The 430,000-nt window shown below is 38.7% G+C and overlaps 11 protein-coding genes across 13 annotated transcripts in view; 6 read left to right on the forward strand and 5 right to left on the reverse strand.

Moving 5' to 3' along the window:
• Positions 1-6,708, forward strand: part of LOC139717358 (protein FAM185A-like) — an 8,093-nt gene extending 1,385 nt beyond the window's left edge. The window contains exons 2-7 of the mRNA XM_071628863.1: positions 537-646; positions 1,850-1,942; positions 2,569-2,746; positions 4,160-4,258; positions 5,924-6,049; positions 6,599-6,708. Of these exons, the coding sequence (XP_071484964.1) occupies positions 537-646; positions 1,850-1,942; positions 2,569-2,746; positions 4,160-4,258; positions 5,924-6,049; positions 6,599-6,708 (716 nt within the window). The remainder of the gene's footprint in view (positions 1-536; positions 647-1,849; positions 1,943-2,568; positions 2,747-4,159; positions 4,259-5,923; positions 6,050-6,598) is intronic.
• Positions 6,709-13,142: 6,434 nt separating this feature from the next.
• LOC139717314 (sugar phosphate exchanger 3-like) lies at positions 13,143-31,653 on the forward strand. The gene is made up of 15 exons (XM_071628807.1): positions 13,143-13,372; positions 14,666-14,783; positions 16,805-16,929; positions 18,664-18,715; positions 19,500-19,645; positions 21,630-21,726; positions 22,512-22,596; positions 23,409-23,492; positions 25,251-25,411; positions 25,999-26,140; positions 26,389-26,490; positions 27,228-27,275; positions 28,252-28,403; positions 29,421-29,486; positions 30,046-31,653. The coding sequence occupies exons 1-15, from the start codon at positions 13,161-13,163 to the stop codon at positions 30,112-30,114; spliced, it is 1,659 nt and encodes a 552-aa protein (XP_071484908.1). The 5' UTR covers positions 13,143-13,160; the 3' UTR covers positions 30,115-31,653.
• A 2,747-nt stretch (positions 31,654-34,400) lies between these two features.
• LOC139717290 (heparan sulfate glucosamine 3-O-sulfotransferase 1-like) lies at positions 34,401-35,841 on the reverse strand. The gene has a single exon (XM_071628781.1). The coding sequence runs from the start codon at positions 35,684-35,686 to the stop codon at positions 34,478-34,480; it is 1,209 nt and encodes a 402-aa protein (XP_071484882.1). The 5' UTR covers positions 35,687-35,841; the 3' UTR covers positions 34,401-34,477.
• Positions 35,842-47,074: 11,233 nt separating this feature from the next.
• On the reverse strand, positions 47,075-62,851 carry LOC139717359 (nucleolar protein 9-like). Its single transcript, XM_071628864.1, has 12 exons — positions 62,710-62,851; positions 61,903-62,204; positions 60,828-60,945; positions 59,769-59,873; positions 59,120-59,273; positions 57,841-58,033; positions 56,832-56,946; positions 55,650-55,780; positions 54,362-54,586; positions 53,388-53,682; positions 52,486-52,583; positions 47,075-47,260 (listed from the first exon to the last, which is right to left on the reverse strand). The coding sequence occupies exons 1-12, from the start codon at positions 62,849-62,851 to the stop codon at positions 47,075-47,077; spliced, it is 2,064 nt and encodes a 687-aa protein (XP_071484965.1).
• A 141-nt stretch (positions 62,852-62,992) lies between these two features.
• LOC139717362 (mitochondrial import inner membrane translocase subunit Tim17-B-like) lies at positions 62,993-67,966 on the forward strand. The gene is made up of 6 exons (XM_071628865.1): positions 62,993-63,029; positions 64,290-64,389; positions 64,999-65,062; positions 66,114-66,242; positions 66,862-66,897; positions 67,827-67,966. The coding sequence occupies exons 1-6, from the start codon at positions 63,004-63,006 to the stop codon at positions 67,964-67,966; spliced, it is 495 nt and encodes a 164-aa protein (XP_071484966.1). The 5' UTR covers positions 62,993-63,003.
• A 9,073-nt stretch (positions 67,967-77,039) lies between these two features.
• LOC139717315 (calcium/calmodulin-dependent protein kinase type 1D-like) lies at positions 77,040-236,133 on the forward strand. Its single transcript, XM_071628808.1, has 9 exons — positions 77,040-77,355; positions 122,766-122,897; positions 164,041-164,115; positions 177,063-177,201; positions 190,519-190,718; positions 194,750-194,862; positions 217,316-217,394; positions 228,933-229,020; positions 235,939-236,133. The coding sequence occupies exons 1-9, from the start codon at positions 77,279-77,281 to the stop codon at positions 236,080-236,082; spliced, it is 1,047 nt and encodes a 348-aa protein (XP_071484909.1). The 5' UTR covers positions 77,040-77,278; the 3' UTR covers positions 236,083-236,133.
• A 12,282-nt stretch (positions 236,134-248,415) lies between these two features.
• On the reverse strand, positions 248,416-254,254 carry LOC139717291 (NADH dehydrogenase [ubiquinone] 1 beta subcomplex subunit 11, mitochondrial-like). Its single transcript, XM_071628783.1, has 3 exons — positions 254,009-254,254; positions 249,684-249,811; positions 248,416-248,786 (listed from the first exon to the last, which is right to left on the reverse strand). Exons 1-3 carry the CDS (start codon positions 254,252-254,254, stop codon positions 248,639-248,641), a joined length of 522 nt encoding a protein of 173 aa, XP_071484884.1. The 3' UTR covers positions 248,416-248,638.
• A 7,373-nt stretch (positions 254,255-261,627) lies between these two features.
• LOC139717363 (uncharacterized) lies at positions 261,628-284,094 on the forward strand. The gene is made up of 14 exons (XM_071628866.1): positions 261,628-261,747; positions 268,571-269,563; positions 270,663-270,833; positions 272,308-272,680; positions 273,290-273,406; positions 275,168-275,348; positions 275,983-276,472; positions 276,904-277,169; positions 278,412-278,593; positions 279,248-279,339; positions 280,093-280,179; positions 280,825-280,901; positions 282,357-282,514; positions 283,469-284,094. The coding sequence occupies exons 2-14, from the start codon at positions 268,616-268,618 to the stop codon at positions 283,555-283,557; spliced, it is 3,231 nt and encodes a 1,076-aa protein (XP_071484967.1). The 5' UTR covers positions 261,628-261,747; positions 268,571-268,615; the 3' UTR covers positions 283,558-284,094.
• Positions 284,095-291,616: 7,522 nt separating this feature from the next.
• LOC139717316 (putative helicase MOV-10) lies at positions 291,617-326,857 on the reverse strand. 3 transcript variants are annotated; one of them, XM_071628809.1, is made up of 21 exons: positions 326,540-326,857; positions 321,251-321,460; positions 319,585-319,921; positions 317,271-317,399; positions 315,491-315,603; positions 314,452-314,552; positions 313,505-313,650; positions 312,824-312,925; positions 310,478-310,640; positions 309,209-309,354; positions 307,376-307,561; positions 306,379-306,541; positions 305,387-305,557; positions 304,116-304,219; positions 303,315-303,520; positions 301,149-301,390; positions 299,724-299,906; positions 298,131-298,310; positions 295,473-295,561; positions 294,068-294,189; positions 291,617-293,357 (listed from the first exon to the last, which is right to left on the reverse strand). In XM_071628809.1, exons 2-21 carry the CDS (start codon positions 321,417-321,419, stop codon positions 293,281-293,283), a joined length of 3,129 nt encoding a protein of 1,042 aa, XP_071484910.1. In that variant the 5' UTR covers positions 321,420-321,460; positions 326,540-326,857; the 3' UTR covers positions 291,617-293,280. The 3 variants fall into 3 exon arrangements, with proteins under 3 accessions (XP_071484910.1, XP_071484912.1, XP_071484911.1); XM_071628811.1 differs by lacking the exon at positions 326,540-326,857 and adding an exon at positions 323,656-324,471; XM_071628810.1 differs by lacking the exon at positions 326,540-326,857 and adding an exon at positions 323,575-324,471.
• Positions 326,858-354,845: 27,988 nt separating this feature from the next.
• On the reverse strand, positions 354,846-380,245 carry LOC139717364 (uncharacterized). Its single transcript, XM_071628867.1, has 5 exons — positions 379,964-380,245; positions 367,153-367,204; positions 365,652-365,858; positions 364,425-364,549; positions 354,846-355,022 (listed from the first exon to the last, which is right to left on the reverse strand). The coding sequence occupies exons 1-5, from the start codon at positions 380,222-380,224 to the stop codon at positions 354,846-354,848; spliced, it is 822 nt and encodes a 273-aa protein (XP_071484968.1). The 5' UTR covers positions 380,225-380,245.
• A 10,705-nt stretch (positions 380,246-390,950) lies between these two features.
• Positions 390,951-430,000, forward strand: part of LOC139717365 (uncharacterized) — a 57,396-nt gene continuing 18,346 nt past the window's right edge. The window contains exons 1-4 of the mRNA XM_071628869.1: positions 390,951-391,082; positions 414,278-414,329; positions 417,942-418,091; positions 425,047-425,180. Of these exons, the coding sequence (XP_071484970.1) occupies positions 390,951-391,082; positions 414,278-414,329; positions 417,942-418,091; positions 425,047-425,180 (468 nt within the window). The remainder of the gene's footprint in view (positions 391,083-414,277; positions 414,330-417,941; positions 418,092-425,046; positions 425,181-430,000) is intronic.

Raw genomic sequence — 430,000 nt, forward strand, 5'->3', positions numbered from 1 at the left:
CAGAATTGCTGCTAAAAAGTGTGGTCAAAGCAAAAGGAAATCTTGATTATTCGATTGTGGGGTCTTTCTGTGCTAAAGTTGGCAATCATTGGCACATTCACTGATTTGCTCATTTGGCCAGTTCACTAGATATGAGTATATGACTAGGCTGTTCTAAGAATATCCATCAATGTACAGAATAAACAGAGATTAGTACCTAAGTTGGACTCTACTCTGCACTCTTTAACACCTTAGATTCTTACATTGTTACACATGAGCAGGTTATAAACATGGCATTCTGGTCACATTTTTTTTTCTACCTTTGGTGGGGGGGGGGGGGTGGAAAACTGACTGCCAGGTATAGTTATAGCATGACATCTTTTAGCAGGGTGCATGGACATGTGTGATTTTTAAGAGGTAAACACCCATTTGTTGATAAAACCTGGTGTTGTAAGATGAGATGAAAAGTCACTGGAGTTTTGTCTGAGTTGTGCTCTCTGATACTATCCCTTCCTTTTATTTTCATAATTTTTTGACCCCCCCCCCCCCCCCCCAAGATATTCAGGTGTCCAGTTCTGGCAGTGGCCACATATCAGTGGAGAACCTGGAAAATGAGGAGTGCAGCATCGATTCAGAAGATGGCAATGTCACACTAAAGAGCATGAAGGTATGGCAAAGCATAGCTATTGTAGGGTAGAGTCAAAGGACTATGATGTTTTTCGTAGGTCTTGTCTATGCAGTGCAGATCCAGAGGGGGTGCACAGGGTGCGCGCCCCCTCTTTTTTTTATTGTTGTTGTTGTTAAAACAGAAGAAATAAAGAGGATAAAATGGGGGCACATGTGCCCCCTTTAATTTTGTAAAGGGGCCTCCCCTTAACGGAATTCCTGGATCCACCCCTGTCTATGTATAGGGAAATCCCATGAAAAGGAATTCACCTGACAATGAGGTATCACTTTGAATGAGGTGAATGTGGTGGTCCAGATTTTTCATTACTGCACTTTTGGGTGGTGTCTTGTGTAGTACATTTACAACAAGGTACCAGTTATGACGAGGTAAAACTGTAGGTGCAGGAGACCTCGTATGATGCGGTTTCCCATTGTTTATATTTATATTTGTCATCAGAAGATATTGCATTTCTAGTTATCAGAGAAAAAAATATGATTGGAGCAATGAAAAAATAAATCTTCATGATGCATTTAACGGAAAGTTTCTAATGTCATGGGTTTGCCAAATATTCAAAGAATTTAGTTTAAGTGGACAAGGCTCTGGATTTTGAGACAGAAGTTTAATAGTGCCTAAGTGGGTTTAAATCCTGCCAGGTGCATTCATCCTTAGAAAAGATGTATCACTCACAATGTCCACAGGTGCACAGATGGGTTCCTAGAAATGCTTTGCTAATGATAATTGCAGAGCTACCTGTGAGAATAGTTAGGCACTAAAGAGACTACCCTGTTTGAGACCATGATTATGGTATCATTGATATCAATATCAAGGGCCCGTTGCATAAAACTTACCACTGAATTTCAATGGTAACTACTGTCAAAATTAGGCCTCACAGCCAATCAGCATCAAGGATTATAAAATTTACCGCTAATTTGAAGACTTACCGCTAGAAAGGAGCGGTAAGTCCAGCGGTAAGGGTTTTATGCAACAGGGCCCAGATCAGTTACTATGGCAACAAAGCTCACATCTCAACGATCACTTTTAACTTCAGTGGTGGTTTTTCTACCATTCCATTTTATACAAATTAAACTCACAAAAATTGATATAAGCTGATTTTCATGTGTGTATGATATATTATTTGCTTATGTTTCACCCACCTTGCCCCATAACTATGGTTACCATACATGCCGCATCCTGACTGCTCAGGCCGCTCACGTCAACATCAGATCTAGGAGTGGTGACATCATGTGTGTCAAGGCCCTCCAGGGCAGTGGAGTGATAGCAACGGGGCATCAAGGGGTAAGCTACTGACATATCACAATACATCAACTTCTAGCTTTTGATGCTTGCATGCATGAATTTTTTATTATTAGAGACATGTTCCTGACAGTGTTGACTGCATTCGACCACATTTTGCTTTGTTTTACTGATGTGCAAGTTTGATGATAATGCTAGGAAATAAATCGCTACAGTGCACTCCCGTTGTGATAAACACGATTGTAATAAAAATTCATTACAACAAGGTAAAAATTCTGGTCCTAACATTATTATCTGCATGTCTTTGCGTGCTTTATTTGTCTGGCTATAACAAAATTTTTATATACATGTATTGAAAGAAAATTGCTGGTCAGAAGGACTTCTTTAATGGGAGTTGCTTGTATCAAGTTTTGGTGATCATTATATCCAAAACTTGATGGGCATTAATTTTTTCATGAGTTGTTGCCCTAAGTAGAAACTGCAAAATATAAAATCACAGTTACTATTATTATTATTATTATTATTATTATTATTATTATTATTATTATTATTATTGTTATTATTATTATTATTATTATCATCATTATCATCATCATCATCATCATTATTATTATTGTTATTAATGGGAGGCTGACTCTTCCCTCTTTTCCTTTGCCTTAAATCTGTAGAAAGTGACTACAGACAGGCTCCAGGGTCTGGATTTTGAAATCACCACTGATGCAGGGGCTGTTCACATCAAAGATATTTACTCCAGAACAGCCACAGTGACAAGTGCGAATGGTCCCATCACCATCCAAAACATGCACACGGTGTGCAAAATAGCAAGTACTGCTGATGTTAATGTAGGTAGGTATATTTTTTTCTCAGCCAAATAGATTATAGTTGTGTAAAACCAGAAATTTTCATATGTATGAAACTTATGTGAATTTTGCACGGAACCAAGATTCTCGAAAGCAAAATGCATGCAGAAGTTTGTGACTGCACAATCCTAGTATGCTTGTAATTTTTTCATGAAAGGCAACTCGCAAAAGTTTCATCCCGCGGAAGAGGCTCTTGGCTCCAATTTGCATAAGTTTCGTGCCACAAATTTTTCTGGTTTTAGAGTATCTCTCTTAGGTCATGTCATAATGTTGATTATGATTATGTAGCTTTACAGTTTATTTGCTTTACTTTCTTGTGAAAGGAAGCTTTTATCCAGTCATTTGTCTAATTCTACCAATACACAATGTAATATGATGCAGGAAGTGAGAGTTTCAAGTGATAAATATATGCAATAAGAAACATACCACTTCAAGACAACTGAATCAACAAAAACCTGCCTAAGAAGTTAATGTTCTTCACAAGTACCATACATAAAAGAAAGGCAGGAAATTCTTTATAGACACACTGGGCTAAAGAAAGCCCTGGGTGGCTACACAGATGACATGAAACCTCTTAGCAACTACTGTCTGAAAAACATTTTCAATTCAACTTAAGTTTTCATACTGTTGTCATACACCCATCATTTTCTCTAGCACTGGTATCTGGCATTAATGTTTTTGTGTTGTGTTGTATTGTGTTGTGTTTCTCTGTATAATTTTGAAATTATGGCTATGATCAAAATCTGCAAAATGAAGTACTGTATTATACATCCAGTGGAGCCCCCTCCCCCCCCCCCCCAAAAAAAAAAAAAAAAAAATGTCTAGCTCACTGTGATCCTAAAGTTTAGGCATTATAAGGATTGATATCTCTCATTCAAGGAAATGCTTAACATTCAAAGCTATATTCTTAAAGGGGATGGCTAGTAACTGATCAGTGAGAATCAGTAGGAATGCTGGGGGATGATTGTTCCAATCTTTGTGGGATTCATTTAAGAGTACATTATATATCTATTGTGTGAAAATTATTTGCTTCAGAATGGTCTCATATTCAAGTAATGTGCAGTTTAATGTTTCCAGGTTAGCATGCCTGTACAGTGATGGGGCATTAAACTGCACATTACTTGAATATGAGACCGTTCTGAAGCAAATAATTTTCACACAACAATAGATCATGTACTCTTAAATGAATCCCACAAGAATTAGAAATATCATCCCCCAGCATTCCCACTGACCAGTTACTAGCCATCCCCTTTAAACGTGACTCTTGTATTTCAGCAGTTTGCAGGGGAAAAAAAATGTTATTGTGACACATGCTTCATTTTGCAACATGAAGTTACCCTCATATGGAGCAGTAAATAAATATGTTTTTTATACCATCATTATTTCATGTCGATGACAGGATGTGTAGAGGGCGTTCTATCAGCCACCTTGTCGGGATCTGGCTCCTTCAAGGGTTACCTGTCACGACACGACTCAGCCGAAATTCAGACTGACAAGGGTAAGGGAGCATCCTGTTCTCTCGGAGCAGGGCAAGCTTCCTTTGTAGCACCTGACCAAGCAAGGCCTTCTGCAGTCATAGGCCCGAATTCACGAAGGTGGTACAAATGAAACCATGGTTTAAACCATGGACAAAAACCATGGAGCGCCAAGTGTCCCACGGAATATTTCGTTACGAAATTGGTCATTTCGTCGACAATATGACCGTTTCGTTAATGAAATTATCATTTCGTGGACGAAATGTTCATAAAGTCACAAAATGTTGTCATTTCGTTACAAAATAATCATTTCGACGAAATGACTGATTTCGTAACGAAATATTCCGTGTGACACTTGGCGCTCCATGGTTTTTGTCCATGGTTTAAACCATGGTTTCATTTGTACCCCCTTCGTGAATTCGGGCCATAGTGTCTCTTCCGTATGGAGCATTGTCATCTTGTCTTTATGGAATTGCTAACTCTGAATTGCATGGCATATCTTATTTCAAAGGGATGGTATAGTATTGGTTGAGGTAAAAAATCAGCTTTCAACTTTTTACGAGATATTTAGAAGCCACTTTATGAAATGTTAAGAAGCCTACAATTCTAAGAGGAATTCAAAGTTTATTTAATGAAAATCAGTTATGAAATGGTTTAGATATCCAAAAACAAAGTAAATCAAAGGGATCCTGATGAATGTGGGTCCTACCTTTCATTAGGAACCCTCTCTTTTAGATATCTCAGCCATACCAATTTTCATCAAATGAACTTTGAATTGCTCTTAGAATCATATGCTCCTTCAAGAGGATTCTCATTATCTGAAAAAAAAAAATCATCATCAAGAAAATGTTGGAAACCTCAAACCCATCTCAAACGAAACTGTACCATCCCATTAATGGATAAAGATTGTAGGATGCACCCGATAGCAAATGATGGTTTTTATTCATTGTAGCAGCAGGTACTGCGTATCTTTGCAAAATGAGAGTATGTATGCCCATATTATTTTTATCATGGCTATATCTCTGAGACGGAATAATAACCGGTGTTTATTTTCATCAATGAAGGGCAAGTTGTCAGTCAGTTGCAAAGAAGATTGTAGGATCTGGTCAAGTTTATCAAGCATGATGGGTTTAACTGCAGTAACAGTTACCTGGTGAAATGATTCATCTTGTAATCATGACAGCATGGTATTCATTGTGGTCGTAATTTAATATTCAGATGAATGAAGACCACTCTCCTGATGTTGGGCATACAACTGATAGCCAACAAGAAACAAACACTAGTAAGACAAACTGAAAACTTTGTACAGTGCACTCCTGTTACAACGAACAGGGTTATAACAAAATTCCTGTTACAATGATGTAAAAATTCTGGCCGCAATATTGTGTACTCTATGTGATTCTATTATTTACTGGTTTGTTGTAACAAAATTTTGATATGACAAAAGAAAACTGCTGGTCCCGAGGACTTCATTATAATGGAACTGGAACAGCTATCATGGCCATGTACGGTGAATAGAAAGTTTACAAGTTTATACAAAACAGAGCCACTCAAAAAATTCTGAGGATTCAGTGAAATGCAAGAATATTATCGCATTTTGCTGTAAAAATGAAAGTGACTCACATATTAGCTGCCACAGGCTTTGAGTCATCATTGTATAAGCTTATAATTCCTTGTCATATTTCCAGGCAATATTGAGATCAGAGTTCCGGAGGAATGCAGGTCACATGTTCACCTGGAGGCAAAAGAGGTTGACATCGACAGCGCTCTCGTGTTCCGCAGCACCAAGCCGTCAGATAGTCACGCCACAATAGGTATGACAGCACATCTCTCAATTCTTGTACCTTGCCTTTTTTTCTGTGGCTTTGGGATTTCTATCAAATTAGCTGATGCACACCCAATCTCAAATAATTATAAGAAGGTTTATACCTAGGAAGGTTTATAAGAAATGCCTTATGCTTTGTTTTTGCAAAAATTTGTTATTCCACAATTGAATGTGTAGGATTATGTCTATGTATGTGCATGTATGTATCTGTGTATTCCTTGATTTAATCTTTGGATTCCTATGTTATATTCTTTAAACCAATGTTAAGATTTTACTCTTCACCATTTATGAAAATAGTATTTTGCTATATGTTTAGTGTTTCTGGATGAATACTGGCTTGTTTATTCAGTTGTGATTCCTGTAGGAGATAACAGCTTCATGACTTTACAAATATCGCGTGAAATGTTATGTGGGAAAATCAGACAAGATTCTTTCCTCCGTGAGGCAGTTTGTGGCCAGTAAAAATTAGCACACAGCTCTCAACCAATGACATCGCCAGGATTTCACTAACTATTCTATGATTTCTCATGTTTCTCAGGCGAGCTGAACGGGGGCGGGGAAGAGGCCAAGATCACTGCACAGACTCAAGAGGGCAGCATAACAGTCAAGACTCAATCTTGGTTTGACTCTCTGGGTTTGGCAAGATGATCATGTATTTGTGGATTACTACCTTTCAATGACAGTGTTGACCTTCCTGTGGAATTGGTTTTGGCATAAACTTACCTCGCCTTTTCTGAATCTTTCCTGGATGGCCAATTGTAGGCAACATTGGTAAAATGCAATCTGTGTTTTAGTTATCATGTTGCATTGGTCAACGCATACTCAGTATCTGCAGCTTGTACTTAAAAGGATTCCGAATTGACTGGGATGCAGTCCTGGATTCGATATTGTTTGATCACATATCACAGATCTAGTGAATGTCAGTTTTAGTGGGTTATGCAGAGCTTGCTTATATTCTGATACAACTGCTAGGTATAAGATATGGAGGCTTCAGATCAGTGGCAATATTCTGAGGTTGTTGAATAGGAAGCTTTGAGAGGATATAGAGAGAGGTTAGAGAGAAATGCCCATGGCCTTATACAGGAGAGCTGCAGCAGTTAAGAGAGTAGTGATTCGTAACCCGCATTTCCCATAGACACCTGCCCGAGTATTCTTGGGACTCGGGTTCAACGGGTTAAGCAATTAAACTAAATGAGGAACAATTCCCAATATGTGTGTGTATGTACATATATATATATCAGATAGACAGATGGATAGATGGATAGATAGATAGAGAGATAGAGAGTGAGTGGGTGGAAGAAATAGACAAATAGATAGATAGATAGATAGATAGATAGATAGATGGATAGATAGATAGATAGCAATTTCAACTGTGTGTGACTCAGTTTGTACAGAGTGTGTTGCTTGTTGGACAAGGTTTTACCGTCAGTGGTATATGACTGGTTTTGAAGTTACACCACACACAAATTTAAGATGTTAATCTGAGAATGACAATGAGGTCACATCATTTATTCAAAATGTGATGAACCCAGTACAGTGCACTCCCATTATAACGAACATGGTTATGATGAAATTCCAGTTACAACGAAGTAAAAATTCATGCGCAACATTATCCTCTCTATGTCTTTTATTGCTTATTTGTTTGGTTTTAACGAAATTATGATATGACAAAAGAAAACTGCCAGTCCCAAGGACTTCACTATAATGGGAGTTCACTGGAGAACTAAATAAAGATTATCTTCCTGCTCTGGACCCCTTTAACAATCTGAAAGAATAAGACCACTGTAAACAAACTCTCTATCCAATAGATGTGTTTGCTGTATTTCAAGAGCTTCTCAGAAAGGCAAGTTATTTGTGACATTTTAGATAGAATTAATGATACTCATGCTGTCAGCCCGCAGGCAAGATAATCCGTGGTCAGCATCTAGAAACCCCAAGCTTATGATGGCTCGATGTCATAAGAAAGACTTGTATTGCAGTGTTTGTCTATATAGCCTCAATATAGCATGATAAATTATGATGATATCTTGGATTGTTGCTTGTGATATATAGGTAAATCATATCAACCATTTTTTCATTTTTTTTTTCTGTTGAGGGTTTCTATACCACTCCTGAATAGCATAAAACTTATGTTTACAAACTCTTTGGTATGTGAAGTGAGCCCCTTTAAAACCATTTGTCCTATTTGTAGGGTCAATATGATGTGTGTGTGTGTGCATTGTAGGTTGCTAAGGTCTCGTAGGTCTATACTTTGTGCCCAACCTGTTTGGTTAATTTGTTAATATGTACAATAGGATACCATTACAAAGACTGTAGAGCTATGTAAATGTCACGGCATGGGTTCTAGGTTAGTGCTTAGAGTTCTTCTAGTTCTAGCCCAGGATGGAAGTGTGTGATACTTACACCTCCCCCCCCCCCCCCTTTTTTTTTGGGGGGGGGGGGGGAGGAGGTGTACAACAAAAGTTCAGGTCATTGTGGCATTTACAATCAAGACTGTCATTGTTTACATAGTAATGACATATGCTCATTGCATATGAATATTTGTTTGTGGTATACTTCAGACACACCTGTGCATTGTAGTGTACACAATTTGATGTGTCAATTGTGGGATTGGAAGGGGATATCATTGGTGTTACTTGTACTGTGCTTTGATCGATAAATGACACATAATGTCTTTGAACTACTTGTCAGTGCATAGAGATTACCTACATGTAATTCCCCCTAATCCCTGTACATGTAGTGCTATCATGGCATTCCTGTTGAACTGAGGCACATTGTTGCCCATGAATGAGCTTGCTAATCTACTGTACTGTTAGGTCAAGTCTGGATGCAATACTGTCTGCTTGTGAAAAAGCTTGTGATATTAAAGGGACTGCACAGTGCTGGTTTAGGTGGGGATTCATGTTTTGAACATTCCTAAGTGAGATAATGAGAAACCTCGTATGAAATATGAAAGAGCATGTAATTTTAGGAAGGATTCAATGTTTATTTGACGAAAATTGGTTTTCAAATGGCCGAGATGTCCAAAAAAATGATGATAATGAAAGGCGACAGGCCACGCCTTTTATTAGGATCTCTTTGTTTCACCTTGTTTTTGGATATCTCAGCCATTTCAAAACCGATTTTCATCAAGTAAACTTTTGATACCCCTTAGAATGGCATGCTCTTTGACATCTCATAGAGTGGTTTCTGAATAACTCGCAAAACGTTAAAAGCTAAATCCTCACCTCACCCAGAACTGTACACACCCTTTAACCCTTTTTGAGCCAGGGACTGTGGACAGTATGTACAATCCTATTGGATTTTCTGTGCACTTTAACACTAAAGGCACACAAATAGTTAACAAGAACTGCAAGAATGAATTTGTATCATTTTCTAATGTATTTTACCTTAAAACTTACATCAGTGAAGAAGTCCTTTAAAATGGGCAAATCGTAAGAAAAAAACAGTAACAACACTGTATTAGTACAAGATTTCATTTCATTTGATGGATTTAGGCAAAGCTTGGGTTGCACCCGTATAATGTGATGAGCAGTGGTCATCTATGAGCAGTTTTTAATCATTTTGCTATGTGGTCAAACACTATTTGACCCAGTTGTGAGACTGTGTAATGTGTAAGAAGTAATTATTAGAAAATCTTTCCTTCATATTTCTCTCCCTCCCCTCTTTCTTTTAAGTTGCTTTTTTTTTTTTTTTTTTTTTTTTTGGGGGGGGGGGTATTCTTGTTGTTCCTTTTCTTTATTTTCTGTCACTATTTTCTTCCCTATCTCCACTCCCCTTCTCTCACCATTCTTGCCCTTTTCCTCCCTGTGGTGTAGGCCTAGTGTAAAAAAAAAAAAAAAAAAAAAAATGTAGGCTTGCCTCGTATGGGTTGGCCTCTTTGAAGGCAGAAAAACTCATTGTGTACATAATCAGCTACTAGCTACCTCTTACATCAAATGTCATTGAAGGTCAAGTGGCCGTGAAGGAGAATAACTTGTTCCCAAGAAAAATTAGATATTACCTTATTGTTGATACAGTTCCTAAGCCCAAATAACCTTATGCTTACATTTTTATTTTTATTTTTTTGGAAAGACATGTTTACGTCTGTTTTCAACGTTTGCACGCTGGCGTCCTGTAACTATTAGAAAATCAAGTGGAGATTGTTTGTGAACAAGTTACATCAAAAGTGATGGACTGAGTCAACTTTGTTCATTTAGACCAGGCCGGGAAACGTTGGCAAGGTGCTTAGCTTAGTGACAGATGCCTTGCCACCATCGGGAGAGCTTTGGTTTGGAGTTAGTTGATTCATGTCCTCCATGGAGAAATATTTTCTTGACTGTATCTTTTGTAACGATTAATCCGTCAAAGCTGGTAAGTTGCGCTGGTCTTGAGACAGACTGAGATTTTATTTCAAAACCGTGATATGTTTTCCAGTACTCTGAACTTGATTATTGACCGTGTTCTTTCCAAGAGCGGATATGAGGTTTGCTCTACCACATTCATGTCTTCATCGTGTTGTGAAAGTGTCAATATTATTAATTGCAATGGAGAATCATTTAATTTCAAATTAGCAAGGTTCATACTTTATGTTGTTCTTCCAATCAGTATTTCTAATGAAAAGTACCTCTTTGGCTGATGTCCATGTTCTGTTTAATTCTTGTCAATATTTCACATCTTGACCAATTCATTTTGTTTTTGTGCAGTTGTATAGAGGAAGAGACTGTGATATACACGTAACCACGTTCATGATTTTTCAGTGTGCATTAAAGTGCTCAATTCCTTACGGATTCTATGATCTAGTGTACGGGGAGTTCTCGGTTTAAAGAGATGATAGAATAGAATATATTGTTTGCGCCTGAAGAACAAACATAATTGTTTCCGCTCTCTTCTTGAGCATGTTAACGGACGTAACATTATATGCACCATGATATGGACACGACTTTAGTAATAATGATCGCTATGACGTGAAATGATCTAATAACAATAAATGTACGAGTGTTCAAAAAATTGACTCAAACCAAGAGTTAAATATGATTTCTGTCGTGCTTAATTAAAACGTAATATACATTTTAACTTTCAGCTAAAGCCAGTTTATTGAGTGAAAGAGTGGATTGGTACAATGGGAATGTAAGTGAGGACTATATAAGAGGTTGTGAGGCCGTTTATGTGCTATGATCAGGTACGATTAATGCTCCTAATTAAAAAGGTGTAGACAATAATATCGTTAAAACATTACAATGACTCATTTATTAGCATTCAAAGAGAATTTTAGTGTAAAAGAGTTATCAACTGCCACACAGCAGGGTTTGTTATCAATGCCACTCCTACCCCGACATATACAATATTGCAAAGAAGTTTGTTGCATAGCTTCCAACTTGTTCTTGTGTATAGACAGGATGTCACTACCAATAACACATAACAAAATAAGTAGTAAAGCCATTCTTCCAAAGGAACGGGTGAAGTCACCTTATTAGTGTAAAAGAAAATGGGTCTAGGGCAATTACCCCCTGGGCAATTACCCCGGACCCTTCCCCTGGCCCTAATCCTAATCCTAATCCTAAATCTAATCCTAACCCTAACCTAAACTCCTAACCCTAAACCTAACCCTAATCCTAATCCTTACTCTAACCTTACCACTAACCAGCATTTAGCCGGGGGGTAATTGCCCTCTGGGGGTAATTGCCCGGATACGAAAGAAAATATATAAACCGTATATGTATAAATTTACCAACAGATGCATATGGCAAAACCTATATATTACGGCTGATATAGTGTATAGTTATATGCATGAATATGTTTCATTAAGTAGGAGATTATTTGGATATTCGTTCCATGAAATGCACCAAATTTTTGCGAGACCGATGAATATTTTGGCTTGTTTATTTAGCCAGAAATCTCTCATCTTTTTTGTTTTTTGTTTCACAAGGTTTATTTTATTTTTTTGCCAAGGTAAAGAATATCAACTTTGTGTGTTCTTGTTTGTGTGTTTGTTTGTTTGTTTTTCACTGGGGGGGATTGAAGGGGGGGGGGGGCAGATCAGCTCACCATCCGCCAACGCTACTATACCTGTAACACGTACAACCTTTTCCTCTCTCGTGAGGAGTAACATGACTGCAATTATGTACGCCACAAATGATAGCCATTGAGCACCTGGCATACATGGTCCAAGACTCAAAATGAATACTGCTTGTATTGGTGTTGTTCATTCTTTTTTCTTGTTTGCAATATTGGAGTTGTTGTGTTGTTTTTTGCTTTTGTTTGTTTGTCTGTTCGTTCGTTTGTTTTTTGTTTTTGTGCATATCATCGTATATTCCATGACGCTACCATGTTCCCTTATACCAGACATTCTTGGACATTTCATGAACCTTTTACACTGTATATCAATCGCTTTCTCGCGATTCGTTTGAATTCTACATCTAATTTCTGCGAAAGATTTGGTCATAAAGGAAAGCAGGAAAATGCGTTATTTTAGTTCTAACGCTGTTACGAAGTATAGCGGCATAGTTTTTAATATAGTTTTACTGGTTATGGATATGACATTCTGAGCAATTTCGTGAGACTGTTTGTGATCCCAACGTATTTTTACAATTTTTATATTTATGCCTGTGGGTAAACAATTCTGTGTAATCTGTTATAGTCATGTCTCCTTTTCATTTGTCTTTTTATTAATTGTATCTGCTTCAAATTGTGCAGTAAGTTTCCTTTACTTTCACCATTGATATTTTCAATTCAGCCTTTGCAGGGGGAATTCTTCGGAATTTGATTCTAAAACTGGGAAAATGACAAGATGTTTTGCAATACAATAGGAATGACAACTCATTATTACTCGAATATAAAAGTTGTCGTCAGTGGATATGATAGGCTATGCTGTGAGACATGGGATGATTTCAAACATTTAAGTATCACTAAATTGCATGAACAAGCAATTTCCCCCTCTCTGTCTATGTAGACTTAGGACGATGGAGTCATCGAGATAACCGGAATATTGGTCACGTTCATGAAAAGAAAACAAATCGATATTAATATCGGCATCTGGAGGTGTCTAAGAGTGCGGAACTCAAAAGGGAGAGAGAAAAAAAAACACCAAACAAACAAAGGTTGGCACACCCTAGAAAATTATGAAGGTTCGTCGTTCCGTGGAGCAGCTGCTACCATTACTCGTCAACTCGTCCAGCAGAAAACGGAAAAGCCGACCGGAGAGTAGGGTGCCGTCTCCACGCGGAGTGGAATATTGGGCTCTTCGACCAGCCGCCATGGGGGCGATACCAGAACGCTACCAAAAGACGCTCACTCGCAACCATGCTCTCGTTTTCTTCCTCACATTTTTCGCGTGAGTATCAATACAATGTATAAACTACCTGCTTTTTACTTCGGAAGCATATAGGAACTACATTTTATAAGATCTTGCATATCGTCGTCATCAAAATGACTTCTATTGTAATAGTTTCTTCAGTTATTCTATCGAATATGCATTTTATTGGGGCTCCTATGTACTTCAGTGCCACGTTATACTGTCGTCTGTTTGGCAACACTCGGCAGATTCATTGGTGTTAACAGTCCCTTTGTCAACAGTATTTTCCCTGAACATGATAGCTTCTTTTTACACAGAAAGAGGATCATGATAATATGCGGAATGTATTCACTAATTTACCAGAAGTTTGATCTCAAAAGTTACGAAGTGCTGTTGTAACCAATGTTAAAACTTAAAGAAGCTTGATCCAGTTGAGTTTGTGTGAAGAACTTTAAAAAACGCTATCGAAATTTGTACTTTATCCCTTGGGGTCTCTAAATCAATCAAAATGACCCTCGGGGAAAACCTTCAACTGGGTTTAAAGGGGGTGCAAAGGGATGTAGAAGTTGACATTATGCTTTCTGTTGAAAGGGTCAAATCATCCCCAAACGATGGGAACAAAAACACCCTGCTGTGTATGCTGTAAGAGAATATCCTTAAGAGTTTTGCATCTCGTACAATTAAAAAAAAAATGTTTTGAAGTAAAAAGTTTCTTTGTCGATTTCATGCTGAAATTAAAATGAAATCAAATGAATATCTGATTCGATGTAAACATCAGTGAGCTGCTCTTTCCGCTGTCATTGCACCATCCTTGTATTGATTACTTTGCCTATCATAGGTCGTGCTTATGAACTTGGAGCGTATTATACACTTATATATACATAATATACATTAATATGTTTGTATTTATGTGCATATATATATGATATATATATATGAAAAAATATATATATAAGTATGGGTTTCTACTTATAATTATATAGTTTAAAAATTGTAGTTGTACATTTTCAAAATATAAATCTATTGTCAGTTATACGATATCCAGATGGAATGACTTATTTAGCTTTGGATGAAAAATATCTTAGATTTTCTGGATGTGAGAAATGCTGTGGTGAACCATATTTTAGCCCATCATAATTGACGAACTCTTCAAATGTGATTCTTTGCAATTTTTGTTGTCAATGAAGCGATAACACAGTCGGATATATACATCTGTATATTTAAAAAAGAACGTAGATCATCAACACCGCCACTTAACGCCTTGTCACGTTTCTGAGCGTATGTAAGTTACTATCAATTGTCAAACACGATTCGTATCGAATGTCCATTCAGGTATGTTTTCATCCACGCTGCAAGAAAAACATTCAGTAACGTGAAGACAGCTTTGGCAGAAACATGGACCCTTCTGCCTCTCAACGAAACCATTTTCTTAAATTCCAGCGAATATTTGGTAAGAAGAGACTACATGTCTGTTTTAAGCACAAATTCGCACACACGCACATGAATTATATATATATATATAATAATAATAAAGGACATTTATATTGCGCAGCTACTATAATAATATACTCTACTGCGCATTACAAAATGACATGCATACAGGAAATTCAAACAGAAAATACATTACTTCAAGAGATGACTTTTTAACCTGGACTTAAACTCATTAATTGTAACTGCTTGTCTTACAAACAAAGGGAGATTATTCCCCTGTCACCAAGAGTAACTTTTGATTTCCCCAATGGATATTTCAATAATGTTTGATCCCGTGAACTTCGAAGATGATAAAATATTTGAAATGATGTTTTTAACTCTACAAGTTCCTATAATATATATATATATATATATATATATATATATATATATATATATAATGCGTGTGTGTGTGTGTGTATGCGTGTGTGTTTGTGTGAGTGTTTTTGTGTATGTGTGTATGTAGCGTCAGAGAAAGGTATATTCAGTGTCTTTTGCTAAGCCCTTTGAAATTAAAGCATTGGCGTTATTGTCAATGGTGTTTTTATTATCATATCAACGATAATAGAATATAGACATTGTCTCTGCTGGTATTTGAAATGACCATGACAATTATCTTTCGTGAATGGTCAGTCATCTGACAACCTATCTTACTGGACATGAGTAATTTGAACTTACGACCATTATGGGAAAAACTAGGACGTCATCAACAAATCGATTACATTTCCTGCAACAAACAGGGCGGAACAATGACCGCATAATCACTGCGCTTGTCCTCCACGCCATAGCACTGACACACTTTTTTTTTCCGTTTTCGATCGATCTTCCATATCATGTCCAATATAGGCACGAGGTATGGGATAGTATGAAATACAGCTTTATATTATAGCATTCTCTATATCAGGATGACTCAATGCATACAATTACGTTACGCGACTATAACAAAACCGTATGTTTTTATTTAAAAAATACAACAGAAGATACTGTAATCATCTTTGAAACGAAGCAGCATGATCAGTTTAACTTTCCTTAGTTTGTATAAGTGTTAATCCTATCAAAAAGACTGGATAGGGGCCTTTTAGCCCCACCCCCCCCCCTTCCACGTAACGATCATGATGTCATGCAAAACGATTTTACGCTACAGTTTCATGACTTTTTTCTCTCAAGTTTTGTGCAACTTATGATTCCAAATTTAACTTCGATGTTCGGTTACAGAGATACGTCACATTGTCACACGGCATGTCACGAAAAAAAAAAGAACCATTTTGCATTTGTTTGTGTGTAAAATGTATTAGTAGTAGAAGGAATATTACAGATACTGTTTTCAAACTTCTCTTACAAGGAATTCTTCTTAGGTTATGTCAAGTGTGAGTACAAAATATCAGTTCTACGACCCAGGTGTATAAATGGGTACCTGGCGACGCTAGGGTAATGATAATAGTAGGGCCCTCTGGTAGAGCAGTGGCAACACTGAAGTGGCTACCCTGGGTAAATAAGACCGTATCATTATAATTATTATTATTATTATTATTATTATTATTATTATTATTATTATTATTATTATTATCATCATCATCATTATTATTATTGTTTTTATTATTATTATTATTACGTCATGAAAACGAAGAAATTACTATAAGCAATAAGAACATTTACAACTAGTTTCGTCTACCTGAAGAATGAATTGATCCGATATGATTTGATATTTGCCTCTGTTCTTTTGACACAATATACTCGGTCCAGGTCTCCTTTAATATAACGTATCTCACTTCTAGCTCTCTCTATTTCTCTTAAACATGTGTAATTGTCAAATTGCATTGTTTATATATGATTTTCTCAGAGTGAAATACGAAAATAAACGAAAACAAATCAATCACACTTTGAATGATATAATGACGCTTTCAATGAATAAATAAACACAAACACACACACACACACACAAAAAAAAAGGTTTGTATATTTAATAAGTTATTAATGTGCATAATTTGGTGTAACTTAAAGGACCCAGAAAAGGATCCGTTCCTAGACTCCATCGGCCAGGCCGAGGTGTTCTTTGGTATCCTGGATACAGTGTTCCTAGTTTCTTACGCTCTGGGTCTCTTCATCAGCGGCATCATGGGTGACAGGTACGTCATACTGTAAACACCACATTAGCCTCCTTTAATCCTGTCACTTATACCGTCTTGCAACTACACATCATAAAATGTCAATAGAATTTCAAAACTATAACTGTTGTCAGGGAGTTAAAAACGTTTTATCTACGCACGATCCCAAACATTGGAAATGAAGTAGGGTCTGTGTATTTATCAATGCATCTTTGAAGAAAGTTCCTGTTGCTGAGTCATCAGAGAATACATCTTTTACCATCAGTTAAATGCATCGGATATTAGATATTGTAGTTTTCCTCGACCAATTTTCTGGTACATGCATAATATAATTATGTTTTATGCATAGCTTTTAATCAAAAGGTCGGTCCAGACGACGAGAAAGCCGCGTACAAGCGTACAACCGAATCTCTCACAAGTTTAATAGGCAATTATGGAATAACCATAGTTTTCCGTGCACCAATATAAAAGTGGGATATTCTGCAAATAACGTACAATCAAGCGGAAAAAAAAAAAACCTGACCTCAACACCGAATATGACATCGCATACATCCTTTCTGTGAAGGAAGGAATTTTCTAAACAGAGTGTAGGTACTTCCCTGTGCAATCGATGTTTGTCAGATAGATCGTGAAATCCATGCTAGCCACACCTGGATGAAGTGTTCATGTAATACCCGGTCGTAGTATACAAAATTCAATATCTAAATTGACTTCTCAGAAGTCTCATTGTTTGCGATACTAATATGGTGAAATATCAATCCATGCATCGCCAGCTTGTAATGCGACAAAGGTTTGGAAGATGTTGGGAGCAGCAGCTGATGCCCTTGTTTACTACTAGACCCTACACTTTAAAGCACACTGCTCGTTTACGCCTGTTATTTTCTTGTCTGTTTTTATTTTCAAATAAAATAAACATGTATATCATACACAGTCATGTCTGCCATTTTGATGTACAGCTCGTGCATTCGTGCGTACATTCGGACATTCAGTCCTCCAAGTGATATAGCTGACCATAGTTTTCGATGTATGATATACCCCCTTCTTAGATAGAGCAAATAGATCAATTAATAATGCTGTATGTTTCACAGTGAAAATATGACTTGTGTTTGAATTTCGTAAATCGACAGTCCATGCAAACATTTGGTTTCTAAAACTGTTACTTCCATCCATTTATTTATTTATACACTTTGTGAGAATACTCGTTTGAAACAAGTTGAAGTCTCTGGATAGGTTATGAACACATACGTCAATCAAAATCGCCACTTCATAAAACTGTTTATTTTGATACATGCAGCTCAGGCAGACGACTGAAGCATGTGCGACCAAAAAAGATTATATCGCTTCATCTTTGGTAAAGTTCAAACTATTGGTGACGACATATTATACCCTTCTTTTTCGATGATATTAAATAGAATAGATAACAAGTTGAAGTCTCTGGATAGGTTATGAACACATACGTCAATCAAAATCGCCACTTCATAAAACTGTTTATTTTGATACATGCAGCTCAGGCAGACGACTGAAGCATGTGCGACCAAAAAAGATTATATCGCTTCATCTTTGGTAAAGTTCAAACTATTGGTGACGACATATTATATCCTTCTTTTTCGATGATATCAAATAGAATAGATAACAGGTCAAATCAACGGAGACTGATTATCAATAACCTCGGCGATCTTATTATTGAATTACTGCCTTTGTTTCTGACATTACATGAATCTAAAAGTCATCTATTAACATCTCTCATTCAAACAGGATTGATCTAAGGCTAGTGCTGTCATTTGGAATGTGCTCATCTGCATTAATGGTGAGTCAAAATCGAGTACTAATTACGTATATGGACAGACTGTTTAAACACAAGCAATTTCTTGATCGTGTTCAACAATAATTATTTTGGGATTGTCAAAAACGTATGTAATTTTAGGGACACTCCTCAATCGCTTTGTCATCAATCTACGCCGAATGTCGTGCGACAAAACTCTTCCAGCTGTGCGGGACATTGATTTTTCTAGCTCTGTTAACTGCTTTCGAATATTTGCTCAGTTCTCTCCTAACCATAGGGACGAATATTTATCGATTTTTCATGAAATTACAACTTGAAATGCCTGTAGTTCGGCGTTAGCCTCCGCGTGAACATTAACTCAGTGGCTGAACTATCATATTTGTATTATGGCTGCTGTCGGTTTTGTGCTTTTTATCATAAAAATAGCCTGAAGGCAACACCAAAGAAAAGAAAAACTATGTTACAAGGGTACAGTATTATGGATAAAATGTATATTGGCGAATGATATAATTCATCACATGTGAAACATGTTCACACAACTTTGACCTGCAGAGAAAAGGCTTGTAATTTAACATCGACATTAAGTTAATCGCATTTCTTCTTTTTTTATTCGTACATGTTTTTGAAATTAGCAATATAATGATATCATGGTAAGGTTGTCAGTTGAACAATTTGCGCATGCATAATATACATTTTTATGACCAATTTAACAGCCTTCAGATTATCATACGGCGTTTTGATTGATTAAAAAAAACAGAGAAGAAAATATGAACGGCTGATAAGTTAAGATAAACTTTATCCACGACAGATGTTTATATTCGGCACGTTGAGCGAGTGGGTAAAAGTCTACAACCATTGGTACTACTTGGTCTTCTGGGTTCTAAACGGACTTCTCCAGGGCACAGGATGGCCCACCCTGGTTGCAATCATGGGCAACTGGTTTTCAGAAGGAAGGTGTGTAACTCTTCCTCATTTTTCCTTTTTGATTTTTTTTTTCCGTCTCTTATTTTTTCTTTCCGCTCTTCTCCTTTTTGTTCTCCATCTTATTCTACTGTTTGTAGCTTCTTCTTCCAATTTCTTTATCTTATGCTTATTTTTGTCTCTTTTTTCTTCTCATTATTTTTTCTTCTTTTCTTCTTCGCTGTACAATCAATTTTAATGTCTGCTTCCATATCTTCTGCAATCTTCGTCTTCCTCTCCAACAATTTGAAACATGAAAGACCATTCATACCATTACCACCTCCACCTAAAGGCCGTGTCACACCAGCCTTGCGTGCGACTTGCAAAGAACAATTTTGACTACCCGGCGGTCCCCGTAGATGATCCGCACATGACAGTACCTAGCATGTACAGTATGTCAAAAGTAGACGCCCGGAGGTGCGCACGCATATTTTTTCACCCGCAACCGTGTTCAGGCCCTGTCACACCTTTCCGGGCAAGCTACTCGGGCTTGTTACGTGTAGGGATTTTCTAGCATACCGGACATTCCTGAGGGCGGTAAAGGATTTGTGCGAGTCAGCGCATGTGTCTTACTTGCTGGACGCGTTATACTTGCGAGTATACTGTGTGACCTTTGTACCAGTCGCGTGGGGGCTGACAACTCAGTGAAGGAATTCCTCTAATGGAATGGCTGAAATCTCATAGAATTTCATTATCTTGGCTGCGTACGGGACTGCGAAGTACCTGCGTGGGAATTGCCTGGGAAGTACTGCCGCTAAGGGTCTCCTTACTGGCGTTCTGCGTGGACCTCTACGGGCATTCCCGCGACTCACCCGGAAAAAGTTTTGGTCATGCTCAAAACTTGGCTGCGGTTAAATCGGACTTGCGTGAGCACCTCCGGGCAACTACGCGCTAGATACTGTCAGGTGCGGACCAACTGCGGAGAGCTCCGGGGAGTAAATTTGTTTCCCCGCAAGTCAAGCCGCAGAAGTTCCCCCGTACGGTATGACAAGGCATGAATGAAAATTGCAAACATTCTTGTTCGCCCGCTGAAAATCTTCTAAGTGCTGGAAACTACCTCCTCGCTACAAGCCCGCGTAGCTTGCCCGGAATGGTGTGACACGACCTTTAAATAGGTATATTTTTATAATTATAACAACTACCACCGCTATGTCTACTCTGTGTCGTCTATCAGCAATGGTAGAACTACTGGTAAGATTATATATCAAACTAACACCATTAAGACAGCTGCTTATTACTGTTTGTACTATAACTGCACTATAAATGTTGCGATATATGCATCTACTAACACAACTATACATTCTAACTTTTCTTCTTCCTCGCATCAACGAGTTTTCCTCTTGAGAGAAATCTACTTTTCTGTCATTTAATCTTTCTGAGAAATTTGCATTTTTTTTTACTTTTGCAATTCACCATCCAGACATATGTAATAACTTGTTACAATGTGATATTTGCGACCATCACTTTACTTTTCCAAATGTAAGATAACATGCGAGAGTCAGCTGATTCTAAGATTGGTATTGGGAGTCGAAGAGGGTCTATGGACACAGGGAGAGAGCCTCCTGTTTTCAACCAAGACGAAAATGGTCTGCTTAGGACAACATTGCTAATCTGGAGAAAACATACGGGAAGTTTTGACTTGTTTTCTTGGTGCAGTGGTTTGAAGAATTTCATCATTTTTCATAGGTGTGTTGGGAAGGGGCTGACACCGTCCAGTTCGGCTTGCTATACTTGCTCATGCATGCACAGTTGCTCAAGCAGAATGTCGCTGCCAGAGCGTTAATTAGAAAGACATAGAACTATACTAAAGGTTGTATGTGAGTGCTTGAGACGAAAACTTACGGTGAAACACTTGACTAACTGTTTTTGAGATACCATACATTACAATAATCTTCTTTGTCTGTTACTGCATGTATATATCTACAATTCGTTTCTACATGACGCCCATTTGCATTATGTACTCTTTTTTTTTCATCAGTCGCGGTCTAGTGTTTGGTGTATGGAGTGCCTGCGGATCCATTGGTAATATGCTCGGTGCCTTTTCAGCTTCTTTGGTTCTGTCCTATGGATATGAGGTAGGCCTACGAGATCAAATAGAAAATTAAACTAATACATGTTGAGATGAATTGATGACCCCTTATCATTCAGTGCTATATTTCAGTATTAAATGTTGTCGTTTCGTGATATTGCAATGGAGCTGAAAAGAAATGACTGAAATTAATAATGTCTCTGATATATCATATTTGAAATTACAAATAACTTTTGTTCTTTATTATCCATCCATATTTTTTTTTGTCTACCCACATTTTCTCCTCTATCCAACACGTGTTTTTCTTGTGGCATTCACTCGCAGTTACATTACTTCGGACGCATCGTTGGTAATCATAATGGATACTCGCGACGAAACTGCCAGCAAGCATTTGATTGTCCTCAATAGCTTTTGTGTGTAAATCAACACTTACAATTTCCGTGTTCCTTTTCGTATAATTTACTGAAATTTTCATCAGTGATAAAAAAAATGCAACAAATGCTACAACAGTTGTACAATTGTCATTTCTCGTAATTATATATATGCAACTTGATCAAGAATGTGCTGAAATAACTTTGTTTAGACTTAAGATAGGACTTCCCATTTATGATAGCAGTCAATATCCTCATTGTTTTGATAAGCGAAAACAATTATCTCAACACAAACGTATACACACGCAGAAAGACAGAAAGACTCACTCATAATATATATGCTGCCTGATGGAGAAAAGATTGATTAATCAAGTTACGCAGCATTATCAATGGGAATGATAATAATTTAGTTTGGCCATGCCACGTACTAGATGCCTTGTTTATGTTCCTTCTTTTCTAGTTTACTTTCCTCGTGACGTCAATGATGATGTTTTTCTGGGGACTCGTCATTCTCTTTTTTCTCATGCCGACACCTCGAGATGCAGGTTTGATTGTTTGTCGATTTGTTTATTAGTTGCTCGTTCGCTTTTTTATATACCTTTCATTTGCAATTACCTATGTTATCACTGCACAGTTGGTCCCTTCTGTAGCTTACACATTCTTGCTAAAAGTGATCAAAAATAGATAACTGTGTCCTAATCATCATGTCTATAGTGAAATCATCGTGCAGGATCATCATCACTATTAATCGAAAAGATGACTCAATGTATAGTACGTAAATGACCATGCATGTCGTACCCAGAAAAGAGTAGCATTTTTCGTGAGAGAAGGGGACGTTTTGAGCATGCCAGAAAAAAACAAACAAACAAACGAACAAAAAGGAAAATCGTTGCATTTCTTCATCGTCTCATCATTGCAGAAACTGACATGTAAAAGTAGTTTATGATATTTCGTTATGTCATGTAGTCATCTACTCGCCTGTCTTGTATTGCCAACTGGCATAATGATAAAAGCATATTGTCTCAAGTGTAAGAGTGATGTTGCTAAACGTGATTTTGAATTGATTTTGATTCTGAATTGTTGATTTTGCTTGGAATTATCATTATCATTATAGTTTATTATTATTGTTATTGTTATTGTTATTATTATTGTTATCATCATCATTATTATTATTCTTATCATTATTATTATTATTATTACTACTACTACTTTTATTATTAATGTTATTATTATTGCTATTATTATCATTATTATTATTATTATTATTATTATTATTATTATTATTATTATTATTTCGTTATTATTATCATCATTATCATTATTATCATTATTGTTATTATCATTATTATTGCTTCAGGAGTGGAAATACTTGACGATAGTGAGGAAGGGCAATCTGAGAAACCAGCTTGGAAAGATTCCCCCTCAACACATGACAAGAAGCGTACGTATCATCCTTGGTGCATGTTGTATGAATGGCAGCGTTGATACTTATCACACCTCATTATGTTCATGTTGTCAAAACCTTTTAGCATTTGCGAGCTCGTAGAATATTATTGTCATGTCATGGGATGGGTACTAATTGCTCTACACTGATAATGATGTAATAATCAGAGGCAGTTGTAAGTAGAAAATGGATGTGCTGAATTTGAACTTTCAAAACTTTCAAAAGGCTTATCATAGGATAATTTCAAACAGCTATAATGCATATTTTGGGAAACTCAGAAAAAAAAGCTTTTTCAAAGAGTGACTTCGTGGAGTGTGTACATTAGATATTTGTGCGTATATGGGTGTTTTACAATGAATAAATTAAATGAACGGTTAACTATGAAGGTACATGGATAGGGTCCCACGAGCTCGACGTTGGAAAAAAAAGGCCCACGAGTCATAAAAGATACAGCCTGGAGCTCAACACAAAGCATAAAACAAAACAAAACAAAACAAACAAACAAACAAACTAAAAACACTAGCTCGTCACATAGGCAAAAAACAAACAAACAACAACAACAACAACAAAACAAAAATCAGCCTACACGAGACCGCGATCGCGTACATTAAAGGGATAGTACAGTATTGGTGGAGATGAGAATTGGGCTTTTAACTTTTCGCGAGATACCAAGAAAACACTTATGATATAGTACAGAGCATACCATTTTAAGAGGAATTCAAAGTATATTTGATGGAAATCGGGTTTGGAATGACTGAAATATCCAAAAACAGAGTAAAACAAAGTGATCGCAATAAAGTGTGGGTCCCACACTTTATTAGAATCACTCTTTTTTGGATATCTCAGCCATTTCAAAACCAATTTTCATCAAATAAACGTTGAATATCTCATAGAATTACATGCTCTTTCATATTTCATAAGAGGTTTCTCATTATTTCACCTAAAAATGTTAGAAACCTGAAATTAGGTCTCAACCAAAACTGCAGGATCCCTTTAAGCCCCTTGATGTATTATGTCGGTCTCGCGGGCCTGTTTTACTTGATGGCAAGCTCATGGGACTTGCTCACTAATGTCCAGCTCGTGTGTGACTCGTGGACTGTGTGACTACTTATGGGTTGTATGATTCGTTGGAGTCGAACTCGTGACGTGGATCCCATAGACAGGCGGCTCCTGCAAGATCTCTTTTGTTTTATTTTGTTTATTTCGTTATGTATTACGGGGAGCAAGGGAAGGGGAACAGGTTTCAAAGCCACATTTTGTCCTTCCCTGTTTTGAGTTCGTCCCCTGTCCATAAGAATTATGGTCTTGCTTTGGAGTGTTTCTACACCGCGATTCATGAATATTTACTGAGTCCTGCTTGTATGTAAGCCCCGTTACATTAAAGTTGAGATCAAACATACAAGTACCGAAATCAAACATAAGTCTCTAATAATCGTTTCTGATCGGCTGATACCTGCCTTATTTTTGATTGCATATCTATAATGCAATAGGGTCGGCCCTGGTCGCCTGTTGTTGTTGTTCTTGATTTATTTTTTGCATAGAAGTGATAAAAATTATGACAATACGTTGAAATAGTCACAAAATCCAGGAATATTTTTAGTCACATCTTATGATTGCAAGGTTTATACTTTTTGATTTTGATATCGTTATAAGAGCACATATTAATGCTCTCACCTGGTTGTATTTGGCAATTTGTCAGTCTGCCATGACACTTACATTAACCACTTAACAAGTCTGTCTCGTGCCTACTTCCAGCTATCGTGGACGATGTCGATCACGTACTCTCGGACGGCACGACCACCAACGAAGAGAGCTCTAGCGATGAGGAGGAACAAGATGAGCAAGAGAGCGATAAAAAGGAGAAGGCAGAAGCTATCGGGTTCTGCAACGCCTTTCTGCTGCCCGGCGTCGCATGCGTGGGTTCAATTCTCTCTGTAATATCTTATCGCATAGTTTGCATGTCGTATATAACATCCCCGCCAACAAGTTGATATCAATTCTATCCCGACTTCGATTGTACTTTGGAGTCAGTTCAGCCGAGAAAAGTTACGATTGAGCAATCTGTATCATCACTGATGTAGAAACATAGAATAAATATTCTCCAGAAGCATTTATTAGCGAAACATATCAGTTGGATGATAATATGTACCTAAACATGATATTGAAACTACATTACAGCATTTTTGTTGATCGTAACAATTAGCACCGCCAATACATTTTGCAAAAGGTATGATCATCATCATCGCGAACGACACTGTAAAGTGGAACAAGCATGCGCTATAGATTTGATCCCAGGGTTCAGCGTTAGCGAAACATCATTTTTGCAGGAATGAATGTGCAATTTATCGAAAATCAGAAAATTGCTCATCATGATCTCGTTTCGTCTTGATCTAAAACAGTGTGATTTCACAATGCCGTCTGGCTACTCTTTAATATTGATCATAACTAAAAATAGCTAATTAAATAAATAGATAAAAAGATGCCGATTGTGTGAATTTTACAGTATTCTTGCGGATATGCCTGCCTGAAGTTGGTCAACTACACGTTGTTCAACTGGATCCCTTACTACCTCACGTCCAAATTTCAATGGCAGGAAGTCTCTGCCGACAGATTGTCCATGGCTTACGATCTGGGAGGCATTATAGGTAAGTGTGCACGTTCAAGAAATAGTGAGCATTTAATCTAGTTATATTTTTGTTGTATAATGTAGGTGATATGTAGTAATTATGTGCTTTGTATTAATCATTTAATTGATTGAATTTTCTTATATGTTTTGTGATGTTATTATTGAACTCAAATAAAGATTATTGACAAATAAACAACAAAATTGAAATCTTTATTCGAAAAGGTGAAAATGTCTTCTGTGTATCGGTCTTTTCTTCTCTCTGTATAGGTGGTACTATTGGAGGAGTGATATCGGACTTTATGGGCATTCGATCACCTGTTGTTATCGTCATGCTGTTCGGGTCAATGGCCTCATTATACGGATACAATGGTGAGACATAGCTGGTTGCAGACGTACAGCATGAACATAGAAACTTTTTTTCTTCATCTCTCGTTGCAGAAAGAGCGCGCAAACGCTACTAGTGTTTTGAGGTTGTGAAGAGCGCCAACTGCTGACCTAACAAAAACAGACGTTTATGACCTTTCGTCTTGAGTGATAAAACAGCAAAATAAATGAAAGACTTGAAGATTTTTCTGTGACATACTTTGCAATGAATTATTAAATTACAAGCAATAACTTCTTTTTGGATTCACTTCTTTCATTAAGTAACATTCACTGATTACCGAAACGCCCCGGTAGGACGTATGATACAGAGCTATATAATCTTCTATATACTAATAATTTGACAAAAACAACACCAACACAAAATGATATACTCCTATACAGACAAATACCATTCCAATAGAATGTTTTACTTTCATGATGTGAGAATGTCGTGCTAATCTAGCGCCTGCTATGACCATTTAAATTTTGAATCCTTCCGTGTTGTTTCCATTTATAGCATGCCACTCAAGGAAACGATTATGGGAGTCGCATTTTTAATAAACCAACCAGCTGTTGTCTCGTCATAAAAGCGGTGCAGGCTATATTTGAATTACTGTCCGAAAGAGTATACAGATATGTCATGAAACTTAACATCAGGACTTTGCCAGAAGTATGGTTGGATCATCCGTAGATATTAAAATTAGTCGTATTCACACATTAACTGCTTTCTCCATCATTCACAGCTACACCAGCAAATTACGCCCTCAACGCCTTCGTGATGGCCGTTCTAGGTAAGCCAATGAAAAGCAATTTGTTTCCTTTTCCTATATTGTGTTTTTCCACTAACTTGTAAAAAAAATGACCTCTTTATGACAAAATCAACAGCTTTCACATTAAAATACAAGCAAGTGCACTCAAAAGAAAGAGATACCGGTACGTATGATGTATACGTATACGTACGTATACATAATGTAATTGTATTTCACGGTACACATTCCTTATCCTAAAAGGTGGACTCGGAAACCGTTATCACTTAGCAATTCGCTTGACTTAGACAACGGCCTCTGGGCATCACGGTTGGTTACAATTCTCACTTATTTTTAACGAAAGGAACAAAACACATGTTACTGCTCTTTTTTAGAATTAATTTGTACTCAAATTTGTTGTCATTGTTTTTATTTTTAAGCAAATTGGAAGTTTATCAATGCGCAAGGTCTTCTTCTTGGCAAGCGATAAAAGACATTCAACATAATTGTCAAGCGGAGGAAAAATACTCGTCTTTTTATAATGTACCGGTATACTATTATGAGTGAATACATGTTCGTCTTGTTTTTTATTAGTTTTTAAGTGTTCTCTTTTTTCTTTTCCTTTTTTTTTTTTTGTTTTTGTTGGCTGGGACAACTATCAACAATAATTGGAAGTGAATAGATATTTGAGGCCTAAAGAGAAAATCTTTAACATAATTGCCTAAAATTTTCTGAATTACATCTACAAGCGTAAAATTCCGATATCATCATGATCATCCAGTGTCATTAAGTAGAAGAACAATGCATTGGTGCATGGATACATCCAGTCTTAAAGTCATGCTGCAATATACTAGTACTTTACCGTGCTATGGGTTTTGCGAAAATAGAATAATTTGACCTTGTATTGATTCTGCAGATTTGGAGTCTTTTTTTAAAGTATATCACAGCATAACACTTTCTTCATTCAAATCTTTACTTTATCCAATAATGTACAAAAACACATAAAAATGTCCTGTTCTAGGAACCTTCGTATGCGGCGTGGCCCACATCATCAGCGCCACTGTGGCCGCGGACCTGGGCCAGCAGGGGCCGATGAGGCAGGACAAAGAAGCCCTGGCCACTGTCACTGGCATTGTGGATGGCACAGGCACGATTGGGGCCGCCATTGGTCAGGTAGGCCTTCTTCTTCTTCTTCTTCATCATCTTCTTCTGATTAAGTCTGCCTCCTTCAATAGGCTGAAGATTCTTGCAGACTGTGCTATTTACATTATAATACAGTTTATTTACATACATATAATTTGGCCTATATATAATTTGGGTGTATACAGGAATCCTCTATTTGGTTGTTCTTGTTGTTGTCGTCGTCGTCGTTGTTGTTATTTTTGATGATAAACAAGAGAACAAACTGACAAAAACAAAGCCGACAATAACTGGTGGCTTCAGCCGGATCTGCATGTCGTCACAGTAAACGGAGGCATGATAATGTCGCTTTAAAGCTACATGTATGTGCATGCGTCACATCGTCTTCCTGCTGAACAACCCACACTAATATCTAAAGCGCATCAACCTTGCATTTCCCGTCGTCCTAAATATATATTTCTTCCAATTCACGCAGTTTCTCTCTATCACGTTATATGTGGAATAGAAACAGTATTCAAGACTGGGCCTATATCATGACTTGAGCCGCTCATCAATGCGTTCACTTTTGAAAAGGCTCTCGTCGATTTACTCGGACCAAAATCCTTTTTAGGGGTATAATAGACGTCACGTTCGCTTCACGATCGTCCCGCTGGTGACTGATTTACGCTGACTAGGTCGAATGATACCCTGTTTATATTCAATACAAGCACGAGTTTATGTTCAAGCCTTTGTGATCTTATTTTTCTTATTGTTTTTTTTAAAGAGGAAAAAGGTGACACATAGACTTTGCATTATACCCCACACTCCTTACCGATGACAATTTACGGATAACAAATATGCAAATCACTTTTTTAGCCCGTCTGCTATAGAAGTAAGGGATGTACTTGAAACTTGGGTCTTAAATGAGGTGAAATCGCAGGAACGCTTAGTTGTCAACACGTGGTACAGTAAATTAATATTAGAATATTACGACCGTCAGAGGTAAAACAAGAACATAGTCATTAAAAATTCATCTCAAAGCCATTTACTTCTCACATGTTTCATCGACAGGTTATCGTACCTGTACTCTACATAAACTACGACTGGTTTTCAGTTTTTGGCTTCTTGATATTAACGGTAAGTATAATATCTTGGTCATTCTATCGCAATTTTCTAGTCGATGGTTTATAATTATGATAGGTGGTAGGTGCATGATTACAAGATAATAGTGTCCCAGCGTAACAAAAATTCACATCTTTAAAAAAAAAATTCACATCTTTAAAAAATATTATTACCTTGTTTCTATTTTTTTTGTGGGACCTATCTTTTGTGGGTTGGTGTAGGTGGATAATCTATGTATAAAATATGCGATAGAGCGCATGACCATAATTTCATTTCATTTCACGTGTTTTCCAAATCCAAATAATACAAAATAATACGAAGTAAGAATATATATTTACAAACACAGGTGAAAAGGCATAGTAAGTATTACAATGAAGTTATACAAAATGTACATCAAATAAACGTCAAATTACCTAAATAATGATACACGCATAATATGCACATAATAATTATTCTTATACAAACATTTTGTCCCTTGAAGCTCTATGTCCGAGTTGTTGCCTATCTGCGAATATGTGAATTCACTTTGACAAACGTTCTTTATACCCCATTGTTCTTCATTTATCCTACACAGACTGCCATGTCGGTTATCCTCATATCACCGATACTGATAAAGGAAATCCGATCGCTACGCTCCAAGTGAAATCGCTCCTATTCGGTATTCACAACTCAGGGTTCAATTAGATGTACTTTCGTCACAATGCAGGAGAGATTTTACATACAACGAGGAAGATAGGATCACAATCCTCATACCAGCATGTGCAGTGTCAAGATATTTCTGTATTTGCTTGCGCAGTCATTGCCATTGATCAGGACGGGGATATACATATAAAGTGCGCTCATTCGACGGGTGTGTTAGGCTATAGTAGAGAGAACTCAACAAATCCAGTCCAGTTAGGAAACTGGCTATATCCCCAGTTCGGTGTGTTGGGACGTTTGATCCATGAATGTATAGGCAAACAACAAGACGGATATAATAATGTAAATGTACTAATAAGATGATTCGTATGTAGATTAATAAGGAAATATACAAACATGATTGTGATTTTGGTTCAAACGATGCATGATGTATACACTGATCAATCGAAGGTCGCGGACCAAGGAACAAAAAATAAGCATGCTGTTCGTCCGTCCACACGAAGTCGCACCACTCACCCTTTCATTACTCTTTAAATTATATACAATTGTAGTTCTGTGCTTTTATGTTTGCGATTCGACCCCTATCATAACGTGAATACAATAGCTGTCTTTGCAGTTGGGCCTACACATGAAAAAATCATACACAAAGACACACACACACACACACACACTGACATATACAAAGAAAGAAACAGAAATTTCATACATGTACACAGCGTATCATATAAGTTATTTTTATTTGCATCTTTTTAGGCATAGAGATCACTGTCTTTTCTCATATAACTGAGACAGACACACGACGGGACTATATACAGTAAATGAAGACATTTGACAAATACTGGGTATTTGTATGTGCTAACATTGTAAGGTCAAGCATGCATGCTTTTTTTCTCTCTCTTTTACCTATTTAGGGTTAATGACATACACACACACACACGCACATACACACACAAACACAAATTAAAAAAAAAAATGTTTACTCTCAATTAAGGTCGTATGTTTAATACTCTTTGTGATCCTGATTCCTTGTGATATATCCTGTGATTATTTTTTAAAGGAAATCAACCTGAAATAGTCATCTGTGGTGATGAACAAAATGACCCCTGATGAATTATTTACTGCAGTATGACAACATGGATTTAAGATCCTGCATGAGTTCCCAATTCTAAATTACAACTTAGAGCTTCCCTTACTTATTTAGTCACCATTATTAATCTTAACAAAATCATAATATGATATCATTATGGGCAGAAAACTTGATAGATTCTACAGCAATCAACTAAATTATAGCACCGATATGCACCTTATTAGACACAATTCCGATTCCACACATATTCATGATGTGAATCATTATGGCTTTATCAGAATGCTCGTACATTGTTCAAATACCGTCCTGGTGCCTTATCAAGACTGGTAGATTATGGTTATCTTTATTTTTGTGTTTTCCACCATCACCACCATTTTTTTTTTTTTTTTTTGCTGCCACGACACTAAAGATATACAGTGATATTATTGTTTACGTGTAGGGCAGCCCGACGCATAAACTGTATAGCAATTGGTCAACTCATAGGTTAGTATTAGCACCTTTGTTAGTTTTCTTTCAAATAATTATCTTCTGAAAAAAAAGAGAAAGCTGACTCCGAAGCTCTCAAACTGCTGTCCTTGAGACGACATTTATAAAGTTTTATCAAAATCGGTCTGTGTTGTCCATTATTGAATCGCGTGACGTGACAGTAAGTGGCAACAATAACGATATTAAAGACATGATTATATCAAAATTTGGTGGTTTCCATTACAGAAGTAGAATGTTTCCAGTTTGAAAGCTCGGGTGAAAGACTGATTTTGTCGCATAATTATGAAAACAAAAATATTTGCGGAAGTAAAAAGAATGGGGTCATCCCACGAGACTGACACCAGCGAGTCATACAGCCCAGGAGTTCGACATTGAAAACAGGTCCGTGAGACATACAGCTCACGAGTCATACAGCCCATGAATTCGACACTTGGCAAATAAAGCCCATGAGTTCGACACTAGGTAAAAACAGCCCACGAGTTCGACAGGTACAACACGGGGCTTAATGTGTCGGTCTCGTGGGCCTTGTTTGCTTAGTGTCGAACTCATGGGCTGTATGACTCGTGAGCTGTATAACTCGTGGGTTGTATAACTCATGGGCTGTATGACTCGTGGGTGTCGGTCTCGTGACGTGCACCCAAAATACCTGTTTTGCCGTTATTGCTCAGTTGTATATCAAAACAAATAAGAAACAACAAGAGACCTTCCAAAGACTGTCCTGTGTCATTTGGTCACATTTAAAATCACGGTCTACTACGAAAAGGGTCTTTCACCATGTAATCTTCAGCATTTGCACGTTTTGCAAAGGCGTGTTTATGGAGTGGAGCTCAGAGCAGGTATTCACACGAATGACTTTTTACCCATTTGTATTCAGCTTAGTTCAGATAATAATTGAACACAAGCGTTTTCCATATACCAATACGCTTCCGTATAAACTACCTCTTTTAATGTATCCGACCAGACGATTCATTCCTGACAACACTATATTGATATAGCACCCTTCAAAATTAGCTTTCTATCCACTAGAAATAAAACAAATGCGAAGGCAAATCTGAAACAAAACATGCTGGCGGAGGTAGGTAAAGAATAGAACGGAATCACAATAAAAAAAACAACAAACATGAAGATAAATACGTAATCTCATACAGTAAAATAATAAATTGTTCCACCTGAGAAATGAATTGAATATCAACGTAAGAAATACATGTACATGCAAAAGCTTTGCTTCGCACTAAATTAAACTTAGACATGGTTTCAAGAATAATTTGCCAGCAACAGTGAAAATAGCCTGAACTGATATGATAAATTTCATGTCAGGTCAGTGGATATAATGATATACACTGTTATATTTCTAGAGCGTAATCATCATACGTCGCAGCTGAATAAATGAATAAGCATGCACATTAAACTACCTTGATGTGTACTCTTTTGTTATTTGGTTGAAGCCTTGGGGAAAATATACATAGATAGAAATAATACTGACATTTGTGATGATGCGTATGTAATAAAAACAGCCTCTGTCTATCTTCATCCCAGACATAACATTCTCTTTATTAAAGATATCTGTAAAGGTAGCGTTGTGTTAGCATACACACCAACAAAACATAGCATATCTATCAGACTGTAAACAAAGATCACCGACACTTCACGTACTGATACCAAGGAGGTGCTCGCCTATACATCCTTGCCCACACACGAAAGATCTTGGAGAGGAAGTATATTTTTAGACCTCTTTCCTTGTTTTGTTTCCTACATTGACAAGTGTAATTGAGTTGGATTATTCACTCGTTCATTTCTACACCAGAATAAAGGGTATACAGCAGCAACCGATTGCGGATAAGTCCTTCAAATCACCTTTTGGCAGATATGTGGTGATGTAAGGAACAATTTATGCAAAAACGGAGCTGATTCATGAGATGTGTATGTGTGTGTGTGTGTGTGTGTGTGTGTGTGTGCGTGCATGTTTACATCTGCGCCTGTGTCTGAGTGCCACTTGTGTCTCAATAGGCGCGGTCGGACTGGCCAAAGATCGAAAATTTTAAGATCGCGATCATTACGATCTCGAAGTTTCGCCAGTGTGACCGCAAACTTACCGCAAACCTTCCCCTCCAACTAGGGATATTTCCCCCACTCCCGCTAAACTTCCCGATCTTTTGCCAGTGTGATCGCTAGAAACTGAAACATCGCGATCTTTGTCACGTGACCAGTCAACCACCCGTTTTCGGGCGGCGCCTAAGAAGCGCACGGCTATTGTGTTGTACATGTATTCATTGTTACGTCACAATCACTAGCAATCAGACGACGCGCTTTTTCTTTTTCTTTTCGCACGCGCACCAGTGACCCATACTTCTCGAGCCAAAAATCGAGAAGTATGGCTGCCAGTGTGACCGGACGACAAAAGATCGCGAACTTAAACTTTTCGATCCTTTGCCAGTCTGACCTTGCCTATTGTGTATGTTCTGTACGTCCGACTGTGTTCAACGTCAGTGTGAACGCAAACACGTGCTGATTGTGACAAGCAGTCAATGCTTCGAAAAGATTATCGGGATTCTCAAAAAGTGCGCAGTGGGTGGGAGGTGCTACACAAAATATTCAACCAAGAATAATTACCATCAATATGCATCTCTTGGTGTCTTCGTATAATAGACCTTAATTATTGCTTTAAGCATTATTCATAATGTGTTTTGTAAAGGATATGAATCAGGAGCTGCACGAGACTTAATGATACCCTGGTCTTATTGCATTCGCAGTACTGATATGTACAACATGGGTTGCCCCAGGCCTACTGTCGATTTCACTCGATGGGGTGATAGTTTAGCGGCACGTCCCCGAGTAGTTCTAAATAGTGTTTCAAGAGTAGAAACAGAAAGCGACAGCTGCTCTCGAATTGTGTTCGCAGTGTCGATATCATAGCTTCACTGACGAGCGGGACATCAACCGTCTCACTTGGCACACAAATGGGGAAGGGTTCTTGCAGGCAGTACGTGCTGGTGTTCAGATCAAACCGGAAGTGCTCCGGTGTGAAATACGGCACCAGGTCGAGAAATTTCTCGACTTCTTTCATCGTTTCCGCGGGGTTCCTAGCGAACTTTTCGGCGTTCAGCGACAGCACACGATATGGCGTGACCTTCTTCACCCACGGCCGAAGGTAATAGACGTAGAGGCTGTCGGTGATGAACACGTTTTTCCGGTTGATCTCCGCGTCTTCCTTCATCACAGTCTCCTCAAAGGTGTCGTCTACCATACATGACATCTTGGTGGATCCTCGTCGGCCGTGCTTGCCCTTGCCGCTGATCAGGAGGCGGTCACTTGTTCTCGATTCCTTGAAGGTGCTCTTGTAATGTCCAGAGATCAGCCTGGACTTCCGGATGCGAGTCCGCGTGAGGGCGTAATCCGAGATGGATCGCGCCACAGGATCTCGGAGTATGACGATTAATCTGATGTCTTCGCCGAGGGTTTTGATGGCTCGTACGGAGGCGTTCCTGTGATACATGTAGTTCTCTGTAGACTCGATGGTGATCTGATCAGGGGTTGTGTATGGCATCTGACTCTCGTACCATTGCACTCCTCGACTGTAATACCTGTCGAAGAATTGTGTCTCATGCACAGGTGTCGCCAACTGCGGGTGGAAGCCGAGCACCCTGCGGAGGGTCTGCGATCCCGATGTCCTGGCGCCTATGATCAATACTTTTGGCAGTCTCTGCTTGCAGTCGAGCTTATTCAATGCTTCAGGCGACACCAGACGATGTGTCCAATCGCTCGATATCGTATAGCACCGACTCCGGGCGTAATCCCAGGCCTTCCCGCGAAGAAACGAGTGACCGTCTACGCTCTGCGACTTTAACCGTCCACTTTGGTACAAATACGAGTTAGCCGGAAGCCTTCGGGTTCGCGAAGGTCTAACGCTGTCGTAGAGAAGGGTGTAAACGCGCGTGCAGCTGATGATAGCTACCACGAGAAGACCAGCGAAACACAGGGCGAAGAAATAGATTCGGGGAGCCATGGATGCACCGGAAGGTCCTACTGATCACGGTGAGACGGCCTCAGCAGCGTGACCTCGAAAGCGGAGTCGAAGAGGCATCCTACCACAATGGCTCCTCTTGCTCATGGCAGGATAGGTTGTATTCTGTCGTCACATAGTGAACCAGGTGATACACAGTTCCATACACCATCCTACGAACAAGAGAAGACAAGAAAAACTATAAACACTGTCATCAACTCCACACCACCAGTATAATTACAAAAATCTGCAGTAGTCATATCCAGCACTCAGCTATCAGGTTACAAAAACTTGTCACATCGTGTGTTTGTGTCTTCCTCAACAAAACCACAGAAACATATATTAAGGTTTCAGTGTGAGCTATAATTATTGTTTTTCTTTATTGGCTTAACCTACAACCTACTTGAGCTAATTATTTTTTCATTACCCTGATAACAATGGTCCCATTTATTCATCTTTAAAAAATTTTTTTTTTCCAATTCCGATGGAAATAGGGAAGGCGGGGTAAAGATTCCATCAACCAACATAATTTTAGTTTTAAATGAAACTAACTATAGTGACGCGACAATAACCATGACTACTCAAAGTTTTGCTTCAATCCGTGTACAAATGCCACACCTTTATATACCATCCGAATTCCTAATACAGGACTAATCATGGAATGGATTCATATTGTAGCCACGGTACAGTCAAATTAATTACTAGAAAGGATTTCTGGCAAAAATGCAAGAAATACGTTTTGGCAAGGTCACTCAGCAAAACGATGGCTATGGTGTGTTACGGATGGTGAAGTGCATCACCACACGTCACTTATTTTTTTTTTTCATAGAAGGAAAAAACAAGCCCTAGATTATTGTTAGGATTGAATCCCCTAGCGATTAGTTTGTAAAATCACTGTTATATCATATATTGAATGGTGCAGAAATTATCAAATCAATCCCTGATTTAGCAGTAGAATACTGAAATCGTCACAATCCGTATGACATTGATATCAACGCTACACACATAATATAACAGTGTCGATTTTTTTTTTCGGGGGGGGGGGGGGGTTCGAGAGTTGAGTAGCCAAAACCCATTTATACTCTGCCATCGCTGTAATTCAATGGTCATCTCGTATCACATTCCGGTTTCAAGAGTTTCTACAAATGGGTCTGCATACAGTCTAGTCAAACTGACATGCTCTATACGAAGTAATCTTCATGAGATGTATAAACCTGGACGACAAATCAGCCTAATGATATAGTTGCGTTGACTCACTTCCCATTACCGTCACCCCCTCCCCCTCCACCCTAACTTCTCTCTCAAAACTATAAATTAAAATATTAGGCAGAGAAATTGTTCATTTTGATCTTAGCGCAATTCAATGTTGCTTTTTATTAGCCAGTGTATAAATATACCATGGCATATTATTCCTACGAAGGCAATGCAACTCCAATGTAGATGCAATACCAAAAGTCCATGCTGATAATATATTATAAGCCCTATTATGCTATTCCTCACTTAACAGTTCTCTTCTATGAACAACATCGTTGCCGCAAAAGAAATCTGAAAGGTGGTCCGCGAATATGGAATTAAAACGTTTGGAAATCATTCATCCCCGTCATTGCCTCCGGTTATCTCCTTTCTTTTTTTAACAGTATTTTCTCTAACACGAAAATGAAGTTCTTTTCTTAATGCGGCGACAAAAGATTCCATTGACTCGCCCCTTTTACATGGGCAGAGTCGTGGCCGATAGATTAAACGCGTCTGGTTTTGTCGTTCTATAGGTGGCGGTGTGTGACAGCAAGTCACAATGCCGAGCCATTAATGACTGATGATCTTTGCTGTGCACAGTTAAAGCGAAACGGCGCTGGCCGATGTCCCCGCTCTAAATCACGATAGTGTCGATCACGTATTCATATACACAGCCTTCGTGGGCCTTATAGGCCTAGATACTGTAAATGAACCCTACTTCAACAACGATATGCTGAATTACTATTTGTTTGATTCATTGATTGACTGTTTATTTTTCATTTTTTTTTTTATTCATTTCTTTGTTTTTTATTTTTCATATCTTTTATTTTTTTTTTTGGGGGGGGGGGGGTTTAATAGAATATAAACCTATCTTTGGAAGGAGGATGCCGATTCCCATTATTTTGACAATCTCGATTTTATTATACCTTCGGACAATCCTTCTGGCCTACTCTGCACAGTTTTACGGAATCGAACATTGTGCTATTCTCCGTCATAACTAGATTATGTTTCATGTAACAACAGCTATGCATCATGTAGGATGACTACGTGAGAACATGGGTTGCCATGCGCGGGTTTATACGGGGATAGAAATTAGTCTGTCCAAATCTCTCTGCGAAATTTTAATATTGCAGACAAAAACGCCAGAAGCATGATCTATCAGTAAGCCTACATTTCTTATTAGAGTATTGTCTCAGCAGGTAAGTAGTAGAGACTGAGCCACCTCCCTGCCCTCTGGGCTTTCAAGCGTGATTGAGCCAAAAATAGCCTCTTTTGAAGAAAAAAAAATGCTATATACCTTATCGAGATGCTAACGGGGCGGTACGTGTATAGGCAACATACCGCGTTGACCAATATAACTAAATTGCGTGTTATTGTGCGCAATGCCTGTCTCGCCTCGTTGCCATTTATTATTGTAGACGGAAGGAAAGGTCAAACGTGCGAGGCTCATCAACTCCCTATCATCTTATGCATGCAATGATATAGGCACGAGCATACTCACGGCCAAAACCCCTACCTGCAGAACCTCGTATCATTTATATACGTATAACCTAGCATTTCGGTCAAATATTTCTTAAATGATAGATAAAGACGTAAAGGAGAGAAAACATTCTCCTTTTTTCTTTTTTAAAGAGTGATAATATTATGTCATGCACTCTTGCATTGTAAAGCTTCCTGTACGTTCGCCTTTCTTTTCAGTAAACAATACAAAAGAAGCGAAAACAAAATAGTGGTTTGTTATTGACTGCGACAAGGCATGCTGCAAAAGGTGCACGTACCCAATTCTGTGTCGAGCATATTGCTTTCATCATGCCGAGAGAAAACTTGGCTACTGGACGAAGTGGTACAATAAATTTAGTCGGAGTTGACTTTACTGGGGATTGCCAAGGATTCGGATTAAATAAATTAGTCATCTAAATTTGCATAGAGCGTGAGCTTTGAATGCAAGCCGGCTGATCAGGAGTGAAGAGCAAGTTAAACGTCCATGCAGCAATTGGTTCACCACTCTCCCGGAAGTCTGCTGTTCCTGGACCAGGAAAGACTGTTATTTACATTACGATTGTATCGCATTAATGAACGAGCTATAGTGAGACACAAGAAGAGCTCTATACGACAGATGGAGGTACATCAGCACGACAGTCACCAGTTTTCTTTAATTTGAGAAAGAGGGGGAGAGACGGAAAAGCAACGGATAATAATCATGAGGGTGATAGACCGTGTGCTAGAGAAAAATGAAGCGATGCATGTCAGTAATTGATCTGGTTCATTCAAGGAGGTGTCACGTGTTTACCATGATCCCTGATTCATTGAGGCTAAGGGCGGGCATTCACCCCCTCTCTCGTTAATTACCAGATATCAAATAGCAGCATCGATAATGGCAGCCACGACATGGGCCTAAATAAGCAAACATTTAAGAAGCTCTACAGTATTTTGTATAGGAATAGACGCAACATGTTGAACAGCAGTCATCATAAAAAGATAGTGAGAAAAAAAAAGGATCATTAATTTTACACTCTCTGCGTTCTCTCATATTATTACAATTGGTGAGGAAAACTAAGTGATCCAGGGTGACTACTAGTATTAACGTAATTATAGTATTCCTATACCAAGATTGAGGATACAAATATAGGGCCTAGGGAAAGTACCTGCGCTTCAAGGAAACCTCCCTCACAATAACATGCGGTTACCAAGAACGTATCAGAACAGAACTTTCATTCACAAGGATTTGGCGTTACCATGCCCCAATCAAAACATCAAGCTTGCTTGATATTTACATCCCACACTGCTTGCTTATTTCTCACAGAGAGCAATATTAAGGAACTGCGTCCAAGCAAGTTCACACCACGTACAACTACTTTCTCGAGGAGTATTGCCTCGTCCCTCGTGTGCTTACGGATGTTTCATCGCTTGTTTGATCAACCCGGTAAGAGTGATGCCCATACCCAAAGAGGTACTATGCGATGCATCTACGTCCCATTAGCAAGGAGTAGAAAGAGAAGTACAGCATCTTCTTGGAGAGAGACACCTCCCCGGTATGAACTCTCCTCCTTGCCTTGGTGTGCCGTTAAAGGCGTTATGAGCATCATTGTGATCACTGGGCATGCAAGCACTATAAACATGTCCCAGCTCAAGCAACGGGGCAGCTGATGTGTAGCTTCAACGTCCAAGCGTTATACACGCCTACACGCCGCACCACACTACCAGGATATTCCCTTCGTACGACCTTTTCACTGACCAGATGTACCCAACCATGCACCTGACTAGTCCACCACCGACGACGGCGAAATGTGCACCGTGTGGTGATGTCGGCAAGCCACGACTTATCCGTGGGAAGCTATGCACAAAATCAGTGTTAGCACGCACAATGAACCCGTAATCACGGCATATAGGCATGGAAAGATAGTCTCATATCTCACCTCCAGCACCATTTAGTCGATGTCTTGCGATGGCCGCACCAATGTAAAACGTAGTCTGCTATTAATTACATGAAAGAGAGCCACGAGCTATGATTAAGGTGACATCACGGACAGACTCTATTGCTGGTCCAACGTTGAGAACAATATCTTGATCGCTCGCTGTGCCGGAGCGCCAACCAAACCTACACAAGAGCGCTGAAGCATTGCATTGCTGGGGTGGACGGGCACATCGGTACGAGGTATATACCAGTATACACACACATGTTACACATTTCGTCCCAGTGTCTCAAACATGCCCTCATAAGATATGCGGAAGTATTTACCCTTCCAGCGGCACGATTATGGCACACAGTCATTTAATGCCTGATGTAGTGCGACTTCAGATTTAAAGAGCGCGGGCTATTACACAGAAAAAAAAAAAAAAACACCACACAGATCAAAACAAAACATCGTGATGAGCAATAAACCAATAATGCATCGCTCTTGCCCGCACTTTCGCTGTTTTGAAAAGTATTCGTAGGCTTCAAGTTAAGTTTAAAAAAAAAGAAATCACTCATTCGACGCAATGCACTCTGAAGGATATAATTATAAAAACACAATTTCACTATTCCGAACCATATTTTTCTGTTAATATTATAGATATTACGCTTCATAAATTCATACACAGCGTAGGCCGTACTCGTCACCCAAAATGCACGTATAATCTACATGCTGAAGAATTATTGGAATAAAATCTAAAAGATATTGATTACTAAATAAACCTTAATATGTGAATATATATATATATGTATGTATATAATGTATAATATATATATATATATATATATATATATATATATATATATATAATATATAATGATAATAATGATAATAATATGATATATATGTATGGGAGAGAGGGGGAGTGGGGGAGCGAGAGAGAGGAGAGAAGCCAGATAAAGGAAAGTGCGATTCAAACCGTCTACCACAAGTTAGTATACATAGAAAGAGAGAGGGATGAAGGGAGAAAGAGAATGACAGAACTAGACAGGTTTGGGGGGAAGTGGCATCTGCGGCAGCACCTTTAGTGTGATGCCAATAGTAAGATGAACTGACGTTGTTTATGTAGGCACCGCTGATCTTTGTTCCCTCACGTAGAGACAAATATTGACAGAAAGCAAGACGTTTATTCAAGCCACAAGGTCGTATTCGGTGGCATGGAAAAGCTGACCGGTGGAACTCGCCGCCACTTAGCAAGTGGTCAAGTAAAGCTTCCACGACATGCGAGTAAAGTTGCCTTTTTCTATTAAAGGAAAAAAAAAGGTTTCATGATGTGAATAGCCCTGTTCACACACAGACAAAACCAACACAGTTATTCATGGGTAGCAGAACCGCGAAACCTTAGCAGGACCTGGAGATGAACCCCCCCCCCCCCCCCCCCCACCACACACAGACACATGACATGATATGCACACACGCATACATTAACATGCTTTTCCGTTAGAATAAAATGAAATATCAAATCAAATCAGGTCAAGTAATCAATCATACCCGACCACTCCGGTACACATTACATTTGAGGTATTTAGAAAGTATAGCTGTATATGATCGCAGGAAATATTAGAAATTCAGTATAGCCTTTGTTTGGATAGAATATTAATTTTTATTCAAAGAATAGCTAATGAAATAAAACAAAATGATTAATGAAGAGCAAGGGTGTGAATTTGTAAGAAAGTCTGTATTTTTGCATTACTCAGAAATGAAAATGAGATAATGATTGTAAAATTGTCCAAAGGCAAAGTAACGGAAAGGAAAAGAAAAGTTGTTGATTTTTTTCTTTAAAACTGGAAATTGTGATCATTCAGACGAAATAGGCAGAAAGAAAGCTTAATTAAAACAGTCACATATTTGTTCTTTAGAGGGAATTAAGATAAGGTCAAGAGCCGTTTGGTATGAGGAAGGTGAAGAGAGAAGGAAATATTTTGAGCAATGATATTGTGTAGAGAAAAAGATGATATCACACGGGATAAAAAGGAAATATTGTATGTTATTAAATTATTTTATGACGATTTTTATTCAACAAGGGTAGTGTATGAAAAGGATCCTGCCTTGCATAGAATTGTTTCTTTGCCATAGTGATGAAAGTCGAATTTCATGTGAGGGTAAAATCACACCTCCCCCCAAAAAAATGTTTCCATGTTTAAAGACTATGACATTGAATAAGTCAATGGTAACGACGGATTTTCAGTCGAATTTTGTATGACCTTGTGGCCATACACGGGGGTTTAATAGTTGAGGCTTTCACTGAAACGTTTGATATAGAAAAACTTTCTATCTAATAAGCAAGGTATAATATACTTTTATAGGAGAAAATGGTAAGGATCCTTCGCACGTTAAAAATCACAGGCCGATCACTTTATTGAACGTAGATTATAAGTTACTTTCAAAAGTTTTAGCTTATAGAATGAAAAATATCATCAGGTGATGTAATCAAGCAAGATCAGATGGAGCATATGAAGAAAAATATGAGTATTGGAGAAGCTATCAGATTTTCTAGATGATATGATTTTTGTTTCCATTGCTTGAATAATGACATACAGAGTTTTCTAATTGCGGTTGATTTTTGAAAAAGCCATTGATTCCGTTTCTCATAATTTTCTTTTCAAAGCTTTGGAATCATTCGGTTTTGGTCCCTCCTTTTGCCCATGGGTGAAAACTTTGAACAATGGAATTAGTAGTTGTGTAATGAACAGGGGGTTTCAACTGGTTACTTTCATATTGGTTGTGCAATGGAGCTAGGCAAGGTGATCCTCTGTCGCCACTCGCCACATTTATTTTGGGTTGTAATTGAAACTCTTGCTCAAGCATTGAGGAAAGATGAAATTATTAAAGGGATTACTTTGGGCGATTTTGAGGTCAGTCAGGCGTTATTAGCTGATGATATGACTTTTTTTAGAGAGAGAGATAAGAGTTCGGTTAAAAGATTACTTGCATGAAATTTTGAGTTGTTTTGCGAAATTACTTGTTTAAACGTGGGGGAAAATGAAAAGGGGGATAGGAAAAGATAGGCAATAGGGTAGGGGATCCTTCCTTTGGTAATTTAGTCAGAGAAGTGAAAACTATGGTGCCTACTAGGTGTTTATTTTGTAATGGATTTGAATTTGATAGAAAAAATGCTTAGAGAGATGGGTAGTGAAATAAAAAAGATTATTGAGTTGGTAGAAGTAAAGAGACCTATCTTTTAAGGATAAGATTAATCTACTTAAAATAAATATACATCATCTAAATTGAGTCATATATTATCTTCAACTGTTGTCCTTCGTAGGTATTTGCGGAAGTCTTTTTTTTTTAAATCTGTTTTGAATTTTCATGGAAAGGGAAAGACTACATTAAAGAGCTTTTACAGGCGTGGCAGGATTTGAAAAGTTTGCAAAATTTAGAAGATGGGAATATGAATCAAATAATATGAAGTAATACCAATATCTATAATACTGTATATAAACATGTGTGTGTGTGTGTGTGTGTGTGTGTGTGTGTTTGTGTGTGTGTGTGTATCAATTTCAGGGCTATAAGATGATGTATGGATCATCAGATGTATGATAAAAATGTTAATAAGAAAAAACAAATCTATCAATTTCATCATTATTGTCATGAAAAAGGCATACGACAAATTGCATATTTTAAGAGTATACATGTATTGTTATGCGGTTAGGAAATTGTGCAGTAACAATGACAAATTATCAGCCACAAACTGAATTCAGTAGAATTGAAGCAAGCGTGTTGAGAAAATGTTTATGCAGGTACATTAAGGAAGTCATCGAGGAATCACGGGCCGTTAACGATCGCCCCCGACACTGTACAGGCATGCTAACCTGGAAACATTGAACTGCACATTACTTGAATATGAGACCATTCTGAAGCAAATAATTTTCACTTAACAATAATGTACTCTTAAATGAATCCCACAAGGATTGGAACAATCATCCCCCAGCATTCCCACTGATCAGTTACTATAGCCATCCCCTTTAAACTGCATTACCTGTATTTTGAGCGAGTCATTGTTGTTGTTGTTGTCGTTTTTCTCTAACACTTGTTCTTTCCATCACTTTCGCCATCACTGCAAGGACGTACACGTATTGTCTAAAAAAGATGGCAATTACATGTAGGCCATATTCATGTTTTTTTTTTTGGTGTGTGTGTGTGTGTGTGTGTGTGTGTGTTTGTTTGGGTTTTTTTTTTTTGTGTGTGTGTGTGTGAATAGAAACTGAAACCTGAGGGCTGTTAAGAGTGGATGGGTTGTTGTGTGTGTGAGTGCATGCACATATATGTATACGGGTAAGAAAGGATGTAGGGTGTAGAGGGGTACAAAAATCAAGATTTTCACTCAGATCATTAGTGTTGTGTCGTGCTGTTATTGTAGTTGATTCAATTATCAGCTATAATGCCTGTTACGAAAATGAATTATACATGAGTATGTATGAGTTCATTGTCATTTTGTTTTCTTGTTGTTGTTGTTTTTTGTGTGTTCACCAAGAATGATGTAATATTTAGGTACTTCGTGAGATTTGTATCTACAGACTACATTTTTCAGAAAGTCGAACACATGACTCTGTGAATTCCGTTGTATGAGGATTACATTATGATCTAAATTTAATCTTAATAAATGTTTCAAGAAAAAAAAACACGGAATCAAATTCTTTTCAAGTCTCTTTTCCATGTTTGGTCATGGATCAATTTGAAGTGACTTGACCAAAGCACCTAAGATAAATCGATAAATTCTTTTACTATGCTGATGTAATATACCGTATGTCCCAAAAAAAAAATTACAACGGGGCCCTACGCAATGATATCTTTAACAATATTGCATCAATCTAAATACAAATTCAGGGTATGAAACTATAACTCATTGCCAACATCTTACAGAAAACCCCATTCGATTTGCTTCAGTGGTCAAAGAGAAATGAGGAATTTTGTAGAGGATGTCGGGAATCTCTTTTGACCAAGTTCTGTCTATTGTTCACACACAAAATCATCGAAGTGCTAAACTCGGAAGAATCAGACTCATGACATGCTTTACTACAATCCCCATTTCTCTGTGCCCGCTTGACCAAATCGAATGGGGATTTCTGCAAAATAGAGCTAAGATGTTATATTTTAAGACCCTAAAGTAGCATTGAAAAAAAAAAAATCATATTGGATGTTATCAATGCGAAAGTCTTATTGTAATTTTTGTGGGACATACTGCAGTATATCCCTCAAAAATTACAATCAAATTTTCGAATTGATAACACCCAAAATCACCGACCTGTGTAAGTGCTACTTCGGGGCCTTAAGATATAACATCTTAGCTCTATTTTGCAGAAAACCTCATTCAATTTGGTTAAGCGGTCACAGAGAAATGTAGATTGTTGTAAAGCATATCACGAGTCTAATTTTTCCAGTTTTAGCAATTCAAGGCTCTAGTGCGTGAATAATAGACAGAACTTGGACAAAAGAAATTCCCGACATCCTGTACAAAATTCCTCATTTCTCTTTAACCACCGAAGCAAATCGAATGGGGTTTTCTGTAAGATGTGGGCAATGAGTTAAAGTTTCATACCCTGAACTTGTAGTTAGATTGATTCACTATTTTTAAAGATATCATTGCGGGGGGTCCCGTTGTAATTTTTTTGGGGACATACTGTATTATAAAGTGTCCTCAAACACACAGCATAAAACACACATTCAAACCACAACCAAACCTGCCACAAACACGCACACACTCATTTCTAGGTACTCTCTACAGTATTTTCAGTGGAGTGTTTCTGTAATTTAAATGAGATACTCAAGAGTTTGACAAATGTGATGCTGAAATTTCTTAGGATCAGTTCACAGAGGCTAGAGGGGGGAAGAAAGGACTATATCAAGGAAAGACAAAAGTTTGCAATTTAAATAGATTTACGAAGAACTCTGTATGCATATCATTCACTCATCACACGATGCATAATTCTGTCTCCTCTTTCTCATCCACCCCCCCCAAAAAAAAAACCACCCCACAACAACAACAAAACACAACAGTCAAAAGCAACAATAAAAACAATTACAAATTACTAATGTAGAATTCAAGGTTTATTCAAAATATTCACATTTCCTTTGTGACTTTGCCATATTCACCAACTTAACCAACAGAGTGCAAAAGCACTTGTTTGTGAGAAAAAAAAACCACTACAGTGCTTTGCAGTCTTGATTGGTTATCACACAATTACAAGATTGTACATGTTCTTCAAACAGATCATCAACTCAGATTATGATTCTTGGATACCAGGAATAGCTGGCAGGTTTGTTACCCATAAAGAGTAAAATTTATGTGATATAAATCAAACAGGGGAATGCAAAAAATTATGGCAAGACAAAATGTTTCATGGAGGCTCACTGCTACTTACCTGGCAATCAAAATTGTTCCACTATGTCTACCCTGCCTGGTTTCAGGCACATTCTTCAAATATGTTAATTTTGGAACAAAGAGGTAATCTGCACCAACAGCAATGTGTACATCACTTGTAAAGCAAGGGGTTCTTTCATCTTAATGCACCAACATGATGGTGTCAATCTTGTGTATTTGAGTCGCGGCAATAATCTTCAGTGTTGTATCTCAATGAGTCAAAACTGTGGCACACTGGCAAAAATAGGGAAATTTGTGCAAGCAAGCTTGTATAGACACAGTTCTTGTCCAAAGGCACAAGGGATCTAATGTCCAATCCACAGGTTATATATCTTGTGCCTGCTAGTCTGAACAAGTTTGTTTCTTCTCTTTCTTTTTCTTTTTCCTTTTCTTCTTCCCGTCCTCTGTGGCTGGTCGATCTGGAGATGATGCAGCTGCCAGAGATTTGACGGACGTCTTTCCACCTGGCTGTGACAGGCTGCTGAAAATGGCAGATATCTCATCGTTCTCTACATCCACCTCCTTGTCCTGATGGTGAAGTGCAAATCAAAAGAGAACAACTCAACAACATCTGTAGTGAATTACCATGAAGTACTGTGAAAGCTATCGTGCACCTTACGATAGCCTTAGTATCAGATCTCAAAAACAACATATCTGAAACTGTCTGTGACATCCTCATTCACGAAAAAGACTGCACGCGAAAATGAAAGCTTTTAGAGCAGCGCTATATGTAACTTTTGTGAATGATTGTAACACTGCCCCAAAAGATTGTACTTGTTGTTCTTTACAACAGAATAGGACAATCCTTTGATTTCACACACCTACCAGTAACACAAACACAGCAAGACATTAATCCCAGGCAATATTCTTCAACCTGATTTAACAGATGGGGCTCACATGATAGAACAATTCACACATGACGATAGAGCTACAAAAAGGTTGCAGGGTTAGAGTTGCCTATACCATAGCCTTTTGTCAAGGCCCTCTCGCTGTATAATGGCTAATAAGGGTGAACGAAGCGAGGCCAGCCAAACGTGACAGTGCGAGGGCCTTTTGAGATCTGCTTCACTCATTATTATTCATGAAACATGAATCCTAATGAATAGTCATATTAACCGGTTCCGGTCGACCAATGGAATGGCGCACTCCCCGCACTGTCCATGTTGGCATTGTCCAGCCTGTTCACATGTATCACTGACCACCAGTGGAGGTCTGTGGCCAGCATTCACAGTATGCAAATTGAGTTCGGGCAAACTGACACACAGATTGGTTGATTTTTGCTCCCAAATTCGGGAAGCAAAAGTCGGTTATTCAAAGGGCTAACATACGGATGCGAATCAGATCTCTAAAGGCCCTCCCGCTTTCCAACCCTAATGAGCTTGCTTCGTTCACCTCCATTCACTCATTACCATACAGCGAGAGGGCCTTGGCAAAAGGCTACCTATAACTATACACAATGTGTGGAACATGCATTGCAATTTACTATTATGCAAATATTGCACATGTCAGTTTCACTTTTATGCTTGAGTGAATATTTTCTTCCAGCCAGCGCAATGGCAATTGAAGGCGCAGAATGAATAGGTTACATATGTGTTATACTGTAAACTTATTTATCATCTTACAGGTATGGAGCAGTGGCGGATCCAGAGGGGGGCGCGACCGGCGCACGCCCCCCCCCTTATTTTTTGTCAAAAACAAAAGAAATAAAAAGAAAAAAATGAAATGAAACCCGGAAGTGGCACCAGAAATATTAGTTGCGCCCCCCCCCCCCCCCTTTACAGAATTCCTGGATCCGCCCCTGTGGAGGCAAATAGCCTCCATACCAGAATATTACACACGTTTACAGTACACCTTTATGTGTACATATATGTACAGCCATAAGCCAAGAGAGGGCGCTTTAATACTATGACACATTATAGGGCTCACACCCGTAAATACAATGGAATGTCCGAGACCTCCTTCACAAATTCGTACCAAAGATACCAAAATAAATGAAGAAAAAAATTAATTAAAAATCAGTGATGTAGTTTGGCAAGAAACTGAATAGCTGTAGATATTGAGTATGAATTCCTCTACAAATTGCATTTTGGTTAGAAGATGAAAGCTTTTCTGGTGGAATTTGAGGGGACTATATTTCATTGGGTACGTGTACGGAAAATGGGTGATTTTTTGAGTGACAAGAACTCGTAGTCTGGCTTTTCGGACCCCTGGACAGAATTTGAACTGAATTATCCACCCTGAGAATTTGATTGATGAAAGAATACATCTAACTTATCCAGGTTAGTGAAGCTGAAACACTTCATTTCTCCCAGCTATTTTACAGAATTTTTTGAAATTTGATTTTTAACACACATCCCTATGGGGAAATATTTATGGGTGTGAGCCCTATAGAGGATGCATGCAATGCACACAAGTCTATGGGAAGTATTCATCCCATACAAACTCTGCTGGTTTATGTTGATCTATTGTGTCAGATCTCTTCCTCCCTCCCCCCTTCCCCTTCCTACCCCCCCCCCCCACCTCTCTCCTCTACCCCCCCCCCCCCCAACTCTGTTTGGCTATAATTTGTTTTCTTATTATGTTGTTGTGGTATAGATAGATCTTTGTACATAGCAGTCATTAGTATCACACAACTTTGAATGACTGTGTTATTTTAATGTATTTCTTTGTTTGGCTACCACTGAAACAGGTCAAAATTCATAAAGTTAGTCTGTTTGACAAAACAAAGTCTTTTCAAGTATTTTGTAGGCAATAATGTGATGATGACACCCCCATAATCAAAGATTACTGCCTGCATCTAGGTATTCATCTTATGAAGAACTGATCAACACTACATTTTTATTTTTAAAAAAAAACCTCAAAGGGTGTGAGTTTCAAAAGTGTCCCTTTGAGAAGCTTTATAACCCTTGAATGTGTAATTTCCCATATGATGTAGGTGCAAATATCATCAAAAACACATTTATGATGTTTAAAAGTCAAATGAGAAATATGACCTTCACTATAGGGCTCACACCCGTAAATACAATGGAATGTCCGAGACCCCTTCACAAATTCGTACCAAAGATACCAAAATAAATGAAGAAAAAAATTAATTAAAAATCAGTGATGTAGTTTGGCAAGAAACTGAATAGCTGTAGATATTGAGTATGAATTCCTCTACAAATTGCATTTTGGTTAGAAGATGAAAGCTTTTCTGGTGGAATTTGAGGGGACTATATTTCATTGGGTACGTGTACGGAAAATGGGTGATTTTTTGAGTGACAAGAACTCGTAGTCTGGCTTTTCGGACCCCTGGACAGAATTTGAACTGAATTATCCACCCTGAGAATTTGATTGATGAAAGGTTACATCTAACTTATCCAGGTTAGTGAAGCTGAAACACTTCATTTCTCCCAGCTATTTTACAGAATTTTTTGAAATTTGATTTTTAACACACATCCCTATGGGGAAATATTTATGGGTGTGAGCCCTATAGAGGATGCATGCAATGCACACAAGTCTATGGGAAGTATTCATCCCATACAAACTCTGCTGGTTTATGTTGATCTATTGTGTCAGATCTCTTCCTCCCTCCCCCCTTCCCCTTCCTACCCCCCCCCCCCCCCCCCCAACTCTGTTTGGCTATAATTTGTTTTCTTATTATGTTGTTGTGGTATAGATAGATCTTTGTACATAGCAGTCATCAGTATCACACAACTTTGAATGACTGTGTTATTTTAATGTATTTCTTTGTTTGGCTACCACTGAAACAGGTCAAAATTCATAAAGTTAGTCTGTTTGACAAAACAAAGTCTTTTCAAGTATTTTGTAGGCAATAATGTGATGATGACACCCCCATAATCAAAGATTACTGCCTGCATCTAGGTATTCATCTTATGAAGAACTGATCAACACTACATTTTTATTTTTTTTAAAAAACCTCAAAGGGTGTGAGTTTCAAAAGTGTCCCTTTGAGAAGCTTTATAACCCTTGAATGTGTAATTTCCCATATGATGTAGGTGCAAATATCATCAAAAACACATTTATGATGTTTAAAAGTCAAATGAGAAATATGACCTTCACTATAGAGGATGCATGCAATGCACACAAGTCTATGGGAAGTATTCATCCCATACAAACTCTGCTGGTTTATGTTGATCTATTGTGTCAGATCTCTTCCTCCCTCCCCCCTTCCCCTTCCTACCCCCCCCCCCCCACCTCTCTCCTCTACCCCCCCCCCCCAACTCTGTTTGGCTATAATTTGTTTTCTTATTATGTTGTTGTCCATTACTGCGTGCATTACATTGGTTGCCTGTAAAGCAGAGAATCATATTTAAAACTCTGCTAATTGTATATAGAGCTATTCATGGTACAGCACCAGTGTACATACAGGAACTTGTAGAGTTAAAAACATCATTTCAAACATTTTATCATCTTCGAAGTTCACGGGATCAAACATTATTGAAATATCCATCGGGGAAATCAAAAGTTACTCTTGGTGACAGGGCATTTTTGTATGCTGCACCAAAATTATGGAATAATCTCCCTTTGTTTGTAAGACAAGCAGTTACAATTAATGAGTTTAAGACCAGGTTAAAAAGTCATCTCTTGAAGTAGTGTATTTTCTGTTTGAATTTCTTGTATGCATGTCATTTTGTAATGCGCAGTAGAGTATATCATTATAGTAGCTGCGCAATATAAATGTCCTTTTATTATTATTATTATTGTGGTATAGATAGATCTTTGTACATAGCAGTCATCAGTATCACACAACTTTGAATGACTGTGTTATTTTAATGTATTTCTTTGTTTGGCTACCACTGAAACAGGTCAAAATTCATAAAGTTAGTCTGTTTGACAAAACAAAGTCTTTTCAAGTATTTTGTAGGCAATAATGTGATGATGACACCCCCATAATCAAAGATTACTGCCTGCATCTAGGTATTCATCTTATGAAGAACTGATCAACACTACATTTTTATTTTTAAAAAAAAACCTCAAAGGGTGTGAGTTTCAAAAGTGTCCCTTTGAGAAGCTTTATAACCCTTGAATGTGTAATTTCCCATATGATGTAGGTGCAAATATCATCAAAAACACATTTATGATGTTTAAAAGTCAAATGAGAAATATGACCTTCACTATAGGGCTCACACCCGTAAATACAATGGAATGTCCGAGACCCCTTCACAAATTCGTACCAAAGATACCAAAATAAATGAAGAAAAAAATTAATTAAAAATCAGTGATGTAGTTTGGCAAGAAACTGAATAGCTGTAGATATTGAGTATGAATTCCTCTACAAATTGCATTTTGGTTAGAAGATGATGCTTTTCTGGTGGAATTTGAGGGGACTATATTTCATTGGGTACGTGTACGGAAAATGGGTGATTTTTTGAGTGACAAGAACTCGTAGTCTGGCTTTTCGGACCCCTGGACAGAATTTGAACTGAATTATCCACCCTGAGAATTTGATTGATGAAAGGTTACATCTAACTTATCCAGGTTAGTGAAGCTGAAACACTTCATTTCTCCCAGCTATTTTACAGAATTTTTTGAAATTTGATTTTTAACACACATCCCTATGGGGAAATATTTATGGGTGTGAGCCCTATAGAACTATGGGGCAGTTTGGGTACATTGTGGCTGAAGGCAATTGTTGAATTTATGCCCTCAATTTCAACCAATCAGAATTAAGGATTCGACAAAAGGTACACAATGCTGCTTATGACATCATTATAATCTAAGCCATTAGCAAGCTCTTCAATTCTCCTCACCTCATCTATTTCATTGACCTCTGACCCCATCAGCTGGGCCACCTCCCTTGAGAATGCCTCCTCCACTGCCTCTCCTTGCTCTGTGATTCGTTCCTTCTCTGAGTGCATAGAAATAGGAAAGAACATAGATGTGTTAACCTGATGAAGACTAGTCCCCCGAGTATACTCACACAGGTGTCTATGGGAAACGATCGTTATAGCAAAATCAGCCCGTCGTCAACGGGTTAAAACTTCACACGAGACAATCGCAAGCAACAGCAAGTAAAACCATAAAAGCTAAAATAGCATTCAACTACACATAAGAAACAAGAATAATTCCCCTGACATCAGAGAGTTACAAGTACTACTTTAATAAATACAAGTCTGTACGTGTGTGCATGGGTGTGAGTGTGTGTGTATGGTGTGTATGTGTGGGGGAGGGAGGGGGTGATGTGTTATAGCTTATTTAAAACATACATGCATATGTTTTCCACTGACACATTCTTTTACTTGTTCTTTGTATGCTCCTCTAATTTTTTTTTCCTTTCCTCCTTTCTTTCGTTATACCAAATAAGGATAGAGTTTTAATCAGAGGCTAATCCTTAGCATAATTTTTGCATGGTGATAGCTTTTACCACTGACAATATCAGTGGCAGCTATTATATTTGCTCTCTGTTGCAAAGTGACAAAGAAAGAAAAGAACAAAATGCACAAGCAAACAACTATTGTCAAGGCTGAACACTTTGCATCATGGAAAATACCACAAATTTCATGGACTGTTAAACTAGCCCAACGAGAAGCACACATCGATATTTTGCGGAGATGCCGAAATATATACAGAAACAGTCTCCACCAGAATACAAAAAGCAAGTGATTTTGACTGAAATTGGTCCAGCACAAGAAATCCATTATGCGAGAGCTACCACTTTTACAGTATCTGGACATACTCGCTTGGCCGCCTCCAGTGATGTCCGCAAAGAGCTTCCTCTTCTGGGCGTGCCTGAGCTGGGCGTTCTTCCAGTCCTGCTTGCGGGTCTTCAGGTGACCGATGGACAGGTTGCGGTGGACGAATCGTCCGAAGGGGTGCGAGAGCAGGTGGTCCTCCCGCTCAGCCAGTGTCTCGCCGATGACGAACTTGCTCTTGATGGACGCTGCCTTAAAGATGCCCTCGATGGTGCGCGAGCCGTGCTTGTTGCACGCAATCTGAAAACAGCTACCCTGTAAATCACAGTTTTGGGTATGTGGGGTTTTTTTTTTCAGAAATATGATCAATAAAGTTAGAACATTGACGTCAAAATGAATAATGCTTCAAAATCTTACAATTAGTGGAAAGCGCAACATTCCAACAACACTTACAAGCATTCATGAATGCACAAATGATCTATAAAATCAGTTGTGTTTTTTTTTTCCACAGAATTTTCCCCCAGTTGATATGACATTCTCAGAATACCTGCTTTTAGCATCTTCTTACATGTAGGTATCCAAATGTTGCCAGATACTACTTTTTTTCTTTATTTTTTCCATAATGATGATTTGGTTACATCATCTGTTTTTGCATGATACATCAAATTGTGTGACATATTTTGACAATTCTAGCACAAATTCCAATCAAAAGCAACAACAAACTAAGAAGCAAGGCTACATGGTACACTCTCGGGGTATGATCACCTAGTCTAAATGAGAGAAAAGACAAAGGAATTGAACAACGTCTTCTCTTGCAATTATTGGTGAATCCGCATGACTACACCTACATCCCCACACTGCTCCCTGGCTTGTGTATGGAAAATATAAAAACTTCTAAGATTTTTTTTTTTTAATCTCTACATCTTTTTTTTTTCTTTTTTTATTTCTTGATTGGGGAGTTACCTTCGGCACAATATCTAACAACAATACCAACCTTTAGTTTCTCCACAAACTGGTCCTTCTTCTTCTCCCCGATGATGTTGCTCATCATGAACGCCTCCAGCAGGTAGCTGCCGGGGTCCTGGGTTGCTATGGAGACCAGGTTGTCCTGGGCCATGGAGAGGAAGCTGTTGAGGATGGTGCCATTCTTGGTGAACTTGAGCATCTCCTGCAGCAGCAGGGACCCCTGGAGCTGGATGGAGGGTGGCTTGGGTGACTCCTGAAGCAGACATTGAAGAGTGTTAGCAGATAAATGCAATATTAAAGATTTGAGCAAAGTCTGTGTATTCAAGATGTATGGAGCATCCTTTCACCCTTACTGTATAACCAGAAGTTTTTCACTTTCACAAATTTCGCAAGGAGTCAGGATTCCCAAGAGTAAAATGCATGCGAAAGGTTTTGTCTACTCAATGCATTGAATACCACCGTCAATTCAAGAAAGTTTCACACTGAAAAAGGCCATTTACTCCAATTCGTGAAAATTTCCTGCTGTAAAAAAGGCCATCAGCTCCAATTTGGGAAAATTTCATGCTGTGAATGTTTCTAGTTTTACAGTATATTCATAGGAATGTATGTGTCTTTTCTAGGAGTGACAAAATTATTGATGTCTCATAAAAGATGCATTTCACATGTATGCCTGCCAATAAAACATCTTGACTGTTAGGTGACAACAAAAACCTTGACTTTCTACTTTGTCTGTACAGAGGACTATTGAACGATGTTTGCAAAATGAGATGGTATGTAAAGAGCTATGGGAGCATAGCATTGACCTAAACACTCGAGAACTTCCACAAATAAACACACACAATAAATAACAAAAAAAGTGTATGGAAAAAAAAATGTGCACAAGTGTTGACTTCCCTAAAAGCCTACTACACAGTTTTGAATAAAAAAATCTTGCAATAAAGTAGTTTGTTTGTTTGTTTGTTTATATGTTTTTAACAAGCACTCAATAAGAAAGTGCTATAAATATTGAACACAAAATGTTAAGAGAAGAAATTACAGGTTTTTGTAACCACAACAGCCAAACTAAGAGAAATATATCATCCATATGTGATAACTGATACTTAATGATCTGCATAGATCAGCAAAATTATGAAAGCCGATTTCCTTTCCCCCTTTTATTTCACTGCACTTTAACAAACAACATCATCTTGAGTAAAAGCAAACAAGATGAAAAAAAAAGAACAAGAAAATACCAAGAAATATAGCAATCATATGTAACAATGTCACAACTTTAGAGCACAGACATACATGTATCATATGCCAAACTCTTCCAGTACCTGTTCTTGGTCCTTGTCCCCAAAGTATACCTCGTACGTAACCATAGATGCAAAGAGGGGAACGCAGGACTTTTGTCGATCCTTGGGTTCAATGCAGTGGAATGCTTTCATGAGAGCCTGCAGAAATGGAACTGGGGGATGAAAATCAAATCCAAAGCAGAAAAAATAATGTTACCCATGGCAACAACTCATACAAAAAGTGTAATAAAATCTAAAATCAAATCAATCCAACACTAGCCAGCAATTGGGTTTAGAGATGATAGGTGATACCAGAACAGTAGTTATGTTCTCCCTAGGGCAGATCATTTTTGAAAATGTTTGCCTGTGGCATGATATAAATTTGGAGAAAAACAAATTGCAGACAAGGAAAGCAGTGCATAGTGAAATGATGGCACTCAATTTGGATACCCAGTATGCACTGTGTGCATGAGGCACGCAGACACTCCAGCTACATACTATTGTGCCTGGCTAGCTATAACTAGCTGTGGGCTCGTTGGTGATGATACTAAAGTGGCTACAATGGTAAAAACGGCATGCTAAAGGCATGTATAACTCTGAAAGTACTTTGACTATAAAACTATGTAATATAACACATGGCTGGTGTTGTTCACATTTATTTTCCTGGACACAAGCTCTTTCTTAACCCTTTTTGTGCCTTAGACTTTGGACAATTGGTAAAAAGCTTTGGAGTTTTCTGTGCCAATCGGCACTCAAATCTCGCAAAGGGTTAATATTCAAAAGTACTGCCAATTGTTAACCAGAGTTTCATATTTCTGTGTGAATTGTCAATGCTGCAATACAACAAAATTTGAGAATAAGATGTCAAATTGTGACTAAAATCACTGCCTGATCTTTACCTAAGATGACATGAAATATTTCATTTGAATTTCTTCTTGTAGTCGCTAGCTTCTCGAACAAATTATGTCACTCTTTTGGGGAAAAAAACAACAACTTTTGAATAATTATCAGGCTTTCAAATGATACAGCTGATGCTACAGTGAACCTGAATCACTCTGTTTGAGCTATGTTGTAATTCTAGTTTAAATTTGAGCACTTTTTTTTTTTTCAGGGGGCTACTTGTGTATTGGGACATATATTTCTGGTGACAATTTCAGTGACACTTCTGGTGAAAACACAGAGCATCATCTCTACAAAAGTGAAAAAGGCAAATTTGGCTCTCACCCTGCTTGGAGGTGTGGCATACACACCCAGCCGCCAATCGCTGTATGACACCCAGATGATTGACAGCCAGTACACTCTCCAACTCCTCGTTCAGTTCATCAAACACGTCCTCAAACTGTTAAAATATAAAACATTGGTGATAACAGAATAACCTCTCTGCTGAGTAACACTTAAATTTGGAATATCCTCATTTCATTGGCAGATGCATAGACACTCATTTACATGCTTTGAATGAAAGGTTATATTAATCTGTTGAAGATGAGTCCCGCGTATACTTGGGCAGTGTCTATGGGAAATGTGTTTTGTGGCATACTCAGCCCATCCTCAACAGGTTAAAGTGGGAGCTTAACATCAGTCTTCACACCAGACAAAAACTTCTGTGTTTCTTTTGTAGGTGAGACTTTGAAGTTCATTTTGTGACATTTTCACTGTGACTGTGCTGAAATCTGCAGCAAAAGTTAAAAGCGATGAATGGAAAACAGAATAACAGTAGCCTGCTTTGCACCATGTTGTGGGACGGACCAGGTTTATGTCTTTACAATAATTATTTGAGAGTAGAACAGAGCAGTTCTGACCACTGCTGTATTCACTTTGATCACCATTGTTTGCACAAAGAATGAGTAATATACAAAAGTCTTGTACATATACAATGATGCATTCATGCTCCACATGATCATAAGAATTACTGGAATTACAAGCTCAAAGGTCAGACAGACAGAAATAGTTTAGACTAGTACAGAATGTAGGTGAATTCATAATACCATTCTCATAGTTATATATCATATAATGAAGGAATTGATAGCATACATTGTTCTCTCAATTTTCTCTGGAAGATTATGACTAAAAATTGTGGTGGCCCCCAAAAATTCACAAATGAAGGTGTTGTGGAGTAATATTTTCATGTCAAAACTTGCAAATGAACAGCACCCCTGTGATACTTGCTCTTGGGAAGGCAGAACATATCCTGCAAAAAAACAAGATATATGGCATGAAATAAAGATATACTAACTATGGGTAGTTTCTTGACTCTCTCAAGGATCCTCTGTAGCACAAAATTTGCGACTCCATGCAGGGCGACCTTGATCAGGCGACCTCTCAAACTCCGCTCCACCACTTTCAGCAAAAGGTTGTCGTTCGCGACCTTGACGACGACCTCCAGGATGTGGCTCCCTATTGGGTTCGTCATCAGTGCTGGTAGGGTACTAAGATGAAGTGGTAAATGTTCTTGTTGTTGTTGTCGTTGTTATTACATGCATATACAAATTCAGACTAAGATTTGAAATATAAACCTGGAAATATCTTACAAACAATTGGCAACATTTATGATAGTGGAACTATCATATGGCTTTGTGTTTCCTACATTGTTCATTTATGTCTTCTTTCAAATAGACAATTTGGGTTTTTTGATAAAGATTGATTGTTGTGTATAGGGATTAGAGTTCTTGTAATCCCTGAAATAGAAATTGACTAGGTTTCTTTCTTCTTCGGAAATGCCATGTAGATGTAAACTTGCATTGATTTCTTTTTAAATGGAATAATCAATGACTGATTGATGAATACTGGTAATTGACTGTTGCCATACATCAATACATACTGAGGAAAGCATATCCACCCAGTTCAACCTCACACAGACAGTCACAGTACATGTCTATCCTTTCAGGCATCACTGAGTGGCCGTTTCCATACAACACTCTTCAATTTTTTGTTCAGTGAATGAAATCAAATATAATGTGCAAAAAATATCAGTCAATATCTTTGGGATGACTTTTGCGATTCCAAGACACGACTGTAGATTAAAGATGCTTTGAAAGTGTGTGCATGTGATGATGTTTACTAATACTACAACAATTCCTGGGTACTAATCACCATCACTCTTGCACTCGGGATCAGATAAGAGTGAAAAATATGAATCCAACGCACGACTCGACTCCCATCTATAGTGTATAGACCTGTATGCGATGTCTCCTCCCACTAATCACTGCTCCCCCCCCCCCATTCCTCCCTTCAATCAATACTCATCACTTATTTGCACTGACCAACAATTAATACTAAGGTTTGGTGCAACTTTTTACCAGAAGATGGTGTAATGCATACTTTGAATTTTGTTGTACTCTTTATTGGATGTCATATGGAAAATGAATGAAACTGAACTGAACAGCAAACTATTCAGGAGCATAACACTGCTTTCTCCTCACTGTGGGTAAGACATCATAAGTATGTAACATCTGACATTCGATACATTATAAACCTGCTCTTCTCTACAGCTGACTAAAGTTACAAACACTCACCTCTCTGCTTTCTCTTCTGCGTCTCCCTTGGTGAGGAGGCCGGCGTGTTTGAGAATCAACCTCGCAAGACGCTGACACTGCTCTGCGTTCCTGTGATGGAGTGACAGCAAGAGCACCTCAAGGACTGGTCCGGCAGTTGGGCTGGTGAAGCATTCTGTCATATATACATGTAATTATAAAAGCAGAGAGAGATTTTTCACTGCATCATATTGAATGAATTGACATGAATTCTTTCTTTCTGCCTTCCCTTCTTAATCTTCTTTAGTAGTAATTTGAAACTGTTAAAAGAATCACAGGAAGTTTCTAGCACAGTACACTCTCCCATAACGGACACGGTTATAACAAAATTCTCCTTACAACAAAGTAAAAATTCAAGTCACAAATTATCATCTATACATCTTGGTGTACTTAAATGTTTGACTATGACAAAATTTTGATATAACGAAACAGAACTGTCTGTCTCGAGAACTTTGCTATAACAGTAGTCCCCTGTACTACCAATCACTTGCAAAGATACTGATATTTTTTTTTCTTTATTCGTTTGTTTTGATTAGGAAGATGGATGATGCTTGTCATTGCATATTAATCACAACTTGATGTGGAGAGAAAGTGTTATTGGTATACTGATATGAAATTCTATAGGACTCACCTTGCAAGTTATCTAGAGTTGAGATCGCTTGGGTCAGGTTGTCGAGAGAACTGACAAAGCTTTCAGGAAGCGTTGCCAAAACAACATCAGTCTCAGACACCAAATCTGTTGAAAGAAGGCATAACACAATCTGTTAACATAATTCTTTCTGTGCCTGATCAGAACACAATGTACTTTACCCAACAAAAGCAATGATTTGACTTTCTCAAGATGGGTAACATGTTTACACTTACAACACACACAACATACAAAACAAAACAAAACAAAACAGTGGTACCTGCCAGCTATAAGTCATGATTTGGAATAATGGCTTCTGAAACCAGAATAGGGCATTCATGCAAATCCTGGAACACTCTATGCTACTATATCAGATGGCATAAGATGGGAACATGGTGATAATCGTTTGTACAAAAAGCCCAAAGTTGAATTGGTAATGAGACAGGCTAGTGACACATAAGAATCAAATGTAACAAGATTTACCCTACCTAGTCACATCATTTATTCTATTACCTTGCCATGTCTTTAGAGAAGCTACATTCTTTCTGTCAATGTCCCTTGAGCACTTGCCAGTATTATTTGACAATAACAAAAGCATTGCCTGGTACTCATGTGGTACACCTGGGTTGAGAAGGACACCCATGGGCCACTACATAAAAAAGAATTTAAAATAAAGTGCTCCCTGGTAAGCAGTATCATCATCTACACCACTAGCAGCATAATTTTATCTTTTTCTTTTTACTAGTGGCTGTCTTGCAAAAATTGCTACAGATGGTAAAAGTGGTGACGTGACATTTGCTCCTGTGACATTTTCTCCAGTCTTATTTTCTCCAAGGACTTACGGTTAGAGTTAAAGTTGCGATAGGATTTTAAGTTTAATTTGATATGAACATCAGGAACAAAGTTAGAGTTATGTTTGTTGGTAACATTTATGTTTGGCTTAGAGTGCAGACATTTCATGGGAGCAATTGTCGCAGGAGCAAATGTCATGGAACCAGTAAAAGCAGAGTACATGGTCAAACAAGTCACACCAAAGCATGATGACATTGGTTAAGAACGAACCTTTTTGCTGCTGCCCCCTTGACAGTTTACTCCTGGACACATTTTCAGCAACCCGAATACCAGCAAAGCAGGCAATAAGAGACCTCAGCACATGGCTGGCATACGTGTCCAGCATGATCTGAAAAACAAAGAGCAAAACCTGATAGATTAAACAAAGAACAAAATGCAAGTATCCAAGAGTACTGTGATCAGATGTTCAGAAAACATATCCCTCAAATGGCTGATGTCCACATTCCATGAATCTTTTCTTGCACTTAGTAACTATTTTTTTTTTGTCTGCAAGACTATTGGTACATTTCTTGGGGTCATCTATTCTGGTGATGGCTTAAAAAAGTGCAAAATCTCTTCAATTAGAAAAAAATGCTAGTAATAATCCATGTATGTGATGTATATTCACATGATCTTCTTCCCCGTCCCCCCCCCCCTGCAAAAAGAAAAAAAAATCACTAGTATACACTCCCAATAAACTGTATACAGCAAAAAGCTCAATTTTTCTGCCACTATTACACCATAATGGCAATTATATGACAGTAGCACAAACATTTTGTCTCAGATCGGAAGAGTTTAAAAAACTATGATGACTAATATAAAAGTGGCAATATAACAATAACAACATTAATAATATTAAATGTATTATACTTCAACCTTTCATTGGCATAAGACTATCCTGAATAACCTTTTGACAAACAACAAACAAACTATAAAAAGTACTAAATGCGTAATTACAAGTTACAACAGATCGGACCCGTTGTTGTAGGCAATTTTCTTATCCGAAAAGTAAATCTTCAAGTGTAGCCCTACTTTCTCTCTCTTCACCCATCCTCCCTTGTTGCTAGGTCTAAATATAGGGAAAGCCTGTGATAGTGAGCATGCCTACATGAGAATCCGGAGGTTCCAATTTTTCATTAATAATATATTTAGCTGGCCTCTTTTTCAGTACATCTACAACACGGTACCAGTGACTGCGAGGTGAAATCTACAGTCCCGGGAACCTCATTATAACAGGTTTCCACATGTGTAAATTTTATCACGTTTGAAGTTTCTCCCAAGATTGCAAACTCTTTGCTACTCTCACTTCCTCCAAGTGCTCTGTCATCTCTTCCCACATCTTGACGTAGATTTGCTCCAAATCTTCCCCAGTGCCCTCTTCTCCAATGTGCTTGAGTGCTTCTGTCATTGCAGACTGGAGGACGTGGCTCGCGAACCTATCACTGGCCGACGTGCCCAGGTCAGAGGCCATCCCTCGGAGGAAGCAGGTCAGCTGGTGCCTCGAGGAAAGAGGGAGCAGCATCTCCAGAATTCGACTGACAGTCTGGTTCTGAGACAACTTGATTTCATTGCTGTCCAGTTCTGCGTAAACATTCTTCAGGAACATGCCTGTATTGGATAAACAATATTTTTGCCAGAGCTACAGTACCATAGTACACTGTGCATGTGAACTATCAAAGACTTCCTTTTATCCCTGTCGAGATCTAGGCCCTGCAGTCTATGTTTCTATAAATAAGATCTAACCGTTACGTAAAATTCCTGGCAAATCCAGCATTCTATTTTTTTCTAATTTCTTTTTTTTTTTTTTTAATCAGGCAGTTTGAACATTCTAACAACTAACAAGATCTGCATGATACATTTGCCCTCACATACATGCTAAACCTGGCACTACACTACAGGGAGTTTACATTTACTTATTCTTTTGCAACTGCCGCAAATTAAATAGACACACTGTCGCAAACAGAGTCTCAGAGATAAATTTAATTAATACTATACACTACTAGCCTAGTCTAACGTTAGATATGGTATTGCAGTATTGGTACAACGACCACGCAACACACATGTGAGCGTATGGGACTAAACATCTCAACTAAATCTTGGAGGGCAAGAGTACCTTTTTCATCATCATCTTCGAATCCTTCCCGGATTTTCTCTGACACTCTTCGATAGTAGCCCATGGTGTGCTCATCTAGACGTCCTACACGGCCTGCACCACTGCGCTCATGTTGCTTACTGACTTTTGGTTTCTTTCCCATGTTTGTCGTCGGCACACGAGATCGTACGGAATGAAAAGCTATCGCAGAACATGCGGGCTCAATAAACCGTACTACCCAGCTGTGCGGCATGGCATGGATTTAGCTTCCGGTTGGTTCTTGCGTAAGAGCTCGTGTCGATTGCTAGTTACAAAATGGAGGAGTACGCACGTGAACCTTGGTAAGAATTTTCGTTATTTATGTGGTTGATCGTAACGCTTGTAAGAGATCAGTTACTTGTACTGTAACAATAAGTTGTATAAGGTCTCTCTAGCTAGGTTCTAGGTCAGTATTGTATCACATTGCTCAAATATCTTAAGTGCAATTGTCAGACACTTCGTCGACATGGCGTTGCGCTGCGCTACTACGCCGGTTGTATATGTGAGAACGCAGTGCAGTGCTGTAAATCGGCATGTTGGGCCGGGCACGTTTGAAAAGGTGTAGAGTCTATGCCGAGTGCTCACGCAGCTCGCAGCAGGCGTGTGGTGGTAGGGTAGTAGAGAGGGGTACGGGAAGGGAGTAGCACGACGCCATCGCCAGTCAGTACGCCAACAAGGCCTTGTTTCATAAAGCTATTCGTAAAGTCAAGAACAACTTACGAGCGACTGGTGATCAGTTCTGTAAAATACTGATGTGCTATACTTATCAGAATTTCCATAATTCAGCCAAAAACTGATTACAAGTCGCTTGTAAGTCGTTCGGAACTTAACGAACAGCTTATGAAACACCCCCATACAGGTGAGTGGGCAGTTGTGCTGCAGCTGTGCCTTTTAATGTCTTAAAAATTCAGTATATTGGGCTCTTACTAAACAACCACTGTGTTGTGCATATCCTCATATTTTCAATTTATTTACAGGCCACCATGGCATAGACAGAAAAATCTGTCTGTAGCTGTCCGGGCATAAAAAGGAATCTTTTAAATTTTAATCATTTTTTACTTTTATCAGCTCTCCTTCGTAGATGGTATTTTAGCAGTAATTTTAACTTGTTATAGGACTTTATCCTGTGATGTGTGATGTACTCCAGACCGACCATGTATAGCTGTATGCCCATCCATGATTGTTCATCATGGCTACTACAATGTACTAAACTTTACCTAAACGCTGACCAATTCAGTGCTTTGTAATAGTAATTTACATCAGTGTACATGTAAGGTAATTTGTCAAACAGTTACTCAGTCAGGGGCACATCCAAAAATTCCGTAACTAGGGTCTCGCCTTTTCAGAATTAAAGGGGGTGCATGCCCCCTCCCATTTGTTTTCTTGTTATTTCTTTTGTTTAAAAAAAAAATAAAGAGGGGCGCGTGCCCAGTGTACATGTGCCCCCCTCTGGATCCGCCACTGCTTAGTGGTATATGTTATTGCAATATTTACACGTGTCTCATGAAGTGCTACAGAGTTTTAGATGAATTTGTGCAAATGTTTTCATTGTTGTTGTTTAGCCCATGGAGGATAGTGGACGACTGTGGAGGAGCATTCTCCATGGGTGTGATAGGAGGGTCGGTGGTCCATGCCATCATTGGAGCCAGGAATGCACCTGCTGTAAGTTTCCCATTTTTAGCCATCCTGGACCAGACTTTCCTTTTCACATTTCTAAGTTTTGGATTTTGTAGTCATCTGCTGTACATTTTCAATAAGAAATTAATGTTTAGATGAGAAATTTTGCATCTAATTCCTGTGATTTCCACCATGTACATAGTTGCCTTCAAATTTCTCCAGGGAGTTACATGGTATATGAGGGATTTCATAGAGAGCATCTGTTTGACATGTAACAAACAGGGTTTCTTAACATAAAACTTCTTGTCGTCATTGGAAGATAGCATTGGCGTTATATTTGGCAGTGACTACTGTTAGCCATGTCAGTGAAATCTAACACGATGTCTGACCCTTGTTTTAAAGTGTGCAGGTTTTAAGATTCGTGTTGTGTGGATGACCAACCTGTGCCTTGAAAGTGGTAACCATAGTACAGACATTAACAACAGCTCCTAAGAGCAATTATACAGAAATGAAATGCTTGTAATACCCACTTGAATGCATTGCTACAATATGTAGTACTTACAATTTGTACAATGTAATGATGTTGCATACAATGTAAAGATGTTGATGTATTTCAATGCAGACACCTATTTTTTATTTTTTTTCTCTTGACAGGGATACAGGCACCGCCTTATTGGTAGTTTCCTTGCAATCAAGCACAAAGCTCCTGTTGTTGGAGGTAAGTATAGATATTCACCCGTAGCAGCCCTCAATCTTGCATGAAGTGCACTGTATCTTTTCCATTTTTGCTAGTAATAAACCAAGGATGTACATGCATGTTCATGTGGGCCTCAATTGACTGAACAATGTCCATCCTACAATGATGTTTGCAAGATGTATAAACATAAAGGTACTTGTATATCATCAATATCTCTGTGCATTTTTATTGGTTACAATGTTATCATTTCTAACTTTTCAGGTTCATTGTACATGTTGTATTATTTGCAATTTGTTCAAGATTCATGCCAATTTTTAAGATTTACAATTTCTGGTACCATTACTGTTACTTTGCCTGTAACTGTTGTTATTGTTGTTGCTGTTATTGGTTCTGGTAGTGACCCTGGTCTTTTTACTGGTCCTGGTGCTGATTCTGTTTAAATGATCTCTTCTGCTATTACACATGCACAAGAAAAGTACTAACACTTCTATGAAAATTCTTATTAGGTTTTTTAATCCAAGGACAGGCTCTTTGCTTCTTTACGACATTGATCAGAATTTCTTAGTCATTAGTTTATGACAAATTGGAAACCATATTTCTCTCTTTCCCCCTTCTCAATTCTGTATGAAAAAAAAATGTATGAGTGTAGATCGTGTATTTTTTTTTTGTCCTGAAAACTGTAAATGAAGGATGTGATGAAAATTGTTTAGGCTTACAAAGATCTTGAAAGACAAAAAGCGAGATGAAATTCTTTGGAAAAATTACCTAGCATTGCCTATTTAGTGTTTGTGGAACTGAGTTAAAACAGTTTTACCTGCAAGAAACAGAAGAACTTCAAATTAATTTGAAGTTGTAGCAACAACAACAAAAAAGACTTGTTGTAACAAACAAATAATTGTGTACTAGTTGAATCTTGTTTGCATGAGCACACACATGCTTGCTGACAGAAAGCAAAATGCGTTCTGAAAGTTCCTTATGGTTTGAAATACAAGTTAACTGTTTTGTTTTGTTTTTAGTGCTAACTTCAGAATCATATCATATTTTACATGTACCTTTCATGTGTGGTGTGCAGGTAACTTTGCAGTCTGGGGTGGCCTGTTCTCCACCTTTGACTGTGCTCTAGTCAGCATTAGGAAGAAGGAAGATCCGTGGAACTCCATTACCAGTGGAGCACTCACAGGGGCAGTCTTGGCAGCAAGAAGTAAGGAGAAATCTTTCATTCAATGCTAAGTTCCTTGTATCAGATGTTAGGAGTCTCTCATTGACTTCTGGTACAAGGAAACCTTGTTACAACGAGGACCTACATGTGTGTTTAAAAAAAATTACAGTGACATTGTTATGAATTTCAGGTTTCTCAGTACACTTGTTTTTCAAAGTAAGACAAAACAAAACCAAGACAAAGACAAATCATAGAGTTAAGACCTACAAAATCACCTTGTTATTAGAGGGTGCTGTTAAATATTCATATCCAACCTCTTAATAATGATGTTCCTCTGTACAAGTGTCTTTTGAAATCAAACTATCAATTACAGCTGGAAAATCTCCGTCGGGCTAGAAGTAGTTGTGCTTTCATTTCCTGGATTGGATGCAAGTGGTTCAGTGCAGGTTCATTCTTGCATTTGCCTCCGGGATAAAGAAAGAATTGAATTCAGTACAGTTGTGTGAATGAATTTGAAACTATGGTACTCTGTCCGAAATAGGAAGTTACAAAGTTCATTGTTTAATACACGCCTTAACCATGTCATGCAGAAATTAGTGAAAAGTGTACTCAAATTGTTCTGACCCCCAAACTGACTTGACTGTATTCCTTCTGTCTATAGATGGTGCAGTGGCTATGGCTGGATCTGCCATGATTGGTGAGTAAATACACTTATTCGTAATGTATACACCAGGGCCCTGTTTCATAAAGCTGTTCGTAAAGTTACGAATAACATACGAACGACTGGTGATCAGTTCTGATGTGCCATACCTATCAGAATTTCCATAATTCAGCACAAGAACTGATCACCAGTCGATCGTAAGTCGTTCATAACTTTACGAACAGCTTTATGAAACACCTCCCAGATGTCTTACAAAGTACACTGACCATTAAAGACTGTTGCAGTGCCAGTGAAGGATGTAACATTTGTGTCTGCTACTTTGTGTGTACGCTTTTTAAGAGATTAAAGGGTACTCATTTATGTTTACAGAATCTTGGACAAAGATGCATACAAGCAAATGGTTGTTAATGTTAAAAGAAGAGTTAGTAGTATCCTGTACCAAGATGCTTCTGTTTTCATGTACTGTAGTGATAATGAGAACATTGAGCTAACCTCTGAATTTAGTTCTATTTTAATGCAAGAATTTTTTCATGGAAATCATCTTGTCAAAGATTAAATCATCCCATCAAAGATGATGTAATGCCGTGATTAAGAACCTCATTGTTGTAGTACCTGGTATATCAGTGATACCTAGAACCAGAATTAAAGGTGACACAAGTGCTGTAATAGAACCACTTGCCTTCAGTCTTACACAGTGGCTGGCTATGTGAAAAGCGAGTTTGATTAAAGGGGATGGCTAGTAAATGATCAGTGGGAATTAGTGGGAATTGTCCCAATTCTTGTGAGATATATAATGTACTCTTAAATGAATTTCCACAAGAATTGGAACAATCATCCCCCAGCATTTCCACTGATTCCCACTGATCAGTTAATACTAGCCATCCCCTGTAAGAGTGAGCCTTGTGCTTTATTGTACTTTGTGCAAATTTTGCATTATGTCTTTGTTTTTCCTGTTCATCCCATAGGGGGGATCCTCCTTGCGATGATCGAAGGAGTTGGGATCCTGATGACGAGAATGTCAGCAGAACAATTCAGACCCAGTGAGTATCTTATCCCTCCAAGGGAGCGGCATCATTTGCAAGTGAGGGCCGTATCATGTAGATGAACGTCTCATACTATTTGTTCTGCCTTGTAATAATGGCATGAGAAAGGAGAGAAAGAAAAAATGAGGCTTTTCTTTGAGACATGCTAATGTTGGATACTTCCCATTGTCTATACCTTCCAGTGGCTGATGCGAGTTTCAAAGAATGACTATGTCAGTACTACCCTCTATGTGTTGAATAATATGCTGAGAAAAGAAGAATGACAAAATTGAGTATGAAAGCAAATATTCCAGATTTGATAGGGGAAGTTTGAAGTTTGATGGCACATTATACATATGATGACTGGCGGGGGAGGGAACATACCGAATGTTCCACCCGAAGGGTTTGAAATGCTATTGAGGGAGGTTATAAGTCCTGAGTCACGTTCTGGCCTCCCGAAATAGCATTTCAAACCCTGAGGGTGGAACGTTTGGTACATGTTCCCGACAACAAAAGTCATCATCTGTTATGTTATATGAGTTAGTCAAATATGTCAAATACGTCAACGTCAACCACCAGCAGCACAACGCACTCCATCGCTCGCTCGTTGATCGCGCGGAGCCAAATGAACTGTGCGTGCGCGGTCCTAGGCCTTCTGTCATTTGTTACGTGAAAATGTTTTCCCATGAGAGAACATTACAAGAATGTTTGCCCATGGGCGAACATAACGAATGTACCTCCATAATGTGACTGTGTTTAGCCAATCACTAACCGGTATTTGACTAACCCATATAATATAATTGTATTACAGATTTCATTTTGTTCCCTTTGATTGCAAGTTTGTAATTCAGGAGATGAAACATGAGGCACATGTGGTACAGTGGACAAGCTGCCAAATTTTAGAAATATAATGTCAAAGATGGCTTTTATCACACTAATCAATAACTTTAATCTGCTATTTTTTTTCCACAGTGAACCCACAAATGGAGGACCCATCACAACTGAATCAAAATGCGCCATCGTTTGGAACTCAATATCAATGAAAGGACACATAATCTTCGATAGACATTATCCAATTCTAAAAGACCATTTAGCCCAAGGAAATTTTGCACATCGCTACACCCAGTATATTTTGTGGTATGTTTAGATGTGTATGTCTTGTGAAGGAGCGACTGCTGTAGAAATTTGAGAGAGACACAAAGATGTCTTGGCAGGATGTGATACCTTTGACCCCTCTTGGAATGAACGAAGACATCCAGGAAATGTACTGTGCGTGCACCTGTGTGCGGGGCGTGGCAGACTGCTGATCCCATATCCATGAATGGTACTTGAGGGAGATGAGCTTCTCGCAGAGCAACTGAGTCGTGGCCGCAGTCTTGATGTTTCATGCGACACATTTAGGGGGTTTTCCCTCCTAATGTACATCATGTTCCAGTGTTGCTCCCTTCTTTGAAAGTAACACGCTGTGCGTTAAAATGTGTTCTTTTGTTACACCTGTCATATGCATTAATTTGTTTGAAGTGTGACCAGCATATACACGAATGCTCGGGTTGCCCCAAATTTGCTAGTTGTAAGCAGAGTGGGTGCTTTCAAGCTCTTTGAAGGGGTATATTATTATTCTCAAGTCTATGTAGATATTACGTAATAAATTACTTTTAGTACAGAACATTTTATATCATATGCTGAGTGTCAGGGCTCCTAATGCATACCTACCGAGTCTCTTTAAGTCTAATGAGAAATTGAATGTGTCTTCATGATCTGAGGAAAGAATATAGATGCATTCCTGAAATAGGAATTATGATATAACACATGGATCATTGTAACAGTGCTTCGGTACCTCCCAAATTTTGATGTGTGAATGTGGACACTGCTTTAAGCGTCTGGCCCCTGACAATTGTCATGCACCTTGATTATGGGCTGGGGTGCCTGCGTGACTTAGGTGTAGTGACCCCTACGGTGTAGGGTAATTAACTATTGCTGGTGTCAGCAACACCCTTTGAATCAAGATGATTTAAAAAACAGAAACAGTATTATAGAGGTTAGGATGAGAATTTCTCCCCACATTTTATGTATACAGCTGTGAGTTTTCATTCTTTTATCTGTTTCATGTTTGTTTTATATAGATGGTAAGAACTTTGGTTTTGTTTGTTATGTTTGTTTGTCATTTCATTTGTCTTTTTTAGAGCCAACATCAGTTAGAACTTTTTAAAAAAAAGTCAAAGCAAGAATAATCTGTAAGGGGAAAATTTGTTTTTGTGCACACACTGTTACTAGATCTCAAGATGTGATGGCCGATTTGGGACAGATTGTTGTAAAATTCATCTAGCCCAGTAGACTGAAGACTGGTGCGCTGTCTCCAACAATTCAGTCACACTTGGTCCATATGGGACTGCATTCTTATAATGGGACCGCATTGGCTGCATTATAGTCTTCCCACTTACCTCATCTTCATTCAAACTCGAGGGAACTGGATGTATTTTCAACAATAGTTGTATAAAACTCTGTGGGCTGCACATTAGGTAACCTCCTGCCAGTTTGATTTTTTGGCCATTATCATGTGCCTACTTGTACCTTAAAGATAGCCCTTCCCTTTTGCATTAGTTCCCAAATAGTACAGAACATGATATATTCTACCAGAATGACAAGACTATTGTAAATCTATAACATCTATGTGATATTAGAAGGTTGTTAGCCGTTAAAATTCGAATAATGCACCAAACGCTCACCCGTAACGTATTCTGTGTACTAGGCACAGCTGCATACATTAATCCTCCTGTGGTTGTAATGATTATACTTATACTTATACTTCGAACATAAGATATGCATGTTAAAGCTGTCAGCTAGAAATGAAGAATTCTGTAGCTTCTCTTACTTTGTTGTCGATAGCAAATAACAACACACCACTTACATGAACTACATGTGCAACTAAGTGCATCACACAGGTCTTTAAAACTAAACTAGTAGTTTAGATTTGTAATTTTTTCGTAGTACGAAAAAAATATTCAAATCTTAACGGTCAATGTACTAAACAAATAAAGACCCTCTTGAGTTAAAAATTTACAGGAGGTTTCCAAATAATGTTTTCTTCAATACCTAAGTGTTCTCACCAATTTTTCAAAAATTTGCATGTAAAAGGGATTGGCTGTCTTTAAGTTCTGTCAATGCAGAGCAATGCATTATAGAACTGTTTTGGCAGACAACTTAATGCTGCATTTACTCTGGATCGTCAGAGTTTGAGAAATTTACCAAATTAAAGTCTGTAAAGTAGACTCAAATGGATTCTACCTGGAAATTCCACAGTAGCTTTTTTATCACATTTCCTCTGAAAGTATTTCATAAGTGCAAAGGTCATCTTCTGGTCAGAAAGTTGTGTGAACATCTTGCTGAAGAGTTGTCTTTTTTAACTGAAGGATAAAAACGTTTTCACGGCAAGTTTTTAAAAACATGAAAGGGATGGTACAGTATTGGTTGAGATGGGGCTTCAGGTCTCCAGCGTTTTTTGATGATGGATTTTGAGATAACAAGAAACCTCGTATGAAATATGGAAATGCATATACGTGTAATTCCAAGAGGAATTTAAAGTCTATTCAATAAAAATGGGTTTTGAAATGGCTGAGATTTCCAAAACAAAGCAATCTTATTAAAAGGTGGGACCCACCTTTTCTAAGGATCGCTTTTTTGTTACTTTGTTTTTGGATCTCTTAGCTATTTCATATTAAACCAATTTTCATCAAATAAACTTTGAATTCCTCTTAGAATTGTATACTTTTTAACATTTTTTATTAAGTGGTTTCTAGGTACTATATCTAGCAAAAAGTTGAAAGCTAAATCCTCACCTCGACCAATACTGCACCATCCCTTGAGGACAGGAGTATCCTGTGTTTTCAGTCCCTATTGAATGCATGAGTTACCATGATAATTATCATGTGCCTACCCTGTAGTTTTATCAACATGAGAGCATGTGCCATTTTGTAGTAGTATAAGATATTTTTTAAAATCCTGTGTTTGTTTCTGTGCATGAACACGTTGTTCAATAAGTCTTGTTTTCAAGTTCAGTTTTGTATTTAAAGATGTCAGTCAGGTTAAGTTCTGTATATAATTTTGACTGTACAGGTTATTGCCACCAATTCAAAGTTTATAGCTATACCTCAAGAAATGGCCATGATGTGAAGCTGATGAGGATATGAACATAGGCAGCACTACAGACTTATGATCTACTGTGAAATGGGAAATGTGCAGTGGGGATTTTTTTTTCTTGTTCAAATTTGGTACTCCACTGAAGTACCTAAAAAGTAACAACATGCAGACATTGTTGGAAATTTCAATGTGTGAGCAGAAATACCCTCACCAACAAATCCGTAAACAAGTGAAGCTTTCTGAGATTGGCCCAGTATAGAAAATAAGATCATGGTAATGTCTCTACTTCTACCGTAGACAGTTACGTTAAGATTCCTAAGATGACTTCCTAACATATAAACTGTCTTGGCTTATTTTTTTTTTAATGTATCTGATTTTGCTGGCAGTTTGCTTTATTCAGAGCAACTTTCTTTTGACATGAATCCCCCCTTTAATGTCGCACAGCAAAGTCAAATTTTAGTTTGTGTTTTGTTGATGTGAGAATGTGGGATTTAGGGATTGGAGTAGTTTGATGTGGGATGAGCTGAAGCTTGTAAGAAGTCAGGATTAGGATGTTTGTATATGGTTCTCAAGGAATATATTCTGACACATTAAGATGATGGGGCATTGTTGCTGACCTGTGATTTACCAAGTACCAATGTACATTGTCTGTACAGTGTAGAGATGAGTACAAACATGTATATTTAAATGTCTAATAAACTTCGATTTTAAACTGGAAACATGTGTCTGAAGGTGTTTTTTTTTTTATTGTGTGTGTGTTTGTCTTGGGTTGTGGGTTTGTGTGCGTGTTTTTTTTCTCTGTCTCTTTTCTTAAACCAAAACACAAATTGTAGCTAATCTGTTCTCTACTGTACATGAAGGAATGGTAAATACGCAATCTGCTATGATCTGTCTTGAAAGTAGAACATGTGGTGCCTGAGGGTGTGAAGAGTTGATAGAAATTTGGGATATTGATACATGAGCATGTATACAGTCAACCTTTCTTTAAGTTGACCTCACAGAAGTCGATTAATCAAGTCGAAGGTCTCTTCAAGTCCTCTTCTCTTTATATTCTATTGATTTCAGTCTCTCATAAGTTTTCTCTTAAGTCCATCAATAGATTCGACTTTGGCAAGGTTGACTGTATTCTAGATTTAGTCTCGGACACATGTATCATTTCATGTTGCACATAAGCCCTTGCTAACATCCTGTGCCACCAAATCTCTAGAACAATTAATGCATCAACTTCAATATTTATGAACAGTGGACTCCTGTTTTAACGAAGTCCTCGGGACTAGCAGTTTTCTTTCATTATAACAAAACAAACATTAAAAATCATAGAGTGGAAACGTTGCGGCAAAAATGTTTACTTCGTTGTAACTGGAATTTTGTTATAACCATGTTCGTTATAATGAGAGTGCACTGTATCATCTCTGAACAGCACAGTCCCGACAGAAGAACATTCTTAAAGTTTCCCTTGAGTACTCTATATGAATCAAGTTTGCATCGAAAAGGGGAAGTTTCCCTAAATGTTATGCTTTTGATATGTGGATTCAGGAAATGCATTCATATTGATAACACACAAAAAAACTGAGAAAAATCAGACAATCCCTTCAAAAGTTAGCTTAATTCCATGTGCTGCTCAATCTGTGATGTCCTTGTAGTAGGATGATTAAAAAAAAAAAAAGATGAAAGGACTTTTACAAAAATTCGTTTATCTCAGACACCTGTTTCAATATTAAAAAGACAAACGAACAAACACTTGACCTTTTTCTTCTTGAAGGCACTTCTTCTCGAGGGAATGACAACTTTTTTAATGTTTGCAGATTTATCATTTTCTCTTTCTTTTTAATTATCCCGAACGTGATATAATTGATGTCACAGATTGTTGATCAGCTTGATCTAGACAGAGGGGGATATGGAAATGGAAATGAAGATACTTTCATGATTTTCCAACGGATCGTCCAATCTTCCTCAAAACTAAACGCAGTGTTTCACTAATGATTCTGCGTTTGGTAAATCCACTTGTATTCTGATTTCTCTTGCTTAGTCTTCATTGACCGTTGCCCGAGAGTTAAAAATGTTTCAATCCATATATAGTAGATAGTTATTTAATCATTTAGATAGATAGATAGACAGACAGATAGATAGATAGATAGATAGATAGATAGATAGATAGATAGATAGATAGATAGATAGATAGATAGATAGATAGATAGAAAGATAGATAGATAAATAGATTTAATTTATTGGTTGATAGACAGATTGATAGATTGATACTGGATGGAGGGACGGTACTGGTATAAGCCTTCATGCTCTGCACGCTGAGCTCCATGCGATTTACATCAAATTCCAAAGGGCGCCCTCTGTAAGATCGCTCCTTCCTCTTCAAGATCGCTCCTTCCTCTTCCTCCTCCTCAACCGTCCCCCATCCCATATGGTTCAGCGGCCCTGTAAATCATGATATAACCACTTAAAAGGAAGATGGATGAAATACAACGTACTTAAGAAAAATAGATGACAATAAAGATAATGATAATAGCGTTGATAAAAATGTAAGTTGATTGATACATTGATATAGGCCCTATCACAGATAATGTCTCCCTCTCTTTTCTCCCTATTTTCTTATCCCTCTTTTTTTCCACACTTTTGCTTTCCTTTATTTTCTATACCCTCTTTCCCCAGTTTCCCGCACTCTTTGTAGTTGTAAGCTCTTCACCTCCTCTTTCCCCCTTCCCTCAGAGGTAACCACATAATACAAGAAAAGACTTTTGAGTGGGTACCGCAATTTTTTTTTCTCGCAAAGTGTATAAATACAATTGTATATCTCTCCTTTTGACCTGATCATATTGTTATGGACATGAACATGTTTTTATTCCTGGCTGGCTGTGTATATTTTCAACGCCAGGCAGATCAAATTTCACATTTCTTTGTACAGTCTGTTGAAAAAAGAAAGAAAGTGAAAATAAAGTTTGAATTGCATTGAATTGAACGTACCAGCTAATGGGAGAACACGCATTTGCAGTTTAGTAATTCTTTTTCAAGTCCTTGCAGGTATTACCCCTCCCCCCCCCCCCCCCCCCAGACACACACACATGCACACAAACTGTCGATGGAACGTCTTTACAACTCTACAAGTGTCTTGTACTATAGGAAAATTTTAGCTCCTAAATTAAAATGGCTAGCCTACAATGTGTAAGAACGCAAATATAATTATGAGAGCAACCTTGTCCGAAGGTGAAATTTGTGTCATGGCCAGGGACAGAATGCGATGTTTTGTGGGGACTCTCAATATCAAGTCTCCTTTATTGTACTAAAGCTTCTTGTTCTTGCTGTGTGCATTTCCGATACAAATTTTTGATATCATTTTCGTACTATATTTTATACTGAACCTACATTGCTCTTGCGGCTCTGCATTCATTACTTACAAACAGCGATGGCAACAACAACAACAACAACAATAATGCATGAATAACAACGGCAACATCAGCGCAACCACAATAACATTCTCAACAACGCGGCTATGCCTATATACAGTGTATGTGCATATACTTTTTAATTTGTAGCATCGGCATTGCAACAGTATCGGCAAGAATGTTTGTGGCAACAAGAATGCATAAGTATTATTACTAATGGGTTATAAAAGCATCATCCTTAGGAAAGGCCGCCGCGTCAAAATTGCATTGTATCACGAACAGTTTGTTAATGACGCCACCCGGGAAATCCATTCCTGAAAGAGTCACGCGGAAATCATGTCCATCCATGTTACAGTGATGGCTCCCAGAGTGAACAAAGTATATTGATTGTTTTTGTTTTTTCTTCTTCATCTCAAATTTGAGCTTGTAGCTCATCTTTACCTCCTGTCTTTCTTTCGGATAAATCAATTTCAATTAATTTGAACTGGTGAGATTATGTGAATCATTGGGTTCCGTGAGGAGCCATTGTTTTGTCCCCCCCCCCCCAACCTTTGTTTGACATTGCATAAATTCTAGTCCTGTTCAAATAAGACTCTCTATAAATTTGGTTTCTACTTCATTTGAAAAAAAGAGAAAAAGAAAAAATATGTGTGGTATACCGTTGAAACGATATGACAAGAATGCCGTTTATGCTCAGTTTGTTTGTGTGTTTGTTTCAATCCACCACCTGTAGCATGTTGAATAAACGGGGTGAGAAAGTAACTATACATTCATGACCTATCTTATAGTAAAGTCAGAATTAGAACATCGCACCGTCGTGAAATAATATTGATCGTGTAGTAAAAAGTAAAACGTACACTTATGGCTTCAGAGGACCAGACAGAAGGAAGTGAAAAGAAAATAACAGAAAGAAAGACTGATTTCGCTGATGACATCACTGCGGAAATCAAAACCTGGCACCAGATAATCGTCCACTGTCAGAGATTCAACCAGGACATAGCGTATATTATTGTAATTCGCCCTAAATTATTATTTTTTAAAAGTTGTATATACAGTATATAGTGTACCAGACTAGAGACTGCAACGTTATTAAAATTGCGCTGCGTATCGAGCAAAACCCCTCACTTTTATTTAAAAAAAAAAGGCAATGTAACTTTAGAATCCTTGATAAGACCCATTTAGATAATGGAAACGCCGATGTGAAATGAGAATCACCTTCGCTCTTTGTACTTCTATAATTCGATTGTTATCCTTTACATTATTTCATCGTCCATTTAATAATCAAATCCTTTGCGTAATTTACTCGCTAATTGGAAAATTTAATTTTCAATAGAGGGTATATTACAAAAAGTACTTAAAATGCGTTGTCTCCATCAAAGGATAATCGCATGAATGGTAAGCAAGTTGAAGAAACAGAGAGGAAGGTGGATGTATTGCATTTTACAACATAAATGTCTCAGGAAAATAAGGCAATCGGATTACATGGAAACATAATTTTACCCATCAAATAATCGACGCGTCCACATCCCACTGACTGGCTCTGCAACACGCGTCTATGGAGACGTGTAAGGCAGGTGTACATTGTGCCCGTTCCTTACTACTCCACACTCGCACAAGAGAGGGAAATTTGCGGCTTCTAAACCACTGGTCACACTGAATGCCTGCTGTTTCTACGCTGGCGATCGGCTATCAGTAGTAGTAGCAGGAATCCGTGCAAGACTTGCCTGATTTTATAGCAGACTGGTGGGTTAGGCAGACGTTGTCATCGGGATATCCAAGCTCAAGGGACAAAATACGACTGTTTCCAAGGAGGCCTTGGATAATTATTTCGCTGTTAATCGCTCATCAACAAGTGTTTTCACCATGCCCCTTTTCACGAAAAAGGGAGGCCGAAAGGAAAAAGTCACGGACATTTATGACCTGAAACACACCATTGGAACGTAAGTGTACTCACGGCGCCCATTTCTTGTTTTTAACTGCTACCGGGTTTTAAAGTTTTTGTTTCTTTTTTTTTTTCCCTCGGCCGTCGCATTTACTACAGGAGGGTAGGGTTGTGATGCGAGTTTATGACAGAAAATGTCTTATGTTGTGTCGACTTGTTTCTTCTGTTTATTTTTGTCTGTTTATAAATGTTCTTTGCTCGATATTGTATTGTAAACACATTTTGTGAGTTTGCAGTTGTAGCAAGACTAAAAAGGTTCACAGAGAGAGAGAGAGAGAGAGAGAGAGGTTATACAAACCCAGTCTGCTCTGTGATGATCAAGTGAAAAAAATTCTTCTTTGAATGCCAGTTAGATCCTTTTTGCACCTGCAGGTGAAGCTAATGTGAAGCTCTGTACATTTGTTTGACAATTAGACTGTGATGCGTTACATGGCTAGGCTTGATCAAATAAGAAACATTTGATGGGAAGTTATTTGTCTGACTCCTGTGACAGCCAGTTGGGAAATACTTGCAAATGACATTGAACAGAAATTGTGCTGAATGTTTGTATAGCATGGAGTGGTATTATTACAAGGTCATGCATCCATGCATGGATAAACATGGATGAAAAGATGGATGTTTACTCTTTTGGGCAGGAGTTCCATATATACCCCCTGCTAACATTGGTAAAAAGAGTGATATGTATTTAAGTAATATTATTAAATCTCCCTCTTTTGTGGCATATTGTGTGTGAGTCTTCAAATCCGGGAGGAAATGTAGGCCCTACTCTATTATACATTTGTACATGCAGAGACGATTTTCCCTAATTATCTACCGTGCCATTAAAGTCTTATGCTATTGATTTTGGCAAGGGAATTGCTAACAATAATATTTGCGTACATGGTGTATATTCAGGTGTGGGATCGATTTTGTATTCTAAATGTGCAAGCTTTCAAACATTAACCTCATTAGAACGTGATCGTGGCTTCCCATCTGATGATGTACTTGTACCACTTGTTAATGGCCATGAAATAATTACTAGTAATGTGATTTAGGGCCAGGCATTAGTATTTTAGCGATCATAATTTGATTGTTTGCTTGTGATAATGAATTTACTAATAAGTAAAAAAACATCTTGGTACCTAATGACGTTTGAATTGAGATATCCATATACTGCTGACAGCAATTACAACATAATTATTTTTTTATTGGGCCATATCATAACCCATGTTATTACCATATCAATGTTGTAATTCTTTATATCTTGCAATCAAAATGTTCCCTATCTCGTTACCATTTCCAGCAAGGAATGTTGTACACTTTGTAACTTCAACCCCCTCCTAAAAAAAAATGATGAAAAAAATTAAATTGACCATGCAATATTTCATATATATATAATATATATATATATATAATTTATATTTATACGTGTAATTGTATAATGTGATTAGTCTATTACTACTTGGCAAAAGCATCAAAGATTAAGAGCACAGTGCTAGACATACTGTAGATGTACATCTTTGTCCAATTATTTGTATTTGCATGTCTGTCGTACTGTACAGACTGTACATATGTTGTACAATTGTAGGTCTATCATGTTTGATGTCTTTTGCAATGTACTCAGTAGCTGATTTGGACAGGCAGTGTGGAGCATGTCCCACTATAACCATGTACAATGTAATATGTTCTGCATGTATGTTGCAAAATGACATGAAATTATTAAAATGCAATTTTCTCCTTCTCATCAGCATGGAAGTTCATACACTGATAAAGATGAAAACATGAATAGCAGTAACACTTTAGCATCCTATGGGTACATATTGTGGCATACAGATCGCACATAATTTTTACACCCCCCACCCCCCAAGAATCCACATGGAATCCAGTCCACATTGGTGACAGCTGCCAACTCTAAAGTGAAGGGGCCCTCGTGATACTAATCAGAAGATACTGTTGCCATACACTCTACTGACAGTGCTGTTACATGATTAGCTATAAAACCTAAGCTAGGAGGGTCATAATGTTGATGTTTCATTTTCGATGTGGACTGCTAAAGTGGTAGTGCTCTTCATCTTTGAAAAGCAGAGATCTGTTTCCATTTTTGCTGTGGGGGATAGGTAACATCCATAACATGGAAAGCATTTGAAATATTTCAAAAAATTGTTCCTGAAAAAAACAAAAACCCGCCATGATGGTGCAAATTTCTGAAATGTTAGTAATAGCAAAGTCATTTTTGTCATGACAAAACTCTGGAAATAGAGATCCGGATATACATATAAGTGAAATAACACTTCATATTTGCAAGTTGTTTTCTACAAAATATCACTCATCGTTAGATTTGAAAAAGAAGCGATAAATAGTAGATTGCATACTTTCTGTGTTCCCAATTTGTTTTGAGTTTGGAGAGATTGAGAGAGATTGAGATGTTGACTTTGATGTGTTGGAAGGTTGTAGATTTGCTAAGTTATTGACCAAAGACACAAGTTTCACGATATTATTTCAGAGACTCCAACCCCGAGCACCTTCTGATCTGGAGATTCTCCGGCCTGAAACCCCTAGCAAACGGGAGATTCCAAGTTGATGTGCGCGAAGCGCAAAATTCCTTGCGGCTGGGGTCCAGGCTAGGGTTCTAGATGTTCTCTCGTGCTATCTATAAGGCTTATTTTTCAACATACGATATAGCAATAAGTAAGAAATCCTTTCCAATGGGAGACACAGAGCCAGGGCGTCAGAAATCAAATCTCAAGCGGGAGAACGGGAGATTGTGCAAAATGGGCTTTCAGCGGGAGATCTCCCGTCGAAAGCGGGAGAGTTGGAGTCTCTGTTATTTAATAAAAACCAAAAGAAAAGATATGAAATTACATCGTTGACTCACTTCATCATGTATTTAGACATTTGGGGTAACATTCCCCTTTAAATCCATACGTGCTTCCAGTTATGCAGAGCTTGATGAATATCAGAGTTAGTATCAGTTCTGCTAATGGTATATGTTTGAACTTTTACACACAGAATGAGATACATTATTGTTGAAGCATATAAAAAAAACAAACAGAAGAGAAGATACAAAGTGTTGCTTTTGTGTATACTTTGAAGTTCTGTGTGAAAATCCAGTATGTACTTTAAAGGAATCGTATAGTTTTGGTTTAGACTTAACTTCAGGTTTTTATAATTTTTGGTAAGATAGTGAGAAACCTCTTATAAAATATGAAAGAGCATGATTGTAATTCCATGAGGATTTCAACATGTATTTGATGAAAATTGATTTTGAAGTGGCTGAAATATCGAAAACAGAGCGATCCTGATAAAGCGTGGGAGCCACATTTTATTACAATCGTTTTGTTTGACTTTGTTTTTGGATGTTTCAGCTATTCCAAACCCAATTTTCATCAAATAAACTTTGAATTCCTCTTGAAATGGTATGCTTTGTACTATTTCATAAGTGTTTTCTTGGTATCTCGCAAAAAAGTTAAAGCCCAATTTTCATCTCTACCAATACTGTACCATCCCTTTAAATGGCTGCAGGCAATCAATGGAAGTATTTATTACAGCTGTATATGCTTGGTGTTCAAGCTTCTGTGTGATTCACTGTTGACTTTTTTTAAAGACAAAAAGTCGTAGCAAATGAAAAGATATAAATTGACTCTCCTTCACTGTTGGTATATAAACGTGCAGCATTACTTCCATGCATGTGCTTTCAGTAGGGGATTATTTCCGGCTAGATGTAAAAAAGGGAAACAATTCCTTAATAACGTTGCCATTTTTGTTGGTTCTCAGTCATGTGAACTGTTGTCACACACAGCTAGTTAGCATTGTTGATCAGTGTCAACTATGAAAATATGTTTTTGATTAAATTTAGGTATTATTACAATGTATATGTGCTGCATAGGAAACACTGGTCAATTGCAAAAAGAACAACATGCTGGGACAGAATATGGACTGCCAATGGTATTGTTGATGACCCAACCCTGATGGTTACAAAGACAGTACGGACTGAATAGTCTGCATCTGTAGGTTAATTATTTCTGTGAATGCACCCAGGCCAGCCGTGGCTGTTCTAGGTACTATGGAATGCCGGCTGGTCAAATAGTCAGCTTTATCTCACCCTGACGTGAGGGTGGATTCACACTGCCAGCCTGTGTAGCCACGGTCCACGTCTCTCTTGTTGGACTTCTGATCGGCTTCCTGCCTGAAAATTTTGGAATGTAGTTCATTTCCTCCTATTCGATACTATCTTTTGTTTTGTTTGTTTGGTTTTTTTCTAAGTTAATAGCAAGTATGATGAGCATTCTATCTGTAAATGATCCACCTCTCAGTTGTTAGCAAAGGATATGAGCTTAAAAGAAAATTATTTATTTTTTTTGTGTGAATACTGAGTAATGTGGTTGCTGGGTCTAAGGAGGAGGATATAAAATCTGAGATTTATGTGTCTGCTGCTGCAGTTATCAAAATTCGACCTCCCTTCCAGGGGGAAATTGCAGTTGTAATCGTAGTGCAGCAGCCGATCATGAAGACTTGATAGTTGTCTCAGGGCTTTTTCTTCTCTATCTAGGTCCATGCCTTGATTGATTAGAACATTTGAGTCTAAAGCTGTCCTTTGATATTAACTACTCTTGCACTTATTATTTGTTTCATTGTTTTTGGTTTATTTTTTTCTCCTTATTGCACACATTTTCTATGTAAGAAGATGTGGAGTGCTACATGTATACAGAGTTTTAAGATGATGTTGGTTGATTGTATTTTACAATATGCTTCTTCCCTCTTCCCTGTTTCATACCCTGCCTTCAACCAAGTAATGTGTTTATCCTTCATAATTCTGCAGTGTTGCTGTGACTCTATGAAAAATATTGATATATTATATAAGATAATATTATCATATTATTAAGAAATCATTAAGAAAAATATGAAAACAAATGTCATAATGCTGGTTTCCCAATCCTGCTTTTGAATGATTGAGTGAAAATCACTCTGAAAGAGGTAATCTGTATGATTGAAATATATTTAAAAAAAAGATAATTGGACCTGGAATTGTGTTTAAAATGGTATGTGTTTGCCATCTGCGTCACCTCAACCAAAATGTGTCAGTGACATGTTTGATATGATGGAAAAATGATGAAAATATGCTTCATTGGTCTGTCACTTGGGACCGCCTCTAAGTCTGGAGGTTCTGCCAGGGCCATCTGGGGTTTGAACGATTTGTTTTCACACTTGTCTACACCCAGGAGACATTGTGACAGACACGTTCAAAGTGTATTTCAATTTACAGCTCGGCTTTTTGGCTTCACGGTCAGAAATAGCACCAGGCAGTGTGCAGTGTTTGCCTCTCAGTGAGCTCCACAGTTGGCCCATGGAGGTGGCTTTCCACCTCCCTGGTTGGCCACATTTTTGTGTGGGCAAGAATGTTCTTGTGTAGGTGTGTTGACGGAGGAGGGTAATGACCCCACTTGTTTTGTTTTTTTCTCCCGCCTTTTCTTCTTGTCTATTGCCATTTAAATGTATTTAGCTCATGCCCTGTGGAATTATTCTCTTGGACTAGAAACATACAGGAATTTGATCCTGTTATGCGTACGGTATGTGGATTCTTGATGTATGGATGTTCAGAGTTGTTGGAATATTGGGGCATGGATTAACATTCATGAACCAAGTAAATGCATGAGTGTATGGTGCTGGATATATTTCTTCTTTATTTAGGGCAGGATAAATACCTAGATGCACACTTTGCTCTGTCAACACATTTGTATGTTTCACATTGCTAAAACAGTAGCTTTTTTTTTTTGCAGTACACGGTAGCAGTCTTTCTGTTAGGGTACTGTATGACATGGTATACATACTGTGCTGACAGGGCTAGTTATATTTGCTGGTATGTCATTCCAGACAAGAAATACATTCCTATTCTCAGTAGGTACAACAATAGATCTTTTAATACCATACAGTGTACAACAAGATGCATTCTAGTATAAATTGTTCTCTTTGAAACAGTCAGTTTGATATTTTTCAGATTGGAGGCTGTGGAGGAAAACACTTAAAACCAACCATTTACTCTTAGGAAAACACATAGTACATTGCATACTAAAAAATGTTGTTTACATCGTAAACTTCAGCAATGCCATCCTTTCCTGTAACTGAGATGAATGAGGAAAAAAGGAAGATATCTTGTGATTCGTTTATTTTTAATTTTTTGTTATAGAGAGAGCGAATGGAGTAGTGTTGAATATCACAGACTTTGTACCCCAATGGTACATCTGTACTGTAGTAAGGAAGTGCGAAATATTTTTATGTCAATTGATACTGCTACTTTTCTGAATGTCAGATATCAGTTTTGTTTCTTTTATTTGTATCCGTCTATTCTAGAGGCACCAAAGGATGTTCATATTGTGTTGTTTGGTTTGATGTCTGCCAACAGAAAGTTGAAAGCATTGAAAATATTTGTTGAGTGCAGTGTATGGTACGTGTATTTATACAACTTGTAGATGGATTTATATGCACAAACTGTATGTACTTTAAGAACAGGGGCAGTTTTCAAATTGGAAACCTCCTACAAAATATTAAAGTGCATGCAATTCTAAGAGGAATTACTCATGCAAAGTTTATTTTATGAAAATTGGTTTTGAAATGGCTGAGAGGTCTTCCCTTCAAAAAAAAAAAAAGAATAGTTGTCCTAAGTAATTGAAGGTGGGTCCCGCCTTTTTTTTGGACCTCTTTGTTTTTCGATATCTCAGCCATTTCAAAACCTATTTTCATCAAGTAAACTGTGGATTCTTCGTAGAATTGTGTGCTCTTTTAATATGAGGTTTTTCATTATCTCACAAAAATTTTGGAAACCTGGAGCCCCATCTCATCCAAAACTATAGGGCCTACCATCCCTTTAAGTCAGGTGTTCTCATATGACTAGTAGATATACCGTGTATGAGGGCGAAATGCTGTCCAGTGTGAACGCATCCGTTTTCTCTTATGGCGAGGAGACGGATGAAGCATTCCATTCGGCTTCTGATGGCTGGGCCAATTCACGGGACAGGCATGTGTGCGGAATTGATGACCAATGTATTATGTCTTTCACAGATTCCTTTCTTCAACAAACATGTATGAAAGGTAATACACTGTCAGTTCGTGTAGCCATCTGTATGTGATGGATATAGGCAGAGTGGATCCAATAGCTTTCACTGCCCTTTGCAGTGCGGGGGCAAACAGGCTATTTGTTGATGGGGGAAGAATTTTCGGGTTATATAGAGGGATATATACCACTGTCTGAGACAAGACATGGAAGCTTGTATCTTTGGCGTGGGCACGGGATACAGTCCACAAAATCTAATTTTTCTCCCCAACATTGCATACACACATATACACACACCCACCCACGTACACTGTAGGCATTATGTACAGAAAGTATGCAGTGTTGCAAACTCTTGCTCACATATATTTAACTTCATAGACAGATGTTGATCAACAGACAGACAGACAGACAGACAGACAGACAGACAGACAGACCTTGGAGATAGGCATGATGGACAGACAGACACAGAGACTGACTTGCAGACATACAGACATGCTCACATTCCTGGTCACCGTGATGAAAGACACGCCATGTATTATATACAGAGGTGGGACTAGACAGAGATCACTGGCCAGATTGAAACAGTCTTTCCCTTTTTATGGTTTCAATATTTCCCTGAAGTATGTGCTTTTTTTCTGTCAGGAGAATATGAAAGAACATGGGGATCAAAGCCATGCGCGCAGTATTCAGTGACTGCTAGTACAAAACCCTACAGGTACTATGTATTGCCATTTTAGCGGTGTACTGGTATTAACTTTCAAGGGAAATGTCAAGTGTTATTACAATGAAAGACTGAGCAATATTTTTTCTTTTATATATCATTCCAGCACCACAGGCAACTAGTCATATCCTGAATTGTATACCTAATGTGACGTCACTGCTCGCTATCTGATTTGTCAATTTGTATTCTATCTGTATTAGTCACATGATTGCATTTTGACCAATCACTGGCCAGGATTTATGTCTACCAGGTGTAGACCGTTTAATATGATATGACTTATATGGTTAACATTGATTTTGCTACAATGTAGGTCATGGAGCATTGTATAATTTACTCATACTAGAATAGGTGGACCTTGTGCCCCAAAGCCTGAACCCTGAAAGTTCCTAAACGTACCTTTTCTTTCACCAAGGAAGTAAGACAGGGCCACCTTCCTGCTTAAATGTCTTCTAATTCTAAGGCTGATATTGGGCCCAATGTTAAAGTTTTGATATAAGGTGATGACTCTTGTATTGGATCCTTCTCAAGTTCCACAAGAGCTTGTCCTTACAGTTTGCCGTGAGTTATGCTGCGCAAAGAAGCATATATTTCTATGCAGATTTTTCTTTTTTTAAATGGTTAATGCTCCGAGGGATAAAAGGGTTTACTTTAATTTGTTGGCTCAAATCTTGTTGGCAAGCTTAGAAAAAAAAAGAGAGACTAAGAGGAGGTGATATTTATTCTTCTACAAAACTTTTCATTCACAGAGCTACTGTAGGAGCAAGTTGCTGAAGTGTTGTTATGTATGGGAACTGTTTTGCATACCTCATCTGTTTTTGTGATATATCCATTTTACTTACAATGTATCAATATTCTTCTGGGCTGTACATTTCAGCTCTTTCAAGTACTGTTGCCTCAGTTGCACACAGAGTAATCCATATGGATGGTGAGCTACGCAGAGGATTTTGAGAGTAGGGAGGCACTGTCACACCTGTGACATCTCTTCAAGAAATTTCTCGGTTTATTTGCCTGTAACCATATACCAGGCCAGAATAACTACACTGATATTTCTCATCCTCAGTTCGAATCAAATGGGTATGTGTGTTATTCTGTCCATCCATCTATACATCGTCATCTTGAATAAGGCACGTGACAGTTTTTTTTCCCCCCCATCACTGTACGTCCCTCCAATGGTGTGAGCTACCGTTTTCCAAATGTATGGCTCGTACGTGTTAGGTGTACTCCGGCCAAAATGAGATTTAATGTATGCTCGGGTTGGCTTTTAGCATGCAGAACTGCGGAACACTTCAGTTCTCTTCACCTCATTTTAGCAGGCACTCTCCTGTGAAATATAGGTCATTGTCCCTCAGTGGCGAGGAAGCTAGCCCCCCCCCCCCCCAAAAAAAAAAAGGGCAGTGCATGTTGCATATATGCTGTATATTCCCCCTGCTTATATACAAGTTTTCTAAACTACTGTGGCAATGTTTCTTATATGTTATCAAATGTAATTGACATGGACTGCAAAGAGACATTAAAAAAGAACAACAAAAAGAATATGGCAGAAACTGGTGTAATCTTTGATATCATTTGCTGACACTTGAACTGCTTGCTGTATTAGACCAAATTTTAGTCTTAAAAATTGTATTGAAAATGTATTTAATACTGCATTTATTCAAGACCAAATTTCCAGCTATCCCCACTGCTCTAATAATCAACAACAGTCAGAATCTAAATGAATGGAAGAATATATTGTATTGTATTCAAGTCTGACACAGAGAAAGCTGTGGAGAAGGAGAGAGCATAAGCATTTTCATTTTAGGATTTTTACACTATAGCTTGTAGCATGCTCGCTCCCAAAATTGTGAAATGGATCTACATGAATGAGGATAAACATTAATTTGTGTTCCTGGTCATGATGTGGCATTTATTGCAGGTTTGATTTTCAAGAGCTTTTCAAAACTATTTCAGGGCTCAAAATCTTTTGATTACTAGTAAGTTGCTCGTTTCCATGCATCTCTTTCAATATCATGAGAAAGAAAACAGCAGAAACGTATGTGATGTTTTACCTGCTACTTTTCATGCTGACCCCGACACATGATGTCACCTGCCCAGTCTAAGTGTAATCTGCTTTCTGACCACTTCAAAACATTGTGCACCCGTGCCCTCTGTGCACACACTTCCCTATAGAGATATCAAGATTTACTGGACCGGAATTTCTTGTTGTTTGTTTGTTTGTTTGTTTGTTTTTTTGATGTGTGTTGAATTAGCATGCTGGAAGTACATGTTTAGTCACATGTGCATTGTTTGCCAAAGGAGCTTATTTCACAATATACACTGTATACACAGCACAGCTTGTCAAGTATGGGAAGTATGGATATCACCAACAATGTGTGCTCTGCAACACAAAAACAGAATCTCCTTTAGTCGGTGAAACTATCTTTTGTCAAGTCACATAGACACACTTATTCCAAAGGATCATCCCTTCTTTATGTGAGGAGGAAAAGGGGGTAGTAGAAAAAAAAAAAAAACGAACCCTGAGACTCGTTCTCACCTTCTTGGGTTGATGATAGGTATTGTACAAGGACTATTGTAGACCCTTATGAGAAAGGACATTCCGTGAGTTTAAAGGGCATGATGCATTTCCAGAGAAAGTGTGCTGGCTTATCTTGTGTTGTGAAGGCAAATCTATCATACTTACTATCCCAGTTACTTGATTGTTATCAATCAACAAATACTAGAAGAAATTGTATTTCTTTCTTTTTCTGCTCATAAATGTGAAAAATGCCTATGTAGTTGCAGAAAGTTATGACAAATGCTTTCTGCAATACATATTATATCATATTAAATATATTTCTAGTGAGTTATTTGGTCTCAAAGTGATTATCATTTCCATTATTTTTCCTTTCAGAACACATCATGTAGTGTTTTCTCTCTGACACATAGATGTCAAAGAAAAGTTAGGTTTGATCCAACAGGTACAATGTATTATTGTTGTGCAAGTGAAGGCTGCTGTAGCTTTAATGGCCCAGATAGGCGGTAATAGGCATTCAGAGGGGAATAATATGTGTGCGGCATTCATTGATTTTTAGGGTTTCCACTGGTCCTGGACAAAAGTTTAGTACCTTTGCTATTGTTGTCTGGGGCAGGCTGCGAAGGATTATGCGGTGAGTGAAATCATCCTAGGACACTTGAGGTATTTGCTGTAAAAACCAGTAGGTGGAGAGGGTCGTTAAAGAGCATCAAGGCAAGAGATGTTTACACAGAGTTGATAATTACTTTAGTAGCCTGGCTTCATTCTGGGCACACAAGGAGAGTATCAAACAGGTGGATGACATATCCAGGGAGAAATGCTAACTAATAATTGGTTGGGGAAGGATACTACCAATGTTAACCCATTGAGGACAGGCTAATTTTGCCTGTCCTCAATGGTATCCTCCTTGGTATCGTTGTCCACACATACAGTTGTACATCATAACCTCTACAGAAGTAGTCTCCTCATCCAGCGGTTCAAACACCAAAGCTTTAAAAATTCATAACTTTTGCATCGATTATCTGATTTTCCTCAAACTTTGACGGATGTGTTCTATCAGGGAGGTGAGTTAAACTCACCTCCCTAGTTTTGCTAATGTGCTGCTTTCACTCAATCCACAGTTCTCTTTGGGTTTGGGTTCCCTTTAAGGCATGTACAGGTGAGAATTATACAAAGTATTATACCTTCATATATCTGCCATAACGTGCACATTCTTCAAGCAGATGCTTATTTTTCAAAAGATAATTCCTGTAGCATGTAAGAGAAATCCTCATACATACAAAAACAAATGAAACATACATTAAATTTCTTTTTTTTAATGATATGTATAAGGCCTACAAGATTGTATATATATATATAGTGTGTGTTGTGTTTGTGTGTGTTTGTGTATTCAAAGAGAGGGAGAGAGAGAAAGGTTGGCGATGTTTGTGTCAAGATCAAGTTTCAAATATTTCGCTGAAGACATAACTCTATGAGAAAATAGATTCATTAATAGCAAGTATTGACGCCACAGACTTGACAGAATGACATACAAGTTCAACCACCCTTATTCAATAATCTTTTTGCCTTTTAGTGTTTACCCGCACTTCCACCTTAAAAAAAAAAATCAATATTTGTATGTATAGTGTTTGTGTGTGTTTGTGTGTGTGTGTGTGTATGTGTGTGTATTTTTTTTTAACTGTTGTTGACAATGTCACTGGTACCTGGTTCATCTACCTAGACAGCTAAAGCAGCTTCAGAAGCTTGGTCTGTGTAATCGTGGAATATGCTCTTTTTCTTTTCAGTGGCAGCTGAGGACAGTGCTCTTTCTCGGCAAAGCGGCATTGTGAACGACAGAGTCACGTTTTGAAAGTCAGCTTTTTAAGCTTCCATTTCCCGTCTGTTTAATGAATGGCATCTCAAGATGATATTACAGCTTTTTTATGTCTGCTGACAGAGAATAGGATCTTCCTCCCCCTCCACATCCTGGAGACAGGAGGAAAAAAGGGATGTCTTCTCCGTACCTCTTGTCTCCTAGCAACAGGTTTTATCGTGTACTGACATATTTATGGGTCTGTCTCCAGCTAGAAAAAAAAAAATCTTCTCCAACTACCCCATCCCCACCCCACTCTCTGCTACCTGAATCTTGCATACAATCGGCGCAAACACTGTCTACCGCACCCTTCGTATGATATAGGCCTAATCATTTTGCGAGGGAAATAAACTTCATGTATCCAAGGGAAAAAAGATAAAAATGAAAGTAAGTCACTGTAAAAGCAGAAATGTTCACCAATTTTGCAAGAGCCAAGATTCACAAAATTCAAAAGCATGTGAAAGTTCTTGTCTCCACTATGCATTGAATTCCAGTGACAATTCGCAAAAATTTCATGCAGTGAAAAAGGCTGTCGGCTCCAATTCACAAAAATTTCTCGCTGCAAATAATATATCTTGCCTTACAGTAAACAAAACAAAGCATTTCCTTCTTGATGAATAAATATTTTGAGTAAAATATGAGAATGTTAGGAGGCAATGATCACAAACATTAATTGGTCATTATGGTTCTATTGTGACCACTTATGTCGTTTGTTTCACCTGATTTGATGCTTCGATCTTATAGGATATTACAATGTAATGTCACGACAATTTTTTTTTCATAAGAGATGGGGCAACAAAATTGAAATGGTGTCTCCTTTTCATCATTGCTTGCCTGGAAAGTGGAGTGCAGTTTCATTGTGACACACTCACCCCTACTGCTGGCTGATATTCTGGTTTAAAGGGATGGTACAGTTTCGACTGAGTTGTGGCTTCAGGTTTCCAATATTTTTCGATGATGATTTTTTAGATAATTAGAAACCTCTCATGAAATATGAAAGAGCATATATAAAATAAAGTGATACTAATAAAAGGTAGGATCCACCTCTTATGAGAATCGCTTTGTTTTATTTTATTTTTGGATATCTCAGCCATTTCAGAACCAATTTTTATCAAATAAACTTTGAATTCTCCTTAGAATTGTATGCTCTTTAACATTTCATAGAGTGATTTCTAAGCATCTCGCAAAAAGTTAAAAGCAGAATCCTCACCTCAACCAATCATACTATCCCTTTAACTCGCAGAACAAACTTCTCTCATCCAAAACTCAGATGTATTGAGTATGTGGTTACATTAAATCTGTGACCCGGATTTGGCTGAGGGCTCCACTCCAAACTGATGTCTGTATCAAAAGCACAGGGATATCTTCATCCACTTCTGCTCTTTCCGTAACGAGGACAAGCGAGAAAAAATTATCCAGAATAAACAATAATCTTCTGTGCATACGCCCACGGGGAACTAAAATTCCTCCCGCATACCCCCCACCTTGTCTTGAAGGTGTTTTTAGCCATTTGGAAGCTGATATTTGAGTTCCCAACATCAGTGTAGGTTGATTCTTTGGGGACCAGGCTTTGCCTTTGTCTTTAACCCCCGGAGGACCAGTGCTTCAAAATACTACTCACATATTATGTAATATAGCTGCTTATGGAATTGACAGGGTTAAAGAAGGCTAGAGAGAGACAAGGGGGAAAAATGCTGCCACAGACTTGAGATGCGGATGAGGATTAGGAATGAGGCACTCTTCATAAAGTGAACTGCAACACCCTTCCCTCCTGAAGCCCTGTGCAAACACGATTTCCTTAATAATTTACCAGCCTCTCTTGCTGCCTGATCCGTGCTGTGGTGCTCCGTCAAGCGAGGGGGCCACACATGGCACACGACACAGACAGCAGACAGAAGCTGCCAGACCTGTTATTGCTATCAGCAGTGTCTGCGGCCGGATGTGGCGTATAGCAGTATATCATATATATGTGTCTTTGTGTCTGTTTGTCTGTGTGTCATGACTTTTTTCATTGTTCCATCATATACTGTAAATGTCAATGTTCTTTAGGATTCCCCCTCTCCCATTCCCTCCCCCCCCCATGCCCCCTCCCCACCCCCACCCAGCATCATCATAAAGTCAGAAAGGAGAGGATGGTTACATCAATACATGCCATATATTGCTCACCGACTGCAGATACTGAATAATGCACAATTTTGAATATATTTTCTGCCTGCTGCGATACAAAATCCAGTGCTCCTGCATATTATATGATAAGTCAGGGGTGCCTTTTGCACCGGCACTGCATCACAGAGCTCTCCAATGTAGGTTATTTGATATGTCCTCCTGAATCATGCCCCTGCAGGATCTTGTGCTTTGATTGCATTTTCCAAGAAATTCATCACCAGGTAGAGAGAACAAAAAGGTAGTCAATGACAAAGACAAAGAGGAAGAGATAGATAAATACACTAGATAGATGAATAGAGGGATCGATGGATGGATAGATAGATTGATAGATAGATATATTGACAGATATTGTAAAACATGATATTTTTGCAGCATGACATTTTCACGAGTGGCCTTAACAGTCAATGCATCTGGTGTAGACAAGAACTTTCGCATGCATTTTAATTTTGGGAATCTTGGCTCTTGCAAAATTCGCGAAATTAAAATGCATGCGAATATTCTTCGTTTTACAGTAGATAGATAGAAAGATAGATTGATAGATTGATATATATATAGAGATAGATAGATAGATAGATAGCTAGATAGATAGCTAGCTAGATAGATAGATAGATAGATAGATAGATAGATAGATAGATAGATAGATAGATACAGACAGAGAGAGAGAGAGATAGAGATTGATAGATACAGTAGATAGATAGATAGATAAAGATGTAGAGATAGAGAGAGGGGAGAAAGAAGAAAAAGGGAGGAAGAAAGAGAGAGAGAGAGAGAGTAATATGAATCATGATTTCCAGGATGATGACACTATCTAATCGTGAAAGCGCATACATGTGCTTTGGCTAACCTACAGCTGTATCTGTCCACCAAGGAAACCAAGCACAGGATTTTGACATGCCTTCCGTGTATGGCAGCATGCAATTTGCATAGACTTGGATATTGCTTTTTAGAAACCAGGAAGGTATATTGTATTGAAGGAGAATGTACAGGGAAGAACACAATATCTTTTTATGACCGTGATGAAATAAACCCAGCTGCTGAAGGGAAATTTGAGTGAAATTGAAATACATTGTAGGCCTTTACCAAGAGTAAGATGACAACGGATATATCAGTATGTCTACTGTTTCACTGTGAATATGCACTGACGGACATACTAACCATACCCATATGCCTGTGTACATACTGTACAGGATACCTTGTATTGATTATGTGTTTATATCCACATCTACATAATCTTTGATGCCAGCAACGTATGATAAGAGTGACTTCTTCGAGCAAAATCCCTGTGCGGATTATAGAATTAAAAAAAAATGTTACTTTTCATCTTGCACGCTTTGAATGGCTTAGTCATGCTGTGTCAATATTGATATCAAAATCCCCCAGTGTTTGTGTGATATATGATTTATAGTGGACCTAATCATATATTCTCTTTAAAGTATGTGCTTTGATAGTTCCCTTTGCACAAATATGGCTTTGCGGAACTATTTGTTACGAGTGAGTTTACATTTCTTAAAAGCCTAGCACTTTTGTTAAAATAACACATTATGTGTACACTTACAGTATTTGCTCTGTTAGATATTTTTGATTTCCTGTTATCTTAGTCATTTCATTTGTATTGTGACATTAGAGAGAGACGAAGAGTTTGTTTATTTTTGTTTATTTTGGCTGCTTCCCCAGACTATCCACAAACCTTTCCTGACTGTAGCAGCATAGGGGAGCTAGAAAATGGTTGATGTAGGGATGATTCCATAGACAGCAACAAGAATGCTTACTGTAGTAAAGGAAACTTGAACAGAGTAACAGAGTGAAAAGGCACTTTAAAGTTCCCCAAACGTTTATTGTGCTCTAGCTATACTAAACTCTTCAACTTTTATACAGCATTGATACCCAGCTTTTTTTTCACATGACAGAGTAAAGTCAGCATTTGTAATACTAAACGCTGACGCTGAGGATTCAGCACCCATTAAAATTGAAAGATTGAGGAAATTGTCGGGGTCATTTGTGCAATTCGTTCCTCTTTTATTTTCTGTGTGAATAATATTGATTTTCTCAAGCTGCTGGTACCATCATATTTTCATTTGATGGAAATGATAGTTTGGTAGAGAAAATTTTGTCAGAAGTAGTTCTGAACTAAGATTGTGAAAATGAAGTATAACCTGGGGAAGCTGTGAACAATTGATACAACTTTTAAAGATTTGTAAGCCATTTGTTTGTCTGGAAGTCGACTTGGAACATTATATTTTGTGGGTATGAGTGCTGTTCACCTGTACAATAGTCTGAGTGTGATACCATGTGCTCATAGGCCTACATGCACACAGTAGCACTCCTCAATTATTATTTTCCACATGAAATGTTACTGATTTTGCATTTTCTTAAGAGAAATTTAGGGAACTTTTCACTATATGTCTTTGATACACTAATGTCATATTCCTGTATTGATGGAAGCAAAAAAAAAAAAAAATGAATTCACAAAAAAACCCCCCACACAATTGGATAGTTTAAGCATTATAAAGAAGGGTTTGTAGAGAGAAACATGACACGAAAGACCAAAATTTTGAACAGTCCATGGGATAATGTGTTAACAATGCACTTTGTGGAAATAGGCATAAAAAAGAACAAACTTTAATTATTCACTATACAGTGCGTATCAAAATAAACGCAACAAGATTTGATTTCAAATTTGTGCAGATTGTGTTAACTTTAAACCAAAGTGAGTAGCAACATCTTAAAACCACATATCTCCTCTTTCCAATGATATCTTATTTATTCTTACATGGTCATGGATGGCTGAGTAATCATTCTTCTTGGACAATGGGTCAAATTGGACTTTGGACCAAGTTTAGGCACTGCAAGAATCAATGCACCTTATTAGAAATTAACTAAACAAACGGAATAATGAAATTAATTTTAATGAAATTAATGATCACAATTAATGAAATTAATGAAAGTAATGATTGCAACTTACCATTGTCTTCTTTCGGATACTAGTATCTCTTTTTAACATTACATCCCATGCCCCTAAACATGGCCACCATTTCTTTCCACACAGAGATTAGCTCTTTTCTCCTTCTCACGTACAGCCCTGGGTATCATTGGGGCTTGGTGGCGTAGAGCTTCAAACTCATCAGTGATTCTTTGCCTCAGAGTAGCAATGTCAGGTGGAGGGGTAATGAACACTTTGCTCTTGAGATAACCCAAAAGAAAAAAGTCACAAGTCAGATCCGGAGATCGTGGTGGCCACTCCACATCATGATACAAGGCAATCACTCAATTTTCAAATACCTCGGCCAATCTGTTTCTTACTTCAACTAGTCGATCGGCTGGTGCGCCATCCTGTGCCCACCATAGGCATCTGAACACACTCCTTTGTTGCACAGGAAAATTTTCCATTAATTCAGGAATCACATTTCATTTAAAATTTGTAAGTTTTTATTTCCTTTCATGTTGTTTTCAAAGAAGAAGGGCCCTAGGAGCAAACCGTTTCCACAAAGTCCAGAACAGACATTCAGCTTTTCTCTACGAAAATCGATGTCATAGTTGAATGCAGAAACTGAAACTTGGTCCCAAGTCCAATTTGACCCCTTGTCCAAAAAGAATGATTACTCAGCCATCCATGACCGTGTAAGAATAAATAAGATATCACTGGAAAGAGGAGTTATGTGGCTTTAAGATGTTGTTACTCGCTTTGGTGTTAAGTTAACACAATCTTCACAAATTTGAAATTAAATCTTGTTGCGTTTTTTTTGATACGCACTGTAGTTCAGTGTTGTTACTGGTCTGGTGCTTTAGTGATCAATGATACTTTTAGTAAAAAAGAATCCACTGTGGGCAGAATGTTCATTTAATGATTTACACATACACATACAGTTGTGGGATATTTCATTGGATAGTTGCTGTTGTAAAGTATAGTATCTTGGTGTTTGCGCAGCAATACAACAATATGTGTTCCCTGTGCACATGATGTTCGATCTCTAAAATACAACACTACCAATCAAAACTTTAGTGAATTCCTATTTTATCCAAAAAAAGAAAAAGAAAGAGAGAAATAAAAAGTGTTTATATGCAGTATGGAAAATCAACCATTTCCTGGTTGGAATGAGCATTGTCTATAAATATGAATCATATCATATCGATGAGATCCTGATGTGGGTGTTTGGTACGTATTTGTGGCAACAGGAGTGTTCATATTATGGTAATCATGTTTTATGGAAACTGGTTATGTAGATCACATGTAACAAACAGTGTTTGTTTTGCTGTGACCTCCATAATATCCTACCTTATACTCAGAAAAAAAAAGAAAGATTATATTTGGAATGTATTAACATGTGACTGGCCTATTTGGTTTTTCAGTTTCAAAGGTGAAACCTATCAGGTGTCATAGTTTGCAATGCAATTCCCTTCAGAGATTGTTTGTTTGTGCTTTTCTTTGGCTTCGATCGATGACGCAAATAAAACGTGCAAATTGTGAAGTGACTTTGTTTGAGAGTTTTTGATTTCTGTTTTCAGGCTGTTTATTAAATAGGTCACAAGGTCCAGTTTATATTACTCACTGAAGTAGGTATTGATTCTTTTAGTATTTTCCTTATTTTTTGCAGTTGATTTCTTTTAGTGAGGAGACTCACAATGATTCTTTATTAACCCTTCAAATTCTCGGGCACTTAGTCTTAAAACTTACCAAGCTTTTTTCTCTGGGGTTCAGTGATCCATTGAAACTTGACCTAGTTGTAGTTTTGCAAATCCACTCAGGCTTAGCTGTGTGTCAGTTCAGCAGAGAAGGCTAAGATGACTTAATGATATGGATTAGGGGATTAGTTAATCTCTGTTCATTGACAAGTAGTTTCTAGGCATCTGTGCCAGTCGGCAAAGGAAGCACTCCAGTGCGCGCCCCAATGGGCAAACAACAGACATTAAAGGGACGTGTGTACAGTACTGGTTGAGGTGAGGATTCAGCTTGTAACGTGATATTTATAAACCACTTTTCTGAAATGTTAAAGAGCATACAATTCTAGGGGAATCAAAAGTTTATTTGATGAAAATCCATTTTGAAATGACTGCGATATCTAAAAAAAAGGTGAAACAAAGAGATCCTAATAAAAGCCGCGGCCTGTCAATTTTATTAGGATCACTTTTTTGTTGTTGATCGATCTCAACCATTTCAAGGCCAATTTTCATCAAATAAATGTTGAATCCTTCTTGAAATTGCTCTTTCATATTTCATAAGAGGTTTCTCGTTATCTCACACACACAGAGAAATATTTTATAAACCTGAATCCTCACCTCAACCAGTACTGTACAGTCCCTTTAAGGGTAGGTACTGTAAAACAAGGAATTTTCGCATGCACTTTAATTTCGCGAATTTCGCGAGCGCCAAGATTCGCGAAATTAAAATGCACGCGAAAGTTCATGTTTACATTATATGCATTGAACGCCAGTGGCACTTCGCGAAAAATTCATGCCACGAAAAAGGCTGTCGGCTCCAATTCGCGAAAAATTCATGCCGCGAATATATCATGTTTTACAGTATGTTAATAGTGCCTTATGCCAGTTCTGATGTCATGTATCATTTTATGTTGAGTCACTATTTTTGTAATCATTTGCCTGTAAATGGCATGGATAGCCACATTGCTATGACATTTTATGATTGAGACTTTTTTTTTGGTTGATAAATCTGAGAGAATCCCATTTATTTTTGCCCCAAACTTATCATCTTTTCTCATACATGTAGAAAACGATTCTGTAAGTAAATCACAAGTATAAATTATTTCATTCTTTTCATCGGCAAAACCAAATGAATAGCCAGCCTAAACTTCATACATTCTCTGGGATACATCAGATTACAGCTTGACCAGGATAGTCTACTGGCTGGTTTGACTGTAACATAAGAATACTATATATTGTCATGAATATGCATTTTATACAAAGGAGGTGTGGCCTGTTTGGCCCAGGTGAAGTCAAGATGGCTCATTTTTGAGTGAAGCTGGGACCATGCTGCCCGAGGAATTCAGAGGGAGGAATATAGTTGTTATAACTTTAAGTTTTCGCGTGATGGTGAATTATTCTGTGTCTCGAATTTCCCTCATTCCGTAATAATATATTAGCTCTTATTTTTGCATACAAATATTTTCTCGATTGAGGAAGTCACAGATATTTTTGGGTATTAACACCAAGGCTTATTGTAAATGCACTATACAATACCCTGGCACATGGTGACATTTTTGCATGCAAAGTTTGCAGGCGAACTTCGATGTGCGAAAATCAAACCCTCACGAAAATAGCAGCTTATGTATACAGAACAGTCGTATGTTCTATCCACTGGCAAGGGATGGTGGAGCGAGAGAGAAGAGAATGCCCCCAAGGATAAGGGGCCTACACGGTATATGATTGATTGATGTTCAGTCCTTGTTACCTTCAATGTTCATGCAAGCCTTAGGCTGTCATTGAAAGGACTAAAATAAACAATTGTATGTTTTGGGTCTATGGGTATTACCACATCCATGTTATTTTCCAGAGGGGATCCATCAAACATACTGGTATTAAAAGTGGTTGCAACACTATGTTTCAGCATTACAAGGTAGCAAGATAACATTTGCCCGTCAAGCCATTCCTCATGCAGGCAGGCATAGAGTGCATTGTACCAAGGAGGCTAGCCTTGCTGAGTACGTCCGGGATTATAGTAGGAGGAATTACTCAGTGATGTATTCAACATGACTGCTGGCACAGAATTTAGAGACTGCAGTCCAAAGCATCTTTTAAATGGGAGATTCTCCCGTCTTAACCCATGCCTGATTGTGCAAACACGGGCACAATATTGCGAGGATCCAGGGCCCTGTTTCTATAAAGCTGTTTGTAGAGTTACACACGCCTTCACAAACGACCTAGATATGGCAAGCCAAGTGGGTTTCCTAATCATCGTTAATTCAATAGGTGAAGTTGAGATTTGTAGATGATAATGATTATTCTTACATGTTCACACAGGTTTTTTAGTGGAAAGTGTATTTTTGCCCCAATGTAGATGAAATATTGACATACTGTACAGTCGCACTTTGTTAAAATGTAGGGAAAAAAATTTGCACACATACTGGCACTTCATATTCCAGTTTTTCATAAAGTCATGCGTAACTTTATGAACAACTTAATGAAACAGGGCGCTGGGTCTGCTTGAGAGCCTCTGAAGCTGTAGGGTTGTCGATGATCTCTGGTGCTATCTTAGCCTTATTCCTAAACATATATGACAAAAATAATGTCAGGCAGGAGAATGCTAAATCTTAAGTGGGAGACATACGGCTAGGGTGGGAGAAATTCAAATTCGAGGGGGAGGGCGGGAGACTTTGAGAAAATGGCCTCAAAGAGATCTCCCACCAAAAGCAGGAGAAGTGGAGTCTCTGGAATTACTTGTTAGAGACTTAACACAAAAGGTTAAACATAATGCAAGTTTGTTCATACATTCACATGTTGATCCTGAATGAGATACTTTCAAAATAAAGTTACAAGTGATGACTGAAAAGGTTGTAAAAAGAACAAATGCTAAGAAAATACATGTTTGAGCTGTTGGAAGTATATTAGAAGATATAACATCATGACGAAATTACATATTTTATCCACAGTTTAATTTTTATTGGAGGGATAATCAATTGATAATGAACAGACATACAGGACTGATATGGCTGTGGTAAACCGACCCACATTGCTGTCCTAACCCTTCATATTAGTTGTCGCGCATACCTTGGATTGTACAATTACATTTCTCCCCATGCCGTCACAAAATTTCCTTGTGTGCTGTTTACCTTGACTTTTAAATGCCATGTTTAATGGAGCAGAGATAAACAGGTATCTGCGCTGAATTGCTGGTAGTAGTATTCTTGGATGTCATGTGCCTGAATGATGATAAATATGCTTTTATGCCTGTCGATATCTCGTGATATGCAAAGACATACATTGTAGTCACATGGTTTAGAATCATCTTGCACATTTAATTTGCTGCCAGTCATTGGTAATTAGTTTGTGTTATAATGTATCATATTACACTATGACTGTTTTTGTTGTTAATTTGATTTGATAATTGCTCATTGTGTTGTTGTTGTTGTTGTTGTAGTAACATTGCATTCATGGTCTGTCGGAAAAATAGCCTTACCTGGCTGATTGAAGGTACTTTATCCCATAATTAAATAGAATATAACAAACCAACAAATAAACATAAGAAACAAGCAAACACACATCTCTCCCTGGAATTATTACAATATGTTTAGTTTAAAAAAAAAAATCAAACATGCAGACTTGCATACTGAATATATTTACAGGGGATTTAAACATCAAGGTAATAATTGGAGTGTGATAGAAGATAATTGACTATATGGAGGCCAAATATACCACAGTAAAGAGAATAATATACCACAACGAAGAGAAAAATATACCACAATGAAGAGAAAAATATGTAGACAAGGTAAGGGTTTGACCTCCTATGATAATTCAGACCCAACTGGTAGTTCCACTTGCAATAATAGGCTCTGACTGCTCTGTTTAGCCTGTGTCTGCCCTGCGAAGGATGAGATTTTCTTGGGAATGATTATGTATCGTTGCCATAGTGATAATAACCTTGGTTTCAGGCTGTGCTGACAGTTTTTTTTTTTTTTATAGTCATAAGAGGTTAGATTGGCTATTTGCAAACTCACTCCATTTTGTATATTTTGTGCCAGGTTGTTTTTCTGCCAGGTTGTTCAAAATGCCAAGAAAAAACACCAGAACTGAAAAAAAAACCACCAATAAAACAAAGTAAAATGTTTACATGTAGATATTCATGATCTGCTCTTGGAAAGGAGTCATGAAAACATATGTGTACAGTTGTAGGTGTATGCCTATAGTTGCTAAAGTAAAACTTTTTTTGTGTGTGTTATATGTAGATGTTTTTTTTAAAGTTAGGTGCAGACTAATGCAGTCTTGTTACTAATATAACTATGGATATTCCTCATCTACAATGAGTGGAGGGAAAAAAAGAACTAAGAAGACCCTGAAAGCAATGTTAATCTTCTCGCTGCGCCCTCTTTTGTGCTCTTGAGTCAATAGAGCAGACCTGGGGACCTGCTGTTATCACACACCTATTCACTGCATAATTACTATTGATTAATGAGTGTTGTCTTAGCGCACAGAGGGCCGATTCATCAAAGCTGTCTCGGGAGAAGTATCGTCATTGCCGCGGCAGACTGTGTGATACCGTACTCTGAAACAATACCAACCACAGCAACAACAGTAAAGTGAAAGAATAGACACACGTGCATATGCAGGCACACACACACACACACGCTCATGTACATGCTCACGCTATTAAAATGTATTAGCCATTGTCTTGGAAGCTACATGAGAGGAAGAATTGAACTTTTAGTACTGGTACTACATGGTCTTTAATGAAGCATGTACTTTAAAAATGGAAATTTTTACAGCTTGTGCACGATGAGAAACCTGGGCAAAATTAAAACATGCAGATATTTTTGCTTGTTATTTTCCCAGCAGTTCATGTGTTACGATTCCGCAGATTTGAAAACATGCGAAATTCATCTTACCCAGTGGAGCACGAAATATTACTCACATGAAAATATCCACTTTAACAGTATGTGCTTTCAAATATTAAATATTTCCTTGTAATGTGATTGTCATATACAAGTAGAAGAGCACTCCAAGAGCGCAGACCTCCGCCAAGCAGCTCATTTCCTCCCATACGTGCACACTGAAAATGCAAACCTCAAATACGTGCAGTCTGAACTCCAAAGTGCATTGACCCTATCTGGCAAATGATTTAAAAATCCTTCAAAAATTCATGAAAAATTCCCGGATCACTACCAAAATATAATCATCTGCTCTTTGTTTCATCATCAACTTTTTTTTCTGTAAGTTTTATCTAAATCTGTTCAAAATTTTTTGAGTTATTTTGCAAACAGACAAACAAACCAACACCGACAAAAACATAACCTCCTTTGTGGAGATAATTACAGCACTGTTGTTTCTGGCTGCCCCATCTCCCACTGTCCCCCTTAAAACAGAAGAGACGGTGCTTACATAACTCCTGTTGTCTCCACGGGAAATACAGCTGGAAAACATGGATGTAGGTGCCTAGGTGGAAAATTTAGCTCAGTCAATGTGTAATCAGAATTATGGTCAATTGGGATGTATTGCGTGGACGTCATGATGCGTTTGAATAGAAATCCCTTTATAGAGAGTGATGACAATTTGGAGGATTAATGTATAGCCGTGTGGCTATACCCCACTAGGGGAATGATAATGATTCGGGATGTCAATTAAGTTCCAGCTCTCAGTCTTATGTTTGAAACTGAGTACACCCCCATCTGACAAAAACAAAACAAGATGGTGATTGAGAACAATCATACTGTAGAAATCTCATAATTGTAGGCAAGTACATTTTATGCTAATTAAGGTCAGAACTCCTTTCAATATAAAGTTAGTACTATATACAGTAGATATATAATATATCAGAAGAGCATTTGTTTCTCCTTTCTGTGGAGGGAGATAGCACAACAGAAGAACTGATGTTTGGGTAAGGCACTCACTAAAAAGAAAAAAGGGGAAAAAACCCTACTGAAAACATGATTGCTTGAGTGCCCTCTTGTAGTTGCATAATAATCATGCAAAACATGTTTGATTTGCGATCCCCCGGAGCTTAAGAGAAAATTCCAAGTTGTGTTGTAGTGGCCAATTCAGGTGTTGTTGTCACACATGCAGCAGCAACCAGAATTTCAAACATTTAACAAGCTTACTGTCGATCTCTTGTACCAGTGAGTGTATAATCATCAACCTTACAAACGTTAATGCGAAGACCCAATTTACCATGTGTAAACATACACAACCCAACTTGGCCTGTAAACATGCTAAGCCTCTTCCACAAACTCAGACCTCTGCTTCTGTCATATGGGCCAGTAGTCCTTTCTGAACAACAAAGTGTTTCAAAGGTTCCCCACACCTACAACAGTAATGCTGTTCATCAAATCTAAAATCTAGTAGGACTCTGAATCCTCTAAGACTTGCAAAAGAGCTTGTTCGTAAACTTGTTTTAGATACAGGTTTCATGCAACTTGCATCAGGTTGTCATGGAATATACATGTAAGTCTGAAAGCAAACTTGATTCATAATTCTTCCCAACCTCAACCGTCTGAAATTATGTTTTGCCTGTAGTTTGAGTTTTGCTCAGTGGTAAATGGGAATAAGTCTAGATTGTTCAACCTCTGATGAAGCACATTCAACACTTCACCTGCTGTTCTGCTTGGAGCTCACTCGTGATGATGCTTTCTTCACCAATGGACTGAGTGGGCTACCTAGCTAACTTTACAACCCCAGGTCATTTTTTTTTTTTTTTTTTTTTTTTTGGGGGGGGGGGGGTGAATTACTAACATACTGCCAGTAATAAAGCTTTCCAAGTTCATCTGAATGTCTGGCACATGAAGGGTTAATTTTAGTAGATGGACTCAGCTTGACATTCACTCACTTTTAAAAACAAACAAACAAACAAACAACCCCCCCAAAAAAAAAACACAAACAAACAAACAAACAAACAAACAAACAAACAATCAAACGCACAAACTATCCTGTATTTTCTGTTATGATTGTTGTGTATGTACTCTTTGCATTTGGCATTAAAGGAGCCACAAGTCTGAATGACAGGCCAGTGCATTTGCAACCCACCTGCTGTATTGAATGTCATTTGCACTTTATGGTCCACTGGGATGCTCATTTCAGTGTCAAAACAGTCTATAAAATATGATTAATGTGATCAAAAAACATCTTTTTTGGAAATGTGATTAAACTCAAATAATATTTTTCTTTTGATTTCATTAGTGGTTTTGAAGTACATGTAGTGATGAATCAGACATGGAGGCGGAGGTTTAGACTGCCGGAAAAAACCTTCATGACAAATATCAAGGCCAGTTTTCCTGAATGCCATGGTCATGTTTGACATTTCAGACTGTGTGTGGTGTACAATGCAGGATTTCTGTCGGCGGAATGTATGGCATCAATGATCGACCGGTATTGTGTGATTAGTGACAGTCGTTTGTCTCGTTTAGATAGCCAAGGTGCCATGCTACAAGTGTTCTGCTGTGAAATGTTTATTGGTTTTGTAATATGCCATTGGCCTGAGAGTCTTGTCAACAACAAGGGCCTAGGATGATTTAAGGTCGCAGTTGACATGCATGAAATGATTTAACTCCAGAAACTCATATCCTTACGTAAAAGCAACAATACAAAAAAAAACCAAAAAAAAACACACAAACACACACACACACACACACACACACACACAAACAAAAACGAAGACAGATATATTCAGTCATTGGGGAATGAAAGTGATTTTTTTTCTTAAATTTCTTTTCTTTGATAAACTGTTGCGGCTCAGTGGTTGATATCATTGACTATCAATCATGAGGCCCTTGGTTCAAGTCCTCTGGCTGCAGCAGATGTTGCCCTTTTTGTGTCAATATGTTTATTTCGTAAGAAAGAAAAAAATCCCTGCAAAACAGTGCAATAGTGATCAAAATCAGATAAGAAATAAGGAATTTATTTTCTGAAATATTCACATTTTTTTTTTCAGGAAACACTTGACCAGTAGTTATGATTATTCAAATATGCAAGGTGATGATTTCATGCCCTCACAATTTTTTTATTCATTTCATATACAGAATTGACAAAAATTTCATATTTCAGCTGTTTTAATAAAAAACTTGCCTTAAAACTGCCCAAAATGAAAAAGAACAAATATTAACTCTGATATATTTTGGTATAGGTGTATGCTTTTATGCTTTTACCTGTATTAGCTAAAAATACAATTTTCCCCGAATTTCAAATATAACATACCGTCGTGCGCATGGCAGATTGTTGTTAGCGCGCTTCTGTGCGCATGGCAGATTGTTGTTAGCGCACTTTCGTGCGCATGGCAGAATGTTGTTAACCCTATGCGCACTCCCACACCCTAACGACAATCTGCCATGCGCACTCCCACACTGTAACGACAATCTGCCAGGCACAGGGAAGCGCTGTAATGACAATCTGTCATGCGCACGACGATACATGAAAAATTGTGAGGGCATGACGTCATCAATTTGCTGGTTTGAATATTCATAATAAAGGACTAGTCAAGAAATGTTTTCCGAAAAAATCTTCCAAAAAAGAAAAAATATGTCTCATCCGATTTTTTGTCATTTTTGGAAATTTCTATATTGATTTTTTTCCCTCCATTTTTTAGGGTTTGCTTCCTCTATTTTTTAGGGTTTATTTACTTTTGGTGGCTTGTTTGAAAGCACTTATCATTACTTCCATCGAAATCACATAAATCAAATCAATTCAGTTTGATACATTTATTCTTTGCACAATATGGCTTTTTTAAAACACATCTATACCCTTGATCAATTTATGTCAAGTGATTATGAGTATAATATGCAAGTGAATCATACTTACAAGTCTTAATTATAATGCATGTACCATTAAATAGCTCACTGCAGTAATACAATGAATTGCCTTCAAGAAAGAGGCATGGCAGAGCCAAAGTGTTGTGGTCTCGATTTGATGTTTTGGCTATCACAGAAAAGCTGTACCGGAAGCATACAGTACTTGCAGCATGTAGCCAAGTTGAGTGCATCAAACGTAGTGGCAGGGAATGAGGGGAAAGTGGCGGTGTGAAAAATCAATTCTAGGAAACCAGGAAACGAGTGCAGTGCCAAACAGGATGTTGATTTTTTTCCCCCCCTTTGGCATACTACATTCAACAGTGGGAGCCAAGCAGCAGATTAGGGTGCAGTGATTCGTATAATAAGATCTATAAGATTGTTGTTGTTTTTTCTGTTTAAATCATCAGTGTGGTTAATGTATAGTTTCCTTTATGGATGATATTTGCTGACAGATAATTGCTAAAACTTTGTCCCGTTAGAATAATCATTTAATATTATCATCATCATTATTGCTGGCACTACTTATACCACTACATGTACTACTACTACTGCTACTATTGACCGATTCGGGTTCGTTGAGGGCAGCAGACATTTTACGGCACAGGGCGCAGCCATAGTGGGTGTATCGGTGTGTATCAGCCGACCCCCCCTGCTCTCCCCCACCCCAGGGCAACATGTTTATCACGCACTTGTAACAAAGGTTCGCGCACTAGCAAGCATTCGCGCACTCAGTACGAGACGCCCATTGGCTAACGCAGTTTTTCATTCTGCGCGCGTGCTAATGTAGGGAGAGGGGTGGGGGAGTGCGGAGGGGGGGTCGGATGATACACCCAGTATGGCGCTGCCCATGCCAAGAATACACATAGCGCGTCACAGAATCGGTCAATAGGTACTGCTACTATTACTTTTTTTGTTGTTGTCAGGTTTGACAGCAAACTTGTCTGTAAATGTTTATTGCAAAATCTTTATATTGTAGGATGTTTTGTGATACAACTGACATACACACATATGCATTATCAAAATGTGATAACTTTTAACATTTCTTTTTTTAAATTACTGCTCACAAATGGTAGACAATACCTTTAAAGTCTGAAGCCCCTCTTCCTGTTGGCATCCAAGCCCAGCAATGCAGCCTGTGATGGCTGCCTCACACTCTGGTGGAGGGAATCGCCAAATGTCCATCAGCTTGGCACATGTTCCTGCCAATTGTGATTGCTTATCTCACAGAACATCTTGATTTTCACTGTGTATTTTTGTCCACTGGGAAGAAAGAGAGAGAGAGAAAAAAAAGAGACCTATTACAAATTGAATAGCTCCAGTTGGGAAGATCTGGTTTGTTGTTGTTAACGTTTCTTTAGCCTTCTGATGCTGTTGTTTGTGGGCATTGCTATTGTGAATGTCAATGAGGCGAGATCGCAAGAGTGGGGCATTTGTACGGTATGAGAGGGATGCTCAGTGAGTCAGAGTCAAGAATCTCATGAATATGTACTCTATCGATGTCTGGGGGCAAGATACAGTGGCACATGGCAGAAATGATGGTCGCAATGAACGCGATGTGAATCGAACCAATCCGCCAGGGGGAGATGGCGGACATTTATCTACTCTGTGATCTCGAGACTTTTCGCTACACTTCCTGATTAAATTTGTCTCTGCTTTATTTTCTTATTTGTTTCATCTTTTTTTTTTTAAGGATTTTTTTTTTTTTTTTTGGGGGGGGGGTTGAAATGACAAACAACAGATCACATGGTTGTGATTTTGCAGTGGCTGTGGAACATTGCGTAGATATTGTGCCTTTTGCGTATTTTGGATATAGGAATGAAATGTTTTTAATGAGCTGGATGTAATAAAGATTTCGATAGATGAGGAGGTCTTTTTTTTTTTGATGCAAGGTCATAAAATCAAATGAGCACTTAACTATCAAATTCAGATATTAACCCGTGGAAGACTAGTCTCGAGTATACTCCAGCAGGTCTCTGGATGGAAAATGCATGTTTTGATAAATCTTTCCGTCCTCGATGGGTAAAGCCTTTCAGAATATATGTGACCTGCTACAACAAAAGGATCCGAAAGTCGGGGGAGGACAATTTTCTGAAAATGGCATGACATTATTCCCTTACTCTTCTACTTTAATTTCATATAGTTATATAGCACAATTCATAAAAATACTCGGTTGCGGAGATATTAATGCTTTTATTAGCGCATGTCAAGTGGTTGAGGAAATCAAGAGTTTGGAGAAACACGCCTTCAAAGTTTTCCTTCCGACGCTGTCATGATCAAAGGGAGGCGAGACAGTTTTCATCGCTGGACAATAGAAGGCATGCTCCTAGCGACCTCCGCGATGTTCATTCAAGCTTAGCGTCAGCGGTCTTCGCACGACCAATCAGTAATCAGGATGCCACACACTGACCAATAAGATCACTCCCTCGTTGGTAGGGGCGGGGTCTAGCTGCGGTGCTAAATACAAATCTTTGGACACGTTTCTGTTACGTTGAAAGTCGGAAAATCATGGCCCAGAAAAACGCTGATTTCTTGCCTTTCCTTTGATCATTAAGCTTCAAAATTTCGGCAGATGATAGATAAAACATTACATTACAAAATTATATCAAATACAGAAATCCGATTGTTTTGACCAATTTTGATGATTTGACTTAAAAATCGATTTTCTCGGCTCAGCCGTCAGCGACTTTAGGATCCTTTTGTTGTAGCGGGTCACATATGGATTCCCTCTACTGGAGAAAGAGGAATGATTTGCTGATCACAGTGTTTTGGTTCCAGCAATCCATCCAATCCAGTGAAGATAGCTCAACCAAGTCTTCATCTAATGAAGATAGTTACATGTAATACACATGTATGTCAGTGACCTATCTTTTAGTGAAATATTGCATATGATTGCAGTGGATTTTCATGCATTGTGAAATGATCGTAAACCAGGGTCTGAGAATAAATTGTTGCTTACTGCACAAGGTTTAAACTCTTTTGAAGACTGTAGCATTCACATGTCATGTACTGTATATATGCCATATAATATTATGTAATATTTTTATACGCATACATTTCACCGTTCATTATGCTGTACTCCCGATTGCAAATTCAGCCACTTGCAAAGTTGTCAGAAAGTCCCAATTCACAAAAAATTAGACTTGCTTTTCATAATACAATATATATCACACATACAGTAATTATTTGTCTTCTTGTTGTGCACATCACAATTATGTAATTCTGTACTTTTAAATTTTTTTTTGCTGGTAAGTTCAGAAAGATGTGCTATGTAAGTATAACTGAGAAATGCACCTCTGATATACCATGTAATGAAAAAGAGTGATTAATGATAAAATACTGATAATAATTGGGAACAACATGTAAGACGTGTGAGGGTTGCTTTTTTTTTCTTACTCAATGAAAGAAACAGCAATTAAAAAGAACACGTACATTCTTCTATGTAAAAGTGGAGATATACATGTTATTCTGATGCCTGCTGCTACAAACAGATCATGAAATTGAATAGAAATGTCTCAAGAACATAAGAAGATGTCTTACCAGTTTAATGCATACTGGCCTTCTTCTCATCTAAAATGCTCTCTTGTTTTGTCAGTTGATGACACTCGCTATCAACGTAGCCTGTGTCAAATTTCACTGGAAAAAAAAAACTGCAAATGCTTCTAGGAGTGTGAAATAAAAGAGTGTCCTGGATTTGCCTCTGTCATCCTCTGAATGCTTGAGGTGGTTCGTCTCAAGACAAACAGGTCGATGTCATCAAGATGAATGTTACACTCGCGCAATAGATTTGTTATGTCTACCCCTCTAGCTCTCTTTTTTTTTCAGTTTGTGTATGTGTGTGGGGGGGGGGGGAGGGGTGGGGGGCTGTGGTACAGCACATTTTTTATGTTTTAGATCATTCCCTCTCCCCCACACCCACTCTGTGATGACGGAATGGATACTACTGCCTGCTTTTACAAACAACGCCATAAAGTCTGACATGTTTGAAACTGAAACCAAATTGCCCAGCTATGATGACACACACACACACACACACACACACACACACACACACATACACACAAACCATCTTCCTCATAGAATACAGTTTATTTCGCTGTACATCTTCTGAGGTGTTGATAGAGTGCTTACATAGAAATATATGAATATAATGTTGGATTGGAGTACATAAACCGTCAAGCAGTTTGGGGTGTGAAGACTTGATATGACGGACGATCTGCATGTACAATGTATTTCTATGATACAAATTGTACATTTGATGAAGATTGTTCTCACAATTCATTTGAAATGTTACAAATATTTAAGCAAGAGAAACATATGGACTACTGAAGCATGCTCAATGTCTGTCTTTTGGTATTGAACTTGTTGCAGTTAGACCAAGCTTCCAAATAAATAAAGAGAAAAATGTTAAGTTCTGTTAAAAAAATGAACTGACAAAAGTTGATGTAAATGTTCACATAAATAGTTAATCAATTTGAAAGTATTTTGGTAAACTATGGCTGTAAAAGGCTGATGAAGGTATAGTGTATTAGTAGGAATTAGTATATTGAATTGCCAAATGATATTACTTGAAGCCAGTATAATATGTTTTTTTTTAGTGTAGATTTCAAGAACGAAAAAATACCTGAGGGTTATCCCAGACAGTAAGCAATTATATGATCATGAAGGGAGATGATCTTGTGCAGATATATTTTGTCCTGTTAAAGAAAAACAAATAGCAATTTGCACATAATTACAAATTGTAGGTCTTTTTGACATTGCATGCTTCAAATTTTATCAAGACTTCATCGGTGAGATCACAGCAAAATCAAGCTTCAGTGTGTTTCATTGTTCAGTATAGGAAATCATCTGTAGTTGGCCTATGGCTAAATGTGTCTAGTAATTAACTGTGCTGAATGTGTAGGGAGATTAAAGGATATTGGTGAGAGGAATGATCAGTTGATCTGAGTTTCACAGCTGCTGTACCTGCTTTGGGATTTTTTTGACAGTAATTATCTCCATGATCATCCAAAACAAAGAGAGTCAGCATCAAAATGTGCGGAGGTGCAGCACGATAATGTGCAGGCTAAACAGTGGAAGAGAGATGTCATGCACTTAAATCAGAGACACACCAAATTATGAATGCTTCATCAAATCCGGCATTCAGCGGTAATGCTGATGTTTGTCCACGCTTAGCAACGATCCTATTGTTTACCCGCCTCACCCACGAGTTAAAACTCCCATCGTTACAGTTGCTGCGCACAATCACGACCGGCGTGGACAATGAGCCGCAAATTTCATTATGCCGCCATTGGAGATGCGAATGTGCATCGGTAATGGATGTGGTAAGGCGGCGGTGGAGTGTGTTATGATAATTGCGCAGAAACGGTCGGGCAGCACGCCCGACCGTCGAGTTCGTAATCAAGCAACGAACGTGTACTTTAGTGAAATAACCCGAGGGTTCACGTAATGTCGTCATCCTGATATGATTCATGATGTGATTGGATTAATGATGCACATGCTTTACCAGATCCATGGAATCTCTAGAGTGTTGTTGCAGGGCCAAAATCTGAATTGTTTTTCATTAATATGTTCCATACATGTACTCATGGTAGCACACCATGCTAAGTGTCTGTTTCATGTGAATACAATACACATATGCTGTGCTCCACTGTGTATATGATACCAAGTTTGCATCAATGCTGTGTGGAATGAAGACACTTGAAAAAAAAAAATGCATGTGATGACAATTTTTTTCAATAAAGGTCTTCTACATGTATCTTGATACATCTCAGGAATGTTTCATAACAGTGATAACATAGGTAGATAATTTATTTCTCATCTTTTATCATCGATTTCAAGCTAGAACAATTTGTACATGTGTGTGTGTGTGTGTGTGTGTGTGTGTGTGTGTGTGTGTGAAGTTTGCTGCCTACTGTCTCTTCAAATAAATGCTGCTGTGAGCATAAATTAACCTTAATTCTGACCCCCCCCCCCCATGTCAAATGGGGGCCAGGGGAGGGGAGTGGGGGAGCAATGCCCTATGGATGGGTATGAAATACCACATATATTATCACATATATTATAAAGGGCAGTAAAGGGCCAGCCATGTTCTACCCCAGAAACAAGCCAGCATTGATGAGAATTCCACATCATTTTATCACGTGATTTCCAGTTCCCATGTCTAGATTTTATGTAATCTTAATATCAGGAACCTCTATCTAGTTTAAGCATGAAAGAAAACTGATTAGCACCTTTAGAGACATTTCAAATGAAATTCTGATGATTGTTGTCATTAAATTCGCCACTAAACCTTAAACATTTTGGATGTTAGACTTTGATAATGCATATAATGCTATTATAACACAATCAGCATCCATCTGTATAGCTTTGGAGTGTTTGGAAGAGCCAGGGTGAGTGACCATGAATGTCCCTGCTAGAAAAGGATGTTATTGTATCTTGTCTGTGTACGCTGGCTGTACACTGAACATAGTCTATGGCTGGGCAGTGACCGAAGATTGTACAGATGTGGGTTTGCTCATAATTGGCCTACAGCAGGTTTCCGAATGGATGGACAGTTGTTTGTGAGGAATGGGGGGGGGGGGGGGTATAGGAGTGATGATGAGAAGGGGGTGGGCTAGAAGAATGAGAGCAAAGCAGGCACAGAAAGGAAGAGAGAGAAAGAGGATGTAGATGTGAGTTTCTCTATCGTTCTGGTGAGGGTTTTTTTTTTCTCCCTGGCAAATTTGCATGGACATGATGCAGTTCGCAAACCTTGCCATCCGCAGCATGCACCAGGAGCGACATGAAGGGAAAATGCAATAGAGCGGTGTGTAACGTTGCATAGCCTTGGTTTCAGAATACGCCATGCAGAAATAATCTCTTCAGTCATGTGAATGAATGCAAACTGTGTTTACCATCCTGTGAGTGTATAAATTGTTTAAGGAAATTGGGGTTTACATGGAATATGATTTCAGGCTGCTATATCTTAATTGACAAGACAGAAAAGGGGCCAAAAGAAGATAAACGGGTCCAGTACGCCTAACTGGTTGTATGATAGTTGATTTACAGGTATGCACAGACATACGTATAGCAATGTGTGTGCATTTGATTCTTTGCATGTACAGTGTATAGAGTGTATACCCATAGAATCATCTTTTCTTCTTATTTTGGAAGCATCCCAGTTATGGCTAATGTAAGTTACAGTGTTTTAAAACCAAAGATGTCTTTTATTGCTTATTTTGCATGTAGGGAAAGGATATGTGATCTTTTTTTTTTCTGTGAGAGTCACAACACAGACTACCAATGTGAATGTACCCGATTTGGGTCAATTAGAACCCAAATTTGTCTGATGGCAATCAAAGACTTGGTGAGTTTGTGTGTGTGTGTAAAAACAATCAATCTTAGAGATGAATCAGTGCTGGTGATGAAAAGTGGTCGCACTACTCATTATCGTATCTTGTGTCGCGGAGTCGCAATGCCCGAGGGAGGCTTTGATGTGCTCGTCAAATCCGTGCAGTGCAGCGGAGTTCACTCGCGGCAAGAGGTCATTATGATGCTGTATACAGGAGTTGGCAGAACGGATGGTTGGTAGAAAAGACCTGTGAATGCATTTTTCTCTGAAAGAGGTACCGGTATGCTAATTACACTCAAAATTCTCTCAACTCTACTCAGGGAGCTTCATGAAGTCTCGTGTACAGCCACTTAACATGGCAATTCATGTTACACCCACAGGTCCTGTTTACTAAATGCCAGTAACTACTGATGTCCTGGGAAAAAAGACAAAGAGACTAATTTCTGATGTGGGACACCAGTACAGAATTAGAAATATTATTAGAAATATTTTGAGAAATGTTATTCTGCAGATTTCAGGTAACGGGGAAGTTCATTACGATTCTACACATGAATGAGTAGCTTAAGAGTTGGTAGAAGGACCTGTAAATTTATTGCTCTTTGAAAGAGATGCTGGTATATGCTCATTATGCTTGGAAATTTTCAACCCTCTTCAAAGATTTGATAACCACTTTGAGCATGTAACAATACAGCCATTCACATTTAGCCACATTTGATGGTTTCTGAATGCCAATTACTACTGGCGTGCTTAAAAAAGAAAGAAAGATAGGACAAGTTCGAATGTTGATAATTGGAAGTAGAATATGAAATACTAGGGCTTCTCTTTTATTAGGTCTTCCTCACCAGTCAAATGTCCAAAGTGAGAGTATTCCACTAATGGGATTCCCTAACTAGCTTGCACAAGATTCTCTATGAATGAGATTGCCCTCGTAAGATTTTGTCACCGGCAGAGATATAGAGCTTTTTTTTAATTTCCTCTTTTTGGCAATGTCTGTTGTCTTTTAGCTGTGATTTTGTTTTCTTAGCTAGGTACTACAATGTGATGACACAAATATACAATTTTAAAACCATAGCAGGAAATATAGGAGGCATACTTCACACGGAACTGTGTCAATGTAGTCAAGTATGTCATGTTTTCTTAGTTAAGTACTTCAGTGCGATAAAACAAATATTAAATTAAAAAACATAGCAAGAAATATAGGAGGCATACTTCACACAGAAATATGTCAATGTTAGTCAAGTATGTCATATTTGTTTTCTTAGCTAAGTACTACAGTGAGATGAAACAAATGTAAAGTTAACAAAAAATATAGCAGGAAATATAGGAGGCATACTTTACACAGACCTGTGTCAGTGTTTGTCAACTGTGTCATTTTTTTTATTTGTTAAAGAGAGCTCATGGTCACATGGTTAAAACATTCCCTATGGTGAATGAGAGGCAGTCTCCGGAGCTGAATATTTGGCAATCCGACCTTCGAAGACACTTTGGACCATTTCCTGGGGTATGTGAGCACCGTCTGCGCTCACTTACGACCAGTGTTTTCGGCTAGTCTTTGCATGATGTGAAGTTGACTTTATACTCTCCAGCACCCAAACCACCCATTCCTTTTGCAATTTGCCGTACCAGCTAGAACAGTGTATGTGAATCAGAAGATAGAATTGTTTTATTTCATGATTAGGGTGACGGTGCTGGTTTCTTTTGAACCATGTCGGTATGCACCCTTTGCGGACATTGTCCAAGAAGTTTTTGGTATCGCTGGGCGCCATGCAAAAAATGTGGTATAGTCTTGCCCTTGTGTGAGTGTTTGTGAGTGTGTGTGTGTGTGTGTGTGCGTGTGTGCGTGTGTGCATGTGTGCATGTGTGCATGTGTGTGTGTGTGCGTGTGTGTGTGTGTGTGTGTGTGTGTGTGTGTGTATGTGTGTATGTGATGAGTTTGAAAGGAATTGCAGGAGTTCTCATTATAGTGATTCCACATCTTTAGCAGAAGAAATCTCAGATGGTATGCTGAAGTGCAGCCTTGTGTGTGGTGAGGACCTATCATTGGTGAGGAATTCATCATGTGTAAAGTTTTCCAGATTCCATTTGGAAATATGGGCATTATTTGTTTTATGACTTTTATGCCTCATCTTCTTGTGTGGATGACTGGGTGTGGTAAAACACCTGTGTCCTCAAGTAACCTACCCAGATTGGTTAAAGCTGGAATTACACATTTCTCAAGAAACTTTTTTTTCGCTCGTCTTTGGTTTACTCCAGCAATTTAATAAATAGAGCATGTATGATGTGCAGAAGTCATCAGTTTATTACAGAACAATCTCTAAAGCACAAGTTTTCATTTTTTGGCCTTCAATGTTCAATTTTAATGGTTAGGAATGTGTGAATGAATGAATAATCCATCAATTGCATTGTAACTGTTAAAGGAGTGTACAGTTCTGTTGACTACATGTATATAGTGCATATTTTCACTTTTCTAATATGACAGAAGAGCTCTTGACTTGTCTCTTTCAGAAAGCAGTAGGAATAATATTATCCTGAACATTTGTCAATAACAAGTCAAGGGAATGTGCATTTTTCATAAGAAATTAAATTTTGTGGAACCTACTTTATAATTTCCATTAATCATTGTATATATGTGATGTCATGAACTGTAGTAGTCTTTTCATTCAGCAGTGGCTTCACTGAAACTTTAGAAATTCATAACTTTTCAACGGATTGTCTGATTTTCCTCAAACTTCACCGATGTATGAGTGCTGCATTTACTCAGTCCACACAATTCATTTCCCTTGGTACTTGTTGCTATTATTTTGGCAAGTATGAGCCGGAAAAACCACAACAGGCTTTGGCAAAGTGCTTCTATTTTGAGTCCACAGTTTTTGTTGTTGATTTTATGAAAGTGCCGAGGATATGGTGACCAATTGTATTTAAGATAGCACTCTCCAAGCAACACTGGAGTAGGCTTCGGAAAAGGCAGGCAAAAATTGAAATAGGCCCCAAAGATTTATGGTGATGTTTGTGGTGATGGCATTCATGATTTTAAAAGCTCTTAGATCTAGCTGCCTTGAAATACCATGGCCACTGTACATTTATGAAAGACTTTCATTTGGCAATGATCGAGTTTAGCTAGAGAATCTCAATCGGGCATTTTTCAGGCAATAACATTGCAGAAGCTTTTAGGGGAAGAGTGGAATTCACTAGTCTGAGCTACATACGACCTCTGTGACAGTTGCTCTTGTGTCCAGACACACACTCCTAAGACCACTGATGCAAAACAGTTGAAGAGTTGAGCCATCGGTGGTTTGTATAGAGTTACATGGCTTTTTGAGAGACTTGAAAGACTGACTTGGTTTGAATTGTAGATCTCGCTTGAGGCCATAAAAAGTGAATTATTCACATCGACACTCCAGAATTCCAGAATATTTTTACCCCCACTCAGAGCCAGAGGGTCTCAAGTCCTACTTGTGCATTATCAGTGATGTTCTAGCATTCATGACCTAGTGCATTAATTATGACAATTTGCTTTAATTTAGGTAACTGCTTGTACAGTCTATTGACTCTCTACCTTCATTTCAATTTTCTAATTAATTTCAATGTCTTCATAGATTGCCTTTGTTTTCTTGCCTTTTCTTTTCTGGCAAACACTATTGTGAACTGCATGTAGATGTAATGTATGTAGGCATTCCTGCTACTGTTAATTGCATGGGCTTATTACAGAAGCAAAGTGAAATAAAGGCCTGACCATTAACAGATTCTCAATTGGAAGAATTTTGCTGAAAAAGAGAGAATTATGCCCAACATGTTTGTACACAGCATCAAACACTCTCTATTGTCATTTTTTGTTCTCAGTGTGTTGAAGCCTAAACATTATGGGTGGATGTGAAAATTTCAATATGTCATGTACATAGCAAGATTTCTGTTCAAAAAGAAAGCCAGGCTGATGTAAAAAAAAAATGTTTTAACTTTTATGTAGATCTACATTCTCTCTAAGAATGTAATGAATAATATCAATCAAATATCTGTTTCAACAAAATGCACGTTGGACTTTAAATTAAGTGGGGGTTAGCAAATGACTTATGAGAGACTAAGTATGCTAAGTTAGGTGTTTTTGGCTGTAGTGATGGATTCACATTTCAACCTTTCAACCTTTTGGCACATGGAGGAAATCCCTGTGATGTCAGAATCTACTCACTGAAGGAAACGAGACATTTCACAATAATATTTTGTGTGAGTTTAGAGAAGTTATTCATATTTTTAATTGGAATCTACTGGCAGGGTAGATGTGATAATTTCAAAGATGGTTTCCACAGGAGTTGATACTTGTAGAGCAAGATGATTGCTGTATGAACTTCATTTGAGATTGACATACACTGTATTACTGATCATGATAATGTGTTTTTGGCCTCTTTCAATTGTGTAATAAGTGGACCTGTGGTAATACCATGTAGTATTATATCAAAAGAAACACCTTAACCAACCAATCAACCAACAACTATCCTGAGACTGTTGTAGATATATCGGGTAAAAGTAAGAAATACTACAGTAAAGCAGTAACTTCAGAGAACATATCGTCATTCTATTAATGTTCCTCTTTCACCAAATTATGTTTATTCTATTCAAAGCATGGTACAAAAGGTAGTAATTGTAGCATAGGGGCATACCCTCATAAAGGTGGATGTTAGTGAATTTTTGTGACTCTGACAATTTTGCAAAAGAGGGCATTACATAGAATATCAGAAATCATTTAGTTGAGAAAATAGCTTCTTTTTTTAATGAAACCCCAGACTTTAAACAATTGACACCATGTATTTTGCAAAATGCATTGTGGTTTTACATGCACATATTAGGCTCATTCAAAACTTACTTGTTTTATACCATTCAGAATTTCCCAAATCAGTTAATAATCATGTAGAATTTGAATTTAGGCATTTTTTTTTGAATTCACTTCATTGACAGAAGCCATGCAGTTAAGTGCCCTAAATGCATGAAATGTAAACTTTCCATGTGATTAGAGAACAAATGTATTCTTGTCTGCCACAACTAATACATTAAGTATTTTCCCCCAATTTATGCATTGTAATAGTACCATCATGACACATTACGTCAAGCTTCATTGCAGTAGGTGCTATTGATTTCACAGTGTCAAATAGCAAATTGACTGCCGAGCACCACCGATGCTCTCCTTTATCCTCAGTATTCACATGGGGCTGTGCCATTGGTTAGACCCCACTGCACAGTGCATTGGATTCCAACGACCCCCCCTGATACCACAGGCGGTCCTCCATTAATGTCACCAGCCACTCGGCTGGGCCCGAGAGAGAGAGCATTCCTGAGTGTCCAGCAACAAATTAGGCACTGCTGGCTCTCCCCCGTTGGGTCGCCATGGTGCTTGACCGCCTTGCGGATGATATAAGAACAGATCTACAAATTGGACCCATTGCCCCAGTGGTTTGATACACACATGGTGGTTGCCCTAAATGCCACACCTGATCATACTGTGATGACAAAATGTGTCATGACGTGCAGATAATCATTCTGAAACCAATACAACTCCCCCCCCCCTCCCCTCAACCCTCCCTCCCCTCAATCCCCCCTCCCCTCAACCCTCCCTCCCACTGCCCCTCTCCCTTATAAAATAATAAAAAGAGAGTATACCACTGTAAAAACATCGGTGTTAGATTTAACACCATGGGTGTTAAATCTAACACCGATCAAACTTCAATAGAGGACCACACCCACAGGTGTAGAAAATGCACTGTGATGGTGTTGAAAAGTGTTCACCTGACACTTCGTGGTATTAATTTGACACTGTACCTGGTGTTATTTTGACACTGTACTGGTGTTAATTAAAAATGACACCACATGGTGTTGATTTGATATTTGTTGGTGTTAATATCAATGGTTTAACACCCGTCCAGCTTCAATAAGAGACCACACCAGCTGGTGTTACTTTGGTGTAAATTTATTTTCACATTTTTTCAAAAAACTAGTATTTTAATGTCAAATTCTTGATCGTCTTGTTTAAATTAAAAATCAACAAGAAGTGCAGTTACTAAGAAACTCTTCAAAAAACAGTTTTATATTTGAAAATGACACCCGGAGGTGTTAATTTAACACCATAAATGAGCACCGAAAATTTAACACCAGCTCGGTGTTCACTATTTAACACCGGACTTTTTGCAGTATAACATTCCATGTGAGCTTATTACTGTGGACTTTGGAATACAGGTCGCCTTTATCAGAGTTTGCATACTTGTTACTTATGTTTGATTTTGCGTGACAAATTATAGCTCTTATCTACAGATATTTTAGTTAACTCGCAGTGGTGATGTTATTGCGACTGTGATGAAAGGTCACAACTGCAGGTGTGCTTACTTTGTACATGAATATGCTGAAATCTGTTTAGCTGAAACCTTTTGTATGGATTAGATAGTTGCATATTTAGGTGTCATCCCAATTGTTTGTTTAAGTTTGTCAAAGAACAACATAGGGAATAGTATACATACTATAATCCTTTGGCAAATTTAAGCTCAACCTTACAGCATGTATGGTTTTGTACATTTCTGGTGCCTCTTTCAGTCTATAGGGTGCTTTGCAATTTCCTTTGGATGGAATGATAGTCTTCTGTCTCAAGTACTGCATATATGCCATATCATTGTGATGTATTTGTGAGTTTCAGGGGGAGACTAATATTTGCAAAATTGACAAGATTGCCAAAATATTTCTTCATGTAATGCCAATGCAGTATATATATATATTGTCTCCAAAGTTGGTATTGCTAACTTTGCTTTGTGATAAAGGGATAATGCCAAGTTGCATTTTATCTCATTCTGTACCAGTAGTTCTCAAGTAGAGTGAATTTAACTGCTTGCCAAAGTGTCATTTCATTATGCTCAAAAGGGTAGAATATTATGGCCTCTAAATTTATGGCATATACAGTGAATACTTCACAGGTTTAGATTGGTGTTTGTCTGAGATGAGCAGCCATTTTGTGCCACAATGACCCACATTTCCTCTGATGCAATATTTTCCACATGAAGGCTTTGATGTCATATGTTAGTGTAGGAAGCACAGAGACTTCTAGTGAATGTTATATGTGTATATATATATGTATACATATAGCCCACATATACATGTATGCTAGTGTGTAAGGTATATAAGTTCACTTGCAAATAATACTGTTTTCTGTAATATATTACAGTTTATGAATGCTTCCTTTCCTACAGCCTAGTAACAATGCATTTCATTCGCCTGCTCCCTCCGATTAAATTCTGTAGGCAGGAATTAAGTTTCACTCAGTTGGTGCTAGGTAGGGCAAGCCTACAGCAAGCTTTGTGATTGTTAAGGCCAACTTCTTTGAACAAGGCATGCATGAAATCTGAATACGTTACCAAACTGGTCCCTTGTAGGTATTTTGTAGAGCCATCAATATATTCAGATCAAATGACAGAGTTCAAGTATTTTTCAGTGCCATGCACTTTACGAACAAGAGGAGGATGAAGATGGCACACCTGTAAGTAGACTGCAAATGCATTATGCTGTCATCATCTCAATTAGTTTACACAAGAGCTCTTTCCACTGCATGTTAGCCAGCTGGTAGAGACAGCAAATATAGTCATAATCATATATCCTTATATTTACTAGTCTATATCTATCTATCTATCTATCTATATATTATATACTTCTATATAAACTTTCTACATGTGGATCTGTGTTTTTAGAGAAAGGTAGGCAGAGGGGATAGAAAAAATGAGCACACGAACAAGAGAGAAGAGAAACTGAAAGTTTGATAACTGTTCAAAAGGAAACTATTCTTATGCTGCTCATTCATTGCCTGATAAAAAAAAAGAGGGAGTACAAACATGCCTATGCCAAAGTCCTTGTAATGCTAACTGTGTCATCAATAGATATATGATATGTCAATACATTTTAGGGTATTTAATCACAGTAGAATAAATGCATTTAGTGAGTGTTTGTCATTACTGAAGAAAAAAGTTACCTTTACTTCATTTATATCAGTATGAAAAAAAAAGAGTGAAAAAGACATTTGCTCTTTGAATATACACTGTAAGTTTATTAAAGAGTAGCTTCAGATAAAAGAGAAGAGAGAATTGGCAACGTTAATGAATATTACCGCTAAACATCACATAAGCAGGTACAGAACAAAGTGCATGACTGCTAGAGGAATTGCGGCGTCGCCTTTGGCGATAATTGAAGAGAGTCATGCACTCTCAGCATCAGGTTTGTGTTATTCCGATAAGCGGCGATAACCTACCAACTTTTTAGGGGAGGTTTTTATGAGATGAGAGTGGGTGAACTTTGATATTCATACCGCCGGCGTGATGGAAGATAGAAAAAAGGCTCAACTTTTTTTTTGCTATTTTTTTTTTTGTAGTGTAGGTGATGGCTGCACTCCCCCCCCCCTCCCCCGTCTCCATATCTGGCACCCCCTACATGTAAGTGCTGGGTCATGGTCTCCAGATAGGCATGGCTGTGTAACGCATTGATATTGAGATGCATGACATGTTCTTGATATATATAAAGGGTCCTTAGATAGGGGGATGATATTCGTGATTACATTGATATGTGTGAAGTGTCATCATGAAATAAACCAGAGACATAATAGTATTCTTTGAATAGCATGTTAAAGAATTCTTGATTAGCAGGAGTAGAAACAGCATTTTGGAAAGGCTGTGACTGCAGCGACAACATTCGTACAGACTGTTGATGCAGCTCCAAAAGTGATATTGCAATTGTCGGTTAATATGAAACTAAAAAATAGAAGCAACAGATATTGTATGGGTAGAATTTGAATCTATGCAAAATTCCTCGTGCTAAAGATAAAAAAAATAGGACTTGCACTTTTTAGAGGATAGTTACACAACTTTATGAGCAAAGGACTTGGTCTGAAGAGGGACTTTCAATTGTTTAATATGCTGTGACAGTATTTTTTTTTTCATGTCCTGAGCATCTCATACTACAGTCTTGCTTGGCAGTAGTCGAGACCAAAACTTTTGTAAATCATGAATTGATTTCTGTGATATGTCGCACGTTTCAAATCCTTTCTTGACAGATCCAGGTTTCAGGCAAGACATTTTTTAAGTGTCAAAACGTGACCTTACGTGATCTCATGTTTAATTCATGATGAGGTCGTTGACTTTTGTATTTGACTCTTAAACTCGCCTGCAGCACTCTCTGACAGCTGCGTGTGTGTGCTGCCTTGAATGCAAATGTGACCCGCCTCTGCCTTCACCCTGACAGAATGCAGATTTTGAAGCTGAGAAAATGTCAAAATTCGGTTGCATTGCTGTATTATAGAGATCAGATTTATTTTTTCAAAAATCTTAAGATGTTTTTGGCTAAATAATGTCTGAATCACAAAGCCTAAGAATATTTTCAAATCAAAATGTCTGATCTTTATGAAGCATGTTTATGTGGTATTTTAACCAACAGATAATGCCAAATTTCCTCCTGCTTGACTGAGTCTAAATTTCACACTTGTGGCCTGCTTACATACTGTTTATAGGTGATAGGGTTTTGAGCATAATGTTAGAGAAATCATGTAATGTCGGAAAGCTTAGAGCCTGGAATATATGATAATATTAGAACCAGAATACTGTAAAACGAGTATGTTCGCGTGCATTTTAATTTCGTGAATTTCGCAAGCACCAAGATTTGCGAAATTAAAATGCATGCGAAATTTCTTGTCTACACTATATGCATTGAACGCCAGTGGCAATTCGTGAAAATTTCTTGCCACGAAAAAGGCTGCCGGCTCCAATTCACGAAAATTTTGTGCCGCGAATATATCATGTTTTACAGTATAGATGTTGACAACCTAATCAGGCTGTTGTAGTGACCAGTCACATATAGATGTCTTTATATCTGCTGTTTGTAATTATACTTCAATTCTATTCTTATTTTGTGGGGAGATATTTTTTACCTTCATTGTGAGCTGGATTTTTAAAGATGTTATTCTTGATGCATGTTCATGTGTTTAAATGCCTCTCTTTATTTGTATGATACAGTATGTTGCAAGCTTAAGACTTGAAAGTGATTAGTGGTTGTCATGTTACAATATGTTTGGTATTAACGTGTTGAGGACGAGTCCCAAGTAAACTCGGGCAGGCGTCTATGGGAAATGCATGTTGTAGCAAAATCAGTCCGTCCTCAACGGGTTAAATTGGAACTTTTTTGTTTGTGTAGCAGTTTTGTGAAACATCTATAGATGATTATGACTGAATTCTTTCAACTCTTGTATTTGGTTTGTTTCCAACAGGCTTTTCTATCTTTTTTTTGAAAGGAGTTGTACTCTTGCAGAAGCTGCTTGTCTTAATAATCTCAGTATTTTTCTTCTGTTTTTCATCTTTCAGGGGTGCCTTTTCAGAGGTGGTTGTGGCAGAAGAGAAGAAGAGTGGAGAGTACAGAGCCATAAAATGCATTGAGAAGAAGAAGATCAAAGGAAAGGAGGATACATTGGAGAATGAGATATCCATACTCAAGCAGTAAGTGGGAAAAGCTGACTTTCAAAATAGTCTTTGTATAGTATATTTGTATAATTTCATATATTATATATCATATATGTATATATTTACATATGTATATGCCTATATGATATTATAGATAGCATAATTGTATATGTATTTATACATGTGTTCATAGTATGTTATATGTTATATATATATATGTAATATATTCATATGTCCTGAAGAGAAACTGCAGATCCTGCTCAAAGTGATTGTAAAAAGCAGAGAAGAGTCAAAGAAAATAGAATGGTAAGAGCTTAACACTCATATTATTAGACAAAAGTAACACATTTTATGGCATTGTACATTTTCATATGCAAGTTGTATGTGAATCTTTGCTAAATCTCTCTTTTGATATTAATTCTAAAAGACATAATCAGTTCATTCAATTTGCATGATATGGATGACTGATAGCCATTATAAATGAAAAACTAAAAGCTGCTGAATTCTCTTTGTTTTACTTCATCTATTTGATACAACAATCTAAAATGGGGAAGAGGTTCCCTTCTGCTAACTTCAATGTGTGCAGAATTTTGATGGGCTCACTGTAGCTTTATATGGCAACACTCTTTTCACATGGGACATGATCGTAGAACAAGATCGAGTATGGGAAATTGTGGGAAATTTTCTGTGTGTGTGATAAGGTAATTATAAGGAGTGGATAATTTTTGCCAAATTTTCATAATGAAGTTCAGAGGGCATTTATTAGTGGTCAATTAGCAAGTGCTATGAGTATTGCAGAGTCCTGACAAAGTTCCCACCCCCACCCCATGGGGGGGGGGGGGGGGGGTAAAAGCAGTTACCTCATGATTCTGCAACTGTGTATTCCATGCTGGATGCATGCGATAAAGTATAGACTTACAAAATGAAAACACCGAAGGATTCCAATCACATGTCGCAGCCATGCCTGATGGTTGTTAAAGCTGCGATCAAATGTGACAACAACCATTTTGGATATCAAGTGTCATCCATCACATGAAATTTTGTGGAAGTTGAAGGCATTTGCCTTGTCAACAAACTCGGCAGCATCCATACTAAGTTGGTTTTCAACTTGCAAGATGCATCTTTGAATAAACTCAAGAGACATAGGACATTTTTATAGCTTTGTTAACTCAGCTTCCCCAGGGTCAGCTGAGAACTTCACAAACACACAAACACAAATGCCTGCACAGATGTAAATGCTCACAAAACAGTGATACAAATGCTCGCACACGCTCAGAGACAGTAGTGCAGATCTCAACTGCACTCACACATAATTACACACCATGCAAACACACGCACTCATAAACAGTGACACAGATGCAAACACAGAGTCATGAATGGTGTACACACATGTAGATACACACTCAAGCAAACACTCACAAACGATTACACAGATGCAAACACTCACTCGCGAACGCAAGCATTCACAGATGTAAGTGTACACCCCAAAAACTCCTCATAGGCTCATTCAAAGAGTTAGTTCATAACTTGGAAAAGAGAAGTAACATCAAGCAATTGGAATAGAGGGAATTCTATTCTGATAGTCTGTACCCACCCCCCCCCCAAAAAAAAAAAAAGAGAAAGAAAGAAAGAAAGAAAGAAAGAAAGAAAGAAAGAAAGAAAAAATGTTTATTTGGCCATGGAGCAAATTGTCTTCACCCTTGCCAAAGTGCGGGGACACCTTCCTATTAAAACCTCATACAACATTTTCTTCAGTTGAATCTTGAAGTAGATGGGGGCACGTTCATGAGTACAGTTTTTGACCATCCACACCAGTACGTGAGAGACAAGGGTGTACTGTAAAACTAGAAACAATCGTGGCATGAAACTTGCGAATTGGAACGGACGGCCTCTTTTAGCAGCATGAAACTGTTACGAATTGCCACTGGCATGTACTGTATTGTGTAAGACGAGAGCTTTCGCAAATCTTGGCCCTTCCCAAAATTCATGAAAGTTTCATGCACATGAACATTGCTGGTTTTACTGTACAATCAGAGGGGAGTGTGTGCTTTTTTTATGCAAAGGGTGGACTCTTTGCTTTACTTGATCCCCTTGGGTTGGAGAATTCATGGCTGTCTCAAATGGTTCATGTCAAATTCCTGGGGCAATTCCGCTGAAATTGTAGTCAGACGCGACAGACTGACCGATTGTGTTTGTAACGCACTGACAATATCGCAACCTACATTTGGAATGAGGCGTATTGTGAGATTCTCAGATCTACTTCCGAAAGCTCTCACTCACTGCTCCTCTTCCGTTATTTCCTATCCTCGGCATTATAATATGTGGGATGGTGATTTGCTGTAGCACCTTTTTCCCCCAATGTGTTTTTGTCTCTTACACCCATGGAATTCCTAGTCTGTTCCTTGAGGAATCTGAAGTGAAAATTTTCCGTCAATGTTGTGAAGGATTAAAGACAAGGTGATGTTGAATTTACTAATAGTCATAGTAACCCTGACAGTGATGATAAATTTGTCGCATGCTTACTGTGTGCGTCGTAGTGGACACTGGTGAGGTTGTTCTTTTTTGCAAAAAGATGGTTTCACCAACAGAAACCATGTATGTTCCACTGAGAAATAAATTGTAAATAAATCTTTAAAATCCACATTCATGATTGTAGCATGTGAGTTACCTCAAGAATTCTTGGGTCACTTTGTACAGAAAAAAAAAATCTCTTCATATATGACTGTGTTGCCATTATCCAAAAATATGTGCTTAGGATTCCATTTAAGGTCTATTGGGAAAGACTATCGGTGCGGCATGCCCAAAGGCTCGAATTGTGAATGCCCTGTTGTGTGGCTGAATGTTAGATTAGGCGAGTAATCCGAGCTGAAAATTGATCAGTCTGGGTAGTGTATTTTAGCTCAAACATTCTTGGAGGCCCCGAGCAAGTGGAATGCAGTGGTGCTGAGATGGCTGCGGAAGGTTGTCCTTAGCACTGTTTGGCATGCACGTATTATGCCACAACCAATTGCGTGGGCGAAATTGGACAATTTTTTTTTCGTTTTACATAACCATATATGACCCATCGCCATGAGATAGCCCGTGAAAGTCGTAATTGCAGAACATTCATTTTCATATTCCCCGGACCCTGAGCCTCATTTGATACATTCATATCGCACTCACTTCAATGTGTTCATCATGCATTCTCACACCAATTGTGCAGAGTCGTGGGCGAGAGTTGAGGCAAATCACATTTAAAGCCTTGCGTTTATTGCTGTGCGCTGGCCGTCAGGTACACGATGTCCTTAATCTACGCGTAGGTGTGGCGGCGACGCCATGCTACAAATTACGGGGGAAATGTTTTGGCTGCCATGTGTCAAATTCTATCGGATTTGGTGAACACATGGAAGTGATATCTGTGGTGAGTCATGTTAATCAGACCCAGGGATGGGTCACTATGAGGGGAGTGTGAAGAGGGCACACATACCACTGCATCTTGGCTCCTCTACTGTACAATTAAAGTGGGGTGTAGAGAGTAGAGAAATCAACCCATTGCTTACAGGAACAAGAGGGTGTTTCACACACACAAAAATAAGTTGATCTTCAAGTTAAGATTGACTTTAAGGGATTGTATAGTTTTGGTTGAGATCTAACTTCAGGTTTCTAATTTTTTTTTTGATGAGATAATGAAAAATCTTTTATGAAATATGAAAGAGCTAACTTTAGGTTTCTAATTTTTTTTTGGTGATATAATGAGAAACTTCTTATGAAATGTGAAAGAGCATGTAATTCCAAGAGAGATTCAACATTTGATGAAATTTTGTGTTGAAATGGCTGAAATATCCAAAACAGAGCAATCTTAATAAAAGGTGGGACCTACCTTTTCTTTATTAGGATCGCTTTGTTTTACTTTTTTTTGATGTCTCAGCTATTCTAAAACCGATTGTCAACTAATGAATTCCTGTAGTAGTCTGTATTATTTCATAAGTCATGTCTTGTTATCTCGCAAAAAGTTAAAAGACCAAACTTTATTTCCACCAATACTATACCCTCCGTTTAAAATTATGGTATGACGTGCAACATGCATCTTCAAATTATCTTTCGAATTCCAAATGAAAATTTTGACTTTTTTTATGCAGCCGTTAATATACAAGATAAAGTAAGTGACAAAGTCCCTTTTCTTTAGACTTTGATAACAATTTGAAGTGGATCCTGAAAATATTGGTTAAAACTGAACTGGGAAACCAATGGCATACCTTGATATAGATATATAAGCTGATCTTATGCTGTGTGTTGAATGTATATAGGAGGACCAACAAAGGATTTCAGACACACATGTACAATGCGTGGTTAAATAAAAAACAACACACAAGGATAAGGGTAGATTAGTTCCTGAGCAGAGATGTAGATTGGATGGCATATTGTGTTTCACTAGAAAATGAAGGGAGAGAGAGACGGACAGACAGACAAACAGACAGGCAGACAGGCAGAAAGTGAAAGAGACAGTGATGATGATGATGATGCGTGTGTGTGTGTGTATATGTGTGTATATATATATATATATATGTATACATATACATATATATATATATTCATATACATATATATATATATACATATACATATGTGTGTGTATATGTATATGTATGTATATGTATATATATATGTAGTATATATATTATATATATATCATATATGTATATTATATATATATATATATATGTATATGAAATAAATATCATCAGCTGAGAACCAGAAGAGCTTAGTCGCAATTTTGGAGGGTATTGAGTTATTGGTATCATGATGTAGAGCTCTATCTCCTCCACATTATGGTGTCAATTTTAAATTGTTTTCACTCTCAGTAAAATGTCTTTAAGAATTACAACCACAAGGGTGCTATTTTACCCTATTTTTGGAACAGTGCTGAAAAATTTTCCCACTTCTGATGAAATGAACTTTTCATTTCATGAAAATTGATTGCTTCGTGTTTATTCACGCTCAAATCTTAGAACGCAATAGTATCTTTCTCATCTGACTATATACTTATATTACGTCTATATTTGTATATATTTTGATGTGTGTTGCCAAATTATTAGAATTGTATGATACAATGTGCTTGAAAATAGAGGAATAGAGAATAGTGTGTGTTTTTGTTTGTTGCCAGGTCATTAGAATTTCATGATACAAAGGAAGATGTTGAAGGTCAAAAAAAAGGGTGACCCAGAGAGAATGCAAGGGGGGGGGGGATATGTGTAGGTTTTTGTGGATATTTATGTGTTTTTTCTGCATTAAACAGGATTTTTTTAAGACTTCAGGAATGAGAGTTGACAGAAATGGAAAAAAAAGGAGAAAGAACAGGTTTGTGTATGTAGGCGTGTATGTGTGTTGGTGTGTTGCCTAGTTGTGAAAACATGAAAACATAATATTAATAGTGAAGGATGGAATGGGAAGAAGTATATTCATATCTATATCTATCTATCTATCTATGTATATATATATGTATATATATATATATATATATATATATATATGTATATATATATATGTATATATGCCTATATAGACAGAGAGAGATAGAGAGAGAGGATATATATTTATATATTTGTGTGTGTGTTTGTGTATGCGTGTGCGTGCGTGCGTGTGTGTGTGTGTGTGTGTGTGTGCTTGTATTTGAAGGAGAGAGAAAAAAGAGTACAAGATAAAGCCTAAAACATTGACAAAAATATGATTAAACAAATTGTAAGTGACGGTGTGTGCACTGTATTTTAACATCTACTGTAGACAAGCAGACAGCATCAGGTACTGAAAGGGCTTTAACGTACCAAAAAAATCAAGGCAGCGTACCATTGGGACTTGCAATTTGTCATAATATGGCTATGTACAACTCTGTGGTTACTGTGGCATGGAGTATGACTTCGTCTAAATTCAACCCTGGTATTATAGGGTCCATCGTACAGTGAAAGCTTTCATCAGAATGTTAGATATCACCATCAATTACTGTAAAAGTGGATATTTTCATGTGACTAATTTTTCGCGCTCGACCAGATAAGATGAGCTTCGCGTGTTTTTAATCACGCACAATCAAGAAATCAACTACTGGAACATATGGCAAGCAAAAATGAGGGGGTCGGTGCAATATAGTGCTAACCCACACTTTTGTCAAAATTGAGTTACATGCATTTTCATAATCCTTATCCTTCACTCTAACCTCCGTGAAAATATCATATATGAATTCAACCAATAAGATGGTAAAAAATGCATGCATTCATGTTTTATTAATGTACAATATATGGACTTTCCAAACATTCAACAGCGATTATCTCAAAATGACTATTGTGTGGGTTAGCACTATATTGCACCGACCCCCTCAAATATTCGAGTGTTTTTATTTTTGTGCTAGTTTCTGGTTGTGCAAAATACGCAAAAATTTCAACACCGCGAAAATTTCCACTTTTATAGTAATCACATCACAAAAGTTGGAGAAAAGAGTGCACAATTTTCATTGATAGATTCTTGAGTTAGAGACAGGTAAGAGGCTTTTCCTTGTTTGACCTACAAAAACCTGTTTTATTATAAAGGAAAGTACAAGATGGTATTAGGTCATTGAAGAAGAATAAGAAAACTTGTCTCTTTCTGAGATGGGTCAGGAGCAACGTATCAAGCAAACGTAGGCAAATACTGTGATATTAGGGTAAGACTGTATAATTGTAATCGAGCTAAATGTTTTGTAGTTATCATGTACAAGGCTTGGAAATAACCAATGTGCCCCAGATCTGTAGAAAGTCTTCCATCTTCAGTCCACAAGACTTTTTTTTTTGCGCCAGAATCATGTTCTTGTCATTAGCATTGACCCTTTTGTTTGAATGTCAGTTTAAAGAAAAAATTGGATGAGAAGCAGAATGAAATCCATGATCAGTATTGAAGTCGTCATGGTGTAAAAGTCGGCGGCAGTACTGCCCTTACTCCCTTCTACCGCTCACCAGACCGAATGTCTGCCTAGGCAACCCATGTCTGTCAATGCATTTTCATCTGAAATTGAACTCTCCTCAGCCAGTCAATAAACAGACTTGTATTGAATTGCCACACTCTGTGTCGCTCTCTGCCCTTTGTTTAGGGTTAACAGCATTTTGTCTGCAGCCTATGTACTATTCCTTCATAGCGGGCTCGCAACTTGACTGCATATTTTTCCTCCCGAAATGCTGTCAGGGTTCTGAGTCTTTCAGGGCATTTGACAAACTTAAAGCCACTATTTGATATTAGGAGCAGTGATTAAAAAAAATGTTTGACATACCACATTTGATGCATATATGTATAGTTCAGTTGTATCACAGAATACCCTAAGGTACAAAAATTTTGCAGTAAGGCTGCAAATATAAGGAGATATAACTAATTTTCTCAATAAACCGTCATGATGAGGGTTTATTCTAGAAAGTGTTGCTCACATGTTGTATATTTAACAATACTTAACATTGATTATATGGATTAACATTTTTAAGTTTGTTATTTTTATCCCTAACTCACATTTTAGAACTATTTTGAAGCACCAAAGCTTGGTCTTTTCTTTTCATCTGCAAATGTTAGCTAGGGACTTTAACCTTTTGGTTCTCAATTTATATTTCAGACTGAATGATGATCTCAAAGAGGGAAAAAATAGAATTCTTGATAACTGTCCGGATTAGCACTTTTTTTAAAGGGTACTTGAGATATCAGACCTACACTGAAAACCAAATGTATAACATTTTCAACTAATGCATCTTAATTTGCAGTTGTTGTTGTTTTTTCCTTTGCTGTATCATTTGCAACTGTCATGGCATTGTGGTGATGATATACAAATTTCTTTACAAAAACGTTTGATTACCAGTTGAGTTTGTGTTGCCAACATTTACAAAAACAGTTGTGCAAGGGATACTGTCCTTGCTGTTTACTGCTTTTGCCACATTTATCACTTCTGTCAAATAGCTCTCTTGATATAGATTCATCCAGAAAAAATATGATATAAATTGCAGGGTCCTGACTTTACATTTTTTTTCTTTAACTTATGGAGAGATTCAATGAAAAAAAGTGGAATGATTTATGATTCGACTTGTGAATTCATTGTATACAGTATTCTCACCAGCATGACAAAGGCATAGATTGTGTGGGAGCTGATGGTGAATCTAATTTTCATACACTTACCACGATTCTGACCAACGTATGCTTAAGGATACATTTATTTAATCATTTTCTGAGGTATAATCAACATTCCAAATGTGTTTGAGGCATTTTACCATGATTGATAAAAGCAATCTGTGTTTTCACATGTGGTTAGAAATGCTGATTTGAAGTGCTTTTGAGCCTCAAAGGCCTTCCTGTGAAGTAAACATGGAGCCATTTTGAAATGTGTTTATATCGCACACCTTAGTTGACTTCAATTTCCTGGGTTGAACATTGCAGCCAGAGAAATGCATTTCATATACCACTTTCTTATACGCATTTTGAAACGTGGTTCTTTAGAGTGAGATAAACACAGGCTAAGACACGTGTAAATCACATGAATTATACTTGGCTCATGTGTGTCGGAGGGTAAAGGGGAACCAGGCTTTGTTTGAGTGCAGATGTTGTGTTATTTGCATTGTGGTGAAACATTCAGGTTTTATTATTGTCCTTTGTAACAGGTATATCGTCCAGAAACAGGCATGTTGTATTCAGCTCTAAAGTTGCCAGATTACTGCTTGTGAGCAAGATGGTATCACACATAGAGGCATGAATGTTGTTTACATGCATGATCTTCTGTCATTGGAGTGTGGACAACTGTTGGCTTAGCCATCCTAGCAAAGAAGAAAAATGATTTAACTTTAAAGGACATGTCAAGGATTTGTGCAATAATGAAAATTCACAAAGATAATGCTGACTTGTATACATAAAAAAAAAGCAACAAAGAGACAGGCACCATAATTATGCGTAAACATCATGGATAAGAATGTTATATTTGCCTCATTTTCTTGTCCTCTCACAGAGGCCCTCCTTTGTGGCTGGCTTTATTATTCTATCGCCAAATATTGCCCTTTCTTACTGCTGAAGGAAGTTTGTGAATCTTTGTCAGACCTTAATAGTGATATAAGGAGATAAAACCGACAGTGAAAGTCTTGAGTAACCCATATCTTCATCTTCCTCAACCTGCAATGAAACTTCCCTGCTGCTCTGACCTTGTGATACCCCTATTGATGTCTGGTCACAGTTGTGTTTGCACTCCCGTCAGTGGGGGAGGTTTGCGGGAGTGGGGATGTCGCCCGCCTTCGTCTTAGGGGGTGCTATTTATCTATTTCGCCTCCCGCTAATGAGAGATTAACTGCCCCTGAACCTGGGATCCAGGAACCCCTCTTGGCCCGAGCCTTTTCTTGCGGGCAGGCCCCGCTGACCTGCCCACTTAACCTCACTGTGTTGTACACTCAATGGCAGTCATTAAGTCGGAGAGAGCGGTATGGTAATGTTACTTACGCATGTTGATGGCCCATATAAATGCAGTATCATGCCAAACGACAGCCGCAGCCCCATGCGATATTCAATGGAGACCTTTAGTCAGCCCAAGATCGTCCACAGTTCATTACCATTTGAGAGAGGAGGTCGTGGGTTATTAGTTGATCTCTGAAATGTAATTCAATTAGATCACATTAATGCCTGTATTACCAGTTTTATTGCCCAAAATACAGGGCTGCACACTAACCTATTTTTTCCCCTACTGGTCCGACCTGTCTGTCGGACCAGTAGATACCCAGTTTTTCCATGTTTTAGTGGTAAATTCCTGCAAAAAAGTTACTGGTCCAGAAGTGATTTTCTCTGGTCAGGGACCGTAGGACCAGTGCCAGTGTGCAGCATTGCAAAATATAGGGTATAATGGTAAATCCACAGTGGACAAAAGAAAGCACATCACAAGTTGGTTTATTGACATTTTATTATGTTTAAAATGGTGGTGACACTCCATAGCCACAGTTATGATGACACATTAAATCAAGTAATGTTGGAATTGTCAGTTTTTGTTTTTTTGTAGAACAATAACTCCATTTAAACTACATTTTAGCAGGTATTTTTTTTCATAATGTATATCATTATCAAGGATGTAGGTTTACAGGGAAAAGAGAAAACACAAAAGTGGGAAGTTAAAATCATATGCCAGTGTCTTACCCCACCTCTTTTACTTGTGTGTCATACTAAGCAGGTTGTAGGGGATGGTTGTTTGCCATTTAGTGATTATGGCTAAATGCATCCAACGAGTAGATTTTGTATTTTGTGATGTCATCATAATGATAACAACAAAGAATTATGGTAAGGCATAAAGTCAGGTGGCAATTGTGTAGAGTTTACATCATTCAGAATAGAATCAGACTGCATGTAGATTGGGATGAACATTGCAGGAACATTGCCAGGATGATTTGAAGGAATCTCTAAGTCTCATACTTTTTCACTGTTTCTGGTGAATTTGAATGCTCCTTTGTGGTACCAGTCTGATATCAGCAGCTTTTAAGGATAGTTATAGTCTTTGAAATGTGATGTATGAGGAATTTGAATTTATTGCGGGTAAAATAAATGCCTATGAACTATTATGCAGGGCTCCACACTAGCTTTTATTTTTGGTGGCCCAAAGGCAAACATCCGACCTTTTTTGGTGGCCCGATCAGGCCACCAAAGTCTTCATTTCTGAAAATTTGGTGGCCCGACGTGCATTTTTGGTGGCCCTAGGCCCTAGGCCACCGGGCCACCGTTAGTGTCGAGTCCTGTATTATGTCTAAGTCAAATGTGGATACAAAAGTTTGTATCTTCAAATTATTAACAGATGCCCAGCACACCATTATTGTGAGACTGTTGTATATTATAGCAATAATTGTTTCAGCAGTATTGCGACTTAAATTTCAATCTTAAAGCCATATAGAAGTTCTACCTTCATGAAAGCATTGTTTGTCTTTTTAAAGACCATTATAAGATATAAAAGGGTTAATTCAAGCAATGATTTATTGTTTTCTCTGAACAGTACACTGCTTGAAGGCCCTAGTAACATTGATTTAATTCAAGTTCAATACTTCTTCTTGATGTGATTCAGTCAAAGGGTATGTGCAGTCTTTTGTCTATAGATGAGCTTTATTTGGGGGGGGGGAAGGTTGGAAAGAAATGGAAGATATTTGACCTCATGATTTGCAGATAACTCTCCAGTTGCAGCAGTAGTTGGATTCTCCCAAAGAGATAATCCTCGTGGCGTGAAAATATTCTGGATGCAAGTATGTGCGTCCTTTAACTTGATGATTTAGTCATGGCCGGATCATGCATGCATCCAACATCACATGTGACCTTTCCAGTCATTTGAACTAAGCAACAGTCTGCTGCAGACAGAACCTGCCGAAAGGTCAAGCAAGCTCCATATTGTTCTCCGAGCCACGTCATGAAAATTGTCGAGGGGGAGAATCCCTATATTCAGATCCTTATCGTATGAATGCTTCTTAAATGATAATTTAACCAAGCAAGATGGACAATTAGATATAGCCCCCACTTTGGGAATTCTAAAACCAGCACACTTGTAACAAAAAAATATTTGATCAGACAGTGTGCGGTCATTTTCTGTCTGTGTTCACCAAAGAAAATGGAAAAGAAAGGTGTAATTTTTGACTTTATATATGATGGCATTCACAAAAACACATTATGATGTTGTATGTAGTAGAAAGCAGATAATGTTACACGATTGTGATTGGAAGTGTTCAGTAACCACATACCTGGGGCGCAAAGAATGTGATTTTCACATTGCTTGAATGACGGAATGTATGTTCCATATGGTGCGGTGTTAACGCTGGCTCAATGCACTGCACACAAAGTGATAATATCTTCTGTCCCTGGGATGATATTATGATTGCATGCACAGAATGTCAATCACTGAGCTAGGAGCCGGGGATGGGTAAGGGAGGAGGAGAAGGGGGAAGAAGAGGAGGGGGGGGGGGGTTTAAGAGGAAGGGAAAGAAAAGCTGCCTGTATTAGAAAATCTCAGTTTTGTAGGAATATCAGCCACCTCTTAGCAACAAATTACAGTCAAAGACAAGTTGTCCAGTGGTCACAGCTACTCATTTGTCGTGGACTTCTGTGATGCTCACAGGGTATGGTCACTTTGTGTGTATGCTTTGGATCGTATGACACAAAGCTATCAGACACTGTAGACTACTAGTAGTGTGTCTGTTGTACTTTGTAGTCTGTCTTCATGTCTATGGTCAAATTTATACCATGATGCATTGCATGTCTTCACCAGTTTTGACTTGCTTTAGACCAAAATGGCTCCCATCGATGCAGATTAAGGTGTGAAAGAGTTGCTCCACAACTCATATTGTGTTGATGTAGAATGCAAATATATGCATCTTTAATAAATGTGAGATCACATCCCAAGTCAGAAGTGCACTTCCAAGGTCACATCTAATTTTGTGTTTGTTTTCTGTAAAAAAACAAAAACTAAGCTTTCCGTATTTCAAGTCTTGACTAAAGTTTGCAGACAAGAGGTGGAATACGAAACAACAACGCGGAACAGGTCTGTCACTGTATCGTCTAAAGTTGTGGTGGATGTGTGGCATTGTGGAAGGTGATGGTGGGGCGATCCCAGAGCTGACAAACGACAAAGCATACCAAGTGATATTGATAGGAGCGTGTGGAATAGGTCACGGCTGATGAGCAGACCAGGCCTGGGCAAAGTCTCTCCCATCCCCTCAGCAGAGCCTACACAAAGACAAACATAACAACACCAACAAAACTATCAGAATTAAAAAAACAAAAACAAAACAAAACTGTTCAGCCGTTCTAATGTGCTTGCAATTTCTGCACAATTTTTTTAGTTTTTGAGCAAAAAATTACACTTCTTGATAGGTTGGATTAGAAAAGGCTTTTATGCCTGTCTTTTTTCTTGTGTCAAATACAATGTTCTTAATCATTTCTTTTTCCATGTTAAAAATTACTAGAAATGTAACAGTAAAACATTATAGAAGAAATCCACCCCAAAAATAAACAAACTTCAAAAGAAATAGAAAAATATTCCCTACAGAACGACACAAAAATGACAAAAATCAGATAAGAAATAAAGAAGATATGACATTGTGATATTTCACATTTTTTTGGAAAATATTTCTTGACCAGCACTTGACCAGCAAGTTGATGATGTCATGCTCTCACAATTTCTTGTTCATTTCATATACAGAAATGAAAGAAAAATCACACTGTATAAATATAAAACTTGCTTTAAAACCATCCAAAATGTAAAGGAACAAATGTTAACTCTGGTATATCTTGGAATGAGAACATGCTTTTACTTGTATTCACTAAAAATAACAATTTTCTCGAATTTCATATATAACATGCATGAAGAATTGTGAAGGTATGACATCATCAATTGGATCATTTGAATATTCACAAGAGCTGGTCAAGAAATGTTTTCTGAAAAAAAAATGTGAAATTTCAAAATGTCATATCTTCCAAATGTTGCCATTTTCGTATCATTGTGTAGGGGATAATTTTCTCTTTCTATTAAAGTTTATTCATTTTTGGGGTGGATTTCCTCTTTAAAAAAGAAATGAAAAATACGATGCCAAACTCTTTTAGGACAGGTGAATTCCCAAAGTAATTTCCATGTGACCATTTTAAAAGTAACTCTTCCCATTTCAATAAAGACTTTATTCTCTTATTAAAGCAAAGTCAAGTTAAAAGTGGAGTGGACATTGATCAGCTACAAAGGTAATTGATGTCTGCAGTTCCTCGCAATGATTGAGAACATCAAATACTCAGTTGACTCTTGCAAACATTTGTGAAGACCTGCATGTCAGTCAGAATTGAAGTAATACTGAGTTGAAGGCATTTTTATCATGGTGAGCTCCCATCACTGTCTGGCATAGTGGATGCCTAGATCTTTTTTTTTTTCAGATGATGAAGTACACTCTTGCCTAAAGATGAATAAAGTGTTTTTTACCTCCCACTCTGCAAAGTTCATCACTATGATATTTAGGTTAATAGAGTGTAGTTCCTGTGAGAAGACGTGCTCCATAATTTCACGAATGAAGAAGCCATCTGCGTCGGGTATACACTCTGCCATTTTTTCTTTTATTTTATGGTACCTTTTTTCTTGTGGGGGAGAGGAGGCAAAGCTTTGCAGAGAGTCTTTGCTACTACAACTTGCTTGTGCATATAGTGCACTGTAGGACATGAAGTGCATTCACATTGGAGTTATTGTGGTAATAAATGCCACAGGAATTTGTTGGCATTCTCATTGGCGAAATACCATGGTAATAGATATCACATTATTTCAGTTGGTACTGTTCTCATTTGCAAAATACCATGGTATTTTTGGCCCGAAAGTACACCTCTATGAGGCATAGCACTGTGCATACCCATATCTCGTATGGGGAGAAGACAGGGAGTGTGTGAGGTCATTTGAGAAATATGCATGGTGGTATTTCATGACAGGACTCGCACTCAAATGTCGCATGCGTAAACTTTGTGCAAAGTGTGACTAACCACCCTAATACCAATGTATTGAGGTATATGGCGAGGTATTTGTGTTCACGTTACAAAATAGGCGAGGTATTTCCCTGTAAGTGTGAATGGCCTTACAGTCGCATAGGTGGGAAAAGGAATCTATGGTTGACTCCATACTATGACACATTGTCGCATTGCATAGTATGTGGAGACAGTGTCACAAACAGGCTGGATACTCTAGAAGGCTGAGCATATCATTTCTGATGGTTGGTCTGATAATTTTTTTTTTCAGAAGGTTATCAAAGAGAGTGGAGTAAGATTTCAAAGATCTCTCTTTTCTTTCCCATGAAATCCTGCATTACAATCAGATGAAGAGATGTATTCATTTTTCATGGTGTTGAGGTAAAAATTTGTCCTCCCGTGCAACAAATGGCTTACAGATTGATCTGCCAAAATAAAGCATATATGGCTACAGAAATTAGTTGCCAGGATTATAGTACAGGTGCCCTACCCCCCTCCCCAAAAAATAAAGTATATGAATATATACATAGCTGTTTCAAGAGGGCTCACAAGGGGTTTTGTCAGTGGTGTTTATTGATCAGCTGGAGGGATCACTTTGTGTATCTGCTTTTTTTTTTCTTAGCCAATATAGTGTAAAACCAGAATCATTCATGGCATGAAATTTTCACAACTTGGAGCCAATGGCCTTTTTCTTGACATGAAATTTTACGAATTGGTGCTGGCATTCATTGTATTGTATAGACAAGAACTTTTGCATGCACCCTTACTTTCATGAATCGTGACTCCTAGCAAAATCCCTAAAGTTTCATGCACATAAAAATTTCTGTTTTTTGTTTTTTTTTTTGTAGTCAGACTATCTCTACAGCATAGGGGCATTGCTGAAAGCAGTGATGATTGTTGAGTTAGTGGTTGAAGTTGAAAAGGTATTATAATGCCACACTCCAATCCTAACAAATCCAGGAAGCACACGACACAATAGGAGTATCTAAAATATTGGCAAAATGCATATATGACTCTTACCATTGGACATACATATATGCTATTCATTAGATCTCACTCTGATGAATGATATATATCATGACTTTTATTGGTTCACCTCTTTGGGTCAATGACGTGACTTGTGTGGTTTTGGAATCATAGAACATAGAAATGTGTCAGTGCATTCCATTCATAATCAAATCATAGTATGCAAATTTTACGATAACCTCAGTCGTGAGGGGATTTGGAGCTTCATCAAGTACTTCAACAAGGGGATGAAAAAGAACCTTGGGAGGCTGACCTTTCTGACTGGGAAAAGCCTGTACATGCTGGATTTAAGATTTGGCCTGTGCCCAAAGTTATGTTGTATGCCAGGAAACACCTGTGCACAAAGATTGGTAGCTTCTGGGAGAGCAGACCATAAACCTGTTGAGGATGGACTGATTTTGCTACACCACGCATTTCCCATGGACACCTGCCGGAGTATACTTGGGACTCATCCTCAACGGGTTAATGTTTTCCCTCTTTCAGACAACAAACATCTGGATATATATAGGGTTGAAGAATATACATTACAAGACATTATATGCCTGATACATTGGCAAGGAAGCATTTCACCAGTAATATTCAAGTGCAATGAATATGGGGGGGGGGGGGGGGGGGGTTTATCCATTATAAAAAAATTATTAAAGAGTAATTTCTGTCCAGCTGTAAGTTAGTCTGATAACAAAGAGTAAAATATATGAGGGCATTGAGTGACAATTTGATCAAAATTGAATTGAAATGAGGAAAGTTATGAAATTGTTTCGTTTATTTCTGCAGAACGGTTCTTGTACAGTTGATATGAATATGCAAATGAGTGAGCCGATAATGTCATCATCTACCAATTTTCCATGGACTGTGTATCCCCCCCCCCCCAAAAAAAAAAGAAGCAATTGAAAAAAATTCAATGCTCCTATATTAGAATGTAAAATGTGATGTTATTCCTGGTTGCAAAACTTGGGAATAATGATCTGTGGTGTATATCAGGATTTCACCCTGGGGCTTAATTGCATTTGAATGAAAAAGTGGAGATTTCATAATTTTATATCCAAACTATATGACAAGCGATCATTGGATTATATCATCACTTCACTATTTGCATATTCGTATTGACTGTTCAAGAACTATTTTCTGAAAAAAGGAGCAAAACTTCAAAATGTTGTGACTTCTTTATTTTTCATCCAATTTTCATCCAATTTTCATTGGGTTGCTTAGAAATATTAATTTGTAATTGATGGTATATGTCTTGTAAACACATCTTTGCGTGATTCTTACCAAACACAAGCTGCAGCTTTTCCAAGTCAGCTTTTTGGCCCTTGCAGGGCTATGAGTAAGGTCTTCAAGAGAGAGAAAAAAAATGGGATTCTTATTTTTTTCACATACTCAGTATATATTTTCTTTATGAGTACATATTTGTCTGAGCAAACCCCAATTTACAATCTTTCATGAAAACTTCATTGACCCATTGTCTCATGACATAGTCATATTTCACAGCTGATAGTATTCTACATGTATTTAAAAAAAAAACAATTTGGAAAAGCTGTAAAACTGCACTTTAAAGATGGTCCTTCCCTTTTGCATTCCTTCCCAAATAGCACAGAACATGATATATTCCACCAGAATGACAAGGCTATTGTAAATCTATAACATTTCTGTGATATTTGAAGGTTGTTAGCCGTTAAAATTCAAATAATGCACCAAACGCTCACCGTAACGTATTCTGTGTACTAGGCACAGCTGCATACATTAATCCTCCTGTGGTTGTAATATGATACTTATACTTTGAACAACAGATATGCATGTTAAAGCTGTCAGAAAAGAAGAATTCACCAGCTTCTCTTACTTTGTTATCAATGGCAAATAACAACACACCACTTACATGAACTACATGTACAACTAAGTGCATCACACAGGTCTGTAAAACTAGACTAGTATTTAGATTTGTAATTTTTGCGAAGTTCGCAAAAATTATTCAAATCTTAACGGTCAATTTAACCAAACAAATTAAAGACCCTCTTGAGTTCAAAATTTACAGGAGGTTTCCAAATAGTGTTTTCTTCAATACCTAAGTGTTCTCACCAATTTTTCAAAAATTTACATGCAAAAGGGATTGGCTGTCTTTAAAACTACTTGTAGTTGCCCTTATGGTATGGTTGCTTTGCTCAGATCTTTTCTGTCATTCATCTCTCTTTTATTCCAGCTTCATTCAGTACTTAAAATACCAACAACATAATATGCCTTCTTCCTTTGATTCATTAGTTTCTGCTTTAAAAAAAAAATTAAAGCAAAAAAACCTTTTGAGTATTAACCTAATATACCTCTTGTGCACCAAAACAAAGTTCCACGCGAACAACTGTGCAGTGGATACTAGGTAGGGCCACACATACACACACACACACACACACACACACACACACACACACACACACACACACACACACACACACACACACACACACGCACGCACACACACACACACACACACACACACACACACACACACGCACGCACACACACACACACACACACACACACACACACACACACACGCACGCACACACACGATAATTATAAATGCACTATTCACGCTCCCTAGACCACATACCAAGCATGCAGTTGTATAGTGATACTTCGATACACCACATGCAAGAGTGAGCCACAGGTTACATGATTACAAACTGCACACATTGCACGGTGAGGTCCAGTGCACCGGAGTGGATAACTGATGTTAATTGTAGATATTTTCTCCAACAAAGGCCGTGATGCTACCGATTGTCCCCCTTTGTCTCTATACGGACTTCATGCAATAGACGCAGAGTCAAAGGACTCCTGGAGGGGATAAAAATCAATAAGGCCATCAGTGCAGGGAGAAAAATCATTTTCTTGCCTGTGGGAAGGGGGGGGGGGGTGGGAGGAGAAAGGACATGGCTACTCTATAGAGGGGGTGGGTTGATGTATGTTCCTTTCCTAATGCCAAGGGTGGACGCACTTTGGATAATAAAGTGTGGAGGCTTCCCAGGCGGACAGGCCATATACTCTACGAGATGAGACATATTGAGATGCCAACAGACTTCCTCTGTCTTGGACATATAGGACACGCTGCCTCTCACAAACACACAAATGCAGACATACACACACTAACTGACATACATACAAAGACATACACACACACACACACACACACTGGAAGACATAACCAATAGACTTCTCTGTAGTATGGATATCTTTACAGACAAATTTATACTGCACCATTTCTGCAAACGAGATATTTCCACAGTTTGTAGTGTCTGTCAAATTGCTAGCATACACAGATTTTTTTTTTTGAATGATGGATGTTGGAAGACATTTAAAGATGCACAAATAAGCACAAGCATATTATATCAAGAGTGAGATTAAGTTTTTTTTTTTTGGTTTCTTCAACAAGCACTAATTAAAGGGAAGGTAAACCCAAAGAGCAATGTGGATTGAGTGAAAGCAGCAACATTAGTAGAACACATCCGTGAAAGTTTGAGGAAAATCGGACAATCGACGCAAAAGTTATGAATTTTTAAAGTTTTGGTGTTGGAACCGCTGGATGAGGAGACTACTAGAGGATATGACGTATGAGTGGACAACAATACAAAGAAAATATAAAGGAAATTCAACAAAAATTCACTTTTCTAGAATTATGAAAGAGCAGTGGACCAACCGCTTTCAGAAAGCAGGGGGAATAATTGCTACCCTTAACATATGTCAATATCAAGTTGGTGGAATTTGTAATTTTCATGAAAAATGGATTTTTGTAGTATTTTCTTTATATTTTCTTGGTATTGTTGTCCACTCATACGTCATAACCTCCAGTAGTCTCCTCATCCAGCGGTTCCAACACCAAAACTTTAAAAATTCATAACTTTTGCATCGATTGTCCGATTTTCTTCAAACTTTCACTGATGTGTTCTGATAATGTTGCTGCTTTCACTCAATCCACATTGTTCTTGGGGTTTATCTTCCCTTTAAGTACCAGTACACTAACGGTGCTTCAGAAATGTGGAAGATTTCATAGTATATAACTGAAATTTTCATACTATGTGAAACTAGTGCAAAAATAAAAGACAGGCTTATGTTTTGCTTATTGTATTTCATGCGCAAGAATTTTTGCTACATATTGTGTTCATAATATCAGAGAGCAAATCGTAAACATGCAATATCAATTGTAATCTTAATCACCAGAACACAAAAACTTTAAATTCTAGGTAGATTCCCACTTTTACAGTACTTGTCCCTGATGATACCAATTGTTTTGAATCATCCATGATGACAACAATTAGTGCATTGAAAGGAAAGCATTTTGTTCTTCAAAGTACTTCCTTTGATTCATATTCTAAATTTTCCCCAGAGCACATCAAGAGAAATGAATACAGTGACAGACCCCCCCCCAAAAAAAAGTAAGAAGCCAAATACGGTCATATTACTGTATGAAAGTAGAGATGTACACCACTATGCGATTTACATGTGAATCATGACATTTTTTTGCTGCAATCTCACTTTCAACAAAACTCCATCCATAGATGACTTTGCATCCTGATAAAAGAGGGGTTTTATAGTCATTTCTCCAGATCAAACTTCAGAACTGACAGAGGCCAATTCAATCAACCATTCTGATTGGGAATAATTCGTCGGAATGTTTCAGTCGCAACATGAGACCACCGCCACCGCCCCGACTTGAGATCTCATCGCAAGATGATGTATCCACGGCGACGTGCGCCGTGCCGTGCCGAGTACTGCTTAACTGCTTGGGAAACATTTTGAAGCTCACGAAGCAGATGGTGTCTTTCCCGATGAAATCACTCGCTAGATGAAATCCCACGTCGTAATATTGATTACTTCACAGTCTTGCATAGTATCTGCTGGCAAGAGCAAAAGGAAGGGGAACAACATACAGTCAACCTTGCCCATGTCGACCTCGTAAAGTCAAAAAATTGACTAAATCAAAGAAAAATTCTATCCTTAATGGATATGAACATGTGTTCACAACGATTCTTTCATGTAGTAGTAAGTAGAAATTCATGTACATTGCAGGATTTTCTGTGTCCGCTTCAGGTTCAACTTCAAGGTGAGCTTGACTGTCCATATGCATTTCAGTTGGTGAAATACACAAGGCAAAGAGCAAAACAAAAATAAAAAAATGTCTATGGTATCCCCAGCAGTCACAGAGCTTCATGGGCCAAGGCAAAGTCATGGTGATGAGATGAAAGGTTTCACTATTATCTTGCATGGTATATGCATTCTTTCTGTGCATATTGTTTCCAGAGGATGTCAGTCTGGTGTTTGAATGTAACTCTTCCACCAGGTACGTTCCAACCTTTAATGGTAGAAGCCATCAGGTCACATAAATGACCATGGGGCAAGCCTTACAAATATGTTTTCTAGGTGGCTTCAGTGATTATTCATCTCTATCTGGGCCTTTTAAACTTTGACAAGTGTCCCTTTGTGCCTTTTCATTACTATAGGATGTTCAAAATTATTAAGTGATTAACTGAATGGTACCTGTGACACTCATAGTAAACAGTGGGGGAGAGAGAGATATTATTTTAATGTAGAATGTTTATATCATATGTATATATTTGATGCCAAGTTCGACAAGATAGATTTTTCCTCTCTCTGTTGGCAATGAATGTATGTATAAATCAAGTCTATATGATAATCTATCTATACCTCAAATATGGCAAATGGCTTGAAATGTTATTGCTTCCCCCTTTTTTTCTTGGGGGGGGGGTACAGGTAGGGGAGGCATCCTAAGCTTACATGTTTAGAAAATTTATGTTACAAATTTTAACTATGGCGTTGATGGTATATACACTTCTTTTTTATGTTCATCTGAGATATATATATATATATATATAACAATATTTTTTTTTTGTATTTGTATCTTATATGTACATATGTATCAGCATTAAGAAAAAGTGGGTTAGTCAAGTCAGGAAATTCAGTGTATATGCTAAGAATGATTTAATAAAATGTAGCACATGGAAGTCCAAATGAAAGTAGTTTTCCCGTTATAATGTTTTGTAGATATCTATATTATATCCTATCATTGCCATGACAATGCTGAGAATATCATCTGCTTTAGTATGAGGGTATGCTTGGAGGTAATACATGTAGACCTAACCTGGTAGCCCATCCTCCTCCCTCCCCCCTTTCATCCCCCTTAGCAATCCCCAGGAGGGTTAACTTCAGTGTGGGCAAATCCCACCGAGGGGAGGAGAGAATTTGAGCAGATCAAAAGTAATCGGAAGACTTTCTCAAAAGATTCGCTCTGGTGTAGACAAACATACGCATACTTGAAATCTTGTTTGCCTTTTCTGTATCCTATCGCAAGCCTTTGTATATGTGTATGTTTGTGTGTGTGTGTGTATGTGTGTGTGTGCGTGTGTATGTGTGTATGTGCATACTTGTGAGTATGTATGTTTGTGTGTGCATAAAGTTCCCTGTAATGATATATTATGTATACTCTGTAGTATTTGATGAACAGATGAAATGATATGGAGCAGCTGTCTCATACAGGGTATGTTCTTTATCTGTTTTCCATAGTCTGACGCTCTGTGTCGAAACACACGTTTTTACCCCAAATTATCACATTATATAACTGGAGACTGCAGTTCTATCAATTCTAAATTGTATTAAACATATTTGCAGTACTTCAATCGTAATGGAGGATTACAATTTCCCATCCCCAATGCTTTGAGTGTCTAAAAGAGACTATGAAACAGAACATATTGGATGGTTATTGTTCATAACAATTTTGATTTGGAAGTTATTGGAAATATGTGAAAGTATTCAAGAAATATGAATGCAAAATCAGTGAGCTGTACACATTGCTAAAGCTTAGTATTTGTTTGAGCAACTGCTAAATGTTCCTTGGTGTGGTTTCACCTAGAAGTGACAGCACTTGTTATAAATCAGAATTACTGCACAATCCGTGAAGATTTTTTGATAGAAGCTTTACTTTAGTAGAGTAGTAACATGATAGGCCGTAGTGCAGCTACTGCAAATCTGTGAAATTTTGCATGGGAAATTTGTAAGAGTATATGCGTGAATTCATAATACGTGACCTGCTACAACAAAAGGATGCGAAAGTCAGGAGAGGACAATTTTCTGAAAATGACATGACCTTATTCCCTTACTTTTCCATTTCATTTACATATTAAAACAACTCCTAAAATTGCTCGGTTGTGGAGATATTGATGAACTTATTAGAGCATGTCAAGTGGTTTAGGAAATCAGCTTTTCTAAAAAACAGCCTTCAAAGTTTTCCTTTCGACGCTATCATGATCAAGAGGAGGCAAGACAGTTATCACCTCTTGACAATAGAAGGTCTGCTCATAGCAACCTCCGCGATGTTCATTCAAGCTTAGCACCGGCGGTCTACGCACGACCAATCAGTAACCAGGATGCCACACACTGACCAATAACATCACTCCCTCGTTGCTAGGGGCGGAGTCTAGCTGCAGCGCTAAATCCAAATCTTCGGATATGTTTCTGTTCCGTTGAAAGTCGAAAAATTGCTGCTAACAAAAATACTAATTTCTTGCCCTTCCTTTTGATCATTTAGCTTCGAAATTTTGGCACATGATAGATGATACATTAGACTACAAAATTCTACCAAAATAAAAATCCAATCGTTGTGACCAATTTTGATGATCTGACTTCAAACTCGATTTTCTCGGCTCAGCCGTCAGCGACTTTAGGATCCTTTTGTTGTGGCGGGTCACATATTGTATCCAAAAAGACAAGGAAAAAATACCTCAGTGATTGCAAGCCAAGATTGAATGGCCTGTATAGAGCCTATCAAAGTAGGATGATGCATGGCGTGTGAAATTTAGCATGCATTATTAACTATGAGATTTGTAAAAGCACGAGATTAGTGAGCAGAAGGGGGAAGATATGAAGTATCAGTTTTCTACAATTTGTCTGCCCTCCATACCAATGAAATTTGTTAAGATCACACCTGCTGATCTACATCTATAGTGTGAATCGAACCTGTCATCTACTGCTGATGAATACAAATGAGATTTGCACCAAATCATTAATGGAAAGGGTTGAATATATATCACATAGATTTGCTAATGTAATGTTGCAACATTATTAGTATATTTTTATCTCTTACTAGGATGTTAAATCCAAGTGCAAATGATGCAACACTTTACTTTATGAATGATTATAAGATACAACCATAGTTAGATTGAAATGGCAGGTAATATGGCCAACATGATGTTAGATCTACATATTAGTTTCTAAATTCCAGTGTTATATTGGTTCAAATATTTGAGCAAAAGATATAGTTAAGAAGTTTTGTATCACAATATGTAGCATCAACTGTTCAAGTCAAAGTGCTTGTCATATATTGAAATGAAGAGTTCAATTGCAAAAGGAGTTAAACTCCATTCTTGTTTTTATTTGAAACATTTGGCATTAGATCAGCTAAAGAAAGAAAATAATAAAAAACTTGGACATATTTTCACCATAACTTCACGAACACTCTTTCCTATGTAACAAGTGAGGTACCACTGGAAAGGTTTCATTTGCCTTGATCTGATGATGGACATAGTGTAAAAATGTATATAAATGGTGTTTAGCCCATTTTGTGATCAAACTCATAAAATAGTGATGAGCTGCTTTTGACCACCTGAATGAGATTTTATGATATTTGCAAGTGAATGGGACAGCTTCAGTGGCTAATGTGTAAACAGAGCAATTCTGTACACCATTTTGATGGCCCAGCTTTGATAATGGTTGGTCAGAATTGGGGTGAATGACTTTTGGATTTGTGGCAGATATGGAGAGAAGCCCATCTGAGAAGTGCCACAAAAATGGCACTTTATATGCAAAATCTTCTAAAACTGCCAATACAATGTCTAAAATCACTCAAAAGACAAACACACACAAACAAAATCTGAATTAGTAAGTACTAGCATATGAATGATTTAGATCATGTATGGTTGGTTTGTGCCAACTGATGAATTAAAGAGCAGTGTGACAACTATAATACATAAAGTGGCAATTTAAATTGGCAACAAAAATGGCTGCTTGGGAAGCTGTCACAAGAGTAGATGGAGAGTATTTTCACACATCTTTTTTTTTCTTTTTTTTTTACCATTCCTTTCACTCAGTCAGAGGTTATTGATATGCATCTGCCATGGATAGTGGTACAACTTGGTCTTCTTGCCAGCACCCTGGCTAGAGTCTTACAAGTGTAGATAGCCTGCCAAACACCTTGAATGGCAATCTAAAGCACAATTTACTCCCATAATTTGGTGGATGAAGGTGATGTCCATTTTACTGGTAGATATTTCCTATCCTGGCAGTCGTTTCAGATACTAGGGCAGAACAGATACTTTACCAGTTGTATGTGTAAGTATGATTTCAAGGTGTGATTGTTCCCCATTAATGATAATGGACAATGCCCATCTCTGTAGGCAAAAAAAAAACACCCAACCCTAAACCCAACAACAACAACAACAACAACAACAACAACAACAACAACAACAACAACAACAACAACAACAACAACAACAACAACAACAACAACAACAACAACAACAACAACAACAACAACAACAACAACAAAACAAAAACAACACACATTGAGCTGATTGCAACAAAACATAAACAAACAAAGCAAAATACAACGCAACCCAAGAATCATTAATTTGAAGGAAGTTAGCTGTGTTTCATCAAAATTATGTGTTTATGTTGTAAAGTATGTATGACTACATAGATTGTGGAGGGCCATCCAGTAGCTACTCTCAATGAGATTCATTTCAAGGTTGCAAGTGGGAGAAAAGTTGCGTCGTCTCATTTGAGATTCAGCCCCCACAACATGGAATAAAACCATGAAAATAGTATTCATAATTTCTGTTTTTTGCTCTCATTTGCAATATCAATCTCAATTTTTCTCCTTTTTTTTTAAAGAGAAAGTCAAACCAGATTTTACCTCACCTTGAGGATGTCATTTCACGTTGCGACAAATTTGGATAGTGTGGGCGCTATTTTTGCTGTCACTCAATATTTCATGCAATTCATAGTGAAATTCTAGACCTCTCACTGGCAAGTCTATAAAGAGCTTATCAATGCGTTGGTGGCTAAGATAGTCTGTGGCCATCTTGAATATCTCGCACCCTGAAGGACACACGAGTTGCAGCATCCAGTTTCAGATGCATTGCCCTCAAAATAGGATGACACCATCACGTAAGACTGGATGGTGGTCGATGTTAACACCGTCAGAGCTGCCAAGTTTCTCTGAATCGTGCAGGCGAGGCTCACTGAAAACTTGAATATGTCTCCCTATCCTGAAAAACGAATGTAAAAGTCTCTATGATTGTTTGAATAATTTTCACCTATTGAGGTGATTGCAGTGGACATTTTAGCCGAGCCTTTCAAATTAGAGTTACCGCAGCAATGTCTGGATAACATGAAGGTAATCTTTTTTCACCCTCCTTGTTAAAACAGTCACCTCAAAAAATATTGCTCGGACGCTGTCGCGGTAATTTTTGCCAAATTCTACCCTGGCATTACCTTATCATTACCGTGACACTACCCCAGAGACTCCAACCCCAAGCACCTTCTGATCTGGAGATTGTCCCGCCCGAAACCCCTAGCAAACGGGAGACTCCAAGTTGATGTGTGCGAAGTTCCTAGGGTTCTAGATGTTCTCTAGTGCTATCTAAGGCTTATTTTTTCAACATACGATAGCAATAAGTAAGAAATCCTTTCCACCGGGAGACACAGAGCCAGGGCGGGAGAACGGGAGATTTTGCAAAGATGGGCTTTCGGCGGGAGATCTCCCGTCGAAAACGGGAGAGTTGGAGTCTCTGCTACCCTGGCACCCCTTCTATTAGAACACAACTGCGATATAAACATTGGTTTATACACTCAACCCGCAATTAGCGCAACATTGCAGACAGAGAACGATTGATGCACCACGCATCGATCACATGCATGGATTGTAAGCACTGATCTCTATAAGGTTGAGATCAGGGATTGCAAAAATTGTATGTGCACAATCTAGAACAATAGGCAGTGCTGGCTGGTAGGTGTGGTAGTTATATCAGTGGATACATCCCCTTTTATTGAAACCTACTCAGGGAAGGTTTTCGGTGTGTGTTTGTTTAAAACTGTACTATCGCTCTCTCCTGTGCTTTTATTGGAATTTTAGAGGAATTGCGTTCTCTGGATGTAATTGTTGCAACGTTGTCGCGGTAAGATCTGTTAAAACAGGGCTATAGAGTGTCTCTCTGACTGCATACTCCTCAGAACTTCCTGATTTTGATGTGCTGATGTTGGCATCCCTGTGCAGTAGGCCTCTCTCTTCCCTTTTCCTCCTCCAAGAGAAAAACAAAAGAGAGGAAAAGATGAAGACGAAGAGAGACTTTGCCACCTGTACAGATGCACGCTGCTTGAAGGTGAGGGAAGTGGGGTGGGGAGAGACAGAAAGGAAGGAGTGCAGGACAACTTAAAGGGATCGTATAGTTTTTGTTGAGACCTAATTTTAGGTTTCTAACATTTTTTTTTTTGTGTGAGATAATGACAAACTTCTTATGAAATATGAAAGAGCATGTAATTCTATGATGAATTCAACGTTTATTTGATGACAATTGGTTTTGAAGTGGCCGAGATATCCAAAACAGAGCGATTCTAATAAAGTGTGGGACCTACACTTTTTTACGATTGCTTTGTTTTACTTTGTTTTTTGGATGTTTCAGTCATGCCCAATCCAATTTTCATCAAATAAACTTTGAATTCCTCTTAAAATGGTATGGTCTGTACTATATCATAAATTTATGTTTTTTTGGTATCTCACAAAAAGTTAAAAGCCCAATTCTCATCTCCACCAATACTGTACCATCCCTTTAACTGCACGTTATAAACTAACAACTTTCTAGAGGTAGAAACACACAGTTACTCTTTACTAGCGGATGTTAGGGAGAAGGAGAGGAGGAGGAGGAGGAACTTTCATTTTTATTCATGAAGTATTGAGGAAAAGAAATAAGGTTACCCTTCACCTGTGAGAAAAAGGGCCCAGTTTTGCTGGCATCAACTTGAATCTTCACATTCACCGTTTACCCTGTGAATTATTCATCTTATCCTACACATTCTCCTCCAATCCATTTCATCTATATCTAGAGACAGGATGTAAGCCTTACAGTCATGTATTTCTTGCAACCTATTTTTCATCTCAAGGGCAGTGAAGAAGAGCATTTCCGTTTGCTATTCTCAAAGACACGTTGCCATGGGGGTACCATGAAGTTGAAGGGTGGCCCAGTTCAGGTACATTTGAGAATCCCCGTAAAGAATCAAACGTGTACAGCTTAATCACTGCTCTCTGCGTAGGTATGCATACAGCCAAAGAAACTCGACTAGAATAGAACGTTATTGATGAGCGCACATGCGATTCTATTCTAGCGGGGCTGTACTAGTCGTGGTTTTCGAATGTACCCCGATGGGCAGTGAATGGAGATCATTTCAATCGCGTCGCCCTTGTCTCCGCAAGCTACGGGTCTTTAAAGGAGACCTCTGGATGATTTTCAGACTTTTACATTTGAACAACTATAAATTAGTTATACTGAGTACAGAGTTTCAGAATTTACAGTGATTTATAACATCGACGGATAATTGCAATGAACAAGGATGATGACATGGCGGCCTCACCATAAGAATGCATGAGTTGGGGCTCAAGGAAGCAGAACAAAAGAAGAAGGCATTGATAGATTCTACACAGGTGAACTTGTTAAGCAGGCAATATTGTAATGGAATTTCATAGCTACATTTCTGAAAAATGTGAGGCTCCTATGTCAACAACACTCTTCAGTGAAATTTGTTTAAGATTTTTCAGAGTATTGGTTTCTCTGCTCAAGGACCACAATAAATTCCACAAGTCTATACATGGAGCTGTTGATTTGTGTACTACATGATGTGAAATTATGAAAATTGTCTGGAATGCCCCTTTAAACCGTAGATGAATGGCAGGAAAGGAGGAGATGCTTGTCAGACATCTTCATTCTTCAATTTTTTACCTGACCCACACACAGAAGTTCAGTACTGCTTTCCCACCAATGACATCACCGTTCGGCTACTCTCAAAATCTGGCCTGTCTTCGTCAACAGATGTTTGATTTGTGGCCACAGAAAGCCAACTACTTGATAGGTACCGTACGCATTTTCTTAAGACATGATGCTAAAACTTTGTGTTTGCCAGATGTAATGATAGAGATTAATGGAATGTACTTCAATATTCTTTTCTCCTTGTTAGACTGCTGTGTTCATTTTGTCATTTGATTTGATTTATTTACTGGAAGGTGAGCTTTCCTTTGAAGTTCTCAAATTGTAAGTGTTTCAATTCAAAATTGCACATATATATATTCATTCTTCATATATGAAGTTTATTCAGAGGTTATGAAGTAATAGGTGTATTAATCTATTATGGAATGAAGTCAGTTATTGGCAATTTACTGTGAAGCTGTATAACCATAAGTGGTACATTCATTTATGTAGAGAGAAAAAAGAGAAGGAACCAGATACCTACCAGATTTACTTGAAATATACAACTTTCTATCCATATTATATTGGTTTTCCCTATATGTCCCACACTTATGATTTTATTTGGTGGGTGTATGTCAACATGGGGTGTGGTAGAAGTTATACACAGAATTCGTTACTCAAATGAACAGTGTTAGTTCTGTCCAACAGATACGTCCAAACTGCAACTGAACTAAGTAATCGCTTTACAGTCAATTGCAAGAAAGTCCTAGAGTGGATGACATTTGCTGAGATGCTCCCTAAGTCGGGATGACTAGATGCACTCCTCATCTGGACCAGAACTTATTCGAAGGGTTGAACACCACATGCCAATCACTGCTGTAATTAGGCCTGTCCTGTTTAGCTCGCACATATCACCAAATTATCGAGTGTTTGTGTTGATAGAGCTATTTGTTGGATCGCAGCTCATCTCTGGCCAGATGTCTTGACTGATACGAGGCAGAGATCTGCGGAGCACGGGGCCGTCTTGTATCCAGGCCGTCTTGTAGCCATTCCGCAGTTTTGAATGGTGGCGCTGCAGCCTGCTTACTGTCCAAATATATGCCCATCATCTACGATGGGGAATCACGTAAACACACCATGTGTCAAACGGTGTTGAGACAGAGTGATATTTACGTTTTCGCTAGACCGGGACAAATGCTCATAGATTTTAGCACAGTGTGGATGGACCAGGGTGAGCATTGAAAAGTTTCGAATGCTGGGAGTGGGTTGCTATGAGGTGATTGGAATAAGTTGATGTGGTGAGGTAGGGTGGGATAGGGTTATGCCAGTGTGGGGTACTGTCAATAAACAAGAAAAGCATTGAGCGATGAGAAGAAATGACCGTAAACCCAGAAATTTTTGCTTACATAAGACTTATGAATTTTGTGAGAAGCCAAGATTCGTGAAATAAACAAGAAATGCATTTACTGATGAGAAGAAATGACTGTACAACCAGAAGACCTTGCTTGCATGAAACTTACATGAATTTTGTGAGGAGCCAAGATTCGCAAAAGTACATGGTACATTGAATGCTGGCAGCGTTTAGTGAAAATTTCATGCTGCGAATAAGGCTGTTGGCTCCAATCACGAAAGTTTCTTACTGCGAGTATATCTGGTATTACAGTACTTTACAATATGAGTCAATATCTGGATCAATTAGAAGTTAGTCTGAAAAACAAAGAGCACTCCAAACCGATCTTCATCCTCCCCCCCCCCCCCCCCCAAGCCCTTTCTGCCTCTGGAAGCATGGCCTGCACAATGCCGATTGCACTTGTAATAATTTCCCAGGCAGGTGGTGCCCATAGATTGAATCCAACCCCAAGATTAATCCCCTAGAGTTCAAGGTTCTGTGGCTCCGTGTCCTGAAGGCAAGGATTGTGGTCTTCTTTACACCTGCTTCATGTTCTTGGGATACCTTTTTTATTGTTTGTTTGTTTGTGGTTGAATCCCGGGAAGAATACAAATGAAATAGTCTTTGTGGTTGAACACTAAATTTTACTTCAAGAGTTTGTCTTTGCACACAGACTTTCGTGGCTGTTGCAGAATTTCTTAGTAGGTTACGTGTACACATTTTGTACATCAAAAAAACAAAAAGTGAGGAAATGAATCTATTCCCTCCTTGTACAAGATGCGATTCGTTTAATAGCAAAGCAGAAATTGCATTACTACAATGTGATTGTCTTAATCTCTTTCACAGGGACAAAGAAAAAAAATAACAAAACAAAAAACAACACAAAAATCAACAAACATGTGAGGAACACAAAATTTAAACATGAATGATTAACTGTCTGTTTACTTCCTTTTGAACATGTGATGATCATGGTATTTGTGAGTCCTCATTTTGACTATTGAAATTAAGTGGGTTAGAAGCCATCATAAAGTCATTGAAGGCAATGGGTCAGGTGAACTGAAATATTGGAACTTTCTTTCTTACCTTTTCGAGGATCAACCCTGGTCATTGTAGCATGAAATATGCCATTGACAATTCCTTGCAAAACAATATTCTGATAGTCACAGCAATTCATTTACAATGTGAGGAGGCATGCATAATGACAGTTGGAGATGTGTTGTACATTTTCATGAAAGTAAGCTAAGGCTTTATCAGCTGCACTTTGTGTGCTTGTTGTTGTTGTTGTGACAGTGGTTACTGTGATACAAGGCAAATACTTAATCACAAGTATTGCAATTTCCAGACTAATTTCGTTTACTCGTTGTTATCAATATCACTGACACAGCCAGCACTATTGTTTTTTTGTTTTTCTTTTACTTTCTGTCTTGTACTGAGGCCGCAGAAAGAATTTTGACCCTCAATTGCCGGTGTTGCATGAAGAAAATTGCAGTTTGGACGTATGGGCCTAATTTTGTGTACTTTAGGTGATGGAGGATTTATGAGCTCCACTGCCCAATTACCACTAGAGTGATTGAAATTTTGGTCATTAGATTGTGTTTGAGATAAAAGGAATACAGTTAGAGGGAGGGGGAGAGGGGGAGAAAACAAGAGAAGAAAGAGATTGCAAACATATACAGTAGATCAGTGAAATATTGAGAATGCTAAAATTAGGGAGGTTACAGATAGACAGAAAAAAAAAAACAGTAAAAGGGAATTGTGAGCAGGGAGCAGAGACAAGGTTTAGGGAGGAAAATTGAATCGGAGGACCTTGGCAGTATTGAGAATATTTTTAGCAATGCGTTGGATCATTGGTTTTGTCATGATTGTTATTCTCGTCAAGTGCTGCAAATGGTGAGGTTTTTGGGACTGGGGAAAATGTAGAAAATTTCTGTGGTTTCCACGTACTGCTTGAAAAACATTTTATCATGCTTCAGTCCGCACCTTCAGCCGTGCTGGCTTGACAAATCTGGAAACCACAGTTTCGGCCAATTCCAAACCCAGGTTTCACCGCATGCCTCCCTCCGTGATAGCACCTTTTAGCGGAGAGACGAACTGATTCACGTCCAACCTTATGAGTATGTTTAACATCCGTGAATATTCATCAGAACCGAGCGAATTGGAACATTTAAGAGAGTTCATGTCACTGTGTATCTATTTTTCAAGTGGACATTGGACAGTTGTGCAGAGAGGGGGGGGGGGGGGGAGAAAAAAATTAAATGTAATTCCCTTCTTGCCGTGCTTTGGCTTTTTCATTTCTTGGCGACTTGTGTGATCAGCTGCAGGTACACCGAAAACTAGATAGCATCACAAAAATGATGTTGTCCTGCCAGCACGGAAGATAGCATGGATGGGAAAGAGGGATAGCGAGGGAGAGGGAGAGATGAGGGGCGGGGGTTGAAGAGAGTGAGTGGGATTGATAATGAGGGGGGGGGGGGGGAGGGGGAACGAACAAGGGCTGGTTACAAGAGAGCGGAGAGAAAAGCGGTCCACAAGAAAATGGGTCATCAAGATTAGATACATTCTGCTCCACTGTCCCACCAAGCTGTGGTTGTCATGGCAACTTGATATCCAGGGGCTAGACAGAGATGTGTAATTATAAGGAGGGAGATATCTCAGTGACAACATATGAAGGAGTTGAAAAATGCACTCTAGCCGTCTCTTTTTGTGCTGTACCATGAGTAGAATTTGGCTGAGTGGGTTGAACTTGTGTGCAGCAGCCTACAGAGGAGCTATCATAAACATCATACAATCTTCCCGTTTTTAGTTAACTGGACTCTACTTCTTTATATTCAGTATTCAAGGGCAAGTTTGCAATATATGCCACTGCAGACCAAATGTCATAGAAATGATTGTTGAGCATGGAAAGCAGATGTTGTGATGCCATCCTACAGATTGGAATGCCATTTCTACAGTGCAGTGTTTATGTATGTTAGTGTGAGTGATATAAAATACAGTTCTGGGAACACTTATGATGTGAGACCTTAAATCTTCTTAATTTTATTAGTGTTAGTTGACTAACACATAGTGTAGACCTACTGTGTGATTGATTGTAGTGTGATTTTTAGATGCACCCATACATGAGCATAGAGTGGATTTTTTTTTTGTAACATGAAAAGGCAACAGAAAGGAAATAAAGGTGTTTGTCATAGCTTTTTGTGATGAATAGTTTGACTTGAAATTATATCAACCTTGTGTTTCAGTTTTCTGAAATCATTTCACCTCTAAGACGGTTGATACAATGCCAGTTGCCTTCACTCTGTATAGTCTCAGATTCAAGTCTTGGGAAATGAGGTAGACCTACAAAGAAAGGATCTGTAGACTACAATACTGTGAGCAGCAAACACAAAGTTCGCTGTGCGGTTATTTTGTCTGTGGAAGAAAGATGTCGAAATTATACTTGAACATGGTGTAATCTGGTTGAAGATGTTAGACACAAGCTGCTTGAGTCAGGTATATGTAACAACGTGTGTGCCACCTGTGCTACAAATAGTCACCTTTCGCAGCCACCACAGTACATCAGTCTTTAGTGTCATGCATGCATCAAACAAGATCGAAATCTTTCCAAGATTATAGCCTCCACAAGTATATTGCCTTTCTGTGTTTACCAGTTGGACCATGCACTACAGAAACCATAGAAGGGTGGATATACAGTGCAGTACTACATCATAGCATTCTATGAATAGACCGGTCTACTACCAGATTGAAATATATGGATGCTTCGTTTGTCCTGACGTATTAATTTGTACCTCAAAACACTTTTGAATACTTAGAATTCAGTTTGCATACATTAGCTGTTGCTATGTTGGGCCAGCAAACCTCGGACAAGCTTTCAGGTTGTCTAGAACAATCACTAGAAAAACATGTATACATAAAATCTGAATATGTAAAATTGTGGTCTGTGCAGCGGCCTCAACATTTCATAGTCTTCCATTGGTGTATACCCCATAGTGAATGAAACATGCATACTTGCCCTCTGTGTATTATGTATAGAGTGGAGTGTAGGGCACGTAACAAACAGATATGAAATACAGGAAGCTATAATAGTCATTCCATGGAGGGAAACTGTAGTGCCTCATACAACTGTTGACTTGTGTGTCTTTCATTTCTCTTTCTGAAAATAATATTTTCAAGATTTAAACAGATTTGATTGAATTACCATGTCCACACAAGCAGGAATACAGAGATAGTTGAAATTGAAAAAGGCAAGATGGTTAAATAGAAGCAAATCAGTAAATCTTGATTAGATTCCATTACTATTTAAATTGCAATGACAATTCATGATGTCAGTAGGTGAGGTAATCGTGAAAAGAAAAATGGACACAGGATGACTTTTTAAAACAAAATCAACTGTTACATAATGTTCGGGGGGGGGGGGGGGTGGTGTTTCATCAAGTTAGTCAGCGCTGACAAGTTGTCAGTCTCTGACAATAACCATAGTAACAGTCAGTGACCAGAGCATCTCAGCCAATCAAAACCAAGGATTTTGCTGAAATTGTCAGTGACTGACAACTTGTCAGTGCTGACTAAATTGATGAAACCGCCCCCCAGAACAAGAAATGCATGTCAGTCACATTCCTCATTGCAGCTTCTCAAACATCTGCCTTCTTTCATTTTCTTGCAGCCATTGCCATATTGCTCCCGATATATTGATTCAGTTACCAGAAGCAACGCTGCCTCAACCTTTGCGACATATAGGCTCGAGCTACCCAAGCAAAACTAAGGCATCTTCTGACATTGAATATATGTAATCACGCATCATTTATTAAATGCGGAAGGTCATGCGACATTTCGTGATTAACTCGTCCTACTGGAAGGCTACACTCCGCTCCTCTACATACCCCCCCCCCCCCCATCACCGCTACAGCAGAGATAAACACTCAGCGTCTCTTAATTAACGAAAAGGTCGACCATTTTTATTAGCGGAAAATGTTCCGGACCAACCATTTGGGAATTCCAGTCTGTGCACAATTGGAGTTGGGGGAATCAAACGGGGAATTTAGCAGTTGATATGTTGTGAGCTTCATGGTTGCTTGGCTCATCATGACCATGTCTTTTAATGGAGTGTGGCAGATTGATATTTGAATAGATTGATTTGTTAATGGCCTTTTAATTCGCACGTAGCTGATACATGTAATTGATTAGCAGTTGTTCAATGGAAAGCCTAGCCTTTAGGGCATAACATTTTGCTCATGTGTTTGCGTATGTGAAACCTTCTGAAAGAAAAAAAAAACAATGGGGAAGAGGTAAAGTGTTCCTGGTTTGGCTGGTATGCCTGTGTGAACTTTTTCCTTTTAGCTTGTAACTCATGTAATATACTATCTTCAGTAGATAGTAATGTAGTGAACTGCATTCAATGGCACTTGTCTCTCTGGTGCTATGGCCTTATGTATTCAAAGTGTGCACATGTGTACAAAGTGTGCGCATGTGTACAATGTGTACACATTTCTCAGGTAATTGTGGTGTTTTTTTATGTGCATTTATTTTCAGTGTCGAAATGCTCAAAATCCTGAACCCTATCAATCACTGTATAGCTTCCATGGTTGTTACCTTGGTTCTAATTCAAATGGCAATTGCGCAGCGTGAACTTACATTCTTTTAAGGATGAATCCTCACTGAGTAGTTAGATATTTCCTCCATGACCAGAAGAGAGCCTTATTGTGTGAATAACATGCACAACATGTACACCTATCAAAGACTCATGTATATGGTGATCATTAAGATGGTTCCCTACACTTTTACACTGTCCATTCATTTCTGTTTGTTTGTTGTTGTTTTTTTGTCAATGATTCTGGAGTAGCAACATTTCATCAGTGGTCATTCAAATCGTCATATATCCCCATTTCTGTCAAATTTTCGATTTTGAGAGTTTCAGTCATTTCGATAGCACTTGGATGATCTGTTATACATATCATGAAATTTTAAGTTTCTAATTTGGCGTGATTTTTGTGTACATTTATCACTTTTATAGAGTCTTATTTCATTTTGTTCTGCAAATTACTTTCCCCCATAGATGTGCATGTCAAAAAACAGCAATATGCCAGCCTCTACCATATATGATGGTTTGGGTGACTGCAAACATACTGCGTGCAGTCAACCAAATAGTCATATATCCGGTGCATTGACTTTACGTGCAATATTAGTGATATATGATGGTTCAATGACCACAAGAACTGTATGCACAGTGAACTAAACTGTCATATCAGGGAGACACACATGTTAAGTGACAATGGTCTTTGTGGACCGAAAAAAAAACACACATGTTGCTCTCTTGCGATTTCTTGCATATTTCCTAACAATGCAATACGATGAAAACATCACATGTTACAGTAAGAATTTAAGTCTCAGTAAGAATTTAAGTCTCAGTAAGAATTAAAGGCTGACGTATTACAAAAGATAATTGGAAATGCCAGACAAAAGAATTGCAATCATGATTGAAAAATGGGTAGACTTCAAATGCAATTATCTCAAAATATCATTCTTGCACGAAAATTGCATATATGATGGTTCAAATGACTGCCCGATTCATTCTATAACTACCTTGATATGGGGTGTTAATAATGCATTTACACAGGATTGTACTTTGTTGGTATTATCCATCAAGGCATGATCATGTTTCTGTTGGATGATTAATGCAACAACAAAAAAAAAATCATTGAGCCATATCTTCCCCATTTGTTTTTGTTTTTTTTTTCTCTCTCTGTTTCGCTCATGTACCGCTAAATGTCAGACACTGATTGGAGTCAGCATGTGTGAAATCCTCAAGATGGATAAGCGTTTGTTGATTCGCAAAACGACCACAGGTGTGGCCAGTGTGCAGTGACAGACAGGGTGTGTTGATTTTTGCAATTGATTGCTTTTTCCCTCATCAAATGCTTGTGACATCATCAATGAGTGAGCAGCCAATTGGGGGGGGGGGGATTTCTCTTTCTGTATTTTCATTTCTTTTCTCGTCTCTCGTTTTTCTCTGCATTCATCTTGCCAAAATGAATCTGCTACCATTCGGTTATGTTTTGTTGTATAAAGATCCTGACTATTTACTATATTAAGGAAATATGAACCATAACACTACAGATGTATGTAAGAGGTTTTTTTTTTTTTCAAAGCAATCTAATTGTGCTGTTTTTCAGAATTGCAGAAATTAAAATGAAGCAGGCCCTTGCCCCTCCTAACAACAATTATCCATTTCACAATGCACTGTGCTTAATCTAGTAAGAATATCAAGAATGAAACAAACAAAATGCACTCAGTAAGACAAAGGAAAGATAGTTTAGTATAGCCACTGTGTAAAATTAAGGGAATTTGTATGTGGGGCCATAGACCATGTGATTTTTGCTTTGTTTTCTGGAAAGGTAACTCATTCAATTTAGGCAACTGTTTTGTTCTTTGTCTTTTCCAAAGCCCACTTGCTGGTTAATGTGTGGTAATTTTTGTTTGTGTGTTTGTTTGTTTTGTCTTATCCCAAACCCACTCGCTCATTAACCCATTGAGGATGGGCTGATTTTGCTGCAACACGCATTTCCCATAGACACCTGCCCGAGTAGACTCGGTTACTCGTCTTCAACGGGTAAAGGTATGGTGGGAAATATGTTTGTAGTATGCTGTGAAAATGAATTGCGGTGAAGAAATATATGGGCATCTCTTGTGTGAAAAACGTCAGAATTAGCCCACATAATACTGTTTTCTCAGTATGTGACTACATGTATGTAGGTAAGACGTGACAGGCCACTCTTGTCGAGATAATTGCACTTTACGGAATCCTGTTTTGCTATTTCTCACTGTTTTCATAGGGCATGTGTAGAGGGGTAGGGGAAAGGAGAAGGGGTAGAAGGAGAATAGCTCACAGGGAATGATGCATGACATTACAGGTATCTGTGAACGTCAAACAGCGAAGCAATCATTTTCTTTTGAGAGTCCTGCTCAACGTACGTGACTTCCTCTTGGCCCAAGATTACAAACGCCGAAATTGGATCATACCCTTGGATTAAGTGACTACCTGTGTTTCCGTTATGCCTCCCGTGCATTGATTTACGTCGAACCGACTCCCGCCGCCGGGAGTAAATTTGTATACGAGCGGACGGCGAGGCTGGTTTGGGGGTGGGGGGAGGGCAGCGGGTTTGTTCTGCGTGTGGATGATCTGGTGGTGACGTCAGCACCACACAGGGAGAGGACCTTGCCTGCCTCGCAGAGAGGGACACCCTTCAATGGCAATTCTGCTTCCTTGAGGCTCTTCGCTCTCCTCTGCCATGCAGGAGAGAGACGCGGAACCTCTCCCGGATGTGATCCAACTCTCTTACGTCACGCCATGTTCTACAATTTGTTGTCTTTTTGCCAGACGGAGGCATGAAGCGTCCTTTCCATAATCTGTTTCACCGGAAAGCTGGATAGTAGAATGGGCAATGTTTTCTTTAAATAAATCTTGTGTTTTCCGTAGGGATGCTGATCCCCAACAGACCCCATATCATCTCATTTTCTGTGTGTATATCATGCAGGAGCAGGTATTGGAACATTCAGCAGGAATGCCAAATAAGTTTTGAATAGGGTTTCGTGTGGGCATAATAGGTGACGCAGTATGGTAGCAGATTGGCAAGATTCCATCTTCTGCCAGTGGGAATCAATGTTTTTCCCTTTGTCTGACACAATTTGTGTTTATGTTAAGAAATATTAGAATCAAGCTTGTCCATGTACTTTCATGATGTATTGAACTACTACATATGCATGTGTGCATCCAATCTGTTTAAAAAAGTAGGGTCTGACAGTTATTGGGATCGCCGGGAAATGCCCATGAAGGGTTTGCATGTTACCTGTTTGATGCCAGGCCAGTAGAGCAAGTGAGAACGATCACAGTCACAATCACAATCGCAATCGCAATCGCAATCGCAACCGCAACCGCAACCGCAACCACAACCACAACCACAACCACAACCACAACCACAACCACAACCACAACCACAACCACAACCACAACCACAACCACAACCACAACCACAACCACAACCACAACCACAACCACAACCACAACCACAACCACAACCACAACCACAACCACAACCACAACCACAACCACAACCACAACCACAACCACAACCACAAAAGTATAAACTGCTCCCAGAGGAACATCCTCTGACCAAAAACAATAAATAAAAAAAATCCAGGATCCAGGTCATGATTTGGATTGCTATCAACAGCTAATCACCTGTTCCTTTAATCACATCGTACCTTTCTTGAAAATTTTGTCAGAATCCTTTTATACTTTCTTGAGTACTATTGCTAGTAGATAAGCAAAAAAAAAAAACCCACACCAAACAAACGAAAACAATAACAAAAAGCCCACCAAAACAAGCTAAACTAAACAGTAGAAAAACACACACCCCTCAGCAAAGGTAATAATGAAATGTTATTAGCAGATGTACAGCAGGGATGTTGGAATTGGAAAATAGTTATATGAGATGAACATGTTTATTTGGAAGGACTCAATAAGAAACAAGAGAAATCGATGAGGAAGGATCAGGTAAAGAGATAGGGAGGAGAGAAAAATAGGTCACGGAAAATCAGGACACTATTATGATTCTATTTGACCAGATAGGTAAAAAGATCTCAAAGTATAATTTGAAATTTGGCAGGAATCTGAGATGTTTTGTCTCTTGCTATCCTGTTATACTCCATCTCTGTTCTAGTTGTCCCTCTCCCCCCCCCCCTCCTTTTCTCGCTCTCGTCCATCTTGTAATCCATGATATTGATTCGGATGCTGGAATGCATTGAGACTTGCTGTGCGCCGAGCGCCCCCGTTTTATTGGCTCGCTCATTTTGCAGTCAGTTGACACTCCGCCTTTTGGAGGAAGAGAAAGATAGATAGGTAGATGGAGAAAGAGAGAGAAAGAGAGGGAGAGGGGGAAATATTGTGATGCACCAGCGAATCTGTCATCTTAGGATAGCATCATCGCCATCGTCCGGCGGTGCTTTGTCGTGACCCGCAACTTGCACTATGGCAAACTCTGATTCTCTATACCCTCCACATTCCACTCCCCCCATACCCCCCCCCTCTCTCTCTCTTGTTCCAAACTGTGAAGTGGTTTTGCATTGAGACCATGAATTTATCTCCTCTTTTTGTCATATCCCAGGGTTAAACCCTCCACTCAAGAGATATATCACTCTTCTTTTGCTTGTCATGGAGCGGAAGAGGCACTCCTCTCCCCAGAACTCTTGCGATATTATGCAAACTTTGCTCCAGAGCTGATATTTTTGAAGGCAGATTACGCTCGGCCTTGGAGTGTTTGAATTGTAATTCTCATATTTGCACCATGGGAAAGTGGGATGAAATTCCCTTTAACATATTTTTCTTTATTTTACCGCTGCAAGAAAGAAATCACAAAAAACAAGTCACACAGTTTTTCGGGATATTTGTCATTTTTGTATTAATCTTATCTCCACTTTTGCCCAGTTCATACCGTGCTCTGTAGATATGTTCTGTATTCTATTAGTTTGGTTCACTTTCAAAATTATCCTCCCAAGTGTTTGAACAATTTATTAATAGTAAAGATAATACTACACTGTTATGATCATACATTGTTCAGGCTACAGAATAGGAGTGGACTGTCTCCCTACAAGAGGACATTGTAGAAGTATATTTCTCGTTACATTGAGATGGTTCATGGCTTCATAAAGTATGTGGAGATGTTTTAGTAACAGCTTTCATATTCCTAGCTGAACCAATCAAAGTTTAAATGTTATAAGAGCAAAAGTGATGTTTAAACAGTTTAGGAAGTTGCTCTCTGCCAAAGTGAGGATGGCGTGAAAAAAAAAAGTTCTAGGAGAGTTCATCCATATTCTTTAATAAGAACTCTTCTGATGTTGATGCTTGTGAGGTACAGCTTTTTAGAGTACCATTTTCCTTTTGATAGGTTAGCAAGACCGTATCAATCAGAATTTCATGGCCAGTGTTGTGATTTTGTCACGCACAAGCAAGAAATGCAATGTACCTTGTCCTATGGAGGAACCTGTGTAAAGTCCACTAACTAGGAAGCAGTAGGACATGAAGAGGTTCTGTAGTTCAAGAAAAGATTATTTTATTTTTCAAGAAAAGAGTTGTATATTTTCCTTTTAAAAATTACCTTTTAAAGTCTAGTTTCAATGAAATGATTATAATGAATGACCTTTTAAGCATTTATCACATGCATGTCCCTGATTTACTGTATATCATCACTTTTTTGTTTTGTTTCTCTTCCTTTTCTTTCTCTTTGTACGTTTGCAGAATAGATCATCCAAACATTGTGGCGCTACTGGACATATTTGAAGACAAGATGCATGTATATTTAGTTATTGAATTGTAAGTATACACTTGTTCCATTCCTATGTGTTATGCTAATAATTCATGTATCATACTGTTTATGTGTGATTTTGTTCAGGCAAGTTTTCCCTTAACATCAGATCGTTTTTAAGCACTTATCATGAGTGAGAGCTGATGGTAGCAACATACCTGTCCATTCATCATGTGAAGTTTTGATTATCCCTTTCATTCCTTGTGCAGTTATAGAGCCAGGTAAGTGCTCGTGAAATTGAAAAAAAATCTAATGATTGAAGGATGTTATATTTTCCTTAGATTTTTCCAAAACAATGATGACTAGAAAAGCACTCGGAGAGCGCGACCTCCACCAAGCAGCTCATTTCCACCCATTCCACACGTGCTAGAAATAACCCTTTTTCTGAAATAACAAAGAAGCCTTTCTAGTGTCTCTACCTTGGTATCCTGCTACAGTTTGAGCATGCATCTCGAATACACAGAGCTTGAATTCCATCATTTTTTTTTACCTATTTCCCATGTTTGTTTGCCATATTTTCCAATAATAAAGAATCTTTGAAAAAAATTAACGCAAATACCTGGATCCAGATCCGTAAAATTTTGTCCAAATCCATTCATATATATATATTTGTTTTGCAAACAGACAGACAAACCACAGACCTCTGTGGTGGGGAAGAATATTGTTGGAAATTTTCATTTTGTTCTCAAGGTCTCACAGTGTTTCCGTTCAAAACCTGAAGATAAATCTCTGCAATTTCAGGCATTTGCATTCCCAAATGGCACTGATTTATCTGAAGAATCGACTTCACTCGACACTCGGCTTTTCCTCATGCTTTTGAAAACTCAAATAGGGGCCACTTCAGCTTATGCAGAGACAGAATTTTGATGTATAATTTTATGATAGGACAGCCCTATCCAATATGTGACCCTGCATTACATAACCAACAAAAAGTCACCAGACATGGATTTTTAGTTAAGAGCAAATTCTGAAAGAGCAGACTTTAAGCTTTGAAATGATGTATAAATCAATTGAAATGGATTCTCCTAACCTATCTAAATATGTAAGTGTGAACAGAGAAACAAGGCTTGAAGTACAGGCTCTATTCAAGCGCTTAATCTTTACCAAGCCTTGCTAGTTGTGCGAAGAATGGGACAAAAAAAAAGAGAGGATGTAAACCACTGGAGCAACAACAATGAAGGGATTATCAGATTAAGCAGAAATTAAGCATGCTTTATCAACACATTCTGTCCATGATTAATGCTAACTGTAAAAGCACTGGCATCATCCTTTCTGAAGTTAATAGAGTTGAAAGTGAAGAGTGTGTACAGGGATTTTTAAGAAATGAAAAGGGTATTCTATAAGAGGCATCTAATCACACTATTCCACAAAAAAAAAGAAAAAAAAATGGCTAAAAACAAAATTTCCTGTTCGTTTTATGATCCTAAATTATAGCATTCTGTAGAAGCAGACTTGCTCATTCAGAAAATATGAAAAACTCAAGATTGGCAAGGTTGACCCATTTCACCTATTTTAAGTCCCCACACAAAATCAGTGCGTGCGACGTTTTGTTGGTTTTGTGATGCACGGTCACAAATTTATAGTTTTAGAGGAGTTAGATGAATCTCAAGACTGAACTTCCTGTGAAAGCAGGATTTTTGTCCAAATGCCATCGTGTCTGCCATTGATCAGCAGAAGATATGAAACTGTTGGTCGCTGCTGCGGGAAGCGGTTTGCCACGGTTTCACTTCAGAGCTTTGCCATATATCTCATGTCAAAAAATTATACCTGCTCTAGTTTTTCCCCTTCCTACAAGGAGCCAATTTGTATCAATTTGGACTTATTTTCATTTATTTCTTTGTTGTTGTTGTTGTTGTTGTTGTGATGTCATCTGGTTAATGATATCAATGGCCTCCTTGGGGATGAAATTCATGGATCGGATTTGTGACCAATTGCGTTGACATCCACAGAGTCGCAATGACCTTGACTAGAACTGAGCCATGAAAATTGTGCAGTGCTCCTTCTATTCCCCGTTCTCATTCCCTCTAAGGTTCTCAATTTTCGATCATGCATGCTTCATTTATTTCTTGCTTGCTCGCTCTCTCTCTCTTTCCATCTGTTTCTCAGTCTGTCTTGTCTGTCAGTCGGTCTGTTACCCATTCTCATTTTCTCTCCCTCTTCTCCATCTTTTTTCCCTGTTCGCTCTCCTGAGTGGTTCATACTATTTTCTCTCCAAATCTGCCCAATTTTTCCAATCTGTTAGATATTTGATTTCATGGTCCTCCTTTCTTCCTGGGCTCTTATTTCCATATATAGCTTCGTATGATTCTGGTGAGCTCTAATTGTATTTACTATGGCGGTAAAAAGATAACAGCCAATTCGTTCTCAGTGTTTTATTAGTAGTTATGGTAACTGCAAATTCTTAACTCTAATTCGGGTAAATCTGCTCAAGATTCGCAAACGTATTGCTGCCCTGCATGTTCATACTCGGTGTTATACGCCAACTGTGTATGTGTTATACATCAACTGTGTATGTGTTATACGCCAACTGTGTATGTGTTATACATCAACTGTGCCATTTCTTTGTGAATGTACGTTATGTAACTGTTTTTGTCATTGTCATTTGGCTGAATAAATGATAATAATGATACTATTACTACTAATACTAATACTGATACTAATACTTATACTAATACTGATACTAATACTACTACTGATACTAATACTAATACCAACTCCAATTCCAATACCAATTCCAATTCCAATTCCAATACCAATGCCAATACCAATACCAATACCAATACCAATAATAATAATACTAACCCTAATCCTCACATCAAACTAAACCTAGAATCCTATCACAATCCTAACCCTAACCCTAAGTCCTTGGAGAAAATAAGACTTGAGCAATTGTGGCAGGAGCAAATGTTGTGTTACCATCATTCTGATCCCCCTGTGACATTTACCCCCCCCCCTTTTAGTATATTATTTCTTTATTTCATTTTATTTATTCATTATTTTAAATCTGTGTGGTACACTAAAAATCCTGTGATTAGAATGATAAGTGACTGATTGTAGAGACATGTCATTTTGACATTCTGATGTCAAAACTTTACTAAATATTCATTCCCCATGCTCTTTCTATCTTATTATTATTATCTGGCTTCCACACTGTCCTCCTTTCCCCGCTCCTCTTTCTTCTGTTCTTACCAATCCTTTTTTCTGTCTTTTTTTTTTCGGTCACAATCTCCTCCAGCCTCTTCCCCTTCCCTCTCTCTTCTCTCTCTTTATGCCTTCCTCTCTTCCTCTTCATCTCGATCTTTTCCCCTTCCTTTCTCTAAGTCATCTCCTCTCTCTCCTTTCTCTTTCTTTCCCCATCTCCTTTTTCTCTGTCTTACTCTTGTCTCTCTTCACATGGTACTGTTGGAACGTGCTCTCATTGAAGTGTGCTGTATTCACGGCGAGTCCCCCGACCAGTCATTTGTATGCAATGAATTGATAGAAAAACCGTTCTAAATGTTTACACGTGTCATGCAATTCAACTCGACTGTTGTGCTGCTGGGAAAATTGAGTTCATGCTCCCTTTTCAAAGTGCTGTCAATTCAGAGCCGAAAGTGGATTCAGAAAAGCGTCTCTGAAAGCCGTACATGTGTGTGGGTCGTGTTTGAATAAACAGTGATTGGATTGGTATTGATCTTCTTGTTAGCACAATCAAACGTTTCTTTGGAGAATGTTTGTGAAAGAAAATGTGTGTGTGTGTAGTAAACTTTAAGATCATCATCGATAAAATACAAACAGGTTAGATGAGTTGTGTAGACCTAATATTTCAGCTCTATTATGAATTCATCATCATTTAGATATTTATGGGCAGGACTGGTTTGAATTGCACACGTTTGTGAATGTACACATTTTTGTCTTTTTGTTATGAAGCTCCATTTGTCTTTCTTAGACAAATTCATGAAACATCTATTGAGGCATAAAGAAGGCTCCTCTATGTAAGTGAAACTGCCATGGGTAGTACAAGTTTTTAATGAGAAACTATTCTCGCTCTTTTTCAACCCAATTTTTGGAGGTGCATCCATATGGTGAATTTCCAGGAATCTGTGCTTGCCAACGCTGGCAATCTCCCAGTGGAATTAGTTATTTGGGTCAGAAAATACATAATGGAATGACAACGGTACGTGGTAGAGTCTTGCCTGCTCAGTTCCATAGGATAGGACTCATGCAAAACCCCCTCACTGTGAGTATAGGAAGAAAGACTGCTTTTGTACTATGTTCCTGGTGGTTACCAAAAGGATCTGTATAGGTTCGTCATGCCCGGTTTTATGTTTGTGTTGTTTGCGTCTAAGAATTTCTGAGAATTTCATGGGCAGTTGTAAATCTTCGTACTTCACTTCATCATCAAAACAATGAGAAAAGTAAAGTGTGGAGATAAAAAAGTGAATTTCCTTTCTTGATATATCATGAGGAGGCAATTGAGAGGACTTTTGGAATCGTATTAATGAGGAGAGTTATTTATTAGGCCCACTTTAGAGTGATGGGTTGATATAGCACGCCTTTTCCCCACAAGATGAACTTCTCTGGGTGTTGTGATATTCTTGGATATTTAGTGTACCGTTCCCGGAACAGCAGGTGTTGTGTCTGAAGTTGTAAATCTATTTGGGGGTATGGCAATTGTGTGATATTTCCTAGTGGTGTTGATCATGTTAATGTTTCCAACGACCTGGCAGTAATACTGTCATTGCCCTTCCCCCTTCCCCCATTGGCGTATTATGTTTTTTGTTTTGGGTTTTTTTAATACTTTTTAGCAAATAGTTAGTATGTTTTATTCAAAAAAGGTTTTGTGATCTTAATTGGCTGAACAAAATCCTACCATGAGCCAGTTTGTAGTTCTACTTTGTGCATGAGCAGAAACGGGTCATTTGTGATAACAGGCATAGTGGTTTTTAAATTCACTGAGATAAGCATAGATCTGTGATGCAATGATAATTCATGTAATCTGTATGAAAGGCGACTGCCAGCATGTCCACCTGGTATATAGCAATATAAAAAGAAGAAGTCTGTTAATGCACTCAATGCGAAACAATGATACAGTGCTTCAGAGTGTGAATAGATGGGCCATTCTAGTCACCTGGTGGAACACAGGTTTATTCTTTGTTTGAACATGAGGTCCATAAACTGTTACTGTTGCCAACTGAGAAAATAAGAAAGGTCATTTGTCCAAATGTGCTCATGAGCTAACTCCGAACTGGCATATTGGCAGTAATCGCCACCCCTGTTCTACCCCTACCCACACAGTCATAGAAGGCATATGATTTATTCTGAAGAAATGAGATACTGGGTAGAATGATGATAATACTGCTCTTTTTTCCTAATATGAACATCAGAATTATGCAACTTCAGTTAACAACAAGTGTGTCACTCTGTGTAAAGTAATGAAAGTTTTTTTTTTAAATATCATTGTAAAGAAAAAAGTTTTTATCTTAGTGTGTTACAGCAATTAAGATGCTTTAAATTTTACTTGTGGAAATTGAAAATAACAGATGAAATTAACTAAAATTTGATAATTTCTGGAAATAGTCTCTCCTTTATCAGACCATTGAGAGCTAGGTCTGTATGAGTGCATTGCAGACATTTAAAAATTTTTCGTATTATGCAAAATAGATTTGTGCTCTACCATTGTATCTCATCCATGTTGAGTTTGTGACATGCATCAAGATTTTTCATTGGTTGATAACTCTGTGTTGACCCGACCCCATTTCTATTTCTTTTTTTCTTTCTGAGCTTTGCATTGAAAGATTAACGATTATCGCCCAGAACTGCAGCAAAATTTCATTTAGAATGTTATTTGTGAAGATGTTTTTATAGAGCTTTTTAAGGGAATAGCAGGGGAACATAAAGCCAGGAGGTGATTGTACCTGACCATGAAATTCACTTCAAAGCTGCTTGTTGCGTTCCTTGCTGCTGAAGGAGCAGGCATATTTCTTTATGAAAGGAAAACCGTGTGTGCAGTATTCAGTAATCCTGCGTCTGAATGATTCATGCAACACCAGACAGAACGCAAGCTGACTAAATCAAGCACGATGATTCTTGTTTTTCAAGTGAGTGGATGCTCTTTGAACGGTTACTCTTGGAATATTTTGCTTCTTGGAAAGACAATGGCGAAGGCTCGTGCCAAAACTGTCTCTGGGCGAGCCATATTTAACCTTTTGCATCAGCCCACTCGATTGAAATTGGATTGTTGTAGGGTGTTGCAGATCCTTGCAAAACACAACATCACCAATCCCAGTGTGAATGATTTCCCCTCTCGCCTTGGATATTTTGGTAACTTTGTGTTGCATTTTTTTTCCCCTCTCCCCCGCAATTTTCACCAGCTGCTGCATTCATCAAGTGCTTATGTAGCTCATGTATTCAGGTTGGGGGCCTATTTTAGGTTTACAGTAGTCACATATTTGTTTCTTTCCTGTTTGATTTAAATCTCTTGTACATGCTGTAGTTTGCTCTGTGGTCTGGTAAAAAAAAAAAAAAAACGAATACATGTTTTATTTGTGTAATCTTGTACTTGCCTCCCACTGTAGTAAGATGAGGGGGGTCTATGTTTTCACGAGATAATCTAGAAAGCGCCGTCATGAACAGATAGATTCACTTGCCCACACAGATGTAAAATGTCATCAGAGATGCAGTTCATGGATCATAAGAAGAGCATTATGTAATTGCTATAATAACAACACCCCAACGACTACAGAACATGCAATGATGGCCTTTAAAAGCAAAATTTACCATTTGCAGATGAAACAAAAAACAACAACAACAACAACCCAGCATTAGTGCTTTAAAATAGTTCTAAAATGTGAGTTAGGGATAGAAACAACCACTGTAAAAATTTGAATATGTATAGTCAATGTTATTGTTAAATACACAAAATGTGAACAACAGTTACAATAAAAATGTTTCCAGACTAAACCATCTACAGTTATGGTTTATTGAGAAAACTGATATCTCCTTATATTGTAGGCTTTAATACAAAACTTTTATATGGTAGGATGTTTTGTGATACAACAGACCTGCACATATGCATCAAATGTGATATCTTGATTTTTTTAAAAATCACTGCTCCCAAAGGTAAACAGGACCTTTGATATGTTGTAGATAATCGTATCAGGTAGGAAATGACTGAGACAATGATAACTGCTTCTGTTGTAAGGAAGCATTGATTATAGCAAGTGGCATGAGGGATGGACTGTCTCCATGCCATCAAGGGGTTCATCCACCCAAAATGACTGATGAGCATGAGGACAGAGGAATGGGATGGGGATGCTAGTTTTACTAATTGACCCTGATGCAGCAAGGTCATTCACTCTAGATGCATCCAACATGAAAAGGTCAGCAATTCAACGTATGGTAGAAGCTTTCACACCCTTATCAAATCACAAGGGAGGCCAAAGTACTGGCATCTTTGGTATCTGAATAGTCTTTTGGAAGCGTGATGTACCCCACCCTCCCGTATCTCTGTGACTGTGATATGGATAAAAGATGACAATTTCCTGACTTTTCTTGTCTTGGTTTTAATGTCTTTCTTCATGTGCTTCTGTTGTATTATTTTTGTTATATTATTTTAATTTTTATTTTCTTTTCTAGACTTATTTTTACCTCTCTTTTTTTTCTTGTCTTTCTTTTTGTTTGCATCTTTATGTAAGGACATTTTGTTGTCTCCAGGTTGCTATTTCTTTTTCATCCTTCTTCTTGTTGTTGTTTGCCTAGATTTTACCCACAGTTGCAAACACAAATTCACATTGCATTGAGATGTAAATGTATTGTAACTGTGGAGGTGATATATAGAGGATTGGACTGAGTAGATTGGAGTCGGTGTAAGTGACATTAATTGCACAAATGAAAAGGAAGTGTAAACGTCTGGGGCGTGTATCAATATACGCTGTATCCTACGTGGAAACCTAAAGAGGGGTTTTCCCCAAAAGTCATAGTCCCACTAAACAGTGCTGTTAAGGGGGTTTTCTTTTGCAGAGAGATGTTAACACACCACAGTATGCATTTTCTTGTCAAATTGTGATAATTGCATTACTGTTTGCGATTCTCTGTCATTTTTTTTTCCGTAGGCTAAATTGCAATACGTATGTCTTAGAAAAGCATTTTTGATTCTGTGATATTGAAATTATAGAACAAGTCCTGTGATTACCCATACATGCACTCACACACACACAAAATTGAAACCAGTATTTGAAACATTTTGCATGGCTTGGTCAAATGCAGTTATCTATATGAAAATCAAACAGAAATCAATTGAGGAGAGGTATTTTAAGAATTGATGAAATTTGGGGAGAATGTAGCTAACTATCTAAAGCGGCCACAGTACTAGGCAATTGAGTCCAATTTCTCACACTTGCCTATCTCGTATCAATAGTGGGTGAACTTTAGCCCAAATCCATCTTCAGCATACAGGTGAGGTCTATGGATGCTCATTGGCTCACGTGGGAATAACATTTTCACAGTTAAGATCCAGCTCTGATTTTGAGCAATGCTGCCGCCCAACTGGTGTGGATGTCACCCAGCGGAGCCCGCTCTGGACGCAGTTTATTTATAAACAGCCGCTCAAATGTCTGACTAGTTTCTTTCCGTCCGTTGCAGCATTTCCCGCTAATGCTGTCATCCCCAATCTCAGTGTAATGAAGAGAAAACAGATACGGGATCTTATCACTCTCATCTCCTGGTAATTTACAGGAAAGACATATATATCTCTCCCCCGACAAGTTATATTTCTCTCTCTCTGTGGTAATTCAGAAGGAAGGCTTGTGCATGTGTTTCATCTCTCGCAGCATTTGGCTGTTGGTTTTGAAGATAAAGTGAGGATCCAAACGCTCAATTGTCCTGCGTGATAACTGGTATAGGATTGCTTTTGCTTCGAAGCATTATTCCGTATCAAAGGGATCTCTATGAATTTGCGTCATTTGTGTTGTATGAAATGGCAGTTTCCAGAACGTGGGTAGTTTCTATTTCTACTCAATGTATGAGATGCTGAGACAGAAAAGCATAAACAAACAACATATTGAACATGTAAAATAGAAAAAAAACAACAACACCATCACAAAAAAGTGAGAAAAATGGAGGTAGTTTTTCTTTTTTGAACCTGTTTAGGATGGGCTAATTTGCTACAACACCCATTCCTATAGACACCTGCCCAAGTATACTCAGACCAAGTCTTCAACAGGTTAAAAGAATCAATTGATAACCAATGGCTAGAGTTTAATGCTATTGGGAAAAGCTGTTATTCACTAGATTGATATTTGTTTGTTTGTTTTCTCTTTAACTCTGTACTTTAATAAGAAAAAAATAGGGGTATGGGAAATCTACTTGCTGTTGTTTGCATTCCCCCAGTTTTGAAGGAGTAAAAAATGTTGGGAAGTCAAGCCACATTGCCATGTGGTTGTGCATTTTGATAAATCCCAAAACACTGAATAGTAGCAACCAGTTCAGAAGAAACAAAAGTGGGCCTGTGGACATTGTCTGTAGTGAAGCAAATTTTGTTATTCAAATCCAGATGTGCCTTGTTAATCCAGGTAACCTATTAGTTCTAGATCATCCAGCCTTCGCTTTCGAGGTGGCGAATTCCTTTGGCCAAAATGAACAAATTCATGATTTAATTAAAGGACAAGTTCACCTTCATAGACATGTGGGTTGAGTGAATGCAGCAATATTAGTAGAACACATCAGTGAGAGTTTGAGCAAAATCGGACAATCCGTTAAAAAGTCATGAATTTTTGAAGTTTCTGCTCCGTCACGGCTAGATGAAAAGACTACTATAGCTTGTGATGTCACATGAGTACAACGATATAAAAAAAGAATAAAGAAAATTCAACATATTTCCATTTTTCTCGCATAACAAAAGAACACACAACTTCTCTCTTTTAGAAGGCAGGGGGAATAATATTACCCTTAACATACGTCAGTAGCAAGTCAAAGAGATGTGCACTTTATTCAAAAAGTAAAGTTTTGTGAAATTCTCTTTTTATTTTCCTTATAATAACTATAGTTGTACGCATGTGACATCATACACTTTAGTAGTCTTCTCTTCCAGCAGTGACTGCGCAGATACTTCAAATATTCGTAACTTTTGAACGGATTGTCCAATTTTCCTCAGACTTTCACTGATGTGTTCTACTGATATTGCTGCATTCTCTCAATCCTTATGTATATGACGGTGGACTTGTCCTTTAAGGCTGGATGAGTAATCTGTGGATAATAACTTTTTGTGTGACGTTGAAGGGATAAAAGTGACAATAAAGGTCGATATGATTATGAGAAGGGTAAAGCTCATTGCATGAGAAACAAAGCTTTGGAATCGCTACAGCAACGTACAACTCTTCTGTGCGTTATGATTCTGTCGAAGGTGAGACTTCAGCCCGAATTCATTCCTTTTTGCAGCACTTTGCATCATTTACATTCCCAGATACTGTCAGCGTGAGAGATAGAGAGAGAGGGGGGGGGGGAAGGGGGGTAGAATCATGCTTCACGTGACATAGAAAACAGATTTACCAGAAGGCTTTGTGACTGCTGTTGCATCAAAAATGCTCAGCAAAAACATAATGTTGCTTTGTGATACATCATGCTCGCAGACAGAACTGGCATTGGTGCAAAGTGTGCTGTGTGCAAGATCAGTGGACTGGGATGAATGGAATACATAATGCATGGCAAGTCACGGGAGTCATTGCAGATTAAGACCAACAATGGATATGTGTTTATTGCAATTTAAATGTTGCAGGCATCATTTCTCAAGTTTGAAAAATTCCTCGATGCTCTTTCATGATGTTTCCATACGTCAGAGGATGTTTCCATGATCGGCTGTATCCATGGCAACAACTTCCTGCCAGGAACAGTGTATAATCATGTGTTTCCTTGTTTTTTTCTTTTCCTTCCCCCCCCCCCCTTCCAGAAAATGTCTTACAAGTTACATAGATTAGAGATCTATATTTAGGAACTGTCAGGAAGTTGATATCAAAATTGTGATGAAGTATGAATTGATATGCAGAGGAATAAAGATGTCTGAAGCCACATTTTTTTCCTTGCTGTCATTAATGTGTTTGTCAGGATATGTAGGGGGCCTAGTGATTGGAAGTTTAAGAGTTTAAGCTCCAATGCCAAAATGCACATGTACAGCAAAAATGATGGTGCTTTTATATTGGAGCATTTCAAGCATAAGAGGATTTCCATCAGTGGAAGAGAAAGTGACGCAAGAGAAATCATCTCCTACATTATACCTGCCATGTATTTAGAATCACAGTGTCATGTTCCCTTCATTAAAATCATCAAATACCATTTGCAGATGAAACAAAAACCCAGCATTAGTGCTTCAAAATAGTTCTAAAATGTTAGTTAGGGATAGAAACAACCAATGTAAAAATTTGAACCAGTATAATCAATGTTGAGTATTGTTAAATATACAAAATGTGAACAATATTTATAATAAAAATGTTTCCAGACTAAACTGTCTACAGTTATGGTTTAATGAGAAAAAATATATAGATATCTCCTTATATTTTAGGCTTCATTGCAAAAAAATTATGTGGTAGGATGTTTTGTGATTCATCTACCCTACACATATGGCTCAAAAGTGTTATCTTGAACATTTTTTGAATCACTACTCCCAAAGGTAAACATGACCTTTAAGCCTTACAAGTTCACTTTACTAGAATGGCGTGTTTGTATTTATAGCTCATATATTGAGGACCCGTGCTGTGTATAATATTAATTTGACATGTTTAGGCACTTACAGGTTGACAAGTTCACCTTCATAGATATGTGGGTTGAGTGAATGCAGCAATATTAGTAGAACACATCAGTGAGAGTTTGAGCAAAATTGGATAATCCGTTAAAAAGTTATGAATTTGTGAAGTTTCTGCTCAGTCATGGCTGGATGAAAAGACTACTATAGCTTGTGATGTCACATGAGTACAACGATATAAAGAAAGAATGAAGAAAATTCAACATATTTCCATTTTTTCTCGCATAACAAAAGAACACTTGACTTCTCTCTTTCAGAAGGCAGGGGGAATAATATTACCCTTAACATACGTCAGTAGCAAGTCGAAGAAATGTGCACTTTACTCAAAAACTAAAGTTTTGTGAAATTCTCTTTTTATTTTCCTTATATAGTTGTATGCATGTGACATCATACACTGTAGTAGTCTTTTCTTCCAGCAGTGACTGCGCAGATACTTAAAATATTCGTAACTTTTGAACAGATTGTCCAATTTTCCTCAAACTTTCACTGATGTGTTCTACTAATATTGCTGCATTTTCTCAATCCTTATGTATATGAAGATGGACTTGTCCTTTAAAAGGGGAGTTTCACTCTGTGTGTTTGTGTCAGTTACATTTTGTCAGAAAGACTACAAGTTCTTGTGTCATTTTGACTATTAGCAGGAGTTTGTTCATCTTTTTCGATGGTGTCAGTATTCCTGTTGGATACTTGTGTTTCTCTTAGCAGCCGCTTTGAAGATATGAATTATATGAAAAATCAACATGTACTCTGCTTAAAAGGCACACATTTGTATGTATGTATACATATGTATATATATTGAGTTGGTATACATAATGTATATATATATATATATATATATATATATATATATATATATATATATATATATATATGTATATATATATATATATACATATATATATACATATATATATATACACACACACATGAGTGTGTGTATATGTTATTCAGTAGACTGTGTTCATTAGTTTCCTCCAAATCTACTGTATGTGTGTAGATTTATTAATGTAAATGCTATACTCTTATGTATACACATATAAAGAAATACACATGAATAAACCTACCTTCATTCATACATGCATATGCATATATTCATATATTCAAATACTCATACAGGTATATTTTTATTCAAGTATTCATTCTTTGTGTATTTGTTTGTTTGTGTTTATGACTATTTTCCAGAGTATCAGGTGGGGAACTCTTCGACAGAATTGTGACCAAAGGCAACTACACGGAGAAGGACGCTAGTGGCATTGTACGCCAGATCCTAGAGGCAACAACGTACATCCACAGCAAGGGCATCGTCCATCGAGACCTGAAGGTGAGCAAAATGGACATATGTGTCAAGTGGCCACGGCTAACGTGATTTAAAGTTTGTGCGTCCCTTTTTTGCCACCCTGGAAAGTCAATTTCTTTCCTAAGCTGGTATATTGTAGAAGTAAGGTAATTCAGACCTTCCCTCAGAATAATAGAATCAAAAACTTCTTTATGATTGAGGGGGGGGGGGGGGGGGGACAATTTTACAGATTTTCAGTGAATTTGTTTCAACCCCGAAGAGATTCCAACCGTTATTCTCCATGCAACAGGGGAACGTATTCTAGCAAAAATTTCATGTCGTTTGCATGAAAGTGATGGAAGACCTTTAAGGTAGTCCAATTATGGTACCGATCCCAGATTAGTAAAATCCACAATTTATGCCAAGTAGTTGGTAGTCCCTGCCTGCAGTTCATCTGAGATGGATTTTAGAAGGTTTTTTAATCAATTTTTTTTTTTTTTTGTAAAAGACTTCAAAGCCAAAAAATTTCATTCACGTTCATGTTTCTTGATTTCTATGGAAACAAAGCCATAAGAGTAGTTCCGGCATGCTGATGACCGATGGCATGGTTGTATTTTCTTTGTGTGTGTGTGTGTGTGTGTGTGTGTGTGTGTGTGTGTGTGTGTGTAGATCAGATGTAAAACCCATCACTTACATAAGATTATTCTTAACGCAATATATGGACGGCTTGATAAGAGATCCATTTTAGGTTAGGGCTTTGGAGAATGCATCGTTCTTTGGAAAAATGCACCATACTAGTAGTTGATATTTCTTTAATTTCTGAATTATTGTCACATAGTGCAAGAGGAAAGGTGAGTACAATTTGTGAGTGTGTTGACAGAAAGAACAACAGAAATCTGTGGATACAACTTTACTCGCTAAGCATTGCTAATGAGAGTGCGTTCCTGCAGCGGATGAAGTGAAACACACGACTCTAGTAGACATTGCACAACAAGGCTGATTATCAGACCTGTGGCAAAGGGAGGCAAACATTGTTATGTAACAGAGAAGAGGAGTGAACGGTGTCTTTACTGTGCGTATGCCACGATAGATGAACAGTGAGCAGGCGAGAATTCTTAATGCAGCCGGGAGAAAAATGACCATTGCGCTCTCACTGGCAGTCTCAAGTAAAGAAACATTGCCTGGAGTTGAGTATCTCCAGTTTCCATAGCAACTACTCTGATCCTGTCTGTGCTAATAAACTTTTTTTTTTCTCTCTCTATGTCTCCTCTTTTCTTTACTGGATGCATAGTCCCATGTAGTACAAGTGTCACTTTGTTACCGTAAGCAAAAGAATGTAGAAATGTGGCACATTTTTGCTTGAGCCTTATTCCAGTTTTTTACAATTTGCTTGTAAGCGACACTTTCATCATAAAATCCATCAACATTGTGAAATAAGTTACCCCAAATCTTCACTTTGTTGAAAGTGGTAGTTCTCTCTTGGACCTTCCCGACCCCCACCCCGCCCCCCCCCCCCCCCCCCCCCCCCCCCAGCAAGAGTCTGTATCATATCTTGATAGCATTAGCTGGCAGTCGAATACTATCTGTTAGGTTTAGGTGATCCTTCAAACAACATTGGCATTGAGAAATGCAGTGTACTTGAATCCTATTTGAGTTTGAACATCTATACATTATCAGTTCCCCCAAGATAACAACATGTAGTAATATTGGCAATGTATTATTTTAACATGACTCAAATACTGATATTTGAGTCAATATGATATTGCTTTTTTCTTGGATTTGTTTATAAGGGCCATTAATAGCTTGACACCATCAGCAATAATCTGTAGTTGTCTTTTTATATCAAGCTTCAGTTTTCTTCAAATTAAAGCATCTTTTTTTTTCTTATTGTTTGTTGGCATTGTTCTAGGTAACAAGGAATATATGACTTAATCTATGGAACTTCAAGGAAGTTAAAGTTCATGCATGATGAGTGCATCTATTGAATGCTGAATTTGAAGTGAAAAAGCAATGAACACAACAGTTCATAAATTTATTTGGGGAGGGGGAGAGGGGAACTGATGACATGATTTCTCATACATTTTGAACTGTTTGAACTAGCAAATATTGAATTCTAGGCATTAGACAAGGCATTTGAAAACATCCAAAATATTCCAATAAGAAAACAAGAATGGAGTACATTTTTGTTTAGAAGTATTATTTTAAAAGCTATTATTGAAGATATTTGACTGTCAAATTTGTAGCTGCAAGAAATCTCTATAGCTACAAATAACCTTCAAAATAATAATGATATTTGTCTAACTTATGAAATCTGATTGAAGTCATGCATTATTATTTTTTTTTTTTCATTGTGGGTTTCCCAAGTTTAACACAGTCTTGAGAGCTTAGTGATTGTGGGGCTTTTGCTGCACATTTGATATGAGTGTGTGGGACTAAAGTGAACGCTTCTCCCACCGAAGCGGCAGACGCTGCGACCGTGGAGTGCCAGTCAAGTACTCCCTGCTGTAGCCTTTTCACTTAGCAAGCAGCCATTCGGAGAGTCATTAGTACCACTCTGATTAAGACCCTGCTCTGTAACATGGAACCCTGATAGTTATTTCATTAGTCTGCCTGTATTCCTGGGTGCATGTGGCTTCTGGTGTATGTTTGGTACAATGGGAAGTATGGGGCGAGGAGGGGGGGGGGGGGAGGTGGAGCAGGGATCAGGGGTGGGACATAATGAGGGACAGTGTACCTTTGTTCACCCCATAGAGCAGCAGCAGTAATTAAGTGGATTTATGCACCATCAATCGAGCACGCCCAATATTCTGTAGGCAGTTGTAATTGCTGATTAAAGAGAGTACATTCTGATCTTATGAGAGAGCAAGAGAGCTGGGGGAGGTGGGGGGGGGGGATGGGGGTGGGGGGGGGGTTGAGGAGCCCAGATCTTGCATTGCTAGTAACTCATTACCATCTGTCAGGTAAATTAGCCAAAAAAAAAAGAAGAAAGGCGAGGAAATCATAGACTGAAAATCTGCTCATAGGTTTTATGACATAGCCACCCACAACTTTTACGTTAAGGCCAGATTATGTGTTCTAGGGATAATTGAGTTATTGAACATAGAAACATCTATAGAAGGAAGTACTTTTTAAAATTTGTAATGTTTTCTTCAACTCGATGAAGACTATAGCTCTGCATAGACTTGAGCAGGTGTGTATGGGATATCGTCGCTGGGGTGACAAGAACTCGTATCTACAAAATGTCAAATGTTCAGGAGAGCCAAAAAACATGGCGGCCAAAGCACTATAGCGAATGGGATAGCCTCTCCTTTGACATGCCATGGTGGCTTCATTTTTGCAGTAAGACAGTTGGGATTTGGACAGGACAACACTTAACCCATTATTTGACCATTAATCCAAAAAAGTCATTTTCACCAAAATTGCAGATACAAGGTCTTGTCACCCCAGCGACGACGATATGTGTTTTATATGCGAAATCAGCTCATCCTCAATGGGTTAAACCTATGAGCGGGATTTATTCAAATGATTCTTTTGCAGGAACTCCCATTTTTCCCCAGAAAGTTGTGTGAGCAGGGAATATTGCTGCTGATGCACTTTTGTTAAGTATGTCTATCTTGATAGCAGGAGGCCATTCGGAAGGGGGGGGGGGAGAATAGCAGACGGGCCGTGCTTTGGTGAAACATTGATTGCCTAATTGCCTCAACGTCTCTCACAGAATAATTCATTTGCGGGACATAACAAGACTGGTTCACCCAGGCACCCCTCCCCCCAAACCAACACACACACACACACACACACACACACACACACACACACACACACACACACACACACACACACACACACACACACACACACAACACACACTCACACACACACAAATATGTGCATTCATAATCAATGTGCCGTTTGAGAGTTTTTTGCCAGCATCAAGAAATTGGCCTGATTAAGTTTCGCTTCGTTTAAGGCGAATGCCTCCATTTGGAGCATGCATGTTTCCTAGTCATCTTCGGCCAATTAAGTATGTAGCTTCTCACCTCTGGTAGATTCCGCCGTGGAGGAAATAGTACTCTCTGATTTGAACACGGCCGTATGTCGGCTTTGTATTCCATTCGTAGCGTGCGTGTCTGAGTGTGAATGAGTGATGAAATGCCACAAGGCACTTTCAGTCTTTCTCTCTCTTTTTCTGTTTCTCATCCTTTCTTTGTCTTACTTTTCTCATCTTCCCCACTCACGTATTCCTTCTCAATACACTTTTTTTTTTTAAATGTAAGATTCCAAGTTTGCTGTGTAATTCACAGTGTGTGGGTGTTATGTAATATCTTCATGTGTGAGTTTTTTTTTAATGCGAGTGAAGCGTCCTGTTGATGTCTCTACCCCTTGTTTTCATGTTCCTTCTTCTTGATGGGTTATATTTGCATGTGTTTGTGGGTGTCTTGGATGTGTGTCTATATGTCATCCTCCAAAAAAAAAAAAAAAAAAAGGAAAAGAGAAGAGTGTTTGTACGCTTTTTGCTGGTATACATCTGAAGAATGTGGATGTGTGTGTGTGTTGATTCATCTATAAAAGGGCATAAATATGTAAGAGTATAATTGATTTGATAGGATTGATCCTAATCTGTTGGGTAAGGGTCTTTTTTTGTGGTGTGTCAGTGTGTGTGTGTGTGTGTGTGTGTGTGTGTGTACACACATTCAAATGTCGGTGTGTGTTTATGCCTTATGGCCAACAGGTCGTAATTTCAGCGTGTGTTGCCAAGTTATGAGCAATCAGTTTGTGTTAATTAAAAAAAAAGAAAACGACAGATGTTTGTGACAGTCTATATTTGTATGAGACAGGTGGCACAGATGCACAGGGGATGCTAGGCGCTGTAACGATAAAGCGTTTCTTGCCATTCTTCTGGGAAACCAAGATAGTTCAGTTCTGCGAAGTGCCATGAGTGAAGATTTGATTGAGGAAGTTAATGTACTTTTGTTTATTTTTTTTATTTTGCCTATAGAGGCAGTAATAACTCGTCAAGTATGTCAAGTAATGGTTGACTAAATTTTAAGCATATTTGCAGTAAATTTGTCTTTGCCCATATCAGTGTACCTTGCCATTATTATCATTATCATTTTATCATTGCTATTGTTATTGTTTTATCATTACCCTTTATAGAAATGACTGAATTAATTGTTTTGATTGTGAGCACACTCATAAAGATATGACAGTTTTGAGGTTGAGAGAGCATTGAATGTCGATGATTTTTGTAAAATGTGACTTTAGTTTCAAAGGAGAACTCCGGATGATTTTCAGACTTTTACATTTGAACCAACTATAAATTGGTTATGGTGGTACAGAACTTCAGATTTTACAGTGATTTGGATGAGGAATAAGATTTATAACAAATCACAATGAACGAGGATGATGACATGGCAGCTTCAGGGTGGTCCACAAGGGGTTTTAGCATGTCGCTGCAACATGCTAAAATTCTTGTGCAACATCCTAAAAATCCATCAACATGCTATGCAACATCCTTAAGAATTTGCAACAAGCTCAAAGCAAAAGTATTAAAAAATGTGCAAAACATGTGCATAACATAAGAAACATCAAACTACCAGGTACTTTAGATATTTGTGTGCAAAACATGAGAGAGAACATTGAATGTAAGCAGCACAAAGAGAGATAAGCAGCAAAATATTAAGTACTACGTACTCATCGTGTGCGCTCCGCGCATATTCAATTTCTGCAATATTCTCAGATTCTGAGCTTGCAACATACTAAAATTTCAATTTGTGGACCACCCTGAGCTTCACCATAATGCATGAGTGATGGCTTAAGGAAGCAAAACAAAAGATGAAAGCATGCATAAATTCTACACAAGTGAAGTTGTTAGGCAAGTGATATTGTAATGGAATTACTTAGGAGCACTACATTACTGGAATATGTGAATCTCTTACATCATCATCCTTGTTCCGTGTAATTTGTTTGGGGATTTTCGGAGTATTGGTTCATCTGCTCAAAGACCACAAAAATTCCGCAAATCTATACATGGCACTATCAATTTATGTAAGTACATGATGTGAAATTATTGAAATTGTCTGGAATTTCCCTTTAAATGTACTGAAACACTGGTTGGTTTTGTTGTGTTTTGTTTGTGTGTGTGTGTGTGTTTGGGAAGGAGGCAAATGGAGGAGTCATACACACAAAGGATATCTATGCAGTATGATTATTAATTAAATATGATACATGGCAAGATACACGTGGAAAATGCTGCCTCTGTTCATCATCTCTCCAGTTTTGCAGTCACATGTTGAAGAGATGCTTTCACCATGCTGATACAAGTGTGTGTCAGCCCAGAATACGAATGTACGTCTCAGGGTAAACTTACTTTGGAAAGGATGACTCGATGCCGCTTAATTAGATGACAAAATTGGTATCTGTCCCAGAGATGAAATGCTTTTCAATGTCACTGTCCCCCTCTTTATTTTATGTAGCCTTTTTTTTTTTTTTTTTTAAATGCCATGAGTGTTATCTACAGTAGATGCTAAACTATCAAAATGCCAGCTGGGTTGAATTTCACCTTTAAATTGGAAGCTCATATGAGATCATAGGACCAAAAAATGTGTCAGTTTTCAGTCTGAGTTTGTATGGCCCATGCACAATGTAATTTGCATGTCTTTGTCGCTATTTATAAGTGGGTTGTTATAACCTTGAAATTGTTGTGTACTGACATACTAACTTATTGTCAAGTGGACAATAACTATGACAAGAAACTTGCATGAACAAGATTAGTCACAAGTCAAGCTGTTGCAGTCATGACTATTATATTGAATATGAGCATTAAGATACCGTAAAATCCTTTGGTGGACTCTTTGACTGAATATGTCTCATATTTGTACCAAATATATGAAAAACAAACATTAAATTTTGTTAACTTTTGTGATTGTTATCATTCCTTGTATAAGATGAAAAGTGTTTTTAATTGAGTCCCAAATAAAACACCTCTCTACATGTGAAAATTAGAAAAAAAAAGATAAGATGCAAAAGTAATGTTACCAAACTATTCAGATTATGACTTATATTTACCATTGTGTCACTAAGAACCAATTAGAATACTTTTCTTACAGTTTAAATGCAACACAATAACATGAAATCTACAAAGGAAAAGTGTTGGCTGCATATATCCTGTTATAAGACCAGACCAGTGCATCCTTCTCTTTCTCTTTCTTTGATACAAAGAATGTAAGCCCTATACCATATATTAACATTTAAGAAGTTCTTGTTGTTATCATCCTCTTTACCAAATACTTTGTGACCTATCTGTATCAAATGTGTTATCCCCCATTTTGTGTAAGCTGCATGCAAAGATCATGCACAGTTATTTACAGAAGCCAGCAGTCAGTCACAAAGTGTATGACTGGGTAGCAAAGTCATTCATTTTTGCATTCAATCAATATTGATGACAGGGGCACCAAATTTCCCTCATTTTCCTCTATAACACTTTATGTTCATGTCAGATCTAGTTTGATTTTCAAGTTATTCTTTAACAGCTTAGATGCATCAGTGCCACTGGCAGTAAACCATTTCTCAATAATGATTGATGGGGCAACGATGTAGCAGTGTCAACACAAGAAACAAGAGAGTTACGGACTCTTTAACTTGCCATTTGTGCATACTCCGAACTGTAAATCCACAAATTCATTTGTGTGGGAGGCAGATGGAATGAGTGAGTGTCTGGTAGTCTGAGATCTGGCACATAAGACTTTCCAAGCGAACGAGGAAGAAGATAATGATAGATGCAAAGAACTTTTTGCCGTAGAAAGCCAAAGGGTGAAAAAGTACTCCTAAATGGAAGCCAATGTAAGGTGAAAGTAATGTTGCTGATGCCACGTGGAGTTAATTGCCTACTGAAAACTAATTCTCATTTCATTTCTGACACCTGCGAAATAATCTTTGCATTGAAGTGACAGCCATCAGTGATACAGTTTTTGATTGTCTGCCCATCGGTGAAACTCATTCCAAGGAAGAGCCGGGAGAAACCTTGGCAAATGTTGCGGAATTTTAATCAAGATTGCAAAAACGGGACCTGTTCTTTTGTTTGTTCTGAGTTGCGTGGCGATGTCGCCGGCTTCCTTCCCACGGAGCGGCAATGTCCATCATGTCCTGGCGTTTAGTGCTCAATTAAGGGCAGCCACTGGAGCGGGACTTTTTGTGGGCAATTAGCTAAAAAGGTTTTGACCGGCTTTCTCCCCCGCTCCTACCTGACCTCCAGTATTGGGATCCCCAGGAGGCTGTCGCTGTCACACATGGAGGTGTGCCAGATAACGCTCTTCATCCTTGCTGGAAGACTCCCATCACCCCATACCCCTACTCCCCCCCCCCCCCCCCCCCCTCCTCCAACCACCACCATCTCCACCATCACCGTCATCATCATCATCTTCCTCTGAGGGGGAAAAGTGTTCTCAACTAATTGCAGGGATGAAGATGTTGTTTGTTCTGAGGAGTTAACAGGGGCTATTTCCCCATCTATGCTGCACAGTGTCTTTTGCTGCCTCTTATCCCATTATCGTTTCGACGAAGTTAATGGATCCCACAGGCGGATCAGTTGCTGTTGTTGTTTTCTTGCAGGCATGTAAAAACTGCCACAAAGCCAGACCCCATCCTTCTACACCCTTGCCTATTCCCTTGCAAAAACATCTTGAACTGCTGTAAATGTTTAGCCAAATGAGATAATTGCTTTGCATGTAGTGGTATCGCTTTACAAAGCCTGCTTGTGATCAATAATGGCCAGGCCCAAAGTGATGTAAACAATCAATTGTATTATAAAACAACAACAACAACAGCCATGAGAAGAAGCAGGAATCGTAAAAGCTCACGACTGGCTGCTGTGATAGTTTTTAACGTAGCATTTTTCCCTCCTTGTTTATGCAGTTTGGCCCAGGGTTGAATTAATTCAATATTGTCCAAAAATAATAATCTAGGTGACTCTCTTACTATTTGAAACGTTTTAACAATAATCTCTTTCAAATCTTGCTCATTAGCCATTGTTTCTGTTTGGAATCTCCTAAAAATCGGTTCAGTTTTTGTCAGACACTGTGAATGTCAAACTCCTGTGAATGCTGAGAGGTGTGCAGATAGTGTTTTTTCAATTTGATTTCTAATGTAACGTGTTCATTCATATTAATGTTCCTTGGTCATTACTTGTGTAATGTGGAAGCAAATGAATTCATTAGCAAATGTGGGATCCTGTTTTTGTTCTTGTTTCCAGTAGCCAGTTGAGTAATGTTTCATAAATGAGACCACTTTGCAAGCGAAAGCTCCCCAGAGCCTCTAACCACATTTCCAAGAGAAGCAGAGCTAAGTGATGAGATAATACCCTTTCCTGGATTGGGAAATGGTCTTAATGAAGGACACAAGCATATTAAGCCTGGAATAATACCACCAAGAATGTTTTTGAAAGAAATATGATATGATGCTGCGGCATCTATGCTACCAATATATGTCACACCACATATACTGATATGAGACAGTGACTCAAAGGCTCTTAAATGTTCAGAGGGGAAAAATATGATCATGTTATTTTTCTTCAAGATTTTTCTTAAATGGTGAAATTAGATACTTCTTCGAGGGGATATTATGATAAAACGATTACAAACTTAGACTTTTAGAGTACATTTAAAGCATCTTTGAATGAATGGAGATAAATGGTAAATGACTAGTGCATGATACTTAACAGTAGTATGTACCTCACCAAATCCTACAAGATGTGAATTATTTATGAAATTTATGTTAGTGACAGGCCTGACCATTCATACAAGTGAAACATGTAAAAAAAAAAAAAATCAAAGTGACTTCAGTACTGGCTGTTTTTCTGGTGGGTAAAACTATAGAACATCTATATACCGGTAAGGTGATTTTGTTTTTAATCACCTTAAACATCAGAGCTTCAAGAACCAATGACAGCAATCTTTATTATTCTCTGTGGTTCAGAACACCAAAGATGTAGAAGAGGAATTAGTAATTGTTTGTTTTTTGTTTTTTTAGTTTAAGGAAACCAAAACCCAAAGAGAAATGTGGATTGAGTGAAAGCAGCAACAGTAGTAGAACACATCAGTGAAAGTTTGAGGAAAAATCGGACAATCGATGCAAAAGTTATGAATTTTTAAAGTTTTGGTGTTGGAACCACCGGATGAGGAGACTACTAGAGGTTTTGATGTCATGTGTGAACAACAATATAAAGAAAATATAAAGAGAATATCACAAAAATTCATTTTTCATTAAAATTACACATTCCATCAACTTGATACTGACATATGTAAAGGGTAGCAATTATTCCCCCTGCTTTCTGAAAGCAGTTAGTCAACTGCTCTTTTGTTATGCTAGAAAAGTGAATTTTGTGGAATTCCCTTTATATTTCTTTATATTGTTGTCCGCACATGATGCCATAACCTCTAGTAGTCTCCTCATCCAGCGGTTCCAACACCAAAACTTTAAAAATTCATAACTTTTGCATCGATTATCCGATTTTCCTCAAACTTTCACTGATCTGTTGTTCTAATGTTGCTGCTTTCACTCAATCCACATTTCTCTTTGGGTTTTGGTTTCCTCTAAAGATTACTAGCAAAGTGGGATAATCCTGTCTGTGAAAACAGATAACTGCATTTTCATTTTTTTTAAAGTAACGTCATCATCAAATAGAGAAAAGTAAAATTCTTTCAATGATACCAAACTCATTGCTTAACAAGAAATATTTTTGCAGATATTAAATCACATATATCACATAGATCACATGTATATTTTTTTTTTGTGGATATATCATATTGATGAAAATGGATACGTCTGTTTTTGCATTTAAATTTTTGTTAGATTCATGTGCCTGACATATAAATAACATACCATTTTATACTGCATTTACATAATTATAAAGAAATAACAATTAGCACACCTCTCTGTTTAGTGGTGACATGGATTGCCTTTGTGTATTCTTTTTTTAAATTCTTGGAGGTCCTTTCACCCAATTCACATTTATTTTGGGTTTAGGTTTCCTTTTAAATCTGATCAGTTTTTGTCAACTTGTGGTACCTCTTAACATCTATCTTGATTTCTCTGTCCCTATGACTGTGTCTCTTTGCTTTTTGAATTGATGTGTTTCCACCACCGTCTTCTTGCTTCAATGTTTTTAGTTGTTGTTTTTTTAATACGAAGCAGTAGTTCGTCAGTGATGATGCCACACTTTTGTTTTGTGCATTGTGCATGTTAATGGCATTTAAAATACTTATTTCCATATTGTTTGAGATCTCTCCTACGTGATGCGTTTCACTTAAAAACAAAACAAAACAAAAGAAAATAATATAGACACGTGCCTAGACAAGTGCGTCAATGGTGGCTAAGTGGCATCGTTAGCTGACTCCCACCATTTTTTTCTCTCTTTTTTTTGCATTTAATTCAAAGTGCCACACCCTTCATTAAACTATAGCATAATAATACCAGAGTGTTCCTCCTTCATCTGATCAGCCTGTTGCGTCTGTGGTTTTCTGTCGACGCATTAAAACTGACGTCGATATCATGCCAAACCCGATCGTTGCCAACACACCCGTGTGCGCACACACACACACACACACACACACACACACACACATGCACACACAGACGAACGCACACACCCAGCCAGTATTGGCTCCTTATCAGCACCTCCATGACTTCAATTATGTGCGTAAATGGGTGGGTGTAATTCCACTCCCGAGAGGATCATCTTTAGCTTGTCATCCTTTTGAACTCACTCTCTCCATCTCCCCTTCTCTCCCTCTCTCCCTTCTCCATCTCTCTCTCTTTCTATCTATCTTTATCTCTTTCTTTCCCCATCTCCCCTCTCTCTATTATCTCTCTTTCTACCTGTATGCCTCTCTCTCTCTCTCTCTCTCTCTCTCTCTCTCTCTCTCTCTCTCTCTCTCCAAGAAGCCATATGCCCTTCTCTCCTCTTCTTCATATTTTAGGAGTGCAAAGTGTATCCTTATTGCCACTGATTGAGATTTATGACGGGAGTGTCCAATTGCAGCGTGGCAGTAGTCCCTGGTCATTCATTATCGTGTTGGGCCCTGATGTGACCGTTCGCGGTGCGGACAATTATGGTCCGCAGTGGCGTGTGAGGCCATACAGTGTGCTGACGCAAGCAAGCGGGAAGTGAGCCCGCAGCGATAAATTGTGCATGTAATTGTGTATGAATGTGTCTATGTGTGTGTGTGTGTGTGTGTGTGTGTGTGTGTGTGTGATGGAGGTGTGGGAGGGTGCCATCAATGCATGTGTGGGGCAGTATGTGTAGTTGTAGTGTATACCGTAGGTTGCTGTTGCGTGTACTCATAGACTTTATGTGTATGTGTTTGTGTTTGTTTTTGTGCTTGTGTTTGTGTCAGTGTTACAATATGTGTGTGTGTGTGTGTGTGTGTGTGTGTGTGTGTGTGTGTGTGTTTATTAAGAATCGGCATCTAGTCAATTTTGCCAGCATGTCAGCATCATTTTTCTTGAACTCTTATTACCTCAAATGCATAACAGAGCATTTCACACAATGCTTTCAAATGGAGAGCAAGCCTGCTAGAACCCAGAGGGTGAGAGGGGTCAGTTAAATCTCAATTCAATATTAGAGTATGCCAACATCCTCACAGTAGCATGTGTTTGTTATTATTCTGAAACTAACATGCATTTATGTATCTTACAATGAAAACTTAAACAGCCTTACACTATCACAGCTTTCAAGTGTTACGTTTCAGTGAAATGATGATCTGATTATGAATTAGGTAGTTCATGATATTCTTACTCATTTTCAGTCATTCTTACACTGAAAGGAACTGATGGTTAAGGATTAAGTACTCTCATTAGCTGCAGCAGAATGTGTGTGTACATTGAGCTCATTTTGGAATAATAAATTCCATAAAACCCCATCTCACTAGACAGTGATTCGGCTACAATCCTCAAAAAATGGACAAAGTGTGACATATTGCAGTTTGATCATTTTAAATCGTTTACATCATATCTTGAGTGTTTTTGGAATGTCAAGGCTCGCCACCATTTACCTGGTAGTGACAAAAATGTTGAACATGTCCAAAACTTCCTAAGCGAGAGCTAACCTTGTTTATTTTTGTTCAAAAATGAATAGTGCTTTCCTGCCTTCCCTCATTCCCAGGGCTGTGTGCAATTTTCTTTCATCAAGTTTGTCAAGAATTAACCAATCAAGAACACTTCCTGAAGATATTGTGAATTTGTTGCAGGCACAAGGAATTTGGAATCTCAAAGGCAAAAGAATGTGCGTCTAACGTTCCATATGACTTGTACTCGTGTTTTCATATTCTTCTACTTCATCTTTTTTCCCCTTTCTGTCTTACCCAACAGCCAGAGAATCTACTATTCTACAGTCCCGACGAAGATTCCAAGATCATGATCAGCGACTTTGGTCTGTCGAAGATTGAGGGTCAAGAAGGCATGTCAACAGCGTGTGGCACACCGGGCTACGTGGCGCCGGAAGTTCTCAAGCAGCTGAATTATGGGAAGGAGATCGACATCTGGTCAATAGGCGTCATCACGTACATTCTGTGAGTCTGCATTTAGAGTTTAGAAAACCCTTTTTCAAGCTTTATGATGCTCATACAGTGACACTGTAGGCATTTTTTAAAGTGATGTATCAGATCTACCCTCTTGAAGAAACATATTTTACTTTTATTTAGTTTGGGGAAGGAGGGGACGTATCTTAGGAGCTTCTTGTGTAAAATACGGTATATTTCTCTGATATATATACATTACTATACCGTAAAGCAAAAAATATCCTCGGTTTGAAATTTTTCGCAAATTGAAGCCAATGGCCTTTTTTCACGGCATGAAATTTTTTGTGAATTTCCACTTGCATCCAATGCACATTGTGTAGACGAGAACTTTCGCATGCATTTTAATTTTCCGAATCAAGGCTCTTGTGAAATTTGAGAAATTAAAATGCATGTAAACTTTTCTGGTTTTACAATGTACATATTAACTCATCCTGTAATTTTAGAAGAGTTTTGTGAGATGCAGACAAACTTCACAAATAACTAGAGAAGCATTATCTATTTCAACATATTTTCACTTTTATAGCATATTGAAAAAACACTTGACTTAACCTCTTTCAGAAAGCAGGGGGAATGATAATATCCTGGACACATGTTAGTAATGAGTTGAGTCAATATATACATTTCATAGAAATTAAATTTGTGCAATTTTTTTGATATTTTCTTTAAATTGTTTTCCATACGTGAGGTCACAAAGTGTTGAAGTGTTCCCATCCAGCGAAAATTTAAAGATTTGTAACTTTTGACTGCATTGTCTTATATTCCTCAAGCTTTGCTGACGTGTTCTAAATATATTTCCATATTCACTCACTCACATGCATTTTGGGGTGTTATTCCCCTTTATAGATATCTCTTCAATTCCTGATGAGAGAATATAAGAATTTCCTCAATGCGGGACATGTTTCTGCTCATTTACATTCATGTAACCTAGAAGTTTCTCCCTTAATGCTGTTTAGAAACCTCCATATTTTGATTGATGAATGTTCACAGCTGTCCAAAGAATTTATGGTCGTACAGACAAGAGGAAAAAAGAAATGGTTTAAAAATGATCAAAAAGATATAAAAAAATAGTGTTGATAAGCTTACACTGGTTTAAATGACCACTTTGCTATTTCTCTCTAGCAAATTTTAACTAGTTTCTATTCCATCACACTTTCTTAAAGGGAAATTTTATAATCTCTGTACAGTGCACTCTTGTGATTTTATAAGCAGGCCCTAAACCTTGAACCCATATCCTTGATAAGATTACATTATTTTTCATCGTACTGTACCAGTCTTAATACCATATGCAGGAATGTTTTCTTCCTTTGGGGTTAGTTTTGCAAAGGCAGTGTAAGATCATTTATACATGCCAAGTGCTAGAGCTATCAACTATGTGAAAGACATATTTCATTGTGGTATGCAAACAATTTCCTCCCCCACCCCTCCCCCAACACACACACACACAACACATCCTTACATTAGCACTGTTTTTTTTGCTCATTGTATCACAGTTTCCTGCAAAGCACGCTAGCATGCTTAATGTCAACAAAGAGAGGCGGCAATTCACGTAAATATCTGGGCCGGTTTAGCCAGACAGTTACAGTATTCTGCCGTTTAGGTCGGTCGCATCAATCATGTGTCAAGCTTCCCCGCAAAAGGGTCGTTTAGGAGAGGGTATACTATAGAATACTGTGTGGGACTAAGGGGAATGGAAATTCACAAAGTCTCCAGCTCAACACTGTGTGCAGGGGGAAACACAAATAACATGAATGTTTGTTTGACATCAATCTCTCGTCGGCCAGTGCCTGGAAGAAGTAGTCTAACAAAAGAGCAGCAGCGTTGGCGACATTTCTAGCAAATTGTATTTACTTCTCACTAGCACACCACCCCATAGGAACACTGCCCTCTACTGGTAATGATCATAGACAAAGAGTCAACAATCTGCCTCCCCTGTTGTTGTTATGTTTGTGGCAAACTCCTGGTGTAATGCCCAGGCAATCTCCATTGCCATGTGTGTCAAAAAATAAAAATAAATAAATAAAAAAAATAATGCAGAATATCGAAGCTTGATTTGTAGGCCTACTTTATTTTGTTTATCATCCATAATAAGGTGAATGCAGCTAAAATAGCAATTAACTCCAATATTTTTTTTTACTTGTTTGTTGTTACTTTTATCCCTTTCTGTCTGTTTGTTTTTGAATGAAATGGTGATCTTTTGATAAAATCTGTAATAAATTTTTGAGAAAAATTTAACAAATGATGGGACGGTGATGTTTTTCAAAGCCACTATACATTCAATTTTTCTTTAAGTTACAGAAGTACATAGACATCTTCAGTCTTGAGATATATATATATATATATATATATAATATTATATATATCAAGACTGAAGATGTCTATGTACCTCAAAACGAACATAAAGTCGCACACACTGATTTTGCGTGAGGACTGAAAATAAGTGAAATGGGTCAACCTAGCCGAACTTGACTTTTTCATATTTTCTGAAAGAGCGGGTCTTCTTTTACGTTATGCTAAAATTTGGTATCATAAAATGGGCAGGAAAGTGTGTTTTTTTAGCAGTTTATCTCAAACATTTTTGGTAGAATAGTGTAATTAGGTGCGTCTTTAGAATCCTTTTTTTCATTTCTGAAAAACCTTGTCCACACTCTTCACTTTCAACTCTAATAACTTTTGAAAAGATAGTGCTACTGCTTTGAAAGTTGGCGTTAATTAAGGACGGAATGTGTTAATGAGGCATGCTCAATTTCAATTTGATCTGATAATCCCTTCATTGTTGTTACTCTGGTGGTTTACTTCCAGTTTTTTGTCCCATTCATCGCACAGCCAGCACGGTTTGGTAAAGATTAAGCGCTTGAATAGACACTGTACTTCAGAGCCTCTTTTCTCAGTTCACACTTTTCCTGGGTTTGTGCTTTCTTTCCAATATTTCGATAGGTTAGGAGAGTCCATTTGATTTGAGTTATACATCATTTTAAAGCTTAAAGTCTGCTCTTTCAGAATATGGTCTTAACTAATAATTCATGTCTGGCGACTTTTTGTTTGTTTTGAGGTGCAGGGTCACATATATAAAGAGACTATCTCAGTGTTTCTTTGAGCAAATTTACAGAGGAACTTTGTGAGTACATTAAGGTTAGGTTAAGGTTGTTAACAGTAACTCTTTTTGTCCTCTTATACTCTTTTGCTTATTTCATCACTGTACCTTATCAATACCAAGATGTTGATACCATATTCTGGGACACAGTTGAAAAATGGCATGATGATTTGTGACCGTACAACACAAAACAAACAAAAAGTCGCACCCCTTGATTTTACGTGAGGACCCAAAACAAGTGAAATGGGTCAAATAAGTCAATCTTGAGTTTTCCATATTTTCTGAAAGAGCTATCTTTCTTCTACATTATTCTTAAGTTTGGGATCATAACACGAATGGGAAAGTGCATTTTCCGCAGTTTTTCTACAACCCTTTTTTGGGGGAGAGAAGAATGAAGAGGTATGTATTAGAGGCCCCTTTTCATTTCTTGAAATCCTTTGTACACTCTTCACTTTCAAGACTAGTAACTTTTGAAAGGATAGTGCTACTGCTTTGAAAGTTGGCATTAATCATGGACAGAATGTGTTGATAGAACATGGTCAATTTTAGCTTAATCTGATAATCCCTTCATTGTTGTTGTTATGTGGTTGACATCCTGTGTTTTGTCCCTTTTATCACACAGCTAGCGCGGCTTGGTGAAAGATTAAGCGCTTGAGTAGACCCTGTACTTCAGAGCCTCTTTTCTCACTTCACACTTTTCCAGAGTGTGTGCTTTCTTTCCAGTATTTAGGTAGGTTAGGAGAGTCCATGTGAATTGAGTTATACATCATTTGAAAGCTTAGAGTCTGCTCTTTCAGAATCTGCCCTTAACTAAAAATCCATGTCTGGCGACTTTTTGTTGGTTTTGTGATGCAGGGTCACATTTAGAATCAAATGAGGGCTAATGTAACTTAAAAGTTGTGTTTATCTGTTGTCTTTCCATTGTACATAGACTGTGTGGTTATCCTCCGTTCTACGATGAAAACGACTCCAAGCTCTTTCAGCAAATCATGCGAGGTGACTACGAGTTTGACTCTCCGTACTGGGACGATATCTCAGATTCAGGTGAGTGTCTCCCTTTAAGCTCAACTCGTTCGAGCCAAGTATTTGCAGCACAGCTCTGTATACAAGTATAGTTTGCAATCTGCATTGGTCTGTGATATTTAAAATGTGCTGATCTCTCACTTAATCAGTGAAGACTGCTTAAATTATCTCCTCAAAAGGCTTATTGTACATCAAGGCGTATTGTATGTGTAACTCTACGTTTACTCTAACATTTTGTGTGAAATGTGTTAATGGTTAATTTCTCTATTTTTTTTTTTTTTTTTTTTTTTTTTTTTTTTTTTGGGGGGGGGGAGGGGCTGGGCACGGGAGTTGGAAGGAATATATGTATGGGTACATAAGTGTCTCTTATTTCACAATCAATAATAATGACAGAATTTTTGTGCATAAGCATACTTTTGTTATATCCAGATGCAGCAGTACTGCATAAGATGTCAGTGGTGCTGTTATGTAGTTTTACTGAGATAATTGTACGTGCTGTGCTACAGGGGAATAGCCATGCTTCATGCTATTAAGCAGTGTGAGTTACAACTGCCGTACAAACCACTTCACTGATTAAGCCATGGAATAATTTGTAAAGACTCAAGGTATTACTTGTCGTGATTAAACCCCAACCCTGTGACAGTCAACATTTCACTTATTATCAATGAATATGGTACGCAAATTTGGCATGTAAGGCCTACTGTAAAAGTGGTTTCTTTCTTGGTGGTTTTATTTTCGCGCTTTTCGTGCTTTGAGGTTGAGCCGTGAATTTAACATCACACGAAATTGTTTTGAACTCGCCGCTTGTTACAATGCTATTGCGCACATGCACACACAAAGATTCCGCGTATTGAGTGTATTGATGGTCAACATACACACAGCGATACCGCGCAATGTAGGTACAAGCATGTTATAAAGTACTCAAGACGGAATTTCAGATAAGCCCGCATTTAATTTTGATTTCTATTGAATAGATACAAGAATAATTGGATTATAGTTTGGGTTTTCATGTACAAAATAAAGCAGATTTTGCCGACTGTGAATTCACAGATTTTGCCAACCGCGAATTTAAACACACGCTAAAAAGTCGGCACCGATGGAAACCGCGAAAGTATCTGTACGTGAAAGAAACCACTTTTACAGTACTTTTGTTTGTATACCTCCATAATGTGTTCGTGTATTTCAGTATTCATAAACTCAGATTCACTTAGTGACTATGTCAAGGCAATAAAAGTCATTGTTAAAGTGTATAACAGCATCACACCGAAGAGGTGTGTAACCACTGGTTTCCTGTAGTCCCAGTGTTTTACCGTAATTCAGTGTGCACTTCCGAAAAGTTACAGACAGCAAAAACTGTATTTGCCTGCAAGTCAGCAAAAGGAAAATCTGACATTAGCACTGTGGAGTACGTGGGCAATGTTTATTTTCGAAGTGCATACAGAGATGGCAATAATGCTTATAGAGTCAGTCAAACCAGGTAAATGCCACAGCTGTTTTCAAGTTGTGAGGAAATATGATACGTCGATGTGACAACATCCTCAATGTTAGTGACCGGGTTGTCATGTTAATCTGAAACCACATAACTCAAACACATTAGGCACGAACCAGATGTCTCCGTCCCTGGTCAGTATCTGACCGGTGTGACATTTGAAGGATGACACAACAGCTCTCCTGTGCAGATGATGTCCGTCATTTGTTACATAACTGATTAGCAGGCTGTCCACTTGTCCATCAATCATCCCGATGTCCAAAGAGAGAATATCATTTTATATTCCTTATCCATTTATTTGTTGCAAGAGTAAATATCCAGGGGCGTGTTTGCTATGATTCTCTATCGGGAGGTACGGTCGCAGCCAACACAACTCATAGACGTTGTGCCAGAATAATGCATAGATATGGCTGAGTCATGCCAAGTTGTATGTAAGATCATCTTCCTTATGGGACCAGTCTGTATCTAACTCCTTGTCTTGTTTTCCTTCTCATCCTTCTCTTGTTTTTCATCACTATTTCCACATCTGTTTCATCAGTACTGAAGCGATTGTGATAGAAAGAACCAAGTTCTTCTCTCTTTGGAAAGCAGTAGCTAAAATCCTCTCCGAGCCCCCACCACTGGCTTTGTATCGTTCTCATGTATCCTTAGCCCTCCTTTTAAAACCCTTCACAACCAGCTATCCCACAATATGTGTGGATGATTAACAACTAGCACTGCATTAGCATGGTCAAGTTTTGTGAATGAACTGAAAGGTGTATCCCTTTTACATACGTGTATGCAGATTTTTTTTTTTGTCACCCATCAGTCAAATATCTAACTTCCCTCTTGTTATGACATATGCACCGCTTTCAAGGGAAAATCATACACACCGACTCAGTTAACGGCTGAATACCAACTTCACATATTCTGCTCAAATCCACAAACCCGCCCAAACCGATGAATAAATCGCCAAATGTCGCAGTACAATGAAAGCTTTTCTTGTGCTTCCGTTCGTCTCACATATAGCTTGCATTTTATGTGGTGATTGACTATCAAGCGGTGTTTCCCAGTAGATTTGTGTGTAAATTCTAAGTTTCTGTCACTTTTTTGTGTGCAAAAATCATGCCTTTACATAATGTACCTACTGGTCATTTCAAAGAAAAACAATCATCTATTTGTAATACAATTTTCATCAAAGCATAGCTTGGCATTTTCTGTACAACTTTGCTCACTGCATGTCCAGCTTAACAGAAATTAACAGAAATCTATGTAGCAGTAACATTGATTTGAAAAACAGAATGTTTTCTCAAAGCATGACTATGTTGGTGTCCAAGAATAATGTGGGACACAGGGGGTTTCCACCATGGCACATAAAGAGATAATGAGATATCTCTTCAAGCTGTAAATGGGCCCATTTTTGGTTTTAAAAAAAGCACTGGCGAACCAAGATGCAATGTGATTGAAGGCTGCACTGCCTTTTAATCGGGTAAATTTAGATAGAAGATCAATGATGTCACTTCCACAATGAGCGGAGCTGGGTCTTGGAGCTGAGATAACTAAGATGTTTTGTCTTTGCCATGGCAACCTGTCGCCATGGTGTTTGTGTGGCATGACTTAGCGAGGTAAAAGCCCTATTAGGCGCGCCACACTCTCCAACGTGTAATTAGGATGTGTGACGTGTGCCTAGCTAATGGACAGGACTCCGCGGTAAATATCATTCTCTTGAGTGATTCTAATTCACCAAATTCAGGTGTCTTGCAGATGCAGCTCCAGTTATAATGATGAATATGCACACTGTAAATTCTTTGCAGATGTATGTGACTAAATGCATTGTAAGGTCTGTATATTTTCCTGCAATGAATTAGGACACCAGTTAGCAACCCTTTGAGAGACTATGTTATAATGTCTGCCGTGGGATTTAAACGAGTGCAAATAGGAAGATTAGCATGTAAGGCATGGAGGTTCACTTCAGAACTGGATAGGCTTACGTCTGATACATAAAAAAGGAACTCAATCAGTAGTCACCATACATCCACAAGATCGAAGGATGCTGAACATACCCACATGTTTTTGCAAGATACTGTAAAACAAGGAATGTTCGCATGCATTTTAATTTTGCGAATTTTGCGAGCGCCAAGATTCGCGAAATTAAAATGTGCGCGAAAGTTCTTGTTTACACTGTATACATTGAATGCCAGTGGCAGTTCGCGAAAATTTCATGCCGCAAAAAAGGCAGTCGGCTCCAATTCGCGAAAAATTCATGCCGCGACTATATCATGTTTTACAGTATTCTAATCCCAGCATCATGATGTATACCATCTCACCTCGTGCAGGGTTCCCACTGTCGTGCAATCTGCTATGCATGCCTCGATTGGCCATATTATACAGTGTAGTAGCTAATGGGGGAATTTGTATATTATTGTCTATCACAAATATGCGCCATGATTGAAATCATGGTCTTAATTGTGGAGTAATCCTGGTGATCTTATCAGATCTTATCAGATCTTTATAGGTCAGTCATGAGAAGTGCAGTGATATATATTACATTATTCAGAAAGAAAGTTTGCTATCTTACTCAAAACTTCCGCATTAATTTTTTTTTTTCTGAAAGGAAGTATTTTGATAGATAATAATTTAAAGGCAATTTCAAATATATTTTGCTTTTTTGCAAGTCTGTTTTTGTGTTAAAGTGATTTTTCAGTCATATGAATGAGTATCAGTTTTATAGTTAACTCTTGAAAAAAAAAAGAAAGACATCAGTGCTGAAGTCTTCTGAAATGACACTCAAATGTGTTTTTTAAGTTAATCTGCCACTATGTACATTTGGTATATACATGAATCTATAACTTATTGATGCACATTTATATGAGGATTTACACATATGGAGACAGAGACACATGCATACATATAGACAAACATACATGAATACACAAACACAGAAATATGTACATAGATTTATAGATAGATTGATTGAAAAATGGATAAAATATAAATGAATTTCTGAGCCTAGTGTTTACAGATTTCCTAAACTTTACTCTGTTTTTCAATGTGTATTTGCTAAAACGTGCATGCATCGTGCACAATCACTGACTGTCGATGATATTCTTAGATTGTATGCTGTATTCTTACACTGAGCCATTGGGGCTGTGAGTACAATTCGTCTTGAATCAGCTTCAAATGGAGGAGATTTCAATTGAAAGTGGCAACTGTCCCCCACTGTTTCAGGCCCATCTTGCTGCGTCCTTGTGAGCCCTGCCGAAAGTGAGGCATAATACCCATCTCATTATGATGATAGTTGCAGTATGGACATTTTATAGAGAGCACATTCGCCTTGTGATTGTTGTTGTATTTGCTCTTTGTCCCACCCACACCCCCCTCCCCCCAATCTGCCGCTCTGCAAATCTCGTGGTGCGGCCCGTGGCAATTTAGCGTATCAGCTTTGGGTTCGTTTCGAAACGGGAGTGCCGGCGCGGGGTTATTTATGGCGAGATCAAACGTAACATCTGAGCAGTCGGCAGGGGCGATGCGCTGTCAGGTGTGTGGGATGCGGACATCATCGTGATTAACTATGGTGGCATCGTGATGTGCTGTGTTTTGGTAGTGACAAGAAAACATTTGTGCCTAGATGGGCCTCATTATGACCACATTTGTGATTGGGGGGGGGGGGATAGAGGTGGGGATTTATTAACCCCTCAAATCCTAGGGAAATCTTGCTGCAAAAAGTCTTTATCTGGACAATCATCAAATTGGCACTTCTGAGTTTTCTTTGCATATCTTTGTTTATTGAGAGAAAGATGAAGTGAAACTGGCTTATTTCATGGAATCTGCACAAAATCAGAAAAATATAAAACCTTACTAATTTTAGATGGGAACATTGACTTCAAACCGTTTTGAGATTTGTTACGAATTGAAGCATCCCTTAGAAATTTAGTAATTTGGCATCTTTAGATAATTGTGCAACAAATATAATGCCCTATGATTAAAGTAGGGCTCAGTTTAAACACTCAAATATAAGTTATGGTAATGAGACATATAAATGTGATTTATGCAACTTGATGTATAAAGACTTGCAGTTGCTATATAATTGAATTCTTTGGCACTTTGAGCTGTGATTGGCACAGAAAACTCCATAGCGTTATACACACTGTCCAAAGTCCATTGCAGAGAGAAGGTTAAAAAGTCACTAATTCACTTCACTTCACGGAGTCTCATCCAAGACTGTTCAATGACTGTAAATGTCCATTGAAGTGTACAATTTGTGATCATTTCTATGCTCCTCAAAGGGATTCTGTCCATATGCAGTATTTTAAAGAGATTGCTGACAGTTTGGGATCAGAAATTTAAGCAGTCTCCACAGTTTCAGTATCTTTGGCTTTGTTGAGTTTGGCACTCTCAGACTCTTAGATATTGGATTTGCATTTGACTTTGATTTGTGTTATTACATGACCTGCTGTTCATATGCCTTTCTTAGGAAATGCTGCTAATTTTGAGTTGCTCATGACACCATATTATGTAAGGGTTTGGATTTTGTTTTAGGGTGCGTGTGTGTGTTTGTGTAGAGATAATGAAGAGCTCTGTAGAAGTGATAATGACAGAAAATTGAGTCTGTGGCCTGTTAAGAATCATATTGATCCCTGTTCAGTTCATTTCATTTTCCAAAAGTGCAACAAATGTAGACAGATATACTTTTATGCTGATGGCTAAATACAAGTAACAAACATTAATTTTGACTAGTTTGGGATATTTTAAACATTGATAATGTCCATTTCTACTGACTTTATTGCACTACTTCATCACCTGCATTGAGGATAAACCACTCTGTTTATGAAAATCCCAGTAATTAAGCCCCACCCCCCCCCCCTTTAGCCCCACCAATTTCCAGATGGGTTTAGCTTTATGTAGTACCACTCTATCTACTCTCATTGGTTTTGGGGAGAGTGTGGTAGCCCTACCTCTTGTAGTAGGGGACTGAATGGTACCTCACTTGTTTGGGTTAGGACTGCAATTGCGGTTTTAAGAAAGCCAGTGAGAACAGAAACAGTACGAGTCTGGGGCTAAAGAAGCTGATGATAACAGGTTGCGTTACAGCCAATCCAAAGTAAATTGGTCATAAATACTCAATTTCACAATGTGATCACAGTGATGTCAAAGCAGTACTTTGTTTACATTTTTTTTCAAAGGCTCAGATGTTTACGTCCTTGCAAGCAGATGTAGCAGGCTTCTTCAATGATAATGATAATTTGCTGAATAGATGTTGAGTGGCAAATAAGTGGTAAATGGCTGGAATGAGCTTTGTAACATTTGTGTTTATTCTCCGAGTTTGAAAGAATGATAAATCATTTCTCATGAATATTCACAGAGCCTGGATGGTCCAGGGTTAACGATTTCATGTGAGAACAGGAGCAATTTTTGTTTTTGGCCCTTGAATCAGTGATAATTCTTCAAAGTGATGATTCTTCAAATGCAAGTGAGAATAGGGGCGAAGAAAACCAAGAGAGAGAAGGACTATAAATAACTTCATTGTCATAGTTGTGTTTTTAGCCTTGTTGTCATCAGCAAGTTAATTAGTCAGTCTTGAAACCCTTCTCAATCGGGGCACCGATGTTTTCATCCTGAAAGGTGGGGGAGGGGTGATACTAGGGCGAAAGGTTACTATGGATTTGTGCGCCAGCCTCTCCGCCCACTTTCTTCGCCCACCAGCTCCACCCATCTGCTTACTCATAATGTAGATGAGCCACGCCCACACAAGTTTACTGTATGATAGTTGTAGCTAATGTATTTAGACTGTCTTAAGAATAAGGGCAGAGGACGAGCAGTGAAACCATAAGCTTGAGAGCCGATGGATACCCCGGCAAGGATGCTGTCGATGTCGCCTTTAATACTTTGTGTTCAGAGTCAACTAGTTGTATCGAGGGGTAAGCACTTTTTTAGGTCACAGATGATGACTGTTCTATCTATTCTTATCTGGATTGCAAAGACATATTCATTACTTCTGCTAGCATTAATAATGAGGGGGAAGAACATCTTCTAGCTGTACATTTCAAAGTGTTTTGAAGGTATGCAATATCCAACATAGTTTCACTCGATCATTCACTTTTAATGGTTCCACAAAACTGTCCGAGGCAGTTTTTTTTTGTTGAAAACTACGTGTATCTCTTCATTGTCTCAAGTAATGTGATCTGTTATTCAAAAAAAAAAGAAAAGAAAGAGAAAATGCATGACATCAGGAAATGCTACAGGTGTGTAACCCCATAATGGAGAGTCTCTTTGCTGTATTTTTACCACCAATGTTTGTTATGTATGGTGCTATGGGATAGACAGGATGAATAGGAAGATATACCTTCCACAATTAATTTGGTGATTAGCTTGTCAAATTGACAATTTTCTGGTCTGATAATTAGCTCAACCTGAAGGAGGTATGTCCAGATTTTAGAAAGAGAAATCTGTGGATCCAGAAATGACATTTTCACAATTTAAAGTAGATACCTTCTGAATGGCTGGCTGGAAATAATTCTATAAACTTGTTACATCATCCCCGTAGATGTACTGTCCCCTTTACACTTTACACATCCTCTAGTATAAAAATTGCTGAATTAAGAGGGGGCTTTTCTTGAGTTTTACAATCCCCATCAGTGAGAATTTACTGATTTTACCAAGACAATTGTTGTCAATTTTCTTTTGAGTGTTATTCTAGCTTCATTTTTGTTTTTTGTTTTTGTTTTTTAACATGGGAATTGGTTAGTGCATGCCCTTCGACACAAGTTTGTGCTGTACGTTGTGTTGTGATAAGTAGTAATGGAAAGTTGATGCCATTTGTGGAGGTATGCTATGAAGATGTCTGCCAAATGAATTATTTTGTTCTGCTAGCTGGAGTCTTCTCCTTGATATATGTATTTCATTTGCAAGGCTTGCTAGATGCTGGGATCCCTGTCATGTGGCATATTAGGGGTGATGCCTCAGCTTCAATCTCGTTATGTTCATCATTTTCACCGCAGGGCACTGTAGGATTGCAATATTAGGTGGCTGTTTCATTAACGTGACAGTCATAACAATATTTCCCTCCAGCAAGGAGCGAGGGTGGAGGAAGGAAAAAAAAGCAAGAGAAAGAGAAACAACAAGAACAACAGAGAGATGATAAAGAATATGACAGAAAAGAATAGATAGAGACAAAGAAAAAGAAAGGAAAAGAGGCAGAAGTGACATAATGAGTGGTGTGATGATAGAAGAATATTCCGTAGATGCAAGGAGAAAGAACGATGGGGAGAGAGAAAGAAAAGAGATCTGAGCAAGAAGTATCATTAGTCAGTCGATAATATTCACGAGAATATTAGATGCAAGCATATATATATATATATATATATATATATATATATATATATATATATTGTGAGAGAAGATGGAGTTATATAAGCAGTGGTTTGATAATACTCTTCTCAAATTTTCTCAACTCCCATTAAAGAGAATATCTGCTGATGCGGAAAATAAGAAACATAGTTGGGACTAAGGGGTTTTATTGCCAAAATGGCTGTACGAAGATGAAATGGTTTCTCATGTATAGTGATTTTCAACATGATCAGCCAGGGATTGGGGGTGGGGGGGGGGGGGGAGGAGAGGGATAGATACTTGAAATTAGAGATGAAATAAACTCTCTGAATCATAGGCAGTCGGGACCCATCAAGTAACAATCAAAGAGTGATCCGAAGTCCTTGGAATGTCAGAAAGAGGGATCAGCATGATGCTGGCCAAAATTGAGGAACCGAAAGAGACTGAGAGAGGGAAAGATGGAAGGGGAGAGGGAGGGGGGAGAGAGATTTGTAATGAAATTCGTGCTCCAGGGTGCCGTAAATAGCAGTTTGATCTTCACGCTCCGACTGGCGAGGGCCTCCAACCCATCACATGCAAGGGGCTATCATGTCAACATCATCCGCCGCCACCACCACTGTTGTCACCGTGGCGATGTGCTGCCACCCCATAGCCAAGAACCAAATTTTAGCCCGCCATTCAGAACAAATCAATCCAAACACCCCGACATGAGGACATTAATCCGTTAAAGACCAGTTTAGAGTATACTCTGGCAGGTGTCTATGGGAAATGCTTGTACAGCAAAATCAGTTCATCCTCAGTGGGTTAAAGGTGAAAAACCCCTCCATAGTAAGCCTTCTCAGTTTCCTCCAGGCTTACCATTCGCAGGTGGTACTCTTCACGAGAAAAGCATCGTCTAAAGTTAGGCATCAAACCGCTTTCAAGCCTTCGAAGGATTGCATTACTGCATTCGGCTGTTAAATGGTCTAAAAATAGGCTTTAAACTATCAATCCCACACTTTTGTTTTTATTTTGCTTGTGTTTTGCTTGTGTAAAGTATCTGTTGGTTCTGTGGAAGTCAAAGCTGTGACTATTAAGATACTTTTAAATGGTAAAGTTTTACGAGTTTGTAAATGAGTCAGTGAAACCTTCAATAATATATCAAAAGAAAAAAAAATAGGAAGTTACAGCTTCTAGAATTAAGTGGTCACTAGCAAATAATGATTTAATTGGAGACAAGTTGTTCAGAATTTTCCATCTACCTTGTACACAAAATGTATGATTTTTAAACATCTGTTTTTAGTGTACTTTCTAGAGTTATCTAACTTCATATTTGAAGAATTCATGTCTGTATGCTATATTTTGGTTCCAATCACATTAGAAGTGGCAATCATTTTGATATAAAAGCATGCAGAGAGTTGTCAAGCACTTGTCAAATATTATATGACCCACTTGTAATTGTTCTACGATTAAAACACCTTAACTTCCATACTCTTGGCTTGTGTTCAAGATTTTCTCCAGTTTATTGGAATGCCTGAAGCATGAGTGGCAATAAGTCATAACAAGGCATACAAGAAGACAATCAAAGCAATGAAGAGTACGAACATGAAACAACTGAGATACCTGCAAACAATTCATGACCATGACCATAAAGTACAGATGGGTATCTTGCAATTTAGTCCTTGACCTCAGAAAGAAAACTTGGGTATAGCTGTGGTGAGTTAATAACAAATTTACGCTCCTCATACCATAGATTAACTTTAAAATGTCACAGGTAACTCATCTGAAACACCCACTGGTTTTACTCAGTGCTTAAAAATGGTAACTAGGCAAAAATTAAATCTGATGTAATATGTTATTTTGCTTCACTTTATTCATTGTCATCCATCTACTCATAGCACAATATTTTTGCTTCCTTTTCCTCTAAATTTCTTCCACATCATTCCCAGAGGTGTTGTATGCTTGTGTTTTTGTGTGCATGGCTGTTCTCTATTCAGTTATCTCACATATTTGCTTTGCCTTTTTATGTTAAATTCTACTACAAAACTATACCAAATGTTGCAATATTTGTGTGTGTGTGTGTGTGTGTGTGTGTGTGTGTGTATGTTTAAAGAATGTTTATGTGTTTGAATTGAATTTACTGAATACAGTACTCTCCGCTTAATAGGGTAACGCTTAATCAGGTACTCTTTTTAATTGACTTACAAAGTGAAAAACAGTTCCTGATGCATGTTATATTTATCTCATAATCAGGTAGGCATTCTGAATAAATGGGTATTAACCCGTTGAGGACGGTTTGATTTTGCTACAACACATACTTCCCATAGACACCTGCCCGAATATACTCGGGACTCGTCCTCAACAGGTTAAATTTCCAGAGTAAGCTGATCTACTTCCATGGTTTCCCACAGAAAGCCTTTAAAATTTGTGTAAATATGAATAATATATATGCATAATTGTTATAGGAATGTAGTTTCAAAGTGACTGATGTTTAGAAGCGTGTATGTGGCTTGATGAGGACTCGGGGCTGCAAGCAGATTATTTGCAAAATTATACTGCAGACACTAACCATACTAACTAAGGCTGTTGTGTGACTTCAGATAAGCTGTGGCCGTTTGTGTAAGTGACATACCGAGCTGTGTGTCCGATGCAGAGAGGTGTGTGACTAGTATGTGGTATCTACGTTTTGAATAAAATAAATGCAGACAATTAAAAAAAAAACTGACCAGAAATGAATATAATTCATAAGTGGAAAACGAGCAAAGAAAATTGGATTCCTGCTCATTTTTCGACTTGAATAAAATAACACGCATTCTGCTTAATCCATTACTCCACTTATTTGGGGAAAAAAAAATGCTCTGCAAGACACTACCCGATTAAGCGGAGAGTACTGTACCAGTGTCAGACTCCACAGGATGTAAAGTTCTGCTGTGGTAGTCTTTCTGCCACTTTGTAATAGATCTCTCTCTCTCATCTTTGATCTTGTCTCTTCCCTGGCAAACATCATGAACCAGTGTGTGGTTCCATGCGAGGGACTTCAAGTGATGTCTTGTGACAGAAAGTTAATGCCATCCAAGGCGCTCTCGGTGTGTGTGTGTGTGAAAGTGAGATTAGTTTTGCAAACTTTAATCTAGCGCAGTAAGCAAGAAGATGATGAGTGCTTTGACAGGGCAGATTGATGAATAGCAAGGAGCCTTGATCCCCCTTCAGTCCTTCCTGTATTATTCCTCTAGCTTTGTGCCGAATCTCTCCCGATATGAGGTGAACGTCGCAAAAGTTTGAGCAACTTTGAAATTGCATATTGATCTTTGGATTTGCGATACCGGCATGAGCCGAGCATGTCGACGTTGTAGTGATAAAAGAGAAATTGGTTAACGATTATGAGCTCGACATTGATGCATTATCATCACTGGATGAGGGATTAGTGAACAGACTGGGTGTCTCCGCCTGGATGGAGTCGGTAAGGGTGGGGCAGTATGTGAGCCTAGGGGTGGTGGTTGCAAGGAGGGGGGCAGAGTTGGGGAGTTGGGAAGATTTAGGGAGAAAATAAAACAGTTTATGCTGAGGATAAAGTGAAATGCAAACTTCACTGATGATTCCTTACTGTAAAATATCTTGCGCTTGCAGTTAAATTGAATCAATGCTCGTGTGTGTCCCCATACATAGAGTACAGTAATGTGATTTATTATCAGTTCTTCTTCAGTGTCTCCAAAACATTACTCACACTTATAGTTAATCAGTGAAAATGCAGATAAATACTGATATTCTTGTTGTCAAGGAAACAGCGACTTAATTCTCATTTGTTATCATCTGTATTGAATGTGTTAGCGGTGCATTATAAAAGCGTATTCTTGACTGCTTGATTTTCACTGTGCAATACGAGACCATATTAAATGAAACGTATAAGTCAACATATTAATTGAAGACCTGAATATTAGAACGACCCAAGTCCAATTTTTGGCCAAATTCAGTTTAACATGGGAAATTGTAGCTTATGCATGGACTCATCTTGTGTATAAATGATAAGTCCTAATTACCCCCGGAAGTGCCAGAAATGAATGAGTTAAATATTATATTAATGTGAGAATGAAGGACTTCGGTCATTCTTACATTCATATTATAGCGCCCTCTCTCATCCTTCTCTCATCTCTATAGCAGAATATTATGTACATGAATCAAAGAACGATCCAAGTCCATATGATTCAAAGAACGATCCGAGTCCATATGAATCAAAGAACGACCCAAGTCCATCACACAAAATGGCCTCTCCACAATTAATGTAAATGTTAATTGTCATAATAATATATGTTCTAATTTGTATATACAATGTTGCCTTCCCGTTATAGTTAAATAGAATATTATTGGACAAATAAAAAAGATATGAAGTTTTTTTAAGTTTACTCAAAATGGTCTTCCATGGACTTGGGTCGTTCTTATATTCAGATACTCAATTCTCCATGAGCTTCCGTTATGAGTGGCCATGCAATAATACACTTGATTCTGTGTCATCTCTTGCGCGAGTGGTTTGCTGAGTGCAGTGCACAAACGTTTGCTACTGTACCAAGTGTGAGTCTTTCCTTTTTCAGTGCAGAGTCAACTTCAAAGTCTAGTAGAAGTGTGCTACTTTTTCTACAGTTTATGTCTTCTCTGGATAATGATTGTAGATGATTATGATTAGATACGATGGCTTTAATTCATTGAATACCAGGAAACATTGCATTCATTAGGGCCAATATTCCTTGGTATCCCATTCATTGTCATCCGATTTGATATAATTGTCTCATAGCATAGTGCCATCACAGGCATTTTGCATCCAGACTGTAAATTTGAATGAAGCAATATTCTGTGCTCGGGATGTAGCATAAATCTTAATTCCCTTTTAACATAGTTTTCCTTTATACACTATTGACATGATTGACAGCTGCTGTTTTCATTGAGCTGATATGCAAACAACTCAAATACATAACTGCTCATGAGAAGACAAAAACAATTAAAAGCAGAGCAAGCTGTAAAGCAGGGGAGAGAGTAGTACCAGCTATGCCAGTGCGACGATTCATTCATGCGCCATCCTATGCAAGGCTTGCATATTATCACTCCTGATACAACCAGAGCAACAGTACAAGATGCAGAAAAAGAAAATGACTGCCGGAGTATTGAAGAGGGTACAAGATGTCGATGCAAACATGTTCTGAGGCTCTGAAATGATTGGTGATGGGGGGGGGGGGGGACCACAACATCTCTGAACTCCCCCCCACCCATGTACCTCCCTTTCCCAGTCCCGTATTCTAACAGGAGACATGGAGCCACGGTGCCCTACATCCAGGCGTCAAGAAAAATGGATGTCACACCTGAAGAGTGATGATGATGTCATCAGAGAAACGGCCTGCCAATCCATCAATGGGAGGCCTGCGATAGTTGTTTATTTTCGTCCCGTCCGGCCGGGACGTGTTTGAGCAGTTTTGATTCCAATTTGGACACAATAAGACATTGCACTTTTCATGAAGAACCGAGAGGCAGACAGGCAGATGGACAGACAGGGGGAGGAGGAAGAGGTTCTGAGAGAAAGAGAGAGAGATAAGAGAGAGAGAGAGAGAGATAACAGAGAGAGATAGAGATAAGAGGGAGATAGATAAGAGTAAAGAGATAGATATTAAAGGTAGGGAATCCCATTTGCATGCCTTAAATGAAGAGTTGTATAAATACAGTGGTATGTTGAAGAGAGTATCATTTTAGAAACTCCCATAAAGTATTGAAAGTGGAAGGTAAAATTTAGTACACTTTTTTGACCGTTAGATTTTGAATTGAATTTTTTTCGGGGCTCACCGTAAATTCCAGTACATTACTAGGCTACTTTTGCAGACCCATGCACTGCATGCGTGTCCATCATGTATATTTTGTGAAGAAAGTTCATCAAAACTTACAAACATTTCTATATACATTCTTGCCACACACTCTATATGTTATTACATCAGCTCTTATACTTTTAGATTTGTGTTTATAGATAAAAAATACAGAAGACTGCAACAAAAAGGCTTAAGTGTGGCTGACACACAGAACTACTGAGTAGTTGAGTTTTGTGCATTATTCAAATTGTAGATAACTGTTGACTTCCAAATTTCTCAGCAGTGGCCTAAACAAGTCCCCTGAGGTTCATATTTAATGTTTTGCTGCATTTTGGGAGGTCTGTAAAAGGTATCCCCTACCTTTAAGAGAGAAAGAGATAAATAAGATTTAGAGATATAGTAGAGAAGAGAGAATAGAGAGATAAGAGACAGAGATAAAGTAGATAAGAGAGAAGAGAGAGATAAGAGACAGAGATAAAGTAGATAAGAGAGAAGGGAGAGATAAGAGATAGAGATAAAGTAGATAAGAGAGAAGAGAGAGATAAGAGACAGAGATAAAGTAGATAAGAGAGAAGAGAGAGATAAGAGACAGAGATAAAGTAGATAAGAGAGAAGAGAGAGATAAGAGACAGAGATAAAGTAGATAAGAGAGAAGAGAGAGATAAGAGAGAGAAATAAGAGCGTGAGATAGATAAGAGAAAAGAGATAGATAAGGAGAGAGAGGGAGATAGATAAGTAGGAGAGAGAAAGTAGATAAGAGAGAAGAGAGAGAAATATAAGAGGGAGAGATAAGAGAGGGAGAGATAGACAAGAGAGAGGGAGACCATTGCTATGGTTATGATGAGAGAGAGCTTTGCATATATCATGCTTTTCTTGAGACTTCAAGGCCACAATTCTACAACGATCACTGAAATTTATCATTGAAACATCAATATCAGAAAGTGTTAACAGGTAATTTTTGTTTTTATGTGACAGTTGATGTGTTATATGCATACTTCAGTCTCAGATCCAAACTTGGATGTCTTCCTCAGAGGCAAGAGACTGCAATGTCTTGAGAGAGTGATTCATGTGTCCCTATGAACTAAACTGTTCGTGATGAATTGATGCCATGCTCAACACATATAAACATGCAAATATATTACCCTGCAGCAATTCTAGCTCAGTCCTGCAAGAGTGCGTCAACAATAATCAACTAATGGACGTCAAGAAAAGAAATAGTGGAAATTCTCTAAGGATCTCTATGTCAGTGCTTTGGGATATCATAGCAGTGTGTGTGTGTGTGTGTGTGTGTGTGTGTGTGTGTGTGTGTGTGTGTGTGTGTGTGTGTAATGACACAATTGAGGATATTGCACGGAGCAATTTATAGGAAACCAGAAAGGTTCTATGTGTGTATCCGCTGCAGGGAACAGGTGGATGAATATGAAATAGAATATTCAAGCAGTTAGAAATAAATCACAGCAAGGCAGGAAGATGTGTACTGTATACGCTATATATTTCGTGGGGGTTTTATTTTCGCGAATTTCGCGAGTCGGGAGCTAATCGCGAAATTAACAACACGCGAAAATATTACCTTGCAAAATGAATCCCTTGCCTCGATGATACGAACATTTCAGTACTAGTATACCATGTCACGGCTAATACCGAACAGACCATACTGGCTAAGCTTGTTTACGCACGTCCACGTCTACTTACGAATACTGCAGAGAGCCAATCCATTATCGCAAGGGGACCACTCGTAAGAAATTTAGAATGTTGAATTCTAACTTACTAGTTCGCAGAGTTTGGGAAGTTTTTTTTTTTCATGCAGTGTATAACTAGTATCATTCTTATTTGCTAGTAAGTTGAAAATTCACACTTTCTTTGCCATTTCATATTTTCTCTGGTCCCCCAATCGCATATTTAACCACTCGCGAAAATGTGTGACAGCGGCAATTCGCGAAAATTTATGTACGCGAAAATTATAGCGTATACAGTAACTTTTCAGGGTTTCAGAGTCTTCAGAGCAGTTGCATAAGTTCCAGTGCACCAAAGCCTTTCACTACAGACAGTACAGGTTGCAGCCCTCACAAAATGGTACCCCCCCCTTCCTCCTCAAATCTCTAGTTTCCAGCATCGCAGATTGTTCAGTGAGCGTAGTCAGAGAACCACGCCTCCCTTTAAGTCACTGTATTTTTGAATGTAGTGACTGCACAGTTGACACAGTGACATGATTCCGACTGATAGCTGTTATTCTGTACCTAGTTGATACATTTAGATTCCCGCCTCTGATGGCAGGGATGAGGAGTGGGGAGGGAAGCGAACTCGGGCAGATGGGTTGTCTCCAGGGAGACGATCTCCATGGCAACGGCAATCCTCCGATGAAAGGCAGTGTCATGTGCTGACAATTTACATTAATCTGATGATATGGAAGGATAAGAAAACGGAGTCAGCTCCCTTGTGAATACCAGGTTTTGATGGAAAGTGCCAGTGATTTACTCTATGCAGTCCTTAACCCATTGAAGACTAATAAGTCAGTCCCTAGTATACTCGGGCAGGTGTCCAGGAAAAAAAAATGCATGTAAAAGCAAAATCAGCTTGTCCTTTACATGCATCACTGAGGGAAGCTTACTCGCTTTTTACTCTTGCAGCAATAATCATCATGCCTGGTAATTGGACATAATTTTCCATGTTAGTTGGAAAATTGCGGTAGGAACTTCCACAGTAAGGAAACCGGCATTACGTTAATAGCAAAGCACTAAAAGAAATATTTTTGAATAATTTAATCTCCATCTTCATCCTATCAGAGCAAGTTTAGAATATATTCTTCTATTATTATTTACATAATAAAGAGAAAGAGATAATGACATTGAATATGTTTCTGCACTGATATGACTATCATGCAGTAATGTGGCTGTTGTGCACGTTTCCTCATGCACCAGAATGCTTCTCTTACAGTATGGTGTAAAGTACTGAGTGCAGTCTACGAAAACCCAGCCAGACTAAGTGGCTTACCTTAGAAGATTGAATCCCACACCTGAAAGCAGGTTTCCAACATTTGCCACATGCTCCAATTCATTTCAATTTATCCCAACCCCCTTTCCTTTCAAATATGTTTATGAAGAATACATAAAGAAAGAGTGAGAAGAAAGAAAAAAAGACTGTCGTTTACCAAAGCACATCTCCTGTGCCAACTAAACAAAACCTGTTGGAGGAGAAAGAAAGATGCCATCCTATCTCTGGAGGGATGCAGTTCTTGATGAGGATGGTCCCTTACCACATCCTAGCAACCCCCATCACATCATCCATCCCCCTCTCCTCCAACACCGTACAGAGGTGGTTGCAAGCTGCTCCTGGCCGCTCTGCCTGACCTTTCAGACCAGCAGTCTGGGTATACATCTGGGCGTCAAATTTGTTTGGATGCGATTGACGACCGTTCACGCCCGATTGAATTCATGTGATGTGTTTGGCTTTGCGAAGAGAAGGAGGGGGGGGGGGTAATGAAGCTGTGGTAGGGGATGGGATAAGATGACAGAGATCAACATTGACCTATTTCCAGAATTTTGAGTGGAAAGCAAATTGCAGCTTATTGAATTCTGTCCATTTCTTTCGAAGGGGGGGGGGGGGGGGTGTCAGGAGAAGACCGGAATCTTTCACAGACCCACGCATGCATGCTATTTATTTCTGAAGGTTTTTTTTTTTTTTTTCATGAGGATGTGTTTTAACCCACCCATGAAGATATATGCCTGTAAGAAAAATGGGTTTTCAGATCAGTAGTTCCCCTTCCAGTCAGATAATTTTGTAGATCAGTAAAATAACACATGCCTTTGAATCCATTATATTGTATTTATCATTGTTTATAGGACTCTATCAAATTTCATGTTACAACCTCCTTTTTGTTGTTTTTGTTTGTCAAATGGGGGTGTTTTATAGTTGGTTTTTGTCCTATCTTAAGAGTCTTTTGAATCTTATATGATGAGTGTTACAGTATATTTGTTTGTTAACATTTGAATTTGTCAAACAGCATACTTGCTTCATGCAATACTGCAATATGTCTAAGATATTTGAAGGAAGGTGTGGTTTCTCCTCATTAATCAATGCCTTTGCAGTAAAACCTGTATCAAATCTTGTGTTATCTAATGCTGATGTGAATATGTTAGTTGCTGAGGAGTAAAGTAAGACCAGGCATTTTATTGGATTTTATTCATTTGATGGATAGAAAAGAGCGCTCATGTTTTGACGTCATGGAAAGTTCTCACTTCACTTGTGCATGATAATTTGTTTGTAAGGTGCATTGAGAATCCTTGATTTGATCACAGATCGACAATCATTCATCTATCGATCCACATCAGTGAGCATGAGATATTTATGGCAGAGAAGGACCCAGTTGTGGCGTGGAGTAATAAAGCGGGGAAATAGCCCAGCTCCAGTGGATTGCATTCTGTTGCCGTGGCAGCAAAGCCCGTTCGGTGCCACAGGCCCGATCGTCTGTCTTGATAAATCGCAGTTAATCTCCACACTGTTACAGTCCGACAGGCTTACCCCATGCCCAGCCCCGCCCCTTGGTGTATGGTTTACACCGGCTGACAGGTGCATGTATGAAGCTTAAATGTGTACCCGAATGTCAACACTCCGTCAGATGGAACGAGGAGACACTCACATTGCCTCCTCTCAAAAAAAAAACTTGGGCAGATTAAATCTACACTTGACAGGCTGTCTCCATCGTGAAGCTTTTTGAGGATGAAGTCCCAACAAAGATAGTAAAACAACCCCCCTTTTTTTCTTGGAGGGAGAGAGAGAAAGTGAAGAAGGCTAATATTTCTTCTGAGTTAATGACAGCACAGTATTCAAACACCTTCCCATACAGTGTTTAATTTTCTAGAGAATCAGAAGTGTATTATACAGTAAAAAAAACAGTGCGCTATGGACAAAGAGATATGCCTGAAGGTTTGCTGCCAGAGCCAAAAGCAAATCCCTTGCTTGATTGCCCAGGGCAAGTGAAAATCAAAGTTGGGCAAGTGTTTTGGAACAATGAGGAAAATGCTTGCCTGAATCGGGCAAACAAGAAGTTTTTGAAGCCACCTTTTTTTTTCACATTTTTGCTCCCTACAAACTCACAAAATCAACTATACAGAAGCCCCATGATAACAACTGTTTAGTGATGCAACACACTTTAATTTCATTTCAACAACTGTCCAACATTTTTGTGAAAAAATCCCAATGCACTGCAACACCACCGCTAGATCAAACCAAGTACAGTCCGACCTCTCCCATCCGGACATGTCGAGACCGGCGCTCATCCGGATAAGGGATTTGGCCGGAATCGAAAAACTTAATGTTTAATACACGCAGCTACATATGTGCCCAATGGTAGCTACATGCACAGGTATTATTGCATTAGTTTTACATGAACATGTCACGTTCTCGTCAGCTGGTCTGCTTTCAGAATTTCTGATAATGTGCTCAATGAACGATCGCCTGTACCGTGCCCTGATTTGATGAAAAGTTTTCTGTCCATGTTCTTGCGGTGCTCAGTAGGGGTAGTGTATACGTCTGAATGCATGTTATTTAGATGAAAATTAGATGTGACTGTATCTTAATTATGTTGGGAATAATATGTAATTCATGTGAGTTCGTGTATAGGAATTTTGTTTGAGTTTGAAATCCCCAAGTTTCCCCGTGATTATCAGAATGGAAAAAAAAAAATAAAACCATCGCGCCGAGATCGCATCCAGATAATAGAGACATCCGGATAAAGGGAGGCCGGATAGGAGAGGTCGGACTGTATGTTATTCCAGTGTATCTAAGTCCATGAATCAACAGGTTCTGATTATTAAAATGATTGTGTTTTATTACTTAAGGCCTTGACTTACAAGTGATTTTCTACATCATTTTCTTATATTTTGGGATTCTTTTTTTATTAGTGGATCAAGGCATACTATGTGTCAACACATGAGTTTTGCATACAACAGATGTGGGTCTAAGGGTCTTAGCCACACCATTATTGTTGGTGGACATTTTTTATGTTGACGTCCAACATTATCTTGTCAAACCTTAGTCTAGGAGGCAAGTAATTGTGTATCGATTCATTTTTTCTCGCATATAAACTATCCCCTGTGATATTAGAGCAATTAATCGAAGCACTATCTGGAAGTAATGCACTGAAGGCCCTGTGCACACAAATATTTCTGGCGCACACTTCACATAAATTCTGACACTCACCTATTAAGTGTCAGCACACCTAATTTCCTGAATTTGGAAATTATTGTGGTCAATCATCTCAAACTGAGAGAATAAAACAGCATCCATCCCCCCCCCCATCTGTCTGTCTCTCTGTCTGTCTGTCTGTCTGTCTGTTTTTCTGTCTTTCTGTCTGTCTGTCTGTCTGTCTATCTCTCTGTGTGTAGGTGTGTATTTAAGTGCATTGTCTTCCATGTACAAGTGTCAGTGTCCAGGAGGTTAACAGAAAATTGAATGCATCTTGTGTAAGGTTACCCCGTGCACAGTACCGCACATGCATTTTTGATGAGGGTAAGGGACAGTCCCCCAAGACTGCCGGCTGTAGGGGCCAGCAATCAATCAAACGCTGAGGTGGCTGACTGCGGCTCCGTCACATGAGCCTTACGAGAGATGCAAACCGCCTGAGGTGGGGGCTGAGATATGTGTAGTGTAGGATCGAGCCCTTGAGCTGTGTGGCTTGCCACTTTTCTCCTCTGTCCCCCCCCCCCCCCAAACCGGAAATCCTAGAAACTCCTCCCCCTTACCTTGCCCCACCTGCTAGCAACTAGCAACACACCTGTTAATGTTCCATGAGACATACATACGATAGAGATTTTGACAATGACTCGATTCACACCAGGCAGGCTTCTTGCACTCCATAGAGATGAATCATATCTAATAGAACAACATATAATGTTGCTTCTAATCTATAATGTCTATTATCTAGTAACTCTTTGATACTCAATAGTACATACCTACACACATGGGCAACACCGTTCCAATTCAGCAGGTTTCTTACTTGCATGCCACATGTTAATCTCACACACTTCAGAGCTCTTACTTCGAAGAGCATGGCGCACTGTGGTACCGGAATGCCTATGTAGTAGGACTGTTGCGACATGTTCTGATGGTGAAGTAAAGTATGGATCAGAATTCAGAGAGGACTTGGAGTGAGGAAGTTAAATACAACCTGTCCCCCACATTTCCTTCGTCAGAAATATTTCAATAGAGAGTGTCTCTTTGTCAGATTGGCCGTCTGAAGTTGTTTCTGTGTCAGTAATTAGGAAGCTAAAATGAAGCCCATTTAGTTTTGTATTTCATTGGTCTGCCATCATCAAGTAGACAAAGAAAATATACTTACCACAGTATGCTGCCAGTATGATATGGTCATAATGGACATCATGTAATTATCACTGATATAATTAGATTTTAAGTTTGTGAATGACAAGTGAAAATCTGGTGATTTTCTTTCATAAAATCTTATGTAATTATCACAAATGTAAAATAGATGTAAAGTTTGATTAGTGAAACTTTGATGTTTTTTTTTTTGAATAAATTATTATTGTTACATTTTTGTGTTTCTTAATGTCTTCTCTGTGGTCAAGAGATATGCATTCTTTTCTTTGGGATGAAACTCATATTTATATTTTTTCTTTCTTTCTTTTGAAAATCTGACTGTCACATTTGTTTTTCTTAATGTCTTCTTTTGGTCAAATAAAAGATGAATATTCTTAGAAATGTATCATATTCTTTTTCCCCAAAATCAATTGATTTTATTTTATGTCTATAATGCTGATGAAAAATAACTAGATTGGAAAATGCAAAAATTATTAATTTATCTATGTCTCTTTCTAATTTTCTCTTCCATTTTGTGCCCTTATAGCCAAGGATTTCATCAGGCATTTAATGGATGTCGACCCCAACAGCAGATATACCTGTGAGGAGTCCATTGCACACCCATGGTAAGTTTTGTGCTTCAGAATTATACCACCAGCCTGTTCTCAAACATATTTTCTTCCAGCTCTGTCTAATCTTGCTGATTCTGCTGGGGAGACCTTGTGAAAATTTCAATATCTCAGCATGTCTGAATATTTATAGGAGAGTTATACACAACACCCTGATTCAGGAATTAATTTGTGCCATTACAAGCATCTCCCAGATGTTGATATGTCAATGGTAGCTGTCCTGAATTCGTCACTCCACATAGAAGGAGATCAAACAAAACATACTGAATGAGCCCGAAATGTTCATGTCCAGATATTTTCACGAATTGCTACTGGTAGGAAATTTTTGATTGTTGTTAATTTTGTGGTTGCAAGGGCCTAGTAATTATTTTTTATACAAAGAAATCCATACAAATAAATGAGTAATAAGCAACAATATTGGAACCATTTTTTTTTTTAACTTCGTGATTCCCTGTACATAAACAAGTAGTGCATCTTCTGCATTTGAAGTGCTTGCACTAGCATGTTGATATTGATACCGCTTCTTTGCTGTCATGGCCCATGCAACGTGCTGGACATACAGTATATAGTTACTATTTGCATGTGATCCAGCCCTTACATGGCTTCTTTTTTCTTTCTTTCTTTTTTTTTGTCATTGTTGTTTTTGTGTGTTTTTTGTATTCATACATTGTTATTTTTGTGGTTGAAAGGCAATTCACAAAATTCACAAGAAAAAAAAAAACATCGCGAAAATTTCAGTAAATGAATACCACAATGGTGTAAAAGTCACAGAAACCAGAATGGAAACAGCAGTGAAGTTGTGGTGATAAAGTACATGCTGTCAAAACTGTTTACTGCGAGTGCTGTTGCAACAATATGTATATTTTCTTTTTAAATGGTTGATGAATATAATTTTTTTTTTATCAGCATATAGCAAAAGCCATTGCTGCAAGGTGTTCATGCATCCAACCAATATCATCATAGCTATGCTGTCTTCGGGGTATTGTAATTTTATGAGGAAAGGCAACACTTGTGCATATATGAAGAGTTTGTTTGCAAAAACCGATAAGTCCATATTTGCCAAATGGAGATATTTTCGATTAAAGGTCAAGAAAAATAAAGAGAATAATGAGAAAATTTTTGCTTCTTTTGACCATAACTTCAAAAATATACCTTTATATGTAGTGACCAATATATCATTTAAAAGGTATTATTTTGTACTTTATGACAGAGATCGTACTTCAAAATCTTCAAAAATGGACTTATCGGTTTTTGCAAACAAACCCTTCATATGTAGATGAGTGCATTTTCATGAGGACTAATCCCGGATGTATTTTAGCGATGGTGAAGAGCCCCAATAAAAGAGCAGTATGTAATGCTCAGTAGGTATGTTGCTGCAGATATATGTCCCTCATCCTCTGTGGTCAATCGAGAAAATAATAATGAAAAAAAAAATATCTCCTGATGATTGAATATGCCATATACTCTCCCAGTGCGACCCGAATAGAGTTTGTTTCGTCTTCTAATAGCTTTGCCGCTGCCGGGCGTAATGGCCTGCATCTTTATTTCTTGCCTGCCATTAGGACAAAGAAGGTCAAACTTCAAACAGACAGAGAGAATTTTGACCGAACGCTGTAAGTGGAGCATGCTGGAGGGGGAGGGGGTTTATGGGGAGAGCGAAATTGACATTTTTTTTTTTTTTATGGGTGCATGTATTGTTTGAGAGTCAAGTCTGTTTTTAGCTCACCTGAGCCAAAGGCTCAAGTGAGCTATTGCGATCGCCCTTCGTCCGGCGTCCGTCGTGCGTCGTGCGTCGTGCGTCGTGCGTCGTCCGTCGTCCGTCGTCTGTCGTCCGTCGTCCGTCGTCCGTCGTCCGTCGTGCGTCGTGCGTAAACTTTTTACATTTTCATCTTCTTCTTGAAAACCCCAAGACCGATTTTCATCAAACTTGGCAGGTAGCATCCCTAGGGGGTTAGGAACTCAATTTGTTAAAATGGGCACCATGACCCACCCAGGGGGCCCCCAGGGGGGCCCAAACCCCCCAAAATTAAGGAATCTGTAAAAATCTTCTTCTCTAGAACCAGAAGTGATAGAGCTAAGTTAATACTATGAGTTAGCACATTGATGACTGTAGTTTCAAGTTTGTTCATGGCAGAATCAGGGGTGCCCCCCTTGGGACCCAGGGGGGGGGGGGTGAGGAGGGGTCCTAATGGGGCCTAAATTGTACATTTTTATCTTCTTCTTGAGAACCCCATGACCCATTTTCACCAAACTTGGCAGGTAGCATCCCTAGGGGGTTAGGAACTCAATTTGTTAAAATGGGCACCATGACCCACCCAGGGGGCCCCCAGGGGGCCCAAACCCCCCCCCCCAAAATTAAGGAATCCGCAAAAATCTTCTTCTCTAGAACCAGAAGTGATAGAGCTAGGTTAATACTATGAGTTAGCACATTGATGACTGTAGTTTCAAGTTTGTTCATGGCAGAATCAGGGGTGCCCCCTTGGGACCCAGGGGGGGGGGGGGGTGAGGAGGGGTCCTAATGGGGCCTGAATTGTACATTTTTATCTTCTTCTTGAGAACCCCATGACCCATTTTCACCAAACTTGGCAGGTAGCATCCCTAGGGGGTTAGGATCTCAATTTGTTAAAATGGGCACCATGCCCGGCCCAGGGGGCCCCCAGGGGGCCCAAACCCCCCAAATGAAGGAATCTTTAAAAATCTTCTCTAGAATCAGAAGTTATAGAGCTGAGATAATACTATGAGTGAGTACATTAATGACTGTAGTTTCAAGTTTGTTCATAGGAGATCCAGGGGTGCCCCTCTTGGGGGTAGGGGGGGGGGGGGTGGTTGGAAGGGTCCAAATGGGGGCCTGAATTGTACATTTTCATCTTCTTCCTGAAAACCTCATGATGGATTTTTGTCAAACTTGGCAGGTAGCATCCCTAGGTGATCAGGATCTCAATTTATCAAACTGGGCACCATGCCCCATCCAGAGGGCCCCAGGGGGCCCCAATTCCCCCAAATTAAGGAATCTTGAAAAAAATTGGGCCCTTATTGTACATTTTCATCTTCCACTTGAGAATGCCTCGTCAAAGTTTGGTGGAGCTGTGAATAATTTAGATTAGTGACTGCGTGAAAGGTGAACTTGCGATACTCAGGTGAGCGCTAGACCCGCGGGTCTCTTGTTGAGTCAAGCATTCACATTTGCTCCTGTGACAGTTGCTCCCATGAAGTATCTGCATGCTAAGCCAAACATAAATTCTACCCATAAACATAACCGTATAATCCTAATCCTCACATCAAACTAAGCCTAAAACCCCATCACAACCCTAACTCTAACCCTAATTCCTTGGAGAAAATAAGACTGGAGCAACTGTTGCAGGAGCGAATGTCATGTCACGGCAAGAGAGAATGACAGCTTGTTCATTTGACAGTTGAGACAGTGTTGCCAATGCAATTCTTGTCCTCAGCGTTGTTGAGAGCCGGAAGATTGTCATGAAACATATGCAGCATTAAGCTATAGATATATCTATCATAGAATTGTTTACATATATACACGATAATATTTTTTTCTTCATTCGCTAGTAAAATAGGTAAAATGTGTGACAGAAAGTATTTATACCTATGTTGGTAAGATGAAACTTAGTCAGCCATAGATGTGTCCATACAACACAAACACAAACACAGACATACATGCAAACACACACACACACACACACACACACACACACACACACACACACACAAATAGCTATGCTTCACCTACATAATTAAAGATCTAGTCACACAAGGGAATTCTTGTTAGTCAGCAGTGAATTGTGTACCAGTTAATGTCTTTAGATAATAAATTGCCTTGCAAAATTGCTCCAGACTGAAGAGAGTTAATTATTTTTGTGTGCATTTTTTTTTTTTTTTAGAGGGGGTGATCGGGGAGAGGTTTCTAGTCATGGAACATTGCTCCATAAAAATGCAATAAAGAGTTGGTACAATGCACTTTTAGCAAGGGCGGAGGAATATTGCTGACTCTCGCTGTGGGTATAAAGTATGTTTGTCAGCTCTCGTGAGCGGCTCATCTGACATTTGAGAAACAAGGTTTGCAATCATACAGGAAATGTGCGAGTGCTGTGGCCAGCCTCTTCACTTTCTCAAGGTGCACGCAGTCGCTGCTGGCGTTCGTTTCTCCCTTGGGCTCACATCTAACGTTACGTGCATTAATTAAAGCGTATTAAAGAAAATTGTGGGGAAACGTCAGCTGTTAGCAATTAGTCTTCCTTCATCGACCATGAATTCTGAAAGCAATTGTCTAACCCAGGGCTGTAAATGGAAATAGATTTAAAATCATTTGTGACGGGAGACAGTTGGTTCATATATTTACATACATATTATATGTATATACATTGTACATTTTTTTGTCTCTATCTTTCTATCTATCTATTCATCCATCCATCCATCCATCTATCTATTTATCTATCTATCCAGATATGTCTGTACATAAATGCATATATACAAACTGCATCTGTGGAGATGTCTTATGTGTTCTAAAACAAAATGAGTTGTAGGTAATAAGGTACATCAGCATGTAATATTTCCAATGAAATTCCAGCTGCATAGTATTTCCCCATGAGTTCGAGTCTTTTAAATGTTAGAATCATGTTTTTATGCATATGATCTATTAAAAAGATAGTGTGGAATATTTTTATTTTACACTCCCATCGAGTCCAGACATTTTTCTGCAGTAATATATCATTTTTGTGTGCCATTAACAGATGACAAAATTGGAACAATTTTTGACGTGTGTGTAACACGAGAGCTACTCCATTTGAATGAATGCAGATCATATGATTTACTTTCAACAACAACAACAAGAAAGAAGAGTGTAGGAGCTGTTCACACCAGAAATCAAAGTGAGGGGGCCATGACAGAAACATCAACATCGTAGACAGGAAAAATTGGGGGGGGGGGGGCATCTCCTCTCAATGTGAGAACCACTCACCCCATCTTCCTCATTAACATTTTTTTCCGCCATTCCATAATTTGGTCTCCTTGACACTCTTCATGTCTTCATCTCTCTCTTTACCATTTTTTTTTCTCATCCATTCTTTTTTTTCCTCCGTCCTTCATCGGCATAATCAGTTAGGGCAGAGTCAACCTGTTATACGGGAAATAGGTTAGGAGGATAAAGATGTTCGGGGGCATGCAGGGGTAACGTAGGAGCCGTACCCGATTTCAAGATAGCGAAGTGGTCTCTTAACCCCTCGGCTGCCACCGGATTCACCTTCCAGCGCGCTGACAGCAGTTCCTCTCGATCTCTCTCTTCCCCGTCAGTTCTCGGAGATGTTGCGTTAGCATACGGGAAGAGCCGAGGTGAGAAATGGACGAGTGGTGGACTGGGAGTCAGCTGCTATCTTGATTAGATTAGTCTCGAACGGAGGCAGAGTGCGTTTGGCCCTGTAATAATGTCACACTTCCGAAAGTGGACCAATCCCCTGTGATGTTTTATCATGGAGGAGGGAGATCTAGAAAGAGAGAAAGAGAAAAAAAAAAAGATTGAGGGGGTGGGGCTGGTATTACCACGAGGCCCTACTCCTTCCCCATTCCTTTCCCCACCCCCACCTTCCTGCACCTTATCCACCCCCCTTCCCTTTCTAATCCATGGGACATTTTGTTGATTGTGAGTAGTCCTATGGATGATATATGGATTATGCACCGAAAGGGTTATAACTGATTGTATATTGAGACCTGGTTAGTATCAAAGTTTCTCATGAAAATGACTCTTGTACATCTGATTTTAGTGATGGTGGTGGTCATGGTGGGAGTATTTTGTTTATTCTACCAGAACAGGTGATATTTTCTCAAAAGTGTTGTAGTGGGAAATAAGACTAAAACACACGTACAAAAACAATTGTTTCTGCGTCACCAAGAGACTAATCAAGTGATATGTGCGCCATTCAAGCGGTACAATCTAAGCCAAAGGAACGGAGAATAAAATTAAGCTTTCTACAATTACCGCAGACTATTAACTAATGAATAAATTGAGGAGCTTTGCTGGTTTCTCTTGCAGTTGAGAATTGCTCACCACTGGAAGTTCTAATGCAGAAGTCAAATTTGAATAGATTCTCGTAGCCTGAAGTATAAAAGGTTCTAAAAATCGATTCGTTGCATCGGACAAGTTTTGTGTGTATGTGTGTGTGATATGTCCTTGATGTGAGTGTATGTCAGTACATGGAGTTACAGCTGATGAAAGATCTAGCGGGGTGAAATACTTCAGATTATCGAGACAAATATTGTGGTGCCTTACCCCCACGTCTACCCGCCAGTTTGCCCCCAAAACATGTATTCGTGGATATACATTCTCCTCTTCCCCAGCCCGGCGAGGCCCCTCGATGTGTGGTGTGAATTGATGCCTCCTGCTTTCCCCACGAAACCTAGCACTGCGTAGGCAGCCAGACGCATTTAATTAAAGATGGCTCTCTGCCTTCTCTCCGCCTACTCATTTCAGAGAGTCAACATTATTTGATGTATTCCCCCCCCCCTCCCCCTCTCTTTATTTTTGTCCCCAAATATCAAGAGAGCACTGTATTTGCACAATACCTGCTCTTATGCATGGAACTAAGCCAGCGCGCAGTGAGGGACCATTGTCAGACTCGGCATCACATTTTGGTTTATTTGTGTGAATAAAGAAGTTTTGCAGGTGCGAACTAACAAGTGTTCAGTCGAGAAAAAGCAACAACTACTTTGGTGCAGCATTTTTGTGCTGATTCATCTTTGTATCGTAGAACAAGATTCAATCAATGATTTGTGTTTTTTCTTTCTTTCTTTAATAATCATAATTCATGATGGATTAGAGTCATACTTTGGGTTAGATCTGTGTTCTCATTTTGGAATGCACCATGTGTGCCTGTAAGCCTTATTTATTTATTTACTGGTATTTTTTTTTAAATAGGTATGTTGTCTATTTTCAATCCTATTAGGTATACACAATTCCTACTCTGTACCCCATCTCAGCCCTATCCCTATCCCCACCCTGTACCCATCCAAACCCTGTTCCTGTACCCTACTCCTATCTTGTATGCCGTTCCTACCCTGTGCCCCATTCCTATGCTGCACTTTATCCCTACCCTGTAGTACTTATGTACCTCATCCCCAGTCTATACCTCACCCCTATCGTGCATCCCATCCCTACTCGGTACCGGTATCCATAACCATCCTGTATCCCTCCCCTATTCTATGTCCCATTCTTGCCCTGTGCTCCATCCCTACCCTATATCCCATTCCAAACCTATATCCCACCCCCAACCTGTAGGCTATCTCACCCCAACCCCGTACCCTACCCCTATCCTGTAGCCCATCACCATCCTGTGCCCCATCACTAAACCCTGTATCCCTATATACCTACCTTGAACCTCATCCCGATGACCTTACCACACAATCGTGCTCGTTCCCTTCCCTCTCTGAAAAGGAGTATTCCGTCACTGTCCATCCCTGTACTTCCTTGTTTCCACTCCATACCACCCTCTTCTCCTCTTCATCCTAACCAGCTTTGCTCCCAACCCTATACCCACCTCCTCATGCCCCCCTCCCCACGTGATCAATGTTGTGAGTCCCCTTCCTATCCTGCAAACTTCTTCCAATTCCCACCACCACCCCCCCCCCATCCTCATCAGTCCCCTCCCCTCATCTTCATCAGCCCCCTCCCCTGTACATCCTCCTTGTCATCTCCACTTCCAAATGAACCCCCAACCAGTCCAGACAAGATGCATATGCTGATGCTGACAAGACAAGCTAGGATATCGGCCATGTATCACTCCGGCCTCCAGGGCAGTCCGTGGCCGTTATCCATGCAAAACTCACATTGCGTAAACACCAATTTGCTTACATTAGCCTGCTCCAGATCCTCGCCATGGAGGGGGTGCATCTACGGGGTCAGACACAGGATGCATTCATTCATTGTATACGTGTATATATATGGCAAGGGCATTGTGGGCTGCATTTTATCAACTTTCCCATGTTTGAAACATGTTTCAAAACCCACCATCAAAACCTGCTTGTAAATGCCTTTTGGATTGCGTTTCTCAAGTTGTTGCGTTTATCATCTCTATCATGAGTTGATTTGGGGGCCTTGTCACTGTACAATTCATTGCACAGTTTAACCCGAGGAGCAGAGATGTGTGGTTGGAAGTGGTTGGCATGGACAGGTCCCAGCTATAAATGTGTTCCAAAATGACTTTGCGTTTATAAACTCTTCTAAAACATGTTCTGGCTCAAACATATTTGTGATTGCACTTTTTGCGGTGTTTCAGAAATGCATTTCTAACCCCATTATCAAAACAGCTTTGCATTTATCAACTGCCCAAAACTCCCTGAAAGTCATTTGGAAACCTGATTTTTTTTTTTCACCGGAAGTAAGGTGATAAACACACCCTTAGACTATCAGGGGCTTTGCTCCTACAGTAAGGTGCCCCACCTGAATTTGTGATGGAGATAACCCAGCGGAAAAGGCACTACCTCACTGATTGTGCCCCACTTAGAGGAGAAAATGTTAAGCATCAATAGATCTTCCTGTCGCCCCCAAATCCTGCAGATATACTGTCTGAATCACTCTCAAAGTACAATGTTTTTGTCATATACCGGTGACAAGACATTTCCCATGTTTGCACTATAAAGTACAATGTTTTCCTGTTATTGCTCAGTGCATCATGTCACGTGGGTAACGAGACCTCGTATCTCAAAATCATGGATTTTCTTTTTTTGAGAGCAAAAAATCTCATTGATTTTTGCAACATCTTCACAAAAGTTTGGCCAAATAACATCAATGTTGATATTACATAATGAAAAACATTGTTTTGAAATGGATTAATGATTCTAATTTTAAGCTCAAATCAGTATTCTTGATATTCAAAACTGAGTTAGGGTGTTGTATATTTCTGATATATGCCCATTGAGATATGAGGTCTTGTCACACAAGGGAAAATATGTTTCCTATCTGAAAAATGGCAGCCTTTCAAATAACTTCAGATGTGTGACCTAAGTCTTCCAATACCTTGGGCAACTGCAAGGTGTAAGATATGAATGGCATCTTGATGAAGTGGTGCTGAGAGGGATACTGTGTCAGTGACAGAAAGGCTTTGTTTTCCAGTAGGATTCTTGAGCCCCATTTGAGCAGAGACTTTCAAACTGTGTTTATCGTAACAATGTCCTGTAGTGTCTGGGTAATTTTTTATTTCTTTTAACCCTGCATGTGAGTACGATCCCCGCAAAATGTTGTTGAATGCTGTTGCGGTAACTTTTGCCAAAGTCTACCCTAGCCAGTTAGGGTAATTCCTGCAATATTATCCTGACAACCCTTCTGTGTAGTGTAAGAAAGCAACCACAGTAACATTCCTCTGATATACTTGATGCGCATGCGCAACATTGCAGACAGAGAATGATTGACATGCTGCGTGCCAATCATTGGCATGGATCGTTACTATCGTAACAATGTTTTGTTTACTAACACAATTGCCTACCAAGATGTGCACAATCTAGAACAACAGGTGGCGCTGGCCGGTGGGCAGGGGAAGTGGCATCAGTGAACACACACCCTTTGTAGAAACCTACCCGGAGAAGGTTTTTGATATTTGTCTGTTAACTCCTCACTCTCACCTAGCTGCGGGTTTTATTGCCGGAGACGAGGAATTTTGTTCTCGATCTGAACGTTGTTGTGGTAAGGTCTGGTAAAACGGGGCTTTAGGTAATGTGACAGTACAGTCAGTGCACTGTGTGATATTATATAACATCATAGGTAAAGACTATATTGCCTGTGCACACACCATCAATCTAATTGACTGAGGTGATATTTCTTTTTGTTTTTCTTCTTCATTATGTGTTTTATTTATTTCTTTTTGTGCTTGAAGAACAGTGTGGTTGTGTCAGTGAAATGCAGAAAAGGTTAGATTCTTGCCCTACGAATAAGATGAGCTGTTTGGAGCAGAATTGTCCAACCATGTTTTTTCCTGTATCTTGTAAGCCCTTCATCTTGAGTTGCCATATGGAGTATTACAAAAAACAACAACATGCGGGCCAGCAGGGTGTTTTCCAAAGAGAAAGTGTTATGTCACCGTGGATACTGAAGGAAAGGAGGTGGCAAATAGCGTTCTTTCTCTTTGCCATGTATTAAAAAGATATCCAGCCTTTATTAATTGTTTCTATTCATTGCTCAGATTTCTCTGTTTGGCAATTTTTCCCCACATAGCTCTCTGCTTCTTACCCGTCTTTTTTTGCAGGCCAAGATTGATTGTCGTGAAGCAGATAGATTCTTAACCTCCAGAGCTTGCATTCAATCACAGATGCTGGCAGTGATGTGGCTTTGACCCTACCTGTTGCCAAATGAAAATCAATCATCAACTCATACTGCTGTTACCTTATTTCACCGTTTGCGTGTTGCCTGTAGCATTATTGCCTTAACGCGTATGGTATCGTGAAAATTAAGTGTGAATTTTGCATACAGGATCTTGTCTTGAAATTATTATCTGAAAGTTAACAGGAATGCATGCTCTTGTACCCACATTGCCACTTCATGAGGTTACATTAAAAATATATCTTTATGTACTAGCAGCTGCATTGAAATACTTGATCTGAGCAAAGAGTGCACATTGTTTCTAGTTTTCTTTTTTTTTTCAATCATAGAACTTGACAGCTACTTAAATATCAGCAGTGCATGATATCTTGACATGATTTTATTTATTATTTATTGAATTACTATGAAATAAATTTCAATTTTCTCAGGTAGAAACAGAAATTATACCCATAATATGTTACCAGTATTTATGGTTCATGAATCGTTGGTCTGTAAGCCCTGTGTGTAAATAAAGCAGGTCATGAAGTATTTGTGCAATTTCAGGTGTTTACGGTGCATGATCAGATATGAATAAACAGAACATTGTGAGAGTGAGGATAATTAAGTGGAAAATTGTATGTCTGTATTCATGTATTGATGGCAGATCTACCAATACCATCATGTCTACATGAGTATAGACCTATTTGGTTTGGGTGCTGTTTTTTTTTAAATAATAATTTCTGACTGGGTGCTTCAAGTATGTCTAACAAGAGATAATTTACGCACTGACATAGCAATGCACCTCATGGCTCATCGCATAACCCATTGAAAGTGCTTTTGTTCTTCTTTGGAAGCCCCCTCCCCCCCCCCCCCCCCCCAGTTATGGCTGCCATAAGTTACAGTGCTCTGAAGTTGGATTCGTCTATAGCGACGTATCAGAATGTAGGCCAGCATACTGAAGACACAAACCCTTCTGTTAGGAAGGTGGTGAATGTTTAAAATACAATAGTATAGTGACTGCTTAAACAGGGACGGATCCAGGAATTCCGTAAAGGGGGGCTTTCCAAAATTAAAGGGGGGCGCGTGCCCCCTTTTCTTTTTATTTCTTTTGTTTTAACAAAAAATAAAGAGGGGGTGTGCACCCAGTGTGCCCCTGCCTAGATCCACCACTGTTAGACATATGGTATCTGACATCATGACTATCTTTCTTTCTCTCCCTCGATTCTCTGTCATCTGTACAGGATATCAGGAAATGCTGCACTGACGAAGAACATCCACTCATCTGTCAGTGAGAACATCAAGAAAAACTTTGCCAAGACAAAATGGAAGGTAGGGTGAAGAGTGGATTGGTGTGGGAAGTTCCCTGGATGCACAGCTAACTAAGAAATGAAAGAAGAAGCATTTGCCCCAATATTGAACCAAAGACATAACATAGTCACACCTCATAATACCCAAACAGTTATTGAATGTTTGTTTGTTTTTGTGTATGTATGATTTTGTAGTTGTTTTTGCATTTTTTTTTTGTGGAGGGGGGGGGGGGAATTATCCATAAAAGATAGAACATTAAGGTACAGCAGTAGATACACATATGTGACCCGCGACAACGGTTTCAGGCAAAAGTCGCAAGAGCAAATTCCCTCCTAGGCGGGGTACAAAGATTTTGACCATTATTTTTGTCGATTTAGGTTTTTTGCAGAAATCGAATCTTTGATATGTTTTCTACATCTACACTAAATTTCATAGCATAAGACTAAGTTTTTCCTATCGAAAATGGAATTTTAAACACCCTATGTTGGATCGCACTCGTCAGTTTCGAGCTTCTTTCGAACGCCGCGCCAATATCCCCGGTGTTGCTACGGCGTACGGTCTCGCATGCGATTGGCTGGTGCGTCGCTTACATTTACATAATTCGGCTTTCGGAGACAGTTGCAGCGTGTGGGGAATGCTTTGTCCATGCGTGCACGATTACATGCTCCATTGTTCTTGCTAGGTTTATACGCTCGCTCTGTAGTGCGTGCTCTTCGTTTGGCTTTCTGTCCAAAGTATTCTACCGCAGTGTTCGACAACGGAAGTGAAACAAAAATCGTGTAGCATAGCATAATCGTGTGAAAAGAAAACTAAATATTCTCAAATTTGTCTACTTGTACATGTATTAAAGATTATGACAGCAGACTGACTCAATGGAAGGCAGATAAGAGGAAAGGAGCGGTCACATGTGACCAATTACATTCAAATAGTACACGTCAAAATCGCACCAAACTAACGAGTCGTGTTTTTTTTTTTTTTTAATTCAAGCATGACCCTTGCCAGCACTAGCAATTCTGCTTTCAAAAGGGTCGCCAATGATAAAGACAAATCAACCACAATGAAAACGCGATTTGTAAATGTGTGGATTCGCCACCGCTCCTGTTACATATGCACACAGTCATGGCGTGTGGATGTCATTGCGTAATACGTGCACCATACACGTCATGTACATGACGTAACACCATACGTGCAATTATCGTATTCGCCATCTTGAAAGACGTACTGGTAAACAAACCCGAGCGAAATGCATTGTTTTTCGGCTCCATACGCTGAGCTCCGAGGAAGGTGCCCGGGAAACTTGACTCTCTCAGTGAGCCAATCAGAAGGCGATGTGGTTGCTAGAGGCGGGGCTTAACATCGATTGGCACCATCGTACGGATGGGTGATTCTCCCCTCGCATCGCCGCTCGGACATTGTCTTTGAGAAAGAGGTGAATCTTCAAAGCCTGTTTTCTCGCAATTTTGTCAGGCTAACAACTTAAAAAGTGCATTTTATTTCTCTTTCTATGCCCACTTATGGTGCCGAAGAATACAAGTGTTTTATATCAATGCAAAGCTTAGGAAATGGGCAATGTGATTCAGTGAAAAAATGAATTTTCAAAATTCCCGACTTTTGCCTGAAACCGTTGTCGCCGGTCACATATAACTAATTATAAGTACAGAAAAAAAAAGATTGATGCATTTCCTCCATACCCTAAGGTGGAAAAAAACTATTGATCAATGTGGATTTTCAGGACCACCAACACAGTGTCTGGACTTGGTAGAAAATGAAGTTTCAGGTGTTTTAGTGGTTTGGTGGTGTTTTTCTTGTCTTTCTTTTTTCAATTTTTTAAAGTCTCATGTGTAAAGACAATTATGTCTTCATCATAGTCCCCTGGAGCTCTCTCCGCCACCTACTCCGTCATCTCCAACTTTGGATTACCATTCTTATCCATCCCCCAATACCACACACACACACACACACACACACACACCCACACACCCGTGGCTGCCTCCAGCCCCCCCCCCCCCCACCCCCCAATCCTTGCTCTATTGGTAGGTTGCCATGCAGACATTTAAAACTGTAATCGGGAAAGACGTCCAGTCAGGCCACGGCAAACAAGGGCTCCGTCAACATGTGAACACATCCCCCTGGCCTTGCACTCTCATCATCACCTCCTAGAGTTCTGCCCACGGCCCCTTTCTGCAGTCCCACGCCTTCCTTCTCCCCTCAGGAGCCTCCCGGGCCCCTCCCCCTTCTTTCCGATGAGAATGAGGAACAAAACCGTAACGGGGCACACTTAGCTGCTAGCAAAAACCTGTGGCATACCTTTGGTAATGCTGTCTCAAGGGTTGAGGTGGTTTAGGCCCAGAAATATCCCAGGAAAGTCATTGCAAATTCCACGCAGAGATGGCACCCAAAACTGCTTCCAAATCTTCTTTTCTCTGTCCATCTTTCTCAATCCCTCCCTCTTTCTATCTATGTATTTATCTGTTTATACAGATCAATAGATATATGGATAGATAGATAGATAGATAGATAGATAGATAGATAGACAAATAGATAGATGCTACATTTAGAAACAAAAAACAAGCACAGATTACATTGACCACACCTGGTTGCAAGAAACATTTACCAAATTTTGGTTCTAGTTGCTTTGTCATGCATATTTCCATGCATTTCTGATGACATGCACCAGCAAAAGTGTGTGTAGAATGCGGAAAATTGCCATGGACAACATGGGCTAGATACATAAGTGTATCACCAATGTAGGGAATGGAAACTTGGACGAATACAAAGTGGTTGTTTTGCTTTATGCTAAAACTTCAATATCATTGCTGTTCATTAAACCTGATTGATAAAGAGTAATTATCTTATCTTTGCTTGCATGGGATGTGTAATATTTCTTTTTCTGTAACGCAATGGAAGTGATATGTTTGAAAAAACTTGTGATACTGCGAAATGGAATATTGGTCTTCCCCTGCTAGACTTTATTTCCCTTCTTCACTTCCTTTCATTACAATCTTTCTTCCCACCTCCTTGGTTCTTTTATTCCTGTAGTGTTCATAATTCCATTCAGAGTGGCCCTTCCGTGCTGTCATCATTGTTTACAACCTGTTGCTTGTTCATATCATCACTCTTGTGCGGAGTTCTTCTCCCAGAAGAATTAGTGGATAATGGAATCTTTAATCTGGGTTTCCAGTCAAAAATTGGCGGATGCTGAAAGATGGGTTGAGTGCAGTTATTGCACCAAGACTAGAAAAAGTTGCAGGTCAAAGGTCATGTCATTCATCAAACCCTGCAGATGGAATGTGAGGACTGGATCTCATTTGAGATAACAAAAAAAATCACACTGTCAGAAATTTTCAGGATATGTCCAACTCCTTTTTGCTGTCATCTGTCTTTCTCAAGTGCAGATCTATTTACTGCTTATGTGATGGATCGTGGGATAAGGATCCAGTTTATCTTATGCCATATCATGTGATGTATTGCAGGATGGAATTGAAATGCCGGATGCCCCACGATTATTGTTTCATCAATATTCATTCCTGCACTCCCCTTGGCGAGTGGAGTAATAGCTAGTTTGGGGGACGATATCTGCGCTGGATGAAAACAAGCAGGGGATTTTGATGGGAGACAAAAAGAGTGTGAAGAATTTTCTACCGGTAAACAGTTATGATCCGCAGAATTTATATCTTTTGAAGCTGGATAGGGGATTAAGGCAATTCATATTGTTGACACCCCAATAACAACTACTGTATACCCCATATATTTCGCGAGTCTAAATTTTCGCGAATCAGGACTTCCCGACAATTTTGCGAGTGGTTAAATTCGCAGTCGTGGAGTTCTGTACTGAACGGAGAAATGTATACGCATACGTCACATTCATAGCGGCATTAGAGTCAATATTTTTGTGTGTTTTTAATTTCGCGAATAGCAGCTGACTTGCAAAATTCACGAAAATAAAAACCTCACGAAATATTCGGCGTATACAGTACTTCTCCTTCATCCTCTGTTTCACTCATCCCGTTCTCCTCCCTGTTTGTTCTTTTGTTTTTCATCTTTCGCATCATCTCCTTTATCCCACTTTTTCTCTTTCATCATCATTTTCTGTTTCTTCTTTTTCTTCTTCTCTTCTTTTTTAATCTTCCTCCACATCCTATCTCTCTTTAAATCCTTTCTTTCATCATCGTTTTCTGTTTCTCCTTTTTCTGTTTTTCCTTTCTCTTCTTCTCTTCTTTTTTTATCTTCTTCTGCCTCATTCTGCCTCTTTCTATTTCTCTCTTTCATCATCATTTTCTGTTCCTTCTCTCTCTCTTTCTTCTCTTCTTTTTTTCTTTTAATTTCCCCTTCCCTTTATCTATCATCATCTCATTCACCATCTCCTTTGTCATATCCTCTCTTTTTTTTCTCTCTCTCTCTCTCTTCCTCCTGGATAAAAGGCTTGACTTGAAACTACAAAGTTCATCAGGTATTTACAGACCTAGCTATGTTCTTGTGTCTAAATTGGCAAAAAGTGCCCTGACAGTGAAGTCTATAGCTTTAACAATGATTGAATCAATTTAAACTGTCCTTATTTGGTGCTTCGTTATTTCCAGCCCTTTCTGGGATTTGGAAAAACAAAATCAATGCTTTTATCCAGAGTTCACAGGTCAGTAGTCAACTTTGGCAATCATCTCAATGTTTAAGAGTTACAAAAAAAGAAAATTATCAAAGCCAACTGCACTTAGTCACTGAGAAAGAGATCCCTACTAGCAATCTACATAGCTTCTGGACAACGGATGTGCACATGCACTGATTGCAGTTTATCTTTTATTATAGGGCAGCATAACGAGTTGACTTTTGTATGAGGAATGCTGGATGTCTTGGCTTCAAATTGTTGTTTCTGTGTGGACAAATGTAATGCAGCATTTCCCCAGTTTGAACCATAGTTGCATTTGAAAAATGAATGGAAGTCGACATTGTTTGACATGTAGATGAAAATACAAAAAAATATTGAACTAACGAACAAAGTTCCATGGAGGAGGATTCCCAGTAAGCAATGGCTTAAAGAATTTGGGGCCTTGAGCAAGATGCAATTTTTGTTTGTGGAAAAAGATGAACAGTCTACAGTGTGTTAATGATGATCCTTGTACTATGTGCAGTTATCTGACAACATCAATGTATTTTTGTTGTGGTCAGTGAACACACATGCAAAAACTTATATGCTACTTATTTGATTGATGCAATGGCCAAAACTCCACTCTCTATCTTGTGAAGGCTTTTTATCGCAAATAACGCAAAATATATATTTTTTAAACTAGCGTATTTTTGTATGAAAATACTCATCCACTTCCAGCTCCAGCTTGACGACCTAATTTTGTGTTGTGATGTTGATGACCTTTATCACTAAGAAGGAAAAATTTAGATGGGGGGGGGGGGGGGGGGTAGGAGGGAGCTGTTTGTAACTTGTAGTCCACCTACACAAAGCTAGTACAATTTCCTTATGTAATAGCTGATTGGGGTGGGGTTGAGAGGGGACCAGTATATGGATGTAACAGAGTACCTAAAAGAGAAAAAAACAAACAACCCAAACCCCAAAATACCAGAAAATAAAAACAGCTATCGTAGCCATTACATGTATACCTACACCAGGGATGACCCATTTCTTAGTGGCCCCAAGTGGGTGGATATCGTTCCCTCAGCCATCCATAACTGACAGGTCCAATACATCTGTGAAACTGGATTTGTTAATATAATTTTTTGTTTAACCTCGGCGAGTGCCACCACAGGGCCCACGCAGTGTTCCCCAGAGAAGCAGCGGGGAGAGGGACACACTTCTAGTAGAGCCCAAAGGGCTCTTTGCGAGGGAGGATGAATTGATAAATCCGCTTCTAAAGCCCCACTATAAAGAGGCGCGGAGTATTCCCGAAGTGTGCATGATATGTGGCTATGTTATGTCGCGTCTTGCAACCATGTCCCACCCCGCTGCGTTCGCGTGATGCATGGCGTCGTCGTCGTCGTCGGGAGATAGGCTCATGAAATCACTCCCCCTGGTACTGTCTATCCCATGCAGTCACACATAACATTTCTGCTTTTGAGTAGTGCTTTGCGGGAGAATTTATGCAACCAGACATCACAAAAATACTGCCAAACATTGCAGATGGTCACATTTTCTCTTATCTCTGCTTCAGTCCACACATGGCTATCCTTTCGGTGTAGTTTGATGGACAATGAAAGGGCAAGAAAAGTTACACTTGACATTTGAAGGATTTACTGTAAACCACAGAACAATTTTGCATTTACTTTTGAAAAACAAACTGCCTTGTCTTGTATAAATCGCCAAGGGATGTAAAATGAGGGAAAATTTTTTCTTTACCATCAATAGTTAGCGTCAATACCATCCGTAATAGTTGTTTGTTTGTTTGTTTTTTTCACACTGAGCCTGCATCTTGGGTTCAGCTAGATTGTGTGCAGTGTTTATTTACATCCGTAAAATTGACTCTTATTACTCTACCCCAGAGGGTGCCAGAGGCTTTTTTTTTAATATCTAGTCCTCCCTACCCCCCCTTTACACACACACACACACACACACACACACACACACACCATGGTGTCCCCTATGACTTAGTGTATAGAGGAGTACCTGGCTATGGCTTAACTATTATCAGTGATGGCAAAGCCCTCTCTGACAGCTATGCAAATGGTAGATAATTTATTTGAGGTATATAGGGAAGGTTATATTGTTAATAGCAAATTAAAAGTGATAAAAGTATCTGATAACAATGAATGATTGTGATATTAATGATGATATATTACATTTATTACTATCATTTTTATTCTCATTGAAAGGAATAGCAGTAGTATCTATCCAACACTATTATGAAAAATATTTTCATTATATTTGCTGTCATTACTTATCCGTTTTTTTCCCTTTTATTGTATCTTTTCTCTTTCCATTCTTGACTTGGCTGCCTGCAGCAAGCCTTCAACGCCACGGCGGTCGTCAGGCACATGCGCAAGCTGGGACTGGGCGACGTCAAGTCCCGGCTCCAGAAGAAGGAGGAGGAGGAGAACCGGTCGGAGGAGAGCAACGGCCAAGAAGGGTCGTCGGATAATAGCTAGCTGCATCATCCCCCGGCCCCCTACCACTACCACCACCACCACCACTACTTTACCGTGCCATCCAACTCCTGGCCCGGCCACCCTTTTCCCGTCCCTCTGTACTTACTTCACATACTATCTTTCTCCTTTCTTTTCTTTTTTTTTTTTAAATTCTATTCTTCTCTTCAGGCTGTCGTGTCATCCCCAAAGACTCTGTCAACTTGTGTATTCTTGTTTTTAAGAATACCACAGCATTTATCACCCATTTATTGCTTGTGAAAGTCACTCAAATGAGAGAGAGAAAAAAAAAACAACAACAAAGAAAGATGTGAATCATCTGATCAATTTACAGTGTAGGTCTGTCTTAAATATTCTGCCTCCATGCAGGCAGTCCAGGTGTGGTACAAAGATGAACTTTCCAGTAAAATCCATTTCTTTTCTATTTATTTACATATGAATTTAGTATATTTGTGGCCAAGGTTTCAAACAGTGGAAAGCATGGCTAGTTGTAACTGAATTTTTTTTTTTTTTTTGGCTGGAGTTTGATTAATTGTACTCTACCAACTTTCAGGTGCCATTAAATCAACACTGATTAGTGAAAGTGTATGTGTTATATGATCATACTATTTGGAAAAAGTCATTTGACATGTGATTTGCCCAATTTTGACACATGGGTTTTCTTAAAGCACATGCCACCCTTTCCAAGAAGATTGTAGTCGTTGTTGTTTTTTTCTGTGACAGTCAATGAATTAAATGAGGTTAAAGGTTGAAATGGGATTGTAGGTGTATAAAGGGATAGTGTTATGTCACCTGTGGAACTGCAGGTGTTAACACAGAGTGCTCGTGTGCATGTGTCATAGCTATTTCAGTGTGTGCAATGGATTCTGGGGGTTGTAGGGACAGTACAAGTGGGCAACATAACACATGTAGTGTGACCTGTACGACTTCCAAACACAGAGGTGGCCCCAGGCAGTCAATATGATATGGACACACAATTTGTGTGAAAGTAAACTCTAATGTCAAAAGAAAAAAGATACCCCCCCCCCCACAACAACAACAAAACACAACTTATCACAGATAATCATCAATTGAATTCTCTGCCTGATTTATGTACATCATGTCTCTAATACTGCCAGAGATATCTTCTCACAAATTTTTGATAGTATAACATTCCTCTTTATGAGGAAGTTATAAGGAAGAGGGTTGTGTGATGCAAACGAAAGGTAAGAGAAGATGATCTTTTTTTTTTTTTTTTTGGGGGGGGGGGGGGGGGAAGGGGGGTTTGATTATGGTGGCATCATGCGTATTGATATATTTGATATGTCTTGATTATGTACTTGCACACTTTTAACAATCCGATATAATGCCCATTGTGCTGTTCCTACCAGCTACCTCCATCTACCTGCTGCTGATGTGTGTGTTTGCAGCTTTTAATGATAAAATAAATAACTTTGTGCAATGTAAATGCCAAACAAAACAAAAACAAAGCAAGCACAGGAATGACCCCTCTCTTTAAATATATATGGGGCGCACACTCACATAGGTGTTCACTGTGAAAAGCACAAAATGTTCTGTGCCGTGGCTCCCTGTATGACTCCTACTTCTAGCTGTCCACTGTGGGCCCGTAGAGTTGACATACGTCTGTGCAATAGTGGTAAAATGGACTCTGTCCTACCTGCGCTTCACTCGCTGGGTGGGGAACTTTGTAAGAGATTAAGCACTCTGGAGGCTACCGAGTATAACCTTGCCGCTTTTTGCTTGCAAGACCATTTGATAATTAAGTGCAGAGCATAAAAGAATAAAGCAAAGGAGTGAGTGAGGCTTGGGGTTTACTTTATCGCAGCATGTAGAAGGAGAGTAAGGGGAACGAATGTTAAAGCTAAAGGAGTGTGTACATGTGAGATTTCCTTTTGTTCCTGAAAATGTTCATGTGATGCACTGCGGTTTGTTTGATCAGACTTCTTCATATATGGCACAGTGTGCCAAGTTGATACAAATTAATACCATCTGCTGACTACTGCTAGTCACCTGGGGTGAACCACGAGAGGACGACAGCGTCTGCCTGTTTTCTGCTGTGGGTATGTGGGTGGACCACTTCACCGGGTTAGCACCCTGCTCTTTGCGATGAGTGAAGTGGGATCTTTTAGTTGTATGAGTACCAGTGACTCCCTCATACAAGGGACCTCCATTTTAAGTGTCATGTCCAAGAAACAGGCGTAACTGTGGTTTCCAGTTCGAGCACATGATATCCTTCCCAGAAACTTGCTCTCACCTTTTGCAATAATCACAGATGTGTTTAGAACTTGTTAAATCACTGATGCCACCAGCTCCAAGCCCAGCCTTGTTTCATCAGAGCAAAACAGACTGATCACAAAGCTGGAATTTTTGTGTATCAGACATTTCAAACTGCACATTAAATATATTTGATCCTCAATCAAGTGGACAGTAATGGTTCTTAATATGAAATTCTGGTGGAGGTGGAGATTGTAGGACCCACGTCATACCTTAGGAGTGGGTCTATGGAGTGAATATAATCTTTCATATCTTTCGTACAATGTAGAGTGATGGTCGTCCTCTATCAGCATACATCTGCCAAAGGGTTCAGGTCAGATAAAACCAGGAAAGAGACTGGAGTTCTGTGGACATTGCAAATTCTTAAAAGTGTGATGAGGTGAACTGTCCATTAATATTTGGACTTGCCGTTGGTGTTTTGGTCTTACACTGTCAGGTGGCAGCTACACGAGAGCATCTATGAATTGATATGTATAAAGAAGGAGAAGGATGATTTGATCATAACAGCCACAGTGGCATGTCAGTAAATATTTGACCCAAACTGGACACATAGGAAGAAAGATATTCACTTTGAACAGTGGGTAAGACTTTTGTGCAAAAATACTATCATGGTCATACAACTGTGACATCGTTTGCATAGGAAATTCCTATTTGTTTTTTCCAGGCAAGCTTAAACCCAACCATGATATTTATATTCATATTTCATCTAATGGTCGTGAAGGATGTGTAAATGACATATCTTTTGTTATATCTTGAGGAGAATCATGCAGAAAATATGTCTTTCAGGATAATGATAAACACTACTGTTTAGCATCCACAACAAATTTAGGGGTCTAAATAACACTGCTGACTTCACGGTAACATAATTGTGATGACTATTTCTAAATGTTCTTTGAGTTCCATACAAGCTGGGGTACTGAGATTTGGTAGTGAAATCAATTATCATGACTTTCTTACAAATTGAGTTGTGTGTTTTGTCCAGTTTTGCTCAAACTTTCACAGACTTGTTTTAGTTCTCTCTTAGTTTCCTTCCCTTCTTCCTTGCAATATAAGTCTTTCCCTGGGGTATGCTCTCGTGCAAAAGAGCAAAGAACTTGATAGTGTACATCAAGCCTGACCATGATGGCTTCACTTTTGTGTGCAAAATTGTCAGGCAGCATTCCCACAAAGTCTTCATGCTTTAGCAATTGATTGATGTAATCACACTTTACCATGGGAAAGGGATAAGATAAGGACTTTGGCATAACTACACATTTCCTCTCAAAGGTCTTTGAAGTAAGAGAAGAAGATCTTTAGAAAAGTGGAAAGTATGATATCCCCCAAAAGTTGTGACGGCATTTGTCAGAATGCGGCGATTACATCTCTTGAAACCCCAAAACGGGAAGAAATGCTAGTTCCAATAACCATATCTCAACCAGAGCAGTCCACCGGGACCAGAAGAGCTAACATGGGGGGGGGGGGGGGGGGGGGGGGGGGCAAACATGAAAGAAATTTCGCATTCCTTCTGCAAGCTCTAAAGCATGCCTTCTTCAATAATTCATCTTGTCCCTTCACCAATATCACAATCATAAATTGATTAACAACAAGTAGGATGTATGTTCACTTATAAGTAAACCTGTGGCCGCTGAAGCACTGGGTATACAGCATAGTTCATCGTTACAGAAGTTTGGGAAACAGACTACAAACAATGTTTCTTTACCATTCTGCCACTATCAGTACATAATTTGCTTCATTTCTTCTTCTTTTTTTTTCCACCATGTTTTGTAGATCCTGAAGGAAAATGTGCAAAGAAATGAGTGCCTTGTGGCGGTTTTTCTTTTTTTCTCTTGTAATTAATTGTAATTGAAGTGTCAGTATTAAAAGAACAATTTAAAGAGGAGTTACCTTGGATTGTTTTCTTGATTGACATTTGTGTTTTTATTAGAAACACAAAAAACATAGGAGAGACTCCAAGTGGATAGCTCGTAGTTATCTTTTCAATCTAATGGTTGAATGAAGATTTAGAAGTGTATCTGTGCTCTGATTTCATGAGACTCTATTATGCATTTGGTTTTGTAAATTTTGGTGATTGAAGAAAAAGGTTCTGTCTATGTCAGAAGTATATATATGTTGAAAATTTATAAAGTCTATTGTTATATTGTGCAAATATAAGTACACTTTCTGTTCATTTTGTTTGTTTAAGTCAGTGGAAGTGATTCATATTGCAATTTTTGAAACAAGAATATTCAATTTGTGACACTAGTACTAGATTGTGCTGTACTGTTCTCTTTTTCTTAGTGTATGGTGCAGTTTTGAAGTCTGTGCTGATTGTGTATTACAAATTAGCACAAAATTGTAATATAGCTAATGTCAAATATTTGGGAAATGTATAAAGTTTTAATGAATTAAGGATTTTTCTTGTGTCACCACTTAACTAAGCCATTTGAATGAAGCGTGCATGTAATTCAATGTTTTTAGATGGCAATGGCCTCTTTTGCGGCTATTTCAACATTTGTAATTTATTACAAACACAACATCTTCACAGTTTTCTTCCACTGGTGTCTTGTCATTTTTTCAGTCATTTTACCCAGTTTTTTTTTTGGTCAAATTCCTCCTTTTTTTTTTTGTCAATGTATGTATATAATTATTTTGCAAATGTATGGTAGATCCACCAAAAACGAATTGATTGTGGTAAGATATATGTAGAAAATACATGAGACTTTCTAACGATCATATAGTCAGTCTGATATCATACGTGATAGAGTAGATAAGCAACTTTTCAAATTTTAGTAGTTGTGTGATGAGTATAGAAGTGTCAACAAAGTAATGATTATCGACCTTTAGGTCACTGTGGCAGAGTAATGGCAACTATTATTTTCAATCTCTCTCTCTCTGAGAAGTATAAAGTATTTAAGATATGCCAGTGACTGACAAAGCTTTATTCATGTTTCTGTAAACACTTCCTTCTGTACATATGTAAACAGATGTGTGTTTGTTTGTTCCTTTCTTTGGCCTCTTACGTTGAAAGTATGGTGGCTTGATATGTCTGGAGTAAAACCAGTATGATGTACTCCATCTCCCTTCTTTTATGAACAATGGATAGCAGTCGTTTTACGTGAGGGTACCAGTACTACGCCATGAAAGTGTAAGAGCCCCCAATATTCCACACGTGTCTTGAGATGATTTGACCGGTTAAAATATTAATGTCAATTGTCAATTCCCACTGCACATGTTCTTTATGAGGGTTGAGAAAAAAAAAATGTTCTGCTCAAATCTCCAATTTATCTTCCGACCCCTGTTATTTTTCAAGTGATAGTTATTTTGTGAACACGATTCGAATGTTTAGTATGCTCTGCGCATGTGTCGGAACATTACGACAATTGGGTACTACAAGATTGTAATATGAACACACAGACATCTATAGATGCTCATACACTTGCACGTGCGCGCAGACATGCATGCTTTCTTTCGAATTAAAGGGAACCAATTGGCATATATTACAGTTGTGTGATTGAAATGATCTCAATTTACTGCCCACCTTGGTACATTCGAAAAAGCACTACCATGGTAGGCCTGCTTGAATAGCATTGCCCATCAGTACATATGTGCATCAAAACGTATTACGCACAAATCCTATGCGCAGAGTAGAAGGTTGGCAGAAAGAAGACCTTCTCTACTCGACAGTTTTCTCCAAATTGGGCCGTTCACAAGAGCCTTGTGGTGTTAGCGTTTTCTGAAGTGCAATGGGGATTCATGATTATATTCTGAGTTGGGCCATTAACCTTCACAATACATAGTCACACCACAATACAGCCTCTATAAGCTTTTGCAATATAATACTGTCGGGGGGGGGGGGGGGATTGAAATGTTAGATCTGACATCTTGTGCAAAGTCATACATACCTCAGAAAGCTTCACTCAAAATTTATTCAAATGGGTAAAATAACATGGTATACAGACAGATGAGCCATGCCTGGTCTCAGATTGCACACATTATGAAATTCATTGATTGGGGGAAAAAAATGGTAGGTGTTAATATCCTGAGTAAGTGATGGTTCAAGCTGTGTACACATTTAGCCTCTTTCCACAAAACTACAGTGTAGTGTCTTTTGAAAGACAGGGCAACTATTGTGTATAAAGAGATTGTGAAAAAACAACAACAACAGTGTAATACTTGAAATCGCACCAAGTCTGCAGACAGAAAGACTCTTGGTACAGCATCATTTTCAGAGTAGTTTACATACTGCTAGTGTATCCCTGCATGGGTCTTACTGGTATGCAATCTGAGAAGTTATAAATGTTGGATTGATAGGCACGTGTTCCGTGCTTTGTGAGAAATAGAATTAAAAACAAAAACAAAAAGAGCAGAGTTCACATGACTCTGCAAGTACATGTATTCAATATCATGAGAATATAAGACATAGAATCCAAAAGCATCAATTATTTCGTAGCGATGTAGCAGAAATATTGTTTTAGAGGACCATGCTGAAGATACTGGCATGAATTTTTCACTCTTCCCTCCTGCTTTTTGTTTTTGTTCTTTTTTTGTTGAAAATCTTCCATCATGGCATATTTGTATATATGCCACTGAGTCTCATTTTGCTACAAGCTCTATTCAATTCAATATGCACCTAATTGCAAGGGTTAACGTCCAAGTGTTATCTGATCCATTGTGCAAGATATCTCTTGCCTCTTCACCTTTTAGCATGGACAGATTGAAGTTTTCTGTGATGTTGCGTCAGCGACAAATGCATGCACTTAGCAGCAGAAACCATGGAGGAAACTGTATTGTGTGAAGTGACTTTGTTTGAGCTAGATGTCAACATTTGGTCTTGTTTTTTTTTTTTTAAGTTCTACTCAATGAGCAGTTCTATCATAAGTTAGTGCATTTGATGAAGATGAATGAACATGTACAGTAGTTAGATAAGGTAGCGCGAGTTTCATATTGATAATCATTGCACACAAGTGTGTGTAATTTGAAGGATTGAATTTTTTTTTTTCAAATAAGTGAGAATGTTCTACGGGTCAAATTAGATATGTTTGGATTATTGTATTTCTCATTTGATGTACGCTTTCTATGTTGAACCTGATCTCAGTGTTTAAGCCAGCGGTAATTTCTCTCCCTTTTCCTGTCTCTTGCTGAAACTCTCCTCTTTCTGTGGTATGTGTATCATGGCACTGTGTTGTTTTGGGGGCTTGTCCGGACTAACTCATCTTGGGTTGTTTTTGTTTTTGTTTATTTTACTGCAGAGATCATACTATCTTTTAAACACTGTACTAAACACACACACAAACACACAAATATCAAATCAGAATTACTGTACAGTATGTGTTCACATCTCTTTGAGATTGAGAGACCTTATATGTACAATCAGCAGCTATTTGAATTAGCAGTGAAAATGTTCTAGAGCTGCCCTTCTCAACCTTTTGAAAACTAGAAGCCCACTTTGGCTCCTACAAATTTCTTTGGGGCCCAGTTAGATTGAATACAAATCTTTTTTATTTTCGTTTTTGGCCCATGTCGCGGCCCATCTGTGAGAGCTTTGTGGCCCACTGGTTTAGAAGTGGGATTCTAGAGTGATTCTGGTTACCACTCCTCACGTGCCGAGTTCTGATTAGTCTGACAATAGGGAGCTTTAGATTTGCAGCGCGGACGCTTGAGACGACGCTTGAGCTGGACGTTCTCCTCTTCCCTGCGTCGTGCTGAAGTCACTTTAGATTACACCGGGTAACAACGTATAAAAAAAATAAAATGGCGCCCCCATATCATGGGTGCATCAAGTAGCCTTCTGCATCGTAAATTGAGTGGACGTAAAAATAGCCCAGAACACGTAGTGAAAAACTCAGACGACACAAGCTATTAATAGATCGATCGTTTTTTCCTCTAAACGTCCCCGTCGCAAAAATCTAAAGCTCCCTAATATCTACAATATGAGGGTAGATTAATTCTGTGTAGAGAACAGGCACCACAAATGCTACCTTTTCTGAATGTTTTGATGGTGATGATGCAGAATCAACCTTCACTTTTTTTTCTGAAGAAAGCTTGGTGCTGACCCAACTCTTTTCAGGGTTGATGATGATACGCAAACATCAGATATGTCTGCAACATGGACATTTCCCTAAATGATGCAGTGCTGCGTGGTGATGTTCTTGATTTGAGATGGACAGAGACATGTTTGGTGTACAGGGAAGCCCAATCATAAAAAGCTCACTTCAGAGGTACCACTTTTTAATGAAGTGAACTCGGCGGTACTGCCGACCTCGTTACAACAGGATCTCCCCGAACCACCTCACGTAGTCGTGCATTAGACGCTCATCACAGCCTACATGGCGCTCTCTGTGTTGATATTACAGAAGCGAGACAGATAGACAAAAAAAAGAGAGAAAAAAAAGTAGAAATACAATGTACGAGGAAAAGAATTGAGAGAAAGCGGGTAGGCTAAATGTATTATCCACCTGGTGTATGCTTGCAACCAAACATTCCACTGTGCAGTGTAGACGATGTGAGTCAAATGCACGCACCTCCTGTTCAAGTCAAGAACATTACTCCATTTCTACCCCACGTAATTCATTCTTGATAGTCGGGAGTACGTCAGCCAGTATACCAAACCAAAATATGTTATCAGCATCTTACGAATATTATTTCTTCCATATCGATGACGTGTTTATAGAGTGATTTTTGTTTTTTATTGCTGTAGATTTTAAGGATTGTTCATATAAGAACACAGTCAATTTTTTTTTTTGGCCATAACGTTAAGTTCTTTTGTTGTTTCACAGAAGAATAAAAACTAGAGTGTTAAATTGATGTTAGCCTGTGTCCAAGTTGAAAGATAAGATGCAATTCGCCGCCATGTGTTATATACCAAATGATGCATTTTTCTTTTTCTTTTTATTGACAGCTATTTAACATCACTGAATGTTGTACATTTCTGATCACAGGCACAGCATATAGAGGTATCCCTACTGTAGATCTTTTTTTGTTTTTAAATGCTTCATTTCACTGCATTTTTTCTCCATTTGTGAATGTTTCACAATTGAGTACACATTGTATATGTAAACTGATCAAATTACAACAAAATGACATACGAATATGTATTTGTGTCTGCGTTTCCTTTATGACTCTTGGATTCTTCACAGCAATGTAGGTCTATCTAAAGAGAATTTTAGCATGTAATCCTGTTCCTGTATATTGTTGGGTGCATGTCCAAAACTGGATTGATCAGATAAACTGGCAGTCCATGTCTGTATGGCGTTTTCATTGATCAAAAGTTTAAGAAATTTAAATCATATCACGAGTTTGGGAGACTGATCACATAACGAGCATAACAATAAAGAAATTACCCCCCCCCCCCCAAAAAAAAAAAAAAAAAAAAAATATATATATATATATATATATATATATAAATACATGTATATATATATATATATATATATATATATATATATATATATATATATATATATATATATATATATATATATATATATATATATATATATATATATATATAAATGACAAAGAAGAGGGTGTATGTATGTATATACAAATACACTCAACCAAAAAAGTAAGTTCCTCCCTAGCATTTTTGGATATACATTGTATCTCAAAAAGTACTTAACCGTTTTCATAATTCAAGCGGAAATGGATAAAGAATTTTATTACTCATAACATGAATGGCATATCATTGCCACCAGATATCATTTTTGGTGTGAAAAAATGCATTTTCTGTCAAAGTGCATGGGAAAAAAGTTGCATTTAGGTTATATGAAGCATATTGTGTACATTTCCTATGCAAGTTAACAAATGACCTTTTTAAATTATGTAATTCTCAGGAATTTCTTCAGGTACAATGTGCTTCCCTATTAAACAGATGTTGTGCATACTTTTTAAACACTAGGCTTTTTCAATATGAAAATGTTGGTCGAAGCCATGTGCTTTTTAATTCCAATTTGGGTTGATCACATTAATGTGCTTATGGCCATTTTGCATCATGCCGCGACTGCAAATTTTTCAAAGAGGGAGAGCTACAGCTTTCCTTGAAGCTGGGGTTCTTGTAAAGGAGGTGGCCAGGAGACTAGGGGTTTCGCCCAATGCCATAAGGAAACTTGGAGCAAAGTTTCAGGAAACTGGAGAGGTCAAAGATCTGCCAAGAAGTGATTGTTTGATGATTTGTGTAAAAGTCAATGCAAATCACTAAAGTGCAACATTTTTTTCCCATGCATTTTGACATAAAATGCATTTTTTTCACACCAATAATGATATCTGGTGGCAATGATATGCCATTTATGCTATGAGTACTAAAATTCCCTATCCACTCCCGTTTGAATTATGAAAATCAGTAACATACTTTTTGAGATATATCCAAAAATGCTAGGGGAGAACTTACTTTTTTGGTTGACTATTATATATACATATATATATATACAATGGTGTTACAATATACAATAGGATTACTACATGTACTTGTATGAGTGATAGTGTGTGAGTGGGCACTGTTTGTAATCTCAGAAACAACTCTTGGTCCAGCAGTTCTCTGTAATAGATATTACGTGGTACATAATTGTGCTTTTGCAACAAAAGCACAAGAAAATTTCATACATTTTTCATGTCTACTAGTCTACATATCCCAATCACATGAAAATATCTGTACTGCAATTACTGTTGCAGGTCTCATCACAAAAGCTTGTATGCTTACACTGACAGCTGATTGGCTGCATGTGCAGTCATATGGTGCATGAAAAGGGCCCGTGTATCCCATGCCTGTGCATTCATGATTACGACTGCATTTGCAGTTCACATGCCAATCATTTTGATGAGGTATCCCCATTAACCCAATGAGGACGAGTCCCGAGTACACTCGGGCAAGTGTCTTTGGGAAATGCAAGTTGTAGCAAAATCAGCCCGTCCTCAACAGGTTAAACCTCACAATTGGAAGGTGACACAAACAAAGCTACATTGTAGTCACAAGTTGACTTTCTAAACAGTAACTCTTTTATTTTACAAATAGGATGCAAACTCTTCAATGTTTGCGCATCATGAACCCTTGTAATAAGAAGCCTTGCTGCTACAATCAAACCACAGAAACCACACAAAGGTCTGAAGAGACTGGAGAGGGGGGTACATTTCGCAGAGCTACAGGTCACTCATGCAAGTGTGTGTGCTTGGGAAGAAGTAAACCCTCAGGGCTCACAGCAAAAATTTGTTGGCTAACCTTACAGCAATTTAATGTTAAACCTGTTTAAAATTCTCTTCAAAAAACAGAGAAAATGAAAATAAAGAGTAGTTTGTCCACATCTTCCAAGGATCACATGAAATATTACTGATCAGCTCATTATAGCACATTGGGATCAGGTTTACTTGCAACTATGAAACACAATCTGTAACTTGATCAAACTTCGTTTCAGGACATAAATATAAATATTTTATTTTTCTCTTGCTCTCTATGCTCTCAACATTCTTAACTACTATTTTCTAGCTACCCGAAGGGAGCAAAGAGAAAAGCAGATGTTTACTTCAAAAAAAAAATTGTGAGGATGAGATATTTCTGTATCAGTAATGCTCGAAGAGAAATATACACAGTGCACAGTAGCCAATAACCCATACATTTTTACATCTGTGCAGAGTAGATTTCCATTTGGCATTTTCAAAGTTGTACTCTGTAAGGTGAAGGAGCAGAAATAGACTTTCTAGAAATCTTACATGCCATTTGAAGGCATGCATATTCTGCATAAACAAAGTGATGACAATGAATTCAGTTCAGCTGTCTGTACGCATCATTTGCTTCCACAGATTAAAGACCAATTCATCCTAGTTTAGCACGCCAATCATAATGACACATATTTTCCTCAGTTTTGTTTTGAAGATATCAAACGTCATCTGGTGAAAAAATAACAGGACATATAGTCGGATAATGAGCAAAAAGTCATGAATAGACACATTGCCCTTTTTCACTGGTTGGCATCTGGTTCTTTCATGTTAACAGCTGTACTGGAAACATCAATTATCATATATGTGACAATCATGTCTCTAAGTGACAAATCTGTTTCCTGAGAAGCAGTTCTAACAATTAAATATCATGCTTTACACCACCAAGGTAATCCAGAAACATTTCGCCGCAAAAATTAATCGTTCATAAGCGGGTAAATGAAACTAAACCTGCCTTCATTTTCAAAAGTGCATAACATGTGCACAATGGTGTCACTTGAGAGCACAAGAGAAAAGGAACATTTTCTTGGAAAACCATGTTCATCAATAGAAAAACATGGTCATCAATAGCAAACATGGGCAATGGTGGGGTCAAGCTGCTTTACATGGTGCGATATGGCTCTGGGTCAGACTCGGGAAGGACCAACTTGCTGGGGTCAATGAAATCTGGCTCGATGACCGGCTGGCCCGCAGCTCTCCTCTCGTCGAGGACAATCTGAGCTTCCTTCATGGCCCACTCTCTTCCAGTCCTGGATTATCGGATGTCAAACAAAACAAATACAAAGTCTCAAATTATAGCTCTACATACTTCTGAAGAGAGAAACAAAAACATGTAGGATTTACGAGAAAACAAAACACAAGTGAAAACTGTCAGTCTTTTTATTGTTACTTTTAAAGCCACTGTTTAACATTTGGAGCAATGATTAAAAAAAAAAGTTCGAATTATCACACTTAATGCATAAGTATAGTTCAGTTGTATCATAAAACGCCCTACTGTACAGAAATTTTGCAATAAAGCAGCAAATATAAGGAGATATCTCTAATTTTCTCAATAAACCATCACGGAGGTCTATTCTACAAATGGTTTGATAAAAGTATTGTTCATTTCTTTTTTTCATTTAACAGTACTGATTGTATCTGATTAACATTTTCATGTTGGTTATTTTCATCCCAACTCACATTTTAGAACTATTTTAAAGCACTAAAGCTGTGTTTGTTGTTGTTGTTGTTGTTGTTGTTGTTTTCATCTGCAAATGTTAGCAGGGGGCTTTAATTACATCATTTCACACTTCTTATTGCAGCTACCAAAGAGTAAGCCTTGAAAGCAGGGCATAACTGAAGATTTTACATCACAATCTTGGTCTCTTCAAGAAAATTACCACTCAGAGTACCTGTATATGTTGCAGTTAGCATTCCCCTTCAGGCACTGAATGCTACAGTCACCGTTGGCAGCATAGATTTTGTACGTTTTCTGAGTTTCATGAACAAGATAAGAGGTTGATTATCTTTATTAATTTATCTATTCATCCCTTTTCTTTTTTGGCCACCATCTAGGTCTAACACCAACATCTAAGGCTATCTAGCATGTCAAACTGTACATATTTTTGAAAAAGCCATCAGGTATCTCAGCTTGCACTGGTACTTACGCATCAGGGGCATAGTGAAGTAAAAATGGACCGAAGACCAACGCCACCGATATTGTTGTGAAGAAGACAATCCGATATGTCCAAGTGTCCCAGTAAGGATCTGGGTGAAAGCCATGAGTGACATATCCCTGGAAATAAAAATAAATACATAAAACAAAAGCTTTTCTGATATTTACACTACCAAGTATCATTTACCTTTGCAATTTTGCAGCAATACAAACTGGAATGAGTGTTTTGATATCTTATATGTAGATGATCTTCTTTTACTATTTTTTCCTCAAGTTCATCAGATGGCAATATAAAGTACACACTGGATATTGAGTAGAGATGGCAGAGCAGTAAAACTACAGCACACACAGGATGAATAATAAAGAGAAAGAGAGAGAACAAGCAGAATCATTGTACATTTACAAGCACAATAACAAGAGCTGAGAGGAAAACGAGGTCAAGGAAATTGTATGGTATGCGTATGCTTGCACACAACAATCTACACGTGTACCTGTAAAAATGTAACATGTACCAATATTGTACAGAGTACATTTGTACAAGTACAACTGAAAATTTATCACTAACACTAGCAGTAACACAGGTGCACACATGCAGATACACATGTTGTACAAGTATAGGAACATAGTGGAAAAGGAGAGAAAGAGGTAGCAAAAGATCAACATGTACTCCACAAAAATTTATATTAGAATGATAGATTAAATATACTCTTGCAGTCTTGCCATGCTGGGTAGAGAATAAAAATAAATGACACCCCATCCCACATCACAAGTGAAATGCACTTTCTAAAGGCAGTGTGCTACATAACGTTTTTTTTTACCACTTGCCCAGCTGGGCAAGCAGATTTTCAAATTGTTGCAGAACACTTGCCCAAAGATGAATTTTACTTGCCCGAAAAGAAAGTCCAAAGACATAAGAAAATGATATAGAAAATCGCTTGTAAGGTCAAGGGCTTGATAGAATACAATCATCTGAATAAACAGCACATGTGCGGCGTAACAAACTTGGTTCGATAGAGTGTTGATGTTGGATTGCATCAATTGGGACTACTTCATGTAAGTGTTGGGAAGGAAAGGTGACTTCAAAATGTTTTGCTTGCCCAATTCGGGCAAGCATTTTTTCTCATTGTTCCAAAAAACTTGCCTGACTTTCAATTTTACTTGCCCTGGGCAATCGGGCAAGTGCTTGTGTAGCACCCTGTAAAGGTCATTAACACTTGCAGAACTCTGGCCATGGTTGGCATGTGGCACCAGTACATACACCAGTGCTGCAGAGTTGAACTGTTTTGACTAGACTGGAGCTGGAGTGGACTCTTTGGATCCTAGACTTTGTGGTACCACAAGTGGACATTTCTATGCTGTCAAAGTGGATATTTTCACACAAGTAATTGTTCACGCTTGGCTGGGTAGGTTGAATTTCACATGATCATTCTTAATTTCAAAGAAGCAGGACTAACTGCTGGAACACATGGTGTGCAAAAAAATATTAATCTTCTTTTATTTTCATGCTAGCATTTGGCACTGGTAGCATGAAATGCATGAAAATTGTCACTTACAGCTTAGTGATCAGTGGAGTGTGTACCTTACCAAACTCTTGCCTGCACACCACACACAGGTGATAAAAGAGGCAGAACATTTTCAGGTTTAGTACCCTTGTGGTTGTCAAATTTACTGCTGAAACAGTGATCCACTTGTTGGGTGTATATTCATTCTACAAACCCCTGACACATGATCTTACCACAACTACAACAACAGCTGAATGTTTTACTTTTACCAGGCTCAGTCTACTTGGCTTGGATTCTGCTGTTTGTTTGTTTTTTTTATCTCTTGTGTCTCCCTCTCAGACTGGAGAAACCTCTCTGTTTCATAGTCTCTCTTGAAAGCTTTCAGCTAATTGCAGTCTGAATATCCCATCATGATTCAGACTTCAGTACCAATACTTTTCTACATGCCAAACATTCTAGAGCCTATATTACTTATTAGGATTACAATTACAGTACTGTATGCGATCATCGTTGTAAGCCTGTGCCAGTGTTATTAACCAGTGTTAACCAATATACGGACTTCATCACAATTCACAACCCTCCAGGCTCCATACATTGTTTGGCAGTTCTCCATGTGCTAGAGGAAATCTAACCGCACCAGCGACCCCAGCATGCACACATTCTGTTGGTAACAGCGCCCTAGGCATGGCATCATGGGGTTTCAAGCCAAAAAGTGAGAAGATCAAAGAAGATAACTGACACTGTTGGCCCTTGGCTGACATTGGACTGACAAAACACCCTGGGTCCCTGCTTCATTAAATTTTAGTTTTTACTTTAGGGTAAGAGCACCAGTATTCGGTCACGTATCACTAGTCACCAGCAAATCACACGCAAATCACATCAATTCACATACTTGCACACTCATTCACAACAGGAAACTTCCTTAGGCCCCTCCAAAAATCCATCCAAAATCCAAAATTTTACGATCAAAAGTGCAAAATCGGCGCTACTTTCCAAAAGCGCGCGCGGATAAGGCCCAGTTCTAAGAGTACGGGTCGCGGAAAAAGCATTAAAAATCGAGAAATAGGCCGTTCTCTTGCAGTATTTTTTGCTTATCGCAAGCTTGGAGTGTGATGGTATCCTCAAAAACGCAAAAGAAAAACAAAATTTCCGTACGTGTCGATACAGTGTCTCAATGTGCAAAGGTTAAATGCAAGTGCCGTTTCCCCAGTATTTATGGTAATCATGTAGAAATGCACACCTTGCTCACCTACCATTTCCTTCCTCAATTTGTCAATGAAAACTTATTGTGGCTATCAGAAATGTCAAGATAGACCACATCTGACGGTTTCATGAAATTTCATAACTAATTACAGAAGAAAAATAGCTAATTTTGACTCAAAAGTACGCCGATCGATGGCTGGGTAGCGTCGCATGATGGGTGATCGATTATGTGGAAGAGCGATAAAAACAATGATAATCGATCGTTGTAGTCTGTGAGACAGCCGCTTGTTTGATGTTTAACCACAATAATTACGTCAGCTCGACAGTAAACAGTGGAAGAAAGAAAGTGATCTTGATGCATCTGTTTTTTATCGTTTTAGTTAATTTTATCCTGCGTGTGACTTTATATCTGTCAACATTTTTTGCTGACTAGATGATGAAATCAATACTTGCCACAATTTTTAAAGAAAGGACGTCCAAATGCCTGTAGACGATGTGTCTATGATACTTATGAATAATCTGTGAATTTGAATAGTGATAATCAAGATCATGAAGTGGTCATGTAAGGTAGGGTAGTGGCAATGAAAACAATGAGAAAAAAATACAAAAAAGAAAGTAGGGCCTACACATATTGCACAAGTCGTGTTCGATATTGTTAGTAAGTGGCTAATTAGAGACTACCAGAATCGATTATGATCGTTGACATCGTTCTCTGTGAAATCGATGCACTACTTACTACATCGGAGATTATGTTCGCGACCGACATACTTTTCAGCTCCAATTTCTCATTTTTTTTCCCTTTTCGGCTCTCTAATTCCATGAAAATCTCTAATATGGTTCAATTTAGCATCTCCAATAGCTGCACAAAATTTGATTGACAAACGGCGATGCGAATGGTAGGTGTGCATTTCTACACGATTACCGTATTTATTTGGTCACCAACGGGCGCCGCAACGTCCCCGATGCAATTTTGCGCCAACAAGGTAGCGCACGCGCGCATTTTTCGGCTGCCTTGAACACGTATTGACTTTGAACGTGCATATCGCGTGACCGAATAGACTACTGGTCACAGTGACCATATATTCTGGGGAATTTTCAAGGTGATATATTTTACATTTTGGGATTTTGTGAAATTCTGTGTGATATTTAACAAAATGAAAATTGAGATCAAAGAAATTTGATATCTTTCACATACATTGCTGTAGATATGATGTAGCCCCTATTAGTATCTATTATTTTAATGTTAGTTTTAAAAATATCGCAAAAAAGCTTCTTTTTACTTACTAACTTTTTAATTTGTTACAGTGTAGTTAACCCAAGTCATGAAGTGACCGAATACTGGGGATGTTACCCTAACTAGGCTATGTAAAAAAGTGGAATGGAGTGGTTCTTACAAATTTGTCAATTTGAATTCCATCCTCATCATTTAGACTGTCTAATCATTTAACTAACATCCCCACCCCATCCATCATTCTGGGCAGTTGTGCCTCATTCTGAGAGTTATAAGCGGGAGACTAGACTTATTCTATTTCTAATATAATATGTAGATAGAAGCTAGTTAGATCTATAGCACTTACACGAACACATTCAGGTGGGACTACGATAAACTTACTGAATCAGTTGCGTCCGTATCCGATGGCACACGAGAACCTTCCTTGATGATCTCTTCTACTCGAGCAGGATCAACTTCAGTTTGTTTTCCAATCACAAATTCTGATTGGGAAACTTTCTTGGTCGTAGAGCTATAAAGTAGACATGGAATTGACCTTAGATTGTGTCTAACAAGAGGTGAAGTTCTGGACAGACTCGACGTCGTTTTGCGAGAAAGTCTCCACACCGCTCTGCTAAGCGACGCCATATTGCCTCTGTGCATGCTACTAGTTTCGCGCTCGAGGTCAGTGTACTTTATTATGGGTGATCCGTGAATCCATCGACTATATTCGTACGCCATGTTCGACCATGAAAACTGGATGGTTTTACTGGTTGAGGTGAGGATTCAGCTTTAAACTTTTTGCAAGATACTAGATTTAAACCATGTTATGAAATGTTAAAGAGCATACAATTTTAACAGCAATTCAAAGTCTATGAAAATCGGTTCTGAAATGGCTGTGACACACACACACACACAAACACACACAAAACCCCAAAGCGACTCTAATAAAAGGTGGGTCGCTTTGCTTTGGATGTCTCAGCTATTTCAAAACCGATTTTCATCAAATGAACTTTCAATTCCTCTTATGCTCTTTTATATTTCATAAGAGGTTTCTCTTCATCTAAAGGAAAAATCATCATCATCATCATCATAAAAAAGGTGGAAACCAAAACCCCTATCTCAACCGAAACTGTACTATCCCTTCAACATAATATGATTCAATGTTCAATTTCAATCTCAATTTTTGTTTTCATTTTTATCGACAAACACATAGACATCAACTTGTGGTAACAGAAAATAAGGTACATAAAATTATGTGAGAGAAAAAGAGTGTACAATAATTGTAGAACCTAGCGATAATTATATACATTGTCCTAAAACTGAAGTGAGCAGAGGGAAGTAAATTAATACGCAGAATTCGAAAAAATGGAGGGACCCTGGCACTCAACAAGAGAAAGCTTGTAGGATGTGGGCCCCTCAGAAGGAAAACATCCATTGAAAACACGGGGGAAAAAATCTGGAAGCCCACTAGAAAGACAAAGCTACAAACAGACACATATACACACGAATAAACTTGAAACGGGACTGAGGTATGGTTAGGAGTAACACTACAAAGAAAAATGATGGTTGGAAAGTGAAGTTTGATTCTGAAGGAAGGTATAATTCAAAGAGCATGAAGAGGAATGAGATTATTTCTAAGAATTGGTATACTTTGCATAATTGACACACAGTATTTGATTCTTACAAAAGTATAAAGTTTACCATCTGATGATGGGAAGGTTGAGAAGGGTTTTTAAGACTGCGATTTTGTGAAGATGCAATTGGTAAAAATAATGTACGAAATAATGAATTTCTATAGCTTTAGCGCGACATGGAATAAAGGGCAAATTAAAAAGAAAATTGGAAATGGTGCGGATACGCAATTAAAACGTCAAATATATCCTTGGTGAGGAATGAAACTGAAACATCATCAGGATTTAATAATTCATATATGGTTCAAATAGTTATTACGAGGATATTATATTGAACTGATTTTTCTTAGGCCTGGGAAAACTCTTGATTGTAAATTGCGTGAATTTCAATCGTATAAAGATGCTGTACTATGATTTTATACAAACAATGACAAAGGATAGGAAAAATTTCTTTTTGGTTTACACATATTTAGGCCTATGTTCGTATATGAGACAATCAATGTAAGTTTTGCTATTCTGAGGTTTATAAAGAGTACCAGTGGTTTGTTTGTTTGTTTGTTTGTTTGTTTGTTTGTTTGTTTGTTTGTTTGTTTGCCGGCATTAATTATGTACGGACATTGCAGATTTAATGATTATGTATTGATTTTGTATGTATTTTACACTTGTTTGACCCCTTATAAAATTGATTTCACTATTTAATATTTATTGTGGAGAGAACACGACACGCATGCAAGCAAAAATCATAAAAAAGAACAAACGCACACACACACCAAAACCCACCGTACTTCTTTTAACTGTAAAGAACTGCCCACAAGCATAGCACGAAGAAGTGCCATTAGCCAATAAATCCGAAAGATTTAATAACCTTCAAGATCTAAACCTGGAGAACAAATTTATGTCATGCACAAGTCAAGTGTGCGCAAGATGTTGTGTAATGCTTCTTCTTAAGATAAGCCCTATTATATATACTCGTATGGGGCCTTCTGTCCCTTTTTTCAGTCCTGTGGTATTAGTAAAAAGAAGATTTGAAGAAAAACTGGGAAGGATTTGTTCCGTAGGTCCTACACTTATACCATCAAGTTCTATCCAGGATTTCAACATTTCCTCTGTGAAAACCCTCTTTGGTTCTCATATCCAAAGTCTATATCATATTATGAAAGAGCTGATTGGAGCATTACGTTTATATGGAACATCAAAACCAATGAAATGCTATTGTCACGCTACACCGTCCCCCCCCCCCCCAAAAAAAAAAATACAACGGGACCCTCCCCAATGACAACTTTAACAATAGTGAATCAATCCAAATACAATTTCAGGGTATATAATTCATTGCCCACATCTTACCAAAAACCCCATCCGATTTGCCTCAATGGTCAAAGAGAAATGAGGAATTTTGTAGAGCATGTCAGGTATCTTTTCCCTCCAAGTTCTGTCAATTGTGTTCAAACATTAATTAACAGTTCCAAGAGCATGCAAGTGCTAAACTTGGAAGAATCAGACTCATGACATGCTTTACAACAATCCACATTTCTCTGTGACCGCGTAAGCAAATTGAATGGGGTTTTCTGCAAAATAGAGCTAAGATGTTATATTTTAAGACCCTGAAGTAGCATTTAGACATATAATATATATATATATGTATATATATATATATATATATATATATATATATATATATGAGATTAAAACCTAAAATGGCATTAAAACGCTTTATCCTGGCGAGGAAAGCGCATGTTTTAGAGACAAGACACCAAACAGGTTAGTCATCGCATTCTTCATCAGCGACCAGGATGCGATGTGATATATATATATATATATATATATATATATATATATAAGACCCTGAATATATATATATATATATATATATATAATATATAATATATATAATATATAATATATGTATATATATATATATATATATATATATATATATATATATATATATATATATATATAATATATATAATATATATATATATATATATATATATATATATATATATTATATATATATATATATATATATATATATATATATATATATATATATATATGCGGGGTCGCGGCGTCGCGGGGAGCGGGCCGAAGAGTGTTGTGAGGGGGATGGTACCCCACTTCCACAGGAGGAAGATTTTGTATTTTGAAACTTTTTTTTTGAAATAAACATTTTTTTTAATGTGGATATCGATGTGGATACGTTAAAAAAGATTCAGAGATTTGTAATCTCTGAATGGGGGAGGGGGGGGGGCGTCTTTACAAAATGGGAGGCGTCTAACTCTTTACAAAATTGGGGGCGCACGCGCCACCCCCACCTCCATTTAGTTCTTTTACCTCCTCCACGGGATCGGAGGAGGTTATGATTCAATCGGCATTTGTTTGTTTTCTGTGTGCAGAATCGAGCAGAATAAAAGTTGTGAGCAGATTTGGATAAAACTCTCGCAGGAAAGGTTAAAAATGACACAAGGAACATATGATTACATTTTGGTAGTGATTCGAGAATTTTCTGGAATTTATGAAGGATTTTCGATATTTTTGGCAGATAGGGTCAATGAACTTGGGAGTTCAAGCTGAACATCTTTTTAAGTTTACACTATTATACGCGCACTTAAGTGCGAGTTCTAGTTTCTGTTAGGGCTTCAATATTGGGAAATCGGGCGATTTCAGCATGCACCCGTATGGGTGGAAATCTCTTCATATGGAAGAATAAGATCATTGGTGGAAATGAGCTGCTTTGCGGAGGTCTGCGCTCTCAGCTTCTCCATGAGTTTCTCTAGACCACCAAAAATAAAGGGGCGGGGCGGTGCGCTCCGCTCCTGGATCCGCCCTTGGCTCAAAAGATTGTTCCTCGCGATGTCAAGTTTAATCTATGGAGGTCAACGGGTTGGGGGTAAGGGTCTGGGAAGAGGATACCCCTCCGACACGACGGAGATTTTGCATTTTTAGAATTGAATTCAAAAGATCTGAAGCACACTTTTTGCGGAATATGCGCAAATTTGTCAGTTCCCAAAGTGTGCTAAGTCTAGAGGGAGCCAGTTAAGCAAAGGGAGGGTCAGAAGGGGAGTATACTCGTTATCTGCCTTCCAACGGCGTAAATCCGTATACTGAGGAGTGGGGGGGGGGGGGGGGGGGGGGGGGGGGGATGATCGGCGATAGCCACCATCACCACGATTACAAGCCCATAACCGGATCGGCGCAGCCGGGAGGGGGGAAGCTTGCCCCCCCCCCACACACACACACACACACACTTTACAGGGATCAATGTCCCGCAGGAGGCTCTTTTCCATGCAAAGTGGGAGGGAAGTGGCAGCAAAAATATGAAGACTTTTTGTTCTTGTTTTTATTTGTTTGTTTGTTTGTTTGTTTTTTGCTTGTCAGCCGACTTTTGGCGGAAAATCAGACCTTAAAAGTATGAAAACTTTGTTGTTGTTGTTTCTCTTGTCTTTTGATGTTCTTTCTTCTTGACTGACAGGCGATTTAGACACCCCCCCCCCCCTCCTTTTCAAAAACGTAGCGCAGCCCTGAATAATGCCCAAATAAATTCAATAAAATGCTAATACGAGTATCCATTTTTTTTTTGTATGTAATAACGTAGTAGATATTTTCCTGTTAATTGTATCCTTCAATTTTCTTGATTTAAGTCAGTAAAGCAATCATCCCAGGGGCATCGTTCCGTTTTAATGATTGGGGGGGGGGGGTAGGGAAGGGACTTTTGGTTTGAATATCTGTGCGAGGGAGCGGAGCCTGCGCGGCCTAGCGGGGGGAGGGTGTGGGAGGGGGGTATCGCCCTCCCACACAAGGAAAATTTGGCATTTTCAGACCTGAAATTCAGCGATCTGGTGCACACTTTTGGTGAAATTTGGGATTTTTTCCTATGAAAAAAAGTAAGAAAAAAATATTCATAGATAATTGAATGACTACATCGTGGTCAGCTCTTGCTCCGCCTCTGCGACGAAGGCCTATATATACTGAATAGTGGGGCCTATCACCGGCGTAGATAGCCAGGATTTGATCTTATCAGGGGGCGCGGTTACAGTAGATGCGAGGGAGCGATGCGAGAGAGGGGGGAGGGTGTGGGAGGGGGGTTTCCCCCTCCCACAGTGAGAACTTTTTGCATATTGATGTTGTAAATGGTGCAATTTGATGCATTTTTTTGCGTGTTTTATCGACTTGAAACAGTCCAACATCTTTAAGGTAGCAGTACATTTTATGTAGATTATAATTGAACAATTTTGCTTATAAAATGGTATCATTTACAGAAACTTCTTGTATTAAGGAGCACTGAAGATCATGAACGCGATCATGAATTTTGACATTGTACAGTCCCCAAACGGCCGTTTATAGCTATATTTTTTCGCTTAGGAAATTGGGGGGGGGGGGGGTGGGGCGCACCGGGCGCAACTGCTGGCAGTTGCTGACAGCAACATCAGGAGAATGACATAACGATTAAATGCGAGCGAGCGAAGCGAGCGAGCTTGAAAATTTTGATATCAGTCTATAAACTGCCGTTTGTATAGCTGTACCTTTTTTCGCTTAGGAAATTAAGGGGGGTGGGGCCCACCGGGCGCAAATGCTGGCAATTACTATGGCAGCAACAAATATCTCGTAAACACATTATATGATGTAATCTGGGGAATTTTCAATCCCAGAAGTGTATACTATTTTTTCTAGGGGGGGGGGACCCTCCGTTAATTGAAAGTATCTAGATATCTCCTCCCACCCAAGGAACATTTGTATTTCTTTAAACTGAAGTAACAGACCTGGTGCACACTTATAAGATGAAACATTTTGAAATCTGTCAATCTAAAGTGTATTAAGTAGAAATGACTGAACGGGGAGGGTATGGGAGGGGTTAGGCCTATATCCCCCTCTTACGCGAGGGAGATTTTGTGTTTTCAGAATTGAAATTCAGCCATCTTTGGGTGAAATATTTAGACAGTTTTCTATCAAAAAAGTAAGAACATTTCCACATCTCGGGAGTTACGGGGAGGAGCAAAATGATCTGTTTGTCCCCAATACTTTTGTGGGGGAACCATCCCCCTCCCCCTCCATCGACGCCTCTGCATATGAGGGAGCTTTTGTAAGTGAAAGATCCGCTGCACACTCTTTGATAAATATAAGGAAATAAAACGTCAATCTCAAAAGTGTACAAAGTCTATCGAAAGGGACCCAGTAGCAGATCTTTTGCATACTCATGATTGCAATTCAGCGATCCGGTGCATAATTTTGGCGATACCTGTCCAATTTTCCATAATGAAAGTTCGAGATTTGTCCTCATCTCGGGAATTGCTTTGAGGACAAATGATTTGTCTGCCCCCAACATTTCCGTAGGGGCGGGGCAATTGCCCCTTTGCCCCCCCCCCCCCCCCCCCCCCCCGAGACAGATTCGACGCCCCTGATCATCCCTGGGTATGTATCAGAGTCATCATCGTTTCAGGAATGATGCAGGATATGGAGGGGGGGGGGGGGTTCAACTATGGCGGTATAGTTTTTGTTATTGTTTGTTTGTTTTCGTACATAATTTGCAGATGGTCCCGAGTTGCTCGCTTCATAGCATGTTTACATGTAAGCCTATGCTATTTGACGTTGTCAACGTCTGGACCATATCTTATGTCGATATTACTTTCTTCGCGAACGAGCGAAGCGAGCGAGCGCTTGAGACAATTATGTATACGAGTACATTTATCCTACAAGATAGAATAGCTCTGTTACCTGTCTTAAGGCGGGCCTACGAACGTCATGCAATATGACAAAAATGATACAATCACATTTCTGCTTCCTCTATTTTTTTCTCAAATTTCAGGGGGGGATGATTGTACAGGCCATCCCCCCCCCCCTCCATTTCAGGGGGGATATAATTATCCCCCCATCCCCCCGGGATTTACGCCCATGCCCCCTTCCCATTCGAAGAAGTTTTTGCATTCGCACTTTCCACCACGACGCGACGGTTTATGCTCTTTGATTTGTACCAACGATCATATTTGTTTATACACTACTGAGTATTCAAGCATTTCCACCACTTGCTGCACTGATGATCGAAGAGATCGGTGATTTTCACACTACAAACACGCGCGCAGTGGCCTACAACAGGGAGGTTCTGTCTCACCTCCCGATCCCTGCCTACAAGGATGGTGAGCACGGTGCACCGATAGGTTCGGTGATTCTCATTACAGGTAGGTAGTCTGACTTAGGTATCACTGAATTGATCGTGAAATAATACAGATCAGAATTAATATGTACACTATATAAAATTATGCCAATTCATGAAAGTCAGCCTGGTTTTTTTTTATTTATTTTCAAGCTACATTCTAGCATTATTCAATGACGTATTAGTAATTGATAATGGGAAGAACCCTTCAGTATGAATGGTATCGTCCGCATAGACTTCGAAAACATGGCGCTGCGCTGACAGCTGAGGAACTCGTGGTACGGTGGTTAGTGTGTGGAACGGATCCGTGAGAATTAGCCGGAAGATTTCAGTTGCTCTATCAGCTTAACCGCGACGTGGTATGTCGTTACTTTCTCTTGTTAACGTAACATTCTATCGTAACAGAAATATTAAATGACTCAAAACTGTACACGACAAACGGGACATTAATGACAGACCTCTTCTCGCTCGGTCGCCATCATCATAAACAAGACTCACCGTACAGTCACATCAGTTCGGGAAACCCACTCACAAGGGGGGCCCCTCCTTATAAGTAACCCGTCCCCCTTATAAGTAACCCCGTCCCCCTTACAAGTAACCCCCGGGGCACCCCTTATAAGGAGTCGCCACGCTTTTTTGCAATGCAACGCGAAAATGAAAGGACTGCGGCAATTCGCTTGATTATGTCCATAAAGCTTCACAAGTTTCCTAGTTACTCACGAAATTTGAGCAAAATCGGTTTGAGGCATCATATCTAAAATCATGGATTTAAATGCGATGCCAAACGACCCATGCGAATGCTGAAATGCGAGCGATTACTGGCGTGAGTGTCGCCAGGCGCGGCGGCGCGGCAATGCTTGAGTGCAGACGTGGCGACTGAGTACCCCGTACTCAGTCGCCACGTCTGCACTCAAGCATTGCCGCGCCGCTGCGCCTGGCGACACTCATGCCAGTAATCGCTCGCATTTCAGCATTCGCGTGGGTCGTTTGACATCGCATTTAAATCCATGATTTTAGATATGATGCCTCAAACCGATTTTGCTCAAATTTCGTGAGTAACTAGGAAACTTGTGAAGCTTTATGGACATAATCAAGCGAATTGCCGCAGTCCTTTCATTTTCGCGTTGCATTGCAAAAAAGCGTGGCGACTCCTTATAAGGGGTGCCCCGGGGGTTACTTATAAGGGGGACGGGGTTACTTTTAAGGGGGACGGGTTACTTATAAGGAGGGGCCCCCCTTGTGAGTGGGTTTCCCGAACTGACATTAAAGCAGAGACCTTCGTTGACCCCCCTCTCAAGATGTTTTCCCCGTTTGAGGGCTAGCTAGCTATAGCTGCACTCCTCTGCAGGCAGGCAGGAAAGCAAGGCTGGAAGGGCAGGGTGAATGAACGTGATCGAGAAGATACCTAGAGAATACAGTAGAAATCTAATTAGTTAGACATACAGACTACAGTGCAGAGGTTGTGTTTGAGTGGATATGGATTCGAGGTACGACTACGACTCTAGCTAGTACGAGGTCTAGAAACGTAACTGTAGATAGAAACAGGCTCTAACATTGATTTAGATCATACTATAGTCTTAACTACACGCAGCCGCTGTCGCGAAGCTTTAGTTTAGTTAGTTTAGTTCTTTATTTCAACACTTTCGTAAAAAACATCACAATTGATACACAACAAAAAACACATTAACACATTTACAATCATACAATCCTCTGCAGGACAGAGGAGAAAATGAAAAAGAAACATTATAAAAGTGTAAGGGCACAACAGGAAGGCTGTTTGCCTTATATGAAGTTGGACCCTGATGACAAAATAATTCATTCAGATTTGCAGACTAATACACACACACACACACACACACACACAATATGAGGTGACACATCGCTTTATACGTGGCAAAATCATTGTAAGTTATATAAATCTAATAAGTACAACTTATATCTCTTCTTGAATTGATTTAGTGAAGAGATAGTTCTTATTTCGTATGGTAAATCATTCCATACTAAAGGGCCTCTATAGAAAACAATTTTTGAGCATAGAGGTACGTACGGACGGGAGATGATAATCAGTAGAATTTCTTGTATAATAATGATGAATGGACCGATTTAAAGTGAAATATTCTTGCAGAGAAGTAGGGAGGAGGTTGTGTGAACACATAAACATAAAAATAGCAATTTGGAAAATATGTATATCATAAATATTCAGAACTTTTAAAGAGGCAAACATTGGCTGAGTATGGGCATAATATGAAGAATTAAATATAATTCGTATTGCACGTTTTTGTAATTTGAACAGTCGACTCATATTTCGTTTTGTGGTACTGGCCCATGACGTAATACAATAGTTAATATGGGATGCAAAGAGTGTATTGTACAACATCAACAATATATTTCTAGGAAAAAATCTTAGCTTGTTCAACACTCCAGCACTCTTAGACAATTATTTCAGATGACACCAATATGTTCATTCCATGATAATTTTTCATCAATGATAACACCTAAAAATTTTAAACTTGAAACACGTTTTATCTCCTCACTCTTTAATGTAATCTTAACATCATTACGATCTATACATCTGTTACTAAAAACAATAAAATGAGTCTTTTTTACATTCAATACAAGTTTATTTCTTTGAAGCCAAATCAAAATTTTTTCCATTTCGTCATTAAGCTTGATGTTTAATCTGTGAATATCTGTATCAGAAATGAAAATACTGGTGTCATCCGCAAATTGAATAATATCCAAAGCAGGAGATATATTGCACATGTCATTCACATATATTATAAACAATAGTGGTCCCAGTATTGACCCTTGAGGCACTCCACATTTTAAGGAAGATGTTTCAGACTGTATATTATTGATTTCAACAAATTGCTTACGATCTTTCAAATAATTTTCAAACCATTGTAATACAATGCCTCTGATACCATAAATATACAATTTATCAATTAATACAGAGTGATCTACAAATGTGTCAAATGCTTTGCTCAAATCTAAGAAAGTCCAGCCATAATCTGTTTATTTTCAAATACATTAATAACACGATGAGATGTGGAGTGCCCCGTTCGGAAACCGTACTGAGACTTATTCAATATATTGCATGTGTCTAAAAATTTGGATAATCTATCATACATACATTTTTCTAAAACCTTTGAAAATACTGGTAAACTAATATTGAGATTGGTCGATAGTTTGATATCTCTTCCTCAGGTCCAGATTTATATATTGGAACCACTTTAGCTAATTTCATTTGATTCGGTACAATGCCACTTGTCATAGACAAGTTGAAAATTTCACATAAAGGATAACAAATAATATGAATAACTTTTTTTACCAAATCAATTTTCACACCATCAAACCCAGAACTTTTACCATTAGCTAAACTACAAACAATATCTATCACTTCTTTTGTAGTGATAGGTTTAAAAAATGCAGTTGAATCATTTTCTTTCATATACTTCTTATGTTCATTTCTTCATTGGCTGCACCTCTATTCCTTCGCAGACGTTGTTATGGTTCACTGTTTCCTTCATGAATATCTTTATTAATCGTGGAAAACTAAAATATAAGGAATTATCGTAATCTATGACCATCATTCAATAATCGGTGTGCAATTTTTTGTTTAATTATGTCAAAAACTTACCGAAATCTGTGGCTGAAATCAGGTCTGTAAACGTCCTTACTGCTTCACTCCTCATCTGCGTGTTATATGAATGGCATTCACTCTCGTATACTACAACGTAGGTAGTCGGGGCGGAAGTGATGAGATAGTCGGATGACCCCGACTAAAAAAGGTCAAATCATTGCCGATGCAGCACGCGCGGATCTACTACAAGCTTTACGTAACACATGAAACGCACGGGCGCACGGGCGCACGGGCGTACGTAAAAAGCAACCAATTCTGAATGCGCATGCGTGGTAGTTTGTTGATTTTGTAAAGCTCTCAAAGGAAAAGATGCCACCGCACGATCTACTCCGAAAAATTCAACAATAAGGTCTGGATACCAACAAAACGCCGAATTCAACTCGACCATCAGGAAAATACGCTGTAGGTAAGTGTTGCAAATTATATTACTCTTAAAATCATACAAAATAAAAGGTATTTTATGTGATTTTGCCGTCAATAGTGACGGTCGTTTACAACGTTGAAACACTCGCGCATGTCAGACCCTGTGCGCAGCACAGTGTCTGGTCAGGCTAACTATAGTCTATGATAGATGCCATATTTCTTCCTTCAGTGCAGTCTAACTTCTGTGATTTTCCTGGTCAACGTAATTTATTTTTAAATGCGTTAGAGTCGTAGCAGTAAACCACTCGATTCAGTCGCCTACAAAATTGTGTGGTCGGGTTACTTTTTGACAGCCGTTCCATTTCCGGGCTTTTGTGGGGCTCCAAACCACAAAAAAGACGAATTTCAACCCTTCATGATGAAATTCAGACAGTCATGCACTTTACAGCCCTATCATGATCGGTGCGAGATTTTACCCTAATTGATCAGTGCATGCGAATCTGAGTATGATTGAGGGTACCACCTATCGTCACCCAGGCTAAGGATCTGCAGCTTGTTTATTCCAAAAGTGTAAAACAATTTCGCCTAATTTTTACCTCAAATATGCCATAAATACTGCAGTTTCGAATGTCGTGACCGTCTTCTAGATTCTGAATCCCCATAGTGAAATAACGCAATTTTAGTGCATGCGATGCATTTTCTTCGCGTGGCTTGAAAGGGTACCTCATGATCGGCACCCCTACTCTCCATAGGTAATACACGTGAATTTCACAGTCATGCGTCGTTACTGGTACTGAGCGGATGTGTAATTGAAACGTGTTTAGTTTGGTTTGTTAGTTTGTTTATGAGTTTGATTTTCATTTCTTCGTTTTTATTGTTTTCATAGCTAGTGGCACTTAATCCCACGCGTACCTTTTCATTCTATACGCAAACAGCCATGATACGCAGGGTGCCGAGCGATGTCAAGGTACAACCCTGCCGATAGGTGGTACCCTTACCATACCTATCAGGCACCGCGGTTCGACAGCATGTGCTCCAGTACTATACCTGTGTGCAGGTGTGTGGGATCTTGCTTTGGAGGTGTGTGTGCCTAATGAAATTAAAGCACTCACGGTACGCCACACCGTTGCTCTAATGCCCTTCCCTGCGTGGCATGATTGAGCCGAGCAGAGACAGGGTGCTCTGCATGCATGGCACGCAACGAATCTCAACAGTTGTAAACTTTTGTCCTTCGTTCATGGTTTTAAATGAATGGATACTGCGTTTATCTATAGCAGGGGATCACTAATTAACCTATTTTAGAAGGCATATGTATGTCCACTGTCCTTGGCAAAATTATTTTGTGAAATAATGAAAAAAAAAAATCCACAAAAATCTTATAAATACTGATCCGCCAGTCTGTTACTGTCTGTACAGTTTCAATTTACGAGCAGCCTCTACACGCATGCACGCACACACGCACACACACACACACACACAAGCCTCTCCTGCCTGCGACGGGCAGTTTGCGCGAATTGCGGTGGTGGCGGATGGATGAACGAAACATAAAAATACCGTATTTGCGTATCTAATGATGTGGGTAGCTAGATCGCAAACTTCTTCACACTTTGCGCCATGACCATGGCAATTTTCTGCAATGCAACATTGTAAATGTAACGTTAAAGCTCGATAATCATGCAGTGGAGAGCAAAGACATGCAATATCGCGCAGTGTTTGACGTGTCAAAATCGCAGGGTGAGGAGGGCTTTGGTGACATTACACTTGTCAAACAGCGTTCGATACAACAAGAGCGGCTTGCCGATTGCTCAGTGCGCGGTGGTTCATGGGATATCACCTTGGCACACTAAGAATGACGTACCGATGATATAGGGCCATAAATTGCACGATTGCAGATATTCACCTCTAAAGGAGAGCTGCCTCTTATATAGACAGAAAAATCTGTCTGTCCGTAGGAGTTTTTTAATCATTTTTTGACATTCACGGCTCTCCTCTGTAGACAGGCTATGGAAGCATGTCATACATGTCGCTGTAGGGGGACTCTTAACCACTGTCCCTATGGAGAATTGGGTGAGGTACCTCACCCTTCTCAATTGTGTCTAATTCACTGTCGAAGTGTCCTAATAAACATTTCATGAATACAATGCGCTTACCAGCTGTTTGAAAAATAAAAGACTTAAGTGGAATTTTCATGCAAAAGGACAAAGCAACCAGCTCGTTGACATGCTAATAATACATCCGTACGCTAACACATGGTGATACCCAAAGGTATATAAGCGCACATGCTGCGTGTGCGTCTGTACTCTGTGGTGATAACTGATCACTGGCAAAGAGGTTTTCGTGCTAGAGCATCCCTCCGTACAACGCCCAAATTTGAAACACGCAACACACGGTGATAACCGAAGGATATAGAAGTCGTGCACTTCTATGTATTTTAGTGATAACTGATCACCAGTGAATCCGTTTCTGTGCTAAAGTATCCCCCTACAGTAACCCGTAGGACAGCCTTCAGTCTGTATAAGGGGATTCCGTGAAGCTAGACACAGTCTCCACGGAACATATCCCCGACAAGATACAGACCGATCTTTCGGTCAACCTCTTGTATGCTTGGTTAAATACACTTAAATTGAAAATTTCTATAGCGCAAAACTGGTATTCTGAAATTTCCTCCAGTGGGATCTACCACTCAAGTAGAATATGTGCCTACTGTACCACAGTACTTATAAGTGTAGTAACTTTAAATGATTTAAATGATGTGTTTGTGGATACAATAGATCATATGTGTAACTTTGGTGGCATCATCATACTGAGCCAATTTGGACTTACTCACACAGCTTAACCACACAGCTACTTGCATATTGTAGGAGTTCAGACTGCATATGGGGGGGGGGGGGGGGGGAGGACCTGATTTGTCTGCGTATTGTAAATATCTCCATGAAGAAGGGGCTGTCTTGCTGCAGAGAGCACACACTGACTATGGGAATACCTTGAAACTGAAGTTACAATCCTGAACATGGTTGTAGATACGCATCTCTATGTTCAGGAGCTGTACTGTACTTGATAATAAAAAATATGAGCAAGAAACATGTAATCATGTAACATGTTTTGATGCTGCATGGACATCTACAGTATGTGTTTTCATTTGTTTTCATTTGTTTTTGCTATCATTACCCATCCAGAAATGTACGGGAACATGATGATCTTGGCAGGGCTAATGATGTAACATGGCTATAAATCCTCTGTTTTCTGGACCGGGATATAGCACCCAGCTCTCTCGAACTGTCGACTCGCCAAAACACAGCATGGCATATCCTGCCCCCAGCAAGAAGCCAAGAATTGGTGGGGACAAGATGCAGGCAGAGACAGACCCTTTCCAGGACTTTGAGGACAGTTTTACGGCAGATGATTTGGAAAAACTTGATTACATTGAGTCCCAGGCACTCAGTCAGATGCCCTCGCAGGGCCCCAATGTTGCCTCTACTAGCAGCATGAGTGATTACGACAGAGCACTTGAAATGGATGATGTTACGCATTCATGTAATGAATATGGAGCCAAGACGAAGAAACATGTACGTTCACATGGCTTTGCTTTCAAGCCCCTTGCCTCCAGATCCCCCAACGTTCCTCCCACTTCGAGCAACAGAGTCCAGCATAAGCAACCACCTGCCATGCCTCACCAACGAGAGCAGCAGGTCAAGCAGTCAAACGTGTCCTACGTGCAGGTACCAGCAAAGATCTACATGGGCCGCCAGTCCTCCTCGCAGGAAGGCGTGAAGAGCTCTCCGCCCTTCTCCTCCAGCCAGAATAGGCTGAAGAAAGCCACCGAGTCTCGGCCCACCGGCAAATGCCCTCTGCTGCAGCAGTCTAACGTTAGTGTACCCCTCCGCAGCAAGAATGCTCCCCAGTCACAGGGATTCACAGTGTCTACCCAGGGGACATCGGAACAGGTAAAGAAGCAATCTAACTCGACGAAAGAGGTGCGCTACAATCTGTCGGCCCACGTCATCCACCAGGGTGGGGAGAGCAAGCAACTGACCCCTCCCACGGGATGCACATCCTCTGGATCACCAGACCTGCCCCTTCAGAGCAGGATTGGAGACTCTGCGGAAACCAGCTACATGGCCCAGCAGCTGGAGAAGACGAAGGCAGAATGTCAAAAATTTAAGGCAGAGGTAAGAGTAATGTTAAGTCTGTTATTTCCAAAGACATTACAGGTTGCAGGGGAGTTATACACAAATTCCACTTTATCTAAGGGTGTGTTTTACATAGTAAACTTTTCTGGCTCAAAACATGGTCTTGATTCTGTTCTGTGATTTATAGTTTACTATAAATGGTAGTCACGATTGCAAACCTCATTTCAAAACATGGTTTTGAAATGCACTGTGGAGGTGCGATTCAAAACCGTGTTTCACTAGAAACGAGGTTTAGAAAGTCCTATAAATGTAGCCGCATTCTCAGACACGGTCTAAATGATGTCACACTTATGCATGTCCTGTTCACCCACTTGCCAAGGGACAAGCTGCACATAATGAGATGCACAATGGCACAGTCACAGCGAGCCTAGCCAGGAACATGCTCGGGAGAAACTCTTGCAAAATCTCCTCTTGCAAACCCTTTTTCAAAACCGTATTTCAAAGCTGTGTTTCAAAACCATGTTTGTTTTTTTGTGCAAAATCGTGTAAAGCAGCCTTTGAGTGTCTTGTGCTGAAGTGTTCTCACTCTGTGAGTGTCACAACATTAGACTAAACAAATGATGTGTCATAAACCTTACTATCGTTCATTCATTTAATACTTTTTTTTCCCTCTTTTGAAATGGGGATGGGGCTACACCAGAGCTATGATAGAGCTGTTCAACAAGGCAGTACAAAACAGAATAGACTACTTATTGGTCAAAATGTGTGACGTACTTACAAATTGGTCCAGTTTTGTGTTCAAATGTTTGGATTGCATCCAGACAGTACAGTGTAAAATGATAAGAGGCTAACTTGTAATGCGTGAGATTCTCTACCAGAGAAACATGAGAAATGAGTTTTCATTGTTGTTTAAAGGTAATATTCCTCTGTATGTGACCGAAGTATCGCACAATTCTATCCAGAGGTGCCTTTTTTTCATGATTCATTATTTTGTCAAATGCCATGTTTCCATTCTTGTTAGAATATTAGCTGTATGTCTCCATATGGCCATCATATTGATTTTGTGTGCATCATTTGGACAGAATTTTACTGAATTTTGTGGCAAACGGCTTTAGTCCTTGACCCTTCTGCCATGCAGCTGGACTCCCTGAAATTGGAAAGGTTCTCTAAGGACGGAGAAATCCAAGTACTACGACAGAACCTGGGCAAGACCAAGGCCGAAGTCAGCCGCATGAAGAGCGAGAAGGTGGAACTGGAGGAAAGATGGAGGCGGGACCAGACGGAGAAGGAAAAGGAATTAGCAAGAGAGGTGAGACACTAAACCTTATGAACTGCGGATGTTTTTGAATTAACCCTATTAAGCCCAAGCTATTTTGACCCCTCGCAGGCCCAAGGGGGGGCACATTGTGCCCCCCCTATATAACTTTTTTATTATTTGATGTATCATCGTCATATTTGGCACGTGGGTAGAGTAACTCCTACTCTACATGACTGTACATTTGAATTTTCACAAGGTCACCCATGGAGGGCGCTATTTACCAAAATATAAAGAAATACATAGGAAATATGCTAAAAACATGATTTTTCTGTATAATTTCTTTATCCCCATTATATGTCTTATTATAGACCAATCATTTTCATATTTGCCACAAATGATAAGCAAATGGAATTTTATCATTTGCCATGGTTGAAATTTCTCAAGGTCACCACATGGGGGCGCTATTCATATCAACATAGTGATACATTATGAGACCTGGGATGAAATGTTTGGGATAGGTACATGTATAGTTATGACATTTCATATTTGCATAATACTGGAATTTTGAGAGTGCAAATTGATAATATGATAAACTAATGATATTAGAGGCATAACATAATCAAAATAACTCAAAATATAAGGGCAATCTGTAGAAAATATTATTGTTTTCAATTATCTCTATTATATCTATTGTTTTATGCCTTTGTCACATAAAAACATAGGAAATAATAAGAAAAACTTTCCAGGACCATAATTACTTCAAATTTTGCTCCTTCAGCAAATTTCAGCCAAGAAACACTCATTTCATACACTGTAATGCTGTTAAAAGAAATGGGAACAGAAAAAAGATGCAAAATCTGACTGACATGGTTGTCAGTTTATGGTTGCCATGGCAACCAGCAACACCAAATATAGCTAAATTATGTATCAAAATGTTCGCAATAAGATTTTAGGAAAAGTCACCAAATTTGGTTGAAATCGGATCAAGGGCGAAGGAGTGGCAAACGAAAATCTGGTAGGGGGGGCACAATGTGCCCCCCCTTGGGCTTTATAGGGTTAAAGCACATGTAACCAGAACTTGAAATAATTTGAAGTTTGATGTGCATGTCTTGAATACATACAATTTTGGTGGACCCTCAATTCCAAGAATCGCCAGTGACACCCGGCAACAAAAGTTGATAAAAGAAGAGCTATTCTCAAGTTGACTAGAATCTGTGCTCCAGATTTTGTGGTACCAATGCAAGATGACTGCATTGAAAACCATCCTTCAGTTGCATGCTTTTGTTATGATCTGGATTCCTCGGAGAGGAAATTCTAGATAAGCTGCTTTGACTTTGCTTAGCTTGCCCAAGTCCTTTGAAATGGAGTGAGCATGTGCATTACAGAAAATTAAGGTGATCAGCTCAGTTCAAATTGATGTGCTTAATAGTCAGCTATGCTGTTATTGATTGCCCAACTTTGAGCAAGTCCCCAAGATAAGTGTCGGGCATGCATGAATTTATGCTTTTCTGTATCTGCACTACAGGCAGAAAGTCTGAAAACACAGCTTCAGTTCAAGGAGCGTGAGCTGGCCGAGGCCCAGAACTCGTACCGCAGTCTGGAGCAGCGCCTACAGGCTGGCGGTTCTTCCTCCTCCTCCTCCTCCTCCATGGCTGCGCGCAATCCCATCACACCGCCACGAAATGGCCCCCGGTTCAATGGCTCCACTCTCCCAGGGAGGACTGGAGACCAGCCTTCCCCCAAACAGGATGGTGGCTTCCCAACAAAGGAGACCTTCATGGAGCTTAACCCTGCCCTGGGGTCGCCGGCTCGATCGCCAGCCCGCGTCAAGATGAGACTCGTGGAAGAGGGCAGGGGTACCACCCACAGCCCCAAGAGAGCATTGTCCAGGAGTCCAGGTGTGTGTGAAGAACTTTCTATGATCTGTGGCACAGCTTGTGTGTAAAGCCTTGGGGATGTTAACATGCAAACAATGTATTACTGAAACTGACATTGAAGTAGGAATAGACACTCTGGCTTGTGATGATGCTATACCTCAAGTGAGAAGAGAATATGATAAGAATCTGTAAGCCCTCTAAACATCAATCTCTAAGTAGTCAGTCTTGTGTAGGCAACCCACTGCTAGAAAAAGGTGAAGTTGCAATTGTTGAAATGACAAACCATTGTTGACGCTGACAGATTACTTTCAATTTTCAAATCATAATGCATTATTTTGTGCCAAACTGGTACTGTATTTTTCCAATCTAGTTGGTGTCTGGCATAAGATGCATATCTTTGCTGTAGACAAAACAGATGAAGAGTAGGTCAAACTTGTTGATGGATTTCCAAGAAAAGAAAGTGGGACGTACTGTCAATAATTTGTGTGTGAGGATCAGGCAATGCAGCACCGCAATTATTCTGTCTAGATAGTAGATGTTTGAAGTTCAGTTATTACAGCTAGATCAGGTATGTCTGGTCAGGTTTCTTTAAAACTTCCTTTCGAATGACCGACTTTTCTCATCTTCCAGCACGGAGTCCTAGAGTGGCTTTCTGTAAGCAGCGAAGGAAAGAAAGTGCTAGATCGGCATCTCGCAAAGACCTTGTGCCATCTCCCAAGATGACACTGACCAGCTCGTATCCGAATGGTAAGAAATTTACGTGCTGCTCACAAACAGTGTACACCAGTGTTGCCATAAAGACAGACGGCATGCACCCCAAACAGTGAATTTTACAGAAAGGCTGTTTTGTTGTCCCCGCCGAACGAGTTCGAGCAGGGGACTATGAAACGGGCTCCGTACGTGTGTGTGTCCGTGTGTCCGTGTGTCCGTCCGTGTGTCCGTGTGTCCGTCCGTCCGTCCGTGTGTGTGTCCGTCCGTGTGTCCGTGTGTCCGTCCGTGTGTGATCAAAATGTTCAATTTGCTACTTCTCTGTCATTTATGAGCCGATTTTGATTCTGTTTGCTTTATATGAGAGCACTACATGGGAGCTTTGAAACACAGAATTTCAGTTGTGACCTTTGACCTTGACCTTTGACCTATATTGTACATTTTGCTACAAAATGCTACTCCTTCGCCATTTCTAACCCGATTTTGATTCCGTTTGCTTTATGTGATGGCACTAGTTGAGGGCTTCAAAACTTCTACACAGCATTTTGACCTTTGACTTCTTTGACCTTTGACCTTGATTTTTTGACCTGTATTGTACATTTTGCTACAAAATGCTACTCCTTCGCCATTTCTAACCCGATTTCGATTCCATTTGCTTTATGTGATGGCACTAGGTGAGGGCTTCAAAGCTTCTACACAGAATTTTGACCTTTGACTTCTTTGACCTTTGACCTTGATTTTTGACCTGTATTGTACATTTTGCTACAAAATGCTACTTCCGCCGGGGACATATATTACGCACCGCGTAATTTCTACTTTTCCTTGTTTCTCTTGTAATGATCTTTTTATGCCTTGCAATGTGTGCAAGTGGTCATTATTGTCAGATTATCAACTGCTGTGAATTGAGATCAGTGACCCTGGGATGGCTGCTAACTACTATGTTTAAAAAAAAAAGAAAAGATAATCTGAATTTTGTTTTTTAGTGCTCAAGTCTTCAAAATACTACTTGCTGACAATTTAAGTTTGTTTTTAATCCGACCTTCTGGCCAAATCCTTAGGACTTGTAATTATTGAGGCCTCATTTCAAAGCCAAAAATTTCATGTGTGAAAGATCGGTTGTTTTGGTTGAAGAGAGCTGCCACCTTCCACTTTGGGGTAAACAATTATTGTTCGACATTGTGTCCAAACCCTTGGAATCTCAAATGCTTTGAGATACTTGGGGCTATTGTTGCTGCTATGGTGCTGTTGGTTTCTACTGCTTTGTGCGGCATGCTCAGGGTTAGCTTTCAAAGACGGCTACAGTTTACACGAAGTTTGTGATCTCTCCTGCTTACAAGTCTGTTGAAATGGAAATGTCTCAATATGCATGGAAGTGGATGTGATGCAACCTGGAAAAGTTTGTGTGTCTGTTTTTCAACCCTGAAAATTAGATTGCTTTCAGAAGCTGCTATAATGTAGAGGTAGGTAATTCAGACCTTTCCTCAGATTGATAAAACTGGAAACTTCTTTATGATGGAGGGAGAAACAATGTTATAGATTTCTAGTGAAATTTTTTCAGACCCCGAAAAGATTCCATCTGCTATTCTGGGGACAAAAGAGGGAGCACATTTTCGAGTGACATGTTCTTTTTTTTATTTCTGTATTTTTAAACTCTGAGGTGTATTACCGTTAAATATCATACATGATGTTTAGAGACATTATTCTACAACCATGTAAAATTTTGTGACGTTTCCCAAAGGGATATACAACCTCTAACATGGCATGTTATGGTTTCTTGTTTTGTTCATCTGCGCCGTGAAGGTCATCTCTCTTCGGCGCAGCTGATTGGTCGTCTGCTGGAGCAGCCGCTGTCCAAGGCGTACAGCTGCCATGAGGGTACCTTGGGCTCTCTCATTAAGGCACTGCAGGCAGCCAGTGACTACCTCAACCCTCGCCATCCACTCAGGGATGAAGACAAACCGGTCCAAAGTGCTCCCAAAGAGTGAGTGAAAACTATGGTCTACGCACATAACATCTGTCGCATGTTTCATTTCTCCAGTCATTTTTTTTTTTGATCGATGGATAACCCACAGTCCCTTTGAGATTTATCTTGATATATAGATGATTGCTTGGAAGGCTCGAGGGAGTTAGATTGTTCTGGTCACTTGTGAAAACAGAATAAAACAAAGCAAAAATTACGAAAAATGACGAGCAGAAAGCAATAGAACACCACAGCTGCCTCTGTGAGCCACGTTACGGCAGCTCTCCTGCCCAATTCTGTCTCCTTCCGTGGATGCAAACTTTATGATCAAGGAAGTGTAAAGGAGCCTCTGGGTTTAACCTTTTAAACCACAAGATTAATGCGTTCTGATATTATTGTGATGATTTCTTATTCTTGTGTGTACACTTCTATTCTTTTGACTAATTGATGAAACGACAACTCATATTTTGACAGAAAAGCAATGAAGAGGCATCTTTCAAGTGATCAGAGAAAGAAGTGGTTATAGCTGACATTGCACTTTAGATAAGCACTTTAGTCTTGGCAGATACTATTAAAAAAGAATATATATATATACATATATTTCTTTTTTTATTCAAAGGTTTGAGCATAAATCACCTGGATTACATTCCACTAGTCAGAGCTGTAACCTGGCTATGAGATCAATATCAATGCTGCTGAACTCTTCTACTTGTACTGAGAATGCCCGCACCGGAACTACCTCTGCCAGAGTGCGGCACCTTCTTCAGCATGCTGAGAAGTCTTTGACTGCAGACCATTCCACTGCAATAGTAGGGGTGCTCCCATTACTCGAGGAACAGCTCACTTGTTTTATTGATGCTGTCTGGCTGAGTAGCATCAGTGTGGACGCTTCTACTCTTGCTTCCACGTGCCCCGGGGGCAGCGGGGGCTCCGATAGTTCCCCAGAGGCATCCCGGGAGGAGGAGGAGGAGCAGCTAGAGAGGGTCAGGGGTGTGGCTGAGGCAGCTCTGCAGACCCTCCACACTCTGGTCACTCACTGCCCACCGGTCTGCACCCACATCATCCAGGGAGACAGGGAATCCACCAGGCTGGGAGAAGGAGACGCATCGCTGATGGAAATCGATCCCTCAGCCCCTCTTATAGACGTAAGTTGGGTTGTCATTTTTTAAAATGCATTTTCCCATTGTAAGATGCTTAATCTTTATCTTATTATAACATGATAATTTGCCTGTAGATTATGATTTGAAAATGTATATTACTGTGATGAATAAAAGTACAATCCATGTTCTAAGAGTAGGGTTGAGAGGTTGGAGATAGAACATGCAGAAATCAAGTCTAGACTGGCAGTGACGTAGACCATATGCTGGTCTGTTTTAATTGCCACATCTCTTTATATTTCTCATTTTCATGAAGAATGAGTTACAACTTCAATGTGTCACTCTGTTCAAAGCAGTTCGTTCCCGTGACCAGCATTTTACCAAGGGGATTGTTACTGTTCTAGTGGTGTTCTGGTTGTAAGAAAGCAAACTGATTCTTTTTTTTTGTGCTTGTGCGTGTTATGATCTTCTCAACGCAGCCGACCCAGGCCCCAAGCTCTTCCGTCGCCCATCTCCCAAACGCCAGTCATCACAGTGCAGTATCATCTCCATCTTCGTCATCATCGTCATCGTCGTCATCCTTCATCCCGGCCAGCTTGCTGCCTTCAAGCTGCCAGCTGCTGAAGAGACTGGTCAAAATTGTGGGCATCCCGCGTGCCAGCGGTCAGAGCTCGACTATCCAAGACACAGCCTTGAGGATACTGCTTGAGCTAGCCAGGAAGCTACAGGAAGAGGATGCCATCAGGTTCGTGTAGGGTGGCATCTCCAGAGTGGTGCCCTCCTTTGCAACCTTGATCTGTTTTTAGTATTTTGTGGCATCAGAGATGTAACTCTGTCTCAATAATTTTTAAAGGCATTGTTTACCTTTGGGAGCAGTGATTTCCAAAATGTTCAAGTTATCACATTTAATGCATAAGTGTTGGTCAGTTGTATCACAAAACATCCTACCACATAAAGATTTTGCACTAAAGCCTAAGACATAAGGACTTATTGATATTTTTCTTCATAAACCATAACTGTAGATGGTTTAGTCTAGAAATAATTCTATTATATCTATTGTTCACATTTTGTATATTTAACAATACTTAACATGAATTAAATAAAATTTTTACATTGGTCGTTGCTATCCCTAACTCACATTTTAGAACTATTTGGAAGTGCTAAATCTGGGTTTTTGTTTCATTTTCAAATGGTTAATAATGCCTTTAAGAGTAGCTCAAGTAATTAGCTTTCTAATCTTTTTAAGTTTGATGGGTTGTAACTTGCCGTGAAGCCATTGTCGAGCTGAAAAAGAATATTCAATTACAGAGAATACTGTAGAACCACAAATTTTCACATGTATGAAACTTTTACAATTTCGTGAGGAACCAAGATTCACAAGAGTAAAATGTACACAATTTATGTTTTTTCTACACAATGCATTGAATGCCAGTGGCAATTCATGAAATTTAATGCCACGAAAAAGGCCATTGGCTCAAATTCATTAAAGATTCATGCTGCAAATGTTTTTGGTTTTACAATACTATGTTAAATATTCATGAAAAATAAACGAGCAAAAAAACCAAGAAAAAAGAACTTTCACATATAGATACTTAGAGAACAGTGAATATGGTGCCCCTTCATACATACACCAAGTTTCTTGGCAATCAGCATTCTTTGATAATGTGCAAGTCCCCAAATGAAGACATTGAGGTGTTTTGTGTTTTTGTTTCTTTAAATTATAGTGCTTTAGACTTTTATTTACCTTAATGTGAAATATTTCATGCATCATTTGTGTGAGAAGTGCTTGTGAGTTTTGTCAAAAAAACCCTCTCCATTTTCGTGATTTATATGGACTATTTACATGACTAAATTGTCTGTAATTGGTCCTCTTTAAAAGATTGCATACTGTGTGACATCATAGGCCTCTCTGAATGGTGTAGATACAAGCCCAATATGTATTGCTTTGTAATGTCAATCAAGTATCTGATGCACGATTTTGAACTAGCTTTGCTGATGAGAGTAAACCTTGCCCTCCTCCAATCAGATTTTTGGAACTGCTTTCGTCGGGGGTCCTCCAGCCTCACCTCTCGACAGAGAGCCCCATGCACACTCGGTGCCTGGTCCTCTCTCTCCTCACCACCCTCACAAAGTCTTGGCTGCTCACTCAGAAGATGTGCAATCATTCAGGTAACGTGTGTGTGTGTGTGTGTGTGTGTGTGTGTGTGCGTACTTGTTTGTGTGAACTTTTGTCTGCAAAATTGTAGTATAAAGATATCTCTTCATGCTGAATAGTCACTCATTGCATTGTCAGCATGATAGCTCTTTGAGTTGAAGAGAAAACAAAAACAAAACATAAATAGCATCCCAGTGCAATGCCACTTTAAGAAAAAAGTATGCGTATTTATATGTATATATGTTCATGTTTGTATGTGCAATCGTATGTGTCTTAACCCTAATTAGGCCGGGCTTTTTTGGCTATGCTAAAACCGGAGGGGGGCGGAATCCGCCTCCTTCCGACTCTGGCAGTTACAAAAGTGGGCGTGGTTTTGAAACAGTATGTGCAGACGTTGCAAATTTAGTCTCAAAAGTTGCGCAAGACTTGAACACAAAAGTCAAGAAGTCTCATGACGAGACCCTCTCGCCTTGTGGATTCCCCCCCCCCCCCCTTGGGTTTTCCACATATATCTACCTTTTTGCTGTAACCTAAATATGTTCATCATTACTGAATAGAAATGAAGCATTCATATTATTCTGTGTGTCAATAATTGTGTGTTGAATTTGAGAAGTCTGTGAAGTCACTGCATCATAACTGAGAAGTTATAACTCATCCTTTCTCTGCAGACACCTGTCTCCTCTTGCAAATCTACCAGTGTGTCTACCAAGGATTGCCAGGGAAGATGGGAGAACACGAGATGACCAAGATAGCCAGGATGGTAAAAGCCTGGGTGACATTTTTGCAACTACAGTCAAATGTGTCTATAGTGGCCACCCCAAGGCAGACAAAAAGAGTGGCTGTTGTAGATAAGTGGCCGCTATAGACAGGTTTGACTGTTGTATTATACACCTTTTGTGCACCATAGATAGTATTGAAATTTTGCCCTCAGGGAAAAAAACAAAACAACAACAGCAACCAAAAGAATAAGATAAGAAATCCAGAAACAATTACGTGGGTTATTCAATTTATGTGGCAGCAAACAATGGGGAAACAGGATATGTGTTAAGTCATGTGACCAACTGGGTTATTTGCAGGAACCAATTCGGATGTTTACAGGAACCTAGTAGATGCCAAGTTGGATGATGTACCGATAATCAAAATTGCGTCACAGTCATGTCACACGCAGTTGCTTTAATTTGAGTTGATGGAAAGCTCACTTGTTGCAAGGTGTGATCAAAAGCAAATTTCTTCTCTTTAATGTGTCATTAGAAACATTCATTGTCTTGATCTTAGATATATTTTGAACAAGGATCGTGGAAGATGATTAATAGCGTAACACTTATGTTGAGAAGACAGGCATTAGATTATAAGGAAATAACCAAAAGTATAGATTATATGATGAGAGAAATATAGAATTTTGTCATGGCCTCCCTCTTTCGTATTTTCATAAAAAGTTTGGACCGATTTGATGGGTGATGGGATCATGGTTCTCATGAACTTTCATGCATGTAACATCATTTCATAACCACAGGTTGGTGTGCTCCTAGCCAACGTGACCTCTACTCATGAGGAAGGAGCAGCGTTCCTCCTAGACACAGACTGCCAGTGCAGTGAGGAGGTGAGTTGGCCGATCTGGCATGGATTCTGGTCTACCGCCACATTCTTAAAGGGAATGTTCTCAATATGTTATGTTACTCGACATTGATGGCAGTGTGGTACTATTTGATCAATATCAAATATATATGTTGAAAAGCTAGTGATTTTGATAGCTTTTTAGCTTCATTTAATAGGTCTTATGTAAGGAGGTCAACCAGTCAAAATGCTTTCTGTGTGTTCAGTTATTTACCAAATCCCTCCCATTCCACTCTGTGTTGTTATCCTGCTGCAGTATACCAATAATCTATTAGCACCCATTGATGTTCATTCAAAACTCTTACAAATTTGAGGGGTTTTTGTATTGTTCTTTCTTTTTGTGTTATGATAATAGTGGCTATGTGTATAGCGCACAGGTTCACCTATCGGTGCTCATGGCATTTTGTTTTAGATAAAATCTCATATCAAACTTACATTCTTCAGTGCATTGTATTCCATGATGTCTCCTGCTGACACATTTGTGTAGGCATCTTTTCCATATGAATCTGTTTATGACGCGATACAATCGCTTCCACTCGTCAACATATTATGTCAATTTGTCACGGTGCTGGATGAGCGTTCATATCTACGTATAGTCCACCAACGAACTTTGATTCTTCCATTCCAACAGGTGGTAGCATCGTTGGTGATGATGCTGTGTAGGGAGTTCCAGGCCCTGGATCCAGAGGTGGATATTGACAATCCCAGGTGGGTCAAGAACAAGGAAAGGGGCATGTGTTTGTGAACCATCTTTTTTGCAGAAGCAGCAGCACCAAATATTTTTGTGGTGACGATTTGTTAGTTTAAGTTACACTTCCAAAGAAATGTTAGTTTCAAGGGGAAAGTAGATCTAAGTTTCTTGAACTGGAATGACTATATTGATGTGAAATTATTATAAGCTCTGCTGTTTATGTGCAGGCATCATAAAATGTCTTAATTGATTATTTAAACTCCAGGTTCAGTGTAAATTTTAGTTTAAAAGCAAACAAACAAACAAAAAACTTAACAAAAAAAAAATCAGGATAGTACATATCCACACGCTCACTTGTCTCTTCAGTGACAACTCACAATATTTTGTTTGGGGCAAGTAAAATAATGGATGAGGACACTAGCCCAGCTGGCAAGTGTTATCCAAAGGAGAAAGAGAGATGGCCTTGATGGGAGAATCTTGCGAATGAAATCATATGTATTACTGTAAAAGTGAAAATTTTCGCGCATTTCGCGCAACCAGAACCTAGCACAAAAATAAAAGCACAAAATCATTTTTGCCTGCCGTATGTTCCAGTAGTTGATGTCTTGATTCCACGGAATTAAAAACATGCAACACACTTCTTGCCCGACCGAGCGCAAAAAAATTAGTCACGCGAAAATATCCACTTTTACAGTAAAGGGGAATGGGAAGGCACAGTTAAAGGGAACGTAAACCCAAAGAGCAATGTGGATTGAGTGAAAGCAGTAACATTAGTAGAACACATCAGTGAAAGTTTGAGGAAAATCAGGCAATCGATGCAAAAGTTATGAATTTTTAAAGTTTTGGTGTTGGAACTGCTGGGTAAGGAGACTACTAGAGGTTATGACGTATGAGTGGACTACAATATAAAGAAAATATGAAGGGAATTCAATAAGAATTCATTTTTCATGAAAATTAAACATTCCATCAACTTGATATTGAGATATGTTAGGGGTAGCACTTATTCCCCCTGCTTTTTGAAAGCGGTTAGTCAAGTACTCTTTCATTTTGCTAGAAAAGTGAATTTTTGTGGAATTCCTTTTATATTTTCTTTACATTGTTGTCCACTCATACGTCATAACCTCTAGTAGTCTCCTCGTCCAGCGGTTCAAACACCAGAACTTTAAAAATTCATAACTTTTGCATCGATTGTCCGATTTTCCCCAAACTTTCACGGATGTGTTCTACTGATGGTAATGCTTGTACTCAATCCACATTGCTTTTTGGGTTTGAGTTCCCTTTAATTTCTTGCAATGCTCCGTGAAAGTATGAATTTCCTCTTTGCACAAAAGACAAATGAAAAAAAGTTTACGCAGAAAGTGTGAGCTTGTAAATATCAGGACCTTGTTAAGCTGTGTTGGATTACACTGGGTGTGTGGCAGAGTGTATTACTTGTGACAAGTTTCAGCTGATTTGTTTACCATTGCCAACAGGCTGGATGCCGTCAGACAGGGTATACTTCCCCTCCACGCCCTCTTCATGGATCCCCACTTCACTGACCACCGGCTGGAGGCCGAGCAGCACTTCAACTACCTCATCGCAGAGATGACCAGGTTGGCGGGGAGACTGCCCGACTTCCCTAAGCATGAGGGTCAGTACTGACTGCTGGTTCACAGGCTACTCCTGTCGAAGGCGTCTTGTTCAAGGAAGCGTCTTCTTTCACTTGAGACATTAATTTCAGCATGGCCCAGTGTGTTCCTCTATCTGACTCCAGAGATCATTCTTATGACAAAAGATTTGTATTCAATATTATATATGAATGATATTTGTATGATGCAGCTGAGTTTTGCACCATGTCGGATAACCTGATCACTCTGATGAAGGCCATCCCACACAATTAATTTCTCTCTGTTCATATTCAACACATAGCTCGCAGCAACATACCATGTCTTGAATATGAACAGAGAAAAATGGACTGTGTGTGTTTGGCCTCTGTGGGAGTGACCAGGTTATCCAATAGGTGGCCATGTTTAAGGTTATGGACCATAAAAAGAGATAACCCTGAACACAATCCTGCAGTTGTGCAGACTGGCCTGTTTATTTGACCACTTTCATTGACAGATTTCATCCATTTCAGTGAGACACTCAATGTTCCTTCATGATAACACTCAAACTTAGAAAAAGTGCAACTTGTCATTGTCATCTTTGAAGTTGATGTGCTCAGTCATTCATGAATGTCAACACAATTAGGTATCACTGGAAAGAGGAAGAATTCCCCTTTCCTCACAACTTCCATTGCACTTTCTGTAGTTCACATTTATAAAACAGTAGCCCTCTAAAGTTGGATTACCTTTTTGTATGTATATATATATGCACTGTATACATAGTACTGCTCTTGTACAAGAAGAGCATTATTTGGTGAAATTTAGGAAATATGCTGAACTATCGATATTAAAGGTGACATCTGACACGAACATGTCAAAAGATTCAAATAGTGAATGGTCAATCAAAAGTTGAAATTTGGGGTAAATGTGAGCCAAGTAATGTATCACAAAATTGAATTATTCCTACTCTGTTTGTCACCTGTCACATGACACCCACACAGTTGGATTCCTCCAGGACTTTGAAGGCTCCGATGAGGACGAGTGGGACCAGGACAGCCAGGAGCAGTCCACCCAGATGGATGTCAGCTAGGGCGCCCTCTGTTGGCGGGTGATAGTCGTCATGATGCCTGCCGTTTTGTGTGCACCGCGAAGGAATGCCTCCTTGATAAACTGCAGCAACATTACGTAGCATAATTTTCTTCCAGGATCTGGTCTTGTCTGAATGCTCTAAGGTGCATGTTTGAGACTAGACGCAATGGTGCTGTAATTGTAACCCTTGTGGTGGAATGATGACCATGGAGCTACAAGAAGATGTCTATGAGAGACATATTATGCAGTATTTTTCTAGTGAAAGCTGACAGTTGCACTATAATGATATGACACGTGGCAGGGGGTGTCACTTAAGTCAGCCTGCTTTGTATTTAAAAAAAAAAAGAGAAAAAATATAAAAGAGAAAAAATATATAATATATATATTTTTTTCTGCAACTCTATGCATCTCTCTTTCTGTGATGTAAGGCTGTTACATTTAAGGATGGCATACAAAGTTGATGCCCGGCTGGAAGTCTGTTAATTGTCCGTAATAATTTGATGTATGTTGGTGTGGCTGAGATTAAGTGTAAGATCAGATATGGGGGGTGCACATGTCTCTCAAATGATTTCTGTGACTAAGTAATTATGTTATCATCAACCATTAACATAATCAGCATCGACACCATTGGTGTCATCATGGTCTATCATCAGTCTCGATTTTGTCACCAATCATTACATTGTATATTTATCATCTCTGTCGTTATCATCATCATCATCTCATCACTATCATCATTATCACCATCATCTTCGTCGTCGTCGTCGTTGTCGTCGTCGTCGTCATCATCATCATCACCACCATCACCACCACTACCACAATCAACACTGTCTAATCTGCGTTCATACAGTTTCTTGTGTATGAAATTAGAGAGCAAAATATTAGAATTGAGATGCTGGAGGGATAAGAACATGGGGCCCGCACCATGAAGCATGTCTGTTGATTCCAAGCCAAGCCATTCTTTTGCTTCTAAAAAAAAAGTAGACTCGGTGGAATTGAGTATTTTGGTATGCATTGAAATCATCAATATTCAGTTAAGGTGTTTGTTAATGATGCTTGTTAATTGTCATGGTAACAGACTGGGACATCTTTATCATTCTGCAAGGTAATGCTGTGTATGTGACTGTGTTGCAAGAACACTGTGGCACAGTAAATAGGGCTCTTGATGCTGCAAGCCAAAACATAGCTCTCAGAAGGGCTTAAAATTCATCTTCCACCATTTGTACTTTCTTGCAATACATTGAAAGTGTCTACCATGAAAGTTTTGTGGCTGACGAAAATTTCCAGGACATTTTAGTTGTTTTGGAGTATTTTGCGATCAAAGGTGTAAAATGATTTTGATCGTAGTACATGACTTTTTTACCTGACGCGGCCCTCCCCCTCCCCATTCCCTCTCCGTTGTAGGTATGTAGAATGGTGCATGATGAACGATTGTCTTCTAGCTATCACATTTTCCGACGAGCTGCATGTAATTCACTCTAGGGTAGATGATCGGTCAATTACTACTTCGGCCTGATTTGTAGATTATCGATAATCTATTGAAACCTACACAGCAACCATGATCCACTATGCTCTTAGATTTCAGTACTTCCGGCAAATGTTTTTGGCCAACTTTGTGCATTTTTCATCATTTTGCCCAACTGAAATGGTGATATTACAGCATTATGTCACACATTTCTTTTCCATGTGTGTATATTTAAGAGAAAAAATTGATTGTGCTGCAGGCATATGAGAACAATGTTTTCACTTTGTAGAAGAGATCTCAAGTTCAAGTCTCATTTGATTCATGGACCTTGTAACAGGGTGCTTGTACTCACAGTGTCATTGTTGACCCTGGTGCATGAATGGTTACCACGCAGTAGTAGTGCTTGTATGAAAAGTTAAGGCACCTTTAGAAGAACAGTGTTTAAAACTGAAGAGGCTGCCGAAGTAAGTCCATCATTATGTCTTTTTTAATTGGCATATCCATAGCCAGTGGAACTTCTAAGCAGTGTGCAGTCTCAGAACACAGAATGTACTGTATTTTGTATAATTCCTGCTGTATCTACAAGGGCAGTGTACAACGTCGTAAAGTAGTGTAGTGGTTTTTTTTAAGTTTTTTTTTTTTTTTTTTTTTTTGCTTGATATGCTGACATCTATGTGAATGTTACCATTGGTCTCTCTCTTCAGTCGTTTCCATAGCGATGGATTCTTTTGTTGACATTCTTGTCGATTTCAATGCCTTTTGGTTACATTTAACCAAACCAAAGAAAATACAGGTCTATCAAGTGTGTGTGTTGAGCATGTGTCATATACATTCAACCAGGGGAAAAAAAAAATGTACAGCTTATTTTTTTCTCAATGAATTAAAATTTATTGAGATGATATGAAAAAAAGTGAAGCATTTCTATGTGACAGTGATGTCATACAGATCATCTTGAATTTTACACAGTTTTGATTTGCTTTTTAAGACATGCGAGCTGTGGTATACTTAAAAGTCATCCAGAATGGACTTCATTACCTTTGATTGCCACAAGCATTTGTCGGATGAACACAGTACATTTACTTTCCGTTTTCTACACTCGTCTGTCTTTCGATAATTCATGTAGGCAGGGGAACATTTAGCACAAGACTTTTTCGGTGTCTGTGTATTGTGCCATACTTTTGTCTGCCAAACGTGTGAACGATAGGACTTTGTTCATATGATACTGCAGAAACTTGTTTCGAAGCGGCCATTTTGCTTGTATAGAGATTTTAGCTATCTGCCATTAAGTTTTGTTGCGCTCAACGCCTTGAAAAAATGTCTTTGCTAAATTGTGTTTCTTGTTATGATACGTTTCCACAGAATTTTGCCAATGTTTGACTGCTTCACAGTTTTTTATTATTTAAAGCTTGTTCTAGTGACATTTTGTTTGCTATACACTGCCATTGTTTAGTTTCATGATGATCCTTTGAGGTTTACAGAGCTGTCAACTCTACCAGATTCAGTAGGAGACGCCCTGAAAATGCACTATGTTTGTCCCTCCGGGAGAATGCCAAAACCTTCCTGATGCGGGCGTTATTTTTGTCTGTTGAGGGACATAATGTAACATACAGGTGTCTCCATGTTTGCTCTGTGAATTCTCCCTGATTTTGACGTATGAATGTCAGCAGCCCTGTTGCAACTTGTTATATGACGTCACTTCGACCAGTTCCTGTGTCTTGATTTTTGGATGGGATTTGTTTCATGCATTCAGTTTTTGTCCGTTTTGTTGAGGCTATTGTGCCTATGTGTTTGCGTTTGTGTACAGCATACTGTACAGCATTGTTTATGTTTTGTTTTTGTTTGCCTATGTTGGATTTGGTAGTTTGCGTTTGTGGCCCGGTGACACCAGCTGAGCTTGGGTGTCGTGTGTTGTCATGCTATCCCCCTTCAGTTCTGGGGTGAAACACTCTGTCTCTTGGATAGAAACACACAAAATGAAGGTCCTACCTTTGTGAGAGAGATCCAACTTGGTGCATGCGCAGATTCTGCTTCATGCGGAGAGCTAACGTCGAGGGAAGTTGCTTGCTTCATGTGCTTTCCAGGAGATGGATCAAAGGTACTGACACGTGCTCTTCATCCCAGGTAACCACTAGCGAACATTTCCAACTCTTTCTCCAAGGGGGCTCCAAGAAATTTGAATGATGCACGCCCCGACAGATGAAGATGAGAGCCTCCCAGCTTATATTGGAAGTTGCGTTTTTAATGTCTGTTGAGATCCTTGTAATACAAAAATATCTCTGTGATGATCCTTTGGAATCTCACTGACTTTCATTTCGTCAGCCTCATGCCAAAAGGGCCTTAACACCATAGACTTTGTACACTATTAGTGCCCTTTTGGCATGGATCCGACGATTTGTGAATGTTGGTTGCCTGTGATAAAGGTAAGCAGTATCAACTTCGTGAATTGCTCAAAGAGGAAAGGAAGAGGTAAAACCATGCACCTGTATTGATATGTCTTTTAGTGGGTCTGTACGTCTGCACAGACTCTCTATTTCTGTTGTCTTGCGTGAAACATGGTATAAGGAAAAAAAAACCAGCAACAAGTAAACAGATGTGCTTTGTAAAGCTCAGTAATTATGCAATTGAAAATAAGGAATTTTATACTATGTCGTAAAATCTTCAGTCATAAGGTAAAATGTGTTTTCACAGCTTCTGGGAAAGCTTTAAGCTTTCATAAGAGGTAGCATAGGGTTATTTTATGCCTTAACCATGAAGTAATGGCGATTTCTTTGAATCCAAGAATGAATGTAAAGCCGTGGTCATACCGGCGAAGATTGCGAAGTTCAAGATCTCAAAGGTTTGCTAGTGTGACTGGAAACTTCTCACGAAACTTCCCACTCAAACTAGGTACATTTGAACGCTCGCAACTGAAATTTCACAAAATTTGTCACGTGAGTAGTCCACTGCCTGTTTGCAGCATTGATCAATGGTTTTTGGGCGGTGCCTCAGTGGGATGTACCTGTGTGCATTGTTATGTCACAATCATTAACTGTCAGATAGTGTATTCTTTCCTGTTTCTTGCGCACACGCACTAGTGACCTTAACTTTGAGAACTTAAAGATAAAGAAGTTTAGCTGCCAGTGTTGACAGACAACCAAGGATCGCGAAAACTTTGCAATCTTTCGCCAGTGTGACCGCGGCTTATTTTATGCTCTATAAAATCTTTTTCTGAGCCAGATTGTGAAGTTACGTATGTGTATATTCAGCAAATGTACATGCAGTAGTGTGTGGAATGTTAGAAACTTAAAAAAGCTTTTATCAGCAGATGTATTCCTTTACTTGTTTTGTCTCAATCTTCATAAACAATGTTTAGTCCAAGTTGATATTTATTTATTTTTGTTTTTCCTCTTTTTTTTTTTGGGGGGGGGGGGGGGGGTAGGGCACAAGTAATTATTGAAGGATAGTCTTGTGATTTTTTTTTTCAGTTTTTCAGCTGTGTCATGGGAATTAAGAAAGTGAAGCTCTCTGTATGTGAATGTGGCATTTTCTACTCCGGACATAAGCAAAAAAAAAAAAAAAAGATATATTGTATGTTTGCCCATTTTGGACTCTACAAACTGATGCGGCATTTAGTTTTCTTTGCTTTGTTTTGATTTCATGTGAATGCGCTCTGCTGTTAAGTATTACATGTGTGTACATGTATTACAATATGGAGTTTAGGTTGTTAGAGGTAACTGTTGAAAACATACCCCTGAAGCCCATGGAGGACATAGCCCACCTTCAGTGCCAAAGTAGAGAACTCATTGTGGAATGAGATTTATCTTAACTTCCAGAACTTACCTTCTCAAGCCAACAGATTTGTGTTTGAGGAAGTAATTGTCAAAGCAGCACGCTTTGCTGCGGCTCTTGGTGTACCGTAGTAAATGAAAGTGTTAGATGTGATGAGATAATCAGTGTGAGGGGTCAAAGGGCACTGGGTCAAAGGGCACTGGGTCAAAGGGCACTGGGTCAAAGGGCACTGGGTCAAAGGGCATTCTTCAATGCATTTCTCAGCTTTGTGAATCAAGGTCAATTTTGCAGAGATGATGACTGTGGAATAACATTGCCATGGGTCATGTGATCACAATACGATATGGTGTAATTCAGAGACTCCAACCCCAAGCACCTTCTGATCTGGAGATTCTCCCGCCCGAAACCCCTAGCAAACGGGAGACTTCAAGTTGATGTGTGAGAAGCGCGAAGTTCCTAGGATTCTAGATGTTCTCTGGTGCTATCTAAGGCTTATTTTTTCAACATACGATAGAAATAAGTAAGAAATCCTTTCCACCGGGAGACACAGAGCCAGGGCGGGAGAAATCAAATCTCAAACGGGAGAACGGGAGATTGTGCAAAAATGGGCTTTCGGCGGGAGATCTCCCGTCGAAAACGGGAGAGTTGGGGTCTCTGGTAATTCTTCCAGCAGGGGTAGGTCTCCAAATGTCAATGTAATATATGTACAAGCAACAGAGTGACTGATGAGTGTAGTCTCAATTTGTTGGGCTTGTTGCTAGATTGGTTGTGTTTCTTTATAAAGTGCCTGTGAAATAGAAAAGGTAGACACTCGTCAACTCTTGTGCCTGAACATTCATCAGGGTCGGTTCCCACAGGGATTTTCTTGCATGACGTCAACTTGTTCATTCCGCGTATTGCAATCAAAACAGTACATCACAAAGTGTCTACAGTACATGCTTGTTTTCTACATGACCATCTCTTTTGTACATTTCTTTATTGTATGCTAAAATCCGCTAAAATCCAATAAAATTGAAAGCAACAATCAGGACTCATGTTTTGTTTTATAACTTCAACTCTTTAGCACATGTACTGAGTTTTGGCAAGTGACAGTGGAGAGTTAATTCAGGCTTGTGTGTATAAAATTGTGTGAGTGCGTGATTGCTTGTGTGAGTATGGAACAACAACAACAACAACATCCAAGTAGACATGAGACGTGTGAAATAACGATAAACAGAAATAATTCCAGAAATAACTTTGGGTTGCAGTGATGATCAAAATGCAGTTTATTTTCAGTCGTCATGCAAAATGCTACTATTCGCTAAAAAGATTTACATGACTGTAAAAAGCCTTGCAGTTAGCACAAGTTCAAGGCTACTTTGATGAAATAGTCATTATTTGTTACATGAAAGATTTCAAGGCAAGCCTTCAGACAGTCCTAAAAAATACAATATATCATCACAAAATTGGTCCCAAGTGAGCGAAACATGTAAATGAATTGAATATGCATTCCAGGACCAAAGAATAATAATTGGATAATGTAGTTAATATTGTCTACCATATACAGACTCATCAGGACATGTATTAATGAAACTTGGTGACTTTCTACTTCCAGCTACGCTGTATGAACTGAAAGAGAGGATAGCCATACTTGACTTGTCTGACATTCTATTCGTAAGAGTCACACTCCAGACAAATGTCGGCATGAACATTAATGTGTTACAAGCTTCACAATCTCTAGGCATGTGCTACACTGCCCAAAATAACTAAGGCAATTGTCATGTTAGCTATATTGATGCTCTTTTGCGGTGCAGCACCAAATATCGCATGAAATACTGTAAAACCAGTAACATTAGTGACATGGAACTTTTGCAAATTGGAGTTAATGGCCTTCATTGCAGTATGAAACTGTTGCCGACCATGAAAAATTTACAAGTACACACAGTACATGTACTGGACTGTGTAGACAACCACTTTCATTTTGCATTTTACTTTCCCCGAATTGTGGCTCCTTTCAAAATTTCTGGTTTTACAGTAGCACAATAGTGATTGTAAACCAATCTTGCTCTGGAGCAAGATTCGTCATCATCGCAAAATCCACAAATTGATGGTATTAATGTTAAATTTTCAAACAGCTGCCATGGACAAGAGAATTGCTGGGCACTAGAGTTTTAGGGCAATAAAATGTTCCAGTGATTTGTGGAGAAACCAAAAGTTTTGAGCCAAATTTGTGCCCCTCGCAAGAGGGCATATGGGGACATTTGTTGTATGACGGATGCTGGGTCTGAAAGATCATTATAGGAGCAAATTCTAACCAAGGCATGCACTATCTCTATTTGCCACGCACACACATTAATTACCAAAATAGATGCATTTGACTAAGTACAATATTTCATTGCAGTCTAACCCTGGCCTTGCCAATCATGATGATTCTGTCGTCGGCTAGCGTGATCTCAATTATCATGCTATTTTGGGAAAATGCAGTGTAGCACTGTCTTCTGTGATTACTCTGGAACATTGCACTGAATCGCTACGATGACTTGTTACATGTGGACAATTAACAATAATGGTCTCCGGCACTACTATAGTGCAGACCACTTGTAAAGGACTAAGAATAGTGTGTATTTAGCTGTATGTACAATTCTAAAATATGAATAGACAGAATAATAGTAATTAGTAATTGCATTAAGTACTTCACTCTTATTACATAAGGCAACTGACTTTCTCGTGTCAACGCCTCTTTCATCATTAAAAATGACCGAAAAGGTATTGCTCTATAAGAATCTCTTGGACGGAAGTCATCACTGCAAGGCTGAAATGTTTGGACAAAGGCGGACAAGAATTCCGCCTTTGTGGTGAAGAGTCCTTCCGTCCTCATACACAATTTCTCCCACCTCCCCAAATCACCATTCCGAGCATTACGAAATGACAATGTCATAGCAAGTGGTTACACTAAATGATACATTAGATAACTCAACATTCCAACTCTGATGCTGCAATAATTTCGTTGAAGCTCATTTTCCAGACAATTTGTACAGTTGGATGCACATGATATCTAATGGCACATTCCTTGCAAAACCCAGCAATGTTCGGGTGGTCAATTGCATTTATTATTTCTTATATTTTTCTTATTCAGGCGACTGAAATATTCCCTCCTCCTCATAAACTTTGTGTTCTGTTTGTGCTCATATGTTCGTAGCTTCTCATGCTTTGTTGAGTTGGTTTGTTTTTGCCGTATTTCCTCTTTTCAAAACTGGTTGCTGCTGCATGCACAACTTGCCCCTTTCTGGAGCATGGAATTTTTTTCTACAGGTGCGCTACTTTGTTCACAAGGGAGGTAGCTGTTATGCATTTAAAAGAGGAAAGTTGAAGGAAACACTGTATAATTAGATCATTGCACGGATACCATTGGAATGCACATCTGATGGTCTAATCAAATAAGTTCACCCCGCATTTCAATCCATCTTTCTTTACTTTCTTCATTGTTCTTCTACATTTATACATTTATGAATTGCTAGCTTATGCCTCCTCAACCCCTGCTGGTGTGGGAATGGTGTATCTGACCCGATTCTCCTCTTCCGGTGAGATTTCTCAGATAATCGGCGACTAGACTTGGGCTCCCTGAAGCAAGAAGGCCATGATAAGTTGCGAGTCAAAATAAAACAATCAAGCGGAACTTGACTGACAGCAAATCAGAATCTCTCTACCTCCAAGATACCTATATTGAATTCTTTGCAACTTTTTGTGGATCACAGCTCAAACACTCAAACAATAAAGGGGACTCCCGTTATAACAAATTCCCTGTTACTGGCAATTTTCGTTTGTTATATCAAAATTTCATAATTTCATTATAGTCGAACATTCTAGTATGTAAAGAGATAGAGATGATAGTTTTGGAACCTGAATTTTTTACTTTGCTGTAACCGTATTCGTTATAACGAGAGTATACACAGTAGTAAGAGCCCCCGCCCAATCGTATAAGCTCTACAAGTCAATAGAATAATTTTCCACTCAGTCAAATCAATTTGTCAATTAAAATCACCAAGAGGATTTACTTTACACTACAATGCAAGTTTTAATGAAATACAAAAAGCAAAGTTTGCTAAAAATTTAAAAGTGAACCTCTACAACAGCAATGCAATTTAATGATTTCATTGCTAAGCAATTTTGTGAATGCTTCCCAAACATTTTTACTGCGGATATTTGATATCATCACATATCTAAAAGATCAAAATGCTTGGATTTCTGTTCATTTCTCAGTTGGCCCCGGCTAAAAACGTTCATGGATGCACGTCAACATTTATTCATTCATCTCGGGCTGCTGATGCGATGTCTCCCCATCCAAAGGGGTATCCAGCGGCCGCTTTGACGATCCCTTGTCATCCTTCACGGCTGGCGTCGTCGTGCACGGCAGAAGACTTCACAGCGTCACATGTCGAGAGATCAGCCGCTGCAACGTGGACATTACTTCTAGGCTAGAAAACAGCGCCCTCTACGAATGAGGCTTGTTACCCCCTAGACTTCTCCCCTCCACTCTGGGTCATTCTGCTCGGTCACCTGACTGACCTGAAGACCATCCATTGCTTCCTCCACTGGCATGAGGAGAGAGAGAGTGAGAGAAAGAGATATAGAGAAAGATAAAAAAGAGAAGCAGGTAAGATAATGACTGTAAATAGTCAGAAGTATATTAACAATCATATGGTAAATGTTAAAGTGAAAAAAAAATCTATTCTACATTCAAGCAGGCTTTGATGAATAGAATGAAATGAAGCAAAGGGGAACAGTGTAATTTTCATTAAACTTGGACTAAAAGTATGAAGAAAGCGATGACATTTTCAGTATTTCATTTGTCATTAATTTCTACAAAGTACTAATATCAGTTACAGCCAGATTTGTGAATCTGAAGGAGTGTGAAGAAATGAATGGATGAATGAATGAATGAATGAATAAATGAATAAATGAATGAATGAATGAATAAATAAATAAATAAATGAATAAATAAATAAACAAATAAATAAATAAGTGAATGACTGAATAAATACATCTATGTTTATATCTACATATCTATGCCCCTATTACAAGTATATGTGCATAGATACAAATGTAGATAGATAGATAGAGATGGATAGATAGATAGGGAGACAGATAGATAGATATATAGATAGACAAATAGACAGATGGAGAGATATAGGTACACATATACCCACACACATTTTGACAACCACACAGATCAGCTATTATACTTGGATTAATACGATATTGGGGTGTGTCGAGATGACAGTAGAGAGGACACTGCCCTCACCTGTTGGAAGGGTGCCTAGGTGGACCTTTTGCAACAACTGGACGATGTCATCCACTTCGCCTTCCTCTGGGCTGTATGGGCAGCCCCGATAACCTCCCTTCTGGCGGCAGAATTCCAACATCCTTCAGGACAGACAAACAGATCAGAAGATACGCAGAAATATCAACTGATGAGGGAAAGTAGTCTAGAATTTTCTGAATGTTACACAGAGTAAATCTTACCTTCAAAGTCTCCAGCTAGGAGGCTCATACCACTGTCAACTGTCTCCTCCACATAGTCTAAAGAAATCTTTCTTTATTTCCTGTAATTGTGGTACTTCAAGTCTCTGTGACAATGACTTTGTGTCGTGAACATAAAGTCAATCGGAGAAAGGCAATGATGACACGAAACGGCAGATCAGGTTGAAAAAATATCACACAAGGTTTAGAAATATCACACAGCCTTTGGCTCAGGTGAGCTAAAATGGGTGATGTTATGCCCTCAGAACTTTCCCATCATTTGTAACTAACACCCAGAACTGGAATTGCCTCTATGGTCTTTCTTGATTTTTCAATAATTCAGCACTTCTCACCTCTCCCCGTTCCATCTTACCCCGAAAGTCATTAATTCTCGGTCTTTGCTATTGAGGAATAATTTGGTTAAAAGGGAATACATAATTTATTCTTATTTCTATGTCATTTCACATGCACGCAAGGTTTGTATGCTGGTCCATGGGAAACTGTGGCACGACACACAGCACCATCATCTAATCCAAATACATACTGTAGATGCTGATTTATTATTTTTTTTTGAGGTGTGGTTTTCACAAATTTCACGAGCAAAAAAAAATTAAAAAAAAAATCACAAATCTAACAACCAAAATGTCACCCTCTGTTTACATAAATATTAAATGTGAGAGTGATGTACGTACACGCAACATGGGCAGGCAGCAGCTGCATAGGTACAGATGCTTCGCCTAATATGCTGTGCACATGCATGTCTTTATGCTGAGTTTATGCAAGCAGTACAATATTTGCCTTTCCAAATGTAAATTTAACCATCCACCAAATTGTCATACGACTCCCCATTTGCATCTATGCAATATCACTTTGACCACGACCACAATTTCAGAAAAGCATGAAATTTTGATAATTTCATACTTTTCATGCCTTTTTTCAGCCATTTTGAAAATAAAACATGTTATTTTCTCTTTAACAGTCCCTTTAAGTTAATTTCATGGTGGAGTAACACTTTTGTTGAGAAAACCTAAATGGAAACCCAGCCATGACAGATTGTGTCATCGTCTTGTGCAAATTTTTGTTTTTGGAAAAAAAGATTTGAGAAAATTCTGGATGCAGAAACAGAGTATGAAATAAAACTACATATAATATGCACCTGCTATAAAACAAAAAGAAATTCAACTTACAGGTTCCAGTTTTCATCCTTGCTCAGCATGAAGGGGTTTCCCACAATGATCAGCAGGGACTTTGCTCTTGTGACAGCGACATTGAAGCGCTGGAATACCAGTAGACAAACAAGAATATGGAAAATTACAGAGTGTGATCAAAAGCTCTCTTTTTTCATGACATCCACAGATAGACATTGAAAAGCGAGAAAAACATGCAGAATTGAGTGTTCATCATATAGCTGTAAAGAATATAGTTTCTCCAAAGCATTCTCTACTTTTTTAACCTTTAGCTCCTCTCAATTTGTGTCAGCTAGGTAAGTGTGGGTGTGTGAAAATGTATTTCTTTTCTTCTGATTCTCATCAATCTTCTATTACCCTGATTAAGTTACATATATATACCTATCAGTAATCAAAACCATTTCAAACCGTGTGAGATTGACTGCTTCCTCCCATACATAGAGGGAGACATTGCAAGAAACCTCCAGTTGCTGAAGGATTACTGGAATAGCACACTTTCTCAGCAATCATTTCTTTACTGCCAGCATTCAGCAGTGTGAACAGTTTACGAGGCAGTCCCTATGGACCTTGTCATAATGCCAAAATTACATTGTGCTAACTTTAACATGATAATTAAAGGCTGTGTCATACCTTCATACCCTCATACATTAATGTATTAGCTATCGTCAATTTACTTGGGCACCAATTATGCCATTTCATCCAAATTTTCTGAGAAAAAAAGTAATAAAAACTATGCATTATCAACTACTGAGCTATTGTGGGCAGCATAGCAGCCTTATGTTTTCTTGCCTTCCACAGTTTGTAGATTTCCAAGCCTACATTTCTGCCTGCCTGTTTTGGGATCTTGTAAACTTCACATTCATTGGTAGCCTTGCTTCAAACATTAAGATGTTTTGACAACGAAAATTGTGTAATTGTGCATCATCACTGACATAAGAACCATTTCCATTATTTCGGTCTTTAATATTTGGTGCCTTTTACAACTCAACTGCCTTTGAATAAACACCAATGATGGGGAGCAGCAAACCCCAAAACATGACAAATTTCATTTATTACTGAAGTGGACACTTCTGAAAAAGCATATTACAAGCTGAGAGCAGGTTGTGATCCCGCTGTGCTCACATAGGAACATTCCCAACTTTGGCGACTTCTCGATTCTGGTGGGGAAAAAAACAAGAGACCCGCGGGTCTAGCGCTCACCTGAGTATCGCAAGTTCACCTTTCACGCAGTCACTAATCTAAATTATTCACAGCTCTACCAAAATTTGACGAGGCATTCTCAAGTGGAAGATGAAAATGTACAATAAGGGCCCAATTTTTTCAAGATTCCTTAATTTGGGGGAATTGGGGCCCCCTGGGGCCCTCTGGGTGGGGCATGGTGCCCAGTTTGATAAATTGAGATCCTGACCACCTAGGGATGCTACCTGCCAAGTTTGACAAAAATCCATCATGAGGTTTTCAGGAAGAAGATGAAAATGTACAATTCAGGCCTCCATTTGGACCCTTCCAACCACCCCCCCCCCCCCCCCCCCCCCCCAAGAGGGGCACCCCTGGATCTCCTATGAACAAACTTGAAACTACAGTCATTACTGTACTCACTCATAGTATTATCTCAGCTCTATAACTTCTGATTCTAGAGAAGATTTTTAAAGATTCCTTCATTTGGGGGGTTTGGGCCCCCTGGGGGCCCCCTGGGCGGGGCATGGTGCCCATTTTAACAAATTGAGATCCTAACCCCCTAGGGATGCTACCTGCCAAGTTTGGTGAAAATGGGTCATGGGGTTCTCAAGAAGAAGATAAAAATGTACAATTTAGGCCCCATTAGGACCCCTCCTCACCCCCACCCCCCCCCCCCCCCTGGGTCCAAAGGGGGGCACCCCTGATTCTGCCATGAACAAACTTGAAACTACAGTCATCAATGTGCTAACTCATAGTATTAACCTAGCTCTATCACTTCTGGTTCTAGAGAAGAAGATTTTTGCGGATTCCTTAATTTTGGGGGGTTTGGGCCCCCTGGGGGCCCCCTGGGTGGGTCATGGTGCCCATTTTAACAAATGGAGTTCCTAACCCCCTAGGGATGCTACCTGCCAAGTTTGGTGAAAATGGGTCATGGAGTTCTCAAGAAGAAGATGAAAATGTACAATTTAGGCCCCATTAGAACCCTTCCCCACCCCCCTCCCCTGGGTCCCAAGGGGGGCACCCCTGATTCTGCCATGAACAAACTTGAAACTACAGTCATCAATGTACTAACTCATATTATTAACTTAGCTCTATCACTTCTGGTTCTAGAGAAGAAGATTTTTACAGATTCCTTAATTTTGGGGGGTTTGGGCCCCCCTGGGGGCCCCCTGGGTGGGGCATGGTGCCCATTTTAACAAATTGAGTTCCTAACCCCCTAGGGATGCTACCTGCCAAGTTTGATGAAAATCGGTCTTGGGGTTTTCAAGAAGAAGATGAAAATGTAAAAAGTTTACGCACGACGCACGACGGACGACGCACGACGGACGACGGACGACGGACGACGGACGACGGACGACGCACGACGCACGACGCACGACGGACGCCGGACGAAGGGCGATCGCAATAGCTCACTTGAGCCTTTGGCTCAGGTGAGCTAAAAATAGGCGTGCTTACTATTCATATGAGACCAAACAATACCTTGGGATTCTTCAGGAAGCCGAGTTTGAAGTCGGTGTCCATCTGGATGAACTCGGCTCGTGTGCTGCGTACTGTGGAGATGATGATGACGAGTCTCTCCTGGCCCTGAAACTCCTCCACGGAGCCGACCTTGATGTCGTTGAAGCCACGCTTCTTCAGGACCTGCCTGAGTTTCTGCACCTGTGGAGTCATTGAAGACACAGGGAACACGGGATGAATTATACAGAATTGAGATTGCTGTCAGAAACCAACAACTTACAACGACTCAGTAACACCAAGCACTTCGAATTCACGAAGGTGGTACAATCTTTGTCTATGGTTTAAACCATGGACGAAGACTGTACTTTTGTATGGGGCGCCAAGTGTCACATGGCCTATTTCATTACGAAATGTTAACATTTTGTCAATGAAATGGTTATTTCGTTGACATAATGACTGATTTCGTAACAAAATAGACCATGCAAAACTTGGCGCCCCATACAAAACTACAGTCTTTGTCCATGGTTTAAACCATGGACAAAGATTGTACCACCCTCGTGAATTAGGGCCTTAGAGTCTGTAATGGGGTACCTAGCTTGGTAAAGTTTTATGTCAGTCTTGTAGAGGGGGGTCCAGTGGCATAGTGGATAAGACTCTTGAATTTCATTCAAAAGTTCAGGGTTCAAATCCAGTCAGGTGCCTATGTCCTTGGACAAGATATTTTTTACCTGCCATATCCCTCTCAACCCAGGTGTATTTACATGTAGGGTACCTGGCAATGCTAGGGCAATAATAATGGCAGGACCCTCTGGTAAAGCAGCGGTCACACTGAAGAGGCTACCCTAGATTAAGAAGACCTCAATCATTATTATATTATGACTGTGTCATTGCATGGGCTTCAAATCATCAGCAGCTACTTCACTGACATACCCACATTCCCTGCCATGGACCTAACACTGACAAGATATCTCCAAAACAAATGAAATGTGACTCATGCAATTACAAGCCGAGCATCCTCAAATTTAGCATGTTCACAGCCAGTTTCCACATCGAATATGCTACCAAATAAAAATGTCAGCTTTGCACAACCCTTTTATCTTACTTTATTGCAGCAACTGTGTCTAGGTAAATTTGACCACATAATACTTGTCCTTAGGTTTTCCACTGGTGAACTTTGTATTAAAACCTGGGTTAATTCGATTGCACTATATTGCACCCATATTTTTTTTTTTTTCACTACGCTTATCAAAGACAGTAAACACATCTCCAAAATGATGTTTGAAATTGTAAAAGACCAACATATGATGCCCATTGATAGCATCAATTATGTCCGTATGTGTTTCAATAGAAGCACACTACTGTACAGACATGAATAGGCCAAGCCAGTAATGAACAGATCAACATTTTTTGAAATCCTGGAGAATCTTGACATTCTCCAAATAATTCTTCATCCTGGAAAGCCTCTTCAGCCTTAGCCAGTTTTCTTGAAGGGGCCCATAATCATTAGTCCAGCATTTTCTGATACAGCTGAACCTCTTCATTCACTTGGGTCTTGTGGATGCAAAGGACAGATAGGATTTGAACCCTTCAAACGATGTGGCTGACCCGTCTCACCTGCTTTCGGTACGGCGAGATGACCCCGATGTCCTCCTGCTTCACTTTGGTCCCACCCCGTTTCTCCATCACCTCCCGGACGTAGTTGACCACCACGTCCACCTCAGACAGGTTGAAGAAGGACGGGCTCTGCTCCTCCCGCTCGTCCTGGCCTTCCACTCCGTGGAAGATGATGGGAAAGCCCTGGAGCAGGGAGGGAAACATGCAGCCTGTTTAACCCTATTCTAACTGGGCTATTTGAGACCAAGTTTTTACTGGGAGGGGGGGTCAATTTGACCCCCCCTTCAGATCTCGGCCGCCGATCGCGCGATCGCCGCGAAATTTTGCCTGTACATAGAGCCGGATGTCAACTACAAGACTGTATGGTCATAGAATAGAAAAAATTTGATTTTATATTTTTTAATAAATTAATTATGCAAATTTACGCATGAAATCATATTTTCACCTATAACTCCATTAAAATGATTGAAGGATTGCTAAATTTTTGTGTCAGAGTTCCTCAAGACACATCAAACAATTTTCTTATAAAAAAAATAGCGCAATCAAAATCAGTTTCTTTTGTTTTGTATTGTTTTGTTAATTTCTTATGTATTTTATTGTTTTTTCGAGTTAGAGTTAGAGTTAGAATAGGGTTAACCCATTCAGGTCCTGGCTAGATTTTATATCAGGAATCATAGTCTTACCCTCAACAAATTGGCAACACTGAATCATATTACACATGTTACATTGAAAATAGACTACATGGAATCGGTTTGATTTATTAAATCTCCATAAAATCTTTTTTTTTTAATAATAATAAAAATTTTCCATTTTGACATGGAAACATTAAATTCAAGTGTTCTAACATTTATGGGACCTATTTAGTGATCAGACATAAATTTGGCAATTTAGAGTCTTTTGATATTTCTTCGACTGAAATGACCACTGGTGCATGACCTAAATTGGGTTGAAATGAAAAGGATTTCTTATCCCACCTTATGAAATATTGGCAAAGAATGATAAAACTTTCCTGAACATATAGAGCATTAAATAGTAGCAACATTGTTTCTGGGACAAGTGGCTTAATACAAGAGAAAATTCATACATCTGTAATCACGTCATGACCAATAACTCTATGAGTGGTGATATTATGATGTAATGGGCCGAGGAAAGAAACATTTCCTGCTGAATACTTCCCATTTTTACAGTATGAAAAGCACTTCTTTTAGCTCATGTGTCATGTGATGAGCAGTTAACCAATCTGGTAGTAAGAATCCTTGTTAGTCTCGTATATCTGCGAATCATGGTTGAACGACAAAAAAAGAAAAAAGAAAAAAAGAAATGAATCTTGGTGAATATTACGAGGATACACCCATGACAGCTGAGAAGACCATAATTCTGTTTTACATATCTGAATCAATCGACAACATCCTACACATTACGCACCTCGGTTGGCAGCTCATCCCACGTACAGAACTGGCTCCGCACCAGTTCGTCGGCAAACACCTGCAGCTCGTTGTCATAGAAGAGCTGGTTCGGCAGCTGGAGGATGTCAGGATGCGAGCGATAGTTCCGCAGGAGCTTGGTCAGGACCCGCTCATCGTAGTTCCCCCGAGCGGCAGCATTCCCAGCCGACTGGCGGCTATACACAGGGCATAGGGTCATGAGACGTTCCAGGTAGGACAAGGCTAAGGTGGGGGTACAAACATGGCAAGGTTTCATCAGCCTTACCCACAAGTTATTGGACTGAAACTAGAAATGTCGCTATGGCGACTGGTATGCCTCCGCCATAATGCATGATTCTCCTAATAGGTCTAGATAGTCCATGTGGACAATGTGTGATTACATTTTCACAAAACTGGCAAAATATTGAAATGACAAGTTTGTCAGAAATGTGTTGAATGTTCACCTTCCTTGAACTTGGTTTAATTGGATGAATAGGAGAGCATGTATTTGGGGATTTAAGGACTTTAACTTGACTTTGACCCATTCATACCTTTATGCATTGAGTAATTTTCATGGTACCGGTATGGAGAAAAAGTGCAATTTCTGTACTGAATAGTAAATTGTTACCATGTTCATCTGGCCTTAGACCCTAAAATTCATAAGATAATCACTTTCAGGTAGAACATGCATAGATATGCAGTAGGTTTCACGATAAATTGAGCCACTTCCGAGATATGGAGGAAAAAGTTAGTTCAGCACTTTCACTTGATCTTTGACCTTTTGACCTTTGAGGCAATAAAAAAAGAAAAAGAAAAAAAAAACTCTCCAGAGAATTTCTATTAGGTTACACATGCATACACCAAGTGTAAAAAAAAAATACTAATCCTGCTGGCATTGCATGAACATGAGGGAAATAGTAAAATTTTGAAGTGTTGCACTTGACCTTTGACCCCTGACCTTTGACCCCATGAACCCTACATTCTCTAGATAATCACTGCCAGTCAGTACATGTATATATACTATGTTCCATGAAGATACCTTGAACAATTTTCCAATTTACAGAGAAAAAAAAGAAGTTTTAATACTTTACTCGACCTTTTGACCTTTGACCTTTGACCTCATGACCCAAACTTTCACCAGAGAATCTAAATTGGGTAATACATGTATACACTAAGTTTCAAGAAAATATCTTCAGGCATTGCATAGATATGGTGGAAATAGTGAAATTTTATGTATTTGACCTTGACCTTTTGACCTTTGACCTTGAGCACGTGCACTCAAAAGTTGATAGGCACAACTTCACCCCCTAATACACATACATGCCAAGTTTCATCAGGATACCTCAACAGCTTTTGATAGTTACCTTGTCCACAAAATTCATTACGGACGGACGGAAAGACGGACGGACGGACGGAAGGACGGACGGAAGGACGGACGGAAGGACGGACGGAAGGACGGACGGACGGACGGACAACCCGAAAACATAATGCCTCCGGCACCACCTCGTGGCGGAGGCATAAAAACAAGCAGGATATATGTAATGTTTGCAGGAAAGTCTGTCTCATAAATAATATCTCTCTATATATACCCAAATCTACTATAATATCTATATATGTATGCTAATACATATCCCTCTTCTTCTTTTATGCTGATTAAAAATGTCCAGTGGTATGGTATTCATAGCATTAAATATAAAACTTGGCCTGTCTTTCCCTTGCTCTCCCCCCCCCCCCTTTCACTCACAATGATTACTCATTTGTATATTTCTGTGAACCAAAATTGCCACAACCAATTCATCTGTGTTTGTCTTTACTCCCTCTGTAAATACTCACTTCTTCTTTTTCTTCATCTTTCTCCTTATCTTCCCCACAAATAAACACAGACACAGCACACACACACATACACATGTGCACAAACATATGCACATAATACTGTAAGAGTGGTTATTTTCGCAAAAGTAATTTTTCGCGCAAGTGATTTTTCACGCTCGGCTTGGTAAGATGAATTTCACATGTTTATAATTCTGCGGAATCAAGACATGCATCAGTGGAAGATATGATGTGTTCAAATGTTCATGTGTTTTTATTTTCGCACTGATTTGTGGTTGTGCGAAATGCGCACAAATTTCCACTTTTACAGTATATATTTCGTGTCATTTGAACTCACAGAGTCCATGCTCTATGGCATTGGGTGACCTGAGAACAGGGCCCAGCTGTTTGGGGTCCCCAGCGAGGACCACCTGGCCCCCTAACGGATTGTTCGGGCTCAGGAGTCCGGCCAGGGCGATCAGGGCCTCTGGCTCGGTGGCGTGGCCAGCCTCGTCAATGACGACATGGGTGAAGAAATCTGGCGGAAACTGGGCAAGGGCCAACCTATCAAAAGATGAGAGAAAGAGGGAGGTCATTTCCATCATGTACTGTAAAGTAATTTTTTTGCAGTTGGCCAAGTGAGAAGAGTTTCCCTTTTTTTAAATCATGCGGAATCAGGACACCAAGTACAGGAACACACGGCAAGCGAAAATATTTGCATGCTTTTATTTTCGCGTTAGTTTCTGGTTGGGCGAAATGCGCAAAAATTTTCCCTTTTACAGTACATTATATTTACAAGGTGGTTGAGTCATTTGCATTTTTTTTTTTTGGGGGGTGGGGGGGGGGGTCTAAATGACCAACTGTGACTCATAAAATATGAACTTTAGAGGCAACCAAAGTGGGTTTCTCACATAGCCTGATTTATGACACACACCAATATCATATAAATCTGGTAGCAAAAATGGGCATAACTAAAAGAATATAATATGTTACGTTTGAGTCAACCAAATATACAAGTGTATTCTCACTACACCCAAATTTTGAAAACTAAACTATTTGATCTCCCTTCAGAATTCATCCTCCAATTCAAACAGATATCCCTTTGAGCATCAGAGGTGACAAAGCAAAACAAGGCACAAGAGAAGAACAGTTCGCCTACCTTCCGGCAGTGACCAAAGTCGTGACGATGATCCGTTTGCTTTGGATGTCCTGCTTATTGGGCACGTAGAGCTCATTACCATCGAAGTTGCAGCATTTCTTATCCTGGAAAAAAAAAAAAAAAAAGGTCAGCTACTCAATTTGTTGGAGAGGGTCAAAAAGACACAAGCAGCCTCTTGCATCTCTCTTGAAACACATCCAATATCTCCTCTGCTGACAAAGGGCAGAAATAATGTTTCACTTTATCAACACCATATTGATTTTACAAGGCACCTGATAGAGGCACATAAACATAAATCAATGTCAGATTGACAATGCTTTGCAGAGACAATATAAAACAAATAGCAGGGATTGGTTTGGCTTGTTCTCTCTTGTTCTGCATTGTGTGAAGATAGGAAAGTTCAACATTACAGAGGGACATCAACCTTTTGTCTTTAAATCCCTATGGGATACAGAGTTTTCTGACAGACTGACATCAGATTTAACAACCTTCTCCATTCACTAATCTGTCTCTCCTTATGTTGCATAACTTTCACCTTGGACAACTTTCCCTGTCTGGGCCACACTCTCCTTAACCTGCCGAAGACTAGTTCCGAGTATACTCGGGCAGATGTTTATATGGGTAATGCGTGTTATAGCAAAAATCAGCCCGTCCTCAAAGGGTTAACCCGTTGAGGACGGGTCCTGAGTATACTCGGGCAGGGGTCTATGGAAAATATGTGTTGCAGCAAAATCAGTCCGTCCTGAATGGGTTAAGAAATGTTTAGAGCATAACAATGTGAGTGAAATAAACAACAGCTAGAGAAGCACTCTGAGAGCGCAGACCTCCACCAAGCGGCTCGTTTCCACCACTGCTCTTGTTCTCCAAATGAGATCAATGATTTCCACTCATATGTATACATGCTGAAAATCGCCCAATTTCCCGATATAGGGGTCCTTTGTTGCGTCATCAGCATCCAGCCATGCGGTGCCTCGCCTAAGCAAAGCACGCATTTCAGTGCCTGTATGCAGACCTCAAAAATGCGCAGCTTGACTCCCAAGTTCATTGACCCTACCTGCCAAAATATTGAAAATCCATCATAAAATCCATAAAAATTCCTGTATCACTACCAAAACTTTATCATCTGAAAGTTTCCTCCCAATTCGTTCATAACTTTTTGAGTGATTTTGCACACAGACAGACAAACAAACAAACTAACAAGCAAGCAAATAAACGCCGATGAAAGTAACATAACCTCCTTCCTTGGCGCAGGTAATAAATTGTCGGCGAACCTTAAGAACAGGGTCAATTGATGCTAGTGGCCTGCTGGGTGCATAGAACCTCAGGAGATGAGTCTTGGCGACTGGTGTTCCCTTGTTGAGCAGCCGCACGGCTACAAGATCAGCGGCACTGTTGGATGGCGCACATATCAATATGCGGCTCTCTGGCAGTATGTTGTACACCTAGAATGAAAACCATATTAGTTGAGTTTAAGTGAAATCTGTAAGAGTACAAGTTACAACAACAGAATGCAGCATTAATGAATATTGCTATACAGATAGTAAATGGTTATTAGTGCAATGGTGCAAGCTTTCACACACAATTACACACAAACACACACACACACACCACACACAAAGTGATATCTTGTTCTACCGCAGAAGTAGAGACCATTCACTATTGTTTTATTCAACACCTCAGACATCAACCAATGTGGTATACACCAATTCTTCGATATACTTGTAGTACAGAATTGAAAACCAGTTTTCATGCAAGGCATATAGTTATAGCATAGTTCAATAATACGAGGAAGCAATCACATAAAAATTGAAGACAGTATTAAGTGATGGAATGTGCACTTGTGTCTGATTGAGTCACACTGTGAAAGTAGGTAATTGTGATGTCAGAGAAATGGGATGGTCCAAAACTACAGGTGGAGTATATGAGCAAATTCAGACAAACAGAATGGTATATATTTCATCAAAAGTGGACCTAAGATAAGGAAAATATTAGATTTGGGGAAAGCATGGGAACACATGAAATTCTGCACTTTCTGATTTTTTTCACTGCAAATCAAAATGTTACCATTCTGCTCATCTGATATGGTGTTGTATTGCACTGTAAATGCACGGTATGCAAGAAATACCACTATTTTCAAGTGTCTCAGGAATGAAGGAATTTGCAAATCGCAACTGGAAAATGGCAGTTTACAATATGGACCAGCCACTACCAAACAAGAACCAAAGGGGTCCCTTGGTCTGTATAAGATGTCAGGACAGCTCACCTGCTTGGTCGCTTCCACGATGGTGACAGTTTTGCCCGTGCCGGGAGGGCCAAACACGAGGTACGGAGCGGGCCGCGAAGACCCTCGGACGATGCTGTGCACCGCCTGGACCTGTTCCATGTTGTCTGCGAGCTTCCTGTCAAAGACTTTATTTTTGAAGGCCCTGGATAGTTTGTGGTAGGAGAAAACTTTATCAATCTGGGTATCTTTGTTGCATCAAGCACTTTCCTAGGAGAGCAGTTTTACAATGAATGAAATAGCAAAGTGTACTCATCTGGTAAAACACACAGACCCGACAGAAAAGTTTATGTGCTGTGAAACACAAGCCAGCAAAGAACGTTTATTTGAGTAAAATCAAACAAAACAATTCCGAGCAGTTACACTGTATGACCTCTGAACTTTGAAAGGTCTTTCAGTGTAAAAAACTCCATGAAATCATCAGGCGATTTGGCCAAAACACTTACTTTGAGGCTGCTACTTGCATAATGACAGAATTGAAGTGATTTCATTTCTTATGTATGGTGATCTGTCACTTGTATTTTGCAGATTCCATTTGGAACAACTTGTTCTTTGATGAAAATTTCCTGTTTGGTTTCTTCCACTATGGTGACAGTTAAGTTTTGTCCATGCCGGGAGGGCCAAACACGAGGTACAGAGTTGATTAAGCAAGAACAGTCTAAATTTAAAATACTAATGTACAATGAAGAGACCAAAAAAAAAAAGTATAGCAATCTAATCTGAAACACAATTTTCAGTGTGCCAGGAGTGGCATTGCCACGTAAGAGGTCGAGACGAAAGTCACACAGAATATTTCTGTGACTTAACCTGTTGAAGACGGGCTGATTTTGCTACAACACGCATTTCCTATAGACTTCAACGGATTAAAAAAAATATATCAATACAATATCCATAGTTTAAACAGTGCTGACATCTGACCCTACCCTCCTCTCTTTCTCCCTTCTCGCTTGCTGCCTGACGACAGGACGGATAAACTCACCCTATCTCCGGTACTCTCGGGAAGAGGCCCCTGGTGCCAACCTTCTGGGCTGCCGGGAAGAGCACCTCGCTAAGCCCGCCTTCCGCGGTGGCCGTCTCCACTGCGTGGTGCTGGTTACGCAGGGGGTACCTGCTGAACGTGAACTCAATGTCCACCTTCCTGCCCTGGACATACTTATTCCTGAACCTGCAGACAGGAGCGCAGCGAGAATCACACACGGAACTTGATTACTGCTTCCAAAATTTACAAAACATTTTTAAAACAAGGAAAAGTAGAAATTACGCGGTGCGTAACATATGTCCCCGCCGGAAGTAGCATTTTGTAACAAAATGTGCAATATAGATAAAAAATCAAGGTCAAAGGTCAAAGAAGTCAAAGGTCAAAATTCTGTGTAGAAGTTTTGAAGCCCTCACCTAGTGCCATCACATAAAGCAAATGGAATCGAAATTGGGTTAGAAATGGCGAAGGAGTAGCATTTTGTAGCCAATGTACAATATAGGTCAAAAATCAAGGTCAAAGGTCAAAGAAGACAAAGGTCAAAATTCTGTGCAGAAGTTTTGAAGCCCTCACCTAGTGCTATCACATAAAGCAAACGGAATCGAAATCGGGTTAGAAATGGCGAAGGAGTAGCATTCTGTAGCAAAATGCACAATATGGGTCGAAAATCAAGGTCAAAGGTCAAAGAGGTCAAAGGTCAAAATTCTGTGAAGAAGTTTTAAAGCCCTCAACTAGTGCCATCATATAAAGCAAACGGAATCGAAATCGGGTTAAAAATGGCGAAGGAGTAGCATTTTGTAGCAAAATGTACAATATGGGTCAAAAATCAAGGTCAAAGGTCAAAGAAGTCAAAGGTCAAAATTCTGTGTAGAAGTTTTGAAGCCCTCACATAGTGCCATCACATAAAGCAAACGGAATCGAAATCGGGTTAGAAATGGCGAAGGAGTAGCATTTTGTAGCAAAATGTACAATATAGGTCAAAAAATCAAGGTCAAAGGTCAAAGAAGTCAAAGGTCAAAATTCTGTGTAGAAGTTTTGAAGCCCTCACCTAGTGCCATCACATAAAGCAAACGGAATCGAAATCGGGTTAGAAATGGCGAAGGAGTAGCATTTTGTAGCAAAATGTACAATATAGGTCAAAGGTCAAGGTCAAAGGTCACGACTGAAATTCTGTGTAGAAGTTTCAAAGCTCCTATGTAGTGCTATCATATAAAGCAAACAGAATCAAAATTGGCTCATAAATGACAGAGAAGTAGCAAATTGAAGATTTTGATCACACACGGACGCACACACGGACACACGGACGGACGGACGGACGGACGGACGGACACACGGACGGACACACGGACACACACACGTACGGAGCCCGTTTCATAGTCCCCTGCTCGAACTCGTTCGGCGGGGACAAAAATGTGTGCAAGTTGTTCTACGCAATTCCAAGCCTTGTTAAAGTTTGGCTTCATTCAGCTTAATCAAAAAAAAGAATGGCAGCTGTTACATAGAAATGAGACCAATAAAAAAAAGTTTGTTGGAGTTTAAATTCTATATATTTTTGTGGGAGCGATATCACTTGCAGCCACCTATGAAAATTATAGAAGGTTATGTTGTAACCATCTCACAAGTCTCCCTCTGATCAATTTAAGCATAGATCGTCATTAAATTCAACCCTCACTGAATAGAGTGCCTCTATCTTTCACCTTGTGTGAAATCTTGTACCATCGCACTCGTGACCATTCGCTATTTGCATACTTTTTTGCAAGCAAAAGTAATCATGATTCTAAAATAAAAAGCACAAAACAAGGCCTAGTTGGCAGAAGGCAAAAGAATCTGACTCACTCTGAGGCAAATCCAAGAACGACATCTTCCTGCTCCACGAAGTGCACGTAACCCTTGTAGCTTTTCGTGTCCGACTTGTCGCTGAACCGCGCAAACAGATGGTCCCCCTTGAGCACAGAAGGGCGATTCTCTGCGAGTCCCGGAACCTTTCACGGAACATATCCCGGCAAATCACATGGAGATTCAAATAAGATTGGGAAGCTGACAAGGATGCCAAAGCAAAATATCAGTGCCATCCTGACTGAAATACTCGCTATACAATTGATTTTAGATCTGTGGCAAGAATTAGGCCACCTCATTCAATACAGTGACTCCCGTAATAACGAACACGGTTATAACAAAAATCCGGTTACAACGAATTAAAAATTCAGGCCGCAATACTATCCGCTCTATGTCTTTTACTGCTTATTTGTTCGGTTATAACGAAATTTCGATATAACAAAAGAAAATTGCCAGTCCTGAGGACTTCGTTATAATGGGAGTCCACTGTACATGCCATTTCAAGCCAATCCAATAGTATACATGATGACCTTCTGAGCAGGCACTGTTAAGGTTGAAATTTTGTTAACAGCCAGACCTGTGCATTTCAAACAACCTGAACAGTGCAATGTTCAAGTTATTTGTTTTCCTGGCAACAGTTGCCTTCTAAACGAAAGTCCCTTTCTGGACTAAAATGCATGCAAAGAATGGCTCCTAAATACTCCCTACATTGCTGATTAATCTTTACACGTTATGTTTATTGATGATATCAGACACAAAGTCTAATCTCTTTTAATCCAACAGCAATATGAACTTGTGTTTGTCTACTACATTTGATTTGCAACACAAGTCATGGGTTAGGGTAGAGTCTCTAAGCCAACTATAGAACTGAATGCTGCCACCACCATGTTAAAACACGGTGTCGGCTTGGCAGTGACAGTTGACCGTCTGTTATGATTGCAGACAGCATATATTATGTCCAGTAAGGTTAAGAGCTGCAAACAGCAATGCATGCATTATCTTTCTTTGCTCATTGAGCATCCATCCCGCCCTCCCAGTTCAGTTCCGCCAGTTTCCTAAGGGGTAAGCTGTAATAGACCATTTCTGTCGTCACTGGCTTATGAGCATGTGGGTTAACCCCCATCTTAAGCTTAGTGTATTCATCACACTTTACTACAAATAATCCTTTCATATTCAAATTCTCTTTCCAGATGTGAGATTCTACTTCTTACCCCCAACACCCCCCCCCTTCCTTCTTCCCCCACCCCTCTTTCTTTCTCTTCAACTTACGTGGAGTTTGAGCATGCCTGGGTTGCGTCTGTCGGTTCTCAGCTCCTGGGCGTGCCTGTCATAGCGTCGGATGTCAACTTGCATCTGCATTTCCTCAATGTACAGCAGGTTGTGGAACTTCTCACAGTGGTTCTCTACTGAGAGAGGTTTGGCCAGTTCTTGTCTGCAAGGGAGGAAGAGAAATGTACTCACGGAGCCAGGATAAGACTTGTGTTCATTTCTTTTGTGCTGTAGTTTAAATGTTAGGTTTTGTAAAGTTATGTTTTAATTCTATTTCTGGATTCTAGAAAAAATCATATGTATAGTGAGTCTACTCCTCATCGACCACTTACTTTTAGATCGACCACCCTCGCGCAATGGCCTTCTCACGTATAAAATCGAAAATACACGTGGGACGGTGAGCAATATGCTGGAACATTCGAACATGCATACAAAAGAGAAATTAGGGAGATACATGTAAATAACCTGAGGAAACAGAAGGAAAAAGAATTGAAGAAAATCCTCAGTAGTAATACACATAATTATTGTTAACTCATATTTGCCCATTCACTGGATTTACATGCTTTTCAATGGGAAAACGGGCAGTCGGCTTAAAAGATGAGCTACCACGGGCGCATGAAAAAAACCTCCCATGTGTTTATCGCCGAGATTTACGTGCGTAGGATACGGAGCGACAATCTGAGCATGGGGTAAGGATCTGCGGTATTTTCTCCCAAAGTGAGACAAAATGGAGGTAAATCTGTTAAATATTTTCGATTAAATGGTGGTTACAAATAAAGGCAGTCGATGAGTAGTAGGTCCAACCATATAAATGTTAAGACAAAATCCCCAACTACTCAGTACAAGAAAGAGAAATCCTCATACATTTCTGACAAAGTGATAACATTTACATGTATGATGATATATAGTATAAATAGTATATTACACTATTTCTGTAGTGCTTGCACTGCTGTTTTAAACTAAGGGAATGGCAACAACTTTTTCATCACTTTTTAGGGGCACATGCAACATTCATGTTTCAGATGCAACAGGTCGATTTTACAGCTTGAATGTATGTGAAATCAGTCTACAGCAGTGTTCAAGCGCTCAAAAGCAAACCAAAGCAAACCCATCCAATGCATATTGTACTACTGCCATGCCAAATTTGGAGCATTTGAACGCTCTGTAGAAAAACCATATCTGATGAGTTATTTTTAGAGGGGGTCACTTGTTTTGTAGCAACAGGGTCATGCACCAGGCACGCTTATGCTACTTCCAGGTGTCTCAAACAAAGAGAACCAACTTTTTGCATTATCACATATTATACAAGGAAAAGTAGAAATTACGCGGTGCATAATATATGTCCCCGCCGGAAGTAGCATTTTGTAGCAAAATGTGCAATATAGGTAAAAAATCAAGGTCAAAGGTCAAAGAAGTCAAAGGTCAAAATTCTGTGTAAAAGTTTTGAAGCCCTCACCTAGTGCCATCACATAAAGCAAACGGAATTGAAATCGGGTTAGAAATGCTGAAGGAGTAGCATTTTGTAGCAAAATGTAAAATATAGGTCAAAAATCAAGGTCAAAGGTCAAAGAAGGCAAAGGTCAAAATTCTGTGTAGAAGTTTTGAAGCCCTCACCTAGTGCCATCACATAAAGCAAACGGAATCGAAATCGGGTTAGAAATGGCGAAGGAGTAGCATTTTGTAGCAAAATGTACAATATAGGTCAAAAATCAAGGTCAAAGGTCAAAGAAGTCAAAGGTCAAAATTCTGGGTAGAAGTTTTGAAGCCCTCACCTAGTGCCATCACATAAAGCAAACAGAATCGAAATCGGGTTAGAAATGGCGAAGGAGTAGCATTTTGTAGCAAAATGTACAATATAGGTCAACGGTCAAGGTCAAAGGTCACGACTGAAATTCTGTGTAGAAGTTTCAAAGCTCCCATGTAGTGCTATCATATAAAGCAAACAGAATCAAAATTGGCTCATAAATGACAGAGAAGTAGCAAATTGAAGATTTTGATCACACACGGACGCACACACGGACACACGGACGGACACACGGACGGACGCACGGACGGACGGACACACGGACACACACACGTACGGAGCCCGTTTCATAGACCCCTGCTCGAACTCGTTCGGCGGGGACAATAATTGTATGCGTCACTCCCATTCTTATCATGCTAACTTCTGGTACTATTATGGCATGCTTTTGGAGCACATCAGGAAGTGGTCCACTTTTTTGCTCGATATATATAGTTGGGTTAGGTACATTTTAGGATCACTCTTCTGGCGCGGGTATGGTACAATATTGTATGCTTTATGAGAGTGCTCAAAACACACCCTAAGTTACAGAGCCTAGCCCTTACTTGAGTTCCACAAGTTTGCGCTTGTTGTTGACAGCTTTGTTGAGCTCCTTTGGAATGTCATAAGTAGGGAGGAGACTCCCTTTCAGGGGATTGCGTGAAGAGCTGAAAAAAAAAATAGAGAGAATAAGCTAGGATTACAATAATCATAAATGCATGCAAACACTTTATCTACTTTTGAGGAAAAGAGAAAACAAAATCAGATTTTAAAGAAAAGGGAAGTTTCTTACATCTGACATTTGGGTGTCTACTGCACATTGGAGTATCGACAAATCAATATCTAGTCAGCATTCAAGCGATCATTATCACTCTTTTAAGAGCACCATTCACTGATGTGACAATCCACACAATGAATATGATAAATCAAACTAGCAGAGAAGTGAATGGTTCCCTGTAAATCTGATAAAAAATAAGTTATGATATTTTAATGTTCCACTTGTTTTGCACAGAACAATGATGTCAGAAAGAGTCACCTATGCAAATTAAGCAAGATGATAATGTTTCATGGCCTTATAAAGTCCTGCATTCACTTAGACAAAAATCCTCAAAATAATTTTGAGGCGGAATGTGCAAATTTGAGAAGAGCGTGGATGATTACACATCAAATCCCTCTAGCGTTGCATGATCTTGGGAATTTAAGATGAAGAGGAAAGGAAGGAAGAGGTGGGTTACAGAGTTACTCACAAATTTGGTCGAACACCATCCACAATCTCCCCCTTCTTCTCACGAGCAGCGAAGCTGGGGGGCTTGGTGTAGGGCTTAGAGGGTGGCAGGTCAGCTATGACGTCGCTCACCACCGTGATTGAGACGAACCTCAGGATCTGGAAGATCTGCAGAGAACAGGCAGACATCTCGGTGATCAGGAAGTCGTCAGTTGATAATGAGAAGGGCGTTGAGTTGCCTCAAACACGATGGGTTTAGTAGCAACTAAAGCTGCTTTACACCGCGTTCCCGGCAACGACGGCAGCCCCGTTTCAGGCCACCGTGGACAAAACGGGATGGACTTGAAACAACGCGGTAAGACGGGATAGGCAAACGCGACAGGCCGTAATTGCCGGGGATGCCGTGTCAGATTTTTAAACTGTCAAAATAATTGCTACCGCAGTCACGAAGCTAATGAGGAATCTTGTATGCCGTAATAAAACGCAGTGAACACAACAAATGGGGCGGCACGTAATACGCCATATCAAAACTTGGAGGCTGTTCGTGGCGGGACGCGACTGAAAATATTGATAGTCTAGCCTGATCAGACGCCATGAGAACAGCGTCTGATAGCTACATTGTACAACTGTATATGTTCATCGGGGTGAGGACTGGAACGAACAAGACTAACATACAAAGGGGGAAAAACAGGAGAATGTCCTACCTATAAACTACAGCGCACTATGTTTCGGGCAAATGGGGCTGCCGTGGACACCTGGAACATGGTGTAAACATAGCTTTAATGCCCTTATCATTTTCAAACGACGAAGTGATCATTACAGTAAACGATGATGCACAAGCAGAGAAAACAAGGAATGCCACAAGTGATAAAATACCAATTTTCACAAACTACATGACACAAAGGCCTACATGTACATTACTCACTACATCAGGGTTTCACAAAAACACAAGCACCCTTGACATCCTACCTCTCTAGTCTCCTCCATCCGAAACGCGAAGACAAGGGGGCTGGAAAGCCTGCCCAGGTTGGCAGCATTCTGGCAAGTTAGCGAAACTTCATAGTCTGAACCTTGAAATCAAGGGACACACACAAATAAGAACAAAAAATTGGACCAAAAACAAACAAACATATAAAGAAACAAAACAAACAAAACAAATTAAACAAAACTTGAATAAAACACACCAGCCTATTTCTTACCATGACAAAATGTCGTGTATCATTTGCACCGTAAATCATCAGCTGCATATCGCAAGAGTATGTATTGAGCCCTCTTGTTACTATAAACCTGCAATTTTGGTTATGACATCTATAACACATAGCAAAAAAAAAGTATTTTATTATGCAATCATTTCTATTCATAGATTTATTTGACTATGTATGCATTAATTCACCGTTTCTGCCATCATCATTCATACAATTTCTTCATGATATATTTCTCTACTAACTCAGTCATCTGGAAAGAATACTTTTTTATCATTCATTTAAATGTTAATCTACTCTTGTAAACTCATTCACTTATCTATTTATATAATGCGTATATAATGCATTATAGTGAAGGCATATTCTATGAAGAAGTATTCTGTCTAGCTCAGCATGAGCAAACATGTTTTATTCTTCTAAGAAACAGTATGCTCTTAAAATATACTGTTTTTCCAATCATCTGCTTTCTACGAGCTACCATAAACACGTCAGAAACATTAGCACCAGTGTCAAATCCTTCACTTGCTTCAAAAAGGACACATTGAATACATTGCTGTCTTCAATTTGCTCATGATAAAAACATATTGTTCTCTCATACAGAGAGCTTGATTGTGTCATTCAGAGCTCGACAATACAGAAAGAAGATCTCTGAGTGGCCACATTTTTGCTGACAATCATTCGCTCATCGAAATCATTTCTCAATTCTTTTGACTACATCAAAACCCTATGAATGGGGCTAGGGTTATCCTTGTCTGCTAGTGAAATCATGGGCAGCTATATGTCCGGGTTCAAAGCTCTGGACGTACCTGGAGGCATCCTCAGTATATTGATGCCTGCATACACGTTGTGCTCGTCTGATACCGCAAACTCTCGGTGGGGCCTCAGCAGCACAACAGAAATGAGTGCCATTTCCTTCTCCCTACAATGACAAAATAACAAATCTTTGCATGTAAAAAAAAAATGGGATATATGATGCATTACAGATGCATAAGAAACCATGAATAATTGATATTCTATCAATATATCTATCTGTTTATCTACCTATTTCAATATCAATCATGAAGAATAGTGTGGCACTATGTCCATGTACATTTTGTAGCACTTTGCAGCAGGATGGTATACATATTACATGCCATATAATACACCAACACACATGCTGTTCTCTATGCCATATGATAAAACACACACACACACACACACACACACACACACACACACAAACAATCAGACACATACACACAATCTCCACTAATTTTTTCTTTGAAAGTGAAGGAAAAAAAATGCATTCTTCATATCGACTTACAGAAGTACCGCAATCACATAACAACAGTGACTTCTACAGGGTGAGCGATTGTGGCTTTGACCCAAGACATTAATTACCTCCGCCAAGGGAGGAGGTTATGTTTTCGTTACCGTTGGTTTGTTCGTTATTTCGTTCGTTTGTTCGTTTGTCCGTGTGCAAAATATAAACTCAAAAAGTAGTTAACGGATTGGGATGAAACTTGCAGGTAACAAACGATTAACTTTTGGTAGTGATCCAAGAATTTTGGGGGAATTTATGAAGGATTTTTGATATTTTGGCAGGTAGGGTCAATGAACTTGGGAGTTCAGGCTGCGCGTATTTGAGCTTTGCATGCGCGCACTAAAGTGCGTGCTTTAGTTTCTGCTAGGGCGAGGCATGCCGTGCAGCTGAGGGTTTATGACGTAACAATGGCTTGTATATTCGGAAATTGGGCGACATTCAGCACACAATGCTACAAGTACGTATGGGTGGAAATCACTGATTATCTCTATGGAAGAACAAGATCAATGGTGGAAATGAGCTGCATACTTGGCGGAGGTCTCAGAGTGCTTTTCTAGTTTCATAATATTTTAGAAAGGCAAACTACTGATGTGGTGACATCACTACCTCACGTCATTTGAATATGTAACATGATCTACATCACTCTTATGTAAACATGTGATTCAATAAATAGGGTTCCCAGCATTTCAAGAAAACAAAAATTCCTGATTTTTCCCTGTAAAGTATCAAATTTCCATGATAACTATTTCTCAACTCATTTCCAGTTTCACATCCAATTTTCATCCAGTTTCATCCAATGGATGTTTTGATATGCAACAAAATATAACAGAGTCTCAGTGGCTACTTTTGATTTTTGGGCCAATTAAAACTCCCTGACTTTTCCCTGATTTGAGGCATTTTTATCAAATTCCCTGATTTTTCCTAGACTGGTAAAAAGTAGAACGATTTTCCCTGATTTCCCTGATGGGCTGGGAACCCTGATAAAGTTCCATAACTTGGATCATTCTGCAGTTAATCATGAATACACTACAGTGTAACTTAAATCTGATTGTTGGATTTGACTCTCTTCATAACGATTAACATGTCAATTTTGATATGGAATGCCACTGCACAACTGATTAACCAATTGAGGACGGGATGATTTTGTAATAACACTCATTTCCCATAGACACCTGCCCGAGTATATGTGGGACAAGTCTTCAGTGGGTTAAAAAAATACGAGAAAAAGTTACTACTAATCAGGATTACTCATCCTTCAGCTAAGCATAGCATATCCATCATACCCTTTAACTTCGATGCTAAATTTAATGTTCTTGGTCTCCCCCTTTCGTACGTCTGTAGTCACGTTACCCTTGCCATCGTCATATGGGCTGGTGATGGTGATATCATTCTTGTCTAGCACCAGGTCATTTCTGTGGGCAAAGAAATATGGATAAATGAGAAAACTAAACATCGTTTTGACAAACCAAATCCCCCCCCCCCCACAAACAAAAAACAACATACATATATCAGAGAGAAGTGAGAAAATTAAACTCAACTGTCAATTATAGTCCCATGTACCCATGTGGTGGTAGTTTTTCGTGTGTATAACCTGTGGCAATTCTTTTCTTCATTTCTCTATAACTTGTCCCATGTACCCATAATAAATGGTAAAAACTGTACAATCGCTCATGAAAAAAAAAAACAGAACCCAGACAGATTGAAGACAGTCTTTCAATTTCCCTTCACATGAACAAGTCAAAGATTGGGAGTTTAGGTAAATGTTCAGGCCATGTAACAGATACACTAATTATTACCTTATGTATGATGTGACTCCATCCTGTTTCAGTGGTATTGATACCACATTAATGAAGGGCAATTATCATAAGTACTTCCTTTTTGCTTCCTCCAATCTTTCACATCACGAAACCAAAAGAAAAGAAAAAAAAATGGCATAACATTGCAGCAACTTGCTCAGTAGTCACATACTCACAACCTGCTAAATATATGACTTTAAAAAATTGGCTCTACAGCCCAGCACACAAACTGGAACATGCCATATATTTAATGAGTCTCCTTTTTTTTTTTTGCAAATCGTGACTTCCTCACAATTTAGCGAGTGGTTTGCGATCATGGCGTGCAGCAATTTATGGACCCAGAAATGTACATTATGTGCATGTCACATTCGTGTATAGGATCAGAGTTACATTTCAGCACATTGAAATTCATGAATAGCACCCAATTCAAAAAATTTGCAAATTTCAAACACTGAACAAAATATATGGCATACACAGTAAATTTTTTTCATGTGTGCAGGATAAGAAACTCACTGGTCTCACATGCACATGAACATTTCCACAGTAAAAGGGTACTTTTCAGAGATGTCCCTATATTTTCTGTTTTCTATGTGCATTACCCCCAAATACAATCTGATCTTCTACAACACTTCAATACGAGATTACTTTGTCCCCAAATTACTTCAAATAAGCAATGTTTCAAGATGTATGCCAAAATGAAAAATTTTGGGTGAACACAAGTAATGCAGGACAGAAATCTATGTACTAACATATGAAGGTCAAATTATGAATGCTCATTGAAACTTTGGGGTGTTTTTTTTTTCAATTGAATGGCTTCATTTTGATGAGAGAAGATAATAACAGCTGTAAAATTCTATTGGAAATTGGGTTTTATTCCATTTCTAGACTTAGTGGTGAATGCGCGTAACATGGAAAGACCAAAAAATGCAACAAGATTTTTACCTAAAATTTTCATTTGGGCATAAATTTTAATACATTGCTTGTTTAGAGCAATTTTGGGGCAAAGTTATCACTCAATGAAGTGTTCTAGAAGATCACATTGTATTCGGGGGTACTGCACATTGGAAACAGAAAATAAAGAGACATCCCTGAAAAGTACCCTTCTGCTGTGGAAATGCCCACATACCCTGGTTAGAAATTCTAAGTGTGCATGGTCTCCACATTGTTCATTGTGATATTGTTCCAAATGGGAGTATTTCATTACAGCTCTGCCAAGGAAGGAGGAGGTTAAGTGATCCTTGCCTGGTGACGGTTGTCTGTTTACAAAATAACTCAAAAAGTTGCATAAAAAGTTTATATTGAGACAATTTTGGTAGTGATCTGGGAATTTTTATGGATTTTCGAGGGATTTTTCATCTTTCGGCATATAAGGTCAACGAACTTGGGGTTCAAGCTGTGCGTACTGGAGGTTTACATAATTATGCACACTGAAGTGCATGCTCTGCTCGGGCAAAGGCGCTGTGCAATAACGCAAACAAAAGGCTTCTATTTTGGGAAATTGCATACGTGTTAGGGTGGAAATTGGTTACTGGCTTGGCGGAGCGCTTTTCTAGTTTTCAATCCAGAACATGTGGAAATAATTACACACAATCTACTCAGAACACCACATTTACACATTGTCAGTTTCTTGAAAGACTGTAGCAGTATTCAGAACATATAGTTGGTTTTCAAATTGTCTTTGCATATATGCTCAATTGATTACGCTACTTGGAAACATTTTTTTCTTTTAAAATCAAGATCAACAAATCAACAAGTGATGAATTAACTTGGTTTAAATGGTACATGACTGTAAACACCCCACCTCCTCGAGTTGATGTCCTTCTTCAGCATGTTCAACCTGTGGCGACTGCCACTGATGTGATCCCTGTAGACGACCTCCGAGTTGACCTTGACCCCGCACACCTCGCACAGGCAAGGGTAGCGCTTCTTGGGTCGAAGGCTCTTCTGATTCGAGGCACTCGGGTGTCTGGCTGCACCGGCTGCCCCTGCTTCATCCTCCTCCTGCTCAGCCTTCCGCATCGTGACATACTGGTCGATGGAAACCGAGTCGTAGGCCTTCTGCTGGAAGATGTGCCCATCCCGAACTTTGATCTTCTTTGTGTGCTTCAGGAAACTTATTAAGGTGGAAAAGCCACAGACTGCCAGGGATATTAGAGAGAAGAGATCATTTCTCATGAATTCGTTGCTGGGGTGACAAGACCTTGTATCTGTAATTTTGGTGAAAATGACTTTTTTGGAGTAATGGTCAGATAATCACTTAAGTGATGTCCTGTCCAAATCCTAGATGTCTTACCCCAAAAATGAAGCCACCACGGCATGTCAAAGAAATGTCTATCCCATTGGATACAGTACTTTGGCTGCCATTTTTCTTGCTCTCCTGAACATTTGACATTTTGTAAATACTGTACGAGGTCTTGTCGCCCCAGCAACGGTATATAGATATATTTGAAACAGCAAGTCATGTCATGCATAACTTATATTGACCTCTGAGCATGCTCACACCATTTTTTTTTGTCTAGCATGACCATCTCAAGTGCAGGAAAGGTCAAAACCATTCCATCAGCCAATCAAGCGCAATATATACAATATATTGATGTGAGTCATGTGATGATTCTGTTATTTCTACTGTGTTGTTAAACGTCTTTCAATTTTCTCTGTCTTTTCTAATCAAGTGGTGCTAGTCTCACCCTCTCAAGGGATATGGAGATCGAGCATTTTCCTCTATCGCTCCTCGCCTATGGAACTCCCTCCCATCTTTCCTGACAATCTGGATCACTTCAAAGTCTCACTCAAGACTCATATTTTTCACCAGGCATTTAGTTGCTAACTCTCTTTGCCCAGAGGAGTCTGCGCCTTTGAATGTTTCTACAACAGATATATGGCACTATACAAATGCTGTGGATCATCATCATCACCTCCTTTGTTGTTGTATGATTAACTTCAGTAAAGTGATGAATGATCATCACATACATCTTCATACTGTGCAAGTTTGTAGTTCTATGAATCTGTTGAAAAGTAGAAGATTCAAAAATATTTGAAAATACATGTAATTCAATTTTCACAGCAAATACCAGAAAGGGAGACAATTGACTTTATATGAATAGCTTCCAATCACTTAGCAAAGGGGATATAAATCTAATGCAGTTTGAAATTAAGAGTAAGAGAATGAAACATTAAGAGAAAGAGAAACAACATATAAATCAATTTCTTGCAACCATCAGGATCATTTGAAATTGAAAATGCAGGCAAAACATGTTACCTCTGGCAAATTGTTTTGAATACCGGGTACCATAACAGTATTTGTTTAACCTTGTAAAAGCTTGATTTACAGTAGCATCCAGCTGCATTAGTATGATGACAGAAATTGCTTGCCTTGTTTTTGTTTTTCCATACATACGATTGCAGGATCACATTCATACTATATTGTATTTTGCTGTGAAAGGTTTCATGTGACTCAAGGTACTTGCCTCCACTTGTGGTGTCCAGGGATTTTTTAAAGTTGTTGTAGTAGAGGGAGCGAAGATCTTCCTTATCCGTGACGTTTTCCTTGCCATTTTTCTTTACAAACGCAAAGAATTTGTCACCGAGTTCAATTACATCCTTCGCAGGATAACGCTTCTTCACCCTGGTAGGCATTGCGCCTATACTCACATGCAACTGCCCTCACTCAAAAAGACCTGTAATGTGCATGGGTGGTGGTGGTGTTTGTGTGGGAGAGACAGGGGAATCAAACTGATTAAAAAAGTAAGATCACATCTGGTCCACAGTCATCAGCATAGTCAATTCTGTAGGTTCATCATAATTATCTACAGCCTAATTAAGACCAGGGCCCCATTTCATGAAACTTGTTATCAATAACACGTCACTATAGTTGTTGCAAGCTACTAAAATCCTTGCATCTGATTGGCTGAGAGCAAATTTGTCATTAGAAATGTGGCATTTGTTACTGATAAGAAGTTTTATGAAACAGGACCCTGTTCCACATTGCCTCGGAAAGTACTCATTTTTAATAGTAGAATATGATCTTGAGGACATTATTTTCACTGTTGCATACAGTACACGATTTAAAGTGGTGGCTTCATTAAATATAAGCTGCAAGTGATCTTATGGTTTTCTGAAGCTTTCACAGTAATGTTCCTCAAAGAGGACTTCGTTCCATGTGTAAATACATGTAAAACAGATCAATGTCAGAGCAACATGTCTCATCAATTGATATGACTATTTTGTCTCTCACTTCTCTTCATTTTTCAGCTCATCATTTAATTACCCTATGATCAATAAATATGCCCTTGATTGTATCCCACATTGGAAATGCAATAAAAGCAATAGAAAACCAAACAGAGCATTCTTGTTGGTTTTCAAGATGGTGTCTCTGTTGGGACCAACAGAAAACCCCAACAAGTCCCAATAGAATTCAATTAGAACTAATTGCAACCAACAGATCTCAACAAGTCCAACAGAAACCAACAGATACAAACATAAAAGACCTATTTAAAGCAACAGACCCAACAGGACACACACAATAACCAACATTATCCAGCAGGACCAATACAAAATCCCATCTGGAGACACATCACATGGAAATTAATGTATGACCACTAGGTAGTGTGAAGCAGCATCAAATATGATCACCCATTTTAATACTTTCAAAACAGCAGTAGATTGGCTTTCCAATACAATGATGCACAGTTCCTGCTTACATGTAAATATGTGATATCTCTCCTCTAACTAAATACAGATCAGAAATTCATTAGATTAATGAAGACTTTCACAGTTTGAAACAGGATGGTAGGATTGATAATAATGGAGTTTAGACAGTGTGCTAAATTTGACACAATGTGAATAAAAGCTTTTGCAGCTGCATGAAAGCAAAATATGAGTAATATGAAACAACCACTGTGAATTACGTATCTTCTTCTTCTTCTTCTTCCATTACCGTACTAACTGCTAAAGTCCTCTTTGCTTTGTAGAGTACGTACATGTCGTACATTAGGCTACAATTAATTGGTGATAATGATTACAGAGATGCCAACCTCTCAAACCTGAAATCAGTACTGGTAATGCTAAAGCTAAAAAGCATTAATTTGAAGTCAAAAACAGTAATGTTGTCAGTGGTGGATCCAGAGGGAGGCGCAACTGGTGCACACCCCCTTATTTTCCATTAAAAACAAAAGAAATAAAAATGTGCTGCTCAGCCTGCTGACAAGTCTGGCTCTAGTCTATATGGCAATTACGACCCAACAACAACAACAATATCACAAAGTCCCAAGCCTTGTCGGTTGAACACCGAATGAAGCTTTTGGATTTAGATCATGTTGCCTTTTTGTGAAAGGTCAGGCAGCAAACTGTCTCTCTCGAAAAAGGATGGGGGACCTGGTCATGACCCGGTCTAGGCCTACTTCAACAATGTTCAAGCAGGACCAAATCTGGGTCACTCATCAGACGACAGAGTCAAAGCCTGCATTTAGCAGAATCATCCATTCTATTGACTAGATTCTATAGGGGCTACTACCTGACCAACGTTTGAAGAACCCTAACTGTGACTAACCCCGGGGCGCTCCTTGTACACAGCTCATTTACGCTTCGCGTCGCATTGGGGCTGGTTGCAGTTAAACTGCGACCAGGGGTTAGAAGTGCCAGTCCCAACGCGAAGCGCAGTATACAGTGTAACTGTGTACAAGGACAAGGAGCGCCCCGGGATTAGAAGAACCCTGTCCTTAGGCCTCTAACTTAGAGAGGAAAATGTAATCTTAAAATTACACTACACCTACACTACAGACGCAGTACTAACCAGGCTGGTAACCAGTTACTCATTCAACCAATGCTGATGTGCAAGATCGATATTGTTCTCGGCTCCAGCTCCACAACCCACCTGGGATATCTAACGTTAACGTTAGACTTTAGAGTCAGGTAGAACCTTCTTTTATCTGTTTTATGAGAGCAACGCTCCTCGCCGCATGCATCACCGCCGACATAGACACCGGATCGGATCAGGATTGGACTCGTTGCACGTACAGCGATTCAGATCAGAAAGCGTATGAAAGCGCGACAGCTTGTTACCGTAGATCGTGGCAAGATGCTATAACTTTACCACTACAACCCCTACAATACTATTCGGTCAGACGTCAGCGTCACTTCCACAGATACGTTATAAGTGAAATTTACAGAATAACTTATTTTCGCTGACTTGATCCTGACTGCCCGTACTGGTATATACCGCACAACAGCTGTAGAAGCATATAGGCTGAATCCAGAATTTAAAGCCTACACGCAGCAGCGGGTCATGTGTACACACTCCGTGCGACTCGCTCCACGAGAGTTACAGTACATCTGCTCAAAATGTACGTCATTCGGCTGGTGGGGATTCCCCACGTATTTTTTAGCGTACCGTCTGCCGATCGTAGTCAGGCTGTCGGCAGTACATGTACAGTACGTGGTGAGAGGTTCCTGCAGTTTTGCTATTCGGACGAGTATCGCGTCGTCGAAGAAAAGAACGCAAGCGCCACACCACCGTTCCGCGTTGTAAAATGACCAGTCCCCTGGCATTTCGCGCGTGCACTTCGACCACAAGCTTGGAAGATTACAAGCACTGGGAAATTTGCAGTCGTCCTTCTAAACAGGGAGGAACAGGGAGGTGACTCCCTGTTCGAAAGCACCAAAGCACTCAGTTGTGCGCGCAAGCGACCTAAATTAGATGCTGGGTGTAACGCACGATCATGGATATTAGCGCGCAATAATGAAGTCTTTTGTACGTATACCAACTTTTCTGCAAAACTTTAATAAAAAAAAAAAATCAACTACAGCAATGTGAACACAGTATTCAGAGTGAACGCAAAAAAGAAAGAAAGAGAGGACTGAATAAGCACACAAAAAATGGAATTTAAATTTCGTCGAACCGCGTCTATCTTCAATAGTCCTTACCTTTCTTAGTTTTCGTTTGATTTTCATCAGATTTTCATTGTTCCGTTGTGCTTAGATTTTCATTGTTCTGCTGTGGTTAACGTAAAAATGGAATGAGGTTTTCCATTAAAGGGATGGTACTGAGTTTTGGTTGAGACCTATACTTTCAGATTTCTAACATTTTTAGGTGAGATAATGAAAAACCTCTTATGAAAATTCATGAAAGAGCATGTAATTCTACGAAGAATTCAACATATCATATTTGATGAGAATTGGTTTTGAAATGGCTGAGATATCCAAAAAAAAGAGCGATTCTAGTGGGACCCACACTTTATTACGATCGCTTTGTTTTACTTTGTTTTTGGATGTTTCAGTAATTCCAAACCGATTTTCATCGAATAAACTTTGCATTCCTCTTAAAATGGTATGCTCTGTGATATCATAAGTGTTATCTTGGTATCTCGCAAAAAGTTAAAAGCCCAATTCTCATCTCCACCAATACTGTACTATCCCTTTAAATGTTTGTTTGTTTGTTGATCTTTGATAATACATTCCAAGTCATTACGAAAGTCGCTGCAAATATAATGTACATCATCGGTAACTGAGTGTGAATGATATATCATGTTTTTTTTTCCTCCCCTTTCCTTATAATAGTCATCTTCTTTTGATGTAAAAACTACAACAACAAAAAAGAAAAAGAAAACCCTGTATTGTTGAACTTGAAATTGTTTCTTAATACGAGCAGGAGGTTCATGAAGTATGAATAATTGTGAGCAGACAATGGCTACACAGACGGATATGATGCACTCCAACAGTTTAGAAAATATCATTTCGAAGACCTATTCGCGCAAAAGTAGCAGATTAACCTTTGCTTGCTGCAGATCACGTTTGTACCAAGCATGGACGATTCTGCTGTGCGTATACGGCCCTTTTCCCGATCATCATTCATCAATCGAAATTGGGTCTGATCATGATTCTCTCGTCTGTCTTTGCCGTGATTGTCATGAATTATTCACGGTGCAAAGCAATACACGATAAGTATATAATGCAAAACTCGATGTATAGGTTTTAGTGACGCGTTATCGTCTTGTTCATAATTATATCAGGATTGCTATATCAGGAGCCAAATAGAATACTGTACAAACAAGGGGAAAGACATACGCGTTAGTGTTCCCTGATGATTTATTATACATCAAATAAATAAACTATTGAATTGAATTGAATCAAAGAAAATAATTCGTTCATATTCATAATTACACATGATTATGATCATGCGTCCCTATATAATATGTCAAGTATCCCGTTTTCTGAGGTGTCTTGACATACAGCGTTTCCACGTATACTGCACTGTATGTTTCGTCTGTTACTCTGCATGTTAACATCATGAAGCTGTGATTAAATATGAAACATAGTAATAATGTTTCCCAGTCTAGTCATATAAAAGAACGGCACGGGATGGCTTGTCTCGAGTCCCATAGCACATTGAATTTTTGGAAAAAGGGAGTGAAAGATGATAATGTGAACAGCGGAAATATATAGAGCATGAATTCAATGGTTTTGTCTCATTATGGTCAGAATAAACGAAGACAATTTTTATTATGTAACCAAGCATGATCCAACAACAAGCAACAGAGGTTACAGATGCGAGTTATACGTTTCATAAGGCAAATCATTCATCACACTTATATACAACGGTCCCCTTTATAATCTGCATAAAGCGGGAGTGTCTTCGTTTCTTGTATAAAAATAGATCACAAAAAATAATAACAATAATGGAATTATGATTTATAAAGCGACATTGGTTAATACAAGATAGCACGTCGAAGGATAAAGAGAAAAATACAACGATGTGTTACCTCGTATGTTGGTTATCAGACGCTGGTATATAATATTTCACGCATCTGCCAAATCCAGTCAGTAAAAATATGTGCAACACTGCAAATATGCACCACTATTATTGTCAACGAGTCCGAAGGAGTGTGAGAAATAGTGCGAATATACGGCGATGGCTTCGTATTCGCGTAACATGCGTTATTTTTCTTGCCTTGTTCAAAACATATTGTTAAGTACATGCCACGCATGTACCTGAATTGATCATGGTATGATTTATTTGAAACCAATAGACTCGTTATTGTGCAAAGTCTTGGAACTCGAGTTGATCTGCGGTCGTCGATTTTGAAAGAGCGTCAGACCATGATGTTCCTTTACTCGGGTATTTCCCGCACGCGTGCGCAGATGGAAGAGGAGATTTTCACATTGCGCAACATCCATGCCACGATGTTCAACTACAGCCTGTATTTCACAATTGCCCCTTGGAGGTGTGATGGGTCATCATTACACATTACGTGCATCACTGCAAAATGTAGGCCGAGGTTGTATGCAAACATTGGTTATCATGACTCTGTCGATTTAGCGGGATATGAGCAAACTGTATGGAATGCACAAACTAAATCGCTCGAAATCTTTCAACAGGGCATAATTATCATTATAGCATGGAATACGTATACATCTAGTGTAGAGTAACTGTTGTTTGATTATGCGAATCTTCTAAAAGGGAACAAAAGAAGGAGAAGGCTGAAATGAAAAACAAGCTTAAATTAAACAAACAAATAAGCATTGTCAGCTGAAATTTCATGAAGAGGAACTATACTGATTATGTCATTATCCCATCATAAGTCTCCAAATAATGATTGACATGCATATGCACAAACTAATTTTCATCAAATTATTGATTTGCCTCGGTATGATCTAGCAACCATGGCTTTCATGGGAAAGAAGTTGTAGTACTTTATTATTTCTATTACCCTTATTATCATTATTATCATTATCATTATTATTATTGTTGTTGTTATTATCATTACATGTATATATATATATATATATATATATATATATATATATATATATATATACGTGTAACGCACAAACGATGGGAGCCCGCAGTCGGCGATGGGAGAGTCGGGAAGCATGTGACTCCTATGCTCAGTTTGCCTTTAAATATAAAACAAAATCAAAGGAACCAATGTCAACTGACATGAATTCAAATTAGGAAGAAGAAAAAATGAAACTATACAACACGTGCCATTGTGGACACAAGCAAACTGGATTCCATGATGTAAGAGTAATGATAAAATACAACCTGGATTGAATATATTGCGAAGATATTGTAGACAGATTATACTGGTAAGAATGCAGAAGATCGGACATACAAAGAAGGAGAGAATATAGACACAATAAAGTACGATAAAATTATCCTACAGGAACATCTGAGGAGGACTTATGTTTGACAGATTTCGTCATCCCTCCCAAGGAGCAAGGGCTTTATAGGGTTAGTCCTAAAATGAATTGATGACACACCACCCGATAGCAGGATGTTTGCAGCCGATGAGAGGTATACAAATAATGTTCATATATTCATATTTTTGTTCTTTGTGTTCGACCAGAGACATAGATCATCATACTGGTGTACTCTATTGATTTCTTCCACATGACAGGATTTGATGGTTAACATGATAAAACTATTTCGTCATCTTTATCGTATTATACTAACATGATCTATACACTATTCTTTTCCCTCTAATGGCCCATTCGAGCCACCAATATCTTGTCATTTTAAATTTTGGTTGCCAAAAAAGAAATGTGTTGGCCCGAAATACAAGGAAAATTAATGTCCATGGTTCAGTCTCTGCCCGATCAAACCGCCAAAAGATATCTGTACATGCATGACATGTGTATATACTATTTAGGGCTCACACCCATAAATATTTCCCCATGCACTGAGGGATGTGTGTTAAAAATCAAATTTCAAAAAATTCTGTAAAATAGCTGGGAGAGATGAGGTATTTCAGCTTCACTAACCTGGATAAGTGAGATATACCCTTTCATCCATCAAATTTTCAGGGTGGATTCTTCAGTCCAAATTCTGTCCAGGGGTCCGTAAAGCCAGACTACGAGTTCTTGTCACTCAAAAAATCACCTATTTTCCGTACACGTATAATTACCCAATGAAATATAGTCCCCTCAAATTCCATCAGAAAAGCTTTCATCTTCCAATTAAAATACAGTTTGTAGAGGAATTCATACTCAATATCTACAGCTATTCATTTTTTTGCCAAACTACATCATTGAACTTTAATCAATTTTTTCCTTCATTTATTTTGGTATCTTTGGTACGAATTTGTGAAGGGGTCTGGGACATTCCATTGAATTCACGGGTGTGAGCCCTATAGAAAAAACCCACCGTATCACCGTGGTTCGGTGCAATATCTAGTGTTAGAGGTAAGAATGTCAGAAGTAAAAATATCAGAAGTAAAAATGTAAGAGATAAAAATATCAGTCGTCTACAGTAACATAATAAATATTGTACCCGCTTTTTCTCCAGCTTAAGAACGGCTGATCCGCTTTGTTTTCACCTCCCTGACAATGAGTTTGGCTTCCAGTTCCCAGCTTGATGACGGGAATAGCTACAAATTGTACACACTGGGCAATTTGTTACCGATTGCCGATATTACCGGTAATATCACACCAAAATTTGACTAAGACCAAATATTACCAATATAATGTATAAATGTCAGAGGTAAAAATGTCAGAAGTAAAAATATCAGAAGTAAAAATGTCAGAAGTAAAGATGTCATAAATCCATAAATTAAAAAAAAATCTAGCATGTGTTATATGTAATTTGAATCTTTTCTGTCTAATTGTTGGACTAGTGCCAGATCAGGACAATGATCTTTTTTTTTTTTCTGGAACAGCTTTAGTGAAAAGTAAGGGGTTTGGAGAAAGTGATCGGGCCTCTGATACATTATTTGTAGTATTTTGAAATGCTAGGCAAGATAGAAATAGGTCGATAGTTGCTAATGTCATGAGGATCACCTTTTTGAGAACAAGGGTGACTTCTGCAACTTTGCCATCCTTTGCATGTTATGACACGTGCAATAAAACCTTTCCGCGTATTTTCTCGCGCATGTACTTTTTTTTTCGTTTTAATGCCAATAATAACGTACATCATTTAGGTCACGTAATGCACTCTTATCTCCTAATAACCCGATGGATATGTTTCGGATATACCAGAAAGAAGCCAGGTGAGGCGATACGCATTCTACCTGTAAGTGTGGAAAACGAGGGAAATATTTTGTACATGTACGTCCTGGTCGTGAAGGAATGCAGTTTTCATTCTGGACAATTTTTGTACCTGTTCCATTTGCAATAGTTTAGAGATGTGGGGGGGGGGGGGGAGTGTGGGTGGGAGGTTTGGTCCTTTCCATTAAAACACAGAGGGTCTCCGCGAGAAAAAAATGCAGGAAAGTGTAGGGGAGATCGGGGAGAAATGGGGCATTTTTGCATCATCATGAAAGAATCCTTGTAACTTTTAAGAAATCTTGTAATTAATGATTTGTTAACCCTTCAAATTCGGGGGAAATGGGACACCCCGGGGAGAAATGGGACAGCCATCCATGTACAAAAGAATCCGTAAAATTGTCACAAAGTATATAGACTGGTGGCATAAAACAAACACCTTTTAATAAAGATATAAGACAAAAAGGGAATAATTTGTGAACAAGCTTTCTTAGAAGAGACGTATTAGAATAGAATAATAATTTTTTGAAGATGCCTGTATATCATTTACGAGAAAAAAAATGGTATGGAAATGGTAGGTTTGTAAATTGATATTTGGGACAAAAATTAGGCCAACTCCGAGTACCTTAAGCAAGAAAAAAAATCTTATGTGCGCAATATAAGGATTTTCTAAGCTTTTTCTATTTCACAGCAATATAATTTGTATTATATACACAAGTAGGATTTATAATGTGCCGCGGGGAGAAAAATCTAACACTGTCCTATTAAATTTCTCCCAGTGGTAACAGAAACAATAAAAAATCCCTGCCAATTCTTCATATCTGCATGTCTGTTATCAAGCAATTTTATTTTCAGAAGTTTGCACACTTACTAAGTTACCAGTCAGATAGTAGTATAGGACCTACTAACTACACGCGGCGCAGCACAGTGTCTGGTCAGGCTAAGGACCTACCAGATCTATGTAGTAAGTTTGATATTTTACTGACAAGAAAGTAAGAAACAATGAAAAAGTAAAAAAAGGGTCATAAAACAATTGTTTCTTTTTTTCAACTTACCTGTAGAGCTGTATAGTGGCTAATATGTCTATTTTGAGGTGTACCGAGGCTCATCTTTTTACTGATATAATTGGATTGTTGATCGGCCGAGCATTTTTCTAGTTACAAGAGTGTCCCATATTTCTTCCCTTGTCCCATTTCTCCCCGGTCTCCCATGCTTTTAATTAATGGAGAAGGCACGGAAAGCACTTTTTGCGAGAAGGGTGTCAGAAACATCAAAAAGAATTCTCTCGCACTTTTACCTTTACCATTTTCATCTCTGGCATTTTGACAACTGACATTTCGACCACTGACAACTTTACCTCTGACATTTTTGCCTCTGACATATTTGCCTCTGACATATTTACCTCTGACATATTTACCTCTGACATTCTTACCTCTGACATATTTACCTCTGACATTTTTACCTCTGACATTTTTACCTCTGACATTTTTACCTGGCACCATCACGGTTCCAACCATGCAGCGTTAATGTCGAGCCCTGCGTACTACAAAGCTGTGATTTTAGTATCCCAGGGTTTATCAAGGCCTTTGATAATTCATAGAATCAACCATTAAAAAAAAAATTCATTTTATTTTCCCCATTTGATAATGAACAGTAGTCAACCATTTATATATATATATATATACATATATATATATATATATATATATATATATATATATATATATATATATATAATTTTTTTTCCCATTGACCAGCAGTTGGGGATCCTCGATATTCCAAAGCACTTCTTGTCGTTATGTTCTATAATGTCATTAACCAACCTTTCTGATTTGAATGGTGCTTTATTAGGGTTCGTAATACACTAATGAGGTCAGACAAAATGGGTCTTCAACGATTACGAGAGTGTCGAATTTCGAGCATAGTTTCGCTTTGAATTAAAATACATGCAAATGTATACGAGCGTCACAATTTGTTGTTGTTGTGAAAAGCCTTAATTAATTGGTCATCCAGGGCGTATAATAATTGTCTGATAACGTACATTTGGTAACAGGAAATGACCTGGACAGACATAATGTGATTTTTTTTCTTTGAGAGAGAGAGAGAGAGAGAGAGAGAGAGAGAGAGAGAGAGACAGCTCCTATAGGAGCAGGCCACCCCCCCCCCCCCCCGGCCCTTGCATAAGATTAGATGCTTGTATCTTTCCATCTTCAGACAAAAGGTTTAAACTCTCATTACACATCAAACGTTTTCTTATTCCAGACGTAAAACAAAGATGAGTCATAATGGTATACATGCAAATATTGACAGAGTGAAGCATTTATATACCAATAGTAATATTGCTTGCTTGCGAAGCAGCGGAAAATTCTATAGGTAAAATAGATACTAGTATATGACCCTCATAAGTTGCGTAACTTCAAAAAGAATGCTCAAAACTTCCCGTTCGTATTAAGAACTTAAGAAGACAAAAGATATAAGACATGTTCAGTTTTCAAACACTGTAACTTTTGTGAGCCATAACTGTGGGGCTTCCAAAATAAGAAGAAAATATCATCCGATGCATGCTACCCAGTTGGGTGCATAATACCTGCAATGTCAGTGCATGTTGGGCATATAAAACGAACCATAATTGGTGCACACTGGCGGAATAATCAGCCAATGGGGGGGGGGGGGGGGTGTCATTCACAAGAGAGAGGCTTGCATTATCATAATTGAAATTGAGCGATCTGGGGTATATTACCTTTGTATATTTTCCCCGAATATTTGCATTTGTCCCATCAAAAAGTAGCAAAAATATTCATAAAGAATTAGGCGAATTGCTTAATAATATATATAGTATTTTCACCATCCACGTATTTACTGTATCCCTACATCTTATCGGAGGTGGGCCGAATGGGAAGGGTTTTGGGTATAGGCGTCCCCCTCCCTCACAAAGGAACTTGATTATATTTGTTATTATCGTTCTTCCTTTTGCCATGATTATCACTGTTATTCTTCTTGTAAAAATGTGATATGATTCAAAAGATTTGAGAGATGTGTAACCATTTCAGTCAATTTGCTGATATTGATTCTTTTAATCAACCTTTGAGGCTAACCTCGATTAGCATAGATATACTATTATACAGCACCCTTTACCAAGATTGTATTACTGGGATTTATCAATTTATGTATTATTGAAATTGGTAATAATTCATTCATTCATTCATTCATTCATTCATTCAGATGCCATGAGAATGGCTAAATCATGGTATCAATGTTCTTCACTGTGTCCCTATGTTTATGGAGGTGGACAGAAAGTGGAGGGTGTATATCCCTCCTCCTTATACACGAAGGAGCTTTTCCATTTTTGAAATGTGCACATTTTAGTGGAATATCTGAAATATTTCGATCAATTCTTTTAACCTTTCGAATTCGAGCAGGTGCGCAGATACAAAATCTGTCAAAATGCTGCAAAGAAAAAAAAAGAAGAAAGAAAAGTATTTTTATGAAAGAATAATTAAATATATCTATCAATAGGTTTTTGATCTGCAGCAGTCGACAGCTACCCTCGCCATTAACATGTTTTAGGAATTTGTTATAGACCTCTGGATGATAATGTCAGCTATACCCACATGTTATGAACTTTATACTGGAAAGGCAGTGTAGGCCTACTATGAAGGATCAGCGCAAGCAAGATACACATATCATTTATTTGGAAGAGAGCACCTGAAGATAACTCAACCTTAATTGATGAACAGGCTCTGTCTTATATTTTCATTTCATTTCATTAAGTTTCCACACAAATCATACATTGTTGCGTTTATTACAACATCCATCCATGACAATGTAAAGCAACACATAATTATGTTATAAGTTATAAGTGCAGTAGTGTATATACAAATAGCATTTACGATACTGAAATTGTTCTCAAGTACCGGTACATTACTTTCATGACGAATAAATAAAACTGTGTGTGGTAGGAACTCTAATACATAGAAGCAGGTGCTTGTCCTATACTATAATACTCGAAGTTGTTGTTGTTGTCGCGGCCTTATGTATTTCCTGTTTTATTTCGGCGTTGCTGGTTTCTCTATCTCCTCCCGAGCCGTCGGCTCCGGGCAGTTGCGACCGGTGCCGTCGGCCGCAGGAGAGTATCCTACATCGAATGGCGCGGGTTTCGTCCCCTCTCCGCCTCCGTGTCGACGTCGAGGACGAAAAAGAAAAATTAATTAGCTACATGCATAATGCATTTTTGTGCGTGACGAAAGAGCCGAGCGTTTCAATATTCACGGACCTGCGCTGGCCTCCTGCTTTCTCGATCTTCCATCTTTTAGCTTGCAGAGACACTGGGGGATACTAAAGATGATGGTGCAGCGAAATCTCTGACATCTTCCGGCGGACGCGCACGCACACACACAATGTACCTCGCAGAACTCTATACACACTCTACACTGTGTGTATATAGTTCTGTGATGTACCTTTGCCTCCGCCTGTTACGTGTACTGAATGTATTGACGATGGTTACACGAATCTGTGTGTGCGTGATATGGACTACAAGGGCATTTACGTACAGTTCGCCATTATTGGCATCCCCAAATGAAAACAACGAACGTTGGTTATGTAATTCTATTTTGCACAACTGCAGAATACTATATGCAGCTCAGGTACGTCATTTAGTTTGCTCGCCGTTTGCTCTTAAGTCCGGTGTCATTGTACGCAGACTGTTTAGGACGCGGCTAAATATATTTGCCGATCGTACCCTTACATATCAGATTACACGCGCAGCTGTGTCCATTCGTTTACTGCAGAGATGCTGTAATCATACATATTCATAAGATGAGCGGACGTAGAGGAAAACCTCGCTTTGCCGACCGCCTATTTTTAAAATTGCAAGTGGAAATAGAATGTGTGGTTCTATGGTCTATCAAACCAAGTTTTGGTGACAAAAAAAGAGGGAGCAAATGAAGACGAATGCAGTGATGTATATATTCTTCTTTCTTCCATAACATGGGAAAAATATTAAAGAAAAAAAATACGAGGTCGTGAGAACCTACTCACACGGGTGCCTATTAAACCTGATGACTATGATCTCCCCCTCCCCAAATAATAACAATGATGATAATAATAATAATAATAATAATAATAATAATAATAAGGATAATGATAATAATGATATAATAATAACAATAATAGGAGCAATAATTGTAGGCCTAATATTAATTATGATAATGTACAATCTGAAGCAGATGTAGTTCTATATTAATATGATATATCAAGCCAACTTTTGGTGATTAAAAACAAAAAGGAGGGAGCAAAATTATGAAGATATATCTTATTTTTCTCTCATAACGTGGGGAAAAGAAACATGAAAAAAAAAAAAATCATGAAACAAACCGAGGCCTTGAGACCAGCCGTGGATTCCCGCGGGTGCCCGCGTGGATGCAAGAGCAGGGGGTAATCAAAGTCATAGTGTTAATATCTTCCCGTTTCGACGGGAACAACCTGTGGGCAGAACTTTCGGGGAATCTCATTTGCGTTTTTGGTAATTTTTCCCTGAATGTTTTTGTTTGCCCTGCGGAGGTGGAAATGTGTGTGTGCGTGAGGGGGGGGGGGAGGGGTGAGGGGCAACAAGACAACTGTTGGACTTCAACGGGTGCAAATAACCCCTCGAAACTCAAGTTCTATAATAAAAGCAAGTAGTGGCGGGAATGATCCCTACCAATGGACCGGATCGCCTGGCATATACTACAAAAATGTATTATAAAATTTCTGGGAAGGGTGGTCATTTAGAAGACAGCACAATTAACGAAAGAATGAGAAGACTTTTCTTTTTATTTCTTCAATAAAAATGTGCAAAATCGTATTATGAGAAAAAAAAATTAAACCTCTCAGACCCGTGGATTTCCACGGGTGCTGCTAGTGAGAGTAGATTCCCCGAAAGAAAGTAGAACACAGGCTTTTACACTGACACATATACACCACTCTGCACGCACGCAAGCACACCTGGACGCGGACACACACACAACACACTCACACACAACAAGGAAAAGAGAATGAGGAGGAAGAGGAGAAAACACCAACAAGACCGTCAAAGGGATATCATCGGTTTAGGAAAATATAAGAATATACAGTATTAAGTGAGTAAATTACTACAATATTATCGTGAGCTTATACTAGTATCCGTGGCGAAAAAAAACAAAAACTTTAGAGCGAGTTGTATGGAGACCGAGTTATTGGGATCCGTAGGATACCCACTCAGCTCCGCTAGCTCGTAGCTCACCATTCCTGCATATACCTATCATAGAGAATAAATTCCAACAAGTCTGAAGTCGACCGAGTGGGCTTCGTAACTAGCAGCGTGCGTGTAAGCAATGCCAGATCTAGATTGCAATTCACTGGACTCAATTTGGCACTCAGTTTATGCAGATACTGATATAGATATGGATCGATCTGGAATCTGTAAGAGTGTGAAAATCTCGTATTGATAGAGAGTTTGTAGGACTTTCCGTACCGTACGTGTGAACATTCTTCATTCTCTGGTGGGTTTCGAAGCTGTTGAGGAGTGTCTGTTGTGTTCTACGCCATTAGCATTACAGTGGCTGTACAGTCGTATAACAGTGATTGCACAGAACCAGACGCAAGTGATGAATACAGGATCAAAGGATTCGCTTGCGCTCGGACCTACGAAGAATAAAGTGAAGTAAGTAAAATATAGATTTCTCGAACACCCCAGCCAGGCCTAGCCGAGCTAACATAAAGTGTTTTCTGGTCGGCAACAGTTCCATTTTAATAGAATGTCGTAGAAAACTGTCGTAGAAAACGAGTTAATTTACCAGCAGTAAAGTCTAGTCTAGTCTAGTCCGTATAAACTAAGTGAAGGTAGAGTCTACACAGGTTACAACATGGTGCCTTCCCTTGCTTGGTGGCTACAACAAGTATTGTAGCTGGTAGATGGTCACATCCACCTCAACTGCACTGCATTTCTCCAATCATTCAAGCCAGACACCAATATGTTGACACCGAGTCGACCACGCAGAATAGTTCACATCAGCAAACTAGACTACTGAGTAATGAGGGTAAACTTTACTAGGGTGTCTGATCGCGCACCGAGTTGTGTCGCCCTAAATCTCTCCCCATAGGTATTGTGTAGCGCTGCGTGTATTATGAATGGCGAGCGCGCGCATCAAAAAGTGGTCACGGTTTTCCGCTAAAAAATCACCTTTCCAGCAATAGGTTGATCCCAATCAACAATCTCGACAAGTTAGGTATCATCTGAAAGGGCAGAGTTTGCTCCATACTACCCTCTGTCAGCATTTCAAAATTCGAAGTATTTCTGGGGAAAATCGCCAAAAGAAACATAAACTTCGCTGTTATTCCGAGACGGATTCGTTATTTGCAATGCTGACTGAGTGTTAAGAGGTTTCGGCTATCCGGAATCCATTGGTACGGTTAGTTTTTTGCTAGCTCCACGGGATCATATTATAAAAGTGTGCTGAAAGTACCCATATCACTCACTCCCTAGCTCAGCGAACGGAGGAGGCGCGGCTTGCATATTCATCACTTCAGCGCGACAACGCGTAAAGCGGACTGATGCATATGCATTTTACGCGAAGTGAACCACAATGACGCTTACACCGCGAAGATTAGGTCCGCACGTGCTTCGCGTAATGCATACAGAGCCGGCCCGCCCGATACGTGTGAAGTACTTGGCATGCATAACATAGTACACGTAGCACTCAAAAGCGTATAAGGTAACGGAGGTTAAATAGTCGCGAAATAAAACATTGAAAAATGAAAGAAAATAATAAATTCATTAATGATTAGAGCATTTCACGTTATTCTGAATACTTGTTCATTCCTCATGACTGCACTTAGCCGATCAACAATAAACTAGCTTTGCCAAGAATTACGTTTTCAAAGTCTTGTTTTCTCAAGTCTTCGTTTCCGCCTGGAATCCCGTAATTTTTCTTTTAAATCAAATATAACATTTTGATATTTGTCAAAATAATATTTTTACAAAGTAGATAATTTCATACATATCTTGTATTTGTCATTTCGCTCTCCCTTATCGGCATACGCGTGACTTTGCGCACAAAAGGTTTGTTTTTGTTTTGTTTTGTGCTATTTTTGAAAGCATTTATAATGCGCTAATGCGAACATTTTTCAACCGCAACTAATAACTAATTGAAAGAAAAAAAAATCAAGGTATTTGTTTTGATTTACGTTTGTAATCTGTGTAATCTTATTCCTTCAACAGAATTCGTCCACAATTGTTTCTTGCGCAAATGTGTTGCTCAATCGCACGAACAGCTCAATGCAGACAAATTTCTGTTGCATTTGCTTTCATGTGTCGGGAAATCGGAAACCTGATGAAATAGGTAAAAAAACAAAACAAAAAAAAAACTTACCTCTCCACTTCTGTTACATCGAAGTCAAGTTTCACGGTTCCAAACGATGGTTACTATCTGTTCGAAATATACATTTTCCTGCTTTCAGCGGAAGAATGACTGTCGCATATTCTATAAAAAGTCTGAGGCATCAAGTTTTCATGACACACGTGGACGGAGTTGCGATGTCATGTAGCACTGATCAAACATAAACAAATACTAACCAAACACAATAAATCCCCACAAACACACACACACACACACACACACAAACTCACGCCAACTGAAAAATACGCATGAAGGAACGATTATTCTCCGTTTAGATCCGTTCATAATCATCTGCTTCGAACACGTCGCGACGTAAAACAAGAGACAACAAATCAACCGAAAGACGCAACAATTGTTTCTTTCATAGCTATCTGTTCCGTTTTTTTTTGCTTTTATTCTGATTAATTTCCAGTCATAATTATATTTGATATTCTCATTTTTCGACACTCGTTTGTCCGGCGATAACGGTAGTCGATAACAGCGTTCTGTTTCCATAAATGTTGATTCCAGATCTCACAAATTATACCCAAGAGCAAACGAAAATCGAACATCATACTCGATCAGCAACAGTGCGATGATGGACATATTACTGTTCTCACATTATTTCTTTCCACAAATTTATCACTGTACAATATTTTGCAAATTTTCACAAATAGGCGATGAAGTTTGGATGAAAAAAGATGGAAAACAAAATAAGACAAAATTAACATATAATGAATGAAAGGGGGAATACACGTATGAAAAAGCATTACGAGAGCAGTACAGTTTTCACGGGAAAGAATAGTAGACCACTAGAATCAATAAAGTATACTTTTAAACGGAAAGAGGAAAATGTAGAGAAGAGTTTAAAATGACCAAAAAAAAAAAAAAAAAAAAAAAAGGCTGCGCAAAGTTTGTGCTTGCGCTTCCAAATTTCAGTGCAAAAACAGCTAAAATCCTGAGTCGGTACTCGGTACTGCTCTACAGGTACACGTGTTCGCGTACACTGAGCAATGTAGAAGCCGGCCACGTGTGTGAAAGTGGAATCAAAACGCATATCGGTAAGGTAGACACCGCCGACTCTGAATTCTTGATTTTACAATTTAGGTCAAACTCTACTTCAATATCGATCATACTCACTTTACACACCCTTTCCGATCTGATCAGCGCTGATTTCAGGCTCTTCGTAAGTGTTTAATGCCGGCAGTATGCGTTCGACCGGGCGCGATCTGCGGGCCCATCCCTAGCCGGCCCCGGCCCCGGTGATACAGGCCAGGCTGCCGATGGATGGTTACAAATCCGTCATGGCGAGATAGCTCATACAGCTTCCGTGTTTATGTTGAGTATACAGTACACACTGCAGAGCGGAACGTGCGCCGTACGTTATAGTGGGCGGGACTTAACGAGTGCGTATCCAAGCCGGGAATCGCTATGGAAGGTTGCGTATTAATGGCCTCTGTGCGCTCATCAATTGATCGCACGCGAGCCGGGCTGTGCGGGCAAATCTTACGTGCTCGCACTCGCGCTGTGAACCACTTTTTTTACGCGATTCTGGCCAAAATTGTCTAATCTGGCATCAACTTTCGAAGCTTATATCTCGTGATTAAAACATCTATAAGCCTTGATATTTGGCACATTTCGTATTTAGACATATCTCTTAGCAAATATGTAAGCAAAATCTCGGAAAGACATCTCAAAGCAATATTGCAAATTACCTTCAGACACCCTAACTTTACCACCTACTGTTGTATTGTCACCCTAGCCTAGGATCTGCAGCTTGTTTATTCCAAAAGTATAAAACAAATTCGCCAAATTTTTACCTCAAATATGCCATAAATACTGCAGTTTCGAATGTCGTGACCGTCTTCTAGATTCTGAATCTTCGTAGTGAAATAACGCAATTTCAGTGCATGCGATGCATTTTCTTCGCGCGGCTTGAAAGGGTACCTCACGATCGGCACCCCTGCCATCCATAGGCAATACACGTGAATTTCACAGTCATGCGTCGTTACTGAGCGGATGTGTAATTGAAACGCGTTAATTTTGGTTTGTTAGTTTGTTTATGAGTTTGATTTTTGTTTCTTCGTTTTTATTGTTTTCATAGCTAGTGGCACTTAATCCCACGCGTACCTTTTCATTCTAGAATATGCAAAGAGCCATGGCATGATACAGTGTACGCAGCGTCGCAGGGTGCCGATGTCAAGGTACCCTGCCGATAGGTGATACCCTTACCATAAAAGCCTGCAATTGGTATCAAGCAGCAACAAGCTGCTAGCGGCAACCCAAGCCGACTGGCAAGATTTGATTTGATTTGATTTGATTTGATTTATTCATTCTCCTTATGGCAACATTTACATTTTTTTTTCTTTTTTGCCGACTGGTAAGAGAGTGCAGTTCAACCTTGATTTAATGACAAAAGAAAACAAGGTTCAATGAGTATCATGAACAGTGTACAACAGAACAATTACTGTTAAACTCAGTAAATCATTACTTGATAACCATCTGACTGTACAATGTATTCAATGTATTGTATTCAGATACCCCCATATGTTTATACTTGATGTGTACCTTCACTATATGATTTATACACTCTCTACAGATACCTACATTGTACATCTGTATATCAGCAATCATTGTTTGCCTGCATGAGCACACCACTGTCTCTTGTGACTCAAATTATGTATATGAATAAATCACTTCTTTCTTACACTTGTAACATGACTGTGCTGCTTATTATATGTATGTGTCTATAAACTCTATATAAACATCTAAACTGTAATGAGACAGAGTACTGTAATGACCCTGCGACCTACTTTCATACATACAGTACTGTAAGGCTCCTACATATCCAATCACTCTACCGTACTCACGACGTGCACTGTAGGCACGACTTCTCTTATTCATTTATATCTATGACTGTAACTACGGCCAAAACACACACTATAAACCTCCCGACAATTAAGCTACTGTACATACACTTATTTGCAACTTGTTTCATTACAATATACAGCTTATTCATGTGTGTCTACGATGCCTACTCCGTTTGAACGAACGGCCCGCTATCATATAACGTACATGCAATGCAATACACCAACCACGCAATCTTCATACGCAATCAACTGATTTTCCAACACAATTTTCTCACTCACATATAACTGTCATTTAATGTGCTTTGGCATATCGGATCGGGAATACTTGAAATTTCTGGTAATTTACATCATGAGGCTACTTACGACATTGGGCTTATTGAAACTATTGAGAAATACAGCTGGATGCACGACAAGAAGTCATCTCCAACGACATGTGACTGTAAGCATAAAAAATACAACGCCCTCTATGTGTGAAATTATGAAATGCGCCCAGGCCCTCGCTTCTGACGTCATACGTCCCTTACAAGTATATTAAATAGGGTCTCCGGGCATGGCGTGCATTTCTACATGATTACCTCTATGATTAGAAATCTAATGTGCACTTTACGGCCCTAAATTATCGGTATAACGTTGAAGAGTAAATCCCCAATTTTCGGCCAGTCTATAAAGCCGGACACTTACCACTTATCACAAGCCAGCAAATTCTAGTTTCTACAGTCACAACAAGCACATATCACATCGTTTCACATACTGGCACACTCGCGCTTGTTCACTACAGCACAGGAAAGTGCCCGAGTCACCTCCAAAAATCCGTCTAAAGTCCCAAATTTTGCTGTCTAAAATGCAGAATCACCACAACTTTTCGAAAGCGTGCGCAAATTACGTGTAAAGAATCAGGGTTGCAGAAAAAGCGCAAAAAATTGAAAAATTACGCTGTTTGTTGCGAGAGTTTTTGCCTGTCACAAGCTCAGAGTGGGGCGTCTGGTATATTTTTGCAACTGGAGAAATACACGTCATTTCACACATAAACATAGGGTGAGAGCACCAGTATTCGGTCAGCTACCGGTATTCGGTCACTTACGGTATCACTAGTCACCAGCCAGTACCAGGTAAGTTTAACTGTCACAACACACGCAAATCACATCAATTTACATACTTGCACACTCATTCACAACTGGAAACTCCCTTAGCCCCCTCCAAAAATCCATCCAAAATCCCAAATTTTACCGTCAAAAGTGCAGAATCGGCGCTACTTTCCAAAAGCATGCACGGATTGAGCCCAGTTTTAAGAGTACGGGTTGCCGAAAAAGCGCTAAAAATCGAAAAATATGCTGTTCTTTTGCTGGATTTTTTGCTTATTGCAAGCTTGGAGCGTGATGGTATCCTCGAAAACGCAAAAGAAAAACAAAATTTCTGTATGTGCCGATACAGTGTCTCAATGTACAAGGGTTGAATGCAAGTGCCAATACCCCAGTATTCGGTCACCAATGGGCGCCGCAACGTCGCTGATGCAATTTTGCGCCAACAAGGTAGTGCGCGGTGCACTTTTCAGCTGCCTTGAACACGCATTGACTTTGAACGTGGATACCTCATGACCGAATACTGGTCGCGATGACCGTATACTGGGGAATTTTCAAGGTGATATATTTTGGGATTTTGTGAAATTTTGTGTGATATTTAACAAAATGAAAATTGAGATTAAAGAAATTTGATATGTACATTGCATTTCACATACATTGCTGTAGATATGATGTATGTATTATTTTAGTTTGAAAAATTTTGCAAAAAAGCTTAATTGACCGAATACTGGGGATGTTACCCTATATCCATAATGTCCATAGTTGACATAATACATGTGCAAATTTCTCACCATAATCATAAATAAAGGTGAAGTTATGAGCAAAGAAAAACAGTGTAATTTTCATCCTCACGCTGTTAAAACCTTGGTGAAAAAGTGGGTCGCGAGCGTAGTGAAAAGTCACTGTCAAGCGCACCCCAGTGGGCGGTGCTATTCACTGTGTTTATCACATTCAAAGCGCGCATGTTTCTATTCAAGGCTAAACGCACATCCTTGTCAGCTAGCACACACCTACAACGTGTACCCAGCTAGCTGCGAGGCCCGCTTCGATCCCGCGGTGCGGCACGCACTCACACTGGTTATCTCTGTGATGTCATATCGTGTCTGCATGCCAGCAATACATACATGGTACTGCGCTAACTACCGTACTGCACTTACGGTTATTAAACTTAAATACTAGCACCTGGGCAAATACAACACAGAAAGTTAGCAACGGAGGTCGTATCCAGAAAAATTTGTTGGTCCGGAGGAATTTGTAATAATTTTTGACATTCACGGTTCTCTTCCATGAGAGAGGATTCTGTGAAGCTAGACGTAAGTGTAGTCTCCTCAGAACATATTCCCGACCACAGACCGATTTACGGTCACTTAATATATCACACGGGTTTACGAGACCGATGACCCAGTATGCAGTACATTCGTAAGCGTCGGTCTACAGCACGGCGGAGTAAAAGCGCACGCAGTAGTAGTAGCATTGCTAGCTTTTGGTCTACAGTAGACGAACACAACGCACTCAGTAGCTAATAGAGATTGCATGGAGATGCGCACATGTACTCACATTACGTATCGGCGGTTGCGCTATGTTGTGCGGAGGCTGAACATTGTACCTATACATGCAAAACCGACTCGACTTTTCTGGAGCTTTGCGTAAGTGCGCGCCGTAACCATGAGTCATGGCGTGTATAGATCTACATGTCAAAGACTTGTAAGCCCTGCCTCGCTTCTATAGTTCCCTGATGCTGTTACTATGCTGACAGGGTATCTTAATCGCTATTTTGCGGGTTGATCACGTTGAATACGCGAAAAACCAATGCTATTTTTGGATTCGGCACCATCGAATCCTTCTACACCAGCCTGGCGAGTTACACAATCGACGGAACAGCCGAGTTATAGCCATGCTTAGGCTTAACTCTGAATTTAGGTAGCAATACGTCTTGATACAATGTATGTGAACTCAACATAGGACGAGAAGAATGAGACCACCACAAGCTTTCATATGATACCAAATTTATGGGGATTTGTTCCTCAGATGAACCCGCAAAAAATGCCTGAAAGGTGACTTTAAGCCAAAATTGTGGGTCCACTTTTCGACCAAACGTGCGCCCTACGTTTGCCCATTGCTCAACATGCACTGAACACATCTGGTAGTCGTAAGTTTATTTGAAAATGCTAGCGCTTTTGTAACCCAAATGTGACTTCCATGATATCATATGTATAGAAAATAATATGATAGATTCCTTTTATTGTAAACAAATGTTTTAAAGTAGCTTTATGCTCTGTAAATGCATAGAGACCTAGGTCAAAGATGACTTGTGAACTTGCGACTTGTGCGTGAATTTTGAAGGGGATGGCAAAGCGCATCGCGCTACCGATGCCCTACTCAGAGTATGACGGTATCCCAAAAAATATGGTAAAACCACACAAAAAACAAAATCTCCGTATGTGCCGATACAGTGAATAGAATGTACAGGGGCTGAATGCAAGTGCAGAGTCCCCAAAATTCGGACACGAACAGGCACTGCAATGTTCCCAATGCAACCTTGCGCCAACAAGGTGTGGTGCTCGCTAATTTTTCAGCAGCCTTGTATGTGTAGCAATTGACATTGCATCCATGTCCGAATTTTGGGGAATTGACAAGGTGATAATATTTGGGGATTCTGTGAAATTTTATGATGTATTTAACAAAATCAATATAGGGAAAAAGTATGTTGATATATTTAACATACATTATTATAGATTTGATTTTGTAAAGTATTATTTGAGTTGAACAAATATTGCAAAAAAGCTTAAAGGGACTGTACAGTACTTGTTGAGGTGGGGAATCATGTTTTGAACATTCCTTAGTGAGATAATGAGAAACCTCTTATGAAATATGAAAGAGCATGTAATTTTAAGAAGGATTCAACGTTTATTTGATAAAAATTGGTTTTCAAATGGCTGAGATATCCAAAAAAGTGATAATACTAAAAGGCGACAGGCCACTCCTTTTATTAGGATCTCTTTGTTTTACCTTGTTTTTGGATATCTCAGCCATTTCAAAAACCGATTTTCGTCAAATAAACTTTTGATACCCCTTAGAATGGTATGCTCTTTGACATCTCATAGAGTGGTTTCTGAATATCTGGCAAAACGTTAAAAGCTAAATCCTCACCTTGACCAGAACTATACACACCCTTTAGGTGTCCGAAAATTGGGGTTTTTACTCTAGTCAGGTATCCTATTACCGAACGAGTGCATTGTCAACGGAAGCCTGTAAAATGGCTTGTATGTATACGCTTCCATTGCACTACGGCTCTACGCACTATTATCTCACAAGGGAAGCCAGTGCAGAAAATTGCTAAACTGCAGCAAAAAACTTAAACTGCAAATTTACCTCAAAGTGTATTAACTAATAACCGCTAAAATTTCGATGTTCCTTATTCTGCAGCAATAACATTGACCGAAAATACAATGGATTCACAATGCATAAATTTCCCCATACAGAGAGCACGTTCGGTAATACAATGTGAATTGCGTCGGTAAAAAGAAACGGCTTTTGTGGAAGGTTATTTGAAATGCAGATTTTGTGTAGTGTGTAGCTTAGTTTTCAAATAATACCGTTACAGCTAAACTCATCAGCATTTCAATTATCTACTAGGAGATCTTTAGCTGAATTAATGCATTGAATTATACTGTTTCCCGTTTGGAGAAATCAAATAAAAATCGTTCGGTAATAGCATACACCTCCATACCTCATTCCCCGTCAAAGAAAGCCTTTTCCCCTGTATTAAAAGTACTAGAAGCATGTCTAGCTAGAGTGCGGAGTATGCATATGCCTAACTGCGAAACACAGCCCGAATACCGGCATTCGGGCTGTGTAGGGAAGGATATTAAGTCACAGTAAGGAGTAGTATCGCAGGTAGATTCCAACTTAAATATTTACATTTTCTTGTAAATTTGAATGCTTACAGATTTGGTCCAATTATTGATAACACTCGCCTGGAATCTGTGAGAATGACAACTGCCCTATCGACGGATTTGAAACCTGTGCGCATGCGCTATTGAACCGGAATGCAATGTAGCCTTTTCACAAGGCCTTCTGGCTGTATTGGGTTGCTTTCTGGGCGAATGAAGAAGCGATATCTCACCCGAGCGCAACAGCGTGAGAGCGAGAGGGCTCCGAAGGCGAAAAACATTGCGCTTTTCATGCATAGTTCATATTGCCAATGCGCTATGTGCCTATGCAAAGGTTGTTTAAAAAAACGAAGGGAGGAACGGGAAGAATGGAGATGGACTAGTAGAAAAACGTCTTTTCAAGATCGTAGGATCAGTAGGATCAAAGTACTGTGAAAGTGGATACTTTCGCACAACTAATTTTTCGCGCTTGGCCGGGTAAGAAGAGTTTCGCGTGTTTTTAATTCTGCGGAATCAAGACATAACACACAGGCACATATAGCAAGCAAAAATATTTGTATGCTTTTATTTTTGCGCTACAAACTGTAGTTTCTGGTTGCGCGAATCACGCGAAAATTTCAACACCGCGAAAATGTCCACTTTTACAGTATGCAAGTGAATGGCAAGTATGAATTAGATAAGAAACACATGTGGAGTATAAAAGTAAGCCTTTTGCTGGTGAAATACGTATCTTATAGAGCTGCGAAAATTTGGGGTTGTCTTCCAACCTTCAATGACAGCACTTTTACAATTCGTTGCGCTCCCACAGTATAACTATGTACAAGGAGCACCCTGGGGTTAGCATATGCCCTGTAGATATCCTCTACTATTGTTTTGTTAGCACACAGGAAGCACTGGAAGATGAAGAGGGGGTAGGCTCACCCCCCATGCTAACAGCACACGCTAGCAAATGAGCAACCGAGGAGTAGCCAAATCTTCAAGCATGTACTCGCGTTAAAGTTAAAAAGTTCAAATACGCGTTGTAGAAATGTTACTTCTGTGCGCATAGTCCGCCACGCCATTACTGAGTGGATAATGGCAGCCCCCATGAAATCTCAGACTCCATTGTATGGTTCGCCCTCTAGTGGTGGAGAGGAGAAAAATATCTTTGTTTCCCGTACGCCAAGGTGATATCCCATGAACCACTACGCACTGAGCAGCAGGTGAGCTTCTCTTACTGTATGGAACGCTGTTTGACAAGTGATAAGGTCACGAAAAGCCCGCCTCACTCAATGTGCTTCTAGCTGCTAGTAGCTGACACCAAAGATCCTACACGGTACATCAAACACTATGCGATCGCAATATCGCGTGACTTTGCTATCCGCAACAGGATTATCAAGCTTTACATTTGTAATGTTACATCGCAGGAAATTGCAATGATCATGGCGCAAAATGTGAGAAAGATGGCAGTATGTCTGTGATATACAATGTAGCTTCCATTTCTGAACATCCTGCCTAGCCACAACAGTGAATACGTGAATATTTTTATGCCTGCGTCATCCATCCTGACCTCATCACAAATCACGCAAACCACCTATGCGGGCGAGGCTTGTGTGTGTGTGATGCACAGCCCTGACGCTGTACACAACTGTGTGCTTCGCACGGCGTCTGGTCGAGGCCGATCGGGCGAGTAAATTGGTAACTGTGTAGATGATATAAACACAAACTGATGAATCGGGATAAGATTTTGGATTTTCTTTTCATTATTTCACAGAAAAATTTCGCCAAGGCAGTGGACATAATGTCCTCTGCAATAGGTTAATTACTGAGTATAGATAATAACGCAGCGTCCATTCATTTAAAATCATGAATGAAGGTCGAAAGTTTACCACTGGTTGTGTTCCTTTGTGTGCCAATTCACAGCACCCTGTTTGTCTCTTCTCAATCGCGCCGCGCAGGGAAGGGCGTTAGAGCAACCATGTGGCGTACTATAAAGTGCTTTCATTGCGCAAACTGACATGACTACAACAGACAGACACTCACACACACACACCCACACCCACACATTTCTCGTGCAATAACCGACTTAATTTTAGCTTTTTTTGATCATTGCAGAATGAATTTTAGCGCCCATGGTAAGTTCTAGTTTGTATTGAGCGGCGCTTCCCCTCAAACGATTTCGTTCAAATTCATGTTTTTTACCTGTTGTGTATATTTCTATGGGGAATGATCTCCGAGTGTTCTGCCGCTGACGTCATAGGACGCCATAATCAATTGCGATTTAGAAGGGGCATTCCTAGGACACTCAGTTACTATCAAATAACTCCAGAACTGATTGATTTTAAGGGAAATAGCTGCCATATTCATTTTCTGGCAGAAAAGTTGTACAAATTGAGCTGGATTATTAAATTTGGGCCATTTAGGCGCTATAGTTCCTTTAAGAATCATTTATCATTTTCAATAGCAAGTACAGGTAAAAGGCTTTTTAAAATTTGTAACAGAAACAAACAATACACATATAAAACCAACAAAAGACTTAAATTTAACAGATTTTTGTACTCTGCGAAATGAAACAATAACAAGCAAAACCAGGGTAGTTGAGGTTATTGAAAGATACAGTGTTAAACCACATGAATTTGGTTTCTGGTAATGGGGCAATAATGCCTAGATCAGCTATTAGATTTCTTAGACAGTGTCAGATAGTTTCTACTCTCTCGGTTTTGACTTTTAATAACAAAGCCCGCGAGTGTGATTTCTGCCCATCATTTTTTAAAAGTTGCTATTATAACGTCAAGTATGGAAAAATCAGTGGTACAAAGTTGTATTCTCAAGCTCTGACGTTGTTTTATAATATATTCTGTAATCCTATAAGCCCTATTTCAACCAACATTATCATTGATGTCACTCCCCTTCACATGTAATTTAAAAGTTCTTGTGATAGTCTGTTGGAGTCTGTTGTGCTAGTGTACTCCAAGGTGGTTCTGCACACTATTTTAGGAAGGAGGAGTTCTAAGAAGATTTAAACTTCTTTGGTATTTCCGCAGTTCAAGTTAATCAGTGCACAGAATGAGTGCATCGTATCAAGAGCATTAGTAGTATCCAACATACACTTGTACAAACTGGTGCATCCTATAGAAGCTCATGTTAAGGCTGTGCATGAATACAGCTTCCTAGTTTCGTCACAGTGAATCACGAGTTCATGTTGTATCAGTCATTGAACAGCTGCCCCCCCCCCCCTATTTTTTTTTTTTTTTTTTAATGCCATTGTTGGTATTGTAGCTCCTAGGTTTGATTTCACGAACTGTGTGTTACTGGTATTCCTCTTTTCATCCTGTTGAGAAGGAAAGATAGAACATCAATGCATATCATGTCGTGGGTTTTTCCCCTGTACGACTATTTATAGCCAAATACTCTATGCATGTCAATACATGTCTTGTCCAATTCGTATGCTGCGATGTGTTTAACATTGAACTATTAGACGTACTGAGACACCACACAGTAAGTTGTTTGTCATATTATACCAGCTTCTACAAGGTAGATTTACGTATTCTGTATTTAGCTGTATCAATAAATCATTTGGATCTGTACTGTATCAGTTGTTTTGAGACTGTAGAGACAGTATGGAACTACAAGTGTGGTGACTAGGGGTATCATGTTATGAAGACTATTAACTGATGATGAAATATTAGTATCACAAATCCGTTTGTAAAGCCGTGACGTATCTGGAGGCAGTTTTTGTGTTCTTTTTGTTTTTGTTTTCAAATGCCATTGAGCAGCACATGTTGATCAAAAATATTTGATATAATTCACCAGTTGAGATCTCTGGCTAAAAAGTGTGTCCTAGGCCAGGGCGAAATGAGTGAGCACTTTGAAATAGAGCCCGAGGTGATTATTTTAACACACATTATATGTTTTATGACTGCTACTCCCTGGAGTATAGTGCCGGAATATGATGTCATAAGCCGCATTTACACCTACTAACAGCGCGATTTTTAAAATCGCGATATTTTGGTTCCACCGTTTACACTTGCGCAAAAGCATGCGAAGTTTGAGCTTCACGAAACAGCATGATTTTTTGGTCAGTAGTGTGCATGTGTAATTTACCTCTCTTCAACGCGGCAGATGAGTGGAAGCGTGGGCTATTCGTATTCACTGCAGTGCAGTCTATTTCGCTCACAGCTAGCTAGCTGGTTGGAACGTTGAGCCAGGGCTTTTTATAAGTCCAATGCACACATAAATTTGTGTTTCTCGAGAGTGTAAACTTACGGTAAAACTATATAGCTTGCTATATTAGATCACATACGTAGCAGGTGTGTAAAACTTCAGCTTAGTATGGGAAAGTTGATAAAAGTAGCATTCATGAGGATCCTGAAATTTCGCTGATATGACGAATTGTAAGAAGTAGGACTTGGAAGTTTGGACTGGTATTTCATTAGGCGACAGCAAGAACTCACACTTGTTTTTCAACACTTGTTACGTACTCCTGTATACCACAATGTCAACGTATACCGAAAGCAGTATAATGGGCATTCCCAAAATCAACGCATTTCTGGGAGAACATTATTTTGTTAAGTCGTTATCAGAGGCCGCGCAAGCGGGGGGGCTGGGGCGGCTACAGCCCCCCCCCCCCCCACATTTTTTGATCGTGAAAAAAAAGATAAGAGATAAAAAGAAAGAATGGGGAAAAATCGGGGGAAAAGTCACAGTACCCGAAATTCTCACAAAAAGTGCTTCAGATCACTTTATCTTGATTTCAAAAACGCAAAAGCTCCGTACCTCCCCTTCTACCTCTAGACTTTGTACATACACACACATGATGAACACGCGGAATAAGAGCTAAATGTCGTGATTTTGCCATTACTATACACTTTCCTGAAAAAAGTCCAAATTATTTCCATAAATATTTTTTTTGGGGGGGGTGGGGGAGCTAGAAAAATATCAAAGTATTGCACAAAAAGTTTGCACCAGATCGCTGAATGTCAGGTCTGAAAATGTAAAATCACCTTCGTGTGGGAGGAGAAATATCCCTTTTGCATCCTATATACACCCTCGTGAGCATTCCTTTTCTGTTTGATTGCTTAACAGACAACGTTCATGAAATTAATTGTGACAATAAATCAATACAAGAGGTTTATGCTACCACTTTATAGGCAAATTGTTCAATAACAATCCCCGTCAAAATATCCTGCTACCTTAAACAAGTGGGGCCGTTTCAAGTTGATAAAAGACGGAAAAACATGCAGCAAATTGTACCATTTACAACATAAAAATGAAAAAAAAAATTCTCATCGTGGGAGGGGGAACACCCACCTCCCATGCCCTCCCCCCCCCTGTTCCCTCCATGCTCGGGCTCGGTCGCTTCGCTCCCTCGCATAGTAACCACCGCCCCTCCCAATATCACAAGATCATTATCCAGACTACGCCGGTGCATCTAAGCGGGGGTTTCAAGTCGATAAAAGATGCAAAAAAATGCAGCAAATTGCACCATTTACAACATCAAAATGCAAAAAGTTCTCCCCGTGGGAGGGGGGAACATCCCCCTCCCCCTCGCATAGTAACCACCGCCCTCCCATCCTCCCAAGATGACAAGATCATTATCCAGGCTATGCCAGTGCGTCTAAGAGGGGGGGGGGGGGGGGGGGGGGGTTTGACCTTGATACCCTCCCCCCCCCCCCCCAACTGAAAAACGTTCCGCAGCCCCTGGTTATGGGGTGATGATACGTGGTTGGAAAACTTCAGGTTTGTCACTAGTTTCCATGTATATAGTTTCGTCAGGGAGGTGAGAGACCACGAGCCGAGGATCGTCCCGTTTACCTGTATAGCATGTACCCTGTACTCTGGCCAGCGGCCGACGTACTCTCTACATGTTCCACAGAGGGATCAGGAGTGCGCGAAAACCCCCGTTGCAATCCGATACCGAAAGTCACGTGATGAAAAATCGCGATATTTCTGCAGCTTGGGTTTACACTCGCTAAACTTCGCCTCAAACATCGCAATGTTTCAAAAAATCGCACTCCGGCTGGCGATTTTTCTGGCGATGTTTCGAGGGCGTTTGGGTGTAGTTGCTTAGCGACTTGCCCCCAATTGTCGCGATTTTAGAAAAATCACTTTTTTTCCAAGCAAGTGTAAATGAGCCTATACAGGTGATATAAGTTGATGCTCATTGAACATGGAAATATGTCAAATCAAGCTATTCATAATTGTGCATATACATGTCCATTTTCCCTTGAGCTATGACCCCGTTTACAGTGCAGGACTGGGCCGAGCCGCAGCCGAGCCACGGCCGAGCCCAGCCTCAATTGCGAGGCCGGGCCCCGCAATTTTGTCCGTTTACACTGCCGGGCTCAGCCGCGCTTTTGATTCAAACCTTTCAATATTTTGTCGTAGTGCCGCTCTGCTTGTAAACAAAGGCAATTTGGTATTGTCTGGTTTTCAGACCCTTTGCCAACTAAATTCCGTGGCGACGAAATCGCCGTTTGGGCAAAGGCCTTTGCCGAAGGAAAAAATTCTTTACAGGACAAAATCACCTTAAACTATACTAGTTTTCGACGTTGAGGGGGTTAATATCCTGAACAGCGAAATAGTACAGGCAGAGGGTTTGGAAGCCAGACTAAAATTGGCCATGCATTAGGCCCAGTTTACGCTTACAGTGAGAAAAGGCCGGGCTCGGCCGTGGCTTGGCCGTGGCCGAGACCACCTCCAGAGCGTGGCCGAGACCACCTCCAGAGCGTGGCCAAATGCGAGGCCAATTTTGGTTTCGCATTTGGCCTTTTGCGTGTTTACACTGAAGCGGGGCTGGGCTGAGCCGCGGCCGAGCCTCGCACTGTAAACGGGGTCTAGGATAGCTAAATGCTAACTGCACTACCACAGTCTCACATCCTATTTCATGCTATTCACTGGGGGGTTTGCCTAGAAGATTCAACTGGGAATCAAACCGAGAACACTTGTAGCCTATGAAAGATTTCTTTGATACTAGCAAATGAGGTCCCACTTGAACTTTTTTTTTTGGTTTGGTCTAAGCTTCTGCAGTGCAAGAATATGTTATCATGCATACCACTATGTGCGAAATGGCTCGCAAAACGTTGTTGGTATGCTGACCCGGTCCTGAGCATTTGCTCATGCATGTTCTATTTCATCGAAGCTTTAAATTTGGGTAAATAGTAACTCCATGGATGAGTGAAGGAAACGTAAAAAAAAATGCCCTAAACCCATTGAGAACGGTTTAATTTTGCTACAACACACATTTCCCATAGACACTTGCCTGAGTATACTCGGTACCCGTACTCGTCCTCAATGGGTTAAAGCTCTCTCTAGCTACGGGAAAAATTTGCTCTGCCTAGAGTGTATGACATTAAACCAAATATTCCTTTTTCATGTCTTGAACTAGAAGAAATGAATGTACAGTAGATTAAAGTGTATACAGTGTGTGTTTAGCTCACCTGAGCTGATTAAAAAAAATGCATTGATATGAAGTTTTATTCTTCTAGAATGGAATATATGTGCTTCAGTTTGTTAAACACAGAAAATTGTCTGAGCAGACTGTATCAGCAGGAATGTGTCAGTATTGAGAGGAAAAGGCAGATTTTCAAACTACATGTAGAGCTACACCCACACACAGGCAAAATTCACTTACTGTAAAAGTGGTTTCTTTCACGGTGGTTTTATTTTCACGCTTTGACGTTGAACCGCGAATTTAACATCACGCGTAAATGTTTTGAAAAGTTGCGCGAAATTAACCACGCAAGGAAATGTTTTGAACTCGCCGCTTGTTACAACGCTATTGCGCACATGCACACACGAAGATTCCGTGCATTGAGTGGATTGATGGTCAACACACACACACAGCGATACCGCGCAATGTACATTGTAGGCACAAGCATGTTATAAAGTACTCGAGAGACGGGATTTCAGGTAAGCCTGCATTTAATTTTAATTTCTATTTGATAAATAAAAGAATAATTGGATTATAGTTTAGGTTTTCATGTGCAAAATAGAACAGTTTTTGCCGACTGTGAATTCACAGATTTTGCCGACCGCGAATTTAAACACATGCAAAAAAGTCGGCACCGACGGAAACCATGAAAGTATCTGTACGCGAAAGAAACCACTTTTACAGTACATACCATCCTTGCAGTGACCCCTCTTTTCCTTTATCATAATGTAATTCTCATGACTCATTCTACTTCAAGACTTGAATATTAACCCGTTAAGGACGGTTTGATATTGCTACAACACGCATTTCCCATAGAAGCTTGGCCGAGTATACTCGGGACCCGTCGTCAACCACTGGCGCAGCAAAACCACTAAATTTGAGGGGGGAAGTTTTGGTGAAATCCAGCCAAATTTAAAACTTCAGTGAAATAGGATGTGCAGGAGCAAATGCTTAGGACCATTTCAAATGAAATCTCAATGTCTGCCCACTTTGATGACAATGGTAAAACACATTTCATTGAAAAAATGTCAGTATGTGTACTTGTATTTATATATGATATTCATACCTCATCCATCGATGCATGTATCTCTCGCAAGTAGCAGTCTCTTCGTTATGACCATCATCCCTGCATCGACATTTTTATTTCCATTTTAGCATTTATTCATATTCTCGTTCCCCATTGTTCCATTCCAACATTATATATAAAAACAGCAGTCAATTTGATATTACTGTACATGCCCTGTGAGCTACAGACACAAGGTCAATTTGTGCATACCAAGGGAAAGAGAAAGTTAGAAACTCCCCTTTTTTCTCAAGTGTAATGTGGCAAACCCCATCTTCATCTTGAAACTTCAATTAAACTTTTGAAGCGAGATACCTCCTTCTCTGACATTTTAGTGATCCCCCCTCCCCCTCCCCCCCCCCCAAAAAAAAATCTCATCATACAACTACTGACTCTACAAAACAGTAATGGTTCCACCTACATGTTTCCTTGGGGATGGTGACCTGTGTGCTGACTGCATTATTGCTGTAAACGCTTGTTGGGAGAGTCTTCACTGAAACCTCGTAAACTGCTGTCGGTTCCAAGCCAATGAACCTGTCATAGTAGAAGGTGTGCTGTCAAAAACAAATAAAGAATTCATAACAGAGAGGGAAAATGCATGAAATGTTTCATCAAATTAATTTGTTGCTGTGAAAATACAAGTACACTGTACATGCTGCAGATTAATGCACAGATATCCACTAATCCACTACCGATATGTTCAAGCTCTCTCTTGCATACAAAGTGTACATGTAGAATGTCTTTTATCTGACCGAGAAATTTGTCTGGCAAACAAAGGGAAGTAAAGTCATCAGAGGTAATAACACTGATTACATTGTGAAAATGAAAAATGTTCACTATGCAATATAGAGAAGATTGATAATATGCAAATCCAGACTATCAATTGGTTACAACAAAAGCAACTTCATAAGTGTGGCTCTAAATTGACAATGGAGGGAAAAAAAATCATTTATATTTGATTTTATCAAATATCACGATTGCAACAAAATGCCTCAATTTGCTCCATGTGTATCATGCTAACTAGAACCAGAAGACACACAACAGGAGAGCACCGTGATGATCCACTATTGTCCTTCGTTTTTTTTTTTTCTTTTTTCTAGTATTTTCCCAAAGTTTTTTTTTTTCTTTTTTCTAGTATTTTCCCAAAGCTTTTTTTTTCTAACTTTAAGAGACGATCTGACTCATGCTACAATACTGCATTTTTATAAGTTTGTTAAATCAACACCGCTGCCAAAACCACCTGGATTACACACTTTTCACTTAATACCTTTTTCACTGTCAATCATGCACCTTGATTGTTATTCAATATATGAAAGTCACATTACACCAGCACATTTCAGACAGAATTCACAGAAACTGGAGAAAAAAAAAAGTGTAAAATTACACCAGCATACTCTTTTTCGTTGAACCGATATGTCACACTGATACCAGCAAAAAAATGCTGCATAAGATCAAAGGCCTGTCGGAGCTTGTATTTTGTTGTTGTTGTAGTTCATCATATGCAGTGGAAGATGTGTACATCTCTACAGCTGTGAAAGTTATTTATCAAAAAGGCTTACAAATGTATTATGAAAGTAGGCGACCTAACACACAAAAAGAGCTCATTCACTGTCAAGGTTATTTCTGAATTGAAAGACAATCTAGCTAAACGAATGAAGAAAGAGCCATGTTTTAAATCATTGGACTTACAGGCCACATTCTTTTCAAAACATCCGACAACCTTGTGCTACTAACATCATTGTTATCCATGTGACGATACAGGATGTGAAACGCTGCATGCATACAACGTGCAGATATGCGTGCATCACACAACTTTTTACAGTTCGTGGAAAATTATTCTAATTTAATGACACCAGCAAGAACTAAACCAATCATTCATCCTGTATGATTAACAGTACACTGAAAATTATTCCCCTCTCCATCCACGAGTGAATGAATAACTGAACAAACACATGATGAATGCATAAATTGATTCATCAATCAACTGATTATGCATTTACAATGCAAATGAATAAAAATATCAGATAAAACAGTCAACTCTTTAAGTTTGCAAATAATGTTGCCCACACGCACAAACTGATCCCAACCAATTAATAAATTGCCAGCTACAGCATAATAAAAGCTTCACTCAAGATTCCATTTCTCTCATATGTAGCTTGCATTACATGGTGATATTTAGTGGTGTTCCCTCGGCTTGTTTGTTTGTTTGTTTGTTTGTTTGTTTGTTTGTTTGTTTGTTTGTTTGTTTGTTTGTTTGTTTGTTTGTTTGTTTGTTTGTTTGTTTGTTTGTTTGTTTGTTTGTTTGTTTGTTTGTTTGTTTGTTTGTTTGTTCGTTTTGTCATGGCTGTGTGTGAAAAAGTCATGCCAACCAGACCTGGACAATAATGTAGTTACTTGCCATTTGAAAGAAAAATCATCATAGTTGCACCATACAACTTACATCAAAGTAAAGATTTGAATTTTCAAAAAAAAACAAACAAAACAAACAAACATTAAATTCTCTATTGCATGTCCACATAAAGATTTCTATAAAGAGTTACAAGGATTGAGAAAACAGCATGTTTTCCAAAAGCATGCGTGTGTTGTGGTTTTGAAACAATGTAGCACACAGGAGGTTTGCACCATAGCACAAAAGGAGTGTAACAGAGAGTACCCAAATTGTTACTGTTTTTGCACCACAAATGAAATATATCTGCAAGTGTCAAACCATTAAAAAAATGGACCTCTATCAAAATGCCTAATGGTACTTTGAAAGGAAACAATCATAGAATAAGTTTGGAAAGCAAGAAAGGTATGACAGTTTGATAACAATTAATTAGCTAGTACTAATACTATCCTATTGTTTTCAATCATTATAAAATCAAGTGCTCTTTGCTGTTGCTTTACAAGATACAGTTATGTCTTGGCTTTGAGAACTCTCTTTGCAATTCTGAGCAGAAGACAAACTAGCACTAACAAGAAAAATTTCAGAGCTAAAGTGAGATATGTTGATTTCTTTGTAAACTGAGCTCATACCCACCAGTCGTGCAATGCAGTTTATTTATATTAAGCTACTGGTGTCAGAGAGTGTTTTGTTTTGTTGTTTGTTTGTTTGTTTGTTTGTTTTTTCTTGGTTGTGCCGGCCAATTCAGCACGTTCAGGTTGAATCCATGACATTGTATTTTTACGGACTTGCACAGCTATGAAGCAACAATAGGCAGCTACACCACCTGAAGGACAAACAAACAATGCAGCCAGTATTTAAGGAAAGGAAACTTCCTCTTTTGACGATAGCGGACATCCTCAATTGCTTTCCTGCCCAGCTATGACGCACTACACACTCATAAATATACTAGTTATTTCACAAGTGCTCCTAATTCATTGCGCATTAATTTGCGAAAGGTGAGGAACTATTTTTACAATATGACACTGATGTAGCATGATACAATAATTCATTAAACAATAGAAATCGTGGTATGATCTATTGTAACCCAGTGGATAAGATCCTGGACTATCAATTTTGAGGTCCCTGATTCAATCCCTCAGGCAGCAGTGGTTGTGCCCTTGGCAAAGGCACTTCATCCTCATTTGTGCCACTCTCATAAGGCGTTTTCACATCAGCCCGATTTTTCGAAATAGCGCGCTATTTTCTGACTTGGGAAATTAAAAAATATCTCGAGCTTGGATTTTTATCGGGCTGATGTGAAAACGCCTATTGTAAAAATTGCAAAATTTGGGTAGTGATCAGGGTTGCGTCTTTTTGTTCAGTAAAAAAAAATGCAACTTTTTGGGTTCCAAATATTTGCAAAGAGCTGACCTGTGTATGTACATGAATGATATGCTTTTTACATCACAATGATAATTCAATATGCCACGGTGCATCACAGCTGGTGAAAATAGCAAAGGAACAACACAGGTGGAGCATTGTGGGACGTAAAATTTTGATTTTTCTTTCTTTTCTTTTTTGCAGTCACCGTTCACACTGTACAACTTTTTTGAAAAAAAAAATCACAAATTTGTGCAATTTGGATTGCGACCTACAGTAAAGCTCACAAAATAACACATCATTTCTATTCACACTATAAAAATGTTGGAATTTGGGACGTGATTTTAACATGTTATTTTGACTGCAATGAGAGTGGTACTGTTGGCTAGTCTGCCAGAAGGGACTCTACCTTCAGTTCCAAAGTTTTTGGCTTCACTGCTTCTTTAGTGGCCATCCCGAACAAACTATAATTCAGTAATTCATTCCTTTTTGTGGTTTTAGAAACTTTGCATTTTGCTGTCAGTTCTAACGCATCTTACATACTGCATTTTACAGGTATGTATATATATATATATATATAATTTTATATATATATATATATATACCAGGTGTCCCAAAAAAAGCGGAACGGTGGATTTTCAGTACCTTGCGTTCTAAAAGTTATATATTTTTTGACGTCATTAGAAAGAGCATCTTCCGCAGAAGACAATGATACCCAAATCCTTAAAGGACAAGTTCACCTTCATAAACATAAGGATTGAGAAAATGCAACAATATTAGTAGAACACATCAGTGAAAGTTTGAGGAAAATTGCACAATCGATGCAAAAGTTATGAATTTTTTAAATTTTTGTGTTGGAACCGCTGGATGAGGAGACTACTACAGCTTGTGAGTCATATGCGTACAACAGTATAAAGAAAATGTAAAAGAAAATTCAACATATTTTCACTTTTTTGGCATAATAAAAGTGCACTTGACTTGCCTCTTTCTAAAGGAAGGGGGAATAATATTACCCATAACATTTGTCGGTAACAAGTCAGGGGAATGTGTACTTTTTTCAAAAGATGGAATTTTGTGAAATTCTCTTTATATTTTCCTTATATTGTTGTACGCATGTGACATCTAAGTTATTCATACACTGCAGTAGTCTTCTCATCCAGCGGGTACTGCACAAAAACTTCAAAAATTCATAACTTTTGAACGGATTGTCTGATTTTCCTCAAACTTTCAATGATGTGTTCTACTAATATTGCTACATTCTCTCAATCCTTATGTTTATGAAGGTGAACTTGTCCTTTAAATTTGGTTCAGTACTTTTTATTCTACGCCAATTTCTGTAAATGCAGTCATTTTCAAATTTCGCCGGATTATGAGATAATAATTTGGGTACGACGAGCGTTCCATACGGTGAATTGTGTAAGCTCGCTGATCATAAAGATACTGCTTTCACGTTGGGCGCGCACCCACACACACACACACACACAGACACTGTTTTTTCCTGGCCCGCGTTTGTTGACATGGACCACCGAGCTTACACAATATTCACCGTATGGATCGCGTGTCGCGCTCAAATTATTATTTCATAAGTAGCAAAAATCCAGTAAAATTTGATAATGACTGCATTTACAGAAATTAGCGTAGAATAAAAAGTACTGAACCAAATTTAATGATTTTGGTATCATAGTCTTCTGCAGAAGATGCTCTTTCTAATGATGTCAAAAAATATATCACTTTTAGAACGCAAGGTACTGAAAATCCACCGTTCCGCTTTTTTTGGGACACGCGGTATATATATATATATATTGTTTCATTTTTGACTGCCTAGTTTTGAAACATTCAATCTTCCCTGTATTGTGGTAATACTTGTTGTCATTATTTTAGTGACTACAAATAGTATTTTCAAGCCTCTTTTGTACTGACACATGATTACTTCCATTACGATATAATCCAACTACAAAATGAAACTGATACTTTACTGATTTCTTCAGCAATTAAGTGTAAAGTTGAAAGAATGCCTTTGCAAATTCTTCATAACTATCAGCTGATTCTTTGGCAAAAGTTGACTGGCCACTGGTGAACATTTCTGCTGACCCCTTTGGATTCAGATTTTGCTCTGCTTTTGTAGAATAAAACCCAGAGAAAAGCCACCAGTGAAACTCAGACAAGAGAGCAGATATATTGCAAGCTCAAAAAATTGTACAGAATACTTGTTAATCTCAGAGAATCACATCCAATGAACTTTTCGATAAAGCTTTGTCATTTTGTCATTTGTAGACAAATCAATTTTGCTTCCATCAGGCCAATACTGCAATGTCATACTTTTTTTCTCATTTCTTTTTTTTTTTTTTTGTAATTTATTGGAAAGAAGACGTTTTCCCCCTCCATTTTCAGCTGTGACAAACCCACCTACCCCAATCTCTGGGAGTTCAGCTCAATGCCCTCTGGGAAAAATTTCCATGATGCTGGTGGAAATTCCCCTGACTATATCTCTATGTGTAATATCATTGTTGAAGGCAAGCAATCCCACATTCACATCACAAAGAATTGTTGGCAAGAGGACAAAAGGCTCTTAAGCATGGGGTGTGTGAGTTATGTATGTCTGCATGTGTGTGAGTGGGTGGGGGGGGGGGGGGGTCGAATGCCTAATTTTGAGGGCATATCAATACACATAAAAGTACCAGGTACGAATGCAGTGTAAGCGCATTCTTGTTTGTGAAGACTGCGACCGCACAGTGTAGCCGCTGAACTTCTGACCTCAAAACATTGGCTTTTGATTGGTTGTCAAAATCATGTGATTGCACATCACAAACATTAAACTGCATCGTAACTCATAATAAGTCAGACATGGAATTACTGAACTAAACAAAACAGAGTTTTGCACAACAGTACAAACGTTAAACATGGTTGGACGTCTGAGCGAAAGATCTCATCCAAAATTGAGAATGCACTGCCATCTCAAATTTAGAATGAGAACTAAAAAGAAAGTAGAACTGGAAGGAGAGCAGGAAGAGGGAAAAGAAGAGGTAGAAGAAGCAGAAGAAAAGGACAACCTGAAAACATAATGCCTCCGCCACCACTTTGTGGCGGAGGCATAAAAAAAAAGATACTAATGATGGTGATGATGAAGATTGAGGCAGAAAAGATAAAGAACAAGGAGAAAAGGATAAAGAGATGAAAATGAAGAAGATGGGGGGGGGGAATGCTATTAAATAAAACCCTGAAAAGTGCTATACAAGAAGAAGGGTCAAATTGTGCAGAAGGATCATAAAATTTTGAGGGCTTGGGCATAAGATAATGGAGAAACCATGCCTTGATGCCTTTGCAATCATTGGTAGGTTATGTCTACACATTAAACAAGTTCATGTAGAGGACACAAAATGTTCTGTTTTCAAAAAGTAAAAAAGAAAAAAATTCAAAGAAGGGAGATTTATTCAAAATTTTGGTGCCGGAAAGGAGGTTGGGTCTCTTCCTACCTCCCTGGTGCAGATAAATGGGAAACTAGTGAGGCTGATTGCCTCATCTTTGCATGTGTTGTGGCTGCTACTGGTATCACTGTTTTTGAGTGCAGATTAAAAGTGAAAATGCAATAAAATTTCTTCTCTGTGTTTGATGAACCCTGTGTGACTGACTTTGTTTCATTTACTGTTTTCAATGTGAACATGGTGCGGCATGGCACAAAATGGGGGGGGGGGGAAGCGAGGGGGAGCGGGACAGACTGAGAAAGGGAACATGAGGGAGAGGGAGAGGGGAGGGATGTATGAGAGGTAGATTGGTATTCCCCAATGGGCGTTCAACGGTATACGTTGATCCGTTTCCAAGCAACATGATAAGCAGACTCATGTTGGCGGGCACAGCCCAGTGCTCCCAGCAAAATTGGATTTAGTTGCTATTAGAAGCTGCATACAAAGGTAATCACTGTCTGTCATTTCACCATCTTGCCATTTAACCAGCTTAAAATGGCCTCATCATTGAATTCAGCTGAGATGGCTGCTAAAGTGGTCAATGACAGAATTTTATCTGCACCAAATTGGTAATCTTTTTACTGTGTTGTTCAGATGAAATGTGGAATCATCAGCATGACATTAATAAGCAAGATGTATAATTCTCAACAACCTCTGTTTTCTCAGAGTAATTTGATATAACTTGGACATCGATATCTACCAATTGTCATGATTACAAAATGATATTACAGTAGGCACATGTATGTAAAGCATTTGTCATGCATGCCCTCTGTAGCGATAGGGTCAAATTTGGTTGTGTCATATGAAAAAAGGTGCATTGCAAAAACAGAGTAACCTAATGAAACAGGAATTCTCACTAAATATGCTTGATACCCCCAAATGAATGATCTACATGTACATGTATATATCCATCCCGCAAACAGTATACAATTTTCTCTCATTTGAATCCTGACTGAAATCATATATATTCTACCTTTCAAAAATCAGATAATATAACTGTAGAAGGAGTGGTAGCTCTGAGACCAATACTTGACATATGCACCATTATGACTCCATGCTAAAGTTCATCTCCCATCTACAGCTGTACACTGCATCAACTCCAACCCCATTCAGTTTATCTATTATAGGTGTAGAATAACCTGTTATTGTATATGGCCTGGTATAAATGAAAGACCATCGCTGTGCAAAAGTGCGATCATGCATGTTTACTTGTATCCGTGTGGAAATCGCAACCGATGATTTCACACGCACATCTGCACGCCGCAGGTGTGTCAGACTTGTTTTGACAACACAACAGGGTTCAGTCTGCATGGCTGGCAACCAACACCCATATGCAAGCTGACATTTTTCGCATGCACCTGCAACGTGAAACTGTGGAAATCTATAAATGCAGCCCTGATTGTTTCGATTCAGAGTATCAGTACACTGAAGAGGCTTTACTGTGTTTATGATGTCAAGCTCATCAATCAAACATCATTTTAATCTCACCTGCTACCATCATGGTTTTTATTTAATCTGCGAAAAGACAGTTGGGCAAAGATCCAACCCCCCCCCCAAAAAAAAAAAAAATAAGAAGAAAAGAAAAGAAAAGAAAAGAAAAATGGGGAAGGAAGAGTGCATACATGTGCATTTCTCTTGATGCTGTTTATTTTACGTGTTTTTATGAAGGGACAGTGAGAGGCATTCACAATTTCAAACAAACAACAAATCGACAAAGTGATGAGGTGTAAACAATGCCATATCAACACCAATTTTACAAATAATACATAATGATGACAAAATTTGATGGAAAATTGAATTGAGGCATATGAGAAGGAAGCTGCTATATACATGTACCCAGGTCATGGGTTCAGTAGAGCAGAGTGCTTCAGGTGAATGCTCTTATACCCATGAAAGACTTGCTAAGAGTAAGCACAGGCAGGTGTCATATGGGATATGCTTGCAGGTGTCATATGGGATATGCTTGCTGGAGTAAAATCAGCTTCTCCTCAATGGGTTTAAGAAGGTAAGATCACTGCACAGGGTTAAGGATTCCTTGACATTTGCTCCAGCAACAATTGCTCCCATGAAATATTTGCACGCTATATACACAAGAGCGAAACATAATTTTCACCCACAAACATAACCCTAACACTAGTACTAATCCTCACAACAAACTAAACCTAAAACCCTATCAAAACCCTAACCCTAACCCTAAGTCCTTGGAGAAAACAAGACAAGAGCATTTGTCACTGGAGCAAATGTCATGCCACTGGGCAAAGACACTGTTTAGCCCTGTCGGCACCAGGGATGACTTGATTGCATGCATTCCCAATGGCATTCTAAGGTGTTTGGGAGGAGAGGGTTACTATTGTGGTGGCTCTAACTGAATGATTTGAAACTCAGAACTCCACTGACTTGAGCTGTGTAATAATGTTAAAATGGATGAAGAAACATTGGGGTATAGCAACAACAACAACAACAATAAAACCATAGCATCACTATCAAGATATCTGTGAACTACCACCATCATACAAAACAATTTAACTCCATTCTTCGTAATTTTAATTATGTGCCATTAAAGCTGCAAAAAACATACAAGGAAAATGATGAGAAAATATATGATATTTTCAATGAAAATTAGCATCCATATGAGAGTTCAAAAAATCCAGTACACGCTGCAGTAAGCTTTTTTGCCACAACTAAAAATGCTTTTATGCACATATGCATATCGATATTTACATGCGTGACAAAAATTTTTGCATTCTCACCTGGGATGCAGCATCCCATCTGAGGCCGGTCTCTCCAATGTGCATCCTGGCGCACCACACCGTCACCCCGCTCTCCCCGCTCATCTTCCTCAGCGAGATCTCAATTCCCTCCAAGTGCTCAGCACCTGTGGAATACACCAGATTCTTATTACATATGTCTGGCAGTCGAAATTACTTTTAATTCTTTATGTGCCACGTTCGCACACCCAACTCGGTCGACGGCTTACCAAGTTCGCATATTTTGCTCGAATGCACAAACCGCCCGAACCGACTGATAAATCGCCACATGCCACAGTACAATAAAAGCCTCACATGCAATTCTATTCCTCACACAGATAGCTTGCGTTGTGTGCCGATTGACAGGGGTTTTTCTTGTAAATTCTAATTTTCTTTAGCGATGGGGTCTACAAATGTCATGCTTCCCAGACTGGACAATAACGTAGCTACTGTACTGGTCATTTGCAAGAAATATAATCATAGCTTTGCCATAAAATTTACATCCCAGCATAGTTTGTAATTTTCTCTAAAAATTTGCTTATTGCATGTCTAGCATAACCATTTCTACAAAAAGTTATATGGCTTTGAAAAACAGAATGTTTACCAAAAAAACGCTCGTGCATTGCGGTACTGTGGTGTACAGGGGGTTTACATCATGCCATATTCAAATGAACTTTGAGAAAGAGAATTCTCTATCAAACAACCAGAATGTTCGTGGACATACAAGGTTTGCATGTTGTTACGAAGCAGTAAAGTTGGCTGGAACCACAAACGCAAATCAGGTGGGGGTGATGATCGATATGACATCATCACCTCACAATACTAGCTCCCACAAATTTGCACCCAAAAATTGTATAAAGTGTACAGAATACCTTGCCTGAATATGATGAGAGCAATCCAAACCAAATGGATGCATCTGGCAACCACAGAGGCATGTGAAATGAGTGGATGAGTTTAAACAGTATTGTTCACAATTTCTGACAGACTGTATTTGAAAAAATGCTTAAGATACAAAATGGAATTTTGAAGTGCCATTGGTATCACGCATGTACGTACCTGATTAAATCGGCTGGTAAAAACAAACTTGAATGTAAACATTCAAAAATATGTATGACTGCGTAGTGCCTGGTTTAGTTTACAATAACCAAGGTTTGATGGAAAATGCATGAAACCCTCTATTGCTTTCCATTGCAGAATGCAAGCACAAAAGTAAACTCCTTTTATACTCACTGATCTCATCCGCCTTGAAAGTGATGTTAATGCCAGAGAAGAAGTTCCCACTGTAGTCTCTGCATTGAGTGTTGCATGATGACGCCATGAGCGGAGTCGCGTTCGACATGGTATGCCGGCAGGAGGTCACGAATGGCTCCACCCGCAGCTCCTTTACAGGTCCAGGAATGTGATCTTTGCTGGTGTACCCGTAATCTGGGCAACTCCCTATGGGAATAGAACACAGCATCATATGTTTCTCCGCAATTCTCCCTATCGCATATAGCACTCCGAATCTGAACACGTGTGGCACTCTAATTTTTCAAACCTTCAATTCTTGGGATATAGTGCAAACTTCCGGTTATGAATGTGCCATGTGTAAATGTATGCTTTTGTCTACATTGAATGCCAAAGTACTAGCTAGTATTCATAGATCCTATCAAATTCTAATCTCGCAAATAATGGAGTTATTTTCTAATCTGCAACTTTACATTTCATAAGTGGGATTCTTCTGCGAAGCGGCCCAATGCTGGGCTGATGATGCCAAATGACGAAAATAAGGAAAATATCCATATTATGAAGGTCATGACGAGGATGAAGTTCCCAACAGACAAAGTTCAGCGGAGAGCGTGGAAAATCTGCTTTGCAGGAAAGACCACTTCGAACTGAAGTCAAACTCGCATATTTGTTCGAGACATTTCCAGAAAGGAATGTACGATCAATTATGATCCTACACTACGTAGGATCTTTGGTGCGATTTTCCAGAACCGCAAAACCGGAAGTATACGTCCCAGAAGCGATCAATCAGATATCGGTATCACAAGGTGATACCGCTTGATATCGGCTATATGCGATGGGGGAGTTGGCACAGTCTGAGCTAGCTGCAGTACACGTTATATCCAGTGACTATAACACTTTACAAAAAGGAATAAAAAAAGGCCATTCTGCATAGGTGATCTTTTTACACAGGATGAGTTCATATGCAGACTACTCTGAAGGTAATCAAGTTAGCAGTATTATCTTATCTATGTTTATCTTACAAAGATTTTCCCTTTATTCACTGCCTTTATTCACATGATTTACATGTGAATCAGGCACTTTATCACCATTCCAACAAGTAGTTAAATCCAAAACAAGTTCTCAGAAGGGCTCAAATTCAATCTTCCACCATTTGGAATTTGCTTTAATGCCATACATCGAAAGGGTCTACCAAGAAACTTGTTTGGCTGCCACGAGATTTGCCGGGATAATTGTCTTTAAATATTTTGAAAACAACTGTAAGATTATTTTTATCGTATGCACACAACTTTTATTCCTGAAAGGCCTTCCATATTAAGTAGTGGGTGAGTAGAATGTACAGTATGGGTAGTTACACAACTGAAATCATGTTATTATGGCTTTCTTTCATCCATTCATCATACATAAGTGTACATTTTAGAGCAGAAATTGACAGTTCTGCAGGTATATGAGAACTATGATTTCCCTTCAATTATAATCTATAAAGGATAGATAATCTTCTTACCGTGTACATATCCTCTTCTCCTTCCATTTTTTAACTCGCAACTGACATTTCTCTGGAAGAAGGAAAGAAGAACAAAAACAGCAGCAATTATAACAAAATGACAGCTTATAGTATGCAAGTTGACAAAACAGGATGTTTTGTTTCTAAGAGCTATGTGTATTACTTTCTCATATTTCCCTGCAGGTTCTCCTACACATTTCTCTTGGAGCATAAACCAACTTGGGGGACATCCTGTAATTCATCTCAGGAACACAGAGCTAGAGAAAATGAAATGGGCAAACATAATTAGTGAAATACAAGGCAGCAATCTAAGAACCCTTCAGAAAGGAATCACAATCTATTTTCGCATCAAACATCCCAGACCCCTGGTAAGCATAGAGAGCAGCCCTTAAAGAAACATACAAATTAAGAAACCAATGCAGATAAAAATATTTAACCTCATTGGCAAAGATAATAATGGATTGGAAAATAGAGGCTGTCATTAGTATCATAGCTGGGTGTTGCTTTTTTTTTCTCATCATTATTATCATTATTGTTTTGAAAAAAAAAAAAAAATCAATACATAATGCTTGTGGGAAGTGGCCCACACTAGACATATACTTTTCATTCAAGGGAAAACAGATATGTGACAAGTATACATGCTCACACACACACACACACACACTAAGCTTGTCCACAATGAACAAGTCTTCTAACATTTCAAATCCATATTTTTCACAGCAAAAGAAACCACAATGAAAACAGATAAATGTCTTGATCCTTCTGTGTCCACAGCTGTGTAGTTGTGAAGTTAACACTGTAGCATTGGAGAGAAATGGCCATTTTTTTTTTGTTGCTGCTGTAATGTACATGTGCATTATCTATTTGCAGTCTGCAGCATATACATGTATACAACTAAACATTTGAATAGTAACACCCTAGGCTATGTATATATAAAATGCATCAACATACACAGTGTTCCTGATCTAGATTTTGTAGATGCTTGCATTCTTCATCTATGACATGAAAAATAAATTCTGTATTAATGATGGAAACCACTGGCTAGGCCCAAGAGATTATAAACATATCACATTATACAAACAAACTGTACTAAATATGTATGAACATAACAAATGTACATCTGGCATTTGATTTATCATGCAATAAACATTAGACCAGACATGAAACCATCAATGGCAAACCAAAACAAATCATGCTAATGAGCTGCCAATCTCGTTCAATTTCCCATGTCACGGATCCCAAAATATTCATACTTTCATGCTCTTCTCTAGAATTTACAATATATAAGTTGTACATTAGGACTCATTGGCATTAGTACAGACATTGGTAAACCTTCACAATTCTTTGGAAAGAAAGGAGTACAAACACAGTATAAGGTAAACTATCATTCATTTCGAAAGATTACAGAATTTATGTTCTAGACACGTCTGTAAAAGCATAATAAAAAGTACATAGAGAGCTACCTTTAACTATACACACCTCCCGAAAGATCCAAGCTTAACATCTTTACTGCTGCGACGTGCACATTGTCACGAACACCGTATCATAGAGCACTCTCTTCAAATTACGACCCATAAAAACAAAACATTGTTAAAGTGGATATATATCTTTTTTAACTGCTCTGATATTTGCTCTCTCTCTCTCTCTCTCCTAGTCTCAGTTGACAGATGACAAAAATTTGTAAGTTTTTGCAGAGAAACTGGGAGTCAATTCTATATTTTTTTTTTCTTTTGAGTGATAGATGTTGATTCTTCATATGCGAGCACGCTCTGAAAGTTCGCAATGTTGTTTTTTTTTATGTGAATTGAGATGCATATAGGAATTGCTCATTGTCAGCTTGTGATAGGGAAGATGTCACTCCGCGCTACAGCTGTAGAGTAAACTCACAGAAATGGTGAAATTAAACAGAATTAAACTGTCATTGATATTGAACAAAAAATTAGATAATTATAAAATTTCCCGAGAAATACTCAGGCAGGTGTCTATGGAGGAAAGTCTGTGTTTCTCATGATTTCAATCAAACTTCTCACTGTCCAGAACATACATTGTATTTTACAAATTTGACTGATTGTAAACACTGATTTTACGACAAACCTGGGTTATAACTGACAATATGAAAGCAGACTGTACAAACTCCCTTCTGCCTGGCAATCTGTTGTGTGCGGTTTGTTTTTCGGAGTTCTAAGCATGCAAGGCTATCAACCTTTTTGCTATAAATTGTAACTAATGTTTGAATTTTATGAATGCCTAGTCTTGGGACTTGACAAGAGTTACTTTTTAAAGTGTACTTGTCAAAGATTTAGCTCTTCAAGCTTACTGACATGGGACAAATGTTGATCTCTGGGTAGAAGATATCATGCATTGATAAATTGTGTGTTTGGAGGAAGGGGTGGGGGGGGGGAGGCGGCATTAGGAGATGATCCCGTTTGATAAAAGTTACTAAATGCATTACAGTAGAGAAAGAAATTACAAAAATCTTCTAGAGCGAGAGAAATATTCCACATTTATCAAAGTGTAATTTTGTAATTAGGGAGTCATTCAGTAAGGCTCCCCTTTTTTTGAATATAAATTTTAGAGAGCTGTCTAGATGATATATGTGCGGTTCATATTAAAATCTCCACTTACCGGTATTCATCGAAATGCCAGTAAAACATTTTCTAGTCACCTGAAAGAAATGTCCTTAGATTTTGTATACAGTATATCCATGATACTACAACTCTCATGTAATTTTAGAAGTTAGACATCAATCCTTCATGAAAATGAAATAAAGTGAAGGGAATGATAATCAAATGTAAAACAGAATTGTTCTGGAATGACCTCTACTCTGAATATTTTGGGTGGGTTTTTTTTGTTGTTGTTGTCGTTTTTGTTTTTGTCCCCATTAACAGTTATGTCGGATGTTTTAGTGACATCCACAATGCCATATTAAGCCACATGATTTTTTTTTACTAGTTTTACTCTGCCATATGTAACCTATATGATGCTGTCTCTATCTAATTTATGATATTTTTGTGATTAATTCTCTTTCCAGTATTGCATAGTTATATATTCAGTGAGTCTAATTTTTCGGGAATCAGAACTTTCCAACAATTTTAAGGAGTGGCTAAATTCATGATCGTGGTGTACAGCACCTGATAGAGAAACATTCATGTCGGGATCAGAGTAGATACTTTCACTTGTTTTAAAATTTGCAAACAGCACCTTGCAAATTTTTTGCAAAATGAAAACCCAGCAGAATATGTGGGATATTTACAGTAAATTGCTACACACTACTGATTTTTGAGAAAGTGTATCCACTTTGACGGTAGGCATTTTGTCATCTTGCCTGAATAATCTCCATACAATGTTATTTACTGTGGGTAAACACTGCCAACATTATGTTACAATCAAATTTCAGTTTAAAATGGAAATCAAGCACATTACAGATTTTGCCATTCAGATTCTAGACATGTATGTGTGGTTCTCTTTTTGGGGGTAGCTTTCATTTGTCAAATGGTTTTAATGCTCATACTCTGATAATCAAGTTATTCGTGAAGTTGGCTTTTTTTCCCCCCAAAGTGACATTATTTCGTGTACTGTTTTATATCAGTTTATATATTATACCAAGTATTCTCTGGTTCGGTTCATCAATGCAGTGATGTTTAGGGCTCGTGTCAAGCACACAATAAATTACAGAGAGGATGTTTTTGTGTGTCTCAGATATTCACAGACATAAATCATGCCGTGGCTGACCCCATAAATTTTCGCAAATTGATTCTGAGAGAAGTGTCATTACTTTCTTTAGTACGCTTGTTCAGTATGAAGTGTGTATGTGTGTGTGTGTGTGTGAGAGGATGACTTCTTCATGTCTTGGGGTGCGTTTATCAACTCTTTTTCTCGGCAGAAACAGGTTTTCCAAACGGCTTTCAGGGAATTTTTACAAGATGATAAAAGCAAAGCTGTTTTGATCGTGAGGTTCGGAAAGCCTTTTTGAAAACTGCAAATTTGTGCTTTCTGGAAAACTGGAAACAGGTTTCCGAAACAGGTTTCCAGAAACTTATTTCTAGAAGTCCTTTGAAGCGAGATAAACGCAAAGCTGTTTTGAAACGGCTTTGTACTGTGGTAACGAATCAAGCCTTCTCCTCGGGTCAAAATGCATAATGTAGCTGCGCAGTGACAAGCCAGTTTTCGCATTCGCGATGAGTTGATAACTATTTTGGAAGCCGTTTCTAAAGGGCTTTGGAAACGGCTTTTGAAAGCCATTTCAAACAGGGAGAAGATGATAAACGCAGCCTAAAATGAATGCAGTCTCATTCTCATAATGGCGGTGATGATGATGATCAATATGATTATTAATGCTTGATCATTACTTAATATTTGCTGAATAATATTGTAAGCATAATTTTCTGATCATTATTATCATTATTCCTGTCTACAAATTGTGAAGAAAAAAAATCACAGTGTTTTCTTTCTCATTCTTTTGTGTGAGGAGTACACTCTGTTGTCATGTAAATAAGAAACATGAAATGTTATGGCCATATACAAAGACTCTTTAATCTCTTCCCAATGAACAAGGTTTCAGTTGCCTGAGTTCTCTGATGTCTTACGATACAATGTAGCTGAACATATCTCAAAGAATGGGATCTGAATCTTGATGGATCTTCTAATTCTAAAAATCTAAAAATCTGCATTGGTGTGAACACACCTTATGAAATAATGTTGCCACAAGTGGATGGCTGCTTTTTCAGATATTTTTTTTTTCAATACCATTGCTCCTATGATCTTAACTGCATTGGCTTGGAATCAGCATCAGAGGACAGATTTAGTATTCATTAATTTGTACCCACTGATGACTGTGATCAGCGCAGAGATTTTGAGAGCTGTTCTTGTCATCTGTGTCTACTTGGTAAGATGTCATTGTATACTCAGAATCAAACTGACATCCATTATTGTAAAACCAAGAAATATTTGCAGCATGATTGTCTATTTTTGCAAATCCTGGCAATAAATGCATTTGTAGTGTAGACAAAAACTTCATGCATGCATTTCAATTTTGCAAATCTTGGCTCCTCACAAAAATTTCATGCACACAAAAACTTAACTGGCTTTACAACTGTTGTTACCACATCAGGCAAACTATTTGGCGAACTTTCTGGTTTGTATCCAGGGGATAACCTGCGTCATAAAACCATGTCATAGTATGTGTGGTGGCAGGATATATGTGACCGCGCATTACAAAACCAACAAAAAGTCACACTTTTTGATTTTTTTGTGAGGACTCAAAGAAGATGAAATGGGTCAACGGAATCAATCTTGAGTTTTTTCATATATATGCGTATTCTGAAAGAGCTATCCTTCTTCTACATTATTTTGTTTAGTTTCAGATCATAACATGAATGGGAAAGTGTCTTTTCAGCAGTTTTTCTACAACCTTTATTGGGGGGAGAGTAGAATGATCAGGTATGTCTTAGAGGCCCTTTTCATTTCTTGAAATCCTTTGCACATTCTTCACTTTCAAGTCTAATAACTTTTGAAAAGACAATGCTACTGCTTTGAAAGTTAGACGCTCATCAATTATGGACAGAACGTGTTAATAGAACAAATTTCAATTTCAGCTTAATCCGATAATCCCTTCATAGTTGTTGCTCTGGTGGTTTACATCCTGTGTTTTGTCCCTTTCATCGCACAGTTAGCAAGACTTGGTAAAGATTACCAGGTAAGCGTTTGAATAGATCCTGTACTTCAGAGCCTCTTTTCTCAGTTCACAACTTTCCCATAAGTGTGTGCTTTCTTTAGTCCTAATTTAGTCTTTTAGATACAATAGGATAGAGGAGTCCAATTGAATTGAGTTAAACATCATTTTAATGCTTAGAGTCTGTTCTTTCAGAATCTGCCCGTAACTAAAAACCCATGTCTGGCAACTTTTTGTTGGTTTTGTGATGCAGGGTAAAATACTCATACACGTAGACTGTTGATATGCTTGGTATTAAACTGAAATAAAAGATAAGACAAACTGTGAGATAGGAAAATGAAAAACTACTGCTTGAGCTTTGACATTTCTGATATCAAAGTGTGTGTGGGTTTTTTTTCCTCTTCTTTGTCATTTGTTCCTTCTCCATCCAATGTCCATGTCTCTGCATCATTCTTGTATATTACCAAGGAGTACAACATCTGATATTAAACTCCTTGAGATTACAGTTGCAGAATGTTCTTTCATACATAATCCCCAAAACAACACTAACAATGGAGATCTGCACAAACAATGATTGTCACCTTGTGTGGGTCATGATAAGGAGACTTCAAGTGCGGAATTTGATTTCAAAGTCCAATTCTTTGGAAAAGGTGCAATCAATCTTGTGCAACACACTATACGTTACACTCTCTGCAGTTCCTACCAGAGGTGGTCTAGTGTACACATACTGTAACTCCACCAAAGCTAGCCGAACAGTTATTTGGGTTTTCCCCACAGCTTTTGTTCAATATTTCAAGAGAGGCAATGAACAGAACATACTGCAGAGTGGAACAGAATGCAAAATCACTGAAGGGTGCACAAACACACAGGCCTGTAACCTTTTCTCTTTTCTTTTTCAATAATCCTCACTTCACAAATATATGTACTACAAAGACTATTACAGACTGGGAATCCACAGAATATGCCCAGTATAGAAACACTGACACCCAAATTGTGTGTGTCTGTGTGTGTGAATGAGTATGTTTGTTTGTGTGTTATAGCATACATGTGCTTGACATCAATATAATTAAAACATGCATACGATCAGAAAGTACACAAAGCAGTGATCAAAGATTCTGACAGGGAAGTGCAAACTCTATTTTCCCTCACCACTGAGACAGTAATTGCTATGAAAAGACATTTCTTATCACTTAAAAAACATGCATTTACACACTGCTGTGTATGCTCTACAAAATTTTCAAGCTGAAATTTGTCTCTGATATTCAACAGCGTATTTACCACAACGCACAAAAGGAACTTTGTCAAGTCATGCAGAGACATGCAGCCTAGTACTATGTCCTTCAAACTTGGAAAGAGCACATCAAATTCTATAATGAAGCCCAGATTTGGGTAAATTCCAATCACGTTTATACTGTGCACATCTGCTGAAGTTTACCATATAATAATAACATTGCCTGATAGTTTATTGATGCAATGTAGTGAGAGTATATTACATACAATTTGCATCATTTTTAATCCCATTCTTCATATGAGCACTACAAATTAAGTTTGGGCTTCGTAAGTATTTTATTTTTTCATTTTCAAAGTGCCTGTAAGTCGTTGTCAAACCAGTGTTTTTATTCAGACCTCTATTGGCATAACACTCCTTTGGTTTTATTCTTATACATGATGGTTTACTCAAAACCCTTTATCATGTCTCTCTTGGTTACTTGTTTGTTGTTTTGTTTTCTGAAGAGTTACACCTGTACTTACACCTGCACAGTGACAGGTAGAGGTTACGCTCAGCTCCGCTCAACAAATGGTTGAATATTACGCAGGAAGTACCGGTATTCTGGAAGACTGTAAAGAAGCTATGTCATCAGCTCGTGCTACTTGGCCAAACTGTTTCAGTGTTCAGGAGCAGTGATAATAAATTTTCCTTCCTCTTCCTCTTTCACCTGCCTCCTTCAACAATGCTGAAGATACCTTCAGACAGTATGCTTAAACTCATGGTATACTGGTAAAGGGATTACTCAGTATTCATCTGCACACATACATGTGCTAACAAAAGAGAATAGATACGAAACCCCCTTTATTGACAGAACATAAACAAAATAATATGCTTCTTGTTTTTTATCACAATTTCCTAAAACTGCAAAACCTACACAACCAATTGGCACAAGCTCTTTCGTCAGTATGCAACTCTAAATCAAGCTACAATGCCTTGATTGCAAAGCTCAAAGGTTAGTAAATTGTGGAAGTACAGTTTGGAATCTTACTGTGGCATACACCTCAATTTGCCAAAGATATAAAGGCTTTTTACTTTTTTGCCCATTAGGATATTTGTTATTCCATATCATACATATGATATTTATCGAAATTTATCTTAATACTTCTAGCCAAACACTTTGACAAACAGGCAACAAACTGTCATGACTCAGAACATCATAACGTTAGGTATCAAGAAAACAGGTGTCTAAACAGAAACCATTAACTTTTGGATTGTGGGTTATAACCAAAATGATTAGGGATGGATAAAAAGAAGGCCAGTTCCTCTTCTGGTTCATTTTTGTTTACAGGTGCATGACATGTTAGCATGGTGTGATTGCTTTTAATTACAAAAAGATAAACATTCAAATAGTCATGTATATGAAACTGCATGTTATTGCACGTAGTACCAGAGCACACAGAAGGAAACTTGTGTGGATAAAAGTAAGAAGTGCAGTGCCATTGGATAATAAGGATTAAATCTGTATTCAAGGAATACTGAAGCTCTTCTACAATGTACATCTAACCATGACTGCACTTTGCCCAATGCCACATTCACAGAAGTGCTTTCTTGGCTGATTTGAACATACACTCAGCGAAAAAAGTAAACACTTTTCATATTTTTCATAGAAGATTTGGATGAAAATCAATGTAATATATATACCATTTTAAAGTTAATTTGATTGGCTAGCAATCTAGTACAATTATGTAGGTCAATATAAAGGGAAACTTTAAGCATGAGTGAACACCTTTGTTTTTGTTCTCCAAGGCACAAAGTAAAAATTGCAAAAGTTTACATGTTGTCTTTCATCTGCAAACGCCTTTTAAAGGATAAGTTCACCTTCATAAACATAAGGATTGAGAAAATGCAACAATATTAGTAGAACACATCAGTGAAAGTTTGAGGAAAATTGGACAATCGATGCAAAAGTTATGAATTTTTTAAATTTTTGTGTTGGAACCGCTGGATGAGGAGACTACTACAGCTTGTGAGTCATATGCGTACAACAGTATAAAGAAAATATAAAAGAAAATTCAACATATTTTCACTTTTTTCGCATAATAAAAGAGCAATTGACTTGCCTCTTTCTAAAGGCAGGGGGAATAATATTACTCATAACATTTATCGGTAACGAGTCAGGGGAATGTGTACTTTTTTCAAAAGATAGAATTTTGTGAAATTCTCTTTATATTTTCCTTATATTGTTGTACGCATGTGACATCTAAGTTATTCATACACTGCAGTAGTCTTCTCATCCAGCGGGTACTGCACAAAAACTTCAAAAATTCATAACTTTTGAACGGATTGTCTGATTTTCCTCAAACTTTCAATGATGTGTTCTACTAATATTGCTACATTCTCTCAATCCTTATGTTTATGAAGGTGAACTTGTCCTTTAAGATAACGATGATAACAAAAGACCAGTTTAGCACAATTAGAGTCAATAGAGAAAAACACAGGTGTTCACTCATGCATAAAGTTCCCTTTTTTATTGACTTACAAAGTTGATAGCCAGTTGATTTACCTTTCATATGGTATATAATACATTGACATTTAGCTAATCATTCTATGAGAAATTTATAAACTTGAAAAAGTGTTTACTTTCTTTTTTGCTGAGTGTATGTTTATGTCTCAAAACTTTTATTGCCAATGATTGGAGATTTAAACTGAATTCTCTTCAATCTCTATCTTGTTACTACACCCTTCCTATGACTGATGCACGTCGTCACACCTGGGAGGGCTGGCAATCTGATAATGAGGTGAAGTTTGGGAGTATTGCATCTGCTAAACATCTACCAGTAAATGAAAAAAGCAGAGCAAATTACAGCCAAGTGCCTGGGCATACATAGAAAAGGTTAATAGCTACCACCATTTTCAACAAACTCAATTAGTGAGATTAGAAGAAAAACAAGGGATTTGTAGAGGAGATCGGCTATCCAATTTCACTTAAACAGATTACGTGCCTCAGGAGCATTAAAAAAAAAGCTCCCATCGTACTCCACACACTCAATCAGCAAGATTTGAAAGTAATACAAGAAATTTGTTGATGAGATCTGCATTCTATCATATCATGCAAAATTATTACAGTGCAAATATCGGTAACACACAGTTGAAACCTCATTTACAAAGTCGGTAACCACAATGTATAGAAAAATTCTGACAGTCCATAATTTGTTCTAAATTGTCCACCAAGAAATGAATACATAGATCCACGATACAAATTGAATGACATTTTGTGAACCAGTGAACCATTTTTGAGGATATTACAAAAATGTGATGGGGAAAAAAAAAGGTCATCTGAATTATCTACGCATGTGACATCATACACTGCAAGTCTTCTCATCCAGCAATGACTGCACAGAAACTTCAAAAATTCATAACTTTTGAATGGATTGTCCGATTTTCCCCGAACTTTCGCTGATGGATTCTACCAATATTGCTGCATTCACGCAATGCACATGTCTATGAAGGTGACCTTTCATATCTCAACTTTTGAAGTGTGGAACATCAGTTAGATTTTCAAGTATTATTGAAGTCTTTTTGGCTGAACAACATAATTTGAACCTTTTTCACTTGCTGCTTCCAGGTACCATGGTGACAGATCACTGTCACATAACTCCAAGAAACTACATTTCTGTGATTTAATGCTGTATCATTTAACCATGACTTTTTGCAACTCATTGTTAGAATTTCATATGATAGCAAAATGATCTCTTTTCTTTATGCCTGTGGTAGATTGTTCAGGGACAATGTTCAAACACCTGATGTTTATTTCAGTCAAAGAATCATCAATTTTAGCTTCTACAAATTGTAAATCTCATAAATCATAATCCATTGTTATTTAAATGATAAGCGACATGGTATATCTCAGAAGACATAGTTCCCTGTCTCTCTCAAATTTGTGCACTGGTAACTTTCTTTATCATTTAGTTCTAACTTAATGCCGTGTAGTTCTGTGACAGATGTTCTCCAAAATATTAGATGCAGAAAGACTTAGTCTTGCAAGTTTAATGATAGCAAAATGACAATTTAGGCAGCAAATTTTCCATGTGACTTGTATGGTTTAACACTTCTTCACTTTTATTTTCTGCCCCTGAGTTTGGCCAATAAACTATCAAATAAAGCCCAAGTTGAAATTGCTTTATTATTCATGATCTAATATTTCACAAGATTCAACTCTTTTCATCAACCCTGATATTTCACAAGATTCAACTCTTTTCATCAAAATGAAACATTCATGAAAAGCAAATCAGATATACATGTATGACAATCTATGATGATATGACATAATCAATCCTACCCATAAAAATCCTACCCAAAACACAACAAAAGCTATCCAGAATCCACACAAAGGACTCAGTATGTACTACTAAGAGGAGAATATAACACCATCAATTAGTACTGTATGTGTGGTAAGTGTCCAACACATTGACACTGTATATTGAAACCAACACCCCTCTATATTTATAACACTGCGCGAAAAGAACAAAAATGCACGCATGAGACTATGTGCAGTGACTTTTTACTCTTCACTGGGGATTTAAATATATCAAAATATTACTTTAAAGATCAATAATAAACAACAACAACAGCAAAACACTGATACCATAGATTATGAATGCATGTAGAAAAAGCATTATGTACACTTCACATGTATACTATTGTCAATAGAGAGTAGGAAAGTTGGTTTCGAAATTATTGCGCAACGGAGTGCGTCAAAATAACACCCACTCGTTTGAAGCTGTTATCTTAGAGCATGTACAGGTCTCAAAATTGCATTTTTAATGTCGAATTCAGTGTATTTTCTTGACAAGTGAGTAAAATTTCAGGCAAGTTGGAGATATTTTAAGTTTTTATTGATAGAAAAATGTTAGGGTGTTAATGTTTCAGACACCCATTACTACAAAGATTGATAAAGCAACAACATTCGTTTTGTGAAAACAAAATACCCCCCCCCCCCCCAAAAAAAAAAAAAAAAATAAAAAATAAAATAAAATAAATAAATAAATAAATAAATAAATAAATAAATGTTTGAAATCATACAACAGTACATTCTACATAAACAAATTCAGAAAGCAAGTTCAAGTAAGCTACTGCAACAAACCACAGTGAAATGATGGGGTATATTAAAATGGAAAGAAAACATAACATCTTACAATGTGCATCATTATCATGTTTGATATTCCTCTTCTATTGGTATGGGAGTAACAACACATCTTCCACTTATAAATCTTATTCAGAGAAAATTTGTTATCAAAGATTTTCATAATTTTACTTGACAAAATGTACATTTCAATTGTAAATCCATGAAACACAAGCAATAATCAGCTAGACAAAACAGAGGGTAGTTGCAAAAATTATGACCATGTAGCCTATACTTCAGGGCAATTTCACATAATGTTCCCATGTTCAACTTCAATCTTTTGTGAAGTTCCTCTTTTAACTTAAGATCAGGAATATAAGTGAAAAAAACTATCTCCTTTTTACTGGATCTTTGTTGTTGTTGCACTAACCAAAAGCATGGATTTTTGTAATTACTTGTACACACAGCCCTGTCTTTGTACACATGTGGTTAGACAGGGCTAGGATTTTTTAGGGTTTAGTCACTAGGGTCTAGATTATAATTGACGAAATATTCTGTGCAGACGAGCCAATGTGAGGGTTGTGTGTTGAGGACACCACCTCTCTATAAATCTTAGCTGCATAATTATGAAGTTGCAACCAGCAGTATCAATGACACTGTTTATATGTGTGGTAATAGGCCTAATGTTACAAACTGTACAAAGTGAAACTTTATGACCCCACAACTTTCCATGAGTCTCTTCACCTACCCCATACCATACCAGGCCCAGTGAAAACGGAGACAGAAAATAGAAATCATATCCACTCACTAATTGCACGTTTTGGGTGTCTTCGTCGTAGTAACTGAAGGAGCAATCCGATATCGGTGGCTGCTGTTGCGCACAACATTTACCATTATTTCCAGAAGTGGCTGCTACGCTAAAAAGAGACAGTATTATTATTGTGCACCTCAGTATTGCTGCAGCTGCAGCACCAGCGGAGAGCGGTCCCAAAGTCGCCCGAGTCGACCGCGCCGTGGCCGCGACGTACCGGGAGCAGGTGGCTGCTGATGTCGAGTTGAAAAGGTGCATAATTCCAGCTAAGATTCTGGATTTGTGATGGGATGGCAGTACGTGGGGATGGGTGATATATTAGCCCACATTCGTGTCTCTTTGACTGCCTATCAAATTGCCACGGATACGGTACATCCTGGGTGTCTTTTCAGCCAAGCCCAACCCACTTCCACGAGGTCAGCAACCGACTCGCTCACTGCTGATGACGAGATGAAACAATCTGGACCGTATGTGTACGGTGGAAGTACACATGGTACTGTTGTTGTTGTTGTACATTGTGCTGTATGTAGAGCATTAGTCTTTTCACGAGACCGTGTGGAGCCGGGGCATCTCGCAAGGATTATGTAAAAACTTCGGAAATGTAAAAAATATATATATACATGTATATATCGAAAATTGCGTCAACGGGAAATGTAAAAACGTCCATTTTTGCCGGGAAATGTAAACATAATGTAGGGCCCTACTTCAACGGACCTAAGAATGGTAGGCATATCTACTACTGATATCAGTATTCATGAAAACTGCTCATGTCCGAACCTTTACCGTTTTCATTTTCTTGTAAACCCTACAATGGATTTTCACCAAACTCGGCTGATAGAATTTTATGGTGATTATGATCTTAGGCCTTAAGTTGTTGAGCCCCCCCCCCCCCCCCCCCAACACACACACACACACACGGCTGATGGGGGGGGGGCGGAGATCGAAGCCTCAGAGTCCTGAAACTCTTGATTTTTTTAATCTTCTTCTGTCGCACCGAAAAAGATAGAACTTACGTTTGTGCTATTTATAGAACATTAATGACTAAAATTTCATGTTTGATTATCTGATCGGGGTGGGGTGGGGGTCGAGGGGGAGGAGGGGATTTACTGCCACATTTTCAGCATCTTCAGTGAAAAATCTACAATAACGGATTTTCACCAAACTCGCAGATAGCATCTTTCTGGTGATATGATCTTCATCTGTTCAGAATGAGTCCTCCCCCCCCCCCTCCCTCCACACACGCACACCGACACACACAGCCGAAGAGCATGCGGGGAATTTGAGGGCCTCAGGGTCCCGAAACTCTGATCTTTTTTTCTTTAATCTTCTTCTGTCGAACCGGGAAAAAAAAAGAGCTATAAAGATTTAGTGCTGTATATTGAGACATGACTTTAATTTCATGTTTTATTATAGGGCTTGTCCAGGGGTGCCCTGATCCGGGGGGGGGGGAGGGGTCAAGGGGTAAGGGGGACGAGGGGACGGTTTTCCACATCAGTTTTCAGCATTTTCTTGAAAAATGTTTAAGGGCTAGCCTATAGTCTCCACAACTAGATGGTCGCGACTAAGACGACGCGAAGACGTCGTCGGACGTCGCTGTATGAGACGTCTGCGAGACCAGCTGGAGATTGGAAAATTTTTTCGGAGAAAAATCGAACATAATCATGTTCTATTCTCTCCTGACACCCCAGAGACCAGGCTATTAGACTCCAAGCTAATGAAATACTGTGTAGTAACAAGTTAAGCGCCGTTTTTTCTGTACTTCTATATTCAAATCAATTCAAAACAAATTGTATTTCCAAGATCACAAATTCTCTCAAATGCGCCAACTATTATTACAACGAATCAACACTCTGGAAGGCGGAAGACATTTCATGAGCAATTCACATAAATTATATAAAACTATTGTTCATAAGATCGTGTTATAATCAGTGGGTGATTGTGATACGTATTCCAAACTCCGAGCGGAGTTCGAGCTGACCCTTCCCCCACCCCGTCTTAGCAAATTTCTGAACTGAATAATATTGACAGGGTTCACTACTGTTACTGTATTTGCAGGATTGTTCATCGATTCTAAATAGAGGGCGCTGTTATCGAAAAAAAAAAAGCGGGGAATCGTGACAGGGCAAGATAATTACACTAATGGAGTTGATTCCTCCAATCCCGGATCTTGGTGTTTGCACAACGCTCGACACTGATGACGTAGTATACAAATAATGACTGCTATGAGGGGCACACTTAAAATTATGGGCCCAAGGTGATGTGAAAACCATAACTATGTCCGAAGCGAAGCTGAGGGCATAGGCCTAGTTATGGTTTTCACATCACCGAGGGCCTACATAATCTTAACTGTGCTCCGAATATCAAGCTGTCAATATTTGTTTTATATACACTGTACCGAAAATATAGATTCCGAAATATAGATACCGAAAATATAGATTCTAGTCTCTTTTACAGCACTCGTAATCAACGCTGATCGACAGCGCGGCGGTCGTATCATTGATGCGTACATAAGTGATCTATGTGTACGGGGTTGCGACTGTCTCCAAACCTATATTTACAGGGCACAGTTCATTCTATTTGGGCGCGCAGTAAAATCATGACATCATTTTGATCAAAAATGGGGCACAGCTATTTTCATTACTCCACTTTTAACCAATCGGATGAGAGAAATCTATTATGAGGTATACAATAACAGATCGATGGTTACGTGTCCCCTGGACCGTCAATTTCGAGAGTCCCTTACACCATAATATCATTTTGACAATATTCACCCGTTAGCAATTTTATGACTTTTATGACTTTTAATTTCGTTCGAATTTCATTGATAATCTTATAGCAAAATGTTGCTTTCGTCACAATGTTTGTGGCATTAACTGGATGCATCATTTTCCGGAATGCTTTTTACAATGTTATTGGTCATACATGTGGTTTAGATTTACCACTTCCATTCTTGTCTTAATCAAAATGAGTAGCACATTGTTTCAGGTGGTATCTTTATAGATAAACATGAAATAATAACAACAACAATATACAGAAGAGCATTCACATCGGTGACAACGGAACTGAAGATCCGCTGTGTCCGTGAGTCATTGCTACTTGAAACGGAATAAAATTTTGATTCAATATACGATGTGCTCTTTTTCTTATTTGTTGCTTGCTGTGGTGTTTGTTTGTGTGTGTGTGTGTGTGTGTGTGTGTGTGTGTGTGTGTGTGTGTTTGGGTTTTTTTGGGGGTAGATGCTTTTTACAAGTCTACAAGGAAATGATGATGAAGTAAAGATTTGTAAATGCTCTAGGCGAGTCTTGATGTTATCTTTCATTAATGTGATTGAGCATTGCGCAACAAACTTGATAATAATTGGATATACATGTTTTGTTTTGTTTTTGTTGTGTGTGTATGTGTGCTTCGCTCTCAGCACCCCCCCCCCCCCCCACCGCCCCACTTGATTTGTTAAAAAGTTGCGTAAAGCTAGTTTTGCCTTCGCACCAAAGATAATACTGCATCGTAAGAAGTCTTTTTTTTTTTCGCTAAGCACTCAAGTCAACAATCGGAGAAAAATATCCTGACGCCCTCTGTCGACTGGAGTGTCGAAGTTGACCGACGTTCTCGTTCGATCGTCGGTACATTCTACAAAATTTAGTCGGATTCTCGTCTCCTATTCAGAATTTCGTAAAATGTTTGATATGTTTTTTTTTTTCAGTAGCGTTTCAGTATCCTATTTTGACCGTGTGACCGGTGCAATGTTCTGAATGCATGTGATTTTTGATCGTTTTCCTTCGGTAACGATCAAATTGCTCTGTGATATATACGGAATTATCATAATACATGTATACATTGTACTTGTATAAAAAGAACTTTCTGACCTTCCAAGGGTAATCGAATACGCAGGCCTACACAATGTCATATATCATTAGTTAGATATACGGAACGTCGGGAAAAAACTCCGAGTAAATTATGATAAAATTTATAGACAGAAAGGGAATTCAGAAACAAAAATATAAGATTTTTTATGTACAGGTACCTTTGTTCTTTTATTTTTGCTTGCTTGTCATTGATTTTATTCATTATGACTACATACTTTTTAATCTATGCACACCATCTATGCACGACAACAAAGTCGGTATAATGTTAATTTGTATTTACTCATGAAGAATTAACTGCTTTCCGTCCATGCTCACGATATTGTGATTGAAAATTGAGTTTTCAATCATTGAAATAGCGGCAGCATGCTTCATCTGCCTGTGTAATTCCCTGGCTTGTCTTTGTCGCTGTTGTTCATTTCTTTGAATATTCTCATGCTCAGGTCTCATCTCAAAATGGTGGATATCAGCATTCACACATCGATGAACAATATTGCATATACGCAGTAGAAATAAGTGACGTGGAATTTCCACTCCCATGCACGAATGTTTCCAGAAGAAAAATGAAAAAAAAAAGGCATTTCTACAGAGAAGGGTTTTCTGTCTCACTGATTTAAACTGATCGATTCGCCTGATGCTATACTAGTATTCAATTACCAACACATTTTTTTTCGTGCTTATTATACTCAAAAGTACTTCGAAAGTTCGATTCAAAGCCATGCATGTTCAAGTGCGTGGGTTTTCATGTATAGAGTAGACACTGTATAGAAAGCGAATCCCACATAAATGCATATAAATAGTTTCACTAATATATGAATCGGACCTATTATACTGTATTAGAGGAAATCTAGTCCAAAGATAAGTTAGTGTGATGAAAAGGGGTAAGATCTTACGAGTTCAAATGGTCAAAATTTGACTGAAATGGATGAAAAATAAGGAAGTTATGAAATTTTGAAGTTTTGTTAATTTTTGCAAAACACGTTCTTATACAGTGGATATGAATATGCAAATGAGTGAGATGACCATGTCATAGCCTCACATTTTTCCATTGATCGTTTACGAAAAAAAAAAAAAGAGAATGACGAAAATTCAATGTTTCTGTCATTGCAGTCTGAAACATGATGATATCTCTGGTTGAATAACTTCAGAAAAGTGATCAGTTAGATATATCAGAATTTGAGCCTCGGGCATAATTGCGTTTGAAGGAAAAATTTGAAATTTCAAAATTTTATGTACAAACTCTATGGCAAGTTGTGAGGGGAAGACATGCTTACTTTGTCATTTTCATATTCATATTGACCGTTCAAGAACTGTTTCCTCAAAATTGGCATTTAGCGAAAATTAGCGAAACTTCAAAATGTCATAACTTCCTTATTTTTTTCACCCGATTTCGATCAAAATGTTACCTTTGAACTCGTATTATTTTACTATTTCTTATCAGATTTACTTATATATCATTTTGGACTGGATTTCCCCTTAAAGTTCAGTGGAGTTTTACTATTCTAAATTTGTATTGGTTAAGTAACAACCACTTTATCGATTTAGGTATATTTTTGTGATCTATAATCATAGGTATCTTATACCGACGCACGAAATTTATACCAATGAGTTTCGCGATGCCTCATAGTCAAAGGCGTCTGTGTCTTCGGGTTGTAAGTCTGTCTATGCGTTGGTCAGTCTGTCTGTCCGTTTGTCTGTCCGTACCAGATTATTCTCGTTGTCACGATAAAGGAATGGAAAGAAAGAAGAAACTCAATACACTTCTGGCACCTGGCCCAGAATTTTGGATACACAAAGTGTGTGATAATAATACACTGATTAGATTTTGCTCAAAATCCCTCATTCCAATTAAAGGCTCGTCAATCCGAAAATGTAAGAAGAAGAAGAAAAAGAAAATGGTTCGTTATTCTGCAGCATGACCTGAATTCGCTAATCCTATAAATCGGAATAAGGAAGCTTATTTTCGGATTAAGGAATTACCTCGGAATAATGAACCTTTATAGGGATAACGCCATGAAATAGTGTTCGGATTAATGAATTAAACCCTATTTCATTTTCAGATAAACGAATCTAACTAATGATCACCCAATCATTGATTTGCCTGTTTTCATGTATTTCCTCTGTTCAGATATCACTCAATAACTTTCAATGTTTACTATATTTCGACTTTTTGTTATATTCTTGTATGGAAGGAATGTAGAAATCAAACTTTCGACATAGAGAACATCACCCGGTTTTGGAATTCACTTTAATGTGAAAATGCCCAACCTGAATGGATGATATTAAATTTGCATATTTTTTTTTTCCAGAGGGAAGGGGGGGGGGGGGGATGGAGGGGGAGGGGTTATAGAGAGGGGGTTAATGCAACGATACTTTTTTTTCCCCTGCAAACCTGTGAGGTGGTTATCGCCATCAAAGGGAACACTATGACGACATAATGGCAGTGTAGTCATGATTAAATCTATTAATGTATAACAAAACGGCAATCTGATGAAAATGATAATGATTAAAAAAAAACATTATCAATGTAATCATACATGATTAAAAAAAGTTATAAACTATAGCTGAGCAACGGATGCGGAGCAATCACTGTCTTTACATGCTGAACGTATATAGGATATATGAAAGGTGCACCCGTTATTCAATCAATTTTATCGTATAAATAATACACTTACTATGATATTATCCACAACCAGTGTAGATCAATGGTAAATACAAAACTCTTTCTCGCCCTATATACTTTGAGCTGAGGCTTAAGGTCATGGCATCACCACTCCCCTCTTCTCTCTCGCTTCTCTTTATATATATTTTTTATATATCATTATTATCAGATTCTACCTTTAGATTATTTTTCTGTATTATAAATATACCATGCAATGAATTAGATAATTGTCAATATTTTGTATTCACCAAGTCTATTAATTCTTCTTTAAAAATCATATGATTTGTACAAAAGAAAAATGTATGTATATTCCGTTTGTCATGAAATGGCATAAATGAATAAATATCAAATATAGGCTCCCTAATTATATCACCTTAAACGAGGAATTTTCACTTAAATTCCACAAAATTGAAAGTGAGTTTGATACATAGAGTGAATCACTAAAAATATTTATATAACAATGTAAAAGTTGCTATCACAAGCGATCTTGCTGTACAAAATAGTGATGGAATGGAGTTACGTATCATTTCATCAAATTGGTGACAATGGTTGCAATAAATAATAATAATGATAATGACTAGGTATTATTTACCCAGGGTAGCCTCTTCAGTGTTGTCACTGCTCTACCAGAGGGCCCTGCTATTATTATTACCCTAGTGTTGCCAGGGACCCATTTAAACACCTGGGTCGAGAGGGACGTAGTGGGTAAAAACATCTTGTCCATTCCAAGGACGTAATGGGCGGGATTCGAACTCAGGTCCTCCGACCGGGAGTCGGGAGTCTTATCCGCTATGCCACAGCGCCCCCACGTAATCATTACGATTATCAGCTGAGGGGTGATGTCGTGAAGAAGCTCAAAACTCCTTTATTAGTTTCAATGCCAAACTTTTATACATCACTTATATTGTTTGGATCGATGATGTGTAACAGTTGTACATTTCCCCATATCATATTATCGGTAATTGCAACGTTTGAACTTACATTGATCGATAATATGGAGAAAGGCATTTTGTTCATGTTGCTTTCGCGTTAAAAGGGCTGAAATGCTTCTTCAGTGGGAAAGTCACTTGTGAATCCATGAGGTCACTATCTTATATCATTTGCATAGTGGCGGATTCGGGGGTGGGCGGGATGGGGAGGCGCACCGGGCGCACGCCCCCTCTTTATTTGTTGTTCAAACAAAAGAAGAAAAAAAAAAGATGAAACCCGAAAGTAGCACTATAGAAATATTGTTTGCGCCTCCCCTTTATGGAATTCCTGGATTCGCCCCTGGGTTGTCACAAACATACTGTTTTAAATTCCATAATTTCGAGTAATGTGGGTCCGATTATGATATAACTCTACCAATCTGCTGAAAAAAAAAAATCACCCGTATAATTATCGTTCAATATGATGCGAATTTACAATGTCCTGTCAACAATTAAATACACACCGTGTTATAGCTATTGAATAAAAAAGAAAAGAAAAGTGCACTGAATGATTGTTGTTGTTTTTTTCAAGTAGGCCCGAATCTGGAAACTTATAAAGCATTTCCAAAACAATGTCATTCGTCAAATTAACATAGAAATGTAACTGAAGAAGCTGGAAGTGATGATGAAATAGCTATTTTCTGTAGGCTAGACGTTGTTATGTAACTCGAACGTGGTGTGGAGAAGGCTTTTATAATGGCTTGTAGAGCATGCAAGCAAGACCGATGCAGGTTCCGAGAAGGGATTCTGAGGTGTTATAACGTTTCGGACTTGACGAAAGGGAACTATCTTCTCGGACACACGTGTATGGACTGAACACACTCACAATGCTCGTTGCCATGGCGATGAAACCACACCATGGTGAAGCCGCGCCCATTCATGATAGAATCCTTTGGTGTACAAGTAACTCTAGTATTAGACAAAAGGTCGGGGAAACCCCTTGTTGATGAATTCGTGCGATCGACGCTTATCTACAGGCGTTATACGGTTTGTGTAAACAGAAGGTCACACATAATGCTGTTATACTTGTCTTTCTTCCAGAAAAATGTTGCCTCCTGTCCCTGGGGATGCATATACCGCAAAGGGCAGAGTCGTGTGAAGCTTTCTTAAATCTTTCAATGTGAATTAATGTACGAAAATAATATCCATCGATATATTATATCTATTGTGCCTTTCCTCAGTTACGGCTCGCAGGAACATCACAGAAAGTTTATATGATAACAAGCTCTGTGGAAAGTTTGTGCTGAAGTAAGATGTAGACCGATTTATTGACATATTCAACTTTGATGCACAACGTTTGAACAAGGGTCACTGACATCTGATAGCTATATTACACGTATAATGGCTTTGCCGGCATGCCCGAAAAGCATGCAGAGACGAATCACTGCGGCACATTGCCATCAAAACATGGGGATTAGTTTGCTATATAGAAATAGGTTTATAGAGGCCAGTTTCAATTAATGTATTCAAGAGAGAATAGTACCATACCTCACAAAATATACCTATTAATGAGCTTCTCTTGTTGGGGGAAGTTTGGTTCATTTCACTGCATGCAGTTCAAAGCCATTCCGTTTGCAAGATAGCCTCACCTTAAATTATCAGTACGTCAGTATTGAATAAAGGCCTGACCTTATTATCAGTAAGGCACTAGAAAAATGCATTGAGTATCAAGTTATAAAACTTAAGATCGCTTTTTCCCTTTAATAGTTAACATAATTATGTATGATAGTTATCCCTAATTCTCCAAGAAAATCCGGCTGCAGAGATATTGAATTGTATATACAAGTCCTGAAATTATAACGCTGCTCCCCCCCCCCCCCCGTCACAGGCGAGGATGGCTGAGAACGTTGCAGGAAATTGATGGTTAAATGTTTATAAAGGCCTTTAGCATTCGTAATGGTTGTGTTGTAAGGCTGAATTTGAGCAACAAACATAACAAAATGTATATATGTAATTCGTACAAATTAACATTTTCACTGGTAGGTTAATCCATGTATACTGACTGTGTACATCTGAGAGCTAGGCCTAGCAGACCAGGGAGTTCGCAAATTGTACGCCTGCTCAAAATACAACATCCATTTTCACAGAAAAAAAAACCCCATGAACTTTAAAGAGTGACCACATGCTCTCCCTCTTATTTTTCTCCATCAAAGATTTGCGAAGCCACAAAAAACAACAACACACAACTAAATATCCTTATCCATTGCTGTCCCTTCTAGATATTCCTTCCTCACCTCAAAAGAAAAATAAAACGAAGAGTGAGTCATGCGCCTGACGATAACACCCCCCCCCCCAAAAAAAAAACCCCCAAAACATCAAAGAAACGAGCAAACCACCTAGATCTTGAAAAAGCAAAAACCAACGGCGTAGATACCTCTCAAAACTGATATCATTTTATACGAATATAAACGATCCAATAATATGATTGCTTATAGACGTTGACGCCCCCCCCCCCCCCACCACCCCGGACAAAGGTCGCATCAAAAACAGAATGGTTTAGGCCTACAGAGCATACTCTTATTTGTCGAGAGAAACATTGTCAAGTTGTTGGGTTTTTTTGCCTCTGTCCTTACTACTGATGGTAGAATAGCCTAATAACACATCACCTAAAAGTACAGAGGTCATGAAATCTTATTCTAGCGAGAAGACAAATAATTTATATGCCCCCGGCAAAACACAAACAAAATGAACACACTATAAAACTGTGTTTTCTTTGCTTCCAATTATTTTATTACTTAATCCAGGCCTTCTACGTATTACTGAGAAACAATCGGCAACAGGTGAAGTTTGCAAAGTGGGGTAGGCACTTCTCCCGAAAAACGCCGCATGGCGCTCTCGGCTCACACCTCTTGCATGAATAAAGTACATCTGCGCTCTTACAATCAGTTCACGCACCTGTACCTTGTTGCTTCTCGCTCCTATAACTGGTTGAGATGCGCTCATAATCTAGTGAGCGGCGGCGTGCGATGCGAGAGCTGCATGCGACACAAATTATGTGGTTTCGGAGTGCGCCGGTAGTGAAAATGTGTGGATTATAGCATTCAAACAATACCTGGTAACCTGTCGTCTATCATTGCTTCGATCGCTTGAGCATTATCGCATATTTTGGTATGAATTACAGTACATAAATGCCGGTACGATAAACTGGAGCAAGTTCATGGTGTGTGAAGCAACGAAAGCTCATCATCAACAGTCAACATTCTGTGCGTGGCCCGATGAAGTCACCCCTGCATACCACGTATGCATGCACCCATCTCATTCGGACTTCAGCGCGCAGATAGCGTGTTTGAATTTGTGACTGTGCAGTGTTCTCTTCTCCTATCTCTGTACCGAAGAAAACCATCTCGCCACATACATGACGTGACAGTCATGTTGCCGTTTCTTCAAAATTCTTAGTGCATCTAGCCTGTTAGCTAAACTTCGGAATAGCTGCTTTTGCTCATCATCCTCTGGGCAGGTTCAGAAATCTGCGGATATCTTTTAGCGTCGCTACCATGAGTGTGGAGTGGATATTACGGCTCTGTGGCCTCTGCTTCGCCCTGTCCACCGGCCTGGAGTCCGCTCCCGTTGCTGTCTCCGCCGCGAGTAGTGGCAGCCGATGCCCAAGCGTGTACACTTGGAATTCGGTAAATTCCACTGATATTTTGTATGTTGTTTCTCGGAAGAGTTCTTTTGGTGAAGCTATCACCAATGAGAGCATGCATTTTATAGCATTTAGATCTAGTACAAGTTGCTTTTCAAACAATTCATAGATCTACCTTCCAAGTTCTGGTGGTATGAGTATGTAAATATCAATATTTGACCTCAGTGTCAATTTTGTTAACGATTTTGTAGATGAGGTGTGCATTTCTGAATAGATTTGAATCTGTCATTTGATGGCATGAAGGGGCGGATCCAGGAATTCCGTAAAGGAGGGGGACCGGACTGGGGAGGGGGCGCCTTTACAAAATTGAAGGGGGGGGGGGGGCATGTGCCTCCCCTCTTTATTCTTTTTATTTCTTTTTTTTTAGAAAAAACACACAGATGTGTATATCTGTGAGGTGATTTGAGTGAAGGTCTGGTAAGGGTTGGGGTGCAGGTAACCCCGGCGCGGTGCGCTGTAACCATTAACAGCTACGTGTTGCAGGGGTCGCTGCTGCTGCGGTTAGGGTGCAGGATGTATGTCAAGGAGCTTTATCATGATGTAGGCCTATGTGATAAATTTGGCTCAGTCATAGAATTTCACATGCCTACAGTCATTCAGAAGAAAAAGAACAAAACAATTCAAGCAGAATATGAAACTTTCAGCCACCACCCCCCCCCCCCCACACACACCTTGTGTGAGGGAATAAACTCTACAGTAAGCCTATTGTATAGACTGAGAAATACATTATACATGCCTTCTCTTTGTCATTTAGAAGGTGCTGGAAAAAATACCCCCCCCCCTTTTTCTTTAGAATTAACAGTAGAAAGTAGAAGTTTTGTTGTTTGTTTCTTTTGTTTGAATTAACATTATTTATAGATTTAAATACATATATTTCCCCATCTAAACATTATTTTTGCAAGTATATATTGATAAGGTAGTCCACGTGTTGGCAAGATAAAAAGATAAGTAACAAAGCTGCAACAAAGTTCATGCAGTATTCACCAACGGTTTATTTCTTCACACAAAAGAACAAAAAAAAAAAAATGATTACTCATAACACATAACACATTTCTTTGTGTGAAGAAATAAACCGTTGGTGAATACAGCATGAACTTTGTTGCAGCTTTGTTACTTATATATATATACATATATATATATATATATATATATATATATATATATATATATAATGATGTGAATGTGTGTTGTGAATTGTGTATGTCAATATCGATAACATAGAAATGAAGTGTAATTAACGAAAATTGTCTTTCTGAGTTTGAGGTGACAAAAATGATGTCAAGTATCAAAACTCAACGCGATCACCATGTTCACTTTGTGTTCGCTTTGTTGTTGTGCACCACCCTGGTACAGCCTTGTCGCGTGGAGATACGATGCAAAATGATATTTGTATCTTACATCACACAATATGTTTGTCTTGTTCTTCTAACTGGCAAAAACCGGAACAAGCCTCAATAAAAGTTTCACAAATTGTTGATTAATACATTCAACAGTTGTAGTGAATTTTAGTATTCAGGAGCGCACCTAAATATCCCCAACTATTCGTAAATGCTGTCTGAATGTGTTATCATTAAATGAGGATTCTTCCTTTAAGCATTTAAAAGAGAGGTAGTATCTTCAAGCATTCAATTCAAGGAGATTAGAGTGAAACACTTCACCTTTAGCCTTTTTATATCGTAGGCCATCAAGCTGCTGGTACTGACAGTTGTGAGCAAAGAGATCTGAGACCAAGCTGTGAAGCACGTCAGCACTTTTCTTCTTCTTTTCTTGAGATCTGCAAATGCAATTATTTATTATTCATGAACCTGTAGAGAGTCTAACTAGCAAAACACTCCTACTCATGAATCCAGTTACTGAGCCATTCAGATGTTTTAGTCATTTCCACCAATGGAATAGTGACTTTCTCCATGGACAGACATTAAGAAATATTTTGTAAGCTTCTTGGAATACAGTAGATGCTAATTGGTTGCAATTTTGTAAAATCTTACGAGTTCAACGGAAAAAACTGAAATTGGATGAAAAATAAGGAATTAATGAAATTTGTTGATATAGCTAATTTCTGCAAAACAGTTCTTATACAGTGGATATGAATATGCAAATGAGTGAGCTGACCATGTCATAACCTCACAATTTTTCATTTATCGTGTACAAAAAAATGACGAAAATTCAATGTTACTGTCATAGAAGTCTGAAACATGATGTTATTGAATACGGTAACTTCAGAATAGTGATTACTTAGATATGAAAATTTGAGCTTCTGGCATTTAATTGAGTTTGGATGAAAAACTGGAAATTTCGAAATTTCGTGTACAAACTTTATGACAAGTTGTAAGGGGATGACATGCTCAATTTATTATTTGCATGTTCATATTGATCATTCAAGAACTGTTTCCTCAAAATAGCAAGTTATGAGGGGATGACATGCTCACTTTGTCATTTGCAGTATATTTTTTATTCATATTGACCATTCAAGAATTGTTTCCTAAAAAATTAGCAAAACTTCAAAATGTCATAACTTCCTTATTTTCCATCCAATTTAATTAAAATTTTTACTATGGAACTCGTAATACATGTTATTTTCCTTTGTCTTATCAGACTAACTTATATTTGGACTGTATTTTCCCTTTAATCTTTACCAAGCTGTGTGATCAATGGAACAGAAAACAGGATGTCAACCACTGGAGCAAAAATAATGAAGGGATTATCAGATTAAGCTGAAATTGAAGATATGCTTTATTAACACATTTTGTAGATGATTTTTTATGCCAACTTTCAAAGCAGTAGCATCATTCTTTTTGAAGTTATTGGAGTTGAAAGTGAAGAGTATGGACAGGGTTTTTAAGAAATGAAAAGAGGACTCTACGAGAAACATCTAATCACACTATTCTACCCAAAAGTGTTCAAGAAAAACAGCTATAAACACAATTTCCTGTTTGTTTTATGATCTCAAACTTTGGTATTATGTGGAAGAAGACTTGCTCTTTCAGAAAATATGAAAACTCAAGATTGGCAGGGATGAACCATTTCTCCTTTTTTCAGTCCTAACAAAAAATCAGTGCGTGCAACTTTTTGTTGGTTTTGTGATGCATGGTCACAAATGGAGATCCCATGTGTGAGAGAGTCACAGCTCCTGTGTGTTAAAGATCCTGCTTCATTCATTTATTGCAAAGAGCAACAAGGTGCATAAGCCAGATAAGTGGTCCCACCTCACATCCAACTGGACCTTTCGAAGACCAGCCAGTGTGCACAGCTGGATGTGGGCTATCCAGCCATCTTCTTAGATGGAAAGTGAAACAAACAAACAAAGCCCTCTTCTGGAGCTTGCCTTTTGCTAATGGCTTGATTCTGTCTTGTGTGACAGCTCTCTATTAATAATAATAATAATAATAACTATTTCTTATTGAGCGCTTTTACAGGACCTGATCAAAGCGCTGTACATACATCAACGAACAACATTCACAAAGCATAGGAACATACTTAGTAGTTACAATTGAAATAGTTCAGTCTTGAGTTTTCTTCTAAACATTTCTTCTGAATCACAAAGACGGAGTTGTTTTGGTAGAGTGTTCCAGACAACAGATCCAGCATGTGAAAATGTACATTCGGGATTGGGATCTGCTAGCTTCTCATGTACAATTATATTTAGTGAGTTTATTTATTGTTTGTTTGCTACTTGTGATTGCCCAACAATTTGGCAAATGGGTGAATTCACGGCGTGGAATATATTACAATGGCTGGCAGTATGTATGCATGCATTGCACATTTATGTTGGGAACAGAGTAAATACTTTCGCATGTTGTAAAATTCACCAATACCACATGACTCGCAAAATTCGCGAAAATAAAATCCTCAAAAAATAAATGGTGTAAACATTTCTACAGTTAGAGAGGCTACTACTAGGGTAAAATCAGGCAGAATTTCGGTATTCGGACAAAGAATAGAAATGTTGGGAAGTTTTCAAACTCCACAAGTTCCCCCCCCCAAAAAAAAAAAAACAAAAAACTGATATTCAACTCACTATTAAGACTTGCAATCAAATTATGCAATTTAAATGTGGTACTGATGCCATAGAATCACAATCTCACTTTGACCTTCACACAGAATAAATCTCCACTGAATTCAATTCCTATGTTGAAACAAAGTAAAAATGAAGATAGTGTGTGATTTCATAGTGCCACACTTATGCTAGCTTTGCTTTTTTCAAAACAATAAAATATTATGAACAAATTTGTTGGGACTGCATTGAATGTAAACCGTATATGTAAAATAAGAAAGTTATGGCAGTTTAATTTTTCACTTTTTTTTCACAAATGTATTGCATTCACACATGCAGAGTGGAAGAGGTGGTGATTTCAGTACCTACGCTAGTCTCCCATTGACCCGTTCTTAAACCCTCATTTGTTTTCTTTTTTATACCCCCGCCACACGTAGTGTGAAGGGGGTATATGTGACCCTGCACCTCAAAACGAACATAAAGTCGCACACACTAATTTTGCGTGAGGGCTGAAAATAAGTGAAATGGGTCAACCTAGCCGAACTTGACTTTTTCATATTTTCTGAAAGAGCGGGTCTTCGTTTACACTATGCTAAAATTTGGTATCATAAAACGGACAGGAAAGTGTGTTTTTTTGAGCAGTTCATCTCGAACATTTTTGAAGAATAGTGTGATTAGGTGTGTCTTTAGAATCCCTTTTTCATTTCTGAAAAACCTTGTCCACACTCTTCACTTTCAACTCTAATAACTTTTGAAAGGATAGTTCTACTGCTTTGAAAGTTGGCATTAATTATGGACAGAATGTGTTAATGAGGCATGCTTAATTTCAGTTTAATCTGATAATCTCTTCATTGTTGTTACTCTGGTGGCTTACTTCCTGTTTATTGTCCCATTCATCGCACAGCCAGCACGGTTTGGTAAAGATTGAGCGCTTGAATAGACACTGTACTTCAGAGCCTCTTTTCTCAGTTCACACTTTTCCTGAGTTTGTGCTTTCTTTCCAATATTTAGATAGGTTAGGAAAGTCCATTTGATATGAGTTATACATCATTTTAAAGCTTAAAGTCTGCTCTTTCAGAATATGGTCTTAACTAAAAATTCATGTCTGGCGACTTTTTGTTTGTTTTGAGGTGCAGGGTCACATATATAGAAATCACTGCAATGTTGGTCCGGCAGTCGGGCGGTCAGGCGGTCGGTCAGTCTGTTGCAAAATCTTGCGTTGCGAACTCCTCCTACAGTTTTGAAGCAATTTAAATGAAACTTAGGGTAAATGATGATATTGAGGTATAGATGTGCAAGACATGTTTTTTTGTGTTTGTCGGACAATGTGTTGCCATGGTAACCATAATTTTGCCAAAACCTTGTGGATCGAATAACTTCCATAGTATTTAAGCAATCAATTTCAAAATTGGTATCTATGATGATCTATAGGTGTAGCTATGCAAGACACGCTTTGTGTTTGTACTTGACGAAGCGTTGCCATGGTAACCGCATGTTTTCTTTGAAATCTTGTGGAGTGAACAACTTCCACAGTTTTGAAGCAATTGAATCTAAATTTGGTAGGCATTATGGCCTTGAGGCATAGATGTGGAACACATGATTTTTGTGTTTGTCGGACAAAGTGTTGCCATGGTAACCATAATTTTTAAGAAAAATGTGTTGCCATGGTAACCACTCCTTTTTGTATCAAATTGAACCATTTAATCTGTGAAGGTGAAATTTGGTGTGTATGATGCTCTTTAAGTGTAGTTTTGCAAAATGTCCTTTGTATTTGTATTGGACAATGTGTTGCCATGGTAACCACATGTTTGTTTTTTTTAAATCCTGTGGAGTGAACTTCTTCCACAGTTTTCAAGCAATTGAAATCAAATTTGGTAGGCATTATGGCCCTGAGGTATAGATGTGGAACACATAATTTTTGTGTTTGTCACACAAACCGTTGCCATGGTAACCACAATTTTACCAAAACCTTGCAGATCGAATAACTTTTCCATCATTCAAGCAATTAAAGTCAAATTTAGTATGTATTATGATCTAGAAGTGTAGTTTTGCAAGACACCAATGTGTTGTTGCCATGGTAACCACTTTATCAAAATAAATCATTCAAGCTATAAAGGTCAAATTTGGTGTGTGTGATGGTCTGTAAGTGTTATGGTGCTGGGGGAAAGCATGTTTCCATTTGCTGTAAGTTTTATACTCAGTGTCAACTCTGTAATGTACAGTAAACTCACAAAAAATTATTCTGTTTCCAATTCGACAAATGCACAAACTTGGTATTAACGTCATTGCCCTCATGACATCACATACTATAAAGCAACACTAGGGGCGGGGGTACACCTTCAGTGATTATTCTTGTTGATACATGAAATTGATTCATAAGAATGACATATCTTGCATACAAAATTACTATTGTAGCTTGGTGACAATGTGGCAACACTAGCGAGTAGTGCTCGATTTTCAACCACAAATGTGATGTTGATGATATTCTTTTTAATAAATTATCTGCAGCCACAGAACTGTATGTTGTGAACAAGGGCAGTTCTAAGATTTCTTTGTGTTACATAGCTTATGGACAAAGCCTAATGGTGTATTCTGTGAGTGTGTCAACAAGTTATCAGCTTGTTAGTAAAGCTTGAGACTTAATGAAAGAGGAAGTGACTGAGACAATGAAAAGCAGTTTCGGAGAATTGATGTAAGTAAATGAATACTATTCAGAGTATGAAAACTCTGTGGAATTGTCTTGTGTTTCATCTTATTCCGGTGAGGTGATCTTTCCTCATGTACACATTTTTATTTCACCGCTATTGGTCACTATAGCAGCAGTCCTGATTGTGAGCTGCTTCATTTCCCACAAGACTTTGTTGATTGTCTTGCCTTTGCTCCAGAATGAAGCCAGAGGTAGGTGTTATGTTTTTGGATCCTGTTATAATTTGCCTATGAGATAGCATCCATCTGTTCACCTGTACATTCTAAATATTGTGAATATAATTAAAAAGAAAGGGGGCGGAGAGATACCTGGGTGAATCTTCTTTATACTTGTCACAGGTTAGTTTACTACCTGGGTGTACATGCACTGATTAGAATTTTGGCAAATCTATCAATGTCAAATGTCAAGGGTCACTGAACTTTGGCTGTAAAGATGGTATCCGAGCCATAACGTGAGCAAAGAATGTCCAGTGATAGCGTACAATAAGTAAAATCTGCAGGAAAGCAAGATATCCTATACATGCAGATCTATGCAACAAAAGAGCAAAATTCAAGGTAAAAAGCCGGGGGGGGGGGGGGGGGGGGGGGGAGGGGAACGGGAACTGTAACTGTAACTAAGAACGCACTCGTAGAGCGCACATCTCCGCCAAGAGCTCATATCCACCCATTATATATGCATGCTGAAAATCCGTCATCAGGTTCTAGCTATACGTGACGCCTCGCCCGAGCATGCACTTAAGAGCGCGCATGCAAACCTCAAATACATGCCACTTGAACTCCCAAGTTCAGGATGTTCAGTGACCCTATCTGGCAGATGATTAAAAAAATCCTTCAAAAATCCATGATAGATTGCCAGATCACTTCCAAAATTAAACATCTATTCCTTCTGTCATTATCAACTTTTCCTGCTAGTTTCATTCAAATCCATTTACAACTTTTTGAGTTTTTGCACACAGACAAACAAACAAACAAACAAACTCCGATGCAAACATGACCTCCTTCCTTGGTGAAGGTGATAATTCCATCATTGATTGGCATTTGCTCTTCCTGAGTGTGGAATGCAATGTATGTTGTTGAGAAGAGATGTGTTGACGAGCCGATGAATGTGTTATTTTATGTATGCAGTGTGTTTGTACGAATGTAATTAAGTATGCTTTGTGTATCTGAACATAGCTGAGAGTGTGTGCAGGTTTATTTTTCTGTGTAGGAAGAGTTATTTGCTGGTCCTTTCTGAAAGCAATGATGTAGCCTCAAGAAGGCACACGTTGACTAGGTTTTAAGTCGTCCCATAGTGTGTTTGCTCAGTATGTATGTGTACAAAACAGGTATGCGTTAGTATGCATGTCTATGCGTGCGTATGTTTGTTTTTCTGTAGAAAGGGTTGAACTGCATGAGGCAGATGACGTAACTCTGTATTGCCTGTAGTGTCAATGAGTGGCATTGAACTCCAGGGAATAGTTTTCAAGGACCTGTTTTCTTATGCCCCTGGCCCAAAGGGTACTTATTTAAGCTAGGAGGGCCGCTATATATGGCCAGTAAATCAATATTGGATGGGTTTTCAATTTTTTGTTTATGGTAGATTGACATCTGTCAGATCATGGATTTTAAGCACTTGATCACACAATTATTTCACAGCACTTTTTTTTGGTTTTGTTTTGTTTTGTTTTTTCTGAGAAGGGCTTTTAGTGGAAATGCAGAGTATTCGCAGTCTTTTAAAAAGTCTGTTTATGGTAATTGCCCTTTGATTTTTCTCATACCACAACTCATTGATTGTTTAAATAATTCATTCCTGTACTAATCCATTTATTCTTGTGCCCCCAAAACAAAAACCACAAAACAAACAAACAAACCAAAACATCCTGTTTAGGTGGTGTTTTAATTTACATCTACAGACTAGCAGGGAGCCTTTTTTGTGAGGTACAAATTGTATGAGTCAATAATACCGCAGTCAGATAACAGGAGGATATGTTTCATGAAGAATATTTTATGTAACGTTGCAGAAAGGCAGAGATGTGGCGGATTGAGAGGACTTGATTGGCCTAGCCAAATGGTTAACGTAATATCGTAGAAGGCTAAAGAGGCAGCCATATACGTGGAAACAGATATTCACTTCCCCCTGCCATTGTGCCCATCTACATCATCAGCGCACACATTAGGGATCCTGCCTGTGTACAGTATTCCTTGGCGAAAGGTGTAGCAAATTGCCTTATGATAATGGGTCATTAACAATGTTTACTGCTATGAATCGTTTGTCTTTCTGTTGTAAACCCCCCCCCCCCCCCCCCCCCCCCCCCGAAATGATGCGATGCTCAGCATCTTTTACTGGACCGTGCATTAGCAGATCACTTTTGTAAAGAGTCGCTTCATGAGGGGAAAAAGTCGCTGTTAACCTGTTGGGGATGAGTCCTGAGTATACTTGGGCAGGTATCTATGGGAAATTCGTGTTGTAGCAAAATTAGTCCGTCCTCAGTGGTTAAGGTGTCAGTTTTTGGATTCCTGCATCATACAGTGTCTTCAATGATTGTCACGATTTCAATGATTGTCATGATTTGTAGTGATTTGAATACATTCACACTTTTCGATTGCCATTGTACATATTGTTATATGTTTCTAACAAAAGTTTCAGTGTGGGCTGATTTTGCAGTCTGGCCACAATGGCAACAATGAGGACGAAAACAACAAAGATGGCAGCTTCACCAAAAAAAGAAAAAAAAATGGCAGGGCCAGATTTTCTTCACAATAATGTTAGTGACGTATAAAGACAGTTTATAGTCAAGTGAGGTTCAAACAAGAAAAAAAATTAAAAAGGTCATATTGCAATGGTGGTAGACTTATATTAAGTTATTCATTAATGTTATTGTTATTATTAATATTAATATCAATACACCACAAAACACCTAGCGAAATATTGAGGAAATGCCATGGTATCGTTTTGGCCTGGAAGAATGACACAAATGCATGCGAGGCGCATGAGATGTGCCCAGAAGAACCATGTGAACGCACTCGAGCCCCACAAGTATTTTATGCACCTTTTGTGTGTTGGCCTCGTTTTTCCGGGCACACCTTACATGCCTTGCGTGCGTTCACGTTGTTCTTCTGGGCACACAACTTGCATGTATTTAGGGTGGTTAGTCAAACTTTGCACAAATATGCATGCAAGATTTGAGTATGATTCATATCACGAAATATCAGCAATCATACAGCAAGGAGAGGCGTTTCTCGTGTGACCTGACATGCTACCGGTACCGGTACCTGTCTTTTCCCTATAAGAGATTATGCACAGTGCTTGAAACCTCATACCCCTTTCAGTAACTCATGCATTTTTGGCCACCTCCTGGCCCGAGCTAAATTGGCCCGCACCAAGCAGTAAAAATTGTGTTCAGTAACTATATAGCAAAGCGCACTATTTTTTATTTTTACGATGACCCATTCAAGAGCTCGGCCACATAAGGGATAACTACCATGGTAACTGAACGCACCCTCCAGCGGAGGGCACAGCCAGGTAATTATGACCTTTGTCTGTGCAAGGAATTTTGGTTGGAGCCTGGCGCTGCTATCGTTAATAAACTCTTTGATCTGCACCAGGCCCGAGCCTGGCCTGAACCTGGGTTCTAGCTTTAGCAGTGCCAAAATAGTTCGCTCCTAGCGCGGGCCACTTTGGCCTGATCCATTCATAAACTCAAATTTCACAACTTAGCTCAGGCCTGGCCTGAGCCAGAGGAGTTACTGAAAGGGGTATCAGAGAGGTGTACTTTTGGGCCAGTAATACCACAGTATTTCATGAATGAAAATAGAACCAAGTGAATTACTGCTGTACATCTATTACTATTGCATTTCCCCACGTGAGAATGGTGTTGGTAAATAACAGAAGTTTTTAATGCCGTACTAAATTCAGATGTGAATGCCCCTATACTGATGTTTAAGTGTCATGCCTTTACAGAACTGTTGCAGACAAGGGACTCAAACCACAGACTTTCATGATTTTGATGGCCCCCATTGGTCTTACACATTGAGCCGCAACAGCTCCTGAGGTGAATGCATTGACACATGGGCACTTGAAGTCTGTCTGTATTTGCAGGCCATTGTGTGTGTGTTTGAGTGCAAATATCTAGATCCTGGTGGATATGTCATAAAGTTACCCCCATCAAAGGGCTAAAGTCCGGGAGAGTGGAGTACCTCTCGAGACAAAAACTTATGGACATGACATTGTCATGGTAAGACAGACAATCAAAATTTGGGTGAAAGGTTGGGACAATAATTTTTTTTTTCACTTTTTTGGTTGAAATGGAATGAGACCTCAACAAAATACTATCTTTATTTTTAACCCATTGAGGATGAGCTGATTTTGCGATAACATGCATTTTCCATAGACACCTGCTTGACTATACAATGTACTTGGGGGACTAGTTTTCAATGGGTTAAGACCCAGTTTCACCCCCATATCAGTGTGATGCCATGGTCACGGTCACATTCCTGTATTTGTGCTGCTCCAAAATGATAACATTATGGTAGAGCAAACCTTTCATCACGCAATAAAGTTTCTTCCATTCTAAAAACATCTGGTCCTGTATAAGCAATATCCAGGACTCATTGTGAAGAGTCCTTTGTGACACAACCTTTGATCTTGCGGCAATAGCTCCAGTCTTATTTTCTCCAAGGACTTAGGGTTAGGGTTAGGGTTTTAGGTTTTTATGCCTCCGCCACGAAGTGTCGCTGGAGGCATTATGTTTTCGGGTTGTCCGTCCACCCGTCCTTCAGTCCTTCTGTCCGTAATCAATTGTGTGGACAATGTAACTAAAAACCGTTTGAGGTATCCTAATGAAACTTGGCATGTATATGGGTGAGAATTTTGAACGATGTACAATTGCCAATTTTCGTACCTTATGACATTCTTTTCCTTAGAACACGCCAGGATGATCTAAGAAACCAGATTTTTTCATGTCATCTCAAAGATTGGTAAATTTCCTTTCAGGAAATATATGGTTTGGTTGACTTTTGCCTGATATTTTTCATTTCACAAGGACTTAAAGCGTAAAAATACGGTAAAAACGCTATTTTCACAATAATTTTTGTTTTTCAAACTAATGATGTGCATTTTTAATGGTACGTGGCATCTAATATCTGACCATGCTCTGGATCTGACATATCATGGGTATGTACCACAAAATTATAAGAACTTTATGAGCACGTATAAAATTACAGAGAACAATTAAAATATCAAAGTCCTAAACAGACGAACGTCCGTGATGCTTTTATTTCTATCGCTGCTGCAAATTCTACTTTGTTGTCCCAACTGTAACGTATACGAAAATTTGGTGTTCCACCTCATGAACATATCCTGCAAAAATTGTACGTCTGCTGGCTGTACATGGGACGTAATATTCTTTTATGCAAAATTATACTCAGTTTTCGTCACGGACGTGCCTCCGCTATTTTCTAATAAAGATCGTAGCCCATGAAACGTTATTGGCGATATTGTTCTGAGTCGTAATCAACTAAGATCTAGCAACACGACGATATGTTTGTTTTGAGTTTCTGTCCATCCGTTGTCAAATAGGAACCGAAAATACATTTTTAGACGAACCTCCAAGAAAAAAAGAACGTCCGTGATGATTAAAACGTTTTCGAGTGGGACACCATCTTGCTTTGATGGCGAAGGTGCATTTTACCTTTGGCTCTCTAGCCGAGGAGCTGCATGCCATTTTTGGAGCGGACTGAGGTTCGTCCGCAGTTTTTGGACCATGCAATTCACCAAAAACCAAGGAAATAATTAATATTTTCTCTGAAAATTCACCTCCTGATCCCCCTCTGAGCAAAACATATGTTGTAAGGATGTCAAATTTCTTATAATTTGCATTGACAATACATTTTCAAATTTTTGAAAGAGTTAGGAAGGCTAGGTACTCTCTGCCGATTAGTTATCCGTCCTGGAACATGACCCTAGTAGTAGAACGAACGTCCGTGATAATTCCAGAGAACGTCCGTGACGTATGCAATCCCTCCGATAGGGATAACTTGTCCCGAAAGTGTCCTGTATTCTGTAAAACTTTTGGCTCGAATAGCGACAAATAAAGTTTTACAAAGTAGAAAATGAGTTTAGAACGTTAGTTTCAGAATTTTTAAGGCGTTATGTGATCATGATGAACAAACAATTGAAAATTTACTCGCAATTTTACGCTTGTTTGCCCTCTAATTATACAAAAAACAGCTAAACACTTAAAACAAAGTTATAGGAAAATGGAATTTTGCGTAATCTGTAATTTCTGTGCGTTTAAATTTCTTTCTAATGAGGTTCTGGAGACAATTTGTACTGTTACAGGTTCTGAAAGTTTCGCTCACGGACGTTCTGTCCGAGAAAGGAAATTTTTGACAATTACAAATATATCCCTGCACATAAGATTAATGTTAGTTGAAAATATTACCAAATCACCGAGCCGCTCATACCCGAAAGTGAATAGCGTTCAGCACTCAATTTACCTGTAATAACAAACGGAAAACCTTTTTTTCACGGATGTTCGTTGGTTGAATAAGTCAGTGGATTACATAGTAGGAGAAAGAGGATCAGTGCCACTTTTTAGTGACAGGTGCTCTAAGTGTTTATCTTTTAAGTATGGTAGCTGCCGTCTCAAACAGAACACATTCAGTTTTGGTCTCCATAACGGACGTTCGCTGTAATTGTCATGATATTAAATGCCTTAATTCATTGTTATTTTTCTCTTCATGACGATTTTCTCTCATTCCCTCAGTAGCCTGAATATGCTGCGACCAAACAGAAAACAAAAACAAAACAAAACAAACCAAAACAAATCCGAAAAGTCCTACGCAATCACATTCAAGATAATGACGGAAGAAGTCTGTAATGAGCATGTGTTGAATAAGAAACGGAAAAGTTTTAAAAGGACGTGGAAGCAGTTGAATGAAAATGACTGAGAAACAGAGAAGGGATCGAGCTCCAACACACAGAGAAAAGAATTGTCAGTGCACTCCCGTTATACCAAATTCCTCTGGAGAAGTTTTTGTTTGTTTGTTTATGTTTTGTTTTTTATTCATCGAAATGCCGTCACAAGCGAACAAAAATCATGTAGTATACAATTATTGTCTGATGAAAACACACAAATCCTCTGCTTATCATCACATGGTGTTGTTTTATACTCATCAATGAAAAGCAATATTCATTTATAATTTTTCCAAGATTTTTTTTTTCATTTTGCATATAAGAGACAGAGAGATCGTCAATTTGTTTATGCTTTTGTGCTTACTTTGAAAACACATGTTAAAAAAAAGTAATGATTAAGAATAGGTTTAAGGTTGCACTTTAATACGTTCGCTCTTCCAAAGATTCGTTACTCCGATGTCCAAAGGTTTGTTATTCCAAAATGGAAAAAAAATTGTAGTTAATTTAGGAGGTTTGTTATTAGAAATGTTCTTCGAAAAATAGATATTAAGGATCATTATTTTTAGGTCCGTTCTTCTAAAAGTGGAATGGGCCTGATATTCGTTTAGGTGAAAGCAGTTATTATGAGGTTTTGAAATTGGAGGATTTTAGTTGTTAACTTGTTTCTCCACATTTGGATAAGCGAACATAATTTTTCATGTTCCAATTAATAAGCCTTTCGGTTAACCTTCGGAGATTCCTATCATTTACCGAATAAAAAAGCTTCATAATTATACGAACTCTATCAATTTTCCTATTGACAAACTGTATGAATAACGAGCCTCCGAAATGACGCGCTACAAAAGGTTTGTTATAACAAACCGTATTGTATAATATCGAAGTCACAAACATCCATCCAAGTTACATGGACTTATTGTGTCTTGTTATGACGAAACTTCGCAGTATCGAACCTATTATCATTTCTGACTAATATAATAACACAAATTCTCCTCGGTAACAGTGTGTAACACAAGGAGCAAACACAGAGGGATTTCTTCCTAACGTATTCGTTTGCCCTCCCCAGCTAAACTTCGTATTTCTATAACGGAGCACATTTCTGTTGTTTTTCTATATTAATTCTTTGTCATGATTTTAGCTGTGATCATGTTCGTTATATAAAAAAGCAAATTTTGCATTGTAGACTTTATATAACAAGTTTAGGACCTGAATATTTACTTCATGATAACGAAATTTTGATAAATATATTCGTTCTCAAGGATCGACTACGTCACTGAGATTACACGTACGTTTGTACGTTCATTTACGAGAGATGGAAAATTGTTTTTTTTTTTATTCCTCAGTATGAGAAGATAAACAAGCTTATATAATTGAGAATTGGTAATATCTATTCAGGATTTTGCAGAGGAGTTTGTTCTCGACATGAAATTGCTGTTTGTTGTGAGTAGAATGCGTTTCCAACTCAAGAGAGCTGCATTGTTCAATATCTTGTTTGTTCCGAACGTCCGTGAGCTACATGCGAACCTCCGTGATGAAAACTATGCTATGTTTGTTGGGTTATAGAGACTGCCCAGATGAGATACATCTTAAAAAGGTATATTATTATTTGGGAGTGAGGATTAAAGTATGGGATAGTGAAATAAGAGGTGAAAATATTGAGTTTCTGTAAAATGCGCGTAAAGTTAAGAAAGTGTTTAACGGAAGAGCAATATTTCCACAGAAATGACGAATTTAGTTAAATCATCAGTTGTCTATCATTACGTACAGGTTAAGAGTACAAGCTTAATATTCTGCAATCACGTACAAATGTCTCTTAAGATATTTCGTTAGGATTTTGAACTGAATCAGATCTTTGGAAACTATGTTAAATGGTATTCAAATGTATGTGCAGTACTATTCCTCACGGACGTTCGCTGCTCTGGACATGGTAAACTTCAGCGGTGAATAAAAACTTGTTCCTCTGGGAAAATCCTAGTATAATTGGGTTCATATTAAAGCTTGAGTTATACTCTTTCAGGTAAGATGAATGATTTGGAGAATTTCCTACTTTTTAAATTTTGCCTTGTTTTGGCTCAATTGTACATCGTTCAAAATTCTGACCCATATGTATGAGTGGGCGAAGTTGTGCCTATCAACTTTTGGGTGCCTATGCTAAAGATCAAGGTCAAATGCTCAACTATTTCCCCCATATCTATGCAATGCCTCAAGGTATTTTCTTGAAACCTAGTGTATACATGTACTACCACATAAAGATTCCCCAGAGAGAGTTTTGGGTCATGAGGTCAAAGTGCAAAGGTCAAAGGTCACATGAAAATGTTGAAATTTCACTTTTTTCCCCATATCTTTCCAGTGGTTCAAGGTATTTTCATGAAACTTGGTACATATGCATGTACTGATTGGCAGTGATTATCTAGGGAATTTGGGGACCATGGGTCAAAGGTCAAGGTCAACCCCTCAAAATTTCACTATTTCCCTCATAATTTAATGCAATGCCAGCGGGATTTTTCTTCAAACTTGATGTATACATGTATTGCCCAATAGAGATTCTCTGGGAAGTTTCTTGCCAAAAGGTCAAAGGTGAAAATGTCATAGCTCAAGTGGAAGAGTTTAATTTCACTTCTTCTTGAACCATATCTTGATAGTGACCCAAGGTATCATTATGAAACTTAATTTATAGGAAGTATTAATGCGTTAAATTGACAGTGATTCTCTTTGGAATTTAAGGGTCATAGGGTCAAAGGCCAGGCTAGAATGCAAATAATTTACTATGTAATAGTGAAATTACACTTTTTCTGCATACCTTGAAAATCACTCAATGCATAAACTTATAAAAAGGTCAAAAGTCAAGTAAAAATCCTCAAATCCCCAAATACATGTTCCTGTACTCTAAGACAATATAGCAAACCTAGTTCAAGGAAAGTGAACATTCAACACACATTTGTGACAAACCTGTCTTTTCAATATTTTGCCAGTTATGTGAAACTGTCATCCCACATTGTCGAGACATTGTACGAGAGACCTATTAGGAGAACCATGCATTATGGCGGAGGCATACAATGTACCAGTCGCCATAGCGACATTTCTAGTTTTAAATTTGATGTGAAGATCAGAATTACATGTAGGGTTAGGGTTATGTCTGTGGGTAGAAATGAATACATTGTATGTTTGACTTGGTATGCAGATATTTCATGGGAGCATTTACAATGTATCGTAGGAGCAAAATGTCATGGAACCAACCTCCTCTCCTTGCCGTCAGTCATGCAGTTTGATATGATCTGAAGGTAGAGCTATCGTGCCATATATCCTGCATTTTCCAGGAGTGATGTGTCCTATTTATCTGTGAATCGGTGTGGAATATTTGTCAAGAATTTTGACCCAATAACTTCCCAAGAATTTGGAGAGCATGGAGGGTTGCCTTTAACTTACTCTGTGGTTTATAGTCTGAATGCAAAGTGATGCCAGTGTATGGTACATGTACATGTACATGTACGTCTTGCAAATGTTAATTTTGTATGGTGCCTCACAAACCTGGAGGCAATGTTGAATTAAAACTGGTGTAGAATGAATGACTCTATGCTGTTTCTAGCATTGATCAGTTTTAACATAATGTATGAAAACAACAAAAAAATAAATATGTACACACAGTGCAGAAATTAGAAGGGGTGGGGGATGGAGGGGAGGAGAGACCAAAATAGAATGTCTGTTCATTACGTATTGCATATAAATGCCCTCATATTGCATTGTCTGTGCTTTGTGCTGTATGTAAAAGTGGAGACTTTCACCCCAGTAAGCATTCACGCTTGGCCAAGAAAGATTAATTTCATAATGCCTTTTTAATTTCAAATGATCAAAATATAAGGTAGTGTATAGTGTATTGCAAATATAACAAGCAAAAAATTGTTCGCTTTTATTTTTTGTGCTAGTTTTATCACGGCGAAAATGTTCACTTTGACAGGAAGTGTCAAGCAAAATGTCATTATACTTTTTGAGCAAGTTGCCGAAAATCAGTGTTAGTTTGATTAATTTTTTTTTGTTGAGGTATATTTTAAGCTTTATTGAGTTTTGAATCATTCTAAATAATACAATATTACAATGAAGTGTTGATTTGGGGTTCTAGAGGCAGATGTAATGGAACGTGATGGACGTGTTGTGAATGTTCACCTGTGGATGGAATTTCTAGGAAGGATCTGCAATGTAACCCTAAAGTTGTGACCTTCTTTTTTTCTCCTGGTTGCCCACTGTGTCCTGGTACATGTTGAGGTTTGCATGTGATTCACACTCAGATGACATTTCATATACCAGGTAATTGTAAGCTGAGCAAAGAGAGGGCCTGATGAAAAGATATGATAAAGACAACATTGTTGTTGTGTTGCAGTACTGTTAGTGAGAAAAATTCAAGAACAAACATTTGAGTAATATTTGAACAATATGAGGAAGACTAACACTTTCAGTATCAGTAAGTGAAGTACATTACTGTAAAGCAAGATTTTTTCGTGAATTGTCACTGGCATTCGATGCATATCGTGTAGACAAGCACTTTTTTGCATGCGTTTTAATTTGCTTTCAATTTCTTGAATGTTGGCCTTCGCGAAATTTAAATGCATGTGAATATTCCTTGTTTTTACAGGAGGAGATATACTAGCTGCATTCACATGTACAAAATAGTGGGTTATCTTGAGTTTTTTTTTGTGTGCAACCGTTCAGATGCTCCAAATAAGCAGGTTAGTGATAATGCTCAGAAACTTGAGGTTGTTTTTTTTTTGCAACCGTTCATAACCCAAAGTTACACTGTAAGCTCACAATGGTGTGGAGCGCACGTCAACGTTCGCTTTGAATGATGGGATATAAAAATTTGAGTTTATTTGGTTGACCGTTCACACGTTACCATGGGACAAATCAGTGCACTAATTCAGAAATTAGAGCAAGATTTCTTAGGTGTATAGCATTGCGCTGCTGATTGCGCTAATTTTCTGGGGTTTTTTGCATCCACGGGTGCAAAAAACTAGAGCTTGCTAGTGGCTTACAAAACTCGAGTTCTGTAACCCGCTAATTTGTGTATATAAATGTCAATCCCCCTTCTATCTACATGTACATACAACCATGTGACAGTTCCCTGCATCAAAATGAGAGGGCTGAGAAAGAGAAGATTTCCCTTTGTCACAAAACTTCTAAGCCTCATTGAATATATTAAATGTAGGTCACAGAGTTGGAATGCTGGATTTTGGTTCAATAAAGACTTTACACAGTGTGGAGTTCAAAGGTGGTGTTATGGTTTTGCATCTGTATGAGCATTCCACCACCAGCTCAATAGCCGAGGGGCCCACTGTGCATTTTGGATGGATGGCTAAACAGAATGAGAGAGATATGAAGAATGGGTGCTGTCTGATCAGATGAATGAGCCTCTTGGTCTTTATCATATTATGTTAATAAGTAGTAATTGTCATTTGCATTATTCTCCTGAGGCTATTCCTCAACGGAAAGGCCCTATTATTACCAGATATTTAAGACTATGCCAGATCATTCGATTATCTATTGAAGTCATTGCATCTATCATGGGCACACTGAACATAATGTGTTGCAAGAAATGTATTTTACTGGAAGATGATGCTAATTGCACAGTTGTGAGGGCTTATTACTGTACAAAGATAGGTACCGTAGTTCAAATATCGGGTGAAATATTGAAATGAAAAGAAATCAATGCATGCGCAGTTAGTTGTATAAAAATGATACATATCAGTGAGGGCATTAGTAAGAATTACCCTCGCAGGGTACCTTTCAGAACAGTCTAATACTGTGTTGACATACCGAGTGTGGGTAAACAAAATGATGTTTATTTTTCATTTTATAAAATGATTAAGCCGTTCCTTGTAGTTTTATTAAATTTCGTGGCAGCCATTTTCATCAGAAAATAGGACAATAAAGGAAACAAAGTGCTAGTGACCAGTCATTATACTTTACTAATGACTGGTCATATGCAAAATTATATGTCACACAAAGTAAATACATGTACGTGGTCACATGTGCACTCTCAACCAGTCATATGATTGTGATCTGCAAATACCAAATGATATCTTGAATGGAAAGGTCATGCCATGTTCAAGTTGTCTTCAATGCAAGGGCACAAGACAAACTAAACTCAGTGTACATGTAAGTCTTCAAAGTACAAGAACCTTTAGAAATGTAAATTATTGCTTAGGTTATCAATTAAAGGTTTACAATGGTGGTCTCTATCACACAGCCAAACATGAGAATTTGATAGATTTGACCCCTCACAACTCTTCAGCTCTCTCATAATTTTGTTTTCTTTTGCATGGATGAAAACCATTAAGATAGATTCATCTACAGTAATTAACTGTCTGTGTGCCACATAATTTTACCTGCTCAGAGGTTTGTTTGTGAAAAATATGCACATTTGACCCATTGGCACAGTAGCTATTAGGAATGATGAATAACAGTTTAATGTAGTTTTACAAAGGGAAATTAAAGTTTCTTATTAAAAGGTAGTCAGAAATTATTGAGTAACATCTTTTAAAGCACAACACAACAAGTTTTTTTTTTGAGGATGACATCATAATATTGCACATGTGATTATTAATGGTATAGACCATTGATTTGTGTAGCATATGATACTGTAACGGTCCATTCATATTTCTTGTATTTCTAGTCTGATTTCTGCATTTTCACATTTTTGTACGTGCTTGTTTGTTTGCTTTTTTGTTTTGACTTGCTTGAATTTGCTCACTAACAGTCACCTTGAACTCAGACTGGGGTAACCTCACCTTGCACCTATAGGATATAAACATTGATGGCTGAAGTTGGGAAGGGCTCAGGCATCCAAAAAGAAAGTGGAAATTTCCTTCCGTGTAAAAGCTGACATTGATTTCACTCTCTCACTTTGTCCCAGTGTGAAGTTAACCTTCAGGAAATATGTTTATTACTATACTGGGAGTCATTAAAATGTATGCCCAAGAGGTCTGTTAAGACTCAACTTAACTTGCTTTGATGTTGTTGTTTTTTAAGAATTTGCCCTTAGGAATCGTTCGTATGAACTTTCCATAATTTCTAGCCCAATGATTGTCTACTAGATATACTTCATGGCTGAGCAGTTGATGGTATCTACTGGCAAATCTGCCTCCTATCCAACTAGCAAACCTGCTGCCATTGTGACAGCCTGCAAAGTGTATTACTTTAAAAAAGAAAGAAAAAAGAGATGATTAACAAATCTCCCTAAGCAGAATGTGAATGAGTCAGTTGATTGTACTGATTCAAAGATTTGATATTTTCTTTTTCTTTTAATTGTTGGTCTTCTCTCTTTGTTTTTGTTTGTTTGTTTGTTTCTCTCTTATTCTTTTTCTTCTTCTTTTTTTGACCATCTGTCAAATGCTGCTGAGTAAAGCTTAAATCCAGAAAAAGAGATCGCAAGCCCATCAATCAGAGCATTCTGTAGTCTGAAAGGCAAAAATGTGAAAGCTGAGATAAATAGCCATATCATACAAAGAATCATACAAACAAATACATAGAAATGTCTTGGCAGTAGTAAAATTGTCACTGGATAATATTCACAGTCGGCATCAATATCATAAGGTTTGATGTAGGGATTTGTATACTACTCCCAAGAGCAATATTGTGTGTAATAGTCATTGTGCAGTGAGCTAGTTTATCTTTAGGTAGGATCTGCCACAATTCCATCTGACCATAGTGTCCAGCTAGCCTAGCTAGAGCTTCCTTCCCCCCCCCCCCCCAAAAAAAAAAAAAAAAAAAAATATATATATATATATGTATATATGACGGGACCCTCTATAATGATAACTTCGAAAAATCTAATGAATCAATGCAAATACAATTTCAGGGTATGAAACTATAACTTAAATACCCACATCTTACAGAAAACCCATCCAATTTGCGTCATTGGTCGAAGAAAAATGAGGATTTTTGTAGCAGGAATCCCTTCCCTACAAGTTCTGTCCATTGTGTTCGTCCATTGATATGCAGTTCCAAGAGCATTCAAGTGTTAAACTTGGAAGAATCAGACCCATAACACATGCTTTACAACAATCTACATTTCTCTGTGACCACTTCACCAACCTGAATGGGGTTTCTGCAAAATATACATTGTAGATTAGATGTTATATTTCTAGACCTTGAAATAGCATTCAGGCAGTTTGATTTTATTGGAAGTTATCAATGCGAAAGTCCCATTGTATTTTTTTTTTACATACTGTATAGGATAAGTATTTGGTACTAAATTACACATAAATCAGCATCTTTTTTTGATATGAATTCTTGCACTCAAATAAATGTAGACTGAAGCAGGTTGTATCATGCAAAAGACAAGGAATAGATGTGCATATTCACCGTATTTGCCACCCAATCTGACAAAAGCAAAATATAGTGACTGCTGATCTTCGCTTCCCTCCCAGTTAGGCCAGAATTTACATGCTAATAATGTCTTGTGAATCATATATCTTCCTTTGCCGTACAATTTAATAAATTGAAGGGATGTACAGAACCCTCATAAAAAAAAAGAGTTGCAGAGAGCACTCAATTAGAGTGAGCGATGTTGAGGGGACTTTAGAGGGAGATGGATGAAGTGTAGGGCAAACAGCCGTTTCAAACTGATGGGTATTCGGGAAGGATATCGCGCTACTAATCCATCCACGCAGGAATCGCATCGCTGGTGCTCCCCTATAATCTAGGGAGCAATTTCCTGCAGATCTTGGAATTGATGTAACATCATCTGTGAGACTCAGCCAAGTACAAAACAATGCTGTGTATGAAAGTGCCAGGTCAAAATTGGAGTGAAAACAAGCAAGCAAACAGACTCATCTGTGGCTATTCTTGTAACAAACATCAATCTTCCTATTTCATGTGTTTGGAAGGCATACAAATAATATATCTATTAGGCAGACCCTTCTCCAAATGAATGTTTTCAGTGTATCTTTCCATAATTCAGACATCTCTGTTTTGGCTCATTTTTTACTGTTTTCCTGTTTCGTCCTAATCTAAGGTACTGTAAAAGTGGAAATTTTTTCGCGGTGTTGAAATTTTATGCATTTTGCGCAACCAGAAATTAGCACAAAAATAAAAGCATGAGAGTATTTTTGCTTGCCATATATTTCAGTAGTTGATGTCTTGATTCCACAGAATTAGAAACATGCGAAACTCTTCTTAGCCGACTGAGCGCAAAAAAAATAATAATAAATAAAAAATTAGTCATGTGAAAATATCCACTTTTACAGTACTTGTTTATAGTAGTATTGAGTCTTCAAATTTGTGTTTGAAAAAAACAAGAACAATAATACAGACTTTCAAAAACAAGCATAGAGTTTTTCTCTCTTTACTAGCAAAAGAGCCAAAGAACTGAAAGAAGTGTCATTAGTAATAGTATTGTATTGTTTCTGTTAATGTGCAGGTAGATTCAAATCTTTTTGTCAAAGTGTGTGGAATTTGTATGTCTGTTTTATGGATACATCAATGAGTAAATGCACGGCAAAAGATGGATGAGAATGTGTCACTGTGATTTAGAAATGTTTCTTTTTTTGTCTCCCTACCCCCCCCCCCCATCTCTCTCTTTCCATTCATCCAGGACCAGTATGGCTATGAACTGCTGAAACCGAAGGACGAAATGTGTGGCAGTAGTGAGTAGTTTTCACGTTTGTTCACTAAAATTTGTTCATGTGAATTGACAGTGCAGTCAAATAATCATGACGGACGATAAGTTCATACCCCCTTCTTTCTTGCATCCCATTTCAAATTGCATTATATCCTCCCTTGTGTGTGTGTGTGTTTGTGTGTGTGTGTTGGAATTTATTTTTGGTGAAATGCAACATATAAAATGACTGTTATTGCTACTCAGGTATAATGTCGGTTCCGTGACATTAGTTGCGACATTTGCTCCCATGAAATGTTGGCACGCTAAGCCAAATATAAATTCTACAACATCCCTAACCCTAATCATAATCCTCTCAACAAATTAAACCTAAAACCCTATCACAACCCTAACCTTCAAGGACAAGTCCACCTTCATATACATTAGGATTGAGAGAATGCAGCAATATTAGTAGAAAACATCAGTGAAAGTTTGAGGAAAATCGGACAATCCGTTCAAAAGTTATGAATATTTTAAGTACCTGCGCAGTCACTGCTGGATGAGAAGACTACTACAGTATATGATGTCACATGCATACAACTATATAAGGAAAATAAAAAGAGAATTTCACAAAACTTTACTTTTTGACTATAGTGCACATTTCTTCGACTTGCTACTGACGTATGTGATCGGTAATATTATTCCCCCAGCCTTCTGAAAGAGAGAACTCGAGTGTTCTTTTGTTGTGCGAGAAAAATGGAAATATGTAGAATTTTCTTTATTCTTTCTTTATATCGTTGTACTCATGTGACATCACAAGCTTACTTAGTCTTTTCATCCAGCCGTGACTGAGCAGAAACTTCAAAAATTCATAACTTTTGAACGGATTGTCCGATTTTCCTCAAACTCTCACTGATGTGTTCTACTAATATTGCTGCATTCACTCAACCCACATGTCTATGAAGGTGAACTTGTCCTTTAAGTCCTTGGGGGAAAAAAAGAAGACCAGAGCAATTGTCACAGGAGCAAATGTCGAGTCACTGCAGTTGTCACAAGTCCAGAGTCTGGGGGTAGATTTAGGGAGGAGGAAGAAGGGGAAGAATTAAAAGAAGATGGCAGGAGTGGTATAGAGTGGTGGCTATATCAACTCATTTCTTGTGTAGAATTAAAGTTTCCTAACGTCTTTCAGGGAGATTTTGGGGAGATGAACATCGCAAAGCTGTTTTGATTCTGAGGTTAGAAATCCTTCCTGAAACACCAAAAAAAAAAGTGCTGATAGCAAATTCGTTTGAGACAGAAACACGTTTCTATGGAGATGATGAACACAAAGTCATTTTGAAATGCATTTAAAGCTCTGACCTGCCCATGCCAACTGCACGATTTCTGCTCTTTGGGTCAAACAGCGCAGTGGAGCTGCGCAGTGAAACGGCCTTCCTCTTGACTCGTGATGGAGATGATAAATGCAACAATTCAAAAAGTGCAATCCAAAAGGCCTTTCCCAATACCCTTTTGATAAAAAGCTCTGACCTGCCCATGCCAACTGCACGATTTCTGCTCTTTGGGTCAAACAGCGCAGTGGAGCTGCGCAGTGAAACAGCCTTCCTCTTGACTCGTGATGGAGATGATAAATGCAACAATTCAAAAAGTGCAATCCAAAAGGCCTTTCCCAATACCCTTTTGATAAATGCAACAATTCAAAAAATGCAATCCAAAAGGCCTTTGCAAATGCATTTTGATAAGTGCCAAAATTAAAAAAATGTAATCCAAAAGGCCTTTGCCAATGCAGTTTGATAAGATGCAACAATTCAAAAAATGCAATCCAAAAGGCCTTTGCCAATGCATTTTGATAGATGCAACAATTCAAAAATGCAATCCAAAAGGCCTTTGCCAATGCGTTTTGATAAATGCCACAATTCAAAAAATGCAATCGAAAAGGCCTTTGCCAATGCATTTTGATAAGTGCAACAATTCAAAAAATGCGATCCAAAAGACCTTTGCCAATGCAATTTGATAAATGCAACAATTCAAAAAATGCAATCCAAAGGCCTTTTGCCAATTCATTTTGATAGATGTAACAATTCAAAAATGCAATCCAAAAGGCCTTTGCCAATGCGTTTTGATAAATGCAACAGTTCAAAAAATGCAATCCAAAACGCCTTTGCCAATGCGATTTGATAAATGCAACAATTCAAAAAATGCAATATCCAAAGGCCTTTGCCAATGCATTTTGATAGATGTAACAATTCAAAAATGCAATCCAAAAGGCCTTTGCCAATGCATTTTGATAGATGTAACAATTCAAAAATGCAATCCAAAAGGCCTTTGCCAATGCATTTTGATAGATGTAACAATTCAAAAATGCAATCCAAAACGCCTTTGCCAATGCGATTTGATAAATGCAACAATTCAAAAAATGCAATATCCAAAGGCCTTTGCCAATGCATTTTGTTAGATGTAACAATTCAAAAATGCAATCCAAAAGGCCTTTGCCAATGCGTTTTGATAAATGCCACAATTCAAAAAATGCAATCCAAAAGGCCTTTGCCAATGTGTTTTGATAAATTCAACAATTCAAAAAATGCAATCCAAAAGGCCTTTGCCAATGCATTTTGATAGTGAGTATTGAAATGTGTTTCAAATGTGAGAATGATGCTAAACACAGCCTATAGGAGGACCCAAAAGCTGTCGGGACAAGGAGCGGGGAAAGCTCTCCGGCAGAGGGGAATAAAAAAGGTGTATTTGCACTTATGGCCATAGGAGGAAGGGGGAGATTTGAAACCTGTCCAAAGCCATTCCATGATATAAGACTGTAGGAAGGCACTGTAAAAATTGTGTTCAAACACACCCAAAAATGAAGGGTTTTTCAACAAAAACAAAATTAGTCTTTGCAGTGTGATGTGTTAAATGCAAATTCTTTGGTGTGGACACACACACAGAAAGACACCAACCATCGTGAGCCACATCACTACATGTGACTTTTAGTCCATCTTGCTGTTATTTTTGAAAGCCTTGTGATGATTTTCCTTGTGCAATTTGTATGAGCAGCATGTGAAAAGCAAAATGAACAGACAAAAAAACAAACACCCTGTTTTATCCTGTGATGCAACTCATCATTCTAAAGTCAATTATTAGGGTGCCCTGTGGTCATGCTCCAGTCATTGTGTAGGCATAGGCATGCACAGTTTTGAAATTTTGGGAAGTACTTGCAGCCAAATAGTATTATTGACCACATGTGAACCGTGGCAAATCAAATTAATTTTTGCAACATTGCAACCCCCCCCAAAGCACGACATCACTTGTATCTAAAAGTGTAAAAAGAAGAAGAAAAAGAAGAAGAAAAAAAAGAAGAGTACCTACAAGTTAAGCAATGGCATGGTTTGCCTCATAACGCTTACTGGCAATGGGGGCAAAACTTGTTGAAGGTGAATGTAAAGATTAGCAGTTTATGTTTACTGCATGTAATATGTTTACTCTGAAACCAGAAATGTTCGTGTGCATTTTAATTTTGCATTGGATGCCAGTGGCAGTTTGCAAAAACTTTCTCGCTGCAAAAAGGACTGTCACCTCCAATTCAAAAAAAAAATGTCATGCCGCGAACATTTCTTGCTTCAGAGTATATGATTCTTGCATTCTTTCTTTCTTTCTTGGTGTTCATGTGTAGGTACGCTTTGCATGAGCCCATATCCTCGGCCAGCTAGTTCGGATGAGTACCCTCCCCCAGTACCAACAGATAGTGTTCAGCTGGAGTTTATAGGAGAGCCCGCAAACAATTCCACGTGTCTTAAAATCACCTATCACCTTGACCAGTATGGTGAGTGCATTGGAATTTTGAAAAAAAAAAAATTCATAACTATCAAAAATTTGAATGATCATCTCTGTAATACATGTGTTTTGTAGTTGATACTCATATGAAGAGAAATTGTTATGAAAATGTATTCAACAGATTTATGATACTATGGGAATTGTGCATAATCATAGTGAGAGTTTCTATTCACCCTTTTGTTCGGTTTTGCTGTTATTGTTGTTGTTTTTTCTACCCTAGCTTACATCACCATTATGGTTGTCACATAGCCATACGGCTACATGTATCTCTGCAAACTTTCTCATTTTTGCCAAACTACTTTATATAAACATGAGGCATTCGCGTAAAACAGAAAATATTTTCTTTTTCTTTTATGTGTATTGATTTTAGCCATGTAAAGATTAGACTCTTTGCTGCGAGGTTATTTTATGTCATTTGCCGGGTGAGCAATTAGGTGGAGCCACATGAAGTATACCTTTGGGGACTGGCGGTGAGGGTCTTTGTACTTCTGATAGAATTACCAGTGCTCTTATCATCACATATCTGAATCACATTTTCACGCATCCTAAAGTGTTTCTGAATAATTCAGCAGCTGTGTCACGAATCTCATGGCCTCTCAATCAGAGGCAAAACTCACATTGTGCTTGCATGCAGTATGATGGATGATAAAATTGAATACAAAACTCCACCCCCGTAATTACGCTTAAGATGTCAAACCCTATGCACATTACAAGTGCACAAGCAAAATCTCAAACTTGATTGAAAATGCCTCCACTACCACAAATGCCCAAATGTGATTTGAGGAATGCAGTTTAGGAGAGAAATATTCAAGCTCGTTCTCAAACTTAACCCTTACTGTGCTATTTTTGCTGATTGCAATGCGCCCTGGGGTGCTTTAACTGCTGATTAGCAACCAACTGTCAGTATTATAGAGAGAACCTTATCACTCAATCCCTTTTGTGTCACCATCAGGATCATTCACACAGAGCTACTGAGTCTCACGCATTCTGCATGAGACTCACGCATTTAGGGTCCGTCTCACGATCTCACACATGGCACCCATTTTTCTCACGCATCGGGACCATAGCTCAAAGGATTAAAGTGATAGTTGCAATGGAAGGTATATTTCCCTTTTGTCTTTCAAAATAAGTAGAAAATAGTCACTATGCACCAGATCGCACCATTAAGAGCTAAAAATTGGAAAAGCTCCCTATCGTGGGAGGGGGGGACACCCCACTCCCACACACTCCCTCCGATCGGTCACTTCACTTTCTCGCTTGCGTGCATGCGCGCACCCCCGAGACACCAAGTCATGAAAATCTAACTCATAACAATTTTTTGAACTTGGCATCTCTGTTCACACAGCCCCCAATAATTGTGATTACTTGGGTCATGATTTGAAATGCAACATGTAATAATCACAATTATTCAATAGTGAGATTTAAATCATGATCCTCGCACCACTACAAGTGTGACATTTATGAAATAGCTGCAGTTATTTGTGGTGCGAAGTGTGTATGAAAGCTGTGCGCAATCGTATCCGTTTTTTTATACACCATAACAAGACGCGCCGCTAGACAGTCCAAAGTCGGGTCACGTTCTGGAGACTCATGTTTGTGCAGTTTGGCCTCATTCAAACTGCTGTGATTTAGGTTGCGATTTTCTTTGTGAACCAATGGATGTGAATGGGATCATAATCTTTTTTTATTTTTTTAATGTTTTTTTTTGCATATGTATGTGTGAACCAGAGCACAAAAATGGGTTATTTGAATTACTATTCAGCTGGTGCATTTTCAGTGTCTGTGAATGGGCCTATTGCCTTTCTGTTGGACTGGGGTACATTGTCACACCTCAGCGAGCTTGCTATCCTTACAATTCTCCATATCGTATATAGCTCTCCGAATCTGAATGCGTGTGGCGCTCTAATTTTTTACCTTTAATTCTTGGGATGTAAACTTCCGGTTATGAACGCGCGATGTGTAAATGTACGCTTTTATGCACATTGAACGCCGAAGTACTAGTATTCACAGTTCGTATTAAATTCTGTCTTATAATCTGTCGAATAATAGTGTTATTTTCTAATCTGTAACTTTACATTTGATGAATGGGATTCTTCTGCAAATGCTGGGCTGATGATGCAAAACAACGAAATTATGGAAAATATCTATAGATGAAGGACGTGACGTGGGTAAACCGCAAAACCGGAAGTGTACGTCCCAAGAGCGATTGATCAGATATCAGTATCGCAAGGTGATATGGCTTGATATCAGCTATATGCGATAGGGAGAATTAGGTCAAGTCTGTATGGATTTCTGAATGCTGATGAAAAATCTTTGATTTAAGCTACACAGTGGCGGATCCAGGCGGGGGCACACTGGGTGCGCGCCCCCTTTAATTTTTTGTGAAAACACAAGAAATAAAAAGAAAAAAATGGGGGGGGGGGCGTGTGCCCCCTTTAATTTTGTAAAGGCGCCTCCCCTTTCCAGATTTCAGGGATCCGCCCCTGCTACATGTAAGTCCTGGTGCATAGAGGGTTAAAAGATAAAAGAAGAAATGACTTTATTATGAATCTTGTTAATATACACTTTAACGAATGACTTCTTTCGACATGTGAAAGTCCTATGCGGGGCTATGACCAGCCTGCTTGATTCCAGTTGACGAGGAGTCAATGAATTCTTGGTTTTTTTTCACGTATATAGTCACTTTAATAGATATGATGGTTTCAGCAGGACTTTCAAATATTGCCCAGATAAATCTGCGCAATTCCCAGAGTAGTATGCACGGCTTCGGATGGTAGATCCTCGAGCTGCAAAGACAACGAGAGTGAGAGCCCTCTGTGCACCTCAAGTGCACCTCGATACCTCCATCGTTAATCCCTGCGTGGTGAAAGCTCTCTTGCCGCACACAGATGCAAATTGTATACCACCAAGTCGTTTTTCCTCAATCGGTTACATAGTCATTGCGAGGCTTGTGTGAGCCATCAGAAAAGCAAAGACAAGTCAAAAAGATGCTCAATTTACTGAATAACTCTATTTTGCCGCAGTGCACTCCTGCAGACATGTTTATTTTCAGTATCTCAGTGTATGATAGGGAAAAGTACAATCCCTGATTTCCAGTCAATGTTTGAGACATTTTGATAGAAAGTGATAGAGAAAATCAAAGTCGTGACACCCAAATTAAAGTGTACCCAAGGTAAAGTATACATCCTTTGATGTCATTGACCCAAAGAGCTACCAGGTAAATGTATATTTGAATTTGAGAAAGGATAAGCAAAAGAGTATAAATACAGTCGTGACTGTTTTAATTTCAGAAACTTGTCTGGTTTGTTTGTCTGTTTTTCTTCTTTATTTTTTTTTAGTGTGAGTAACCCTTGTTGGCTGATTTTTTACACTTTTTTTCCCCTCTCAAATGTGTATGATAAATGACAAAATATCTTTAGTTTTAATCTGAAATTTGGTTTCTTCCATTTGAGGTATTAGGTATTCAAGCACATACTTATACACAACTAATGCACAGACACACACACACTCACTTTCTGCCATGATAAAATGGATAGTACAGGGTGATTGCCACAGACATTTATTTGTATCTTAATTTGACCATGACTCTCAGTATGTCAACAAGCATTCATTTTACATGCCCATTATAGTAAATGTTATTTGCCCCTGACAAACAGGCAATTGGTTTGGTAACACTGGGAGCTTGTGCGTGGTCAGGAGGAAGTACAGTACATATAAAGGTATCATAGAATCATGAAGATCACATAAAATTCAAAACCAAAACAAACAAGCTTTTTTATTTGCCCTTCGTGCTGAGAGACAAATGCTGATTAACTTCATGTTTTTGTTGGGTTTTTTTTCTGTGACATGTGTAGCATCATTAAAAGTCTTACAGTGTGAGAAGCTGCAGTAAAATTCTGTCATGTAGCCAGCGAAAACTAGACACCCAATAGTGTGAAATTATCATCACGAGTATGCATGGTTATAAACAAATATATTCTTGTGCATATTTCATGTGAATCAGAGAATCTATTCACTGCCTGCAATAACCACAATTGTACTAGATTACTATAACATTACATCTACGGTAGTGTGAGTTGGACGTATCTAATGTGATTCGTCTTTGGAAACAGCCCATAAAAATGGAAATTTGAACAAAGCCCTCGTTTTATTTTCTTATATTTGCCATGCAGAAGTGCTTTGTCTCTTTAGAGACAAGGAGAGGCAACCTGTTAAATGGAGGAATCAGAAAATTGAAATACAACAACCAGAGATACGTAGTAATACATGGCGATAACTACTAGGGTTGTCGGGACATGATTGCAGAAAGAGTGTTTGTTTGTTTGGGTTTTTTTTGTATTTTATTGAGGAGGTTGTAATCCTACCTTGGGTGTCATTTACATTGCCATTGATTAGGCCCATGTAGAATGATGCTTCGAATTGAGAAGGCAAGCATTTCTAGTAAAATTTAGAGCATATTATTCCCTTTTTTGTCTCTTTCCCCCCCCCCCTTTCTCATTTAACATCCCCTTCCAAACTGCTTCCATGCCTGTAGCATCAGTCCATTAACTATTCAAGTATTTCATGTCAAGCTATCTATCACTGATGAGTGTGGAAATATCATCTTACCATTTTACATTGAATGACTAGCGATTGGAATAAAGCCAGTCTCCATCCATCTGATTAAAGGAACTCTTGCTGCTCCAGTGGGGAGAATACATGGCGGCATGCAAATTTTTCCTACATGTATGTGTGACGTGAAGTGGCAATTTCAGCGATGTGTCCTGGAACGGCAATTCAAGGGACTCGATCGAAGGATAATGGAAGTGGATCCTGTGCAATGCATAACATGGCCTCTGAAAAGTGAACAGTGTACTTACATGCTGTTTGTGTTTGCATGGTCTTTTGTCCCATTCTTTTTTTTTGTGTGTGTATGTTTGGAAGAATGCTCGCAGGTAAACAATTAAATGGATATTTACCCCACATATGAATACTGCAGTAATTCAGTAATAGGGAGCACTTTCATATTAAAGAACTGTGAAAGTGCTATGATCTTTGATTTTTTTTTTTTTTTATTCATGTGCTGTCACAGCCGGAAGGAAAGGCTACAACACTATGCAATGATACATTCATGTGAAGAAAATACAAGGAGAATTTGTCTTACTTTCATTTGCTGTAAAAATAGCACATAGGTTATGCTTTTGACTTGTTAATGACATGAACATCATTAAAGGAAGATACCAGTCCTCCTGTCTTCTGAAGGAGATAAAGTCCAGTGTTCATTTGCTGGAAAAGTTTGTTGGACTTTAGATGTGTGGAATTCTCTTTATATTAATAATTCCTTAGTACTAATTTTTCAAGATATATGTGTGGGGCAAAACTTCCTTCAACAAGTCCCTGATTTCATATCAGTGACTTGGCAGAGGCATTCACACAGTCACCAATAGTCACGTTTATTTTGGTGGCAGTTTAAATCATGATGCAAAAACTTTTTTTTTTCATACATGTATGTGTGGACAAAGTGATCAGAACATTGGTGAGATTAAAGGACAAGTTCACCTTCATAAACATAAGGATTGAGAAAATGCAACAATATTAGTAGAACACATCAGTGAAAGTTTGAGGAAAATTGGACAATCGATGCAAAAGTTATGAATTTTTAAAATTTTTGTGTTGGAACCGCTGGATGAGGAGACTACTACAGCTTGTGAGTCATATGCATACAACAGTATAAAGAAAATATAAAAGAAAATTCAACATATTTTCACTTTTTTCGCATAATAAAAGAGCAATTGACTTGCCTCTTTCTAAAGACAGGGGGAATAATATTACCCATAACATTATCGGTAACGAGTCAGGGGAATGTGTACTTTTTTCAAAAGATGGAATTTTGTGAAATTCTCTTTATATTTTCCTTATATTGTTGTACGCATGTGACATCTAAGTTATTCATACACTGCAGTAGTCTTCTCATCCAGCGGGTACTGCACAAAAACTTTAAAAATTCATAACTTTTGAACGGATTGTCTGATTTTCCTCAAACTTTCAATGATGTGTTCTACTAATATTGCTACATTCTCTCAATCCTTATGTTTATGAAGGTGAACTTGTCCTTTAAAGTTGGTATCTGTGCACCACTAAATGTGTGAGATTTCTGAAATAGTCATGCTTTTCTTTGAACAGTCACAATTACTTGTGGTGTGCCAAGTGTGTATGAACACAACAGTATGAAATTGTAATTTTATATCTTAAAATGCAAAGTGCACGGGAGAGTCCTGTCAAAGTTGGGTTAATGTCAGAGACTCACCCATGCGCAGTTTAATCTCGCCCAAATGGGTGAGATTTGACAATGAGTGCAATTTAGATCACAATTCTGTACGTGTGTAGCAGAGTGAGAAGTGGTAAGTGTGATTTGAATCGCGAATCGACTCACGCTTTTTCAGTCAGTGTGAATTAGCCTTATCTGTCTGTCCAGCCATCAGCTCTAGACATCATAGAAAGGATGTATGAATGCTGCAGGTGAAGAACAGATGTGCTGATTAGATTTTGAGCAATATCCCTAGAGGTCAAACATTGAAGGTCACTGAACTTTGGCTTTCATTGTCTGTTTTTGTTTTTTCCAATCTGTATCTGTAGATTTGAGTATCCAGGGATAAATAGATTCCTCATTAAAAAGTTTATTTTGTATACATTTAGGCATTTATTTGCATAGATGACAGTGGTGAAAGGTCAAGGTTAAGGGCCACTAAACTTTATTTTAAAAGAAGATGGAATGTAAATGTACACATCCACACACACACACACACATACACATACATGTGAAAACACAAAGAAACACAGTTTTGGGTGAAAAATATTTTCAAATCATGTAATTTTAATGCAGGAAATGATGGTCTTGCAAACAATGGGGCATGTTTTCATCAAACTCCGTAATCATTTTTTTTTTTTTTTTTTTAATTGCCCAGGGGCGGTCAACATCCTAGGAATGCAGTTTTTGCTACATGGACTGGGATATAACAGCCACAATACGCACTGCTGTCAAATTCTAAATTACACCGTACCACTCGGCTACGATGCAGCCTTCAGCAAGGGCCAAAACGTGAGTATATTGAAGTGTCTGATATTGAACAAGATTTATTACCATGCTTCCCCCGAAATTTCATTTCATTTGCATTACAGGGTACGAGACACAAAAAAACTTTGTCTTCTACATGACAGAATTTTCCTGTGGTAGTAAAAGATTAACAGAGAATCTGGCTATTGGGAAATGTCTTGTCTATGTATTGACTCATCTCTTTTGAAATATTCGATATGTCAGAATTTTTGCTCTGTACACAAAGGTTTTTGATAGATTTCTGCCCATCAAATCAGTAGGACTCAGGAGATATCTTCTGTTTTGAAGTTTAGAATTGATGGTTTGCTGTGAGTAAACATCAACTGATGGTTGAATATTTATCTTTCAAAAAGAAGTTTAATTTGCAAAATGTGTGCTGGATATATCTTATTCCTTGCAGAATATAGAATGTGCAATGCTGACATATATGATACTTGATGAATTAGCACTGAAATATGAGAATCACTGATATTGATATGAGTTTTTTTTTTATACCAATGCATGCAAGATTGTCGCTTATCTGTCATTTCTGAGTAAGACATGAGTAAATTTTTTTGTATAATCGGAAGCTATCACTGTTGAACCCTTATCTGTTCACAAGCTTTGTGTTGCTCCTTGTAATCAAATTCTGTGTGCAAAAGTAAACACTTTGGGATGTTACTCAAGATCCGAGTTTATTAATTTGTGACTCACAGCATGATAGGTATGCACTTCTTGTTTGTGGCGACTCGCCGCATGCTGTATGTACCATTAACTTCAAATATACCTGGTCTTCTAAACAATGCGAATTTTGCGCGAGTGGTGAAATTCATGATCGAGAATGATGGTGATCATGGTATGATTCAGTAATTTCTGTAATTCAGAGGTTGATCTAGTTTTGCATTTTTAATATTGAAGACAATATAATGTCATGCTGTTAATTTCATTAATATCGTTAGACCGTGCCTGTGCATATGTGTGTGCATCTGTGTGTGTTAACAATTTTAAGACTGCCAACATTGTGCTTGTGTTAACATATTACAGGACTGGAAGAGTTAAAGCGGGAGTGTATGGAATATAGATTGTGGTTGAGTTTGTATGCGTTTGTATGTATATGTGTGTGTGCATGTGTGTGTGTTTGTGTGTGACATCGATTATAAGGCTGCATCCAGTGTATGCACCTGTCCTAACTGTACCAAAATGTCAGAAGGGGCAGGTACTTAACTTCTCAATTTGAACTTGAACCTTGGCAGTGTCCCTCAGGGCTGTATCTGAGAAACAAAGCAAATGGGTGTCATAGGGATGTTTCCAGGTTGTATGTGGAACAAGTTAAAGATTCTCCTAGAAGAATATTTTAATGTTTACATCAATTGCATCTTGTCTTCATGCTTCTCTTGTTGCATTTTAGGCCAAGTAAAAAAAGAAAGCAGTTTCTCGTCCGGGTTTTTTGAGCAAGGCGATGAGGGAGGTTTTTACTATTTGATATCTTACTATTTTTTCGAGGATTGTCAAAATGTAAGTAATATGTGTTTTTCGTCCGGTAATTCTGAGAAAGGTAACGAGAGAGGGGTTTACTATTTTCTATATTCAATTTATGAAATGAAATATCACTCTGGTAGCTGTGTTATGAGAGACCAGGTCCCAAGTGTATGTCTTGCCTGCACTCTGTGCATTTTCAAACAAATAGATATAATATGTAGGCCTACCATACTTGAAACGAAACTTCATGCATGCAGAAATACATTTGCTTTTTCTTTCCACTACAGATGTCAAGGGAAAATGACCATCTTAATACTGGCATTTCTGATACCAGTGTACTTGCAATTCTGATGTATTGTGCTATTAATTGAAACAGGTATAAAACATGTCTTTCAACAAATGTACGACTGAAATTAATTCCATGATATTCGAAACACTGCTTTATTTATCATTTGTGTTTGTGACTTTTTGAGTCCACACAGCTGGTGTGTATAGTTCTTCACAGTACAATTGTAGCACATTCAACTGGAAACTGGCTTGTACAATTGCAGATGGATGTCAAAATGATACTGATATGGCATTATAGCATTAAACATTTAAAGATGTTTCTTCATGTTCTAAAAAGACATTTGATAATCACTCATCATTTGGATGATGAATGATTGTATACCAAAACTACATAAATGTAGTAAAACATGTACCTGCGCAGGTAAGTCACATTCTCCCTTCATTTCTTCCATGGCCATCATTACAGTGCTACCAAGAAGCAGCAGTGATATGAACAGCAAAACACAACGTGTAATGACAATTTCAGTTCACGCTCATCAAAACTGCTTATTACTTTTCAAAGTTTTGGCTATCAACATTCGTTTGTGGGTGTATTTTGTTTGTTTGTTTGTTTTGTGTGTTTTTCCCTCGTGAAAGACGTAATGATTTCTTCGTATCGAACGTACACTGCATGTTTACCGTAAATAAGCCATTCAGCTCAGCTCAGCTACGGCGCATTCGATTCATCGAACTTGCAGTAACAGGCAGGAGCACATGGCGCATTCCTTTAAACTTGAAAGTGAAGCCACGTGTTTGCACATCGGCGCTTCCACACACAGCGCGGCATTTTGCGATCATCGTTATAGCAGACTTTCCGATTCCAGTCAGGGGAAAAGGAATTGGAATCCTTCGGAAAAGACTGATGTTTAAAATCCAATAAAATGAAAAAAGCCTGAAAACAACGCGTGATTATGTTTTCATAGTAAACGATAATTGGAAACACGGAACAGAGTACCGGTATCGCATCCGCTCACAAAGAAGCTCTCTTGAGAAGATGAAAGCATTCCACGTCCCCTGCTAGATAGTGGAAGCTTCCATAATCATCCCAGCAAGTTTTTGGAGGTACATACTTGCACTTGTACACATTAATTGCGAGAAAGCAATCAATCAACGCTGAACATTGCGTAGTTTGGCATCTTTATCGTGCTGGTGACCAGCTCGATGCTTCGGCATGTGTCATAACGTTATGTTTAGAGCCTGTAGGCCTCATAAGTCGACGAGTTTAATTCAAAATAGCAAAAAGAGGGAGATTGAAAAAATACGAATTCTGGTGGAAAAATACGAATTTTGGAGCTGCTGAGTACTAATTTGTGCTTCCAAAGGTTGGCAGCTCTGGGCCCCGTTTTATGAAGAGTTAGAAATGATTATGAAGTCGATTTCAACTGTAAGTCTATGGCAGACTGTGTAGTAAGGAAAATTAAAATTAATTTTATCTTTTGATAAAACGGGGCCCTGGTATTAAGCCGTTCGCTGTGCACACGTGCGCGTGAGATCGGTTCTCTCCATCACTGCCCTCCACGATTTTTTTTTCCAGCTCCAGAACGCGCGCATGCTATGCTGGCTGGCTGGTCTCCTCTATGACTAGTATGTGGTTACATTGCGCAATCAATCTAGCAGCACATGAAGCGGGCAACAGCACGAGAAAAATGTACAGAAGGTGCTCAACGTCCTGTCTACACCACGACGTACCGAGTGCGCTGTACATCACAGCCCAGGCCGCGCCCGCCCGCACCCATCCAATTACAGTTCAACTGCTTTGTGGGTCATTCCTTCTTTCCGAGCTCGCAGTGTGAAATGCATGCGTTATTACATACGCACTACAGAAGCTACAGCTGTACTACAGCTATAAAGTAGAGGACGCAAGGCGTAATTAGAAATGAGACATCACGATTGGTAGGTGAATTGTCGATTTATTTTTTTTTCGGCGGCCGAAAAAATAGTAAAATATCAAAAAAGTCGATGCGGCAACTGAAAATCGATGCGGGCGGGGAGCGGGCTGGGACGAGAATTATGAATTTCTTGGTATTTTCAGCGCCATTTTGAAAATAGTAAATAGTAAAAAAATCGACGCGGCGGCCAAAATCGATGCGCGCGAGGACGAGAAACTGGTTTCTTTTTTTACTTGGCCTTATACTGTATACGCCAAATATTTTGCGAGGTTTTTATTTTCGCGAATTTCGCGAGTCAGGTGCCATTCACGAAATTACAGACATGCGAAAATATTGACTCTGATCACGCTACGAATGTGACATACATGACATTTCTCCCTTCTGTATAGAACTCCACTATCGCGAATTTAACCATCGGGAAGTTCTGATTCGCGAAAATTTAGACTCGTGAAATAAATGGGGTATACAGTAAGTCATTAATGAAAAGTAAATTACATAAAATAATTTCACAGTGCTTATTCACTAGAAACAGATGCAAATGAAAAATAACTTACAGTGATGTGCCAGAAAAAAAAAAGTCTTGACAGTTGTTTCTCAACTCAGATTTCAAATTCTCAGAAAAAGAAATAATATATTGTGAATGAAAAAGAGAGCAGCCGGTGTGTGGACAAGAAAAGAAATGGACTGGGTAGGTGATGTGATAAAGATACAAGCAAAATATTAGGATATTGCTTGAGCCTTGTTCATACATAATGCGCTAAAAACTGCAATGCTCACATTGCCATAGGGCAAGCAGTGTGCAAGGTCAGAAGGGGCATTACATAATCTTCTGTAACCCAGGAAATGGGATGGTAAGCATCCTTGATACAGATTTCAAGGATGCAGGAAATATTAAAAAGAAATAGAAAATGCACATAAAAGATACAAGATAGATAGATAGATAGACAGATAGGTAGATAGATAGATAGATAAATAGGTAGTAGAAAGATAGATAGATGAATAGATAGGTGGATAAATAGATAGGTAGATAAATAGATAGATAGATAAATAGATAGGTAGATAGGTAGAAAGATAGATAGATAGATAGATAGATAGGTAGATAAATAGATAGATGGATAGGTAGATAGATAG

Source organism: Diadema antillarum, unplaced genomic scaffold (genome assembly GCF_040938485.1).
Source record: "Diadema antillarum isolate AM-2024a unplaced genomic scaffold, OU_Dant_1.0 scf00000074, whole genome shotgun sequence".
Classification (NCBI taxonomy): Eukaryota; Metazoa; Echinodermata; class Echinoidea; order Diadematoida; family Diadematidae; genus Diadema; species Diadema antillarum.

Coding starts and splice junctions, on each gene's coding strand:
- LOC139717315 (XM_071628808.1), top strand. CDS start 77,279: ATGCCCCTTTTCACGAAAAAGGGAGGCCGAAAGGAAAAAGTCACGGAC. Junction 217,395..228,932: donor GAGTCCATTGCACACCCATG/GTAAGTTTTGTG, acceptor TCATCTGTACAG/GATATCAGGAAATGCTGCAC. Junction 229,021..235,938: donor TTGCCAAGACAAAATGGAAG/GTAGGGTGAAGA, acceptor GGCTGCCTGCAG/CAAGCCTTCAACGCCACGGC.
- LOC139717314 (XM_071628807.1), top strand. CDS start 13,161: ATGAAGGTTCGTCGTTCCGTGGAGCAGCTGCTACCATTACTCGTCAAC. Junction 14,784..16,804: donor TAAATTCCAGCGAATATTTG/GTAAGAAGAGAC, acceptor TGTAACTTAAAG/GACCCAGAAAAGGATCCGTT. Junction 23,493..25,250: donor CTCAACACATGACAAGAAGC/GTACGTATCATC, acceptor GCCTACTTCCAG/CTATCGTGGACGATGTCGAT.
- LOC139717364 (XM_071628867.1), bottom strand. CDS start 380,224: ATGCACCTTTTCAACTCGACATCAGCAGCCACCTGCTCCCGGTACGTC. Junction 364,550..365,651: donor TTTCAAGGCGGATGAGATCA/GTGAGTATAAAA, acceptor TGTATTCCACAG/GTGCTGAGCACTTGGAGGGA. Junction 355,023..364,424: donor GATGGGATGCTGCATCCCAG/GTGAGAATGCAA, acceptor TGTTTTTGACAG/CACACCTTCTACTATGACAG.
- LOC139717290 (XM_071628781.1), bottom strand. CDS start 35,686: ATGGCTCCCCGAATCTATTTCTTCGCCCTGTGTTTCGCTGGTCTTCTC.
- LOC139717359 (XM_071628864.1), bottom strand. CDS start 62,851: ATGGGAAAGAAACCAAAAGTCAGTAAGCAACATGAGCGCAGTGGTGCA. Junction 55,781..56,831: donor ATGCCACACCTCCAAGCAGG/GTGAGAGCCAAA, acceptor TTCATCCCCCAG/TTCCATTTCTGCAGGCTCTC. Junction 47,261..52,485: donor AGGTCAATGAAATAGATGAG/GTGAGGAGAATT, acceptor CTTCACCATCAG/GACAAGGAGGTGGATGTAGA.
- LOC139717363 (XM_071628866.1), top strand. CDS start 268,616: ATGGCTATAAATCCTCTGTTTTCTGGACCGGGATATAGCACCCAGCTC. Junction 277,170..278,411: donor CAGGAAGAGGATGCCATCAG/GTTCGTGTAGGG, acceptor ATTTTGAACTAG/CTTTGCTGATGAGAGTAAAC. Junction 280,180..280,824: donor ACTGCCAGTGCAGTGAGGAG/GTGAGTTGGCCG, acceptor CCATTCCAACAG/GTGGTAGCATCGTTGGTGAT.
- LOC139717362 (XM_071628865.1), top strand. CDS start 63,004: ATGGAGGAGTACGCACGTGAACCTTG. Junction 65,063..66,113: donor CAAAGCTCCTGTTGTTGGAG/GTAAGTATAGAT, acceptor TGTGGTGTGCAG/GTAACTTTGCAGTCTGGGGT. Junction 66,243..66,861: donor GGCAGTCTTGGCAGCAAGAA/GTAAGGAGAAAT, acceptor TTCTGTCTATAG/ATGGTGCAGTGGCTATGGCT.
- LOC139717291 (XM_071628783.1), bottom strand. CDS start 254,254: ATGGCGTCGCTTAGCAGAGCGGTGTGGAGACTTTCTCGCAAAACGACG. Junction 249,812..254,008: donor ATACGGACGCAACTGATTCA/GTAAGTTTATCG, acceptor TTTTATTTCCAG/GGATATGTCACTCATGGCTT. Junction 248,787..249,683: donor CTTCACTATGCCCCTGATGC/GTAAGTACCAGT, acceptor CCGATAATCCAG/GACTGGAAGAGAGTGGGCCA.
- LOC139717316 (XM_071628809.1), bottom strand. CDS start 321,419: ATGCCTACCAGGGTGAAGAAGCGTTATCCTGCGAAGGATGTAATTGAA. Junction 312,926..313,504: donor GATGGTGTTCGACCAAATTT/GTGAGTAACTCT, acceptor TTTTTTTTTCAG/CTCTTCACGCAATCCCCTGA. Junction 304,220..305,386: donor CAATTGACCCTGTTCTTAAG/GTTCGCCGACAA, acceptor TTTTTTTTCCAG/GATAAGAAATGCTGCAACTT.